This window comes from Labrus mixtus, chromosome 9 (assembly GCF_963584025.1).
Source record: "Labrus mixtus chromosome 9, fLabMix1.1, whole genome shotgun sequence".
Taxonomy (NCBI): Eukaryota; Metazoa; Chordata; class Actinopteri; order Labriformes; family Labridae; genus Labrus; species Labrus mixtus.
This window is the reverse complement of record NC_083620.1, coordinates 17,786,027-18,268,285: the sequence shown is the minus strand read 5'-3', so window position 1 is coordinate 18,268,285 and position 482,259 is coordinate 17,786,027. Positions and strand designations below refer to the sequence as shown.

General features: G+C 40.2%; 23 protein-coding genes across 33 annotated transcripts; 14 read left to right on the top strand and 9 right to left on the bottom strand.

The window, feature by feature from the left end:
- Positions 1–36,110: 36,110 nt before the first annotated feature.
- rpa1 (replication protein A1) lies at positions 36,111–61,952 on the bottom strand. Its single transcript, XM_061046645.1, has 17 exons — positions 61,770–61,952; positions 61,345–61,392; positions 60,816–60,894; positions 60,369–60,477; positions 60,179–60,267; positions 59,950–60,024; positions 58,621–58,747; positions 55,617–55,719; positions 55,452–55,520; positions 54,947–55,139; positions 53,272–53,408; positions 52,034–52,182; positions 46,660–46,789; positions 43,972–44,148; positions 43,128–43,235; positions 42,690–42,776; positions 36,111–36,902 (listed from the first exon to the last, which is right to left on the bottom strand). Exons 1-17 carry the CDS (start codon positions 61,797–61,799, stop codon positions 36,798–36,800), a joined length of 1,815 nt encoding a protein of 604 aa, XP_060902628.1. The 5' UTR covers positions 61,800–61,952; the 3' UTR covers positions 36,111–36,797.
- A 943-nt stretch (positions 61,953–62,895) lies between these two features.
- Positions 62,896–66,452, bottom strand: serpinf2b (serpin peptidase inhibitor, clade F (alpha-2 antiplasmin, pigment epithelium derived factor), member 2b). Its single transcript, XM_061046644.1, has 10 exons — positions 66,284–66,452; positions 65,793–65,894; positions 65,255–65,323; positions 65,060–65,134; positions 64,682–64,952; positions 64,370–64,510; positions 64,034–64,222; positions 63,808–63,950; positions 63,515–63,719; positions 62,896–63,403 (listed from the first exon to the last, which is right to left on the bottom strand). The coding sequence occupies exons 3-10, from the start codon at positions 65,306–65,308 to the stop codon at positions 63,051–63,053; spliced, it is 1,431 nt and encodes a 476-aa protein (XP_060902627.1). The 5' UTR covers positions 65,309–65,323; positions 65,793–65,894; positions 66,284–66,452; the 3' UTR covers positions 62,896–63,050.
- Positions 66,453–67,089: 637 nt separating this feature from the next.
- On the bottom strand, positions 67,090–81,466 carry wdr81 (WD repeat domain 81). The gene is made up of 12 exons (XM_061046643.1): positions 81,213–81,466; positions 80,074–80,587; positions 76,165–79,697; positions 75,975–76,082; positions 75,635–75,834; positions 75,343–75,524; positions 75,013–75,178; positions 73,458–73,623; positions 72,493–73,323; positions 72,159–72,304; positions 71,784–71,966; positions 67,090–68,827 (listed from the first exon to the last, which is right to left on the bottom strand). The coding sequence occupies exons 2-12, from the start codon at positions 80,433–80,435 to the stop codon at positions 68,501–68,503; spliced, it is 6,204 nt and encodes a 2,067-aa protein (XP_060902626.1). The 5' UTR covers positions 80,436–80,587; positions 81,213–81,466; the 3' UTR covers positions 67,090–68,500.
- Positions 81,467–85,922: 4,456 nt separating this feature from the next.
- Positions 85,923–93,570, top strand: slc13a5b (solute carrier family 13 member 5b). Its single transcript, XM_061046651.1, has 12 exons — positions 85,923–86,082; positions 87,160–87,288; positions 87,369–87,505; positions 87,757–87,977; positions 88,093–88,273; positions 88,359–88,481; positions 88,613–88,825; positions 88,920–89,026; positions 89,133–89,254; positions 89,814–89,975; positions 91,082–91,219; positions 92,297–93,570. The coding sequence occupies exons 1-12, from the start codon at positions 85,984–85,986 to the stop codon at positions 92,420–92,422; spliced, it is 1,758 nt and encodes a 585-aa protein (XP_060902634.1). The 5' UTR covers positions 85,923–85,983; the 3' UTR covers positions 92,423–93,570.
- Positions 93,571–98,030: 4,460 nt separating this feature from the next.
- On the top strand, positions 98,031–104,602 carry slc47a3 (solute carrier family 47 member 3). Of its 2 annotated transcripts, none has more exons than XM_061046653.1 (17): positions 98,031–98,232; positions 98,371–98,472; positions 98,565–98,633; positions 98,732–98,880; positions 99,077–99,119; positions 99,224–99,268; positions 100,439–100,536; positions 100,611–100,708; positions 101,932–102,045; positions 102,132–102,199; positions 102,282–102,390; positions 102,777–102,852; positions 103,181–103,250; positions 103,380–103,512; positions 103,655–103,749; positions 103,838–103,880; positions 104,091–104,602. In XM_061046653.1, the coding sequence occupies exons 1-17, from the start codon at positions 98,101–98,103 to the stop codon at positions 104,300–104,302; spliced, it is 1,656 nt and encodes a 551-aa protein (XP_060902636.1). In that variant the 5' UTR covers positions 98,031–98,100; the 3' UTR covers positions 104,303–104,602. The 2 variants fall into 2 exon arrangements, with proteins under 2 accessions (XP_060902636.1, XP_060902635.1); XM_061046652.1 differs by having other exon boundaries at positions 104,088–104,602.
- Positions 104,603–108,376: 3,774 nt separating this feature from the next.
- On the bottom strand, positions 108,377–112,896 carry slc47a4 (solute carrier family 47 member 4). The gene is made up of 17 exons (XM_061045767.1): positions 112,720–112,896; positions 112,308–112,409; positions 112,032–112,100; positions 111,774–111,922; positions 111,074–111,116; positions 110,931–110,975; positions 110,724–110,821; positions 110,526–110,623; positions 110,309–110,422; positions 110,076–110,143; positions 109,830–109,938; positions 109,669–109,744; positions 109,509–109,578; positions 109,283–109,415; positions 109,053–109,147; positions 108,776–108,874; positions 108,377–108,658 (listed from the first exon to the last, which is right to left on the bottom strand). Exons 1-17 carry the CDS (start codon positions 112,870–112,872, stop codon positions 108,377–108,379), a joined length of 1,803 nt encoding a protein of 600 aa, XP_060901750.1. The 5' UTR covers positions 112,873–112,896.
- An 8,948-nt stretch (positions 112,897–121,844) lies between these two features.
- pitpnm3 (PITPNM family member 3) lies at positions 121,845–202,297 on the bottom strand. Of its 2 annotated transcripts, none has more exons than XM_061046649.1 (20): positions 201,773–202,297; positions 183,421–183,516; positions 173,203–173,313; positions 159,481–159,551; positions 159,149–159,369; positions 147,774–147,963; positions 146,671–146,793; positions 145,748–145,929; positions 142,181–142,338; positions 140,783–140,953; positions 133,978–134,184; positions 133,684–133,832; positions 130,523–130,639; positions 127,838–127,954; positions 127,593–127,741; positions 127,259–127,408; positions 126,872–127,055; positions 126,544–126,672; positions 125,989–126,376; positions 121,845–124,612 (listed from the first exon to the last, which is right to left on the bottom strand). In XM_061046649.1, the coding sequence occupies exons 1-19, from the start codon at positions 201,795–201,797 to the stop codon at positions 126,050–126,052; spliced, it is 2,877 nt and encodes a 958-aa protein (XP_060902632.1). In that variant the 5' UTR covers positions 201,798–202,297; the 3' UTR covers positions 121,845–124,612; positions 125,989–126,049. The 2 variants fall into 2 exon arrangements, with proteins under 2 accessions (XP_060902632.1, XP_060902633.1); XM_061046650.1 differs by having other exon boundaries at positions 173,203–173,310.
- A 4,065-nt stretch (positions 202,298–206,362) lies between these two features.
- kiaa0753 (KIAA0753 ortholog) lies at positions 206,363–222,983 on the bottom strand. 2 transcript variants are annotated; one of them, XM_061046642.1, is made up of 18 exons: positions 222,728–222,983; positions 222,085–222,378; positions 221,709–221,988; positions 221,423–221,532; positions 221,262–221,324; positions 220,625–220,846; positions 220,279–220,456; positions 219,366–219,568; positions 219,058–219,188; positions 218,280–218,414; positions 217,685–217,774; positions 216,163–216,250; positions 215,872–215,943; positions 215,581–215,751; positions 214,964–215,045; positions 214,634–214,754; positions 208,878–209,108; positions 206,363–207,240 (listed from the first exon to the last, which is right to left on the bottom strand). In XM_061046642.1, the coding sequence occupies exons 1-18, from the start codon at positions 222,740–222,742 to the stop codon at positions 207,087–207,089; spliced, it is 2,640 nt and encodes an 879-aa protein (XP_060902625.1). In that variant the 5' UTR covers positions 222,743–222,983; the 3' UTR covers positions 206,363–207,086. The 2 variants fall into 2 exon arrangements, with proteins under 2 accessions (XP_060902625.1, XP_060902624.1); XM_061046641.1 differs by having other exon boundaries at positions 206,364–207,240; positions 219,366–219,571.
- A 251-nt stretch (positions 222,984–223,234) lies between these two features.
- Positions 223,235–225,550, top strand: txndc17 (thioredoxin domain containing 17). Its single transcript, XM_061046640.1, has 4 exons — positions 223,235–223,506; positions 223,736–223,817; positions 224,735–224,810; positions 225,040–225,550. Exons 1-4 carry the CDS (start codon positions 223,362–223,364, stop codon positions 225,106–225,108), a joined length of 372 nt encoding a protein of 123 aa, XP_060902623.1. The 5' UTR covers positions 223,235–223,361; the 3' UTR covers positions 225,109–225,550.
- A 964-nt stretch (positions 225,551–226,514) lies between these two features.
- Positions 226,515–281,334, top strand: nxn (nucleoredoxin). 2 transcript variants are annotated; one of them, XR_009674180.1, is made up of 9 exons: positions 226,515–227,020; positions 267,393–267,510; positions 269,973–270,106; positions 272,155–272,255; positions 272,406–272,512; positions 273,602–273,781; positions 274,309–274,433; positions 280,366–280,774; positions 280,806–281,334. XR_009674180.1 is itself a non-coding variant. In XM_061046639.1 (8 exons), the coding sequence occupies exons 1-8, from the start codon at positions 226,712–226,714 to the stop codon at positions 280,546–280,548; spliced, it is 1,257 nt and encodes a 418-aa protein (XP_060902622.1). In that variant the 5' UTR covers positions 226,515–226,711; the 3' UTR covers positions 280,549–281,334. The 2 variants fall into 2 exon arrangements, 1 of the variants encoding a protein (XP_060902622.1); XM_061046639.1 differs by having other exon boundaries at positions 280,366–281,334.
- Positions 281,335–281,921: 587 nt separating this feature from the next.
- mrm3a (mitochondrial rRNA methyltransferase 3a) lies at positions 281,922–284,321 on the bottom strand. The gene is made up of 4 exons (XM_061046638.1): positions 283,925–284,321; positions 283,012–283,256; positions 282,765–282,926; positions 281,922–282,659 (listed from the first exon to the last, which is right to left on the bottom strand). Exons 1-4 carry the CDS (start codon positions 284,290–284,292, stop codon positions 282,067–282,069), a joined length of 1,368 nt encoding a protein of 455 aa, XP_060902621.1. The 5' UTR covers positions 284,293–284,321; the 3' UTR covers positions 281,922–282,066.
- A 1,286-nt stretch (positions 284,322–285,607) lies between these two features.
- On the top strand, positions 285,608–289,015 carry glod4 (glyoxalase domain containing 4). The gene is made up of 9 exons (XM_061046654.1): positions 285,608–285,814; positions 286,000–286,049; positions 286,157–286,277; positions 286,381–286,525; positions 287,173–287,309; positions 287,434–287,520; positions 287,651–287,764; positions 287,851–287,937; positions 288,032–289,015. The coding sequence occupies exons 1-9, from the start codon at positions 285,695–285,697 to the stop codon at positions 288,095–288,097; spliced, it is 927 nt and encodes a 308-aa protein (XP_060902637.1). The 5' UTR covers positions 285,608–285,694; the 3' UTR covers positions 288,098–289,015.
- Positions 289,016–289,234: 219 nt separating this feature from the next.
- On the top strand, positions 289,235–306,929 carry LOC132980485 (bridge-like lipid transfer protein family member 2). The gene is made up of 40 exons (XM_061046648.1): positions 289,235–289,304; positions 289,846–289,987; positions 290,108–290,234; positions 290,396–290,445; positions 290,553–290,694; positions 290,783–290,901; positions 290,985–291,045; positions 291,117–291,300; positions 291,470–291,593; positions 291,709–291,833; positions 291,941–292,008; positions 292,113–292,249; positions 292,986–293,104; positions 293,547–293,740; positions 293,857–294,148; positions 295,030–295,235; positions 295,317–296,367; positions 296,518–296,709; positions 297,025–297,227; positions 297,562–297,680; positions 297,775–297,998; positions 298,116–298,306; positions 298,504–298,603; positions 298,711–298,910; positions 299,013–299,310; positions 299,409–299,566; positions 299,798–300,004; positions 300,273–300,372; positions 300,537–300,719; positions 300,868–300,989; positions 301,094–301,249; positions 301,430–301,551; positions 301,636–301,816; positions 302,674–302,760; positions 303,638–303,748; positions 303,832–303,967; positions 304,270–304,394; positions 304,485–304,586; positions 305,395–305,529; positions 305,635–306,929. The coding sequence occupies exons 2-40, from the start codon at positions 289,917–289,919 to the stop codon at positions 305,818–305,820; spliced, it is 6,708 nt and encodes a 2,235-aa protein (XP_060902631.1). The 5' UTR covers positions 289,235–289,304; positions 289,846–289,916; the 3' UTR covers positions 305,821–306,929.
- Positions 306,930–307,022: 93 nt separating this feature from the next.
- Positions 307,023–313,106, top strand: rskra (ribosomal protein S6 kinase related a). Its single transcript, XM_061046637.1, has 12 exons — positions 307,023–307,277; positions 307,962–308,225; positions 308,301–308,384; positions 308,474–308,542; positions 309,292–309,361; positions 309,736–309,843; positions 309,987–310,027; positions 310,125–310,152; positions 310,827–310,916; positions 311,060–311,148; positions 311,237–311,347; positions 311,433–313,106. The coding sequence occupies exons 1-12, from the start codon at positions 307,239–307,241 to the stop codon at positions 311,730–311,732; spliced, it is 1,293 nt and encodes a 430-aa protein (XP_060902620.1). The 5' UTR covers positions 307,023–307,238; the 3' UTR covers positions 311,733–313,106.
- A 1,443-nt stretch (positions 313,107–314,549) lies between these two features.
- Positions 314,550–318,256, top strand: aldoca (aldolase C, fructose-bisphosphate, a). The gene is made up of 9 exons (XM_061046636.1): positions 314,550–314,656; positions 315,427–315,564; positions 315,677–315,888; positions 316,035–316,089; positions 316,174–316,334; positions 316,422–316,505; positions 316,593–316,767; positions 316,857–317,056; positions 317,150–318,256. Exons 2-9 carry the CDS (start codon positions 315,453–315,455, stop codon positions 317,240–317,242), a joined length of 1,092 nt encoding a protein of 363 aa, XP_060902619.1. The 5' UTR covers positions 314,550–314,656; positions 315,427–315,452; the 3' UTR covers positions 317,243–318,256.
- Positions 318,257–319,036: 780 nt separating this feature from the next.
- On the top strand, positions 319,037–322,578 carry srsf1a (serine and arginine rich splicing factor 1a). 2 transcript variants are annotated; one of them, XR_009674179.1, is made up of 5 exons: positions 319,037–319,358; positions 319,954–320,132; positions 320,652–320,824; positions 321,000–321,766; positions 322,160–322,578. XR_009674179.1 is itself a non-coding variant. In XM_061046634.1 (4 exons), exons 1-4 carry the CDS (start codon positions 319,171–319,173, stop codon positions 321,195–321,197), a joined length of 738 nt encoding a protein of 245 aa, XP_060902617.1. In that variant the 5' UTR covers positions 319,037–319,170; the 3' UTR covers positions 321,198–322,578. The 2 variants fall into 2 exon arrangements, 1 of the variants encoding a protein (XP_060902617.1); XM_061046634.1 differs by having other exon boundaries at positions 321,000–322,578.
- A 604-nt stretch (positions 322,579–323,182) lies between these two features.
- On the top strand, positions 323,183–326,809 carry dynll2a (dynein, light chain, LC8-type 2a). Its single transcript, XM_061046635.1, has 3 exons — positions 323,183–323,369; positions 323,880–324,033; positions 324,940–326,809. The coding sequence occupies exons 2-3, from the start codon at positions 323,902–323,904 to the stop codon at positions 325,075–325,077; spliced, it is 270 nt and encodes an 89-aa protein (XP_060902618.1). The 5' UTR covers positions 323,183–323,369; positions 323,880–323,901; the 3' UTR covers positions 325,078–326,809.
- A 23,142-nt stretch (positions 326,810–349,951) lies between these two features.
- hnf1ba (HNF1 homeobox Ba) lies at positions 349,952–367,010 on the top strand. 2 transcript variants are annotated; one of them, XM_061046632.1, is made up of 10 exons: positions 349,953–350,599; positions 352,563–352,762; positions 352,986–353,256; positions 353,354–353,577; positions 358,877–359,037; positions 360,735–360,861; positions 360,972–361,154; positions 361,727–361,845; positions 362,217–362,261; positions 364,997–367,010. In XM_061046632.1, exons 1-10 carry the CDS (start codon positions 350,217–350,219, stop codon positions 365,015–365,017), a joined length of 1,734 nt encoding a protein of 577 aa, XP_060902615.1. In that variant the 5' UTR covers positions 349,953–350,216; the 3' UTR covers positions 365,018–367,010. The 2 variants fall into 2 exon arrangements, with proteins under 2 accessions (XP_060902616.1, XP_060902615.1); XM_061046633.1 differs by lacking the exon at positions 362,217–362,261 and having other exon boundaries at positions 349,952–350,599.
- Positions 367,011–375,128: 8,118 nt separating this feature from the next.
- Positions 375,129–379,932, top strand: c1qtnf5 (C1q and TNF related 5). The gene is made up of 3 exons (XM_061046631.1): positions 375,129–375,454; positions 378,027–378,271; positions 378,343–379,932. The coding sequence occupies exons 2-3, from the start codon at positions 378,040–378,042 to the stop codon at positions 378,861–378,863; spliced, it is 753 nt and encodes a 250-aa protein (XP_060902614.1). The 5' UTR covers positions 375,129–375,454; positions 378,027–378,039; the 3' UTR covers positions 378,864–379,932.
- A 4,975-nt stretch (positions 379,933–384,907) lies between these two features.
- rnf26 (ring finger protein 26) lies at positions 384,908–388,656 on the bottom strand. Its single transcript, XM_061046630.1, has one exon. It carries the CDS (start codon positions 388,074–388,076, stop codon positions 386,727–386,729), a length of 1,350 nt encoding a protein of 449 aa, XP_060902613.1. The 5' UTR covers positions 388,077–388,656; the 3' UTR covers positions 384,908–386,726.
- A 9,424-nt stretch (positions 388,657–398,080) lies between these two features.
- On the top strand, positions 398,081–432,970 carry mcamb (melanoma cell adhesion molecule b). 5 transcript variants are annotated; one of them, XM_061046625.1, is made up of 17 exons: positions 398,083–398,264; positions 421,903–422,027; positions 422,114–422,345; positions 422,746–422,816; positions 422,930–423,017; positions 423,149–423,328; positions 424,016–424,158; positions 424,381–424,516; positions 424,623–424,738; positions 426,744–426,885; positions 427,113–427,237; positions 427,438–427,579; positions 427,910–428,026; positions 429,085–429,126; positions 429,572–429,695; positions 430,828–430,939; positions 431,063–432,970. In XM_061046625.1, exons 1-17 carry the CDS (start codon positions 398,201–398,203, stop codon positions 431,090–431,092), a joined length of 1,989 nt encoding a protein of 662 aa, XP_060902608.1. In that variant the 5' UTR covers positions 398,083–398,200; the 3' UTR covers positions 431,093–432,970. The 5 variants fall into 5 exon arrangements, with proteins under 5 accessions (XP_060902611.1, XP_060902610.1, XP_060902612.1 ...); XM_061046626.1 differs by having other exon boundaries at positions 398,084–398,264; positions 431,058–432,970; XM_061046628.1 differs by lacking the exon at positions 427,910–428,026 and having other exon boundaries at positions 398,081–398,264.
- Positions 432,971–434,699: 1,729 nt separating this feature from the next.
- cbl (Cbl proto-oncogene, E3 ubiquitin protein ligase) lies at positions 434,700–470,277 on the bottom strand. Its single transcript, XM_061046623.1, has 16 exons — positions 469,545–470,277; positions 464,828–465,075; positions 450,976–451,122; positions 449,978–450,134; positions 446,844–446,965; positions 445,078–445,215; positions 444,247–444,334; positions 443,045–443,176; positions 442,640–442,858; positions 441,681–441,812; positions 440,630–441,058; positions 440,003–440,091; positions 439,620–439,826; positions 439,422–439,510; positions 438,770–439,012; positions 434,700–437,804 (listed from the first exon to the last, which is right to left on the bottom strand). Exons 1-16 carry the CDS (start codon positions 469,689–469,691, stop codon positions 437,509–437,511), a joined length of 2,883 nt encoding a protein of 960 aa, XP_060902606.1. The 5' UTR covers positions 469,692–470,277; the 3' UTR covers positions 434,700–437,508.
- A 267-nt stretch (positions 470,278–470,544) lies between these two features.
- Positions 470,545–476,437, top strand: ccdc153 (coiled-coil domain containing 153). Its single transcript, XM_061046624.1, has 6 exons — positions 470,545–470,984; positions 471,086–471,154; positions 472,274–472,393; positions 472,618–472,710; positions 472,799–472,929; positions 475,920–476,437. Exons 1-6 carry the CDS (start codon positions 470,933–470,935, stop codon positions 476,046–476,048), a joined length of 594 nt encoding a protein of 197 aa, XP_060902607.1. The 5' UTR covers positions 470,545–470,932; the 3' UTR covers positions 476,049–476,437.
- The last annotated feature ends 5,822 nt before the right edge of the window (positions 476,438–482,259 follow it).

Genomic DNA, 482,259 nt, shown 5'->3' with positions numbered 1-482,259 from the left:
CTGCAAAGCTAACATAATCTGCTTTTCTGCACCTAAAGCTTACACATGAATGTTTATCTGATTTGTTTGATTTGTGCCTCAACAGAAAGTAAAAGTGAACATTTTTGGCTTATAAAAGCGTGCCAAATAATTTCTTGTAATAAATGGGGAGGAGATTTTTGTCTGTATGCTATTCAGGTAAGCCAAACATCTCTTGGCTGTACTTCTCAATCAAGACAAGTGAGTGTAATAATACAAATAATTCCTTGGGTTTCAAGAGGGTCCTACGCACTTGTCAGTGCTTCGGGCCCTAACTACTCGTGAAATGGTTGTTTTTCCGACATGTCAAACTTTTCCCTCCAGATGTTGAAAGAATTTAGGACATGACATTCTTGCTTACAACAATGCAGGCCACAGCAGAGCCTTCAGAATAGCGGAGGTGTCGCCAAAAAGCAGTTTGTTTTGGTTTCATGCTGGTGCTTGAACACACATTCTTCCTTTAATTAACTCACGTTCTTTAGACCCACTAAGACTAAAGATCTGTTATTGTTTTGTAATACAGTCTTAATAACGTAGTCTACTTCAATGAGGACATCAGTGGTAAGCATCTGACTAATGAAACTGTAAATAAAGACTTTTACACAGATCAGTGTGATTTCCTTAACTTTTAGGTAAATAAGGATCTGACTCATAGACACTCTCATCTGATTCAACCCAGTTATTTGCAAAGCACATCAAAGGCAGGGACATCATTGTAATTGTTTCATTGCAGAGGAAACGTAGGAGCAATCAGCAGCACAGTCAGGACCCAGTTCAGCTGCAGGAGGATCCTCTGTGTAAAAATAGGTAGGCTGTTAAGTTGCCAAAGAAAACACTGCTGCATAATTAAAAGATGGAATGAGCAGAAATAGGTCCTAAAACATGGAATGTGGTATCATTAAGAAAATGAGAGAAGCGGAGGGAGGGAGAGCAGGAGGCTACAGCACATCAGTAATTGAGCAGTAAGAGGGAGGGGAATTGGCTCGGACTCGCAGGGGAGGAAATGACACACAAAGGGAACACAACCACAAAGGTGATATCACAGTAATAAAATATGAGGAAAAAAGCTTGAACAGGGAAGAATACATTAAAAAGAGGTGTTTGCTACTTCACAAAAGTATTCTTTGTATGAGTATATCATGTATGTAAATAGAAGTATGTATTACACATCACCACAGCATGGGCCTATAACGAGGCTGCACGATATAGCTCCCATCACTTATTCACGCATGACAGCGGCGTCATGTTGACTCATCCTAAAGTGTGACAGTCTTGACGAAACATCGCTCTCTGACAGAAATCCCCTTGCAAAACATGCAGCCTTTGACTATCCGTGCCTATTTCTTGGCTTTTTAATTGACTCAATGTCACTTCTGTGTGGCTTTAATTAAAACCAAGCAATTAGAAAATTGAAAAGGAGATGAGGAAAGTGGGCGAGTTGGGATGGGAGACTGCACACGTGGGGACATGATAATTAAGAGCAGCAGACACACCACAAAATGCCACAACACTTGCGCCTATTCCCTCTCCCTCTGAGTCCCACTCTCCCCACTCAATCACAAAGCTAATATCACCTCTTTCTCCATAAAACCCGTTTCTTACTCCAGCTCTTTTATTTTGTCTATTTATTTAGCTTAAAATCCCCCCAGAGCGCTGGTGTGCTCCACTTCTTCAAACCAGGCAGCATGCATACTAAACTGAGAGGACTCAAGCCGCCCAAGGCCACAACACCTCCTGCATGGATTAAAGGCTGGCTAATCCTCTCATGTTTGACCTCAAGACAGACGAAATATGCAGAAAAATTACTGAAAGTCAGCACGGCATGTTTCTACATAACAATACATCTAGGTTAAAAAAAAATTGTGGGAGTATAGGTGCAGGAGGAAGAAGCTGGTTAGAGCATTTTTAGCTTTCATGAATCACGTTTCCTTGCTGCTGGTTTTACAGAATGCTGACTGTAATATTCTTTGAAGTACTTTAAGCTGGAGCTGATTTACTCGGAAAGTTTAGCTTTTCTTTAGTAGATAATACTCTATGACAAAAAACATCTTCTGTCAGAAGTAATTGTTGAGTTCTCAAACATTGAGGACATCATTCATTTTTCTTATTTTATTTTACATACTTTATTTATCTCTGAGGGTAATTATGGTTTACACTTTGTTAGTTAGACATGCTTCTCACACATGGCCTGGACCTGTGGACAGGTAGCGATGTCAGAGTGGGACTACTACACTACACTACCTGGCACCTAAGTTGGTCCGCACTCTGACTTGAACCGGCGACCCTCCAGTTCCCAACCCAAGTCCCTGTAGACTCAGATACTGCCACGCCATTAATTAATTGTCAAATAATGAAACAAACAGGGACAGAGAGAAATCTGATAGGTGTTCTGACAGCATCAAGAACTAAAATAGTACCACTACCATCATTACTGACAGACCAAGTCAAAGTGATTTCACAGGTTTTCAAATCATTGGAAAGGACCAAAAATAGTATTTAATCCTAAAAGCGTGTCTTCTTGCTAGCTGATCCAGTTTGCATGCACACCGCATGCAATGCGGAACATGTTAGCGTTAAAAATAGACTTTACTCATAATGATATAATTGGACTTTTGAATTTGAGGAACTTTTGCATCACATCAAGGACCATCAACCTTTGTTTTAGATAGCTATAGTTAGTTAGCTAGATTAAATGGCTATAGCTAGCTTCTTTCAAGTAAGCAGCTAACCTTTGCTACTAACAGGTTTCTGATAGTCAGATTTATCAGCAAGCTAACAGTTCAGTGGATTATTTGGAGGGAAAACTAAAAGTTGAACTAAGTGTTGTAAATGGAGACATGTTACATCGTGCTGCATCATTACTCTAATGTTTCAGTTGTGTTTAACAGTTTTATTTTCAACTGGACGAGTTTCATGAACAAAGCAATTTTGTCCGTTCTTCAGCTATCAGATACTTAGAGCTGTATTTCCCAAGATAGCTTAAAATGATTATTAATATTGTTAAAATATTGTTTAAGTATTTTGGATCCACCACAGTTTATGTAATATCAAATTTCTATGTAGCTAATTATGTTGAACTATACCCATATGAATTCAGTGGAACTAGCTAAACAGCTAATCAGCTAAGTATGTGCTTTGTTGCTTTGTTTTGTAAAGTTTCAACAATTCAGGTCTTCACAAACTGAAAACATCTGTTGTTTAAAATAAACTGAAAATTGCCAGAATTGTTCCCATTTCACCCTATTTACCATCCTCCATTGTACGATCTTCAAAACAAAGACTTTTCAGCATGTCAAGCCATAAACCTTGATACAATTACAGCACTTCTCTGTTTTTCACAATCCTGTTAGAAAGGCTATCTGGTGTGCTTTTGCTCGGATCAATGGCATCAATCAACATACGCAATCAACTGAAGGGGCCTGAGGAACAGAGATGTCGTCTTTTTGAGTGTGAAGCCATGGTGCCAATTACTCCTGGAGGGGTCACCAGTCAAGAGGCTAATGACACAATAACCTCCCCCCAGCCAAAACCCCCCACGTCAGTACAAAATAAGTCACTCCTCTGGCTGATCTGAGAAAAAGAAAACTCTTCTTCCCAGCAGCATTTTATTCTGTCCTCTTCAAAGCTGCATTACATTTACAATCAAATATTTTAATTCAAAGTCAAAGCCATATTCTCACAAGATTAGTGGGTAATTACTCCCCAACATCAGTGTTTGGTGCGGCGCATTCGCACGGGATAAGCAAAGTGATTTACTCCCATTGACTGACATTTCTGACTGATAACGTTGAGGCACTGCATAATAACCACTTTGTCTCTTGGTGCAGCATCATAACCTGCCGGACATTTATTAGAAGAAGAAAATGTCCATATCTGGTACACCTAACACTTCTATCAACAACCAAACGATGACTATTGTGTATATATCTATACTGTGCTGTAAGATGAGCCAGCTGAATTCAGTTTGGCTGATGGCTGTTCATCATGAGTACAATTTACAAGTATGGTTGATTTTCACAGGGTTAAAAACACAGACATCCTCCGCAATTATTACAAATTACTAGAGTTCCCTAGGTAATACTATCCCCTTGCAAATAGGGCTAAATAAAACCTAAATGGAAAATCTTTCATGAGCTCAAAGTGGCCATCTGATTTTTCTTTAAAATGATTAGGGTCTGAAAAAAAGACAGAAAAAACTTTAATATAAACTTACCTGTTTATTGCTAAGATTTCAATAAGTACTTTTTACTTCTCTAAGGTGTGTAAGTCAAATAGAAAGCCTGCAAAATGGAAACAGGGGGAACTAGTCATCTACCGCTAAGGCTCATGTTATAACACAACTATTAAAAGCTTAATAATAAATCCACAAAGATTATTTGTCAGAATAGTTTTGGGTCCTAAAACATAAATATAAAGTCTTGCACAAAACTTCCTCTTTAAAATCCCTCACGATGGGGCGCCCGGGTTCACATCCCACCTGTGGCTTCTTTCCCGCATGTCTTTCCCCACTCTCTCTCTCCCTGATTTCTGACTGTACTATCTCTCCATTAAAGGCACAAAAAAGCCCAAAAATAAATCTTTAAAATCCCTCACGAAATCATCAACTGCTGATGGATACAACATTAGTCAATGAACTCTCTGAACCTTTCCCTACATTAAGTACGAAATATACAAAAGCCTTTGTTTTTCCAAGGATATTTTCACTTTATCATAATTTTTCACTTTATGTTTACATAATCTAAGTAACAATCGAAATTAAAATCCTGACATCCTGTTGATGTAAAATGTTGTCAAGACACATTTCTTCTGCAGGAAAAATAGCTTTCATTATTTAAAACATCCTGAGGAATTCTTGGTTAACATACAGCTGCTCTCCTTGAGCAGATTTTTCCACAGTACAATTTGGGAGGCCATGTCTGCATATCTCCCGATTTTTAATTTGAATAAAACTCTGTTCTGATCTCCTGACAAAGTGGCTCTCTGGCTCTCTTACCGCTGGGTACAAAGAGAATGAAATATGCTGATGTTGTAGTGATTTTGTCACTCACCTTGAGGCTAGCCAGTGACAGACCCTCCAAAACCCTCTTAATCCTCTCTGCCTCTCTAAGTACTCAGAAATGAAGTCGACTTCCCGTGATAGTCAGAAAGCGCCCCCTGTGCTGTTTGAAATGTAATGAAGGGTGTCAGTTGCAGCTGATAGGTTGACAGTGTATAATTATCGTGTCATATTCGGCACACATTTCAAAAGAACACTGGCATCACTCCCAAAGCCAATACTTCTAGAAAGTGCAAAATTGTTTATTTTATGGCAAATAAAATAGTGTGTGCATTTCTCCATGTCCTCCCTGTGCACACACTGATCTATACAATATCAGCTGTTTGTTAGCAGATGTTACGAAGGATATACCACTCTTTCTCTTTTTGTTATTTCACACAAAATGTCAGTGTTACACAAAGTTTGTTATTCAGTGCTTAAAGGGGGTTTGGTTATGATAATTGTGTGAGGTTGACTTGGTCTGTTGTGGTGGGGCCCAATGTGATGTCCTTTCATGGGGCCCAAAATTTCCAGTGAAGCCTACGGCCCTGTATTCTTTGTATTTTACAGTAAAAGATGTGTTAGACTAACAGCTCCTCAGTTAAGGTTTTTTTTTTTTTTTTTTTTTTTTCAAAGCACCCTACCTTTCAGACAGCTGCAGAGTCAGAGTTTTGTGGCTGTGGGATTTCCTTCATCGTCCTCCTCCGCTGCCTCCTCCTCTTTTTTCACTGGGTCTGATTTGGTAGAAACAATGAAATTAATAACTGCAGTTGCCAGAAATTATGGAGTATTTGCAATCAACAACCTGCTGGCTCACATCAACAACATGGTCTATGGGTAGAACAAGGTGAAAACAAGCCTACATTTAGGGAATTGATTCAGCAGATGTTCCCCAAATAAATAACGCCACATATATATAGCTTATATGTGTGAAATAAAGTATTATATCTGACAGCTAAGCACCCATAGGCTATACTATTATGCCTCTGTGCTTATCACCATAAGCTCCCTGTCTAACACTGCACTGCTCTGAAGCTGTTTGGTCAGACTGTCAATACAAGACAGAACATTTTACAGATGATGCACACATGACTGACTGCTTACAGTACTGTGACCTAAACACAGCCGTCTAAAGATGACCAGCCCTTTCTTTTTAGCTCCAGCCTATAGTAAAATAAATGTAGCATCATGCTGGGCTCTGGTGAAGGAGAGTCAACCGTGAAGTGGTGTGGAGAAACAAGCACCTGCACCAAATGTTTGTACAGTGCCTTCTTTAAGAAATACAGAAAAAATAGTATAACACTCTCTCACAATGAGAAAGCGCCTTTTACTAAATTAATTCTGAAAGCTTGATGAGTAGTGCTGTGCAGATCAGTGGAGCAGAAAGTTACCCAGTGAGCCTAGGGGGGGGGGGGGTTGTCCTTGAACTACAAGGTGCCATGGATAGATCTGCAACTTCTTGAAATTCAGGGAAAAAACTGTCTGACCAAGACTGAAGCCAAGGGAGGGATAACATATCTTAGCTTACTCATTCTAAGTTTTACAAACTAAATTAATAACGATTTCCAACATTGCAACAAGGTAATGTTAAAATTATGGGCTAGCAAGTTGCCAAACCTCTAATGCCAGCTGTGCAAGCCATGCACCTGCGTAAGAAGATGACCCGCTCCTGTGTGAAATAAATAGTGCGGGAAAAGAGAACCTCTCTGGCTGAAGAGGCTTTTCTGATGCTGTTTACACTGTCACTGAAAGAAATAAAATAATTTCAACTCAAATAAAAGAAGCCCTCACAAGTGTGTCCCCTCACATCCACATGCTCCCACTCAGTGTGAAGCTGCAGGGTGTCTGAGGTGGAGTTCAAGCTCGTCTCACTCCCTCGCTTCTCGCTCTCGCCCCGCGGCGCAGGCATCACTCAGATAAACACACACCCACATCGACACGCAGCACGGAACATTACAATAATACACAAACATGCACTTAAAAGCCCATATTTTTGACATGTGATGCCTATCGCCCTCTTTTCTGTGAGACACGTATACTGCAGTGTACACGGGTGTATCACAGCGCCTGTGTGGATTCCAAGTAGGCTTGCACTGCCCACACAAGTACAAAGCCCCAGCTGTGTTTTCACAAAACAAACCCCACTGATGAACTCAGAGACTGTCTGGCCAAATTCCAGACTTCTATGTTTACTGCTGCTTTGTAACAGAGTTTATACACACTATGTAACATGTATGTGTGCGCAATAAATCAACATGCAAACTGGGCATTTTTAATCAACAGATATTTCTGTTTTTCTGACTCAATCATTTGACATAGTTATTATATTTAGTTTTTTTTTACTACTTATAATAGACATTTTTCGGTAATCCTTTACATTGCTATATAAGTCTTTATTGTGTGTTGTTATTTTCTGTGCTCTGTCTACATCTTCCTTTACATCTGTCTCTCTCTCTTTCCTACTTTCTAGACCAGGCATGGGCAAACTACGGCCCGCGGGCCATATACGGCCCGTTGGGCTTTTTAATACGGCCCGTTGGGCTTTTTAATCCGGCCCGCCGAACTTGTCCAAATTATATTATTATTAAATAAAATTTTATTATAATTAAACCTCGTTCGTTTTCCCCTGTAATGCCCGCGTTTCCCCAATAGATGGCGCACTTCAGAGTGTGGTGTATTATTCCCTTCTTCACTTTTTGGCTTTGTCCTATGAACCCCTATGAGCCCTTCTGTAAAAAGAAGCGGATCAAAGAAAAGAAAAGTGGACAGTGAATGCCGAGTGTTTAATACGGAGTGGACAACAAAATATTTTTTCACTGAAGTCCGATCAAAGGCTGTATACCTGATATGCCAAGAAACTGTCGCAGTTTTCAAAGAGTACAGTATCAGCCGTCACTTTGCTACGAAGCATGCTAACTACACTAGCAAGCAGTCCACGCAAGAACGGGCGGCTACAACTCAGAGGTTGAAGGCTAATTTACAGACTCAGCAACATTTATTTCACCAACAAACTGCGATTCAAGAGTCAACTACCAAGGCAAGTTTTTTGCTGGCATTCAAATTAGCAAAGGCTAGCAAGCCTTTCTCCGAAGGCAAGTTTTTAAAAGAATGCATGGTAGAGACAGCAGATCTCTTGTGTCCGGAGAGCCAAGGCCAGTTTGAAAAAATCAGTTTATCACACAGGACTGTGACTCGCCATGTGGAATTGATTGACGAAGATATAGCCAGCGAATTAAACAAAAAGGCTGAGTCCTTTAAGTTATATTCACTAGCGCTGGATGAAAGTAATGATGTAAAAGACACTTCTCAGCTCCTAATTTTTTATCCGAGGGATTAATGACAGTTTTGAGATAACGGAGGAGTTTTTGACCATGGAGTCCCTGAAAGGAAAAACGCGAGGAGAGGACTTGTATAACCAGGTGTCTGCTGTCATCGAGAGAAGGAAGCTACCTTGGAGTAAACTTGCCAATGTCACAACGGATGGATCGCCAAATTTAACTGGAAAACATGTTGGGCTGCTGAAAAGAATCCAGGATAAAGTGAAAGAGGGAAACCCTGACCAGGATGTTATTTTCCTTCACTGCATCATCCATCAGGAATCTCTGTGTAAGTCTGTATTGCAGCTTAATCATGTTGTGAATCCAGTTGTAAAACTTGTTAACTTTATACGAGCAAGGGGACTTCAGCATCGTCAGTTTATTATGTTCCTGGAGGAAACTGATGCGGATCAGCAGGACTTACTGTACCACTCTCATGTCTGCTGGTTAAGTTTGGGCAAAGTGTTTCAATGAGTGTGGGAGCTGAAAGAGGAGATCAGCGCATTTTTGGAGTTAATGGGGAAATCTGACGAATTTCCTGAGCTAAGCGACAAGAACTGGCTTTGTGACTTTGCATTTGCTGTGGACATATTTTCACACATGAATGAGTGTAATTAAATGAATGCATTTGGAAATCAATTTGTACAATGAGCCTTGCATATTCATGCTTTGCTACCTGTTAAAGGCCAAATCCTTTCATGTAATGGCTTTTACATGTCATTTATATTAGTTCACACAAACACTCCATCCATCTGTTCCTGGCCCGGCCCCTCTGTCAAATTTTAGAACCCATTGTGGCCCGCGAGTCAAACAGTTTGCCCACCCCTGTTCTAGACACAGCCAGTTGCTGCAGACTGTCTGTTCACCAAGACGTCTGGCTGTGCTCGAGGTGTCTGCCTGATGAAAGGAAGTTTGGTTTTTTTGGCCAACTGTTTGCCAAGTGCTTGCTCATTGGTGGATTCATTTGTCTCTAATAAAACAGATTGTGTGACCTTGAGCTGTTCTTTAAAGCACCATGAGATCACTTTTGTTGGCCGGGTGCAATATGGAAATAATTGATTGATATTTCTATTTCAGTGTTACATGTTGCATTGTTAGTGAGGTGTCCATCTCTTCACCTCAAAATGAAATTATAAGTTAGCATGCTGGCTTTTTAATCTGTGTCTGTAACTAAATATGGTCCAATATGGCCACAGTCACACATGTTGTTTATTCTTCATAGTAACAATGGTTTGTTGATGTTTCTGTATATTGTGTTTTATTTTTTATGTTTTATATTTTAGTTTATTCCCAGTTTTACATATTGCTTAAGAATGAGCTGGAGCACAAGGGGGGGGGGGGGGGTATTAAGTAAATCATTTGCCAAACCAACTTATAATAAAAACCAAAATCCAATATAAAGTCAACAAAACGTACACAAAACATCCACCACACTATTTGACAGTAAACGTGTGACAACATTGAGCAATTGGTTATTAGACAAGGGAAGAATCAATCAATATATACGTTTGTATTTAGATGTGTTTCATTTAATCTTAAGTAAACCATTTTCTATAGAGTTGGTGGTAGTAATTAAACAAGTTGCCTCTAATTCAATGCTGTGTTTATCATTGAAATGACACATGAACTTTTCTAACATGATGCTCCAACAGGCAGCATGACATGTGTCCGTCCCCTACAAACTTTTTTTTGGGCTACTTCGTTTGGCTCAAGGACAAAAGCTACATTTAGCTTAGTTTATTATCAATAAAGTTATTAAGCTAAATAAAAGTTTATGCAGTTAAAACTATATGTATATCAAAGTGAAATATTCCTTTGAGATGTTTGTCAGTTTCTTTTCATTAGCCTTGAAATGTGTCAAACTGTGCAGGAAGGGAGATGCCAAATATCCAGAGGAGTTTCTTTTTTTCCTAAATAAACACATCTCGACAGAAACAAAGAATCTGAAAAGTAAAATTCTCATCTGTGATCCACTGTTGGTCCTATTTGCTGCTCCCTGCCCTGCGAGGGTTTTTTTTCCCATCACATTCAGCTCGTAGAGAACGACTAGTGATAGTAAAGGCAGAAACAACGTCACTGTGTTCACACTCTCTCAAACACTGAGGTCTCTAAAACGAAGCGACGGATCTGCATTGATTTTGTGACAAGCGAATCAGGCTCTGCTTTAATTTGAAATGTGCATTTGCAGTACTCCAAGCTAATTGCATGAAGCCATGGCAGCTCAAGACGTGCTGCTGGAACCTGACCAGCTCAACACTTGACAGTCTGAACCCAGTCTGCAGCTCTGTGGAGGATAATCACTCCAGGTCGCTGGCAGAGAACCAGGCCTGCTTTATTACTGATGTTTCTGAGGTGTGACAACACTGCAACGCCACTATCATCCCATGAGGCGAGTGTTTTGGTCAATAGCTGACGTGTGAATTCAGAAAAACATCCTTGTTAGAGTAAGTAGTGGCCTGCTGCAGGTGAGAGTGAGCCAACTGATGTGTCAGGGATAAAACACCTTAGAGGTGGAGTCATTAATCTATACACACACTAAAAAGGGCTGTCATTCAGTGTGAGTTTTCTAACTTCAAAAGCTTAAAATTGTTATTGCAATGAAATCATTTTAACATGTGGGAGTTCAAGATGAGTCAGCAGAAATACTTCAATGTTTTACAGGTTGGGAAAAAAGCATTGCCATTATTTTTACAACCAATTTTGTTATATAATAAGAGATAATTATACTCTTTAAATAGAAATAAATTATGTTGTTTTTTCAGTGTTTCTGAGATGAACAAGAGAGATATAGAAGAAAAAGAGAGCATTAGTGTCAGCTTATGTAATATTAAAACTCAGTACCAAATTAAGTTCAGGTGATTGAGCAGGTAAAGGGATGGACTTTTTATTTTAGGGAGATTAGGGTTCAAAATGTGTTTTTATTTTGAAATCAATAAGAAAAGAGCATATATATTTATATATATCTCCATAGATTCAAATGTGGTTAAACCCTCCACAGGGCACCTTTAAAGTCTCCTCCGTCAGGTGTGTTTATGAACCACAGCCTGCACTTTCTCAGTCCAACCCCTGCTGACCTTCCCCATCAGGTTTTTTTGGGTTTAGAAGAGAACAGCTGGTCTGCACAGATGTGCACCAACATGTGAGGAGTTCTCTGAGCTCCCTGATGTCCATTATCAAATGCAGAGGGTGATATTAGTGCAGGAGAGGAATACCAACCGCCCTCTGGCCTGCATCCATCTTTTTTTTTTTTAAACTGAAATTGATGCGTTTGATGAATACAAATCACTGGGAAATAAAGCAGAAGAGTCTTCGTGACAAGTGTGATGAATGGGCAGATAGATGAATAGATAAACAGAGCCTAAAGAGAATGAAAAATGGTCTGAATTTCTTTTTCGTTTGAATTGAATAGCGAGAAAAATGCCAGGCTTCTTTGGTAAAAAGCTTTCTGAGCTTGCTATAAAAATGTAAAAATGTACCCAACAGTGTCCTTTGCCGTCTCCCTGGGGTTGGAGCTGGAGAAGCGAGCTCCCACGTCACATCCCCGCAGCAGTGACAGCAAACGGTGAGGCGGCGTCGTGAGTGCCGCTCCGTCACAGGGGACGAGTGGTACCGATACACATGTCAGCGTGCCGCTCTCTCTTCGCTGCTAAAAATAAGATGTTAAAGCCTGCCTCCCATTGCAGCTCGTTTGCTTAGTCGTCTCGACGGGGAGACTCTAAAAGATTCAATCTATCCCATCAGCTTTGGGTGCAACTCTTTCTCCATCCCACGAGCACCAGGGAGGCAACTGTCAGAATCTAAAATAGCCGAGTGTAACATCTTTGAAATTATTACCTCTATGGAGCCTCACATCAGTCAGTGCGGAAAGGTGCTGTGCAGGAGATAAAACAAATTTTCAAGGTCTTTTTCATGGAAGTGGGTTTCTGATCACAGCATTCCAAATATTTCAGGATGTCTGCTCCGCCTTGGATTTGTAAACTCCAACCAAGAAGAATGAGGAGATTCTTTCCGAATACAATACATCATAGCTGTCTTTGGTGGGTAACACAATTTTTTTAGGCCACCCTTGGGGCTCTGTTGCTGCAAATAAACTTAATCCCAAACTTTTATAAGCAACACTTTAAGAGTGTGACGCCCGCACAGGCTGTGGTTCAAAGTGGCAAGCAGCACCTCAGTCTGTTGCGAAAAAACGGAAACCACCTCTGCTTCATGTCCGTCCCTTCTTCTTGTGTGTCCTCTGTAGCCCCATCACAGTCAATTAAATCCAAGCCTGTCAGAACAAAAAGGCTTCTTCTGCCATCCTTACTTCTCTCTTATGCACACATAACCCCCCCCCCCCCCCCCCCCCCCCCCCCCCTGCAAGGACACAGGAAGTGATGCGAGTGTGCCTTTTATTCACAGCGAGGAGAAAGAAAGCTGACATTTACAGACAGTCGTCAGTTCTGCCAGGAGAGGCTGTGACGCACATGCACACTGTCCACTGCTCTCAATTAATTAAATGCTCCAGACGCCTTTGATCTGCTTTTATATACTTCAGACATGGCAACGCAGTTATCGTGCTACACCCATAGAGGCACAAAACACACACGCTACTAGTACGAGTCCAGGATAAACAATGTTAGCATTCAGCAAGCACAGGCAGTCCTGATCTATGAAGATGGAATATAATGCTATCAGCTTTAAATACCAAACATCTATGTCATCCTAAAATACTTGACCTCATGTTCTAATACTGTATCGTATGAGTCTTTACAGGTCTTAAGCTAAACTCTTTTATTTTTTAGATATATTTGACCCAAGTGATTGAATTAATTACTGTACACCTCAAAGTTTAGTTTTTCTTAATCCTAATACCAAAGCAAGAAGATTGAATTGTTTATTGGTGATAATGGTTTGACCCCCTAGATTCCTCGTCCACATGTCACCTATCTCTCTCAGCAATTCACCTCACTCCAAATTGTTCCCAGTGGTGAGGCCAACTGCAGTCTATTAAACATTCTGGTCACCGCTATTCTACTAGAGCTATTTCTGTCCAATCTGTACAAACATCAGTTATGGTATGTCTGCCTGTCCTGATCCAGAGATGCTTTCACTCTTGTTCTCACTCAGTTTTTAGACTTTTTAAAGGATCCTAATAAAGGGACTAGATTGACCTGACAATTAGGTTTGGGACTCTAATGGCCATCTCAAAAAATAAATAAATAAAGCAGATTTTTTTTCTATGAAAGCAATACCACTAACAAATTGATATATACTACATATATGTTGTAGAAATGTGAAATTGTTGGTGCCTTCTGGGCCGAGAAAAGGCAGAAAGTGTCTTTATGGCTCATGTGGATGAAAGACACCAAATCCCAGAATGCACAGCACCGCAGGCCACTCACACTAAGGTCAGGTTTACAGACATATTTACTTCAACACATAAGGCCATTTCCTCAACTGATTCCCGAGATTTCTTCCAGAATTGATCTTGGAAAGTCCTGGCAGAAAACAGACTCTATGTCTGTGTCCATAGGCAAACTGAGAGCACCGACACTACCAGTCCGCCCCAGCTCGAGCCGGCCCGGGCTCCTCGTCCTCACCGCCACCGACAGGCAGGCCCTTATGTCTCGGCTGCAAGCAATATAGCCGCAAGACGGTTGCTGCCGACAGGCGGCGGCTCGCAGCGGCTACCGGGAGTGAGTTCCCACCCACTGATCTGTGATAGGTCTGTAGCTTCAATACGAGGAACTAGCGTTGTAGTTTCACCCTGCTAACTGCAACAGCTTCCAGTGACGCAAAAATCGTCATTTTGCGTCACTGGAAGCTCGTTTTCAGACTCAGAAATACAAAGATTTCCCATCTCAGGGGAAAATGAGGGCAGGATGCACGACCATTCAAAAATACTACCAGGTTTCTAAAGATACAAAGCTTAATGCAAATGGGTGAAGTATCCCTTTAATTTGATGCTTTGGTGTGTTGTTGTTTAAATGCTTTTTTAATCATATCCAGAGTAATTATTCTAATCCTTCTTTAATAGAGTTGCAAACTGTTGATATGTCCACATTCCCAGGAAGAAACAAGCAAACAAGGCCAGTCGTCTGGAACCGGTTGGAGCAAGACAAAACGAAAATATACTTCATGTATGGATTTTTGGAAAATACTACATTGCTGCAGGGCAAACAAAATGCTCAAAATCAGAACCTGACTAATAAAAATGGATAGCTGTTGGTCCCAGTTGTCAGGGAACATATGTGTTGAGATTTTTCTCTTTTTCTGCTGATGAAGACGGTTTAATACGATCAAAAGCTCCAGAATAGCTATGGACTCTCACTAATGGCTCTTTAAAATGCTGCATCTGGGTCAAAGTGTTAATCCTCAACAAGAGAGAATACTGAAAGTATTGAGTACTGAAACTGTACTTTACTTAATGTGTAATAATGATAAAAGCAACAAACGTATGCCGAAATATACCAACATGCTGAATTACAAAATAAGAAATGAGTTTTAATTCAGTTTACTCATCCTTCCATAAATAATTAAGTCTTTGTAAGCATGATTGTTATCACTGAGACTGTCTACGGAATACCTTTGCAGGCAAATCTCTATAAAACACAGAATAAATCACTGAATGGTTAAAGATTTGTACGTGTGAACTCAGGATATTGTTAGACCTTGTTAATTCCCGCAGAGGAGTAGAGCAGGCACAGAGGAGCTTCCTGTGGGAAGGTCAGGGAAAGGTTGTACAAAAGAAACACCTCATAGCACTTAATTCTGTGACTTCTTTTCACTCTCTTTTCTGTGTTTTATTACTCAATCTCTCATCCACAAGTTCGACAGAGGCACACAGATGCACAAATGCAACATGTCGACATTCGACAACATTACTTTTGTGTTTGCTCTGAGCACTTGTTCTTTGTTGTCAAACAGTGACTGTGTTTTGTTTGATGCCCTGCAGCGTGAGAATGTGACTCTGATCCTGAGCACAGATCAGCCTGTTCTTGTGAGCAATCTAAAAACATGTCAATACGGAACCACAAACAGTCAGGTTCAATCCACTGAGAGGGATTGTCTTCACCCAGAGGAATAGAAACCGAGATACAAATGAAAATCATATCAATTTTTTAATTGTGGTCCTTAATGATTTATAAGTTCTCTTGGCAGGGATGTCAGATATGAGCAGAGGAGAATGAAAAGTTGAGAGTATGCTTTATCTGTAGAGGTGGGGGGATGGAATAAGACGTACTGCTTCTGTGTTATGTATAAGATGAATGAATGTAATATGAATGTAAATAAGTCTTACATCATGTGTGCTATGTATAGCACTATTGTTCCTTAGCTTGACATCATCTGGGTATACCTTCTTTCATATCAAGGTATTTATGTCTTTGTAAGAGAGTGTACACAATGCTTCATGTTGGGAAGTATAAGATTCTATAAAAAAATATATACAAAAAGAAGAAGAAAAGTGAGATTGCTCAAGATGTTTCTGCCAGAATGAAATCTATCAACTGACTCAAACAAGAGCAGCTGTACTCTGCATACTTAACATGTAAAGAAAAAGAATCAGCTGATTTCTTTTAAAATAGGACATGAAGCACAAAGATTGAGCAGGTGCAGAAGACATCCATCCTCATGTGTTTACTATTTCCTGTGTTTGTTTTTAATTTCCTATTCTTTCATACAATGCGACCCCTTCTCTTCTTTTACAACCTGAGTATTCTGTGACCTTTGTGTTTTATTTCTGTACCTGTGTGAAGGACTTTGTGACTTGTTTTATGACATTTCTCCACAAATAAGAAAAATAAAGAAGATCCAACAGGTTTTTTCTTTACCAATGCCATTTCAGATACGGACGTGAGTATTTGCCTATATTACAGTAAGTATGTCTTTGATAGAAGCAGGATCCTCAGTGTTGTCTTTGTTGTTGTCACTTAAAGTAATTTGCTTGAAAAATTTTGGTTTTCAATACATTTCAAGTATCGGACTGGTGGGCACGCTAATGCTCTGCATCCCATCTTAGTGATAGATGATTTGACAGGTCATATCTGAGGCAGTATCACAGTGTGACTGTTAACAGAAGTTAAAGGTTTATTTAATGACTGACTGAATTTAAAAATTGTTAAAAACCTGATATTGGATGAAGCAATAATCTCCCGTCCAATTGTTTAATTTTAATAACCTGTACTGGCTTGAATTTAAAGTGAACCCACAGCGCTTACTGTAAATCAGTGCACGGACAATGTCACACCTTGGGGACGACACGGCACACTGTCATTCTTTACAGACCCATAACTGACGGGGATCAGGTCAAAAGTCTTTCTGCATCCTGGTGCAGCATTAGACATGTTGTCAGCAGGTGTCACAAAAACATACATTGAACATGACAGAGGCCTCCGACTCAGAGCTGAGAGGTTTCAACTCTGCCACTTATTCATCTAAATGTGCCCTCTTTAAGATGAAAGAGGTCAGGAGGGTACAATAGGCAATGGCCATATTTCAAAAACTGACTCACTCATTGAAATGAAGGGAAAGGGCTAAAGCTGAGCTGTACACAGTAAACTTATATGATTCCCACTCTGTCGCAATTCACTTGTTATTCCTCTCTCAGAGGGGGGAGCGCTTTATGCAAACAGTGAGTTAAGAGCTCTCCTGTATTCTCACTGCACTAAAGTGAAAGTCCTCAGTTCTCCTCATGGGCCTTTCAGAAAAACATGAGCATCAACGTGATGACAGTTTGTGCAGACTTCACAGACACCCAGCCCCTCCTCTTCCTATTTCATGTTCACCTGACATCACAAATACAAGGTTTCTCTTCTTTTCTTTTTTTTAACCCAAAGCTGGCAGCAATTTGAAGAAAAAAAACTTCTCTGATCAGTTGACTGTGACAGAAAAAAAAAACTTTTGATATCTTCCATGTGAATATTCTTCTACTAATAAGTCTCTTGCTCACCAATTCAGCATATTTATCCATGGACGCAGGAAGTAGGGATGCCTAAATCAGGCACAAATAAAGCAGCCAAAAAGCCACGTTGTCATAGTGGTTAGTGCGTGCGCCCCATGTACGGAGGCTATAGTCCTCCAGGCCGACGGCCTCGGTTTGAGTCCACCCTGTGGCTCCTTTTTCCGCATTTCATTCCCCACTCTCTTTCTCTCTCACTGATTTCCAACTCTATCTACTATTCTATCTCTTAGTTAAAAGCACTAAAAAAATGTTATCTGTTATCATAATTATGTTAATTATGTACATGGATAAGTGTGATCACTGTTTTTGTCTGTTTACTTTAGTAGTAGTTAAGTTGTTTATTGCTTATCTTCTTCATCCTGGCCAGTGGCCACAAATACCTATGAATCATTATATTCCTCTATGCTGGATGTGTTTATGGGCAAAAATTTACTAATAAGTTAGTCAAATCAGCTAAAAGATGTCTATTCTGCCCCAAGAAAAATCACCCAATTTTAAAGCTCCTGCAAGTTACTTTGGGTAGATTATTAACAAAAAATATCCTGTCTATCCTTCCTGTCTTGAATGAATGATGAATGTGTCACTTATTGAGAATCTTTGCTGTGGAATTAGTAAATCAAAGTCTGTTTTTGAAGCATGCTGCTAATCACTTGGTGTGACACCTACCCTGCAGCTGTAGCTTTAGATGTCTAATAGAACTTTATAGAAACAGTCAGTCTTCATGCTGATGGTCTTAGTTGCTTTTGTATCTCATAATGAGACCATCAATATTAGTTGCAGTCCATTTTATAACCAGCTAAAAACTCCTCACAGCAGCTTTAAGTAATTCAAAATGTGAGTGATTCAGCAGGCCTTCATATATCAATAACTAAAAAACTGATTTGTAAGAAACAACTGGAATAAAACAACAAAAACCTCTCAGGTCGTCTTTGGAGACACAAAGCTAACACCAGAGTAACCAGGTGTTTAATCAATTCACATTATACAAATGAAAAGTACATGTCTAATAATGCATCTTTCAAACAAACACACACCGGAGCCGCTGAAGATTGCCACAAGTAATCAATGGTTGCCATAATTAAAGAGCAGCTTTGGCAGAGCTTTTCTAATCCTGCGCATAAATGATTTTGGTTAATGAGGGAGCGTTTACAGTAACAACACAGACGCAGCCAACCAAAACCAGGCGTCCGGTGGCTGCCAATAAACAGAGTGTGGCGCCCAGTAGCTCATTGATTGGTACCGGTGGTCAGGGTCACTGCGAGTGAGCTCCATCATAACTCCAGGTTGCTTCATAATTGGCTTTATAATTACACCACCCAGACGACAACAACAAACATGCATGTGTATAGAGGTGTTCTGAGACACTCTGGGCCCTCTCTGTCATTTTTTCAAATGAGCTGATCACTGACCTTTGCTAGTATGTGTTTGTAGAGGGTAATCTCTGTCAGATTATGTCTTGCCCTCGTCATTAACCCCCATTTTGAAAAGTCAGACTGATGTGTGCTCTCTTTGCAGGAATGTGTTTTTATCTAAACCCAGGAACCCATAATACTTCTTCACCCAATCACTCCATTTCTACCTAGCCCAGAGTTTGGCAAAAAGCCATTTCAAGTCATAATCAGTTGTAACTAAATCAATATCTCCTGTAGGAAGAGTGAACGGGGGGGGGGGGGGGGGGGGGGGCCTCTCTCACTGCGTTGTCATTCAGACAGTTTGCTCTACCTGTCCCTGTTGTCTCTTATCTGCTCCAGCTCTTGCCTGCTGCTTGATGTTATCTAGTCTACACACACACACACACACACACACACACACACACACACACACACACACACAAAAAAATGCAAACACAACACGCACAATTATATCAGCACAGTTCTCTGTCGTTTCCTCTCAACACTTTAATTATGTACCACCTTGAATGCTGCTTCCTTTTTATGAACTGTAGTTTCACAGCACTCCGGCACGCATGATACTCTTTTATAAAATCAACTCTCCCCGCTAAGACATGAAAAAAATATGAAACGAAATTATTCACATCCACGCATGTTGACATTTGTTGTTACGATGACATCAGCGAGGCAAACACTAAAAGTATTTGCTTTTCCCTCGCAGCCTTTCAGCTGGAGTTTTTGTTTGTTTCTGATTTCATTTGTTGCCGATACTCTGATTCGTCTGGCTGGCAGGAAAGACAGCTGAGGATAATTGAAATTGTGTCATTAAACAATTTTGATTTTGTTGTTGTTTTGTTTATTGCGTTCAGCATTGCAGTATTTCGGTGACAGATAATGTGGGTTTTGGCCGGCGTGATGTATGAGTTAATGGAGGCTGCGAGTGTTTTCACAGAAATAATTGCTTTCGCCTGCATATGCATGAAGCTTCTGGGAGAGAAACAGAGCTAAGCTAATACTCGTTTTATAAGATGCAGTATGTACACAGCCTCTGGTGTTTTTTTCTGTGGACGAGGACACAAACATTTCTTCATCTCGAATATAGCCGCCTTCAACAAAAGTCTAAATGCAGAGGAGCAATAAAGCCTTAGTAAACATTTTATTGTGATTACTGGTACAAGGTTGCTATGGATACATTTTATGACTTTTGGGCACACTGATGAATTGTTTCTAAAGTAGTTTTCAGTGTATCAATTGAAGACATAAAAATACAAGTAGCATTTGAGAAGACAATGCATCAGACCGGTTTCATGCATAGCATCAGTATAGTGCAACCATTTGTTGCCCCACTGACATCATTAGAACCGCTCGACTGGACCTGCAAATAAAATTACCTTCAAATCAACGCCCATCTACCTCCGTTCAGCAGCATTTTCCAGAAGAAGCTGTCATGTGTTTAGCTGTGACGTCCCTGAAGGCTCACAAAGCCATCATTAAGGATCAGACGGGCTGACAGGTAAGTCAATATTTGTCAGGCCATTCTCAGTGGCAGGTTTGATTCCTATTTATCCCGAAACAAGCTATATCAGCCCCGACAGACTTCAGTGTCCTCAAGTCCTCAGTGACAGCTGTTTACTGCTCAAAGATGCAACTACTGACTTGTCAGATAGGATTCAGAGTTATTTTACCGCAGGCGGCAGTGGAGGAAACAAAGACTTAGTTTAAAAGGCACAAGTACAGGTATCATACTTTCCAAAAAACTCTGTTGAAAGTGAAAGGCATGCATTGGCAAGTAAACTTTAGCAAAGAGTCTCTGAATCAGCAAAGTATTGGCAGTTAAAATATTCAATGATTACAAATGGGCCTTGTGATTGTTACATCCATTTCTATATGATGTACCATACAACATTTGATTAGAAAATACTTGTGAATTAATGTTAAAGTCCTTCAAAGAGCAAGGTTAATATAATGTCAGAAGCGGGACTTTTGTTCATATCAACTATTTTGGCTGTGTTGCAACAGGCTGCTGGTAGCTTTGTTTGTATTTCAATGTAGCCCATTTCATTTGGTTTGTAAGAGACACTGACGTTGGACATAGGAAGCTGTTTTCAGTGGGTTTGGAATGTGTGTGCAGACAAAATGTGTGTCAGAATGTCTCTGCAGTTCCTTTTAAATATTGGTTAGGTTCCATTTATTTGTTCTGTATTGTGTTTTGTACCGTCTGAGGTCCAAACTGCACCTTTTTTTTATCTGAATGGTTATCACGAGGAGTTAGTGGTGGGTGCTGAGGCTAGACCACCAGTTGAGAACTAACTAACTCTCCCGGCCTCCCCTGCAGAAGTCAGTATAGCCAGGTACAGCCACCCCAGTCAAAAAAAGTCTAGCTACGCCACTGCTTTCAAAATACTCTTCAAATATTTGTTTTACAGTGACTGATTAGTTGTCTGCTTCAGCTATAGCTGTATGTAGTGTTGAATTTTTGATAATAGCAAAATGAAAGATTGTAAATTTGGACAATTAGTGACCTAAGCTAATGGATAGAAAGTATAATATTTATATCTGAATTGTGGAGGATGTACAAAGTGTCTTTTGTTTCCAATGAAGAACCTCAAACTGTACACACGCTAAGATAAATGATTTATCCACTAAAACAAATCCACAGCCCTTTGAGCGTTCAGTTTTAGAAACTTTAATGCATCTCAGCCCTGAAGTAACCCTCAAGTTCCTAGTTTCTGTTTGGACACTTTGAGGAAGGTGTTAACCCAACGTCATTGTATTAGTTGTGTCCAAGCTTGTGTTGGACTGAATTATATCAGAATTTGTTCAATATTTTGTCAACAGGCATTTGCATGAATAACAAAAAAAGTGAAGAAAACAGAGAAGGACCTTCCAGAGTGACCCTTCACTGCTCTTATGATTGTTTTTTCTTGTCCATTCTTGAAGTTTTAGTCAAAGTGTCAATCCACCAAATCACAAAAGAAACATATTTCCTATTTGTCTTTGTGGTGTCTAGCCACTCAGATGGTTTTGCTTTTGTCTGCTGCAGTTTTAAGATATCCAATGCTCGGACTAATGCCTCACCCCAGAATAATGGGGGTGAGTAGAATTCTGTGTGTGGTTGCCGAAATATTGATAATGTAATAAGAAAAAGCTCAGCAGAGGCAAGTTTGTTTTAAAACAAAAAAAACACAAAGCCTGGGTTAAAATGGTTCATCTGCAAACCTCACTGTGAACTGTTTTCATTTTCAAACTCTTCTCTTCTTATAGACATTGTCACCGCTTTTCACAGGAAAGTCTTCACACACACACACAAAGTGAAGAACCAAGTTCACTGCTCGTCTCAGAAGCATTCCTTGAAACAAGACTTTGTATTGCGTGGAAAAAAAAGCCCACCACATTCTTCCTTTCACAAGTACAAAGTTGAATACATAAATAATAAAATACACCGTTCAGCAGCTCTATTTGACACTCTCAGAGATCTAGTTTGAACATTAGCTTACAGTATGGTCACATTCATGGCCAGCAAATGTACGCAGATGTTTAGTTTATTGTTTAGATTGTTAGGCAACATTTACAATACCGTATATATCATGTGTAACAGACAGTAGCAAACATTTCAATAGTTTCACCACAAAGATATGTTAAGTAAACTCAGCATTCCTTACTAGGAGAGACAGTTAAAGCGTGTTGGGCCCTATGGCCTTCTTTACTGCAGATATTTTGAACAAGAAGCAGCCGATAGTTACACTAAAAATGCTTGTTTCATTCGGTGTCCCAGTGAACCACTCCAGTGCCAATACCTGGACCCTGCAACCGGCACGCCTAAAAGAGGCACAATCCATATTACTACAGTAATTAGTTACACCTGTGCTCTTCCTGATATGAAATGTCAAAATGCCTGCTGGGAGAAAGGTCAATTCTCTGCGCTCTCAGTCAGTCAGGTTGCCAGGTAACACCAAGCTGAAAAGCAAGGTTTTCTCCTCTCCTCTCTGGTTGAAATTTCTGAGCCTGTTTAACCTCACAAACACACCGAACAACCCCGTCTCTGATAACTACCTGTTTTACTTTCCATGAGGAGCTGCATGTGTGAACGCAAACAGGCAAATTCTTCACTCAGACTTTACCCGGAGTTTCTCCTGTCAGTGATTGTGATTTTGTTGAACTACAGTTAGCATTGATATAAAGGCAAATCTTCTCATTATAGCATCGTACAGTGGACTCTGTTGCCTTGTCCGCTACTTCCGCATCGTTTATTTTACGTCATGTATGTATACCTCAGAAGACCCCCCCCCCCCCCCCCCTCCTGTCTGACAATGATAGTCTCCCGCTGTGAGGTGCAGATGTGAACAGCCGGCAGGAGAAAATCCGGAGCAGTCCTCTTGAAATGATCTAGATGTTATCAGGAATGTGAAAACGGCTTTAGAAGCACACCCAGTAGTGATGTCACACGCAAGTAATGATGTCATAGGCGTGTACCTGTAAATCACTGCAGAAAGGTGAATAGTCCAACCATCAGAGAGTTGCAATATCTTCTGTTCAGTGTCTCTTTAAAGCAACTAAATTCCAGAGCTTAGGAAAGAAAGTTAAATTAAATAAAGTTGCAAAGCTGTTGGAGCTATTCCTGGCGCCCCTGGTTCCATTTATTTTTACCAATGAAACATTGCGTGACTCACATTTGGAACACTTCAGCGCGGATTGAAATAAACTCTTTTTCTGGTTGAATCATTTGTGTAAAAGATTAAACGGTGGTAGAAGTCATAGGTACAAGGTTGTACACACACAAAAAGGAATATGCTAGCTTACTACTTTCAAGAAACATTCAACCAGTTTAAAAACGGTGTTAACTAAACTAAAAAGAAAATGCACTGTTCAGAAAACAATGCAACTAACAACTAACAATGCAAGCACCTTAAATAAGTTCCCTTTTCTGGATGGATTTGATAACCACAACACTGTGTTCTTCAATCAAATGAAGATGGTTTTGTCTAACATTTGACTCTGTTGCCAGAGTTTTTACAAGTTTTCTCAGCTTTGTGTTTTTATGTTGCTTGACTTCTTATGATGCTTGGGGTCTGATGATGGGTGGGCTTCTATATGGATTCTTTCACTGCTGAGGTTTTGTTGTTGCTGGTTGTGTGACTCTTCCATTGGTTGCTCTGGTGTGTTGATTTTCTGTTGTTGATTAGGTTCTTGAGCTTTGTTGTTAAGTTTGCTTCTGCACATGTCTAAGTATTTTGTAAACCACTGTTTATAAAAGTGCTATACAAATACAGTTATTAATATTATTATTGAAATGTTGTCTGACCATAAAATCTTTGATGAAAATCTGCTGAATGCTTTAAATATGGGTACATGTAAGCTTCACATTGCAGTATCATCAAGCTGTGTGATAGTCACAATTTAGTTTAGGCAAATTGCGTTAATTGTGAAATGTATCCAGATACTGATATCGTAATAACAATTTAGCAGATTGCTGATTCTTCCTTTTTTTTCCATTACTTCTTTGTATTTCTTTATCTGTTTTTTTTTTTAAATGTGATAATTTGATGTATTTTAGTTGTTGCATGTCTTACAAAGTGAGTATCCCTGGACTTTCCCAGAGGCGGTGTGAGACTCCCACACCGCCCACATTTTCTTTTACATTTGACCATGAAAAAGATCAGCGTTTATCTAACAGACGACTTCTTCTACACAGAAATAAAACTCTTCTCTGAATCAGCATCTTTCCAGCTTTCAATCGATTCAACACAACAGATAAACAAAGGCAAGTGACATTGGTGCAAGGCACATTCTTTCCAGATGGACTTAGGTTTGTCAACAGGTCATGTTGAAGCAATGCATCGCTGTATCTGTACTCCATTGGGAACATTTAAAAAAGAAATTGGTTTTGATTAAACTATGGCAATCTCAAACTAAAAGATGACAGTGAACACACATGACCGAACATCTGTTTACATGAAACGATACTGGGAATTCTAGTTTCTCTGTGAAAAGTCAAGTTTGTCTTTGCTCTATCATGTGTAACATCGACAATCGACCTCCTATTATGCTTTGCCTCCATCATCATTACTACAGCTACTAGACATCGCTCTTGTGTAAAATATGGTCATACCACCAGCTGATAGATGATAAGGGCATATCCAGCCACACACTGGAGTGGGGCCCTGCTTCCTCATATCCAAGCCCCAGATCACAACTGATAACCCCAAATCTGGCCGACCTGACTGCTTTGTTTTCCATCGAAATGGCAGTTAATAAAGTTGATCTTCATACTAAAAGTGTTGCTGCAGCTTTTTGACCTCTTCCAAGCCGGTCACTCTCCATTCACCTTGGTAGTTGGTAAGGTTGCCAGAAAATCCCACTATACTTCATGGACGGCAGCTTAGGCTTATGGGTATTGTATTTATATCCAGAATATAATATCATTATAAAATTAATTAGAAATCAGAAAACAGGATAATGAGGAAACATGTTTCCTCAACCAGCGCTGTGTTTTATTATCAACCCCCCCCCCCAAAAAAAATATATCACCTGAAGAAGACCTCTGATCGAAATGTAGTGATCATTAAAACCCTTTTTTGCGGCAATTGATCTTCTTTCTTCTTCCTCAACCAGCGCTCACATTATTTTCCTGTTGCCTGCTCTTGAGCAACAGTTAGCACTGTTAAGAAAATACAGAAGCACCTCAGAGTGTGGAAATGGTATTATGTCTTTGTCTCTGTGTTTCCTCTTATCCCTACCAGAAACTGTTATCTCCCTACCATAAAGTCTTGTTCTACACTGTTTATTCATGACAGAATAAACATCTTACTGAAATCCCCACTGACAGAATCCTTGCTCCTGGTGACACCGCATCCAAAGCTTATGTCTTTATCGGGGTAACTCAGGGTTACAGAACATGGCAGGGGACTGCAGCAGGCCCTCTGTCTTTACACGCAGTGTAAACCACAGTCTTAAGGGGTGGCTATCGATTCCAGGGCTGACAGGCATGAAAGAAAGGATTTAGATGTTGACCCATACATCCATCCACCTGGCTTTGAAGCCTGCAAGTAAGGGCTGGTATCACTCTGTGGCACCACCTTGATTTGCTGCTAGAAAGCTTCCAGCACAGTCAAAGACACATCCTCTGGTTCAAATGTGACATATTTTCCCCTTTCCTTCTTTTTTTTTTTTAACTGCTGGTAGGTTTCCTGTTGGTTCAGCGGCAGATGGAATAAAAAAAGTCCAAATGCGGGCCAAACACACAAACACCATTAAATTCCCCCCTGCGGCTACTTTACCAGTGAAACTTCAAACACAGGCCAGGATACACAGAGGTCACTGCTTGGCCAAATCAGGACTTCAATTAGACAAAAACAATGGGTGCTGGTTCAGGCTACTCTTGGCTGGAGGAGACACTCCCGCCCACGCAGCAGTGTTATCTCTCCCACTACAGACATGCATGCACCGCCTGCAGCCCCTCGCAAGACACACAGTTGGCACCAGACATTTCTTGTTTAATTATAGATCTTCAGCTGCACGTTACTTTTAATTTCCTCCCTTTAATGATTACCACATCCCTCAGCTTCTCTCTCTCTTCAGCGTGGTGGTTTTATTGGCCAAACACAAGGCGCGAAAGGCAAGTACCAATGTGGCATGATAGCTGCCGGGTATCTGCTGATTTGAGGCCATGTTGTTTGGCAGGACAAAAAGTGAAGCACCTTGACGGCTGGGTTGTGTGTCTTCTCTACTTATGTGGATGTTATTGTGAGAGGCAGTTTGAGCACTATAATTTAAAAGAAAAAGAAACAACCAAGGAGTCATTGCTGTTGCCAAGAATTCCCAAATAGCAGCTCTGCTTGTTGTGTCGGTTTGAAGGCAGAATTGAGGCCTCAAACTGACACCCTAAGCCTTTGACCAAAGAGCTGACAGCTCAGTGTGTGACACAGAAATGTTCCTTTATTGTGTTCTTCAACCTGGTGATTTGAGTGACGGCAGGATTTGACAGTTTCAAATAGATTTCCCTCTAAACCCGGGTCTTCAAGTGTCTCTTTGTGCAGCTCTAATTGTAATAGTCTGGAGTATATGGTTCAGAGATTCACCTCAGTAGTCGCAAACACATATAAGTCCTCTCAGTAATAAGCTAAATAAATCACAAAGTGTCAGAGGAAATACTTTAAATGAGGCAGTGATGATATGAACGCAGCATCGCGTTTGAAGAACTGGAGGAAAAACAGTGAAGAAGTTCCAAAAAGGTCTTCTTTTTTTTTTTTTTTATTCAACTTCTACAGCTTTTCTTTTTCCTCCTCCATGCCATTACTAAAGGGTTTCTCCTCGTCTTCAAGGGGTCTGTATAAAGATGTCAAAATATCATCATGAAGCAGAAAGTGTGTAAAGCTGCCAGAGCAGGGACTCTGTCAGCTCCTGAGACAGCACAGTCGCTCTCCCTGACTTCCCCTTTTTTCATCTTGTTCCAGAAACAGGTTCCACTGACGGTAAGTAAATAAGCCAATTTCTTTGCACAACTCCAAAGGGTTTGTGTGAACGGAGAAAAGAAACTGCTCTGTCACCGCTGTACATCACCCGGAGTATCAGGAGGTTCGGACTGCTGAGACGTATATTGTATCAAGGCCTCAGGCTACGGCCTCCTCCTCCCTGGAGGGGCGACTCCTCTCTCCCTGCCTGGCCTACTTCTACTTCTACTTGACATTGAGATCTAATCTGTATCCCAGGGAGAGACAGAGACATAAGCAAACTCTGTTTTTTTTCAAACAAGACCAATGCATAAATTCAAACAAACATGTTTGAATGCATGAGTTCCACCTGGACTCTCATTGCACTGAGGAGATAATGTGCATGTGCTCGCTGAAGAAATAAAGGAAACATAGGATAACAAAGTAAGGGGAACTTGATCTAAGCTGTGACAGAAGAGCAAACAGCATTAGAATGTTTACATGCATTAGGTTGGTCAATGGTGAAAGATAAGACTGACTTTTCTACTCAATTTTAAAATATGTTTTCCTGTCTTGAATGGGAAACTGAATGCTCTGTTAAAATCAATCTCAATCAATCAATCTTTAGTTGTATAGCGGCAACTTCGTAACAAATGTTATCTCAAGACACTTAACAAAAGAGCAGTTAAAAGACCTTACTCATCGTTATTTACAAATACCCAACGTTAATCCATCGGCTTCTAGCAAGATTTAGCAAAGTTACAGTGGCAAGGAAAAACGTCCCTTTAAGAGTCAGACACCTCGAGCAAAACCAGACTCATGTAGACAAGCACCTGCTGAAACTGTGTTGGGCTTGGAAACAATGAAACAATGATTTCAATACTAGCCACGCATCCTGAGGTTGTTTTTCACCTTCTGTCGCAAAAAAAATATGCAAAGCAGCAACAGTTATTTAGAGATTTACTAAACCTGATGGAGCGGACCACCAGTCCCTCTACAAATAGCATTGTTTTTTATCGTATGTGACTTTATGATAATCACTGGTTATTCTTATATGTGTTTCATTAATGAACATATGGAAACTGTTTTAATGTGAATACTGTTAAACACACCTACGTACCTCGTGTTGATTAACATAACACATAACTCAGTCATATACTATCACGCTTATTTCAGCATCCCTTGCACTCCTTACCACTGCACTATTGTCTGTTGTCTTATAGGGCTCTCTATATGTGTTTAATATTTGGGGTGTTGATTAATATTTGCAACAGACAGCATAAAGAGGTCCTGGGGACAAAAAAACATTTGGAGAGTAGTGGACAATATTCTTTGTCCCAAACATTGGGAAAAACGGCTTTGGGGTATTCTGCACCCTCAGCCTGGAATCTGTTGCAGAAAACTCAAGGGGCTTGTGTCTTTAAACCTTGTGTATTTATATTTTTTATTGTTATTACTATCATTTATTTACTGGTTTATATTGCTCTCACCTCTTTTATTGCTTTTATGCTTTTGCCTTATCTACTTTTTATTTGCTTTTAGTTTCTTACATGTTTTTAAATCTTTGGTCCTCTTGGTCTCTGCTCGTGTTGTTGGGTTCTTGTTTTTCCTGGGTTCTGATAATGGTTCTTATGATGGTTCTTATGATGGTTCTTATAATGGTTCTTGTGATGGTTCTTATGATGGTTCTTATGATGGTTCTTATGATGGTTCTTGTGATGGTTCTTATAATGGTTCTTATGATGGTTCTTATGATGGTTCTTATGATGGTTCTTATAATGGTTCTTATGATGGTTCTTATAATGGTTCTTGTGATGGTTCTTATAATGGTTCTTATAATGGTTCTTATGATGGTTCTTATAATGGTTCTTGTGATGGTTCTTATAATGGTTCTTATGATGGTTCTTATAATGGTTCTTATAATGGTTCTTATGATGGTTCTTATAATGGTTCTTATAATGGTTCTTATAATGGTTCTTATGATGGTTCTTATAATGGTTCTTATGATGGTTCTTATGATGGTTCTTATAATGGTTCTTATGATGGTTCTTATGATGGTTCTTATAATGGTTCTTATGATGGTTCTTATGATGGTTCTTATAATGGTTCTTATAATGGTTCTTATGATAGTTCTTATGATGGTTCTTATGATGGTTCTTATAATGGTTCTTATAATGGTTCTTATGATAGTTCTTATGATGGTTCTTATGATGGTTCTTATGATGGTTCTTATAATGGTTCTTGTGATGGTTCTTATGATGGTTCTTATGATGGTTCTTATGATGGTTCTTGTGATGGTTCTTATGATGGTTCTTATGATGGTTCTTATGATGGTTCTTATAATGGTTCTTATAATGGTTCTTATGATGGTTCTTATAATGGTTCTTGTGATGGTTCTTATGATGGTTCTTATGATGGTTCTTATGATGATCAGGTTTAATATGCTTGTCGGGTATTTTGCTGTACTTGTTCTTTACTGTTCTGGTTAATTTGCATTGTCTCTATTATTACTGTTGTTTATGTGTTTGGTTTATTTTGCGTTGTTCTGGTTTTTGCCTTTGCTGTCAAAGCTCTATATAGCTGGAATAAAAATATATAGATAAAGTTGTATAGTATTATTATTAATATTATTATTAATGTTAAGTGGAAGAAGAATAGTTGCTCCCTGTTATCTAAAAGGGATCTAAATGAATAAACTCCACCATCAATTCTAAATAATTACAACTCAGAATGCATCAAAATTGCAACAAAAAAAAAGAAGAACAGGAAGGGAGTGAAAGAGTCACAGAAGCAGGGCCAAGTTATGTAACTGAAACGCCTGTCCAAATCCCACACCACAGGGACTATTAAAAAAAACTCTCTTTATAGAGGCTGCAAAGGAGAGCAAAGCAGAGTGGTGTTAAAGTGGACAAGCACAGAGGAAGTGGATGGAGAGGGTGGATGTAGCGATGACGCACAAGTATCCACTGCCCTGAACAGTACTGTATCAGAATCATAATATATGACTGTTTGTAATGTTCTCTTGGTCATTCATGGAGGCAGAAGTGTTTCCGGAGAGGGGGGTAAAAAAACGGACATTTGATGTTTTCCGCTCGGCGATGGGCTCTGACAGTCTCCCAACACGTCTCCTCAATCCGTCTAATCACTTGTTATCTTGACACTTCAATGAACTCGGAGATGATTCCCCTCCTCAATATTCACTGATGAGCAGCCCTTATTCAAAGCAGCGGGTCATCCAATTAAAGAGAACCTAGACAAGGTCATGTGCACCTGCACATACAGAATAAGGACCAGCGGATCTCAAAGCATGGGGGTGTCAGTTCCTTTGTGGGGTTTACAAAAGAGCAACATGAAACTTCAAAGTTATTTCGATATAGGAAACCGTACTTGGAATAGTAATTTCAGTGACGTGCCGAACCTTTGATGTTTCCCCCCGACTTTTTTTCTTCCTTGAATGTAATGAGTGTCTGGAAAAAAAAAATTATTCCACCAGCACCTTTCAAAACGCCCCTGTGGTGCTGATTCTAGGCCTTTAAAAAAAAAAAGTGACAGCCACAGGACAAACGGTCGCCTGTTCTACAACATATGGAAATCAACTCATCTATTTAAATGACATCAAAATCTTACAGCTTTCAACACATGTGCTCACATGACCTTTTTTTTAATTATTTTTTTTAAATCTTGCTGAGAATAGATGATGAACAGATTGACACAGAGATGTAATAAAAGAAAAGACGTTGAAACCTGCAGGAAGACCTGGATGCTTAGTGATTTCTTTGTCAGAAGGATGTGGGACATGCAGGCGGAACTTGGAAGTCCAAAAAAGAGAGATGAGATTTGGAAAACCCAATATTAGATGAATATCCCAGGCACTACTAGGACGCTGATCTTTACTCACGGGTACATTAACATAACATGCAGTCTCTTGTTATATCCAGATGATTGCCTAAGCTCACCTCAGATTTCTAGTTTCTATGATTCAAACAGTAAAAGAATTGATCTTTGTTTTTCTCTATCACTGAGATCCTCGTGATAAACAAAAGTTAATAGTTGAGTATCCTCATTAAAAGCTTATTAACTTCATGATTTGTTAAAAAGGAATGTGTGTTAAGACTGAAACATGCTTATAATGCTGAGATATTAAATCATCAGGCGTATATTACATTCTATACATCGTATGCAAGTGTGCTTAGGAGCACATTAAATACCTTTAATATGTTATTATTGACACATATTCAGTATTTACAACCCAAAGATAATAATAAGTATTTGAAAAGGTCTTATAAGGGTCTTGGTACCAACTAACAAACACAAGGGCTTTAAAATAGTTAACTGGAAAGTTTATGCAAAAATACATCTGAACATTAACATCTATTCCCCCCCCCCCCCCGCCCCCCCCTTCTTTCCTTCTGCTGTGTTTGAGATAAACTAAACTGAGAGCCAAATTCATATCACCTCAGTTCATGAATAAGCCCTGCTCACGAACAAGGTTTGTATAAAGGTTATATGCTGAATAAGAGGACAGAATTTAAACAAGTGAATATATAAACTAAAACGTGTGTTGGTGTTTCAGTGGAGGGTTCAGTGGAGTACTGTTCCTGGTTAACAGTGGGTCTACTGTGCTGTGTCAGGGGCACGGACTTTGTCAGGGACAGGGACTACATCAGGCACGGGGACTTTGTCAGGGACAGGGATCTGTCAAAACACTTACTATGAGATGTACACAAAGAAACTCTGTTAGCCTCAGCCTGACATTATACTGAGAAAAGTCAGAAAGGAAAGACAAAAGAAAGAGCTGAAAACACTTCATTGGAATTGAATCAAAGTAAAAAGTGTTATTGAAGACTCCTAACCCTGACAATGACGAAGAGACAACAATACGGATTCAAAATGTGGCTTTATAATCTAGTGCTTGAGAAGCCAAAAAGAGCTTATCCATAAACAAATCCAATTAAAGTGGAAACAAGATCCGACCCTGAGACACAATTGTATCTTCAATCTGAACTCCTTTTCAGAGGCAACAATGGATTATTTGATTGCAACAATTATTGTAACGATCAGCTTTCGTCCGGCCAGACATTTTGACTGCCAGTGCAATTTTCCTGAACCCATTGGAGGTGGAAAACAGATCCTGCCTTCTCTCCACTTATTCTATCTCTCATCAGCACCGCTATGTGCTGCATCCTCGGGACCAGTGTTTGGTCAACAGGTCCCCAGACTCAAACACTGTTTCTTTCTCCTCTATCGTCTCATACCTAAAAGCATAAACACCTTTGCAAAGTGAAGAAACTAGACCCATGAAATCTTGAGATGTGCACAAAGTGCTTTTCTTCTATTCGTTATGGAAGTACACAGGCATTCTTATATAAAGTGTTTGTCTCCTACAGGCTGTTCTATTCCATTCACAGCAGAGCCCCATCATACCAGACTCTGCAGGTTTAGAGAGACATACTAGAAACAGAGATATAAACTACCAGCAGACGGGGTAATGTCCATTGTTAAGACTTTTGGCTGTCCAGCATAACGGCGATGCTTTTTTAGAAAGACTCCATTATTTCAAGACAAAGCCGTTGCCAAGTAGTTCATATCAAAGATATTTTTTTTTTATTTAGTAAATGCTGTATGGACTATAAGGCCACATTCAATTTCTATAATGGCAACATTACAGTTTCCATAGATTTTCATAATTGAGTTTGCACACGATGAACTGCTTTATTAGCAAAATGACCAATCTGTGCTCGAAAGAGGAAAATCACCCTGTCCAAATTTATCGTCTATAGCTTATGGGCAATGCTAGACAATATGTTCCCTTTCATAACATAAGGTCCCATATTATGCTTTTTCTGGTTTTATATGCTCTTTAGTGTGTTTTCCAAGTGTCCTGTGCATGTTTAGGCACAATCTATGTGCAAAAATTCAAAGTCTGCGTAAACGCGGCTTCTCCTACGTCCTCCTGTTAGCTGTAGCATTAGCCGCATGTAACGCTCGGTTCTAGTCCCCCTCGATAAAAATGTGTCAGTCCGACGTCATTGTCAGTGTGAGATCACTGATCTAAGCCCATTGGCTCGTTGTGGCAAGCCCTGCAGCTCATGATGCACGCCCGTTAACTTCTGTAGCACGCCCACGATATGCCGTAGCCTGCGGTAGCACAGTAGTGCTAAGGTGCTAATGTTTATGCTCCACTCGGACGGAGCCAAAGTGGCTGCATTCCCAATGTGGTAAAAGAGGCGGGACGTTTCTGAGAACCGTGCTGAGCAACTGACCAATTACGGCAGAGCCGACAGGCCGACCAATCAGATCAGACTTGGCACACGTGGGGACTCTGAACGTGGGCACTTCAGAGCCTTAGAGAGAGAGTCAGAAGCAAGCCGGTGCATGGAGCAGCAGTACATGAAAACAGACACTTTTTTCGAAGTTTAGCTATTGTGAACATACTTTAGTAGATACATAGATTAAATATACGAACCCCAAAAAGGGCATAATATGACCTCTTTAATATACTGCAGATTTGGTTACATTAGAACAGTATGGTAAATGGACTTGAGCTTGTATAGAACTTTTCTAGTCTTCTGACTACTCAAAGCACTTTTAAACCGCAGGTCACACCTACCCATTCACTGTCCATCAGTATTAACTAATCCTGTTCATGCACACGCCGTTGGGGAAGCAGCGGGAGCAATTTAGGGTTAAGTGTCTTGCCCATGGACACATCAGACATCTGGCTGCAGGAGCTGGAGATCAAGACCTGAAGTCTTTACCAACTGAGCCAAAGCCACCCAGCAGACGTACCCTGTGCTCCTTTTCAATGCAAAGAATGCAGAACTTTCAGTGCTAGAAACATCTTTCACAGAGATATGTCATTAATATGCTGGTACAAAAAGCCACACTTCTTTTTCACATGTTTAAAGAGGCTCAACCCCATGCTATTTTCAGATCTCTCATTTTACAAGGCTTGCATTACTACCAACTTCCTAACAGATGACCTGCAACTCATCATTAAAATGTTATCGCATGATTTCTCCTTCATTTAGAACACAGAGCTCACTGGTGTATAATGAACTAACAGCCCCTACTGGCTCGAAGCGTGTAAATATTGAAGCATGGTCCTATAACACATTGTGATGGTCAAACTAATTGCTATTCTGCCACTCTTAAATCCTTGTAAAAGTAGAAACAGAGTATCTCCAGAGGTCCTTCGTATCCGTTCCACTACTGAAACCACAGCTTAGGAAACGTAAGTTTTTTCTTGTTGAGGTGTTTGCAGGTAGTAAACGAGTTATTAGTTAATGTTACTGTTCAACCAACTGTTACACCTTTATATCAAATAACAAAACAAAAGCATTCAACTGTCCAACACGCCCATTATGTGAAGCATGAACAACAAACAAAAAAATAGTCACAGGTGTCTTTATTTTTAAAAGATGGAAGCAGCTCCCAAAGCTTCAGATCGTCACAACAAGTCTGAAGCTAAAAGGGGCTTAACTCACAAAGTGACTTGGATGCTCTGACAACAGGATTTATAATTTAACTTGTGTTGTTCCTTCAGGGAGACATAAAAGATTACAAATGTTTTCCCAAGTTGTGACAAAAAATGTCAAAGTCATACACACGAGTGACGCAGATGAGCACAGAAAGGTGGCAATTAATGGCTGAGGAGTGAGAAAGTGTACCATCAGTGGAAGATAGGGAACGGGCAGTGTCAAGTAAAACCAATGTTTAGTTCATTAACTTAAATTGTACTTTTGTTTGCAGTGCATTATTCCATTCTTAAGCAGGCTTTGAGTTATATAAGCATCAATTAATTAGACACTTGTCCAATGAAATGCCTTTAACAAACCCAAAACCCCAGCAGTGCCATCCCACACAGTATAATCATATATTCTCTCCATGTTGTGTATGACTATTCTATTAAGTCATGTTCACCTGCTGCTTATAAATACGACAGGGTCAAAACTACTCCCGAGTAGCAACCGTGACCCAGTCCTGTTAGTGAGCCAATCTCATTCCATCAAGTGCAAGAAATCAATTAGAAATGCATCCCGATCTAATTTTTGACTTAACTAGAGCTGCGTAATCAGCTTAATCACAATTACAAAACAGGTGTGAGAATTGAATTATCAAGAGACTTCCCTTGAGGCTTCAACAACAGTTCCAGTTTCCCTGCTTCAAATAAAAGCTGATGGGATGCCAGATGTAAATGAGGGCAGAAAATAACTCTCCAGCCCCGAGTCCCGGGGGAAAGTGCTAGATTTACCCTGGCAGGAGTACAGGCTTTCCCCCCCCCCCCCCCCCCCCCCCCCCCCCCCCCTCCCCTCTGTGGTGCTGTGTGCATCACTGAATAAAATGTTTTTCTGTTCACATGGCTAAAGAGGCTCCGCAAACTACACTATCATGCCCTTCCCGCTGTTCCATGATTGACTGTTTGAGGTAAAACCAGGTTAAGGCATCACAGGTGACCTGTTACACCGCCTACTACAGTTACTGACTTGTGTTATAAAAGATGTATTGAAACATATGTAGAGGAAGCACATCAATAGTTAAAACAGCCAAACAGTGTCAGCAGCACAGGCGAACTTCAAATCAATATCTCCAAGCATAAACAAGCGTAAGTTACCTTTCCTTACCATTTTAAGACTGCTTTAATCCATCTCTGCACACTACAGGCAACAGCTGCAGCACAGCAGAAACGAGATGTTATCGCATGAAAGATGGGGAGGTGCAGCCTCACTGATGTTCTGCTTTAATACAACATGAAAGTCAAGTTTACAGGGGGGGAATCTGTTGCACATCTGAGCCAAACCTGAGGAGATAGAGGGCATTGTGTACCAGCCCTTGAATAAATCCTCTCCATGTTTTCCTTTGCTTTTAAATAGACACAGGTTTTGATTTGGTGCAGAAAGGAAATAGTGTCAGCTAGAGGTTCATACATTACAGTCGTTTCCTTCTAAATAATACGAAAAGACTTCGGACACACAGTTTGGTTACAAACTTTTTATTATCAGTTAACTATCCCAAAAACAAAACTACAGAACTTACATTTCCAAGGCATTGAAAAGATTGTAAACACCTTGAATCTGTTTAAATAGAGAGAAGTGCATTTCCCCATTAGGTCTGCACTGTGAATGTGTACATGTGCTTATGTTTGCAATTATGTGAGAGACTGAGGGGGGAGGACAGAGTGAGAGTAGAGTGTCTTATCGGGAATGTGCAGGTCCAACCGAGCCATTATGACTGGGAGCGTCATAAAGTATAAAAGACTGCTAGCTACTGTTCTGGTCCCCTCCACACACACACACCCACCCCCTTCATGACCACAGTGCATGCAGGAACAACTGGCTGACTTAAGACACGCTGATGATTTCTTTTGTGGCTGACTGACCCACTCTCTGCTCTGCTTCCCCCAAATAACAAAGAGGAAAGGGTAAAAACAGAGAGAAACATTGTCTGTTATGTTCACCAACAAAGAAGAAAAAGTGTTCCCAGAATCAGGTCACCAAACATTATTTTACAAAGTGAAGGTGTACAGTCACAAGTACTTCTGAAGGATTTCTCACTCGGGGGAAAGTTAAACACAAAACGAACAACAAGACAATAAACTTAACTGCTATGTAAGCAAAACTTTATCACGTTTAGAGCCGTCTGTACAGGGACAAAACACGGTGTCTAATTAGAAGCCATGTTCCTTATGTTCATGATCAGCCTCTTGCTGTAGTCCTTGTGGTCCACAGGCTTCACCTCCATCACTGAAGCCTTGATCCTGGATTCATCCTGTGAGAGGAAAATCAAAATTTGGTCATGTGGCATCAGAACAGAATATTTTTTTTTTTTTACTGCAAATGACCATGATGGTATCCACTTGGCTTTGGGTTGCATGTCCCTACCTTGCTGTGATGGAAAAAGCCAGACTTCAAGATGTATCAAATGTGTGGCTTGCTGACACACACACACACACACAATATGCTGGCTCCTTCCCTTCCCTCATGACAAAGTAGGTTAATGCGAGGCGTTTGGACTTGGTGTCTGAATTGTGTTGGCATTAAAATGAATGCTTCTCAAAAAAAGAGAGGCAGCTTTAAAAGCCATAACCACCTCCACGGCTGTCTAGACACTGGAAGGTCATTCTTAGCAGAGCTATTATTCTCTGCATTTAAACAGAGGTTACACTTATTTTGTTTCCATTAATCGCTGGCAGCTCGAGCAGGTGAAATGTAAATGATCTTCCTTTGGATTGGTGCCCACACACTTTAACAATAGCAGGATATTAATCTCTCTGCTTGTTTTGGACGATGAAAGAGAAATGTGGACATTTTATAAACAAAATTTGGAATAACAGATAAATTCATCTTCCTGGTTTGACTTATAGTGGAATGAACAAGAAACAAATAAATTGTCCCACTATACATCAACATCAGAGACAAATTAACTTTATACAAAACCTCCTAGGGCACAAAACACATATTTCACTTCAGGCTACTATCGGATAGGAAATAGGTGCAACATATGAATTATATGGATGGGACCATCTGTAAGGATTGTGGAATGAGCTTCACTAAAAGGGCTATACAAAAGTCTATCAATGAGCAGGTTGGTGAAGGCTTATGAGTAAACAAATGCACTTGACATTCACTGTAACATTCCTGCCACAGGTGTCACACTAACCTGCTATGACACATAGCAAGCCCCAAAGACAAGAGGAGAACACAAAGGATACATATTCGCATTGCATGAGATATACTTTTAAATGTATTTACTTTGCAGATGCTTGAGTAAATAAAACAATATAATAATACGTCAACATATTTGGCAGGCCTGACGTATAGACACAACGCATTCTGTTAAGTACCACCGAGTGTAAACAAAAACTTCATGTACAGGAAAACTCCACAGGGCACCTTAAAGTGTTGTTTAACAACTGTCTGGGTTTCTTAAAGGTCGCCATTTAACTTTCAGCCAAAGAGATGCAAAGCTCTGTGACTTGAATGTAATTATCAATGCAGAAGTCTCAAACGTAATTACTTTAGAGGGTGAAGCCTCAGTGAAGACCTTCTTTATATAACCACATTAAGCAAGACATATACGTCGGACAAATGTGCACAGCACTCTGCTTCAATCATGACCCTCCTCTGTACGTATGTCGCGCTATAAATGTCGCCGCAACTTTAGAACATTTCATTTGGCTTAAAGACTGAATTATGAAGAGAGCAAGTGTGAACGTTTTTGTGTTATTTAAAAAAACAACATACTGTATACTGGTGGTTATGTGTGTGTGTGTGTGTGTCAGACTGTGTGCAGCCAAGTGAGGTGTTGATCCAAACTTACACAACCTGTGCTGCTGCCCCCTGTGCGCCCCCACCCCCTAGCCACTATGTGTTTATACAGAAAAACAAGAGAAACAGAACACCTACATTTGTTCCACTGTGACCCCTTTTCTTACAGATTTAAACTTGTCAGGAACACTTAGAGCAAAGGAAACTAATCATTTCATACAGTCAAAAAAAAAGACATTGTTTCTCCTACAGAGTATAAACAAAGAGAACAGCGGGGATGAAGAGCCGACTGTAAATTGGCACAGACACTCCAATACCGACATAACTTCAAAATCAGTCAGATCTTCAATTTAAGTTCTTAACCTACACTTGTATTTATTTGATATTGCGCACAATGCCACATCAGTAGCTGTTACGTGGACAGGAAAACTAGATGAATGAACATGTACTTCTAAGGACAACCAGTGTTGTCTGCTCCGCTGCTCTCTAAACTCACCCACCGCCTGTCCTGAACACTTATTATTTAGTTGTATAAGATAGTGTTTGTTGAGTACCGTGCATCACTGGACGTTTGGTTCAGTATGCAACCTTCCCACTTTGATATATCCTTGTATGTGACCCTTGTATGTATACCTTTACACACTGAGCAAAATCATTCGTCATGTGATAGTAATGGTCACATTAATCAGACAAACAGGCTTTTACAATGAGATAATATTCAAATTATCGGCTGTTTGCTTTTAAATCAAACACATTGTTGTGTGTTTGAAACTAGGCTGCTGTGGTCAGGAGTGGGCTTGTTTAGCAATAACACATTAATATTCAATAATACTTTCATTTCCATCAGTTTCGTCCATTTGAAACACTTAAATCACTTACACTGTCAAGACGGCCTACAGGGACAATGAACCTATCAGCAGCTCAACACTTTGGATATTAAAGCCACATGCAGCCTTTGCTCCTGTCAGAAGAGTTTAAGATATAAGACTGTCAAAGAGCACCGTCAGGGGCGCTGATATTGAAAAGATTTTGTTTTGACAATAACAATAGATTTAAAGTCATCAACTCATTCATCCGGTGGCATTTTGAGAGCCATACAATTACATTTCTGGAACATCAAAGTGATATGGATGCTTTGAAAGCACATGAGTACAGACGCAACTGTTTCTGATTTCTGTGGAAACAATTACATTGTGAATCATCACCATGTGAGCTAATCGCAGTTGTTTGGTTTATTATAATATAATTAATCACGTTTACTTAATAGAATCAGGTATTTGGGTTTTCAATGTCACAACACATTCTTCCACAAACAGGCTTTCTGCTTTTTGTCTTTGTAGTCAGAATGAGATTAATCATGGCTCAGCAAACCTGGATGTGTTTTTGTCTTTATCCTTAATGGTACACTAGTCTCTTCCACATTGTTTAGCTTTTGCTAATTAAGAAAATCATGCTTAGCTGAGTGGTGTTTTAATCTGTCGAGTACATTTTTAAAAAAAAAATGCAGTTCACTTTTAATACTTCAGTACCAAATAAATCCAGGTCTTTACAACATCTAAACATGACTATGACCTCCACAGACTTGTGATAGCTGTTCTGTGTACAAAGCTAGATGTGTTATGTTTAGCAGAGGGCTGCACCTTCTGATTAAGACAACTAATGTAAAGATTCAACTGACTGTGGCTAGAATTTGTCACAAAAATTGGAACAAAGCAATCTGTATACTGTAGTTTGTTTAATCAGTTTAATGATATAAAATATTTGGGGCGCCGATAGCCTAGTGGTTGTGTCGCACGCTCCATGTACGGCTGTAGGTTCAAGTCCGGCCCCGTCCCTTCTCTGCATGTCATACCCAACTCTTTCCTTTCTGTCTCTCTTCAGCTGTTCTATCTAATAACGGCAAAAAAATCCCCAAAACTAACTTTAATAATAATAATAATTTTAAAAATGATATAAAATACAGAAAAGCAGAAAGACATTGTACTAAAGGGCCTTGTATCAACAACAAGGTGATCGGTTTGCAGCGAGCTCAGCTGCAGGACATTTATAATAAGCTTGTCGTCAGTAAGGCTCCACAGATCAGGAACTGACCTTTTTGTTGAGTTTGATCTCCTTCTTTCTGGCCGTCGTTACAGAATGTATCGAACCAAAACAAGACATTCTATGATCCCTGTTGCCATTGAAAAGCTTTGCTTACCGTAAAATCCGGAATATAAGTCGCACCAGTATATAAGACACACCCTGTTTTGAAGGTCTCTTAGTGAGAAAAAAAAACAACTTTGAACTGTCTTCCTGCGTGACGATTTATATTGTGTTCAGCGATGTCTACAAAGTGCAGTTTCTGTGCAGCTGTGTCGCTCTTCAGTTCCGTCTGTTTTCACTTTTTGTTTGCACTCCTACTAGCTACAGTACGGTAGTCGAGCTCTAAGCCTGCTGCAGGGAAAGTTGTGAGGCACAGACTTCTAGCTTGCGACGTTGCGAGTCGTGCTGGCCAACTCCGCTGGTCACTCTTTAACTTTAATATAGGACTCTTTCAATCAAAAGAGAACTCCACAAGGTTTATTCACGGAACAATATACCACTGTTTTCTGTAAATGCATGATTATCACCTCCTTAGGGAGAAAAGATGTGGAAAAAGTCGCGCAGCCAGCCTGGTCTGTGTCGCAGTCTTTCCCAGCACAGCGTGGGGATGGGTTTTTAACATAGACTGTAAGGTTTTTAATCACCCCAGTTCGCAGTGATAGGGGCTGCTGCACCCGCGGTAATGACGGCGTGTTTCAGTATTTTGTACTGGTATATTGGTCGCACCGGTGTGTAAGACGCAGCCAACTATTAAGATGAAAAAATTGGTATTAAAAGTGCGTCTTATACACCGGATTTTACGGTATTTCTTATGGTGTATTTTTGAGGGTAGGACAGGTATTTTTTTGGCTGATTATTTGAATCAATGTTTTTATTCTTCTCTCATTTTAGCGTGATTATTCATTAGAACTATTTATTTTCACCGACTGCACAGCACTTTATTCAACTTGAAGCACTTCTCTGTGCTGTGTGGTTGCAGTTCCTGTTTTTCACTTGAGCTGGTGATGTTCTGTACATTTGTATTTCTGATGTTGTCTTTTGTGTACCTGTCGTGTCTTGTTGCCTGCTGCGCATCTGATTTCCTTCAGGATCATAATAAAGTAAAGAAGTTTTTGCTTCTTAATTTAAAGAAAAATCACTGTTAATTATACCTCTCTTGATCAAAAGTGAATTCTATAAGCTGTAACATAGCATGCATATGGCTAATAATATTATGAATACCTTACCCAGGGTGACCTTTAAATGTGTGTTTTAATGTCATTACAGAGGATAATTTCATCACGCTGCACATGTGACTGCTGTAGCGCCTTGTTTGAATTACAAATGAGAATAATTTCCTCAGCTGCTTTGGTAAATCTTGTTAGAGACTTCAATCAAAGCTTAAATCCCACTATGATGCAACACCATGGATGGATGTCATTAAGTGTTAAGGACCTGTTTAGTCCCACATCAAGCATGTACAACATTGTGCACATGACAACATGTGACAGCAGGGCACAATGGCTGGCTTGAAGCACTGAGAACCAGAAAAACAAACTGAAAGAGAGGTTGCAGGTGTCTCTGTCGGAGGAATATGGGGCTTGGAGGCAGCAGCCAATACATGGTTGTAGCAGTGCCATTGGCAGTGGGGATGCTGAGCTGAATGCGACAGACACAGTGGCCTCTTCTGTGTGTGGAAGGCGGATGCAGCCTCTGGCTCGGCTCCAGACTTCCTGCTCAGAGTCCCAGCCCAATCAATTCTTTTATGTGCTTCCCTAAAAAAACAAACCTCTATCTGTTTGGCCTACAGGAAATAGTGACCACGACTAATCTGTGTGTGCACCCTCACACAAAGCCACTGAAAACGAGCGGCAGTCTTGGACAAACATGATTTTTTTTTTTTTTTTTTTTTCCAAAGATGGTTCTGTCAGTCAAAATGAAAGAAGTGCCGTTTTGTGCATGAATAGGAAAACTATCAAAGTGGAAAGCACAAACAGGTAATGCATAAAGAAGCTGTTTACGTGCTGTGCATTTTCAGTTTACAAAGAAAATAAATTACGGTGGTTTGGACGATTGAGGCTGCATTGTGTTTTTTTTTCTCCTCGCCCGTCTTTAACACGAGCATACGTTTTATTTCACACAATATGCTTCGCGAACAAAGCCCACTGTGATGACCACAAACCGGCAGGCATTTCATCCAACTAATTAACATTCCTGCTTTACTTACGTTGTATGTTTCCAGCTTCACTCTGCTGCGGAAGACGAACGTGTTGAAGTTGGCTTGCTGGAAGACCTCGTCAAAGGCAGCTTCGTTCTGAAATTGACAGCATCCGATTGGCTCAAACTCAAGAGGAACATGTTTTCTTTTAATCATAGGCTAGTTTCATCATGGTCTCAAGTGCAAAATAAATCAAGTGTCTTATAAATGAACAATTAAAAATGCCTCCTGTGATTTTTTTAAAGTAATTATGCCTGGAAGAAACAAAGCACTGTGGGTGTCTTTAGCAGAAAATCTGTCTATGCAGTGTGCAGTGACTGTGTGTGTGTGTGTGTGTGTGTGTGTGTGTGTGTAAGTGTGCATGACTAGCAGAAACAAAGCCTGAGGTTTAGCTCTTGCCCTGGCTGTTTCCTGAGGCAGGTATTAAATTCTGGGAGAAGATCTCACCGACTCCTTGAGCTGCCCCAGGTAAGCTGCATTTTGGCCGAGGATGACCTCTGCACTCTCCTGGAAGCAAGTCACCCACTGGTTGTCCCCGTAATCTGCAATGTTGGCCTGTCCGATGATATAGACAACAAAAGGTAAGAGAAAATACAAAAACTTTGACCCATACGCAACACAAGATCAACAAAGAAATCATTACATCCTCTAATTAGCCAGTATCCTGCTGGTAAACCTGGCAATACACGCAGTGTGCTTGTGATATATACAGAGGAAGCAAATTCACAGCTTATGCTACAGCTTGTGAGGAAAAACAATATGTCCACTGGTGAGAGGTACTAAAACAAAAGCTGCTTATTTCAGATGCCTGGCAATTGCTCTGTTGCTGACTAGGAGAGTTTTTGATATCAACGTTATTTTTCTAAATAATGCGACCAAGCTGAGCTGCAAATTGGCCTCTATTTTTTTGTTCCTCCCTGCGTTTCATGCAAAATGAATACAGCACAGAATTTAACTCGCCAGAGCTCTTATTTAAACACAAGAGCAAAAAAAAAAAAAAAAGAAAAAAAAGTGCTTTAAAAAGGTCTCTAAATTTAGCTGCAAAGAGCAGATTGGGGCCAATGTTGAACCACAGGGAGTGGGCCATTAGTGGAGAGAGCTGCTCGAGTCTTAGGAGGCAAAAAGATGAATTAGGAAAGTAAGTCAGGAGAAAAAGAAAATTGGATAAGAAATAATGATACCAATAGCCTCAGCAGAAGCAGGAATTTTAGATATGTGTGTGCAAGTGCATGTGTGGCACATCTGAAAAACAGTCAGATGTTTCAAGGGAACCAAGAGCTGAGTTACTCACAGAAAGGACGAGGCGGTACTTGAAGTTGGGGAACTCTTTGTCGCACTTTTCACAGCGGAACATGCCATTCTGTTGATCTACTACTTTTTTGTTGCAGTCTTGGCTGGGACAGGCCTGGTAAAGGCAGTTTTCCTTGCGCAGGTAAACTATGGTAGCGATGCAGGTGTAGTAATCCGCCTAGAGGGACATGAAGAAACAAACTTCTTACTGCAGGTCTTTCCTCTCCAGACCTGTGTGTTTAAATGTACAGTTTGTTCCCAGTGGAAAACTGGGAATATTAGAGCAGGACATTAACATGCACATGACATTTCAGGCAGCATAAAGTGGGTCATGAACTGTCAAAAAGCAACACTGTGCAAGATACAAACCCAACCTGAATCCTAATGGCTCCGACACAAATGCAAACTAGCGCTGCAGCGTCTGCCTTTGTAGAGAGGAAGTAAACTTTGGAAACCTGCTGCACACAAACAGCCTTTAGGGGAATATTCCTAGTCAGCATGGAAAACACCTCAGTAAGTGACGTGACTTTCCCATTGGATAGAAAGAAGACGAATACAAAACAGGAACGTTATGACATGTTTGCTGATGAGTCACGTCGTGTGTCTCCTCCTCTGGAAGGGTTCCCTCACGCAGGACAGGCCCTAATGCACAAGACAGAGAAGTCTTTCGCAGGGTAACAACTGATTGTTTCGGACAGACTCTCCCCCCTCCGACTCACTTCAGTATTGGCTGTGACAACAGAGAGGACGCGAGGGCCCTGCACACTTTGAGAAAGGCTAAGTGTGCTTGTTTAGTGTCAGGGAGCAGAGCAGAAAGCTGTAACCTTAGAGCCATAACATCCAAATCCAATCATTAAAGCCTCTATGTAAATATGAACTGAATAGTCCCCTTAGTTATGTAAAGAATAACTAAAAAACTGTCACTTTGGATAAATAAACTCCCCTGAAGAGAGTGTAAGTGACACCAACAATATAAGAGAAAATCCTCCAAAACAATGCTCCAAAACAAAGAGAGCCACTGGCTATGCTTTTTTTTTTTAATTACCATTTTGATTTACCAAACACAACTAAGGCATCAACTTCTGCTGCTTTTCCAAACGAGGTTCAATTTATCAAGTAAACACCTCTTCAAACAGCACGTGACTGAGCGAGCTGCCACAGTGGGAAGCCAACAGAAGAACGCGTTTGTCGCCTCATGTCATAGGCTTTTACAAATGCAGTGTCAAGCCAACAAGAGGAGGGTGGCCACTTACTGTCAAGCGAGGGCACAGGAGCAATGTGGAAATTGGAGATTGTGACACAAAGACTTTGTGACAGGGACAATTAATTGCACCAGACTTTGCTTGGGGGGGGGGGGGGGGGGGTGGTCTTGAGAGGCCTGACCCCCATGCCCCTGCGTATGGGATGTCTCGTAGGGATTGAGGACAGCTTCGGCGCAGGTCCTTTGTCAGCACCGAGGCCTCATCACGCGACATGCGGAGGATGAGCAAGAGTCTCTGTACGGCCCAGGGTCAAACCTTTCCTCCCTGAACAGCAGGGAGCCGATGCCAGGAGAAGCACCTCCACCTGACAGGGGGGCTAATGGTCCTAGACAGGATTTGAGGGCGTGGAATTTCATGAAGAAGAAATAGATAGGGCTGTTTAAGCTTTATTGTAAAGCTCCAGATGACCCACCAGTGAAGTGGCTTCACTAAAAGAGGCATAAGGAGGAGTAATAAGCCAGTTACTATCTGTGACCGGGAGTCCTGCAGTTCAGACCAGGGAGGAGAGAGTTATGAGGGAACCAGAAGTAGGACAGGGTGACTCAGAGCCTTAGGCAGACAAATGCTCAGTTATACCATCCTGGATTTAGTATTTTTCAAGTTTATAGTTTCACTTTAATTTGAGTCTTCACTTTAACTGCTGCTCCTGTTAAATCTATTTATTCGTTTGATTTCTCTCTTTTTTCTAAGGAATTATGAGCTCTCAGTTCTTGTCCTAAAGAAATTAAGCAAAAATTCTCCCTGTGCAAAATGTCCATCAAACTATGATGACCTCTCTAAAGGCAGAGCACGATGAATTGCATTAATTCATACATGTTCAGTTCTTTGTCTAGGTCCCGTGTCCAACTCTAGAGTATTTAAATGCTTCTCTGGAGACTTTGTACTTAACTGTAAAAACTAATAAAGGAGGGGTATTATATAAGAATGTATGATTTAACTTATCTGAGGGCAGTAATTGCTTCACAAAAGGCAAAAGTGAAGCCGATGTAATCTTAGTAATCAATACCAGGGATAAATGTGATTTTTTTCCCCCCGCTAACATACACCAAGACTGAGAGAGGACACCAATAATACAGGGGATTAATGAGCAGATCAGGGCACTCAGCACAGATTCTTGGTGGTGCAGGGATTTTATGAGTCAGTGATTATGAAGATTCATCACGCTGACTCTCTGCTAAAAGCACCTTTGCAACGCAGAGCTGCGAGTGACAAGGTTACACTGTACCGGGGATGTACAGACCTGCTGTGTGCCGTGCAGAAAAGAAGCTCGACTGTGGGCATTTTTATATCTGTTGTTTTGGATTCAATACAAGCCTTTAAGTCCGTCCTTGAATACCTTCAAAGAATCCTGCTTGAATAATAATATGTCAGGGGTTGCCGTATCTTGAATGTAGAGTGCGCCAAAGCGAAGCGGATCACGCGTTTACCTTGTCTCCGTGTCCCAGGTGCTCAGTCTTGACGTCAGACAGAGTCTTCCAGTTGGTGTTTCCTCCCCCGCCGCCACCTTTGGACTCTGTCAGAGACTGTCCCTCCATGGCATAACCCTCCTTGTCATACCTACGTGGAGGAGAGAGAAAAACAGCCATATGTCTACGAGAGATATTCATGATGTTGGTGTATTGAGGGCTTCTTTTGGGCAACAGCTTTATTACATACAATGCATCTGAAACCAAAGCAAGTGGCATAAAATTCTGCCGTTCACATGGCTGTCCACAAGCTGCAGGCTGTCTATTTTACAGCTAGCTTCTAAAAAAAAAAATAAAAAAAACACCCTGTTCAACCCACAGCATCCATTTGTGTTTGTCAAAGCAAGGATGGATCAGCTAGGAACAAGGCAAGCTGAGAGGCTTGTGAAATGAATCAACAGCAGAGGGACAGATGAGCTGGCCAGGGTCAGGGCTGTTACAGTGATATAAGAAACCCATTTTCACCCAATGTTCCTGGTAATTCACAAAAGGAGGAAGGAGAGGGAAGGTAAGGTGGAAAAAGAAGAAAGATGGGTGGAGGTAAAGTGCAACGTATGTGTGTGTATGTGGCATTGGGCATACCAGTTTAAATGGTCCCTGAGATCAATAGAGCTTCCTAATCTGTTGGCCACACGGCAGAGGGACGCACAATGGGAGGTCAGATTGTAAATACGGAGAGAGAGCACCTTGCTCCTGGAGGCATGACTAATTGAAAATATCCCCATTAACAGCTTAGACTGTGGCCGGAGTAACACACAGGCTGCCAATTTCCCACTCCTTCTGACAAATGTGAGCCATTCTTTACGCCGGCACCAGATTTCTCAATAGAGTACCTGTGCTATAATTGTGCCGCTGCCTTGTTAGGAGCTTGCAAAAAAAAGATTTTCTGACAGATCCGCTTTCAGTCACGGCTCAACGTTTCTCCTAAGACAGATGTTCTACAAAGGAGGAAAAAAATCTAGCGACAACATGGCTGAGATGATTAAAAATGCATCGCACTTTTTAAAAGATAAGACTGCAGACTAGTGAAGCTTCACAGTGTTACATGACTGCTCTGGACATCTGATCTGACAGAACCCCAAAAAGGATTGTGAAACACTCAACAAGATCCCACCGTGACGCTCTCCCGGTTTCAAAGCTGCGGCAGCTTTTATCACACAGACAACGAGGAGCACAGGAAACAGAAATGGAACAGCAGACAGTGATTGTGATGAAGGAGACCAAAAAAAAAACGGCAAAGTAGATTTTGCAGAGAAGGTGCATCAGGAGCAGACACAACCCAGTGTACAGCAGAGCAGCTCCAGTGGAATAATCTATCTGCAGGAACACTGGAATAAATGACTGCGGGTTGGCAGACATGCGTGTGCATGACACAGACGTGTCAAGAGTCGGTGTATCAATGAACAAGGACAGGACGGGAGCAGAGACGTGTCAGACAGAGAGTCATGAGGGGATGATGGGAAAGTCACAGTTAGCAGTGCTCTGAGCTTGGAGCTAAGACTCTAAAGCCTGTGCTGAGAGTAGCAAACAAACCACAAACACCATAACTCCAAGTCATGTGTTACACCGTGTTAGCCACTTTGGGTGCAGCAAAGGACATGTGGTGCAACACCCAGTGACTTCAAAAACACAAGAGTGGAAGTTAAACCGCAAACATGGATGGACATGTGTTTCCTTTTACTCTCAAGCAAAGATCAAATCAAACCGGCTCTATTCGTTCTCTGTGTAAGAGACCGCTGTAGAACCAAAGAGCAAGAATACAATCCATCTTCTACATTCCTCCACGACAGGACAGTCCATGATTCAGTGCACGATCAAGTGTCACAGTAGTGGAATTTCAGTTTTTCTACACAGTGCTCCTCAGGTTAAGGACATTGGTATGGTATTGTTATGCTTTATGAATTTTCTGGTTAAAGGGGATTTGAATTGTGTAGTTTGACCCACCGACATCCCTGTCATATTATTATCAAATACACTGTCCCTCAGTAGACCTGTATGAATGAGTATTTGTTGTTAATCTGTATAAAGCAACTTTTTTTATTATTTTTATGGGGCTCATCATTAACTTCATGTGACATAAAGGTTTAGTTCACTATCATACATTGACAAGACAAGAAATAATGCTCACTATTTAAAAACTGTAATGATCAAAATATAATGAATCAAAATGAAACAAATATGTCTGTATACTAATCTGCATGTTCTCTTCTATATGATTTTTTTAAGCAGAGCAGGTATTGTCCTCAAAGCAAACAAAACAACCCTTATATCGCTGGCACGACTCAAAGACCGCTCTCTGAGTGCCATCAATCAGATCCAGTAAAGCATGTTGTCGGCTGTCTTGGTTGAGGCGCACCTTGCCAGCTATGACTGCAGTGTTCAGAATACTACCAGGGGAGGAACTCCTCATTGTCAGCTGCCTATTAACAAATTTGGCTCACAACATTCAGCATGTCTGTTTTTAATTAATTTTAGCTTATTACTCAGTGCCAGTAAATCAGACTTTTTTTTTTTTTTTTTTAAATCAATAGTACACAATTACAATTTCAATAGAACAAAAAGGCGATTAAAGAATGAGACTTTTGCCTCTTTATCATTATTGCCATAATCAGTGTCCTAAACAGGCAGCCTGTTCACGTGGTCATTTTGTGGACTTCTGTGACTAAATGAGTCTTTGGTGAATGTCTGAGGTTGACACCATTGAGCGTTGATCTATAAATATGACAAATTGTAGTTCAGACCACAGCGACTGCCCTGCCTGTTAGTTTGGGAAAAGCAGCCCAACTGTCTCCAAATGTGATGTCGCCACCTAATGGACAACTGCATTCGCACAGTTAGATGGATGAAATCAGATGTATACTACTCATTTTACAAGGTGGGGCTTCAATGCCAAGTTGACACTCACCGTCAAGTAATATCAAAAAGAGGTTGAGGCCAACAGTGCAGGCAGCTAACGATGTACCAACACCCCAGATTAACCTGAGATCAAGATAATTAGTGCACAGGGCAGCATTCTTATTTACAAGCACATTGGAAAGTGCTGAGCTGCAACACTGATACACTGCATGATTTTGCCTTAACAGCCCACCAAGGATAGTCTATTCATTTGACGAAGTCCCAAAGGTCTGCGCCAAAACACAATCAAATTAAGACGCCTCCGCAAGAGTAAGACAATGATGTTTCAGCAGCCTTGGCTGTGCAGTGAAGGTGAATCTGTTGGGCTTTTTGCTTTTGGGTTCTCCAGTGCAACACTAGAAAAAAATAATCATGAAAAGATTTGTTCCGAGTATAATTGATTTGCTTGCTTTTTCTGTTTTCCATTAAATCACATCTTGGCTTACTGAACAACCATTAAGGGAGGCACTTTGTGGACGACTGCCACCCTGAGACCCGGGCTTATCACCAGCACAACATAACACACATTATGTATTCAACAGCTGGCAGTCGTCCAATAAAAACGCACGCTAACTTTATTCTCATCACGAGATAATATCTTTGTGAAGAGGCCTGAGTTAAAGATAAACAAAGAAGGAGGTTTCTGTGTCCATCCTCTTCACTGCAGGAGGTTGGATAGGGGATAATAAGGATCTTGTCTTTATCTTGCTACTCTCTTAGAGTGACATGGTTGAGAGTAAAAAGTGAGGGCTTGCTTCCCTCCATCTGTGACTTTAAAACTGTTTATTTGTTGATGCCTTCAAACCGGCAGGAGCCCCTTGTCAAAAAAACAACCCTCATGAACCAAACCCTCTGCTGCAGTGGACAAACCAACACAAGGGTTTTTAGGATCTTTATCTCCGACTGTCCAAGTGAAAGTGTTATTATACAGAAACAAGCACAGGAAGTGTAAGAAGACTAAGCCGCAGCAGGGATGTGGATGATTCAGGTAAAGAAAGAAAAAGACCCAGGACTGCTCCTCATAATGGAACACTTTCAATCATTATGCACATTTAAATAATCCCATTACAAAAAAAAAAGATAGCACTTCACAGTAGCTGGCACTCTGGAAAATGAAATAAAACAAAAATATATATATTCAAAAAGGCCTGAGGCTTGTGCTAAAACTATCATCAGGAAATTACCATGAGCCAAGGCTTCTGATTAAAGAGGCAATTTTGAGCATATTTTGTGATTTTCTTTTCTCACCTGCAAAGCAGAGTCACATTTCACTGCTCTGATTATGCAGATCAGCTCCTGTGATCATGCATAGATGCTCACAGCCTCATCAGTCAAGGTGGAATAAGAAACTGCATTGGATCCGTCACAAAATAAATCTGAACTGTTCACTCTCCTGGGTGCAGAGAATGCGCTGGTGTTGGAAGGTAAACAAATAAAAACCCTTTGGATGGAATCGATTGGAGCTCTACTCACAAAATAGAGACATTGGCTTTCACGTCAGAGAGGAGGGGCAGGCCGCGCCTGTTTAAGTAGGATCTATAAGGAGGGCCGATCAATCAGGGTGCCACGGCGCTGGAGTGAGGTTAAGTATCAACCCCCACCTTGGTCCGAGTGAGCACTGCCTCATCTATCAATCATGTGCCAACCTGTGCAGTACTTCTTCAGACAGCCACCTAGAGAAGTGTGCCTGTAAACCTTTACATCACACACTGACAGGGTGATGTCTTTGTTTAAATATAGATGTGAAACTAAACACTTAACATATGCAGACATTCTGTGCATGCCTATTTTTGGAAAAATGAGCAGAAAACTTCAAGGAATGGAGTCACAAGACTAGTGCAATAACAACGCAGCATTTGGGTGTGCAGAAAATAGCATGAATTAATGTCAGTAGATAACACTGATATAAGGACAAAGATATCTTGGCTAATTTGTACATCAGCTTATGAGTTGAAGTAAAGCCAAACATGAAAGAATATGAACACACACACACAAACACACTGATGCTACAATCAACATAATCATACAGAAATAAGGCTGGATTTCATTTTATCTAGAGAGGCGATTAGTGGAGTAAAAAACACATTTCCACAGATTAAGTATGATTTCCATTCATATGCAATGGTTCATTGAAGCACCCCCAACGTTGTGGCTAATGGGGAAAAACTAATCTTGATAATGAGAATCAGAGCATGCAGTCTCGCAACTTGGGGAATGGAAAGTTGCCATTTAATCTTTAGTGTTCTTCAATTTCCACAGCAAAACTTGTGTCTGAGAAGGCAGCTTCCACCAGTGTAATTAATGAGAAGAAGGCTTGTGGTATTAAACGTTTACCTTGCATCACACCTGCTAGAAAAGCACTCGGTCATGGGTACACAATTGCTAGAACATATAAACAATTTTCTACGCCGCATTAACTATGACCCTGGGGCTCACTTACCAGCCTCGGAGCTTATATGCCTCAGGGATGTCTGGGTTGATCATCAGGGTGCTGCTGAAGGATGCGGAGATGGAGCGGCCTCCATAGTCTGAAAGCTTCGCCCCCTTAATGGCTAAAATGGGCTGTCCAGAGCCATCAAAAGTCTCCGCCTACGCAAGACAAGATGAGAGCACAGGACAATCACTTAAACTTTGTTGTTACTTGTATTCGTCAGGATTTCAATAATAAGAATGGCATATCAAACAGAGCAATGTGTACTATAAGAACTGGAATGTGGCGTTAACATCAAGTAGGGCAGAAGGCGGCTGGTGCTAGCACTGCTAAGGCTAGCCACACTTGTCACACCAAAGGACATTGTTAACCAGCAGACAATTTTAAATAGATTTTTCTTTGCTTTTTTCTGACTGTTGTCTTACCTTCATACTGGTCAGTTAAACTTTTTCTTAATTTTCTCCTTAGTATTTTTATTTTAGAGACAGGACAGTGATAAAGTCGAGAATCAGGGACAGGCAGAGGGGGGAACATGTCGTTCCCCCTTCTGCAGGGAAAACCACAGGTCTGACCCGACGTTTTTCTCCTCTAATGATGGGCATCTCATGCGCATGGTATGAACAGGCTTGTGTGTGTGAGTCTGAGAGCAGCACAATCAGCTATATTTGTGAGGACCCGCAGGTCACCGATTGAGCAGGCTGAAAATCAGCCGATCCCAGTCACCCACGGTCTTAGTTATTAAATTCAGAGATTACGGTCACATTCTTTAAAGAAATGTGTTGAGTGAACTTCTCCTTTCAGTTTTGTGGTTTCTCTGTGCAGTATACTACAGTAAACCACGAGAAACAATAACAGAGAGGAGGGGGCTGAAGTAAAGCCTTTTAGAAATAGGGGGGAAATATCTCAGACACTCCATTTTTTGGCATTCCCATTGTTCTTTATAAACTCTACATCTTGTGTACCTCAGTGAGTCCCTCCAGAGACAAAAGTATCTGTCGAACAAACAAACAGGGTACACTGTGCTGCTTGTAAGGAGGATAAAGAATGGAGGCAAAGTCAGCACAGTCCCTCTGAGCCACAAGTAAAAATCAACAGCACAAGGACAGTCACTTTATCAACTTGTTGGCTGGGAATTCTGTCGGCCGTTTCTACTACGGTGCAATATTATATTGAGAACGATTGCATCCTTACTCCAGACTACACCACTACTCCATTACACATTATTATCATCGAACGTGTATACTCACTGTCTCTCCCCACAGTGTAACAGTCACCAGCTTCCCCGACATGTCCATTAGACCAATTGTCCTCTTGGAAACTTCTTTGTTAGACTTAGTTGTGAGGCGGGTCACTTCATCCACGCTCTTACACACTCCAATCACATCTGTAATGGATAAAACAAGAGTTGGTGTTACACATTCGCAGCACAAATTGTATCGTGACATTTTCATGTCTAATTAACTCCTTTTTAAGTTGAATTCTTCTGGTTGAGGTTGCATGACGTTTTCTTTGACCACTAAGGGTTTAGTTTTCTGGACAAACAAATTGCTCCCACATATACATATCATAAATATTGATCGTAGCGTTAATGCCCACAGGTCACTCTAGGTCTCGTGGTTTCCAGCACAAATTGGCTCCTGGGAAATAAGTGATTCATTCATTCCACATCAGGTGTGAGTTCACCTGGGACTTACATCTATAATTTAAGAGGTAATCCATGAAACCGGCTTAAATTTCTTTACATAGATGCACTCCAAGAACTCTTTGTTGACTAATGCAATCAGCAATAACAATGCCGTTTATTTTGTAAAGGTGAAACAGTTGTGTCACCATTACTCACTCATAAAGCCCACCCCCCCGCTGAGTCGCGGGGTCTAAAAGCGATGAACTAAACGTTTGATGCCGGGTGACAAATGACTCAGATGCAGAACAGGCCGGCGTCTTCATTAAAAATGATTACAGCAGAGTCCTTATTACTACTTCAATGTACCTGTGACAGGTTCTCATTTTCTCATCGGCTCTTCAATCTGCACTGTCGGCTCTTACTGTCATCAGTGTTATTAATACCACTGCTCTCTCTCTCTATCTCTCTGCTCAAACGCTGTAATTACCTTAGCCTCCCAGCGTATCTGGCTATATGTTCCGCTACAAACTCAATCCTCTGCTTATGAGAGCTTATGATTGGGTGCTTGGGAACATCCCAGTGGGAGCCAGGCTCAGAGTTTCAGTTGGTTGCTTTTTGCTGTGCTTAAGACAATTATGCTTTGTTTAGGAAGTGCATTAACACATGAAATGACGTTAGTACTACGTTAGTAGTTTGGTGCATGGTACATTCACTTCCGGGCCGTGAGGTTGTTTTGTCCCTTGTGCACTTTGTTACACAACTCAGCTCTCTCTGTACATTTATTGAGAGCTCCGAATACAATGAGACAACATCAAAACTAATGTCTCGTAAAATGTGTTGGCAAACCGTTGCCACTATACAAACAGAAAAAAACACAGCTCACAGTAGATGGCTCAACCCCACAACAACAGTGCAGCATTGGAACAAACTGAGCCTCAAGGGTGAACACAGCCTTTTTCGGAGTAATAGACATGAGACATGGTGTAGTGGGACATAACAGGTTTCTCAATAAAAATAAAAGGTCTGAAGTGATCTCGGGTAATGTGCTGGCCTGAGTAGCTGCTTGATGGAGCAGGATAGGAGGGATAAAAGAGCCTTCAAATAAATGGAAATGTCTTTTCTTAGGTTCATTAACAAGATACTTTTTAGTCAGCCACAGTGAAAACAAGTCAGAGAGAGATGAACAGAACCCGGTGTTATTTACTAGTATAGTCTTAAAATGTAATAATGTTCATGGCGTGACAAGTGAATTGTGTTGATTGCTGTCCCACTTAGTGAGGCAATAAAGTTAATCTTACCAATAGTGGAATCCTTCTCTCTGCTCTCCAGGTCGGCAATAGAGACAAAGTCGCACTGCACCATGGGAACATCGCTGCTGTCATCACAGGGGATGATGGAGGACTCCCCGTTGAGGGTCATCTCGTAGTCGTTCTTCACTGACGTGTACTGCTTGTTGGCGATCTTTAGGGAGCACTTGGAGATGTAGTAGACCTGGGTCATACAGATGGATGAACCAATGTGTTAATCAGAGCTCACCTGACTGGATGGTGCAAACAAGATACGACTTCAGACAGCCCGGGGGGGATCAACAAAGGCTGGCAGATGATCATAAGCTGCTTACTGTATGGACACAGTGTAGCCAGATGAATCATTCATAGTCTCTGTGGTTTTAACTGACAAAGTCTTCTTGCAGCTGATGCAAGAACAGTCGGTGGCCAAATTCCTGTCTTTGTCAGCACGTTGAGAGACAGTTCAGCCCCCAAACAAGGACACAATGAATCATTGTCTTGGGGAACATCTCACCTTGCCAACCTCAATGAGGCTGAAGAACTTGTCCACCTCCTGGTTGAAACCCGTCAGACGGATCTCCCCCTGTCGGATTATATAAACGTTTAGTTTTTACATTTAAAACAGGAGAAGGACAACACAGGATATCAAAATAAAACAAGTGAAAACGCTATCACTCACACTCTCATCCACGACCTCCATGGAGAAGAGTTTGCCATCACCACGAGAGTTGCTCCATGTGCGGATGGTGCTCTTGTTGGTCACACGGGCTCGGACCGTCCACCTATCAGACAAGAGAAAGACTGAGGGTTCAATCTGTGCTAATTTTTTCTTGCACACTTTTTGGATCCAGAATTTAACTTTCTGTGAGCCCTTTTTTGTCCTTCATTTCTTCAAACATGAGTAATCAGTCCTCTAGTGTCCGTTTTGATGAATGACACTGAACATGCATCCTTCACCTCCCTCCTCTGCAACACGCTTTCCAGTGACATTTGAATTACTCGTAGGAGAGAATAGCAGAGCTGGAGTTCTAATATCAAATCAACAATGGCTCTGTTACATTTAGGCTTGCCAGGAACTCAGCATGAGCCCTTAACTGGCAGTTCACAATAGAATGTAATGGTAATGATAGAGCAACACCTGTGTTTGGTAGATTAACACAAACTCTGGGAGCACATGTACAGCTGGATAGGGAATGAGAGGTTCTTATACACTGTTTAAGAAATCAGCTACGGGCAGCCTTGATTTTATTCCCACAACATTTCTCAAAGAGGTTTTTAACACAGTTGGACCCAGTATTTTATCCATTATTAATAGTTCCTTGGCGGAAGGTGTAGTCCCCTGTGCTTTTAAACATGCTGTGGTCCAACCACTTTTAAAGAAACCCAACCTTGATCCCACTGATTTTAAGAATTTTAGACCAATCTCAAAACTTCCATTTTTATCAAAAGTTTTAGAAAAGGTGGTTTCAACACAACTTTTATCTTTTATGACTGAAAATAACCTCTTTGAGAAATTCCAATCCGGTTTTAGAGCTTGTCACAGCACAGAGACTGCCCTCCTGAAGGTAACCAATGACCTTCTTTTAGCAACAGATAGAGGGGAGGGCACAATTTTAATTCTTTTAGATCTTAGCGCCGCTTTTGATACTGTTGATCACATAATTTTAATTGATCGTCTCAGAAAATGGGTTGGTTTAAAGGATACTGCACTTCGCTGGTTTTTCTCTTATCTTTTAGAAAGAACCTTTGCGGTCACCATCGGTAACTACTCCTCCTCTACCTCTAACATTACCTGTGGTGTACCGCAAGGTTCGGTTTTAGGTCCCATTTTATTCTCCATTTATATGCTGCCTCTTGGCCAAATAATTGAACGCCACAATGTCTCCTTTCACTGCTACGCAGACGACACACAGATATACCTTCCTTTGAGACCTGAGGACGCTAGGAGCCTAGCTGCTGTCAGAAACTGCCTAAACGATATCAACTGCTGGATGGCACAAAACTTTCTCCAACTGAACAATTCTAAATTTGAAATCATAGTATTCAACCCGCCGAACTCCACTCATATCTCAAAGAGCAGCCTCGGTCTCTTATTCGCCAATGTCCAACCCACCGCCAGAAATCTAGGAATAACATTCGATTGCAATCTCACCTTTGAATCCCATATCAAAACAGTTGTCCGATCATGCTTCTTCCATCTACGCACCATCTCCAAAATTAAAACAATTCTAACCCAACCAGACCTTGAAAAGATCATCCATGCCCTCATTTTCTCCCGACTTGACTACTGTAACTCCCTCTTTTCCAGAATCACAAATAAGTCACTGTCTCGCCTCCAGCTAGTCCAAAATGCAGCAGCTAGGCTTCTTACTGGTTGTAACAGACGACATCACATCACTCCAATTTTAGCTTCATTACATTGGCTTCCTGTACGTTTTAGAATTGATTTTAAGATTTTACTCATTACTTTTAAAGCACGGACGGGGCTGGCGCCAAGCTATATAACAGAGCTACTGACACCATATGAGCCAGCCCGCAGTCTTAGATCCTCAGGTGGGGGCCTCCTGGTCGTTCCAAAGTCGAGACTTAAAACTAAAGGTGACCGGGCCTTTTCAGTCAGGGCTCCTCGACTTTGGAACGACCTCCCTGAGGAGATAAGACTCGCAGATTCCCTCAATTCTTTTAAATCCCTTCTTAAAACATACTTTTACAGACTTGCTTTTATGTGATGTCGTCTTCTTACTGGTTTTACTATTTTTATCTTCTTTTACTTCTTACTGTTCTTTTATTTATGGTCTTATCTCGTATTTATGCTCATATCTTAATCTCCTCTTGTGTTTTAACTTGGTAATTTCTTATCTTACTTAGTCTATTTATGTTTCATATTTATATTTACTTTTTATTTTTATTAATATTATAGTTTTGGGTTTTTTGATCCTTTAACCACTTGTTTCTATTTCTTTTACTGCTCTTACCTTCTTATTGCTGTTATCTTTTTATTTATTTTTTTCAGCTCTTTTAGTTTCTTACATCTTTTTAAATCTTTGGTTCCTCTTGGTCTCAGCTCATGTTGTTGGGTTCTTGTGTTGCCTGGGTTCTTATAATGGTTCTTGTGATGGTCAGGTTATATATGTCTGTTGGGTATCGTGCACTTTGGGCTCTTTTCTGTTGAACTGTGTTCAATTATTTTTAGTATTTTGCATCTGTTATATTCTTACTGTTGTTAATGTTCTTCTGTGTTTGGTTTAGTTTGCTTTGTTCTTGTTTTTGCTGTTTGTCAATGCACTTTTAATCCTGTGTTTTTAAAAGGTGCTATATAAATAAAGTTATTATTATTTATGTCAAAGTATCCTAAAGCCTCGTTTTTAGGCTGAACCCTACCGTCCAAATATCACTGAGATACTAAAGAATTGCCCGATGTTTGTCATAGTGTTGTGAATTTTTTGAGCTTGACGTGTGTTTGATTTTGGGAGCACAATAACTACCTTGGTATGAGACAATTGAAAGATTCATAAATTCTGCATCATCTGATTTTTTCCGTAGCAGTTGTGACAGCTTTAAACAATGTATGAATTAATTTGGATCTCCAAATTGCAACACTTGTTTGTGGTGCATTCTTCCCTCATTCAGACAATTATTCTTAAACCATCTGACCTTTCCCAGTGACCAGGAAACATACTTACTTGGACTGGTAAGGGTTCAGGCTGGCGATGGGCACAACTTTAGAGCTGCCCCCTGGAGTGCTGGGCATTGCAGACGGGGCTTTCTTCCCAAAGTCTTTATTGTAACTTCGTTGCACAGGCAGAGGAGCTGAAAGACAAATGAATGATCCATGAAGAGCAGTGATGGAGATGAGTCAAGAGAGAGGCACATATATAATTCATCTGAGGCAAATTACAAAAAAAAATCTAATTTCTGTGGATTGCAACTGCTTGATCACTGTAATTATCACACTTCAGGAGGGAAGTTTCATCAGAGAAGAAAACTTAATGACTTTAAATGAATTTACCACCCTTATCTCACGAGTCGAGAAAGAGGAGAGACTGAAACAGGAAACAACAAATTCCTCTCAACCCAAGTTGTGAGAGACGTGTGATCCAGCGTTTCAGCGAGGATGATTCATATTTCACAGAATCGGGGCAGAGTGTGAAATGCTATAACAAACTGGAGCTGCTCCTCCCCAGGAGAGCGCTGCTGCCTGACTTTGAGATTTTTCCGTTTGAACAAGCGCTGCACATTTGATTTGTGTGCATCTCACGTGGAGGATTAGAGTTCAAAGTGTCCACTTTAGTCCTCCCACTTTGCCAACCACTGCACTTCTGGTAATTAAGCCCCCAGATCAAGCAGCACACACACAGAGAAAGCAACAATGACTGTGCTGATGAGGACGGTGCTCGCCACAACCTCAATTCCCATAAGGCAGATTAGACGGATGAATACCTGCTATGACACACACAAGAGAACAGAAAAAGCCCTCTGATGGCTGGACTGCATATCCATCATGGTCCAAGTTGTTTACTCTGCTGTGATACACATCTGTACTTAGAAAGAACAGCTGCCAGCTTCATAAATTTAAAACTATATCTATATATATTCAAGTAGTCAATGTGGCTACGTGTATTTATCATTCACTTTGCATCCATAACAGATAAACTGAATGATTGACATGCATGGGCAGTGATCACCACTCAATCAACACAGGCTCACAGTTGTTAAGTTTAGAAAACTAAATATTCACAAAAGCGGGTGTTCTTCTAGAAAGAGTGACAAAAAGATCAGTGAAAAACTGAAAGACATGCGAAGGCTTAAGGAGCTCAATGTGTCCCTCAACAAGGCTGTCAAAATGAATCGTGTCCTGTAAAGGTGTGGGTCACCCATAACATAGACAGAAGTGTAGAAATGCTGCCATCTAGTGGTCATTTACGAGCTTCTTGTAAGCAAAATGGGACTTATGAGCACTTGCACCCATTTTAATTTATTTTCAAGAGTTAAATAAATAAATAAAAACACACCATCATTTAAGTTCTGTGGCTGTAGTGGAGGGCGTTGTTCAGGGGTCGGCACTGGCTGTGGGGCTTTACCCTGACCTGCAAGGAAGATGATATCAGTATAAGTGTGCGATGATACCACCTCTCATCAATGTTAATGACAGTGTCACTTTATAAACTTATTCACTGGGTAATAATTCAGTGTTCAGTAACCAGAAGGTTTAATCAAATTGTTGTGGGTTTGAGGCCTTACCCTCAGTGAAAGGTGTAGGGTCTCCTATTCTTCCTCCGACAGCTTCAGCAGGCTTGATGACATCAATTTCCAAAATGATTACTACCCGTCTGTAATAGGACACCCACATAAACATCAGATTATAGCCTTGAAAGTATTTAATAGTGGGCAATAGTGGCGATAAAGACAAGAAATTACAACAACTGCATACCTTCCATCCTTCAGTATATTGGTCACATGCCTTTTCAGAAGGCAGATGCAGTTCGGGACCAGTTTGTTCTCCTCAGCCATGAAGTTGAGCTGCGTTGACAGCATGAAGGCTGAAGAGGGGCAGAAAAGTCAGAAGAAATCAAACTGGAGCAGCAGCAGGATCATTCAACTCAGAAGCTTTAGAGAATAATCGCTCCTAAAACACAGCTAAAGGCTTCAACCCCATGTGCAGGACACGTTCATTATGTGCTAAAACAACAAAAAATAAACACAATTACGATATCAAATGTTATAAAAAGCTGAACATCTGTCATTTTATTACGATAATATCTATTCAGGAGAGCAAGAAAATCCTCTAAGAGGGGTTTACGGACTACACATTTGTTATTTATTTGTTCATAAACGAGCCACAACAAAAAATTATAAAATACAAAGAAAACAAACTCACAGGACAGTGTGTGCCGTCCATCGCTCATCATCACCCTCCAGCGAGTGTGACCACTTCCTCCTTCAAGCTTGCGAATATTCTGAAAGGTGATTTATCCATACAGTTATTAAATGTATAAAAACATTAGGTTTGTACATCTTTATGTGGATATATTTATTATTCATCTTATTTCAGAACTTCTTTTGTTACGTTTAGATGTGTTCAAATACTACTTTGGTTATGTGAGTAAAGGCTCCTTTCCACAGAATTTCGTCGTCTTTCACATCATGAACTGTGTGTTAAATTATAAAATTGAATGTTGGTCCTTTTTTCACCCTAAAGAGCATCCTGCTTTGTTTAGCAGGCTGCGGCCTAAAAGTCGTATTCATACTGACTGCTAATCAAATGACGATACATGGATGATTTGTGCAAAGATGTCATGTAAAGTGTTATCAAATACAAAAGGAGTTAATTCAGTGGAGATTTAGTGGATGAGTAGAGAAGTGCCATGAAAAACAGAATGTATGCTCTTTTTTTTTTTTTAACTCACCACCAGCTGAAGAACTAGGTCGTTTTCACCAGTGCCATTTGTGAGAGCCTGGAAACACACAGTTTAAGTTTTCAGTAATGTTTTTAATCATTTTCTCTTTTATTTAACTTTAAAGTAGGTCATTTTATCCAGAAAAAAAACCATTTAACGGTCCTATATAAGATTTACTTTAACTTCAAATTTAATAAAAGGCTGATGTAAACATTTTTAAGAAACAAATGACAAAAAATGTTTAAAAAATGCCACCATTAAATTGAGCTAGCAGTGACAAACGTCGAAATTATAAATTATTTAGTGAAGTTGAGATGGAAACAAATGACTGCTATCCCCTTAAGAACAAAGCTGCACCACAGGTTTCAACTACTTTTAGCTGTAAAAACAATTAATTCCCAAGTTCCAAGTGAAAGTTCAAATGTTAAACTTACCTCTATAGCACCCTCTGATAGCTTTGTCATGTCTGCGAATAGGTTATTTAGCGACAAAAAGGACACTTCACTGAAATGTAAGCAAAGTAACTGACTCCAAACTTCTCCTGCTGACACCACTTGGTGAATGAATTGTGTCTGTGGCGCCAACAAGTTGGACAAACGCGCCAAGCGTAGTATTTGCTGCTTCAACTTCCGTTTCCGTTCACAGATCTGGCTTCAGTTTGGAGGCTATGAGCACTGTGGATGTACTGCACTGCTTAACACGGTGAAACTGACCACAGATCAGCTACAGGAAAATCAGCGCCAAACATAGTGTGACGTCAGGCGCTAACGTCGATGCGTTCAAAGCCGTAAAGAAATTCGATTTTTCGGACTCCACTATATAAAAAGAAATAAAAGCGTGGTGAAAGGCCACATTTGTTTTGTAATAATCCTGTTAATACATTTTAAATAATGCTATAATGGAACGTTAATATAGTGGGATGTGTTATTTAAGTATAGGGGTCTTAATCTTTCCGATTATTTTTTTGTTTACCTTATACATTGTTTTTGGAAATAACTGAAATTAAAAATAATATATAGTTGACGATATATTGATAACATGGAATGGAATTATAACACTGAGAATACAAAGGTCTACTGAAACAAATACAAAAATATGTAAAGTGACTAACTCTTTAGGACACTTCTTTAATCATTCAATTGTTAAGCAAAGGTAGTTGAAAACTGGTTTAAAGACATACTAAGTACCACTTAGTAACTTGCAGAATCACATTAAATAAAGGTTATTAGCTTTTACAACAAATAGCTTGAATTTGAATCAAAAAGGGTTAATTGTGTTGACTACCTCTATGGTCCCCACAAAGTCCTGTGAGTTTTCTCTTCTCCAAGTATCATCAATGCATCAATTTACATTCTTATTGTCTGATTCAAGGAGAAAAAACGTGGTTCAGATCCATTTATTACACCAGTAGATGAATTTAAAGTGAAATACATTAACGGTAAAATGATAAGGTAAAAACGATTCCCTATCTTTAATTAAGAGATGCTTGACAAAGATGTGTGATCGGATGCAGCAAAACTGTATATTTATATAGGAAATATTTGGTTTTCACAAGGAATATTGGTCTCCTCAGATGTTTATTCTGCAGGGAAAAAAAGACACACGAAGCATCTGCTTTCACACATTTTGTTCCAGTGGTATAGTACATTTCAACTGTACAATCGTAGAGGTCTTGGTCTGGGCTTTCTCTGGTACAGCAGAGCGGATATTAGTCCCTACTTGGGTGGGCCTCCAAATAAGCCATCTTGATTCTTATCAATTGGGAATCCCACTTTATCTTTATTTCCAGGTTCTCCTCTCTCCAAGAAAGGAGCTCCAGGATTTGGGTTGTTGATGACACCCATGAAGATTGGTACTTGAGTCTTTTCATCAATAAGTGCAAAGAAGAAAGGTTGGGTGAGGTGGAAGACGGGGTTGGATGCCCTTGAGATCACGACGGTGGTGGCTGCAGCAGCCTCTGCACCCTCCTCATTTATCTCCATGCTGGACTTGTGCATCACACAGGACACCAGCAGGGGGCCGTCAGCCATGTCAGCCAAGTTGGGATTAGAAAACATCTCTCCAAGACCTATAAACGAGCAGAGAGGACAGGGTCGATTATAGTCTATTGTACAACTTCCAACAAGTAACAGGTATTTTGATATGTGGTGAAAAAAGGGTAGCCTAACAAAGACCTTACCTAATTTGGTAAAAACATCCCGTAGCTCTTGAGCATACTCCAGTTTGAATTTGGGGACTTTAACCTGAACGGCCCTCTGCTTTGGCAGACGATTATACAGGTCAGAGACGTTAAGCTTTGCAGTGAGAGAAGACATGTTCACCTGGCCCGAAAGAGGCATGACCACCAGGAGGCTCATGGATTTCTGGAATGGGAAGCTTGCTACCTGCACAGTAAAAAAAAAAAGAAACGGTATGATCGTGTATGATCACTGCTCATGTAAATACAAACTGAGTGATGAAACTGTTCATTACATGAGCATCCAGTTCATTATCAAAAAATAAACTCAAGGGATGTTTGGCATCTTCCATCACTTCAACATCAACCATGTTCTTGTCGTCAAGGTAGAACACGCCTCTGGTGGTAAATCGCGGGTCAAAGCGAGCTTTCCACTCTCCTGTTGGAAGAAAAAGATGGGGACTCAGTAAACAAGCTCTCGAAGAATAAGATCTATCTTCATCCACATGTTTGACATTTCACCTTTGAAATGGACAGCATTGATGAGCATGACGAGCAGATTGGGTGGTAAAGCAGAGAGGAAGTCAGTCATCATCCCGTTGGTTGCATTCGCTACCCAATTGTTTATCTGCTCCAGGCTTTCCAAGACTGCTGGCTCTGAGTCATATAACCGCCGGGATTCATTGACAAACTCTTGTTTTGGCTCAAACCCTAAAACACAAGGCAAACACTCTCTCAGGCTTAAATTCACTGAAGGCCGACTAAATTAAAACGTAAACAAATGTTTATGAAAGCAGAAGCTGCTTAGTCTCAACTTTGATCAAGTAAAACATATTTTTTTATACATAAAGGAGTAACCTTGGCGCAGGAAGATACGGGTAGCTATTTGCAGGTCCTGCCTGAGATGAACTAAGACATTATGCAGGGACTCGTGGTAGCAGGGGAGGGTGTTATCATGAAGGTGATGCATCAGCAGCTTGTGCGTCTCATTTACTGCCCCTGTAAAGAAGAAGGGAGACATAATTGGATAAGAACCTTGACAGTCTCTAGATGACAATAACCACTTTCAAGATGCTGACCCAATTCATCAAATGTGATTAAATATTTGTAGAGGAAACAAGATGTTGTCATGCAATGTGTCCTGTATAAGCTGCAGCGGGAGATGCATACCTAAAGCCAGCTGGGAGAGAGCTAATGCTATGCTAAAAGGCGATATAATGACATTTGGCTGCTCTGGTGTTGTCTCCAGGTTCTGCAGCAGCTGCACTCCTAATTTTTGAATGGCTGCGGCGATGGCCTCTCTGGACTGTGATCTTCGACTGATGGACGTACAGCTCTCATCTTCTTCCTCCGCTGATGAGCCCCCAAGGGCACCAGCAAGTAAAGGCTTTTCTGTGGTGTTCGCAGTTTCTGGTTGTTTTGTAGTTTCATTTTCTACTTGCTAAAAGGCAGAAAAAAGTCAACAAGGTATTTTTAAAACTGTGAATTTAGATGACTAGAACACTGAATGGTAACTTTGAAACTCTTAGATCTTATTTTGCCTCTCACCTCTACGGGTTGACTGGGCATCAAAGGAACGAGAGGCACCAGAGGAATTGACTCATTGTCAGCTACCTCAGCATTCTGTAGATAATGGATCAGAGAGTATAAAACAACACTATATTCAAGAAATGTCTTTCAGCAATGACAATAATGGAAAGGCAAAAACTTAACAGTGATTGAAAAGAAATGTGAGTGATTTACAGTGACTCCTCGGCTGCAGAGACAGATCAACAGGAGTGTCAGACGAAGGTCCATGTCCTTACAATGCAGCTGAAACAGGACAAAAGTTATGCAGTGTTACATGCCGTGGTTTTGTGTGTTTGTGTTTTCTCTCTCTCCTGTGTGTGCTCCCCAGGTGTTGCTCCACAGCCGCAGAGAGCCCAGCCACACCTGTGGCTAATTACTAATCAAGGGCAAACTATAAAGAGCAGGCATCATGATTGTTAGTTTTGAATTGTGTTCGAGATAAATTGACTTCTCGTTTTTGTTTGGTGTTTTTTAGAAGAAGCTTGTTTTGTGTTGCACATTTTACTTTAGTTTGTTAATAAATCATTTTAAACTTCGCTTATATTTACTTCCTATTTCTTTTCCCTGGGTTATAATTTATTGTTACTCCCCTCATCCCCTTGCCATCTTGGGGAACGTAACAGTAGACAAAAAATAAATTCCCTTTCTCTTTTACGAAACAGTAAAAAAAATGCATTTCAAGTTCAAACCTATTCAAACACAACACTCCTACCTTTTTATAAAGTTCTTTTGATGTATTCTTTACAGGTCTCCAACACTTTGCTCCACTTAAGTCGCCCTCTTTTAAAGGAACTCAGATCATCTGGAAATGTGCCTAAAACACAACGGCCACACACACAAAGAAAGATTTTGTAGAAACTGCATATTACGTTATTTCAGCTGATACTTGGGCTGTCTACAGCCACAATCTTATACCGCAGATATATTGTTCAATGCAATTATACGTCAGTCAAATCAAACTGTACTGCATTATAGTGTCTATGTTCAGTATTCAAGTCCATATAAAGCGTCTTAATGTAAAAACCATGTTAAAAGCAAAAACTTGTGAAGAGCCATATTCCCATATGTAGACCAAGCACAACCATCCATATATATATAAATCTGTCAATAACTGAATCAAATTTAACATTCTATAACAAGTTTTCAAATCATTCAAATATGTAATGGGTCATCATTAAGTAATAAAAATATACTTGATCTTACCTTAAATTTAAATTAGATAAAAAACTTGCTGCCTTGTCCAAAAAAGGAGCGACTAAGTGACTGTGGATGGCAGAATTCCTGGGAGTAAAAGATTGGCATTTGCTCAGCAAACAGTTAAATATCAACCTACATTGATTGGGGCCTCTTTAAGCCACTATTTGTTTGTAAAAGTAGCTGCTGACACTCATCCACGTTTCAATATTTGAGGGCTGAGCTTTTGCATGTCAACAGGCAGGTGATAAAACCATGACGCAACTAAATGGTTGACAGGACAGATGACACATTAATTCAATAATGATCCATCTCTGTGTGGACAAATACAAGTCTCTGACAGCAGTTACTCATTTGATTTCAGAGAGCACAAGCCCACGCTTCCCAGAAAGCATTGGCTTCCATGTTTCCAACTTCACAGAACAGAGAGTGACACTTGATCGCTGCGTCTAGAAAACTTAAGTGTTAGGTAATGACCAAAAATTAAGTCAGGGAAAGATTATAAGAGAAAAGTGATCGTATTTGGTTGATTTGGGTCACCCTCAACACTTAAAAAGTGATATGTTATACATCACATGACAGCTGTGGACAAACACCAAAGGGGACTTTGTCCAATCTGAGCCCTAGTGACCCAACCACGATTTGAAAGCAGGCTGGGAGGCACGATGACTGCAGATGAACCACACAGAACAACTGGGACACTGGAAGCAATTTTTTTTTATTAATCCAGTTAATAAATAGGCATTTTCATGGACCTTTCATAAAATGTTAAAAGAGGTGCTGGAATAATTTTTAGCCAATTTTGCTGCTACAAATTTCCTTTTTTTTTTTTTTTTTTTTAACAAAGTTTGTTATTTTATGATTACTGAGCTTTAACTCCAAGTTTACAAAATAACACAACATATCAAAAGATGTAGTACACTTGTCAGAGCATATTAGGCTTTGGGCAAATAATTACAAAATTAGGCAGACTGTTTTACACCATGAAGAACTCATACAAAGGGCTGAGATGAATGGATGCTAAAGGGCTTGGAAAGCTTGAACAGAATCCAGCTGGTTGTAAGGAACACAAATCTCTACTGTATATTCATGTGCACTACACATACGGAGCAAGTTCAACTACTTTTTTTTATTGGTAACTTTTTCCATGTTTTTTCCTCAACATATTCTTCTGCAGTAACCTATGTTAAAATAGAAAATTGTTCATCTTGGCATTGATTCAATGTTAGCTTCTGTTTTCAGAAATGACAAAGTGGTGAGTTTAACTTCTGGGAAAACCCAGTCAAACCAGCATCTGCCACATACTCCCAGGACAATGTTGCTACAGGTTCTGACTGCAAAATAAAGAGTCTCTAAACAAAGTTTAAAAATCCCAAAGCAACTTCAAGTAATTTATTAGTGGATAAAAACATTCAGTCTTTAAAATCTGAGTGAGGATCTACTTGTTCCGATTCAGGCCATACTTGTGCAGGATAATAAAGGCTGTGCATCAGTAACTGACTTTTGTAATGTGATGGCCGCTGAGGTGTCTCCACACTTGGAGGATGCACCTAGACTGTCCACCAAACAGTTGAATCATGAATGATGTATAAACAATTGATCTGTGGAATACCTCATGAGAAACACATGACTCTAACGCAAACAAAAAAAAAAAAAAGATTTGATCTACAAATACTGCATAGTTTAATCAGTGCATTTGGATACGCATGTCTTCTAACATCGAGGGAAATGAAAGTGGAGGTCGATGTATTTTTGGTGTTGTTATGCATCTATTTGGAAAGTGTAAACACTACATAAGAACCGTGTTGGTCCCACCTTCCTGAGCACTTCTAATTCATACGTTTGAACAGAACGACTGACCTCGTCAAAAGAATAAATGACCTTGATAAGAATTTCCCATTATATACTATCTATACATCTATAGGCTTTTAAAAAAAATGTCATGGGATCTTCTGTACATGATAAATGTTAAGTGCTTTGCAAGCATATCCTGTCAATCAAATTTGGTGCAAGATTCAGACACGTGTAGCTTATACAATGCCTTTGCTTGTGCTGCTTCATTGAAAAAGCAATTTAGAGGAGCTGAAAAACTGCCTTCTCATTCAATTGACCTCGAGCTCAGTGGACGGGACATAGAGCTCAGACACCTGCCTGTGTTCACCAATAAGACACTTTGGAGGTCAGTGGTAAGTATGTTTTCGTGGATCTGGGTGCCGTTGGTTTTTCCTAAGCTAACAACCGGATGGCGCCGTTCTCAGAGCCCAGCAGTAAGAGCCTCTTGGTGGGGAGGACTGCCAGGCTGGTCAGAGTGCCGCGGAAGTTCTCCGAGCTCAGCTTTGTGCTGCTAACAGGGCTGAGGGAGATGTCCACCATGGAGTACACCCCGATCTTGTTAGCCACCGTTCCGGTTACAATCTCTGGGCCGTAAAGGTCAAAGGCGTGGATGGGGTCAGACTGCGACCTGTACTGGCGGAGAGGCTTGTTTTCCAGGTCTTTCCAGACATTGAGTGTGTAGTCAGTGGAGGAGCTGATGACCAAGTTTCCCTCTGCAGCCTGAAATGTAATAAAACAAGGAAGTCACAAAATGTGTGGACCGGCAGTATCCCAGCCAATATGGCCTCATGTTATCAAGTGCCATGTGATGTGATTCAATGGTCCTTCTAAAACCTCAAAATTGATAAAAATATGAACTAATAAGAAATACTTTCAAAGTACTTTTAAAATCACTACATTTCATTGATATTAACATTTGTCTATCATAGAATACTTGAAAGTAGAATCACATGGCACAAACATACTCAGACAGATATATCTATACGTGCAATTTCCTGTCCTTAGTCGTACTGTTTACACATACTGACTCACTCTCAAGCACTTCTCAACCACATGTACCCGCTGACTTTGAGTTGAGAGTAATTGTCAAAGTCATTTACTACAAAACTAACACCAAACAACTTTTTTTTTTTTTTTAAACATGAAGTTAATTTGTTTTTGAAGTTTCTCAGCTAAATATGAAAGAGTCACCCGTTGATACACAAAAGAGCTGAGGGGACGTCTGAGTCAAACGAATGTGCCAATGAGAGCCACTGTAGTCCATCTAATGAGTAACTTGTGTCCATATTTGCCTAAACTTGTGCCTTTAAAACTAGAGCTACAATCCTTGACCTCATTTGGGGTTAAATAAAGTTTGCTAATCTTTGCGCTCTGTTGACAACAGATTTGCTGGGTACAACTTTCCCCATCTCTGCACTGCTTGGTATTCACCTCTACTCTTTGGTCCAAAATATATCCACCTGGTCGATCGTCTTTTTGAATATTTATCACACGACTATACTGAAAGTACAGCCACACCTTCTGGCTTGACTCTGGGATGTCGACTAAGAATACAATACCTTGCTCTTAAAATGATCTCCTATTAAAGTAATGATATCCCATAAAAGCCCAGGATGATATCTATATTATAGTTCATTATCACTAAAAGAACAACATACAGTATATTTACACCAAGCATTATTCCCTTTCCATACAACTGCAAACCTACATGTTGTAAAATAAGGTTTTATTTTTTTGTCATAGCCGTCAGCTCTCAACCCCCATCAGAAAGACGTAAACAAAAAATCTGAGTGCAATGATCCCATGATCCCTGTAGACAATGACAAGCCAGTGTAGGTCAGGCATACAGGATGGAGATAATGTTGGTTGTTTAGAGAAGATGCAGCACAGAAAGAGTGAAAAAGTGATTCATGTACACCGTTAACTTTGTGATTTCCACCTGATGTGCACATGAAAAAAAGATTTCCTCTGGTGACCCTGAAGCCTGAGTGTCCACCAGATTCTGCTGCTTAAAGTAATGAATGACAATGTAAATACTCTCCACCTCTGACTCCTTAAAAAGCAGAAGATCATTTCTGCACTCACAACTGAAACGGTAAGTGGACTCATGTGGGATTAACTGCCCACCTCTTGGCTGCAAACTATCAGGCAGAATACAAAGTTGGAGCAGTTGTCCATTTCTGTGACTCACTGAGTGACCCCATGTTCAGCCCACGACTCATGTAAACAACTTGACCGTTAACAAGTCCCACGAGAATGTCAGCCCAGTTATTGTGAAACACAGTATGGACACGGATAGTTGATGCAGCTAGAAGTCACAGATGTGGATAGGCATATGAATCCAATAAGAAGTATTAGTAGTTACCCACATAAGAGTTTTTTTCTTACATGAATACACTGAATTTGAAATAAAGAGATCAACAGGGACATACACAACGCTCTCTCCCTCTCCTGGTTGACATGTTTCTGTGGTTGTGACTTGTAAAACCACAGGTTGCAACACCCTTAAGTATATCTTGCTTCATGATCAAGCACGACGAGGACTTAAAAAAAAAAAAAAACATGCTGTGATGAAGAAGACTTTTAATAAAAATTCAAACACTACAATCAATTGTAATTTCATTATCTGAGCAAAGAATCAACTATGAAGGAGGAGCATTTTCTCATCGGTTTGCATTCAAAGTATGAAACTTTTTGTTTCGTAAAACTAGTCAAGTCGCCCTCTGCTGGACATTTAAAATGATTCATGTTTCACGCTTCACATTTTTTTATGTCTCAGTTTCTCCCGCTGTCTCTATAAAACTTTGCTGTCTGCTGACTTCTTTGGTGTTTCTGTATCATCACACCGACAGTGTTCACTCGTAATGCCTGATCTGAGTAAAAGATTAGATTGGCTGAGTAGCGTAACGTGTGATTGGTCACCCTGATGAAGGCCACGAGCCGAAACGCGTCGGTCTAATTTGTTAATGAAGTTGATCTTCGTACTACAAGTGTTGCTGGAGCTTTTTGACCTCTTCTAAGCCTTTCACTCTTCATGCAACTTGGTAGTTGGTGAAGTTCTGCCAGAAAATCCTCTGCTTCTTCAGTACCTTCCTGGATGCTGAAATTGCTACCATTAAGGCAAGAAAAGCTGTTTAGAACAGAAACACTTGTCAAAATAAACCTGCGTCCTGACACGATGGCAGCTGGTGCAAATTCCCAAGTTGAACTCAAAGGCCTTATTTTGCAGTACATACATTACCGCCACACCTTTTCTGTCTCCTTTTTATAATAAGCTATCTGAAAAGATGCCAACAAAATATAAAAAGTCACTTCTTTGTTGTATGCTAAAGTAAAGCAATCTGCTTACAGATCACCATCCTGCGACAGCACCGTAACATCTACCCTCTGTCACTCCCTCTAGTGGCAGATCAGGGGAGGAACAACTTCACCCCACTTTTCTGCCTCCATGCGTCAGACATAAGGTTGTATCCTGCCTTCAACTGGCGATCTGTAAGCCCTCACTGTAATGCTTCTTTGAATTAGTTTGACTCTAATTGTAATATCAAATTCCAGTAGTGACTTCTGAAATCTCATATTTATTTGACAAACCACTAATGCTGTTAAAATAACCCAGAGGCAGCCTGATTGAGTTACACAGATTAAAGGTAACAACCCACACATTCTCAAAGTATACCTTCATTTGGAGGATATCTCCCTCATGAGCCGGCCAGCCTTTCAGAATGAGTCCGGTACGTGCGTCTAGCAGAACAATGAAGCCAGATGAGAAACCTGCAGCCACGGTGCGCCCCGAGGGGCTCACTGCCAGATAGCGGATGAGCCCAGCGCTCACATTGTTGTATGCCAGGCGGAATTCATGCTGCGGACACAAGGAAGATTTGTCAATGTCAGAGCTGAAATAACTCTATAGTGGAGGGAAAGTAAAAAAAGAAAAAGAAAAAGAAAAAAAAAAAAAAGTGCTTCTATTTTGTAAAACAGTAATCAATGTTAATTAGCAGATGTTTTATGGATTGGGTCTCGCCAGAATGAGCTTGCTAAGTGAAATTACAACCTGCAATCCTGGTTTGCGAGGATCAATGAAGCGGAGAACAGAATCTGCGCTGCCAAACACAACACTGCAATGTGGAGCTGGCATGGTGGTGACAGCTGTGATGGGATTCTTCCCGTCCACGGCTTCATATGAGCGGATCTGCTTGCCTGCAGACAACAGATAGAGATGTTAGAGAGGAAGGTTGAGTTTTATAATTTGAGTTGAATATTCTTTTCCTATCCATACATGATACTTTAGATGCACTGGTCTAATCAAATAATCAATTGATCAATAATATAATCAATAATCAAACTCTAATCAAAAGTTTGGATGCAATGTGCGGGATTTCTCTTACCAGTATACTGGTCCCAGAGGTGCACCGTGCCATCACAGCTGACTACCTCCTGTGAAGCTTCGAGCTGTCCGACATAAAAGATTGACTTTCGATGGTCATTATATGTCAGCCTGGGTTCTACCTCCTGTGTTCCATCACCGTGGTTATAGAGGGGCCACAGCTTCACAGTTTTGTCTTTACTACCAGAGAGGAAGTAATCCTCCCCTGCCAGAGGAGCCAAACATTTCGTGGTGCCAGAGTGACCCAGAAAGCTCTGCAATCGGATCTGGTGAAAGTGGAAATGTGGATCCTGCTGGTTTAGGCCAATCTCATACTGCCAGTAGGCCAGCCAGTTCCCCTGCAGGGAGCGGCCACTGCGAGGGAGCTCCTGCTTCAGGGCGCTGTCCTCCGGGGTGGGGTCTGCCACCCAGGAGGAGGACAAGGACGCTGTGCCCACAGATGAAGTGGTAAAGGTGGAAGATGTGGTGATAATGGGTGCGATGTGACTGGTGCGCCCCCAAGAGCTGGCCAAGCCCAAGGTTGAACTACCATCAAAATTAGCGTCCCGGGACACTTGGATACGGTTTCCTACAAGGTGGCTCCCAAAAGTGCCTGACTCAGGGAGGGCTTCACCAAGTTGGGTGGAGTTGGTAGAGGGGGCAGGGAACGGGCTTCCACCAACACGTCTACCAAAGGCAGATGAGAGACCCGCAGAGGACGGAGGTAGTTCTACTTTCGATGTTGCCGTCAGGTTTGTTCCTGGACTCACCTGACTCACACTCTGGTGGTAAGACTGGGCTAACTGCCACACCAGCTCATGGTTTGGGACCAGTTTTCGAATTGCTGCGTCACCTAAAGAAATCATAATAGAGCTTGTTTTTTTTTTACCATTGAAGAGTAAAATTCTATTTTCACACAGAGTATATTGCCTTCCTCCTCCCAAACAGGGTATTTTGTTATGGACAGAGCGTGAAGGTGTCCCCTACCTATGAGGCAGTAGAAGGGGATGTAGGAGGCATGGGCCATCTCAGGGTTAAACACAGTCTGCAGCTCCTCCAACACCCCCAACTCATATGTCACATTCAACCCTTCAGCAGTGCGGACGTCCACAACCGAGACTTCTCCCACCATCCTGTGAGGGGCGCTTTCGAGCTAGAGTGTAAAAATCCACACATTAGCACACATGTCGTTACACGAAGATGCAACAAAAACACAACAACATCCTGCCACGCTAACAAAGTCATGCACTCTTTTGTTCTCACTGACTGTCTGTTTTGTCAAAATTAAAGGACAAGCAATAGTGGATACAAAAATAATGTGAAAATGTTTATTTAATTTGATACTTTATTGGTTCAAAATCAAATGGGTATTTTGTGTTTAAAAATTAATCTCTTATACTAGTATTTAAAGGTGTTCTCTGCACAGTCAGCCTCATTGTGTTTAGTTTTTTCAATAGAGGGCAGCACCTAAAGTTTTGTGCAAGGAATGCGAGGCTAATTAGCTGACACAAGCCAGGTGTGTAAGCAGGCTGAGGTGACTTAATAGGGAGGCAGAAGATGTCTCCTGGGGGTGTGTGTGTGAGCAACAGTGGAGGTGAGAGGAAACTTCACAGGCTCAAGTCATTGTAGAGAAGACCATAGAGATGCCATTGGTAAGAATTGATTCATGTTTCATTGTAGTTGTTGAGCATAATAAACCTTTGTTAGGTGATACATATAAAAATAAGTGAAATAAGTTAAATGCTCTACAGTCACACATCGAGTGGTGCACAGTCTTCATTGTTTTGTTAAGATTTAATTGACTGTGCAGCGTGCTTTGTATTTGTTGGTTAGATAAATTAAAACAGCATGATAGTTAAATGCAGTGGTTTAAAGAGCTGTTTGCATAGTTCATGCTCTTTTGTTATTTACATTTATATCCTGTTTGTGGGAAGAGTTAATTTGACGTTCAATAATGATTAATGCTTCAGTTATTTGTTTAAAACAGTTAGAAATGATGGAAAGCAGATTACATTTGGAATGCTGATTATTATTTACTCTGTTTAAATGAAAGGAATTAAGTTTTACATTTGTTAATCAAGAGATATAGATTGTGTTAAAGTTAAGCTCTTGAGTAAATGAACTGTATGTATTTTTGTTCATAAGACTTGTTGATTTAACATGTCTCTCTACTGTTTAAGGTTTACAACCTACTCCTACTCATTCTAATCGTAAAGGATTGTTTTGAGAACTGTATTAATAAATACAATGGAACCAAAATCCATGGAACAGAAGTCGAGTTGTCCAGCGTCCTCTGTCACCTTCTAGGCCTTTTTTCAAGTTCGGGCAGGCATTTTCACACACATCTTAAAGTAATTTGACACTGTCAGAGAGTTTATCTTTCAGTGTCTGTTCTCTTTCTTCTTAATCCTTATCTAATCTGCTGTTGTCTTTTATTTTACAGTTAAGTTGTTTTGTGACTGATCTCATATTCTGGAAATAAACCTGACAACGTGCATGACAATCCTTTTCATTTGTGTATTTTGTGTTTGTGGGTGCATACCTGGGGCTGCAGAGACTGCAGCAGAGAGAAAACCGCAAAGAATCGACACAGAGTGTCTGCCATATGCTGTTGCACCATTTCCCTCCCTATGCGCAGACAGATGAGAGCCATCAGGCTCAGAGTCTTGAGACAGACAGCAGTGCGAGTCTGCACCCCGCTGGGGAACCTGAGTACAGCAGGATGGATACAAACATCCGGAGGGTGAATGAGAAATGTTGCAGCAGATTTTCTGATGACATTTTATGTACTAGTACTCTTTTTTTTTTTAAATCTGTTAAATGAGAAGTAATACACCTTAACAATCATGCGAATGGTCACTTGTATATTTACCCCATGCATGGTGTGGTGAGCAGGTCGAGTAGAGGCAGGAGCACATCCTGATTGATCTTCATCAACATGTCCATTAGGGTGGTATCAGAGAGAAAGACAATGATCTTCTGTGTAAGTGCAACGGCTCCAAGCAGGCTTGCCTCCTTCCGTGTGTTAAGCCGCTGTGAAGAAGGGGGGGAAACCTGGAGCAAACATTTGTGAAATCAATCTTAAACTATACTGTAGTTTACAGTGAAAAAAATCTTTAGTACAAATTTCCTTTGACAAAAAAAAGGATGCTTTTCTTGCTCACCAAATAGCCGATATAAGGCAGGTACTGGTAAGTGAGCACAGGTTCTCCATACAGTTGAGCTATGTAGATGAGACACTCCAACACAGGTCCTGCCGTCTGGTCACCAACCACAGGTTTCTTCTCATAAACACTGCCCAATCCCACACTCTCCAGACCGCTGTCCTCAATTGAAGAGGCCACAAACTGGTGCTTCTCAGGCCCTGTAGGAAGAAATCATGAGAATACGGTTTGAAAATACAAACATAAGGAGCAGCACCTGATGCCATTAAAAAAAAAAAAAAAAATACAAACTCTAGAGCATGGTTTACTCTATGAATAAATAATACATTAATGTGCTTACCAATGTAACAATTTGTGAGCAATCGCAGCAAATTTCTGGCTACATATCGAGAAGTCACAGTTGGTCCAAGTTTGGCCGACAGCCATCGCACTGTTTTGCAGACTGTATCTGTGTAGAGACATCATTTAAGACATTAGACACTATCAGCAAATAAATAAGTAATATACAAGAACCTCAGTCTGTCACTTACCTAAAAGAATCTTTTGCTCTTTCTCCTCCGACTCATCTGAAGGACCATGATCGTCCTCTTCCCCCTGCTCTCCAGCAGTGTCTTTATCGGTCTCATCCAGCGCCATTCCGTTCACAAACTCGCCCTCCAGAGTGGCAACTGTGTCTATTGTGCAAGCAGAGAGTGTGAGATCCAGTTGGTAACCAGCGAGGTCATCGGTCTCTTCTTTACCCACATTAGTTTCAGTCACCTCTTCTTCCTCCAGCTCTCCTCCCTCCTCTCCTTCACTGGCCTGTTTGAGGTCCTGGCTGCTGTCAGCCGACTTGAGACTGGCACGATCCCTCATTGAGTCTCCATCACCCAGTGACAGCTCACTTGCGCTGCTTTTGTCACTAAGTTTCCCCACACTTAGAGACTCCTGATCTTGCTCCTTGGCTGCAGAGTTCTGGCTCTGCTGTTTCCCAGCAGCCACCCCTGCTCCGTTGTTGACATAGAACCCATTTTGAAAGTCTTCTGGCTCTGAGAGAAACACTTGGTCATTGAGACTGATGCCAGAGGAGTAATCAACCAGCCCCGTGTCTCCCACCCCACCAACTCCTCCACTGGCTCCGCTGCTGGCTCCCATAGTGCCGCTGACAGACCCAGACGATGACCGCTGCTCGCCACACTGAAAGTCCTCTTCCTCTTCCTCTCCTAGATTACATGTGACTCCCCTCAGTCCTTTGCAAGCTTCCCCGCCAGAGTCGGAGTTGCCGCTTTCAAAGCCAGTGATGACCTGAAGCACATGGGGGAGTAGGCTGGACAGAAAGGCCTGCAGACCAAGTCGCACAATGAGCTGCAGAATGAAGCAGTCAGTGTAGAGATAGAAACGTCCTCGCAGGCAATGAGGGTTTTCATAAACATTGATCAGCGGCTTCAGCAAGTACTTGCTTGCATTTCTGGGACCTAGTACCCTAGAGATTGGCTCAAAAAGGTACCAAGCAGCATACACAGCTGTGCACTCCTCAAGCATGAGGCCTAAAATGAAGGGCAAGAGAATCTCAAGTCCCTCAGCTGTGATGTTACCCCGCAACAGCGTCTCCAGTTGCTGCCATAGGTGAAAGACGATATCTCTTCCTTGTTGACTACACGTAGTCTCCATCTTTGTGTGGTAGGAAAAGATAAAGTGATGTAGTGGTGCAAAATAGGAAGGGAAAGGAAAGGGAGTGATGATGGAGTTCAATAGCTGACAGGGGTTTGGAGGAGGCAGACCATCCCGGATTGGGTCATATTTGAAAAGAAGTGGACGAGGGCAATCTGGTTCTTCTCTATGTGCAATTCCAGAGTGCTTCTCTATCAGAATCAATGTCTCCAGAGCATGATGCAAACACAGTGGCACATCACGGAGGCTGGCAGAGCAGAGCTTCATAACAGCTTGGAAACGCTGTCTAAGAGGGTTTCCTGGTTTCACTCCCCGCAGTTTGCAGGAATAGAATATCTCAGCGATGAGAACACCCAGGGCCTGCATGTCCCTTTGGTAGAGCTGTGTAAGAGAGGGTAAAGACTCAATTATCACACCGTCTCTCGTGCAGCCACTTGATACTTCAGCATGCAGACTCTTTACCAGGAAATTGTTCAATTTCTCCAGCTCCTCCAAAGGCTGCAATGCGTTGAATCCCTCAGGGAGGCTAACTTTGATTTCATCTGCATTGGTGGCAGTCACACTACCCTCTCCGTGTTTTTTGTTCGTAGGCCCGCCTCTTTGTAACATGGCACTGCGAAAACCCGGGCCTAAGCTGCTTGCTAAATCACCAGGGAATGAACTTGGGGACTGTGATACAGTAAGTGCTGTGTGTTCTCCAGTTATTCCCCCGGCAGTGTTGCCTGGCAGTGGCACAGCGCAGGACGCAGTGGATGTTAGTGAATCAAGGGCTTCCATTCCTTGTTCCAGCTCTTCCTCTCTGTCTACCACAGTCCAGCTGCTGGACTCACAGCCTGTGGACTCGGGCACCATACCATCCACGGTGTCCGCTGCAGTGTTGATTTGAGGGAAGTTTAGAGAAGGCACATTAAGAGCAGCAAGGCCAAGGAGAGGAGGTTCTGTTGGGGCATACTGGGAAGAAGATAAGCGGGGCGGGTGGGGTTGGTCAAACAGCTGAACTACACCATAGGTAGTAAGATTGGTGTGGTTATCCACAAGGTGCAGGCACACATTTTTAGCCTTGACAGCCTCTTTACCAGAAAGCTTATAGCCAAATGTGAGATCTATCCAGTGATGCAAATACTGGGACACTTCTCTGCTCTCAAGAAGGCGCCGGTGGACCTCTATAAACTCCTCGTACGACTTGCACCAGGAAGGCACATCCAGGTCTGGCATGTCGGAGTGAATTGAGCGGAAAATAGAGGGATCTGTGTAGAACTCTGGAATGCACTCGTCAGGGCTCCAGCTCTGCATGCGCTCCATACTGGCCGGGTATTCATTAGGCTCCCACTGGGATCTGACGTGGCTGCACAACACTGACTTGGGTGTCTGCCGGGCTTTATAGACATAGTATGTGATGTCTGAGAGCACATCGGATATGTGATGAGGTACATGGAGGTGCTCTGGCTGTCCAGTACCACCAGCACCAACAGAACCACTGAGGTCTGCGCCTATACCACCTCCACCGACCCCATTGCCTACTGCAGCAGCCAAAGCCTCTTTGGTCATCTCATATGTGAAGTCCAGCTGCTTATCTCCCTTTGTGAGCCTGAACTTTGACCTCCGGAGGTCCCGGAATTTACCGAATGGCACAGTGAAGTCCACCACCCAAGGAAGCACTGGATGGTAATTTGGGTCTCCTTCTCGTCGTCCTGCTAACCTGTTCAGCTCCATCAAGTAGCGGAAGTTACTGACTCGCCCATGGACCCAGTCCAGAACCAACGTCTTGAGCTCCCCAAAGCAATCTTTGCAAAGTATCTTCGTCTCTTGGCTCATGCATGAACTGTCACTTGGCATGACACTTTTTGGCACTCGTCTGCCAGTAACATCACTGTTTGCATCCCCTTCTGTCCCCAGATCCTCGTAATGGGCTAGGTTGAGCTTCAGCCGGCTGCAGAGCTGCTCATCTACTGCTATGTCCTGCAGGGAGAGCTCTCCACAAGACAGACCAGCTGCATGACATGCCTGCAGAGCTATTAGTAACTGGTAGAGAATGAACAAAACTTTGGCATGGCTGTTGGCGAGCTTGGCTGGGCTGAACGAGACAATGTCATGGAGAGAATACTGAGTGTAAGGGAGAATCACATAGAGCATCTCTGCCGTCTCCAGCAGACACTCGGCAGGCAGAACATTAGGACACAAATGGTTCGACTGGGACTTGGAAAAGCAAGATGAACTAGATGGCAAGCAGCTTTCCTTCTCCTTCTCTCTTGCCGGAGAGAGGGAGGGTGAAACTTTTTCAGGGGAGATGAATGTGGAATTGAAAAGCTTCTGTAAAGCATGACGGACTGCATCTACAGCTGCGGCATGCATCTGCTCATTGGGTCCTGCATATGTCTGCACACGTTTCAAATGGGCTTCCCGCCACAGATTCCTGAAAGAGGATGAAAAAAAGCACAATCAAATTAGCAAACGGGAACCTATAGTGACAACTAATTTATCAATAATATTATCTAATGAAGCAAACACCTAGGTGTTAAAGCTGAAATATCCCAAAATTTTACAAGGAGGTTAAAGTATGTTTTATAAAGAGTATAAATTAACACCAATAACAGGGAAAGTGAAAAGTTGCCCTACCCACAGCAGATAAAGTGATATAGCGTAATTATGAAAAAACAATTGATTCTAAAACCATATGATTTCCCTTACAGTGGTTGTGATTAATTCAAAGGATCATTGTTAAGACAGGATTTTTACTTTCATTAAGCTTAAGCACACATGTATGGTGAGAATCATAGACAATGTTTTACCTGACATTGTGATGCGACACACACTGCATGGTTTTGACATAAGAATCCTGTGGCATAAATTCTATTAGTTGATGGCAAGGGTCTCTGGCCAATCTGTACGTCAGCTTGCTTTTCCTCAGGCCCTGAATGCACACTCGCGTCCATCCAGGAGGCAACTTTGCCTGGGAGCACTGAAGGTAAGTGTTAATTTCAGTCTCACTGATGCTGTCAAAGCGGGCACAGCGCATGACCTTCTTCTCCCTCAGGCCCATAGCCCAGCGTGAAGGAACAATGGCTATGAGCTCCCTGGGACGGGGACCTGGGCCTTGCTGCCTTCGGTCAATCCCCAAGTCTTTCTCAACTGCCAGCGTCAGCCAATCCATGGTGAGTCTTGAATGTCTGCTTGAGTCCCACAACGTCCTGCTGAGTACAGAGCTCACTGTCTTCCACCGGGTGGCCTTTTAGACATGTAGAAATAAATCCACCCCATCAAAATAGGGCTTAACCACCTCTTCCACCTGTCCCTCTGAGGAAACTGAAAAGCATAAATGGACAATTACATGTTGTTTTTGAATGCACATGACTCATTGTCCTTCTTCAAATCCCTGAAGTTTGAGCTCAACTCACATGACTGAACTACCTCTACCCCCTGCTGGAAAGTTAGTTAAATGCCTCCAGTTTTAAGTTTAGATTATACCTTAGTATCTTTAACAAATACATTCAGTCATTGTGTCTAATCAAATCTGTTAATCACAGTAAGGAGGTTAAGTAAAGATCGGATAGTAGTAGTTGTCTAAACTGTTCAACAGAAATAACATTCAAGAGATAACAATCAACAATACTGACAACTTGAAACAAAGCATGCAAGTGTTATTCAACCAAAGACAGATTATGTCGCGGTTTGAATATCGAAACGTTGTCAGTGATTTGACAGTCTCAAGACATTTTGTTTAACTAGCTTCAACTTAATGCTAACAGTTAGCGTAACAAAGTGGCTAACGTTACGATGCCCGATGCAAGCAAGCGCAAAGCTTCCGTGTTTGGACTAATATCGTAGCCCCAAGATTATACAAGAGCGGCCACACTGGTTGAATGCCACCAGCTGTGAGTAGATGAAATCAACAACCAGGTCAAAACTTACTATTTATTGTTAAACTCACCCCTCAACACTTGTAGCAGTTGACAGCTAGGCTAGCATTAAAGCTAACGCGGCTCCGCTTCACGCATGATTATTTTGTACTCGTTTTGTTTTAGTCAACGATGACATCCTGCGGGTTACTTCCACATTTAACTACGAGCTCCATTTCTGATGTTTTGCTTGAGCTTGTCGGCAAGATAGAAGGCATTCAGTCATCGGATGCTGTTTTGTTCTGTGCCACTTGGAGCCATGTTTTAGAAGGGACACCACACGTGACACAACACCAGCCCCGTCTCATGTGATCTCTGCTAACCAGAGAGAGAGGACCACTTCCTCAAAACAAACAACACTGAACAGTTAATGGTGAAATGATAAAGCAGAAGTGAACAGTCAACTGCACTTTAGGAGAAGTGACAACCAAGTGCTGTAAAACAATGGGAACATGTTTATTTTATTATTATTTATTCCCTCAATTCTTTTAAATCCCTTCTTAAAACATACTTTTACAGACTTGCTTTTATGTGATGTCGTCTTCTTAATGTCTTTTCTTACTGGTTTTACTATTTTTATCTTCTTTTACTTCTTACTGTTCTTTTATTTGTGCTCTTATCTTAACTCCTCTTATGTTTTAACTTGGTAATTTCTTATCTTACTTACTTTGTCTATTTATGTTTCATATTTATATTTACTTTTTATTTTTATTAATATTATAGTTTTGGGTTTTTTGATCCTTTAACCACTTGTTTCTATTTCTTTTACTGCTCTTACCTTCTTATTGCTGTTATCTTTTTATTTATTTTTTTCAGCTCTTTTAGTTTCTTACATCTTTTTAAATCTTTGGTTCCTCTTGGTCTCAGCTCATGTTGTTGGGTTCTTGTGTTTCCTGGGTTCTTATAATGGTTCTTGTGATGGTCGGTTTATATATGTCTGTTGGGTATTGTGCACTTTGGGTTCTTTTCTGTTGAATTGTATTCAATTATTTTTAGTATTTTGCATCTGTTATATTCTTACTGTTGTTAATGTTCTTCTGTGTTTGGTTTAGTTTGCTTTGTTCTTGTTTTTGCTGTTTGTCAAAGCACTTTGTAAACCTGTGTTTTTAAAAGGTGCTATATAAATAAAGTTATTATTATTATTATTATTATTATATTTGATGTCGTTTTAAAGATGGCTAAATGAAACTTGACGTAGTTTATAAAGAAAAGAGAAGTATTATAACCACAAGGTAGATTGTTCTGTAGGCTACTTTTCATGCGCTTTTCTTTATATGGGAAAACCACCTTTATCTACTGGTCATATTATTGCACAGCCTACATTCCAAACAGACAGTCTTAAAGTTGGCAAAGCCTTTTTATCGGCCTGGTACGGTGGCTGGGAAGTGCAAAGCAAAATTACAAATGTGAGACAAATTTACATTTTGAAAAACACATTTACATTTTATAAAACAGATGTACAAGATGTGAAACACTTTTACAATCGATGAGACAAATTTACAAACGACAGAATCTTGACAAAATGGGAATGTACCAAATGTCGTAAGTGACCCAAGTGATCGAGTGAGGGGTCATTTTGTTTGTTTTGTTTTGTACATTCCCTTTCCGTCAAGGTTTGTAAATTTGTTTGGGGACTGGTAAAAGTGTTCTGCCTCTTGTAAATTTGTCTCAGCGATTGTAAAAGTGTTTCACATCTTGTAAATTTGTTTTGTCCTTGGTAAGTGTTTTTGGTTTTGTAATTTTGTTTCATAAAATGTAAAAATGTTTTTCAAAATGTAAATTTGTCTCACATTTTGTAAAAGTGTTTAACACTTGGTAATTTTGCTTTGCCCTTCCCAGCCACCGTAGACCTGGCCTGCTAGATTTGATGTAGTCTGAATCATCTCCACAAGGTGGCATCATGTCTGTGATTTCACCAGACAAATCTGTCAGCAGTGTCGTGCAGAAAATCTGCATAGTGTGTTAATTTGCAGTCATGTGACCCTTTGTTGTGTTTAAGTGGCTCCAACTTTGTCTCAGACGTTAGAGATATCCATTAAAACAAACTGAGGGAAGACCTTTGTGTCCCGGTTCTGTTTTTTTTTTTATACAATGAATGTGGTGATGTCATATGGTATGACTGATGGCTACAAGCTTAACGTGACTGTCTGGAACATTTGAATCAGGACATCTTCCACATTATAGCTAATGTCAATGTTCTATCTCTAAAATTATACTGAGTGTTTTACACATTCATTTATGTATTTATTTATTATGTCAAACTACTTCCTATTAAACCTTGCAATTTCAGTATTTTAAAGTTGAACATGAACTTGCCTTTCAGTTTGCAAAAATATTTTTGTTGTTGTTCAGCACTTGGGAAGGCTGTCTACTGAATGGTGTGTACAAAGCTAACCTAACTTATTATTGGCACATTAAACATCAATAATGCATGAATATTTGGATGTTCTGCAAGAATTTTTGCTGGGCAATTTTCATACAACAAAAATAATCATGAAAGTCAAAATAGCCGGCAATAGATGAAAAAAAAAATACAACATTGATCAAATAAAGGAGAATACAGTTATTGTCAAAACTCATCAAATGGCCTGTTCTGATTATGACATGTTTTGCATGTCTTCAGTAGCCTATTGGTAAAAATGAGTCTTCAGTGATGCATGTCAAAATCCCACATTGGGTAGATTCACAATTACAGGGGCACAAATTAAAAGCTTTCCTCATTCTGCACCACCAATGCAGCATAATTGGCATCAGCACTTTTAAAGAAAGCATACAGCCAAAGAACATGACATTCTTTGCTCAGTAGGTCTCATTATATCTTGGGCTCTGTTGGCAGTCGTTTTTAAAGCACTGCCAGGCAGAATATGTTTCATGTCCAAAAGCACAGTGTTGGTTTGGGTTAAAAGCATTCCTGCAAAAGGCCCGAATGCACGATACTTCCAAAGCGGTTGGACCAAATGAAGGAGTTTTTGCAGTGTTGTATTTTGTAAAATGACTTGAAATAATGTCTCTGTCATATACTGCCAAACTCATGCAGGCATGTCCAAAGTGACATAATACAGTAACATAATTTTGGGGAAATCAGTGGTTGAAAATCTTTACATTTCCATATTTTAGGTGTTCCTAAATACAATGTGAAAGTTACATCCAAATAAACTATTACCAATATGATTTTTAAAGTTTTAACTTCTTCCTACTTCTTTTCAGGCATGTAAGAACGAATGAAGGACATTGACTTTTCTGTCCTATGTTGGGTATTTATTTCATTTGTTTTCTACATACAGTATTTTTAATTACAGCTATTTTTTGTTTGTTTTTTGTTATTTACATTTTCGAAAATAAAGAGATATAGTTTAAGACCTTTTTAAATCTGTTGAATCTTCTCTATCCTTTTTTTAGTTGTGTACCAAAAATCACTTTGTCCACTGACTGGTAAATAGTCATTTGAACCAAAATGTAAGGTGTGCCATGAAATAAGAGGTTGAATTAAGAGCACTAAGCACCACATAACCAAACAACACTGACACAGCAGGGTTACATTTAAAGCCAGGGTAATTGTATGACTTACACAATAAAGGAACATCTGAATTACAGTCAAAACAATAACACAGCGTATGGAGAAATGTATTTATAGAGAATCTATTGGCCTACATTTGAGGAAGCCAAGCTTTACCCCATGGACAAGGAGGACATACATCGGGGTTTCCTGAACATGCTGGTAAAGAAAACATACAAAAACCAGTTCATGTCATTCTGCTGGGCACTTTTGCCTTATGGGTCACTAGAACTTTAAAATTGGTGTGCAAGATAATAACTAACTTTGAGAAGTCATATGACCGTCCTCTTATACCTACCCCTCATGCCATACTCATGTGTTACTGCATTGCATTGAAGTCTGTGTCTATCCTAACATGCAGACACAAATTCAGTCAATTTATCTTGTCCGGGAAAATGGGTTGAAGAAGGTCATGCCTTTTTATGGTTGTTTTGTTGAAGTTGTTGTTAATAATTTCTAGTTTATAATTTCACACAGTACAGATGCTGAAAGTTACACAAGTCTCTAAAAGTCAACATGTAAGGTAAGCTATAATGTAAAGGAGAGTTATTCTAAATATCAACCAATGTATTTTGGACAGATGTATTTGAAATTAAATGGAAGCTGTTTTTCCAGAAAAGTTTAATCAGTAAAGTTCACAAGCTTGTAGATAGTAAAAAAAAAAAAGCAATGACTCAAATCACAATCCTCATGTGTAGACACATGCTGAGCCTCGAGAAAACAGGTGTGGAAACTAATCCTGGCATTTTTCGGACCCAGGTATCTTCATTTTGTGTCCCCTCCCCCCCTCAGATTAGATGTTACACTACTTCAGATTATGAGCGTTACAGACCAATCTGTGTCATAGTCTGATAATGTCAGGGCTGTAATCGGCATTCAGATGAGGAATTTATGCAAGGCATTAACTCATTGTCAAAATGTTTTAAAAGCTGAAGGAACACGTTTTCCCAGTGCAGCAGTTCAGCCAGTTTTGGGGTGGGGGGTAGGCCTATTTGTATGTCATTGCTTTGGTTCGTTTAGGGAAGACATTTTTTTCTTGTGGCTTCAAAGATAATCAACCAGTCAGTCCTTTTGTTTTGGTGCGAGCACCCTGCACATATCTCGCTCCCTCGCTCTCCCCCCCTCTCTCTCTCTCTCTCTCTTTCTCTTTTATTTGCTGTGGGACTCCCCCCCCCTCCTCCTCTCCTCTGAGCCTCAAAAGCGCGGTCCATGGTGCGAAAGCCTTCTTTTCTCGGTTTTCCTTCAGGATGGCATTCCTCAAATATCTTCGCTCCGTTAAGAATGAGCTGATCCTTTTTTCGACTCCATTTATTCTTCTTCCTCTGCCTTTAGTGATCGGGACATCGGTATGTAACCTAACTTAATTGGATAAAACAATAGTTCAATTAATTGAACGTAGTTTTCGCACTGTTCGATTAAATTGGAGAAATCCGGTAACTTTTGGTCGCCTATAACGCACGGCATAATTTAAGAGATGAAACTATGCTATTATTGATAGGCCTAGGCCTAAGATAATTGTCAAAATATAAACAGCAACATATTTTTTTTAAGTTCAGCCAGAAGTTACATTTAGCTGCATGTTTCCGCAGTGTTAATAAATAAATTAATTCAATTCATGCGGGAATTCGTCGCAGTCGGTCTTTTTTTTTTTGCCTAACAAAATGCCAGAGCCCAAACGAGTCAGATTTGGACTGTTTCTCTCGTGCACCTGTTGCTCAGAAGCGCGCGACGCACTTTTGCAGTAAAAGCATGAGAACTGTCCGGTGTTGCCCCAGGCATGACCCCCCCCCCCCTAAAGTCTTGTTATTTTAACTCCTTGTTGTTAACATGAAGGGTCATGTCCAGCGTGGGAACACCGAGTGAAGTGGGGTTCGTCCACGTATCTACTGCTACATGTGACCCAGAGACGTGCACGCAGGCTGTCAGCATGTTATCATAGTCACAGACTTCAATGCAAAGCAGCCACGGACGAGGTGAACACGGGAAAGAGGGGGATAATTGAGTAGCCTATGACGTCTCAAACTTAGATTCCATTTATTGCCAACAAAATATCAAGACAAATGACTTTTTACAACTTTAAGCCAAAAAGTAAGGCACGTTATATCAAGTGAAGAATTGTGTTAAAAAATGTGTGATTTAAAACAAAATGTGTTGGCAAACAAAACACCAACAAATAGAAACGTGATGAAATGATAATGTTTATTGGTGAAAGAGCTAAGCGGGATGATCTAAGCAAATGTTCAAACAGGTGAGTGACAAGACAATAGAACAATAAGCGCTGTTATCTTCACCCTTTGAACCATCCCATTAAAGATTACGCAATATGTTTTGACCAGAGAAGATGTTTTCAGACCTTGCATGGCATCTTTCCAGGTTTGAGCCTGACCCCTAATGCAAGGTGTTCCTGTGTGTTTGTCGCGCAGGAGGCAGAATGTGCCTATGTGATCATCCTGATGGCAGTGTATTGGTGCACTGAGGTCCTTCCTCTGGCTGTAACGGCTCTGCTTCCAGCCCTCTTGTTCCCCCTGTTTGGCATCATGCAATCCAAAGATGTAAGTGTAATAACTGCAGCAGGGTGGTGAATTTGCTAAGCAAGTACTTCTTCAAACAACATATCTCCCTGTGCTCTCAGGTGTGCATGCAGTACCTGAAAGACACAAACTTGCTGTTTGTGGGGGGGCTTATGGTTGCAGTAGCCGTGGAGCACTGGAATCTGCACAAGCGCATTGCCTTAAGGGTGCTGCTCTTCGTTGGTGTGCGTCCAGCACTGTGAGTGCTAAAAATCCACACCCCCACTGTAGATTATCACCTAGGTCTTTCATTGTTTAGTTACATTTCCGAAGCTTATCTAATCAACCATGTCATTAAAGGCATCAGCTAGATAAGGAAACTACATCCTAGGTTTTTTTTACTGCTGTCAGAAAGTCTTTCCTTTTTTCTTTTTATAGTTTGTTGTAAAACGATTGTGGTCACCTCTTCCTTACTATGTCCACTCACACTTTTTTCAATCTTCCTCACAGCTTGATGTTGGGTTTCATGGGTGTCACTGCCTTCTTGTCCATGTGGATAAGTAACACTGCTACCACAGCCATGATGGTGCCTATTGTCCAAGCAGTGCTGGAGCAGCTCAACAACAGTGATGCAGAGATACCGCAGATTCTCAGCCAGGAGGAGCAGCTCCAGACATCAGAGCCTGATACTAAACAGCCTCCCCAGACAGAGAAACAGAATGATGGACAAGGTGATCCATGGCCCTCTTAAAGTACAATTCTCTCCCTGTTTTGCCAAGAAAATGTACAGTCTAAACAACTTTTATTTCTACCAACAAAACGGTACTTCTTGCTCTATGTTTGAAGGTTCATTGGTTGTGACTTTCTTGGATGCCACGGCGGAGGCTGCCAGGCAGATGGAGGCAGCAGAAAGGCGGAAAATGTGTAAAGGGATGACCCTGTGCGTTTGTTACGCTGCCAGCATCGGAGGCACCGCTACACTGACAGGAACAGGCCCTAATCTTGTGCTCAAAGGCCAGATGAACCAGTGAGAATTTCCTCATGCATTGTTCTGTCATGTACTATTGCTGTGAAATTTGTCCTATAAAATCTCTCTTTGTTGTTTACCTTAGACTCTTTCCCGAAAATGGAGATGTGATTAACTTTGCCTCCTGGTTCGGCTTTGCTTTCCCAAACATGATCCTCATGCTCACGTTGGCCTGGCTTTGGCTGCAGTTTGTCTTCATGGGATTCAAGTGAGTTTGGTGATGGTTAAAGCCTAATTATAGTGACAGACTTGAAACTGCATCAAGAAGCTTTTACCGCATCATGACCATGACTGAGTGGAGAGGTGACACAAAGATTTTTCCTCCTGTGATCCCTTTAGCATTAAGAAGACATGGGGCTGTGGGGCTGTGAAGACAGATAAGGACATTGCTGCCTTTAATGTGATCAGAGAGCAGCATCGTCTTCTGGGGCCGATGTCGTTCGGGGAGATCAGTGTCCTTGGCCTCTTCTGCCTGCTGGTAGTGTTGTGGTTCACAAGGGAACCAGGGTTTGTTCACGGCTGGGCCACAAACATCTTCAACTCCAAAGCAGAGTATGTAAAACCCAATGTTTTTACACGTTACTTTACCAACATTTTTTCCAAATTTACATTGTTCTTTCATTTCCTTTATCACTCGACTTCTCAGGTATGTGACAGATGCCACAGTGGCAATCTTCATCGCCATTCTTCTGTTTGTGCTGCCCTCAAAACCTCCACGCTTCTGTTCTCGGAGGTCTCATAGTTTTGACACAGGTGAGTCATCATTCTACGAGAAAACAAACTCATGTCAGACAGTTGTAACCAAGGTGGAGATTGTGCAATCATTCAATAATGTCATTGGATTTTGTTGGATCTGTAGTATCCCGTCAAACTCCTGGCTCAACTCCACGTCTGCTCACCTGGAAAGTTGTCCAAAAGAAGTTACCTTGGGGCATCGTGCTTCTTCTCGGAGGAGGTTTTGCTCTGGCGAAGGGCAGTGAGGTAAGTGGAATTGACAGTCACAATGTCATAGGGAAAATAGCCAAGTAGCTAAGAACTACTATGGTAACAATCATCAAAAAATACATAAATCATACAATAATAATGTCTCTTGATGGTGGTGGCCTACTTGTTGTCTTTGTCCAAACAAATTAATGAGATCAAACTGTTTTATACTATTTATTGTCTTTTTAAGCAATTGCCATTCCATGGATTTACATTCTGCAATTATCTTTCTTCATGGTGGATTTTAATTATGAGGGGCAGATTTAGTCATATCCAAACTTGATTCAAAGGTACTAACTATAAACAAGAAGTTCATTATTTTCTATTTTTTAGTTACTGCCATGCAAACTAAACATTTCCTCTTCCATTAAGCTTAAATGTCCCCTAAAATGAGTTAAATTGGATATAATAATGTGTATGATGCACAAACCTGAATTAGACTTTGCTCAAAGTACATGAGCCGTTAACTCAGCTGATAGTAATGATCAGCTAGGTTGAATAGTTTGTACATATCTAGAGGAGACTTTAACCCTGTGTATGTTTACCTTCTTTGTAGATATCAGGGCTCTCAAAGTGGATGGGAGATCAAATGACCCCCCTGCAAAGCATCCCTCCCTGGGCAATAGCTATCATCTTGTGCCTGCTGATTGCTACCTTTACAGAGTGCACCAGTAATGTGGCAACAGCGACGCTCTTCCTACCTGTCTTAGCCTCAATGGTAAGTTCTCAGGGAGAAAGTAGAATGCGTGCAGGATCTCAGACTGCAGGAGACCAACAATTATGTTCAGCAGCAGTGGTTCAGTGAGGTGAAGTGCTACATAGTGTGACTTCTTTTGAACTGATGTCCTCAATTGGAGTCCAGCAATGAAACTACTTCCGGTGGGAGCCAGCCTATTGTCCCATGTTTGGTCTCCCATCTAGTTGGTCATTCAGACTGAATATGTTTGGTCCCCTTTCTCGGGCCCCTCCTCTCATGAATAACCTGCCAAACACACCAATTCAGCCCAGTGCCTCGTAATGCTGCCCACCCCACTGCTGCTGAAGAATGGCATTACTGTGCCCGCTAGTCTAGCACTCGAATGAACGCCAAAGCTTGGTTGTGAAAGACTGTGCCAAGCAGGGGCATTCAGAGAGATATTTATGGGGGACATAGCCAAGTGGGTGCCCAAGGGTGTCCAACCCTTGAGTGAACATAGAGTTGAAAAGAAAAGAGAGAAAGAAAAGAACATCTGATTTGTTACACGAAGCACAAAGAGGAGGGATGACACTTAGTGGTAGTCATGGCTTGCGGTATGTCACTTTATGTGTCAAACCCTCAAGTGAATCTTTAGCATTTTATCCAACTAAAACCATGAGACACTGTCATTGTTGTGTCACTGTCATTGTCATAAGCTGATATACAGCCTACATTTGAACTTTGAACAGGCTACTGTGAAGTTTAAATCTTCACACATTGTTTATTTTGAGAAGTAGAAATTACTGTTCATTTGTAACATACTGTGAAGTTGGATATGTAATTCAGAAGCAAATTCCAGAGTAATGTATTTTTTTTTTCATCCAAGTAGTCTGCTATTATCGCTACATGTAGTCCTTTTCTATGTCAGATACCATGACTCAGCCCAAAGCTTGCAGGAATTACATCTTAATTACACCCACCTAATGAGAGTTTTCACTCCTCACAGAATTGCACACATTTCACTCTGACTTATGAGTCAGTGATTACTGTCGCAGAAACTAGCCAGATAGTAGGAGTGGAGGATTTGTTATCAAGGCTATGTTCATCCCTGTCTCAGACTGTTGAATCTTTCTGTGTGATTATTGCAGGCTCAGTCTATTGGAATGAATCCACTCTACGTCATGGTGCCTTGTACTCTAAGCGCCTCTTTTGCCTTCATGTTGCCTGTTGCAACGCCTCCAAACGCCATCGTTTTCTCCTATGGATACCTCAAGGTTGCTGACATGGTGAGTTTGGCAGTAGTTTGTTGTGATGGGTCAGTAAATTATACTGTATGTTGAGCATACAAAGTGGTCGGTTTAGGGTCACTGGTACACTGCAAGGATATCTGAACTACATGTTCATTGACTATATTCACATACTGGCCATTTTACTATCTGACATTTTTTATTTAGCTGTGTGTCTTTGATGAACAACTAAAAGGACAACTCAGCATTAGCTACCATGAAACAGCAACTAACATAAACATTCAGCCACTTTCTTGCTAATGTAACCGTAAGCTTGAAGTGAAAAAACATGTTGGATAACTCTGGTCAGCTTTAACAGCTCTAACAGCTAATGTTAGCATTTAACCCTGTCCTTGCCAACCTCAGAATAACCTGCCTTTCCAAAGAATAAATTGATTTTTTGGAAACAGGCTCATATAAGACTCTGTTAAGAGGATCGATACTATTAAAGTATTTTCAATACATGTCATTCACCAATGGAATATTTAGCTGTTTGTCCATTGTTGTGCACCTGTAATGCCAACATACCAATGTTAGCTACTTGTAACATTAGCTGTAAGGTACTTAAAAATACATGTACCAAATAAAAAATTTTGGCAGCTCATGCTCTTAACGTTGTAACTGCCTCTTCTGACACCTTTATAATACCTTTAAATCTTTCCCAGTGGTCCATCTTAACATACCCTTATGTTTAGGGTTTTTGTAAAACTACTGGCAGTGCCCAGTTAGCTTTTTTTTTTAGCATGAAGACTGGCAAACAAGAATAGAGCTAGCCTGGCTTTGTCAAAGGGTAAAATAATCTGCCCACCAGCAACTCTGAACCTTATTATTCAACCTCTTAGTAAAATATAAGATTTGATGTGTTACAAAGTGAGGTTTAGATGTGCTGGTAAGTGGAAATTGCAGAGCAAGTGTAGATGTTTCAAGGTTTTCTCAAACTAAGCTACCCTAACAAGATGAATGCATTCACTTCAATCTGTGGAAGGACCTGAGAGCTGTATGTGTATTTGTATGTGTCTACGTCTTAAAAGGAATGCCTGCCTGTGCTTTAATATCACAACTAACTGTTCTTTTCAGGCCAGGACAGGAATAGTGATGAACATCATTGGCATCATATGTATTACACTGGCCATCAACACCTGGGGCAAGGCCATGTTTGAGCTGGACTCATTCCCCGCCTGGGCCAATGTCACTGGGTTATGAGCCTTGGTCTGTCATAGGAGATGGTCCACAGAAACCCTGCCCTCCCTCTCCACATGTGCCACACAAAGACCTCTGGTCAAAGCGACAGGACAACACCACACGGTGGACTGCATGCACCTGATTGCTGCTCGAATACAAGCTCCCCAATGCTTGTTTTCATTAACACCTGTGGATTGCTTGTCAAAGAAAGTGGTGATATTATTGAAGATGCAAGGAGAGTAGTTGAAGAAATACTTTTTAAAAAAAATTTTCAATTGTATTTATATTCTTAAGTGGAGAGACTTTTATTCCTCTTGAGAAGCCAACCTTTGCAACAACATTCAGTTCCTCTTCAGAGGAAATCAAAGGAATGGCTTCTTTTTAAGGTCAAAGTTTTTAGAAATGTTTTACATAGTCATATGTAGCTACAGCTTAATATATATGAGTCATGCAAACGATATAATTTAAGGACTTAAGTCGGCACATTTACTCAAAAACTGCACTTTGTTTCGTTTTCGATTCTCATGTTTTTTACTTAAGTTTTATTTAAGGACATTTAATAGAATAATACTGTGTTTTTTTCTGTACTGTATTATCAGTAAGAAATATCATAACAATTAAAATGTATACATTAAAAATGACTTTCCAGTACATCACATTTAGTACAACTGACAAGTAATGCCCAATTAGTATTTTTATTATTTATAGGTAATGTATTTGTCAAAATCAACTTTAACTTAATTTAACACTTGACTTCAAGAGTTTTGTTGACTTTTTTTATACACTGGGGTTTTTCTTAACTTAGGCTGTTGGCTAAGTTTTCCATTTTGATATTTACAGATAATGGGCTAAAATGTATTGTTGACAAGCAACTGGACGCGGGTACACTTGTACTTTTGCCCCTTTTGTATCAAAGCTGACAACCTTGCCTTGGGCCACATCAGGGCTGATGGTGATGTGTTACAGTTCCAGAATCAGTTGAACTTTGAAATGTATCCTCACTACTGTACATAGCGCGAAACATATGTGCCTTGAACAAACAAAGAAACTGTACTGTAGACACACTTGTGATATTATGGATCAATACATTTTGTGCTTGCATTTCCTAATAACTCACTGCAATAATATCTGTCTGAATTGCAATAAATGTTTTCTTGTCTGAAACACAAGCCCATCTTTTCTTAAAGACTTCTGTACCCCAGACATAACAAATAAGGTCTTTGTTTCCTGTGTTATAAAATTGAATGGTCAGAAGAAGACAAGGGCTGCATGGTGATCCAGTGGTTAGCGTTGTTGCCTCACAGCAAGGATGTTCCTGGTTCGAATCTCCATTGGACAGGGCCTCTGTGTGAAATTTTCATGTTCTCTCCGTGCAAGCGTGGGTTCTCTCCCAGTACTCCGGCTTCCTCCCACAGTCCAAAGACATAATTGTTAGGTTAATTGTTGACTCTACATTGCACGTAGATGTGCATGTGAGTGTGGCTGGTTGTCTATCTCTACAGTATATGACAGCCCTGTAATTGACTGGCATACAGTCCGGGGTGTACCCAGCCTCTCGCCCAATGACAGCTGGGATTGGCTCCGGCCCCCCAAAACACCTAACGGGAAAAATTGTATATATAATGGATGGATGTAGTTTTATTTAAGTACCAGTATTTACTTCACACAATAAAAGTCATTTTTAAAATGAGCGGAATAGATAGACAAGTCTTTGCTTTAAAAAACAGCAATGTCTTTCTACGGCATCATCCAAAACAAGGTCACCCCACTTTCATCAGCAGACGGCTTTTTTAACTCCTCAAGACAATTATGTCTTCTAAAGTGCACACGTGTTTCCCTGCCTCTTGCGTATGACCTCTTGTCTCGTGCATAAAGCTGATATAATTCCGTAAACACAGTGCGTAAAGCCACAGTAGTCTAGCAATGAAAGGCCACGCCTAATGTATGTAGGAAAGAGCTCTCTGTCATTGTCATTCTGCTGAGACACTGCATGAGCCAAGGGTCAAGATAGTCATATTGTCCGGCATTGTTTTGCGTCATACACATTATGAGCTCAACAAAGACCTTTTACATGTCTCAATTTAAAGTCTCCAGAGCCCTTTATTACAGCCCTTAAAGTGTCTTCAATGATCTTGATGACTATTGGTTCCTTTTATGAGATTTTGAAGCAGAAAAAAAGTCAAAATCAAATTAAGCTTTTTAAAAAAAAAAAAAATGTATATGATTATATGATAATGACAAACATGTTAATGATCAGGCACACAGTGCTCTGTAGCACCCACGCTTGTTTTGTTAACTCAGAACATGTAGAAATATGTATTAAAGTTGTAAGTAACTGGCACCTGTAAACTTCCCAACAGTCTAGTTGTTCTTTAGTGTGTGAGTTGGTATTAGATGACTTCAGTGTAGAATTTGGCTGAAGAACATCCTCTGCCTCGCCTTTTTGATTATGGAATCAATGTTCGCCCAATAGTTGTTGTGGAAGATGTGGATTCCAGAAACCTGAAGGTTTCCATGGCAAAAACAGCACCAAACCATGTTGGAAGTTTTGTGTGACAGACTCACATGTCTCAGTCAAAGGTAGGGAGGAAACCTCATAGTATCACGACATACAGTACTTTTGACTTCAGCTCTGTTGGACAATTAAAACGTAACTCGGTTTAAAAGTGGTTAACAAGCGGTTGGGTAGATTGGGCAGCTCAGATCACTATGATCTTGGGTCGCCTGCGGGAAAATGCTTACGTAATTATAGTGCCGCTTTCTCCTTTTGCTGCCTCTCAGCCACCCACTCATTATCCAATTGAAACACGTCTTCATGCATCATAGCCTCCATAATTGGCTATATATATATAAGGCTTTCAAGGCCTCCAAGTTAATCTGTTCACTTCATGTAACTGAACACAAAAGACATCTAGTGAACCCAAAAACACATTTCTGTAACATGGTATATCAACCATGTCAGTGTTTGCTGACTCAACAGTTGGACAAAGCTATGGTATGATGGGGAACACAATCTATGCTGTGATTTTCCAGGAACACGAGAGGCCAAAAAGCATCATTTCTTTTTCTGCCCAATCCACCTGTTGCATTTTAGAATATTTTATGAATGGGAATGGTTCTTAAAGCCATGTTGGCCTTCTTTTTAGTATCAGTTACACGATGAGGACAATATGGAGCCTGTCTGATATAATCAATCCTAGCTGGCACATAATGACTTGTGTGAGATGGGTTCAGTTTGCAATCCGAGTATCCAATTAACCTGCGGACATGCCTCAGGCCAAACACTAAAAGATCCAGACCAGGACAGAGGGTCTTTCTTTGAACTTTTGGCTACATTTATAATGACCAGTCTTTTAACAAAATGCTTTCACAATGATTGTCTTTTTGCGATCAAATATAAATAATTACTTAATGCAATGGATACAAGGGATAGTGGACACCAGCAAGACAACTTCAGATAGGTGTACATACAAACAGAATTCAAATAAATGAGAAACAGTCGACTGTATTAAAGGAGGTTTTCTTTATTTAAAAAAGGGCACTGCCTGATTCAGAGATGATGACACTGCCAAAGCAAACACTAGCCTAATTACATTATTAACATTACAAAAACTATAAACAAATCTACTATCACCATAACTACAATAATCTTCTGTATTTACGAGCAATTAGTTTACTTTTAGTGATGTTTCTGTTGCTACAGCTTCGACCATAATTTTGATAGTGAGCCATTTAGCACCTTGGCTGATTAGAAATGCAGTGTTGGTGAACATCACCAATCCTTCACAAATAAACAACTACTGCACTGATTGCATTAAAATTTTGTGTAGCCTTTAGATTATTGTCATACAAGGAAATTGTACTCAAAACATAATCTTAAAAAGTAGCTGTTTTTTCTGTTTCATCTACGGGATTCTACCTCTCAGCAGAAGATGCCACCAGAACCCTTTACTCTAAAGGAAACGTGTACAACACGTGCTGAAAGACAGGGCAAATGATGAGTCATCTGACTTTATGACCACAGTTCATGTGTTCTTTATGTGCTCCAGTCGCAAAAAGCACATTTTTAAGTTAATAAGAGGTTAAAGTGCTGCAACCCTACCATTGTGTCCGTCTCTCTGAAGTTCTAAAGAGACTGTTATATTGAAACTTTCTGGTCAATTCAACTTCACGTTGACAGTTCTGTCAGCTGTTTCAAAGTCTATTTTTCTCTTGCATGGCATAACAAAGAACAGATGTTTTTGTGAGCATGCATCCCCGTCCTAAAGTTGCCACAAAATGATGTCTTTCCTACAGACCTACAGGACAGCATGCCCTCAAGCTGAGATTATTCAACATAATAAACAACATAGTAGAGCAGTTTGGGCTGTTATAGTGGCCAGAATAATGACAACTTTGTCTATAGCCAGCAAACGATGCCACAGACAGTAGGACCACAGCTACCAAGTTTGTTTCTCACTTTGTGTCTTTCATTCAGTTTGGCAGATGTTACAGCTTTGAAACCCTCCTGAAATTAGATAAAGTAGATACTTTGGATATATATATATGTGTGTATTTACTTTTCCTCATTGTGTAATACACAATCATTCATCTGTGAAGCACTTTGAACCTGTATGTCATCTGTCAGTTACAATAAAGTTTAATTGATAGATAGATAGATTATTAACCTTTGAAATCTTGAACACAAGGCATGCCAACAATAATTGTGAGTCTATGACATTGGCTATAAAGAAATTAAGGACATTTGAAGATGGACATGTTTTGCTCAATAATTCATGTTCATTCACGTCATGTGACGTCATCTGTCAACTAGTCACGCACACGGTTACACTTCACATTTTGAGAAGGTTTGAAGTCTCACCAGTGTGCATGTTTTTATGAAGAAATGGCGCCATCTGTTGGTACAATACAGTAACAACGATCACATGTCCAGACGGTCCAGACCATATAGACTGTAAGGTCCTATTTTAAATGACAGAAGAGTTAGGTCTACATTGCATTTTTATAAATATATTTCAAATATTAAGTCAGACAGACAGACAGACAGACAGACAGACTACATAATTACTGTGTTTTAACAGTTATACATGAATAAATTATTCTCTCAATGAAATTTCAGTGACAAGCAACGCACTGTCATAACAATATTAACTAGCCTATACAAAACACGTTTTAATGAGTTTTATCTTAATTTTACACGCTTTTTAAACGTTTTTGAATAACATTTCCTTCACTTTTTCCTGAGAATTTGTTCGTTTTCACTCTGAGTTCATGTGCTATTCAACAGCCTTGCCATGTTTAAGCAGGTTATTTCAGTATCACTGACGGACTGCTATGGTGACTGTCACCTTACCTTTTGATATTTTGACTGGTTTAATATTTACAGTCTATGATAGGCTATAACTTCTTATTTTGCTTAATTGTCCAGCCAAAGATTTAATAACAGATCGCATCAAGCTAAGCGGATAACCTGAGAGTTATTACGTTTGTCTGCTGTCAGGTGTTCGTGGAGTTCCCCCTTAACTGAGCGTCATCGTCATGGCCAGCCGACACACAGGAAGTGACCGCCTGTCCCGTGACTAGAATCATATGAAAGCAGCTAAATTACATAATCTTACTGTTTGACAGATAGAACGTGCCCACAAGACAGCATACAGCTGGGAGAAAAAGAGGAGAAAGGTTCAGAAACCTACTGAATCATGGAGAGCAGAAACCAGACTTCCCCTCATTCCTCCTGGAGTGAATGTTTTTTATTCAAGCGGCTCCGCATGTTGGTCCCTGTTGGGTTCAAGACAGAAGTAATTGAGCTGATTAAACTTGCCGGACCAGTGGTGAGTGCATGCTTAAAAAAAAAAGGAATATCAGTGTCAAATTAGTCACCAGTACTATGATAAAAGACAGATCAACATTTTTGTATTTTCTTCTAAATTTGTTTATCTCAAATTTCCCTCTTGTTTTTCCCTCTTCAGATTATATCCCAGCTCATGGTGTTTTCAGTGAGTTTTGTGAGCACAATTTTCTGTGGCCACCTGGGGAAGACAGAGCTGGCAGGGGTGACTTTAGCCATAGCTGTAAGTACAAATAAGTACAGAAATGTATCCGTTTAATGTTAAAACAGTAGATCAGAAGAACATGAACCACAATTGTCTGTCTTTATCCTCAGGTTATTAATGTTACAGGAATATCTATTGGGTCTGGTTTGGCAGCAGCATGCGATACTCTTGTTTCTCAGGTAGGAGCCCGGCAGACACATTGTTTTTTGTTATCAACTTTGACAAGTATGGACAATGAATTTAAAGTAGTTCAAGACCATGACCCTTTTGGTTTTAGACCTTTGGGGGTCGTAATCTTCAGAGAGTCGGGGTCATTCTGCAGAAGGCTGTCCTCATTTTGATACTGGCATGTTTCCCCTGCTGGGCAATCCTCATAAACACAGAGCCCCTTCTGTTGGCTGTCAAACAGGAACCAGAGGTGGCCAGGTCAGCTGAGTCAAAATTCACCTTTCAGATTGCTTTTGTTGTTTTGTACTGAATCATTGTTAGAAAAGTTGTTGAGATAAGTGAACATCTTTATTTCATCTAGTGAGACAGAATGTGATTTTTAAAGCCGTGGCTGGACAACAAAGCTGTATTCCATTTTTGTTTTCCTGTTGATATTGATGTTAGCTCTCTTCAGGTTGTCCCAGTTGTATGTGAAGATCTTTATGCCAGCGCTTCCTGTGAGTATTTCAAATTGTTTTGTATGAAACTCGACTTTCTTTGAACTATTAATTCTGCTGATATGTGGCATCAAGAAACTCATGTTTTCTATTTTTTTTTCTAGGCTACATTCATGTATTCATTACTAACAAGATATCTTCAAAACCAGGTACGTTTCTTACAATTAAACTTTGAGGAGCTCCACAATGACTTGAAACAAGACGTAATGGACTGAATGAGCTGTTACATAGGCCTAGTGTGCCATTTTTATTTATTCATTTGATTTTTATTTGACTTTAAGGATGGAGTGAGTATACAGGAATAATGGATTATTTAGTTTTCAAGATTTGTTTTGGGGCTTTTTATGCCTTTTTTCTAGAGAAAGGAAAGTGGATAGAGTCAGAAACTAGGGAGAGAGAGAGTGAGGAAAGGAGCCACAGTTCGGATTCGAACCCAGGCCGCCTGCTCTCGAGGGCTAAGCCTCTGTACATGGCGGTGCACGCACTTACCGCTATGCTGCCAGTGGCCCAGCCTTCTATTTATGCCATTACCGTGTCACTCCTGCATTTGATCATTTGATCACAGTTTTTTCTCCATAGTTATCCCCAGTCACATCTTCTGGATTGTGTATTCTGTATGTTGCATGTTTTATTCAGAACTACATACTGTGAGGTATGGGGTACTTTGGAGGTCATTATGTTGCACATTCCTGCAAAAACTGTACAGCTCTTTTAATATCCTATTAATTTTTTTTATGATTGTACTACTGTTATTTTATTACGTGTATTGTTATACCAAAAAACACCACAGCAAATATGTACTTGTATAAACTAACACAATTGTGAATCCGGGGCGCTGGTGGCGCGGTGGTTAGGGCGCGGTGGGGCGCGCGCCCCATGTGTCGGGGGCCGTGGTCCTCCAGGCGGGCGGCCCGGGTTTGGATCCGACCTGTGGCTCATTTCCCGCATGTCATTCCCTGATCTCTTTCTCCCTGATTTCCGACTCTATCCACTGTCCTATTTCTCAAATAAAGGCAAAAATGCCCAAATATAAATCTTAAAAAAACCCAAACCAAAACAATTATGAATCCGATGTCTGAATTCACTTTGAAATAAATGTTCTTTATCAAGGCCCCTTAAATAAATGTGTATGAAACCACAAACCTCCAAAAACTCTAGCGTATTCAATTCTACTTCCCAAGTATAGAGTGGCCTCTGTTGATCAATTTAAATACTTACTACATCTAGATAGTGAGTAAGTAAGATAGTAAGTACATTTTTTGTCTCATCTTCTGAAAGTTGATGAGAGGATAACATAACATGTGTCTCTTCTACTTTAGGGCATCATATGGCCACAAGTTATCACAGGAGTTGTGGTCAACCTTCTTAACGCTCTCATCAACTACGTCTTTCTTCACGCATTGAATCTGGGAGTAGCGTGAGTATTTCCCATTGACTCTTTAAGTTGCATCATTTATAATTGTTAGCATCACAACAAATCACTATTTACAGAGGTTCGGCTGTCGCCAACACCCTCTCTCAGTTCTCCTTGGCTGTCGTTCTCTATGCTTACATCATCTGGAAAGGACTTCACAAGGCCACCTGGGGAGGTGAGTACAGCTTTGGAGGATTGTGACCCCTGCATGTAATCAGAGGCAACACAGTTTACCTCAGCATGGGTTAATCAGTTCTCACAGAAATCACAGTCCTTCGATTAAAGTTTTTGCAGGACAGGACAAAGGTGATGTGCTCTACAGTCACCGTGGAGAAATTGACATGTTTGAGTACAAATAAACAGCAGCTTACAACATGAAAATGAACTATTAGGAATTGGAGATGATGAGTGAATAGTTTGTATAAGAAGGTCAAGGCATCTTGAACTGACTTTACTAAAGCCCATGCTCTTTGAAATATCCCTCTTCAGTTTTTAAGTGTGCTTTATTTTGAACGTCTCAAGTGGGACACAATGTCCGCCATCCATTGTGAGTGGGCGAGGTTGCCGCCATCTTCCCGAGCAGATTGCTAACTGAGACAGAATGATGTCATTTTTCTACATTGAACTGTGTCTTCCTCCAGTGACCCCTTCAAGTGCAACAAGAGCATCTGGCTTCAAGCTGACATTTAAAACAAGAGATAGAGGGTGAACTGTCATGTTCAGGAAAGAAACCAAGAGCGGGACCCAAGAGCAGAAACCAAAAAACATTTTTTTAAAGATATTTCTGGGGCCGTTTTGCCTTTATTATAGATGCTGACTACGTGCAGAAAGGACCGAGGTCAGATTCAAACAGCACGGCCGCTACTGCAAAGACTTTATCCTCTGTACACACCAACAAGAACATTATGTAGACGCTTAATAAAGTAATGTATTAACAACAGTATAATATAAATATCCCACTCTATTTAGTGCTTTTAAAAGTGATGTCACAACTTATTAGGTTCAAATTCAAGTTTATTATGTTTATGGTGTTTTAGAAATCGAAATACCAAAATTCAGTGATAAACTTTTTCTGCACTTCTTCCTACAGTAACATATGAAAGGGGAAAAAAAGAAAAAAGTCATCTCAAAGTAGATCATAAATCATAAACATGCATACTCATGCTTACTGCTTGCAGTGCGACATTTTCCCAGCAGAGCTCTTTTATTTGAACGAAATCTGAACGTTGTCCCAAGATTTGAGACACAGTAATCCACCTTATTTGACCAATATCATTCTATTTGAAGTGATTGACATATTTACAAGCAGCACTGTCATTGTCTGTGCATATCTGTAGTTTGAATTATTCTAGCCTATCAAGTAAGAATGATATATTCTATCATTGTTTGGCCCTCCAGGCTGGTCCAAAGAGTGCCTGCAGGACTGGAGCTCGTACATCTACCTGGCCATCCCCAGCATGGTCATGTTGTGTGTTGAGTGGTGGACGTACGAGATAGGAAGTTTTCTTGCAGGTAATGTCACCGTGGTGTCTTGTGATTTAAAGCATTCATGTGTGCTTAAGTTTATCTGAAATCTACCTGCTGTTTGTTATTGACAGGTCTCATTAGTGAGGTGGAACTTGGAGCTCAATCAGTCGTGTATGAACTGGCAAATGTTGCATACATGGTAATTTCTACAACTAAATCCACTTTTCTGTGTTCTGTGTAACCCCATGTTTAATTTGTATTCCCTTTTTTTTTTTTCAAAGTTCCCTTTGGGTTTCAGTATAGCAGGCAATGTGAGAGTGGGGAATGCTTTAGGAGCAGGACACACAGAGCAGGCCAAGCTGTCAGCTAAACTGGCAATGTTCTGTGCAGGTCAGTACGCTCTTTAACCATATTTATACACTATAAGATAAGTCTTTTTTTTTTTTTAAACAACATTTATTTATTTAAAATGAAAACAGATCTAGAATTATTCTTGTGTCTGAATTTGACTCAAGCAAATGACGGCAGTAGTGGAAGAAGTTAGAAAAACAACTCTGTGTGACTGAAGCAGAGTGACATGGCAGAATCATCTGCTCATGAGATGTTACGTTTATTCATTGGGTTTGCGATAAGCTCCAGCAGAGCTACTCATTGGCAAACAGTAGGAGAAAGTGGTTGTCCATTGTGTGAATGTGCGTCCACAGAAAATAAATCATTTCAGCACCTTCTAAAAGATGCACCTTGTAGATACTTAATTCTGTTTCACTTTCCCACAGTCTCGGTTTCCATATGTTTGTCAGTTCTGGTTGGGAGCCTGAAGGATCATATTTCCTATGTCTTTACATATGATGAGTGAGTATATCTTTTATTTTCTTTACCACAACATAAGCTGGCTAAAAACACAAGTCTACACAAGTAGTTGGTGCCAAGTGTGTGAGACATAACAGGTCTAGCAAAACAACCTTTGAATCCTGCCTTCATTCATCACCTCACAGTGCACTTTGCTTACACAATCGTTGCCATATTAACCTGACCTTTTTTGTCTTGAATTACACTGTAATGATTCATCTTAAGTCAGCGTCTAATGTATGATGTCACATCACTGAAATACAACACATAAAAAAGAAATATCATCTTTTGTTACAGTGACAGTGTAAATTATAAATCTCTCTTCTTTCAGACAAATTAGGGAAAGGGTTGCAGATGTCATGACTTTATATGCCCCATTTGTCCTCCTAGATGCAACATCAGTAAGTATCTACATAATTGTGTTCACACAGGACTGCATGACATGCTCATGCTCATGCTCATACACTGTATTACAGAATTTGCAAAGCATACCATGACTTGACACAGATTTATTCTGTTTGTGTGACCAGGCGGCCTCAGGGGGAATCATACGTGGAGCAGGTAAACAGAAAGTGGGGGCTATCTGCAACATTTTGGGATACTATGGTGTTGGATTTCCTATTGGAGTGTCACTGATGTTTGCAGGGAAACTAGGAATAAAAGGTAAGATTATTTAACTTTTTTTGTAAACCAAATCCTCATTTCAAATTTATTTTTTATAAGTATTTTTCAAAGGAAGAAATTCAGCCTCCCCATGCTGCTCTTAAAACAAGATGCAAAACTCTTTTTTTTCTCTTCCCCTCAGGTCTGTGGACAGGCTTGTTTATCTGCGGGTTTCTTCAGTGCTCATTTCTGATTTGCTACCTGGTGAGAATGAATTGGAAGAAAGCTACAGCCGAGGTTAGTATTCAGAGGTTTCTCTTCCCATTCTCAATGGCCTCTGGCTTTTTCTATTTGAATAGAAGTTGACGCATTGTTTTTCTTGCAGGCTCAAAACCGAGCAGGAGTGAGTGGGAGCTCCACAGACACAAGTAAGTCTGATTGTGCAGCTTTTAAATCTTGTTGTTCTGTTCATCCTTTTCAACAAATGATACATTATTTCTGCTCAATTTGACTACAGGAAATGTATTTAAACAGTGCCATATTTTTAAATTAAAATATATATACATTTAGCTTTAATTCATTCATTTACAAAAGCTTTATTTTTTAGTTTAATCATTTACGTCACATTTCACTAGCAGGTCCTGATCCCCAGTCAGATGATGCAGGGAACTTACAGGACCTGACAGACAGCTTGGACCTGGTCTGTACTGAGGCAGCAGTAAAACCTGTGGAGAACGAGCTCTCTTTTAGGTCTCTGGTCCTGCGTCGGTGTCTAGCTGTGGCTGCCATGCTCTTCGTCCTGGCTGCTGGAATCATTCTGAACTTGCTGATTACTAACTTGGTTACATGATTATGGGCAAAGTCTATTATGTAGGGTAGAGTCACTCATTGGGAAACAGTGCAAACATAAATGGCTCAGGTGTCTGCACTGTGTGATGACACAGCAAGACACGCAGAAAGAAGGCACAGATGAGCAGAAAGGAGACAGAGCGCTTTCTGTGGTTAAACTCTGAAAGCAAAAAATGTTCTATTAACATTTGATCATGAAATGTTCCAATGAATCTACTGGTGTTCGGCTCCCGAGAGAATGAGTCAAAGTACAGAGTTTGTTTTGACTACATTAAAGAGAAACATTGTGGTTATCTCAGACCATCAGGGTCAGTCTGACTCTTCATTTAAAATGTATTTAATCAGGAGAAACTTCAGATTAAGAATCTCATTTACAATTTAAGACTTGTGGTCTAGATTTGATCAGGAGTAAATGTAATGAGGTCTTAAGTTAAATTAATCTTAAAAGGCAGGGTCTCTGGTATGTCCACAAGCAAGTCATGTGAGTGTTCTGTGCACAGTTCACAGCTTGCAAACAAGCAGAAACAAAAACTGACCCAGCTTCCTTTTAGAAGAGGAACCCAATCTGGAGCATTAGCTCTGTGTAGCATACCTCCTCTGTCATTCTCACCCATTTCAGCTTGAAGAGAACAACGACATAAAACATGGATTGGCATATGACTCAAAGAAGCAGTCCCAGACAAAACCTGTAGAGGAGAAGACATATTAGTGAGTTAGATGGACAGACGGTTTAACTTGTAATTTGATTATTCTAGATGTATTTGACAAACTTTCAGTGAGACTCACCACGAGACTGTCCAAGACCTGAAGGGAACAGTCTGCAGAAATCAGTTGTCAAACCAGACTCCAGATCTTTCTGTTATAAGGGTTTATTATCGAGACCTATGTCACTCAGCCCCTCTTTGTGTGTATGAGAATTCCAGTTGTAGAGATACACTCATCAGAGGTAAAGTTAGAGTCAATCGCTGATTTAGAGCAGAGAAAAGACCCTCAATGACTGCAAAGTTACCTGGAAAACAGGAGCTCTTCAATAAGTGCATGTATAGAATAAATGCAGGCTTAAATGTAAGCGTCTGAGCTTAAGCGGATCCTGAGTTTGAATGTGTATAAATAAGACTGTATGGCACAGACTTATTAGCACCAGGTTATGAAAGCCACCATTATGACAGCATGTCATGCTGCCTGCTCAGCTTCACTCACGCATTCCTGATAGTTTGGAAACAAAGAGTAATCATATCCAATGTTTGGATTACATACAAATAATCTTCCAAACTAAAAAAGACCACCATTCCAAACATGTCATTGAAGTAGGGAGGACGGCCTGTTTCATGTGGGAGCACCGCTGCTGCAGTGATTCTACGGAGCAGCCTGCAGGGGGAGAGAGAAACCTTTTTATATAGTCTGTAAAAACATGAAGGATGAACAGAGTGATGCATGAGAGCATATGCAAACTATGAATATTTAATCCCTCTCTTTCACACATTTTAACATGGAGCTTTTTCTACCTAATGAGCACAGATGTAAATCTGACATTGGGATATATTGATATCAGTGTGTTTCATTTCTTTAAACTGATTCAAAATGCTATGAATTTGATGAATGCTATGAATAAATCTTGCCAACTCTGTTAGAATGAGTAGCTACTGACATAATCTGCATACAAATTAAGAACCCATGTATTGGTGGGGAGTTTGTCAAGGCAATTCAATGTTGGGCTTATAATAGTCCTGTGACTAGAAACTCTAAAAATGTAAGGGTGACAGGTTCTCTGAAGTGTAAAGGAAGGAGCAGAAAGAACAACAGTAGGATGCTTATTCCCCTGTGAGGAATCACTTCTTCCTGCAGCAGGTTTTCTCCTATAAATGTTTGAATACAAACTCTGTATCAAGTATCAAGGGGGGCATAAGAGCAGGGTTCAAAAAAGGTCCAAGTATTTGAAGGGCTGTAAAAGAAACATGAGCAACTAAAGAAACACGTGCAAATCCCAGACCACATCCTGTTTTTTCCCTTGTAAAGAAATTTCCTCCTGCCTTGTTGTTAGCCTCATACAGGCAGACATACAGGTGACCACTTATAGCAGAAGCTAATCCATAGCTGGCCATCTCTTCATTTCCCCTATGACTATACAGAACATTGTCACCCCAAATAGAAGCAGGTAATTGAGGATTTGAGAGAGCAACTACAAAGACAAACAGAGATGTTGGTGCAGTTGTTAAAGGTGTTGTAAATTACAGCCGCAAAAACAAGTTGCAATTACTTCTCAGCACTTTAAATTGGCTTTATTAGCCAGGTGTGTGTAAACATACACTCAGACTGTCTTGGCAAATGAGGTTCCACGTCCTCATACTTTGGCAGGCCCACCTACCAAGCACTGCTTTAGGTCTATTGATTTCTGCTATTAACTCTTAGGCACGCAAGTCTGTTTTCCTGAAACCTTAACCTTTTCTTTGGCAACGCTCAATCTTATATTTTATGACTCAGCTTTTCAGCAGGGGCACCTTCAATCCAGAAGGAGCAGAGTGTTTACAGAGCCAATTCATAACAGAGGCCCTGTCACCCCTTAGGGTTTGTTACAGTTCTTCTCTTCTAGCCAGAGACGCCCTGCTGTGAACCCACCAGCAGCAGCAAAGGTTGTCACAAGGCTACTCCATGTCCAATCACAAGATAGGGCTCTCCACCAACTTGTGTGTCTTGTCTCTTATGTACTCATGATAGTTTTTGACCAGAATGGAAATATTGCTGTAGCCAAGTCTTGGCAGTAAGTCAAGAACCACTGAGATTAGTCAGTTTGTACAAAAACAAAATCACAAGAAGACCTTCAACAGAGGACTTCAATGCAAGAAAGTTTTGATCTTGAATTGTTTAACAAGTCAAACCCAATTCACTACGTCTAGTTCTGGTCAGTTGACATATATATCCTGTCTCATAGAGGAAGAGTTTATTTTGAAGTCACATGTTCATGTGTAATAGATACATGTTTTTGTTTAACCTGAGGAAAGTAACCTTTAACATACAGGAAACCCCTTTTATAAGGCCCTCATTATACAGGACATTGTCCCTGCTGAAATATCATGTTGTCTTACCAAAATGTCCATCTCTTATTTATTTTTAAATTGAATTAGATAACAATACAAATTTAATGAAAACGAATGTTTCTGTGCAGTAGCTCAACAGTGATGGGATTTAAGTAACAATGCAGCTTATATTAGGAAAATGTATACTTGACAATTTTGTATTCTGTCCTCTTATAATACTTAGACACCTAACTTTTTTGCACATCAGTGAAAGAGGAAAGTATTTTTCTTTCCAGCCCAGAAACACGCTTGATTTAAACTCTAGGTATTTAAATTTTCAAAGATGTATTGCTGCTACTGATGGAGATTACATACTTTGTCTTCTTTATGTCTAATGTTTAACATATCATAGACAAAATATAACACACACCTACAAATACTCCTATATTACCATTTAACCAATAATGTTTTTTGCAAAGGCTGTGAGTTTTTTCTTCACATTTTCAATAGAGCATATTTTCTTTTGTTTGTACTTTAAATTGTATATAGAAACGTTGCACATCTATTTCATGAAACAGGTGCATAGGAAAATAATGCACCCTGTCTTATTTGCAGTGAACTAACTGGCATATACGGGACAAAAACGTTGCCAATTAATGTATTTATGCAATTAGACTGTGCAGGAGGCGGCATGCTGTTTTTTTAAGTACTTTTAATTGTGACTTTGAACATAAATCTTTTTGTATTATTAAAAATTAAACGTATGTTGTCATTTTTATGTGTTGTGAAGTAGATATTATTGATTCGGTAAGAAAAGGTAAATAATTTATACATTTGTGTGGGTTTGTGCGCACATCACAATTCAGGCCACCCCTGCATAAGTCAGTGCGTCAGATGGGCCACCCCAGTCAAAAAAGTCTGGACACGCCCCTGATTAAATCCAGCCCTTTTTTAAGCACTTTATATTTAAAAAATGATTCAACAAGCATCTAAAATTCAGTATTTTTATGAAACTGAGCACAAATTGTTATTTTCATTATCAAGGATGTCAAGGGTTATTCTCACTCTTGTATTGACACAGTTGGTAAATGTGTAAATGTGGCATTAATGAGGTCCAAAGTAGAGTTGCCCCCAGTGAACGGGGTCTCTGGTAGGGGCACAAGGAAGTGCACACATGCTCCCACAGCCAGAAGAGCAACAGCTGCAAACATAGTGAGGCCTCGTCTGAGGATCAGCTGGGTAGTGGAGATATGGCCACCTTTCAGCTGCTGGACCACATGTCCAACCTGTGACCCCATGTTCCCATGCTCCTGTGCGCTCACATACATGTAGCCATCTTCTGACTGAAAGAACATACAAATATTTCCAATTACTGATTTTACTGGTACATTTATAACAGTGTCAAACAAACGATGAAAAGCAATTTGGGTTGTAAGTGTAAAGAATAAAAGGCCACTTACTTTCCCATTACTTGATGCCCCTTCAGGAGAGTTGTTACCTGCAGCGTCACACAGAAAAGGCGAGCTCAATAATGTCTTTTTCTGAGCCCGTTTCACGGCCTGCAAACAAGCACAAACAAAAACCTCACTGCCAGATTCTCCTCACAAATACAGAACACTTAAGAAGTAAAAAAATAAATTTCGCCAGATTTTTCTTCCTTGCTGATAAGTCGGTGTATCCAAACAGCTGAGGCCCTACTACATGATCCTCATTGTTCATTTATAGGCAGCTGATTACCTCCTCTGTCATTCTCTTCCAGTTGAGCTTAAAGATGACAATGATGTAGAAGGTGGATTGTAAGACGACACAAATGAGCAGTCCGAGCCAAAAACCTGCAGAGAAAAAGACAGAATATTCTGTCAGGGGCACAGCAGGCTCCACTTTTAATAACCGGCTCTTTTTAAGCAGCCATTCATCTGTAGGAATGTCCATTAAAGTGTCCAAACACGATTATTTCATGCAGTTACCTAAAACTCTCAGTTTTGCAACAAACATCAAAGTAACACTCAGTGAAAGTCCTATGCAGTAGTATCCGATGAAGTTGGCCACAGCTGGTATCTTCTGTTTGCCTGTGCCCAAGAAGATGCCTGTGCAGACACACTAGAGGCGGATAAACATTCAACATTAATGTTTTTTTTCCCTCCATCTGAGAATAGATTTTGCTCAGAACACAAGATAAGACGGTAGACTTACCACAAGGCCATCAAACAATTGAAGGAAACAGTATGCATTCATCAGGTGCGAAACCAGACCTACAATCTTCCTGAAATGGAAATTAAATTTGTCTTTGTGCATTTGGCAGTTGTGCATTAAATTGATATATTTTATTGTGTGTTTAGCTGAAGAGACTTACTCATCAGAAGTGAATATGAAGCCAATAACTGTTTTGGTGGAGCCGAGCACAACACCTTCAACGACTGCAAAGCTTGCTGGAAAATAAAATAAAATGTCAAGCATAAAAAACAAACATGATATTTGAACATGATAACATCAGCTATAATGTTAATCACTGACCTGCAAGAGTGAATGACAATTTGGTGGTGAGGATGGCCCTGGCAGTGTCTCCTGCGCCGAGGGCGTTTCCCACTCGGGCACATGCTGCAGCTTGAATACCGAGAGGGAACTAGGGATACATCAATACGGAGGAAAAAATGGAGGAGCAGAATACGTGAAAGAAACTCAGCTTTTTCAAAAGCTAAATCAGAAGATCTAGTTTGAATCTGGAAATGAGAATGTAAAACTCAGACTTTTTACAAGTACCATGTAAGTTATAAAAGCGATCATTATGACAGCGTGTTGTGCTGCCAGCTCATCTTCACTCAGCATTCCTGATCAACAGAAACACAGAAGAAAGAAACAGCATGAGTCAGAGTTTGTTTCACATGCTGGTTTAGAATAGAAAATGGGTTGTTTAGAAAAGTTATTTCAAACTCAGTTTTTTTTTTGTATCTGTAAGAGTAGGCTCGATTTGATCAGAAAAATACTTCTCTTACCTGCGAAGAATCCCCCAAACTCATAAACCCACCATTCAAAACATGTCATTAAAGTACTGGGGATGGCCAGTTTCATGTAGGAGCCCCATTCCTGCAATGATTCTACAGACCAGCCTGCAGGGGGAGAGAGAAACTTATTTATGCACGCTATAAAACATGAAGGATGACCAGAGTGATGCATGAGAACACATGCGAACCATGAATGTTATACTCTCACCTCCCCACGTTTTCACATGGAGCTTTTTCCACCGAATATAGGCATACAGAAGGGCACAGATATAAATCTGAGAAAGAGTATTTGCTGCTGCAGATCCACTGTTACACATGAAAACAGACGGGTTAAGTAGGTGTGTGTAATTTAAAAATATATATATTTTGTATTTAATGTTATACCTGTATTGGTTGGTACACCTACCTGACACCCAGATCCAGCCAGTAAAGAAAGATGTAGTTTGTCACTAGGTTGGCTATGTTAGCCAGGGCGGCTGTGTACAATTGTGGCATTATTATACCCTGACAACACAAACACAAGAGAGTACAATAAGTACAAATAAGACTTCTCCCCTCAGGAATATATTAACATGTATTCATTATAATTTATGTATAAAGGACATAGGTACACCTGGTTCTGCAGATAAGACACCTGAAGCTGATGTAGAAACATCGCCTAAAAGAAAAAGAAGGTAAAGGTTTGTGAGAAAACAGTCACTCTACACATCGCTGTAAATGTATACAAAAAAAGGTCAGAGAGACGTCACAACTCACGGGTACAGCTGGAATGAAGGCCGTCATGTACAATTGGGCTATTCTGAAATGAAGAAGCTATTTTCTTATTTAAGGAAATAATGGTTTGAGGTCATAAACACTGTTCAAGCTCATTCCTTTTCATTGCTACTCAAAATTGTATTCATGTATAAAGACTGCCATTCAGGGTAAATATTATTAGAAGAAGTTATAAAACACGTAACAGTATTGATTGATGTGGTGGTGCAAGGCATGCTAAACATACTGGAGAGGTTTGACAGAACTTCTCTATTATGTACTGTAGACTTAACACAGAATCAGTAAGGCTAAATCAAGAGGTCGTGTCTGAAGCTGAAGAGTTTTTTTATTCCGTATTGGTGCCTAAAACGTGGTATTGGGTATTGGAGAGTAGGCAAGTAAATGCTAAACCAATGTATTGGTATGAGTCCTCCCGCCGCTAGATTATTGTGTGACTATAAAAAACAGCAACAACAGTGCAATGCTATTATAGAGCAGCATGGTGGTAGAAGCTAGCACATTTTCAGCAATCAATGTTCATCCACATCGTTCAGACATATTTTTATAGCAGTCGGGGCACCCAGTGTCATCCAAAACTCGAGTCTTTGCTGGAACCATGGTATCCCAACATTTTAAGGAAAGGTCGACAGGAGAACAGAAACCAGTCACAAGTTTTGCGAGCATGTTTGGTACTGTCAGTTACCTGGCCACCTCAGGCTCCTGGCCCATGCATAGCAGGATGGACTGAGCGTTAATGAGGAGACCCCAGCAGGGCAGACAGAACAACAGCAGGATGATGATGCCCCGCTGAAGAATCACTCCCACCCGCAGCAGGTTCTTTCCTCCAAATGTCTGAACAGCAGTACACACAGTGTTAATCATTTCAGAAAATAGAGAAATGTACAGTTAGGATCTGGACTGGAGTTACATTGACGGTCAAAGGGCAAAATGTTTTTCAAACCTGAGACACTAAAGTATCACATGCCAGTCCCAGACCGCATCCTGTAGCTGCAGTGGTGACATTAATGGCCTGCAATGAATAAGAAACATTATTCCTGTGACTCATTCAATGAAATGTACTATATAGTAATTTAATCATCAAGCTTGTTACACAATTGTAAAAACTATCATGGGAGAAGGAGGTTTTATTTGTTATATTCAATTTTCTCCCTTGAAATGACATTTCCTCCTGTCTTTTCCTCGTGTTACCCTCCACAAGTCTGTGATGACCACTTACAGCAGACGCTAATCCATAACCAGCCATCACTTCATTTCCCAGACGCCCACAGAACATTGTAACCACAAATGGGAGCAGGTAATTGAGGATTCGAGAGAGCAGCTAGAAAGACAAACAGAGAATATAATGCTGTTGCTGGCAACTATACAAGCTCTTGCCAGCACTTGCAAGCAAGTACACAACAGGGGACAAAGGTTTCCATAAATTAGCCTGGTTCTCTATGCAAACGATGTGTCGCACTATCATCACAGTTTGAAACTTGGCAAACACTGCTTTGGTTTGACTGATGTAGCTTCTAATACTCCAACAAAACGTCATTATTTACTGATATATCAAATAAAGCACTCTAACCAAGATTAAATAAATCAACAATAATGGAAGAGCTGGGTTTGCAAACCGAGCCAAAGCTTACCAGAGGCCCTGTCATCCTGAGGATGTGGTACAGTTCTTCTCTGTGGGTCAGTGGGATCCAGCTGCGCACCCACCTGCAGCAGAAAAGCTTGTCACTGGACCCCTCCATGTTGGCAGGATCAGGCGTTAATGCAGCAACCGTCTTTCTTGACATGTTGGTATCTTTGACGCTGGTTCAGAATTCATCACCGGGTAAAGTATTTCAACACCTGAAAAGGTTACTAATTAATGCACTCTAGGTTAGTTTCTCACATTGCATTTCCGGTGCAACATTGGTGGGAAAAACACGTATTAATTAAAAACCCACAAGGTAAGAGCCTTTACAAGGGTGCAGGGTTAATCACATTAATGAGTTTTATAGTATAGTTAGAAGAAGTGCACATGAATGTCAATTGTAAGTGTTTCAGATAAAGTCTCGTTTTGCGTTTCATTGCATTCAACTCACAACTAATCATAAGGCCGATAGCTGCTCCTGTGTGAAGCATACTAAGTGCTGACCATGAGCTTCCTGTGTTCTACTTCTGTCGTTAGATATGAAAGCCTATATGAATAGACAGAGGGTGTGAATACATGATTATTCATGAACTTCTTCTGCATATTAATAGTTGCGATGGTATACCCTTTGAAGAAATTAAATCAGTCAAATCGACCCTATCAATTCAGGTAGACGTGTTCATCATACTGCAAAGGATGATAAAACATTAACATGTCATATGGATTAGTGTTCCACTGGAGAACACTGAAGGTTAACCAGTCAGTGCTCTGACAACATTTAAAATGAGATGAAGCTGTCTGCTGCAATCAGGCCGAAACCTCGTTCAACCTGCCATCTGCAGCAGAGTGATAGCATGCATCAAAGCGAGCATGTTTTGCTGGTTCATGCATAGAAAGTATTTTTGCAAATGAGACATGTGGTGCTCAAACTCTGGAGTAGGAATATGGGCAGATGTAATGACACATAGATCATTTTTCAGCCTTTCCTCAAGTGCTGCCTCAAAAATTATCTGTAAACATGATTTTAGCACTTTATTAAAAGTAATAATGTTTCCGGGTGAGTTCATCTTCCTTATGTTTGCCGCTGTGCCACATTGAAAACTTCTCTCATTATAAGCCTGAATTAAGGATGAAGCCTTACCGTGATGAGAAGTCATATCCATTTGGGGTACACTTGCAGAAAGAGACTGCTAGCACTCACTCGCTCAACTTGCTGGCAGTGTATTGTATTGAATTCAATTGCAACATGCCCTCTTCGAAAAGCTTGACAGCCCCTCTTTCAGATTTGAAACCCTCTATTTAACTTTGCGGAAAGTGGAAAGAGAGCGTAACAATCCTTCCCAACAATAATGTGTTCGTTGCAATAAGCTTCAGAGAAACAACAAATCAAACGTTTGTGGATGTTGAAATCAATGTTATGCCCGGAGAACTAAAGCTGGAGGGGTTTAAATTTAGATTTTCTCTTTCCTCTCAGGTACCTCGCAAGCCTGAATGGGAGTCTTTGCTAACACAAGCACAGCATGTTCTGTTTCACAATGGTTTAGGGCAACAACAAAAAAAAAAAAAAGGTTTTGCTAAGATAATTACTCCTAACACAGGGCTTCATGCATTGTAAGGCTGTAAACTTAAAGCTAGCTGCATGAAAAGGGTTTTTATATCAGGAAAGGAGAGTTAATTCAAGCTGTAAATGCATCTCTGGTAACAGGGAAGGACAGACTAATAGTGGCGATTCTTTTTATTCTGCATGTCCTCTGAGAGGCTCTGACAGTCTCAGTTTGAGAAGCAATGAGCCCCCTCAGAATGACAGCCCAAAACCCTCTGGGCTTCATGTTGGCTAAATCAATCAGGCTGCTGGAGTGAGAGCCATGGATACCATGTACTGCAGCGCATGTGATTTGTGTCTGTCACTTGTTATTTTCCCTAACACCACTCTTTCATTTGTGTTTGCTTGGTCCATCACATGGCAACCTCATATCGCTGCTGTCCTTTCTCAGCTTCACACTGCCGGAGTCTGTAGCCTATTTTTCTCAGTTTTATTTAGTTCCAGGATGACCAATATAGGGAATCATATTATTATCATTTCACATATTAAAACACAAAACTGTGACTGACATTAGAAAACAAATGGTCATGTTGGCATTATTGTAAGCTCGGAATTGTATGAGCACTTTATAGTCTTTTTATTTTATTTTATTTTTTAAACTTTGCTGTGCATTAGTTGTTTTTCTCTTAAAATATGGCCCGATGTCCCTCTGCATCACTGTCCAATGGCTTTAAGGAATAATGAGGTGAGATTCCAGACGCTTGTAAGATTTTAAACTTGGAATAGAACATTATAACAGCATTTGATCTTCCCACCAAACGCGTGATATTGAAGGAAAATGGTGGCCATGTGAAAATATAAATCAGTTCAATGCTATTTATGTATTTGTGGAACAAGCAAATTCACTTTTTATTAATGAAATATTCTGAAAAAAAAAGATATGACAGAAATGCCAAAAATGCTTCAGAATGTAAAATATTCTTGTAATGTGACTTTAGAATTGAGACTCAAACATAAGCATTGTAGGGTCAGTTATGGCTCTCTCAAAAGCTGCTAAAAGCTGTTCAATGTTACAGATGCTATTTCACTTTTCTAAGGCATGAATTAAAAATGATGTATTTTGATTCCGCCTCCAAACAGCGGTCTGTTAGCGCCGTAATTTTTGCCTGATTTGGGGATTGCACAACGTGGAAAATGTTGCTTAACTTGAACAAAGACAAACACTTACTGGTAGCGTCAGTGTTAAGTAAAGATAAGGATATTCAAATCAATTGATGAACTGTAATAAAGTGTTAGATATTTAGTACGTGTGTGTTTAAAATTGCTGACGTGTGTGTGTGCCTCTGTGTGTTTAGATTAGTGTTGTGTGTTTGAGTGTGTATGTGTGTGTAGATATTCAGGGCCTTGTGTGCGTGTGTGTGTTTAAATTGTTAATGTGTATTCTATTAGTTTGTGTGTAGCTTTGCTCTTGTTTATGTCACTGATTTTGCACCTTTAATCTCACTATTTGTTTTTTTAGGTGTCACACTGAGTCTGTCCTCCTCTGGGAGCCAGCTCTTTTTGTCTCTACAAACAGCCTGTGCTCGCTGAGCCTTTATCTATCATTGTTGTTGCTGCTTTCAAAAGTTTCCTCAATACGTTTATTTAGAGTATCAAGGTTTTAATTAATGCACAGTAGCACTGTCTCATGCTCTTTATATTCAGCTCCATATGTCAGCTCATCAGTTGTCCTCTCCTCTCAGTGGTCTGTGACTTGGCTGAGTGACACTGTGCAGTCATGTCCTGTATATAAATCCATCTGTGCCACTTACAAAGAATAAGAAGAGAACCACAGTCTATGAGGACTATGGACATACTGCTGTTACACTACATGCATAATCACAATCTGTTGATTTACAATGCTGATTGCATTGTCTGTGCCATTTGGGGACAAAATCATGTAGCACTATGTTAAAAGTTAGCCGTTCACTCTTATGTCTTCCCTCAAAGAAAGTTACTCGGTCCAAAACAAAATGCTTTTCGCAATGCAACGAAGGCATTTCTAAAGTTAAACATTAAACTGCCAAGTTTATGAGCTTATCTTGGCTAAACATTAGCTACGCTACAGGGTTTCACTTTAATCCCACTTCTCCCTGAAAAACTGAATAAAGCACAGCCTTTGGTTTTCAGGTGGATAAATGGATCAAGAGACAAAGTTTTTCTTGACAATTCATTCCACCAGTGTTACGTACATATTTGAAAGAGTTATACCTCAGAGGAGGCACATGCTGCTCATTATTTTGGTTCTTCCTTAATATTTCATTCTTATTCCGGCTTTCAAATTGCTGCAGATAAAACAGATCGATTGTTCCTTGACAACATTTAGCTATAGCTTGAAAAAAAAAAAGATACCAGTGTTAACCTGCAGGATTCAGATGAAATCCAAAATCTTAAAACTAAACCATACAGTGGTCTCTTGGTTTTTTATATTTGACATCTTGCTTGTACAAATAAAATGAATGATTCAGTTGAGATTCTGTTTCCTGAGAGTTACAGAAAACCTCTTAAACACCACGAGGAGGCACATCTTTGAACCATCCTTTCCTAGAACAGTCAGACCATTAAGCTCAGTTAAATATTGATGACTCTGGTTAACGATGGCACTGAAAGATGTGAGCTCTGCTATGAAGGGGCACAGCCTGTCACATCTGATGCCACTGTGAGCGGTGATATGTTGCTCTGGTATCTGACCCTCTCTTCCTGCGGGCATTTTTAGATAATTGCTTTCTGCAATGCAATCTACAGATTGTTTTATTTTTCTCGTGTAAATCTTCGAAAGTAGCAGGATGCCTAGTTTTTCATAATTTCTTGTGACCCAGATTGAAATTCACAGGCAGTGCTGAAGGCTAATGTAACAGGATTTTGTAGACATCTGAGCGACCGAGCTTCCAACCAGTTGCTCTGCCATCCAAAATCATGTTTAGGCTTAATTTTAATCTCAGAGCAGTGCACCCTCTTGGTCATTTCCCTGAGTCTTTTTTTAAATAGCTAAACCATTTATTCCAGTGTCACCATGGCTACAGACAACATAGGGTCAAGTTATAAACTCATTTAAGTCTTGCAACCAATCTCAGGGCTCATGCACCACTGCAGGGACAAGTATTTGAAAGGAAATTGAATCAAAGCCGCACAGACAGAATTTGAAGCAAGAGTAATTTCAATGTTTTTTGTTTTTTTTAAAGATTTATTTTTGGGCTTTTTATGCCTTTAATGGAGAGATAGGACAGTGGATAGAGTTGGAAATCAGGGAGAGAGAGAGTGGAGAATGACATGTGGGAAGTAGGCCACAGGTGGGATGTGAACCCCGGCTACCCGCTTGAAATTACAGCCTCCATACATGGGGCACGTGCACTAACCACTGCGCCACCAGCGCCCTGAGTAATTTCATTATGTTAAGGAAAAATACAAAACCTGTTACCATGCTAGCTAGGTACAAACATTTGTCACTGTCTCCTTGTTGGCCGTCAGACTGTGCTTCGGTAAAGAATGTGTGCAGGGTCATTTACAGTATCTTGCCTAGAGTCAGGCTTCCTGGCTTATATTAATATCCAGACTGTTGATCTATTCACCTTTTAATGCAATCCTCATCAAAGGTATAGCACCCAGAAATCACCTGCCAGATCACAGGACAAATTAAAGCCTGGTCTGCTGTTCTGGAATAACAAAAAGGCTGCTTCAGCTGTTAGTGCAGTGCAGCGCTGCAGAGGTCATGGTTAGTGTTGAGTTGCTGCAAGGCAACCTGACTTGTTTGCTATGTCAGAGAACAATCACATTTTTGACAAAAGTGTTATGAGGGATCTTGCAACTTCCTCAAGACAAAATATTCGCCTCGTAAAAGTTTCTTCTTAGTCCTGCTATTTGAATCTCTACACCAACCTCATCAAATAATTCACAATTACTGTTGATCCATCTTAAAGACGGTTCTTGCTATCTGCTATGAGGCAGCATAAATTAAGTAAGAAATCAGGAATACACTGACCCAGTCGCTAGCATCAGTATTTATTGCTGACCTCACTAGTTGTATAATATCTTTACCTCACAGGGAGAACACAAACAAACAGTTTTACCTTGAAACTAATTTGCAATGTCGTTTTTCTTACATCTACTCTTTGCATAAGGTTATATGTTAAGTATATAGGCTTGCATGTATGTGACCAGTGGACCTATTCGATCTCTTTCAGTGTCCTTGTGTAAGCCCCTGTTTTGCAGGTGTAGGGCTGATAAGATGTTATCTACTTATCTGTGAGAATCTCACTGAAACAAGGCAGACAAATGCTGGCAGTTATCACTTCTGTATTTCCTGGTTGTGGCTCCTCAGCTGTTTCAGTTGTTGATCAGTTGTCGGATTATAGAGGAATTTCTTTAATTTTCAACTTTGGCACTATTATTATGATATACTTAGATGTGTTAGTGATCTGTCAATTCAAATGTATAGGTGTTCCAGTAGATTGCCAAAGACAGCTACCACAACAAAGCTGCAACCAGTTGTAAACGTTGAAATTGTGGAATGTACCTATATGACGCACTATGTTGCTAAGTTTCTAGGGGAGCGACGTCACTAGATGCCGCCTTGTTTTCATCCTTGAAGTTAGTTTTGAGCTTTCACAATGGACAGATGCCTTTTACCGAGCTCCTACAACCGGGCTTTGAAAGGATGATGTGTAGTTTGTAATAAACGACAAGCATTGTGGAAACCCCAGACACGTGTGGTTGTGCACTATTTGGATAACTTATTGTCTCCAATGCGCTCCAATACACCGTTAACCAGGAGAGACAGACCCAAACCGTAACAATATCTCGTCCCTTTAAGATATTTGAACAAGTGATCTTGAGTGAGAGCATATTTGATACTGTAGGAATGCTTTCTGATGTTGTCAGGCACATAGAATAACCACTGTCAGTGTCAAAACAAGCACTTTCACTGGACCGAACTGGGTGTCTATAATTGCCCCAATGGATTACTGGCTGTATCAATCTACAGGAGCTATGTCAATCTGAAACAAGTCATGTACTAACCTAAACATCTAAAGGACAAAAAAATGAATTCCCATTCACTCTTTCTCTTTTCATTTCTTTATTAATGCCATTAGAAAGTTCAATGTTTCAACTGTTGAACCCCTCCATCCGACTGGGTGATTTTCATCATCAAGTCAAACTGGCAAAGTAATCATTTTTATCTAAGACGTTAAATTAAGGTCCGATCATTCTAGGAACATCTTTGACTCTTTTTCTAAGGATCATATGATACAATTCAAAATTTCACAGTAGCCACTAAATGGATTTTGTGATGGGACCACATTGTTTCCAAGGTCAAGATTAGTAATTTAACCTTAACCTGTTTAATTTGTAATGTAATATGTTGATCAAGGCATGTGGCTTGCCTCTCACTTAACCACCTGGTGAAAACAGAGGACAGCAAATTAAGAACAGTACACTCTACTGAAAGAGTCTAAGCCTCAGGTTTTGTTTTTTTTGCTGAAGATATTGATCAGCTGGTGTTACTTGTACAAACAAAATAACAACTGACAAAAGAAGGTGCATTTTTAACGCTTGTCTTCAGGACAAATGGGAACCAAAGAGAGACACAATTAAAATCAGCCTGAAAAGGAGTTTGACTTGCAATCAGTTCATTTGCAGCTTAAGCCTTCTTCCATGTTAATCTTGAAAGCTGCAGAATAACAAACCAGCAGTCCCTCCTTTCACAGGGGAGCATTTTGTTTGCCTGTTTTCTTAACCCATATGTTACTACTGAAGTTTTAATGTGGCCTTAAGAATCACTGTGCCAGCTAGTTATACCAGATGCCTGCAGGAACATGTAAAGTACTTCTTACAGATTTAGGTTAGAGGTCATTGTTGTCTCGTCACCTTCACATTAATCAAGGCAATATAAAACTTGATAAAACTGCTGGTATTTTTATGGCAACTGTAGATTAAAGGATGGATAAATGACATGGACATGTGTGGATATCTCATGGATACAAGGTAAACAGGTGAATAACCTACATGCATTGACCTCAATCTGTTGGCTCTGCCAGAGAGTACCACTGAGCCATCCGTTGCTACACATATGAGTTTCTCATTGCCCAGTCCCGCTTGGCGATGTGCCCAATTATTTCAGCACAAGCATGGTCCGATCTATGCAAATTCTCCACGTTTGCAAAATTACGTTTTTGTTGGGACATTACAGCAGGGCGCTTTCCCTTCATAACCATAATTTCAACTGCTCTTCTGTGAGCCAAACTGTCCAGATGTTTGTAATTTAGGTTATTCTGTGACTTGCTACTGACATTACCATTCATCCGCGCGAACTAAATGATAAGGAGGAGGACTTCAGGTATAAGAGGCAGCACTGTAATGAACACTGCAATAGAAAATTGCATTCCACTGATTGAATGCTCCAACAATAGTTTAGTTAGTTTGGAAATTACACTTGTTAATAGCTAAGACGACTTCCCATCTCAGTGGTGCACCAAATATTACATAAATACAATTTATGTTACAAATAACTAGTTTCAACATAGGATTTAGAGGGGACTTTTCACTCAAACTCAAGACAGAACTTATAAAACAGCTTGTACAACAGGTCACAGGTTGGTAAACAGAAAATCCACAAAAACAGACAAATCCAAATGGGCAGGCGAAAAGGTCAATCCAAAACAAGGCTGGAATGAGGTTGCACAGAGGAATACACAACAAGCCGGCAACATGAGGGAGGGCACACAGTGATTAAGTATACAGACAATCAGGGGATAACGAGACACAGATGAGAGTTGGCGGTTTGACACATGAGATGGAAAGGACGGGGCAAAGAGACAAGGGTAAGTATACAAAATAAAACAGGAACTTACTAACTGAAACTATCTAAAAATACAAAAAACAACAATATGGTCTTTGAAAACTCGACTACGTGTCATATTCTTGTCTTGTTCTTTTAGTTTGCTTGTTTTTTTGTTTTGATTTGCATGGTTGTCAATCACTTTGTCAACTCTTGTTTTCAACGAGCAACATGAAAGTTATTATTATTATTTCAGACTTTCAGACTTTTTTGACAGACTTTCATTCATAAAACTTTTATAATACTTGTGCTACCTTTGTGAGTGAGCTAGAAATAAGTCTAGCAGAAATCAAAGCTTTTTAAATTTAATCTGTTACAGTGTTATTCACTACAAATTAAACACAAGTGGACCAACAATTGAGCCCTGTGGAACCCCACAGGTCACATTAACTCTGGTTGAAGAGAAGCCATTATTCTAGTAGATTGAAAACTGGACCAGACAGTCCCACCCACTTTTGTGGTCTGTCTAATAGGATCCCACGATCAACAGCGTCAAACGCAGCACTAACATCTAAAAGTACAAGAATTGACAGTTTCGAAAAAGACACAATTATGAACCATTCATCCTGACAAAATCTGTATAACATTATATAACAGTCCCTACATCAAAACTTCTTACCCAAAAGTAAAAAAAAATCATCACAGGTGATTCAGCGTCTACCTTTGGAGGTGAGCAGCATGTGGAAGTGATAATAAGACACTCTTAGAACCAAACTAAACTCTCCAACTGTGAAATATCTTTATTTATGCAATCAAGAGAGACGAACTGAGTCCAATAAACACATTAACATGTTTATCATCACAGGAGATCTGTACAAAACAAAAACGTTGTAGCTGCGAAACCAATTATTTTCTTTTCATTGGTTAAAAGGCCAGTGTCAAATACTTATTAGACTGGTAATAAGTCTACAACAAAAAATAACATAGGCTACTGAAGCTTATCAAGTCATTTATAATGTTACTAAATGGCCAATTAGGTCAACTCACAATAGTTAAGTCATGATTTTGTGAATACTACTCATTTGACAGCTGTAGTAAGTGCTTAGTTTAAAGGATAGTAATTGCGTTACTTAAATCTCTCATACAATAATTTTATAATGTATAATAAACAGTAATTTGTCCTTTCTTTGTCATTTAAATTACTTGTCAGTTTTGTATACGGGTCAAAGTAAAGGGTAACGTACCCTTCTATATTTATCTTAAACTTAAGTACCAATACTCAACAAATGGTGGTTGAAATTACATCGATGAATGATTTATCACCATGTATGTATAGACAATAACTCTTTTTAACATGCACAGAAAAAAATCATGGTGAAACCACAAGATCCTTATTTGCCATTTACTAACATTGCTGTACTCAAAATGCCCAGCATCAATATTTCCCTTGAATAATCATGGCAGAAATATATCAGTATTTATAATACAGACCTACAGAGTCACTTGGATTAGTGTGCATACATTGATGGGAATGAACATTTCGCTGCTTGTATAACAGTTTTCTAGAAATAACAAACTAAATGCAAAACAAAATGGAGTTAAATATTCCACTATAGTTTTTTACAATATTATACAATTACCAAGTAATGTTAATTAGTGCACTGTGATTACAGGGGCAGCACTACAGGGAGTTAAACATTTTTGTAATTAAAGAACTAATTACCATCAAGGCAGGGAGAGAAAAAGAGTCAAAGACAATTTCCTCCCGGCTAGCATGTTCCACTCTTTATGCAGGTTCTCAGTTTTTTCAGACACTGTTAGAACTCATAAGCCCCTTTTCTTTTATAGCAGGTATAAAACCTGGACTAAGTAATCCTCTGAAACACTGCTTTAATCCAAAACTACAAAAATGCACACTCAATCCTCAAAGCCGCCAATAGTGAGCTGCAGTGACATGCAGGTATGTTAGCACTGGCCTCCCAGTTTACTAAAGCTTGTCGTAACTGTCTTCATGTTCACAGTAAACACAACTCCACGAAAAATACCAAGACACACACTCACACATGCACAGAAATATACAGTAATATACAGTATCTAAAACATGTCAATGCAAAATATCAACTAGATAAAATGCACTCTGTCAATAAATGACGTTAAAACTTATACTTTGGTCAAACAAATCTAATACATTTGTATCTTTACACAACATCAAAAATAATTTAAGGCAAAAATAAACAATTCAAAAAGTCAGACAACCCAATGTTCAAAAACATACATTGAAAATACTTCTTCTCACAATATTTCTTCTTAGAAAAATATGTTCGACTCGCACAGAGTTTCAAAAGTGACCAAAGTAAGACTGGAATCGACCTTCAGTGCACAAGACGGCATCAGATTTCATCCAAAATCTGAGTTCCAATGCAGCTGTACTAAATGTTGGAAATGTAACTGTATTCATGGGGTCTTTTGTACTGTACAACTAAGCCTTACTGCAGGCTAACAAGCAACGCAACTAAAGCTGCAAAACATTAAAATTGCACTGCCAGTTGAATTATGTGGATAAAGCTCTGATAACTTTTTACAACTGTGTCCATCACTATGTAAACATTTTTTGGTCATACCAACACTTACCTACAAACTACTTGTTTTTTTTTATTTTTCAGTAGTAACAGCTACCAACAGGCAGCGACAGTGCACAATCTGCAGGAAAAAAAACAAAAACTATATGGACAATAAAATGCAAACACAACTTTATGTTTCAGAAGCGGGCTGCTGCTATATTGAGAACCACTGTGGTGAACTTTGATAGTGCAAATGTGACCTCAGCGGCCGAGCGGGGTGCACCGCAGCGCTGTGGACCGCACTGGTTTGAGGTGGCTGTCCAAAGTCTGCCTGACTGGTTTAGGGGAGAGAAAGGGCTTTGGGAGGAGTAGTAGGCCAGACATAAAGCGAGGGAGACATTTTACAGTTGGAGAAACATGGAGAAGGAGGCGGCTGATATGAACTCCAGATTTCAGAGCTTCTGTAAAAATTTTACCTTTACGTCACAGTGCTTCTGTGTCCATAGGCTTGCACAAGGATGATGTTTAATGAGTATTTACACGGATGGATGTCAAAGAGGAGTCAGTCCACATGACCACATGTCATGTCACAGAAGTCTGAAAGACACCATAATGAGGTGCAGCGTCGGATTTTGTTTCTCAAAGTCACAATGGGGTTCATGTCGCCACGGTTATCATGTGTGTGGATGTGTCTGCATTTGTGTATGCAGGAATATTTGAGTATATCTGCAATCAGAAATACATTCTTTTCTTTTACAATTAGACACAATTTGAGCTTCCACAGACATTCACAGACAAAGTCGCGGTCCCAGGCAACTGCTTAAAAATGTAGGCACAAAGACTGAGTGACGCGATCCATCGAGCAGGTCACAAAAAGAGCCACACAGGAAGTGAAGTGAAGAGGGCAAAGCAGGCGGTAAAGCTGAGCTGCGGGTGACACCAGCAGAAGATCCAAACATGTACAGAAGGGAGAGATGACACTCTGAAAAGAGAGAGGAAAAATAAGGGATTTGAGGACTTGTTGAATGAAAAGTCAACACACTGATTCATGTTTGGATGTTCTTGATCAGCAAATTTGTTCCTTCAGTCCCTCTTGGTTAAACAGCCCTAATTTTTGAAATTGCACAGACAATATATCTAAATCTAGAAATAAGTGGATTACTAGCATGAGGGGACAATGCAGGATTAGCTCATCAAAACTTGCATAATCACAATCATGGGAAAATTAACATTCAGTCCTCCTAGGGAGCTGCTGCTAATAATAGCTTCTCTTATTCAGGTTGCAACAGGAATATTAATCATCCAGAAAAGAAAGTATTTCTCCTTTTGGTCTTTTTTTTACATGTTTTCATCTGTGCTGGTAGACTTCAGGTTATTAAAAAAAGAATACTTCTGTGACTGACAGACCACAATGTATCGGGTACATCACAGATTATAATCTAATCAAGATGGACGTTTATTGACTTTGCTAGAACTCGACAGTAGCAAGCAAAATCAATCTGTATTTGCTTCACAAGATTTGCTGAGCCTCGAGCTCTTAAAAGCTTTACACACACCACAGTAAAGTAAAAGGGGAATGGCTGCATTATTCAACGAGGACTTATTCATGCTACGCTAATGCTGCAGCCATTAATACAACAGTGATTGTTTTTTTCTTAAGTGGGGAACAATAAAACATGACTTCACAGGTGTTGTAGTGATCCGAGACGGCGTCTACAAACCACTTTCATGCTCTTAATGTCTGTTGATGGGTCCTGTGAGAGAGCCGGTGCGTGATTAAACAGCAGGTAAAAGTGTTTGCACTCCACAACATAGGAACTATTTTCTATTGTGAAAAAAAGCAGAATGGCTGATCTTTGCAAATGTCAACATTTATTTGGTGACGGGGCCAAAATTAGACCGCAGGTTACTTTATTTGAATCATATAGCATCTTGTGTTTTCAAAGCCTAAACCAAAAGTAGGCTATTTTTTGCAACCAATATCATTTAAAGGCAGAATGTGTGACTTTTTGATCCAGTAGATGTCGCCCTTGAGCACCAGCATGAAGCCAAAACAAACTGCTGTCTGGCTTCACCTTCACCATACTGAAGCCTCCACTCTCCTCCAACCACACTCAACTTGAGTTCCGACAAAGGAGTTTAATGCAAGTGGTGGACAAAATTGTCCTTGGCTCAAGCTGCAATTGCCTGTGGCCTGCATTATTGTGTTAGCAGGCTAATATTAGCAAACTTTAGTTAGCTCGCAGCTTCACATTGCATGTAAATTGACAACAAATAACTGAGATCTAAAAACGCCTACGTGACATCAAAATAAACAGTGAGTTTGAATCTTTTACATTTAAACAATTAAAATCTCACCGTGGCCCTGTGTTTTCCAGTTCGATACTCCTGCAAGCCTTCTTTCTCTTTTTTTCTGATGTCAGGGAGTCGTGTCTCCACGATGCATGGAGGCTCGTCCCCATGCGCCTTGTCCCACACCTCCTCCTACTCCTCCACCGTGATCCTTATCCGACTCTGGCTGGCTCTGGGCTCGCTCAGGCTTGGGGTTGGGTGTGCAGGGCGGGTCGGGCTGTTGGACCGACATGGTTCTTCGCAGGTGGGTGCGCTTACACAGGAAGTCGGGCTTTGCTGAGAGACCGAATGAGCCTTTTCTCAGGACCATCCGAACCGAAGGGGACTTCTTTGGTCTGGCTCTGTGGCCAAACTGAAGTGTGGAGAGGTGAGCTGCATAGCCCTCACTCAGGAACTACACAAAACACACAATAAAAGGATTGGATAAACAGAAAAATTATACTTATAAGATTAAAGTAGTTAAGGGGGAAAAAAAACAATTGAACTGAAGTAAGCAGGCAGACAAACCCTGAAATACAACCACTGAAAGAGATAAAAAATCACAAATGGATATTGAATTACCGTGCACTGATTTTGGTACTTTTTGGAAGGTCTGCCAACAATATAAATCTGTGAGGGACTGAGGCCGAGCATGTTGTAAACAGAGATGTCCTTCATGGAGCCATAAGCAGAGTTGATCTTAATGTGACACTGGAGAGAGAGAGAGAGAGAGAGAGGAAACAATCACATGGCATTTTAATACAGCACAATCAACTAACCCAAGCAGAAAATAATGCAGAGGAGAGGAGAGAAATCTGGGGTAACTGAAGAGCAGAGAACAACATGTTTTGCATGCTACATAAGAACTCCTGAATTGATGTCAGAGGGCTGGTTTGTCTCAGAGTTTTACCTCCTGTATGAGGTTCCTGAGAAAGATGGTCTTTTGTCGCAGGGGATCATGGACAAGGCCTTCAGAGAAAAAGATCATCCCGTGAGGAAAATTGTGCTGCGAGAGCCACGACACCACTCGCTGCTTCTGCATATCAGGGCGGCCTGTGATGTAGATGATCAGATATCCGAGGTCCTGCCAGTGCCTTGCATGAAAATATAGAAGATTGAACACGCTTTTAAGTTGCACATTTAAATCCTAAGTTGGGGCATTACTAGGAATGAGACATGGTTGAATACTTTAAGTGTCTGCTGTGCACACAAGCACACATATGAAACCAGAATGATGATCCCTCTGAACTTTTTTCTTGTTAATCTGAAGAGAAGAGACACACTCAGAAGTTGTTACCTGACAACATCGACAGCTCCGGGACGGACCTTAGGGTCACTTCCCATGATTGACACGCTGGCAGCAAACGATCCATCGATGCTGAAGACCACACACTCCATGCCTCTTGGCAGCACAGTCAAGTAGGCCTCTGCACTTGTTTGATCCCCCCTTGGGAAAGGAAAATACAGGGATTCCAGCAGAAATGAGAATCCGCAATCAATATGCAAGGCTCTTCATACTGCACTCTAATGTACCAATAAAGAGCACGGATAAAGGACTTATTTATAGAAACGATTCATTGTCTATTTGATTACGCAGAAGTCTTTCAAAGGCATGCTGCGCGGTTGCTTACTTGACCACCATTTTAATAGGATAGACTCCGAGGTTGAGCTTCTTGCTCTTGGGGATTGTATATGTGACTCTACCGCTGCTGTTCGTCACCTCTGTGTCAAAGTGCACCCAGCGGCCAGACTGAGGTTGTGTCATCAGCAGGATGTCCACCTAAGAGTGATAGGTCGGTCAACAGGCGTGAATTAATGTATGTCTCAGAGGCACTTAAGTATATCTGTGGTCATCAATCATGTCATTGCTTTTCACCTTTTCTCCAGTCAGCGTGACCATATCCAGGGGGCCGTACATGAAACGGCCAACCAGAGTCTGAGGTCCGTCCTCTGTAGCAATCACATCATTCACCCTGTGGTTGCCAGTGACGTTCTGCAGTTGATAGTAGAAAATATCATAGTAAAGCAGTAGAGCCGAAAATGGAGGCTGAGAGAATCTGATCATCCTCTGACGATGAATGTGAGGTAAAGTAGTGAGAAGGGACTGAGAAGAGCCCTTTAAAAGCTGCTTTAATCATTTTTTCCAAATAATAATGGATCATGTTTTTTTATTTTTGAATGGACATGGCTTTGGTGAGGTGATAAAGCCATAGAATATGATCACAAAAGCTGGTTCAAGTGTTAAATAAACATTGGTTTTGTGAGTTAACATGGACATCAGCTCGAAACATGAGTCCAAATGAACAGCTCTATGATTTTCATAGACTAGCTGTTTACATGGGAAACTGTTTGCTAATGACAACATCAACATGCCCATAAAGCAACGCACAGAATTTTAAGCATCATTTAAAATGGACATGGAACTTAAAGTAACAAATAGAGAAGGCCTGGATAGTGATCTTATGCCTGCCTGAAACGCTGTGGGGATCTTTTGCTTAAAAACCATCACTGGTTTTTGTCTTTGCATCCGTCACATGTCCCTAAGACATTGGACATTTAATAAGTTAAGGTAAAAGGCTGAAGTTTTAATCTGCTTTGATGCATTTACCAAATTTCTCTGCCAAGCCAAATGCCCCTGAAGTATGCACCGTTGGTTGGTCCAGAAAAGCAGGTTTACTCTCTTTTACGCTTCCTTGTCTTGTTCTCTTCCTCATATTGCCACATCCAGTAAGTACCTCCAAGTGAGCCAGCAGAAAAACACTAATCCCCAAATCTCATCTTGCAGAGATGGGTTGCATCCTAATAGCTTATTATCAGCAGAATTATACATAATTTATAATTCTCAGGACACCGTGACAGAAAATGTAATCTTTCTACTGATTTCTCTGCTATTCCTGTAACCTTTACTTTGACCTGAAGCCTTCTGCTCAGCACAAGTACTTTTATTTAAACATCCTGCTTTTCTCCCAAAAAGTTAGACTACTTAAAAAAACAAAAAACAAACATGAGATCAGCTGATAAAGGCGACATCTCCTCTCGAAGCTTGTGAAGGATGTATGTATGCTGATGAAGAGATGATCAAATGTTTCTTATGAGAGTTGCAGCTTATACAAACATACTAAATTGTGAGCAAACGTATGTCTAAACTGAAGCAACAGCAATAAATGTAATAGGTTAATTCCACCCTTGCTTATTGCAATGATTGCATCAAGATAGAGAGGCTGTGATGAGACTTTGTTTACCATAAATCGGCGCTGCTGTTTTGACAGCACTCACTAGGAAATAATGGGGCATCTGCAAATAACAAATATTGCTAAGTGCTGATGTGAGCAAACAGGTTGTGATTTTTTTTTTTACTTGTAATGATAAGAGGATAATGATAATTGAATCAAAAGGATGTGACGTCTAACAAGGCAGTTTTGACATTTACTGCTGTTATTCTGCATTAGTTTTGTCAACAACTAATTATCTTCTTGCATGAGGTCATACTGATTTTGTGATGGTAAAGCATGTAGAGTAAACATATACCATATATGCACACCTCCACACACACACATACAGCACATCAAAGCTAGTGGGTGACTTGAGGCAACCTGACAGTCATCAATATCTGGTTAGAATGTCCTCAACACTGCTCACTTAGTATTCTGTGTGTCTTCCTATGAAGAGAACGTGTGGAAAAGATGAGGGGGGGGGGGGGGGGGGGGGTCAGACCAGAGCAGTGAGAAAAAAGAGGCACGCAAGAGGTCCCCCTCAATCTGTGACAAAGACCTCTCACCAAAGAGAGGCAGATCAGAAATAGATGCTAAGTCTCTCTGAATAGTATCACTTTGCTGCAGATGAACTGGCTGTGCCCAAATTCAATCAGCATGAAGCACGTTTAGGACGGGGGCCAACCGCTTTTCTTGAGGCACTTACATCAGAAATGCATCACTCGGCCAAGGTGAGGCATGAATAAAATGACACAATAAAGAAGCCTTCACAGGGTCAAATATAGATATGTTTCCATGGTACTCTGGCTGCACACTTATATTTATAGCCTCGTGAAAAGCAAGTAGTCACTAAACTCTTGTCTTGAGAAAAATAAAGACAAATAAAGGGAACATTGGCTAGAAAGTAAAGTGACCGTGTTTTTTGTATTGCACAGCTCAGAAGCATTAAGTAATTGTGTGTGTCTGCTCACATCGGTGATACAAGGTGAAAGTGCAGGCGTAATTTAAGAAAAGCCAATCAACCAAACCACAGCAGTTGGTGATAACTGCATTTTGTTACTTGATTGAATACACTCCATTGCAGCAGAAGAACAATGTCAGCTCTATCTACAGTATGAATTTGAATGTCTGTGTTCATGTGTGTTTGAGTTGATGGTTTTATTTCTGACAATACCCCAGGATGTGTAACACTTTGAGTCCAAGCTAAAGGGCTTTGTTTAATGAATCATGACTTTTTTGTTTTACATAAAGTTTGAATATGAACTACTAAAAGTCAATTCAGTTTCTATAAATTCACATTTTCATTCTGTGATAAACTTTTAAATATACAAGATACAACTAGGAATTACCCTTAATTTGACATGTGTCCTCCTTCGGAGCCATTTCTCTCGTGGGCTGGAGGGAGAGAATGGAGCCGAGTCCAGATTGTCCGCTTCCTGGGCCTTCACACAGTCACATCGCATAAGCTGTTGATAAAAACAATGTGCATTTTTCAGAGTAGACAATCATATCCTGTTTTCTCTCAAAAATCCTACATTTGGAAGGCAGAACAAGTTTAGGATATGATACAATATAAATGATAATGTGTGTACGGTAGGGTATAGTACTATACCATACCATACACATTGATAGTCACTACGATAAATACCATACACTTCATGCTCCCCTTCAAATGTTTTGTCTCGGACTTGAATATTGCATACATCTAAAGGACCAATATGTAAGATATATTCTACTGAATTAAATAAAAAAATGACCTTTGTTATATGATTAGAGATCAAGGAAATCTGCTATGTTGATGTGCTGGCTTCTCTTCTGGCAACAATGCAGCAGCCACTTTGTCCTCCCTCTGCGTTTTGATTCCGGTCCGGAATGGTATTTGTTTTGACCAGAGAAGTTAGGCTGTTTTGCTGTTCGGCCGTTTTTGAGGCCCCTCGGTTTGCCAGGCAAACAGCAAACCAACAGGTATTGCAGCAATGGAAGTGGTCAAGCAAACTCTCTCCCATGTTTTGAATTTGGACTTCAGTACCCATTTTAAATGCTACATATCGAAATTACATATTGCTCCTTTGACTGCCTCAACAGTGGTATCCCGTACTTAAAAAACAATAAATACAGCAATCATCACACACAGAGAAGCACATACCAATGCTGTGCTTCTCCATTTTTCTAATAGCAACAACTCTAGATTCACCTGAGTACCCCATCTGCACAGTAAAAAGAGACGATAACAACATCTGAAGGTTTTAAATTGAAGCCGCATTTATGTAAATGGTTCATTAAACACATTTCTGATGGGAAGCATTCATGACAAGAGCACCTCTGACACAGATTAAGGGATGAAAGCTGATTTAGAGGACTCATAGAAGCAATCACACATCAGCTTGAAAAAGTCCAAGAATATCGACTCTTGTAAAGACACTCTTTGTTCCCAATCATTTGAAGACAATCTGCTGCATACTAAACTTGGACGGTGAGAATAGTACCGAGTAGTAAACAAATCATTTTCTGTGCAGCCTTGGAATTCCATGACAACCTCTAAATATGATACAGCATTAAGCAAAGCTGAAAACCCTGAACAGAAATTATCAACCTCAGGTTTATTAGCCTTCTGGAGGCGTTGATAGCTCTCCTTTTTTTGCGCTCACCTTATTCCACTCACGTTTTCTCACAAAGAAGACACGTTAGGGCACAACCACAGGTGTAAACAAAGTGTTCGTCTTTTCTTCTCTGGGAGCTCGCCACTCTCTAATGATCAAGTTCAATGATTGCTGGTGTTTTTTTGTGGCTTTAAATAGAACATGACGTGATGCTCTTCTTTTTTTCTTGTTCTTCAGAGGATTCAGTGAACATCCTGTATCAAAGATGTGATATTTTCCTGGGCAGCTCAGTGGGTAGAGGATTGTGGTAACACTGCTATGGCTTAAGGTTTAATTCCTACTTAGTGTTAGAAATAAATGCTCTGATGGTATTATTATTCTCTAAGGCTGGGTTCTTATGACTTAAAAAAAAAGTTGATGATGGAGATATGGAAATGAATGGGGACCCATTTAAGATTGGGACACATCTGCGCACTGTTACAATTCGAACCAATACACCATAAAAGAACAAGCACCACACATTAAAATTCCGGCTTTTACGGATTCTAGTCATGCACTTTTAGACACACACCAGCCCATGCTACAAAAGCCTGGTTAGATTTGTTCAGATTCTAGTGGTGAAAACTTCAAGCATGTTTGATAAAAGGGTTTCGCCTTGTCTCAGGCTCAACTGTGAGGTGTGATGTGAATGTTAAACATCCTTAGATAAAGTGTGCTGACTGTTGATAGTAACCTTGCTGACGTTTTTCAGAGTACTTCACAATCCCCACAATCTTGACCACCACTCATGGAGGCTAAATTGAGGTAAAATGGGCCGTTATACTGTGTAGTGTGTTTAGAGCTGTAGATCCACATGTCATGACTCGGTATTGGATTGTTGTTTAACATAACACAAATAATTCTTTGGAAGACTTCATATATTTTTGTATGGACCAAATCTAAAAGTAAATCTCCATATCATAGATTATTTCTTACTGCTGGTTCTTTACACAGCTACATGCAGCCCATAAAAGAGTTTTTACAAAATTCCTGGCTTGCTGCCAGACTTGTGTTTATTACACATTCAGCTTGTCATCTGCACAGAATGAGCCCTTGAACAGCTAAGCAGCATCATACTTTTCTGCTTTATAGTTTGTGAAGCAAGAAGACGTGATTTAATGGAAACATCTGTTCCACAAGAAATAGCATTTGCTTCAAAGACATGGCATAAGAAAGCCAACAAACAAACCAGAGTCAGATTTCTTAACCTTAAACTAAACAGGAAAACATGAAAGTTAGAGAAGAAGTAGCAGACTATAAAAAACTACATCAACTTTGAGAGGACCAGTAGGACTTGCATTTAGTTTCTTCAAGTAGTATTATATTTATGAAGATCTTATCTTAAAGCAAGTATCAAAACAAACTGAAAAAGCATAGGAATTCCATCCATCGATCCATCCATTATCTATACCGCTTTTCCTGTTCTGGTTCATGGGGGGCTGGAGCCGATCCCAGCTGTCATTGGGGGAGAGGCTGGGTACACCCTGGACTGATCGCCAGTCAATCACAGGGCTGACATATAAAGACAGACAACCAGCCACATTCACATTCACACCTACAGGCAATGTAGAGTCCATAAGGAGTTCCCCAAGGGTCAATCCTGGGACCCTTTAATAAACCAAAACAAGACTCATACATAAACTCTGTAAATTCATATTGGTTTTAGATTTGCAAAGCAAATGCAAAAATTACTGGTCTCTTATTATTTGTCACAACCAGTGTTTTAACACAAGTTTCTAAAACTCCAATACTTAAAATGAAAACAGCGAATAATATAGAAAAGACTCTACTACTGTTTCAAACATCACCCTCTATCCAGTACCACACAGCTGTCAGTAAAGAAACAATTAGCTTACAATAAGTTTACCAACCTGCCGGAGAACAAAAGCTGCTACGTCAGTTGACTCCCAGTAGGAGGCGTGAAAAAGGTGAGGCAGAGCCACAGTAGGGAAGGAGGTCAGCACATCAGGGCAGAACAAAGCAAAATCCAGCCTCTTTGAGCCCCACCAGCTACTGGAAACTGAAACGCACAGACACACATATGCAAGCATTGATTGTATATCTGAGTGCAACTAAAGAGTTGTGAAACGTTGCGAACCTGAATTCATCTCCAGGAGATAATTGAACAAATGAGACGTGGAAACTGTAGCTCCCCTCCCACTCACTGTTACTGATGGTGTTTCCCAGCTGGCCCATGGAGCAAATTGACGTTTCACTTTCCACACTGGTCACACTGGATCTACGACCTCCATCTCCTCCTCTTCCTCCTCCTCCGCCTTCGGTCTTTGTCTCAGACGACGACTGTGAAGCTGGACCTCCTGTAGTTTGATCACCCTCCAGAAACACATTCGGATGGCCTTGAATACTCTCGGCTAGAAAGAAAAGGAGAGAAAGAGTAAAGACATCAGAGAGGGAAGAGTTGATTAAATGCTATGATCACACAACAAATGACAGGTTTTAATCTTTAAATCAATGCTGTTATTTTCCCTAATACCACAGCCTCTTGCTGTGTATTGACTTGCTTTGTGTTTGAAAACCACAGAAAAGCACTACGGAGGGGTACAATTAAAAAGAAAGCCTTTACTCTTCATGGGGTTCATTTTATTTGTTTTGCTTCTGTAAATCACAAAAAGCCTTTTTCTCTTGGCCCTTGCTGAGCAGAATACATTTATGAGGTTAGGTTCTTCTCTTCCAGAGGCATGCCTTAACGCATCTTTTGTTCAGGGATAAGACTGTGTAATAGGAAAATTAGAAATTTCCCTGAAGACCTGAATTCTACAGACATCATGGATCTACTTGTTATTCCCTGAGATGCACAGACAAGAAATTGCAAATTACATCAATAATTCAACCATCATAGAGGCTATCGTCTAGCTAGCAGCTCAGTTCAATATGGTTTTATTTTCAACCCTAGGTTACATCAAGGGGACAAATGAGACTTGAACCCTAATGTAACATAACTTCTATTAGCATTCATAGCTGAAGAACAGAAAGCTGAACAAGACAGCTTTAAAGAGGCATCTATTTTTCTCTGAATACACCTCATTTTACTTTTGTCCCTGCATTATGAAACTCTTAATGTTTTTTTTTTTTCAGCCAGACTTCAGAGAGTACTCATTATCCTGTTACATATGCTTTCAATGTTGCTGCATTATGACAGTGGATATGTCTTGACTCAATGAGTCTGCACAGTATGCTGCACAGTGTGCTTCAGAGGAGATGTTGACCTCAGTTGGAGCGGATGAACCAAATCCATGTTCTACCAAACAGTTGAAGAAGATGTTATCTTTGTTTGTGTGTTATATAAAATTGTAAGCAGGCACAAACAGGCAGAGACCCATAGGAAAGATGACCCAGCTTCTGTAGCATGTCATTTACTCTCTGCCATTTACTGTAACATATATCAATCAGGGGAGATGTCTTCTTATGTGATGGAGGGGACATAAAGTGGTAACTGAGAGCTGGAGTAGGAATTAGAATGGCTGACGTGAGCTCTATGCAGATGGTCTTTGCTCAGAGAGAATCCTGCTGCATCCTGGGAAATAACAAATTCTCCAGACACTTTCCACTCAGACAATTTCCTGTCTACATAATGATAATAATAATGATATTATTAATATATCTTTATTTTTATAGTGCTTTTCAAAAAAAGTTAAAAGCAGTTTGTATATTGAATTAAAAAGGCGATAATCAACAGTTGATTGGAAAATATTATTTAGCATAACACACAGGAAAAAAAACAATAAAACATACAATAATAAAAAAGCAATTCTAAATTTGCAAGACACTTAACCCCAAGTTACTACCACTGCTTCGTTGTCAGTGTGTGAATGTGTATGAATGGATTAGTAAATACTGATGCATACTTTACATAGCAGCCTCTGCCATCAGTGTGTGAATGGGTGTGAATGGGTAGGTGTGACCTCTGACCTGCGGTGTAAAAGCGCTTTGAGTAGTAAGACTAGAAAAGCTTTCTACAAGCTCAAGTCCATTTACCTTTTTCCATGACATGACATGACTTCAATTCACACCAAACAGAACATTTATCTCTCCATTTAAAATCTCATTACCTCATTCAATATTTCTATCTTGGGATCAGCTTGTATTTGTTAGTATTACTTTTTCCACCCAGAACAGCCCCTAATTGGCAGATTACCCCCTCTGTCCCCTTCTTGCTGTAATGATTACAAATAAACCGTCAGATGCAGCCACATGTTGCGTGTTTGCTCGGTGAAGGATTGGCTACAGCAGAGGAATACAGATTAATAGCCGCCCCCTCAGACATGACAAGGAATGAAGACAAAGATTGATTCACATTCGGACTGATGGGATCTGACACACATACACACACACACACACACACACACACAGGATGAGTTTCATGGATGCCAGATTGTTGTTGATTGATAGTTTTCAAACTAATGGGTTTGATTTGAGGGGTGGAAATTATATTTGTGGTTTGGAAGATATTGCAGAGAGAGGTATTAAGAGAAAGAATAAGACTTTGTTTTTGACAATATTTATCCATAATAATAAAAGAAATACCACATTGCTTTTTTCTCCAAACTACAAATACAACGAGATCCATAGATGTTCCCTGTACATGCATGCATGTTTCCACAGCATTCATATGTGAGAGATCGTTTTTTTTTTTTAACTCTTTAGGAGGCTAAACTGATAGTAGTAATTGGTTAGGTTTAGGCACAAAAGCTATTTGGTTCATTTTTAAAAAGAACATAGTGGTGCTATGTAGATGAGGATATTTTATAATGGTGAAAAGAATATGGGTAACACTTTATATGAACCCATCGCTTATAATGCATCATGAGCGCATTTATAAAGCAGCTGTATAACAGTCCTTACAAGTAATTATAAGCATTCACATCAACTCATTGCAATGTTTAGGATGATGTTTATATGATGTTGAGAATGCTTGTAAAAGCAAATAAGGGCTGCTATATAGAAAATACATTTTTCTTATTATGCATTATAAGTGTTAGGTTCATATAAAGTGTCCAGAATAAATTTGGCTTTTTGACTGCTGGTCAAACAGACATACCAACAACATCAAACAACCTATAAGCTTGGAGTTAACAACTTTTATTCTTTAGGCTAAAGTTTGTCAAAATCCAATCAACTGATTAATCCGTCATTCAAGTATTGACGTTTTTAGAAGGATCATAACTACTGCTTCTTTGATTAAGAGACTTCAATCATAACCTCATGGTTGAAGGCATGCAATTACATAAAACACTTATCAGAAGAAGAAATCAGTGAAAATAATTGTTCTTTGTAGCCCTGCGGGAACCACTTTGTGCTTCAAGGAAATGTGTTGGACATTTTTCTTCAAACAAACAGAACATATATTCTCCAGCTGAAGTGGGAGAAACGACACAGGTCTCCCTTTTCCTCTCCTGGCTTTCAATACATGTGCAACTTCAGGGAAACCTAAACTTAATATGACCAGAAGATAAATATATGTCCTTTGTATCATGAACCTCTGTGTTTTTAACCTACGCTAACTAGTAGACTGAGCTAACATCGCTATCGAGTTGAATATTTCATCCATCCATTCCAATGCCGTCCATACAACCCGTCTCCTCTGATGTCTCCTTTATTTTCTTTCTTGCAATAATTGCAGTATATCGCAGTACAATCAACGTCTGGTAATTATTTATCCTCTCCAACTCCAACATAACACGCTCGGTTTCAGTCACCATGGTTTCCTTTACACAAAAAAGCAGAGAATGTGGCGGAAACAGAAAACCATGATTTTACTAGCATAGAAATCAGACCGTCAACTAACACTTGTAGGCAGACTACTGCAGAGCTATGCAGCCACACCAACGCACAAGTGCTCACAAAGCGTCGGCCATGCCCAACGTAGGCCACTACTGTTGATTCAACGCAGAAGTATAAACCAGGCTTTACAAAGTAACCTTATTCTCCCTCAGAGTCTGGAACAGCTGTGTCTTTCATTGAGAGCACAATAAGCAGAGAGAGGCAAAGAGAGAGGAAAAGATTATTTCAGCAGACAGAAAGAGGAGAGAAAGGGACATTGACTATGACGCACACACATTAAATTTCAAAAGATTTTTGCTGAAGGAGAAGCAGAGACAGCAGGGAGTAGCATCAAAAATCTGCTAGCAAGAAAGAATATGTTACATAAACATAAGACATAAAGAGGGGGGGGGGGAGAGACGAAGGCGAGTTTAAAGAAATAAAATGTTCAGAAAACACCCAATCAACATGGAAGCAGAGAGATCATGATTAAAGCATGAGGCAGGGGAGAGTAAAACAGCTGATGACGGTGGTTAAAGGAAAGACAAGCAGAGAATTCAGACGGTAAGGAAGGATGATTGCTCCGTGGCCTTGAAACGTCTTTGACACACAAAGAGACAGAAAGTGACTTTTATCTCAGCACCCTTCTCTCAAGCCCTCGTCACACTCTCAGCTTTCACATGGAGGGTAAGGGAATTATTCAGTAGTGAGCAAAAACTACACCACTACCTTTACATTTAGGCACGGTTAGCCATGTGATCAATACCGATAAAAAAAGCGTATAACTCCATGTGCATTTGCTGTCTTGACTGATAACATTTGCCATTGAACCCCAGCTGGAAATCAATAAGAAGAGGGCTCCTTCTCCCTATATTAGCAGCATTCATCATAATAAAAGCTCCACTGTTGACGGGTGTTGCAGTCAAAGTCATACCCAAAGGAGCCTGATTTGATTGGCTCTCCATGCCTTCATAACAACTAATTACCATATTACAGAGCAGGAAATTGGTGATGTCTGACTGTGCGAGTGTGTGTGTGTGTGTGTGTGTGTGTGTGTGTGTGTGTGTGTGTGTGTGTGAGAGAGCAAGAGCGTGTTAGTGTATGTTTGCCTCTGTCTCTGTGCACCTGTCTGTGGTTTTTAATTTAACACGTAATTTGTCAGCTTCAAAGCCTAACCAATAAAACAGGGATGCTGCAGACTCATTATTAAAATCTTGTATAGCTGCAAGACTGAGATGTGTGCTTGCTTTTAAACTTCATCACTTTTATCAGCACTACCGGCTCCTATCAGGCGTTCCACCTTGTGACTGGCTGATCAGGATTTTATTTATAGATCACAGTAGGCAGCAGTTAACAGTGCTGTGTAAAAACCGTCTTATTTACTATCATGTGTCAGACATGTTTTGTAAACAGGTCACATACAAGCACAACCCATGGATAAATTATAGGTTCCCTGTTGAACAGGAAAACTGTACGGAGATTGATGGGTGCAATTAATTGATTGGTTGTTTGGGTTAGCTAAGTTTATTTAATAGATTGTTGGTTTATTTGTTTTGGCTTTGTTGGTTTGTTTCTTTGTTTTAGCAGGTTCGTTGGGTGTTCGGTTTGCTTGATGGTTGGTTGTATTGAGCGATGGGTTTTTGGATGGTTGGTTTGTAGGTAGGCTGGTTGTTTGTATGGGATGACTGGTTGGATGTATTGTTGTTTCACAATGTATTTTAGGGTTTGAACTATTTTTTCATGTTGTGCATAATAAATGATAATTGACACATTTTTTTGACAAATGTTATTTAAACTTGTGTCATATTAAAAATTTGACAAAATTGTTGCTGAGTTACTGATGTAGCATGGTTATTAATGTGTTTAAATCATCTGTAATTATCTGCAAAGGGGCATTATTGTTGTATTAATACAAGCTGTATTAATATTGTTGACAAAAAATGATGCCACTCTTAATGATAATAATAATAATAACCCTCGAAACCTTTATATCTACAACCGTTCTGTATTGGATAATAAACAAAACAAATTTGTCCTAAGGAATGTAAATACGCTTAGCATTTTCCGGGTTTAAATAAAAAGCTTTAACATGAGGCAGCTGTTGGTAGCGTCGTCGTCTCTCAACCGTTAGGTCGAGGGTCCGATCCCCAGCTGGGCAACATGTCCGATGTGACCTTGGGCAAGACGCTTAACCCCCGAATTGCTCCCGCTGCTTCGGTGGTGGTGTATGAATGGGATTAGTTACTTCTGATGGATGACGCTACATAGCGATCACTACCATCAGTCTGTGAATGGGTAGGTGTGACATGCAGTGTAAAAGCACTTTGAGTAGTCGGGAGACTAGAAAAGCGCTATAAAAGCTCAAGTCCATTTACCATATAGGGTCTTGTAGCAAACACATTTGTCTTTTTTTATCTCTTGCATTGCACTTTGTAAATCTGCTTTGAATTATACTTTTTCTGATAACCGGAATTGGAGTAAGGGGTTTAAAAAAAGTGTATTAAGGCCTTACACCAAACCAGAGTCTTATCTTCTGATGTGGTTCTGGCCCCCATGTTTTTAGTACGAGAGACCAGTCGTCCTATTTGAGAGACTGGGAGCATGGAGAGACAGGGGATACTAGAGATGCGTCATAACTGTTGTTAAGAATGAGTCTCTCCGTCCCAAAAGTGGGCTAAAACATGCTTCAAATAAATCAGTGGCTCGTTAAGGACTCAGTCTCTACAACCAAATTCTCCAGAGGGATTACAGCAGTGTTGTGCTACAGTATATCTAGTAGACTAATAACTCCCATACCCTGTCTCATCGTCAGATCTCTGGCAGGCTAAAGGCACTGCATCACAAGCAGATGAAGTATAATTACTTCAACTTCAGACTACAGGGTCAGGATTTAGCACAGCCTCTGCAGGGAAAGATCAGATGGATGGGATCGAAGTTCACATATGTGCCTGTGAAAATTCACACTTTTTAGTCATGCGACTTGTCCTCTGCTGTAATCCAGTATCACTACCAGGATTCCTCAAAGGTTCCAGGCCAGCATAGAAATGCAAAGTCCAAAAAGGTTATTAATGTGGAATTTCAAATACACCAAAAAATAATTGGACTCATAAAATATTCACAAGGAGCTCCTCTTGCATCTTTTCCATCCTGATGGCAAAATTGATTCCCATCTTCCAATCACGGCCCTACCTATGAGCATCGAGCGCCCGTCTCCTAGGGGGTAGCGCTGGTAGCGTGGAACAGCAAACGGGGGCAGCTTGTGGAAGAGGGGCTGCAGCAGAGGCTCCAGTCTGGAGGCAGAAGGGTCCGAGGGGTAAAACAGATTGAAAATCTGAGCGCAGGCTGGATGGAGCTGGCTCACTGAAAACACAATGAAAAGAAAAACCCATTAGGAAGAAGAAGTTAAGCTGTGTTGTGTTACAAATGTTTAAAATAGGAGCAGGGCAGAAAGTAAACCGGTACGGTAAACCACTAAAAGATTCACAAAGCCTGCCACAACCCACATTTAAGAAACAGTCACAGCTTTCAGCAAGAAAATACATCTGCTAAGTTAGGTCATCCAAACAACATTTTGTCTCCTTATTAATCTCTTCTAAATCATTCCGAATTGCTTCTGAACTGCCCTTGCTGTGTTTTAATCCGTCCTGGACGGAGCTCAGCCTGCTTTTATTACTGCAAGTTAACGTGGCCGCAAGCTTTCACCGGCACGTTGCAGCTGGCTGATATCCAGTGCTGTGGGTTTTTGGCAGGCAAACGTTTGGTGCAAAACCTCGCAAGTCAAATTTGAAACGGAATAGGCTGTTAAGTTTCATGGTATTCTGTTTTATTCCAACAACACGGACAGCAGCTCAGGTAAGGTGTGTGTGAGATAACGATCAGGGATTTCTCTGTAACTCATTTCAACAGGACGCGACTGTGCATCTTTCTTCACTTCATAAACACAGCACCTGAGGAGGGGTGCGTTTGATTTATTGTACTAATTTCTTTCTACTCCGTACAGGTATTATAATATGGAATCGTTTGTTTCAAGGATGCATTGAAGCCGAGGAGAGGTGAACAATATTAAGTGATGAAGGTTGTGGTAATAGTACCTGCAAGAATGTATAACTACCTTCACCCCTGCATAGGAGGGTGTGGAAAACTCAAAAGGGCTCAATCAGGAAATCCTGAATAAAGTCTTTTGTTGATATTGCTATACTGTCAGTGCAACTTAATCATCAGCTCAGTTACATTTTCTACCCTGTTACAATGAGGGGAAACATATTATGATATCAGTTTTATGGTTAAAAAAAAAGGAACAAAGTTGCAGAAAAATCACATAAAACCATCTTAATAAGGGCAGAGGTAAATCAAATCAATATCAGTTGAAACATTTTTTTTGTGTTTTACAAAAGAAAACATGAAAACCAAAGAAACCATCCAGGCATGTCATATTCTTATCACATATCAATCAATCAATTACACTTTGGTCGGTGTATCACCTTTCAAAAAGGTTTTTGCAGTTCAACGAGAATAGCAAATAGCAAAAACAGTACAACTTGAAGAATCTCAGTCCCCCGATGTGCTTTTGAAGCGTTTGATTCTCACCTTGGACGGCGGGCAGCACTGTGCGTCTCATAGCCAGCACCAGGCCCAGCGGACAGCCGAGCAGGAAGCAGTCTGAAACCTCAAAGTCAAATCTGCCCGGGTTCAACACCAGACTGGTGCTACTGCCACCTCGCAACTCCACGCCTTCCTTCATCAGACTGGGGGAACGGACATGGACACAAATTATTGCCTGTTATTGCAGCAGCCCATTGTGGCAAACCTTAAAATGACTTTTTTTGTCACGTTGGATTAATTGGCCTTGTTAATACAAGCAGTGCTGTTGACTTATTAGTTAAATGCGGAAGAGGATTAGGGCCACTGAATTTTTTTTTGGGGGGGTTCTGACTGTTTGTTTTCAATCTGAAAAAAAGTCAGAAGTCTGACTTTGCCAGCACTTGATCTCATATTTCTGACTTTAACCTTGTTATTCTGATTTTAATCTCAGAATTCTGACTTTTTTCTTTTCTCAGAATTCTGAGATTAAAATCATATTCTGAGGAAAGTTACAATTCTCAATTTTTTTCAGTGGCCCTAATCCTCTTCCGTAGTTAAACATTCGAGTGTTACCTAGGACTTTATCTATGCAGCAGGGAACAACCTTTTCAGAAAATGCTTAATAAGACAAAAGATAATTTAAAGACAGTAAATTTTGCTTTAAGTGAGGTATTTAAACAAAAAGATTTGGTCCCAGATAATATAATAGCATTTAGCTGGGATTATTTTTACTGTTCAAGTAAAACAGAAGTTAACTCAAACTTTAAAGGTCAATCATATCCATACTTAAAATGGGGAAAGCAAATATCTCAGTCTTGGAAAAGGTGAGTCAGTGATGCTTTTGCTTTGTCCTTATTTAATTGTAGCCTGGCTTGATTTAACATTCAGAGGTCGTTGTAGGCGCAGGGCCTTTATGACTCAGCCTGAGCTGGTCTTTACTCCGCCTTCACAGGCGGCTTCATGCTTAGAGCTGTTTGAACAGCAGAGCTTCTCTCAGCCTCGACTCCCTGCAGACTGACGAGCTCTCTCTGCTCTCTAGCGAGCCAACATTTCCACATTAAGTCCTTCATGAGGAGAAAGGATTAGCAGAGAGGCTCCAGACATTTTGATGTTGAATCAATAATGCTTTGATTGCCTTCCACTTTCTTTTGTTTTGGTCTTTTATCTCATAATGTTTCCACTCCTTCTCGCCTTAATACCAAGCCATTTCATTTTTGAATCTGTATAAATTCTGCAGGTGTCCACATTGTAACTTCCTCTAAACATCTAGAAAGTTCTAAACATGTAAGGATAATTTATGCTAAAAAAAGGGGGCAGTGGATGATTTGGACATTACTATTTGCAAGAAAAGTACATGTGAAAGGATTATTAAAAGAGTGGAGGACTACGTGTTTTCTACTCTGTAAGAAGTGCAATATTTGTTGGAAATGATTGTATTTAATTCCCAAAGAATGAATGCTATTAGTAAGTGCTTTTCATCAAATAAAGTGTTTTTCTTGCTGCCTGGGTGAGCAATGATATGATAGATAAATCTGACAGATATTTTTCAGTTAAATAAACAGCTACCTCAGTTCTGATACTGATGCCTTCCTATCAAAAAATAAATCCATGACATGTTTTGTCATGAAAATGAAGTGTGAACGAAGCCTCTCAGCAGCTCAACAAGCACAGCATGTGTTTTCTTAAGAATAAGAGTTTCTTAAAAATACGTAGATATCGAAATGCTGTTTATTATGTCCTTTTTCAAGTATGAATGCCTTCTGTTTTTACTTTAAACTGTAAATAAATCTAAACGCATCCTAAGTGATGTCACCCATTGGTTACTGAGGGGGGCACTTGAAGCTCATGAATGGCGGTGGCCCTCTAATCTATTCTGTTTAATGTGTATTTTGTATTTTGAGTTTACTTGTCTGTGCTGCTGCAACGCCTGAATTTCCCCTCTGGGGATCAATAAAGTACTATCCTATCCTATCCTATATTGAAAATGCTGTCTCTACACACCTAACAACATATTTTATATTTACTTTTTTACTGTGCAACATACATTATTTGCTGTAGTTTCTTAACTATATGGCTTTCTATTTCTATTTATATTTCTAACAGGCAAAGAGCTGGTCTGGTTTTAAGTCTCCTGACAAACAGCTACACCAAGCGCTCATCATTCATGTCAGCTACACGCTTTGTTATGAATAACTTTTATCCTTTATTAAATCAAAAGGGATGAGTTATAAAAAAGATTCAGCCCCCATACAGTGTGTGTCGATAAAGACATGAGCTACCCAGACCGATTTCATATTTTGTTTATTACTGCTAAATTTTTTTTGCATTTTTGAATGGGTGTGTATGTGGCTTCTTGGGATTTTGCAGCCAGTCTCAAGTGGACACTCAGGGAACTGCAGGTTTTTTTCACTTCCGCATTGGCTTCCTTTTTCAGCACCAGAGGTAGCCGCTTGGTTTATACATCATCAAATCATCCAAAACACAAATCTCTTTAAAAATGTAGATTAAAGTAAAGTAAAGGAACAGCTCCTGGGTTTTTCCATAACACTGCTACGACTATTTTCACATAATCTCACGGCCATTTACCAGTGAGGGCCAAAGCAGAAAAAAGGTGAACATGGAGAATCTAGAATGAGCTACAAATGAGGATCAGAGGTGAGCATCCACGCTGCTGATGGGGAGTTTTAAATAAGGGAAAGGTGATGGATGCATTGCCATTAACACAGAGTTTTTAAACTGTGAACTGATCGGATCCTCCCCTCAGTGACTCTGTGTCTTTGATGGTGTAAGCCTAGTGGACTATGTGATTTGTAAAGGGAACACTGGTTGCTTGAAATGAGTTAACATGGCAATGTTACCCCCTCCAGCCACTCTGACCCAGCTAAATTCACAAACACTACTCGGTCTCCCACACAAACCGGCTGGCACAGGCTCAAACAAGGCTATTTATAGTTCAGCTGAGGCAGGTAGGCAGGAGTTGCAGTCAAGCTGCAAATAATGATATAGAGCAGGAGCGAAACAGGGCAGGGGAAACCTGGATGAGGGCCGGCATGAAACATCTGGGTCATCATATGAGCCTCTAAAACACTTATCAGTGATCAACAGATGCTGTTTCACAGACATGGAAAAAAGAGTTTCTATCAACAGTCTGTGTGCCCGATGTCTAAGATGCTTTTTTTTTGCTAGGTTGCGAGTGTTTGTGTTTTCTTAATTAAGCAAGATGAGTGAACAGATAATCCAAATGTTGTTTTTTATTTTAGATAAACTGTATATAGTCAACTAATTAATGGAACAGTCATCTGTGAAATGATGATATTTTTTATTACAAAAAGACTCAGTCTCCTTTTGCATCAGTGTTTTGCCTGACTGATTGATAGAATCAAACTATTGTAGAGATGTAGATGTAAACGTCTTTAAAGTTTGATTGTACTTGTGAACAGTTTGTTAAAATCATACATGTAGAAAAATCATACAATGTTATCCACAAAGACACCTGAGTCAAAATGTCTTGGTGGAAAAAAATAAACCATCATATCACCTCTTGTGTTGGTGAGTTTATGTGTGCTGTCTCACCTCGAGAAGAAGCTGTGCTGGCCCGTGGACGATGTGTCTCCGTCATATGAGTCACTCTGCTTGCGGCTGAGCGGCGGCCCACCCTGGCCATGCCCTTCGTTTGGGGCGGATATGTCGATGTTGCTCTTACTCAACCTCTTGCTGGAGCTCAGACTGGACTCCCCGAGCAGGCCCGAGTTATCCTGAGAGGAGGCACAAGGATCACACCAATGGGTGTGATGGTACATATAATCAGGTGGAAGGCATTGTCCCAGGCGATCTGTTAAATGTAGGAGGGGAAAATGGTGCATGTGCGAAAGGGAACCGACAGCATCCGTGTGGGTTTTAATGGCTGGCGGGAGACGTGAGAACACAATAAAAAAAGGAAAGAAGGGATTCACATAGAAAGTGACATGAAATGACCAGCTGCTTCAGGAGAGCAGATCTTGCAGATATAATGATCTATACTGCTGCAGGAAGGAATTCTTCGGAAATTTTCAGATTTCCATCAAATCAAGCCTTGAAAACAACCAGTGATCCAAAAATACTAAATTACCATCTCCACTGCAGCATTTATTTACAGCATTTATGTATGAGACTGGAGAAAACACGGTGCCAAGGACATTGCCTCTAGTGTAAAGCAACCCATCTACAAGACGTGTCTTAAAAATGACAGGAAATAGACAGAGATGAGTTTTGTGTATGAAGGATTTGTGCAAAGGACGCCGCCACCGAAGCACATGTGCACACTTGTACTAATTAACTCCTCTGATTGAAACGGGGTTGAACAGGCATGTAAGCTGGCTCAATTTCAGTAATCTTCTATTAATCTCTAAATCATCTATCCCCAGTAAAATGTTCCATAACCAGCTGTTCCGAGTGTCCCAAACCTTCGACAGGCCTGTGCATCACCATGTTGTCACTGTTACATTGAGCTCGTATACCTTCAGGCTCTCAGTGCTGATGTTCCTGCTGCTGTTGTTGGGGCTGCCGGGCCTCTGGTGGTTACTGAAGCACAAAGCGTCAAAGCACAGCACACCTCCCACACAGTCGCCCATCAGGCAGACCTGCAGAGAAAAAATAATTAAAATAATGTAAACGCCTTCTACATTTGGTGGAGTCAGTGAAAGCATTTAAAGGAGAACCGATAAAGATGTGTTTGAAGGGGATTTTAAAAACAAAAACTGCTGATTCTGCTTGAACAGAAAGGCCACTCTGACATTGTTTAACAGTTTTGCACTACATACAAAGAGGATGCTGTATTTACTGTACATTGTAACAGTATCCTACTTTTTAAACTAGCTTACAAGATTTTTTTTTATCTACCAATTTGTACCAACAGGAGATGGTACAATATTTGTCTATAATCTTACACAATCACTGCTGATAATATTCACAAAAAGGAAGCGTTACCTGTTTACCTAAAATGTAATGCAAATGTGTATGTTTCATTCCTCTAAATTAAATGCATCTCTATGTTTTTTTCAGGTGTTAGCACCCGCCCGTGTCCATGCGCAGCATTGCAAAACAACATCTCATTGTTGGGTCTGGCCTGACAATCAGTTACTTTCCATAACAAGCAACTCCTGCAGCTGGACTTCAGCAGCTACTGTAATAGAAGAAGCAGAAAATATCTTTAATTTGCTGTACACTCGATGATCTGCCTCTGTAATTACTTACAGAATAGTTTATGTCGGTTTAAGCTAAGTAAAGAGAAGTTATGTTTCAGAGCACGAACCAAATGTGGTTACGTTAACTTAATTGTAAACAGTTCCTCACAGATCATTACCTCTTTAGACACTGCAGCTTGTTACCAAGAGCCAATTAGATGTTATGTGCAAGACAGTGAGATGTGGTCCACTTAAACTATAGAGATCTAGAGCTCTCTGAGGGGCCTGAGATCCCACAGCCCACTCAAAAGCCATCTTCACTTCCTTTGACAATCGTTGACTTCTTTTGAAGTGCCTCTAACTCATTGTTCAACGATGAGAGACTACAGTGAAGGAGTTCTCCTCCACTCTCCTCTCAAACTAGAGGAGACACAGACCTGCCCCCTGAATCCCTGGCCGTCCTCCGACTGCAGAAAGCTGTGGTACACCTGGTTGGCTCGGGCAATCACTGTTGCCACGGCGTCCTGGTAGCGAGGGGAGACGATGGCAAGGAGTGGGAGAGCGGCCAGCGGAAGGTGGTCCACGCTGCTCGACACACAGCTCTCGTCATAGCTGTACGGGTTCAGGCTGGACAGAAAGAACACAAGAAGCACAAAACATTTGAATCACATTAAGTCTTACAAAATGCCCTTGATTTATCAAGAGACCTGTGAAATAAAGTCGTTAAAAGAAATAGCAGATGTGTTTAATAACCTTAATTCATGATGTTAAAAATCCCACATCCTTCAAGTGTAATTACATGTGAAGGATACATCTATTAATGTCCCATCTAATTTGTTCACCAAACACTATCAGATTTTAGACAAGACTGTGTGCCAGTGTGTGTGCCAGTGTGTGTGTGTGTGTGTGTGTGTGTGTGTGTGTGTGTGTGTGTGTGTGCGTGTGTGTGTATTTAAAAAAGCAAGATAAGGACAATAAGGACGTGATCTCAAGGAACAAAAGAATAGAAAACAATAGTAAAACAGCAGAGGAAGCACTAATGACAGCATAGTCTTTGTGTCTTCACTGCTCTGTAGACACAAACACATTTGTGTGTGTGTGTGTGTGTGTGTGTGTGTGTGTGTGTGTGTGTGTGTGTGTGTGTGTGTGTGTGTGTGTGTGTGTGTGTGTGTTTGCTTTCCGTGTGTCACAATGACAAGGCAGACACATATCAGGCGAGACGCTTCATGTGACAGAGCAGGGGAAAAACCGTAAAACATGGCGTAGCGCTGCATTCTGTATCAGCAGCATGAGCCCCCTCCATCACCATCCAGCAGACGATCTGATTACAGGAAAGAAGCAGCAACGTCACACACGAGGCTGAAATTTACCAGAAACCACGAACGCATCACTACACAGAAGGGCACATCCTCTGTGGAAATATAAAAGCTGTTGGTTGTAATGCCGAGGCACAAAAAAGACACGATCCAACATGCGAGTGAGTCACAGTTGCTGCCTCAGATATTGCTTGGTTTGTGCGATCGATAATAATAGAATTTCTGCTCAGTCTATTTAATACAGATATAGATTTGTGACAGGTTTAGTCAGGATTAATACTCCAACTGAGAGCACAGAGAGAAACAAGGCACATGGAATGAACATTTTGAACTATCCAGGCAGCACATCATCATGATCTTTTAGAATCAATGGTTAATGGCATAAAAAGGTGCTAACACAATAAGTGCAGCAAAGCACTGACATGCCAACATCTACCAATCTATCCTGTTGGTAAACAGCCTCCCAAGCCCCATTATTCTTCCCTATTAACCTGCTGTTTGATTTCTGTCATGCTGTTCTTTTCTACTAGCTGAGAGAATATTCCTGTGAGGGGTTTTAAGCTGGTTATGAAACACTCTAAAATGATTACTGATGCCTTTTATGACAAACAAAAAAAACAATCATAACCTTTAGCAACAACAATATTCTATATCAACCAGTATGTAGTATTTTTGAATATGTGTTGCTGCTGCCACAGTTGTGTTGATGAGCCGTTTATCTGCACTTTGTCAAAACATTTTTCCCTGAAGCATTTTACAGTGAGTCACAAGTTAAAACATTTAAACTCAAGAAGGATACGAATTCACAGAAGCTTAAAATAAAGTAAAATTATAAATCGAATGCAATAAGTGAATTGGGGGCCGGGGAGGGGGTCCTCGCTTTAAATCATTGTTGGTTGTGATGCACTGTTTAGCAAGGACTACACTTTCTTTGTGTAATGAAGCATTTATGTATTTAATCTAAGCACACTAGGGACCACTCTGTCTCTTGAACACACAGAGGTTAAATAAATATCAATCTTCTAATCTTATCAACAACAAAAAAAGAAAATTACTTAATTTGCTTAACATGGGAGATGTTCTTGTTGTTCTGCTAAATGGACTGGCATTATTCAGTGGTAAACCCGCAGTACCAGCCCGCAGGCATATTGTGCCTCTTGGGATCATAAACTTTGTCCAATTAGAGTCAAACATTTTGCTGCTCACCACCCAAGAAATGGGAAATAGTTTTTGCTATCAATGGAGTTCCTTCACTGCCAGTAAAATGAAGTCATGGTTTATTTTCTTAGAGTAACTGCGTTGTTGTGTACATTTGTCATTCTATTCATAATTCAAAATGTAGCTGTCAATCTGAGAACCTCTGCTGAAACCAAAAGCAAATCTCTGCTGCAGTTGTAAAGTACCATGCTGCAGGCTTTGTCTTACCTGTTGGGAAGAGAAGAGACAATAGATGTGATTGCTTTGCTCTTAGCTAAAAAGTGTTCACCAGTCAATCTACGACAACCTACCACCTCCGCAATCCACACTGCCAGCATCACAGCAAACAGTGACAGATCTGTGTTGGAGGGCAATTATTTACATCATCGGCTAGAGGAAATAAGACAAATGGTGGCGTCAACCTCGGCTTGCCAGAAACATGTGTAAATCAAGCTGCCAAATTCATCATCCACAAAATGTTTGTTGAAGCTTTGGACAAGCCTAGTTTAAACATGTTAATCATGTTTATTTTAATAGCCAGAGATTGAAAAGCCAGAAACAAGACGGATGTTTGCATTTTTTTACCTGAGAAGGGAGTTGCTGCAACCAATAACAACCAGCAATGCTTGACACTGTGCACCGTTACATCCATGACTCCCCCTCATCTCCCAACTGGACGAAGAGGAGTTCAAAGGAAGTCACCAAAATACAATATCAAGTGGGTGCAGGGAGGTGAACGGAAAAAAAAAAAAGGGAGGCAAGCAAAATATGCCACTTGCCAACCAGAGCAGCAACATACGATGAGGTGTCATGCAGATTCACCCTCAGAAGGTTGCGAGTAATTATAAAAGGGAAAAAGAATATACTTAACCCAATAGAAAAGTTGTTTACTTCAATTGTGATTTAGGTCATTTTTTAGTGAAAGGGCCATGGTGTGTTTGGCCCTCTGAGTAGGCACAAACATTAGGTTCATGGTTGGTTAAAATCAGGTGTGCTAATCCTACAACTAGCAATTAAAAAAACATTGGGCTGAAAGTCCACACTCAAGGTTCAATCTCCCTCTCCTTAGCTAACCCTTTACTGTTTAAGTGGCCTCCTTCAGAAGCATGTACCAAGGGCTGAGTGTCAGTGGATAGAGGTCAATGGAACCACTAATGACACACAGCCTATAAGTGTACATGCATTTTAAACTACTAGTTAAAACCATCTTACTGCAGCTTATCTCCACTTGTGTAGCACACCAAACGTTAAGTGCCGGCATAGTTTTGACTATACTATTAACTTACTGAAATGAGGTTTAACCTTCCAAACAACCTCATGTTTAATTGCAAACCATCACAATTCATGAATTTAAGTATCTATTCAGTTTCCTATTAGGATGTTGTAAAGCCATGAAGTATGCAAAATGAGCCGAGTGAGTTTAATATGAAATTCTCAAAATTGTATTATTCTGCCTGTCAGAGACGATGCTATTCACATGCAGCAATTGACCAAAGAAACCTCACTGTTCAAATATGTATAAATTATACATATACATATACATATGGTGTGAGAACATTAATTATAACCAAGGAGCTCCAAGTGATGGACCTACTTCTTTGACTATCTTTGTTTTTTTGCATTGACAGGTGGTACAACAAGACTAATAGAAAAGCATAAATGTTTTTTTTTTTTTAGATTTGGGCCTACTTCACAGTGGCTAAAAAAATGAAGTCCAGGAAGGAGGAGAAAAATCTCTTCAACATGAAGCCACTATGCCACAGCAAGGTTGCTTCTCTCAATCTGCTCTATAGCCAGGGATTAATTATGAGGCGATGGCCCCCTGGGCACTGAGAAGGCCCACACCCCTCCTAAATAAAAGCATGACTCTCTGAATCAGTGACACATCTTTTAAGTGGTTTCGTCATTTTGGGGAGTCTATAAACTCCATATGTGTCTTAATGAAGCTTATATAAGTTTGTGAGGTTGATTTTAAATTTGATCAGGTAGTTTTATTTCTGTGAGGTGTATTGTGTATATTCCTGTATGAGGTTTATGTTCATCATTTTAACTTCTTCTTTGTTCCTTGTAGTATGTTTTTTGTTTCTTTGAAGAGATTGTTCTGGATATATAATGTTGTTTGTATCTCTTTGTGGTTGTTTTAAGTTGCTGTGGTTGTTTAGTGTATCTTTGTTAGTTTGGTTCCCTTTGAAGTTGTTTTGTGTTTACATCAGGTGATTTGATGTCTCTGTGAGTTTGTTTTTGTTTCTTGTAGTTTGTTTTTTTGTTTCTTTGAAGAGTTTTTTTCTGGATGTGTAATGTTTGTATTCATTTGTTGTTCTAAGTTTCTATGGTCTCTTTCTTGTTATTTAGTTTCTTATTCAAGCTGTTTCTGTTTCTATGTGGTTGTTTTGAATCCCGATTTTGTTGTAGTGTCTCTTTTGTTTTTGTATTTTTTAAGTATGTGTTGTTTTGTGACTTTTTTGTTGGTCTTCTTTTTCTCTTTGTAGTTATTTTAAATCTTTAGTAGTTTGACCGACCTCCTAACAAGAAATTTGGATACAGACCTATATCACATGCAGGCTCGTTCCCATCAATCCCTTGACCCCTTTGTCACCTGGACCTGTACCCGGTCAGGTTGCTCAGTTATCAGATGCTGACTCCAGTTCATACTGTATTTGTATTATTTAATGTCTGGTGAGGGAACAATGTTTTCTAATGATGTCTAGAGTGAAAGGCCAATAAACGTGAGCATTTCTTTGATCCCTATAAATCTTTTTTGGGGGTAAGTTGTGTCCCGAATCTCAGTTGACTAGTTTCCACTAACAGTAAACAACCACAAGATGTCGTGTCTAAGTTTTGCTAACAGTCGAAAACTCTAAAGTCGTCAAACCCCTGTTTGCCTCTGCAGTGTCAGTGCTGTGAACCCTGCCCCTCAGGGCAGCTTCTTATGGATGATTCTGTGCTTTGAGACACTTTCATGCAGATTTGCAAAAATCAGACAAAGGGGGAAACCTTTGAAAATATATTCTGTGCTGCTGGTACGGCTCTGCACACTTCTATTTGCATAACAACAGTGTGACTCCTTCTACAAAAGCTGCTGCATGAAATATTCAGCTCAGGAAACACAAGTGCAGAGTCGCATTGCTCCAGGAGGAAGACATGCCGTGTGACAAAACAGCATCAGCTCCCTTCATCCGTAAACTACGAGGATTTGTTTAGCAGGTGCTTGTTTTTTTTTTTAGCTGAAATTAGAAATCCCAATATCCCAGGGAAGTGCAACAGAGGGTCCAATCACAGCCTCACACCTAATAGTCTTATTTACAACTGCTACAAACACACACGCACCATTTCTCACTGGGAACCCAGACAAAAGCTCAAATAATTATTCCAAACACAGCTTTAGGTCTGAGCAGAGTCTCATAACTCACAGGACAGGAACAGAGGTTCAACACCTGCTGCACTGCTCAACAAATGTCAGGTGAGACTCTTAATTAGTATTTGTTTTGCATAATTACTACATCATGCAAGAACTTGTTAGTATTATTTCCACAGAGCAGCCAGTGTTTTACATCCTAAAGAGTGCCTGCAAATGATTTATATTTGTGTGCATGAGTCAGACTGTTCACCAGTTTATTTGCTGAGGCACTTTGAGTGTTTACCCTCCTCCACTGCCGCAGGTCATTATCTGTTCGGAACCAATGGCACTAATTAATCCGAAGCAATCATTAACACCTTTGTCTATTCAAACAGGTGCTTTGGGAAAAGGCTGCTCAAACCAAACTATCCAAATCCCATCTGCATGTAATGGCTATAATTAATTTTTAGAATCCTCTGAGATTTCCTCTCAAACTCAGGTGATCAATATGGGAGTATAGCTGTGATACCAGGCATAACGTTTGGATGAAGAAAAGTGGTTTATTCGCAGGAACAGATGGTGGTTTTATGTCTGGATGGTTAACTTAACTAGACCTCTTTTTATTGACAGGTGTTAGTATGTATTTTCATGTATTCATTCACCTTGGGAACTGTTGTGGATATTTTATTTTAAATCTGTCTACCATCTTCAGGACATTCTTCTTTAGGTCTGTATAGATGTAAATACAAGAGTCTTATAACAGAAGGTCTATGTTTGGATAGGAGCCAAGTATATGTTGTGAAGGAAACGAAGCTGAGAACATAATGTTTAGATCTGGAATTTACAAGTACGGGTAAGGTCCTCTTCCCAGCCTTTTAGATTCGGCCCAAATATAAAGGAATTTATGGGCTGTACCTGCTGAGATAATATAAGCCTGTGAGCATGAATAGTTTGTTACCCATTTGTGTTCTGTTGCTGTTGTCTGACCTCGGCCAAATAAATCAAAGAGAATCCAAAGTCCGTCTCAAGTTTTCATCATTGAAAAATTCCAGAAGAAAAACCTGTAATTCTCACATTTTATCAAATGTCTTCTATTTATTTATTTAGTGAAATATTATTTTTAAATTGCTCTTCTTTTTGGTATATCTTCCTTTTTATTTACACATTGTTGTATATTTAGTGATTTTTAAAAAATGTTTTGTACCACACTCAAACAGCACGTTTTGATGAGTGCTCTACAAATTTACTTTATTACGCTATTACACAGGAGCCGTGAAAATATCATTCAACAGGTTACAGGAAGAATAAACCGACATAAAAATAAAAATCCATGAAACAGCACGGGGACGGAAGACACTTGAACTATGCTACTCGTGATGACATTTTTACTCCTTAAAAAGCCTTACATCACCATGTCTCTGAACGGCAGAGGTGTGTGCATTCTGTTGCCATGACGAACCCGCCTCTGTTATTTCAAGATGTGAGTCATTCCCTCACAAGTGTCGGCATTTACCCAGCTCATGTCTCTGCTTTCATTAGCAGACGCGATAGATACAGAGGTCATGATGAGGTGTCAACGACTGAAAAGTCAGGAGATATGAAACACACAAAAAAGCTTCATTTGCTGCTATGATATGAGCATCGGGTTATCTTTCGTTCTTAAACCGAGAGAGCAGTTTACCGCTTTGAATTCCACGTACATTTTTCAGTCTTAGAGTATCACAATACTTTTCATAGCTGAGAGATGTATGGAAGAGTTGCTCAAGGTTTCATGGTTATGTGACAAGGATGAGATCCATTAACAATGACTTGGTGGAAGATAAGGCCGAGTGAGCTGATTAAACCTGAATCAGGCTCATCCCACGCAGCAATAACCTTGAGATTGACTTTTTCTATTCCGCTCCCCCTCCCTCCTGCAATATAATGCCAAACTGAAAAACTCTGAAGTCTGTCAGATTCCTGTCTAATTGCTCTCCCGGTCTCGTAATGGCTGGCTTAGCAGTGCACAACGTTCACACAATTAACATGAGCAGCGATGGGCCTCTGCAGGATCTTCCCAATTAGGGCCCAGTGACGGCACATCCTCAGCTGCTGCTGGTCAGAATAATGAGCCTCTTTCTCCCTGAGCTTGAGGTCACTCTCTCTGCACACGGACAAGTGGACCTTCTCCTCCGCCTCTCCCTCAGCTCAAGAGAGATTGAATTCATTTTCCTTCACTTCTGCTGCTCAGAAAAAAAGTTTTCAATATAAATGTTTCTTTTCGTGCTGTGAGAGAGGCAGGGTGTTGACTGAGAGAGGAAATCAATTTGGGAGCCTTTTTCGCTGTCGCTGTTAATTGGGTGTGCTGAGGCGCAATAATACCCCATCAGTTGCTCTTTTTTGAGTGTGTGCGAGTCTGTTTATGTATTTCAAGTGTGTGTGTGTGTGTGTGTGTGTGTGTGTGTGTGTGTGTGTGTGTGTGTGTGTGTGTGTGTGTGTGTGTGTTTCCTTGACACCCAGCTCCTAGCCATCAATGCCAGGTACATTCGTTAGCGCACAGAGCTCATAATTAGCGTACTCAGCTCAGCTAAAAGCACAGCAGGCTTTCGCCACACACACTAACACAAGCAAAATAACATGTTTATCCTCTGTTGGGACACCCAGAGGTACATAAGGAACTATGAAACACCAAGTCAAAAGTGGTGTGTTTATGTGAAAGTTGGTCTTTGAGGCGCTAAGAGATTTTGCCACCTCCTCTCCTCGCTGCGATTTTCAGCCAAGCTGTTACCCAGAATGAGAGTAAATTACCCACACAGCAGCAATTCCTTCCAGCCGGGCTGCTCATTCCTCTCTGTGTTTATGTTTGCATGCAAACAAATGAGGCTCCGCACACCCACAGGTCCAACACTGTCATTACAGCAAACACTGTAAAGTGGAGTTGTATAAGTGTGGTGTTTCCAGCTATGTGGGCTTGTTTCAATGCTGACTGGCTGCACATATTGTGAGATGTTGACCAGGACCTGGAGCCTTCTGGGGACAAGTAAGCTTTGTCTCATTTCAAACACATAGTTGCTTCTTGCCATGAGCAGAACTTTGGCTTCACATCCTTGTGGCTTATTGCTAACAATGTAAATGTCGTCTGAGATGTACCTTCCAAAAAATCAGTACAGACATGCAAAGGGTCATTTACAGGCTGTAAATGGATAGTGTAAAAAAATCTTCCTTTGTGTAAGATACTGAGGAAAGAAGACGACTAAGAGAACTAACAAAAAGATGAATGAAATGATATCTTATTTGAGTCAACAATGCTACAAGGTGAGTGCGTGACCTATGTCATCATGCTTGTTTTTGTCCAATAGGTATTGTGTTAAAAAATTATTGTTGCATAATGTTTGTAGTTTCTTAGTGTCCATTTTCAACCTATTCTCCTGACTGTAGCCTTATTGGCTACTTCCCATGAATGTTTTTCCTTACTAAACTATTACCAAGCCAGTACTCAGCAGCTTGATGTGATTGGTTTACATATTTAAAATTTAACAAGATAGATTGACCATTTTTGAACATGAGCAGAGTTCAAAATGTTTTTGCTAGAAGTTGGACCTTGAAATCACAATATAATGAAAAACCTGAATTAAAGTAAAATAAAATCCACAAAGAGAATCTACCCCAGGGAAGAAATCCTGTATCAAAAAATTCAAGACCAAATTAAGTTTAAATAGTTATTTATTTATTTAATAATTGAATGATTCAATGAGGTTTTATTGTCATTCCACGACATGTTAGTACATGAAGGAGAATGTTAAAATGTTGTACCTAGGTCCAAGTATTTTTCTTTGTATTTCACTATTTTATTCATTCATTCAGCAATTAATTGAGGTTCTATTGAGGCAGCTTTGGTCCATTTAAAAACGAATAGGTCTCCTTTTATGTAAGTGTCATGCGTGTCTGAACACAGCGGTCTATCTTCTCATGTGTTACAACTCAAATCAAGCAATCGTCCAACCACGCCTCAGTTCTGCTCGACTCCCAGAGAGAGTTGTTGTTTTTAATATTTCATGTTTAGATGCTGTGAATGCTAAGTGACGTCAACCTGCCGAGCTGCAGAAAACACATCTCTCCTGACTCGTCTCTCTTGCAGCCACTACCTCCCTCTTTCCCGTTAATGTCAATCACAAGCCCAGACAGAAGCCTCGACTCTACTGCCAAAATCATTCTCTCTCCACGCTGATCAGTGACACTTCAGACAAAAGCATCCTCAGCACATAATTGGAAAGCAGAGACAAACTAAGTGATGCTGTCAGATAAAAAGCGGTGACCACGGGGGCATGTGACATTAAATGTGAAATGAAATCATTAGGTACGCTTACGCAGCTCTCTGCATGGGCAGCAAGACAGGAGAGAAAATAGAAGGGCTAAGACATGTGCTTGGAAATATTTTTTTACCTGGGAAAAATCTACCTGTGAAGGACTTCATGAATTCACAGTGATGATGTAAAATAATTTATTTGGGAATTTAACTTTTCACAAAGGCTCATAACACAAACAAATCAGGGTCAGTGAAAACCCAATACCATCATTAAGAAGTTTGTTTTGTCAACCAAGGGGCCAATTAAAACAACAATTAAAAACAACAGTATTTAAAAAGGTTAGGAGTTAAATATCCCACATGGCCACTTGCTTGCATGGGCTGAGAAATGACATCACCATACTAATTAACATTGCATCTGTTCCTTGGTTTGGGTCAATACATTTTCTTAATTAACCTTCACCGCCTTAGCCGCTGAGGCTTTTTACCCTTTATGCTAATTCTTTGCAAGCCTGCATCATAATGGGCTGATTCCTCTAAAGCCTTCTTTAACAGTAAAGGCATGTGTGCACTGTTTGCTAATGATTAATGGTCATTAAGGCCGTCCGTCAAACTAGAGAGAATTTTGAGAGAGAAGATTCATATGAAGATGGAAATTCATATAAAGTCACAAGAGTAAGGAGGTAAGAAAATTCCAAGTGGCTGATTTATTCACGCTTTACAACTGGCTCAATCATCAGCTGACCAGCAACATCCAATCACATGAATCCAATCTGTTACTTTGCAGAAATATTCATTCCAACACTATTTGTTGCCGCAGCAGCTCCCTACAACTTTCCTGTTATTCGTGAAGTAATGTTGAATTTATGAGGATTCAATGCTAACATGTTAGCAACAAACTAAATTACCATTTGCTAAACATACTTAGTCACACATTTCTTAAGTAATCAGATGCCATAAAGGTGTCAATATATCCATCTAGAGGTCTCCTTCAAAGTGGTTGCTAATGTCCCTTGTGTTTGTCTTGATGAAGTTTCTAGCTACAGTAAAATGTATTAAGCACATGTAGGCTATTGTTAATTTACTTTTAACTGAACATCTGCCTCCATTTTTCATTGTTTCTTGAGAAAAGCATGATAGCCTAGATGGAATCAGATTTGTGATCTGGCTGCAAGAGATGAAAAGTTACAAATAAAAAGAAACAACATTATCCATCAGCCGTTTGATGCATTGAGTGAATAATGGCTTTCAGTAATTCCTCTAATGAACCTGTGTCTGTGGCTGTTAGGACTGTGAGTTAGCATGATACAACAGGCGTGTACTTCTTTACTTGGAGACTTCTGGGAAATAGGTAACGGGAAACAAAAGTTATCCCACTTTCAAAATCTTAATGTGACTTTCTAAAGCGGACAGGTTAGCGAAGTGTTCGCTAAAAGGTTACAAAATTCAGGGATGATCTGTGAGATTGCAGTTTTTCTTTGTGATTAAACAACTGTGTGTCAAACATAAGAGCAATGGAAGACTTTTTTAAACCAAACAAAAGATTATTGGAGAACTGCTTTAATTAGGTTGATTCCTGACATCTGCTCCTCGATTTTACCCAGATAAAAACCAATTTAAATGACAAGAGTTAAAAAAGGGCCAAATGTGTGTCTCTGTTCTGGCTACAGTACTCACTTTGACACCAATGAGAAGGCTTCAGCGCACACGGCCGGACATGGCACCAGCTTGATCATCACGTGTTCAGCGGCCGCCTGGAAATGAGCCCGGGCCACTTTCTCCAGCACTGAGCCCAGGGTGGCAACATCCCCAGACTTTGTGCTGGGGTCTCCGCCCGCTGTGTCCAGGATGTTTCCGCCGTGCACTACCAGCAGCAGCACATGTGTCTTACATTTCCTCTGCAAAAAGGTTTCAGGCAGATGGAAAAATGAGACTGTTAGGAAGAGAGGAGGGGGTAGGAATATTGGCAGCATTTTGTGAATACATCGGTAAGACAAATAACTGCCCACCTCGCTGTCCTCCAGGCCTTCAATGCTGCTCTGAGGGGCACAACGTGGACCGCCCAGCTGGTAGAGACCCTCTGTGTTGAGTGAGTAAAGAAGGAAGGAAGGAAGGAGAGAGGGAAGAACAAAGCAAGAGAGAAAATAAAAGAAAGGGTCACTGAAGGAGCCACTTAACTAAGTAGCAACGATAAAAGAAGCATAAATGGATATTGATCGGTGACTATGGTCAATATTACTAATGCCTCTTCATCTCTCTTCATTCCAACTCTAAACTGGGTGATGGGTCTGTACCCTCAGCCTCAAATGGCCTAAACATACGATTCAGAAGTCAATAGTGAGGGTAAACAGCAGGATAGAGGCTGTTCTTTAGCTTTAGCATCATATGTGATTTAATTTTGGATTCTCTATTGCAGATACAATCTTTTGTCTCCTTTCTGGAGAGAAAAGATGAAAGGATTTTGATTTTTTTTTTTTTATCTCGACATAAAGGTTACAGGCATCTCCTTTCTCTCTGTGTGTGGTGCAGAATATCATGGGAACCTGGCCAAACTCATTACACTCTCCGGAAGCTTCTCTGCAGGCTGTGTCATCCCAACTTTTTCTCTCTTTCTCTGTTTTTCCTTTCCTTTCGCTCGGCGCTTAGCTCGCTCACTCCCTCGCTCGTTGTTTTGTTTGGCCTCCTGGTCTGGGACTGACTGTCATGGGAGACTCTCAGAGACTCACATACACTGTCATCTCCCCTCCACTCTGTTCCCAGCCCCTCAGCCTCCGACTGCCTGCTTGTCTAGCACAGCTCAGCACACACAGGGGACACGGCGCACTGAACTATTTTGGTCACAGAGTAACAGGAAATCAATGCAGGGAGGTTTTCTTTTCTCTGAAGGATGAAAAGTTCCTCCTAAACCTTGTAAAATAGTTTAAAGAGTAAAAAACATCACTAGACATGTCCAGGAGGCAGATCAACTCTACCATGTTTGATGTAAAGGTGGGTGTAATTATTTGTAGGGCAAGATCATTGGTGTGCTTTTGACACCACTTAGACTTATTTAACTTCAAGGCTCCAGCTGTCAATCATTTCATTTTTTTAGTCAAAGAACAGACCACTGCTGCGATAGTAGATTTGATCATTCGTCATTGTCTTGCAAAATCTTCAATTTTTTTTTGAATTTTAGTTTCTACATTTTCCAGATTTTGCTAGTTTGAGTCTTGTCACTATTGACTTAGGATTTTTGATTTTCAGGAGTTTAAACAAGTTATTCTGAAGAACTGTATAGAATTTTTTTTTTGTATTTTTCTTACTTAGAGACTATAAGAGAAGCATCACATTAACCATAAAATAAGAACAAGTTGCATCCTTTATGTATCAAAAAATCAATTACATTTTTGACTGGTCAAGGCAATGTGGAATCAGAACAATGAAAATATTATGCAAAACACCAAAATTCAATAAATAAATCAATAATTTGATGGGAAGTTGGGGGGGGGGGGGCGCTTTTGCCTTTATTAGACAGGACAGCAGAAGGGAGACAGAAAATGTCAGGAGGAGAGACATGCCGCAAAGGTCTTTTATTAGCGATGTTTCTAATATTAACAAATGGTGAGGCTACATCTTCTACAAAGCTGTGTGCATCTGCCGGATTAGACCAGCATATGATGGTCAGTAAACACCTCCAAATCTAGGCTGGCTGTTAATCCACTGTGCATTGTTACTGTGTGTGCAGGTGTTAAATATAGAAAAATGCATGTGAAATGCGGGTGGAGAGGATTTAGAGGTAAATATGTGACTATGTTTGAGTGTCTCTCTGTTCATTGCTGTGATCACAATATAACAACAGATGATATGAAACATCTGCACTAGGATCACTCGTAAATATCATATAATGTGGTAAAGGCTACATTTCAGATTTCACATACTTTTCATTTGTCTGAAACAGTAAGTGTGTGCATGAAACTCTGGACTGAAACCCAGACGACTAAATTATGTTAAGAAAGTTAGAGCAGCGGCTCAAAGCAGAAAGCTGAAATAGGTTTCATTACAAGTTTCACAGACTACAATTCTTTTGGATTAATAAGTGACATGAGATTTTCCAGGTTTAAAGGATGGAGAATTCTGCTGCTACATGTGAAAAAGTTCAGCTGTTCGAGCCCAAATGTGGACTGAATGTATGAATAGTGATTCAGATGTTTTGAAGAGAAATTCTTTTAATTAAATGCAATTAAAAGTGTAAATTACGTGGAATAAAAGGGTGCATTGTGCCTTTTTTCAATGAATACACAAGCCATGAGAATAACAATCTGTTCAAGCCCTCTCACTCAAACCGAGCCAATATAAAGAACCCTACATCTCACACATAGTGTGGCACTAGAAAATGTCCTGGCTGCCGATCTACAGCAAACAGCTGCCTTCAGCAGATTGTAGGACAGAAAGTCAGAGGAAATAGCAGAGCTGCGCTCACCCCATCATTTGTGAGAGCAGCACACATGCTCGGATGCTCCTGAATTTAACGATAAGAAATACATTTGTCTGATATTGAAGCAAACTGACAAAATCATCTTTCTGTTGGTGAGGCTCTGTGGTATAAACTGGCTTCCTGCAGCTACAAGGCAAATCGTTTTTTTTCCCCTGGCTGCAGATTTGTGCGACTGTGGGGATTCAAACAATCCATCTGCTTTTCTGTTTTCATTTCTTGTGATTCCTCTCAGAGGTCTGAGCCCTGCCAGTCAATAAATGCTCCATGTAGCTTAGTGGTGTTTAGCAGCTCTCTCACTGAACAAATTCCCTCCCAACAAATGACCTAAGCCAGAACTGTGGTGTGCTGTGGTGTGTCAAAACACTGTGGTGTGTAGACAATGCCATAGTTCAGCAGCACCACGGTCATTTCCAGTAGCCTGAAGCCGACCACTCCCAACACGTACACACAGTGCATCAGTGCATCTGTTACCACACTGCAAGTCTGAGATATTTCTTAACTTATCTACGAGAGAGGAAGAGAAAATTGACCTCCTGAAACTGAGTGAGAGGATGTAAGGGCTCTACAGAGAAGTCTACTGGAGCTGAATGAGAGAGGATGAAATATTGATCTATTGATCCCTGTTTGGACCCCTCTTGTGTGTCCTTCTGCCTGCGGAACTATGATTTAAAATGTCATTTTCCAATAAAACGCCAGTCCGTCTTTTTTGGTCTCCAGCATGCAGAGTTTTTGTTTTCTGTTTTTCCTCTCCCTTTAAGGTCTCAACCTCATCTCTCACCTGCACACATTCATCACCTTCCATTGAGCAGATGGAAGGGAAAAAAACAAGAGCAGGAGGATGGGGGTGAGAGGCAAAAGACCGTATTCATCATGGAGAACATTGGCTTCCAGACTACAGATTTATATCTTCCCGGGGAGTAGGAAAATGGCAAAGTACCCTCAAAGTTTCCTGCCTGCTGGAGTGTGAATCAGCTCATTGGAGACTTACACAGTGAATAATCGTTGTTCCGTGGGCAAACATGCAGAGAAAACAGCCGTGTCTTGCAAATGATTGTCGCCTCTGAATCTTTAAATCAGTTCAACAGGGCGTACAGAAAGATGCTTTTACGAAACATTACGGGAGATTTACAATTCAGAACAATGCGCTGAGTACATTTGTGGGAACTAATAATCAATAAAACAATATTTTACATAACTCTATGCAATCACACTATTATACGGTATCTTTATTGTTATTACAGCTCTCTGAGATATTTTAGGGTCTTTGTCACTCACTCAATTAACACAAATATATTGCAAAAACAGAGGCAGCACGATTTGTTTAAGCTCTGTTCTGGTTTCCAGTCACTCCTGAGAGAAAACATCTTGGTCCTTAGTAGCTAGATTGCTCTATTTTCTGGGTAGAGGGCATACTCCGAACTTTTTTTTTAATGGAAAACATTTGTTGCTGCTGAAAAAAAACAAAACTCATTAATTTGGTGACACTCAACCAGAAACAATGAGCTGAAATAAGGAATGTTTTACACGGCTCCATTTCTCTCCGAGGTCTGTGACTACCAATGTCATGTACAACTAGCTTTTAATCCAATCCAATTAAATAACGCATGCACAGCAACATTGTAGCGCATGCTTGGCATGTGGGGAGTTAAGTGATGTGGTACAATAGCAAACAAAGCCCATTTAGTATTATGGAGTGGCCAAACTTGCAATACTTTCCCGTAATAGACCCTGATTCAAGTGCTATGTTAAACAAAAGTCAATTTGGAGTAATTGATTTATCAAACTGACCTTGAGAAAAGAACACAAAGGTATCCCGTTCAAAAGTTTGTAACAACAAAGGACAATAATTCAGTGTTGGAATGGATGACCTTGGGAGGAGAATATGCAGTTTTCCACTCGTTGTGTTTTATTTCAACTGAAAGTTGTCTTTTAGAATGAGAAGAACGAGTTCAGTTACCTAACATCAGATCTTAAGAAGTTTCTCTGTATTTCCGTATGAGACTTCATCACGTTTGTAGAGAAACATGGCATTCCTCAGCCAGCCTTCTCATTATTTGCTCACAAACATTGACTGACGGGTAAGTCTAAAAAGCACCATTCAGATTTTGTTTTTCACTTAGAAACCACACATCTCTATAGAATCAAACAACACCTCCTGGTAGTGTCTTGTACAGTGAGATATGAATTTCACCGACATATATCCACATTTGTTTGTAATCATCCAGGCTAATGTAATCATAATTACACAACAAAATGTCTGAATCTGCACATCCTTATCAGCAGTGAACAGAAACACTGGGAAAACAGAAGTCCCCAGTCTGGATATAACCAAGGAGATTGCAATTACATGGATAACATGCCTATTAGGCAACTGGGCATGATGACTCTACTGTGATTTGAATGCCTGTGCTGTTGTGAAGCAACAGGCTGGTTAGGAGGCTCATTTGGAGGTTCGCTGCCCCCTGACTGGTTGAACAGCCCCCTCTGACCCCTGGCACTGTACAGGCATGCTAACATGCTCCACCATCTGTTCACTGCTGCTGGGTTGCTCTTGTCATCCTGCTGGGGGAAAAGACCCCTGGAGACACCGACAGCTCTAACGCATAGCGCTTCAATCCCAGAGTGCTTCTCACAACAGTTGTCTTGCAGCCACCTTCCCTTGGTAGTTTCTAATTGCTCTGTTTGCTTAATATTTCATTCATGGACATTTTATGAATCACGTCCTGGCAAGAGCACCAGTTCTAGACCTGGAAATTTTACCCTTGGAAAAAAAAAGTATTTGTATACTATACTGCCCTACAAAGGCAAAAGACCTTAACTCGCCAGAGTGTACAACTGAGAAAAATGACTTTAAAGTCTTTTTGTTGTCCAGCCAAATGAGTTGCAGGCAGAATATTGGAAATGTGGCAATTCTTTGTCTTTTTAATCAGGTTATTAATGTTCATAAAAATCTTTAGCTCAAACATGACCTTTGACCCTTATTTGGAAGTTAAGGTACTCTGCCTTTGCGTTGCCTGTACAATAATAATGGGTCATGCCAAGGCAAAAGGCATTAACTTCCATTTGATACTGTATTTCACTTGGTTGCATGGTTAAAATAACACAACCAACACTATTTCTTTGCTACACTTTAGTCAAGCTACTGTGTGTGTCAGAAGTGCTTGATGACAGATATTAAAACAAAAGCATAACACCTTAACTCCACTGCAGTGAAACAGTAACTTCACTTTGATCCGCAGAAAAACAAAGGCAAAGACCCTTATAAGTGAAGTTATTGGACTCTGCCTTGGTTTCTCAAGGGCTTTTGGAAGTTAATGCAAATACAACCTACTATTTTCTAAAAACAAAAACAGCACAATTGACTCAAGATATTTGTCCACATAATAAAGCACATCTGTAATGTTACAAAAATGACAAAAACTCATTTTTGAAAAGATTGAAGTTACTGCCTTTTGCCTTTGTAGGGCAGTATAAACTGCTTGGATAAGTTACTTCTGTCATTGGAGATCAAGTTGATAACCAAAGTTCAGCCGCTTCTTGATATTGATGGGGCGGTAAGGGAGAAGTGACAATGAGATTTTGCTGTGTTCAAAAGTTTGACTATTTTTGACAGAGCGCTCCGATCTCAGTGACTAGAAAACCTGAGGAGAGAGCTGAGGATGCTCAACACTGGAATTAACTGCATTGGTTTTGAATTGAAAATGAACTCTGCCAGGCCAAAAAAAAAAAAAAAAGCTGTCAGATGCCAAACGTTTTTTGAAAGCAATGTGGGACTTAAGTGGTATGGATTTATTTTCTACCTGACTGTTACCACTATAGCTCTGTTGCTTTCCTGTAGCGCATAAACACAACACTTGACTAACATTTGTAAAGAGTCAAGGAAAGTGTTATCTATGTGAAGCTGAGGGACGTGTTGTACTGCACGCTGGGTTTGTTGCCTTTTATTATGTACAGTTTGTTCCTTCCATTCTGCCTCTTTCACCCCCTCCCAGAGCTCCAGGGGGCAATACTGTTGTTTGGGTGTGATTATATGTTCTCAGTGTGCGATCACGCACCATTTCTTACAACATATCCTGTAAGGCAATATACAGAGAAAATACAGACAGATGGCAATACACACTGATAGAGAGCCAAAAAAATAAACAGAATGAAGGAGAAAAAACATCTTCAAGGAAATTACGCCTAAACAGATGTTAAAATAAGAGCTGAGTGTTTAAGGTCAGTAACTTTGCACCATCATCCCACCACTTCTGTTTTTTTTCTTCTTTTATTATAACTCTGCTGGGAAATTGCTTTCACCTGTAAAGCTGTTAAGCCCCTTAAAGAAGTCTCCCCTGTCAAGTGAAAAATACGGAGAAGAAATTTTAAAAAAAAACGGAATTAAAGTGCAACGGCGATTGTGCCCATGCAAGCATGTGTGTGTGTTAAAAATGATTCAGCTCATGTTGGGGGGGGGGGGGGGGGAGGAATAGAGAGAGTTGGTGGGTAGAGTACAGATGAGACTCAGACTGCAAATTTATGTTTTCAGTCACTCTCTCTGCGTGTGTTTTTGAATAGAGCCGCAGGGTGCATGCAGAACAGAGAGCTGTGGCGCACCATAGGAAATGGAAAATCATTCTTCCTTTCAATATAATATATTTCTCTCCGGGGTCACTTTGTGTGGAATTAGATTCTCAACATATATTTTGGTCCTTGTCAGGTTTGGGGGTTTTTGTGGCAGGGTTTATCACTGATTCATCTCCACTCGAATGTCTGCTTCCACTGACAGAGCAATTTTAGCAAATGTTATCCTAGCTTGGCAGAACATACCAAGGAAGCAGCCAAGTATTTTTTTCTCCATCACGGAGTCCTCGATCAGTTGTGCAACACAGCTTTTTCAGGGTTTGACTACATTAACAGCATCAGCCTGTGAATGAAGTGTGAACAATACGGCAATAAAAGGAGCCCAGCATAAATATATAAACGGGATTGTTTGCAAAGAGAACAGATGGAAGATTGATTTTAGATTACAGGATTTCACTGAGCCTAGAAAAAGTAGAAGGAAAAAGAAGAGGAGTAGAAAAGAAAAGAGCCAGTGGTGCTGCAGGCTTTCCTCGCTGTCTCTGGTGGAAACCCATCACTGTAGCCTCCATCGAGGAGGAAAGTGTTTACCGTCGCCTGTGGCTCGTGGAGTAATGAATGTCGGAAGATAGAGAGCAGGGGGAAAATATGAAACATGATGAGGTGACGCGATGGGCATAAAGTGAAGGAGCCAAGAGAGCCGGGGGGGGCAAATGGATGCTCAGAGAAAGTAAGGAGAACAAAAGAGAGAGTGAAGGAATCATCAAGAGCAAAAGAGAGAGGTTACAAACGCAGAGACGCATTTGAGGAACTGACTCATTTACTGTGATTAAAGGGGAGCGGCCGTAGCATTGCCACACAGGCTGACTGAGTACAGCTGCACCTTTAAGGTCCCCTGATGAGCACAGGGTTTAGAGGAAGATGATCATGTATTTGATTAAAAACTCTGCTCCCTGTACTCATGGACACTATTTCAAGGTTCATAATAACCGCAAGAACACAGCTAAAGGAGAACGAACAGACTCTCTGAACCGAAGAATAGAACGTGTTAGGCCTAAAAAGATGAACAGGTAATCAAATCAACCTTCAAAATGCATATCATCAACTTGTCTGATGCTCTCTCCCATTTCAGAGACTTGCGAGTGAAACAGCAAAATACGATGGGGGGGGGGGTGGGGGGTCAGTTTAGGGAGGAAGGTGTGTCCAAAGGGAGCATTTGTTTTGGGCTGAAAATCTGCTCTGAAAGTCGATTGTGTCTAAATATATAGCCATTTAGGAAACAAAGTTTAATCAACAACTTTGTTCTTAATGGGACATGAATAGACAAAATTACTTTCACACTTTAATCAGGAGGACTTTATTAAGACCGCAAACTCATTGGAACGATGTGAATGAGATAAAAGTAAACCAAGTCATGAACCAAGGTTTTTGGAACCGGTGGAGTCGGCCCCTCCAGGCCTTTAAAAAGAATGCATATATAAGGCACTTCCTTGCTTGAACCCTCATACAGTCTTTGATGGAGACAGAATTTCTCAATTCATCTTAAAATTACATTTGGCATTAGAAGTTTTTGGTTTCCTCAGACCCTAATTCCAACTGTTTTTTTTTGTGTGTATTATAATCATACTAAACAGCTAATTCTGGATGTAGATGGTTATATGTCAAATCCTCCAAGATAAATGTGTGATCTAGGCATTAGATAAAATGGGCTTGACTTCTCTTTGACTTGCCAACGATTACACAATCGGAGTGTCAAAGTTGTTGAGCACATGCTTAGAACTCCTGTAAGATTTCCACCACCTTTGCTGCTGCAGCTATTGTTGTTGCTGCTTTGAGATCTTTTTTTTGTTGTTGTTGTTGCTATGCCCCGTTTTCCTCCGCTAAATTTATTTTAATATCCCTTTTGCTCCCACGAGTGTAGGATGTAAACAAACAGACGCGGCAGATCCTCAGCGGGCTGATGCACATTTATATTCAGCACCGTTGGGGAGTGTTTCTATTTTTGGCGTTTGTTTGACTTTGTAGAGCCTCAGAGATGAGAATCAGAGATCAGGAGAGAGTGAGAATGCAATTACCATGAACTTAAACAGTGTGGGTTAAAATGTAAACAGCAGCCTCAGAGCTTAAATGTGTACTGGAACCAGCACTCCCGGTATTTTATTACCATCTCAGAGGCTGTGAGTGGGACAACATTTCAGGCTCTGATAACAGGTTTGCTGGAAAACAGATTTATGCACACATGTTTTACAGTTTCAGTCGTGTGTTAGGATTGAAATGGAAAGTAGGAGCAACGTCCGCCCTTGAAGAAGATTAGCCTCACAATTCTTTCAGACATTATACAGGACAGAGAGAGAGGGTCTCAGAGGTTGTCAGTCTTAAGATACTGGAGGATCACACAGAACAGATCATGTCTGACTGAGTAATAATGTTTTGGTTCAGTGGCCCTTACTGTGGATACCCAGAGATGTCATGTACTGTACATCACACAGTTTATTTAAGGCAGGGGTCTCCAACCTTTCTTCATCTGAGAGCTACTTTGAAAAAATGAAAGTGGCCAAGAGCTACTTGCATCAAATCTCTTGCATTTATTTACATAGCACACATCAGCTGAATTAAGCTATGGTTTGTACACATGTGAAATTGCAATAAGACAATGCTTATCAATAATCTTAAATTCACATCAAGAAAGAAAATATTACTTCTTTACACTTGTTTTTAAGGGCCAAATATATGGATAGTGGGAAGAGATGCATTTACTGTCATCAGATATATATATATATCTATATATATATAGATATATATATATATTTTTTTTTTTAACACAGTCGGTCAACCTATAGGCGAGCTACTTAAAACCTGCCCCCGAGCTACCTGTTGGAGACCACTGATTTAAGGTAACACATTCCTAGCTGTAGATGGCAGGTCTTTTTCATTTTTTCAATGGGCCCTAGAATGTACTTAACTCCTCAAGCATCAATGTGAGGAGCAGCTTCAACAGCAGCAACCCTGTCATTAATGGAGTCATGGAAGTACCTCATTTTTTTTTTTTTATCCAAGCACTGATGTAGACGAATAGATATTTACAGTAACTGATGACAGAACCAGCAGGAAGCTGTCAACTTCATGAGCCTTCTGTCCTGTCCAATCAAAAAAAACGACTTCAATCATCTTACTGTGTGCCTTGAAAAATACGTGTTTAAAATGACTTTTTCTCATTGATTTGACTGTACCTCAAAGTGCAGGCTTTTGATAACTACATACAGTGGCTTTTAGATGAAGAATGAAGATCAACAAGTGGCTTTAAAGTATAATTCTAAAATGATGATTGTCTTTAGATGCACATGTGGACATCAACAGTACCTGATCCAAGTTTCCTTGCTGATGGTTCTGACTTCTGTTTGTCTAAATCTAAAAGTCCTGTTTCATCAGGTAACCATATACTCGCAACTCAGCAGAAACACATAAAAACATAGCATCTGGCCATCTCTCTCTAAGGAATGTGTACTCCACACCAAGATTGTTACACTAATAAATACAGCTGATGCAATATTTGGACCAAACTCACTCAGTAGGCAAAACCGAGTAACTCATTTTAAGTCAATCTTTATTGATGTGAAAATCTTCAAAACCATCATTTTTATGTACAGTAGGTGTTTTGAGACACTTGGGTGCACTAATTTAGAGTGTCTAACATACTTGCTTCTTTTAGCCGTAGTTTTAGTCTTAATGACTCTACATAAGTATCCAGGTCTTTAAAAGCTAAATGCTCCTCTGTTTTAGCCAACAAGTATCTCTGTCTGTCTGCTGTTATTTGCTGGAAGGTAGAATATTGTGAGCTTTAAAGGTCACATATAATCCCCCTTTATAACAAGTTTAAATAAGTCTCAGTGCTCCCATAGACAGGTCTGTGAAGTTTCTTGTTATAAATCCACCCTGATCTATGTATTTTATCAGGCCTATAAACCCCTCTATTTCAGCCCTGCTCAGATCAGGCTGTTTCTGTGTCTGTATGCTTTAAATGCAGGTGAGCTGTTTTTGATCAAGCTCCTCTCTGGAAGGGCTTTGGTGGCTCTAGTTTCTTGCACCATGCCCAATTGTTTACAGTGAGAAGGTAGACTCAGAGTGGAAAACAAACAGCAGCTTGCTGGTAGTAGAGTATAAGCAATCCCTTTCATAAGACGTTTTCAACAAGCTAAAAATATATCATTATGAACTGGTTGGCCCTTTTTGTTTTATTCATGAAAAGCTGATATTTCTCAGGCTGTAGAAAACCTTCATGTTTTATTTTCTTTACTGTTGAGCACTGCAAAAACTATGACCTGCTGCAGCGGAGCACTTCACAGGTCATTACTGTTTTTTGTGAGAGCTCTGTTGATGGGGTGCGTGGGGGGGGGGGGGGGGGGGGGGGGGGTGTAAAATATTCACAATGTTCCTACTTTATCAGTTACCACAGCATGACTTGGTACAGCATCTCTGCATGAGTTGTTTCTTTGATCACTGCAGGACCAGACGACACACACACACACACACACACACACACACACACACACACACACACACACACACACACACACACACACACACACACACACACACACACAACCACACTGATTAAAAGCGTCCACTCCAGTTTGTCAAACCTCAGAGCTGACCTTTTGTATAAGAACCGGTTCATTTATCAGTAAACAAAACGAGTGCTGTTGCTATCAGGACATGACTGACAGACGGAGCTGTAAAGCACGGCTGAATTTAAAACCGTTCATCATTGATTTTATTCTATAAAGTTGAATCAGTCCTGATATTTCTATGCTTGCATCCAATTTAAACCCCTCACTACCATTTTGTGTAATATAAAGGCAGGATTGATTGTGGAGAAGGAGAAACTTAATGGTATAAAAATGTATGTATAAATGTATAAATGCATGTGTCCAGTAAGTTGATAGGTAACTGCACTATTTAATGTGTGCACATTACTTACAAATCATAATGGACAGTGGCATAAAATATTAATGGCATTCGCTCCTGACGACAGTGATTGAATTTCTCATGAAGTCCCCGCTGTGGGAGTTCAAGTATTCTATTAAGAATCACTGATCTCTGTGAATCACAGCGCTGATTTATGATGTGTGCAGGTGTAACTGATCTTTTTTTATTCATGTCGGAAAAAATACTGCGAGTAAAATCCCAGGGCGATATGTTATGTAGTTACTGTGGTTGCAAAATCACACCTGAGACTTTGATAAATGTATCTAATTACTCGACTTTCATACAGGAAGAACTCGCATTATAAAATGTTTGATTTAAAATCGGTGTTCAGGATGAAAACAATTGAACCCCTACTGATGCATGAGTTTGTTCCCCAATTATTCCCTCTACAAAAGGTATTTCACCAGGAAAGGATGAATCAAAAATTTAATGTTAATCTGCTGGGCTTTGAATGACGGCACTCAGAGGGATTGAATTTCTCATGAAGTCCCCGCTGTGGGAGTTCAAGTATTCTATTAAGAATCACTGATCTCTGTGAATCCCAGCGCTGACTTGTGATCTGGGCAGGTGTTACTGATCTTTGGTTGGACATACATTAACCAGAAAGGGGAAAAGAGGAATCTCGTGGGCTGTACTTTTTTTCTGTCTGCATTTTTTATGAAAGTTCAATTGGTTCCTTGAATTCCAGTTCAGGGCCACACCAAACTCCTTTCTGCCTACATGATACTAGTAAAGGATTTACACGCTTGTGAGCTAAAGCTAGCAACAGCTCTACTCACAGCCTAGCTAACCCCTCGGATAAAAAAAACCAACTTATTTTCAACCTTGCATTTGGCTCTGTGTTAACACAGCCAGAGCCAACACTAAAGGATAACCAAGCTAAGAACCATCAAACAAACCTCTGTGGATAATTTGACTACTGTCAAACTCTAGAGACCGATGAAAACTGAAGGGTTAGTTTGGGACTCTGTTTGGAAAGTGAACAGCCTGCGATGCTGTTCGTTCTTTAATGCTCTTTGTACAATGATGCAGCAAAAAAAAATAGACAAAAAGGACCAATGTTTGCAAAGATTTGTGAGTTGGAATCATGGACTTCAAGAAGATAAGACTTGAAATCTTTAAGAACTAAAGGAAATTCTGTTAATAAAGCATATTGCCATGTTTACAGTATTCTTTAAATTCAATTCCATCAAGAAATGGAAAGGACAAAAATTAAGAACAGTTGCTCTGGATGTGCATTAATACACCGACAAACAGATAGAGCGGAGAAAAAACAGTAGTATGCGACATGTCCCAAGCTCAGTTCTCTTTATCAGGCATCGTTGAAAACGGAGGAAAAGCAATGAGAGCAGAAAACACATCACATAGATCTCAGTCGCACTCGTCTTTATCTCTGCCCATGTTTTTTTTTCATGCATTAGCATCAAACCCCTCGTATTTAGATATAAATATTGTGTCAGATGATTCAGTGTAAAAAAGTGAGTCATTACACCTCGCATGGATAAATTAAAAGAGTAATGCTTTCAACACTTTTTTTCCCCTAGTGGTTAAAAATGCCTTAATGTGGCTTTAAATAGAAACAACTGTACATCCATTATTATCATCATTAGCCACCATTATGGATGTGTGAGCTGGCAAAACTCACACCTCGTAGGGAGTAATCATAAATGTGTATATGTCTGTGTGCATGTGCATGTTTGTGTGTTTGTACCGTGCGACTGGTCCTCCATGTGTCCAAGAGTTTCAATCTGCTCCACCAGGTCGTTAGAGTTCCACTGACTCATGCCAAGCAGCATGGCACTCTTCCCCTCCATAACATCTGCTGGGACACACACATACACACACACACAAGTACACACAAACACAAAGAAGAGTAAGACGGTGCAGCGATGACAAAATCCTTTTCTCTCTGAATTTAAATAATAAGGCAGCTAATTGTTCTCAGAGCTGGTACTTATCATTTCATGGTCAACACACCTGCATGACATCTAAACAACACGTCTTCTTTTGGCTATTTAGACAACCGTAGGCTGACAATTTGCCCATTTTTTCAAAAAGTGTACCTCTAAACCCAGACCAACACAGATCTGATTTGTGTCAGTTGGGCATAATTTCCTCTCCATTTACATTTTGCTTTCCAAGCAGTGCAAACTGCTCATGCCAACATGAGTTGACAGCTTAATGTTCAGCTACAGTAGTAAACAAATCAGCAACATGCTTCATGACAGAAAAACAACACGGCAATCAGCAGAGACATGTAAACACACCGTCTTTTACAGTGCTTGTTAGGGCTGAACACGGGGGGAATCGCTATTGTGCTTCTTTTTTCGACCTGAATGATGTTTACACACTTAATTAACCCTTAATGCAAAGAGAGCGGTCTATCATGTCAGTTAAGCTACTCTGCCAACTGTTTCTATTTGTGTAAGTATTATTACACCTTCAGCCTCACCACTGCAGTTTGATAAAGATTTAATGGCATATACATATATATATATATATATATATATATACATATCGTGTGCTGCCTGAACGTCCTTCAAAGGAACCCCTGTGGAGTTTTCTTATTAACAAGAACATTCCCAGTTTCTTGCAAAAACAGTGTATGTAGGCTTGATGCCAAATTCTAACCTTTTGCCTGCCATACTCTGCGGTTGTTAACATTTGACTCAATGTACTTGCTATATAACACGTGCCACGGTAGATAATTATTACTTTCACATTCATTCCTAAATACAGTATAACCGTAGAGAATTCTGCCATGATGTCCACCTGAATACAACCTGTAAGATTGCATCAGGACTCCTGGTTCTCTTCCTGTTGGACCCATTTTCAGACCTAATATATAATAGTTTTCCTTCAGGCATGTTTTCTGACCTCGCTGCTGTGCCTACACTACCAGATTGAATGAAGGTATTCCTATTATTACAAAGCGTTTGGCGTTCTGATCACGACAGCTGCCTCACTTGTTTTTATATTTGCCCAATCCGCCTCTCAGTCAACCTCCCACTTTCCCCTGGCCTCTGCGTTTCTATGAAGCTCTGAACTCATGAAGTGCTATTCTTCAGCTGTTCACAATACACCCTCAGGATCCTGAGGTATTTCTTTATAATGTTAATCTATACTGCTTTGTATCCTATCTTCTCCCTTGACCTGAAAATCTCCCTCGGCCATTTTTAAGGACCATCCCATTTATTAATTGTCCCTGGAGGAGCTCAAAGTGAGGTAGTGTATGTGGAAGGCTTTAATCAATTCAATTTATGTGTGCTGCAACGTAACATGTTGCACACAAATTGTTGCTGCTTTAGCCTGAAAAATGCTTATCCAGAACCCTGCAGCTGTTTAACCCTGAATCTGATTGCACTTGTCGCCTTTGTCTGTAAACAAATATTATTGGTTTACTATTAACTTCAGATCTGAAAGTGGGTCCTTCCTCTTGCAGTAAAAAAGCTTGTAATTCCAAGCAGGGCTTCACAGAAAAAAACAACCATAAAATCAAAATGCACAAGTGTTGGCATGTGGCCACTTTAAAACCTTGAACCCCCACATTGGCACAGTGTGTGACGAGCCCTGTCATAGCGCAGGATATCTTGAGCCAACAAGTTAAAGAAGCCAGGTTTGGTGTGTGGTTCAGCATGACCAAAACGATCGTCCACAGCTGTCCGAATGACATCCAAGACAGTCTGAGACAGGATGAGTCACACAGCAGGATGAAAACCCTCCACCTGACACCCATCTCTGCTCACATTCCTGCCGGGTGGCTCTGAAAGACTGACGCGGCTCTACACAGCCTGTCCGTTTGGATCACACAGCGGCTGGTCTCTTGGTCACAGTTCGTCTTTTGCTTTGTGCTCCGACTTTACTCGTTGTTAATGCCCTCTCTTCCCTCTCCAGTCAGACAATACAAGACTGAATATAATGATGCAGGGACACACTCTTGCAAATAAGCAAAGGGGAGAAAATAAAAACAAGAAGAAGCCAGAAAGTGACTCATAGGTAGGGGAATTATTCTGTATAAAGATTCAAAGGGTGCAAGAAAGCCTGTATTTTGGACAGGGTGGAATGCAAAACAGGTTTTACACTGATCCCTGAAAGAGACAGGCTACCAATTCATCTCCTGAAGAGCACAGCAGAGACACAGCCAACACAGAAGCTCCTCTGAGAAGCAAAATGGGTCTTTGTTGAATAAAACACTACCTGTGCTAAAAAAAAGAACATGTCATCCGCGGATATCAGGGGCAGCACAAACAGCCAAACAAACAAAAAGCACCAACAATCAAATCAAAAAGAATGAATCGGCTGTATCACCTATTTGTGGAATATAAGCGAGAAAAGCAAAACAGGATTTGTACAACAAGCGAGAAGAAAAACAGGAGAGTGCAATGTGCCTGCAGCCAACAGCCTCAAGGGAGAGACAAGAGATTTAGAAACATCCTTCAACCTGTCAGCTCTCAGTGAGTAAGTGTCAGAGCTGAAGAGAGACCAATAGTTGCAGTGATTGTTAAAAGATGACGAAACTGCCTCCCCCTGACCTCTAACACTTTCATACATTGCCTTTTTTTTTTTTTGCAATCCTAAATTTCTTGATCCCATCACCGTGTGTTACGTGAAGAAAGGCTACTTCCGGCTTTATTGTAGGTCCTTTAAACTACTTCAAGTGACAAAGTATGAAACTGGGCTCAGGGGGTTATCCTGTGAAATGGCGTAAAAAGAACGAGTCTGCCAGGTAAAGAGGCTAGCAAAGATTAATGGCATCTTATGAATTCAAACACCTCGAGTGTAAATCCCAGGGAGACCGTTGTTTCTGTAATTGGATTTGTGAGAGTGATAAAAAAAATTGATCAACTGTATTGAATTTCATGCTAAATCTTATAAACTGAGGAGGAAAAGATCTGCTTAAGCCTATTTATATTGGGTATGTAACTCAAAGGATGCTGAAAAAGATAGATATTGGATAGATAGCCATTCTGTACAGACATCTCTGGTCCTGAGATGATCCGTTTTTCCTTTTCCTTAAAGGGGTCATATTATGCTTTCTCTGGTTTTATATGCTCTTTAGTGTGTTTTCCAAGTGTCCTGTGCATGTTTAGGCACATCTATGTGCAAAAATTAAAAGTCTGCGGAAACGCAGCTTCTCCTACATCCTCCTGATAGCTGCAGCAGTAGCTGCATGTAACGCTAGCACAGTAGTGCTAAGGTGCGAAGGCATGTTAGCTTGAGCAAAAAAACGGACTTGGAAAGAAGTTTCAGCTCCTACTCTCTGTGGCAGCTATGGAGATTCTGGTGCTTCTGGAAGTTCACAACCACAAATATGCCAAATATATGTCAGAGTATTTTTACATCACAATAACTGTAATATCTCGACTACTGCAATCAGGGGCATTTACTATTTTTTTCAACCAATTAAAAAGCTTTGTCAAGGTCAACTTTTCAATCAAATTCATCCTGATGTTGTCCTGCCTTCTATCTTGTGATTTGTCATATCCCTGCAGCAAATACGCCATGAAACGGCAGTTAGATACTCTCAAAGTTTCGTGTCATGGGGACCATGAGTTTGCGGTTAAAGTTTCATCTCTGCTTTAATATTCTGACATGTCAACTCACTCTATTTTCAGTGTCAGTTTGAGTCCCTTTGTGTCGTTACAATTTTGTGCCGAACACCTGAAGAAACAGGTGTTGTGCAGCAACAGATTCATTAAAGTCAAACACTGCAGCACACCTCCAAATCAACACACCTCCAACCAGAGACAAAGAGGTAAGCAGTGAAATCAGCAGCTGCAGGGACTAGAATGAAAAATGTGTTTCCTCTGTGATACATGGTTCAAATGTTCTGTGGCGTGAAGTGCAAGCCAGAAATCTGTTGGATGGATTGTCATGTAGTTTGTATTTTTTAGTTATTTATTTTTCCTGGCTCAATTACCAAACAAAATGTCACTTAAAGTAAATACAGTTAAGCCTCAGAGTATCCGGATTCTGGGCTTTACCATCAGGCGGTTTAACAGTCTTCTGGCCCATAAAACTAGAACTTCTGCATTAATGTATCTAAAGATAAAATGTTGAACGATGCTAACCACCAAAAATGTTGCCTCTTCAAAAAAAAAAGACACCATGATACAGAACAGTTGAGAGAATACACTGACTGGAGAATCTATTCATCAGAGTGATAGAACAAAACAATATTGGAAAAGAGATAGAATTTATCTTTTATTCACTCTCCCTCAGACACAAACATGCCCAATAGTTGTGAGAATAAAATGAGTAAGGACAGGCGATGGGATGGAGTGGATTACATTACCGACACTGATGAACAATCTGATATTCTTTCACCATCAGCTCAGACAAAAAAAAAATCCAGACAGAATAAGATGTGTGTGACTGCGGGCTCTTCTCATCTTTTTGAGGGCCAGCTTTTATTTTGCAGACCAGAAGAATGATTACAGTTTTGGAAAGTAACTTTAAAGTGTTTGAATGGGAGAAAGGTCTCCGAGAGTAACACTAATATAACATCATAACTGCTGCTCCCATGTCCTTTCAGACTTTTTTCTATTAGAGGGACATTATTACTACAATGGAAGACAGCCATCTTTACACTGAACAATGCCTTTAAAAGGTTAATGAATAAAAGTGAATCAGCAACAGAACTGATAAGAATCCTTCCTCCTGTTTTCCTTTTTGGCTACAATTGTCATCATGTATATATATATATATATATATATATATATATATATATATTTTTTTTTTTTTTTTTTTTTCTTTACATTTGTATATTGATATTTGGCATTTTTAAAGGAATGATGACATCTTTCACATAAATACAGCAGAAATCAAGTATATCTGTATATATATGTAAATGTCTCTCTGAGTCATGACTGTCTACAATGAGTGAGAAGCTTGAGTTCGCCAGCTGTATTGTTACCAGCGCCTTGTTTACATGGACGGTACGGCCTTGTATATAAAGCTGTTTTAGTCAATGACTAGAGAAAAGAAGAATAACACAGGCCTACTCACTGCTTATTTTATCTCGGCCATTCCGTGTCAATTTATGTGCAATAAGCTATGAGTTAACCAAAATGTGCTAACCTTAACAATGCTAACACAACAATGCAGGCCACAGGCAACTGCAGTCCAAGCAAAGTACAATTTTGTCCACTGCTTCTGCTTAATCATTTTGCATTCTAATTGATAACGCCTTCGTGTGAACGCGAGTTGAGAGGGGTTGGAGGTGTGCCGCTGGAGGAGAGCGGAGGCTTCAGTATGGTGAAGTAGAAGCCAAACAACACTTTGTTTTGGTTTTATGCTGGTACTCAAGAGCGACAGCTACTGGATCAAAAATAAGACATTCTTCCTTCAAGGAATAGTTTGGCTTTTTGTGAACTATATAAATTTTGTTGTTATTCTTTTTTTTTATGATATGGGTTTAACAAAGATCGATACCACTCTGGTATCTATTCCGTATTGACCCGTCTGTTTTTTGTTGCCTTTTTGAAGCACATGGTACTTGGATTTTAAAAGGGCTTTTACATAAGTAATTGTTATAATGGTGTACATACTGTTTATAACTAAAATTAACAATCATCTTAATAACCTGTTTTAAACTAATTGTGTTTCATTTATATCATTGCAGATCAATAACTACTCAGCAACTTGTGCAACAAAGAGTTTTATTTCTAACTTACAAACCAATCTGCCTCCACAAAGAGTGGAGAGTCAAACCCAGCAACACAATAGGCTGCAGTCATATAATAAAAAGATGTCCTACTTGTATATGAACATGATTTATCTCCAGTGGCAAGTTCATGGCTCTGAACTGCTGAAGCGGATCACAGCGTGAATTTGCTTTCACTTCCTCTCCCATTATTCAAATTCATGTCATCAAATAACAAATCTGGATTAGCACATGGCAAATTTGTCAGCAGCTTACATCAATAAACAAGGTGACAATTGAGTTGGCGCTCGCTTGAAGACACACTCAGTCCTGATTAAAAAAACGGCGCTTCAAAGCCTGATTTGCAAAAACTCGGTTAGTTAGCTGTGGGAGCTCGGTGGCAGCAAGTGGCTTGATTTTTCATATTTGTGACGTGAAGCAGGTGGGGGGGGGGGGGGGGCAGTAGAATTTAACAAACTCTTTAGATATCTATATCTATCTATCTATCTAGTGCAAAAAGGAGTAAGGGCAGCCCTGAATAAAATGTTCTCTGCTTTTGTAAAGGCCTTGAAAGAGCTGAAACACGCTGTTCAAAGAACTACTACTTGTATAACGTACACGGTTATAAGGCAACACTACACAGGACATTTGTTTCTCTAGAAACACAAGCAAAATATTTTCTTGACACGTAAGAAGGGATAAATCACGTATTTTATTATATTCTAATTCAGGGTCAAATGATGAAAATGCACTCATTCTAACCTGTTTTTAGAATAGAAACATCAGTGGCTGCAGAAAATTGAGGTATTCATATTTCATAGTGTTGGGATTAAGTTGACTAATCACTAACATCCCTCATTATGTGATCTAATACAGTCTGATGTAGCAAATGCATCTCATCTGAACATGTATGGGACATGCATTAACAGGGTACACTCAGCAATATATCTTTGGCTCATCAGATCCATTAGGATGGAGGGTTAGCACAGTTATTACTGTGATTGTGGTGCTGTTATAATAGAGTTCTAGTACCTCTTTTATACCATTAGAAAATCTGAATTAAAGTGGCTTGATGCATTTTCATGTAGAACTACAATACTGTTGCATGTACACTGAAGTGTAAAAAAAAAAGTGTGATGAAGGGCCTATGGCACATTATCACCATTTTTGAAACATTCAAATCAAAACCCACATGTGCTGTTTGAAATATGAGCACGTCGGGTTGCATCATTACATTTTCAAGTGGCTGCTGAAAAAGTACATAAAGATGAATCAATATTGAAATTGAAATTTCGTATGCGCAAGAAAAATGGCTCATAAAAAATATTCAGGCTTCATCTTTTCAGCAGAACACTGTGAAATATGAAATGTTAATACATTTTCATGTTGTTGTTATTTTACAAAAGGCAATCATCATAACCACATGAATGAAACTCCCCCAAGTCCATTGTTATTGTTTGAGCTGTAGCCTATAATACAACAAACCCCCCACTCAGTCACACGTCAATCTAATTCTTTCACCGTCTCTGTTCTCCTGTTATGAGCTGAAATTACCTTCTGCTAAAGAATGCATATATCCAGTGTGCAGGGAAGAAATGAAAACTAGAAGACTGGTTATTTGCAGCAGAGATTGAGAGTCGCAGTCTTGCAGTTAGCAGGCCACTGTGGAGGGCCATCATTTAAACAACAACCCTTTTATGACCTTGTTCCCTTTTAAGGTGCTGGGAGGCATCTGTATCACTGAGTTCATGTTTATATTTGGAATAACTTCTCTGGGTGCATTTTCTGCAGGACTGACAGCCCCTCTTCCCCTGAGCTCAGGCCATAATGTCTCAAAGCAACCATGCGGAGAAAACAACACCTCCATCTCCTTGTTCTTTCTCCATTATATTCCTGATTACACAAATAAGATAGCTTTGTTATCATTTATCTTTTAATGTCCCTCCCTTCATAATGAAGCCTCTCTCTTGATTGACATTTCTATTCACAAATGATTTAACACTGCACATCCAAAGGTTGCAATAGCAGCCATGTTGCTAAGTAGAAAGGATAACATACTCCTCCTCAGAAGCCATGTCTGGTTCTGTAGGTCACAGAGTTATGTCTGTTCAATATGAACCTGGCAGCAGCTTAGCTTCGCGAAACCAGTTGAAACTAGAAGATAATGCTGGGCTAGCAAATGTTTAAAAATGAACCCTCCAGCTCTTCTAAAGCTCATGAACACAATATGTCCTGCTTGTTTAAGCCATCCAGGCAGCCTCTTATAAAAAAAAAAGTTGCAATGATACGTCTTCAGAAGAAATGTAAAACTTCTTATTCGGACCTGTTTTCAAATTTTATCTGCCATAAAAAAATCTCAATATTTTTGAAAACCACTTTTGTGGCATTTCAATAATTAAGAGGCTTAATACAGCCACACTTAACAAACACCAGATGCTTCCTTTTCTATTGTTTGCGTCTGCGGTCAATCCCCATGCCTTTTTTATTTTAAACCGATAAAGACGACTCTTTTCTATTTGTCTCAGTTAAAAAAAATCCATCGTGTGCTCCAGATTGATTGCGGATGGTGAGGAACATCTGTTCCCATACAACACATGAAAATGATATCTTGTCCCCTTGTGATTCCTTGGCATAGATAGGTGCCTTGACACCGGTCTCATAAAGTGCATTCTGAGCAGTGTACCGCTCTGCTCTGCTCTGCGACAGCTTTGATAAGATAAATATTTGATGCTTTCCACGAATGTGTGCAGTAAACGTCGCCTCTAATGGTAAACAGACTATATGCTAGAAAGAAAAGAAACATAATAGGGCGGGAAAAACTGAGGAGGAAGGAGTGAGGGGAAATTAGATTGACAGAGAAGAATGGAAAGCATAAATCAAATTTACATACACAAAATGTGACATTTCTATGACGACAGTTACCACATCAGAGCGCATTGAAGAGATAGTGACACAGTGTTACTCTTCACTTCCAGCATCTTTTATAACACGTGAAATAATGTTGAACAAAATCCGTCAATACACCGCTGGCTGACTGACTGTAAAATAAGAACACGTTGTTTTAATTATACTTAATTGATAAGTATCTCTACCTTCTTTATCTCAGGGGATAAGTGCTTGAAGAGGATAATTGGTGGGATAAGCGTCCCACTTATTCACTGATGAACCTCCCCCGGGACCATGGAGAGCATGTCTATTTCTGGTCAGTAAGAGAACTTGAATACATTGAAAAGGACCTTTAATACAAAAATGGATAGTGGATTCAGGTTTGAACATGAGGAAAATTTAAATACACAACGCATCTGAAAGATATGTTACTGAAGCTATAATTTCACCCAAGCCATGACAACAATCAGGAATACACACTTTTAGGGCGCTGGTAGCCTAGTGGTTAGTGCACATGCCCCATGTGCAAAGTCCTCAAAGTGGGCGGCCCGGGTTCAAATCCAACCAGTGACTCCTTTCATTCCCCACTCTCTCTCTCCCTAATTTCTGACTCTGTCCACAATCCTATCTCTAAAATGAAGGCAAAAAAGTCCCAAAATAGACCTTCAAAAAAAGAAAAGAAATGCACACTATTTGATCAATTAAAGCATGAGAACAACAAACTCATCTGGATCGCATGATCCATTCAGTTGTCCAACATTTCACTAGTTGATAACACAAATCAATACATTTTTAATATCAACTGTGTTAATCTAACTTGTAAAGTGAATTTTCTCTCTGAAGTAGTTGTTAAAGTTGGCTGACATTTTTCCTGTTGGCTAATAGTCCTTCCACTGGACGAGCTTAATGACCTGTACCCTGAACCTTTAACGGCTTAATGAGGCTCTGGTCCTTCGTTTTTCCTAGAGAGCTAAAAGATTTGTTAATGAAATTATCATTCGACTAAGTGACAATGAAATGAAATGTCAAATTCTTTTAATTCAAATATGTCATACTTAGAAAATATTTCCGTGTTTCAGCTTCTCAGTTTTATAGATTCACTGCATTTCTTTTCTTTTAGGCTACAATGTGATGTGCTTTATGTTGTGTCATGTTTGTGTATTTTAAATATATACATATAGATACATTTAGTGATACAGTTACAATCTGTAGCACTACTGGCAACCTCTGAAACTATCAGGAAGTTGTATTGAAAAACCTTAGTATTACTGATAATAAGTTTCAGAAATTGGACACAAAAGCAGCATCATGCATTGTTTCAGATATTATTTTGAACCATTCCTGTTGGACAGACACAACAATGACAGGATCAGATGGCAAATAAAATGTTATACTAACCTCTGGCATCAAAGAACTCCTCATCGGAGCTTTCAACTGATTCTTGTGCAATATTCTGCAGACACCAGTGTGTGGCGCTGTGCTTTCGGGATGAACCTGTGCATAAAAAGACAGAAAATGTGCTTTTAGACATAGGAGAAATGAAAGGGGCAGGGTTGTGCCATAACCACAGAACACAAGGACGATAAATCAAGCAGCTTTTTACCTTTTATTTCCTTTCTATTGATAGCTTTAGAAGTTCAGATTGAAAAGAAAAGCATGAATGCCGCCATGTGGGGGGTGATGGGCTTTTGAGTGACACAGCAGGTGAAACGACCTAAATGGTCTTCTCTTTGAGCGGTGTCAGAGCACACAAGTGTCTCAGTAAGGGAGCCAGACAGTGAATTTATGACCTTCAAGAGCAATGATAAAAAGGGATTTAGGGCACTTTCCATTTTTTTTTTTTGTACAATTTTCACTGTGTCGTAACCAGATATAAAACCACTGCCAATAAGAAGTGTAGCAAACAAGGTCATTAAAATCAAAGAAGCAGAAAGTGGCTCTGACACAGCGGGATGAAAGTGATAAAATGCAAAGCCCCCTCTGCTAAGACCCGTATTAATTAACTCAATAAAGCGATGACCCAGCAGTTAAAATGTGGAAATGTGTTTATCAGTAACTTAAGAGCATCATGTAGGACAGCGCTTTGTTGTGAGGGTTTATCCCTCAGCCCAGGGTAAAAAGAGGAGGCCTAGAAAACATATGTTTGGACTTTTTGTGATTAATGTTATGGGTTATATCAAAACTCTGTTAACATGAAATGGTTTATTTCTAGCCAATGTTTGATCTTGAAGACAACTAAACGATGACAACCCAAAGTCAAAGTCTGTCGTATGTTGGAGGTACTCAATTCAAGGTTAATGTCCAGTCAGAGTTGGGGTTTGACCTCCTGATTTTTTATTTCCATCCAAAATTCACCATCTACCCAATGTTGGAGGTCGATGTCAATTCAACAATGAGTATTTAAATCAACAGGATTTCATGTTGAACCAAATATCAATATCTGGCCAATGGTGAATATTAATGTTTTCTTTTTTGACCAGAGTTCCACATCTGTCAATATTGGGGCAAGGTCAAACTCCAACATTTTGATGTTTTGATGTTGACCTGATTTTAATATCAAAGAAAAATTCACATCTGCCCAATGTCTGAGGTTGATGTCAAATCAACATCAGGTTTGGAAGTCAACCTGATTTCACAAACCCAACCTTAACTGCCTCAATCATATGTCTGTTCCAACATCAGAGTCCAAAGTTGGAGTCAGACATCTTTTTTATATATGTTTTCATCCTGGTGTCTTTTTTTTTAGGAAGCTTGTAATTCTCAAAGTACAAGCGCTTATATCAGTGGGCCATACGCTCTATCACCATTGTGTTCCTTCATTTGGTGATAAAAAGTGACATAACAGGCTTTAAAGATTAGGACTTTGGATCATTACTTTAAACTACTGAAAGAAAGAGTGTAACATTAATGTTGTTTAAGTTTTCACAGAGTTCCCCACAGGTTTTCTCCTCTTTGGTAAAGTGCCTCAAGTATCTAATCCTCTTAAGCGTCACTCCACTGATGATACAGCTGTAATAAAGAGCATGTTTGCCAGCAGGCCCGGGGTTAAACTTTGAAGCCTCATTTTCTGTAGTCTGGGTCTATTGCATTTTTCCCGACATCACAGCAAAGACACAATAAGGCCACAAGCAAATCTAAGGCTTCTCTATATGAAAGCAATCACACAACACTGGGGAAGATCGGGAAAATTGCTCCATTAGACTTATAAAACAGGCCAAAATGGCAGCATTTACTGGATTCCAAAAAGATGAGCATTTACTGCACATCTGTATGCATACGACAAAGAGACGTTTTGCTCATTACATTTCAAGCATACATTCACTCCTCATTGGAGGAGACATTTCCCTCCTGGGACAGTGAACATTTTCTGCCCATCACCAGCATTGCACTTCAAACACTGCAAAACTCAGGCTCATCTCCTGAGCTTGTTTTGAAAGATGTTGCTGAGAAACTTGTCCCTTGAGATTTTGCAGTACTTGCCTGTTGTCAACTCTACCCAACCATGTCACACATGGGAATATTTCAAGGCAAAATCACTGTTTTCTGTGTGGTGGTACAGTAATGAAAGAACAATATTGCAAAGACTCAAAATCATTGCTCTATTGTTTCTCTATTGGGAAACAACATTTGTGTTGAAATATTTCTGTCAAAAACAGACCAGACTAGGCCACTACAAGGTGGAGGAAAAAACAAGAAAATATTGTATGTTCTAAAAATGTCAACAGTTTTACTTTACTGTTAAGGACCTCCTCAGAGAAGATGGAATCTTAAAAGAACCATGACTTTCTACTTGACTGTGGTCACATTAAAGGCTTTATATGCGATTTTTTGATCCAGCAGATGTCGCCCTTGAGCACCAGCATGAAACCAAAACAACTCGCGGTGCATTGTTGTGTTAGCATGCTAATGCTAGCGATCTTTATTATGCTCGTATCTTCACACTGCATGTAAATTTACCCGAAATAAGCGTGATCTAGAAACGTAGTTAAGCAGTGAGTACAGTATGTTATTCTTCTTTTCTCTAGTCCCTCAATTAAACAAGTTTTATTCGTGAGGGGAGGAGTCAGCCGCCGGGCCGTCTATGTCAACATACAGAAAAAAAACTCTGAAAACATCACAGACAGTGGGACTCAGGTGTTACACCCATTGTAGACAGTCATTACTCACAGAGTTATTTTCAGAGGATATACTTGATTTCTATTATATTTAAGTGTGAAAAATCGCATATAAAGCCTTTATGATGCTAAAACATCTGGTAGCTTGCATTGACAGTTTAAACAGCATGAGGGTTAGCTGGACAACTAGCTTGCGATCAGAGGTTTTGAGGGCTGTCCTTGATTTTGGCCGGTTAGAATATTAAGGGCTTTGCAGTGTGGCATCACACCCTAGCAGGCAAACAGGCCTTTTCAAGTTGGGGCACAGAGTAGGCTCCTTCATGGAGGTCATTAAATCCATCAAAATTATCATTATATATATTTTTTCTATATACTGTACATTAATCTGGAGGAGCTGCTCTCATAAAGGGGTGAATCTGTAAAGACTCAATATACTTTGTGAATCAGATCCTGAAATGGAAACAGGGAGTAGCACAATTGATGCGCAATTCATAGAACTATAAGCAGCTGCAATCTATTCTTGGTAAATTCCCCACTTAATGTGTAGTGTGAGTACATTAATTGAAGAGCCTTCCTAAGTACATTTTGGAGAGACTTGTACTTGGACATTTACCTTTTGTGTTACTTTACACTTAGATGAAAACATTTCTTTTGTTTCCCTTTACTTCTCACTCTACTACTTAGACATTTTCGAGTAGCAAATAAACGATCATGTATTTCTATGGATTCAGTCATCCTACAGGAAATGTAGTAGTTAGGATTACATTGACCTTTATCCGCTGTTACATCAGTGGTTCCAACACACCAATGGATCACAGACAAATGTGATGTGTTATTCTGGAATAGGCCATTGAGCATGAATTCAAATGGGAGATTTTCTTTAACCAAGTGTCTAGACTGTTGTATATTTTCTTAAATAAGTGATATCGGAGCACTTCTTAACCCACTGATTCTGTAGCTTTTTCTGACAAGTAGAACCATGACATCCTCCAGAGCATAAATAGTCAACATGCCTACAGAGTTAGGCTGAATCTCGGTATTCAACCTTTGAACTAGCAGCTAGTGTATCGGTCAGGAAACCATTCTCCTGGGTATCCAGAATCTGAGAAGCGCCACAGAGCCTCTAACCCTGTCATCCTGGCCTTTACGTGACGACGGGTGAAGAGGCTCAGGGGAGGCTTGGTTTCTCTGAGCATTGATTGTGCTTCAACATACAGACTGCCCGCAGGCGCAGCGTTTCTTCTTTCAACCAATTTAGGTTGAATAAACTATGTGTGAGGAGCTCAACATATAATCACAAGGCAATTTAAACAAATTACACAATTCTGTGCTTGCGGAGAAACAAGCAATTACTGTACAAGACATCAACAAACGACTATTTTCAGGAAAATACTTCTCCCTTAGGGAATGGAAATGTGTCTCCACTTGCACAAAATACAAGCTGTAGCTTTAAGTACATCTGATATTCTCTGCAAAGACTTGGGAAGAGTATAAGTAAATACCTGAGCTAGGGACTGACAGTATTCAGTTATGCTGCATGTGTGTAAGCAGGGCTCAATCAAACAAAAGACAGTTGTTTGTTATTTACTAATGGACCAAAGTTCACATCATAAAAATCATTAAAAATGCTACAGCCTTGTTAGTAGTGCTGGGTCACTACTGTTGAAAGTCAACTAGGTTGCCTTGAAGGCTAAACTTATTGGCATGTGTGGATGCAAATTTCTGCTAGGTGGTTCAGAATCTAGTATTAGACCTTCCACACTCACACCTGAGCTTTCTACTAGGATTTGAGGAAGCCACGCTGCTAATGAGGCACACCCATGTGCTGAGGCATTCCTGTGTGCCACCGTGTTCAAAGCTGTGGTTGACAGAAAGCACACGCCAAGCGAGAAGAGGTGCTGACGGGGTACACAGTGTGAGCAAAGGAGAGAAACTACTTTGAAAAAATAAAAAAACACTCCAGATTCAGCCATCCCAAGCAAGCTGCTTTATTGAAAAGAAAAAGAAAAAAACAACAACGGCAAAAAAAAGCTGCCAATAACTTTTGATTGGTGGAGTGCATTGGAGTCACTGTTAGTCACCTAATGAGACCTGACAAAGTAATGTTGTCTTTAATGCATACACTGCTGGAAAAGATGCCCATTTCATGTTACTTCTGGAGTTGCACATCCACTTTGAATTTCTTATAAGGTTCAGGCAATCTGTCTGACTGCTTGTGCTTCTGAAGTCTTGCTCAAGCACATATCACCAAGTGATGCCTTCCCCGCTGGGTAATGGACATGATTGAATTGGCTCCCTGCAGGGCATTTCACTACACTATATGCTTGAAAGAACTACAGATCATTATCATACAAGCAGTGAGAGTGTGAATCTCTGTGCAGCCATTCCTGTTTGTACATTGCAGCCAGGCACTAGAAAAAAAAAAGAAAACTTGTCAATATGAAAGATTAACCTCTCCTTTAAAAATTCAATAGCCAACCACTGTTAGATGGTAAGTTGGTTTCCATGTGAAGTACAAGTAGACAAAAATTTAATTTCAAACAAGGTTTATGGTTGGTTTCATTTACGGACCAATTAACAACATCACTTACAAAGACAGTTGTTTGACAGGTTGAACAGCTAAAGCTTGATTTATACTTCTGCATCTGATCGACACTGTAGCATACGCCGTAGCTTCGAGTAGCCCTGTACCTAGAAGCCTGCGTACAGTCTGATGTTCACCTGCTCAAAAATGTAAATACGTGTCAGGTGACGTCAGAGAGCGCAACTTCCTTTTTTTGAGTATTTTATGGAAATGACCTGGATGAAGTTCAGAGTGGATGCTGGACATTTCTCACATTCACTGCTTTCAATCCAGATCATGCAGCAGGAAAAATGGACAAAAATGTTTTTGTTTTAATCCATCAGGTGCTAAAACAAATGATACAATCGTTAATGATAACAGTTCAATTTACTTTCTATAGAAACGATATTTTCTCCTCTCTGTCAAATTGTCATGCCCATCTGTATGCTCATCCCACAGTACTGTATTCCTTTTGCTGACACTGCACATCTTCTCCAATTCCACAATTTATTTAGCAGATGCTTTTATCCAAAGCGACAAACATCAGAGAGTAAATACAACACACATCCGGCATTTTTCTAATAAGCTCCATGTTAAAAGTAGAATACGTATTGGAGATGCTTTAAAAAAAATGGAGAGAGGTTAGAGCCCAGAAAGGTTTCAGGACAGATGCAGAGCTGGCTAAACACTGAAGCTTCCGTGGTAGCGACATTGCAACCCATGTGCGCATGGACTTAAAGGAGGAGGATGCGGGGGGAGACAGCTCAATCCAATGTTTGAATTTGTACTGCAGAACCAATTTTAAATGTGATGTGACAGAGTTACATATTGCTTCTTTGAAGATGTGTTTTTTACCCCAGTTATGTATAACAACAGCAAGACACAGATAATGGAGCCTTTTTTTTTGTAAATACAGCATCAGTTTCCTCTCCTGTCCACTCTTATTGAATTGAATTTCATTCAAGGTAGAATATTATGTCACTGAAATGTTTCCTTCAATAAATGGGTTAGGGGATTCATCAGTTATTTTATCAAACTGCCTCTTTCCTGTCAAATGTATGCTAGACAATCCTAAACAGCTTGTCTTATGAAAGGGCATAATGCAGCTAACAATGAGACTTCAGTGGGCTCTGCTCAAAGAAAATCTGTGTCTAAGTATCTAAAAGGCTTTATTTCAGAGCACGACCACACAAGGCTGCTTGTGATTCATGTCCTTCTTCTTTCATCTCTTTCTTTCCATTTTCCACTTCCAGCCAGGTTACACAGGAGTCTGCAGCCGCTTGAAACAGCCGGCTGACAGCGTTCATTGCTTGAGCAGCTGTATTGCAATCACAAGTAATACCCCCTTCTCTTTCTGTCACTGGCTTACGGTTACAATTGCACTACCTCAGACAAATGGCTGCAAAGGTAAACATATTTGAGGTAGTGTTGACATTTTATTTCTTTGTCACATATGTCATATATTCGTGAAAGCCTATAAGAGCAGGTATGGACAGACCACTGTGATTTTTTGTGGCTGCAAATAATTGCTTTCTAGTAAACATTTCTATCAAGGGCACACAAAAAAATTTTGCCAGTTCTCTTAGCTATTGTAATCCTTTTTTTCATCAACCTGGGCAGCTGTTTTATTTCCACTCCAATAAATCCATGACTGGCTCTTCAATATGCAGACAAACACTGTTAGCAACTAACTAGTGAACATGATGGAGCATTGAGCAGTGAAAAAGTAAGATATTTTCACAAAAATGAATTAACATTAATCATCAAATGCTAACATTTAAATGCTAAATTTGCCTCCTGGATGCTACACAACTGTTTGCACACGCCTTCAGTAAGAGTCAGTTAAAGGCAGTGACACATTACGTAACGTTAAAACTGTCATTCAGTAACATTACAGTAAGTAATCCCAGTTAGGCTTATTCAACAACTCCCAGTTACATGAGAATGTCATTTTATCCAGGAAGTTACAGTGGGCTTTTCTTCCAAGTCTGTGGCTGTTGTGAAGCTGCTGTCTGGTTCAGTGTGACAATCTGCTTTATGCAAGATTTGATCAAACGTATCAAACATTTGAATTGATGCCTATAGGATCAATATGTAACTCTGACACCCAGCGTTTAAAATGGGTATACTGCAGTCCAAATTCAAAACATTGGAGAAACCTGTCTCCCTAGAGTCGATGCACACGTGTGTTGCCATGTCACAGACACTGAAGCTTCAGCATGTAACCAGCTCGTCGTGAAATCTTTCTGCGTTCTTCTAACCTCTCTCCATTTTTCTAAAGCCTCTCCAATATTTATCCTAGTTTCACCACGTTTCTACTTCATGGAGCTTGTTAGAAAAAATTGCCAAAGGGCTTTTTAGTTCGGGTAGAATTAGTTATATCTGAACCAGTTCGCTTGCTCCCTTCCATCGCTGCAACACCTGTTGGTTTGATGTTTGCCTGGCAAACCGATGGACCTACCTACTCCGTTCCAAACAAATACAGACCAGTCCGGACTGGAGTTGGAACTTAAAAGGAGGACATACTGGCGGCATGTTTCCTTAATGTCTGATTATATATATATTATATATTAAATTAATCAGATATCTTACATATTGCTCCTTTAAAGTTGCCATGATGATGCCCAAATTACAAAAAGCCAAGAGCTGTTTTACCTCTTTTATTTCTAGCTTCCAAGCCAGAAGACATTGTGACTTCCCCCTGTTCTTGTATTAAGCTCAAAGCAGCTTAGAGAGAAGAGAAGTGACTCTACCAACACAGACTCACCTAAGCTTTTTGCACAAAGGAAACCTATTGAGCTGCATCTTTCAACATCCAATTGAGTCTCACACGACATAGGGGTTTTTGCTTCAGGGTATTTGCTGGTAGTGTGAATGACTCGCATTTAGCTAAGTCAAACGGAGACAAGAAGGCTAAAGAAGCTCAGGCAAACATTTCTGGAATCTGAACAAAAATATTTCAGAATTTTTGGTTTTTAAATGAATTTGGCACAGTCAGTATAATATGGAAGTCAAGACCATCTCATCCTGCATGACTCATGTGTTATCTGGAATTCACAGAGATAATCCCTCAGTCTCCAATAGCTCTACAGCTATTGAGGGAATTCAATATATGAATTTTAATTTTTAATTTTTAATGCAGGGATGTAATATACTTTTTTTTAAAGATACATTTGAAAGCAGCTGTTGGAGTAGCTATGAATTCAGGATGGAGAGAAATAGAAATAGCTCGAGTGCAGCCCTGGAAAGATTCATAATTGAAATCATTTATCTTTCTGTCGTCAATATTTCATGGTGTACATGTCTCGAATACTCTGCAAAACCAAGAAGATAACATCTAACCTTGGACAGCACAAGTACCTCAGGGTCTACAGAGACTGAACTGGAAAATGTATCAACCCCCACTTGATCAGATGGTTGAATGATATGAAATTTAAAAGATAATACAGGTAAACATGTTTAAAGTGTATAAAAGACTTCTCAGTGTGAATTGAACTGTAAGGTTATCTAAAGGACAGTTTTTAAAGACAAAAAAACTCTCAAAGGCCCCAGTTGGCCCAGTGATATTATAACAATCACACAGTTCAAAGGTTTGAGAGTATTGTATCTGGTTTCTGCTGCTGGTTATCTTACAATGGGTCTCATCATGCATTTGGCTTTAATTGCAGCTGAAATCATCGTGCTCGAGACTTTCACAGAGGGGCATCATTTGCACAAATCTAACAGCATATATGCATCAGCATCTCCTCATAGATTACACTCGTATCGTTTCTAAGTGGCATGAACGGAGTGAAAAGGTGTAACTCCTGACATATAATGGATAATAAATCACCAGGAAGGGAAATAAACGTCAAGTACAACTGCCTGCATTATTTACTGAAGCCCAGTAATATTTGGAGAAAAAAGACTGACATATGCAAAGACTCGACAAATTTAACTGCATCTTGAGGCATTTCACACAAGAGTGTCTGCAGTTTGTGTCTGCTGACGCTCTGTCTGTTTAGTACAGGATGTTTTTAGTTTAGTTTAGTATGTCAGGGACCATGTACAAAATATACATTGACCAGATTTAGCTGATCAGCTAGATTCTGCAGTCACTGGGCAGGTTTCCACACAAACGATACAAAATACACAATTAATCATTAAAACATAGGATTAAGAGCTAAAACGGGGGGTGGCAGTAGTTTAGTCCGTAGGGGCTTGGGTTGGGAACCGGAGGGTTGCCGGTTAAAGTCCCGGTACGAACCAAATCTGGAAGTTGGTCTGGTAGCTGGAGAGATGCCGAGCACTGCCGAGGTACCCTTGAGCAAGGCACTAAACCCCCCCCAACTGCTCTGGTGCGTTCCCTGCGTAGCAATGTGAAAGCAGCCCCACTCTGACATCTCTCCACTAATGCATGTCCACAGGTCCTGTTTGTGCATGTGTGTGATTCGGGCCTATGTGTGTGAGAAGCACGTCTCTCAATAACAGAGTGTGAACCCGAATTTCCCTCAGGGATTAATAAAGGATATCAAAAACAAACAAAAAAAATCAAATCCTGCCACCCTCCCAAGCCTCCCTCCACACCCACAAAGAGCATATTACCTATGTACTAACATTTTTTGGGGCACGTGTGAAATTTACATATGAAAGTGGTTCGGTGCATAGGCGCCGCTGAATGGCTCCACTGCGCCCCCAAACGTCACTCAGGGTACTGCTGTTAACCTACATACACGAAAATTGGCGAGCCATATGTAGCTCAATGAGACGAGAAAAAATATATCTGACACAGCACGAGTGGACCAGAACGGCATTCATATGCCGTGGCATATGCCACTCATATGCGGCATATGCCACTCATATCTGACCGGCACATGCTTCTGGTCCGCTCATATGCCAGTCATATTGGCAAACAGTCCAGTGGCACATACTGGTTAGACTGGCATACAAGCGCTGGCCCAGTAAAAACTGGATGGCATCCTTGACACTAGGTTAAATCAGCCTTTGTTAATAATAATGTTAAATCAACATTTTAATTTTATGGAGGGAGAACCCTGCCCCCCATCCTGTCTGACAGGAGTAGTCTCCAGCCGTGTGAACAGCAGGTCAGGAGAATATCCAGAGCACTCCTTCTGAAATTATCTACATATTTTCAGGAGTGCATATGGGAAAATGCCTAAAGACGCCACTGCAGCACCACACTTTGTAGCTGTGCATCATGACAGTGCCAGCCTGAACGGCTCTGCATCTAAATGTTGTGATCATCATAGAGTTGCCTGTTTGAACTTGCCAGTACTAAGACTTATACACAAATCGATCTGCACACCCCACTGCTTAGCCACATTCCTCTGCTGCTGTGCTCCCCGCGGTCCCAACACACCCCGACATGCACAGGGGTGCGAGGGCCATTCATCACCATTCATCTTTCTTTTTTTTTTTTTTTTTTTGGGGGGGGGGGGGGTATTCTCCAGACAACACTCAAACAGGTAGTTGTTCCTATGAGGCAGTAACATGTAGTGTTTAGTGATGAATACTGGTAGTGGCAAAGTCTGATAAAAACAAATTAAATTAGTTGATGAAGGTGTGAATTACATGTTTGTTGGTTATATCTGATGTAATCTACAGCTATGGAACATAATTCATTTAATATATATGTAGTTTGACTTAGATTAGATTGCATATTAGATACCTGCTGTTAATGACAATTCTATTATCATCAATTTAATCATCCAAACTGATCATCTGCTGTTTTTTTTCAGTTGTTTCTTTTCTCTTCTTTCCCTAAACAATCTCAACTCAACAGCTCGAGCACCAGAGTCAATTTCAAAGAGTAAGGTATAAAGCACATTTATTATTTTCTGGCTATGGAATTTCGACTATTAACAGCTCAATGTGACCATCTTATTTCCCCTGCCATGAGATTAAAACAAACTTGAGAAATATGAATGCAAGGTGAACACATTCCTACATTAAGTTGCTAACTTGCTTCAGCGAGAGCTTGAAAAAGGTGCTTGTGAAGTTATTTTTGGTTTTGCGAATAATGAGCGGGCCGGGCCCTCTGGATTGAAGACGGCCCCACAGGAAGAATCCCTCCTCATCAGAGGGCCGATCTGCTTTTGATCTGCTGCTTCTGCCCTCAAGGAATTTCTTCTCGCTGGAGTTTTCTCTCCCTTTGCCCTCACCTCTCTCCAAACCAGATGATCTGTAAACTGCCAGAGTGCTAATCTCCTTGTTTTGTAATTAGCAGCATTTATCATACAAAAACCTCGTAGCAACAAAAAAGCACCCAAAGAGAGCTACCGGGCTGGAAAAGATGGCAACTGCAGTCGCCACATTGGAGAGGAAAACAAGAGGGCTCTGTAATGATGCAAACCTCTTCTGAGGGAATAATGGAAAAGTCACAACATCCGAGAGTGATATCACCACGTCAAGAGGAAATCCAATAATGTTTTCTCTCTGTGCATGGAGGAAGAGGAGGAAATGAGGAGTAGCTCCCACCTTCATTTTAACATGCATCATCTCCAGTACAGAAATCACATAGACAGCTAAATACTGAAATCTACACACAGAAGAAAAAAGGTTTGGATTCTGTGTCTGCTGGGTCTCTTTATGTCCTGCCACAGTGAGCGCCCAAGGGTCCATAAAAGGTAAACAATAAAAGAGTCTGCCTGGTCCTCTGCAAGCTGGATATAGCTATTAATAGCCTGTCCTCTTATTTAATTAAACCTCATTTCAGCACACTGTTGAAATCAATCTTTCGAGCCAGACAAGACAAGAGATTGATTTATCCTCAAAAAATGTTGAATCCATCACACATTCTCCATCCAGGCATTATCCTCCTGGATGCTGTTTATCTGCAATGCAGCTACGCACATTAGCGCTGCATTGACTCTTAATGGACTGCAAGGCTGCAGCTGGGTGATAATTATCACTACTAAGCCCACTGCCTCACCCCTTCTGTCTATGCAACAATGAGCACATGTCCTGAGGAGGGCGAGTGCATGTGAAGAGGTTACATTATTAAGTCAGTGCTCTTAGGATTATTTATTGGATATGCACCGGGAGAGAAAGCAGTCAAGTAGACCTTTGCGTGTTGGCTCAGACCACTTCAAAACATGATTTTGTCTCAAAATCTAAGTGTATTATTGTGAATTTGGGACAATGAGGAAACATGGCGGCCAGAAAGGGAGTTGAATAATTTTTCCAACAGCACCTAAATACCAACTACAAAGTAGTCCCTGCATGGCACTGCAGCAACAGAAAAAAACAATAACAAGTCTCAGACACAACTGGCAGTCCATTAACTACAATGTGTTCAAGAAGTTTCACAGTTGATCTATACAATTTATTTTAAGGAATTAAAATCAGAGGCAGACTAATACTACAAAAAAAACATGTTCCAGAGCTGCACGAAATATCCTCTAATCATTGCAAAGTCGAGGTACGTATGAGCAATAATCACATTGCAGGACATGCAATGTCAAGCAAATGGCCTGACTGCTTTTAGTCTTCCATAATTAACCTACAAGAAAAGTCTGTCTGGTATCACATCATTGAAACCCTTCACCAGAGCACAAAGTGAACTTGTTGACGTGCATGCTGAGCGTGTCATATGACTGTAAACAAGCACAGGGTACGGCTGTCGTCACAGAAAACGTCTGCTGGAATGCTCGAGGCATACGCTCAGTTACGAGAGGCGGCATTTCAGTATGTGTGGTCCCGTTACCAGCAGCACCTCATCACCTCAGCTGGTTAACTCTGTGGCTACACGCAGTAAGGGTTACAGAGCGGTCGTCTCGCCGTTGTTAACTAATCTACTTGCAGCCCATGTATTGTATAACATGTGTGAGTGAAGGCACAAGATGGTGAGCAAAGTTAGCTGTCACAGGGCTGGACACGCTAACTAAGACGCAATCCAACATTGTTAGAAACTGCTGATGAAACACAAGTAACTCAACCATGACACACGTCTATATTTGAAACTTCTGAGAAACGTGTTCGTCACTGTGCACGCTGCTTTCTGTGTGAATCAAGTGTGGTAAAAGTAGGAGTGTGGATTGTTTGGGTAGCAGAAAGAAATTTGAAGTGCAAAATAGTAAAATGATTTTGAGGCATATAAAATGAATACATAAATATGTACATAAATAACTCACTGCATATATCTATTGTCTCCACCACCAATCTGTCTCTACAGCTTCTACTACCACTACATGAGCTACCTGCATACTTTGTTTTAGTTTTATGATGGGTAATGTACAGTTGGTTATCAGAGCTTTTTACTTAAACTGCCAACCTGGTTTTAAAAACAAAAACAGCAAAGTAGCAGGATGTAACTAATAATGATTTTCCCTGTCTTACAGGTGTTTCTAATCAATTACTCGTGGAAATTGTCAGAAACCAAAAATGCAATCAACCTCTTTGAATAACAAACTCCCTTCTAGAAGGTCACTCGAGAATATTTCACTTAATATGTTTGCTTACAGTGTTTCTGATTAATTGGACTTCAGAAGCTATGAGGAGCATTTTCATAGCCAGAAATCTGACAAGAAAGGCACAAAAGCAAACTGTTTCTGCCTGACACCAGTGTGACGTCAAGACGTGGCTCGGCTGTGACAAACAACAAGTGGACTGGTGCCCGGCTCCAGGTGAGCCTCAAATAGCAGCGGGCCAGCTGCTGTGTGATTTGTGAGGAGCCGCTACCATCGACACAGGCCTAGTGGGCGTCCCCATGACAAACAGTTATTAAATTTGTATTAACATTGTTTTGTATGATCAAATAGAATAACAGAGGTCACAGGCTGAATGCATTAGCACACGCCTCTGTAGAATCCAGAGAACACTGTGGTGCTGCTTGTTGAGCAGGCTGTCTGGAACAGAGACACTACACGCACAAGAAGCTGCAGCAGAATAAAACGTTCTCCTGTCTTAAACTGAGGGATGAGACCTGCTTATGGGAAATCACTGACAGCGTCAAAACACAAAAATACAGCGTTCCCCCCCCCATGTCATTCATCTTTACAAAGAAAAAGAAGGAAGCAGAGAGAAACCAGGAGAGCCTGATGATCAGCATCCTTCAGTTCTATTTTTAGCCTGATGCTGGATCAGACCAAAACAGCAGGTAGGCCCTCACTTGGACACAACAAATGAAAAAAAAAAAAAAACACTTCAGACCGATCTGGTTTCATCAAATATGATGAATACAAAACGCTCAGATTTGTTGTACCTCACACAGAGGAATCTTGGAGGGGGGTTACTGAAGGTGACTGAGGGTGATTAATCAAGCAAAAGATGTTAAAGAAGTCTGGCAGCTCAATATCAGTCTGGATTCAAGCAACAACCTATGCTCAGGGGGGAAAGTAACCTCAAGAAAAGAGGGATAGGGACTTTTTAGTCAAGATTTTATGGTTTGAATTCCCATGCAGGCTGGTTCACAGGGGCACCATCTGTTGTCATGAAGCTCTTCGGTAGCTGTAAAAAGACCGACATGATCCCAGGACGCCCAGTTTTTTTTTAATACGATGCAGAACAGTGCAACAGTTTTTCTGCATAGAAAGTTCAATTTAATCAAAATATGTTTTGTGAATTGTCTAATATCCAACTGGCCTCAATGAATGTTTATTCAGCAAGATTAAGATTCGACAGCCACTGAAGCAGCTCTATGAGATGAAATCATGGCAGTTTGGTTTTGAGCACTGCCATTGCTAATATCAACATGAGCATAGCTCAAAGTGTGTTGTGGAGAGTCTATTCTCAAGTGAACATAAAGTGTATTTTCCACCAAGTTTGCATAATCATCAGTACTGATATATGGAACAATTTTTAATGTTGACAAGACTATGGGTGCATGATAAAAAGTTGAGGGATCCCCGAAGTGACTATAGCTTATCTAGAAGAAGACTTTAACGTGGCTACCAAATCTAATGGCAATCCATTTGTCAATAAATGTAAATATTGAACTTCATGAAGGTCCTAGAGGGAATGTCAGGGGCTCACCAACATCAGTTTGGCTTCATCATCTGGGGAAAATGAATTTAAAAATGGTAACAATCTGTAAAAGAAAAAAAGAAAAGAACATCCATAATTTGTTTCCCTTTAGTAACACCTGATTCAATGCAGCCCTCTTTATTCCATTATCACCCTGCTCAAATTTTTCTTTCAATATTGAGATTGTTTAACCCGGGCTTCTTTCTGTTTTAATTGACAGTTGGTGAATCTGGGCATTAGGCCATGGCTCTGCAGGAGTTGCAAAAATACACTACAAACAATAAAGCTGGGACAGCCCATAAAATCGTGTAATTACAACAGCAATAAAATACACTGTATGCCATTGCCTACATTATTCTTTTTTAATCACAGTAAGAATTCTTGATATAATTCAGGTTCTGTGCTACAGAGAAAGTTTTAATTAGCATTGCGAAGCATAGAAGCCCCTGCAGCCCTCTCATAATTGGAAATGACAAAGATAAAAATCTGCATACATAAGTAGATGTCATAAAATCAAAAAGTTTACCCTGTCGCTGTTCACTGGACTCTGAAGAACAATGTTTCCATGAGAATCTCTCTTACTTCACGTTCAAGTTATCCTGGGAGCTGAGGTCAAGCGATATTTAATGAAAACAGATGCATGCTTGCCTTATGGCTGTATTAAACTCACATGCACAGTAATGCAGCTGCCATCCGTTTGATCCGGCCTGCTGGAGCATCGCAGGGTTAACATGATTTGATGGAGCTCCGCTGAAATAATGTACGGCCTCACAGTGGAGTTTCCATCAGTGAGTGGATGTTATGGCGAGGCTCAATGAAATATAATTAAGATTAAATGGAGAAGGCATCAAGAAGCAGCTGTTGAGATTTAATACCTCTTTTTAAACTGCATTCACAGAATCTAATTTGTGTTCTAGGATTTATTGCAAAAGCTGTTTTCTTGATTTCCAGTGTAGGACACACTCTTGTTTATCATCCTTATAATCTGCACCTGACATTTTTGTGTACTACAAATACACTGAAACATAAAACCTGAAGTAAACAAACTTTACATTGTTATGTGCTCTCCAGCTCTAATAATTCATCCTGCTTTTATCTGACAGCTGCACACAGGGAAGCGGTCCTTCATCTGAACTGATATGACTATTCTATTATTCTTTATCTATATTCGATTTTTCTGACATTGCCAATGTTTTTGAAAAGGTGACTCCACCGGTATACTCATTGCTCTCCTGTATTGTTGATTCACGTCTTTCATAGTCACACAGCAGAAACAAAGATCTTATTTGTTATTTTTCTATCATTTCAAAACCAGAAGGCTACAAGGAAACGCATCTGGTAGAAGTTGGCCTACGTGATATTTTACATACCCACAGTATCAACTAAAAGAGTGCAGAAGAACATACTGGTGAGCAGTATGAAGCAGTGTCATTAAATGCAAGGAACTCGCACCGGTTGCTCACTGGCTCACTCAGGTTAAGTCAGGGTGAAACATTTTGATGTTTGTGTTCACACATGAAGCTTAACCAGAACATTTCTGGAAACTTCCAGAGTTTATTGCATATGTGAAAAACACACTCACAGCAGCATAAACAAACAATACCTGCAAGAAGATGTATAAACTGGAAGATACAATAGACTTCATAAGAAGCCTGGTTTTTAATAGGTTATGCAACTCCTGATCCTAACCTTAATTTGAACCAGCTTGTTCTCCAAGGGGGAATATTTGATTCATATTATTTTAAAGACATTCCACTTTGCCCCCTAAGTAAGGATGTCACTTGAGATCCCGGGCAGGACTTGGTTAAAATCTGAAACCATACTGGTTTAAATCTCCTCCCTTTTCTAACACTTGTCACTAGGAGAGTGGCATAATATTAATCTGATATTTTATTGATCAAACAGGAATACATTTCTCCTCCACTCCTGCCTCCTGGAAAAGGTCAGATCACAAAGGCATACAGATCAGAAAGCAGGGAGCGCAAAGAGACTAAGTGACTTGCTCAAAGGCTTTTCAGCACGGCAGATGCATAACAACAACAAGAAATTAAACCAATGGCCTCTGGCTTGGAAAAAAAAAAGTCATACTAGCACTGCTTCTGCTCACACGATAGTCAAGGGTTTTACACCCAGTAGGAATTAAATCTCACTAAAACTTCCACCCAAATGGCCATCAGAAATGTCATGAGAAATGGGAATTTCCACACGATTAAGCAGTGAACAAAGGCTGAGAATGATGATGCAAAAAAAAAAGAAACACAAAAAACTTATACATTTCTTGACTGCCACAATGCAAACAAGTGGCATGTTTAAGCAGCAAAGAAATGAGCAACAATAACCCTTAAATGCAAAAAAAATAAAATCGACTTTTTGAGGCCATGCTGAGGTTTTGCTGTCATCATTCTTTCACATAAAGCATATCCAATTCAACAGTCAAAGCAGCTGCATCAATAAAAAAAAAACTGACTGCTATAATTAGCATTGCATTGAACACCCCTAAACCTCCCTTGTAATATTCATTTTCTCTTCTCCTGGTTTAACCTTGTACTGTTTTTTTTGTTGACTAGGATACAATACAGCGTGTGATATTGTATTGTTCTGCAGGTATTTTCAGCGTGATTGCAAAAGTTTGTGTATATGGACCTGAATTTTAATAGCTGTTTCCAAAAATAGAGTATCCCTGATGTGGCAGCGTAGTAGTTCAGGCATACAGTGCTGATAGCTGTGATCGCTCAAAAGGAGGACCATGGGTCTGCAGGTGTGTCTTTAGGTCACTAACAGCTCAATATCAAGTCATGAATCAGTCATTTACCCATCTTTGACCCAGAAGCGTTTTACAGTCTGACGGGTCAAAGAATTCACGGTAACACCTGCACAGACACGCAGAGACAAACAGGACACGCAGAAAGAGAGACAGATAACCTCACGACAGACCGAAGTGGACCGAGTTTTTTTTTTAATTTTTTTTTTTTATAGTTAACAAGCAGGTCAGTTTTGACCGTCTCGCATTCCTCCAGATTGCCTCAACCCATGCAGCACGCGGCTGTGCGCGCGCGCCAACATCCAGCAGCACGAGACGCAGCTTCCTACCTGTTAGCACGAGACTTACCTTTCCCTCTCATCTCCTTTGACATAGTGTCCTCTCCCGTGTGACTCTTTGCGTGTCTTTCAGTGAAGCCGTGGCGTTGTTCTGCGCAGAAACGTTTGGGTCCAGTAGTTCTTGAAACAAGGGGTCTCCCTCCTGCGGCACCTTGACGCCTGCCACGCCGAGGCAGGGTGAAGGAGGCACGGGGAAGCTTCAGCCGCCGTGTTGGTCTCGTCTCACCGTGGAGATGACAGAAATCAAAAACAAGAGAATCTGCAGCTTGGCTCTCATTAACCTGAGTCAGGTTCCCTCACAGCGTCGACCCGCCCCTGCCGCAGACATACTTTGGGTATTTGTTGTATCTGTGCAGACTTGGCTCACATGTCATGCTCACATGTTATGCCCAGCCAGCTCCAGTCCTCCTCTCCATCGCTAACATCAGCCACAGTTCCTCCAAACGAGCCCTGGTCTGCAGCTCGACTGCCTCCAGCGGTGCGCACACGTCCGCGGCTGCTGAAGGGCGTCCATGCTCTTTCCTATCACCCGTTTCTGACTGCATAATGCTTTTCAAAGGAGTATTCAGAATAAGACAAAAAGCTAATTCAGTCACTTCGGGTATCTAAGAAAAGCTTATATTGACAGTCATGCGGCAGATATTGTAATATCTTAATTAGCATATGTTAATAAGTTTAAATTCATTGTATACCACAGCGGGATATTCCCGAAAATGACAGGAATTGCACAGAATATTAAAACATAAGGTCTAAGTAAAGGCTATGCAAGTGGCCTTTCTTGTGTCTTTTTCTTCTCTACAGGGTGTGGCTGTTGTCTGTAACCTATTAAAGACTATATGGAGAAGATGGAGGATGAGAGGGAAAGGACATAGCCTAGTTACAGTCAGCAGAGTCTCCTAAAAAGATATGTATTCAACCATCCACATCTGCTTGATAGCAAATGCTGATATTTTGGATGAAAAAAGGACGCAAGCAGACGTCATTGTGATTTTAAATTAAGCATATTTTATGAGATTGATGATGAAGAACGACAACAAGATCATGCGAGCCTGCACAACAATATCATTTGAGTTAAACGTAATTTTACATTTCAAGCAGACAAAAAATCTTTGGAATGTCCAATGTCGTACATTTTCTCAATGCAAAGCCTGGTTGTTGCATGAATACAATATTAAAGAGGAAATAGAGAAGACGAGGTAGAAAGATAAAGAGCAGACAATAAATCACTGGGGTGGAAGCTCCCATGCCTGTCAAGCCTCCATCACTGGAGCAGCATGTCACCTATAGGCCGTGAAGGGGCAGTCATCAGGGTAGAACAGAATATCTTCTGGGCTCTGACAATCTGCATCTCAAAATAAACCCTCTTTAAAATAAAGATCACTGACTTTCTTTCTAGGGATATCAGACAACAACAAGCCATATGATCATGGTCCCTCGGCTCTAAATCCTCTAAATCCAGTCATGCGATCTGCTCTAATCTTCCAGATGCTTTACCCAACGGGTTCTCCAGTTACTTTTTTTAAGCTTAACTTAACCCTCTCTACAGCAATGCTTGACCTAAATTGCTGCAAAATGGGTTGCCCCTTGAGCACTTCTTGTACACAATACACACAACAGGGTGTGAAGTGGACATTTTGACCACATGAGGTCACAGCGACCCAGGAGGATTGTCTTATTGGCTGAGGCTTCATTTGCAGCCGTGTCCACACAAATGGATATTACTGGCAGAGGAAAATGCCTTTGGCCGAACCATCGCTTTGGAATCCATGATTTTGGCATGCCACATTACCAAACTCAAGCAGGAATACATGCATGTCATTTGGATTTATCTTGAAATTAAATGACAAAACACTTTTAGAGCGCCTTGTCCAGCTAAGAAAAACTAATAGTGAAAAGGCCTTAAGGCCAGGGAGCCAGCGAGACAGATTGCCCTGATTACAGCAAATGGCTGCACTGACTGGACCCAAGCAGAATAAAAGGCTAATTGAATTTAATGAATGTCTTTTGTTAGGCGAATTCTCTCAATGCAAGGACATACCATACCTCAAATTGTAAAACACTTCCACATCAGAAAAGACACATAGACAACAAAAAGCAATGAAAAGAAAAAAGTTAAATAAAGCATACACATTTGGATGATTAAAGTGCAGCTCAATAATGGTAGCTTTAGATTCTGACATAGAGTATAGAGCACACTGCTAGATGACATAACACTCTTGGAAGATGAAGGCAAGACCCCTTTCAGCAATGTACGCTGTCCTGGGAGCCATAAAGGAGTCACAAATATCACACTACAATATGTGGCAGTCAGCAAACTAGGATTCCATACCTGAGGTGCAGATGTGTTGCTGTTCCCTGAGAAAACAATTCAGCGCCTTTGTTGGTGGAACTGCAAAATCAGCAACTTCGATGAGTCAATTGCAGCATTGGGAATTGGATTTGGGGCAGTAAGGAATTAAGTGTCAATGGAATGTTGTGGATTCCATCCTTCAGAATTAAAAGAGGAAAGGTAATCGTGAATCTTTCCAAGAACAGCTTTGTAAAAGAAGATATACCAATGACCGAGCTGGTGTGCACTAAAATCAGTCCAGTTGACTTTAGACAAAGTACCATTATGAGTAAGGAATCCACATTTTGGGAGAAAATCTCTGCAACATGATCAACTGTCCAGCTTTATAAGACTCTAAGCAGAGGCATCATGTACAATACATCACCATAATCAAGGACAGGTAGAGAGGTGGACTCTGCTAGTTTCTTTTCGACATTAAGGAGAATCAGGACTTATTTCTGTAATAAAACCCCAATGAGACCTTCAGCTTTTTCCTTCATCACGTTCAGAAGTGACGATGATATGCTGGTAAGATTTTTTAATAATGAGGAAATGTAAAATGCATGCTGGCCTCGGGGGAAGCTGTTGCCTTGAGCTGCACTTTGCATATTTTCACGTGAACCTTTTGCATTTTCCATATTAACATCTCAAATATCTTTAAAGTTTAATATACATATGTGTCCTTTAACATGAAGCCAACTAATTGAATTTTAAATAGAGGGAGGGAAGTATGTTACATAACTTTTATCTTGGTCAGATTACATGTTTCCTCGATTTGGGTGTAACGTTCCGGGCCAGAGATCAGATACGCTTCTTCTCTTTTTTTTTAAAGTTGAAAAACCATGAATTTTCCACATTACTCTGTGGTATCCCCCTTGCTTCAGAATCAAATTTGCTGTGAGGTTGATAGATTTGATCTTTCAGTCTCATAATCCATCATAATGAATCTTTTTTTCCCCCAACGTTACAACTTGCAGACAACTCTGAGACCATAAATCAACCCAGCAATGAACAGCTATGGTTTGATTATTGATGCAACCAGTCAAGAAATTCCAAAGTGTTTTATGAGAACAGCGAACAAAGCATCAAAATCATTGGACTAGAAGGGACCTGCACAGGGATATGCTCCGTGTAAAATGCTAGTATTTCCATGACAGGTGTCTCAGCAGAAATCCTCTAGAACCTGAGCAACCTGAGAAAGAAATCAAAACATGTCACCATCCATCAGGTTTAGTACTTTGCATCACCAGAAAATGTTTCAAGAGCTACTCAAATGCATCAACGCAGCCTTTATTTACCTGAACTTTAAGTGGCCCCTTTAGTGCAGCATGAATATATTGCAGTCTACGTCCTCTCTAGTTCTGAAATTAGCTCTGATAATGAGTCAGCACTGGCTGGTGGCAAGGTCGACCCTCCTGGAACCATAAGAATTAATTATAATATGCAAAACTGTTCTGGACCCGATCTGTGTACAGAAACATCTGGTTGTGCATGTTCATGATTAGATTAAATCTAGGCATAGTGATCATAAAAATGCATATTTTGGCATTACTACAGTTGGATTTGCATAAAGAAATGTCAAAACAGAGGACTGATTTCCCAGCTCTGTGGTTTGCTGACAACACAGTTTCACATTCAAACTCTTGAGTGGTGCCTGCTGAGAAGGCAGAAAAGAAAATAAAGAAGGCTTTGTCTTTCAAATGACACATTTGGCAGACATAGTTGAAATTTCTGAACCATAACAATTCATATTAATTAGAAATCAACCCCTGAAATTAAGAGCTTCATGTCTATCACCCACCCATGTTGGAACAGCCTCAGTTCTTTTACGTGTGTGTGTGTGTGTGTGTGTGTAAAGATGACAACACTAACCCACTTGCCTTATGCTGACTGATTTCTATCTGTCCTTCATAGAAAGGAAGAAATTTGCTCGGAGCTTGCGCCTGTGAAAGGCAGGATGTGTGCTGACACCCACACAGAAACCCAGCCTGTGAGCAAAAAAAATAGGGGGAGCTGATTCAGTGTGAGCTAATTTATTCAGTCACTGTGTATGTCTACTGTCAAAGGCTGGTCCCCACAGGCCAATGCAACATCTGGATGTGTCCTCTCGACTCTGTCCTCACAGCTTTCATGTTACTCTCAAGGGACTTGGCACTTTTTTGGCCTGCCAAGTCTGTCATGTTAATTTTGCATTTAGAGTTGACTTTTTACACTATTATTATTTAGGATTCAGTTGGTCAGAAGCGACACTATATAAACCAGTTTACCAATCTACAACATGTTCACACCTATCAACCTTTCATACATCAAACAGTGAGGGATAACAAGCCTTTTTGCTGTGTTTAGACCCCTTTATTAGACATGAAAGCAAAAGAGGATAACCCATTAGTCACAATAGATTTAACACATGATGCTCTCGACTGCCTATGTAATTTATTTGCGACTGTATGCAATTAATGTATTTCCATATTCCAACGTGAAAATAGAAAGTGCAAGTAATCCTCGGGGAGATTTAAACCAAGTGCAACAGGAGGGCGGTAATCTTATAATCCTCTGTGATGTCGTAATGGTCTCTCCAAGCTTATCTAAACTAAACTAACTTTCCCCTGTGGAATTCAATCACAGCTACAGATGGACCACAAAGGGTAACATGACTCACGCTCCCTGAGCAATTCAACTATCTTTGTCTGGTGCATCCTTATTACAAAGTATCTGTAAACCTAATTAAATAAAGTCATATCCATATGATATGAAAGCAATGATCTATGACCAATTTCTTAATGTCAAAAATAATAAAAAGGCTCCCCACTAAATGAAATATCTGCCTCAAAAACAGCAAATAATCATAGCCCTTATTTGAATTTTTTCAACTTGATATTCAAATCCTCAAATCCTTTTTTTGCTGAATGTCAGAAAATTCAGATTTTCAACAAATAAATATGTTTTGGATATAGTTCATAAAAAACCTCTATCTCAGCCACTGTGCTGTAGCTTCCTATTGGCTAATCAGAGCCGCAGCAGTAGCAGGAGGTGACTGGACTGGCTGGAGAAACTCTGAGGTGAAGACGGCCTCTGCGTAGTCCTCCACGACGTCCTGAAACTCTGCAGCCACGTCAGCCAGAGCCTCCGACAGCAGCTCATCTGCCAGGCTGCAGAACACGACAAAACAGAAAGACTCAAGTTTAAAACAGAGCTGGAGAATTAAAGTCCAGCACGTGACAAACCACACAATGAGACAAAGTGAGCATGAATAAACAAATTACTGGTTCATAAAAACTGAAAGACAGTGTCTTTGTATAATGTTCCCTGACCTACCTGTTGTTTTTTAATTGTTTATGCAAATAGAAGTGGGACTTGACCTTTTAAAATGAGTGGCTGACAATGTTAAAAGAAAATGACACAGCACTGGCTAAGGAATAAAAAAAATATAAATCCATGTGACATTATTTTCAAAAACTGCAGAAGCTATGATTGAAGCAGATTTTATCCTCAGCAGCATGTCTGACTTTCAGAGCTTGACATGAAAAACTAAAATATGCGCTTCGCCTTCAAAGGCGTAAAATGAATGAAAATAACTCAAAAAGACTGGTGGGCTGGGAGCGGCACCGAGCTAAATTTCCGTGTTTTGATCATTATCTAGGTCAACACACACATACACAAAGGCAGGGGCATAGGGGAAGAGTGAGCGCGGCGTTCTCGTTTGGACCACCCTTGTTAAGCCCCCCAACACCTTGAGTCATTGGGTGCAACTAAACAATGAGAAATTTTGTGTTGTTGAACGGCCTGTTCTTTTTTGTGTGAATACTGGAACACTCTGAACCAGAGTGAAGAAGCAACCATTAGGGAACGGATTGGGAACAACCATTGGGGAATTTTAATAACACTAATGTGCTAAAAGCCACGCTAACGCTACCAAATGACACTTCATATTCTGTGTGATTAATGCTCCAAATACAATGACATCCCACCGTAAAAACCAAATTATCAATCCTAGCATGCGCGAGTAATTGTGCAGCACAAGCTTGGTATTAATGTGTGAATATGAAGCATAAGTTCCTCCAACCACTGAATAATTACTGTTCGCTGTTTTGCCTTGCGTTTCCATATTCATCTGTCCACCACAGACAGCATACACAAATTAAAGAACTTCAAAGGGAGTCTACCACAGCTTGATGCATGCATGTTTTCTGTGTTTTCATAAAGTTTTGCTACTTTGTAATCAGTCTCTTGGCAGAGTGAGATCATCTATGATGGTGTGACTCCTCTGCAACACTAGGCTGCTCATTAGCATCTCATCACACAGGAAGGTTTCTGCACCGTGCCAGAAAAGCAGGGGGAGTACCTGCCTATATGTGCGTGCCTATGTTCCCTCTCTGCCTGCACAAACCACTGAGATAATTGGCTGGCTTCTCCTCACACAATATTGTAATTGTCCTCCAAACTAAAGTGCAGACCCAACATTTTGGTGTACTTGGGATGCCATGCTTGGGGCAGAATTTGTCATTGTTTTCTGAATTGAACTGAACCTTATTGAGCTGTTCACACTCCAACACGTCTCTTTGCAGAGAAAGGAGTCTGAAACGTATGTATCAAACAGATGTAGTATATTTAGAGTTTGAGAGGGAGTCTTCTGCATTGCAGCAACTTAAGGATTCTGTTAGGTATGTAAATGTATGAGTGGGTGGGAAGAAGAAAGGCAAACACCAGAAATGCATCATCTTAGCATTTTTATCTCTGTCTTACGACAGATTCTGTGAAGCAGACCTTAATTAACCTTAATTGTTACCTGTCTGCGATGGCCCAGGGGTTGAAGCTGCCGACATTCTCGTGTGCCACTACACGCAGGTAGGCCTCATAGTCTTCCCTGTATCTCCGGATGTTTCCCAGCATGCCGCCTGGCACAGAGATAAAAGTCCCTCGGCTCCGCTCCGCTGGGCCCGGGAGGAACACGTTGCTGTGTGTGGGCCGCTGCTCATCTTGGGACGCCTCCTCCGCCAGGCTGCTCTCAGAGAGAATGCTGTTTGTGAAGAAACACAAGAGGAGGCTTATGTTCTACGACACCTTTTTATTACCTTGACGCCTCACACTGTATGAAGTGGGTAAAGGGCCTCTGAGTGCTGCGTCTGTGGAGAGGAGTTTATTGACATGGGGGAGCCAGCATGGAGTGCAGCGCTGTGATTGACCAGAAACCCTCGTTGCTCTTGATATGCGGCCGAGGATGATGAATTTAGGAGAGGTGTCGGAGTGAGCCGGGGCTCAGCTGGGCATTGCCGTGGTCTGACTTTATAATCCTCTCTGCTCGGACAAATCAGCCTGGCTCCTGCGGCGGCACTCTTGGTGCTATATTTAGTGTTGCAGTGGCTACAGAAGCAAAGTGCCTCTCTATTGTGCTCGCCGGCCTCAGCTGAACTGGTTTCTGTTTTGACTGTGGCGGCTGCAAGCTGTGGGGTGGCCATCAATATCAAAGTGCCAGCACAGTCAGCTCTGCTTCCAGTCCCAAAATGGGTCGATTTTGCTGTCTGATGATGAGCATCGGAGGACAAACAAGGTTGAAAGCAACAAATACAGCATCCTGAAAATTCCCTTCATCATAAAGTCAGAACAGCACCCATGCTTTCTGAGCAGCCTATCAACAAACACCATTCAGACATTGTCTCAAAATTATTCTCCAAGGGCAAGATAATTCTGTGGAAAAGTATCCAAGCTGTTCCCACTAATTGTCAATGGAGAATTAATTTCTCTATTTTGCCTTTAAGAGCTCAATTAGAGGACAAAAGGATAAGAAGCAACTGTATATGATGGCTGTCACGAATCCTGTGTTTTCTGTGTGGGCTGTGATGGACAGGGAAGCACAAATGAGACGACTGAATCACTAAAAAAAAAAATCCTCTTCCCATCATATTCGCCCACCCACTGTGCAACTTGGCCTTCACAATACATACGCAGACTCAAGCAGATGAACAGCACTGGCAGAATAAACATCAAGTGACTTTGAAGATCACAATCAGTGGTCTTCTTCTTTTGCTCTAAACACTCTGGCTATGTGTCGCCAGGAAAGAAGAGAACTTGGCAAAGGACTAGGCCATACAGTAAATCAAAAGGGACACAGTCGCTGTTAAAGCTGAGCTGGACAGGGAGGAAAGAAGCGCAGAGATTGTCCGGCGTGACTCAGGCAAGATTCACAAAGACCCTAGTGAGATCAATGGTGGAAGAAACAGAGGGAGCATGGACCAGTTGGAGTAAACTCATAGATTGATGCATCTCATTTAAGTAATGCTGGATTCTTTGATATCCCAACACAGCTCCTGGCTTGTTTGAAATGCTGCTTCCATTAAATAAAAAGGGGGCAGGCGGAGTGAAAGAGCAGATAAGAAAACAATACATGAAAGGTTGAGAATATTGCTGAGTGGGCCTTTCATCTTTTCATTGATGTGTTTGACCTGCTGATGGAACTGCAGGGCCGGAATTAGCCGAGCGGGCACGCAGTCAGGGTCCGTGTCTGAGCTCCTCACCATGGATACATAAATCTTATCTGCCGCTCCGCTGATGTTTCCAAAGATCAAATCTCTCACCTCATTGTCTCAGCGGCCGCCTGATAGCACTCAGGCGAGCACAAAGGCAGCCAGGGTGAAGAATAACGGATGCTGTTTTGGAAATAGATAATGGAAGTGTTAAGATATTGGCGTTATGTCAACGACCACCTTCTAACAAATACTTTACCAAAGGCCTCTTCAGTTAGATCCTGAGGTACCATAACAGCAGAGACTCAAAAGAACTGCCTGAACATATTACAGTTATGAAAATGTAACTCCCTCTTCCTCTGCTCTGTGCCTTTCTTACAACACCTGAATGAAAAACATCTGGATTGCCTTAACCAGAAACAAACTGCCAGTGCCCTAGTTAGTGCAAACAATACAATCAAAGAAAGCTCTGGAGATTAGCAGAGTTAGAAATGTCTAATAATACGTAAGCTGTCACTGTCTTCTTCCTTTGTGAGTTTCTTCTGTGTAGGTGTCGCACATGACTGTGCGCATGACACTGTTTTCCTTCTAATGGCACAGACTGTGTCTCTCTGGGCCGACAAAATCGATCAATCAAGACAGAGACAACACATATGATGATGAGCTCTTCACATGTTCAGCTGTTACAAACCACACAAATGAAAACCTCTCTCTATTCTGTCACGCTGAATGCTAGAGGAGTGAACACAGGGACAGGCTTTAACACAGTCCAAACATTTTCACTCCAACTGCTTTGTAAAGGCTCCACAGGGAAATGCTCATTAAATCAGATCTAGCGAGTAAAAGGAGAGCCGAATGTTATTAATGGAATCAATAGTTCTCCATTCTCTGCTGTGTGCTGATCACTACACCAGAATATTGATTGTCTGGACTTCCAGCATAGGCACAGTACAGTACAATGGCTGCCGTATTGAATCACAAGTGGGATCAAAGTGGGAGTAAAATGGGAGTTAATATTTGTCATTATCAGGAAAATTATAAGTCTTTGACATTAGGGTTAGGAATATTTTGTAGAACACAGATCCCTGAAAACAGAATGTTAGACTTCAACACACCAACACAATCAAACTCAAATAACCTGGCTGGTATAATGTGGTTCATGTGTACTATATTTTTTAGAGCCCGACTGATAAATCTGCCAGCCGATAATCTCGGCAGATATCATCATATCAACTGACTATCGGTATCGGCTAATTTTATCTCTGATATGCGCCGATATTACTAGATTTATTCACCAGTCGAATAGTATTTCATTTGAGTTTGATTGTAGTTCTCTTTCACCAGCAGAGGGCGCTATATGGATTACAACAAGCTTTATCACTCTCCAGAGTGGCAAGCGTACATGAGCACAGTTACTTTCCTTTTGAGTGACCATCTTGTCTTCAATACATATCTTTTTGATAACTGCATTTTAGGGATCAACACAATAAATGTGTATATCTGTATCTGTATCGTTCAGTCTCTACAGATCAAAGATAGATCTAAAAAAGATATCGGCCATTATCAGATTTTTTATCTCTCTAATATCAATATCAGTATCGGCCCCAAAAATCTCACATGGGTCGGGCCTTAATATCCTTTTTTGTTTTGTTTTCAGTAATTTTGCTTTGCAGATACAGGCTGTTGTTCTGTGTAACCCTGCTTTACCTCACTTCCTCTCCTCTGTTGTTTGTTATAAAATGTGTCACCTGGTTCGTTTTAGCCGGCAGCACAGGCAGCCCACTCATCTCCTTCTCCTACCGCTCAAGTCAGCTTGCAAAGCAACTTCTTGGCCCCAAAAGACAGCTCTACTTAACAATGTGCCTAATCAACACAATTCCTCTTTCTATCGCTCACCCAATGACTCCCTAAGTCTAACTTTATTACTTCTAAAAAAGGACTAAACGCTGTGGGGGGGAACAAGCTGTTGTCTGTGTACAGCACTTTCTGCATGCACTTTGTTGTACACACACAAAAAAGTCAACCATGAAGAAATATAGCATATTTGTAAAAAGTCATTCTGTTGGTAGAACATCACACTCTCTGTAACAAGTGCTCATTTTATTGGCAGAAGCTTTATTGTTTCCTCTTTTGATACATAAATATAGATTTGTGCCAGCACAGAAATCTCACAGCGCCCCTTAGGTTTTTGAATTTGGCTGTGGGAATTTGAATTAAATATGAAAATCAAGACTATTTATCCAAACAAAAGCACTTAATCGTCCAAGCCGTGGGAATTAATTGGTTTGGTCCCCATTGAGTGTGTGGAAACGGGGCGAGTAATGTGGACGATGTATTCAAATCGATGGTAATTATTTTTCAAAATGATAACGAGGTTCAATTACTGCATGCCAAGCAGTCTTGGAGCCACAAAGATGTGATGCAGGAGCATTTCATAGACACAACGCTCATCAATACAAACAAAGTTGAGCTGGCACTTTGTGGGGCCTAATGGAGAAGAGATTCTCTGACGCCATGATGATGTGTGAGTCAGCTGACAGCAAAAGCTACACGCTTTCCATCGATGATTCATATGTACGTATGATTAGTATGCAGATCAATGTTCCAACAGAAACTGACAGTCATTACTCCAACTGTTACCAAGATGTCTTAAATGTTCCCATTAAAAACATCCACCAAAAGATTAACTTTAGAGAGAGTGCATATCAATCACTTCCTGTGAAAAGCCGGCTTGTGCTGAAATACTGAGCTGATTCATCCATCAATGTCTTTCTGATTTAATCTCAATAAACCTGTTTTTTTTAATGCAATATGATAACACACAACCCTCAGACTTGTATAAACTTGTTTCCTTTCTTTATTTGTAACTCGAGAATTAAATTCTTAAGACTTGTTCAGGGCTTCATGTCTTCTACGTTTGCATTTCATTAAGGTTAATTTGCAATCAAACTTTTTTGAACTGGTGTCAGAAAATCCTAACAGTATCTCCTGTGATTCACTGTGTACAAAACAAGAACAGAAAAAGGGCTCCAGCAGGGTGCCAGTACTTTTTAAAAAGGCACCGTAATGAAGATTGAGGATAAAGTGCTGCAGGCAGCTCTGTCTCTGCTTAATGCCAAAGTGATTCAGGGAGTTTCACAACAACTGAGCTGGCAGTTCTCAAAATGACTTCTCTTTAGAGAGCTGCAAGGCTGGACACCTTTGAAGCAAGAAATAAGTCTTAGAAAAACACAACACCTCCTCTGAAAAATCTAGACACTAAACCTGCGCCTGTGCTATGTCTGCCAAAAGAAATAGAGCTATTACTTGATGGAAGGAGAGTATTAGATGAGTCAGAGTCGATCTCGGGGCAAAGTTTCCATTGAGGGAACTGAACCTGAGGCACTCCAAGTCTGACAGACTTTAATTTGCTAATGGTGCAGCATGAATTTATCAGAAGCAGCATCCTGCTGGCTTGACTGTGTCAACAATTTCTAGTCCTTCCGCTCTCTTTCCTCCTTTTTCTAAGTTCCTTGTTAATTGAAGCACAGAGCAGCTGCAGCCAAAGCCCTGGGCAGCATAGGAGCTCTCAGAGGAGTCACTGCCAGAGTCAGGAATAGACTCAGCCCTGGGTACGGTAGCCACCAAGTGGCTTTTGTGGGATGGGTAAGGCCTCCCAGTGGGAAAGTGTTTATGGGGCAAGCGACACGTGATGTGGAAAGAAACACTGCATCTTTGAATAAACATTAAGCACTGCACTTTTTACGAGTCTAGGGGCCTAATTAAAACAACGACTGACTTACTGGGGTTAATGCTAATGTTGTTCTTATATACTACAGGGAGTCTTTAACTGTGGTACATTTATTCTCCTGTAAAAAAAAACATGTACAAAATCTGACCTAGAAATACAAAAGTAATGAAAAACTTGGGAATAAATTATGTAGCTCAAAACCTCATACTGCAACCCAAGTTATAATCTGGGAGCACTCCAAAATGTCCTACTGCATAAAACATCAAGGAGGGACATCCAGCAGGAAACGATGAGTAACAGAAATGATTTAAGTGTCAACAAAGGCGAAGGCAAATTACATAGTTAACTCACCCAGTCTCCACCGGTCTCTCTAGGACAATATCAGCTGCAGAGCTCTGAATCAGCACTGGCCTTGTGAGCCTAATAGGCTGAGGAGAGGCTGGCCTGGAGCCCGGAGCATGACACTGGGGTCCTGGGAAAAAACAGAGAGAGAAAAGAGTGTGTCAAGAGAGATGGGGTGAGGCAGGGGCCAAACAGATAGACAAGAGATGATTAAGACTGGTAACTATACAGTATGCCTATTCTTGTCTGTTGCAGCGCTGTCTCCACCTACAGGAGACATCTGGGAAGTCATCTCTGTATTGCAGTGTTGAAGGATGAACAGGAGTGTGTTTGTGTTACCTGGCGCTCCTGGTACATCCCAGTAAAGAGGGTCTGAATAGCTGATGGTAGCAAACCGTCTCCTAACTTCCTCTTGATCTCTCTGTTCACAAACACGCACACACACACACACACACACACACACACACACACACACACACACACACACACACACACACACACACACACACACACACACACACACACACACACACACACACACACACACACACACACACACACACACACACACACACACACACACACACACACACACACACACACACACACACACACACACACACACACACACACACACACACACACACACACACACACACACACACACACACACACACACACACACACACACACACACACACACACACACACACACACACACACACACACACACACACACACACACACACACACACACACACACACAAACACATATTTCATAAACATGTTGTCCACATGCCATGACAGATCATCATGATCAAGACTAGACACTGCATCAGTAAACATCACAGGATCAAAGCTTTCAAAGCAGTCTGAGTAAAATAACAAACCAATGACTAGTGACCTTTCAGGTTCCAGACTGACCTTTCATTGGCAGACCTGTCTGCTGCTCTCACCTGTATCTCCTCCATCCGAAGTAGCATGCTCTCCAGGGTGGGGGCCTGCAGCCTACACTGGGCCGCGTCCTCCAACTGTCTGTCTGTCTGAGCCGCCCACGCTGCCCGCGCAGTGTCCTCCAACAGATCCTCCAGCAGGGCCTGGCTCAGCTGCTCCGCACTCTCTGCTGCCTTTGGAAAAAAGGAACCACATAAAAAAAAACAACAACACAGAAAAGATGATAAAATTGTTCCATTTAGTTGAGTTCTTTTTGAATAATGGCCTCCGCATTTTAAATGCATCCAGCTTACCCGCTCTGCAGCCTGATCAGACAGCCTATTCCTCAGCGAGGGGCTGATTCGGTTACTGGACTCACTGATCCTCTGAGGAAAACAGACAAAAGCAAACATGATTTACGCCCTCTGTATCCTAAAAAAAAAAAAAGAAAGTACCGGTAGATACTCAGAGACATAATTTACTCTACTGCGCTAAATCAGAAAATGAATACATGCTCTATGTCACAGATTTAAAGTATTGATCGTTTCCCTTTGTTTCACTTAGAGGGAAGGGAAAATAAGTTCCGGTAGTGTCAGATCCCCTACCTGAGCTTTATCCAGAAGCGGCTGAATTCTCTCTCTGGCCTGCTGCTCGGCTCGCTCAGCCCACTGAGATGGTGAGACAACTTCTGACCTGTACATCAAAACACACCCACACTGCAAGCTGTCAAAGAAGAAGTTGTGAGGCTGAATAGCTTCCAGATACGAAAATGAGCGAGTCCCCAAAAAACACGATCAAAGCAGTGTACTGAGAAAGTCCTGGGCTTTCATGGGTGAAACTCATTTAGAGCAACCTTCTCCAGGCCCCAAAACACAACTACATATGCAGACTGATTTCATTTTACGACAAATGTTTTCCATCCTTAAAAAGCCAAGTCCTGTATTAAATATTCAAATACTGCTCATCACAAGAATTTACACTACACCGTGTAAATGCAGCCTCATCCTGTCCTCTGATATACACGGCAGGAAATGTTTCCATCAGCTGTAGCTTTGTGTTTGAGGAAGAAGCATGAAGGGCAAACCTGCATATTGCTGTAATGTAATCACAGCTTTATGGGTTATGTTGCTAGCTTTACTATCCAATCACTACTTCCAAAAATGTAAATGGATATAAAGGAACATATGCCCCCTTGCTGGCGGGAATATTGCCGCAATAACAACCTTCATTATTTTCTGTTCTATTACTCGGAGGTAATTATACCAATGTTGAAGTTGACAATTTAACTGTTTATTTAATTGTGAGGCCTGGTGCTTTGAGCAGTACGGAAGATCGCTGTGTGGTATATTGCCTTGGGTTGGCAGATTGATCCATACTTTTTTTTTCCATCACTGGTGGCCAAATAATCCTTTATTTATTTCTAAAGGTAGTGTTGTAGTACAACAAAATTGGTCTTTGTTTCAAGACCGGTCTCAAGACCACTTTTTGAAGGTATCGTCTCGGAATCGAAAGCATTTTTACTCAGCCTCGTCTCGGTCTCAGACTGGGCGGATTCTGGATTTTAAAACCAAGAACAGTCAAGACCACCACTGACAGGCATCATTACTGTGATTGGAAAGAAAATGCCCCTTTCTAAAAGAACAAATAACTTAAACCTTCCCAGTTTTAAAGACTCAGTGAGTGCCCGCTGCACACAAGATGATGATCTTCATTGATAGTTATGGTCTTGTTCTTGTCTCGATATCGCCCTGCCTTGGTCTTAATCTTGACTCTGTCTCGATCCCTAAATGTCTTGGTCTCGTCTCGATCTCGGAGTATCCTGCTCTTGGGAATGTCTTGGTCTCTGTTAGTGTGGTCTTGACTACACTAGATATAGGAGACATATTAGCTTGGATTATCATGACGTCTATGCAGTAGTAGTAGGAGTGTATTTTTGATAGCATTTTGTAGAAATTGTACGGGCTTGAACTAGATAGATAGATAGATAGATAGATAGATAGATACTTTATTGATCCCGAGGGAAATTCAAACTATTCTTAAAAGTAAGCTTTGACCTTGTAATCTTAAGCTTGTACCCCCCTCAGATACTTCAAGTATGCTTACACTGTAATGATATTTCTACCAAACCTTAATGTCTGAATGCGGTCGGCCTCCTCTTTGCTTAGCTGGTTGAGCTCTCTCAGTCTCTGCATGGTCATCTTATCTAACCAGGCTTTCCTGTACAAAGACAGTAATCATCAGATGAAGCAAAATGAAAACCTCAATTAAGCAGTTCACATAAATAACCCATAATCCTCATCTCTTCACCCAGGCTGCTAGTCTCTGATTAATTGCAAAGCACAACTGTAGTAATTAATATTTGATAAAACTGGTGTGGAGTACTGAATCAATGACGTGCGTATTGGCAGTGAACAGGCAAAGCTATGAATCACTCAAAGAGAAATGGCCTCAATCAAGCAGGCAGCTGGGTTAATTTACTGGAAAGAATTAACTTTGAATTAGAATCAAACTGTTGCCGAAGGCTCTCAGCGAGTGGGGCCTGACCCAGAGATTAAAAATACCTCACTGAATACAGAGAGTTATGTTACTTTTCCCAATAGCTCATCTAATTTAAATTTTGCAGGACAGATTTCAAAACCAATTAAATAAGAAGACACAACAGTTTCAATGTTATGATAGAAGCGTTTAGAATCTGGCTAAAGGTTGCACGTTAGACCTTCACCTTAATGCTTCGTTTTGAGCGTGTGTTTCCGTTTCCGAGCTAAAACCAACAGCCACCTTCTGCTTCGGAGGGCTCAGTGACGGCTTCAAGGGAGAGAAGAGACAGCGAGGCTCTGGTCTTCTCCTTGGAGGGGATCTGTTGAAATAACAGCAGAAAGGAGGGGGAAAGGAGCATGACACACAGGCAAAATACTGTACAAAGACTTTAGTGTAATGAGGAAAGTTAGAGGTGCTGAGTAGAAGTTATAGTGAAATCAGAGAAAGCCAATTAAGACAAGGAACTTGCAATATCGCAATTTTGTCAATTTCTTTGACATTTCTCACTTACGCATATGAGCCTAAAAAAAGACCTGATACATTTCAACCCGTGTCTTTGCTTTTTATCATCCAGTTAACTTGGAATGTGTTTGTTTTTCTTTTTTCTGCTTTACTGTCCCACTTTACTGAATCTATATTCATTATAGATTGTCTTTGGATCACTGTGAATGTAAGCCAGTGTCAGTCAAGCATGTTGATGAATACAACTCACATCCACCTCCATGCTGAAAAATAAACAACTTCACAGATTTTTCTCTCCTGGCACTGATTCACGTGTAGGTGTTTAAAGTTTTTTGTGTTCAGAACACATTTATTGAAAGAGCATAAATGAGCTGATTCATACAGGCTGAAAACTTTTACCTTGGGATTCAAGTTCCCTACGCCATTAGTACAAAAGTAGGTTAGGCTTTTCAAAAAAAATCGAATGTGTCATCAGCTGTAGAGAGAGATAAAAGGCTCACCGCTGTGGAGGAGGAGAGTGAGGGGATGTAGGTATCCAGGGCACAGAGTGCTCTTTTTGAGGGAGCTGGTTCACTCGCAGCTGAGAGGAGACTGTGGGCAGCTGGAAACCTGCTTCTTTTATCTGATTACGCTGTGACAGAGAAGGGATCAAATTCATGTTTGGACTGTTAACATAATCCTTACATTGTTCGATTTATTAGATTCTGACAAACTGTTAAATACAAATTCATTGAAAAAGATTGCTTCAAAGATAATCTGAAGCATTTCTAGAGTGTTTTAACATCTTCATCTGAGCATTCCTTCATACCTTGTTTATAATGTCAGCCTTGTTCCTATCAGAGTGTTGGTCCCCTCTTTCTCTGCAGTTCATGTTTGTCTGAGCTTGTGTTGGCTGCTCTCTCAGCTCCCTCTGTTGTGCGAGTCTCTCTAGGCCAGCCCTGAGTAACTCTCTCCTGTTTATAAGCTGCTGATGAGACGCTGTTCTAGGCTTCTGCAAGGCCCTTCTCCTTCCTACTGGAAAACATGTAAGCATTTCATTTTGTTTAGATCTTAGTTTCTTATTTTTATTGAAATACAATTGAATAATTGATACTGTCAATCACTTTTACACACATAAATCTGTTCAGAAGCTGCTCCAACACAACATTGCCAAATAGACAATGAACCAGCACTCTTGACAACCAGCTGGATCCCCACTGGCCTCTTAATAAGTGACACGGGGATCTAAGTACTGCAACAAAAGAGGAGAACTAGCAAGAGCTGAAGCTCATTGTAGGTGTTTGTGTCTCGTCTACCACAGGATGCCTCTCTGCGCAATAGGAGCCAGCAGGAGTCAACCTCTCATAAGACTAAGCAGCAGGGGGCTGAGGGCCACAGTTCTGCACTTCAGAGCCAGTTTTCTATCACTTCGACTTGTCTTCATGGCTCCTTATCAATTTTCAGCCGGGTGCAACCATTTAGGCACAGCAGGAGGTCCATACAACATCATTACAGCAGCCCTAGGTAACCTCCAGATACACAAGAGAGTAAATCAGCTGTCCTTCTTCAAGAGGTGAACATACAGTTTTTTCTCTGTGTGGCTTTAAGGGGCGTTGGGTGCAGGTCTTTGCTTTCCTCCTAAAATACTGCTTGTTCATAGTTCCATATTCACAGATGGATTACAAAAAGGGAAAGGATTTTAAATGTGCTGTTATCTTTTCCATGAAAAATCAAACACTCACCATGGAGACCCCTTTTGGGATTCGGGGGTTTGCACGGTCCTCGAACAGATGAGGTACTTGGACCCTTGGGTGCCCTAATAGGTGACATGCTGTGATGGGGAGACTTCCTGTGTGGAGGACAAGCTTGGGCCTGCTTCTTTTCGAGCATCTCTTGTTTATTGAGGGCAGAATCCAAAACCTTTCGAGGAATTGAGTAGCAAGACATTTAAATGTTAGATCAGATGTGAAATCACATTCACAAAATGATGACTCGGCAATAATTTTTCACAAGCTGTATGATGTGGAATTTTTGCACTTTAAAACAAAAACCATGACAAAGCATTTTATGTGCATACTAATTCCTCACCTCCAGTTTCTGCAGGATGTCGAGGGCCGTCTCAGGCACAGCTGAACCCTGCTCCACCTCAACCTTTGCTGAGCACAAAGAGAGCTGACGAATCAGCTGCCCCAGCTCTCTGTGGTAAGAGGGCAACTTTCCATGAGATAGATCTGAGAGTTGGTGGATAACAGCCTGCAGGGTCCTGAGTGCTCCACGGTGGGCAGCTGCCAGTCTGCTGATTGCTGTGGACTGAAAAATAGAACAGATATTGAAACATCTGACATTTTAAAACAGATATCTTGTTAATGTTGCTTGCCAGTACAGTTCGTGCAAATTTAGGAAAAAGTCTTTCAGCAAAATAAAACCCTTTTAAAAAATAAAACAAAAAATGCGACAGAAACTGTGTCAGTTAAATATCATGGTAATAAGTTTCAGCCTTATCATTAATAGTTTAATGACGGTCTTAGGAACAAGATACTATTACAAGAGAGTCCACAGACCACTTATTGGTGTGTATAGATACATGGTGTGCATGTAGAACATTTGTTTGTTGGGAGATAAGGGGCTAAAAATTTAAATCCACCTATTTCTTTTTAAAATCACAGAGGAAGAAATTGTTGCAGCTCTACATATCAATAAATCTGTGTCTGTGACAAAGTTCTACCTTTTTAGTGTCCCATATGTTCTGGCATCGTAGTTTTACAATATCATCTTGAATCTCTTTTACCTGTAAGACAAAAGTATTGATGATCAGTTTAGATACAAGGCATATTCAAAAGTCAGTGAAGGTTCATTTTCGATGACATTGGATGGAGATTTGATAACCTGCTGTTGGAGAACATAAATCATACGTCCTGATCGAGCTGCCTGCTTCTGTCTGCGCATCTCCAGCTTGTAAAGCTCTTCAGGCTCCAGAGGCTCCTCTACTTTGTCTCCTGTTGTGAAAAAAAATACCTTTAGTCAACAATATCAATCATTGCTCAAGTTTTGTTAAACAAAACTAAAAGGTGTGCTTACACGTTGACTGTTAAAAACAGCTGCCTATGCTATGACTTTACAATATGATCATTTGTTAAACATCAGCCTGATGTAGCGAACCCCCTTTTTTCACCTTTTTGTTTTGGATCACCTCTGTTGGCTAGCTCTTCAACTTTCTGGATATACACCTCCAGCTCATTTTGCAGTTTGTGGATCTCATGGCTTAAAGGAGCCTCTTTGCCTTTTTCCAACTTCCCCGGGTCTCTGGTTGGGGGTGACTGGCCAGCGTGAGGTATGGGAGAAATGGGATGTTTGTGGAACGTGTGCACAGACAGTTTGGCTCCAGGTCGTCCTGCCTTCTGTTTCGGACTGGAGGTCTTCAATTTTGCTTTAGTTGGAGTGGCTGCAAGCTCCTACAGAGAGAGAGAGAGAAAGACTCCCTTTGGTCAATGACTGTACTAAGCAGCAACCATTCCTTAAACATCATACCATTTATCAAGTATGGTTACCTGAAGTAGCTCTACGTCACTTGTGTAAAGAAGGGAGGGCTCCTGAGAGGGTTTTGGAGGGGATTTTGTGAGTGACTTACGGCGCCTTCTCCTCAGATCACGCTTCGCAAGCTGGACTGCAGCGTGCAGCCGCTCCTCAGAGAGGGCAGTGAAGCTGATGGAGCTTCTGGTGCTGTCCATCTTCCCAGACTCCTCTGTCGGCGGCGGCAGCCTTTCGATAATGATGGGGGCTGGTGGGCGCACATGGGTGGCCCGTCGGCCAGTACTTGCAGGGATAGCTTCATTGAACAACAGCTGTGGGTTTTAAAGATATCAGTCAGACATTATGTGACGATACAATTCAAGTTGATGCACAATCTTGCTGCTCACATCACTTTCTCATAAAGTATTATATTCATATGCGTCTTGTTTGTTTGATTATCTAGATCCAAATCAATCAAAAGACCTTCAAGTAATTCTACAAAGAGGTAGTTATTTAAATATCTGACCTTTCTCATGGTTTTACTATTCTGTTGAACTGCATTGATCTTCACAGAGTGATGTTTGTAATATCTCCTCTATTATCTCTCTTATGTTATATACAGCGTATGCGGATGTATCTATAGAAGACATACAAGTCATTATTCACAAATTATCGACGTACCTTTGTTTGCGACATCCCAGTAAAACCACTGGTGAACCTAAAACAACACCCAGTCTCTACCTCGGCATTGTGGGACCACTTTTCAAGAGCTATGCGAATGACTTTTTTAGTAAATATTATAAATTACTGTATGTACAGAGAGAGAGAGGCTCAAAGTACCAGCTGAATTGAAATATAGCTCATGCTTATCTTTTTCAAATTGAATCCTACTTCGGCAACAGTTTGAAACGCCGCCATGACAACAACAAAACGCCAATTGACGGAAGTGCTTCTACCCATTACGGATCGTACGTGAAGTCAAAAATCACCACAAGCGCATTTTTTTATGATATGATATATATATTTTTAGATAATTTTTTTAAGTATATCCACGGCGTTTCTGTTCAAATGAAATAACGGCAATTATATTTGATGTCTTTGTCCTTAGAATTGAGTTTTAAAATGTCTAAATAAACATCTCTGGGACGCGGTCACTTTAAGAATCTTTGCACAAACCGGAAGTAGTACTGTCTCTTATTTTAAGCGTATTTCTACCAGGTCCCGTGTGCAGGTCAGCAGTATTTCAGTTAACTCTTGTTAGTCTCTCATAGTTTAATAGTTTATTTAAGTGCATAGACGTCACTCGGTTAACACGATGGCCCATTACGAAGAAGTCAATGTGCGGGGGTATGACGAGTTCTGTAAGGCTGTGTCTGGAAGAGCAGGAAAGGATATTTTTGCTTATTTCTCTGGTGATAAAGACGCCCAAGGAGCGAGCTGGTGTCCAGACTGTGTAAAAGGTAAATTCACATGATTTTACAATTTGACAATGTTCTTCTTATGCTTTTACTTTAATAGTCAACTGATTTGTGGTCGTGTATGTGTAACATCATGTAGTAAACTTCTTTGCTTTTGTAGTGAGATGGGTATATGTCCTTGCTTTTTTGGCTCTTTATAGGCTCACCTATTATTTCACATGTGGTGCTCTGTCAATGATGTTAAAAATGTTTTCTTCTCACCCTTCTTTAGCCGAGCCAATTGTAAGAGGAGAGATGTCTCATCTTCCTGAGGGCTCTGTTTTTATCTACTGCCAAGTTGGAGAAAGAGCCTAGTCAGTATATTTTTAATTGTGTAAACGGTGTGGAAAGTGTTTTATCACATCAGCACCTTGCGTCCCTGTGGTGACAAATGATGTCATAAAACAGAAAAGCACAGCACAATATGTAAAAGCTGAAAGTAAAATTATATAAACTTGTCTCGTAGGTATTTTAAAATCACAACCTCAAAGAGGAAAACATTTGAGCTAATAAATATAATGCACCCTTTAAATGTGCTTCAGGCCTAATGTTACTTTAAAGTTGTAGTTTGACAAAGTAAGCAAAAATGTAATCTTCATTCGAGCTAACTTGATTTAAAAAAAAAGTATGAAATGGTAAGATTATTTTTTTAATAGTCCTGAAGTTGCAAGTCGTTTATCTCTTTAAAGGATGACATTGAAAATATATAACTAACAACTTTAAAAAAACAAAAAAACAAAAAAAACATATATTGAAGATTGCTGAATTTAGACTTTTTTTTGTACTAACTCACTTGTGTTTACATTTTTCAGACAGTCAGAATGTTCTGCAAGAATGTGTTTGGTACAAATCACAGCCCTGATGGAGCAGACTAAGACGGAAGATTTTTATTTCCGAGCAGTCTTATAATTCTATCTTAAATATTTCTGCATTGCGGTATTTACACCAATAATTGTTTATCTGCATGCAAACAGGATTTAGTGAGGCAACGATTTAACTAAACATCACAAACTCCTTTCTGTTTCAGACAGACGATCTTCTGTACAGTGTTCATCATGTGCTGTAAAAATGTATTTACTAAATCAGGGCACAAAGTGATGCGTATTATATACTTTTTGTATCAATAAATTAACCATTAAATTCTAAAATGAGTACTCTTTATAGGCCTCCTCTTTTGTTAACTGTATGGGTAAAATATATCAGCTTCCTTTTTTCTTTTTTCATGCTTCAGTTGGAAGGATCCTAGTAATGACTTCAAGAAGACACTGAAGCTGAGTGGAGTTCCCACTCTGCTGCGATATGGAACGGTAAGAATAACTTCTATTTGCTTCACGATTTTCTTGAAACTGATTACATGAGAATAGGTTTTACTAAAAATAAAAAAAATAAAAATAATTAGAAGTGACTTAATAAGAGACATGTTTTCAAGCTATAGTCAGTCAGTCCCTTATAAAATGTTGCACATGAAAAAGCATAATCTTGGAATATATAATGGATGAATGTCCACATAAAACACAACCTGTCATCTGTTTTCAGCCTCAGAAGTTGGTGGAGGAGGAATGCTTCAAAGCTGACCTTGTGAAGATGATGTTCACTGAGGACTGAGAGATCCTGCCTCCTCCACATCGGTCATGATCATTCAAGATTCCTTAACCAGTCAATGTAATCACCATTCAGTTTCAACACTATTGATAACCATACTGTACATCCGAGGTACATTTCTTAATGTAGTTTAAATCATATCAGCTACTGCGTAAGTTTACAACCATACTAACAGTTCTTCTTTGTGAGGTTTGTGACACAGCTGTTCAATTTAACTAGTGCTGGATAATCTGCAGACAATCTCATAGAATAAATGTGATTCATGCTGCTTACTCTTGTTGCTCTATATGTGCTATCACTTAATTCTGTGTTATCATTTGAGTTTGATACATTTCTTTGAATTATATCTAATTATTACACAATTATTTTTATTGTGGCACTTTTTATGTGATTTGTGTTTCCTTGCAGTGGAGCTCAAATAAAATGATACTTGATGATGAAAACATTTGCAAGTGGAAAACATATTTGTAACATTTTACTCCATACATTTTTAATGTGTTTTTGACAGATCACAGATCAATTCCCATGCAGGTGAAGTTGTGCCAAAAATCCCCTTTCTACTTTAAGGCTCCCTCCGCTCTTAATGATTTTGTTCTTTTTCCTTACAGTTGGATGTTTAGGTTTTCAATCTTTTACATTCATCTGCTGGAGTGGAAGTTTCTAAGTGCTTTTTGCGAATCCCATGTTCAAGGGTAATTTGCAGGAAGGACTTGTTACACGTTTACTTTGGAAACTCTTAAGGCAAATTTTGGTTCAATATTCATTCTGCAAAATAATGAATACGAAAACTGGAAATTTCAATTCACATACATTGATTATAGGTTTTATATTGAAGTAGAAAACACCTGATGACCAGCAAGACAATTTAGGTTCTTTATTTGTAACGATTGAAAGGAATGTTAAGGTTTGTATTTTAAAGAAAATATATGATTAAAAAAGGCAACTAAGAGCAATTTCATTGAGTGTTCAAACCATTCAAACAAGTCTGGAGAGCATTGAAAATGTTTGCCACTCAAGTAGTGTCAATTTGTGGCCACTAGGTGGCAGCAAATCCACAGGTATAGGAAATTGCTAAATGCCCTTTTTAAATTTGCTTAAATTAATTTAGCGTTGTCTATCAAAGTTTGTTAAATAATCACAAACCAAGTAAATAATTGAATAAAATGTAGTTTAGAAGTCACACCTAACATTCAGGTGCTTTAATTTGAAAATCGGTTAATTTTTAGGAAATAAAACATTTAAATTCAGCCATTAAATTAATATAGCTGTATTTAAAAAAACATACTTAAAAAAACGTGAAAAAGTAAAACAAAATTGATACTTATAAGAGATGCCATGATTAAAGATGATTCTCTTGGGGTAAAAGAGCGCAACCGCTGTTGCAGTCGGGGCGATAAAGCGGAGCGCATTCCTGCACAGCGCTCACACCGGAGCACGAGCCGCGGTGGAGAAGCACAGACCGCAACGCCTCACAGGGGCTGGGAGCTCACCTAAAACCTCAGATTGGAGGTGCAGGAAGTGCCGGGTTTCGCCTGAACACTGTGGTGTACATGTACAACAGCCTCGGCTGAAGGTACCGTTGTGTGTGAGAGGACTGTACGCTGCCATGTCGGAGTTTCTGGTGAGTCTATTCGGGGAGCGGCTCGTCAACAGCGAGAAAGCCGAGGTGGACGTGCAGTCGCTGGGCGCCAAGCTGTCCCTGGTCGGGCTCTTTTTCGGATGTAGCTTGAACGCGCCGTGCAAGCAGTTCAACGGCAGCCTGTGCGAGTTTTACAGCAGGTTCAAAAAGACGTCTGAGCACAAGGAGAAATTGGAAATCGTCTTCATCTCGTCTGATCAGGACCAGAAACACTGGCAAGACTTTTTGCAGGAGATGCCATGGCCTGCGTTACCTTTCAAAGACAGACACAAAAAGGTAAGAGGCTGTGGGGATGAAGAGGGACACTGCTGAATCAGTGCTTGTTCTCTGGAGATGTTTTGTCTGTGTGTTTAGTGGGCTGGAAACCACCAGAGATCCCCCCCTGTAGGCCGTGTGTGCTTCCCCTGTCAGTGCACAGGTGTAAAGGCTTTAATTTGGGTCATTTAATCGTCTTTCCTCACCATAAACATCCTATTAGGTTGATCAACTTTACTAACTCTCATCAACTGGACGTCATTCCTAAATGATCTGCCTCGGAGACAACCAGTCTATCCTAAACACAAACAAACACACACGGCTAAAATAACACGTGATAACAAACAGTATGTAGCCTCTTTATTTCACATTAAACACAAAAAAAAAAAAAAAAGGTTTTGTCAAATGCCATTCGTGATAGCAGATAAGCTGTAAAGATTTATATGAGAAATAAATCTTTTTAATCCTGCTTCACATCCTGCAGCCAGTGTTGGAACCATCTCAGCATTTAACTTAATTTGATCAAGATAATCCAAATATGGCAGAGCAGACATTCCTCGCTTATTAACAGGGGAGGAAACGCTTATTTCCCTCTTTTTTTTCTCTTTCCACTGACTTCCACATGTGACCAATTATTTTATTTTTTTAGTAACATATTGCCCTTAAAATCTGAGAGCCAGGTTATTGTTGTGTCTATCACATGTAGCTGTATGTGCAGCCTGCTCAGTAAAGGCCTTTATTGTGCACACCATCCAAATTTAAGCAGTTTTCTCTGGTTTGATACAGTTTTTAAAGAGCTTATAGTTCACTGCATTAAATTCTCTCTTCCATTTTTTTGTCTATTTTGTAAAACTACACATAGCTTAGAATTATTTATCTCTTTATTATATATTCTTTGAACACTTGGTGTACATGTTTACTCTGCAGAAGACCAGACAAAGAAGACAGATTTACTTGAGGATGTTGGGAAATTATTCAATTCATATTAAATTGCATAATTTTCCTCTTTATAATTTGACTGCAATCTCATATCTTGATAGATCAGCTCATTTTACCGAAGACAAACAATGTATTTTGTTGGTCACTTTAACCGCCCTAAACATACAAACATCTGGTGGGTTGAATTTCAAATCTACTGCAAAATATAAATAGCATGCGTTAGAGAATTCCTCTACCGGTTGGTGATTTTTGCAGCTGCATAAACATGAAGTGATGACTTGTCAAACAAAATTAGGCAAAAATGATGTTGCATATGTTGTTTGTGTTTGCCGCATGATGTGAGTGGGCCATCTCAGCTTTCTGTTAGCAGCACAGGTCTCTTTTTTTTATTTTATTTTAAGTGGCAATGATACTGTGGATTGCTTTATATGCATATGAGTATGCATGTCAGTGAATGCTGATTTTATTAGCAAAGGAAAACCGGTTTCAAGTTCTACAGATAATGGTAAAGAGAAATGTGACCTCTCGCTTCGGAAGATAAAGACTAAAGAGAATATTTAAAAAAAATAATATTATACATAAAAAAAAATATTCTAACCATAGGCTATGTCAAAGATTACATGTAGAAACCCTTAGACATCAAGAAGCCCATGTCTGTTATTCTTCAACCAGGTTGCATCCTTGTGCAGCCACTTACCCCCCCCCCCCCCTAACTGTTCTTTGTGTAGGTGAGGCATGACTTGGGCTGAATCATTGTCTCGTAAATTCTTCAGATGGCCAATGATGATTTCCGTTACACCTCATAATGAAGACCAGGCGTGAATGAGGCTCGGTGTGACGACAGGCGGATTGGGGGGGGGGGGGTTGTCCTGTTGTTGTCTGGGGCGGAGCACATCATCCACCGTGCCACAGTGCAGCGTTATTGTGTTCGAAAATTGCTGGTGGAAAAAATGTCTGTGGCGTGATCATCATAACCATCATTACTGCTCCTGTTGGTGGTCTGCTGGCTGTGTCGGCCTTGTGAGAATAGAAAAACGCAGGCTCTCTCTGTGTGAGTGTGTGTGTGTGTGTGTGTGTGTGTGTGTGTGCTTTTGCAGAGGCCTGCAGTCCTGGTTCAGTTTGGACATCTTCCATCCTTCAGCCTATTTTCTTCTCACTATTATAAATCTAAACCATCTTTAGGATAGTACCAGTGTGTTTTATATTTACATGTGACATCTCTAGAAGCATGCAGAGCAACATAATGCTTCTCATTAGCCACTTATTTCTAATTATTTTATGTTGGCATTTAATTATATGATTGAGGACAGTGTATGCATTAACTTGTGTCCTTACAGTGCAACATGTGTATTATTCTTCTCTGATAGACCTGTTAATATAATGTTATACTCATAACTCAGGTAGTTGGTTTCCCTTATTTCCCTCCGGATATTGTTGGTTTGAACAGCCACTATTATCATTTATTTGTCCATCAACACAAACATTTATAGGATGGGAATAAACGTCGTAATCATTTTTCATGTAAAAAAAGGAATGTGCTTGTTCCAGCTTCATCGTCCTGTATGATAATTAACTAAAGGCTATCTTTGGGTTTCGGACGGTTGGCTGCTGCTGTTGTTAAATTTTGCTGTGAGAATTTTTGACGTCGTTGCTTTCTATACTTTTGACAATCACTGACTAATTGAAAAAAATAATCTGCAACTAATCACAAATGAATTGATCGTGAAAGCAGCTGTTAATTGCAGTTGTAATTAGTCGCCTATTGTGCGGTTGTGACTGTGTCCTGATGGGATGCAAGGTGGTCGATTCAGGACAGTAATGCACACAATTTCATTTCTGGGCTCTGATTAAATGCGTCTGACACAAGTGTGACATTCATATTCTGCAAATCAGGAGGTGTGAAGTGAGCTGCTGATAGAAATTGGACGACGTGAATTTGATTCGCACATTTTGGCCGTGATTAACAAGACATGCGGCTGAGTCGAGTCCTTTGCTGGTCTAAAATTCGAACGTTTCAGAGGATCGTTCTGTAAGTAGCCTACATGTGGTGAGTCATACTTGACAAAGTGGTCGGCTGTGTTGATGTAGTGTGGACGTTGTGGCTCTGCAGAGACTAAGTGGCCCTCTCACCTCTCTTCTCTCAGGCTGCAGGCCGAGCTAATCTCCTGAACGATGCAATTTCTCCTCAATCATGTCTTTCAGAGCCTCTCTGTCCAACTTAGAATCCCCGACTGTACCTCCTCCTCCTCCTCCTCCTCCTCCTCCTCCTCCTGCTCTGACCCGGAGATCTCTCCCTCCCCACTGCAGACTGTCCTCTTTTCTTTTCTCTCAGGAGTTATCCAGGCCTTCCCGTCGCAGGAAATGTTTGTTATTTAATCAAGCAGGGATAATATTCTTGATTAAATACAGAGAGAAGGAAAAGTTGAGAACAATCCTTTTCTTAATCTGTCCTTTGAAAATAGTTGGAAAGTATTATGCATTTCTTAGGTGGTATTGTAGCCAACATAAACAGATTTCAAAGTGTAATTGCTCTTTAAATTTCAGCACCAATGGAATTAATTAAGCTATTTCTTCCTTAGCATGTGACTTTGTAATGGAATGTAAAGTGTCAGAAGTCTTTCTAACTTCATATGTTCTACATTTAATGTGGTTGTATCTCACTCACACCCTTAGTAAATCGACGTCTTCTTGTTGCAGTCGCAGCCAGCTGTCTGCCTGTCTTCTTGGCTGGCTGGCACTGCCTTACATGGACTTGTGCAGCAGAGTTTTGTGTAAATCAAAGAAAGCCTATCCGTTACTATTTGAAAACCAGACTTGACCAAAGTGGGGGGGGGGGAGAACAGGCTGAGGTGGTCCTGCTGGACTCGCAAGGAGGCAGGATCACAAATCTCAGTGAGAGAAAGGCCTCTTGTTCAAGTCCTCCTGGTCGAGCGATCTGCTTTGCAGCCGGCCCCCAGAGGCAGTACGCCCGCGCTCACTCGGCTGGCGGCCAGGGTCTGAGTGCGCAAGGGGGGCTTCGTAGAGGGGCTCTGAGTTCACCTTTCATCAGCATGTCACTGATCTGTTGAAAACTGCAGTGTGCCCAAACCATCATCCCTCGTCTCCTGATGACAGCAGAAATGACTTGAAAAGAGGCCTGAACTGTTTTATCTGCAGGTGGTGACCCCCCCCCCCCCCCCCCCCCTTCTTAATCAGTCACTGTTCACTTTGCTTTTGAAGGCCTGTATTGTTGGAATATTTTCTTTTCTTTTGTTCACTCACACACATTGTTGGCTAATATAACGTCAACAGCTTGAGACATTTTTTTGAGGCTTGTGTGATCTGTAATTAATAGCTTTAAGGGATTACTTGTAAGATTTATAGAGGATGTGTTCGTCGACCGTTATACTGCAGCTCATGGGATCAAACGTCATGCATGTTAGGAGCAGGAACTCAAACTGGGGACCTTTTAAGTTTAGATTCTCATACTCCTCTCAAAGACTAATGGGAGTAAATTAATCAAAAACCCTTTAAAAAAATTCAGAATCTGTGAGATGAAAAGACCCCAAAAAAAATTCACCCTGAAAGGAAGGTTTATTAGACAATTTATGCTAAGTGGAAAACTTTATATCCCGATGATGAACATCACAAGAACAAGGTTAACATTTGTGGTCCTTCTACCCCGAATAAAGCTGTGAACCTGAAACAGTGGCACTCACTTTGTTTAGATTCCTAACTCTGATCAAAGCACAACGGGGTTTAATAAGAAGCTTATTACAAAGTTAGCTCTGGGATTATTGGGGTAGAATGGGAAAAAAAAGAAGATAATCCTTACTTCAAGGCATTTGACCCCAGCAGATTAAATGACTGGTTAAACCCGAGAGTGACAGTTATCCGAAAGTTTCCTGATGTTTGAGCTCGTGGGGAGGTTTGATTTACAGTTTGACGGATATCCAGTAAAGGATGTCAAATCCAGGAGGAATGTATGGTGAAGTTTTTTTTTTTCAGTTCCAACACAAATATAAAGAGTGTAACTTCTATACACTTAAACAACATGAACACAGGTTGCTATATATTTGAAGTTTCTAATTCTAAAAAAAAAAACAGGAAGTGCTTGGAGAGTTAAAGAGTATTAGCATCTCTAGATTTTAGCTCTTCAAATTTGATTCGGGAAGGTTTATTATTTTTTTTAAACAATAAGGATTACTTTTGTAAAATGATGTAATTTGTCTCCTGAGAGAGGACTGCCTGGGTCAACGTCTCAATAAACATGGCCTTGTGGAAACTGGTCCTTTTTTTGGTTTAGCCTTGAGGTTGCCTGCCCGGCTGCATTACTCTTGTTTGTGTTACTTCATTGTCGTGCAGCTGTGAGGACTTGTTGCAGTGGGCCATGTTTGACAAAAGCTTATGTAAAGAATGTGGGCACACACACACACCTGCTCCACTGCAGCCAGTCGTAGCCAGAGGGTATGGAAACAGTGTGTGTTGGTGATGGCTCGGGATACTTGGCCATGCCAACTGTTACAAGCTTGTGTTACTGTCTCCTCTCATTGCCCATTGTGTCCTCTTTACTGGGAGATCTGTTATATTGTGAGTGGTGACAATGGAGATCTAATCAGAGGTGAAGTTCAGAGGCTTAAGTTACTCAAGTGAGAGTTTAGTGAACAGTTGGACTGTGTGTCTTGTAAAACTAATTCCCACTCGCAACTGTATCTGTTTTTGCTCCTGTTATCTAGTCATTGAGAGACAACACACAATAGTTGTCAGGCTACGACCTCTGTCCGCCGTCCACAAAACCGCTGAAACGCTACTCCGAGATTGACTTTTCCTCTTTGTCCCCGTGCTTTCCAGCTGGACTCTGCTCCTGAACTCTGTGTGGTTTTCAGTCACGACTTTCCACAGCAGAGTGACGTTAAAGGTAATAGACATGGCTAATGTGTTCACCACCACGTCTGCAGTTGCTCTCAACGAGAACAACAGATGATTCATCCGCTTGCGTACATTATCCCCAACCAGTCTCAATTGTCACATACTTAGCAGTGAAATCATCCAAACCAGTGCGGCATAAAGTTCAGCATGCAGCCGCTTGATATAGTTCTGGATTCCACTGATGGCAGGAAAGCAGCTTAGACCAATCTTCTTTCCACGGAAAAAGCTGATGGTTATTTTAATTCATAAATCCACCATCATCCACTGTGTATTTTTTTTTTTTGTATGCTACTGTTACCGTATCAGGGAGATTTGCTCGTCCCTTTTTCTCTGAGCTGAGATCAGTTCACGGACGGTTTGTTGTGCCTGGACCCTCCCCCACTCAATCCTCCGGTCTCTAATTGCCCCACACCACCGCTCAGCAGCCCCTTCCAACATAATAACAGCATAGCTGCCCCAGGGGCATCCTGCCATCCAGAGCTGTCTTTCGTCCTCCTTTTGTTATCTCTCCGAGATTGAATGTAGGCTCTTTGTGATTGCACAGTTTCCCCCTCGTCATCCCTACTGATCGTATTTCTGAAGCTAAATGAAAAGGGACAGAATGATTGATACGTGCTTTAGACTGTCTACAGTCTCTGCACATTTGAATCCTTATCACTGACACTCCCTGAAACCTATCTCCTTCAGGACATCTCCTCTATCAGTGAGTGGCAGCGCTGATTTCATGTAAATTTATTCATTGTATGAACATTTCTGGCGTGCCAAGTTTCCCCTTGGACGATAACCCTTTCCCTTCCATGTGACCAGCAACCTGCTCATCCGTTAGAATGACCATTTTCTATATGCAGGCTGTAAGCCCCATCACTGTGTGTTTTTTTTTTTTTTTTTTTTAAACCACAAGTGCTCCTGCAGATCCTGTCTAAAACGGAGCTTGCTGTATAAAGAGAGTGGGTGTCTCAGCGTGTAGCAAGGCACACTGGCACCAGCCTGCTGTCTTGCCTACAGTTTAGCTGTTGCATGTGGCGAAAGGATTTTTATCTTACAACTGACCAGCATGCACTCTTGACAACACGGGGGGAAAATGTACCTTGATTTTTACTGACCTCCATTCACTTTTTTTTTTGTAACATTGATGCAAAGTTAGCTTATTTAGTCTCAGATCTAATCATTGTTTTGTAATTATGTAGCTAAAAATAAGTGATAAGCGGTCCACATAGTAAGCTTATGGACAAATAGTTGTAATGACTAAAAATGATAGTACGCCAAGAAGTGGATACGCTGTTTAAATTGTTAGCTTAAAGCAACGAATCAGTACTTAAATTAGCCGAAAGCGATTGATAAATAGAGAAAATGGTTAGCTAAAGGTTTTGGATTCATGGTTGAAATGTTGAAATCGTGCTGTGACTCTGATTCTTCAGGCTTCCAGAAAGAAATGAACCTAAATATCACAAATGTTGATGCTGTATGATAGAAAATATTTCCCCATTTTCCAGTATCGACTTTGTGATTTGTCACACGCCAGGTGGTGTTGATAAGGGGGAAAGCTACCTTAAAGGGATGTAGTGGTATTTCAGACACACACAAAAGGACTGGGTACATGTATTTCTCTGCTTTGATGTAAGGATAGCACCAGCAGTTGTGTGAGTATAAAAACGGAGGACAAAGAGAAATGGAAGTCCTTGCCTCAGGCTAAGAGAGTATACTTTATGTGGATGGAGAAAATGCTTCACGTTGGGGTTTGTGGGCCTCTAAATGCTGCATGACAGAGGACGGAACAGCATCCAGCCCACATCTTCAAGGCATTAAAAAGATATACTGTAAAACGCATTGGCCAAGGCAGTGAATCTTTTTTTATTGTCTGCTACTGTAATGTCAGTGTGGCATTTTAATAATGATGATGGATTTGTGAGACAACGTTATGTGATTTTCCATACATAAACCCTAATCAAGATATAATGGAGAAGGACGACGGTCTTCATGGGGCTGTGCTAAAAGTCAAACTGTGGGAAAAAAAATCAAGTGGTAGAAGATTGATGAGGGGTAAAGAGAGTTATCAAGATGTGATGCATGCATGATCAGACTAGTGGTCGAAATACTTATTTTCCTTTGACTACTGCAGGATTAAAAAAAAAGAAAAAAAAAAAGTAGACATTTTAAAAATATTTAATTTTATTGTCAAGATTTAGAAAAGGAGACTCGGCACCGCACAATGTCTTTATCAGAAAGATGAAGCTTACAGTTGGCTAGCTTAGCTTAACATAAACTCAGAATGGGGGGGGGGGGGGGGGGGTAACATCAATGGCGTTGTCCGACAGGAAACGAACTAGGAGCATCCACTAAGAGTGAATGTTATATATAATTCCACATGTTAAATCTGTACAAACAACCACAACATTTGTATTTATTTAAATGGGGTCCTTTTCATGAAATATGAAAGAAGTATTTTTTAACAAGCCATGATGTGGCATTCAATGATAGCCTGTCAGGATGTGACTCAGCAGACCACAGTGACTCAGCTATGGATATAACTAAAGATGTTTACTGAGCACCAGAGGAAGCTGAACAGTATTAAAACCTGGAAATAGCACAAAGTCAGTCATTCTGACATTTGCAGGTTGCTCTTAATTTCAGCACCATCTCCTCTCAGGAGTCCAGCAATATCACCAAACTTCTTTTAATTCACTTCTTTGTTCGTGTACACGCACCAAAAGCTTCAAGGTGCAAACAAAACACTCCTCAGATGCTACATTTAAAGAAAGATGTTAAACTCCTACAGGACAATGAGCCAGCTGGGCGTATATCATATGTCTTAAAGGTCAGATGCCACAACAAGAATGTCTTCCATAATACTGAAGCAGCAGGTTAAGAGTTTGAACAGGTGCTGGCAGAATGAAGGTTTAGAAGCACATTTAAATATACATATTTTCCACAAATCAGCAACTCAACAAGACTCAAGAATTGTGTATAATTTAAATGCTGTCCCCGCTAAGTTGGCACATTGCATTCAGAAAGATGGAGAAAAGAGTCTGGCTGAAGCAGATCTCATGGCCTTTAGTTTGCTCATTATTTTTGTAATAACCAGAGAGTCACTTGGAATCATTTCGATGCGTGACCCAACTCCTGCTCCTCCAGGCAATTGCACACCAAATAAGCATTTTGTGAATCTGGATACTTAAATATGTCATTATTTGTATTATTTATATACAATTTTCAAAGTGATCTGCAGCCAGGCTCCCTGAGTTAGTTCTGCCTGCGTGATTTGACGCCACTGCATCCACACACTCTCCACATGATTACACATTATTGGACAAATGGATATGTTGATACTCGCAGTTGGTAGCAGCCATCAGGCTTGTACACGTCCAAGTCACATGGTCGCCGGAATATATTTGTGAGATATTATTCGAGGTCACCGGTGGGCAAGCTAATGTGGAAAGCTAATCATGTCGCTTCAGGCTGGCCTGTAAATAAATCCATGCTGTTGCATTATCAGGAAAGAACAGAGGATTGCAGCAAGTTACATTTCTTTCAGCTGAGTGTAAAATAATGACTGGCATAATAATGTCTTTGTGTTTGGAGGCGTATAGAATGTATTGTGTAAGGTTATGCCTATGGTTTTATAATTGTAGATTTCTTACTGGCAATTTCAAAAAACCTCTAAAGTGTTTTTAGTTAAATTTGAAGACATACTAGCATTCTGAAGTCAAATTGGCTCTTACTTATTTTTTTATATTAATTATCAGGCTCTGCATTTGTGAATTTCCTATACAGTTCCTTTTTATAAAGTTTTGTATGGAACGATGCAATCCAGGATCTATTGAGTTACATTATTACTGATTTGGGGCTGTGGAAGTTAAATATGGATCCAATATTCATTCCACTTTTCGCTGTGTTTTGGTCTCCACCAGTAAGGAAAACTTCGGTCTAGATACCTTCTAATTGATAAACTTTGTTCACTTCCTACTCCCAGCGCGGCTCTTTGTGCTGGGCAGATAAGACCCTAGAAGTCTCTATTGTAGTTAAGAGGAACTCTGTAGTGTTGCATTCTCACAATGCTTTTGTGAAAATATTAAATAGTTTTAATGGTTAATCTGAAACAGGTGTAGAAGCAACTTTGTACTAAGGCTGTGCCAAACAAGTGTCTCCAACTTTATGCAGTGACGCTGTGTTTATATTCTCACAAACACACAACCTACTTTTTCGTCCTATTATGACTGTATGCATTGGTGTTGATGTCCATCTTGTTTTGTTCACCTCAGCTGCCAAGGAGAGTAAACAAGCACAGATCCTGACCTTGCTGCTGAGAAACACATGGAGGCTGTATAGCATACAAGAGCTACAGGCCAGATGATGCACTGATGGCAGCCCATATGGAGTTATTGGCAATGTTGCTGGCTGCAACAGGGGGAGAAATTAGAAGGAAGGCTCGTGGAGGCTGGGTAACACGCTATGCTGTCATGGGAGGTTGTGCTGATTATGTGAGTGAGATGATTCTCTTTGAATGCTCACTCAGTGAAGAAGGAGCCTTTGTTTCATGCTATCAGTGGGCTTGGAGTGTTTCCCTGTCTTCTGAGGCTTGCTTTTCCTTACATTTCCTCCGCTGTCACATCCCATTTAGAAATCAACAACGCTACATCTTTGTTCCATGAAAAAAAAAAAAACCCACCACATGCATTCCACACATATTACAGCTCATGTAGTTGCATGGAGGAATGTGTTGGTCACACAAATCATCCGACTCTTTTAGTGTTGGAGCGAGTGGACCCCCTGCTGAGGCTGCGCCGTGGCTTAGCTCGGCCTCTGCGTCGGAGGCTAATCGCGGTTTTGATTAGTCTTTTTTTCGCCCAATCTGTTTGCACAAGTAGCGATCCCACGGCAATGTTGAATGAAAGGGTTTATCAGCTTAAGCCTGTTGTAAGGAGCACGAGAGGTCTCATCTTTTCACTGAGGAATGAGAGAAACCCCTCGGACACAAGTGTCCAGGCAATTAGAGACGCGGGGCCTCAAAGAGAGATTACTGGCAAACAGAGTCGCGGTTGGCTTCTTTTCTTGTCCTACACGTTATTCAAGCCGTGCTGAGACACATCATGAACACGGCTGTTTTGCTCTCACAGGGCAGTGGAGGAGGAGATAACGCAACACAGACGCAGAAGATTTGATGCATTCAACATCAAGTAGTAGACTTTGAGTCTGTTTCTTATTAAATAGTTGTTTTACAGAGTTATAGTCTAACAGCCATAGTGTAGGGGTACATTATCTGAAAGTTTTCCCACCAATATTCACTATTCTAATGTGAATAGTTTTGTCTTGAAGTTGGATTATTCCTAAACCAGCAAGGTAGCAATGTAGCACTTTGCATGCTAGTTAGCAATGTGTGACCAGTACCAGCCCTAGTGAGCATCAGAACCTTATTTCTGTGTCCATACACATAATGAAAATGTGTTTACACCCACATATTTCAGCTTTTATAAATGATTAAAGAATTCCAGCGCCAATGCGATTACTGTGGTCTGACGTCAGAAGGGATAGTGACTCACGGTTTCATTACTTCGGCTCCTGTGGCTGTCTTTAAAAAAAACAGACCGTAATGAGATGGAGGAGATGAGATAGGAGAACACAAGTCCTGCATTGTTCACTTCAAGTTTAAAGCTTTGGAACTATTCTCTTTCTCTTGAATTCTCTTGAAGTTGGCCATTAAAATGTAAATGCTACAATCATTGTTACTTAATCATTCACAGTCTCAACTTTGATTTCCTATCAAGTACTTTTTAATTCCTCTGTATTTAATCACATTCAAGTAGATCACAGTGATTTAGGATTTCATACTTGTGTTTATTTAGGTTTCTGTCTCTGAAGAAAATGAACTTGTGGAATCGTTCCTGCTGATGTGACTTGTAACCTGTGAGCTGTTAAATTGACTCAGGAGACCGAGCATGTGTAGGGAGTGAATAAACAGAAAAAAGAAAAAAAATACTTAACCCCCGCTCTGCTCCACAGCTCTCCCGTTATGTCACTCGCCACCTTCTCATTTGACGGTGCTGCTGCTGCTTTTTGAGGCAGCAGGTGTGCTCTGTAAGTCACATGATGGGAGCAAACCGTGTCAGTGTGTTGTGGTCAGTCAGCCTGCTCTTTCAAAAAGGAACAATAAAGACTACAGTACACCGACTGGGATCATTCAGTGCCTTTTAAGTTAGCTGAATCAATCGTTAACTGTTTGTGTGCACACAATCCTCCACAGAAGCTTCCAAAGCTGATGAAGTGAGGCTGAACAAAAAAGAAAAGTTGAAGATTTCTTGTCAGGAATGTCGGAGTTTTGCCAAGTAATACACCTCTTTTTTTTTCACTCTTTTCATCTATCATATAATTATGGTGTGCAGCAAGAGCCACAGGTTTGAACTATGTTTTTAAAAGGCTGAAAGGGAGGGAATCAAACTAGAGAATGTTCTACTAATGAAAGTAGGTTTTTTTCTTCTTCTGTAAGCTAGTTCTGTTCTCTCTGGGTGCAAGAAGGAGCCGATTGTAGCTGAAAACCCGACATGTGGAATCATTTCTTTCCTGACCGCTGTTCAGGTTCACCGTGTGGCCGAAAAAGCCTCTGGAGAAACAAAGGCAGCTTCATCACTTCATCGCTTCCCTTCCTAAGGCTTTGTTGCTCCAGGTGTTCTCTATCTGAGCCCTGGAGATGAAGAACAGATAGAAACTGCATTCCAAAAAAGGGTCAAAGAAATCTGTGGAAAATATGAACTAGAAGTTTTTATCAAATCTGTCTCAGGTGCTTTATTCTGAAACTCTTGCTTTTCTTCAGTTTGATTTCTTGAGGGAGTGCGAGGAATCCTCTTAACTCTGTTGTGGGGACTGAAAAAAAAATGTAGGTAGGGCCAATGCCAGCGGGGTGGAGGTATGTTCATAATGTAAACTGTAATTACTACTCCCTCTAATTACTGAGCACAATCACAAAATAGCAAGGCACTATTTCACATCACTTGTGCTAACAGGCTTTTATTTGTGGGTTTTTTCATTAACTTACATCCATTCCCACGAGTCAGAACTGAAACGTTTGACAGCTTAGAGTCCAAAAAATTGCTTTAGGAATAATAAAAAAAAAAGGAAGTGTAACCTGCTGTACTCTCTGCCTCCCGTTTACATCTTCCTCCACTTTCCTGCAATGTCAGAAAGTGAAAGTTGAGCCAAGTTAAATATCTGGCTTGGCCTCTAAGCTCTGAATGTTTCCGCGGAAAGCAAAGCAGTTTATGTGAGTTCACAGATAGAGATAACAGATTGGATGTCTTCTGTGGCCTGTTAGTTGCCATTTTTTTTGAAGGAAGGATACCACTCTGACCTAAAATATAGGGTAACAATATACGGGGGTTTCACAAGTTTGACCCTCTTGAATTTGAGTCATCTGGCATCCAATTGATGCCTTGAATCTTTGTGTTAGTAGTGGTACAAGTATTTATATAAAACACATAAGTTCTTACAGGTGTGTCCTTCTTTTCGGTCTTATTTTCCTGAGTTGAATCGATTTTCAACTCGATTATTTCTTCCATTCCAGCCTCCTATTGAGGATGGTCTTTTCCTGCTCTTCCTTTATCCGCTCCACTTTCCTCCCATTGTGAAGCCCTTGAGTAATTTAGTCCTTGAAAGCCAAAAAAGCTTGTCCCAATATCTATTCATCAAGCTGCCTCCTTTTCCTTCATGATTCCCATTTTTACTGTATCACCTGTGGGACATCAGAACAAGCCAGAAGAGTCAGAGGCAACCTTTTTTTTATCATGTTCCTCAGTGATGAAAAGAAGGAAGGAAATGGTGCATTTTCCAATGATCTGCGCCATCTTTGATCTTCAAATTGCTGCCATTACATGTCATAATAATTCATGTAAATCTCCTCAGATTTCCATGCCTTTGATATTCATTCAGACCCTTTTGCTTATGAATGTAACTCCTGATTTTGTGCAGCATTCAAGCCATACAACAAAACTCACTGCTGCTACTGCTCATTATGCCAATACGCTGATAACACTCTTCTTTATGTGAATGATGGGAATCTGTTCCAGTCACAGCGTGTTTGTGCAGATGCCAGAGGGAAATATGCTGGTGGTTTGGGGGTTTAATACAGTTTGTGTACTTGGCACTAAGTGAACAGATTGAGAGACAAGAGCAAGGCTTCTTTCAGGATCCAGTGCTTGGTTTTGTGTTTGCCAGTGGTGAAGTGTGAGCAGCTGTGGGAGGATGCCAGCATGAGCACTGAAATAATCACTGCAGTATGCTAGCTTAGTCAACACCATGCAAGTGCAGCTGTTTCCTTTAGCTGGTGAAAGAATTTCAAAGGAGGAAATGTAGCTTTTTTTTTTTTTTTAGCAAGCTAGGGCTGTAACCACCATGCGGGGATTGTGAGGGGCTGCACGGCCTTTTTGAAAAGTAAATAAAGCTTCAAGTTTAACGGTCAGAGGCTGTGACATCGAGTGGGAACTGACACTTAAGTGTGGACAGGACCACTCCGGAGATTTATTATCAACCTGCTGGGCTTGGACACACACTTGCACACTCACACCATTTTGCTATGTAGCTTTTTATAGTCCCCGCCCACGCAGCAGGGTCCTCTTCCCACCAACACAAAAGAGCCGGACGAGGAAACTGGGTCAGGTTTCTGTCTATTTCTGACGTTCATGAGTTTTCTCTCTCCTGATGAGGCTCTGTCTCCTCAGTGGTCTTTTTTAAAGGATTGGATGTTTTGTGCCTTCTCTGCAGAGTGGGACTCAGCTTCATCTTTAATCCCTCCAGTTCATGAAAATGTTGTTGTTGTCTTACATTGTAATATTTACTAAGACTTATGGCTGTACAATGTAGACAATCATTCATTAACTTTAAATAGGTGTGTGGATATGATTTGATAATGGCCTTGCAACCACAATGCATGATTATATGCGCTACTGATGAATGTCTTATTGTGATAAAATGCCCATTACAAATGTCCTGTACTGACGTCTTCATATGACTTCTTTTGACAAACAGAAAGCGAAAAGAAAAAACAAACTTTCCATTTATAAAATGGCAAAAAGCAGTAAGTCCCTACATGAAGAAGCTGGAACCAGAATTTGACTTTTTTTTTTTTTTACTCTTTTTTTTTTCTTCATAAAATTGGTTAACATATCACAAAATTTGGCATTTCATTTTCTTTTGATCAATTAATTAGATAATCATTGGAGCTCTTCTTAAAATGTCAGTGAGACCTTTCGTCATATTTCTACTCATATCTGTGTATGAAACAACAACACTCCCACTTTAATTCAATAAGAAGAACACTAACAATCAGCACAAACAAAATCTGTCATTTAAATAATAGAGCATTATTATCAACCTAGTTTCCTTTGAGGAAGTCCAGTTAATAATGCTTCCTATTGCATAGAGTAAGACATTCATATAACCAATATGTTTTCCCATTTTTAGTGGGTTTTTTACAATACAACTTGGTTTTTCTTTTTTTAAAAGATGGATCTGGAGATGTTTTCCTTTATTTGGACAGGATAGTGAATAGAGTAGGGAATCGGGAAACAGAGTGGGCAATGACATGCCGGAAAGGAGCCACAGGCCGGACTTGAATCAGGGCTGCCCGCTTGGAGGGCTACTACCTCAGCACATGGGGAGCGACCTATCCGCTAGACCAAGTGTTTTTAAACCTGCATACTGTAAATTCATCTGTCATGTCCCAGACTCTAAGATATTTTTATGATTGAATTAACAGACATTGATGTTTTTGCCTTCAGCAAATACTCCTGTTCCCAGATGAGCAGCACTATGTCACTCTGTCAGACACCGCGTCTGAAAAATGAAAACACTCCAACAGTCACTAGTCAAAGTTATGATAAACAGACCTTTCAGTTGACTTCTGCATCCACCCCCCCCCCCCCCCCCCCCCCCCCCCCTTTATCATGCTTAATACTGTATTTTTTGTGTGGATGGACATCTTCATAAATGTTTGTGTGCACAGGTGGAATTGTGAACATTAAGGTAACTTCAGAGATTATAGGCGACTAGTGTGCATTGTCGTGCAGACCTGTGTCTCATAGATTCCTGTTATTTAGCAGGAAGGCCTCGGTTTGTGCCCAGAGTGTGTGCTTCTCTTCCTGCACACTTTCTCAGGCTCTAACAATGGCCCCCTCGTTGCTGGCCCCTCGTAATCCTCTTTACCGCCTCCCCTCCTGCTACTCCTCCTCCAGCCTTTTCCTCTCTCTACTTCTGTGCAACGAGCTCTTTCAAAAGGACAGGCACCCCCGCTGTGTAGTCAACATCAACCAATCAGGCTGAGAGCTGCTGCAAATGTAATGTTTGGCATTGATACAAAGTCGCTTATTTGGGAGTTAAATACCTTGAATTACATTTTTATAGACGTTTAATCAAAACTTTAATGAGAAATACGTTAGTTTTCTTAAATTGAGGTTAATGTATATGTACATACTCTCTTTGTCGCCTTTTGTTTTTTTTAGGTCTGTTTTTTGTCCCAGAAATCAATGCATGTTTCATTGTACAACATGTTCTCCATCTGTATTTGCATGACTCAACTGAGAGATTTATGGGCTGAAGCTCTCAGGGTTAAATCTCTCAACATAGATGAAGCCTGTTGCCACAGAGGGGGGTCAGTGGATCTTTTCTTTTCCTTCCAAACGAGCAGATCGCTCTTCCAATTGTAACTCTACCCTGCGATTCTTTCAGCTTGATTTAAAATGTACTTACTTATCCATTCATCCCATAATGCATCAAACAGCCTCTTTTCTTCAATGGAATGGCAAGTGACTGGTGATAATTGTAGATCAAGGCGCAGCACAGTTAGACTGGCTGGCTCTGCCACTGGATCGAAGACATGCTGCTTGTGGTGGAAACTGAAAAATGGATCCCGCTCTCCCGTACCAACCGAACAGTGGCTGCTCTTTTTCATGTGAGCCCTCGCTGAGTGATTCTTGCCCTCTGCCCCCGGCCGCTGCAAGAGTCGTTGTCACTCAAGTTGAGTGAGAGCGAGCGCTGGAGGAGGGCCGTGACACTCCAGAAATCCACTTCAAACAAACAATTAGAGCATGCTGCTACATGGGGCTAATAGGCTTTTATGAGTATGCTTAGTGGCAGCTTTACTGTTAAGATGGTTTTAATTATCAGCTGGGTTTATTGCATTATTAGCTTTTTCAGGTGATGCATGAAAAGTAGTTTCTGTCTGTGATTATGTGTGTTACTGATGTAGTGTAGTACTCTGAACCCTGTTCTTCCCGAGTACTGGAGCGGTCCCTCATCAGCTCCCACAATGCACCTCAATATATGCAAAGCTGTCTGTCGACAGGGCTTGTTAAGCATCAATACTCCACCCCTGCTCCAGAGATTTATTTCAATATGGGCCATTACTGGTGATAAAGCCGCTGCTCAGCCAACTGCTCGCTCCCTTTGTGACTGCGATGTCCTTAAAGGAGCCACATTTTCCAGCTGCAGAGGTGAAACACTCGCCCATTTCTCTTTACATGAAACAATCCAGCATTGTCACGACGATTACGATCAGTCCATAAACTGCTGTGAGACCAGGGAGATGACATAATGTTAAACATCACACCACAGAGTTAAACAGAGCACGGCTGGAGTATGTCTCATTACATCTTTCAGCAGAAGGAGACATTGGATGGTATGTGCAAAAGAGCACAAACAGTATGAGGACAGCCATCTTTATCTTCATTACTATCTGCTTTTGTTTTGACATTTGTGTATGGCAGCAAATGAGAAATTTTAAGTCCAAGACAATCATTCTTCCAAAATGTGTGCAGATAAGTTATAATCCACATTTAGCTTCAGAGGACAGTCCTTTAGAAAAAGCAGTTAGCCTGATATAACCAATGACACTTTCGTTTTGGTACTTTTACTCATGTTCTTTTCCAGTCCCCCCTCCCAAAAAGAAGGATTTCTGTATTTGAGATTTTGGCCAAGAACCATACAAGTGTAGAATAAGACGCTATTGGTCCAGTCATTTATTTAGATAATCTATTTTTGCTACCCTCTGAACATCTTGAGCCTGAGAATATCATTAGCACAATGAAAGGGATCTTTGACCAGGATATGTGCTTTATATTTCACTCCTCCAAAGCCGACTCTGTGCTGCTCATCACGGCCTAATGGCACACAACCCTGCAGCAATTAAGCAGCTGTTTAGGATGAATCAAATAAACCTCCCAGTGCTTTTTTCTTGGTCTTCCTAGAGAAGGAAGAAAAATACCTTTCCCGTATTAAGTGCTTTTAGGTTCTCAGCCAATTAGGAAAATTGGCTGTGATGTTAACGTGATCTATGCCTGCAACACTTTGTTAACTTTCTGCAGTCCAGTGGCTGTGCACAAACAGAGGGACAGGTCTTCAGATTCAGATACTGTCTGTGGAAAAAGGAAGGCTCTTATCTGTATAAATATGTTCAACTTTTAACTGTTGAAAAAAAATCCCTTCGGGCTCAATATAGACACATTTTTGATTCAGTTATTTTGGTTGCAGGGCTATTTATATTATTTCTTTAGTGTGGCGACTAGATTACATGATGCTAAGGAACAATAAGAAAGACTTAACACTTTTGACATACGCTCTTTTGTTTTGGGTTTTAGCAATGGGTGCTTATTCTATGCAGGACTGTGTGTGGAGCAAGCGGCATTCCCAGGTGTTGAAAAAGGAAGCCAATGCGGAAGTGCAAAAACCTTCAGTTCATCGAGTGTCCACTTGAGGCTGGCTGCAGAAGCCTCAGAAGTTACATACACACCCATCCAAAAAAAAAAAAAAAAACTGTTTTTACAGAAGTAAATAACATAATTTATAGCCTTGTTCAGAAAATGAAATTGGTGTGATTAGCTCATGTCGGCATACACTGTAGAAGTGGTGATTTGTTTTTAATAACTTTTGATTTTGTGAATGATAAGAGTTATTCATAATAAGGCATGTAGCTGACCTGACTGACTGGCTGACGCGCTGTAGCTGTTTTCCAAGGGGCTTGACACCCGCCAACCGCCAATCGACGGGCTTCCAAAGCCCCCTTCAGTAACCAATGGGTGACGTCACCCAGGCTTCGTCCACTATTATTTACAGTCTATGGTGTGGCCAAAGGTCTGAGTAGCACTAACAGCTTGATGCAGCGCTAGAATATAGATGCTCTCATAACACACTGTGTAATTGCAATTTGACTGACACAGGAAAAGTTTTCAGGCTGCAGATCTCTGTTGCTAAGGGACCAGACTGGTGGGCTTCTAATGGCTGAGTGGACCCTGAGCAATCTAAGGCAATTACATCACTTAATCATTAAGATCTAAAAAGAAAGGGAGGGGTGCTGCTCTGTGAATTCATTACAGGGTGGAGACACGAGATGAGCTGTATTTATAGAGACATGAGAAAAAACCGAGTATGAGAGACATGGAGTCATTACCAGCCAAGTGCTCATGTTTGGAGCAGCAATTAGCGGTTATTGGATTTCTGTAGACCATTATCGAATGGACTGTGGAACAAAATCAATTATAAAAGCAGCATTGCATCATGTCCCTTTTGTCTTCTTATTCCATGGTAATTCCTTGCAGGCTTGGAGTGTTTTTTGTTTTTTTTTGGTTTGTTTTTGTTGTATGGAGTATGAAAATTGCTGACTGATTCTTCCTGTTGAAAACAGTAAAGCAATTTAGGATGCTTGTGAGCTCATTAAAAATGAAAAATGTCACCATTGTACGGTCTGTCATTTCACAGGACAGAAATGCTCTTGAGGGGATAAAAGAAAGTGTCCCATACAAAAAGTCCAGGCTGGTCCGTTTGGTCGGACCACCCAGACTGATCTGGTGGGCGACACAAATGAACATTGTGTTCCTCTGGGAAAAAGATCATGTAGCAGAACTGCTTTCCAGATTAATTACTTGTCAGGGACAAAAGGACTAATAAATGAAAACCTGAACATGGCGAAAGATACCTAATTGTAATCGCAAATCATTTAAAATGATAATTATAAAGCTTGACAATGATCTACTACTTTGCATCTCGAGAACTAAGCAGATCCCAATAACGTTGAACATTTGCCCAAGTAAATGTGTCTCCCTTTTCCAACAACGTATGTCAAAATAATGTGTCCAAAGTTACCTGAAACTCGCTTTTGAGTTCATGCTCCCCTGACGAGATCTGACCTTTACATTTAAACTTATTCATGATCAATGTCAAACATTCTGCACATTATGAATCTAATGGACAATAGGTGCTACAAATACACTGAAAAAAAAAAAAAAAAAAAACTCCAACCTCTGGATAGCATGATAGTGTTCAAAGACTCACCAGAATTCGCCTTTGGCTAACCTCATAAGCAGAATTTCAGATTCCCTATTTTCTATGTCCATTGCCTCTTAGAAAACAGACTCACACAAAAACAATGTGCTGGTTGACTAATCTTCTTGTGAACACAATATTTGCCATCAGCCACCTGCAAGTTTGAGGGTGTTGAATGCCCTTAGCAAGAACTGGCAGAGGTAATGTTGCTCCAGTGGTCAGCTTCAATGTATCTTCCTAGGACTTTTCTTTATTCTCTGCTTTAGCCCTCACACTGAAAAGCAAATGTACATAGCAAATGTTTATTTTTTTTAAAGATTTCTAATACATAGATTTTATGGTAACTACAAAGGTAGGTTTTCTTTTGGTTGTTCCTACTGATTCTTTTTTTCATTCTGTACTTAAAGCATGCCTCAGGCCGTGCATTACCGTATAATGTGAGGATCATTTATGGCAGGACCTTGGGGCCGTTTCCTTCACATATCTCTTGGTCCCTCCAGTAGAGTCGGAGTGAATTCAAGCTGTTTTAAAGTGGCCTGTTATGGAATCTGGGTAAATGAAATAGCAGGAAATATTTCAAGGCCATAAATCTCAAAGTGAGCAGGACTGACGTGCAGCAGCAATGCTCCGGCTGTGCGGTCTCCTCGTGGTGGGTCATCTGCCAGAATTTATAAATATTATTTGAGCAAACTCGTTTCTAGTCCATCATGTGGAGGAGCGACCGCCAAGATTTTGACCAGTTGTTCTGTTGTCTCAACAAAACGTGCAAGGGCACATAAATGCAGAGCAAGGAGAGACCGCCTTGCAACACACTGTTTATATTTTGAAGAGCTGCTGTTTATATCTGAAGTTGTTCAGCTGAGATATCTTCATACTTTCATTATGTCCATTTTGACTACAAGTTTTGCAGCTGGAATCGAGTAGGAGATATGAAGTCAGAAGCTAGAGTGCAGTGATTGTTCTCATTAAAACAGAATTAATTTCATGCGTGTTGCCTCTTACCTTTTGTGTAGATTATTGTGTGTTAACGTAGAGAAATGCTTCATGATTATATGAGCAAACCCACATTCAGCACTCGAGAGTTAACCGGTAGTTTACATTGGGAAATGCAACCACATACAAACTGTGATCTCTGTAGGCCACCGCACATACTGTGTGTTTGACAGACCACAGCTTCCTGGTTGGTATTTAGCTGCAACCAGAGCAAAACATGAGCTACACAGGGTTTGATCCAAAGCCCTCAAGCCCACTGACAACAAAATGAATGCAGGCAAAAATGGATTATATTAAATTCAATCCAGATGAGTGAGATAGAGCTATAGATGTAATTAGACTGAGATTGAGACTGACATTACAGGTTACACCTCTAGATATATCGCCTAGGGCTACATTAAGACCCTAAGCCTTGAAGAGCAGCACCACCATTAGGATTTCTACTGTTGCCCATTGTGTGACTCTTAACGTCGCCGCCATGCTGCCATGTTTAACCACCCCAAGGCACAATGCATGCTGGTCATCTGTGTCTATGGATGTCGGTTTCGCTTGTGTCTGGCAGGACGTGTATGTATTCTAGGAAGCGCTACGTCCGGTTCCTGCTCATATCCATTACACCGCGTGCCACTCACAGGCCGCGGGGAGCAGAAAGAAATCTGTAAGTTCGCTCAATCCTGTTAATGTGGAACAGCATTTAATTAGATTCGCTCTACATCCAGCAGCTGCATCTGTGGCTGCAGAGTTACAACAGTCCTCCTGTCGCTAAACACTGGTGTTAAGGCACTATTCACTTTGGATGGACCTATAAAAGTGCATTTTAAAACTGCATTGCAGTGAGTGTGAAGAAGAGCATTTAAGTATACGACTTAACTTTAGGTGTAATAGCATGATGTCATTTTAACTTTGCTTGACCTATGATCTTCAAATACTGTTTTAGGATTGCAGGGTTTTTCTTTTTGAACCTCACATCATTATTGTGTTTAACTAACTTCTGTTTAAATGTCCAAATACGCTGAAGATTGTTTCTTGGTTTGGTCCATACATCATCAGAAAATACAGTTAGAATTTTATGTATTTGTTCTATTTTTTTTTTGAGGAAAATCACAAAGGTGAAAACACATCAGACATCAAGGTTTGGTTGTGTTAATAGCCTTATGTTGCTCTGAAGTATTGTTCTGTCACTTACATCACTCCCTTAATGTGGTGTTTATACATCAGTGCATGCAACACAACTGCACTCCACTCGATATCCATCACATCACAGGAAAAACTGGAATTCTCCATCAGGAAATGTTCCCCCTAAACACATATTCCCTTACAGACATCCACCAAGATAGAGAATTTTGTCATTCTTTCATAAATGGCCAAATGTCAAGAAGGAAACATTTACAAACATATATCTGAATGCATTGTATTCTCTTTTTAAACTAGTTCCTTGAAACGTATACTTTAAACCGAGTTTCTTGTTAGAATTCTTTAGAAAAACCTTCAAGGATGGATGCTACTGAGAAGCAATGGATTTTAAACTTGGCTCCTTGCTATGGAATATATTTCTGTTTTCTACTTCAGGATGGAAAAAGTTGGATTGAGGTGTTAACAGACTTGATACATTTGCAGCAGACACGTCTATTTTGAGGGTCTGTTGTTTTTCCTCCATGTCATTGTTGACTCTTTGTGCTAACGCCCTAAAAGGAGATGAACCTAGCTTCTTGGCCAGGGAAAACGGACCTGGTTTGGATGATGTGTCTCATTTGCAGTATATTTTGGAGCAGGAAAAAAAAAATCCCTGACAAATATCACTAGAGATCTGATCCTGCATCACAATCCAATTTCCAGAGCGAGAAGAACAGAACATATGTGTTGCTCAGCCCTGCTCACTTTCCATTTTGACTGTGTGTCGGAGAAAAGCATTTAAATATGGTGTGACTGGCTATTGTGCAGCCCATCACCTTTTCACCCCTTCCTCCCTTATCCCCTGCCTCTCTTGTGTGCTCATGTGTGCTGTTACAGTCCTGTGTATATAAAAAAAAAAAGGGAGGCTGAGGGAAATTGATGAAGGATTGGGAAGGTGACGAAAAGACTGAGCTAGAAAAAAACAGGCTGATTTCTATCTTGGTTGAGATCCAGGCGCAGGCAGCAGCACGATCCTGCTCCCCAGCAACCAGGAGAACGGGGGATGAAGGATTACAATGTGGCAGCACGGATTGATTCTTGTCCTAATCTGTTCCTATCAGCTCTGGTGCAGCACCTACTTTTGTCACAGAAGCCACTCGCTGTTTTCAAGAAGACAGCCTGCACACTTTTCTTTCCATAAAGCTACAGTATGTAACCACATCCTTACAGCCACATTGTCTCATTATTTTCGAATCCACCTTATCGCTGTTCGTGCTGATAGCCATCTCGCTATTCGCTTACAGACAGATGGGTTTTTATATTTATGATTCCCAAGGGTCACTTGATGTATGCAAACATCAGCAAGCAATGTCCAATTCAATGTCAAATAATATGTAAAAAAAAATTGTAAGACCTGTAAAGGAGCTTAAGACAGACATAGGCTCGCTAAATCTGGTATGTTTCGTAGCTGCCCCGAATGTAATGAAAATAGAAGAAAACCACTCATTTATCCAATTATTTTGTATACCAATAGTTTAGCTAAAGTATACTTGTGCTAGAAGTTCAATTAGTTAATCTTGTAGAAAAATGGCTAAAAGAAATAAATAGCTTTAATGGTGACAATAATTGATACATGGTATGGTAATTATTTTTGTGACGGATCAGTAAAGGCACTTTTCTCTTACTAATAGCCATGGATAGATGTAAACGTTACCTTACAAGCCTATAGATAACTGCTAAAACTCAAAGTTATGTGTAAGCAGTAGGAAAAGTTGACTAAAGTATGGGTTCATTGGTTGAAATGTATTAATAAAAGTATGTAATTATAGTTTGCTAGTAAGTGATGGACATACAATTAAATTCAAGTAAAACAAGTCAAAGGTGAAGAAATGATGGCTTACAGCCCTGCATACATAATCAGTTAGCTAGCTTAAAGTTTTAGATAAATATTAAAAATTGATCTGCTAAATTAGTGTTTTCAGACTTAAGTTTACTAATAGTGATACACGGTTAGAATAATTCATAAGAAATTAATGGTTAAAAACTAAGCTAAAATCAGCAAATTGGGTTATAAAGCTAGCTTAAAATTAGTGCTTGATATTGACATGGCAACAAGGTAGAAACAACCAGCCCCTCCAACTCTAGAAACTGTACACACACAAAAAAAAAAACACTTACCAAAATGATAACATTTTATTTCTCTAAAAACAATTAGTAATAGTTCAAAAAGTTTACTTTTATAAAACGTGATTATTAAAATAATTATTGAAAATGATGAACTGTGAGGGGTGGTTTCAATAAAGAAGTTACACAATCAGATACCTATAGGGTTATATTAAGTTTTCGAATTACTGTGGATTATTTAAGAGGATTACACACGATAAATTCACGAACATGAATTGAGGTTGCTGCCATAAAATCCCAATTCTCCCTCCTTCCTTACTTACTCTACCTCCCCCCCAAAAAAACACTACCACCTTGTATGCTCTTAAAGATTGCTTTGACTATTCCTGTCTGTATTCAGGCCGAGCTGCAGAGAAACACATGCATGCAGCAGGCGGGTTAGATGGGTGGGTTCCGTCACTGGTGCTAACTGCCCCGGTGTGACACTGGTAGTAAACACGAAAGGTGGAGAGGGTGCTCTCTCAGAGTGGTCCAGCTTAGAACAGCAGCCTCTTTTGTGTCTGCAAGTTTCTGACGGTTATTTATAAACCCAGTAAACCCACAGCACATTCCAGGCTGCCACAGACGCAGAGAGAGCTGCACCTCACATGTGTGTCCTCTTTGTCTCTGCGCACTGCTCGATCCAGAGCTGTCAGGATAAGGGATGACCTTATTCACATCTGGTCTAATGAAAAAGACCCAAAAAAAAAGTCACTGACTGTCTTCTATCCTAATTCCATAGTTGCATGAAAATACCATTTCGCTCTCTTTTTTTCCTTGTTTTTTTTTTTTTATTCGCTCTTGGCTGTTACATTTTTATGACCTCTGCTTGTGGTCTTCCATGACTCATATCAATGGGAGGGCTTCCTTCCTTGGCAATGGATTCTTCAGTTTAATGTTAGGCTATTACTGAACTTGACTTCTTAACGAAATGCAACTCATTTTCTCTCCGTGTGTGTCTAAATCTTCTGAGACTTTCTCCTCCGAGTTTGTGGAAAACATTAATCACATTTCCCTGGATGGCTTTTCAAAACCAGCATTGGGCAATACTGCATTCAGGGTTTTCCTGTTAGCACGGAGCCATATTTTTTTCTAATCTTCAGACTGTGGATCACTCTTGGGAGATGAGTGTATGAAGCATTTGGCTTTCACAACTTCCCTTTTGTGCAAGATGATTACTAAATAGTTTATTTTATATACGTATTTCACTTGCAGCTCAAGAGAGTAATTCGAGGGTCATCCTCCTCTTCCTCGTCTTCCATTTTGTTCTGGCTGCATTTATGTTCAGGTTTCCTGTAGCAAAGTCCAGAGAACGGCTGGAGGAAGTCTAAGCATTAGAGGATACCCCTTCCCCACCCTTTGAACCAGACTTCCATTTCTTACTTGCTTCAAAATTCCCATGAGCTAATTTTCACAGATGTATAGTTTGGACGCAGTTTTGTCTGGTCTGTGATTTCAGTTCTGAATTTATTTGTCTGACTTATATTGTGTCTCTAAACGTTTTTGATAACAAACATTAAGATAAAGATGAATTTCCCTGGCAGTCATGTGTCTCTTCCTGTGTCTGAATAAGGAATGAACAGATCTTAACAATGCAGAGCTGCTCTGGGTTGTTTTTTGTTTTTTTAAACCTGTCTAGTACGTAGGTAGGCCTGATTACAAACCTCAGGGCCTGGTGGACTGTTAAATAAAAGGGGAGTCTTGACTTCTCAACAAAGATTAATTTAATTCAATGACTGCAGCTCTTTATTTACTGCTCTAAAGTCAATTTCAGATAGAATTGCTGAGATTCAAGTCTCAGCCAGATTTAAGTCTTGAAGCCTTGCTTTTTTAACTTGCCATTGTAGTGTACTAACCTAACAAGTTCACTAGAATGAAACCATTTTTGCAAGTTAAGTTTCAGTGCAGTATTGAGGTTACAGGAATGATCCTACAAAATCAGCCCTAATCCCAAATCGGAAATCTGGGTCACAAAAAAGCTGGATAACTGCTGCAGTAAAAAGTTGTTGCAATACAAAGACAGAACCAATTGGTTCTGTAAATGATTCACTTAAAAATGAATACAGCTTAAAATGAAATGTTGCCTTTGTATGATGTTAAAAATTTAACATTGAACTTTGGACTATCATCAGCATAATGATCGTTCTTTTCAGCCCTTCATCATTGCAAACTTAGCTGGTTTGAGCGGGACTTACTTTACACTCATACTATTTTCTAAATAGTCCTTGTTTGATTTCACACTTACAGAAGCTGGTCCAATAGGCTGCTTGATATTAAATGTTGAGGTATTCTAGAAACAAGAAATCTGTCCTGTTGGCTCGTAAATCTAAAACACTTGCCAACCATTAGCATTCTTGCCAAGCTCATAATTTCCTCCACATTGTCCTTTATTCCCTTTCCCCACAGTATAAGGTCACTGCTTTCATCCAAACACCATGCCACCAACCAAGTATTTTACTGCCAGTAGCTCAAAGTTTTCCATCCATAAACAGTTAAAAAAATGGAAATGAATATATAAAATGTGTTTGATTGAGTGCAGAGTATTTGTGCCAGAGGATTACATCATCTTGAAAAAAAAAGAAACGTTGAACGGCTGAAATAAGATATCAGAAGAGTCTCTAGGAAACCAAGGCTTAGCGAGAGGCTGGTGACCTCTTGCTTGCATCCGTCGGAGTCCTCAGATCTGTCTTTCAGGCTTGTGGAGCTGAATTACAAACACACTGCCAAGTGAGCGCTTTCTCTCTGATGCCTCTTGTTGCAGTGTATTCTGGACGGCTTCGGGAAGAAAAAAAAAACACCTTTTGGATGTGTTGCTTCCTGAGTTTCTTAACAGGTGTTTACGAGAAAAATCCCCCTGAAAGAGTCCCTCAAGTCTACAAGATGGGAAGGTGGTGAGAGGAGAGATTACTGAATGTTTATGTACACGTTTTATTTGGTCATTAGTCTAGCTCATTTCAAAGCTGTGATGTTTTGGAAGTGGAGAGGATCAGGCGTGAATGGATGACATGAAGGCTGTGCTGTTTTAGCCGGGCTATTAAAGGCTTGAACCCTGAACCTGTGTTCTGCCCTGTCAGTCAGCCCTCCAACAGGGTGACATGACCCTGAAAATTGACACTCGAGTCTCTTGCCCTCTTTCGCTCTGTGTCTGTCTCTGTTTGCCTGTGCTTCCCTTGTTGCATCATCTCATTCCTTGCTGTTTGCCCACTCTTACAGTCCGATGTTTGCTTACAGTTATCAAAAGTTCATGCTACCTTCTGTGCTACCATTCAGCACAACATTTCATAATATGAACAAACTAGCACTGACATCAAAGTGCTCTCATCAATCATAGAGCCCTTCAAAATAAAGCTATTCCAGCTCAATAGTAACCTTACTTCCCACTGCCGATTATTGGCTGAAAAAAGGTCTCTTGGACCTTGGTTTCACTTTTGTTACTAATTGTTATGATTTCATATTGAAGACATATTCTGATGCATATAATGAACTCAAAACTATGCCGGTGGTTTTTGCATGTTTGACTGCATCAAAATGGTGTGAATACCCAGGAAACCTTCCAACATGGCACAGCTTCTGGATGCAAATGTGTTTATTGTGATAAATTCAGACCTAAGTGATGTTGCTAGAGGTCATATCGCTATAACGATGACATAGCAATCTATTGAGCAGCCCTTCTTACGCGTCAACATGCGACTCTAAATTGATCAAAGAGCATCTGAAATTTTCCAAAAATTGTTATTCACATGTCTTTCAGTGAGAAGTTTAGACAGAAGTTGGATGGGGCTCTCAGGAGTCTAAAGCTGGAAAGAAGATACTGGCAGGCAGAACAGAGTATGAAGCTGCTTCATTAATAAGTACACAATGATCCCACTGGTTGCTTGGTCATCACCGCCTCCTGTGAAATTCCAGATCATTGCCTGATGCGTTTACAAATCAGCTCACCCTGACTTCACATGGAAATTTTACAAAGGGCTAGCAAGAAAGTTTTCCTGGCTTTCAGGTCAAAAAAATTCAGCGGTTTGCGTTCACACCGTAGACTGTAAAATGTTCACACATGCAAGCCGCCCCAAGTTTTGTTAATGTGTAAACAAAGCATTTACTTCAATGGATGGAGCCAGTGCCAGCCGGTGCCAGTTGAGGCACCTGAAAGAATTTCCCACCATCCCTGCAGCCTCTTGGCTGAACTTGGCACTCCTGGAGATCCCCTAAGAGAAGCTTGCGGAAGTTGTAAGAGGAAGGGAAAAAAAAGAACTCTTAGCTTGCTCTGCCGCCACCACAGCCCTGACCCCGAGTATCTAGAAAATTGATGGATGTTTATTTTGAGGCTCAGTGGGGCTTTGGCTCCGAGCTACACATCAGACCTTTTTATAACCACAGTGGGGGGGAAGCGTAGCCTCAGGCCTTTTGGCAGAGCACTACAGGTTGTTCCAAGGACTCTGCTTATAACAAAAGGTGACCTGGTCTTTGCAGTCGAGGCTCTCGAGGCCTAAAACTCTCTGCCAGAGCAGAGGCTAGCCAGATCAGTAGCATCTTTTAAAGCACTTCTCAAAGCATTTGTACAGGGAAGCATTTTTACACTGCACTTTTATGTTCTGTGTTTTATGTCTGTTCCCAGCCTGTCTGTCTCCTCTCAATAGAAATTGTTATTTCTATTGTCTTTGTTTCCCTTTTAGCTTGTCTTTTCATAATTTTTTTTAGAAACCGTTTGTAATGCTCTCTGTAGTTGATGTAATTGCTCTGAAATGGTATCCCCAATTGCCCAATTAAGTTCTGGGAGTCGGATTTAAATTTAAGGACATTCAAATGTCAAATTTTGTATTTATTTTTAAGATCACCTACATAAGTAGAAACAGTTTGGTAACTGAAACCATCTGTGTACAAGTTTATTCCTATAGTGCCTCCATAGACATCTGGGCCAAACTCGATGTTTATTTGAGTTATCTGATGTTGTGTGTATCACTTAATCTGCCTGAAATGAAATCTTTACCCAAGAGCCTCTTCAATAGGCCAATATGGACTCATTTTGTTAGAGAGTGGGAGCTTATGGAAGTCTGTCGCTGCTGCTGCTGTGAAAAGTATCAGGGAGGAGGGGGTGGGATAAGCCGAGACTTAAGCGTGCATGGACTGTGGCGGAGGGGGAGAAGTGGAGGGTTTGTGAGAGATACGAGAAGGGTCCAGATGTACAGCTCAGCTATAAAATGCACAGGGCCGGTCTGCGGCGGCAGCCAAACAGATGTGACTTTAAATGGGTGTAAGACTAGAAGGGAAAGTGCTAAAGGGTGGATCACTGAATGTCACTGTAGAGCTGTTTGAAGTTATAGTAAAGGGCAGAAATAGTAAGAACTGGAACTGTTGTGAATGTAGCAGGCCATCCTGGTGCATCATAACCAGCAGAAGACGCAACATTTTGATGATTTTAAGTTTGACTGTATCTCCTCAGGCAGGAGGTAGTTTGCAGGCTTATTTCCCTACACAGTGTGTTTAAGTCTATGAGTGTGTGTTTATACCTGCATGCTCACACGCTGGAGCCGCAGGGTGCTACATCTGTCAGAGGTCTTGGTTGTTTTATGAGGCTGTGATTTATGAGACACGTCTCTTGCTGTGGAGGGTGCAATTGGAGCAAAATACATGGTACAAAGAACACAGTACCTCAACATCATGCCACTTATTGTGTGAATGACGCTTTAGTGGATGTGTTCAGCACATAGATCAATCCCTAAATAGACTGTTGGGCTTTTTTAGGATGGAGGCTACCCTAAGATTCCTCGGCAGAGATTTAGCCAATTTGCACTGCAAAGCCTAAAAAAAATAAAAATCCCGAGTAAGGCTCGGTGACATCTTTGGTCATCCATCAAGATACTACACTATAGATCACACTGTGAGACTCATCCAATGATGTCTGGTTCAGATTTCCAAACCTGAATCCAAGTCAGTCTTAACAGCTGATAACTGATATGATGTGTAATCTAGTGCTAACATATGCTTATTGCGTAAAGATATCTTTGTCTGGTTTGTGTATGTCGCCTATTTTCATAACGCAATAATATGATTGTGTGAAAGTGTGAGCCCAGAAAAAAATACACAATGAAATGCTAACCAGCCAGCCATCTAAAGATGTCAGACAGATTGTCGTGATATAGAATTCAGGACCGCTCTGTTATGCACAAAACACTGATAATGTGTCTGAAATGTTCCTTTCAAATGTGCATTAATATTAATGTGTTGTGTTGTGATGGGGGGGGGGGGATTGAGCCGCGGCTCCGGGAGGCTGTCGTACAAGAAGGAGTGGTGGGAGTTAAATGTGGGGTCAAACAGAGGTCACAGCAGGGAAGCTGTCTGAACCCGACACCCATCCACACCCACCCCCTCCGCCGGCACTCCAGGAAACCGGGGTACCAAAGGAACAGTAATGTGGAGGATTATGGGTAGAATTAATGCTCAGTTGCTCTGGGTCTGTTTGCTGACTGTAGCTAATTGAACAGTGAGTGTAAAAGGCACGTGCATGAAATCATGTTGTGCTGAAAGGTTTATTCTAATGTGTGTTTAGTCTCATTATTAATATGTAATGGGCTGAGATTTCAGACTTAATGAGGCTACAGTGCCTTTCTGTCTTTTACACTGTCTGTGCATATCTTAACTTTATTTATTTAATGCCAAATTCACTCCTTAATGTTCAAAATTACCGTAGTGTGTGTTAAATTATAGCTTTCACAAAATAAGAAAATGCCAGAAATGCAGCAGTCTCTTCCAAGTCATGAGTTGGCCGACCACTGTGAGAGTATAATGGCAGTGTGAGAGGGTCATGCTAAGGTAACTGATAAAGCGTATCCAGCTGGTCCAAAGCCAGATCCGCTTTATATCGTCTGTATCGGTCTGTATTTTAGACTCTGCAGGCCTCGACTTGATGAAAGACAGGCTCATGGCAGAAGGTGTGAGTTAGAGCTAAACAGAAAAATCATGACACAATGTTCACACAAGCTTCTGTAAACATGATTAGGTAAATCATTACTTCTGAGTTTAGCTACAGCAGCATTTTTCTGCACAATTTAATGATTGACCTGCACAGATTGACTTGATAAAGAATGTTGTGTTTACCCATTATATAATTCTGATGTCTGAGCTTGTCTATTTTGGGGTTTATTTTCACATTTAGTCAGGCTAAACTGTGTTTTTTTTTTTTTTTTACATCAGTTGTGACCTGCATGATATTGTTGTTTAAATAGTGAAGAATTGACAACTAGATTTATTTGATTGCATATGTTGTCTGAGCTCACGTTCACACTGAAACTATTCAGAGAAGGTGAATTGCTTTCTAGTAAGTGAAGCGTTATTTAGCATTACCTAGAGCATTGGGTGTTTCTTTAATAACAGCAAAGCATGAAGGGAATGCAAGTGCAAATCAGGATTCTCACAAATGGATCACATGACATGTGATGCCTCAAATCACATGGTAGTTGCACATCAATGTCAATAGGATTGTTTTTTTTTTTTTCTCTTTAGTCTTCTCAAAAAGATGTTTGTGGTTGAAAATAACAGCTTAGCATTTATAGAAGACTAATGTGAAGCGAGAAGGATGCAGTTCGATCCACATAAGTATTGGTATATTTGTGTTTGTGTGTGAGTGTATTACTGCTTTAACCTTTTGCTTTTTGTTATCCATTATAAAAAGAGGGCTAGTGAGAGAGAAATAAAGAAACACTTATGGAGGCAGGCAGTCTGGTCTAAACACCTCTGGGAGTGAAGAATGCACCCCCTGTTGTCCTGGCCTTTGACCTTGCCAAATGTAGGCCTCAAGGACAGCCCACGCCTGTAGAGACATAATGCTGCAGATTCCTATTGAGCCCTGGCTTTTTACTCCTTTACAATCCCCCCCCCCCTCCCCTGCTTTTTTACGCTGCAGTCTTTACTACAAAAAACTTCTCCCCGTACAGGGTCTAAGTTTGGATTTAGAGCCTGTATTCAGGGGTCGCTTTTGTGCCTCTACACAAGACTGCCATGGGGGATACAACCCCCCCCCCTCTCTCTCTCTCTTTCTATGTGTATTTTCTCTCGCCCTTTTTCTTCCTTTTTTTCCACTGGGTTATTTACCCTAAGCCCTCTGACATTCTGGCACCTGTTTCCCTCACAAAACCCGTTAATTTATCACTGAATTATTAACTAAGAGCCCACAATGTGTCTGGCGCTTGGTGACATGTCCTGACTTCATTTGAGGGGGTCGTGGTTACCATGGCAACAAGGGGGGGGGGGGGGGGGGGTGGCTTTATCGAGAGAGAGAAAAAAAAGCAATTTAGCCAGCATCTCTCCCGTCTGCTTTCTGGAGGATCCACCTCCAAAATGGCTCTGCTGGTGAATTTTACGGGATTAATAAAATACGAGACGCCAGCAGAGCATTTTGCATTTAAAAGACGACATGTGAGAGGCCTGGGTAGTGCATTTGCTCACCACAATGGAGCATGAAGTGCAGGATGAGCTTCTGTAATGAGCACAGTGGAGTGAGTGGCCTGTACTTTTATATTTTGGGAATAAAGCTGGCACTCAAGGTGGAGGGGGATGGAAGTGGTTGGAAAATAGAAAAACCTGATAGCATTTTTAAAATCATGTGGTGCCGATATCGACGATATCAAAGCTCTAAAGATGAAAGCATAGTTGTTGTGGTTTTTTGGTAAGCCAAAATGACATGCACATGATGAAGTTAAGGATATGAAGAGATAATTCATCAGTGGAGCACAGAGAAAGGGCAGCGACTGTGCAGCTGTCAGAGGGTTTGAGAAGTGAATTACCTGGGAAGCCACGGCGTGGTGAACGCTCTTCACCGAGGTAAAGTGATAGTCAGGTCAGAGCTGTAGAGATGGAAGCGCTAAGTTACACACACTAGCCTGCATCGTGTGGGCTGAAGTATGGCTAAGGGGTGGACAGAGAGGGCTCCCTTTGTAGCCTTGAAGAGCAGCAACAGGGTTTTGAAGTGGATACAGGCAGTTACTGAGAGCCCCAGGAGCAGAATGAGCAGAGGTGGGCTGCAGCATGGAGGAATGTAAGTCAGAGCTGGCTCGAGGGGCCCAGAAGAAGAAAAAAAGTTACAACAGTAGAGGTAGGAGATGTCGGGCACAAGTGAGTCTTGACTGCAAAAAATTTGATTTGAACCCAGGCCGCTTATTTTTGAGTACTGCAGCTTCTGTACATAGGGCGCTGGACTAACCACTAGGCCACTGACTCCCCTAAAATGCTGTTTTAATGTGAAGCAATTGTCTTTTTGAGTTGTAGGACTGCAGGGATTTTTCCAACTCATTATCAATCCACCATTTCCTGATTAAATAATAACTGAACGCAGACGCAGGATAAGAAAAGCGAGGGTCAGTTAGCCATAGTTCAAGTTAAAACTGCATATTTGACGACAAAATCAAACGTTAGCACTACAGCTAAAATTGCCATTAGCTTGGATGTGGTTGAATGCTAACATCACCCGTTGCCCATGTTAGCAAGGAAGTAAGTGGGTAAATGCTAATCCGTAAGCTCTTGTCTGATGATAGTTAAGGAGTCATCAAATACACTTATGTAGTTTGATAACCAAGTCTGTTGTCACCCCTCTTTTGTGTGTAATAATAACTCTTTCAGAAGGCAGTGTTCAGCCACTTACAGTATAGCTGGCTGCCATTATTATTTGGTTTTTTTTCTCCACATATAGCCTGTGGGCATCCAGAATATTACTTGTCTTTTTTGGCTTTTCAATTCTGAAGCAAAACAAAGCAGATTGAAACTAACAGCATTTGGTTTTCCCACCCTGAATGTGCTGTCGCCACTTGACCAGCATTTATTTAACAGTTCAAATCCAGATGTCTGGTGTTGTTTGTTTGTGCTTGCCAAGAGGCAAACCAAGAGTCCAGTCCGGTCTGCTACCCTCTCCAACACTACATTAAATCTTTATGGTCAAAGATCACAGCTCCTGCAGGCTGTGTCAATAAAAAAGTCACAATAAAAGACAAATGCTTTTGTAGAACATGACTTGAGGGGGCTGGTCAGTCGGTCAGTCAAAACAACCTCGAGTTTTCTGACACTACCAGCAAAGATCTATTGAAAACCATTGATCCCCTCACATTTACAGGAACAGCGAGAAGATCATTGCATGAATCAAATTCTATTTTTGAAGTTTAAAGTCTAGATAATAATAATAAAGCTAGAACATAATTTCCATTGTGTCCCCTCTGAAAAAGGAGAATTCGATTAATTTTCTTATCTGAGCTGTAAAAAATTGTGCACATAAATTCGACTTTACCTGAATAAAAGATTATATTAGGAACAGTTCGTCCTGGTAATAAAAGCCGATGCGAATTCATGAGCAGGGTTAAATTAAATTCCTCAAATCTTTTTTGTTCAGACATAACTACTGTACATGAAACGTCCCTTCAGTCCCCCCTTTTTTTATTCAAGCTTTCAACTGTATTATCACCATTTGTCCCTCATGTAACACTCAGAGATAAAGGACTGTGCTGCTATCAGCTTCACAGCAGGATACCTCTCATGTCCTCCGTTGTAACTGCGTGACTCTCCTTTGTAGTGCCACCGTTGTAACGAAGCAGCGTTGTGAGCCTCTTATGAGCGTCTGGCAGATGCCTTAGGCCTGACCGGCCCAGTGAAAACAGATCTATGAGGAGATAGGGCTTCAACAATGATGGGTGAATTGGGAGCTTTGACTGATAAAAAATATCTTCCACTCTAGTTCTCACACCGCAGCAACAGCAGAGACCCAATGGCTACTGACAGAGCCCGATTTTTACTGCAGGATCTGGCTGCAAGTGGCTTCAGAATGAACTTAGTTAAAACTGAAACACGTGTAAAGATTTAAAACTCATAGCCCTGAAATCTGCGGGGGTAACTCAATGTAAGCCAACCTCCTCTTATAGTGCAGATTGTGGCCATAAAATGCAACAGTGCAGAGAAGCGTGAAAGTGATCGCCATGCATGACATTTAACACAGAAATGTGTCTGAGGAGGGGTTTCATATTCCCCCCTATTTTCTTGCTTACTTGCAATCCAGGATAGGTACTGCTGGTTAGAGATGTCGTTTACTTCTTTAAAAAAAAAAAAGATTCTGCACTTAATTTAAGCTAAGGGGCAAGTTTATTTTCAGTCCTTGTACAGTATGTTCATGAACACTGATCTACCAGCCCTACTGATTTGTCTTCTTCTGGGTATGGATCCCCACGCAGCCATGCGTGATCCAATTAGCATGATGAGCACTGGGCTAGGTTTGAGGCTAATGCCTGCATGTCCAAGAGAGTAAATGGATTGTTATTATGGATTTTCAGCTCTCTCTAGAGTCTTAACAATTGGTGGGCTCTCTACAGGGGTTATTGGCCTCCTTAAACCAGTATGTAACTATATATCCCCAAGCCTACCCACTGGCCCTATAGTTACACACTCTGTTGGTGCTGGTAATGAATAGAGGCGCCCTCCGAGAAAGCTGGGAGTGGCAGCATGAAATATCAATGCAGTGAACACAGTCTGCAAGCTCTTTGCATGCTAATTAGCTACTGCTAATGTGCTGGACACTTTGACATCGTGTTAACCTCCTGGATATTCTCTCAGTCTGTGTTTTTGTGCGAAAATGTCAGAAAACCACAAATAATGGCAGGGTTTCACAAAGCCCAATGTGAAATCTTGAAATCCGTTTTATCCAATATACCAAAATATCAAACCAAATACACTAGTTCCTGTTTTCTTATCTTTTATGTTAGTAAACCATTTCTTTGTAACAAGCTGGAATAAGCTCAAGGTTTCTAACTATTGAATCTTTTAAAAAAAAAAGGTTAGTGGTTTATTTTAAAGCATTTGGGTGTCATTTTGATAAATTCACTTAGATGATAAATTGAGACCTCACTCAATCAGTGTGATAACCTAAAGCTGGCTAGCTTTTGGACAAGCTTTTTGGACAACCTGCTGCTGTAACGGCACAATTTCCCAGTTTGGGATCAATAAAGTAATTCTATTCTATTTTGAAAGGGCCAAGCTAGCTGTTTCTCCTGGTAGCTAGCTGGCTACTGGATATAGAGTAATATTCATCATACAGACACAAGAGCTGTACCAACCTTCTCATTTTACTCCAGGCAAGAAAGCGAGTATTTATTTCCTGTCAAACTATAAATCTTCATCTCTACACACAGCAGCACATAAGAAACACTTTGAACCAAACGAGTCATGTTACAGACTCATAAAAGCTGACAAGATGACTAAAATATCTCTAACACCCCTTCTTGCAATGGCAAGCTGTTAAGTCAAAGAATGGGGGCAGATTTGACACTCAGATTTATGTGTTTTTTTTAGTACAAGATATCACGTCACATTCTGTGTTTATTGTCTCAGATGTAAAAGACTGCCTGCGGGTCTCGACAATGAAGCAGTGATTGGAGTAACCGGTCACTGCTACATGTGATCCTCGTGTTTTTTTTCTGTCACGAGGAGGAAAGAGGAGGGAAGGTTGAGCTCTAGCTGTTGTGAGAACTTTTGTCTGCAGTGTTTTTCAAGGAAGATTCCGGGTTTACTATGAAAGAAGACAATGAAAACAACACTCCATCCCTCTCATTCATAGGGATCTTCTGTCTTTTCGGGCGGCAGTAGCTCAGTCTGTAGGGACTTGGGCTGGGAATCGGAGGGTCACCGGTTCAAGTCCCGACACGGACCAAGTCCGGAAATTGGTCTGGTAGCTGGAGAGCTGCCAGTCCACTTCCTGAGCACTGCTGAGGTGCCCTTGAACAAGGCACCTAACCCCCCCCCCCCCACCAGCTCAGGAGCGCCCGCTGTGGGCAGCCCCCTCACTCTGAGACCTCTCCATTAATGCATGTCCATAGGATCCTGTTTGTGCATGTGTGTGTATTTCGGCCTATGTTTGTGTAGCATGTTAACTAGACAGAGTGTAAAAACAAATTTCCCCTCGCGGGATCAATAAAGTATACATTATTATTATTATTATTAAAGGTCCTGAAATGCGCATCATGTACACTTGTTTACATCTGACTCCACAACATGTTGCTTTTGTCGTAACAAGGTCAGCCATCCTCCATGAAATCATAACGTCTCTATCATGCTGAAAGGAGTTCTAAAAGCCCTCAAAGGATTTAACACACAGGAACACTCTGTTCTTCAGCCAACACACCGGGAAGACATTGTTCAGGGATGCTATAAATTAGCAAAGAGGGTGAATCAGTTGTTCCTCTAAGGTTGATACATAAATCTTTCCAGATGTTTTCTTGATGTAACTGTATGAGAAAAGCCTTTGGTATAGTACTAAGCCATCTTCCTCTACTCCGAAAATAACTTTACCTTTGCATCAGTCATCACAAAAAATCTTATTAAAATACATTATGTGGTAATCAGTTAGTGTTTTTTTATGCTTGAAATCATGCTAGCTGCATGTAGCTGGATTTCACTGAGAACAATCTGTATGCTCAGGTTTTATTTGCTGTGGCAGATGTTCCATTGAGGCATTTTTTTTATAAACAACCAAGATGGCTGCTGCTGATGTGGCATGTTCCGAATTGGCTGTCCTAACTATATTCAACAAACTGGACAGTAGGTCACATTGCATAGAAATGGCAGATTTTGACTGTTATTTCACGTCATGCCAAACATCAGTGTATGAATGTTGAACTAGCTTTACAAATAAAATGATGAACAAATAGCTCTAGCTAGCAGCCCTTCTTTAAAACTCTCATCAGTCATTTTTGGCCATCGATGACATCCCTTGGAGATAAAAAATAAAATAAAATAAAGAGTGATACAGGTTTTTTTTTTTTTTATTATTTTCACCATTGGGCTGCATGGTGGTGCAGTGGTTAGCGCTGTCACCTCATAGCAAGGAGGTTCCTGTTTTGAATCCCCATCAGAACACTTTCTGTGTGTGTGTTTGCATGTTCTCCCTAAATATGTGTCACTCGTTATTCCTACTGACTTCGGCACAATCGTTTGTTTATAACTAAATGCCTGCAAAATAATAGACATCATATCTGTCTCAATAGCGAAAGTTAGCATGCTAACAAAGTAAACTTAGATGTTCTCACATGCACCATTGCATTGTTATTGCAATGTCATTGTAAGCATGTTAGCAGGCTGACGTTTCGATCAAACTGTGTATTATAGATGCAGCACTATAATTTGAATCATCTTACTCATAGCACCCAAATCATCTGTGACAGGGTGAACGTTGAGAAGGGTTTTAGCTTAGATGACTGAATGGGAGGAGCAGATGTAAACACAGTTATTTATCATATTTCACTGGAAACAGTGCAGGGCCAATCACCCTTACACTCATTCTGTTTGTTTCACATGTCCCTCTCACACTCTTTCAGCTAAATCCTGCTCTCAATCTCACATCATCAGCAGGCAGCTGATTGAAAAGCGGTAGTCACCCAGCTGTAGTTGGCTTAAGGGAGACAGTTACTGTTAATGTCCTCAACCTCATCAGTTTGTGAGCCGAGATTGAGTTTCCAGAGCAGCAGGGAGTGTGTGGTAAAGCTGTTGACTGTGGCAGACACTGAAGTTTGCTTTTGAAAGACTTCCAGACCGACATTGTTGGGAGGCTCCAGATCGTCTTGTCCATGGGTCAGACCGTCTGACCTCTGGTGTCAGGGAGGGCCTGTGGTTGACCTCCAGTGAGTTCATGACAACATATGTGTAGCCTTTGCAAAGAGGAGACACAACACAGCATCTGTGTTTGAGCTCAGTTTGTATAGTAAAGTCACAGGCTTGTTCATGTATGTATGTGCAAGCAACTGAAGGACTTCATCAACCTGGAGATCACCGGTAACCAAACTCCAAGCTTACATCAGGGAGCCTCAAGAAAAACAGGGCTCACTTCATTTGGCACACTACCTCTTAACTACCCAGACGTAACACTTATTACACGGGTACTTAAATGTTTGGCTGGATACAGCAGGTAATAAAATGAACAGTAAAGTGTTGAACATGTTTATTTTCTCTTTTTTTTTCATCCTTTGGCTGTTTTTTTTGAACGTGTCTCTTTTTTTAACATCCCTGCACATTTATTGAGAGATTTTTTTAATTCATCCTACAGATCAGAAACTTCAGCATATAGGTTGAATAAAGGGACAGTGTGTTCCCTCGTTTCATTCATCAATTAAAATTCTCAGCTGGTCTGGGATTTCACATGAGGGATATCCTTCTCCATCTCCTTCTTCTCCTGTACTTGCTGCTGAAGCACAAACATTGCACAGTGCCGATTTGCTGCTCTTAACAAGACAAGGCTGTTTTCTATTCACAGCACAGGACTCTTCCCTCTGATATGGAAAGTGAGCCTCAGATATGTGAAATGCTTGATCTGCTCTTTGATGTTACACTGATGGCTGAACTCTATAAATAGCATCGGTTCGTGCTGATTTCTGGCTTTAAAGCTTTTTCTTTTTCTTTATGAGACTGTATTGGTACTCACTCTTTGAGATTTATAAAAATCTGAGGTTGTTTATAAATACCTATGAAAAGTACGATTGGTCTCTCCAAGAAGCTCCAATACTTCAGGAAGACTTTCTTCTTCTGTCTTTTTTTTTTTTTTTTTTTTTTTAGCTACAGACTTTCTTTTAATTGTATTCATGGCACAGCAGGGACAGCATGGGCTTGCTCCAGTTCCGCCTCTTTTTAAGTGCAGCAGCGTGCTCCTCACCCTCTGCTAATTCACCTCAGGGCTGACTGCACCCCTGTTCTTTCATTTCGCCTTCTAGTCTCCTGAGTCTCTTTCAAACTGCAGAGATTGTGTTTGTCCTATAAAACATAATAAAGTGCTCAGTCAGTTGCCATGTGTTTCTTTTACACTGTACTCTTTCAAGTGAAAACACTGAAGCCGCTCTGAAAACGTAACCAAAGACTGGGCGAAACTCTTTTCCAGCATTTAAATTAAATAATACAAACTTAAAGGTATTTGTGCCTATCATTTTCCAACCTTTAATATTCCTTTCTCTCTCTCTCTCTCTCTCTTCAGATGAAGCTGTGGAACAAGTACAAGGTAACCAGCATCCCCTCTCTGGTGTTTGTAGACGCAGCTACAGGGAAGGTGGTTTGTCGGAACGGTCTACTGGTGGTCAGAGATGACCCTAAAGGTGAGATGCACAGCCACATGTACACATTCATTATCGCTGAAAACAATAACAGTGATTTATTTTCAGTCCCTGACCTCAAGCTCTGACCTTCATCCCTTTTTTTTTTACTAAATGGTTAACCTCAACCCCAACCACAAACCAATCAGCCATAAAAATACCACTCTTTAACGTGCTAATAGGACAAAAATTGAGGGTCAAAAGGACAGGACAACATAGATCACTGTCTAACACACTTTGTCTGTCATACTGGTGGGACCATGAAATCTTGGTGGGCCGCATCCTTCACTCTCATGGGGCTGTTTGAAATAGATGGGACATCTTGTGCTCAGCAGGACAGGAGAGTCAAACAAAAAAATACACACACTTTTTGTCTTCTACCGTTTTTCATCTCTTCTGGTCAAAGCTTTCGTTTTAGGTTGCACGGTTCATGATTCATACCCCAAGTAATCTAATGTGAATCTTTTTCACCCGAGCCTAGTCTGTACATTTTACGGCTTTTGGCTGTTTTGCAATAGTATGATTAAGCTCATTATGAAATGTGCATAAAACATTCCCGTTTGGACACTTCATGTTGGAGTGCTGAGAGAGTTGGTAAACAACTGAAGTAATGAAAAGTAAACAGTTTATATATAATTTGATGGGAGTGTTCCAACCAGACTATAGCTTGTTGACAGCTTTAGTTTATACAGCTCAGAGCTTAGTCCTACAACCTTACTGAGAGTGATAAACTGTTATGATTACAGTGACTGAGGTCACACCTCTGCACACACACACACAGGCTCAACATTCCCTGTGATGATGTTTACAACATGCCAGGTCACAGTTTCCTCACAGACACCTCAGTACCACATCATCAAAACATTTAGCATTTATTTCCCCCCCCCCCCCCCCCCCCCCCCCTCTGTAGTTTGTGGTGATGTTTTCATAATGACAGTGCTGGATGAATATTATAGCGTGTTCATGTCTCACTCGCTCATCTGCGAACCCTATCATTTCTGCACTTTGAAGTGGAAACGGAGAATTAAAAAGAGCGGGCTTGCATTCCTTTGCTGTACAGATGTCGTCTTTTTTTTTTTATTGGCTGAAAAAGATCTCAATATTTAAAAATGTTGCCTCTTCAGACCGTGTGAGGTCAGCATGGAAAAAGCCATCAGTCATATGAGAAGGGGGGTATGGGGGGGGGGGGGGGGGGGGGGGGGTATGGGGAGGGGGACAGTGGCAGTGCAGCAATGAGGCAGAATGGATTTTGCATGATTGTGACAGATTTTGCTGCCTGGTTAATGAAGCCGGTCCAAGCCTGCAGTACTATCCGTGATTCATTAACTGTTCTTCACAAGGCTACAGAATAGATTAATCTATGACCTCATGAGCAAATACATGCACAGGCATCTACATTTTCTATGAATATTCTGCCACGTTTATGGAAGAACGGGCCAACATCTTTGCTCCATTGCACGTCTGGACACATTTTCATGTTCAAATTATTTGAGAGGCAGAATGGGATCAGTCCCCTGACGTGACAAATCAATTCAAGCTCTGGTTTGGAGAGGGAGAGCACACTAAAACTTTGCTGAGCGGTGTGACAGGAAGGGGCGGGTGCGCAATTCCGGGCCCCCTCTGCCTTTCACTCTCCATGAAAGGCTGGACTTGAGTGGCGGTTCGACTCGCCTGCAGCGCAAAGATGGAGTGCACTTTTACAATCAGGACGACAATGGAAAGGACGCTGCAGTGCGGTGCAGATGTGTCATTCCTGCCTAATGACGCCCTAGACAACCTCGCTCGCATAAAGAGGTCATTATGAACAAGCCGTACAAGGTTTCATCCATTTCTACTTCTCTTTTTAAATCTGCCTGTATTAAATGCATCTCTGGAGTTCGACAGTGACAATGAAGACACCTTGAAAAGAGTAAAAGAGAGAGAGAGAGAGAGAGAAGGATTTCTTGTAACCTTCATGTGCTTGAGAGGCATCGTTTGTACTCAGTCATCATTAAAAGCATACTTTGCAGCTGGTTTATATTCTCAACAGCCTGCACATAATAAGTCAGTACAGCCATGGCAATTTACTCGATAAATCATTTATTCATTCCACAGGAAACCATATTTGATGAATTGTCTTTGGATTTGGTAATAATGAATTATAATAGTTTTAATGATCGGTGTGATCGACTGATTTTTTTTAACTCCCACTATTAGCATGTCAGAATTTAAATGAGTTCACTTTATGAAATACTTGCAGAACTAATGACATTACGTCATCTTGGCTATTCAAATCTATTTTATAAGACACACTAAACTTGAATGATGAGCCTGGCAAATGTAGAACCTGCTACACATTAGCATGTTAGCATTTTCATCATTAGCACGTAAGAATGCTGCTGCAGAATTTTGTTTTTCTTGCATTTCTTCTCCTGATTTGACTTTCCTTTTTCCACCTTCTGTTCCATTTTCCTTCCTCCTCCCAGGCCTGGAGTTCCCCTGGGGTCCGAAGCCATTTGCAGAGGTGGTGGCGGGGCCTCTTCTCAGGAACAACAGGCAGACGACAGACAGCAGCTCTCTGGAGGGACACTACGTGGGAGTGTACTTCTCCGCACACTGGGTGAGTTCACAGAAGCGGAGAAAAAGAGGGACAAAGATGACCTGGATTTTTCCTTTTTTTTTTTTTTTTTTTTTTTTTTTTTTACTTTCCTGGCCCCCTGAGTTTATCAAAACACTGAGGCATGGCTGAGAAAGGGCAGCAGAGCGGAGCAGGAAGGTATGGAGCAGATAGTGGAAACAGTTAAGAGAAAGAAGCAGGAGGGTGGAGGCGACTCCATTGTTTTTGTGTGTTTACATTAACAGTGGTTAACTCTCCCTGTCAGCCTTTTCACCACCACCTTTAGACCTCTGTTGAAGCCAGAATCAATCACCACGCCCCTCTGACATCATCACTATTGTCTCTTACTCTGCTGGACCCGCTGATATCCAGTAAAGGTTGGCACTCAGTGATGCATGTAAGGCATTTTTTATCATCTTTGGACTCTTCCCTGATGCGATGCAGCACAGGCTCAACCGAGGCCAGTCAGCTGAGCAGCTGCCAGAGCCGCAGCCTCAGAGACCGGCTCTGCAGAACAGTGACGCCTTGAGGCTGGCTAGCACCCCAGACCCACAATAAATTGAGAAGGACAAGTCACAAAAGCCATTACTGGAATATATTTGTGGTATTTTTTACACCAAATTCCCCTCAGTTGCTCATGTCAATCCAGCTGCTATTAAAGTCACTTTACAAATGTGAAATGCCAGCACCTGGTCTTGGCATTTATTTACACAGAAGCTCATAGGAAGTTTTTTTCCACCCCTTTAATGTTCAAGTGACCTGAAATGGACCTTGGCAGAGAATAATGACATAAATTTCGCACCACATTTGACCTGTTGCCTGTTTTGTGAGGGAAATCATTGAGAACACATTGTGCGTATGTATAAGTATTACAAATCATTATTAAATGGTGTTTTCTTCCATGAGCGACAAGAGGAAGTCAATAAAGCTGCAGTGTATTGAGCTTTACTCTCTTTCCCATAATGAATTTGTGTTGGTATGATCAGTGTGTACTTCTGGATCAATGGAGGTGTTTGACACCCTGCATCCACTGTAGTCTCTGTGAACAGTAATGAACTATAAATCAATAACTTAGAGTTGATTATTTACTTTACTGCATGTTCAATAATGCTGATGAGATCTTTTTTCCACATGAAATAATTCAATTAATAAAAGACAGCATGTGTACATGGAAACCAACACTTACATTAAACCACATTTCTATGATTTAAAAACAAATAGCCTGTTTCAAAGAAGTAAGGAGATGACAGGTAAATCATAAACCTCTCCTGGATATTAAACTAAGGTAAACAGGATGATGTGAAGTCTTCCTGGCATACTAAAGCATTGCCTTTTCAAATTGTGCTAGAATTATGTGTATATGACTATTAGAAGTTCTTTATGATATTTTTACAGTGACAGTTTTGACATTGTGTTAATATTTGGTTTGTCATTGTTTGACATGTTCTGATATAGTTGTTATTTCCTCTCATTATGTCTCTGCTCATGTGTGTGTGTGTGTGTGTGTGTGTGTGAGCTAAATTCCAAGGAATTGGAATCAAAGCATCAAAAGCTGATCAAAAGCATAGAGAAAGTAATCCCGTAGAATGTCACCCCTTTATCATAACTGGCACAACTTCTTTCACTTGTGTGCTACAAATGTTTAGTGATTGTATTTTACTACTTACTACACTGCTGGAAGAGCTGACCGAATGAAAACAGAGACTGAATCTGGAAATGCAGACTTGTTTGTTTGCTGAATGCTGCCATGGCGCACTGATGTCATCCTAATGCCAGCCATACCATCGCCACCCTCACCCCCCTCCCGGCGGAATAGCTTTGGCTCTCCTAATAAACACACACTCACTTATTAGGCAACAAAAACCTCTCAAGCCAGAGAATTATAGCAGGATTCATTTTTAAAGAGGTCCAAGCAGCTGGATACAAAATGAGGCAAAGGAAAGGTGTCGTTGAGTTTGAAAATACCTAAGGCAGTGGTAACTATTGTGACTTTTATGTACAGTTATTTACCTCCTTTCCCTCCTTTTTTATTCCTCTTTTCTCTCTTTTAGTGCCCACCCTGCCGCAGTCTGACCCGGGTCTTGGTGGAGTCGTATCGGGCTGTCAAAGAGGCAGGACAGAAGTTTGAGATTGTTTTTGTCAGCGCTGACAGGTGAGATTTACTCTGCAAGAACACGGACGAGATCGCATTAAATGACACACACATTCATTCAACTTTATCTGTAATGTAAGTCTTCACTCATCAAGTGTTTATTGACACCAATAAATCACTGTCTGTTGTTTTGTTCCCTTACCCCTCCAGGTCAGAGGAGTCCTTTAAGCAGTATTTCAGTGAGATGCCGTGGTTGGCGGTGCCGTACTCAGACGAGGCTCGGCGATCACGACTCAATAGACTCTACGGAATTCAAGGTATTTTGCATCAACATCATCATTATTTCTGTCACCTAAGCGTGTAGATTTCTCTCTCCTACTGAACCTAGTTGTGTCACAGACTTAAACCTGGCACAATTGTTGACGGCTCTGAATGCAGGGCAGACGAACTACAACACAGATTACCCTGCAGCCCGAGGAATGTGAGCCGCGTATAACCTTTACAGTCTTGTTCATTACCGAAATGCTCCCTTTGCACCTCGGACTTGTCCTCTAATTCCTTCCTCTGTGCCAGCGCAGAGGACTGTGCGTGAAGTTAGCAGGAGCTCGTTCTCTCCCGCAAAGAATGTGAGGAATGAACTGAGGAAGAGTCAACACTGCCCAGCGCTCCTGTCCCCACCTCTGTGTAGCCTTGTTCACAAAACTCCTTAAGAAACCCTTTTCGGGGTGAGCTGCATGCGTGAACACAAACAGCAGAATATTTCACCCCAATTTTATCCGGAGTTCCTCCTGCCAGCCCCCTAGGAGGCTTTCCTCATGAAGTCCGAGTGAGCTCTTGTGAGAACGCAGCAGGATACCATCAGGAGAATTCACCTCGAGGGAGTGGGCCTGCAACCGTTTCCACCTTCGTGCACTAAACTGTTGCGTTACGTTTTCTGTTTGCGAGTACGTTCTTCTCCACCATCTCTTTCGTTGATATTGTGAGTCTGTCGAACTACACATAGCATCGATATGAAGGCAAATAATTTCATTACAGCATCGTATAGCCGACTCTGATCTTCATCCACCACTTCCACATTGATCTTTTTATGTCTTGCCTCAGAAGACCCCCCACCCCCCCTCCCGTCTGACAGATATAGAGATGCATGTGTGAACAACCAGATCAGGAGGATTTAAAGGGGAGTCGTCCTGAAATTCTCCAGGAATTTATTTGTTATTTATTAGTATTTGGATGGTGTTATCTTTCTGATAAGGCTAGAGTAATCTAAAGGTTAATGGTAGCCTATAACATAGACAAAAGGGTCATGGAAATATAAACCAAACAGAAAAGTTTCAAAAAGTTAAGCAGTCAGAGGTGAAGTCGTTTTGCAGTCTCTCAGTTTCAAACCATCTTCTCTCTTTCCACAGGTATTCCCACGCTGATTCTCCTGGACGCAGAAGGTCACATGATCACGCGACAGGGCCGCGTGGAGGTGCTGAACGACCCCGAGTGCCGCCTCTTTCCCTGGCACCCTCGACCTGTGCTCGAGCTTAGCGAATCCAACGCCGTGCAGCTGCATGAGGGGCCCTGCCTTGTCCTGTTTGTGGGTGAGTGGACTCTGCAGCTCCACCCGTGGGGCTCCTGCCTGTGTGTTTGGATGAAGTGGTAGTTACAGTATGTGGAGCGTATTGAATGTCAGACTCTGTGGAAAATTCTTATAGAGCTGAAAGGGTAAAAGGTATTTTAGGATGTGTGCTAGTATTTATCCATCTATTTGTTTGCTAATTAAGAAAATACAAACAAAAAGGGGGCTCAGACATTAATGCTGGACTGTGTGCTGCTGATTTTGTGAGGACTGAGAATGTCTGAAGTTGCACAGTTGATCTTGATAACTCGTATTGATGCACTTTTGATTTTTTTTCAAAACTGCTTTGGTTTCTCTTGAGGTCAAACTGGATTGAAAAAACCCGAAAGTGACCGCCTGAATAGTTCCTATTATATTCTCACCTTTCTGTCTACCAGTCGTCTCATTATTTGCTTCAAATTTCAGTCATCTGTGTTATTTTTCCTCTCCCACGTCGCCTTATTTCCATACTTCAAATGTCTCTCTGTATCTCTGTCCTGCTTCATTCAGACGCAGAGGAGGAAGGTGAACTGGAGCCAGCCAAGGAGCTGATCCAGCCAATAGCGGAGAAGCTGATGGCCAAGTACAAAGCCAAGGAGGAGGAGACGCCGCTGCTGTTCTTTGTAGCTGGAGAGGTGAGATAAGCTGCTTGAGGCCACTGCAGACAGAGTAAAATGCCATTTGCAGACCTGAAATGGGTTTGTTCCAGAATGACACACACATGTTTGTTGTGCTTTCAGTATAAAGCCTGTGACAGACTAAGACTCTATTTTTAAAGCAGTTGGTGGTAGTAGTAAGAGTTCTTGAAATCAAATCTGATAATTATTCATCACGTTTTTTCTTTTTTTTACAAAAACATGTCAAAATGATTGTCATTAGATTTGTATCCCTAGATATAAAATTAATGTATGAAGCAGGAGTCTTAATAGTTTAGAAATATACTTGTTGGTGCTCTCAAGTGAGCAAAATATTTAATCTGTGTATCTGGTTCATATGTCTAACCTAATCATAAAGTACACTTTCATTGTAGCTTTATTTTGGTCTTAACTCCAGGAAATATTTGGCTCCCTAGCTACTAGGTGCTCAACCAAGGTTATTAGCTAGTCCCTTATTTCTTCTGTCTGTTGTTTGGTGCTCAGCAGGAAGTATATGGTTGATTTTTAAGTCAACCATATACAAAAACAGTAAGGTAAATGACGAAGAAAGAGAAGAACTGAGGGGTTAAGAAGGCTGAGTGGTAATTCCACATGGCTTTGATACAGATTTCAAATCATCCAAAGCTGTGCTCCACATTGTTTGTACAAAGAATTTGTTTCATTAGAACTTAAATTTGGTTACTAAAAAGATGTAAACAATATTATGCACTAAGAATCAGCCAGTATATGAAATAAAGTGATATGGGCCCTTATTTATTTCAGCCAATTTGTAAGTAGGAATCTAATCATGTAATTCAAGTGCCTGGTTTGTATCTGTTCCCAAAGCCTTGCCCATCAGCATTGAAAGCTCCTCATTGAGCCTCTTGAACCCGCAAAATTCCCACTCACTCCTATCCATGACTCAGAATACAACCTGGGGCCTTTATCATGATGGGTAAAACCCGGAGCGTGCCAGCTGAACTTTCTCCCTCCGTTTAAATAATCCACCCACTCCCTAATTTCTCTCCTCGCACATCCTCCCTTTGTGGGATGGGCCTTGAGTTTTTGTTACTGGTGTTATCTCTTGTTGTTCTGTCTTGACCTCCCCAGTGCCAGAGGAGTTAGCAGCAGCAGCAACAGGCGTAATTACCAGATTAGACACCTCTCCCCATTCCCCCACCCTCCGACCTCCAGCTCCCCTTCCTCCCAGTTCTCTCTACCCAGCCGTCTGAGAGGACTGCACTGGTTTCTCGTGTCAGACACTCCAGGGCAGGCTCAGGTTTCGGCTGTTGGACTAGCACATGTGCTGACTGTCTGACCCTGCGTGTGTGTGAGATTGTACAGTACAAGGCCGCTCCACCCTGGTGTCAGGCTTGAAATGTCACTCTCATATGAACCATGAACAAGAAAGCTCAAGTTTTCAGAAAGACGAGATTGACATGATAGTATTTTGAGTCTGCGTGCCAATATTTATTTGACCTAACACAAAGAATCTTTGTTACACGAGAGCTCGCAGTGGTTTATAAGGTTTTTCTTTTACAACTGGGGTCTTAGTTTGCTTTGTTTTTTTTTTTTACATCCATGAAGTACAGGTTTGATTTTCTGGCTTTAGCCCAACTGGCTATAAAATCAGCAGGTTTGATTTACAGAGTGGGTTCACGATAAGATATCACTTCCCGTTTTAGGCGTCCAGCAAGCAAAGCTTCCAGGCTCTGGGCTCAGCCTTGGTTAGCCCTGGAAGTAATAGGCTCCCTGCCAGGCCAGCTGCTGGGTTTTCTGTGTCCATGAGACAGCAGTATGTTGGCAGTCTCTCAGGGGGAGGCTGAGCAGAGTGACACAGGATCTTGTTACCCTTGTGAAAAAAAAGAGTAGTAAACTGATTTATAAAGGAGAAAAATAAATCTTTTGTCTCTCCATTTCTGCTGTGAACTGGTGGATGGATACGAAATGAACTCTAGTGGTATTATCTAGTCACAAAATAATTTCTCTTGTTTGCGGCAAAGAACGGTGACTGTGGCCCCTTTGTTCTCCCACACTCTATTTTGTGGATTAAGTTTAAAAATATTTAATATTTTAAGCCATGCTTGTGGTCTAATTTGAAGTTGATGTCTTGGGTTTTCCTGACGTGTCACCATGAGGTCTTTACATGGATAAGAACTCTTTCAAACGTGCATGGTTCCCTGTGGATTAATATTGATCGTGATCCTTTCTGTTTCCCTCCACTGCCTCCAGCAATGTTCACATTTAGAGCTGAAGTTATTCCACAGGCAAATATTCAATATTATATTATTTTTAAAGAGGTATTAAGATCAATTTAAGTTTGTTTTACAGCTAGCTAAAACTCCTCCCATGAGCTTTAAATTGTTTGTTTGTTTTTTTAAGGGGTTCAGAAAAGTCCAAGACAGTTTCTGAGACATTTGATGACGTCACATTTGGCACTAAAATTTAGCAATAGGCATTTTTCTGATATTTTATAGACCAAACAAGGGAGAATGAATAAGTACATTATGTGATGACAAACAGGAACAGTGCCTCTCTAAACTATGGCTGTGTCTCTTGCTGCCTTTTGATTGAATAAGCAGGAAAGAGAGCCACCAAATCCTGGTTAGTTTAGCAACAGACTTACTACTAACTTCTGCTAACTTCTGCCACCACTAACTACTTGTGTTTAATTCTTTGTAGCTATATCACAGCTCAATGGGTGTCTTATTGTATCTTGTTGTACCCAGTTTACTCTCTCTTTTTCCATGTTTAACTGTTTTAATGTTTCATTTACACAAAAGCCCTTGTAGCGCCGGCTGTTGCAAATTAGCATCGACTATCAACACTATGCTACTTGCATTGGATTTCTGTTTTTCTATGTTTGTTGTATCCGTCCCTATCAAATAAAACATAAAATAAAATAAAAAATGATAGCATATTCTTACTAGCTTTAAGATAAGCTAAGAAGTTATTAACTTAAAGCTAAGTTCAGCATTCTTGTCTTTGCTATTAGCTTAAAGCTAAGTTCAGCTTCCCAGCTGCTAGCATGGCATGTAGCCTTCAGTATTGTTTGATTATAAAGCTTGTATTTAGAGTCCCAGGAGCGCAGCTGTTTAAATTTTATCCAGTCATGTTACGTCATGTAAACAATATTTTTGTTCCTCAGTTCTTTGTAGCTGCAGGCTGTTTATCCCGCATTAGCACACAACCAGGCAAAGATGGTTTCACTTTCAGTAAAGTAAACTGATGAGCAAATCTAGACGAGAGAATCCAAAATTTCACAATGGTGACTTTTCCTGAAGACAACAAGCTGCAGAGTGAGACGGATGGAAGCCCCCCCCCTGCTCAGAGGCCAGCGGTGATGGAGGGAGGGGCTTGATTATCATTCTCAGTTCAGGCCTTATCAGATGGTCATCATCCGTGAAAAGCCACAGTGCATCAATAGTCAGAATAAGCCTGACACAGTTCAGCAGATTCCACACTGTAAACATACATCAAACCTTATCACAGCTGACTGTGGGCAACAGCAGAGAGGCCCCCCCTTTGTCTTTTTTTTTTTTTTTGCTGTGAGCTGAGCTGCAGAAGGCGGGCGGGGGGCCTCAGGAATGCCTGCACCTCATGAAAAAGCAGTTTACACAAGAAGAGAAGCCAAACAAAAGAAGATGCATGGCTTCCGAAGATGCAGAGATTGCATCTCCTCGTATCAGACAGGCTGGAAAGGCCACAGAGTACGATTGTGGAATTTATCCCTTTTTTGTTGATACTGTGTGCCCAGACGATCTATAATCTACACCTACCAGGATGCAAGTGAGCATTCAAGACAATGATTTAATTTATATAAGCAGGATCAAGCTGTATTTCTCTTGTAACAACATTGTCTTTGGTGACGGCTAACATCTGTGAGTATTAAGTGTTCATTGTTTAGTGATTTTCAGGGAGGAAGTTTGCTGCTTGCAAAGAAATACCACATTGCAACTCATCTGTCCCATCTGTTAGTGGTTTTGCTAACAAAGCAGAGTTCACAAGACTTCATCTTGGCATACTTATCCCTTTTTAGGTAGTAACACAGACAAGCTTTTCAAAGAGACGTCTGAGAGCTGATTGTGTGGTTTGATCCATTTAGCAAGAATAGCTGCAGGATTTTCTGATAACAGGGGAGACTCAACAAAGAGGCCTGAATGCCTGAGCGTTACTCGGAGCAGGAAATCCAGCCAGAGTTGCTTTATCTTTTGACTTTGTTTGGATAAAACTCAAATTGGCACATGAATCGGTAACAGTATTAACGTCAGAGGCCCTGCGTGGAGGAGAGGTCCTGCTCTTTGTTGCACTGCCCCCCTCTGGTGCTTTTCTGTCAGTTCTACATTTTTGACCTAATCTTTCCCATATGAAACTGATCTGTAATCTTTGAGAATCTTCCTCTAAGCCAAACAAACTTCACCGTGGGCAACTCAGGTCACGATGTTTGAAGTGAAGGAGAAAGTCTCAGATGATGTTGGCTGTGCACATCTAATCTGTGAACTTTGGCCTCAAAACACATTGAATCATTTTTGCTTATGGTTAATGTAAGTAGAGTAATGTTACTCTTTTTAAGGTAGGAATGAAAATGTACGGACTGGAACTAAAGCTGAATTACGAAACATTGTGATTTCTTATTCAGTCTTAATAATTAATGACTCTCTCAAGCTTGTTTGAAAGCTGCTGCCTGCCTGCCTGCCTGCCTGTGATTCATGTCTGTTCCCTGCAGCTACAGGGGTTGTAATCCTGACTTGTAAAAGGTTGAAAGGTGCCATCACACCCCAGGCAGAAACGTGGGCGAGGCCCTTTCAAAATAAAGGAAATAAATCAAACTGGAATCCCCAGTACATCTGTAATGTCTTCCCGACTCTACATTTCTCTCTTTCTCCTGCCGTCATGTGCTGCTCAAACACTCCTGTGATGACACCTAAATCTGATGTGAGTACGCTTTTGAAAAAGAGGCTATGTTGGACCCCCACCTGGTTCCATCCTGACTGTGCACACAGCAGGATGTGTGACTCAAACAGCAGCTCTCTGGTCTCTCTGGGCAGGCTGCCTGCAGGAAGACAGGAGAGAGTTTCATATTCTCTTTCAAGAAGTGTGCATTAATAAAGATTGTGCCAGGCGGTTCTGAATTTGATGGGGTTATCTTAATGTAACACAGTTGAAGTAATGGCTGCTGTCCTAGTTTTCTTCCCCTAAAAGGAAGTCTGAACTGATGAGAAGCAGTGAAATGCCTAATTAAGAGTGTCTTCTCTCCTGGAACATTTCCAGTGTTTGACTTGCACGTTTGTTGAAGTAATCTTTATGACATGTTATTATGGACTAAAGATGAGACAAGAGCCACTGAAGAAGACCGCCCATGTCACAAACAAAAAACAACATTCACAATCCCCCTTTGCAAACTTCTTTTAGATGAATTGCTACATCTACCATTTACCAGTTTCTTGTTTCTAAATCAGCAGTTTTTCATTTAACTGAAACAAAGCCATGTCTACTTGTCCAACCCTTGTCACCAACCTGTGGCCACTTCAACCAAGCATGTGTCTTTTCTGTCCTAGGTCCTTTCATTTATATAAATCAAAGGATGGAATAGAATAGATTTGACAGGTTAAGATAATAAGATCAAATAATGCAATAACCACAATATGCATGATGAGGTGTGAAGAGGTCAAAATACCTGTTCATGAAAAAAAGAAAAGAGTCCAGGTCCGTCAACAGCACACAGCAAGTCAACAGTTGAACGACTGAAGTCATGCAAAACATTTTGAATTGACTTCATCCAAATAAGTAACTCTGTGGGATTTTTTTTTTTTCAAAGTTGAATTCCTGCAGTGATAGCACTTATTTTTAGTTACCTTTCAGCATTTTTCCTCTAATCTGATGAATATACCATGCACCACTCTCATGTTTTTTTTCTTCTCTTTCCCCTTAGGATGACATGAGTGACTCCCTGCGAGACTACACTAACCTCCCAGAAGCCGCCCCTCTGCTCACCATCCTGGACATGTCGGCCAGGGCGAAGTACGTCCGCGACGTGGAGGAGATCACGCCAGCCGTAGTGGATCAATTTGTCAGCGACTTCTTGGCTGAAAAGCTCAAACCGGAGCCCATCTGAAGAGGAAGTCCGAATCTGAATTGGACTAAACTATGTGGGACTCTCGCTCCATTATCAAACCCTGACCTGTTGCTCTCCCCCACCCTGACTGAAAGAGAGATGTCTCACTTTTTACTGACATTTTAACCTTTTTTAGACTTGTTCCTCTTTTCATGGAGTCCTCTTTCTCCTGTGGTGCCTTGCATTGATGATAGTCCCTACAGTAATATATACGAAGATTCTGTTGGTTCTTTTTTTTTTTTTTTCCTCGAGAAGAGGATTTTTTTCACTCAATAGCTTTCCTTAACTCAAGAGAAAACCAGAGTAAAACCCAGTGGACCTACTTATTCAGCTGATTCTTTGCTTTCTGTTTTGTCTGCAAGATCCTTGTTACTTTCTGAATGATACCGAGAAAGAATAAAATGCATTTTTTGGATGTAGCTGTAAGCCTTTATGGCCCAATTTAAAGAATAGAACTTGACGACCGGTGCACAGACAGTAAAGATCACATTATACCTGCTTGTAACAGACCAATGACTGATGTTTTCAAGCCCCTGTGTGTCTTGTTGTGTGTTATGATGATGTGAGTGAAAGTCATCTCTTGCCAGTTGTTAGTGGTGGTTCTCATCTCATTCGCTCAAGTCATTCTGAGGATTTTCTGTGAAGGTCCCCGAATGAGAAGGTCAAGTTATTTCTGAAGGCAACAAAAACTGGCATTTGAAAATTGTTGAATGTATAAATCCCTGTATTCTGTTACTCCAGTCATGACTTCTCACACCCATTAAATACTCACTGGTGAAGCACAAAGTTCTGTTGCTTTTTAAGCTCCATCAATAAAGGCGGCTCTGGATATGTAAAATACACCGTGACACGACTCAGCAGTTTGCTTTTGTATCAAAATTAGACTCGTGGGCTCAATGCAAATGTTGGAATCTATTCCGGGGGGAAGTATTTTTTGTTAATATGCAAAGTCCAGGTGGAATAAGGTTGTCCAGAGTTTTGCATTCCACACAGGGAGGCTGCATATATGAAGTAGACTTAACACTGTCACAGTGAGTGGTGTCTTTTCTATAATGAATTTGCGTAAAGGGCATTAATATTCATGACTTTACTATTATTAAAAATAATAGGAAATAAGAAGGTGGGGAGGCAGGGTTCATTCTTTCTATTTGAAGGACACTATAGTTGTTATTTTTCAGAGAGCAGAGGTTATTACATATTTTGTAGTCATGGATTTGTAGTTAATGTCAGCTTACCTTACCTAGGAGTTATGAGCTGTTTTGTTATTGACCAATCCTAACTACAATGTGCACCAATAGTAAGGGGGCGTTTATTCCCAAAAGAACTTAGAAAAACATTTATGTTAATAAAAAAAATGCAGACCCAAATTGTGTCCCAAATGTCCCAAATTCAGTATTTTATTTTGGGCAGTGAAGGATGTAGAATGGAGAATCTAAATAATTGTATACAGTCTGTAGTAACAAGGACGAATGAACACAGGAAAACACACACTGATATTTAGAGCTATCATCATGAAATCTACTGCTCAGCTTTAGATCTCTGTTTCCTTCCAGCTGTCTGCATTATTTCTAAAAGTTGCTTCCTGCCCTCGAACAAGAGTATACTAGCTGCCATGGCTGAATTCAAGCTGTCCACATCAGGAAGGACAGGAATAAAGAGCCTGTGACCAGAAGTTTTCTCAGCCATTTGGACTGCTTCGATGCTCAAACCCTGTGTCTCTCCACCAATCACCAGAGCCATGGGTCTCTGGGCCCAGTTGTCATGGTACAGCTTCATGTCCACTCTGGGAAGTTGTAATCCCTCAAATTCACTATCGGAATCGGAATCCGAATCCGAATCAGACTCCTCATGTTGTATTTTACTTTTACTAGACCTTGTGCTGATCCATCCATAGTCTTCTGCTTTGGAGGACTTGAGAGACATGCTTCCTTGGGATTCCTCCGTTTCTCTTCTTGTGTCAGGGCCACAGCTGTTGTCAGCCACATGGACAGTCGCCCGTTTAGGGAGGTGATTTTCAACATCATGCCAGCTCAAGTTGGGGTAAATGGGAAGGCGGAAATGTGCGCCCATTGCTGCACGCAGAACTTTAGGCTCCCAAGCATCAACACAACCTGTGGTCGGAAAAATTAAAGAGATTTTAAGAAGAAGACACATCATTTTTCAGTAGGGGTGTGGAGCTACATTAACGGCTTCATTAACTCATAACAAAAGCGTACCCTTGGTGAGCAGGACGTCATGGCAACCAGCTGCAGCAGCACATCGCAACATAGTCCCAAGGTTGCCCGGATCTCGGATATTGTCACATATTAGGGACAACGGCACTGTATGACGTTTACTTGCAAAGTTCAACCGTGATGGGTCTGGGCGAGAAAATATGCCTGAAGAAGAAAATGTGTAAGTCAGCATCAATTTACAGTATCAATGTTTGGTGACGAACCAACTCGACAAACAAGTGACCCTCACCAATCACGCCTTGTGGGGCCACAAGGTCAGACCAGATCTTGATTTCCTCAAACTTGACTTTGACCAGCGTGGCCCTTTTCAGCTTGTGTACAGGAAGCTCTCTGAGTCGATCCACTGTACTAAAGAAGACCATCTGTGGGTTGGCACCAGCATCCAGAGCATCACAGATTAAACGCCGGCCTTCCAGGAGGATTTTACCCTGGTGCTCCCGAAATGTCCTGGAACGGGCAACACTCACTACTCTCCTGTAGGATGGAGAAAGGGTGTCAGACAGAGAGTGAGACACACAAACAGTGTGTATAAATATATAATGATAAAAAAAATATATAATGATAAAAAATTAAATAAAATAAAACATTGTGGATTTATAAGGCCCTACAAACATACTATCTAAAAAATAATCAGACATTTTTCTTAGACAAAGGAAGTAAGACGTGGGGAGCGCGGGGATTGTCAGTATTCTGGTACAAATATCAAACTACTTATCTTTTGCTTTAAGGAAGATTTGCATAAATTTCCAAATACCATTTTTTTCCAGTGAAAACACATCACACTATTCGCTTTCAACAGGTAACCTTACATGATATCTGCAGTCTTACAGATCTTATTTACTTTTATATCTACCATAATCTGGTTATAGATTTACCAAACAAGTTTATGACTTTGATTTCTCTACAGACACATGTTGATCAGAGTCTAAAACATAGGGTTATATCTGGTCTAGGTTCAAGCCTGGCAAACCCTCAGGTATGTTTACATTGTATTATATGACTAGTGCACTGTTTCTTTTTATCATATTTGCAGTCTGTTAAAAATATGATTAACTGTCCTGACTCCTGATCAATATTTCCTGTTTAATGACAGTGTTGTTACATGTTAACATTTCACCTTCATGTAGTCTTTTCATACTTACGCCAGTCTCTTATCTCCAGGGAAAGCTCTCTCGAAACGCAGTCCATCAATTGAATAGTCTGCAACATCATCAAGTGCATGTTTTATATTTGACAGTGCATTGCTCCTCGTCCCGATAAAGTCGTTTTCTTTCAAATGTCTTGACTTAGACGTGACTTTCGCCTCCTTCTCTCTCTTCACGTCTTGAGGCCTTTGAGACGGTTTGATGACTTTATCCGTCTCGTCACCTGGTGAAATCACTCGGACAGGATTCCTCCTCAGTCCGCGTACATATCGCTTTGACTCGGCAATTATACCATTTCCCCGAGTTAGAAAAACAGTTCGCTCTGCAGAAACAACACACATCACGCTTCTCATGTAAGCTGCCATTTTTTCCCCCCGTTTCTTCTTCTTTTTCTTTGACAATTGGCGCACTCGCCCAAGCTTGCCTACTTACCGCCACTAGTGGTTAATGCAAAAAAAAAAAAATACTACATGCACGCTTGCAATATTTGTGGATGAGTTGCCCGGAACATATTCAAAGTAGTTTCAATTTCTTTTGTAAGCATGCCTTTCATTTCCTTTTAAATGTTTCATATTTTTTTTCGCGTTTTTTGCTTGCAAATCTTAATAAAATATGCTACACAAAACTGTGACGTCGTCATAGCGACACTGGTTTGGCTGATACCATTTGCGTGAATGCCCGTGGTTGTGAACATATTTGTATCCCTTTTGCATACATCGCTTGGTTTGTCAACAGTGGTGTAGCAATAAACAAATGTAATTAAAAAAAATGAGATATACCTTTTATTGTTGCAAGAGCAATATCCCATGTTTTTTCTTGTTTCCGTCATTGGCAGTAAATGGAACAGTCGACTGTGTTTAGACCAATCGACGACAGAAAAATCGATCAGCTTAATCGTTGAGTGCAGCAGTAATACGCCTAGGCTGTATCCGAATTGCCTAGTACCTACTCAATCTGTCAGTAGACAGTAGTCAGTAGGCAGTACCTACTATCCGTGCTGTATACTGTTAGTACCTACTATTCAGTATGCACGCACAGTAGGCAGATATTTGTTCCTACTTCGTCTGATTCATTCAGTATGGAAGTGACGTCATTGACATTACCCGAACCGGCCGCATTCACACGTTTTTTTGTTGTTTTTTTTGTTTAGCTTTATTCAAGAAGAGTAATGCTCATATACAGTCAGGTAAACAAAAAACAACATCACAGTGTAAATCAAGTAAAAGGCAGATTAAATAACTAAATAACATACAGTACATGAAGAAAAGTACAAATGAAAGACAGTAATATACAGAATATAAAATAAACCAATAAAGACGCATTTAAATAGTTAAATCATTATTTAAATAGAGGGGGAAAGGTTTTATAATAATGCAGATATTTGTTATATTTTCTGTTAATTAAAAGTAGCGATTTCAGTCGCGACTTTAACTCTAGATTAAAAATGTATTAAATTAATCCACGCTCGTTTGTTTTGATTTGGAGGCAATGCATTTCCTGTAAGCACGCATCCGATCCATGCTGCATGAAACCCGGAAGTGAGTATCCATACTGACATGTTCAGTATACTGAGGTGGACACAAACAATGCATACTGAATGACCACGAAAATTCAGTATACTGAAACTCCATACTGAAAAGTACGTACTGCATACTGAACTGTGACTATTCGGAAAGGGCACTGGATGCGTCTAAACTGCAGGACAAATTACAACAACAACAACAACAACAAGAAGAAGCTTAATCGTTCCCTGCACAACCCACGACCATGTCCAGACATCATTATCTTGACAGAATTGTGGGGTCAAGACGAGCGCTGCATTTTGTGTTCAAAGTTGGTGACAGATCCAAAACAGCAACGTTTTACCGAGATGTTCTTGGCATGAAGGTACTTGATCTCAGCCCTCATTGTTCTGCCATGTCTCACTGAGAAACTTTTCTTGATAATCGGCTAATGTCATTGTTGCACAATTGTTACGTAGCTACCGTGGTCAATTCCTCTTTTGTCTTCACACAGTTTTAATGAATGTGTTTTCATAGTTGCACGCTGATTTTCTTCTCATCTATCTGTAGATTTTACGCCATGAAGAGTTTGAAGAAGGCTGTAAAGCAACTTGTAACGGGTAGATATGACATATCCTTATTTAAATGAACTTTGCACTTAACCAGCTGTTTGACAGATCGTTAATATCCTTGCACTGACTCCTGTCATCATCCTGTGTCCATGCAGACCCTACGATGGGAAATGGAGCAAGACAATGGTTGGCTTTGGTCGAGAGGATGACCATTTTGTTGCTGAGCTGACATACAATTATGGGGTGGGAGAATATCACCTTGGCAATGACTTCTTGGTGGGTAAGAGTTAACTTAGAAACTTTACAGAGGCCGCAACATGCTGTGTTATATACAGCAGAGTCATAATGTGTCTTTTCTTTCCTTTTTCTTTTACCTTAGGGGCTAACTCTGCAGTCCAGCAAAGCTGTGAGCAATGCTAAGCGTCTGGGGTGGCCTCTTACTGAGGTAGGAGAGGCTCTGTATCTGACACAGGCTCCAGGAGGATATCCTTTCTACATTGTGGACAAAGAGCAGCCTGCCAGTGGTGCGACATCGAAAAGAGTTCTCATTGTACTTTATCCCTTGATCAGAAAAGTTCAAATTTGTTAAGACAAAATACCAAATACACGAAGCATCACAAATGCAAACGGTTGAATGGTTTCATCGATTTATAATTTGATATGGAGTAAAAGTAATTACATTTTATTTTAATTGGTACATTATTGAGTGAACCATTTATTCATTTATTATTAAATGATTCAAACTAGTATGTTTGAACTAAACATTAATAATAAATACCCATGTCTTGATTTATCTCTAGATTTTTTTTTTTTTTTTTTTTTTGCCTTTGTTAGAGAGACAGGACAGTGAATAGAGTCGGAAATCAGGGAGTCAAAGAGAGTGGGAAATGACATGCAAAGGAGGTACAGGTCAGATTCGAAACCCAGCCTGTCCAATTGAGGACTGTAAGCCTCAGTACATGGTGCACGCATACTAACTGCAAGGCTATTTTCTTGCTGAAATTCTTTATAATCGAAATTACCCTCATTAGAGTTTCCAAAACAAAGGTAGTGAAGTGCTTTGCTTAGGCGTAAAGCACTCTTTATTCGTATTGCAGGTGTTTAAATCTGGCCTACTGCTTGTGCATCTGTTATTGATCATCAGTAAGTAACCTTTAGTTTTTATTGCCAGACCCTGTGCAGAAGGTTTGTCTCGGGGTATCAGACCTCCAGAGATCCTCCCACTACTGGACCACACTCTTGGGCATGAAAGTGATAGAAAAGAACAAGGAGAAGAAAACTGTATTGATGGGATTTGCAGACTCGCAGGTGGGTCTTTGAGTAAACTCAAGTATCTAATAAAAAAATGTGTTCCTTTTTTTTTGTTATGTGTTAATTAACCATGAATGTATTTAAGTCTTTTTGTTACTTGCAATATTTGTACTATTTGCAGTGTAAACTGGAGCTTCAGGATATCTCTGGGACCGTTGATCATGGAACAGCGTTTGGGAGAATAGCATTTTCATGTCCACGCGAGCAGGTAAGATATGATACCATGAATACGTGTTTGTGCTTTTTTTTAATTAGTGGGAAAAAATCATCTTAATTTTCATTACCCATACTAACTTGTACAAATAATGGATGGGTGTGTGTTTTGTTACGTTCCTCAGCTGTCTGACCTTGAAGCTTTGATGAAAAAAGAAAATCAGAACATTCTTACTCCGCTAGTTAGCCTGGACACTCCTGGAAAAGCAACAGTGGAAGTGGTTATATTGGCTGACCCAGTAAGTGTGTTATAAATATAGAATGATAAAATCAAGTGAAATCAGTCTCCGTTAAAATAATATAAACTTGATAATGTGTCTTCTAGGATGGACATGAGATCTGCTTTGTGGGAGATGAGTCTTTTAGGCAGCTGTCCATGGTGGACCCCAAAGGAGATGAATTGCTTGATAAGGTCAGTGTGGCTCAGATATTTCCCCTCTGTTAAATCCGTAGGATGTGTTTAATAGTTACCAAACCTCATGCTCTTCATGCTTTTCTGCTTTCAGGCCATGGATGAAGACAAGAGCGACGAGTGGTTTGCCAAACACAACAGACAGAAGGCTGCTGCATGAGATGAAGGGGCTTGTCTGAAGAATTGTTTACCGTCTATTTCTCACCCCTTGATATGATGATTAGTCTCTGTGCCAGGAACCTGTATCATGAATCTTCTTGTAATGACAATTCGACGGTCCTGGGGCAGACAATATGAGATTTATTAAACCTTGGAAGCTTGCTGTTGGGCAAATGAATTTGGATATTTTAATTTGGATATTTTCTCTGATAAACATCTCTCCTTTTTACAAGATACAGAGGCGACCCAATTAATGCTCATAATTATTGCTGTAATACTACAAGGCAGCATTATTTCTATTTTAGTTAGTTTTTGGGTATCTTGATAATGATAAAACATTTCTACGCACCTTACGAGTGAATCATGATTCAAATGATTTAACTGTGTAGTTTGGCACAGTGCCACAACATGACATAATAATAGAGGCATGCAGTATTGTTAATGGTTTACTTTAGTGACAATTCTGAAATTGATCTTAATTATTGCAAAATCCAACAACATTTAGTGTACTATATCCCTTGTTCAAATTGGTTAAGACAAAATACACGAAGCATCACAAATGCAAACGGTTGAATGGTTTCATCAATTTATAATTTGATATGGAGTAAAAGTAATTACATTTTATTTTAATTTGTACATTATTGAGTGAACCATATATTCATTTATTATTAAATGATACAAACTAGTATGTTTGAACTAAACATTAATAATAAGTAAGGGTTTTTTTTTTTTAACAAGGGGATATTATTTTGAAATTATGCAGACTTGAGTGTCAAATATTAAAGTGTACAACTGTGAAGAAAAATGACTTCCAGTTCTTTGATGTGGCAAAAAGAGTAGTCATGCACTGAACCCTATCATTTGTACAATTACAAGTCTTATTTCAGATAAATAAATTGAACTTTTCAACTTTGTGAAACACTTTGTGACTGTGTGTGTGGACTGGATTTGGAGGGTAGTTATCAGGTGGAGATAAACTGTTAAACATCACTTTTTTTTTTTGTTTAAAATGAATAAAAACGTCGACAGTATATTTGAGGTTGGTGCAGCTCTCCTCTCATGAGTAATTCTCAGTTTGTGTTTCTATAATGAGGAGCTGCCACAAGGCGGACCAGAGCAGAGAGGGGTGTTAACCCTACCTACACAGGAAACTGCTGTTAGCATAGCTCTGCTGTGCAACGACAAACTTACACTGTGAATATGTCGGGGTATGTACGCTTGATTCTTACCTGCAACTTACGGAATATAATGACATTTGCAGTAGCCACTAGAAAAGAATGCTAAGTTGTGTACAAGCTGTGTTATTATATGTTATGCAGTAGCGTGCTACAATGTTAGCACAGATTTGCTACAGATTTTTTGGATGACGCGGAGGCATATTTTAACTATTTCATGTTTGGGCTAAAACTACCAGACGTAAGCAGACAGTTTTTGGCCATTACGTGTGGATAATAATACAGAAGTTCACATGTCAGCTTGACATACTGTTGTGGGATGAAAGTAGTTGTTTCTTGTCATGTTTGTCACGTTAACTAACACTGTTAGTTAAATAGCAGCGTTAGCACAGCAAAGACAGCCGGTCCCGTTAGCCGACAAAAAACTCAAGAAATGACGTTTGTTAACGTGGTGTTACAGTCAGCTACAGTGACAGAAAGGTGATGGATGTTTGTTTTCTCTGTCACAACTAAGCACCTGACTGTAAAGGTGCTAACTTAAAGCTGAAGTGCACATCTTCTTCCTCATTGACAGCAGCTGACAGCAGACAGAGGAGCAGCCTGACCCATGAACTCATTTTTGGGTGTGAACAACTTTGGGACACAATGTCTCTTCTTTTGATATTCTGCCTTCTCATTCTCCTGCTTGGAATTGTGTTGCTATGTGTCATTTTCAGGTAAGAAGCACTGAGTGATTTCACCTTGCACTGCATACAATATTAACAGAAATGTTACATTACTTTAGTGGAAGTCTCTTTCACAGTCTTGAGTTTTGTGCTGTTGTCTCTTCCTTCTAGGTGGCTCATATGCACCCTGGCTGTGCGTTTTTTTCAGACCGCACTGAACGCTGATTTAAAGATCAAATCAGTAGGGCTGTTTTCTGTCCAAGGAGTTAGTATCCAGTTTCACCCACAGCATACTCTGGTAAGACACCCTGTGTGTACATGACATTTATGTTGTATGCTCATACAGTGCGGCTGCTCCCATGTTGTTTTTCCACTGTTTAAAAAACATCCAGGACAATGTTTGTTAAAAAATTATACAAGAGTTTGACTCTCTGTAACAGTGACTCTTTTGTTTGACAGGAAATCGACAAGATATGGATTTCAAGTAAACTGCTTAACCAGGATTTGCCGTAAGTTGTCGCATCTGTTTTTTAAATTTGAGATCAAATCTTTCCGCGACTTGATTAGAAAGAAAAGCTGTCGGTGTATACTTAATACTTTCATGTTTGTGTTTCAGGAGGTACCTAGCGTTGTGTGTCGGCGAAACCAGAGTGAGGTTTGACTTGCAAACACCACTCAAACCTTTGGTAAAGAAGAGACATGGAAAAAAGCCAGGAAAGATTTCAGTCAGCTCCACAACGCTGCGCTTTCTCTCACAAGTATGCATCCTTACTATACGTCCTACCTTTGTTATCTAGACTAGATAAGGAAATAATATCTCACTTCTTGTTTTGTTGTTGTCTTTAGATGCTGTCATTCCACATCAGCTCCATCAATGTGATGGTACTGAACATCGCACTGTCAGAGTCTCTATGGCACATGACCATTTCAGGCATAACCTTGTTACTAGACCACCAGAGTAAAAGGTAGCTAAAATGTACGCTCTGAATTAGAAATTTAACAGAAAAGAAAGAATCATGTTTATACGATTTTCTAACTTTAATTACAGGCTGGCGTGGGACTTCTCAGTCGGGCAGCTAAGCAGCAAAGTGCTTAAAAGCAGTCAATTGGTGAGTTTTTCTAATTGCACTGAAATAGCAACTTGATTAATTGTGTGTGGTTAACATGCTGTCCTTTTTAGGATATATGCTTGGCTGAAGTAGCCCTGAGCCTGCTGCTGTCTGGAGATGTGAGCTTACCGGACATGAAGCCGGGTAGTCTGTCTTTGAACGTGAGGACACTCATAGCAGAACTGCACGAGGGGCTATTTCTCAGCCAACTCCTGCTGCCCACCTCCCCAAAAAAGAGCATTCAGGAGGGATCTGGTGAGCAAAAATGTCAAAGAAGTTTATCTGAATGAGTAAAAAAGGGTAGCCATGACAATGACCAATCAAAATACAGTTAGCTTTATAATGTCTTCTTCACTTCTCAAATGTTGATTCATTAGTTTACCTTTAAAAACATGAAATGTAAAATAATTCTGTTTCCTTTCAGAAACTGAAAACGTTGACTTCATTCAGACTGAGACGGTTGAGCGGTTTCATCGGCTGATTCCCCAAGAGGTCAATGTGGAATTTGATAATACAAATGTAACCCTGTCCATGCACAGCCAAAAAAGGTGAGTCAACATTTTACACCCAACTGCGTGTAGTGGTTATTATGAACAACTGGATCCTCATAATGAACGACACGCTGCTGTTAACATTGTTTGTCCCTCTCACCTGCCTGTGCAGACACCTGAACTGGACCCTGAGGTCTTTAAAAGTCTGCTACGGACGTGACGATGAGCAGCTGCCCTTAAAAAGCTTCACTCCTGAGCTGAGCTTTCCCCAGAGCAGCCTGGAGCTCATTCTGGAGGGTGAGTCGACAGCCTGAGTGCCTGGCACAATATAAACAAGATAAAAGAAGAAACAAAAAATGACTTACACATTCTTTTTTTTTCTTTTTTTTTCATTTAATTGGCAGATGGCCTTCTCCTCTCGCAAAGTAGGCAAAGAATCCTTTGTGTGAACACCCTGAAGACCACCGTGCAGGTGAGGAAGACTCCTCATGGTCACATGATAAATACCTGACTCATAGTTTATATATTCACTGGTATGTTTTTTTTTTTTTATTATTATTTTTTTTTTACTTTTAGGTTACATCAATTGACATCTCAGGGTCATTCACGGTCAACACTTGCATCATCCACTACCGTCACCAGGAGTTCTCCCATTGGCTAAACCTATTTCCATGGGAACAGCTCATTCACAGGAAGGCAGCACATCGGAAAAGGCAAGTTGCAAAAGTAAAGGTTATAGGTTTACATTATAATAGACATGCATGATCGTCCAGCTAATGACCGGCAGCTATACAGCCTGTTCGGTCTTCCCCAGCCGGTCCTCATTAATAATGCCTCGTCTGTGCCGATTATGGAGTCACACATGAGCCACAACTTTCATGTCATGCACACTGTGGCACAAACACACTCACACCCACACACACGTCAGCAGTGTGGACGTGAGGTGCACTCATCAGCAGCACTCATTGATTTTCAGATTTCAGACTGATTCCCAGCACTTGCTCTTCTTGCCTGAAAGTAAGAAGCACAGATGGGTAATTCCCTGGGCATGGGCAGGGAATTACCCATCTGTGCTTCAATATGTATATTTGTGCTCTTGTCTCTTTAACTCCCCAGGGCAAGCGTAGAACAGTACATCAAAATATTATCTAATTCAAATCCTTTGGGTCAAGCTTAATGATAAAACCTTGTGTGAGCAGTAAATTAAGAGTTAGCATTTATTATGGATTTAAAATTGGTGCATGTCTAGTTTTTAACAAACATGTTGTGGAGTTTTTAACCAGAATGCTTTGCCTGAGAAGTCTCCATTTTCTAATAATCTAACACCTCTTACTATTTCTTGTCGTCATCCATGTTTGTGTTTCTCTCATCACTCATTCTTTGTGGCTCCATGGCCTTTTTCGTGTTGTATAGTCCATTAGATTATTTGCCCACCCTCCTTTTCCTCAGGCGCCTCCCTCACCTGGATGCCCCCGTGATGGTCACCTCCTCTGTGTCAAACATTAATGTGTCAGTTCAGTTGGGTGACACAACACCTTTTGCTCTTGGATTCCTCTCTGCCTGTGCAGGTACATATTACACACAGACCAGTCTGTGAGTGCACACACACACACACACACACACACACATACACAGAAGGGAAGGTGAATGTCATGTGATGTTTTTGTCGCTTAGAAATAGCTTTGCTAAGCTATTGCACTTGACTTCATAATGCATGAACATTATGTGCAACTCTTGCCAGAGCACTTCTCTTTTTGTAACTCTTTCTAGTTAGCGATCTGAAAAGAACCTTTGTGTCAACCTTTGTCAAACATACCAAGCTTGATTAGATAAGTTCTTTCTCTAAGAAGGCTCTTTAACTGTTAAACATTAATTTATAATCCTTGTCCTCATTTTTGCTTTCATGGCTTTCTTTTTGTTGTGACATAAATTGAAGTCAAACTGATGCAGACATTTTCTTCCCCCCTTAAATTAATTGTTTTATGGTAACTTTTAACTTCCTGTATCTAGAACTGCAGCATCTTCTTGACATAAAAGTTGACCCAGAAAGTACAGAGTCCCAGAATGTGCACCAGAGGGCCTCACTGTCGCTGGACAACTTCTGGTGGAGAGTGGGTCAGGGGTCTCATATCCAACAAGCACCCCACCCTCCTGGTAAACATGTGTGGGGAGAAGCGCTTATTTTAGACTCAGTCACTCTTCAGGTAGGAAAACCAATTATTGAGTACTGTTTGAATTTTTGGTGTATGTTGAATGATGCTAGAGATTGATTTTCACATTTTTTTTTAAATAAATGTACACCTCACTCTCATCCATCCAGGGGAGTTACAACAGACCCCACCTGGAGTCGAGCAGCCAGTCTCCGAGTCTGAGCTTGGAGTCCAGTTTGAAAGGGCTCCAAGTGGAGCTTTCAGACACATGTGCCCTGTGTCTGTCTCGTCTGCTGTCCCTCCTCTGTGTTCCTCGTGAAACACAGCTCCCAGATGTAGCCTCAGTGTCTCCCCATAGTGAAGATACTGTCCAACCCATCCCCTCCTCACAGCTGCCCATGCTGTTTAAACTGGACTGTTCTCTGGAGGATGTTAATGTGTTCACTCTTTCCAACCTGGCAGGTACGCTTTTTCAGACTGTTTTGTGACATTGCACAGTGAAGAAGTGTTTTTCTTTGCTCTGCTGACTTCGTTTAGTAATTCACTTACTGATGCGTACTGTGTAGGGACTTTGGTTCATGTTAAGAGTGTCCCTGTAAAGACACTCCTAATCCTACCGCTCTGACTTCGAACCTAATTGTTTGTCCTTTTTTGGCTTTTCAACAAGGCATACAACGAAACACAGACCCTAGTGTTGAGTTTTACAGTGTATGAGGCCATAGCAGAAGTAACACCTAAAAATTACAAATATATGGGAAAATATTAGAATAACATATTCTAAATTGATTTTTAAAAATCTGTAAGTTATTGCTCCTTTTGCCAGAGACTACAAGAACGCAAACGATGGGATGTCTGTGGAGCTGGAGTGATGGGTCAATTAAAAGAGTGTAAAGAAAGACACTTAACAATAATTTGATGATACATCACATCACATGTAATCAGCTAATACTTACATTTAAAGCCGCTTACCCACCAAAGTGTTTTCAGAATCACACAAGTATATCACCTTTATGAAAAATGTTGCATCTCTTCAGGCTCAACATTTAGAAACTATAGTGTAATTAATTTTTAAGTGCCAAACTTCTTACCTTAAGTGTGAGTTGACTGAATCGGTGAGGGCTTTGCTGACTGCTGGTTTCACAGTTTTGCTGTTTGCAATTCATAGCTTCAAAGATCAAAAAAGGCTTCAACCCTGTTGTCCTTTATCCTGAAAAGAAAAATAAATTTATCAGAATAAAAGAAAAGAAATGGTTACTAGAGCTGTCATTGAATCGTGTGGGACAAAACACTTTTTCAGTCTTTAATCACCTCCTTTGTCGTCTATTTTCTTGTTTTCTCTTCAGGTGCCGTGTCTTTTCGGATGGACGCTGTCAGAGTCGTCAGCTCTGCAGAGAGCTCCACAGTGTCTCTGTATGGTGTCAGCTTATCGACGATCAAAACAGTCACAGAGAACATGGAGTCATGTTGCCCTGCCTCACAGACCCCACATCCTGTGCTCAAACTCACCGCCGTTGCCTTTTGTTACCACATCACCACACACACCTTACAGGTATTCACATCTGTCAGTCGTATTTGTCTTGGTCTGAATGAATTTCTGCACCAGTATTAATGTTATTTTTTTCTCAATCAGATTCAATGTGAAGAGGAGCTCACTGTCGAATGGACGCCTCCAGACCACATGGTGTTATATCAGCACATGACTGAAGTGAAGGAGTGTTGGAGAATGCTTTGTGGAGAGAGAGGAGTGGAGAGTCTGAATACACCTACAGAGACGGAAAGCATTCCAGGCCACGTTAGAGGTCTGTGTGTGCGGGTTGAACTAGGCTGCACTCGTCTGACAGCCCATGTCAGCGTGCAGAACTACATTACCCTGCACACAGAAGCCGTATCAGTCTCCAAGCATGCTGCCTCCATGCACATACGCTCTCCTTCCGTGATCTTCAACTTTGATGGCTACAACATTGTCTCCTTTAATGATCTGGATGTTGAAACACACGCAGAGCTGACTGAGATGCAGCTGCACAGAGACACCTTCCCCTTCCTCACCACTCCTCACAACAGAGTCTGGGTCCTCACTTGTCCCTCTCTCGCTGTTGAGTTCCCCTACCAGTACAACTTCTCAAACACCTTTGACATGGCAATTAGCGTGCAGAAGTGGCTGAAGACTCTGCATCGCTCCCAGAGCCAGGACACTGAGGACCAACAGCTGCCGCCTGACCTCGTGTTTAAAATCAGCCAGTTCTCATTTGTCTTCCTGGATGACATCTTTGAAATCAAGCTGCGTGACAACTACGAGCTGATGAAGGATGAGAGTAAGGAAAGTGCAAAGCGTCTTCAGCTCCTGGATAAGAAGGTAGCAGAACTGCGTAAGCAGCATGGAGAGCTCTTGCCGGCCAGAAAGATTGAAGAGCTCTATAGTTCACTGGAGAAAAAGCACATCGAGATCTACATTCAACGCTCTCGCCGCCTCTACGCCAACACACCTATGAGGAAGTCTCTGCTGACCTGGACTGTGTCGGACCTCGAGCTAGTGGCCCTGGCTGATCAGTCTCTTCATGGACCAGAGAGGGTGAGAGAGCAGCTGAGGGATATTGACTCAATCAGTCCTTTCCCCAGAGATGGACTCCCTCTGGTGGTCCAGTGGTGCCGTGCTATCAAGTTTAAACTGGCTGCTTATTTGGGTAGGTTAAAAAAACGTATTTGCAGTCATAAGACATGATTTAGGTGACACTGAACTAACTGAATTGGTATTTACGATTTAAACATGCCCCACAGCTTTTTTCCTACATTTTCAGAAGTCTAATTAATTTCCTCTTTTTCTGCTGTCTCAGTGAGAATTCGGGATTACCCTCGCTACCTGTTTGAGATCCGAGACTGGGAGCTGTCAGGGCGTCTTATTGGGACGGAGCAGGATGGACAGGCCAGGGCTCATCGCAAAGAAATCGTCCCACTGGGTGCACCGTGGGGAGATGTGACAGTCCACAGGAATATGCCCCCACTGAAGTTCTATTATGATTTCAAATGTGAGTTAAGGAAAAAATGAAATCAGCAAGATGTTCTGAGTGCAAAATCGTTCCCACAGATCTGACCAGTCACGTAGACCAATACACTATTTCAAGACAACTGTCACTCTGCATTCCTGTGCAAAATGGGGAAAAAAATAGCAGTGATAAGTAGCATCAATAATCATGATGCTACTTAGTAATAATTTGTATATACAATACAATCATGAACATCATTTTAGTCCCAGTTGAGCAGTCTTACTGTTGAATATTATCAGTATGACTTGTCCAAACTCAAAGTTAACATCTCTTCCTCTCAATTTCCTCTCCATCTAGCTAACATATCTCTGTACACTATTGTGTGGGGGCCATGTTGGGACCCTGCCTGGACTCTGATCGGCCAGTCTGTTGATCTGCTGACCAAACCCACTGTCGATCCCTCACCTCCTCTGGCCTGGTGGGACAAAAGTCGCCTCGTTATGCATGGGCGGTGGATGATGAACATCGATCAGGCCAATCTTCATCAGCTGGCTACAGAGGTGAAATATTGTTCTTAAAACAACCTTATGTCATTAATGTCCTATAGATACATACTGGAAAAAATGTAGCTATTAAAGTCTGTGAAAATAAATGTTTGAGAAATGTTGACATTTTCACTTCAAGTTTGTTGGCGTTTGAAAATCAGGGGCCCCTTTCGAAAAAAACGTTCACTGTCTAATAGAGCTAGTGAGCCTTTAGGTTTTACTTATGATGGCACTAATGTTGAACATTTTCATGGAAGTATTCAGTGAATTATACGCTTCAGCACTGAGGTCATTGTTAGTGTAGTATTGTAATGGTACCTAATCTATTTTGAATAATACCTTTTTACAGGACCCTTACAACACGACAGAAAACATGCACTGGGAGTGGAGTAAGCTGAACTACGACTGGAACCAGGGACAGTTTGTTTTTAAAGGAGATTTGGACGTTAATGTCAGGACAGCATCAAAGTAAGAGGAAGTGAAAATAGTAGTTAAACAAATAAAAGCTTTTAACTGCATTTAGAGAATTCTTTATTGATAAAAGTATTTATTTCCATACCAGGTACGATGATATCTGTTTTCTACACCTGCCTAACCTGTGCATGACCCTTGACCTTCAATGGCTTTGCCATGGCAACCCTGATGATCACCATGCTGTGATGCTCTGCTGTGCTGAGAACGTTGCAGATGTGACCTCAGGACAGCCTCATGATTCGTACAGAGCGTTTCGCTCTGAGAACCTCAACCTCTCCATCACCATGGACCTTAACCAGCACTGTGGCTCAGGTATGACGCCCTGTTAGATTTTCTATTGTGATTAAACATCTTTGAGCACTTTAATAAACAGTGATATAACGGTATATGTATTTTGCTTTAGATAACATGGTTACTTTTCCCTTTTAGAAGCCTCCCAGCCTCGAATCCTGCTGTACAGCAGCACTCTGCGCTGGATGCAGAACTTTTGGGCCACTTGGACAGGTGTATCTCGACCAATCTGCCGAGGCAAGCTGTTCCACAGCCTCAGACCTTTGCGCAAGAAGCTGGGTCAGCACTACAAACAGATGTCCTACACAGCTGCCTTCCCACAACTACAAGTAAGTGTTTTTCTGGGCTGTCAACCAGCAACAGTCCACTAAAACACTGTGCACTGTGTTTCAACCCTGAAACCGGCGTTTGCAGTCCCTTACAGAGCACAGTATGTGTTTTGACTTCTGACCGAAAAGGTACTCTGTTCTTACCCTTTCATCTTTTTACTCCTCATAACTATTATTTTACTACATGTTTTCTTAAGGTGCATTATTGGGCCTCATTCGCCCAGCAGAGAGGTGTCCAGGTGGAGTGCAATAAAGGCCATGTCTTCACACGAGGGGCTCAGAGACTTATTCCACAGGGTACATGAGTTAACAACATACTATTCAAGAAAAAACAGTTATCCATCTATTAAGTCATAGATTTGATATTATTCTATTTGAATGTGTGTCTTTGTGTACCGTCTCAGCTGGCACTGTGATGAGGAGGCTGATCTCTGAATGGAACGTGACTCAGATGGTTAGCGAGCTCTCTCAGGTGACAGTTCACCTGATGGCGTCCACCTGGGATGAGACGGCTGACCACCAGATCAACGCTCAGGTGAAGAAGACTCACCTTCTCAGCTTGTCCTCCCTGAGCTACCAGCGACAGAGCAACCGAATGGAGGAGGTAAAAATCTGCAGATGGCTGGTGTTTTTACCTGTTTTTATTTTATTTTATTTTTTTTACTGCGGCTGCTTTCTTAATATCTCCATGACATTTATCTGACAGGAGGTGAACCAGAAGGATGAGACTAACAACTCTTACGCTCACAAACTGCGCTTGGTGGACCTGCGCGCTTCTTGGACCACCACAAACAGGAACATAGCTTTCGGGCTGTACGATGGTTATAAGAAAGCGTCCGTACTGAAGAGAAATCTCTCCACTGAAGCCCTGAAGGGTCTGAGGATCGACACACAGCTCCAGACGAAGAAGCTCAAACGCACTCCTTCCAACTTCTCTCCCTCCACAGCTCCAACCACCCCAGTCGTGCCCACTATCAGTAGAGCAGAAAAAAGTCAGCATGAAGGTGAGGAAATAGCTCAGCGCAGAAAAGGACAACAGCCCAGTCTTTTAAGCTAAACTAACTTAACTTAACTAACCTCCTTTTTTTCCTTAACTTTGTAGGAACATCGATGCTGCAGAAACTGATTGAGGAAACAGACAAGTTTGTAGTGTTTTCAGAGGAGGATTCGGGTGTCAGCGATCAGCTATGTGGTATTGCAGCCTGCCAGACAGATGATGTCTACAACCGCAACTGGTTTATTGAGTTGGTCAACTGTCAGGTGCGTTGATTTTGGCATTTTGATTTCTCTAGGGTTTTTTTTAAATTATTTGTAGACTGGTAAAGTTTATATAAATTCTACTTAATGTCACTCTTGCATACATTTGTTGGGCCAAGTTTGGTTCGGTTTAATGTTAAATCTGTATTATAAAGGATTGCATGTTCTGTTACAGGAAAATCCATTGAGAAAAAAACATAGCATATATAAGGTTTTCTCTTTTGCTGTCTCCAGATGATGTTGCGCGGCACAGAGACGGCAGGCTGTGTGTTGGTGTCTGCAGCAAAGGCTCAACTCCTTCAGTGTGAGCACCACCCAGCCTGGTACAATGACACCCTGAAGCAGAAAACCACCTGGACTTGTCTGCTAGATGGCATGCAGTACTTTGCCACCATGGAGCTCAACCCATCTGAGCAAGAGGACAGACAGCTGTGGCTGGAGGTATGTTTGTATCAGATATGTATAAATGAGTACCAACAAGTTTAGAGCTTTAGTACAACAACAAGTTCTAGAAGGAAGAACTTTTTTAAAACTTATCACTGATGCAGATTTAATGCAATTACAAGTAGATGAGTTATATTCTAGCACCTGTCTTTAAAATAGGAGAACTAACTTGACAATGAAGGTTTCATAGTAACTGCCATGTGGTCTGCAGTCAGTGCTGTTTCCTCTGATTTGTTTCCTGACTCTTTCTTTGTGTTACCTTCAGGTGAAAAACATTGAGGAGCACAGGCAGCGTAACCTGGACTCAGTGCTGGAGCTGATGGAGAGTGGCCAGGCTGTGGGAGGGATGGTCAGCACCACTACAGGTGAATTACTTCACTGAACTGAAATTACCCTCATCCCACAGAAAAAAAGAACACACAGCCTCAGCAGTAAAAATGCATCACTGAATAAACAAAGTGCTTAAATTATGCTGTGGAGTATTCTCGTAGAGGGAGGCGAGATTAATTAAAGAAACTTTTGCTCTTAGACTGGAACCAGCCCGCCCAGGTGAATGAAGCTCAGCAGGTTCAGCGTATCATCTCACGGTGTAGCTGCCGGATGCACTACATCAGTTACAGTCACGACATCAACCCAGAGCTGGCCACACAGATCAAACCTCCAGAACTGAGGAATAACCACGAGAAAGAAGATCTGCTGAAAAAACAGGCCGGTATGTCTGGCTGCTCATATACTGCACAGAAGAATTCACTTGGGTCCTAGTTAAAGGAGGAATTGACTTGTTGTTTTGTTGACAGTGTTGAGGGCAACAAACTCACCATGAATGAGCTTTAACTACTTTGATTATATGAATTTAACAGGGGCTGTGGACACCTTCACTCTCATCCACCATGATCTTGAGATCTCCACTAACCCAGTTCAGTACGCTATGATCCTAGACATTGTTAACAACCTGCTGTTACATGTGGAGCCCAGACGCAAGGTAGGCTGGTGGATCAATTTACACAAGATTTTCCACAGCAGTGTTTCACCTTTCCTGATTTTGTGTGGTTTTTTTTTAATCATTTGAACGCATGGTTGGTTCAGGAGCACAGTGAGAAAAAGCAGCGAGTGCGTTTCCAGCTGGAAATTTCAAGTAACCCTGAGGAGCAGCGCAGCAGCATCTTGCACCTCCAGGAGGCTGTCAGGCAGCACCTTGCACAGATTAGACGCCTGGAGAAACAGATTTACTCCAACATCAGAGTGAGTCAAATAGTACATATCAGTCTAATAAACTATAACTTAAGTTAATACTGTCATGTAAAACAGAACATTAGTGATGATTTCCTTACCTTTTTCCTTCAGCCCTTTGTCGCTCCAGAAGAAATGTTGTGCTGTGGTTGGTATTTAGTGCTCAATGCTTTTTATCATTTTGTTTTACAGGCACTTGCAGAAGAACTGAGCGGAGATGAGCTGATGGATATCAACACAAGACTCCAGAACCAGCTGAACCAGGAGAAGAACGACATGCAGATGAAGAGTGAAGAGCTCAACATTCTCATCAGGTCTCATATCAACTCTCGTTCACGTCCAGTACTGAGAGCATTTGAATAAACAGGTTAATCATAATTGTGTTCTCTGTCTGGCAGGTGTTTCAAGGACTTTCAGCTGCAACGGGCAAACAAACTGGAGCTGCGTAAGCCCCCAGAGGATGTGAGTGTAGTGAGGAGAACTGAGATCTACTTTGCCCAGGCGCGCTGGTGTTTGACCGAAGAAGACGGCCAGCTCGGGATTGCTGAGTTGGAGCTGCAAAGATTCATGTACAGTAAGGTGAGCATGGCACAGAATTACAACAGTGTGGAGTGGGAAAGAGCTAGCTGATGAATGTACTGCAGACAGAACGAGTAGAGTTACTTCTTAGCTACATTAAAGAACACACTATCCTGCTTAATTATCTTTTGTCATATTTACTCCTTTATTTTTATTAGGGCCCGAGCACCGACCGCAGCCGCTCATATGCTCATATGCCGCAGCACAGGAGTGGCCCAGAACGGCATATGCCACTCATATTCCACTTGTGCTGCGGCATATGCCACTCCTATGTGGCATATGCCGCGGCACATGAGTGGAACAGACCGGCATGCGCGTCATATGACGGAACATGAGCCACTCACATGCCACTCGTGTCGTTCTGACCTTGACACTAGGTTAAGTTAACCTTTATTAATGATAATGTTGTTAAATCAACATTCAAATTTTATGTTAATGCAATGTCAGTTTTGCACCCTCCATTAATATTGAAACATTACTCAAGTTATAAATATAGACTGAACTTTAATGATCCTTAAACTAACCCGCCATAATTCTTCTTTTTTTTTCAAATTTCAAAATAATGGCCCTGGTCTTACTGCTTTTTTAAAACCTGAATGTAAAGAATTTAGATTATATTATAGCTTTCTAAGTTAAACATCACAGAGGTTCATAGCGTTACCTGTTTGAACTTGCCAGTACTACGACTTTTACACAAATCGATCTGCACAGCCCACCGCTTAGCCACATCCCTCTGCTGCTGCGACACACCCCGACATGCACAGGGGTGCGAGGGCCCTTCATCACCGTTTATGTGTTGTTGTTTTTTTTAATCACTGCTGGATGATAAATGTTGACCCTGAACTCGCTTCCCACAGCTGAACAAATCTGATGACACAGCAGAGCATCTTTTGGAGTTAGGCTGGTTCACGATGAACAACCTGCTGCCCAATGCAGCGTACAAGGTATGTTTTACTCTCATTATTTACTTTTTGTCTCGACACTTCAATATTTTTTATTTCTAATGAAGATAAAACCTGAATTTATTTTTTCGGTGGAGATAAAGTGTTAATGCAGATTTAAATTAACTACTACTACTATTTTTCTGATTTAGTTTTTTTGTCTGCTTTTTGTTTTCAATTTACAAAAAGAAAAGACATGTTAATTTCATCTGACTTTAGCTTGATTTTAACCTTACTATTGTACAACAAAACTCAATGGCATCCTTCTTTTTTTAATGCTAATCTTCTGAAAGAAGTTTTCAACCTAAAACGTTATTTATGACCATCTGTCTGGTTTCCTCCGTGCAGCGTGTGAGGGTATGTACAGTTCTGGTAAAATGACCAGACTTGATGCTAATTCCATCTAGTTCATCCCGATGGATCCCTCATTGGCTCTTCAGGGTGTCATATTCATTTATGCATGCAAAGTCATGAACTCACTGATGCATGAATGTCCAAGGACTCATTTCAAGTTCACATAAAGGACCAATGTGTAGGATTTAGGGCCAACTACTGCCAAACTGAAACTTATTGGAGAACCTAGGGTGGACGCAAAAAAGTCTGATCTTGCGTTGTTTTTGATTTGTCTGTCGTGAGCTGATTGGCTCACTTTCAAGTAACCAAAACACAACAGCTTTTATTTTCATACTTGAATATTATAATCAATCATCTTACACACTGGTACTTTAAATCTCATGGTGTTGTCGATACTTTGTTCATATCATCAGTGATGTAAAAAGTACTGTTTCAAATGGACATCAAGTTGGAATTTTCACACAGGATTTAATCAAAGTTTTTGATTTTGTGATATAGAGCAAATTAACTCCTCTTTCTTTTGCAGGTTGTTATTCGCCCTCAAAGCCCCTGCCAGTCAGGACGTCAGTTTGCTTTGCGTATCTTCAGTAAAGTGCGCCCCCCTGTGGGAGGAATCTCTGTGAAGGAACACTTTGAGGTGAAGATCATCATATGTAACCACATCAAAGGCACATTTTCCTGTGTTTGATTGAAGATTGTAATGATTCCTTTGCTCATCAGGTGAACGTGGTGCCTCTCACCATCCAGCTGATGTACCAGTTCTTCAAAAGGATGATGGGATTTTTCTTCCCTGGAAGAAATGTTGAGGAGGAGGAGGTGACAGATGAGGAAGACAAGTTCAGACTGGTTACCACAGGTGTGTTTTTGTCAACACTGGCACTTACTGTGTAATCTCTCTCTCTCCAGCCTGTGATCTATTCTAAATAACTGATCAATAACAGTTCTCACTTTCTCTGCAGATGTGTGTATGTCATATTGAATAACCCATTACCCTGCTATGTGATCCGCCTGAGCTATTAAAAGGCTCTCACTCTTGAGTGACCTTGAGCTGCGTGTGTGTGTGTGTGTGTTAGCGAAAGACTCAGTGGGAGTATAAGCTGTTGGGTGCAGAGTCACACGGAGGCCACAGCGCTGATGCTTCTCTGCTCTGTGTCACAGGTATCCCTGTCAAGACTCGGCAGTTGTCAGAGGACACCATGGGTGCTATGGGCCCCAGCAAAGGTGTCACCCAGGGGCTGAACCGTACTGCTGGGGTCAGGAGGTCGTTTAGGAAAGCTCCAGAGGTATTAATGGTTTGGGTTTACATTTCTCAGATGTAAAAACAATTTCTAAAAAAGAAATCTAATTTGCGCTTTCTGACTTCCTCCCACCAGCATCCTGTTGATGACATTGATAAGATGAAGGAGCGAGCTGCCATGAATAACTCCTTCATCTACATCAAGATTCCACAAGTGCCCCTTTGTGTCAGCTATAAGGTTTGTTACTGAGCTATGCATCTACCATCATGTTTTATTGTTTAATTAAATCACTGTTTACCATTTTGGGCAATGAGACTGGACCGAAGTAATCATGGAAAACGGCTCAAAAGGGTGCCGGTGGTGTAGTGGTTAGTGTGCGCGCCCCATGTAAGGAGACTGTAGTCCTCCAAGCGGGAGGCCCGGGTTTGAAACCGACCTGTGGCTCCTTTCCTGCATCTCATTTCCCACTCTCTCTGTCCCTGATTCTTGACTCTATCCACTGTCCTCTCTCTAAATAAAGGCCTAAAAAGTCCCATAATAAACCTTAAAAAGGGGCGGGGGGACTGAATAGTGTTATATCTTTACCTCAAAACAGCTCAGGTCTGACATACAAAATTGTCTCCTAGTTATGACACAAGTTCATGAATCTCTTTTTCTGTGTATTCCCTGTACCCTGTCATATTTAAATGGAAGTTTAAACTCGTGTTGCCAGATTCAAGATCATCATATTGAATTACAGGTTAATAATGTTGTGACAACACTCGATAACCCTTAAAAATATATTGCTAGTGGATCTGTATCTGCAGGAGTTCTTAGTGGATCTTTGTTGTTGCTTTTTATTTCTTGTGAGTCAACTGCCTCTTCACATTCCTCAGGGTCAACTCTCTTTTAACCTCATCTTGTGAACAGTCAAATCTGACTCCTAGTACTCTGCTGGGGCTCTTCTGCTTCTGACACATTTTGTCTAAAATTTCAGCATTGTTTATTCAATGGTACTGACTCAATAAAGGCTTAAAAAATAACAAATAAAATCTATCCTTCTTAGGGAGAGAAGAGTAGTGTGGACTGGAAGGACCTGAACCTGGTTCTGCCGTGTTTGGAGTACCACAACAACACCTGGACCTGGCTTGACTTTGCCATGGCTGTGAAGAGGGATAGCCGGAAAGCACTTGTAGCACAGGTGGACGACATTTACCACCAAGAATTACAAGTCTCAAAAACAACATGTATTTAACCTGGCAAAGACTTCCACCATTTTTCTGATCTCGCTCTCTTTGTTCCTCAGATGATAAAAGAGAAGCTGCGTCTGAAGCCGGCCTCGGGCTCCGACCTGCGGGGGAAGACGCCTGAGGGGAAGTCGGACAACAGCCTGCAGCAAGCGGAGGAAGATGAGAAGGCGCGACTCCTCATCGGCCTGAGCACCGCAGACAAGAGCTCGAGCAAGAAAAGCATCTTCAGCAGACGCAAGTGAAACAAGAAAAGCTCCCATTCACATTGTAAGAAGTTGACTAGATGATCGGCTGCTGCAGCTCCAACACTCTCAGTACATGGATCAGGGAACAAGCAGGCGGCCACCCAAAGTCAGCATATCTTTGTGGTTTGTGAATCTCAAGGAAAAAGAGAGATTGTTGAGCGTTTATTCTCCTTTGGTTGCATATATTACTGTATCATAAGAGCCTGCTGAATTCAGAAAATATTTGAGTTTTTGTTTTTGAAAACAACACTCCTGAGGTGTGTCAGTCCCTCAAACAGCTTCAGGATTACCAGGGTGCCATTTTGACCAAATAGAAATATATATATATATATATATAAAGATTTTGTTTCCCAGAGCTATTAAAAAAATCTCACTCTGCTACTTTCAAAGTAATGAACTCTTGCGTTAAATGGAATGAAGCGAGGAAGATGAAGCTAGCACTTCTACACATGAACAAGCAGACAGCACCTTTTCCTGCTGGCTCAGGAACACTGCATGTCTATCCTGTAGAACTGTACCACACATAGGACTTCATTTAAGCACCTTCAATACATTGAATGGCCATTGATAGATAAATAAGATATGTTTTTATCAGTTTAAGCTCGGATAAATTATATATGGCTGTATGACTGTCTATCTGACATGAAGGCCTTTTCCCCCACAGTAAATGCTATTTTAGATTTGACCTGAAAATGATTGTGTGTCGCTCAGCGCGCTGTTTGACTGTACCTCACCCCAGTGCAATATATCAAGAACAAAGCAGCAGAAACATGTTGATGTGTAGTATTATGTGGCACTCGGTTTGATGGCATTGTGGCAAAAGGAAAAAAAAAATGCAGCTAATCGCAGAGTGTATGTTTTGTAATTTTAATACTAAAGCACTTTTTTTATGCAAAGTATTTTGATATTTTTGTAACCACAGTTGTTCGCTGTCAATTCCTTGCATTGATGTGCTGCTAAAGCCTTTTATTTCAGTCACAATTTCTATTAAGAAGAAAATGCCCTAAAGTTAAACGGATCATATCTCAAAGTGAATACGTGTTCACATTTCTATCAGCTTCATGTCTTTATTGTTTATCTGTCAATAAAAAAAAAAGTCTAAGTCCCATTTGGATGTTTGGCTTTCTGTGCAGAACAAAAAGGGGGGCTGGGCTGTGAGTAACAGGAAGTTGGAGGTGATTGCTCTTTAATGTGACAGCTCTAACTGGAGCGGAATCGCTGCGGATGACTCTCCAACACGCTGAAACATTTCTCTCCGGTGTAAACAAGAAGAAGAAAAAAAAAAAGCGCACAAACACGTGGATGAGAAACGATCTCGGATCAGCGGGACTAAACTGCGCGTTTCTGAGACGAACCAGGAGGCTGCGATAAAACTGACACCTTTTTTTTTTGATCATTTTTGTTTAAAATAATTAATGTTTTTGATGGGCAACGACGTCAGCAGAAACTACAAGGTAAGTTGTTAACGTCAGACTCATGTACTTATTCACATCAAGATATTCCTTTTCGGAAAAGCCAAAGGTTGAATTAATGGCAAAAACAAATCTGCTACAGTAGCAAATTAATCGCGTTTTTAAAGAGTTCATCGTAACATTAAATACGATTAAATTATTTTTCTCTTGATGTCTAACAGAAATAGTTCCCTGTATATAAATATAGCCCTTGAGATGCTCTTATTGAGGAATGCAATACAGTGATGTCAAAAATAGACTTATTGATAAGCTGTGGTCGATCAATAACCTTTCGACCAGCAGCACAAAGGAAAGTCTGAGTCTGTTCAGTGCTCTTCCACTCTGCCTCAAATGTCCTATTTCAACATTTTGCGGTTTTTTCTTCGATATTTAAAAAAAAATAAAACACAACCTTGAAGTATCTTTGAAATCATTTTTATTTGAAGCAGTGGCACAAAAAAAAAAGTTGCACTGTGGCATACTAAAACTGTCTGAGGTGAGGGTGAAAGATAAAAGGCCCCAGCTCTATGTGGTATAGAATGTTTTTAACAGCCCTTAAGGCCTCTTGATGTTAATCCTAGAGAGCACTTGTGTTTTCTCCACTAAAAGTTATCTATGGAGGGTATCTTCCATTTTCTCTCCTGGAAGGGCCTCATCACAAAACATTGTTTTTGGTGTATTTTCTAGAGAATTGAACCAGCTGCTCAGCGTCGTCACAGTCTTGGGTTCCTCCCAAACAAGTTGGTCTCAATCAACCACAGACTAGGACACTCGGCTGTGTTTTCACGACCTGCTGTGGGACTTGATGGCAGACCACCCACTTCCAATATCCCGCTGCCTCCTGAGGCAGACTCGAAGACGTCGCCCACCAAGACGAATACTCTGGCTTTCATCTCGGTCTTTCTGCCCGAGTTCCCACAGCGTAGGTTTCCTGGACCAGACCTTTACCAGGTATAGTCTGGAACAAAACATAAGACTGTTCATTGATGGGTAGCCATTGATGTAACTCTACTTCTGTGCTCCAAGGTCCAAGGATTCATAGCTAAAGGATCGTTTGGACCCATCTTGAAAGTAAAGGATCTTTTTCAGGAGAAGAGCTACGCTGTTAAGGTTAATTCAGATGTAATAAAATGGTACTAAAGAATAACAGCAATGTATAAGAACACATACTATTTTCTAAAATTTGCATTGTTGCACAGGTTCTACCAAAGTCAGAGATTATGAAGCGTGGAGTTCTGGAGCAGACCAAAGAAGAAGTAATTATTCAGGTATCATTTTGAAAAGTACAAAGCATTACAGAAAGGGCACAATAGGTACAAGTTTTCTTTTCACAGGTCATATGGATACTAGCTGCAATGGTTACTTGAATTATTGCTTAATCTGCAAATATAACCCAAATGAAAAGGCTGAGATGAAGCCGTGTTACGTTGCCAGGCATACTCTTTAGAGCAAGACCTTGGAGAGAAGCTCACCTGCAAGTGAGCTGTCGTCGAGCCTTGACCCACGAGGCCCTGCTGAGCCCAGTGGAGCGACACTGAACAGCTGCCCTGTGCCAGCTCAAGGCAGAGTCCTTGAGCTGCTGATCCCAAGCAGACTGAGTCTTAGGCCATGAAACGTCACTTCAGTATAACAGTAGAAAATGTTGCCATGCACAGAAGATATGCTGGTTCCAGGAGAACAGGAAGGTCATCTATTCATGTCTTCAAGTGTAAGAGAGAAAGACTCTGTCTGTGGTTTATGCTTATGCATCAAAAGCCGCCTTGAGTTCAGAGCCCAGCAATGAAAATGAGATGCAAATCAATTAAGGTATTTTTATTTTATTTTTTTATTTATCCTTTATTTTTCAAATGTCAGAGAAGGCAAGAGAATAAAAGTGAGTCTTCAGGTGAGTCTCTTCAGATCTTATATGTAGCTGCGTGTGTGTGTGTGTGTGTGTGTGTGTGTGTGTGCGTGCGTGCGTGCGTGCGTGCGTGCGTGTGTTTGCGTGCGTGCGTGTGTGCCGACCGTTGAATTGCAGCGGCAGCTCAAACATCCATTCATCCACAACCTGCAGGACTGCTGGCAGACAAAGCAGCATCTCTTCATTAGTGAGTAAATATAAATAGTAGTAGTTAATAAGTTTAATGTTGGTAAAGTCTGATCCTCTCTTCCATCTTTCTAAAGAAGTTTTTTCCCTTGTTGACTCATAGTAATATAAGCTGTGTCATCTTTACAAATCTCAGCAGTGGATATTGAAGAGGCACACTGCCATCTAATGAGAGTACTGGGTAAAGTCCAGTGTGGCTGCAGTTTTTAGAAGCATGTGTGTATTTGACTTCCATCTATCCTTTTCCTTCCATCTTCCTTTACCCAGCAACGTGGGCTTCGCACATATATATGATTTTGTCTTCCTGATGGCTTTGTGACCTTGTGTTATCTCAGTAGCTGTTTCAGAAGTCTGCATGTGTCTTGTCCTCTGTAGTGTGCGATTATTGCGACGTGGGAGACTTGCATACTTATTGGTTACTGAAGGGGAAGTTTGAGGAAGAAGAGGTTCAGCTCTTTGCTGCAGAGTTGGGCAGTGCACTGGGTACGTACTCATTAGAGACAGTTCATGACATTGAAGTTAGTATTGACAAAGACAATATGAGGAGTTGTCTGGTGTGTTCAACAGGGTTTTATGCTACAGATTCTCATTTGCTGCTTTTTGATGTTGTTGTTTTTTGTTCTCAGGATTCCTACATGACTTAGGGATAGCACACAGGGACGTAAAGGTATCACTTTATCACTTTTAATATTTAAGATCTCATCTAATAATTTTACATTTTTGTGTTATGGCTTTTAATAATAAAAAAATATTCTATTTTTCAGATGGAGAACATTCTTTTAAGTGATCGTGGTAATCTTTTTTTCTTCTATTTCAGGCCTGTAAAAACATTTTAAGATTCTGTGGTCTTTAGATGAGATTAGATATTTTACATTTTAACACCACACGCCTGCATGGGTCCATATTTTTTTTATAATTTATTTGTGTTTCTTTTATTTGTATAGTGAGTCTTCCTTGGTCTATTCTGGGGGTGGGGGGGGGTCTTAGGAGGCACAACATGATGTAAATCACACACTGTGGTAATTCAAGATGGCGGATGACGCGCCAGAGTCTGACACTGTCATGACAATTTATTCACAGCATCTTGAACTTCCCTTGGGATCAATAAAGTATCTATCTATCTATCTCTATCTATCAACCAATGGGTGGAAAAGAACATACTGGCAAACAGCTTTATTATGTTCACGACTAGGGGGCTGGCAGAAAAAAAAAGCCCCTTGAAAGTTGAACTTTGTCAATTTACATTCACGCATGCAGCTCACCCCGGTAAATGCAGGATATTTTCTGGAGTTTTGTGCATGTGTGAAAACACCATTGAACACAAACTAACACATATTCAAAGGCAAAGTCCTCCTAAAAGATGGACAACAAATGGAGGCAGGGCATTTGAAATTCAAGACTTGTTAAAAAAAAACACAGTCTTCGTGTGTCACAGTACATCAGTGTCAGTGTGTGATTCCATTCAGGTCACCTTCGCCTGTCAGACTTTGGACTTTCCCGACGGCTAAAACGAGGAGGAAGATTGTTCACCATATGTGGCACGATCCAATACATGGGTGAGGGTTTTTTTTTTCTCTCTGGAATATAAAAAAATACAATCCTGGAGAAAGTGTTTTTGCAGCTGTTTGAGCTGCTGTCTGTTACATAAGAGAAACATCAGAGCCTCACCTGCTGTTTCTTTCCCATTTTGTGTGAGCAGCTCCTGAAGTTTTAAGGGGTGGTCCATACAACCACGGTGCTGACTGGTGGTCTCTTGGCATTTTGTTGTTCTCACTGGTGACAGGAGAGGTGAAGGCACATGAACTCAACATTTAACAGCTCTACATGACTTTCTGTAGCCACAGTTGGTCATTGTGGTTTTTTTTTTATGTTGCAGTTTCCAGTTCCTGCAGAGCCAGACCACAGAAGCATGTTTAACAAAGTCAACGATTTTCCTTATGCCATACCCAAGACCTCCAGTTCTGCTCTGACTTTTCTGCTCTCAGAGGTTTGTACATTAGATTTTCTTCCACCTTTTACATCCCTCAGAATGAAATCTTTTCATATCTTTTTGTCTTTTATTATTGATGCAGTTATTGTGCAAGAATCCAGCAAACCGGCTTCGTAACCTGGAGTGTTTTAAGATGCAGGCCTTCTTCAGGGGCACTTCATTCGACTCTCTTATTCTTCAAAAGAAGCCTGTCAAAGTCATCCTGGAGCTCAGGACTCATCCCGACTGGGCAGCCAAAGCGATAAGAGGCCTTTCATTGGAGTATTTAGATCACTTTGACTGTGATAGAATCCTTCGCTCTCCCACAACTCCCACTGAACAGTCTCCCAGTCTGGTCGACATGGACCTGAGCCCAGGCACAGAGCAGACATGTGAAACATAAGACTACTCTCTGACTTTGTGTCGGAATATAAGAGCTGACTGGAAATGAGATACTCTGCTGCAAAGTATTTATTTAATATTGTACAATGATTCCTTATTCTGTAAATTAACAGATTTGTTTTCTACTCTCGTTCAACTTGGTTAATTTTGCTTACATATGTATATGACATTTTTTTTAGCAGAATCAAGTATGTTTCTTGTACTTAGATTTAGAAATAAAACTTTGGTTTTGTAAGACAGAATACTTCCTTCCTTCCTCACACAACTGCTTTTTGATTTATATTGAATTTTATCAAAAACAAGAGAGTTGCATGACACTACCTGCTGAGAAATACTTAGAACTATAGTTTGACAAGAAAATATTGTAAATAAGAGTAAGGCACATATTACATCCCTATTTTTTTGTTTTCTTATTTAAAAAGAGTTTCTTACAATCATCTATCACATTTATATATTGCAATAAACTCCAAACATTAAGCCTGCATGAATCATCTATAGGATCAGAGACACCAGGGTTAGAAAAACTAGGAAGAGGAAACTATTTGCTCCCTAACATAAATTGTCTTCATACAAACGTTGCATCTTGAATACATTATGACCAACTTTCAGCCTTGTCTCGACCTATTTATAGGTTAAGATGTGAACCCATCTAGGACAGCCTTAATAGGAAAGAAAATTGAGGCCCATATAAAGTATCATCATTAAATGTTTTTAATTAGGTAATAGAGAGGAGGGGAAAAAAATGTCCCTGTGGAGACAGTCACGTATAATTGCCATACTTGTTGAAGCCATGCATCTATTTAAAGCTGTATCTCCTGAATGGGAGTGCACAAGCTCCTCCTCCTCCCGCTGCCTCCTGACATTGGATCCCTCTCAGGCCCTTGTCTTAGACAGGTCCATCATGTCTGAGTTGTGCCTGTGTGATGACAGGCAGTCCAGTGACCCATATCTGTTGTCAGAGGCACACTGACACACAATGATGAAGAGAGAAGTCCCTGGAAATAACGCTGAGCTGCCCTAATACATTTTACCAAATCACTGTATGCCTCCCTTGATTCAAACGTATTGACCAGGTGTGGTGTCATCCTTGCCTTTGTTGGACACGCCCCTCACCTCCATGTTGGTGCTCATTGGTCTGGCCAACAAACTTAACCAGTCAACCTTTGCAGGTGCCTTATTGTCTGATATATATAAATACATGTGGATGTATTTGATTATGTATCGTTAAGTATATTTTTAACTTTTTTAAATTTTGTTATCTTTTTCTCAATTTCCTACCTCCCCTATTTAAATGTTGTTTGCAACGTGTTTCTTGATGACCTTGATGAAGGCCAGAAGTCGAAACACGTCGGTCTCATTTGTTAATAAAGTTGATCTTCATACTACAAGTGTTGCTGGAGCTTTTTCACCTCACCAAATCACCATATAACAGCAGCACAAGAAAGACACAAAATCACTTATAGGCTGGTTTGCAAGGAATTTACTTCTGGGCTAATGTAAAGTTAGATAGTAATTGGTTGATTGCTAACATTAGCTGTTTTGAAGTAGCTTTATATGTTTTAACCAGAAGCATGACTAAATGGGGTGCTGGTGTCGCAGTGGTTAGTGCATGCACCCCATGTATGGAGGCTGTCGTCTCAAGCAGGCGGCCCGGGTTCACATCCCACCAGTGGCCTCCTTCCCGCATGTCGCTCCCTGATTTCCAACTCTATCCACTGTCCTGTCTCTCCATTAAAGGCACAAAAAGCCCAAAAATAAAATCTTGAAAAAGAAGTATGACCAAATATCCCTCCAGTATTTTCATATCAATATCATTAATCGAGAAGCAGTGAAAAGTATTGTCAGATACCTTCAATTTAGATAACTCACTAAATGAAATACAGTTGTGCCATTATTGATAATGAGAACAATATGAAGGGACAGCAGGCCAAGTGAAGTGTCAAGTGAACACAACATATTTGGTAACTCTTTGACTCTTTTGACATCAGGATTCTAACACAGGCTAACATCACCACCATTAGACAGAAGTTTAGCCCTGATTGGAAGTGTTTCACAATACACTGGAAAGGTGTGAATCAAACAAGATACAATTTTCTTTAGCTTACAGAAAAGCATCAATTGACTTTCCTGTAAATTTAACCAAAAATATGTATTATACAGTCTAAGAATACATCTAAATATCCGTAAGCTATTGGCTAACAGCACATACATGACACATAAAGGGAAAAGAGGAGAACATTCCTTTTTCATAATGTTCAATTAGGAAGCCAGCCTCGTTTTTGGGCTTCATGAGATTCCTATTTCTAAAGAGATGCATCACAGTTTTTACAGTTTAAAGCTAACAAAAGGAAGCCACCAATTGCATGAGTTGCACCTAAGACTGAAGCTCCCCTGTGTATTTAGGTTAAGGACCGAATTACCAGGAGACTGGAAAATTTCCTTAGGGCACGATTAAACTAATTATGACAAAAATAGCTTTCCTTGGGGTATTGTTAAACGCTCAAATTAGGTTACTATAGGGATACGAAGGAGCAGACAGAATACATTAATATTTCACAATTGGCCCGAATATTAAATGGGACCGGAATGGGTAAAATTATACAGTTTGGAGGTAAGACTAATAATAAGGAGGACACAGGTTTTCCATGTTACACCAACACTATAGAAGATGAGTGATTAATTAAAAAGTAACCATATCAGTATGAAATAGAAGCATCCTCAGGACACAAAAAACGATATTTAAATAGAACAATGATTCATTAAAAATTGTTTTATTTATTTGGGACAAAGGTGGGAGTTTGACAAGCACCGCCCAGGGGTGGGGGCGTATGAGGTGTGACATAGTTGGAGCTGGATACAAACCAGAGCTGAGAGAGAGTCCCTGCCAGTGAACATCTCATCAGTGAGACAGACTCATTCAGGCAGGTAAGAACCTTCACCTTCATATTTTTTAATCTAATAAGGTTACATAACTGACTTTAGCTATAGCAAACGTACGATAAATACAAAGTGTCCAGCTATTATCTGTGAACCTGCAGCTTGATGTAAAGAGAACTTTGAAGTGGAAAATTGGTCATTCTTAAACGAGTGTGTAAAGTAGATTTTAGTAGATCATTTGAAATAACTCTAAACTTCACTCCCACTTTTGCAATACATAATGTTTTTGGCTGAATTTACACATCTGTGATTTTGTATTTTCAGATCTGTCATGCAACTGTTTACGACCTCATTTGTCTGTTTTTTTTTTTGTGTGTTATTCTAAACACTTGGATTTCACCCCTGGGAATGACAAAATACTTTGATATCTTTCCTTTAGACTCCTGGTGGTATTTGTTAAATATGAGGGCTTATATCACTTTAACCCAATCAAGCTGGTCTTTTTTATATCTTTGCATCTGCTTAGTTTTGTGGTGTATGTTCATTCAGGCACTTGACGAGGTTCCATGTTTAAGAACTGCATCAGTAGAGCTTATTATTCAGCAGGTTCGGCTTCTACTTGACTGTTGTTACTTACACCCATCAATACACTTAACTGGCTGAACTACCTATTAAGTACCTATTAGGAATGTGAGAGGAAGAGACACTTAGAATATTGATTTAACATATAACGTATGTCTCGTTAAATGTCTTGGATATATAACTGTTCTTTTAAAATGTGAATAATACAATCATAAGGTCACTTTTTCTCTTGCCAGAGGGTGAAGGGAATCAGCCGCTCAGGATGACGCATCACTTTCCTACACTCTCGGAGGCCCAGAAGAGGGAGCTGCATGAGACTGCTCTACGCATAGTTTCTCCAGGGAAGGGCATCCTGGCTGCAGACGAGTCTGTGGGTCTGTAACCATTCCGTTATTTCTTTAAACTATAGAAAAATCTAAGTCATTGATATTCAATGAATAAAGCCCAATAGTTAATAACACCTGGTATGAAATATGTTACCTGCAGGCAGCATGGCTAAGCGGCTTGCACAGGTCGGCGTGGAGAACACAGAGGAGAACCGCAGACAGTTCCGTCAGATTCTTTTCAGTGCAGACGACCGCATCAATGGTTGCATTGGAGGAGTCATATTCTTCCATGAGACGCTGTACCAACACACTGATAACGGTGTTCCCTTTGTAAAAATGATCAGGGACAGGGGCATCATGGTTGGCGTCAAGGTGTGTCCATTTAGTATGAATCTGTATCAACCTGTACTATGTTTTCTAATCACATCCGCATCTGAATATAAATGCTCTGGACAGATTTTACGTTGTGCATACGATTTAGCATGAACTATTTAACTTCTCTATTCCCTGTTCATTAGGTTGACAAAGGTGTTGTGCCCCTTGCAGGAACTTCTGGAGAAACCACCACACAGGGTCAGACTAAAACGACCTCAGATTATGAAGCATGAATGCATATAAAAAGGAAATATATGGAGGGTTTTTCTATCTCTTCCACAGGTCTAGATGGTTTATCAGAACGCTGTGCTCAGTATAAAAAGGATGGAGCCGTCTTTGCAAAGTGGCGCTGTGTCCTCAAAATTAGTGATGCCAATCCATCTAAACTGGGAATCGCCGAAAATGCAAATGTACTTGCACGCTACTCCAGTATTTGCCAACAGGTCAGAACTCAGCACTTAATATTGTATAATGAAATGGCTCTTCTATACATCTTTATACGTCTCATGATCCTGTATTTTCCTGACCAGCATGGCATTGTGCCCATCATAGAGCCTGAGATTTTGCCTGATGGAGATCATGACCTGAAACGCAGCCAGTACATCACTGAGAAAGTGGGTTGCATAAAAGAACAAAAGTCAAACAGAAGAAGATCGATGTAGTTCTCCGGACTCTCTAGTGAAAAGCTCTATGTGTTTCAGGTCCTGTCTGCAGTGTACAAGGCCATGTCGGACCACCATGTGTACCTGGAAGGCACTCTACTCAAACCCAACATGGTCACTGCCGGACACAGCTGCCCCACCAAATACAGCCCAGAGGAGGTCGCTATGGCTACAATCACAGCCTTGCGTCGTACTGTTCCCCCAGCAGTTACAGGTAAGCCAGAGGGCTGTGGTGTCTAGAGATTTTTACAGTTGTGTATGAATTGTGCAGAAATGAAATGAAATATGTTTCTTTACCTGCAGGAGTGGCTTTTCTTTCAGGTGGGCAGAGTGAGGAAGAAGCCTCTGTCCACCTCAATGCCATCAACAACTGCCCTCTAGCCAAACCCTGGATCCTGACGTTCTCCTATGGCCGAGCCCTGCAGGCATCTGCACTTAGATCCTGGAGAGGACACAAAGAGAATGAGAAATCTGCCACAGAGCAGTTCATCAAGAGAGCAGAGGCCAGTCAACCATTTATTTTCTACATATGAATTATTTGATGTGATCCTAGATGTTCCCACCAATAAATGTTTCCTCTTTTGTTTTTTTTACAGGCTAACAGTCTGGCATGTCAGGGGAAATACACTGTTGGCGATCACTACGGCGAGGCTGGCCAGCACGTCTATGGTTCCTGCCATGCATACTGATTAGTTTTAAGATTAGCACCTTTCATGTAGCATTGTGTTCTCCCAGTAGGCTACCACAACAAGAATGAATTGTAATGTAGACAATTAAGGTATTCAAGGATTCAGTCATGATTCTGTTACTTTATGCTCTTGTTCTAGTGACATATCTAAAGCTTTCAACCATTTAATACTTGTGATAAAATAAGCCACATGTCATGTTCTGTATGTAAAATGAACTCTGGTTGTACAAGTGTGTAATGGCAGCACAGTTAATTGTTACTGAATTTTTGCGAACGTATCATATTTGCACAGTGCCAAGGGTTTTGAAGAAAAGCAACTGAAACATAATGGCTGTTGAAAATCCGGAGGAACTTTGGGCCATATTAAAGTTAAGAAGACATATTTTATAACACATTAACCTAGCTTACAGTTAGACAACAGCTAACTTAAGCATTACACCACTTAGTCGATATACTAATATTTTATCTAGGAAGTGGGCCACTTCCATTTCAAGCCACTTCAAGGGGCTTAAACCTTGATAGAATTACACGATTCAATAAAAAGGGTGATCATTTCAGCCCATATAAAGTTAACTAGGAATTTACTTCTGGGTTAAAATAGTGTTAGTTGGAATTTTCTTCTTAGCTAACGTGATGTCAGCTAATACATTAAATACATTAAATGAAGCCAGTAGTCTATATCAAATGCCTGGTTTAATTTAAACTATTGCTTGATGTCCTCCAGATTATCACTGTCAATTGTCTTTAACAGGTTCTCAATAACCAAGAAGCAGAGAAATGGAGGTGACCCATGCACAATCACAATTATTGCAAAAACGATTAGCGTCAAGCTTATTCTCCAAGTGTCTGCTGCACCTGAGTAAAGTCGACACAACGGCAACCCACAACACAATGTGATTTTTATGTTGTTTATGTTTATGTGGTCATTCTGAATAGAAACCTTTAATAGAGTTTTCATTAGAGATGTGAAAATGTTAGCATTAAAACAATAAAATCATTCAGCCTGGTGTGAACATTTTGATGTTATTTTATATACTTGAAATGTAAAGGTTATTATCCTGTTTATCTTATGGAAAATATTCAAACAAGTAATATTTCAGTGACCTATTACAACATACAGTTTATTCCCTGGATATGTAGGATGAAAAAGACTTGATGCTAATCTTCAAATCCTGTAGGCTATTTTTTTTTTTAAGTGTCATATTTAGGCTATAGTTGTAGATTTTCCAGAACAATCTTTTTATTGAAGTAGGCTACCAGCATATTTTACTGTAAATGTTGAATTGACAAAGGTGATTGATAATGAAACTGCAACTGTTAATTCTCATAAATAAAATACCTTAAGAAAATAAACAGACGTAATATGAAAACAGGTGTTATTTTCTTCTTCTCCTTTTTGTCTTTGATGTTCCCCTAATCTGGTGACTATCGTCCAGGAGCACATGCAAAATTATATTTATTTGGTACATTTTCCCTATTTCTTTTTTTTAAATCAAAGATACATGTTATGTTTAATGGACCATCCTCTTTTTTTTTGTATGCGGTTATTACGCAGAAAACATGAACAAAAAGGGTTTGACTGCCACCACTACACCTGCTGAATCGGCGGACTACTTTGTAAGGCGGATTCGTCTAATGGTCAGCTCCGACTGCAGTGTTTCCGGTTTTCATGAACGCCTCAGTGAAGGAGCGCGGTTCCTGGAGAAAAGAGAGGTAGGGGGCGCTTTGCCGGGGGAGTATTTGTCTGCCTACCAAATGTTCTGAGTAAACCGGCGCGTATTTCACTTATTTTGTCTTGGACTTGTCTTGCGACTTGCAGGCACTCGGCGGCTTACTTTCTTGTGTTGCTTAGCCAGTATCAGCCGGTGTCTTGGACAAATAAAAAAAAGCAAAGCGTTAATTTAGGAAGCTAGCGAGCCTTTTGCAGCAATGTCTGGTGTTGTGCGAGGCCCCGCTGGAAACAACGATTGTCGGATATATGTGGGGAATCTTCCTCCTGATATTCGCACAAAAGACGTGGAAGATGTATTCTACAAATACGGGACGATTAGAGACATTGACCTGAAGAACCGGAGAGGAGGGCCACCTTTTGCCTTCATTGAGTTCGAAGACCCCAGGTGAGGTACCAGCTAGCCGCTAGCCTGTTAGGCCGAAATCAGCCCTATTGTGAGGCTCACCAAGTGGCACGCTTGACCCATTACGCGCGGGCTCAGACTACTACCTGGACCTCCAGTGTAACTCGTAAAGAAACGTGTTGTGGCTGCTTATTCGTTAAAATTAGAGGCGTACGTCTGTAGTAGTGGCATGTCTTACTGATTTTTAGAATAACACCAATCTTGTTAATTTCTGCAGTGCGTCCTTAACGGTAACTTATTTCCCTGTGCATAACAAGAACGCCCACTCTGCCGTGTGTCTGCCTGCCTTGTAAATAACAGTATGTTGTGCCACTAGGAACACTACTTGCCATTCTTATTTTGTGTCAATGTGCATCATTCCCCCCCCCCCCCAAAAAAAAAAAAAAAAAATGTCTTGCATTTTTCTGACATTTGTGCAAGCTTGTCTGCAAGACGGATTAGCAACTCTAAAGCAGATCACGCTACCTGCTAACATGGCTGACTGTCCGTGGCTGTATTCTCTCTGTGCGTGTGTTATATGTTACAGCTCATCTGCCTCCATGCGTAAAAGTGTAAAGCGTGCCCTTGTCTGTTCTAGGGATGCAGACGATGCAGTCTATGGGCGTGATGGTTACGACTATGACGGCTACAGACTGCGGGTAGAGTTTCCACGGAGCGGCAGAGGTTCAAGAGGAGGCTTCGGTGGGATCGGTGGAGCTCCCAGAGGCAGATATGGGCCTCCATCCAGACGCTCTGAGTACAGGGTCATTGTGTCAGGTAAGTAAGAAGTCCAGTTAACTATTTATTTGGGTTGTGTGAATGATTGTTTCCCTTGAATACATAATGTGCATCTTCAGAGTATTTGAAATGTACTTTTCTCTGTTAGTTGTGGACCATTTTTAAAGCTGGGCACTTGCACATATAGCATAACATATATCATGTTTTTATTGTAATGTAAAGACTTGTTGACCATTCCTTCATCCATCACATTTAGCTTGAATTTGTGCCAATAATTGATGTTTGTAGAAGTATTTCATTTGGAGATAAAGCTTTTCTTAATTTGTTAATTTACAGTTTGCAGAAGGGCAATGATGTAGGTGGGATATATTACCAGTTGATCTAAATGTACACACAAAAATCCATCTTGTCCTGGTGTTGTCTTATCAGCAATATGTAATGTTACACTATAATACTTGGCTGTTCCTTTAATGCACACTACATAAAATAAATACATGAATGAATAAACTGGATAGTTCACAACTTACCAGCTAATCTAAATTCCACTTTATATTTCAGGGCTCCCGCAGAGTGGCAGCTGGCAGGACCTGAAGGACCACATGCGTGAAGCAGGCGACGTATGCTACGCTGACGTTTTCAGAGATGGAACTGGAGTTGTAGAATTTGTGCGCAAAGAAGACATGACCTATGCCGTCCGAAAGCTGGACAACACCAAATTCCGCTCACATGAGGTATGTGCACTGATTTGATCGAATGTCAATGGATAATGTGTCTTTGCTGTGTAGAGGTGAGTACTTCAGGAAATGCTACATGTTTGCACACCTGGCCCCCTCATTTCCATCAATGGTATTTCCACGTTAGGAAGGATGTTGTCTTTTCAATGTCAAGTTCTCTTGTGTCCGCCAGGGAGAGACCGCTTACATTCGTGTGAAATTAGATGGTCCCCGCAGCCCAAGTTACGGAAGATCACGCTCCAGAAGCCGAGGCAGCCGCAGCAGGAGCCGCAGTCGCAGCGCCAGTCGAAGCCGCAGCAACTCCCGTGGCCGTGGCAGAGGATCTCCCCGCTACTCACCTCGTCACAGCCGCTCTCGCTCCCGTTCCTAAACTCTTTCTACCATTGATGTGTTGCCCTTTTGATGTACTCCCTCCTGTTTTTACCTTTTGAGTTCCTCCAGATGTCACCAAATGATTTTAATTTTTGCATTTCATTGTCCTGATGTCCTTGTGGATGATCTTGGTATGTAGAAGTACCCCCACTCATCCTTTTCCAACGTTCCCCCTACCCCTTTCCAGCTGCTTTGTATGTTTGTTTTCTCCCTCTCTCCTCTTCTCTCTGTCTCAATTTTTTTGCCACCATAGAAATTGTGCTGTGCTGAACTTCAAAAATGTTGAGCTGTTATAACCTGCACTCAATGTTTTTGCAAGTATTGAAAATTGAGTTCTGTTTTGTTAATTTAAAAAAAAAAAAAAAAAGCAGTTTCTATCATTGGATATGTGGGGTGGGCTGGTTGGACACGGAGCCCAATGCTTAACTGTATTTTACCCTTGTGTCTTCCTTTAGACATCAGAAGAGAAGGATTAAAGTGATTTGGAATAAAACGATTGTGGAGCACATTTCATTTGTATGGTCAGGATAGGACATCTTATTGAGGAGCAATCAGGTCGAGGCAATGGTACGCTTCATATTCCATAAATTGAACGTTTTGATAGGACTGCCATATCATGCATGTTTTTAACAAAGCCATATGTGCTATACTTTGTTATATATACCATTTAACATGCTACTCTGGCTTGTGTCAGAATAAGCAGTCCTAGATCAAGTGTTGTGATGTAACTGTAATATCTTTGCTGTCAAATGTAAAAATCTGAATCACTACTTCTGTTGCATAGCTTTCCACTTTGTACTTAAAATGTTTTAACTATAGGGAGTGTTTTTTTTTTTTTTGTGGTTGGCATTTTTTTACTTGATCTGACATGAGTGCTGAAATGGAAAAACAAATTAGGCCCAAAAAGCTTGACATTTTATTCTAACGGTCTGCCTCTGATTTTCTTCCTGGTATTTCAAGGTTTTGATTGGAGGAGTGGCTCAGTGGATCCCAATCCTTGGAGCTGGATGAGTGGATCGATTAGGAAAGGGATAGGCAAGGATGGATGCTCGGAACGGGATCAGTTTTCCAGGATTCAAATGAGTTTGATTACAGAACTAATTAAAAGGATTCCCAGAGCAACTTTTTTTTTCTATTAGGCCCCCGCCCTGCCAACCTTTTAAAGTTTTTCAGTGGTAATGGCTTTATTTTACAAGAAAAACGAAACTGAGGACCAGGAAGTTGGATCAAAGGATGGAGTCGTAGATGCCTGGTATGAAGGAATTAAAAATTGGGGAGGTTGGGAAGGGGTTTTATTTGGGAGTAGTTTGTATGTTTAACTTTGCTTAATCTTACTTTTTCTCTCTTAGCATTTTCAATAAAACACGTTCGAACAAGGACATTTGAGTTTGTTGTTATTTGAAACATCATTGAAACACTTGTGTAAAATACACAGAAAACAACATTTTTGATATGTAGTGAGTCAACACCAGAAGTTACTCCAGGACTATACATATGGATAAGGTCAAGACAGCTGCCTTTGAAGAATAATTTACAACCAAAAACTTCCTTAGAACAGGTGGAAACCTTGAGCAGAACCAGACTTGGTATACAACCATCTGTTGGATCTGGATTGGTCCATTTATTAAACAAAATAATGTATTTCATGACCAAAGCTCTTAAGAGTAATTTAAAAGATACATATTACCTAAAAAGCAATGGAAGAAAAACTGCAGCTATAGCCATAAGAAGACACCAACATGTTTAGTATTGAAATCTCCAGTGTCTTAACAGCTGTGACGCTGATAGATGAAAAAACCCCGAACACAACCAAACGATACCATCCCACTGCCAAGGTCTCGTTTCCTTTTAGCCCACAGTCAGTGGTGTATACTGTGAATGATGCATTGTGGGATGAAATAAGATGCCGGCAGACAGGAGCTGGAGAAAAACGCTTGCAACACACGAGGAGGCTGCGGTTCAGCCAATAGCAGGGCAGCATGCGGCAGAGGGGCGGGGCCCGTTTTGGAGCAGCACAGCAGTGAGCCAACCTACCTACATGCTTATTGTGTAAATCTTTAAAAGCAATTAGCCGCATCTTCCAACCGAACAACCCTTTTTACACTCTGCCTGTGTAAAATACAGGATTTTACTGGAGAAGAGGAGTTTTCGATCGTCTCTGAAAAGGTGCGTTTATGATTTTATATGTGTGAAACAGATTTGACTTGTATGTCTTGACATATTTCAGATTCGAGTTACTCTTCTGTGTGATGATAAGCTTACACTTCATCGGTTTTTTTTAGCGGTATAATATCTATTGACGTAAGTGACAGCAGCCTGAGCAGATAACTAGCTACAAACACTTTGATACTTTCGCTCATCTGATGCAGCAGCTGCTTTCATCTGAAAGTGATTTTGCCAAGTAATTTAACTCCACCTGTATCAAGTTTCGCAGCCAATCTATGCAACGCTCAAGTCATCGTGATGATACGATTTTTTATGTGAATTAACGAGCATTAGGTGAGTTTGTGAATTCATTCAAATGAGAGAAAAATGCGGTGTCAAATGGACAATATCCTGCGTATGATTGATGTTTGCGATGATCCGGCTGGCCTAAACCATCCCCATCATCAACCACGTGCGGTGTTAATTTCCAGTGCAGTACGTCTGAGTGAACGCGCTCCCGTTTCTTTCTCAGCAGTCACCATCGTCATCCTCCAACCATGACTGACAGGAAAGCTGTGATCAAGAACGCAGACATGTCCGAGGACATGCAGCAGGACGCGGTGGACTGTGCCACCCAGGCCATGGAGAAGTACAACATAGAGAAGGACATCGCAGCCTACATCAAGAAGGTGAGGAGGACAGGAAGGGTGCATGGATGGATCCAAGTGCAGCTCTGCGTAAAGCAAACGTCACTGACACATGATCAGCAAATGCAAATCCTTTTTTTTAATTCTGACGTGAATTTTTCCTAAGTTGAGTTTTTTTTTGCCCAGAACAGTAGCCACGTTTTCTTTAATTACTAAGGTCATGACTACAGAAGTCCAACCCCCCCCAATCCTCCCCAAAAGCACTGGGGTTACAGACACAAGTCTCTACATGATGGGCTGAATCAAACAAAGTTTATTTGTATGACGTCTTTCAGGTTATAGGTTGGTGCTCTTCAGGGGGCTTTAAGATAACAATACAGTACAACAGCAAAAGTACAACAACGAAAGTTAAACTTTCTTGAATTTTTAAAAAACAAAGCCTTCAAAGCAGCTAAAAGACATTGAAATTAAACAGATGAAAAATATGTCTAAATCAGGAAATGGTTAATTATCAATAGCCAGTCTAATTTCTGTCCCATGTAATCAATGAAATTGTAGCTCCATCAAATGTATTTGTATTTAACTAGAAACGCACCAAATTCATACGGACTGAAGCAGAAAATATGAGTTAATCAGTCTACCATTTCAGCTTTTTTTAAATTCAAAGTTACCAATTTTTCTTTTGCAGATTTTAAGTTTCTTGACTTTTAGGATATGATGCTGTTTGTGATATCACCCTCAGCCTAACATTAAGGTGTTTTATACTGTCAGTTAAATATAATATGCAGCTTAAATATTTGACCCTTGTCAATCAATGTAATGTAAAAAAGTTGCAGACATAACCTCAAATTCCTTGTTTGTAGCTGTTGGATTTGTAGATTGTTCTCATTGACCCTGGATTTTAATTGTGGTGTTCACTAATAACTGTATTTTTTTCTTATTTTTCAGGAGTTTGATAAGAAGTATAACCCAACCTGGCACTGCATTGTTGGGAGGAACTTTGGCAGCTACGTCACCCACGAGACAAAGCATTTCATTTACTTCTATTTGGGCCAAGTGGCCATCTTGCTCTTCAAGTCTGGCTGAGAAGTTTTCTGATTGGTGTTGAGGAGTTTTTCTCCCTGAACCTAAATTGGAAATGCACTGGTGGCTGATGTCTCCCATACACAAATAACGACATACCATAATGATGCAAAACCGGCCGTGCGCATTTGCATGGACTATACACTATTTAATATGTATGTTACAGTAAGTTTTCTTTTCAGTAGTTGCCGTTTGAATGCAACTGAAGTAGTTTTTGTTTATGCTGTTCAGATTCTCGGTTGTAAAAGATTTCAAAGTGGCCCTTGATTGTACAATAAAGGAAAGCTGTAGAATGTAGTGGCGCATCTGCTTTCCTTCACAAATGGCATCGCCAGCCCTGTTATAAGACTTCGTCTGTCAGTATAGACGGTAAAATCATACAGCAGTTAACACAGTTTAACTATCCATCATCATGATTTTCACATTGATCATGAAAAGAAGTCGGTCAATGGGGCAAAAAAAAGTAGAACGAGATCTGCGAAGGCCATCTTTGGTCTCCAGGAGAACATAAAGCATGAGATCTTTTTTATGACTGGATCTTACTATCAAGAAAATATGTTGGTTGTAGATGCATACGCAAAACCTTTAACTTTGAATATTTGATTTAAAATAATGTCGCCTAACAGATGTGAATTTCAGCAGCCGCTTTCAGAAGAAAAAAAAAAGATGTCACAACATCCAACACGCTTGACATTTTTGGAACCAACACAAGCAGTGCAATTTTTTTTCAAGGATGTTTTAGTTTGTCTTTCCACTGTGAAGGACAATGGACAAAATAAAGCTCACACACACATACACACACACACACTCTCAGACCTTTGCCTGTAATGTAAGAGTAATAACGGTACAGGCTGGTTACCAAAATCTCCTGACTTCTCTTCCTAGATTCTAGTCTAATATCTAGTGTTTTGCATGTTTTGAAGCTTATCATATTTTCTTTAACCATTTGACAAAAACAAAAGCTCATTTTGAATCTAAATAATTTATTTACCGGTATCTTTAGAGTGTATAGATATTGGACTGAGCCTGTGTGGTGTATTGTCACAAAGTGATTTGGATAGAATCATCTGCAGTCTGCTCTACCAAGGCCAGCTACACCCATGTGTTTCAGATGGTTGTGTTGTCTTGTGATACTTTCAAGTTGCATTAACCCACCAACCTTTATTGCAGAATGACTTGTGTACTGCCAGACATGCAGGACAGCAAAGGCGTTCAGAGACAGGACTTCTAAGGAAACGGCTAACGGTTGTATTATTTTTCTAGCGCCCTGATTTGGGGGTTTTCATTTTTGTCGTGTCGATATAGAAACAGATGGTAATGCACAAATTTGGACTCTGAAGAAATGTGTTCTCTGGAAGGGTAAGCTAGAGGAGTTTAGTCAGTGAAACTGGATAAAACTACACATAACTCTCTAAAAACTACTCTAGGTTTTTCTCTACCATAATCCAACTATGGTGAAATGTGTGTCTCTGTGTTAGCATTGATTGAGGAAGTCTTCCTAACTAATGTCAATGTAAACTGAATTGAATATTGTTTTCCTCTGGCATGTATTTTCGCTGTGTATATGTAAGAGCCGTTCCAATGCTGTTAAATTTGCACAAAGTGTGTGCCTGTTGTTGCTCTCAACTGTAACTGGCTTGAGTACAAATGCACTTCATTAAAACTATCCAGTAGGTTGCTACAGAACCAAAATCGTACAAACTCGATTCAATAAAAACTAATTGTTGACTTACTACATTGTGGCCTATCATTTTGTCAATGAGAACATTATTTGATCCCTTGATGTGCAGAAGTTCAATTTAAAACACCAAAAATGACATATTGAAGGAATGAATGAAACCTTTATTGACCCCAGGGGAATTTGCTTTGCACCGAGAGCATAAAACATACGTATCGAAACATGTCATAAACCATACAGGACAGCACATAAAAAAATAAATTAAAACTATAACCAAACAAACATGGAGCTCCAGTGCTGGTCAGCCACAGAGCACATAAGGGTCAGTGCTTTGACATTTTGAATACATGTGTTTTTCATGAATGCATATCAAAGGTGAAGCAAACTTCTTGTGTGGCCAAATTACAAACACAGTTAAAACAAAGACACAGATACTGTAGTAACTATGGTAACTCATTGATTCAGGGTGACACAAATGCACACAACCACATTCGATTTGCCCTGTACAACATCAGGAAGATCAGACCTGACTTGTCAGAACACGCTACACAGCTCCTGGTACAGGCTCTTGTGATATCACGCATCGACTATTGCAACTCTCTACTGGCAGGTCTTCCTACATGCACTATCAAACCCCTGCAGATGATACAAAATGCAGCAGCACGACTTGTCTTCAACCTTCCTAAAAGAGCACATGTCACTCTGCTGTTCATCTCCTTACACTGGCTCCCAGTTACTGCTCGCATCAAATTTAAAACTCTGCTGCTCGCTTACAAAACAGCGACAAAAACGGCTCCTCCTTACTTTACTACTTTACTCATCCAGGTCTACACTCCCTCCAGCCCAATACGCTCTGCCAATGAAAGGCATCTGATCCAACCTTCACAACAGGGTCCTAGGACGCTGACTAGACTCTTCTCCTCTGTTGCTCTCAGGTGGTGGAATGAACTTCCAAACTCCATTCGATCTGCAGAGTCCCTCTGCACCTTTAAGAAAAAGCTAAAGACCCAGCTCTTTCATGAATACCTACTAACTTAATGATGATGGTTTCGATATTATTGATGATGATGATGATGATGGTTGTGACGATTGTTTTTGTTTGATAACGACGACTTATAAGATGGTTTCTATACTGATTAGAGCTCTCAAGAACTGCCGTCAATGTTGTGCTTTGCCTCTGTGCAATGCCTGTCAGCACCTGTGTGTCCAATCGGACTCAAAGCTGATCGTTTGCTCTTACTGACATTGTTCCCTTTTCTCTAGATCCTTGCTTGTGTTGTACTTACTCTCTGATGTACGTCGCTTTGGATAAAAGCGTCTGCTAAGTGAATTGTAGAATTGTAGAATTGTAGAATAATGAAAATAGTTGTTGGATGCAGCTTTCGTCCCTGTAGTTATATACCTCTCAATAGTATCATTGTTGCTGTATTTCTTTAAGTCTTATGATTCTGTTTTAATCCTGAAAGCCCAGACATGGGGCAGGTGTTGTAAATAAGCCACAGCTAGAAACCTGTATGCATGGCTTCTACTATATTTTACATATGAGGCAATGTTCATTACATGTGTCCCTGTTTAATATATGAATAAATAAATACATAATGTACATGTACAATACATGTGAACTCACATTAATACTTTCATGTTAACTGATACACCTCGTATAGCCAATTATATACGCTTAAGAATAGATGGATAATACGAAGACATATTTCCCATTAAGTAAACAAGAGCTTAAGGCTATTAAAAAGGAATAATGCTTTTCTACCATTTCAAAATGAGGCAAGTCTGTAAAGGACCAATATTAATCCATGCAGATTCTACAGTAAATAAAACTATAAACAATCTTATGTAGCTAGAGACACAAACCCATACAGTTCAATAAGATCTGACTTAATGGATAATAAAGAGAACATTCTTTATGTTAATGTTTTAGTGCTTCAAATCTTCAGACCACTCAATACATTTGTTTACTCTGAAACAATTAGGCTCTTGAGGTGTTGTGTGAATAATGTCAGTGGCAACAGCTATGTCAGTTGCTGTACCGTTATGCTGGTTGCAAAACAATGTTTTATACACTGATGCTGCGTTCAAGTCATATCAGAAGTACTAAAAAAACATGTTAATAAAAAAAACAATAAATGTAGTACGGGATTCTGAAATGCTCAGTAATTCTTTACTGGAAACAGCGGCCCTGTTTGAATTCTAACTGTTTTTGACATTATTTTTATGATTCTAAACATGAACAGCAGTGCTATCCCCATAATTAAAAAAATATACATTTTCTAAACATTGTGTACTCAACAAAATTAAAAAAAATATATATATATTTTTTTTTACAGCTGGAGTAGTTTGAAAAATGTGGGCAGTCACTAATTTAACCAAACAGTGTTTTGAAGATGCATTAGAGGAAACATGCATTACTTTCTAATGTATTTTCTTTTTTAATATCTCTCACATGCCAGGCACAAGTGAACTCAATATTAGAGCGGGTAGTCATAAAAACATTTGCACACATGGCCCAAGGCTATAGATGACAGGTCCCCCAGCTCCTTGTTATTTGATTGGTCAGTTTATATTTGCAAATCAGATAGTATGTGTGGGACAACATGAACAAATGTTACTTTTACAGTTCTTAGTCCAAGAGTATGCAGTATAGATCCACAAATGCATACACAAATCACTAAATGGCCAAAGAGTCCTCCTATGTTAAAGGAGATTCAGATGCATAAACAGATCTGCATAATGTTGACCAATTTGTGAATGTGTACAGTAGTTATTAATATCTGTTATTGAAGTTGATTATTTTCCTTGATTAAAAGCTGAACGTGCAAACAAGTCAACAGTTATATTTTAAGTGGGCATCGTAATTGGCTGCCTGTTTACACATGACTTCTGCTTCATTTCTGTTGAGCAAGATCCACAAATGTGTGAAACAATCCATAAATGTGCAGCAAGGGTTTGTTTGCCCTGAGCTCTGGCTTACTGTGGCTCACTCGAGTCTGCCTCACTGGTCACTTGTTGGCATGAATTGAGCAGTCATTTCAATCAAACCTGCTCCCCACAATGTTTATTTCTAAAAAAAAGTACACCACTGTAGATGGATTATTATGACACAATTAGGGACAAAAGCTGTTAAAAATTGGTGACACAAGCTGCTGCTCACACTAGGTATCCCAGGATGCTTTGCGCAGTCAATCAAACACTTGCAAATACACAATAACTGTGTATTTCAAGATCTGTTTATGCATTTGTGGATCTATTAAGACATTTGCAAATATTGTTAATATCGCTATACAAGAGTAAGTAAGAGTGTGGAATCTTTGCGATACAATACATTATTGGTTATAAGCTGACTGATTAATTGCCGCTTGGGCGAGTGGGCGACATTTCAGTTAAATAAAGATAACATAGCCTCAATGGTTGAGGATATTTTGATGTCAAAAATCTGGATAATGAACACCAGTTCAAAGAAGAAGAAGAGGAGTTAATGGACAAGCTGCATTAATACCAAAAGTTTAAGCTACTTCTGTCATTTACTGTGCGCTTCAGGCTAACGTTAGCTGCAGCTGGCAGGCAGCTGTTAGCTAGCAGAAGTGTTACTGTTTATTTAAGTGGAATCTGCTTTGTTAAATCTTTTTTGCTAACAGCTAAATCATTGAGTAAATCCACAGATGTTTTTTGTCGGGCAATGATTTGGATATGAATTATTTGTTGTTGTTGAAAGTGTTTTTTTACATGTTCATTCCTTGATTAGTACAATTTGTACCAATCGTTACAATTCTATACCTTGGATAAATTAATCTAGTTTTTTTTTCTGTAGCAATGCAGAAATAGCTCCCCAAAAACAATTCGCTGGCCCTGCTGGACAGTTCTTTTCTCATTGACAAAAGCAACAACAGTGTCACTGTCAACTGAGTAATGGTTTCAGTTTGCTGAAGTTAAGTAATGTCTGTAAGTGAAAATCTGTAGAAACATGAGCACACAAAGCCAGCAGACCTGAGACAGCAGACAAATTAAAGGACAAGTGACTAATTAATTATTTCTAAAGACAGACTGAGGTCAAAGTGGGTGTAATAAGACACCATGTGGAGTTCACTGCACACTATGACTAAAGAAAAATTCATTTTGCAATTCTCATTTCAACGTTTAGTTTTGGAGCTCGGAGATTATCCAAAAACTCATGGGATTCATTTTCAGCTATTAAGTGAGGCAGGCTGAAATGAATAAGGAAACAAAGACTGTACAGTGTTTAGTAATTTACTGAATCGTGTTTTTTATTTGTATTCACTTACTTTCTAAAAACAAGGTTATCAGAGGCTTTAGTGCTTTTTTCAACCAAGTGTTAGAGATGTTTTACACTCTTGTTTTTTTCCCATGAGTGTCTCCTCAGCCCTACATACAGTACCTGCCTGCTACTCTTTCATACTGTAGCCTCTGGCTGCATTTATCCATCTTCCCACACAAAGCTGTAATTCATGGCTAGAGCATATTCACATAGAGAGCAAAGATAATTGACTGGAAAAAGAAATTAACCCTTGCTGCTGCAAAGTTTGAAATACAGTGTATGGTTAAAACATCATCTTCTATCATTTAAATGTAACAGTTATATAAATGCATCCAAACTGTGAAGAACTGTAAGAAATTATATATTCTCATTTAACCATTTTACTTATTGTATGACTCCAAATAAAATCCAGAACCATATCTAGCTCAATTCTCTTCAGACTGAGACAAACACATCTAATACACTACTTAAAAAGATCTACATATTTTTTACATTTGGTTTATTTTTGGACAGGCTGAATTTCACTAAAACAGACTGTTGTTTTGTCTCAGGCTCCACATCCTCTGAGCTGTTTTTGTGAGTGGCTCTCATTGATGTGGTAAATGTTTGTGCAGATACCTCATAAATTGTAAGATGACCAGTGGGTGGACTTAATACTAGTATAAACAAGGAGGCGAGTGACTCAGACTCAAATACAGGGTTGGGAATAGAAAAATGGGGTCACATGAATAATGTTAATAACAGCAACTGGACTTGTGGTCCAGAATGATATATTGGGTTAATGTTGAAGTTTTTATCGTCTGTTGTGTAATCAATGCGGAATCCCCTAATACATGGAAATCAATGTTCCTGTACACTTTTGACTTCTTAATAATCATGCTGTCTAATGAAAAAGCAGCATTTTACTGTTAAAGTTTGCCTTAGTGAAGCGCAATTTAGCTAGTTATTTATTTATTAGTGTTTTGTGAAACTCTTATTTTGTTGAAATGTTCAGAATGTATAAATAACCACTCTAAAAAAATGATATAGGCTTAAAAATGAAACATAATGAGAGTCAGCTTTCAGACTACTTCACAGAAATTCTTGATATGTACAGTTCAAAGTGTGTAAACACCAAGGCAATGCAGAATATGGAAAGGTATGGATAAGTTATACAAAACATGTGCTAAAAAAACAAATGAGAAGCTTCTACAAGAATGAAGTATATGCGAAGATGTAAGCTTTTTCTTTCTCTCATATCGTAGTATACTGTATATAATTGCATTATAACAGTCAAGCAGTATCACATAAATGTCTTACACACTGAATGATTATAGTTTAGATTATTATATATGTTTTTTTTTTATTCTTTCAAGCTGCATAGTTTTGAACATTTTGACTGGCCAAACAGAAATGTTCTTTGAGATGCACTTCTGCATTTTGACCACAAGAGGGAGACCTAAGTCCTTTTGACGGATTTCTCAGTTTTCTATCCTATTTTGTTTTTGTTAATGACGTCAGTGAAGAAACTGGAGGGATTCAGGATCAAATCTGAACCACGGTTTTGAATTAGAATTTTAGCTCTGGTGAATCATTTCTCTATTGACACTAATAAAAATAATCACAAGCTCGATGACCAGTGAAGAACATAAATAGAACATCAGTATATTTGTTTTTTAATGTTTGTAAACCAATTTCACCTCTTTGTACTTTGTGAAGGTCTTATTTGTGAATGAAAAAAACAACAACAAAAGTAGTAACATTTTAAAAAAATGTAGATTTTTGTGTGTTTAGAAAACCAAAGCCCTCAAATTATACAACAGCCACTAAACCAAACATGAATTGTTGTCACTAGATAGCATGGATGTAAACGTTCATTTGATAAACAGGAAGACAATTGAGGATTAAGAATGAAGAGATTTTTTCTAACACCAATTAGGTTCAGAATAAGAACGTGTCTTCAGTCCACAACTGTGTATGCTCTCATGAGGTGGTCCGTTAAATGGATTTCACAGGTGATATAGCTACAGATATTTTGCTGTGTAAAAAGCTTCTGATTCTCTTTGACTATCACAAAATCATTCCAGTGTTGAGAGTGATGCACAGAATGAAATGCAACAATGAGCTCTGAAGAATAAAATTTCCCTGGCATCCAGTATTCTCCTATTAGAGAGAATTAAAAACAAGACGCCAAATGAATATCCATCCATTTCATCGGAGCGTAAGTGTTTCCCTGTGTATGTTTGCACAGGCTCGTGCTTTGTCCTTGCTCAGGGCATCCAGAGGCGATTTGCTTCATAAATGATGGCGTCCGGTTTGCTTTGCTGCACATGAGAGCAGTTTGTTCTAATGGTTTCCCTCTGAATGAAGAGTGCAGCCATGAAGGTTTGCGTTGCAATACGGGAAGTTGCTGAAGCAGTCACCCCGCACAGTTTCGCTCAGGTGTGGTATCGCTCAGATGCCATTAGGCTCATTAATAAAGCCATTCTGAACGTAAGAGAGGAGGACACCAGCAGGGGAGGCATTTCATTGGCATAACAACACAGACATAAAACTCAGCAGACTGATTACAATGGCAGGAAATATATTGAAGATTTGATGTCAAAGCAAACATAAAAACAAAATAATGATGCAAACAGGTACAAAAAGATTTGCTTTAAAGTGACCAGCTCTTAGCAAATATCCTGCATGACTAAGTGAGGAGGAGGTTAAAGGTTGAATTGGCAGCCTTTCATGGGCCGCAATATTTTTATGACCTTGTCTGCACTGAAACTACTCGGAAACAAAATATTGGTCCCAGAAAAATACTTCCTTATTCTGTAATCAAAAATGTAACCTCTTTAAAACATTTGTAACCAGTATGTGACAACGTCAGCCCCATCCTCAATTAGAAACCCGTTTTTTTGTTGACCTAAATTCACCAGCCTCGTCTCTCACTCCCACAAACCTCCTTATCTGAGCCGAACCCTTTATGGACCATCACCTCGTAATCCCCCACCTTTACTGCCCTCGCTGTGTGCTGCTGTCAAGGATAAGGTAATCAGCTTATCATAAAGACATGATTTATAAAACTTGTATGCAATAAGGCCTTCTATGTGATTCTTTGATATCTTTCAAAGAAGTGGCCTTGTTTCAAAATGACTTCCTACCTTAACATGGAGCGATAATAAGACACATGTATGTCTTTCATTCAGTGGACTCTTATAGCCTTGTTATATTAATTTAAAAAAAACAAAGCTTTAAACAGGTTCCCACTCCTGCTGCTTTACCTGAGCGAGTAGTACAAGGTAGCAGGAGAGTGAGACTTGTTTCGGTACTTTCTTCCCTTATCTCAGATCATAACCCTGCATTCTTCAGGCATGTGATGTTGGGCAATAGGGCCATAAAGCAGGGCAGCACTTTATGAGAGGGACTGTGAAACTCTGGCTTCACTGAGTTAGCTCTGTGGCTGCAGGGGGCTTCTGCAAAAAGAAGAGCTTGCAAGTTACATTTAGTCCTTAAGTCAAAATCTTCAGAGAACGTGTGTGGGGTATTTTATTTTATAAGTATTGTATTTTATTTTTATATGCATATTGTTTTATAAGTGTTTGTTGACCTGATTATATTTGAGTCAGACTTGTCTGGCATGAGCTCAGTTTAGTTAAGCCCAGTTGATATATTCTATTTTTGTTTTTGTTTTGTTGCCTGATCAAGTTTAGTTCAGCTAAGCTAATAATTTCTTGTGAATTGAATCTTGTGAAAGTGAATTTAAGAGCCACCGTTGTCATCCTGAGTCTATCTTATATATGGCTTAGATAAGTCTGAATAGCTTAGCATAGCTTCATAGCTTCATTTTTTTGAGTGTACCAATTATCTTGCTGGGTTCAGTTTAGTTCAAGGAGAAATACTGAGTCTGCACACCAGAAGCTGCTCCAATTCAATTACATTTAATGGAAAAATCACCACAGGTGACGTCTCGGGGACCTCGCCCTTCATTCAGTTTAGTTCAACTCATTTAAGTTCAGTTATAAATTTGAAGTTCATAGAATTTATGAACAAATAAACATATGGATTATAAATGATTAGATTGTGTGGTATATTCAATTAAATATGGTGTTTTAATGTTGTGCACATTTTACCATTCTGTTTTGATTCACATTTCACACAGCGTTCTAAATGCTTTGGAAACAAGGTAGTATTTTAATCTTATCTTAGATTAGCTTTATTGTTTATAGTCAAGACATTTCAAGGAGATCAGATCAGTGATCCCTTCTTAAAACATATTTTTTACATGTGCACCTCTCCTGATTTTACCTGAAGTTTAATTTAATTGTATTGATAAAAAAAAATCCTTTCAAACAGTTTGGTCTTTTAGAAATCTTTAAAAAATGTTTATTTGTTTGGTGCTTTTGATATTATGACCTACCAGTAGTTATTTTTGCTGACTTTGTTAAGCAGTTATACCTGGATTTTGAAAAGTTATTCTTTATTCTTCTTATCATTATTTACGATGATTTTATTTTGAATAAACCTCAGACTGGTAACTGTCTGCATTCATTTACTGATTTTGTAGATGAAATGTAAGTAATTTGGTTCGTCTAACACTCAGAGTGTCTCAGGTCTGGTGTCAGTACAGGTGTCCACAGTGGGAGGATGGAGCTGAACCTATTCACTACAGAGCAGAGCAGGTGCTGTCAGACAGGTAACTGGTGGCTTTAAATTACCCGAACTGAACTTTAAAGCTGTTATAAAAGTGACTTTTTATTTGATTGCTTTTGGATTCTGCTGGCCCTGACTTTATCCAAGGTCTGTGTGACAACAAAATGAGAAACCAAAGGACATGGGCAGGTGTGTGTGTGTGTGTTCAGTGTGTGTGTGTTTGTGGGGGTCATACAAGGGGTTTGGTTAGGCAGGTCAAGGGGGGTGATGGGGAAGTCACACAGGTAGGGGACACTGATACAGGCGGTGTGGGACTGTGCAAGCACCATGTCTCAATCTACTAACCCACCCTGCATGACTGGTCTTGGGCAGCAGCTAATGGCCCCCAATTACAGTTCCTCTGTCCTTCAGAAAGCAGCCAGTGTGGCGTGACCCTCAAAATGAGTCTTCTTCAGAGACACATGGCAACAACAGATATATTAAGTAAGCAGGAAGGCCTAGCATTATGTTAATTTTAACACACTGATGGTTGTTTTAAATGTTGTTGCCCACTCAAAACTTGTGGCCAAAATCTTCCAAGATCTTTCTGAAGTATGAGCAAAGAGTCTGCGTTCAAATCAAGGTAAATTACCCAGGTTCTGAATGTGAGGGTGGGAAAAGAGCAGCGAGAAGGTCCGGGGTGGAAAGGTCAAACTGATGTTTCACTGTGGGGCCAGAGAGGGACATTTTTTTCCGACAGGATGCCTCCTGCGGTCGGGGTTAATGTGGTGTTGTAGGGACAGAGATGTGCAGATGAATTAATTTTAGGGATGAGCAGAGGAGCGTGGAGACAGAGGGCCAGAGTCCACTCCAGCGGTGGGAGGGAAAAGGGGGGGGTGGCTTTGGAAGAAAAAAAAAAGGTTTCCGAGATAAAACTTTTAATGAAAAATCCAATTTCCAACATTTAAAGAAAAAATGAAAACCCTTATGGGACTGGTTGGATTTTATATGAAGTTGATTCTTTCTTTCCAACCATTCTGAAAAAAATTAACTTATCTATTTGTGACCTCTGATGATGAGAGGTATGGGCAATATGTCAATCTATGTTTTTGTTTATCTGTCAACCACTTTGGTCCAGTGTGAAATATGTGAAATTCTATTCAATATATTGAGATTTTATTGTGTACAGACATTCATGGTTCCTAGAAAAGGAACACAACTGGCTTTAGTGACCTTGACTTTTCCTCCAACACCAACACCACCACTTTTAGTGAAGCGTTGTGGAATTTGGTTTATGTATTCCTGGTCGCCATACGATGGACCCTAAACGACTTTGGTGATACTTTTACTTTGTATGTAGCCAACAACATAAAAAAAGGTCAACTATCTTGAAATACAGTTGACCATTAAATATACCATTTGATATAAAGTTAGTACAGACAATCATGGTTACCAGATGATGTACGATTCTTTGTTATGCCCTGACTTTTCATCTTATGCCTCAAACGTTAGATATTTTATATATTGATAAAATTGCCTTTACATCCATCCATAAAAATGCTATCCAGTAGCTTTGCAATGGATTAAAGTTCATCTGTGTTCCTTGATATGTACAGATCAACAACTCCTGCCTCACAGAGCTGTCAGCATAATAGACTCTTGATATTGATATGATAAGACCCAACCACAAAGCTATTCATGTATCTACTGCGCAACAGATAGAATAACATAAACAGGATATGGAAGCAGATTTTCCAAGGTTTTAATTTACCGGCATAGAGAGTCATGTCCGATGACTAAACTTAAGTAGGTGCTTTAAGCAGTCAAAGGGGGACAAGACAGACACTATGGTTGACTGAGTGTGAAGCTTTTCTCTTTACTCATGAAATAATCAATAACTTGGGTTCCACATTAGGTGGCACAGGGCCAGAATCTTAATTGTAGAAAAAACAACTCAAACAAGCGAAGAGATGGTTTCTTTCAAAGTGCATGTTTTCAGTGAATTCAAGTTTTATACTTATGAGATGATAAGAGCTTATCGTGACAAGGTTAAGATGTCTTAGCCTCTAGTGGATAATTCATGTTTCCTAATTTTTCTTTTTATGTATGTCTTTGCACACATTTCCCCCCTCGGTTTTATGTTTAAAACAAGGGCTATGACTTAATCTGCAGACTTTCTTCCATATCAAACTCGCACTCAGGATGAATCGTGCTACTGTAGCTCTCCTCACAATGATCCCATTTAGCTCTGTCGCAGCGCAGCCACACCAACATCGATCACTGGATGAGGTAAAAGGAAATGTGCTGATTCCTCGCTCAGCCGTGGTTACACATTAACTGTTAACAAAAAAAGAAATAAAAAGAGCTTATAGACTCGGAAAGATAACCTGCTACTGCATCAGTCAACACCAGGCAAATAAAATGGACACTAAAGGTTGTTGTTGCTACTGTCACATTCTATGTTATTGGTGTGTTTATGGCTAAAATGAAATTCTATGGGTGTCAGATAGTAGAAGGACAGAGAGGAGATTTGAGTCATAATTGTGTCTTTAAATTATCTCTTTGAAGAGGGGCAAATGGATCTAGCCTAAAGTCCTTTTTTAAATATAGATTTGAAGAAAGTTTGAAAGTTCTTGTTACATGTTTATATGTTTGAGTACTGTGAACTTAAACTCAAGTCTTAATAAAAAAAAAAATATTTTTCAGGTTGATTTGTTTTTTTTATGCCTTCACTTTTAGAGTGAGGTCAGTGGATAGAGACAGACATCAGGGCGAGAGAGAGAGAGTGGGGAATGACTTGCTTGGAAGACCAAGGCCTCTGTTTATGGGGCACACACACAAACCACTAGGCTACCAACGACCCTTAATCTTCAGTTATAAGGCATCCCAGTGGTCAAACAAAAAGAAGTTTAACTTATATGGACTTGCAGGGACTCTTGGGCCTGAAACGGCACATCAGGGTTAAATAATCAACAGAAAAGTATTTATGTTAAACAAAGCCTAAAAACCTAAAGCCTTCATATTTGATGTAATAAGTTTAGACTATGGGAGACACTTAGCTGGTCAGAGGTGAATTAACTTGAATTACATCAAAAATGACACAAATTTGAATTAATAATGAAAGTTTTGTAAGACATTTAAGACAGTTAAAATGTAAATCTCCAAAGGCAAAGTAACTACTAAAAACAGCTGTATAGTAGAGAAAAAAGACAACTTCATGTATACCTCTTATGTTGTGGAAGGTTTTGTGACTTCCGTCACCAAAAAGTTTGTGGAGAATCAGTCTTTACTGCCATACATGACATATTCTCATCTCACCTTAACCTCATTCATACAGTGCATGGTATGCATTACAATAATGAAATATGAAAACAGTACGTTAAATGTTAAGAAATGATTACGTACATAATTATTATATAAATTAGACAGCGGTCATTTTATATGCCTGTGTGTGAATATTGCCTCATGTTGTGAAATGATGTGTCATGCAGCCTTTGACAGCAGTGTGTTTGTTCTTCAGGTTTCACTTCGAACGTTCCGCCTCTCCTGGCTGCTAATGGCAGGTGTGCATGCCTCTGCATTAATCAGGCCGCTGTGAACCTGCTGTTTAATTACAGAGGAGGCCGAGCAGGTAATTGCTTCTGAATCTTTAAGTGCCCAGACAAGAAGGAAGAAAAACACCGGGCAGGGTGGCAGACATCGGGGGAGGGGTCACAATCACATGTTGCCTGCTGGGTACACCTTGGTCCCACTGAGTCCATCGGGATCTGATCACTGGTTTATCAGTAGGCCTACAGGCATGATGTTTGATTGAATAAACTCTGTTTTTTTTCATCATACAACAGTTGATAGAGCGTTTAATTGTATTTAATGTCAACATGAATCATTTAAATGGAAAACCTATTGAGTTTCCCGAGTGGATAAACTAATATTATACATCCCTGCTGTTGTCAAAGTGATCGCTCATTACACAGTCAGTTAGGTGATTGTAGCAGTACATCTCTGATAGCTGCAGGAATGACTTATTTTGGATGCCCATCACCATGGTTCCCACAACAAAAAAAACACTGTGATTTTATCAATGGGTTTCATATTATTGCAGGAAATAAGCTTTGAGGCAATCTAGACATTCTGATAATAAGTTTAGTGATTTTATGAAGCTGAATTAACTTCCAGGGAGTTAAAATCCTCTAATTGCAATCTACTTTTTTAAGACTTCTTAAAAGTCAATAATCTCTTGTGTTTATGGCAGGCCTTATTTCAGTCATCAAACCAAAAATACTTTAGAAAAAAATCCCTTTGACATCAAGACATGGAAAATGGAAACCATTAATGTAATAATAAGCTGTCACTACATGATATATATGACTAAAGTTATGATACTTTGAATAAAACATGTTCATTAGATTCACTGATAACTATTAATCTTTGTAATGAGTATTTTGAGATTTTTCTTTGTGCTTATACAGTGTTCTAATACTTCTGATATTTTACTAAAAAGTTTCTATTCATGGGCTTTAAGTTGCCATTGAGTATTTTAACACTGTCATGCTATCTACTCTTGAAAAGGACCTTATAATCTCTCACTTCACTTTTACCCTTTTCAACAAATAACCCCAATTCACATTTTATTTCCTGTGAAGCACGACAATGAAATCACACAATGTCAATACCAGATAACTGCATTCCAGTCTGCTTTCCAAATGCTAAATAAAGAGACTTCTTATCATGCCGTAATTCATCACTAACTCTTCCTCGTACAGTGTGTGTTTGACTTCCCGCTGAGTACAGCACCTAACGGCTGCTGTGGTTTTTCTTGGGAGATTTATTGCGAGGAGACACACCTAACAGGGAGTTGGCACAGTTTGTCTGCTTGGAATAAGGTCAGGGGTGATACCCTATGCAGATGTGTGTGTTTGAACTTTATGTGTGGCCAGTTTTGTAACCCTTCAAAGTAAAATTGGATCGGTGTAAGGAGTTTTGTTAAAAACCCAGAAACAACAAAAGTTTTGCATATGAAAGAATATGATTTTTGTGTCTGACAGCTGTTTTTCCTGTTGTCATTCACTAGGTGTCAGTAGTGAATTCAACGAGAGGATCAGAGGAAAGGAACAGCTTCACCTATTTCAGTTAATTCCCCCTTAAACTAAGGGACTCCTCTGTTTGGATGCCTTCAGCACAGGACTATGCAAACTGAAGAACTGGTATGGAACTGTCGGACAGCATGAACGCATCAAAGAGCTCATGAGGTTAGGTCAGAGTCATGCAAATGTTTTCATACAGTAGTTCATCAGTGTTACAGTTTCTAATAGATAACTAGAGTATGAATTTAGAACATCTTCATAGTTTGCATTTTCGAAAAATGTGGATACTGTTCGTACTTTCTGGAAGGGTTGCATGGTGCTTAAAGGTCCTGGTGAAATGAATTCATCCCAAAACGTACGGAATACAATGCAGACAGAAATGTAGAACATAAAGTCTACACACAGAGGATCTTAAAATCACTCATTCAAGTTAAAAATGTCATTAAAATGTTTCTCTCCCACAGTCAGGAGCTCAAATCAGACATTTAACCAACATGGGATACTGACTTAAATCAGTGACCCCCCCCCCCCCCTCCAATAACCTTGTCTCTGAACTTCAGTTGTCTTTTTGTGTGTTCTCTTTTTGGCTCATTTACCTTTTCTGTTTGACTTGTGGCACTGCAGTCAATCTCTGAGTCTGCATTAGAGGTAGAGAAATATTTTCTGAAAAGATATTTGTACGTTTAGTGGTCATTTAAATCCAAAAATATGAAGATGATGACAAAGAAAAAAGTGTCTTCTGATACTGCATGTATCAGTCTCAACACTGAAAAATGTAGAAGTAACACTTACTGGTGAAGATGCCATGGTAAGTATTTTTCACTTTTTAAACGTGTCTATTCTTTTGTTATTTATAAAATAAATAAAACGTATTTCTCTTTATATTGTGTGTCTGTGGTACACCCTTTCAAATAATGGACAGAGTAGAACACACACTGGTGTAAACAATCAAGTTATTTTCTCTAAATTCAATTTATCTTCAGTTTCATGGTGTTTGGGTCTCTTAGTAATGTCTTAATAGGACAGTTCTGTTTTTTTCTAATATAACCACAAGTTAAAGAGTTGAACTGTTTACTCTTGGTTTTACAGTAAATGAGACTTATTATAGCCTACCTTAATATCTCCAACAGAATCAACAATGTTGCGTTTAGTATGTCTAAAGAGATTTACTTTAAGATGCTGCTGTGTTTGCAAATATATTTAATGTTTAAATTAGACTGAAATTACTTTATTTCTCTTTCGCTCTGACATATGATGAGTCTCCTCTTTTCTGTCTTCACCTGATGCCATAGAGATGCAGGTCTGTCCCCTTTGCACCCTGACAAAGTGGCTGCTGCCTCGATCCCTGAGTCAATATTGACCCCCAGTGTGCAGGAGAGAGGAGCAGCAGCAGCTGGGACGAGGAGGAGGAGGAGGAGAGGGAGGAGACCATCATCATACACTCAAAATTGTGTAGTGATCCAGACCCAGGATTTTAGATCCAGTTTAATTGTTTAATGGGCCTGAGCTCAAATAATTTAGTCTGTCCTCAAAATATGTTTAACTGTATGAGCCTCTGAACATCAGAAGGCTCATGAACTTTACCAAATATCTCCTACTTGTTTCTTAAAAAAACAAGGAGAAAACTCACAGCAAGAAATGTGGATACTTGAACAATGAATGTAATGTTTGATGTTTGACAAGATACATCAGCTGTGGGGTCAGCCTTACTCAGTTACAATAGTGGAAGTGTGGGTGTGTCAGACAGTTGGGAGGCGGGCTTACATGATGGAAGGGGTCATGCTTCCCTGATGGACAAAACTACAGCATCAGTGTATATTCTGTCATGTCTGAGACTTTGATACTTTGTCAAAACCTTGAGATTTAACGGATGGAAAATCCAGAATCGGTTGTGTCTGTTTGGCATTTCTTATCAGCTGCTTTGAGGTTGCTAGAAAAAGAAAAAATACTACACGAGAGAATGTTAAGGCTTAATCAAACATCGTGAGACGGACTCCAATTTGCCGTGACATGACTAACAGCCAAACCTCAAAGCTGCTCTGATCTGACGTGATTTTACAAAAGAAAGAAGGAGGAAAAGCTTCACCCCTGTCTACATACACACCTTGAGCATGAAGAGCAAACACAGCCGAGAGACTTACAAGTCTTTGGCTACAGAAACACTGCGTGACACACGCTCACACGCCCTGCTGCGTTGTGTGTTGACAGAGCCAACTCTGTCCTGGTCACACACGAAACGGCTGCCTGAAGCCTTCCCAGTTCCTCCAGTGCAAGATCACCCACAGGTCATGTTTATGAACTGGGAGGAGTAGATAGATGCCAGCGTATTCCATCACTTTCCTCTTCCTTATCCTTCCTTATATCAGTCAGCTGCAAACACAAGTGCTTTATCTCCTCCTTGTTCTCCTTTACTGGAAGCTTCAGCCATCGTACTGTGATTCATGGACGGGTTGATGAAATCTTATTGCACTGATATAGATCAAAGCCACAGCTCCTTTCTACTAAGAGAAACTGTGATGCAATCAGATCAAAAACTGCTCACAATTGATTTATAACAGGGCAACATGAAAACCACCTGATTGTTGTAAAATGGGCAATGGATTCGCATGATTAATAAGGTGTTTTTTTGGAGAATTGAGGAGACCAGGTAACAATAAGATCTCAAGACTAAAACCCTTTTCACACATACAGAAATCTCCTGAAAAACTCTGGAGATTTGGCTACCCGGAGGGACTTTGGGCTATGTGTGAACGCAAACAGCCGCATTTTTCGCGGGGACTTTACGCAGAGTTTCTCCGGCCAGACCCCTAGTATTTTATCCGCGGAAAATCAGAGTGAGCTGATGTCTGAACGCGGCCGCATATACTCCGGAGATTTCAATTCGAGCCAATGGGACCCGAGTGACGTTTATATACAGTGACTGCCTAAAGTGTCTGCACGTGACCACTACGATCTCCGTGCACGTAATTAAACGGCTGCATTATGTTTTCTGTTCATCAGTATTTTGTTCTCCACTCTTTTGTGGATGTTGTCATTCCATTGGACTACATGTAGCATTGATAAAAAGGCAAATATTGTCATTATAACGTCGCGTAGCGGACTCTGTTGCTTCGGCCGCTACTTCCGCGTTGTTGAATTTACGTCACGTCTTACCTCAGGAAATCCACCCCCCCCCCCCCCCTCCCCTCTGACAGGGAAAGTCCCCCGCTGTGAGGAGCATATGTGAACGGCTAGGTCGGGAGAATCTCCGGAGCGGTCCTCCTGCAATTATCTAGATATTATCCGGAGTGCATATGTAAAAACGGAAAAAAGACTAATCTAAGTCACAAAAAGGTAGTGGGCCTAGAACAACACCTGACATTTTCTTAAGCTTAGACTAAAACCAGTTCAAAGGACATGTTCACGTTGAGAGGAGGACAACATAAATGCTAAAATGCTAACACATTTCCAGAACTTGGTTGGTCAGCACTCTACAAGTTCAGTTTAAAACATGTCTCCTTTATTTAGTCTTTACTTTCCCCCATGAACATTGTTATCTCCCTCCTTGAAAATTAGCACCACTCCTACTTTGATCTTTTAAGTACAAAGCTACAGCAAACAGCTAGTTAGCTTAGCTTAGCAACAGCTAGCCTGGCTCTGTCCAAAGGATGCAATATCCTCTTATGCAAGCAGCTAACCCCCTGCTGACTGAAGCATATTTCAAAAGAATACTTTACCATTTCAGGACATCATTACATATTACTTTTCATGTTCAGTAGGTTCTATGACAAGATAAAAAAAATGTCTCTCCTGTCTAGGCTATTACAATGCTATATGACGTTAAGACAGCAGCTGGTTAGCAAACAGATTAACTGGCAGATCTAAAAAGATTTGGATATTGTAAGGCAACCAAATCTCTTCTTAGAACCTCTAGCAGTTTTTTTTATTAACATGCTGTAGTATAAACATTATTGTATGGTTTTTCATAAGTCAGGTGCCAGAAGAAGAGATCTACTGATGAAAAGCTGCTGACTGTTTCACATTTAGTGTACTGACATTAGAGTGGTATCAATCTGCTCATCCATGGCTCAGCACGACACATAATGAGCAAACATTTTTCTTATATTTTAAGCTTTAAGACAAAACTTCTAAATTCAGGACAAAATCCTGGAAGGTCTTTTACATGTTTGCCTCATCAACGACAACAGCATTTAACAACATTTGTCTCTCTTCTTTTAGCAGAGGAGCTGGGTGGTTGGAGAGTTCAGGTCAGGGGTAAGGTCCAGCTCAGTCTGTGGAACACTACATGGCTTCTTCCTCCTGAATCTCACGCACACACTGAGTAGCCCTTTCACTCTTTCCAAATGTTCCGGACATGTGCACCCACCAGGCCGTGAGGTGAGGAGTGAAAGGTCACGAGAGGCGAGTGAAGACACCAAAAGCAGCCAAGCACACCTTGAGACAACACTTCAGTACTCACAAGTGTACCTGATGCCTGACTCAAAGTATGGAAATGACCCAGAAAACAGGTTGGCGCTGGCCAGATCCAGATTGGGAACATGATTTTACCCATGCCAAAAAAATGGATAACTGTTAAATAAGAAAAAAATACAGATAACTCAGACGTTTCACTGTGTTCTTTTCCTAAAGGTTCTTTCTAATCCAGTCCAATCAAACTCTATTTATTTAGCACATGAGAAACAACAAAATTATCATGTACACATAACAAAACAATAAAACAATAAGCCCACATTAAGAACAACAGGAAAATAAAAATGAAAAGGAGTTTTAAAAAGAAATTGTTAGTGAGGATTTCCTGGATATTAATATTTGTATTAAAGATGACAAACTTGACTTAACATGGATGACACATTTAAAACACTTGATCTAAACTCTTAAGCACAAAGGAAACTCCTTAGTGAACAATGTGTTAGAGTTATTTTATCAGTTGAACCAAACATGGTCTGTGTATGGTCATTCGTGTGGAAAGGGATATTAAATGCAAATTGTATTTAGATATATGGAAATATAAAAACAACATTGTTTTATAACTCCAAGATGGAGCACTCCTTCATTTTAATATTTTATGGTGAAATCCAAAAATGTGGCCTTGGGTGTCAAAATCTGTTTTCTGCAAAAATAGGGACAGGAATGTAAATGGGTTTCACATTTAATTTAATTGGTTGCACATCAGAAGACTACATACATCACTCTTCTCCAAACCTTTTTGTTAGTGACCTGTCAACACCAAACATGGTCCACTTACACCCCTGATAACCGCAGGTGTCATGCTGTTTATTTGTTATTATAATCATTGGTATTGAATGTGTTTTTCTGAAAACAGACTGCCTCCATTGTGAATGCATCTGGATGCAACAGACCACCAAACTCTCCGGCTGCTGGCGGTGATGTTAGTGTGTTGGAAAAGTCCTTGGTTTTTGGTCATCTGTTAGAGAGTTAGTTATAGAATACTGCTTTATATTTCATCAGCAGGGCCTGCTTTGACAGTGATTTAATTCATGAGCCTGTTGTGTTGCTTCAGACAGACTAATTATGCATAACGTGGTGGTCTAGTCTTGCCTAATGTTATCCCAGGTTAAAAAAATTACCGTCGACCATCCTATTGTGGGGTATTAGTCATGTATGTCATAGCTGGAGCTCTTGGTCTCTGAAGCAAATCAATACAATCTTTTAACTTAATAAGTTTTCCACCACACTGAGTCTGTCCGCTGCTTAAGTAATATCACAATATTTTCTGACTCATACCCAAACGTACTGTTACATATTGAACACGATCATCTTTAAAACGCAAGGAAATATATATAGTTTTTAGCTAATCTTATTCAAACTGTTAAAATGTTAATGTTGTTGGGATTTATTTCCCGCTGTTGACTTAAACTTTATTGAGGATTTATAGCAGAAGGAGAATAGTTTAATTTCCTTAAAATAAACTCCAGGACCCATATTCATTTTAATAAATGAACATGTCTTGAATAGTTGGACAACAAGCTGTTGGACAGTCTCTAAGTAATTGAGGTATAAGATAAATCAGGCTTTAGCTGCACAGGATAAAATATTAAAAGTCAGATCTGTACGTCTAAAACCTTTGCAGTGCTGGTTGATGTCTGGTGTGACTGCAGGTGGACGGACAAGTGGAAACATGAAGACTGGCCCAGCCACCGGACCCTGGTCCCTGTCCCTGGTTTCTCAACCGGTGTGTCACTGGTGTGTGTGTGTGTGTGTGTGTGTGTGTGTGTGTGTGTGTGTGTGACAGTGTAATGGGCAATGCATATTCCTTGCCACGCTCCAGTGCACAGGCAGCTTTCACAACCATCCTGATGCTCCGTGTACTGGATCAACTGTTTTCGCTGGTTGTTATTATTTGTTGTTAATGGATGACAGAATTTGAATAGAGACATGTGAAATGTACGGACCTGAGGTGTGACAAGACGTACCTTGTGCATAATGTGCGTGTGTACTCTTTTAAGCCAGAATTATGCCCGCTCACCGAAATGTTAGGCCCTTGATTCACAGAACACAACATTTTCTTTTTGAAACTATATCTAAGTCTAAGTCTCTGTGCCTCTGCAGCTTCCTGAAAAGATTTGGTGTCGGACAACATTTAAATCGGCTAATTAAGAAAATCAATCAGTTTCTCCGGGCCCTAAAAACTGACACAGAGTCATTAAGTTGTCGCCAGAGATGACAGATCTGCAGACAGACTGAAATGTATCTGTTTCCTTTGGGTTATTAACTCTACACACATCACACAGTGTCTGGCACCTTGCACACAGTGGAGCAAAGTGCAGGAGAGCTGTACATCAGGTAAACCACATTCAACTATAGTGATAAAGAATTTAGAGAGATTGCAGACTTTTAGATGGAAAAACTATTGGTCTTTGTGATTGAAGAAAATGTCCTACCCCTAGGAATTAAGTATCATAAAATCGCTAACGTTGGGGCGGCGATAGCCTAGCAGTTATGTCACGCACACCATGTACAGAGGCTATAGTCCTCATCACAGCGGCCGTGGGTTCAAATCCGAACTCGGCCCTTTGCTGCATGTCGTCCCCCCACTTTCTTCTCCCAGCCTTTCCTGTCTCTCTACAGCTGTCCTATCCAATAAATGCGAAAAATGCCACACAAAAAAAACAAAAAAACGTAAAAATATAAAAATTTGAATTGTTAACATTCCTACAGATAATTTAACTGTGTCTCCAGAAGTCTGCAGTGGAATCTGAACAACCTTACAGATCTTATGATGTTCTTATCTCGAATATCTTCTAAAGCTGGGACATTTCAGATGTTATCATGAAAAGTTATTTTTATTGGTTAGTTGTTTCCTTGTGAAGCTAAATTTCTACCATCTAGATCGGCTTGTGTTAAAGAGAGTCAATGTTTCTTTTTGAGTCTTGAGCTAATAAGTTGTCCTGTGTATTACTAATGATCAACCACATTGATACTACACTGACAGATTATGCATCTGACCAATAATCAGTTAAGGATCTTGTTGTAAACCATCGTTCATATTCACACAGAAGCTCAGTGGCTTCTGTGCGCACAATGTTTTTTTTAAAAAAAAAAGCAATTGCTTGGGTTCACTCAATGTAACTCAATCTTAGGTTTAAAAATATTGCTTAGTAATATCTTCCCCTGTGGATTTGAACAACTCTTGTCCCTTGTTTAAGTTGTTATTTAATCTGATTCACACACTGACCTAAATTATGCATAAAGGTGGGTCAAGACAGCCTCCACAATGTGATAAAGATATCAGGCCTACTGACTGAATCCAGTTGTTTCTTTTTCCTCACATGCGTTATTGTTTAGGCACTTGTTTATCGGAGCGGCCATGAGCACGCAGACATCTGTTTAAGAATAACTTGTTTAAACACATTTTGATAGGCTTTTTAGCACGGTGTAATTTAAAATCAAAACGAACTACAGGACAGTCTTCGATAGTTATCTGTAAATATTAAAAACCCTGCGTCATAACGCAGATCAATGCGAAAGAACGTAAAGTTTTGCAGGTTTAATGCTCCTTTAGATTTTAGATCAACTTAGCCAAATAAACGGAGTCATATTCACCATCGAAAGTCAAATGAGAAATACTCTCATATTCCATTCCACGTTTCATGATTTAATTCCCCAAAATACCGCAGTGACGATTGAATAACGTTTTTTCCACTTGAGTTTTCTAGTAGTCCTAATTAGGCTAAAGTGTTTAAAAGGTTACAAAGTTACATTTGGATATGCTCAACTTTAAATACTCGCTTTACCTGCAGCTTCTAAATCTTTTCATATTTATTTCGACTATAGCCTATACTCTCGTTAGGCTATAAAGGAGGGTAAATGGCCGACTCCATATTTTACTTTTTTTTATTATTTAATTAAACATTCTGAGAAACAAAACTAATTCATGCTGCATATAACGTTTGTTTCACTGATTATGGTCTTTTTTTCTACATTAAAAAAACTCAGTTAAAATGAGGCCTTCAATTCAACAATTAAAGTAGGCCTATAGTTTTTATTGTCTTGTGTTAGATAAGAGAAATCGAGGAAGATTCAGCCTTTTTTTTTCTTCAGGTAGAGGCCTTTAAGCTTTATTTACACAATTATACAGGCCTACTTCACAAACACATTTTATACTAGTATTTTTTTTATTTATTTATTTATTTATTTTTTTTGGGGGGGGGGGGGTTCTATTAGGCATGGAGCTAGATAGAGGCAGTTAACTTGACCATTAAAAAAAAAAACAATTAGCTAAAAAACAATTTCATTTTTTGAAGGGAGTTGAAAAACTTTTTCTTAAGTTTAAACACACAGGCCTATGGGCTATAAAGAATAATTTCTCAATGACCCAACTAATGTGAGACTATTTGCCGGAAACTAATTAGATTATTTGGCATCATGAAAGGACTGAGATAATGAGGGAAAACATCGAATTAGCACCTCCGTGATTATCCATTTAAACGTACACACGTGAACAATAAGGTCAAATAAAAGTCAAATAAAGTGCTGTTTCTGCTCCTCGCAGAACCAAGATACTTTTTCCTGTTATTAAAATCTACAGTAAAACCACTTTGTCGAATCAGATCCAGCGACGTGAACGTGCAGTTCGCCTTTCTTAGTGCCTTTATTGCAAATACAACAGGGTCCAAAGTCCATTAGAGTTTTGCTGATAAGGGGAGCCAATAAAAGCAGCATGCAGCAGTGTAAATACATAGCTCTTTGGGCCCAGAGCAGGGCCTTATTCTGCGCATTTACATAAGGCAGCCTGCCCACTCATTATCATGTTTTATATCCCCCTGCACTCACAGAGCATCATGGCAAAGTAGCTCCATCCTCCCCGTCAACAGGGAAGTGAAGCAGCTTCACGGAGCAGGTGTCAGCACCCGAAAACTCCCCAACACACATGAGCAAAGAAGAAGACAGGAACTTTATTTTTTTACCTTTTAATTCATTTATCCCCCCTTTTCCTCCTTTCCCCTTCAAGCAGGCATATGCTGTAGCCTAGTTTTTAATGTTTTCTAAAATGGTATCCAAGCTGACATCCCTGCAGCAGGAGCTCCTCAGCGCCCTGCTTGACTCAGGAGTAACCAAAGATGTCCTGATCCAGGCCCTGGACGATATGGACCCGAGCCCGCCGGGATTTGGAGTTAAATTGGAGAACCTGCCCCTTTCGCCCGTCCCGCCGCAGAGCGGAAAGATGAACGTAGCGGACGCCGCCGACTCCAAACCCATCTTCCACACGCTCACCAACGGCCACAGCAAGGGCAAACTGTCCGGGGACGAGGGCTCCGAGGACGGGGACGACTACGACACGCCGCCGATACTGAAGGAGCTTCAGTCGCTCAACACGGAGGAGGCCGCCGAGCAGAGGGCGGAAGTGGACCGCATGTTGGCGTAAGTAAATCCAAATATATATATTTAGGCTAAGCGCAAAAAAATGAAGTGAAGTTATCTTCATGACAAGTTGACGGCTGTAAAACTATGTTTTTAATAAGCGTAAACACACGTCTTATAGGCTACTTTAGCACATTGTAAATGTTTTCATTTTTGAAGTTTTGTCCTCAAGTTTTATTTTCATTATAGGCTATAAAATGCAGACCTTTAAAAACTGTAGCCATACTTTCCATTCTTTGTTTACAATTTTAAAATTACCCGCCACAGCTCGGTTTTCTCATCTCGTTACAAATGATCCAAATGGATTAGGCTATTATTTATTTACCTTACTTGCAAACCATCAGCTGAACTTAGATCTGTTTATTATAGGCCTCCCACAGCGTCTGGGATAAAAGTCTGGCAAAAGTTACACGAGGGAAAGCAAATTCACGAAACCTTGGTTAAGGATTTAGAACACAAAATTAACATTATAATTATGTAAATAATTATATAATAATTATTATATATATTATTATTTAATATAATATAATCGGATAATTATGAAAAACTGATAGGCTATTAAATTAATTTTATAAAAACAATTTTTAGCCAATTAAACATAAACGAACAGTAGCCTATAGTCTATAGCCTATTTTTATTTCAATAGCCTAGACCTACATGTGTAGGCTACACCGTCATTTAAAAAACGGACATTATCGCTCTAATCAATTAATAGCTATATAATCATCTACGCTTAGACCACTTGATTCACTGTAAAACTAATATTTGAGGCTCTAACAGGACCGGAAGAAAATCAAAACTAACCCACGTGTAGTTAAGTTATTATTAATTTTATTCTATAAATCATCAACTGAAAGATACACAGTGGCGTGTGATTAGAGTGAATGGAGATCTGGTTATTCATTGTCAAAAGTTATAAACTAACATCTCCCACTTAACCCGCAGACTTAGATGCAGGCCTCCACATTCTCCAAAACAAACAGACGTGTAGAGATTTGCTCTAATTACCGATGTCACAGAGTCTCGGCCTCTATTCTCTGACTGTACGCTTTATTTTATCAACACGTTTTATAGCCTGACTGCTTAAACTATCGACGTAAATTAAAAAAATGTGAAGGGGCTAACCTTTAAAGGTAAGATCATACAAGTTTTTAATGATTCATTTTTAAATTAGGTCAGAGTCTGCGTGGATAAAATGTCATGTTATTTCTTAAAGGTTAAAAAATGACTACAGCTTGACTGATATTTGTCTAACTTTGAGGTTATTAATCTTAATTTTTACAAACATTTGTAAGAACCTTTGAATCATCAAGTACAGTATAGCAGTTTTTATTTATATGGGCTCCAACACCCCCCAAAAAAAACATTTAAAAAAAATGTGTTTTAATGTTTAATGACAGTTCCATCACATGCACAGTCTCCTGCAAAGTAAAATATATTTATTCCACATACTAGAATATAGAAATATGGACAATCATCTTTTTACTTGACTGCTGTCTGAATATTTGTAACATGGCTTTTCAGTCCTGTTTTATTTGGATTTTCATGGTTCCTACTTTAAATGACTGTTTTCAGGCTGAAGCCCTGTGTTAGGTCGCCAAATACTCCATGTTTCTCAACCACTTGAACTAATCTCTAAAATATTCACAGCATATATAAGAGAAAAAATGATAAACAGTTTATTCTGAATGGGGACTTACAAATAACAAGTGGAGCTAAAGAAGTTTTCAAGTGTTAAATGAAATGTATAGAGAGGTAAACAAAAGAGCAAAAGTCTCTTAAAGCATTTCCTCATGTGTTTGCTTTACTTTAATTGCATAACGGGGACAAAATAAACATTTATTTCAGCTGTAAAATGTGTGTAAAGGTTAGGCTTCCACTTTACTACTCTCCTGAACTTGAAACTGCGCGAAGTCCAGCAGTGAAATGATTGGTGTTTTCTGCTTTCTTCATCTGAACCCAGAGAGGATCCATGGCGTGCTGCCCGCATGATCAAAGGTTACATGCAGCAGCACAACATCCCCCAACGGGAGGTCGTGGACGTCACAGGGCTGAACCAGTCTCACCTCTCCCAGCACCTCAACAAAGGCACGCCCATGAAAACACAGAAGCGAGCGGCCCTCTACACCTGGTATGTCAGGAAACAGCGGGAAATTCTCCGACGTAAGTTAATATTTGAGTTTCTCACTGCTCGTTCTGACCTGTAGCGTGTAGTTGGCAGCAACATAGAACTTTTATTTGGGTCCAGCTAACCTGCTTAAGTTGTCTTATTCAATTAAAAGCAAAAAATATGATTTATGGATAAAAAATCACCATCATGTCTCTGGTTTCGATGTCTGTGTGTGTGGTAAATGTTGTATTGAGTGTATCTCTTTTTATTTTTCAGAGTTCAACCAGGCAGTGCAAGGTTCTGGCGGCAGCATTATGACTGACAAAGGCAATCAGGATCAGGTGTTTTTTTTCCCAGAGTTCAACCCTTCCGGTCAGGGCATGGGTCAGCCTGGCGAAGAGGTCGGCAGTGAACCCTCCAGCAAGAAAATGAGACGCAACCGTTTCAAATGGGGCCCTGCGTCCCAGCAAATCCTGTACCAGGCCTATGAGCGGCAGAAGAACCCAAGCAAGGAGGAGCGGGAGGCCTTGGTGGAAGAGTGCAACAGGTAGAAATTCATCACACATTCCCATCACCTTCTTTAAAAAAAAAAAAATGTTACCCTTACCGTTTAACCCACATTTTCAAACTTTGATTTTCTGCAGAGCTGAGTGTCTTCAGAGAGGGGTCTCCCCCTCCAAAGCGCAGGGCCTCGGCTCTAATCTGGTCACAGAAGTTCGAGTCTACAACTGGTTCGCAAACCGGCGTAAAGAGGAAGCTTTCAGGCAGAAGTTAGCCATGGATGCCATCACTGCTCCGCCCCACAGCCTCAACTCTCTGCTGTCACACAGCTCGCCACATCATCCCCAGAACAGCGCTTCACCTCCAAGTAAGACCATGTGACTTTTCTTTGATATATATATATATATATAAGTATCTTGCACCTTCAATTTCCATACCTGCATTGCACAACAAGGGCAGGTAGTTTGGTCATTAATTCAGGTGGTTTAAAAATCCTGTCAGAGAGCGTTATAGAAGCCCAGCTGATGTGATCAGAGGGGCAGAGAAAGGAGGGACAAGTGATCAATGAGCGTGAGTGAGTGAGCTGAGCAAATGCCATTGTTATTCTGATCTCTGAAAACACACTGAGAACAATCCACATTGTACCTGCAATCTCCACTCCAAAGTCAGCATGGAGAAGCATGACACAAAGGGCAGCGATCCTGTGACAGGCCAGGGTCAGGCCAGGGTCGGGGAGGGGGGACAGACACATCCAGATCAGCTTGATGTAACGCTGTCATTTCCACATTTCCCTCCACCCACGGAGGTTGCTAATGACTCCTCTCAGAGAGTTGCCAAAACAAGGAAACACTGTGCGTTATAGCTGTGACCATTTCACCCTGACCTGATGTTTGCATTTGGAGTAATTAGTATTTACTGAGTCTACCTGGTGTATACGACATAAAAACAAAGCTGATAGGCCTCACAGAGCATTATCCTCCTCACCATCACTCAACTGCCATAAAACTGTGATTTGAGAGCCTATTGTTGTTCTCTCGTGTTCGGACACGAGGCGAGCTTTGAAGGGAAAACAAACTGTTTGCCTTGGCTTGCTCTTTTACCTTTGGATAAACTGGTCCCACTTGTGGATTGCCTGTTTGCTTTTTTTTGTTGCCCAGAACACCTGACCAGGCATTGACCTCAGGTTGGAAAGCCAAAGGGGTCAGTGATAAGGTTACAGAAGGGAAGGGTCGATGCTGCCCCCCCCCCCCTCCTCAGCTGGCTGCTTACAAGGTGTCCTGCTGGCATCCTGCCGACAGCATCAGCTGTTTTTCAGTGTCAGCCCCCAGTCAGACAATAATATCCCTGCGGGGCGTCTCATTGCGTTGCTAGGGCACGGCCTGTATTATGCATGCTTAATGGACAATTAAAATCCTTTGCTGCTACATCTCCCAGGCCTTTGATAAGGGGCTCCTCTGACTTCTCCTCTCTATACTCCTGCTCAGCAGGATGCCCTATTGTCTGTGGTGTATTAGAAGACTGCAGTGACTGTAACCTAGGTTCATTTATCTCTGCTGGGCCTTGAGGAGGACTGAGTTTAAAGCCTCCCCCGTCACCTTTATGGGCTTAAGTATGGTTGCTGAGGCTGGGTGCAGACTTGGAGCAGCAGGAGCTGTCCACTGAGGTATTGGCTCTTTTCTGGCCAGACAGAACTGATGACCCCTTCTTCGCCTACAGAGAATAAGAGTATCCCCCCCCCCCCCCTCCTCCTCCTTATACCGCCGCCGCACCTTCAGTCATACGAGAGAGGGTCACTGCTGGGTCAGATAAAAGAAACTCTTCTTACTTTGGGAGTTTTTATTGATTTGGTTTTGGTCAGTTGGCCAGCCAGTCACAAATGAATGGACAGTAACGTCCAGTTTTTGAAGTTACTTTTTTTTTTCATTTTAGAAATGAAACTGATCTCAGGCAGATTACAGTCTTTGAGGCCTATGTCAGCATGCAGCTGTGTTTTCCTACACAATATTTACTTTCATCCTCTAATAACGGCATTCTAACTCAAGTAATCCATCTCTTTTATGACATTTTACTGGAAGCTTCACCTGACTTCAGTAATGTTATTTTTTTTTCTGTGCCATTGAATATTTACGAAATGCTAGGTACTCACCTTCATGGGTTTATGAAACTATATGTTTGCTGCTACATTTTAGGGGAAAACTTTTGCAACGCTAAGACTTGTTATGATATTTTATAGAAAAAAAGTGCTACAAGATTAAAGCGCTGATAAGGCCATCATGATAATTCCAATCCATTTTGCTTTTAAAGAATTAAAGTTATTTTTTATTTATCTTAGAGATTTTAGCATTTTAAGAAACTGAAATTTCTGTCTTAAATGTAATACAAAACTTGTTCAAGGCCCACAAAGATAATACACCTACACATTTCACACAGCACAGATCGTAGGATGAATAATCCACTTATATAATACAACTTTTTTTGCACAGGAATACTCCTTTCGTCAGTCTTCACTTTTGCAGTTGGGTCCACCATGTCATTGAATCATTGCTGTGTAAGCTGAGCTACTTCCTTCGCACATTGCAAATTTAGCAGACTCAGAAGTTCCAGATCGGATACAGTGGTAGGAGGCTTTATCTGTGGATGGCCTCACCCCAGGCCAACTAGGAAACAACACACAAACACAGACAGAAAAGATGGCTTAGCTCTGCACTTTCCTTAGTCCTGTGTCTCCAAGAGAGCCACAAAGAAGAGACTGGATACGTCCTGCAGAGTCCCAGGAGGTCTGTTATATGCAGTGGTACTACAATGAGCACTGCCTGGGGTTGGAGAGGCATGCTTTGATATTACATGGGTCACACACAGAGCAAGAGCCTTTTAAACCCGTTGAAGATCCTTGCTACCACTCCCCTTCTGAAGTTCTCACCCTCCCCCTGCTCTCCAAAAATGGTCACCATACCAGTGTCTTATATGTAGTTCTTATAGGTCCCTTCTTGCAGGAGTAAATATTTAAAGAACCTCAAAATAAAATCCTCTTATTTCCAGCTGTAGAAGATACAATAGGTAGAAGCCATATCTCAACTAAATAAATCTCAAATGTAAACATGCTCTGTTTATCTCTTGGAAATCGTCCTTGCTTACTCCGAGGTTCCCTGCAGTTAGAATTACTGCCGGACCCAAAGAAGCCGTCCTGAATAGCATCTTTCCTCCCTCGGACTCTTTAAGCAGTTGATCAGCACCAAGTTAACTGCCTCTTTATGAGACCACTTCTATTGTGAGGCAATGGGGGTCATGAGTCCAATGGAGTGCTTTATTGTTCTGTGGAAGTGTTTACAAGGTATAGTGCAGTGTTGAAATGTTGCTACTATGTCACAGCAGACAATTTAAAGTCTGTGCGCTAAGCAAAATGGAGGACAGGAACTTTTAAGGATGAAATATGGCGTTGTGCCTGTGCTTGAGTCATTGTGGCATTGGTATCTGTAGGCCTAGATTAATTTATAATTCATGGTTAATGCTTTTTGCTATCTTGTTGATGGGTGAAAATGTTGATACTATTCTCGCAATTAGCTTAACTTAGCATACAAAATAGCGTAGCCCTTTAAGAACAAAAGCTAGACAGTTTGGGAAATAAAAAAAGAAATGCCAGCACGAAAATATGCCTGTTCTTACTTTCTTAGCGCTACATAAAAAGTTTGATGCAAGTCTTATTTCTGTTTCTTGATGAATCAATGGCCAGGACACAGCTAGTTTACATTAGCATAACGACTTAAAGCAGGAGGCAACAGCTGATCCAGTTTTTGTCCAATAACCAAATAAAAGTTAGCTTCCTGTTTAGTGCCCATTAGAGTATCATTGTTGCTGGAGAGCAAATAAACACAAGTCCAGAGACAATTTCTGCTTTTGCTAATATGTTAAAATGTTCACACTCAACAATTCAATCTACAAAAACATCCTGTTGCAGTTTCTATCAGTGACAAGAAATCAATGCCCTCCTCATTGGTCATGTTCAGTGTCAGTGCCTCTCCCTCTTTTTTATCTAAAAAAAAGGCTCTATATCAATGCTGCTGATACCGTCATGTCTGAGCAGCTTCAGCAGGGTGTTCAGGCTGTCACACCTGGGTCAGGGACGTAGGGCGCTCTGAGCGAAGATGGGAGATTTCAGAGCAAACAGAGTCTGTCTCTACACTGTCACTGACGTGGGGGGCTTTGTGTCTGTGTGAGGCTGAGACCACAGGATAAGAATGTGTTTGACATTGTTTGTAATTGTGTAATGTTTACTTTGTTGGTATCAGAGCGGGCCTGCATCAGCAAACAGGCATTTGATTGTCGGTTGTGGTAAGGTGAAGCATTCCTTTGGGCCTCCAGCGAGAGACAACAAGAAGTCTAGAGACAGGATTAAGCGATGGTCCTAAAAGACGCATTTTATTTTCATTGCAGCTTAACACTAAAGTAATCACTGTTTTTTTTATTATTGTTTAGGTTTTTTAATTTCATGCAATTGTATACTTCTAAATGATAGAGGCAGCTGTTATACTCGTACTTCAGTGCTTCAGCTGGCGTCTTTCGTTTTTTAATAGTAGTTAATACATTTAAAATGCCTAAAAAGGATAAGCATACAGATTTCACTTGTTGATTTTAATGCCCAGGAGGCAAAGAAAGTCAAATTTGACAAAAAAAAAATGGTTTCAAGAAAAGTCAAAAAGAAAAAGTAACAAGAATTATTTTTAATTTTCTTGTGGCCACTTGAAGGGAATGACCCTCTGATTTGAAACAACAGGACAAAACGACTTTAATGTAGTAGTAGTAGTAGTAGTTGTATAAGTGTAGTAGTTAAGACTAGATCCAGCTTAAGAGTTATAACAATAAAATGCAACCAAATACACCACTACAATATTTAATATTAATTACTCACAGGGGCCATTTTTTGCAGATTGAGCACTTTTACAATTGCTTCAGGTACATTTTGTTGGTATGATTTTGAATGCAGGACTTGAAGTGTTGAGATGTTTTTGAGGTGATTTTAAATGACAAGCACAGATGGCTGTAGACTTTCTGACTAATATAAATTTCCTTGTGATTGAATTTAGTCAATTTCTTGCTGTTTTACTATTTTTTTTTCACATATTTTTAATGTATCATATACTTTGTATATATACTATGTTTGTAAACCACTTTATTGTTTATATGTATGGCTGCTCATTGTCGGAAGCTTTGTTAGCTGTGCTGTTGCCTTCCTTGGCCAGGAGACTCTTTTATTGATTTTTAATCTGAGTGAGGTTTCCTCTGGTTTATAAAAAAGGTTAAATAAAAATGGAAAGATCAGGGTACTTCGCTAAAGACTGGCTGAAACGCAACACTGAAGATGTGAACGACAAGGGGACTGATCAGAGACTGTGATGTGAGTTCTGCTGTAGTGAGTGCGTGTACACATTGCATGGCCTTGGCTGAGCTGCACAGATAGCGCGAGCACCAGCAGCGGGAACGGACCGGTGTATTTGTTTGTTCTTGCCCTCTGTCGTCTGAGTCAAAGAGCAGGTGAGCTGGTTGGGTGGAGTAACTGCGGTGTAGCTCAGCGCAGAACAAGGCCGACCCTGCTATCTCTCTGCCCTACATAACTGTCAGCAGCTGTGAGCAGAACAAATGAAACTAACTCATCTGTTTCTCTCCCTTAGTGCGATACAGCCAAGGCCCCGGTGAGGTCACCTCCTCCACGACCATCAGTCACCACAGCAGCAACTCCATGCCGAGCAGCCAGTCGGTGCTCCAGCAGGTGTCTCCGGGAGGATTGGACCACAGCCACAGCCACAGTCTGCTGTCACCTGACGCCAAGATGGTGAGTGAACAGACCTGGGCCCTCACAGCGTCAGATAAGATAACACCTGGCCTGAGTTTAGCATACATGTAAAAAAGCAAGTTCCTGAACCTCTGCTCTCCCATGGACCCACTGGCAGCAGCCAACAATTAGCGCATTGTGCTGCTCTGTTTGGAAGGTGGGTTGGGGGTGGCAGGCTATGACGGCTCCACCAGAAAGCACAGAGCGTGTTCATCGCTCAGCCAATAAACCTGACAAAGAAACATTCTGCTGGTATTGATTAAATGCCTCACAGAGAAGAGACACAGATGGAGCGCTGCTTTTTCAGCCAGAAATGACGCCAACATTTGATTATACTCAATGTTCTTTTTTAGTCTACTTCAGAGTTTCTCCTCTCTGCCCTAGTCCAATATTTGATCAGTGACAAGGAAACCTGTGTATGGCCCTGAAGCTTTTCTGATGAAGCAACACTACTTTATATGAGGTTTGATTTACTAGCAAAAATAAGTATGATACACAATATTCAACCCATAATACTACCAACAAACCCCGACAGCATACCTCACAGGTCAGTAATTCTATCCTACTATACAGTTTCTCATTACTTAGTTAATTATTTTTTTCTTATGACACCCACATACCTGTTTCCTTTTAGTGCTTTTAAAAGAGGACACCAGTATTAAATACTAAACTCGGCCTGTGCAGTTTAAATAGGTGGAACTATTTATTGAGTTTATTCACAAAGCAACTGTGAGGCATGAGTCCTAATTTAACGACCATCAGGAAAAGTTGGGACTTGTTCTCAGTCGGTTTGTTGGAGACGAAAGAAGCAGACACAGATTTTCACAAGTTTGTTAGACAACACAAGATGCAAATGTTCTCAAATAAAACCTCCTTAAATAATTATAGCATTTTTCTTTAGATACAATTAACAACGCAGGGAACAAAATCAGTTAATAATTTGAGTTGATGTTTTTTTTCCAACAGTCGATTATTCCACTTGGAGGCTCTTGCATGTTGAAAAACTCTACGTGTCCGGATTAAAAACCACTTATCCTGTTCAGGGTCAGATAAACATAAAGTCATGCAACTGAAATATTCAAAGCTGCCGACTTACTTCCCTGTCGGATCAGGGCACTTCTGCGTTTTGGAGGATTATGTTACGTGAAATGACCACACTGTAGCAGAGCAGCAGGTCTTATCTGGAGATGTTTGTCCGTCCGTCCGGTCTCTCCTCTGTGGGTAGTCGGCTGTAGTCAAATAGACACAGCCCAACAGAGTGGGAGGCCCCCAGATAAACACTATGGTGCATGGAGTATTGTTGTCATTTAGCAAAAATGCACCGAAGCATTTGAAAAGAGAACATGCAGACACACATGTGCTCCACAAACTAATGCACATGCTCTTTTTTTTGTTGTTGCTGCTGACAGTTTTAGGTTTTTCCTTCCCCATATTGTCTCTTATCAGAGTTTGCTTGTGTGTTTTCTATGAGTGGAGTTACACAAGCAAAGTGTTATACAAAGAATCTGAACTAAGTCAATATTTATCTCTGCTTTTTCTTTAGCAGCATGACTACATCTGTCTCACTTTGAAATACAATGATATGATTTTACATAACAGAAACTCAGGCTCAGATCCTGTGTTTGAGTGTTTTAGGCTGTAGTGAAAACATTTTACATTTATTTATCTTTTTTTGCTTTCTTCTTTGTCACCTCTAGATTTCAGGTTCAGGTGGAGGACTTCCTCCAGTTAGCACGCTGACAAACATCCACAGTTCCCATCACAGCCATCAGCAGACGCAGAACCTCATCATGCCTCTGTCTGGAGTCATGGCCATAGCACAGAGTGAGTTCTGCTCAGTTCCTCCACCAGACCAGCACTGAAAAGAAGTAAAAGTCATGGGATGTAATGCATCATGACATGGTTTGACTGAGTGTTTTTTTTCTTCTTAACAGGTTTAAACACGTCGCAATCTCAGTCGGTACCAGTGATCAACAGCGTGGCGGGCAGCCTTGCAGCGCTGCAGCCGGTGCAGTTTTCACAGCAGCTCCACAGCCCCCACCAGCAGAGCCTGATGCAGCATTCCCCCAGCCACATGAGCCAGCAGCCCTTCATGGCCACTGTCACACACTCGCACAGTCAGTTACTCTCAGTTTTACTCTTGTTTGTACATCCTTACAAAGTATGTGTTCAATGTTTCATCACACGTTTAATATGTAACATGAACTGTCAAACGAAAAAACTTGACTTGGAATTGTATATATTTGGTTTTTCATTGGCAAAAGTTGTTATTGCTCAATATGTGACAACTTTCCAAATCCCCCTTTTAAACAGCCAACCTACAATAAATACCAACCACATAAAAAAAATTAAACCCAGATTTTGTTTATGGTGCAGATTTGGCTCTGTTGGTCACAAACGTTTAATGTTTCTTGCAGCGTTGCTATAACGACCAGCTTAAGATCCTGTGTACACACAGGTTGTACTGTCCGTGTCCACATTGGAAAACAGAGTCCAGGGAATAACTTGGTACCTATTGCCCCCATTGTATGAAAAGTATTTTTTCCAGGCAAAGAAATGTAATACTTTCCTTTTTGCAGCATTTGCAACTGCAGAAGCAAGCACAGTTTTTCAGCCTGATATCGCAGTGTTTTCTTATAAATTAATGTACAAGCTGAAACCTAACCATCTTTTTCTTCTTCCTTTGCAGTGTATTCACACAAACAAGAGCCACCGCAATATTCCCACCCCTCACGTTTCCCCTCAGCCATGGTGGTCACAGACGGAAACAGCCTCAGCACCCTCAGCTCAATGTCCTCAAGCAAGACAGTGAGTGTTAAACCATTATGTCACAGTTTGATGCATGTTCTCACATTTGTCTGCCTGCCACTGTGGGTTTAAAATACAAACAAAAAACCTGAAAAATCAGTAAGGGGGCACTTGCATAAGAATTAGCAGAACATTTAAGGAGTTTATGTTGGATTGTGCATGATCACTTACATCAAATCTCTCTATAACACATAGATCAGCTCATTGGTATCTATTGATTCACAAAAATCACCCTCACCCTGCTCTCTAAAAACAACAACACACATTCAAGGCACAAACTAACAGCAGGAAATAGATGACCGATACTGTGACCGGGCGAAGTGTGTGTATAGTGTGTGTAATGATTGTGTGTTTAATTCCTGTCACATTAGGACGCTCCTGTAAACAAGATGGTGCAACTCGGGGGTCTCTCCTGGGTAAATACAATTTCATCAGTTCAGTCACGTAATAAAATTCGTAAAAAAAATCACCATAGACAAAAATCACAGTATAGGTTCTTTTATGTTTGAGCGCTTTTGTCTTGGGCTGCAGCAGATGTTTTATTATTATGTTTTTATTTAGCTCTAAACTAACGAACAAGGCAGATATTTGGATTGTGCACTCCTCAAAATCTTATTTCCTCTCAAACAGACGTCTAATCAATCACCTGATCCCTCAGCCTGAACGCCTCTTGATTAATGTTGCCTTCTCGCACCGTCCCCCTTACCTCTGCGATCAGGAAATGAGCCTCGCTGTTAATCAGAGTTCTCAAACCACGTGTCCTCCATGCTATAAGATCAATCCAGCGAGGCTGGAGATGAGAAAGGCTGGGAGGGGTAAACTAATTACACCTCTTCCTCTTTCCTACGTCTCCCTTGCTCACAGTGATCGCTCTAGCCTGAAATGTTGTCCACTGTGCTTTCACACGCTCAATTTCCCACGCTGAGGCCGAGCGCTCACACTGCTCCGCCGCTTTTGACACACTGATGGGTTGATGGGATGAAAGCTCAGAGTAGAGGGTGTCTTAATGAAAAATGAGTAAAAAAATAAATTCTCAGAGGCTGTAAAAAAGGAACATTTTGGACAGCTTTTTACTGAAACATTTTTGGAAGAACAATTTTATTTTGCACTTAAATTCCAAGTGTAAAAAGTTACTTTAGAATTACATTTTTTACACATAAGAAAACATAAGAAAACCGTCAGCCAGAAAAGTTTGGTTTAGTGACTCTTTATTGTCAATTAACTATAATATCATTAACCAATTAAACTATATTGAATCTCTAAACTTAGACTGGCTTCTTAAGCTTCAACCAGGTTGTCCTCCCATGATTACCAAACATGTCAAACAAACTGTCACAGCATTGTGCTTGTGAAACACCTCGATAGTTTGATATTTGAAGTATTTCCAGCGTAACACACAAAATTATCCCAACAGAGTCAGTAATACAAAAACTTATACCACGTATAGAAACACATTTCTTATTTATGGTAACATTCTCTAGAAATATGTCAATACTACTCAATGAGGTATTACAGTGTCACACAAAGGAGAGGTTTTGATATTTGATTCACCGTCAATATAACAATCTGAAAAATGGTAATTGATGTAAACTTAAGATGATTGTAAGTGATGACTTTTATCAGGTTTCATCTCTAACAATGTGCTGTAGAAGGCAAGGATTATTTTGTCTGTACATTTCTCTGTTGATGTTTTTATGGATTCATTTATTCACTTTTGAGTATTTCAAAAATTAGAAAACCATTGAAGCATCCAAGGTTCTTTCCCTTTGTCTGACCAGCACCAAAAAGTTTGATCTACTACAAAGTAAGACCGAATATAAGCAGCAAATGTTTGCTTTTAATAGCTTATGTTTTTAACTACGATTGACGGAACTCCACTGCACACTTAAACAATGCATCTGGTTCATCCAATGTATCTGTGATGTCCATGCCAAATAAAGTCTATCTATCAATAACTCCACAGACATTTTAAAGGATACGTTTTAGTATAGTAAAAAGAGTAAAAAGTATCAAGTAGCATACAATAAAATGACCTGTTGAACCTGAGTAGATGTACCAAAGGTTTCTACACAACACAAGCATCATCAGCATGTTACAGACTCGGTTATTTAGGGCAGGTTCTTTCTTATCAGGACTTTATTTGGATGGGACAGCCTTGTTCTCAGCGTGTTCAGGCTTTATAACACTCAGTGTTTACAGAGAAACCCTCCATTATACCTGAGTCTGATCCTAACTCACCTCTGCTCTTGGCCTGTGTCTAATGACTCAGGACTTAGCTCGGGTCAGCTTTATCAGGTGAAACTGTTTGTTGGCCGCAGGGTCACACCGGGGTCACCTGCCTCCACCCAAAGAGACGCAGGAGAAAAATAAATTCCACAAACAAATCTAAAAACAAAAGTAAAGACAGAGAGCTTTTCAAAGGGCACAAGCTTCAAGGAGTCAGGGGAAGAGGAATGAGGAATGTATTTGGTCAGGTGTGTCACCTGAAGGTGTTTACCAGTGGTGAAAAAAGTATACAGATCCGTTAGGGTAGGTGGCAAAGCTTAAATAAAAAGGTGAGGAATTAAAGCCAGGCACACAAAAAAAAAGAAACAGAAATGTTCATTATAGATAATGATCCCTTTTCCTTGTTAGTTCTCATATTTCTTTATATTTACTACTGATGTGAGCAGCATGTATTTAGTGGTTAATCAAGGATTAGATTAATTGATTTATTTCATATAAAGGTATACAAATATTAACCAGAAATGTACTTAAAGTAAAAAAGAATACTGTTGTATAATAATGTTGATATTATGTACAAAGTGTACAAAAAGTTGTATAACATGTAATAATCACATGGATTATGATTTGCATAATACAGCGTTAATCCATAATAAGCAGCAACAATAGTTTTTGATTAAAAAAATAAAGTGGAGTACAAGTTTCAAAAAGCAACATACAGAAAAACTTAATAAAGAACCTCAAAATGTACTTTAGGAGAAGATTTGCCTTAGAAACTTTCAACCACAGGTTCATACAGTACATTACGTTTTGTAATGATGAACATTGTACTGTATTATTTTACTTGGCAGATTGTATATAGCCTATATACTTTAATGTATCCCAAAACCTTCTTTGTCTAAAATATTCTCTCTTCTCCTCCTTTCAGTGTCCTCTTCAAGCCTGGTGAGAGTAAGCGCCTGACTTCCCCGGTGCCGGGCAACCTGAGCACATTTTTCCACCCTCTTGCCGCTGTTACCATGACAACTCTTAATAACGGGCAGAGGCACAAGGTCGATGAGGAGTCAGTCAACAAAACTAACGGGAGGAAAGACGACGTTGGGCCGGGTGGTAAAAATAAGAACATGAGGAAGTAGACAAAAGAAAAAACTGGACTCACTGGAGCCCACCTCTGTGACACACAAATGATCAACAAGGATGTATGATTTTAACACAATCTGTGAAAACAGTATTCAGTTTTTTTTAACGCCCATTTTCAATAAAGAGACTTCACAAAAGGAACAAAAACCAACCGCCCCCCAAAAAACTCATGAACTGAGAGGCTCTGGGAAACTGACACTTTGATTTCAAGTGGAAATATGAAGACTTGTTGAGTCTAAAAGAGACACTAATCAGCCTCTGCGAAGGCTGAAAGACTAAATGAAGTAAGTTCCTGCATGCCGTCATTAACGGCAACACAAGAATCCCCTTGCCAGGAGCAGAACTGTCTGACAATCACCTGTTTTGATCTTGTGCATTGGCTTTATAGGAGTCTTCCATGTTATTCTTTCACTCTCAGTTTACTGTGCCAGCATTGGTGCAGATGTTCTATGTGTATACTGTGATTGAAGAGACTTTGACAATCTTGAAAGGACCATGCAATGGGTCTGTTTGTGTATGCAATGCTTTTTTTTTTTTTTACTAGATTCTGCACACTTGAGACTGGAAAAGACTATGCACTATCTATAAAATGGAGTTTCTGTTGTGAAAAGCTGCCTGTAACATAAGAAAAACACAGATTGATGTGTTTATGTGTGACAAATATGCCAAAGAATAAGAGTGTAGCTGAGTGTAGGATTTATTTGTGGTCACGTCTCAAAAATCAGCCAGTCGTATCTATAACCCAGGTCTGCCCTGAGGGGGAGGACTGACTCACACACTTTAAACGTGGCCCTTCCCTTCCACTTTGTTTGCATACAGGTTCAGGTGAATTTCAGGAATGGGACTCACCCTCCTCCTTCCTCTCCCATTTCCTACTGCAATATGAAGAAATAACAAAAAATTGTACAAATATTGATAAAAGCTCCTCGTCACAAAGCACCCCTACAGTAGACAATGAAAAATATTGACAGGTATTCAGAAACAAAACAGTCGTGTTGCTCTGGTATTCAGTGAAAGACAGGGACATGAAAGAGCAAAATGTTGTGACAGCAGCAGCTCTAATCAAACAGGAATCCAAAAAGGCTGAGAAATGTCGGGAGAGATGCAGCTGCTGTGGGTACAGACACCCACGCTTACAGTGCCAAGCTGTGTTAGGAGGACAGAATACAAAGCCAGTGCTGGCCTGGACTCATACGTGGGAATCTGACTGTTGGGTCCACTGAAAAAGAAAAAGATGTCGACTTTATGCTAACTAGCATAAAGCTAACGAACACACCAGCATTGTCTGTACTGGGAGTGAGTTTGTGTTCAGATCACCCATTTAGTGAACCCACCAACATTGGGAAATTAGACCGCTGGACTGCAGGTAGTAAAGAAAAAATCTGAAACCTTAACTGTGTGCTATCCTCTTCTCCGATAGCGTCTCAGTCTAACTATCTGCATGATAACGGGAAAGGAGAAGATATGCAACCAAATTTGACACCAAAAAGGACACATTTAAACATTTGTACAAAACAAAATGGTAATTTATAACCATAAAACCCTCTGTTATAAGTGTGGCAGATCCAGTCTCCTGTTCAATATTAGGTCATTATTATCATTTTGATTGGTTGGTGTCTGTTATAGCCACGTCGACTGCCAACTGATCGGAGGGCACTCATACTTTTGTGACAGGACATGATTTTCTTCCCTCTCCTAATGTATTATTTTTGTACAAAGTGAAATCAATCATAAATCATTATTTATACTTTCTGAGAAAATATTGATATTTCAAGTAAAAGTTTTTTTTTTCCAAAAATGAATACATTGTTTTGTTTATTTAATTTGTTTAATAGAGAGATTACTTGTCTTTTTATTGTCTTCAAAAAAAAAATGTTGTGATGTTTCCGTGTGATAAGTAGACAGCCAGATAGAAAGTGAACATAACATCCAGACATGGTCAGAGCATCATTCAGTTCAGCCTCATCTGATACTGACAAAGAGCCCACTGTTGAAAACGTAGGTGTGTCAACATGGTTCTTTTATGACAAGATTTCACAGCAGGGTCATGTTTAAATCAAGTCAATTGAAGTTTATTTTTTAGCAGTATCATGTAGCTATACACCTTCATTCCTTAATAACTGAGCATGCAAATTTAGGAGGTACCCTATGTGAGTGATCCAGGGGATGTTTTTTTACCCATCGTGCCAAATCTTTTATATAATATGTTAAAATTTAAGTTTCTATATGAAGTACCTGAAGTACTTGTACATTGGATTTGGTAGAACTAACTAACCCTTTTTACAATAGGTACAATAGTCAATAGTAAATAATTGTATTTCATCAGCACGTTCTTTAAAAGACTCTTCTGCCCTCTCTGCTTCAGCATTAGACCATACCACTATTATCTAGATTGTTGTCCATCAATCTGTCATTTTAGCTTCTAAATGCTGGCTTTAATGTGCTTTTAAATGAAAACATTGATTATAGTTCCTTTAAAAAAAAAAATACTGAAAATTAAATCTTTCAGCATCTCCAGAAATGACAAGAACTGTAGCATTTTTAAAAACCATTCCAAACGTTTTAAAAAACTAACAGGGTTGTGATTTACATTGTTTGGTAATGCCCTGACCCTTGCTTTACAGCCTGTGTTGACCCTGTGTTTATTTCACGGAGTCCTGCTGAGGACAGCCTGTAATCCACTGATGTTGCTCCATTTGCTTTTCAATGAGGCCTTTGATTTTCAGACCCAGGAAGCCTCTAAAGATCTAACCCGGTCTCTTTGACTCTTTTTACTAAAAGAAACTGAAATACTGGGAGGCTCATTAGCATCTGTTTGAGTTTGAAATACAACACTGAACTTTCTAAACATGACATTTAATTCAGCTTTGAAGAGGGTTTGAATTTAAGATTGATTCATTTGCAGCTGCATTTAGAAATGTACTGAAGAATGTTCTGGCTGCAAATGAAAGTTACATTTGCTCAACAGCTAACACTAAAGCATCAAGGTAACTGCATTAGTCATGTTTCGTTTGCCTGATCAGGAGATGAAGGCAGAAAATATCAGAAAAAATAATGAATCTAGAACATCAGAATATGAGGGTCTTGATTTACTGATTTTATATCCTTATCCCACAATTTACAGCTATTATTTATGAAACTCATTCAACAGACAACTATTTCATATATGACACACTCTGATTATTACAACAGCATGAAGATAAAATTATAAGCACACCTTCCTATTGAATTGAATCAATCCAAAGTATTTCATGTTTCCAATATGAACATCCATTCTTTATTACTGTGTGTTTCATCAAGGGGCATCATGCTGCCAGAGTGCAACATTAGTTAACCTGAACATGAGACTGACACCCTCACAAATGTGAAGTCCAACACGGAGCACAGAAAGGATGATGTATCGAGGCTGTCAGGCCAAAACTCAATCTACCAGGGAAATCCCCCCTCCTGACTGATGACCCCAAAAAATAAAACCTTTTTTTAACTTTAAATTCCCAACTTTATATAAATACAACACCAGCTATTCACCGTTATCTTGAATTTCATCCTTGTAGCACATTGTATGTAATATCGATTTATAATACCTTATTTTTCCACAAATATTTGAAGCATAGTTAAACATCCGTTCTCTTTGACAGCTACACACTCTCAACAACAAAGTGAAACATCAGACAAATTATTAGACCAGACAGAATCAATTAATAGAACTAAACAAGGTGAAATCTTATGAGTGTTCATATGATGCAAAAGTTCCTCGGGAGGACACATCTGTGTGGTAATGATGGACCAGTAGAGGTCGAGGGCTGGTGGGGTCACCAGTTGAGCAAGTGGACACCCGGGGATCAGAGGAGAGCGGCAAAGAGACAGAAAGTGGAGGCTGCGTGCCTTGTGCTAAGCTAATGTGGCCATGTGTTTAGCAGAGCCAGAAGAAAGGACACTACATCAACTCCAGCTGAGGCCCAAGGGGTTAATTGATAGGACTACCCAGCAGGGGCTAAGGGTCAGGAGGCCACTCTCTGCCAGGGCTAATTGGTCACTGCGACCACAGTTAACGCCAACCTCTCTATGGAGAAATTCATACACATGTATGGAGCAGCTCTGACGGGCTGATCAACGACACCTCTATTGAGCCTCTGCACAGTCATGGAGATTAGTCAGGCTTCACCGTACATCGCCAGCAGCACCACCTACGGTGACAGCCAGGCTGCACTCGAGAAGTGATCAGTAGCTTTTGATCTCTTAGTTAAATTTAACTCATTATTTTAGCCGTATAATGAAGATGAGATACATGTTGAGTTTTTTACTTAAAGTATATCAACAGTATTTTTGAAAAGTTAGCTATGGTTAGAAAGTAAGTAAAATGAAATTCTTAAAGCAAAAGTCTACACAGCAATATACATAGGAATGCATTTCAGTGCATAAAGTGCAGGGATGGAACTCTTGATATGAAGATAAAGTAAATGCAATCAGGCAGCATACAGCAGAAAGTTAAAATCATGATTGGGGATTTTTATTGAGTGAATAAAATAACTGTGAGGCCTACCTTTTCATATAGAAAAATAATTAAATAAATAGTGAAGAATTGATCTCCTCTTATGTCTTTGAATTCTTCTGCATTGACTCAAACTGTGACAGATCTCATAGACTCTAGGAGCCTCTCGTGTATGTGAAGACAGACACAGCCTTTAGTGATCTGTTTAATATTTAAATAGTGAGAGGGAATCAGGTTTGTCGCCGTGCAATAAGAGCACCTGCTGATGCTGGATCTGTAATTTGTATTTTACCTGTAGGAAATCTTCTAACATCTACAAATGTCTAATCTAAATACCAGGACCACATACGACGTTTGAGATGATTCTCTGCAGGGTGAAGCTGCAGACCTGTATTAACCACAAGAGTCTAAATCCACTGCATGCGAGGCTGGAAACCTGTAAAAGCTTCTCATTTAGAAGAATCCTTACAGTTTGATGTTGTCATGCTGATGCTGTCTTGATGCGGGATAGTTAATGATTTATGAGGAGTGGTGGGAAGCCCAGAATGGGACCTGGGTTAATGTTCACCTCCTCTCTTGGGGGTCTGCCCACGGCCGAACAGATCCAAACCCCATGACCAGCTGACTGACTGAGTCGGCCGGCCTCCAGCTAAACAGGACCAGCACAGCAGGGAGGGGGCTGTGCTTTACTCAGAGGCCTGTGAATGGACCCAGACACGAGGAGGAGAGGTAGGAGACTGATGGGTCTTTATCGTCTTTTTAATGAGGCTCAATTGAAGAGACAATAAGCAGCAGAAATTAAACCAAACACCTGTAATAAGCATACAAACCAGTTTGCAAATGATCAGTTGACAAATTGGATGTATGTTTGACCTTTACTGTGCAGAATAATTTGTGTGCACAATTTTGTATTAGAAGGCTGTTTTCACATGTATTATGCTTAACTAAATCTGGGTTTCATAAGTAATGATCTGATATCCAATTTACACAAGAGAGATTTGGGAACCTGAAACTACAGCACATATTCTGTACACTGAAAATGAACAATTATGCAAAAAAGGACACAGCTTTTTTATCTTGGGAAATTTCAGGAATTTCCCAAAAAACAGTCAGGCATACATTCTGTAACCTTTGAAAACTTTTGCTCGCAGTTTTCAGAAACCCCTGGGAATTTTCTCCTGAGTTTGGAATTACAGGAGTTTCAGGATGTTTTAAAAAAAGTTTTACAACTAGGCTTGTAATTAAATTATACTTTTATTGCCTAATGCGATATGAGAAATTTAAAGTCAATTCAAATTTGAATCTCAATCCTGAAAAACATTCCATTCTCTGCAATAAACACTGCATTCCAGCAGAGGGCACTGTTGAACCGATCAGCAACTTCAAAGACATTGCCAAAGCATAAACAACATGTGTGGATCTACCTTAAGTCATAAATTGTCTGTAGAACCTTTCTTTTTTTGGCTTTTATCAAAAAGACCTGTACAACACACTTGACACCGCTCGTTTCGGAGGAGGATCATTCTGTTGGAAAGGTTTTCTTATAACCTTTGGGATAAGAATGCTTCAACCAAACACAGCAACTTTAACATACCTCCAAGTTGCTTCAAAGTGACAAAAATATTTCTGCACCGATTAAATATTACACATGTGATAAATCAAGCTCATAACGAGTGATTATGATACTAATATTGAGTAGATTATTCTAACCTTAAATGAAAAAAATGTAACAATCATATAAAACATACCTTTTGTACACTTTCATACACATTCATGTTCAGTGTGCTCAATATGTTTAGAATCCTTTGAAACACTAACTTCAATAAACGTTTTGAATTTGAGTACAATTTTGTTTCAGAGTCACTTGGCCACTTTCTACAGATGACTATCATGTTATAGGAACAACCAGTAGGCCTATTTCTTTACTATAAAATGTTAATTATTTAATTTGCTGATTAACTTAAAATTTGTTTTGAGATAACAGCTCTCAATTTGCAGCATTAGAAGCATGTGTAGTTAAATTCACATGATCATTGTTTAGCTGTATTTTACGCCACTCGTCCTCCAACGTCTTGTCCTACATTTATACTTGCTGCTTGAAGTCTTGAGGCCTTTGTTGTCATGACAAAGTGTATTGATTGGCAGTTTTATTGTTACACCGACAAAAGGTTGGAGGAACAAGGAGACGCCTCTGTGGTTTTGTGTTAGCTGGTGAAGTTGTGCAAGATTTACAGCTTAATGAGAGCACTGTAAGGCTGTGGATGACATGAGCCAACGCAATCCATTAAATGGTCGGCCCTCAGCCCCTCCTGTACCAGAGTCCATGCCCATGAAGAGAAGGATGAATGGAACTGTTTTAGGCTTTAAAGAAACCGGAAACTGCAGAAAAAAATAATCTGAAATTTTAACCGCAACTGGATTCACAGCTCAATTGTGATTTTTCACTATGAATGCAGGTTATGAAGATGACTTTGATTGTTTTTCTCAGACTTTAGATGTCTTTTTCATTATCTTAAAGTAGAATTTGGTTCTCTCACAGTTAGCAGGAAAACTTATTTTTCTGGGAATGGTGGGTCAGAAATTAGAAATTTAGAGAGAGCTTTAAATGGAATATTTGCCCTAAAATTCAGATGGAATTTTTCTAAAATGATTGTCAGAAATGCTTGTGACTTTTTCAAAAGATATTTTAAATAAAATATTCTGTACTTATCATCAGGAATATATGGAAATTCTTTCCAAATTGTAGGAACCTTTCATTATGCAGTTTTTGGGGAAATTCGTGGGGATGTTTCGCATCAATGACATTTTTGAGTATTACAGGAACAATTACAGGAAGTTGTTTTTTTCTGGAATTCATTTTTTTTAGAATTTCCCTTGACTTAGTGTCCAGACAGTTCATAAAACTTTAGGTAAAAATGAAAATAACGAGCAAAAAAAAAGAGGAACAGATTATATTACAGTTTGAGGAGTTGGAAATATATTGCATAATTATTTATATGTCAAAAGAAGAACAATTTGTATGCTTTGAAGGCACAACTTTATTGCAAGAATTAACCTAACACAAAAAAGTTAGGAGCGCTAATTCAATCTCTAATTCCATTGCAAAGTTTGTGTAATGTGAAAATTGATGGAATCAGTTATCTATAATCACAATAATGGTCCAGATAAGATTCAGAACCACCAGCCCTGTCACAATTTACCACCAACACTCAGTACAAATTAATTCACATTGTTTTTTTGCCAAGTGGTCCTAATTAACAGTAATCCTCCCTCAGCATTTTATGGATTCTGACAGGAAATTGGTTCAAAGACCCACAATGTGCTGATTCTGGTTCTGCTAATTGGAAACATGTGTTTACTCTTTTCGTCTCGCTTCAGTTATAGATCACTGTGTCTCACCAGGAGCCTGTTGAAAACCCTTCCCACAAAAGCCAGATGACTAACATTCAAAGGAAAGTCAGCTCTTGTTCCCTCCCATCACTTTCCCATAAACCCAATATTTTAGCGTTAGCACTAAACAGAGCCATGTGTTCAGTCTGGTCAGTGTTACTCTTTGTTCTTAGAGCGGCCATACAGTTACACAATTTATTACTGAATGGTGTGTGCCTGTTTTCATGATACATTTTATAATTATATCTGCCTTAATATGTGAGAATAACTCATAATGACTTGGTTAATTTTGACAAATGATTTACTCTCTCATATGACCAAACTTTTGAAAGAAAACTTTGGTCAAAGGACTTAAGCTTAAGATTATTATTATTATTGTTAAGATAACATTATAAAAGCATTTTATTCCCCTTCCATGCATGACTCGAAAGGAAAATGCCTGCAGTAAAATGTGGGGAATTCCCTCTGCCGATTGGATTGGTTACCTTTGTAGCTGTTGTTACCTGCTATGCCCCAAAATAAGCTACTGGTATGGATTTTTATTTTTAGGCATCTGCCCACAAGCCTCAAAGACTAGACTTCGAAGCACTGATTTGTCTAACATTACTCACTTCCCCCACAGGTTTGTGGACTACTTTTCTGAAGTATTAGACTTTGTATTTGTTTGTCAGTGCATGGATATGCCAGTGTCAGTGACTCGAAAACCTGAGGCGACACATTGCAGACAGCCAACAGCACATGTATTGATCAAAGTTGAATGCCATCACAAATGATTAGTTCTTGTCTTAAATTGAATCAAAATTGATTGAAATGTTAAAAGTATTTTTTGAATGTGATCATAAGCTGAAGACACATTAGCCATTAGAAACTGCAGGTAAACAAATGTAATTGTTGGAGCTCAATGAGCATAACCAAACAGTCTTGCGTTGAATGAAATTGTGTAGCCCTGATTTATGCTAAACACAGACCATCATTTAATCCTGTTATTTTCTATTTTCTTCTCTACAGATATTAGACCCCAGGGCCCGTGTCCTCACACTTCCGTCCAGCTCCAGTTTTTGGCACAGTTCTGATCCTTATGGGGTCAGTGCTGCACAAAAACACAGACAACATGTTTTCATTGGCCTGAACTCAGAGGAGCTGGGAAATGTAACAGCTCAAGTTTAGTTTCTTTGCCAAAAACATCTTAAGACCTCTTGCTTTATCAACGTAACACAGTCTCTGAAGGATTAGAGGGAAAACAGGATTCTTGTCTGAGTGTTGCTTGGGTGGAAGGCTAATATTAGTAACATGTTATCTGGATGGAGAAAATTGCCTCAGCTCGGAGGCAGATGATGAAAATCACAGAGACAGGAAACAGTTACATCAATCAACCTTCAGCAGTGTTAGCCCCTTGGTTTGTCAAACTTTGAGCAGGAACTTGGTGAAAATCTAGAGAAAATTTGAAGAGCCATACCTTTTTCTGCCGTACCTTTTTCTCTTGTTTATGGTAAGTCTTTGGTGAGAACTGTATTTTATTCTACTTATCAGGTAAATAGTACTTCAGTTGAGAGTAAGGATTTTGTTTCTTGTTTTAGCCTGTGAGAACCCTGAAACCTTTGTTTTCAATTATAGTCATTTTTGGTTTGTTATGTTTACTCCTGTTAGCTCTTGGTTCTTTATTGTAAATACAGTCTTGTACCTAGGCTCCCTTAATTTGGGGCAATTTTCTTTTGTTTACCTGTATTTTCCCAAAGTTATGTGACCCATTTTGTATTCCCCTTGACTGAAGTCAAAAGCTTATTACAATGAGTTTACTTAGAGTCTATTTGTTTTTGCCTTTTTTTCCTCTTCGAATTTCTAAGCAATTATTTTTCTCTTAACAAAGAAAGTGGGACAGCTCATTCAGCTGCAGTTTCTTGCAGTGACATTTGCCTTTTTTTTCTGACCACAGCTCACTGAACTCTCTGCGGTTGTTTCTGGGAGATTTTCCCAAACACTGTTATGTAACCATCAAAACATTCCTCCATTTATCATTCCCCTCTTTATTTCCCCATGTCCACCCTCAACCCCTTCTTTCATATTGATTTTGTCTCTGTTGTATTTCATAGTTGCACATTTCTTTTTTATTTATGCTGGAAAAAAATCAAATACTTTTCTTGGTATCCGCCCTGTTCTCTCTCCTCCACCCTCAGTCGGTACTCTCCCACCCACCCCAGCTTTTAATTGGACTTCATTACCATTTCCTCTCAGTTCGTCTCTGAATGACTCTCAGGCTAGGAGGAACAGCTTCCACTGGATTGTCTATGAAACTCACGGACATTACCAGCAGTAGCAGCACTAAAAGACTTTACCCATCCTCATCATCATCATCATCATCATCAGGTAAGTCAGGTTTTGTTTTGTTTTTCTTCCGAGTGAAAGAAAGATGTTCTTCTGTTTTACACAGAGGACATCTGCACATGACACTGCTGGATCACACTGAAAACTTAAAAGCAGATGTGGATGATGTATTCAGAACCTTCTGAATAAGTCCAAACATTATTTAAACACATTTAATCGTGTATCTTGACATCTACAAAGAAAATAACAATCTATGAAGAGAGTTATTGAAACAGCATTTGATTAATTGTATTAATAACTACATTCATTCTACCTGATTCTATAAAGAAGAGCTGTAACTGCCTCATACTAAGTTACAGCAGACGTGGATGATATCAGTGTACTCCAGCTGGCCTTGAGGCAATATGCCAACATTTTTCTAAATGTCTGCCTTGCTTGTTTCTGTCTTATTAGATATTTGCAACTCAGTCATTCCAAATCGCTTGACTACCTAACATTTGAACTTCAATTCAGTGACGGGCTCTAGTCTAGGTATCTTCATAAAAAGGAAAGGAAAGACATTCCTGACTGTCTTTTCAAACAGCAGATCATGAACCTACATTTAAAAAAAGTATATATTTATGGTTCATTTGATAGGGACAATATACATAGACAAACTAAAAACAGCAATCCAATGCAAGTATCATAGTGTTATAGTAGATTCTAATTTGTAACACGTGTCCCTAGAAGGGCTTGTGTGTAATTAAGTTTAAAAACTGTTCAGTTAAACTCATAAGTCATACGTGTGTTCAGCTGTACTGTACAGTAAACACAGTTTTTCACATGTTAGTGGTTAACTAGCAGTGGATTACATGGTTTCTGAAAACATGCATGTTTGTATTCCTCTGGTAGCAGACAGCTGTTCAGACTCAGCAGTAGTTGTTTTCTTGTCTGCTCTCCTCTTCAACCAGGAATGCTGACATGAGTTTCTGTCTCCCTCTTCCTTTTTCTTCCTCACTGTTTCACTCCCTCTTAAGTCCTCTCCCTCGATCTGGCTTTATTTTCAAGGCCTTAAAGTTACAATTTGAAGGTCTATGAAATATTACAATGTCAACTTATTTTTCCTCATAATAAAGCTCAAACTTAAAAAAATAAAATAAAATAAAAAAACATCTAAAGAGAGGCAACTGTTAAACAGCCAGGGGCCGTTCTGCTCAACTCATCACTCCAGTTTACGGCTCTCAGACGCCACAGCAGTGGAGACAAGCTGCTGTCTTTTGTAATAAAAAAAAACACTGAGAAAGAAACATGTAAATACCAACTGATCTTGATTCTGTTGTACTGTCTGGGCAGGGTCAGCTAAGGTTGGAAGATCACACACAAGGAAGAAACAGAGAAACACAGGAAGAGAGAGAGAGAGAGAGAGAGAGAGAGAGAGAGAGAGAGAGAATCTTAAACACAAGTTGTGATTGTGAGTGGATTCTGAGCAGGCAGTCTAGTATTCAGCATGTAATCAAACTTTTATTAGAAACACCTGTTTAGAGACCGTCAGTGCCAAGTTTCGCTTTGAGGATATGATTCATCATTATGTCAGACTTTTGATTTATTTTTCTCCTCCTGTACTGAAGAAAAGATTTTGTAAATGCTAAGTGTCACTGAACGTTGAAGAAATGCATGCTAAAGGAGAAAGAGAGGATGTTTGAATCACGTCTTTACTGTTTGTTCCATAACAATGCATTTCTTTCCCTCCATCAGCTCCCACCAAATGTCTTCCCTAAACAGAGTATAGTGGCATCATAACTCTAAACCCGTTATTTGAGAGAGCTGAATCACTGGTTGAACCCAAAAAATGAACCCTGTGTTAATAAACAAAGGCTCCACGTGGGCGTTGTTACAGTCAGTAAACATTTGTCCAGGCTTGTCTTCAAATTGTTTTAATGCTGTTAGATTTTCTTAAAGGGTCTGCTTTACTTAAAAAGGCCACAAAACGTCATCCATTCTAAATTGCTCATTATTACCTGACAGTTTTGGCAGATACGTGACATCCAATGAAATATGTCGACTCAGTAATAAGGAAGTTTGGTTTTTAGTACTTCCAATAAACGTTTCTGTGTTTTTAATCAGCCAAATTGTGAGGCCAGTTTTGGCAATAATTGCAAGCAAAGCTCGATTCATCACTCCAACATTTCATTACCCAGACTAATGTGTCATGCGGCCTATCCTCAACCAATTATGGTCAAATGTTATAACAGGGCTGCCTGAGAGGAAGAATAGTCCTTACATTAATTCTATAGCACCCCTTTGACTAAAACTTGCAACTGTTTTTTGATTGAAATAATACTTGAAGTGCCAGTATCATGTTGTAAAACATTATTTTCTCTGATTACATCTACAATTTGTATTTATTTACACAAGCTCTCCCTTCTTCTGTTCAATTAAGATAGTGTCCGATTTAAAAGCATGTTTATGGGGGCAATTGTGGCGCACTTTTGTTTGACCACACATTTACTCACAAGTTCAGTATAAACTTTGGTATTACTACCACAAAATCCTGAATGTAAACTGTTATGTTTTTATTATTATATTTTCTTTATCTTTGCAAGTTTAAACTAATGAGGTGTTTTCTCTCTCTCAGCTGTCCAACTGCAATGACCTTGCTCAGGCTGGTGCCCTTGCTGCACTCCCTCCTTGTTCTCCAAGTTCATCTGTCCAACCAGTTAGAAGACAACAAGATCCCTCCCAGCCTGTGTACCGGCCTCCCTGGTATCCCAGGGTCTCCTGGAGGTCACGGCAGTCCTGGACAGCCTGGGAGGGACGGGAGAGATGGGAGGGATGCCGCTCCAGGGGAGAAGGGAGAAAAAGGGGACAGGGGAGACCCAGGTGCAGTATTTTATTTGTTTGTGTATGTCTACCTGCCTGCAGGTGGTTTCTCAAGTCTATCCTCTTTCCAGGTGAGACAGGGGTTCGAGGAATTACTGGGGACAGAGGTGACCCAGGACAAAAAGGGGATAGGGGCCAGGCGGGAGAGTGCGCAGTGGCCCCCAAATCAGCCTTCAGTGCCAAACTATCCGAGAGCCAAAATTTACCCCAAACTGTAGTCGATGTGGTCCGCTTCGACAAGATCATGCTGAACGAACAGGGAGACTACAACAAAGAGACGGGACGATTCACCTGCAAAGTCCCGGGAGTTTACTACTTTGCCGTCCACGCCACCGTCTACAGAGCCAGCCTGCAGTTTGACCTGATGAAGAACGGACACACGGAGGCCTCTTATTTCCAGTTCTACGGCAACTGGCCCAAACCTGCGTCTCTGTCGGGCGGCTCCCTGCTCCACCTTGTCCCTGGTGACCAGGTGTGGGTCCAGATGGCTCTGTCGGAGTACAATGGGTTTTACTCCAGCACAAAGACAGACAGCACCTTCACCGGCTTCCTGGTGTACTCAGACTGGAAAAACTCAGCTGTGTTTGCGTGACAAAGCTGAATCATCTCTAACATCTCTAAAACAAACCACCACCATTTAGCTATTATATGACAAAGAGATTCTGGATAAAGACAAGTTAATTACATGTGTCATTGTACATCTGTATTTGGGTTAGAAGTAAACAACACTCTGTTTTACTGTCAGGGGAACATATTCTACTGGTGAGGTGTGGGTTTCACACATGGTCAGTAAGGTTGCTTCTTTTGCTGCCTTTAAACTGCTGTGACACCTAGTTAATGGAACAGATGATGTGACAATGGCCTCCAGCCAACTCCAGGGCGCAACTTCAAAAAGCTTTTATACTTCATTGCACTTTGTTTCCCCTGAATTACTTCACAACAACATTACAAAAATAAACATTTGTAGTGTTAAAGACACAAATGACTGACACATTTTGTAACGCGTAATGAGTAGGTACTTCAGCAAACATGATATTTATGTCACTTTTTTGTATAAGGTCTGCCTCAGTCTGCAGACATCTGTTTGGTTGTAAAATCTTATAACCAAACACATGTGCATAGTCACCTGATTAAAGCTGTGGATGAAGTGTTGAGATTCTTTGTGTAAATGGTATTAAAGCATACATACTTCATAATTCCATGTAAAAGTACTACTTCAGTCTAAATGCTGAAATATCAAAATGCACTAAAACAATTTAAAGGAAAAGTATTCATTCTGCTGACATGAAAAGGGACAACAACTTTTTGTAAGGAGTCACTTTTCGAAATAAATAAAAATATAACAGTGTTTTAATATTTGACAGAGCATCATATTTTTATGAGCTTATCGTATGTTTGTCCTTAATATAGGGCTGAAAAGTGAAAAGCTGCCGTTGCAACTGTAAAATAAATGTTGTGTCGAAGAACTGCAATATTTCCCTCTGCACAAAAATTGAAATATTCAAGTCAAAGAACCTAGAAAGCGTCATTAAAGTTCCTGTGAAGAACTTTTGGTTTGTGTCGAATTTGGCGCCCCCTGTAGTCAAAGTAGAACCTCTAAAGTCTTTGCTGACTTTGCCCTGTACATGTGTAAGTAGTGGATTAAAAAAGCTCATCCTGTATTTTTTGTTTTTTTTACAACAGTCAACTTATCCACTCAACTCAAATCTTTGCTGTGGAAAATGTAAATAAAAAGGCTACTTTCACAGCATGCTGACAATCACCAAGTCTACATCACCTAACATATGGCAGTGGTTTAAGCCATTTAAAATTGACATAATAAGTCTTTGTAGGTATGGTCTTGTTTCCTTTTGTCTCTCATTGAGAGGCACAAATATTCATTAAAAAAATTTCTTAACCAGCTTTATTTCTTACTAACTTTCCTCATATATCAATAAAATTAAACACCTAACACTCTGGTTTTCATCCCAAAAGGCAGAGCTGTGCCACAGTGAATACCACAATGAAAAAGGGTGGAAAATATTCATTTTCCACTGGATTTATTCTGTTTACCTCTCACCTAATGATTCCACCAAACGCTGTATAAGTACCCTGACAGACTCTGCAGCTACGCTTCAACACTGTGAGCAAATGGATGCCAGTCGTTCTCCTCTTCCTGTCACTGATGATAGATCAAAACAATTACATCTATTTTTTTATTGAGTCTTTCTTGTTATGTCTTTACATTTTCTTGGGCAGCGTTGTTTGTTTAGGTAGGTAAACATGACAAACCCAAAGAAGCCTTCCTGAGCCTGTGAAATGCAGCAGACTCACACATGAGGAAATGTTATTTTCACTTCATTCCCTAAGCACATAATAAAGCTTTAAATATCTCCTCGTAAGTTTTCCCTCCAGGGAAGAATGAGAGAAGTACGGAGTTGATCAATCTTCCCCTGGCATCAATAAGTTATTTCCATTAGTTCACGGCCTGTAAATTGCTCTCTAACTGCCTGAAGCCGATGGAGGAACAGACGTGACTTCACCCAAACATACTGAGCTCTCATTGGTAGACGGGTGTCTGTTTGGGTAAAGTGAGGGCAGGAGTTTGACATCTGGAAAATGTGTCATAGCAGATGAAGTGTAGTTTTGATAGTAATTGATGGACAGGAGTGTATGCTACAAGTCCTAACAGGGATTTAAGAAAACACTCAGATAAAAGTGTTTTCCCCCACTGCAACAAATCACTAAAACTCTTTTCCCTTCATTTTCAATTTATCTGATTAAATTACATTTTCTGTACATCTTAAGTTTAAATATATATATCAATATTTCCAACCAAAATTAACTGTGCAAGACAACTGTTTATGTCTCCAGTAAGTGGCAGCTCTTACTCATTTCTGATTGGCTGAATGACTGACACATTTTATTAGCACCACCCTGACCATCTCACTCCCTATGCCTCAATGCAACAAGTATACTGCTTGATCATAACAAGCCATAAAATCCCAAATCAAGGTATCATATGTAGTAGGATTTGTTGTTCTGTCCTTAGCCAAGAAATATTCCCACCAATTGACAGATTTGATAACCCAGTGCTTCACAGACGTGTCCTTTGTCACTTCATTGTTTTGCTGAACCACACAAGCAAGATAGAATGTGCTCTTTCATTTCAGTCAAGGTATTTCAAATAAGAAACATACATTTTCTTGTATCAGAATCAGAAATAGAAATACTTTATTAATCTCCAGGGGGTCATTCGAAATGTACTCATAATTACACATAACGGTATTTTTTATCTGAAAACAATGACAAAATCCCCAATCACATCCAAATGAAAAGGTGTCTTATTGAGCACATCTTCTCAGAGCATCATAATCTCCTTATTACCTGAAAAAAAGGATTTTGCATTACTCTAATCAAAGAGGGTTCAGCAGTATTTTGAAGTTGTAAAATGTCCAGCAGGGGGCAGTGTTGTTTCACAGTTCAGCCACTCAAACACTTCTCATCTGATCAAAGTAACACCTCTTCGTGTTTCGTATTATCAGTACAGAACTGATAGTAGAATCCGCTGACTCAACAGTCCGTACATGTCGTGACTTTATCAAAAGTGTAGTCTGTACGGATGTGACAAAAGAGACATTTACATTAACTTCTACCTTAAACAGAATTTACTGGCTACAAAAGAAGCTCAAGTGTTTTCTTTCAAATCCATAAACCATCTGAAACTATATAGACTACCTTCTTGTAAGAGATGATTAGCACACAATTCAAATTGTGATTTTGAAACTCTATAAACCCTTATTAACTGATGAATTATGGCATTATCTATAAAACGTTGAAAATGATGTGGACAAATTCCTTTTTGTGTTGGAAAAAAATGCTTCACCAGAGGGGTCATTTTAATCGTTTTAATCTACAGCATGTGTATTGACTAGAACTAGGAAAATAGATCACATTACTCCTATATGAGCTTCTCTGCCCTGGCTCCTGATGAAATCTAGAATAGCCTACAATTTAAAATGATTCTCCTCACTTACAAAGCTTATATTCATTTAGTTACTGTGTCATCATAATCATCTACAACAACATTTAGTGTTTATTCCACCTTTATTTGGATCGGTTGGATCAGAGTACCAAAATGCACATTGAAGTCACTAGCAGGACATTTATATTACACATTTTTGAGACCTCTCTCTTGCCATCGATGTTTTTGTGTAGGAACAGTGGCACTTTTCAGGCTGAAAGTAAAAGGTTAAGTGGAATGGGGGTGACTCATGATGAGTCCTGTGACCCTAACCCTGCATGATGGTTATCATCCAGTTTCCTTCAGGAGCCCCCACTTTAATAGCTTCAAAGCCCATCCATCATACACTGCCTTTATTCAAGGTTATTATCTGGATGTATCACAACAAAGCCCTTCATCACAGTGGAGTCAGGTCTGGGTGAATGCCAGGGTTAATGAGCCGCCTGTCCCGACACATTACAGTCACATCGGTGTTCGTCATTTACATTCAGTGACTGTTCTTGTATGTTTTTTTAATTCTTAAGATTCTTATCTTTCTTGTGTATGTATTTGCATCATATGAGGGTCATGCCACCTCCTGGTATGCTAGCCAATATCAGCCAATATCTTTGACTTTTTAGCAGCATACATGTGGGCTTGAGCCCGTCTTGTTCTTATTGATTAAGAGACTAAGATTGAAATACAAACTGTATAGATGATGGAGAATTCTGATTTCTGCAGGATGCTGATAGTGATCATAAACAATAAAAATAGAGGGAGGGAAGGGTGCACTAGCGTCTGACATTTTCCCACACTGCTCCCGGGCCAGTACCAGGGGGGGGGGCCAAAAGAAAGAGACCAAATCCCCAGGGTATAAAGCTCCATTTGGTTTACTCCTCCCTGCTCTTCCCCTGACTTCATACTTCCTCTCCTCTGTTAACGCCATCCTCATTTACAACTAATACATAAACTGTGTTGAGGCAGAGCACGCCCATCATGAGCCATAACTAGTGTGTCCTTTTTTGTCTTCCAGTAGAAAATTTGCACACGCCTTTTAGATATAAAAATCCCTGTTGCATCCCTGATACTGTAAGGTTCTTTGCCAAGTTTCCAAATCAGACTACCACTGCAAGAACATGCACTACGATGCACTGAGAGGTCATTGAGTGCATTCTTTTTTCTTTCTTTTTTTAGCAGATACAAAGTCTTGATCTGCGGATATTTTTAGCGAAACATTGGGAACACAAATAAATCTGAAAACCACAAAGCCCTTGTGAATGGTCATACATTGGTGGAAGTGGTCCCATTAGGCCATTAGGGGCCTCCTTCTTCTGACTCTGCAGCCCCCCAAGCAACCCCCTTTATCCTCACAGATGTAAGACATAAACATTGAACCCTGTCTCAGTGCATTCATGTAAAAAGGAATCTGTAATCTCATGTTTCAAACCCCCAGAGACACACTTCCTACTGTATACTACTAATCAAAATCTCTACATGTGAAAGCCCGGGGACACACTGAGGGCTGTGTGACTGTTCAGAACTGACCGTGACATAATTTGAACCTGATTTGGTAAAAGATAGAGTTAAGAATAAACTATGTGTGAATGGATGTAAAATGGATATCTGGTTGTGCAGTGTGATTTACTTCTTGCCAACGTGCTTTAATCACAGCAGCCTTTTTGACGTGTCAGAGGAGGCAACCTTAATTATAACTCTGTTCTGTTGAAGTGGCCATGAAAGTGTGACAACGGGGCATGAACAATACCAGGACTTAAAGTGATGCAACTAAATGGAATTCAGTGGTCATAAATTGGATTTTTTTTTTTTTTTTTTAATTTCCACAAAAAAGGGCTGTGTGTGATGTTTTTCTCTTGCCTGCAACTATTTCTGAGCTGTACCTGAAGGCATCTCTAATGCTTTAGACAAACAACAATAACATTTGCCAGGTATTTTGTGTACCAGAAAAAAGGGGCGAGATGAGAGAACTGTTGAAACTTGGTATTCAAATTCTGGGTGAAGTTGCTCTTCAATTTTTTTCGTACAGAGTAATCCAGTACATTTTAAAATATTTTTCTAGTTTCTCAATCTGAAATATTTTTTTGATTTCTTACTATGTGAGTACACTAGATATATTTAGATTATATACTGCTTAACAAAATTGTAGGACTTTAAGACAACGCCATCAGTGTATTTAACTTGTTATGGAGATTATTTTAACTGCTGATATTCTACACTCAATTGATTCAGTTGTATCACTGAATCAATCAGTAGCTTCTTTGTTACAGCCCTGAAAAAAAATCAGGGATCATTAAATGAACACCCATCATCCTATCACCTGACAACATCTCCAACCAATTGCGGTGTATTTAAGCTGCAAGATTTCTGGTCTCTTCATCGTCAGCTTTGACCTGTAGTCCAGTACAGCACTCATGTAGGCTCTAACTGGGGGGGGGGGTTAAGATATCATCCCATCACTCTTCAAATTTCTGCATGTACAACAAAACTGCTAGTAGTGACACGATCAGAGCCTAAAACAAACTATGTTCTGCTGCGGTAATAAGTTTTTCCAACAAATGCAAACGTGAGTTATCTGACTGGACTATAGAATTTGGTATTCTCCATGTGTCTTCTCTGTGAGTTTGTGACAACATCTAGACAGTTTAAGTCTTTGTTTTATTATTAACACAATACTTGCCATTTACATGGCAGCCAAAGCATTTAAAAAAAAAAAATAATAACATTCAAGTCTTCAAATCACAGTCTCACACTTTGTGGTACAACCTGCAAATAAAAACAGATGAAGGTCATGTGGGCTGTTTGCATTCAACTGCTATCATTTAGTTATGGAGAGGTCTGGTCCCTCGGAATTATTTACAGTTTTATAGATTTGACATTGAAACAACTTTCAAGACATCTGACTGATGTTGTATGGAAAAGAATGTCAGGATATAGCTCCACTCACACAAACGGCAGAAATCGAATTTCTTCAAATCAAAAAAATATATATTCACTTTTTAAAAGCAAATTAGGGCAATCAACAGATCTAACATCACACCACCAACAACCTTAATAAAATGTTCAATCTTATCACAATAATGCTCTGTAAACCTTGAACAGTGGCCAAAAACAGTCTGGCTTTAAAAGCAAGAAAAGAGAAACAAAGCTGATGCTGTTGAGGCCTTATTAGTTTATGGTCCTTTTAGAGAGCAGAAATGTGTTTTATTACAATGACAGAGGAACGATAAAACCTTCAGATTACATGTTGCGTGTGATTGCAATATGCCTGTTGAGAGACTGGAGCTCTATCTATAGAACTTTAGTCTGAAACAAAGCTGGAGTTCAACATATCTGACTGGAAAGTTATGAATCTCGTTCAGAAAACACACCAAACCTCTCTTAACTCTTCACATTTTTCTGTAAGAAGTAGCCATCTTTTATAAATGTATTATTCAAAAAAGCATTCATTGAAAAAATAAATACACACAGCATTCATACATAAAGCAGTGCAAGTTTCATTACTCGGCAACTTGGCTCACTAACAGCAACATCTTAAGACATGAGCGGTGGTAAACATTTCAGCATCAGGGAGAGCACTGACGGGTTACCATGGCTACGAGACCTGAGACTGAACATATCAATACTGGAACATTTCAACAAAAGTGACCCAAAACCGCAAGAAAAGTTTCTACAAATAAAGGCTCGCTAAAAAACTATTTGGAACTGTTATCCCACAATGCAATGCAGAAGAAATAACTGAGTGGCAACGTAACGTTTTTTTTTTTTTTACTTTTTCTGACTCATTATTTAGTTGTGGCATTTTAGAATTGTAATTCTATTTGACTGTTCATATTTTTGTTTTACTATTTCCCACAAGTTGAAACAGTTTATGTTGATTTCTTGTAAACAAACTGTAAGCAGTCTGTATAGAAAGAACAGAATTTACCTGTAGTACCTACTGTATACAGTTAGAACATACTACAGTATGGCATTGGGAAACAACGTGTGTTATCTTCTGCATTTATTTTCTGTTCACAAAAAGTTGCACAGATCTGAAGCCTCATCTTGTAAGAGCAATCTGATGATATTCTCCTGTTTTAAAGCAATAAACCTAAACAAATACAGAACCAACAATAAAAATACCCTTTTTAAACCAGTCTAGCCTGTTTATTCTGAGCCTGATTACAACATTTATTGCTTATGTAAGTAAGTGTTGAAACTACAGAGCCCGGCTACAGAGCTGTTTTTCAAGTTTTATAAACTCAGTGAAAATAAAGAAGCTTGTAGCTAAGCCAGGAAAGCATTAAGAGGGACTAAGGCGTTGATACTTTTGGTTTTATCAAGAAAAATGTACCAGACCTTCAAAACAACCAGGCAAACAAAACATAGCTCATACAGCATCGTTTCAGTGGTATAAGTTTAAAGATTGGTTGTAGCATTTAGTCAGTCACGAAAAGATCCTCCTCTGTCAGGCCTTCATAGGTAAACATCCATGGTGTTGAGGATCATGTGCCGACAGAGCGGGCAGTTCTGTTGATAGATGGGCTGCCTCAGCAGGATGTCCGTACAATCTCTGCACAAGCAGAGGTGCCTACATGGCAGCAAAACCACAGTCTTGGTACAGTCCTGGCAGATAACACACTTCTTCCTGTCCTCCTGCTCCTTCAGCAGAGTCAGCAGATTCTCAGCAGGCAGCGCTTTGCTCTCCTCGCCTGGAGGTGACTGCTTCTTCAGTGGTCTGTCGGTGCTTGAGCAGGGGAAAACATTATCCAGCAGCTCCTGATGGACTCCATCTCCTGCTCTCCCGTCTGGTGGGTCCCGCCTCTCCTCTGCGGGGTCTCCATCTCCTCGTTCTCTGTTGTTGTTGTCCCTGTGGAGCTGAGTCCTCAGAGCCAGACTGAGCCGGCTGCTGAGTCGAGATAACTGCTGCCAAAGTCCTCTCTCTAACATGCAGAGGTGATTGAGCATCCGTGGCAGGCGCTGCACGGCACTGCGTAAAACGTGCGGAGCATTTTGCAAGGCTGAAGTAAGATTTCGGAGCGTTAGTAAAAGTCTGTGCAAGGCAGGGAAAGAGTTGATGTAATCCATGATTCGCATAGCAGCCTCCCGGGTCAGCTCAGGGTTCAGGTAGATAGTGGTAGTCAGGGCAATAGTGACAGTGAGCAGGAGGCCATAGATGTTCAATATAAAGATGCTGACAAATATGTGTACAAGTGAAACCAAAAAGTCCAACACCAGCTTACAAGGTGACCACAGGAACGCCGAAGTTCCAGCCAGGCTGCTGTAAAGAAAGGTGAAGGAGGTCAGCGTGAGCTCCAGCACCTTCTGCAGCGGACTGGAGACCGTCTGCCACACGCCGACAGCCGCCAGGTAAATATTCTGGGCTGTTATGAGTGCGAAGTTGACCACCGTGTTGGCGAAGTAGACCACGAGGCTGGCGGCGATGCCACAGCCCTCGAGCAATGACAGAAGACCTCGGCACAGGTGCTCCTTGCCACGAAGCAGCACGTGCATGGACAGGTAACCCACCATCTTCAGGCTCTCCAGTAGCCCCTCCAGAGCGAGCAGCAACCTCCCCAGCATGGCGACCGCCCCGTGGGCCACGTTTGTCGTCGCCTCTGCCGTGGACATCGAGCAAAACACGACGAAGTTTCCCATCTCCAGCATGAAGTTGAGGAGGAGGGTGGGCAGGCTGGTTATGAAGGAGATGACAGCCAGTACAGTCCGCACCACACTGTGGACGATGAGGAAATTCAGGTCCAGCAGCAAACAGACGGCGTCCAGGCATTTTCCTACTGTTGAGATAAAGAAATTTACCAAACCCATGGTAATGTTTCTGAAACTGTCGATGTTAAAGGCTTCACGCTTTCAGGTGGTTTCCAGGTCCATGTCCTATTGTTTCATAGTGAGAAGAAGTAGGCAAGTTTAATATCGACTACATGTTGTCCGAGTCGTTACTTTGTCCTTTGTGTAAGGCGGACCAGTAACGTGACAATAATCCTCGTTTCGATTAAGTTTTTGAAAATAATTTTCTGACTATTGTTCGGCTGAGACTTCGAGCTATGATAGTAAACACACGCGTTACACAGGCGGATGTTTAGGTTCAAACCAGAGGCATACACTTCCGTTCATTTTCCGGGTTTCGTCTCGGCTACCCGTTCAAAACTCACCCAGTAAACATTTGACGAGTTTGTTAGTCTTCGTAGATGATATATGCCCATTAAATCAACAAGTGAAACCACCCAAGACGAGTAAAAACACTGTCCAGGCATGTTTTGCATCGTAAAGCGTCATTTTAGTCGCCATGTTTGTTTTGGTCATATCAGCTGAGCTTCCGGTGACATCACAAATACGTCAAAATAAAAGACCTGAAACAAAAAGTAAACATTTTATAAATAAAAAAAACGCAACATTGCAACATAAGTACAATTAAAAATAAATGTAATTAATATTTATAAATAATAAAATAATATTGAAACATTTACAATACTAAGTTAAAAGTTCTGATGTTTAATTTAAATGTTTAAAATAATTAAGTTTAACAGTCATGATGGTCAAAATCAAAATATTTTGTTGTCTTATAATTATTTAATTATTTAATCGTCTAACTCTGCAAATGTTATGATAAAATCCTTAATTTTTAAGTATTATTCAATTATTTATTCACAATCTCATTTTAGTTAGTTTTTACTGTTTTATATGTTGTATTTTTTATGAGTTGCTTATTTCTTGAAGAAATTTAAAGAAAATTAGGAAAATAAAACAGTCCAAACATATAAGAAAATGATGAAATTACAATTATGTATATCCTTTACTCTTTCTTTCTATCTTGCCACATTTTTTTTATTTCAACTCAATTGATCATTTACTGATTTATTGTAAATGTTTTAGTCTGAAGAGTTTTTGAAATTTAGATTTAATCATTTGCAGACTTGTTTCCAAAATAAATAGATATGAGTTATAAAGAAAACTTTTATTTGTTTCTTATAGGGCTTTCACACTTGCAGAAAACTTGTGAAAAACATTTGGTGTACAGGAGCTGTATGTGTCAACGGCACATTTTTCATTCAGACTTCATCCGGAGTTTCACCTGCCAGACCCCTATTTTTTTTTCCACAGCAAGTCTGATTGAGCTGATGTGATAACGCAGCAGGATATTATTTATAGAATTCGAGCAAATCTGAGAGGGTGGTGACATTTCTATACTGTGACTGCTGCACGGTGCATAGAGTCTAATGCATGTGACAGCTACGATCTCTACACGTAATTAAACAGCTGCATAATGTTTTCTGTTTGTCAGTATGTTGTTTTCCGCTCTTTTGTTGATAGTGTGATTCTGTTGAACTACACGTAGCATTGATATGAAGGCAAATATTGTCATTATAGCATCGTAAAGTGGACTCCGTTGCTTTTTCCTCTACTTCCGAGTTGTTTTTTTATGTCACCTCTTACCTCAGGAGACTATCCCGGTGAGTCTGAAAGGGATAGTCTCCGTCTGTGAGGTGCTTATGTCAACAGCCAGGTCAGGAGAATATCCGGAGCAGTCCTCTTGAAATTATGTTTATGTGAAAATGGCTTTAGAAACTTTTATATGTTTGTGGGTTTGTGCGTGCGTGTGAGTATGCATGTGTGTGTGTTAGAGAGAAATAGAAAATTGACCAAGATTGCTGTCAATTACGCCATTCTGACCTTTAATGCATCCCCAGATTTTTTGTATTTCCTGAGCTCATTCCATCTACATTAACACAGAGCCATACTCTCCCATTACCTCAGCCATATACGCAACAATGAAATACAGAGGCATTGAAATCCTGAACAAGATCAGGAGTATTTCCTTCCTTGCCTTGTACTTCATCCTCCCCATCTGAGCTGCTCAACACTGAACTTCTTTTTTTTTCGCTAAGGGAAACTATGTCTGATAAGATCATGGGAAATCCTGCTCTGAACCTTTGGACACTGGACAACAGCATTTGTTTAAGCATTTAATGATACAACAGGAATATGTAGGAGCATTGCAAGAAGCTATAAAAGGTATTGTGCATTACTTGGTCTCTGGCAGGGAGGGTCTAGACCTGCTCCTTTTATGGTAGCTAACCATCCCTCTGGTAGTTTAGCAGGCCAGTAGTCAGCTTCCTGTGTTTGTGTTTGTCAACCAAACCAAATCCTTTCTTCCTCTCTAAATGATACATAATACATAATTGTGTCTACTGTTTATCAATTGCTTGTGTATAGGACGCAAGATGAGTAGCTTGGATGTCTCTTTATTCTTTGCTGTCAATTTTACACTGTGACATCTAGCAAATATGAACATTTTACAAGTGGGAATGAAAGAACAAAGTTTCCTATTTACTCTTTTTTGGCACATATAATCCACAACTGGGCAGCAGCAAACTGAGAGGCCCATTCTAGCGAATACAAAGATTGGATACAAAATCAGCCAGTGTTGACAAAATGGGAAATCCATCTTGAACTAAGACCTAGAAGCTGATCCTCAAAGTTGTCAAGTCAAAGTTAACAAACATTCTCAAAAATGAATGCCCCCATGGGAAATTACACGGTGTGACCACCGCTGGAAACAAAAGACGCTTGCACAGGATGAAACAGAGACAAAAGGACAAACAAACCCCTTGACGTGTTTCCTACAAGCAGCCAAGGGGCCTTGGATGACCAACTTTGCAGCAATTGGACCTCTCACCCGCTGGGTCATTTCCACCCTTTAAAGCAATGCAACATTTGACCTGCCCTCCCATCTCTTTGTCCCTGCCACTCCCCAGAAACCACTCTTTAATGCTCTGTGTCAGTTTGAAGGGTTGTTAAATTTAAACTAGTGGAGGTTTTTCTAATGCAGACAAACAATGGGGACTCAAGGACATTTTTGGTCTCTCAAAGAAATAGTCAGTCATACAGCTACCCAGAAAAAGGAAACTTGAATTTTTAATTCATGACCTGGGGTTTTTATATTTTAATATTGATTAAGATGTTACATTTTCCTGTCCACTTATGAAGTATCATTAGTTCGGGAATAGCAGATTGCCTGACATACAGTATCTTTGTTTTTTTTACAGTATAATATAACAGCAACAGTGTCTACAATGTTAATTTGTACCGTTTTGTATAAAGAGGACTCACCTTTCAAAAACCATCACTATAGTTTGTACAGTAGAACCATAGACTGTAAATATTAATTGACGAAGCCTGAGTGACGTCAGTCCTCTGTTACGGCAGCAGCCGCAATGCTGGAAAGGCTGTTTCCACCTAACTTTCAGTCAACTTAACGACAGACTGAGAGCTGGAGCTGAGGCGGGTTTTTAACCTTCCTGACAAACTATTACATCACGCCTACCTATCAATCCTGTCAGCTAGCGCCTTACTATGGATAACACGTATCGTTCATAAAGTCAAATCGGAGTCTTAGAAGAAGAAACAACTCCCCCAGGTCACCTGTGTGAACCTGCGATCAGATGCATTTAGATTTAAGCATGTGGACATGCATTATTGGAGAGATGTCAGAGTGGGGGTGCTACACAGGGAGCGCACCAGGGCTGTTTAGGTTTCAGTGCCTTGCCCAAGGGCACCTCAGCTTCCCAACCCAAGTCCTTACAGACCTACTGCCACCCAACAGAAAAGACCAGTTTCCCCATGATCTTGAAAATCTGTCATCACCACCATGACCTTAAGTCTGATGTCATGTTCCCAGATTTCATAGTTTATTTTTTTCATAGTTTACTTCAGATCAACTCAGTCAATGATGACTTTGGCTGCCAGCCAGTCAGTAAACTGCACTCACATACATTTACAGCCAGAACACATCTACAGTACAGAATGTGTGTGTGTTTTTTAGAGAGAGGGAGTAGGCAGCAGAGCAGTGTGCTTCCCTGGGAACTCCATACAGTTGAAATCACTGGAGTGCAGACTGGTGGGGACCCGGGGCAGGACCCCGCATTCCACAGAAAACCCTCTGACACAAACCTGTGGCTTCCACTACACAGAGAGAGAGATGGAGAGAGAGACGAAAAAAGAGAACAAAGGCAGGAAAATAAGGATTGGGATAAAAAGCTCATGCAGATAGAGACATAGTGAAGATTTTCCTGATGTGATCAGAGAGATATGAGCGGGATGACTGAGACTGTAGGGGTCCCTCAGTGGGACATTCCTGCTCTTCTCAGGACCTCGTCTGTGCATCTGCAGGATGTTCATGAGTCTGGAGGCAGAAGTAGCAGCTTCCTGCATCATGACTCATTATCCTGCATCTGTCTTGAACAAAAAAGTATAGAGTGAGATCATAGACTGCCCATCACTCACATTACCCAAGTTGAAGTTTTAAATTTTTTAATTCAATCAAGTGTGTAAACCCCCAAAATATTCAGTTAACGTTCTTATTTTACGTAGAATTGCAACAGAGTCTTACAAGTGGGAATGAAAACCATATAATTTTGGATTTGAAACTGGATGTTTTTTTTTAACTGAAGCTATTAACCTTTTATCCAACCTTTTAATCAACCCTTTTTATTCTTCTTCATTTAGTCTTCATTTTATACAGAAATCTTCTCAGGCTGACACACTAAAGAAACATGCCAGTGGGTGGATTTATTATGATTAATGTCCTCTATCACATATAATCACCATGAAGAAGCGTTATTTAATTCTTGTCCCATGTAGCTATCAAAGTCTCTCTTTGTCACAATCCCTGTTGCTGTGACGTAGTTTACCAGCAATTCAAATTTCTCTCCCACTCTTCCCCCAAGCCCCCTCTCCATACCAATGGACAGTCAAAAGCCCCCCATCCTCTGGAGAAGCTCGGACAATGGCCTTCTCTCATGCCGCGTAGACTGTCCCCCAAAACAACTAGCTCTCGGGTATGGCCTCAGTAGCTCGGAAAGAATGACTTCTTTTCCTCTCTTTCCTTCCTTCAGACTTTCCTTAGCCAATGAGCTCCGCACTGTGAGCCCCGCTGAGATAAACAGAAGTCGTAGTCATCAATCACAAAGGATTGGCACATGCAGGGGTGGATGGAGGGACACTCGAAACAGTGCCCCAGGAGTGGAAATCTTTAAAGATCAAAGTTGAATGCAAACAATTTCCGTTAAGATAATGGTGTTTATATGATGAGTCAGGGCACTCAGTGAAACTTGATTATGCCTTACATGTTTTTTTTTTCAATTGCAAACTTGATTTCATGTAATTCTCCTGTCCTTAATAGTCCTTAGATAAGCATAGAGCTAACTGCTGGTTAGCATAGTTTAGCATAAGGTCTGGAAGCAGACTGAAAAAGCTATCCCTCCTCTGTCCAATAGTTAGAATAAATGAGCCTACAACAGCCTATTGTAGGCCTACAGGAACCTACTGCAAGTACATTTCCCCATACATATGAAGAAAATGCTGTTACTGCAATTCAATCCTTAAAATACTAACTGACCAGACATTTTATTGGGGATTAACTGGGTTAATTTGATAGGTGGAGGTTTCCCCCTGTGACCAGGCTTGGGACGTACTTTTATGTCATGTTTAGGACTTTGTAGTCCCTGGGAACTCTGTGGGGGAGGGGATGGTGCTTTTCCTGCTTCTGTTTTCCTTTTTCAGTCTCATTCCCAAAACCATTGCCTCCTTATATTCCCAAATGCCCTGTCCAGGATGTATCATATTAAATAAAGGGTGAAGAGGGGACATTCCTGCAATTTGTCCGCAAGGAATTTTAAGAGGGCCCGGGAAAAAAAGAGTATCTTTTTATAAAACTTGGCCAGAGACACATACTGTACAGTAGCTGAAACTTGTGCCTGCTCTGGTCACATTGCAGACATGAAGGTACAGTCATGATTTACTGACCTTGAGTGGCTGAACAATGTAATTGTTTTGAAAATGGGTATTGCTCTGCTATCGCTACAAACCATAAGGCCTATATGTAACCACAAAGGAAATGAACTCATCAACACTCTTTAACTTACATAAATCCAGTATGTATTAACGCGCCCCTCTGTAGGTAATATCAGGTAGTTTTCTGATAATCTAGACTCTTATATTAGATATTTCAGCATAACTTAATTGAAACACATACAACTTTTGTGTTGAAAGCACACTGTGTGGAGTAAAACAATTGCAATTGTGCCCTCAGTGCAAGCCGTATCCAGCATTCGGATTCAGGATGTTGTGTTGATTTTTTTTTTTTTAACCAAAGACCCAATCTACACCACATCACAGCAGGGAGAGAAAGTTGTTCTTATGTGTTATCAGCATTGGCCTCACATTTCCATCCAAACAGAGCGACAGAGCTCGTATCTCCACCGGCAGATCCCTGTAATGACTTTAGGATGGCAGGGAAAACAGACCAGAGATATCAGGTCATCAGAGGGTGTTTCGAAAGCAGACACACTTTCTTCCTGCCTGTCTGTTTTATTTCTGCTTTGAACATGTGGAAACAGGAGACCCTGAAATGAAAACAAACTACTACATCAGTAGTAAAAAAAAAAAAGAGAACAAGGTAAAAAAAAAGCCAAAAAACTACATAACAAAACCAAATAAACATAAATGCAAGCGCCAGTATTCAATATCTAACAATGTAACTCAAAATCTCCTCATCCTAATAGTATAACATGTCTCTAGACTAGGAGTAACTTATTAAAATCTAGGCCTATATGATCATTATTTTTGTAGTATCAGTTCTTCAGCCTCAACTCATTATTTTGATGTATTTCATGCAATTTTACCAACAAGTAATCCACTAATTCATTTATTTGACATTTATATAGCTCATAGATCTACTACACTACAACTGGCTTGGATATAAAAACGTTTTGGGCCTTCAACTGGGGACCAGGGTCTTTTCCAGTGAACTTTTTGTATAACTAATCTCTATTTTGATACTTTTTTTTAATCTACTCTGGGCACCTTATTTATATTCAAAACACACGTCTGCTTCATCTTTCAAAACACTTTCCAGTGTATTTGATATGATATTCAAAAAACCACACTCCAAACTTGACTCTCATGCTGCATACAGTATGATTGGATAACTGAAGTTTGGGGGATGGGTTTAGGCAATTTCACCTGTATGACAGAACACTGAATTAGAAATGTTTGTCGAATGGTTGAATATCTTCTTTACAACCCACCTCAAAATATTTCTGATTACATTTACTGAATGATTGAGCGATTCCAATACAGAAGTATTATAGTTTTTATTCCAGCCCAATTTTCATTTTTGGCACCACTAATTGTGTCACTTTTTGCGTGAACTAATTTAATGCAACATTATCAACAACGTCCGGGCAAGTCCGAGTGACCAAGTGTGTGTCAATATACCAATGTTTAAACAATATCATATCACTCCACCGAGACTTCAACTCACCTTCCAGTGTGGCTGTTTGGATCAGGTACAACTGCAACATGACATGTGAACATGAGCCAGCCTCAGTATGTTGTGATATCAAGAACACGAGACAGTAATGACTGCATTTCTGGAATACCACATGTCTTTCAAGGCTTTTTCAGGACAGGGACTGTGAATTAGCCAAGTTCTTAATTATTTAAGAAAAAGGCATCAGGGTGTTTACTATCCCATGGGATCTCTTACCTATTTCATCCCAGACTTTTCTGCCTCACACAGAGCTATTTCACATTCCCTGTGTAAGAGTTTGGCTGAGAGAAACGCGGAAAAGAAGTTCCCTTCGGCTCTCTCACGGCCTTTTTATTTAGTTGCCACGACATAAAAATAAAGAAAAAAGTTATCTAAAAATCATATGCTTAAAATAGAGCAGGAACGGCTGAGAAGACAGCAAAATAAACCCCTGTAATGTTCTGAAAACATGATGAAACCTTTACAAAATGTCCTGGTCTAACCAATATTAAATAAAGTACATAATTTGTTCTTGCCAGTGTGACGGCTTTCTTTTGGGACTCTTTTGCAGTAGTGAATTTGGTATCATCGCCTGCTCTATGCCGCTCACACACTCAGTGGTGATCCACTTGGCAGACACAGACTGCAGACGGTCTTTTCCAGAAGCAAAGGTTACAGAGATCAGTGTACATGACACGTCTCAACATTCTCTGATCTGTTTCCAGCTGAACAGATGAAAGATAGTTCACATGGGATCAAATCATACTGAGATTAAACTAATGCAGCTGTACAGACAGTTTACTCAGTGTGGAAGCAAGGTTTGTGGAAGTGTGTTGTAATGTGTTACAGTTTGTAATCACATGTTTCCTAAAGGATGATGAAAGTAAAAGTGGACTAAAGGACTTTTTTTCTTCTTATTGACTTTCTTTTTTTTTCCTAGTCTGCTTTAATTTTAATTCGTTCTGTTTTTCCTTTAATTACTTTTTACAGCCTTTAGAATTTAAGTAAAGCATTAAATAATGACTTCAGGTGCAAGTTAAGCTGAGAGCAAGGGGCTCCATATGCAGAGACTATAGTTCTTGACTCTAATAATGAATGAATGAATAAATAGATACATAAATTAAATGGTTTCTTATCATTAACAAAAGCTCCTTTCTTTATTTAATTGGCTTGTATTTTATTTGTTTATCCATTCCTTCCTTGCCAAGGCAAAGCAGTTGTGACTAAAAGAACGCGTTAGAGTCTAAAGGTCTTCTGTATAGCTTTATGACTTCATCATGCAGCAGGTACAAGTTTTGTCTTGGATTGAATTAAGTTTTCCCTTCTTCAAATCCACCATGCACCAAAACGCGAGCTAAAGTGCCCTCCTGGTTGGCAAAACACACAAAACTGCCCCCTTGGCTGGTTAAAACATGATAAACTGCCCTCTTGGGTGGCAAAAAGGCGTGTTTAAGTGCCCTCCTCATTGGCAAAACACACTAAAGTGCCCTCTTAGGTGAAGAAAACACACTAAATTCCAGAAGACTATTAGGACCAATAAATACTATGAAACATTACTGTTGCAATGACTTTCATGTTGGGCCCTTTTTTGATCTATATTGAGCCAGAACTATATCTCACAGAACCAGTTTGGATTATCTGGTGCTAATATGGTGTTAAAATGCACTAGAATACAAGAAATGGCATCTACTTAATTGGAAATGTTCTGGGGGAGGACCCCCAGACCCCCTAGGGATTTATTTCCTTCATACATCCATGTCTCTGTGTGTTCTTCACAGTCCAACATTGAATCTACACAGTTCTCATGGATGCTGATCCTAACTACAAACTAACTTGAGTAGTCTGTCTAGTTAGTCTGTTGTTTTAAGGCTATATAATGTGCCATTTGTGTAACATATAAACATGTCTAAAGTGCCCTCGAAAACACACAGAACTTAGCGCCCTCTTCAATGGCGAGAACGCGCAGTATGTGTCCTTTTTCTTCTTTTCGCCCCTGCCCTTCAGAAAGTCTGTACACGCCACTGCCACCCACTCATGTCAAATTAACATCCATGTAGCGTCTCATGCCATAGTTGTATCCAGTCATGGATTCTATTGGGAATGCTTCAATAATTTTAGCCTACTGTCTGTTGGTATATCAGGTTTCAGTCTTGGGAAACACACAGAAGCTGTAAATTGTAACTCCATGCTGTATTTCTAAGCAGACCGCCGCCCTCCTGCTGCGCTCATTAAAAGTGCCTCCTTTTTTTGCACGCTGCAAAAAATGTCCACCTTTTTTATTCATTTAATCTCGTTCTTCCAACTCGTGTCAGTTTATGCATTTCAATGAAAATGCCAAGAAGAGCGGAGGCCGAGTTATTCTAGAAAAAAGTGTTTTTGAAAATATGGTTTCATTATAGGCCACTGTGCGCTACTACAGATTCGTAAAGACTGACATTTTTTTTACAGCGTGGGACCTCCGGTCTCTGCCCCTCCTGCATCATTTGCCTCCGCGCGTTGCACCGCCGCTCCCCTCTTTCTGTCTCACACAGTTTTCCAGGAGGACCAGACTCTCTCAACTAATACTCACACGCATTTAAACACACCTCAGCACAGACAACTGCTGTACAGACCTTCAACCATGGCTGTACGGACCGCTTCCTTCCTGCTCTTCGGACTTTTTGCCACCTTTCACACCTGGGGAGGTGAGTGCACGAGGAACAAACTCATTCACCATGCAACACGAGACTTTGAAGAGTTGTTGATGAGAACTAGACAGACTATTTCTATGTCAAGGTCGTTATAGGTAGGCGCCCAGAAATCCAACAAGAGAAAGAAAGTTTGATTATTTTTGTCATCAAAGTAGGAATGTCATCATGGGTGATGGGAACAGTCCAGACTGATTTTATCTAGCATCATCATTATACCTTGCTTACGTTTTTTGACAGTTCATGACACTTGTCCTCATGAAAGTGGGATAAATGAACTTCTGTTGCCTGCATACATTCTGTACCTATACGCCTTGGTTGTGCAGCTCCTGTGTACACTGGAATGATGTGATACTGCACAGCCCTCTTTTGCTTACATTACTTTTAAGTTAAAGTCTACCAGTGGAAGTAAACCATCCAGCCACTTTAGCCCTGTGTTTTTGTAACTTGGCTGTATGTTTATGCTAAAATGATTTCTTAAATCAAGTGTCTTTTCGAAGTATACTTTTTTGAGTCAAGACATTGCAGCCATGCACAGACCAAAAGCAAAGGCTCATTGAAGAAAGATAGGCTGTACAATAATAACAATAACAAGTTCCTGTGACGTAAAAGTTTCTCCCCTCATTCTCAAATCAATCAGAACACTGGGTGTGTTGTTTTTGAGGTTGTGTTTGTGATGCATAAAAATGGAGGAATGTAAACTCTTGTTATTGCTTAGTTGTACATGTACTGAACAACCATGTCAAGCTTGTTGAAACATTTCTAATTGGATTTCCCATGACTACACTTTGCTAATTTCCATGGTAGGTATGGTTAGCTTGAGTAGTTTGCTGCATGTATTTTTAGCCGCTTACATGCACAGAGGTCCGGTTGTAGTCAGCAGCTCAGTCTGCTTTCTGTCAGCTCCTGTCTGTTCAGTGTATTACAGATAGACATGCACACACTCCCACAGTGAGTGAGATACAGCTCTCATGCCCACATTTACGGTGAGATATGTGGAAAGAAAGGAAAGATCTTTGACAGTCAATATCTTGTTTTAATCAGACTACTTTGTTTCATATCAGTTGTGGTAGTCGATAATAAAGAAAGTGGATGGCGCACGGTGAGGTGCAGATGTAGGTTTATTTATAGAAGGCAGGCGTGTGAGTGTTATAGTTGGTGTTATGTGGGTGAGAAGGGCGCGCTTTCCCAGCTACCTGCATTAGATCTGACTGGACGTTTTGTTTAGTGTTAGTTTTCGTGAACCTGACCTCTCCACGTCTTTACCGTTCATTATCTTTGTTTGTCTTCAACCACATGAATCTTTCCTGTCCCCGTATTGTGCTGGCGTCCTGTTTAAGTTTGAACATGACCATTGTTTGCGATCTCCTCCCACCCTATGAACTCTTATCACGTCCACTTCCTCTGCTTCTTCTTCTCCGGCTGTATTCACGCCGGTGCTGATGTCCTTCACCGACATTCCATATCCACCCTGTCATTCATTTGACATAGGCTATTGTAATTTAAAAAAGTGTAGCTGTTAGATCAGAGGATGTCATTCAGGTATTTAATTTGTCATGAGATCATTTCTGTTGGGCTATTTGCCCTGTCTTGGATTTCAGTCAGTTTGATAAAAACACTGATAAATCTTTCAACAATATCTCTACGCAAATTTGTATGATTGCGTCTGTGCTTTATATCTTGCTTTAGTACATGATGACACTAGGGATGAAAGACACGCATGCTGCCGGCCTGTTTGGGTGACTCTACATGGCCAAACGGTTCACTTCCTGTGGCATCTGCTAATTAAGCGGGGCCAAAGAGCAGCCGCATTAGACCTCGCTCATTTAAAGGTCGCCACCTTGTGCACTGAGCTGGAGTTTCTCGTGCTCAAAACAACTGCTGCTCTTCAGAAGAAGTGAGCTGGACACAGACAATAAACGTCATTGTTGTGTCTTGATCGCCTCATACGAAATTGAAGTTATCTGGCAGAGGATCAGCAGAGCAGGCTGGAAATGAAAGTCCCTGAATTCAGTCCTCTTCCGGCATACATCCACAACCAAGACTGGGGCTGTTTCATTACATGCATATGAGCAGCTGTGTGTGAAGCAGTTTGGAAATTGTTACTGAACAAGAATCTTGATCTGTTGGATCTTTTTTGACCAACTAATGAAATCTTTTTCAAATATGTAAAAATCTATATATTAATTATTTGAATCGTAGGAAGTAACTGTTCTCACCTTTAGCCTTATTCATTACAAGCGGATAGGCTCCAACTTTTTGCATGAATATAAAATATTTTCAGGGGGGTTCAGCAACCAAATGATGGAAAAAAATAACTTATCATAGATAAAGTTCATCATGGCAAATGGAGTCTTATCTCTGTCCTGAGATGTTCAGGCACTCTGTTGTCTATGTGTTCCCATGCAACAGACTCCCCAGTCTACCACACGGAAAAGGAGCGGTCCATCCCTGTGTTTGATCTCGGCCGTGACAGTGCAACATCAGTCCGAAGATGTCCAACATTGTTTTGGTGAAATCACGCTTGTTAGGATTAGAGAAACATAATCGAGATCCTCAGTGAAACCTGGAGAGGAAACGGTACAAAGGCCGGACAATACTAACCCTGGGCGGAAACTGGAACTAAAGTTGATCTCTATAAAGAAAGACAAAATCAAATAAATTGACAATTACTTGTTAAAATTAAACAAAAATTTTTTTTCTTAAGTATTCTGTATCAAAACAACAAACTTTGTGGATCTTGTGCCACTATATTCTTGTAAGAATAGTCACACCAGGCTCTGTTTATTTAACATGTGCAATTAATAAAGTACTATATCCTGAGAGATAAGGAGTTTTTGGGCTTGCATAAATCCTGAATACCTTGCATTACTATTGTTGACACTGATGTAGGTCTTAGTGCGAGGAAACAGAAGAAGAGGAAAAAACACCCATAACTCCTTAGTCAATGCATGTGTCAGTGCTGAGAGCACAACAAGAGCTGCATTTGTTTTCAGGTGTTTTTATGGGAACAGCTTTTTGATCTCCCAGCTGAACTGAATAATGGGCTTGGGTTTTGCACTCTACATTTCAGAAGGGTTCCTTTTACTGTTTGATCTTCCTATTGCTGAAATAACATCCATTATCACCATTACCTGGGTCAATATAGCAAAGCAGAGATGGAGTGGCTGTGTGGGGCCGTTCTGGTGGAGAAAGCTCTAAGGACTTTGTGCTGTTGTCATCGGAGGCAATTTTGTAAGCGTTCGCTGTGTAGCAGCAAATTATTGTTTGTATAATGTAGCTCAGGCATAGAAACAATCTGCAGCCAAGCCGCGTTGAATGACATCTTATTAACAACACTTTTTGTTTCTAGAGCGAGGGATCGAACAATTGTTTACTGTATAAAAGGAAGGAAGGAAGGATGTCAAAATTCTGTGTTGTTTCCTTTTTGCCTATGAGAACAAAGAAAAAAACCCTTCGCTTTGGTTGACAAAAAAATCACTTATTTGTTTTATGTTCTCTTAAAATGGACATCTGCAATGAAAGTTTAAATTCTTATTCCTCTTGTTCATTCTTTTCATAAAAATACGGATTAAAAAAGTGTCCAACTGTAATGACTGTTGTAACAATTTTCATCATAGTTTGGTTAAATAAGAACCAGTAATGCCTAGAAAGCCTGAACACGATCAGCCTCGTCTGCAGATGTGCAACGAGGCACTTCACCTGTGAGCCGTATTAAAGCGCCTGAACACACACTGGACAGCTTTAGTGTGCTCTGAAGTATAGCTCTATATTTAGCTGCAGGGTAAATCCACTCATATCAGAAAGTTTGAGCTCATTTTTAGCTAGCACAGCATCTGAAGCTCTCCTCTGACTGTTAGCCGCTGTGCTAAAAGGCCTTTGAAGTTCACTGATCAGACAGACAGCTGCCTACACCTGGTGCCCTCACAGTCCTGACAACACACTCCCCCAGAGACCCAAAACTCCAAGACAAATATAAACACACACTGATCAGTTCACTGGCACCGCTTAATGACCTGTTGTCATCAGGTGTTATTTTGGTTAAAGCACAGTTACTGTTTCACTGCTGGTGTCAGGGACAAACTGTAATACCTAAAAGGGTCTAAAGACACGTTGACTTATCCGCTTCATGTGTGAAATATGAAAGCATATTATAGTTGAGGTGTTTGTTTTGAAGCAGTATGTGAGAGGCTTGTGTCTGTTTACATAACGCCTGTAGTATTTCTTCATCATCTGCTGTTGTTTTAAATGATTTTTAAAGATGGCTGATTTTGAGGCTTAGTGATGCAACATAATGGCATGGAATGATTTCTAACCCAACACTTTTCAAAATATGAATTACAAACATTGGGAGATCCTGATTGTTAGACAGTGAAATAAGTATTTCAAGTATCATTTGTACCAGGTACAAAGGTCTGCTACTTTATATATTTTTAAATTAAAAAACTTCTCATTTAGATACAATACACCATGCTATATAAATCTAATATGTATGTATGAAATGTTATACAATGCCTTAACAATGTCCTGTTTCCGCATGGATGCTGCAGATTCATTGGCAGAGTAATTAACCTACACACAGGTGCTCAAACTTTAAAGTAAATTTGGGGCTTAGTGAAAACAGTTCATGGAACATTCACTTGGGGCTGAAAATGGTAGTAGTGGAAAAGTATTTGGCTTTTACGGCTTCTACAAGGTCTCTTAAACAACAGGAAAAAAGGGAAACGCTTATCATTAAAACTTTGTGCAAACTGGGACATAGACAAAATTCAAAGCTATTCTTGTTTAACTGACACTGGAACAGGAAAACTGTAAAAAGTCTCTATCTGAACTGCAGTGTGAGAGGTGTGGTGCTTTTCAAAGCCACAAACAGGATGTTGCGTTTTGCTTCATGGACAGGGGCGTTGTCAAGTGTTTTGAAGGTTTCAATCTAAAGAAAGCAGGACGCAGGCCTGTTCTCCGTCTGACAAATTTTATTCAGAGCACAATTCACTCTACAAACATTACAGGTGTGTGTATGTGATCCTCCCATTTGGAAATCATTTAAAAGTCATGGAGATGTGGTTTTATGAAGCTGGATAGTGAATTAAGCTGAAATGTCCCCTATCAAACTGTCAGCTGCTGCTTGAGCAAAACACTAAACCTTAAACTGTTTTAGTGGTTCATTACTGCAGTGCACTTTACTGTAGGATATAAAACACCTTGGGTCACCTGTCTGGAAATTGGGCTGGTAGCTGGAGGGGTGCCAGTTCACTTCCTGAACACTGTGGAAGTGTCCTTTGGCACTGAACCCCCAACTGCTCAAACTCTGACATTTCTCCTTTCGTACATGTTCATTGGATCCTGTTTGTGCATGTGTGTGCAACTCTAGCCATGTGTGTGTGAGGCATGTTCAACAGCAGAGTGAAATGGAGGACACTTCTTGAATGTCGTGAATGTATTTTTATCAAGAGTTGGATTTATCATATTTCCCTGTCTTCTATGATCAATAGTTTCTCTGTTATCCTCTCAGACTGTCTGCAAAATGTCTAAACACTAGAATGTGGTGATGTTTTCGTAGTAATTTGTAACTCTTATCTGTGGGTTGTCTTGTTGAAGTTAATCTTGGGTCACAGTAAAAAAAAAACAAAGCAACAAACACAAGTGTTAAATGTTGTTTCTGCCCTGAAATCAACTATGAGCCTCGAGTGTTTTTTTTTTTGGTTATGTTTAGACAAACTGAGAAAACTCTCATCAGCCAAAAATATCAACATTACTCAGGTCACTGAGGAGACTGCTGAGATTATGTAAGACATGGTGAAGACATGCAGAGAACCACAGTGTAAGGTCAAGAAAGGCAAGAATTACTTTTTAAAATTACATGAATTTATGTCTTTACTTAGTTTCTTATTAAAACTGTCGCCTACAGCGGTGCAAACTGTAGAAAACATGCTTCCAACTTGGTGTTTTTTTCCCCCACAAATATTCTGTTATTGGTATGTCTGTCTGGCTCACTTTGATAAGCTTAAGTAAAAGTTTGTGTTTCTTGATTTCTTGATTTTTTTTATAACCTCTGACACAAACCTTTTAACAAATCTGGCAACCCAAATCAGTGAGGTATTTAAGCTGCAATTATGGTGAATGAAGTTGGTTGTCTGTTTTTACCTCAGCATACCTCAGGGTACAAAACAAATAAATTCTGTTTTTTGTCTGCAAAACAAATATTTTTGCAACACTTTTGTACAATGTTTGAATTAATGACATTACAACCACCCTTCAAATACTAAATTTCCTTTCATAAATGTTTCAATTTTTTAAAGATAGATTTTCTAGTTTGGTCCTATATGATACAAAGGTTGGGATCTTTGTCATAAGAATGCCATCAAACATTAAACATTTTTTTCTCTTCTCTCCGGTTCAAAGGTTATATTGTGGCCCCCAGTTAAGCCAGCTGTTCCCTTTTGTCAGTCACACTGACGCCAATGTCAAATGATGGTTTTTTTTCCCTTGTGTTTTGGCTTAAAGAAATAGTGATCATTCTTAGGAGTTGCAGGGGCGTAGACTTTTACCAAAATGTTGACATCGACACCATTCACACTGTCACACAGGAAAGGGGATTTTGTGAATTATGGGCCATATGTGTGTCATAAAATGCATCCTGGAAAACACTCATTAATTTCACTGATGTTTCAAAAGTCCTCCTTTTCTTAATTTTGTCCATTGGAAACATACAACCCTCAATTCATGAATAATAACCACTCTGTTATCAGTTGTTTGAGGGTGTGTGCAATATTTGACTAAATACAGTTATTGTTTTAGGCTTATCTGTATCATGTATTAACATTGTGTATTTACATATAGTTTGGCTATTGGAGAGTTTGTGGCACACATTCTCTCTTGTTGGAGATATGAGTCTAGTGTGAACAACCTGAAACCTGAGAGGGACATCGTTTAAAAATTGTGCCTGCATTGTTCTGGAAACAGCTGCTTCCAAGTCAAATACAAAAAAATCCTGGTTTGTACAAATGATAGATTTGCTCTTACCTCTTTAGAGACATGCAGATAGTGCGAGCTGACACTGTCTGCCTCTATAAGAGGAATCAAATATGATGAGATTATGAGATTATATGATCCAAACTAAATATAGCGCTGCCTCCCACAGGCTCCGAATAACAGCCCAGACAAGCACAAACAAACATTAGTTTTTCTAAAGGCTTTAAACTCTTAAAGATTATGAACTCCATCTGTTAAACCACGGGTCATTTATGTGACTGAATCTAGCTTTTATATTTAAGGTCTGCAGACCTGAGATAATAGATGCCCAAAAGATTGATTTATATGGGTCTTAAGCCTCAGAAAAGGAAATCACCAATTATCTACTCTCAGATTTTTATCTCTTAAGTTTTGTCCAAGAAGCTCTTCAGCATGAGCGTCTACAGAGCTGCAGGGTGTCCATCCAGCAGGTCTGTGATCCTGGAAAGCATCAATAAGACATTAATGCGGCAGAATACAAGCTGTGAGAGCAGAGCCAGCACCTGAGGACAATGTATCTGATTCTGATCAGATGATAACTAAGATGGGCTGTGAAGATGTGTTTGAGTTTTCCCAACCTTTGATATCGGTGGTGATAAATGTGGTTTCCAGACTTCAGCATTAGGCACACCTGCAGAGCTGTCGCGGTGCACATAGTCGTAAAACCCTTGCTGTGAGATTGATTTTATCCAGCGTGATTTACGGTCATGTGTGTACAGTCATGGGAGCAGTATATGGTGGTCAGGAGAAAAACCAGGCATGTCTTTACTTGAGATGGGAAGTGAAACTTATGGCAGATATAAAATCAGAGCACATATGGCACCTTTAAACTCCTGTAACTTCAAGGCATGCTTCTTTTTTCCTCTGATTCAGTGATCAGAAAGCTTGCAGTGACATTACTAAAGTTGGATCATATTATAAGAACTATGCCATGACTAAGCCGTCTAGAATGTTTGATTGCAGAAGAATGCAGAACCATCCTCATCCTCTTTTTCACTCTGACGTTGTGATTTATGTTTTTCTTCAGCTCTCGTCTCTGCTGTGAGGTCAAACACACACACACAGAGTCCTCTCTGTCCCGCTGCAAAGTGTTACCAATGTGAGAAAACACACTGCCCAGCCGAGGGGGCCTCTCATGTTGTCCTCTGGTCTCTTACACTTGTGGGGTGATACATGTTCTGCTTGTTTACTAGGATCTATGACTAATCATTGCAAAGTGAAAGTTTTATTGCTAAGAAACCCGTCGTCTCTTCTGCTGTGTCTCTGTTTTTAGGACGTTACCAAAGAAACATGGCCAAAGTATGCAAAAAGGGAACATGATTCAGGCGAAGATATAAGTCTGAGCCTTTGAGGCAAACTTCACATTTCAACATTGACAACAAATCAGCAGCACTTAGAAAGAAATAACAAAAATCTAGACCAACAAAATGGAACACAAAAAATATACCAAACACAGAAATGCAGAGCAGAAGAAAATGAAAGAACAAAGTTACCAATGCTAAAATCAGAGGCCTGGCTGCAGGATCAGTTTCTGTTGCTAATAAAACTATCATTGTGCTAAGTAATGGGGACAAGCTATTAAGAATGGTACAGACTTATTATTATACAAACTCCATATGACCATATTAGGGGCGGGGCAAATTATCGATACAACAATAAATCGTTGTCCTGACCATAGACTATGTTAAGTTACATCACCCATCTGTTACTTCATGGGGGCTTTGGAGGCTTTGGTGGTCCCTCACCATGCTGACAACGTGTCTCAACCTTTCAGTCAACCTAAAGATCCTGACACACCCAGGAGACTGTCGGCTGTCGGTCCGTCTGTGAGCGATCGTCCCCCTAGCTTTTGCGGTGTGTCCAGCTCCGTCTCTTCCCGTCGGCTCCAGTTGGCCTTTTTTTTCGGCCGATCCCACATGTTGAATAGGCTCGAGCTGTTGCCAACGCAGCCTTCGTCGCCACTAGTTCTTTGCCGTCTGCTTGGTGTGTCAGGGCCTTAACAGGTAGGCAGGCCGAGAGCTGAGGCAGGTTTTAAGCCACTTGACAAACCGTTACTTTGCGTCACCTGTCAATCAGTCCAGGTACGTATTGGGAATAACGCTTATCCCCCCATGTACAGTGCGTGATGATCGAAACAATTTCTGCTGTAAAAACAGGCATTTTTTGACTGGGTGTTTACAGTATGTGACTTCCGGTGCTTCTGCAGGCTCCCTTAAGCGGACACTTGACAAACTGCAGGATTTTACACCCTGCAATTTCCATCCCTAATCCATGTGCAATAATTGTGCCTTCTTTAAAGGTTGAACACTGCTTGCCTTGAAAATATGGCTAAACTATTTTTGATTGAAATGCTTGTAGATTTTAAGTAAAAAATAAGTAACACAGTAAAAGACAAATTATTTGTAATAAAAGTCTGCAGAAAGCTGAATTAATGCCCAACAATTTAACTTTTAAGGCGATGATGTTTTTCCAAATATTCTTGGTGTTGTTGTTGTTGTTGTTGGGATATTTGCATGTTGTCTTAAGCTTGAGTGTGTTGAGCTCTCAGGGCCGCTGTAGTGCAATGCTATGAAGACAAGAAATTGAAGTAGCAGAGATTTGAGCTGAAGAAGTGGAAAGCTGGAGCTGAAGTTGCCCTCAGGGAGCTTGCACAAGTGGAGACCAGAGGCCTGTCAGGATCTCTGTCTATTCTCTGAGAGTTCAACACCCTGCTTAATAATGGATGTTGGTTTCCTGAAATAATGCTCTGTGCTGATCTAATGCACATTAGGATCCTTTTAACCTAATGCAACCCGTCAGCCCTCATCCACGACACCATGCTGCTGCCTCCACACAGCAGACTTGATGTGTTTGTGTGGCTTCACAGTGTTTAGTTACAGTCGGTCACTGCTAGTTAACATACGCACTGATCTTCTCTCTTTATGTATAGTGTTTGTGTGTGGGATTATTAAGGCCTACATTTAAAGTCTTTTTGTGTTTGTTTGAAGCTTTATCTATGTATAACTTGTATTTCTTGTAATCGCTTTTCTGCTCCTGCTTCCTTTTCTCATCTGATGAAACTATGATTACTGAATCATATTCTTTATCTACGTCACACTGGACACCAAACAAAAAGGGATCTGATATGGCTTGATTCAGTTTCATTCGTTTCATTTTTATCCGCCTCCTCCAAGTAGAAACAGCTGATGCGATAAAAAGAAATCATTGTTTTCATGGCTTCATTTCTTCATCATGGAGCACAAACAGGCCTCACATCAGAACATGTGAGGACATTTAAATTGATCTTTTCCAGTGATTAATAGGTGAAGCTTTTGGCTAGTAAAGCACGTGAGCCAAAGATGAGTCACAGTGGATTTGAACTTGTTCAGCCAATGTCTAAAAAGTCTTGGCGGTATCTTTATCTCTCTTTTGTGATATTTTGTGGTGATATTGTTGTGCTTAAAAGGGCTATATACACCCCAAAATATGTTGACTTAAAGCTCCTCAGGGGAACATTTTGTTTGTGTTCATTTTGGCGCCCCCTGTGGACAGAGCTGTGCCTGTGTTTGCTGAGCCCGTCCTGTACATGTGTAAGTCGTGTTGTTGGATGAAACATCTCATCCTGCTGTCAGCCAATCATATCGCTTACATCTGAAAAATGTAAAGAAAAGCTGTTCATGCAGGGTACTGTAAATCACTTTGTTTGACACCTAATTGGGGCAGTGGATAAAGGCATTGAAAATAACCATAGAAATAATCAGTCTTGTCGCTGATGGTCTTGTTTACAATATGTAGGGTCACATAGAGATGCATCAGTATTAATTTCAATATGTTTCATAGCCAGTCAAAAAATGTACTTACATCCCTTGTAGAGACAATATGCTGGATTAATATTGACGCCTCCTACTGTAAAAATCACTATGTGGTTAGGCCAACATCTGACAGATTTCAATTAATCAATGGAAATCATATTTGACTCTCACTTGACCAAATTTACAATAATCCAACTGTTTTTAGATTGAATGTTGAGTAAATGCGTGTGTTACAGTGTAGTCTTTCCATCTCTACCTTTCATACACTATGGGTCGACAGCTGCTTCAGTGCAGCACTGAAGACAAACAGTTTTCCTGCAAGTCAAAGTTTTCCATGACGTTAACGTTCCTGATTCATGGTATCACATGACATACATGTGAATACATTTACTTTCTGTCAGCATTTTTTTCCTTAAAGTTCTGCTTCGCCATGTTGCATATAGTGAAAAGCTCAAGGGCAACACAAACTGGAAGTTGAATCTGTAAATACGTTCTTGCAGATTATATTTGATAAAGATCAACTTAGTATAAGAGAAAACTTTGTATTTTGTGTTTGGTAAGCCTGGCATGTTAACAAGGTTGAGATAAGATTAACATTAGCCCAACCTCAGCCCTTTGCTGCACCTCATCGCTTACTCTTTTCTTTCCAATATTTTCTGCCTCTCTTAAGCTGTCCTATCCAATAAATTCAAAAATGGCAAAAAACTATTTTGCAATTTATTATAGCCACTTGCAGCACTCACCAAAAAAGGAGAGAGCTGCTGAGTATTTCATCAAGTGGACTCTCAGCGTGTGTGTTTGTGTGTGTCTGCAGTCTATCTTTAGCCATCATAATGCCAACAGCAAGCAATGTACATCTCATACTTGTGAAGTCATGTCATGGGACCGTTCTCTCTCCCTGTGCCCTTGCAATCATCAAAAAAGAAAAAAAAGAAAGTAAGTAGTGTCCCTGTTGGCCTTTCCCATACTTCCAAGCAGCTTGTGTTTTCTTTAACTTCTGCTTGCTCATAGAGTGGAAGCTGAGATGGAGACCATTTTGTCATCTTGAACGTGGGAAAGAGGATGGAGGGGGCGTTTGTACCACCATGGGAGCGAGCATGAGGGAACGGCCCACTTGAGATTCATTTAAACACACACACACACACACACAGACGGACAGAAATAATAGTAGGCTTCGATTTTTAAGATTGTGAGAGTAATTTTAAGTGTATGTGAGATACTATGGGACTCTGAGATTTGGTCATGGGAAGTTGACCACATCCCACATCATGTAAAAAGTAATTTATTCAACTTATACTCTAAAACTATTTTCACATTATGCACTCCTGAAAATATCTAGATCATTTCAGGAGGACTGAAATTCTCGTGACCTGGCTGTTCACATATACACAGAGGGAGACTATCCCTGTCAGACAGGAGGGGTGGCGGGGAATGTCCTTAAGCAAGACATGACATAAAAAACACGAGGAAGTGGCGGACGAAGCAACAGAGTCCAATATACGACGCTATATTGAGAATATTTGCCTTTATGTCAATGCTATAGTTCAACGTAATCAAAATATCAACAAAAGAGAGGACATACTTGAGAACAGAAAACACAATGCGATTAATTCTCCGGATTAATGTATATTAGATGCATTCTCACATCAGCTCAACCCGGACTTGCTGTGGAAAAACTGCTAGGGGTCTGGCAGCAGAGACTTTGGGTAAAGTCAGAGAGAAAACTTGGCTGTTTGCGTTGAGACATAAAGCTCCTCCTGCAAACATCAGGAGTTTTTGCAGGAGTTTTCTGCACGTGTGAAAGCCCTACAGTATATATGTGTGTTTCCTTGTGTGTGGGTGCGTAGGAAAATAGCTAAGAGTGGAAACTTTAAGTGTTGACAAGTAGTTATCAAAAGGCAGAGGAACAGAGGGAACTCTCTTTGGAGCGTAAAGTCTGAGAGGAGACCAAAGAGCTGCTCACTAAAGAGGGATTAGCCTCAGGCCAGTGATTCTGTGCTGCTCCTCACAGCTCGAGGTCTAAGGTTGGTTTTTCACCACTGTGATGCTGATTCAGCACTCTGTCGGAAGTCTCTACCACCTGAGGTCTTTATTGAAAAGAGAAGCAGAACAGCAATGGTTCAAAATGTAAAGTGAAACATAAAGTAGAATAGAAGTTTTCACTGTTTAGATTTTTGCTGGATAATCCCAGGTGTTATGTGCTATTATGAGTCCAAACATCTGCTAGGGCAGAAGATGCAGTCCCTGAGGTGACCGTCTCGGGTTGGCGTCCGACCTGTGGCTACTTTCCTGCATGTTATTCCCCACTCTCTCTCTCTTTCCCCAATTTCCGACTCCATCGACTGTCGTGTCCCTCCTATATAGGCACAAAAAGGCCAAAAAAAAAAAGCCATCGGCTGCGGAAAAAGTGATCTGAGTTATTTTGGAGCAGTAATCAGTAATTAGTGCTTAGATGCTGTCAGCAGGTTATTGGGGTTCATGTTCAGAGGTTATTTTTCTAAAAGCAAAATGACAAGCTAAGCAATGATGGACAAAGTTTTGACTTAGTCAAAAAAGCTATGTGTTGCTAATTTAGCAAAAAAAAAAAAACAGTCAAAACAAAACCATGGTAAGGTCTACAGTGTTTCACTATTACGCAACGTTCAGTATCACTGTTTTTAAAATTGCATGCACCTTAATTGCATTAGGGTAGTTGTAGAAATCTCAGAGGGAGACATCTTACATTTTCCTATATTTCCGACCGTTGAAAGACATTCACGAGGCTGCACCTTACAGATGTGTTCTTGCAGTGGTCGCTTAGTTCCACATTGTATCACCACCACCTCCGTTAGAATGGACCCAGTCAAAACTTAATAACCATACTGTTGTATCAGTTCAGTTGTGAGTCATCAGCGGCCCCCTGGAAAGATGGACTATAGTCTGGCGTGCTGAAAACCAAGCCAGGTCTGGTCTGGGCTGATCTCTGTAACAGGTGGTCTGATGAAATGGAATCTAGTGTCAGATCAGCAGGAGAAATCAGAGAGCAATGTGACTCCCTCCCTCTCTCCCCTGTTGTGTGGTCTGCTCTGATCCTCTCACTGTATTTCCATTCTTGGGATCCTTCGTCTCCCTTGCCTTTTGGAAATCGTTAATGCTGATGGCATGTTGACGGGATACTGCCGGCATTTGGCTCCAGCACCCTGGGGATCAGTGATTTTGTGTGTGTGTGTGTATGTGTGTAAAGAAAGTGTCTGGCAGGTCAGTGTGACAAGCTGACCTTGTTTTCTCGCAGGCATTGTGGGAATGTGCAGTTTGGTTTCTGCAGCTGCCACTGTCCATCTCATTGTCTCTGCACGCAGCGATTAAAAGATCACCTGAGCACCCCACAGGCTCATACCCCTTTCTACCACTCCATTTTTATGTTGATGCATCGACAGTCTACAAATGATCAAACTGGTAAAAGAGGAATAGGACTGTTCACGTTGCAAGTATTATATTAAACTTTAGACAGCTCTCTTGATGATCATATTCAAAAGTTTCTAAAGCCAGTTTGTCATGATTACAACATTTTATATTATTATTTGTTGTCTGATAGTATAATAGGCAAGTCCAACTGTGTTTTGCTGTCTCATCGCTGTCGAGACTTTGAGAAAGCCAAACAATTATCTCTTTAACATTTGCTTAAATAATTAACTTAACTATCAGACACATGTAAGAGATTCTACTAATGGATTGTCTGCCTTATTATTACATCACTAACAGCATACCTGAAAGGTCAGTTTTCTCCGATTTGTTCACGTGCATCACACATTAGTATAATTTACTACTAATGGACCACATCCGGTAGACTCTTCTTATTTTGATCATTTCACATTTTTGTTCAGTGGGTTTCAGTTCCTAGCTGCTATTTCCGTTTGATGCTGTTGGCACATTCTCTGTATGTAAGGAGAGTTACTGTGTATGCAGCCAAAATAGCGAGAAAAGAGCCACCCAGCCAGCCAAAGGTTGCAGCAACATGAGGAGATTTAGAAATGTGTCCTTAAGAAGGTCACTAGACTCTTAATGACAAAACAAAGCACGTCTAACTGGTAACAACTAATGCAAGAAAAACAGCGTGAAAAGAGGCATGCATATTTATGAAGAAAGTGTAAAAGTGCTTCCTAACGAGCTCTATCGTCTGTTGCACATCAAAGACGTAAGGAATTTCTGCAGAGAAACGGCTTACAAGATTGAATTTGAGTCAAAACATCTTAAGTGTATAAAAAAATATAAAAGTATATTAAAAAATGATTGAAAAAATCTTGTACATTTTTTTGTCTCTGCTGTTGAAAAATCTGTCATTCTTTTATGGGAGTGGCTCATTCATGGTCTTGTAAACTATGCAGGGGGAATAGTGATATAGTGCAAGTCCTTTTCTTTTTCAGAGAGCATGATAAAGGCAGAGAGCACAGAGTGATGTGTGTTAAAATGCCCTGTGGCGTCAGAGGACGGATGTGATTGATGCACACGTTACAGGGCCTTTATATACGTTTTCAAGAGTCCCTCGTAACATTCCTCTGGACCATTAAGCTGAGCTGAGTTGACCCAAACTAAGTGGGGCTACTGTTCTGCTAATGGATCTCTGAAGGGGGACATAAGATGTGTCTGCATATCCCTCAAATATGTCTATGAAGACTAAGTCTTCCATGAAGATCTGTACATCTTCTAGATTATATTTATTATTAACAGGCACAGTGAGTGCATTCTGGTTTACTTGAGGCCTTTTTTAAAAATCAGTGTTAGTCTTTTAAAGAAACTCTTTAAACACTTAAGGAAAATATTGAACTTCCAAGAACTGAACAGACTTGAAAAACAGAGTCAGACTTCACACACATGACAGGTGAACTGATCCTTGTGTGTGAAATTCTCTGTATCTGCTAAATTGAACCTGGATATTTCCCAATTCATCCAAAAAGCTCAAGAGGATATTTCGCTGACACATCACAGTACACTTCAATCCATCCAACACCATAGGGCAGAAGTTGGTCTACCCCAAGAACAAAAGTCCCAGGCATAAGCAAAGCAATGCTGTTTACGCTATGCAAGGAATGCAGGGATTTATACATTGGAGATACTAAACAACTACTATACACAAACGCATGGCACAGCATAGGAGAGCCAGCTCTTCAGTACTGTCCACTTACACAGTACAAAGGACACTCCTTTGAAGATGATAAAGTGCACATCCTGACCATGGATGACTGTTGGTTTGAAGCCCCAGTCCCACCTTGTAACATGTGACCCACAGAGGACCGGGAGAGTGTTAGGTGAAACTAGGTCAACGCCTCAGCTACCGACTGTCATGTGAGTCATCCTTGATCATTAGCATTCTAATGATCCACAGGGGCTTACATTTCTAGCTCTGTCTGTCAGTTAGTTTAGAACTGAAGAAGCATTTCGGATGAGAGGTGAAAACAAGATCTTCAAGAGACCACGTCCAGTGACCTTTGGGTCAAGCTTCGAATTTACCATGACCTGGATGACTGAGAACCTACACAGCCAACTTTCATCCTTTGCATTAACTAAACATACATTCTTTTAACGAGTTGGGGAAATAAAAAATATTAGGTAATTGTTTAGGTTCAGTTACACTCTAATACACAGACAGCTGTAGATACCACTCATGTGGTGCTTTATTAAATGACTTGTACAGTATGGTTTGTGGCATAGAGCTCCATTTGCCTTGAATACAGACCAACATAGCTTTCTAAAGGTTGTGGAAATGGGATGTGGGATGTGGCTTGTTGATTCGATCCAGGCGATCTTGCCTATCAAATATTTAATGCATTATGTAGTTGCTCTGCTAGTGTGGCTACATAGTTAAATGTTACCATCAAGCAGCATAACACTAGAAATAACACTAGTTTTGGTTGTGATTAAAATAGAATATCCATCCTGGTAAGGAATATTTAATAGACAATAACTAGTATTATTATTTTCCAGGTCTGCATAAAATAGCTTTGTTTTGAACCAGAGTTTTAATACCATTGATTCTTTATGAGTCATAGGGCACGTGATTGGATTGAACATACCATAAAAGTAAATGATGCCTTTGTGTGACTAGTATAAATCTTGCATTCTTTAGCTTGTCAGAAGGAAGGAAAGTGGAAAGTCGACACGTTCTAATCTATCTGCATAACGATGCTCTCTCTGTTTATTTCTCCTCTCAGCACTCTGAATGAGAGTTGTTATCGTCAGCTTGATAACATTTCCTTCTCGCTGTGAGATACTGTGTGCCATTGAGGGATTAGTGTGATAAATGTCAGAGGCCACAGCAACCGTCACAGAAGCGAACGCCCTCTTCTTCACACGTCTCAGTCTGCTTCTTTTCCATTAGTTAGCTAACGGTAACTTCCCTTTGGAATTCCCTCAGAACTCTTAGCATCTGTAAAGAGAGTCTAACAGAGGCGCTGTTTTTCTCATGCTCCCTCTCTCTGTGAGTCTCACCCTGTCCTGAAGCAGTGCTGCTATTTCTGGTTCCAGTCGGGTCAGTGCTCTGTAATTCTGCTGTATCATGTAAGCAAACAAGGCTTGATAGGCCATTGTTATTCTTAGATGTGACAGAGCTGGAAACATGTCCCCGAGCTGTCACTTCATTTCACAGTCTGGTTTTGAGATGTTCGAATAATGACCTCTTAGGAGTGCATGCTGTGTTTCAAATTTTAACACGACCATAACCCTGCTTCAATGTGTCAGCTTTTTTGCAAGACAGTCTCGCTTTTTTAGTGTTAATGTCCAGACCCTGCCTTGATGTATAAGGTTGTCAAAATGTCCAATACTTCAATACTTTTCGATACATTGTGTTTTAAAATGATACAATCTCTGTGCATTAATGATTCAATTAATGGGTGATAGTTTGGAAAAGTACCGGAGCTTTAAAAAACTATAGATCTCCAGTCATATTTGAACCAAAAGCTCTCTTCAAGAGAGTGAGAACTGTAAACATAACGCAAATTACCCACCAAAGAAATGACCCAATGTTGGCAGCCCAGTTCTTTTATTTTTGTTTCTCTGGTAACGAAACCAGTATAGATATCGTTTAATTTGTACTAGTGTTGAATTGAAGTTTAAAATTCTAGTGTTACGACACTTTACCAAATAAGCTAGTGTAAGTGTTCAGGATCAAACACAACCACATACACAGACCGCTGTCTAGATAGCTGTCCTCTCTTTTAATATGATACTCACACTCTTTCATGTTTGAGCTTATCAAAGCTTTGTTCTTTCTAAAGGAAGACATGCCAGAAATCAATTAAACATGAGGTAAGCGGGGGAATCCTCGGTATGTAAATATTAATTCAGTACCAGAATATAACCTCTTGAGAGAAGGGATAGGTTATATAAAGACTCTGTAATGCAAACAAAACTGTTCTGCATGGTATCTTTAACAGAGAGCACAGGGCTGAAGTTAGACAGCCGACATTTGCGGAGGAAACTCAAACTAGTGAATGAAACAGTAGAGAAGGAAGTGTGTCATGAGTTGTTCTTAAAGCATGTCATGATATGTTTAGTGCCAGAGCTTCAAGTTCAGGTCAGTGGTCAGGTAATGCTTTGAGATGTTTGCACGCATGCATGCAAACATTGTGAGTGTGAGTATGTGTGTGTACCAGATCCTGTTGCTCATGGGCTCGTCCAAACTCACATCTACTAGACGGAAAGGCCGAGACATCTCAGGTTTTGTCTGCTGATCTTTGACCTTAGCGATCCTCCTGTCAGACGCTGCTGCTGCTTTGATCTAATTCTTTTTTCCCAGATTTTAAAAGTGCGCAGTGATTCACCACAGGCGGCCGAGCAAAGGAAATCAATGTCAGATTCACCATTCATATATAAGATATCTTGACAGCTAGTGTCCTGGTTGACCTGAAATTTGGCGTGGCTCTTCTAGCCTTCCCTTAAACTATCAGGACCGTTTTTACAAACATAGACAAAATGAGGAGCTCTTTCAGTTTATTTTCATTGTCTAACCAAACCACAGACCTTTTTCTTTATTTTCAAAGTCCTGTGCTTTGTTTCCTATTCAAAAAAATAGAACATAATAATTGAAATATTATTATTTTTGGCAACTTGGACAAACATTTTTTATTAATTATTTTCCTTTGTAAAATGGACACTGTGTGTTTGAAAAAGTGGTGATTTCATGGATGACTTGTCCTCTTTTTTTCCCATGATGATGATGATGATGATGATGATGATGATGGGACAGATAAGTTTGTTTGTTCAGTTCTTGTTAACATGATTTCTCAGAATGCCTTGAGTAAATGTCTTCACTTTTATCACTATTATCCACGTGGTCTCAAAATATGTCTGTAAGAATTTTGTGGTCAAATACCAAAGGTCTCAGTAACATTCCAATGCATGATTTTGCATTTGATTAAAAGTCATTTAATGAAAGAAAAACAACCCAATATGACCCGAATTAATTTAAGACATAAAATAGGAAACATCTAAATCATCTCTGATGCGGCCCTTTGATTTTAAAAGTCACATGATACGTTAAATGGAAGACCTCTGGGTTGTCATGGGGTTCCAGTTGATTGTTGTGTAGATACACACACACAAACGAGGGATATATAAAAATATATATAAAGGAGGGAAGTAAGCAAAGAGGAAGAGCGGGGAGTGGAACAATTAAGCATTTTTAAAACTTGTGTTTTCAGCATTATTTGTGGGACTACTTTTCTGCAACCAGAGTCCAGAGCAGTAATCTGGTGTGAATGTGATGAAGGTGGACGTCGTCTGTTTTCCACCTCACGGGCGACGATCTGTGGTCTGGGCCGTCTGCCAGAACAGACTACTAAACCTTCATGCTTAGAAAATCAGAACAGATTCCAGCCTTTGAACAACCACATGACACATCTCATCTGTCTACTGTACCTGTCAGAGACCGTCGAAGCTGTCTGTTAAAAATGTACTGCTATTACATTTTATAAATAAAATTTAGGACTAATCAGACTCTCAGGTGAAGCTGTTGTCTTTATTTATTTTAAGCGTTTCTGTAACATTTTAAAGTAAAAGGACTAAATTATGATATTTTAAAGGCTTGGATAAGAAGCCGCAGGAGCTGAGCGCCTGGTAAGAAGTGCTGTTATCATCTCCCTCGACAGACACACACACACACACACACACACACACACACACACACACACACACACACACACACACACACACACACACACACACACACACACACACACTGATTGTGTATCCTGACAAAAGGCTTTGACTTTGTTGTAGACAAAACAACGTCTTTGATGCGACTTCCCCCAGCGATTGTCTTATCCTTTGTCCCCTTGCTCTCCTTTATGATAGCTGTGTTGTGGGGCTTATTTTGGCTTATCTTGAAGTGCACCTCTTTCTGCAGAGCCTTTGAATACAGCCTGCCCTCTCTGTGTGGTGAGTCATGTTTTAGGGTAACAGCTGAAGCATGGTGTTTGTTTTTGTTGCGGGATTACCTGCAGCCTCTATGAAACTCAATTATCAGCCTCTCTGACACTCATTAAGACATGTGTGTGTGCCTGTGTGTGTGTGTCTCTGACTTGGACTCAATTAGCCTCATAAATCAAAGCAGAATATGCAATTTAGCTACAGTGTTTCCCTGGAATTACTTTTTTGCGTGTCTGCGGTTATGTAAAGAAGTAGTTTAACAATGTGGGTAATATGCTTATATCCAATAAATAATGTGAGGTAAAAGTACAGTATGAAGATACAGCTAGCCAGACATTATCTTAGATTAGTTAAATGTAGCACTTGAAACAGATAGCGCTATCCAAATGCAACAACATTTCTAAATATGGCAGATTATTGTCTACCTTTTTTGCCTGTATATTTATGCTTTATTCAACTGTTGTGTTTATCCAAAACACAGCAGATTATATGTGAATTGCGCGCATTGACTTCCTGGAGTCTTTTTGTCAGACCAGTGAAGGCTCCACTTGGTTGGATGAACCAAGTGAAAAATTGCCAGATAATTAGATAATAAAAAAAAATGTTGAAGTTATGTGCATCTTTTTCCCCCTCATTGTTCAGAAACATTATTGATCACTACAATAAACAATCATTATTTTCCTGACACATTTTATGCGAGCTGATTATTTGTATTTGCGTGTCCTTTAATTGTTAGATGTCACAAACATTCATGAGGTCCTTTCCTTCTACATGTTAAAGCAGCACCACAACATAGGTCATAGCCAGGTCAAAGGCTGCCACAATATGCTCCCATCTTCTGAGGGTCAGCAGCAGGTAATTAACAATAGCGGACACGGCACATTTCCGTCTCTCTTAGAAATCACACACTCAGCATGTTAAGTTGTTGTTCCAGGTTTCAAACACACTCACTCTTCAGGGAATGGGCAGAGGGGAGCCCATAAGACTACAGAGGGGGAGCTTTATGCTGTCACCCTGATGACGGACTATTATTCAATGTGCCTGGACTCCAATACCTGCTCTCTCAACTTCAGAGAGGATCGATGTGTGAGGTCTTTGAGTGCCAGCATCTCAGATTGATGCACTCTGGAGATAAATACTGGTCAAATTACTAATGAGATTTGATTGAGATTCCGCAGGCAAATAGACTACAGCTGCCAGACACAGGATGGGAAAAAAGTTTTGTGAAACATTTAGTGTAGAGACTATATTTTCTGCCCTTTTCTGAATCTCTTTTCTGACTGTAGGTGAGTGTTCAGGTGGGGGATGGGATGCTATGAGTGAGTCAGCGTTGTCCTCCCATCACTAATGGCCAGGAAATGTCTATGTTGGACAGACTAATTGAATTTCTTTAACAGGAAAGCATCCTGCAGGTCCATTACGCGTTGGTAAACAGCAACACAAAGCAGAGGGGGAGGCAGGTGGGAGAGGAAAGTGAGGATGCAAGGGGGGAGCGTGAGGAGGGCAGGAAAGAAGATGGAAGCATATTTATTCTTGAAGCAACTGAAGGTACAGTCAGACGTTTAATTTGTAGGCAGTTTTCGTTAGCTTGAGGTTAATATTTGTTAAAAAACACAATCAGATGATGTTAAAACGGGTTGCCGGAAGAGATTTCCGGATGTTCTGCTGTAAAAAAATCTGTTCAGCAGGCAGCCCTGGTGTTCTAGTTATATAAGTAGAAGATGCATGTGATCATTTTCCTGGCTTTGGCGTTTCTTCAATAGCAATTGCAATATAAAAGAGCCCACATTTATAATCTAAAAACGTGTCTTTTAATTCTCCCACATTTGTTTAAATGTAAATAAATATTTTTGGAAACAGGAATTTGTTTGTTCTCAAAGTCGTTGTTCTCAAACGTCATGCTGCCCAGGCTGGAAAGTATTCAAAGGGAGAATGACCAGGATTTGTTGGTTGTGGTTTTTTTAAACAACATTTAAAGTCAGACCCTCCTTCAGACGGTTGAACAGTGTCTTTAGTTTCCTGTTGGATAGATGATCCATCAATTTAGTGTGTAAGTCAAGTGGGCTTTTATAGACTGAGGGTTTTCATTAACTGTCCAAACATTAACACCCAGAATGTCCAAAACACAGCAAAAAGAAGCTGGACAGTGTCTCTTCAGATAGACATCAGCCTGTTCACATGGCCAGATAAAACTCTGGCGTTCTAAGATGTATTTTTTTTTCCCCAACAAAACGTTTTTAATATCATCATGAAATTATAACATCATTTGATAAAACCATTGTTTTTTTTCTGGGGACATTATCTCTAATGTGAGACTTATTGGTTTCCAGGGTGTTTTTTCTTGTCTGTTGTGCTGCTTAGGGTTATAATGAATGGCATTAAAAAAAGGTCAATTGAGGATACTGTTGAACCTCATTTACATTTTTCTGAGCAGCACTCAACATGAACACAGTTACTTCCTGCCTTCACGTCTTTCTGCACTAAAGGAAAAACTACATTCACAAACATATTGAACAGTCGCTCAACAGGGCTCAAACCAGGAACACTTGTTACCTCCGGCTACAGCCATCGATGTCATGCATTTGGTAAACTCTGCAGTGTAAGTGTGATCAGTGGAACCTTCCTTTAAACTAGGGATGCTACATAGTAAGACCCTGGAAGGGGAAAACCAGTCGTTCCTCAGACACAGATAAGCATGAAGAACAGTGGAGCTTCTATGCTGCGTGTAAATTGAGCCTTTCTTCCTGTGAGAGGGTGACATGGAGGAATGCAGCACATTAATGTGGACATGGGTGGGCTTTTCATTCCTGCCATAGCATCTCTCTCTTCCCTTTGACCCACCATGGCTTTCTTCGCTCTCTTTTTTTGCCTACATGCCTCTTCTCAGTTTGTGTCAGCAGGGTGTGGAAGTAGAAGTGGCCTGTTTGCTCTGCATCGGATGTCAGAATGATAATCATAAACATTAGAGTTCACATTTGTGATGCATATATTGTTTCGCAGAACAATTCATTTGCTGGCCAGTTGGCCTACTTCACTTCTAAAATAAAATTAAAAAAATGTGTATTATCGACATTTAAATGAGCTGCCTTGTAGGAATGACATAGAAGGTTAAGGAATCTTTATCTAAACTATTAGTTCATTCCATCACTTAACTAAAATCATCTTGAGTCACACATCAATGCCATGTTTCTGTTACTTTTACTACTACTACTACTACTTTTATTCATTTGAGCTGTTCTTGGTATTCTCTTATTAATATAATTTTGTTAATTAAAAAAAATTGGATGGAAACTTGACAGTTTCAGCTGCCTGCTAACCTTAAAGATCGAAGGCTCTAGCGGTATTTTCTCTGCTTCTGTGCTATGAAAACAGATTCAAAGTACTAAAACATGTTGAACTTTCATACTGAGTACCTTCTGTCTCTTTTTCAGCATGGGCGAACATGGAGATGAACATGGAGGACAGAGTAGAGGTTTACAAGGGAGACACAGCTCAGATCACCTGCATGTTTACGTCGTCTGAAGGCATCGGCGGCACGATAATTCAATGGTTTTATGTGAGTTCCAAATGCACTTATAAACATAGAGGTACGATGTGTCCATCTATGTGATCTTTTAATGTTTTTTGAATTCTGATCTTTAGGTGACAGGAACAGGTGAGAAGCAGAAAATCTACTATCAGGACTCCATGTCGCAGATAGTAGACCGGGCCACACAGTTTACAGAGCGGATCAGTGTGAACGGAACTGGAGCCCCAGGACGGGTGGTGCTGACTATACGGGATGTGCAGCTTGCGGATGAAACGGAATTTATCTGTCTGATCAAAGGCTTAACAGACGGTGCTTCAGAAGGACGCACAAAGCTGAAAGTGTTTGGTACGTGTGTGGGTTTTTTGGATGACGAGGGTTAACCAGTACTTTACACAAACCAACTGTTGAAAGCAGTGCTGAATTAAAAGAAGAATCCTCTATTTGTGATGCCTTTCTTATGCGTGATTTGTGAATTTGGTGCAATGCCGTTTTGTAATTCTTGCCTTCAAATCAACAGGATAACGACTCAACTTATTTCACCAAACATGTCTGGTGCTGTCCTTGTTTACACTTGTAACACCCCTTGCAATTGCATTCACCCATCACATGTCAGTGACATTTGGACGCTGGTTTTTAATACCTCGGTTTTTGCAATATGCTAAAACAGTTTAAAACAGTTTGAAACAAATCTTATCAGCTGCCAGAACAAAAAAAAAGTTTGTTTGAGTTCTCGATTCCTTTGCAGGAACACCAGACCTTCCCACCATCGAGGGTGTGCAGACGGGGATCTCAGTCAGCGAAGTTAGCCCATCAAAGGTTGACAAGCTTTACATCGTGTACACAAGATTATAACAAAGATGAAATGACTTTCAGGCTACAGTTTAATACTTTGTATTTCATTTCCTCTCATACACGCTCCTTTGCTACAGATTGGGACCTGTGAGGTTAAAAATGGATTCCCCAAGCCCAACATCACTTGGTACAGAAACAACACACCACTACAGAGTGTCCCCGATGGTGAGACAGAGCAACAACTACTAATGTGATGAACTCCTACTTTACTTTAGCTTGTACTTCATGTGGGTTAATAACTTTTTTGGATTTTCCTCTTTTCTCTCCTCTTCTATTCTCTTGTCCCGTACGTTCAGAGGTGGAAGTAGTGCCCAGTGTCACCTCTGAATCCAGTGGTCTGTTCTCGGTGACGAGTGAGCTGAACTTGAAGGTGGTGAAGGAGGACAAAAATGATGAGTTCTACTGCGAGGTATCCTACTTTGTTCCTGGAGGAACCAGGATGACTGAGACTCACCGGATAAACATCACTGTATTCTGTGAGTGGCTGAAACCAAGACCATGTTGTTGTTTTTTGACTCTGGGAAAACTGCACCTGGCTGCAGCACTGATTTTAGGTCACAAGACAGACCTTCACTCAGATTTTCTGTCCAGCCTCTAAGTTTTCGATAGGGACCAGGTCAGAGCCATGTTTAGATTCAGAAAACTCAAAAAGCTTAATCTTGACTGACCAGGCTTTGTGCACATGGGGTCATGATAAACCAGGAAAGGGCCTGTGGCAACAAGAAAAACTGCTGGCACAAAGTTTACGAAGTTCAAAACACGTAATTGTTCAACTTTGTTAAAGTTTTAGACAATCATTTGTTGTACTGTTTAAACTTTTCTTCACAGGAAAGTGCAGAATTCATGTCAACATAGAAAAGTGAAAAATAAAAAAGAAGCTAAATCACATTGTTTTAAGTCGATTAAAGAACAATAACAATTTAAGGAATTTTTTTAGAGAATTTAAAACATTTAGAATTTTAAGAGACTGAAAAATAAGCATTTTTATCTGTCATAGTATTAAAAAAAGTTATTTAAACCAAACTGCTACCCTCTTATTCTGCCTCTTTTCAAGTGACCTCTGGACATTGAGCAGGGTTTGCTGCAGAGATGATTGTAGTCACCTGGTGCAAGTGAAAGCTCCTGTTTGCAGTCTAATGTTTAAACTGTTCTCTTTGTTTCAGACCCCCCCACAGCTGTCAATGTTTGGGTGGAGTCACCAAAAGGAGATATCAAAGAAGGAGACTCGATTGAGCTTCATTGTAAAGACAACGGGAATCCTCCATCCTCCATTATTTCAATCAAGCGTCTGGAAGAAAACGATATTGTAAATGTCCACATTTTTATTTTTTCATGAGTGTTTTAGAGACTTCTTACCTATGTCAGGTTAAAAGTTGTATGTTCCTGTAGAAATAATTCAGTGGGCTCCTGCACACAGGCAGAATCCAAAGAAAGTACTGGAACACACAAATCACTCATGGCAAATTTTATAAGATGCATGTTCATTGAGATGTAAGATGTATGGTCACATAACTTGTTTGTTTTGTAGGATGGCCAGTCCCATGAGAGTGATGTGTTGGTGCTGAATAATGTCACCAGTCGCGATAGCGGAGTTTATCAATGTACTTCCATTGACTCAGACACCTTCGAGCCCATGTATGGAAACATCTCAGTCTTTGTCCACTGTAAGGAAAATGAACTGAAAGGATTTGTAATTATTTTGATGAACTACCTTTTCTTGTCATTTTCTGTCATTTAAATCTCTGGTTTCTCTCCGTGCTGTGTGTGTAGTTCTCCATGCTGCTGTGGTGACCCCTCAAGACACTATTGTTGTCGCTCACGGTGAGGAGTTTACAGCTACCTGCAACGCCCTCTCCTCTCTGAAGACTCAAGCAGTCTGGTTAAAGGTCACGTATACACATACATTGTCTCAAAATTACAAAATAATGAATTAACCTGCATTTAGAAAACTCATCTCATCTTGATTTATAGCTCAACACAGTTGATCCAAAGTGCTGAACAACACAGACAGAGGAAAAACAAAGCATAAGAAAAGTAACAGACAAGAACAACAATAATCAAAATGAAAGAACAGGTAACAATTATGTCCAAGGGTAATAGAACTCACAGAGCTATAGATCCCTGATTGAAGGCAATTTAGTAGAAATATGTTTTAAGGTGAGACATAAAAAAAACAATTGTGGGTGAGAGACAGATGTCCGGAGGTAGAGAGTTCCACAGTTTTGGACAATAGAAAAAGCCCTATCCCCATAACACTTTGTCCTGGCTCTAGGCATGGACAGAAGGTTTTTGTCAGATGACTTTAGATCTCTTACCAGCTGATATGGGGACAGGACACAACTCATCACTCTGCTGTACTGTGTGCAGAAAGGTGTAGGGTGAAACATTAAACAAGGACAAGACTACATTACGTTTGTCTTTTAAGATGGTTCAGGAAACCGATAAGTTAGAGATAAAGTACTTCACATTTTAATTTGTCATTTCTTGCTTCCTGCAATGATTTTGGACTTTGTGATGTATTTTTACATTCAGTTGAAAAAGAGTGCTTTGTGGGAATATAGCATGCATGTGCCAAAGCTAATGTTGCACATACATGAGGGACCAATTCGGTATTAGCATCTGCCTTGAAGGGAGTTTTGTTTTGTAAAATCATTAAACTAGGCAAGACAGGAGACTCGGAAAGCTATGCCATCTCTATATGCCGTTACTTTTTGTTTAGGAGGAGCTGGCTATTGAATGGTTTTCTAGCCTTTTTTACTACACAAAGCGCTTTTTACACCGAATGTCAAATTCACCGTCTGATGGCAGAGGGTGCTATGTACTGTAAAGTGTCAGTCAGACAGTATTAACTAATTCCATTCATACACATTCACATGATACAGCGGGAGTTATTTTGGATTCAGTGTCGTATCCAAAGGGGTTTCAACATGTGACTTCAAGAGCTGGGGATCAAAACCACTCACCTTCCAATTGAGAGACGACCAGCTCTTTGTTGTTTATCCACAGCGGCCATGCAGCTAACATGGAAAGTTTACCTTTTGTGCCGAATCAATACAAAAGACAACCTATCAGAAAGGAAATAGTTATGGTCAAGGCAAACTTTATTATCCCCGAGGGGCAATTTGCTTTACAGCCAGCAGTGAGTCTGAAATACACACAACAATAAATTACACACACCAAAGGGGGGGGGGGGTTACATTATATTGTTGAGGAGAACAATGGTACCAGGGACAAATGAGTTTTTAAGTCTGTTAGTCCTGCATCTGGGCGCAGATGGCAGCAGCTTGTACTCGGTGTTAAGGGGGTGGGTGCAGTCCCCAAAGATAGCCTGTGGTCTTTTTGTTGCTCTGACTCTGTATAAGAGGGAGAGATCATCAAAACTAGAGCCAGCAATTTTACTGCACATTCTCCAATTTGCTCCAACCTCTTCCTATTTTTCAGATTGACAGACCCAAACCAACAAATAAAAGAGAAGGTTAAAACAGACTCAATAAAACAGGAACAAAACATTCTCATAAAAACACCTAGAACAGGGTTAAAAACCAAACAGATCACACACTCAAACGCACTGCTGCTGCTTGTCGCCATTACCAGCGCCAGTTAGGGTTAGTAAAATAGCAGCTTGCCAACTAAAAAGAACGAGTAATATTTCTAACATTATCGTTCTTATTACAAATATAATCTGCACATCAGCTGAAGTAAACATTCATAAAGGGTATTCTTTACGTTTTGTCAAGTATTGCTTTGCTCAACTAAATTTGAGAAGTCCTTTTAAGCATCTGTCTGATCCACTACGAACAAATACACTGCAAACCTATGAATTATTCATATCCTAGCGTGTGTGTCAGCGTGTGTTTTGTTAATTGTGCATTTTTTTGTCCTGGTGTGTAGGACGGAGAGGTCGTTTTTAAGGGTCACACTTTGACTGTGAAAGACGCTACGTTTGACAAAGCAGGGATGTACGTGTGTGTGGTGACTGTTCCTGAAATTGAAGAGATGGAAACCAGAGGGTCGATTCTCGTAAACGTCAAAGGTCAGCCTGATCGCAGTTATTGTAGAATCAATAATGTAATCATTTTTTGATCACTTTCTGCCAGTAATCAACCCATCGTTGTTTATTTTACCTATACTTTCTTGTGTTTATTTTCCAAACTTTTTTCTCTCGTTTCAGTTTAATTCTTTATTTCAAATTAAAGATGTGTGGTAGCAGTGAGCAGCATGACGGTTCAAGGTTTGTATTAATTGTTCATCTCTCTGCAGGACCACCAGAGATCTTGAAGCCTGACAACACAGAGATTGAGAGTTATGACACAACAGTAGACCTGAGCTGCAGGGTCCGAGGTTTCCCGGCTCCCAAAATTATCTGGAGCACCTCGGATGGACAGGTACAACGGAGGGAACGCAGTTTTTTTTTTTTTTTTAGATGTGTTGTTGGTAGATTTCATTGTGTCATTGATCCTGAAACCAAAAACATTTCATTCAAATGTGTAAAGAGAGAGGCAAGGTCCTATGTAACGTATTACGTTTCAGATCAAAACAAAATAATGTTGTGATTGGTCATTTCGTAACACATGTTTTGTTGCAGGACCTTGAGATGGCTTCAGAGATGATGACTGAGGATGGACTTCAGAGCAGGGTCAGTATCCAGGTCACCTCTGACATCACCGCTTCTTGCAACGCCTCCAACGACCACGGCACAGACGCCTTGACCTTCAACATTAAAACCCGTGAGTCCCTCCTGCTGCTTGGGTTTCCTGTGTCTGCCCTTTGTTCTTGTGCGTGTATGTCTCTATATGTTGTCCCCAGCTTCCCCTTTGTCTCTCCCTTTGTAGTCTGAATGACTTTGTTGTTTATTTTTACTCTGTCTGAAGGCCTCCAGCTCTGTTATGTGCGGTAACATGTAGCCTGTTATTCTGGACACGTCAATCAGTGTTGTTTTTGTCATTTCTGGACGGGGACGCTGCTTGCGGCTGTTCAATGTGCTCTCCTCCTCCGAGCAGTGTGTTAACAGGAAACGTCTTCCGGTTTGTGTGTGCCTCTACCTTTTTTTTTTTTAGCTGTTAACACAACCCCACCACCAGTCACTACAACTACAACCATTACTACTACTACTACTACTACCACTACCACTGCCACTGCCACTACCACTGCCACTACTATTTCCTCAGCCACAGGTAAGTTCACAGTCAATGCCCACCCAGCATCACTTGAGTGAAAAAAATGACAAAAAAAAAAAAAAATCTTAAAATGATTTTATCATAAGGTATCCACTAAAAGGACTTTAACGTGTGTGTCTTCAGTTTTCAGTAAAGCTTTTAATCTGTATGTTCGTATTTTCTTTGTGAGTCAGGCACAAACAATTAGAGTGAGAAAGGAACACTACAGTACAAAGCACCTGACGGCAGCCGAAATCTCAACGGTTTCTTTAGACTTTTAGGATCTTTAGAATTAGAATTGCAAATGGATGTTTTCATTGAGGTCAGTAATTGCTGCACGGTGTCCTTAAATTGTTGGCACTGCTATGCTAATTGTGTTTTAACATGGTATCAATTGATTAAACTTCGCTTTCCTCTTTTTCAAATGTGTTGAAAGGGAAACCACAGCAGGGTTGATTTCCCAGAAAATTAACTTGTTGTTTCTTGTTATTATGAGTCATGCATCCCTGTTAGCATGATGGCATGATAGATACACACAGAGTGCACAAACACACACATGCATCGCAGTGACTAGAAAGCAGCTGATGTTTTAAAATTACAAGGAGTCTCCTGACTTCCATTACAGCCACAGCCTTGTGTTTTCTCTCCTCTTTAGCCTCGACTCTCTCTTGTACGTCATGCCAGGAAGTTTCCAGCCCCTCAGGAAAACTGTCCCTGGTTGTGTCTGGCAGAACACTGTTTAAATGAGATTAACCCGGGCAGCTCTGGGAGGTGACTGTTGGGATACTGACCACAGTTGACCTGCTTAGCTTCACGTTAAGCTTTTAATCATTGATATGTTCTGTTCAAATTAAACATTAGTTGTGACTTGCTTTGGGTCACTGCCGCTGATCTGAGTGAGTGTGTGAGTGAGTGTGTGTGTGTGAGTGTGTGTGTGTGTGTGTGTGTGTGTGTATTTGTGTGAGTGTGTGTGTGTGAGTGTGCGTGTGTGTGTGCGTGTGTGTGTATTTGTGTTGGCTGGCTGATAAGATTGATTTAATATATCGTTATAACCTTGCTCATGTGGTTTTTCTTAGTCAAAGCTGAAACAGCAATCCCACCAAAGAAAATAAGGAAAGGTTTGTATGTTACACCGCTGAGGACTCTCCTTCATGTCTCCTTTCCTCCACTTCTGCTCCACAGCACCTCCCTGCATCCATCGGCCACCCCCCCCACCCCCCCCCCACCCACCCCACCCCCCCTTCCTGATGAACAAAACGTCAAAGCATCATTGAGTTGTTCATCTTCACATCTGTCTCTGCATGTTGTCATGCTGTACTATGAGCACACCTTTCCTCCTTCCCTCATGATTGACTTTCTGTCTATAGGTTGCCAGGTGTAGGTCACCACGGTTATGCTAGTGCTGCTCTCTCTTTACACACGCTGTAAGACGTTCTGTACTCTACCTGCACACCGTGAATGCTGCACAGCCTGCTTGATGCCATCCCATATTCGACTCCATCAAACTCTTCATCCAGATTCAGCGAGTAACTGTTTGGTTGTACTTGTGCTCTCTTCCACCAGAGGGCAGTGGTGTTATCATTGCAGTCATCATAATCTGCATCCTACTGCTGGCCATCCTTGGCAGTGTGCTCTACTTCCTCTACAAAAAGGGCAAAATCTGTGGAAGGTCTGGCAAGCAGGACCTGTAAGTACAATGAGAGCAATTTGATGCTGGGAGTTAATATGTAAAGATGTGAAGTTTCTTCAAACTTTGAGGCCCAAAGAAGAAGAGTGCATAGCTCTCATCCTTATCCAGTGTAAACACTGTTTTTAAACGTTACTTTTTCCTAGTAACTAAATAAACTTAACTTGATTTCATCAACAGCATAATTATAAAAATCAGACAAAGCAAAACTGGAAGGAGAAACAAAAAACCATCTCACAATATTGTGTACATACATTAACATTCTACTTATTTGGAACTGGCATTAACTTAATTAAAAATATATTTATAATAATTTATTTGATGTGGGAAGCAAATCATGCAAATAAACATAAAACAATAATATAAAAACATAAACGTATTTGATTGAGAAGTACATTTTTGAGACAAATACATAACGTTTCCCTCACAGAATGTAGTGCTAAAGGTGCTTATAGTCAGTGAGCCATTGAGCATTGGAACGCCTGTCAGTACTGCGGCTGTAGCTCAGTTGGTAGAGTCGTCGCCTGTACTTACTCTCTGATGTACGTCGCTTTTGATAAAAGCATCTGACAAGTGAATTGTAGAAATGTAGAATTGTAGAACTCCTGTTAACGTTAGGTGCTCTGTCAGAGAAGATGTAGGACCTGATGGCAGACAAAATGTATGTGCCGTATGCTCAGGAAAGTCTGCTTGGGCGTTATCAGACTTGTTATTTGCCTTTAACCAGGTATGAAGTTAGATTAAAAATACATACTGCAAAAATCGAAACATTCAAATAGCTTGCAATTTTAGAATGACAAAGTTTAACATTACTACAACCAACATTGAAGGCATAACAAGTCTAAAGGTTAAAGCCACTATAATCAATGTTACCTTTTAACAATGGACAATACATGTGAAAGATGCTGCTCGCAGTGATGAATCAAGGCTCTTCAGAATGCATCTTTGGTGTAAACCTGAAGAACATTGCAAACTAACAAAGATGTTTTCCCTCAGGAGATTGTAGAGACCATAAGCTTATAGAAAGACTTTAGTGAAATTATACTGTTACCCCATAACTGTTGAATGTGTAAATATGACAACTGTGCTAATAGTTTTGTTTCAAGCATTCTTATTTGTACTTGTCTTGCAGCACCAAGGACAAGTCGAACAAAGATAACATTGTGGTGGAGATGAAGAGTGATAACACTGAGGAAGCTGTGTTGCTCGGGGTCAACGGAGAAAAGCAGTCTCCCAATGAGCAGGTAGATGAATGTTCAACTGAAATATGATGCTTTTTTGATTGTCTCATTACATAATTAACTTATTTGAACACAATTGTCTTTCCTTGTTTTTTTTATTGTCTGTATTTGCCCTCTGGAGTAAAGGGTGGTGCATACCTGGACGTGCAGAAATGATGAGTTGACACAGACCCGCTGCTGCCTTCACGCTTTTACCACAGTTCCTCATCCCAGAGTTACATCATGGAAATGCTCTGCCTGTCATAATGGACAACTAAGAATCTAATTATTCCAAGCTGCAGTCATAGCTTACAGCTTGTCACGTCACATTTCTGCCTGAGTGCAACCTTAGCTTTCATGGCAGATGATCTGAGCACTTCATGACAGAACTCTGCCATTCGACGTTCAAACCTTTCGACTGTCCTCTGGGATTCTCCCTCACGTGAGCCTTGTATACTGCTGATTGTCTGTAGAACAATAGAACACAACATGACCAGGGACTGTTTTTATATCCAACTACACTTCACCTCAGACACAGAGATCACTGAAGAGCAGCCTGACATAGCTCTTTATCAAGTGTACATATTATAATCTATGTATATATTTCTTTATTTAAAATAACACCTGAAAAAAACAACCAAAAAGAAATGACCAGACAGTGTTTTATTTTGTTTTAGTGGTTTATATGAAAGATGTCTTTTATTTTTAGGGGACTTTTCTTTAACTTGTTTTTGTTCTTTTTGTTTCCCGTTTTGCCTAAGTCTGTACACTGAACTTGTGAAGGTGGAGTCAGTAGCATTTTTCATTGCAGTTGTTAACACAACATTCAAACTAGGCCCCTCCTCCTGTGATCATATTTCCAGCTCCCCGCCCAGAAACAACTAGCAGAGGACAGGGTCTCTGCAGACACAGTCACCACCATGGAGGCCCATACGTGATCTCTGATCAAAATGACTTTTGTATTAGTCAATGTTTTAGGAAAAAGCTACTGACTCTGTCTTTAAGGGATGGTGTGATGCCTCCCCCTACATCCAGTTACAACCTCACCAAAGTGTGAACTTTTAGCTCTGAAAACAAACATGCAGGTCATTTAGTCACATTATTCAAATTTTAAGCTAACACTAACTTCTGTAGTCTCCCCAGTTTGTGTAGTTTTTAATTGAAATGTGTAGCTTAACAATTTGTTCAATATTTGACATGGGTTTTGTTACCTTTATTTTTTGTTTCAACTTTGTTGTGTCTCTTCTTCTCTGCTGTTCTGTATGTGTTTGAGTGACATTTCAAACAGCCAGGTGAAAAAGTTACAGTTGCCTTAATAATTCAATGAAAGCCTTTTGGAAATATCAGCAAACCCAACAATTTTGTATTGCTAGTTAAGTTTTTATTTAATCTTATGTGCACTGATTTCTTTGTGTTCTTCTTTGTGAGTTTGTGCTTCTTTAATGTGAAGCTGTTGAATTGTTGTGACATTATTCAGATAAGTTTGTGTAGCCTAGGTTTGTTTATTTTATTATTTTTAAAAGAGGAAGGACAAGGGTAGAACAAAGTATTGGTCCCTGATAGAAATTGTTTGCAGCATGAAATGTACCTCCTCAGTAGACCAACTGCATTTCTGTTTAGTTACTTCTGGTTTTAACTTGAAATAAACATTTGGATCCCAGAGAAACTCAGACTCACCCTCACATGGGAAACAAATGTGAATAAAGTATTGTTCAGGGGGAGGACGCCATGAGACTCCATGTATGCAAATTAAGTTAATAGACAATCAACATGTTCAGGTATCATCCAAACGTACCCTCTGATAGTCTTTGTTTTTCTGCTGTTTTAAGATCAACCACTGTTTATTGGTTTCAGTTTTTTTTTTTTATCTTTTAAATGCCTTTCATGCCTTGTAAATGTAAAAGAAATGCCACTGATGAAATTCAAGCCAATTTCCTGACAAATTCACTGTAGATTTTTGAAAGTATACCAAATAAAGATTGACTGTTAAATGACAAAATGTGTCTTAGTTTGACAATGAGCAACCTTTTATTAAAAAATAAAGGATTTTTTAAATCAGGTATTTGTTCCATGATTTAAAGGTTTTTATTTCATAAAAGATTTCAGATCATTTGTTTCGTATAAAATGTTAAATTGATCGCACAATTTGGTAACATAGAACACTGCGCCACCTCCAAGCTGCAGCTAACATTTTTTTAAGTCCTTGATCACCACCTATAGGTGTTAGTCTGTCAGTTTGTACAACCTTTTTGAGAGGCCCTGTTTTTATACTATATAGGTTCATGTTAAGGAAGTTCTATTATTGTTGCCACAGCGCCCCCTGTGGGTCAAATGGTATGAAACCTTCAAAGAACTACACATGCTCAATATGTTTAGAAAGTATCGTTAAAAGACACAGAATAACATCAATATTACAGAAACACAGAGAATAAAGCGAGTCCGACTGGGATTTTGACATCAGGGACAAGACACCTCAAGTGTGGGTTCCGTGTCTGCAGCCCCGGGATGCCTGGGAGCTAGTGCTAGCTCTAGGGCTAATGAGTTCCAGCATCAACACATCCCTCTGCGTCCCTCCCCTCTCCCTCTTCAGGTTGAACTCGCTGCTCATCTCTTCGCAGTTAAACATAATTCCCTGTCATCAAACAAACATACCCATGAGAACCCCCTGCCCCAGGCCTGACATGTTCAAAATCCTGGCGGTCTGAAGTCCCGTACTCAGGCCCAGCAACAGTAGTACCGGTAAACAGACCACCACTCAACAGAGCAACCACTCAATCAGACCTCATTTATCAAAGTTGTGTGGTTTTTTTGTACATGTTAAAAAGTCGTGTTTTTGCACGATAGACAGCGGGGCATAGCCCCGGAGAAACGCTGTGGTGGGGTTTATCTGTATCAGGAATACTGAAAACTAGTCCTATACAATTAAAAAGGGCAAATACTGAACTGAAACTGAACATGGAAGGAAAATATTTCTGTTATGATAATGAAGTTGTTAGCGATATTTTCTATTTTAAGACCTAAAATGAAGAGACATTTCATTTGATGGGGAATCAGAATAGAACCCATATAAAACTCTGAAGTGATAGGCCAACTCTATCACATTGATTTCATGGAATTTATGTCATATTTCTTTGTTTATACTCATGTCAAACACTTGTTTTAATCCCGGCTCATCACGTCGACTTTTAAGAAACTGATAGGTGTTTAGTCTTCTGAAGTGTCCATTGAGGGTCTTCTTCAGGTTCTGTATTTTCTCACTTATTAAACTGATGTTTGTAAGTTTCAATGAAGTCTGATCTGTTGCAGCGTCCAATCAGAGTGAAATACGATAAGAGGTGTGCAAGTATCCTCACTCATCGCTCCTCAGATCTCTCTCCTCTAAGAGCTTTGAAACAGTCATTAAAACTGTGTGTCCGAAACTTCTCCCAGTTTCGACCGAGGAATGAGTAGACATCATGTCAGAGAAATGAGATGCAGGACAGTAAGTCCAGTGAGAAGAGATTAGTTCTGACACCATTTAACCTGAAAAGAATAGGCCATAATACTATACTCTACTTCTTTGACAACGTCAAACTGTCTGCTGTTAGAAAAAAAGTAAAACAACACAACTGAACAATTCATTGTTAAACTCCTGCTGTCAAAACTCTATTGTTCTTTCGTTATTCAAGTGAGAAACATTTTTTATCTCTTCAATCAATTTGCAAGTTTAAATTCTTAAAAATCATTTTATCTCTGTAACCAAACCATCAGATCATATATTCTGAAAAAAAAAACAGACATGTGAGACTTTCTGCTTATCATTTTATTAACAGCACTGTGCATACTTTCGAATTGATATGAGCTTTAAAAACCATCAAAAAGTTAATGAATGCCAATTACTGATGAGAAGCGAAACAGCTACATGAATCAGCAGCTCCCTCTTCTGGCAAAAAATTGAAGTACCCAGACACAGGGACTGAGGGTAACGGAGGCTGGTACACATCCAGCATCTGTGAGGTCAGAACTGGCGCTCACAGATGAGGTCTGATACGGCTGACAAGGCAGAGAGGACAGATTAATTCAAGCAATACTGCACAATCTGGCCATCAGAGATCAATACCTACAAACTCTTCAAAATCAAGGCCAGACTCTAAACATGGGGACGATCTCTAAACATATGGCACTGCTCACAGAATTATTCACAGAAGTAAACAAAACCTTTGGAGAAAAATATGTGTACAGGAATGCAAAATTAAAATAAGTCTTTTTTTCTATTCATATCACTGACTTTGTACACTTAGCTTTCTTTAGAGTGACAGTATCATAGCACAAACTGGTATACTGTGCAAAAACAAGATAAAAAGGTAAATAATTACTCGACAAGCTCTCTTGAAACGTCAACAAAACATTAGCACAGTATTGAGGATTAGGGACCTCCCTGTCAAATACACATCATTCAAGAGCTTCTCAAGGCAACTAGGAACAGAAAAAAAAAAGAGGATGGCCAGACAGCGCAGGTATAGCTTTCATTTAACAGACAGACTTTGTCAGCGAAAGCTTTGGCAGATAAGCCCTGATTTACTCTCTCCCATTAAACATTCTACTTCATATACTGGGAGAGTTTCACATCAATGTACCTAAAAGCTCCATGCATTAATTTTTTTTATTTTTCATTCATAGTACCTGGAAATTAGGCTGCTGTCTCCAGTCCTGCCAACACTAGAAATAATACAAAAAAATGTGCAAGTTATGAGAGAAAAAAGTTATAGGCTACTTGTGTGACTTCATAAAGTGGATTCTTTTGGCTACATGTCATCTCAGGTATGCTGGTGTCTCCCGTGGTTTGTGACAACCAGGCTGAACACCTCTTTTGTTTGGATAAAGTTATTCCTGAGTACGTCTTTACAGTTGGCCCAAATACTGATTTTAATGTAGAGCCGGGAGTGGGCCTGTAAACCCATGAGCCTACTTAAAGAATAAAGCCCCATCAGTCGCTCCCTTTCAAGTAGAGGGGGATCCTGCAGAGAGAGGGAAATTGATATGAAAGAGCCTGGACCGGTTAGAAAATGGTTTACCACACCAAAAGCATTTAGGTTTGTTTTTTTCAGATGATGCTATACACTCAACTCTGTGAGTGTCAGAGTGTATACGTAGAAAAAGATTTAAAACACTGAATAGTGGACCTGGTGAGAGGGCTGCAGGCTCACGAGCTGCTGTACTTTCAAGTATGCTACATTACAGACTGAAGAAAAACACACACGATACTGTCACTTTAAAGAAACAGGGTGGAGCTTAACACAATATTCACAAATGTACATTTAAGGCGTAATTGTTAGCAATAGTAGCAGCAGTGAAGCACTTCTGAATTAATTATAATAACAATATTTATGATCATACAACAATAATATATTAACAAAGTAAATCAATGACTTTTTCTGTTTCTAAACACCGGTCTAAGCTGGGGACAGAAATCGAAACCAGCCAGCCAATTGAAGTTAGACAAAGACAGAATGAAAACATTTCAGCCACCACACACTAGCCTGTCTGGTACTGCAGGGTCGTCAACATTAGCACGTCCTCTATTAATCTCACTGCCAGGCTCTACAGCTGCACTCTGCCCTGACACAAACGCAGAGAGCAGTAGTACGTTTACAGAGCAGGGGTCCGAGTATTCTGACTGTAAAACCACATTCATGTGTTTCAGGAACATGGGCTTATTAAGAGTAGGTCATGAGGAGTAGGTCTGGCACACATACACACACTTTGTCACAAAGCACACACACACAAACACACATTCTGCCAGACATCAATTTCAGACCTGTAACCATCGTTATGCTACTTTGTAAAATACAACACAACAAAAACAAATAGTTCCCCCCCCCCCCCCCCCCCAAAAAAAAACAACGTACCAAACCGATGTTGTTAATCAAAAGGCCAAAACAGACTGGATTCATCATGAAAAAGCACATCTTAGCTGCTGCTCAATATGAGGAAGGCCATCCTGACTCCTCTTCCTCATGTTCTCTCACATCCCTCTGTCTGCCTTAGAGGGAAAAACCACTCATTACACCGTGCTCCTGTCTACCCCACAACGCTAAACCAAGAGCGACCCTCAAAGCTGAAGTCATTTTTACATACTGTATATGCACGTACTGTATATATTACACACATTTAATATATATTTACTCATATATTAAATTTTTTATAGACATACATTTTTTTAGTTTTATTTGTGAGGTGTTGGTTACAATTTCCGCAAGAGGCTTCAACATGAAAGATTAGAGTCTGTCTTCCAAGGATTCCTACACAAGTCCTGTGGCGTCCCATCATTGTTCCGCACGCCCCGTCAGTCCTGCGGAGACGTCTTTGTAAAAGAAGAGGCCTGCTGTAGCAGTTTGAAGAAGGCCAGACACTGTTGAAAGCGCATGGAGTGCAGGGCACAGCCTCCCAGAGGTGCTGTAAGCCAGATAAAAATCCACAGTGGGCATTAGCCAGCACCGAACGAGCACTGCAGGCAATGGGCTTTGGGCTGGGCTGTGCCAACACATACCCAAACCAGGCTGGGCCAAGCTAGGGCGAGAGAGCAAACAAGAGAGAGAGGCACAAGGAGTGTGCTATGTAAGAACATGCGCAGTGGAGGGAATGGAGACAAACTCGCGTAGGATATTCTTGGCCATTTCAATATTGTTCTGTGCAATCATCAGTGCTTTCTGGATGTCCTGGTACGAGTAGCCCTGACTCATGAGGTGCTCGATCTCGCTGCTGATTTGAGGGTTGGTTTCTCCTCCTGTTGCCCCACTACAAGGTGGAGCAGGGACGGGAGGGACAGGGCTGTGCCGACGCTCTGAGTTGATTCTTCTGGGCAGGGGCTTTGGAGGTCTCTCTGGAGCTTCCACCGGCTCTAAGAAGGCTGAACAGATTTAGAGATAGTAACCACCATATACTGTTCATTTTAACATCTTATGTTCATGCTAATGATGAAACAATACAGAATTAAAATGAATAGAAGAAGAAAAAATAATAATTTTGGAAAACACATTGAAACATTTGTCTGAGAGCTGCTTAATTGATTCTCAGATACACAGATGTGAGATTAAGTGGAACAGTCAGACAGCTGAGAATCATCACAGGTGCTAAATGTCAACACAGTACAGAGAATAGTAGATTACTCTGAAAACGTAAAAGAACAGCTGAAAAAGGCTCCTTATAAGCACGGTGGAACAATTCTTTCATCAGTTCGCTGAAATGGTCTTTTCCTCCTGCAACTGCTTTAACATATTTTTCTGGAAAATGTGACAGGCATAATAAAGCCACTGATGCTGCATTAGTTGCACATTATGACCTGTTAGTTTGAACTTTTGATGATACATACTATCATCTCATCATCAGGAATGTAAAGCCTCCAGAAGTCATCACTTGCAGGTTATGAAGTTTAAATATGTCTGATGTCATGTATTTATTGTCTTAACCTTTTCAAACACAGAAATGTCAATCTATAAGAGTCCATTTGACTTCAGAGAGCTTTTGGAAAATCTCACCAGCTGCAGCAAAATGCTACAGTGGACCTTCAAGCCTGCACTATGGCTCACAGGATTTTGGCACTACTTTTACATACTGATTAATCAGCACTTTAAATTGCTTTTGGCCAGGAAGGACATGAACAAAAAGTTACAGTAAGACATTTCAGATCCACATGGTTTCATTTTGTAAATGTGATCACTGATATTAAGTTCCAACTTTTAAATGTGAAATCCATGCTTTAAAAGCGTCAAAAATCATGGAAAGTATTTATTTCTCGACCTTTTCTCATTCTTTTTGATTTGCTCAGATAGTTACCTTGTGCTTATATAGAGGAGAGGAAATCAGTGAACTTACATGCTGCAGTTACAGCATCTGAATCTAGCGAAAGGCGGCTGAAAGCAGCTGTGGAGGATGAACATGATGAGGAAGATGAAGATGAGCAAGTTGATCCCCCCAACTCTGAGAGGGTCCGTCTGGCTGGAGGCATTGGCAGCCGGGGTTTCGGGATGTCGTAGCCATTTTCCTCCTCTTCCCTCTCCTCTGCTGCCTGGTTTCTGGGACCATTGGTCAGTGTCACAGGGGGCAACTCTGAATAGTCTGGGCAAGATTGACAACCAAGTGTTAGCACTACATTATATGATAGATGATAGATTTAACATGTGTCTGGTTTTACTTATTTCGATCCATTATTATTTATTTCTAAAAAGACTTCAGGTGAGTCAACACTACAGCCACATCAGGATTGTGTTCATTCTCACATAGAGAGTAGGAGTTGTTTCCAGATGGCAGGGTTCTTGATTAAAAGTGAAACTATTAAGTGATCAAATTGGCTAGCCAGAATGAGTGATGTTCCATCAGCAGTTATTTTTAAAGTGGAGAAAACACAAATCTTTGAATGGGAGGAAAAAATAAGATGAGGATTCATGAGGATATCAAAGTGACTCAGGCTGCTTATCTCAGCTGTCCTCATCCACCGGTTCCTTCTGATAACAGTGAATACATATACCTGAATCTCTGGCCTGTTGGGACCCAGACTGGATGTTGTACATGGCTTCATACATTTGAGGTCTATCCTCTAATTCAGTCAGCGACAGCCTACAAAAAAGACAACAACAATAATAATACATAAGCAGTTACTGTAATAAGCAAAGACACGTTGTCCATGCATACTGCTGTACATGGGTTCACTTAGTGCTTTAACTACCGTGAGTTGCTTGTGGAGGTCTGGGCCTGAGTCTGGAGTGCAGATAATGACTGCGGCTGTGGAGGCCTCGGTACTGGTGGGGTCTCTGCTGCAGGTGCTGCCGTGACGGGGGGCAGGACAGGGCGGGAAGAGGGGATCATGTACTCTGATTCCTCCTCACTGTCACGTGCTTCCTCTCCTGCCACAGACCTCTGGACTGGAGATGGTCTGGGGGGAAAAAAACAGCAGAAAGTATTGTCACACCAGAGCAGTAACCTGTCTTATAAACTACTGAAGTTTTTAAAGAAATCTCATACCCTTAAATAGTAGATTCTTGAGATTATTTCATTGAAAATTTACATACTCAACTCCTGTAATTTCTTTATGGTGGTAGTGTAATGTACCTAATTGCCAGTGAATAGATGGCATTTGCTGACGATGAGGGCTTGACTTTGGGGTTGTCATAATCTTGACCAGCTATCGCAGCAAAGTTCTGAAAAAGAAGCAGGAGTTAAAATCTCAGAAAGTGCAGAATATTTCATTTGAAGTAAAAGATTAAATACTAATGACTTTTAACGATTATTTTGACATTATGGGAACAATGACTTGAAAGTCAAGTTATTATTGTATCGTTACCAGGAGGTAATTAAGACTGTGTACAATGTGAATCATCTCACCTCACTCGCCTATGCCCAAAGCAACTATCCATAATTAAGTCTTTTATCTATTTATTTGAAATTCTGAAAACATAAAAATCACTTTCTGTGCAGGGTGCTGCAACTTTCTGAATGTCTCATCATGAGCAAACAAAACGATAAGACCAACTTCTCTCCTTAAAACCACATTATCTTAGTTTGGACACTCACTTGGAGACTCACACTTGCTTTGACTCACATCTATGGTACGGTGTACTAGCATTTTGGATTGTGTTGCCACGTTTGCATTTCAAGTTTTTTTATTTAAATAAAGACAATTAAATCAAATAAAACCAAAAGCTTGTTGACTGTGTGAAGTTGTGTGATTCCTCTAACCAGCTGGTGGTCAAGACTGAGGGAGCTGTTGTTCTTCTGTGAGTCGGAACGGGTGTCCAGAGCAGAGGGCAGCGCCAGGGGAAGGGAGTGTCTGTTGGAGAGTTCCCTGACACCTGCTCGAATGTCCCCTCCTAGACTGGAGACCTGTGTTGATGAGGAAGACGAGGAGGAGGATGAGGATGATGAGGATGAGGAGATAGGGGCCTTGGGGACAGGCCGGGAGTTCCAGTCAGCCAGGGGCCGGTTAGGAGGTGCAGGGGGGAGCTTGTCTCTAAGGGGCTCCCCTGGAGTGCAGGGTAAGGGCCGCCTCTGCAGCCGTCCTTCAGGGGTGGCCCCAGCTATGTGGGGGCGGTCAGGAGGAGGAGGAGGGGGGAGATCCCTCAGTGCTGGCGGAAGAGGAAGGGGCTTGTCTTTGTGGTGAGATGCTGCCTGATGGGAAGAAACAGACACAGGGAGCTCATTTAGACAAAGTACAACATCAATGTAAAATCAAAGGAAACTCAGGACCGTGATCTTCTTTGCAAGAAGTAATCCATTCAGCAACAAGATATTCCCATTGTGCTTTCTTCTTCATAATCAACAGTAACAAAAGTGAGATGAAAAACACAGAAGGAATAAAATGTTTATCATCTGCAGAAGATTTCTGCTTCCACAAGTCTGTTTCCATGCATCTTTATTTCAGCAGAAATATGTGGGAAACATGAGTGAGTGGAAATAAACTCACTCTGAAAATGTTGAGTATAAAATGCAAGATTGTATTCACCTTTCTTGTATTAAGGCGGCAATAAAAGTCAGACAGCACAGCTTCATCAGAAATTAAATTATTCTTTAATTTGAATATTTTTGCTTCAGCTCCATGGATGCATTATTCAAATTTAGTGTTACCTCAAACATGACAACTAAGAGAGTTTAAAATAAAATGAGTACATTTCTTCTACGATAAAACAATGTCCTCTTATTTTACCTCAAGCTTATTTAAAGAAATCTAACAACATATTGAAACCTTGAAAACTTTTGTCGTATTTCATGCAAAAAATGTCAATTCTGTTACCTTAGCTGTGACCCCAGGGCTGGAAGCACCAGGGGGGTTAGGAGGTCTGTGTGATACCAGGTCGAGTCTGGGTGGCACAGGAGGAAGAGAGGAATGCGGGGCCATGGACATGGGTGACGGAGGGCGCTCCACCTGGATTTAAACACAACAACAAAGTAATGGTAACATCTGAGCAGATATATTTGACAAAATCAGATTTTGTTTAGTCAACTTTTCATCATTCCAGTGATCCACATATGCTGAGGTGAATCAAACTTTTGTCAATCTATAGCCAGAATTGACCAGTTTCTAATTTGCCTGCATTTCCATGGTAGACTTTACTGTTACTAAATGAAGGGTGGAAGGAAGAAACATAAATCAAAGAGTCGTTTTGTTTCAACACAAAATAGATAATCACACAAATCTTGACTCATTATTTATGAAGTACAGCTAAGTACTTCACAGTGCACAGGTGCGTTTAAAGAAATGGTCAGAAATGTGGAAGAGGCGGAGTCAGCAATTAAAGTCAAAAAAATTCCAAGAACCACATCAAAGTGTGTGTGATCTCAGGTATCCACCAACTGTATAAGCAGACTACTGCAGAGTTTCTCCGAGGCACATAAAATATTGAGGAGAGGAGAGGAGAAGGCCCCCACATAACAAATACAGAAAGGCTAAAAAAAAAAGCTACTTTGGCACCTTGAAAGATGGATATGAAAGACTTGAGATATGAGCTCTGAGTTTGAAGCGCACAAAAATGAAAAGTCAAGGTGGCAGACTGTTTTATCCGTGCAGGGATGGGTCTCTCAGTAAAACAGAGGCAATAAGAGGACAGCAGGAACCCATGGGGGCCCCCAGGGCATCAAACCAACTAAGCAGAGTGCACAAGAATTTTATCAATGAAAAATACACAGAACAGCCCGTCCTGGCAACTCTGCAAACTTTTGTGTCTTTCAGTCAAAGATATTCCAAATTCTCACTTTTGAGAAGGCAAGTTTGCTCATCATGAGGTGGGGATCTTCAAGTCTGTCATCATCATCGTCATCATAGCTAGGTGAAGGAGCACCCTCAGCCCCAAAGTGGCTCCTGCAGGAGCCCCCGCTGTTGTCCTTAGGGTCAAAAGGATCCACAACAATGGGCTCTGTACCCTTAATCTCACAGCGACAGAAAGGACAGCCTGTTCCCTGACCCTCTGATTCCTGTGACACAGAGAGAAAGGCAGATGCAATCACTTCAAGCTTTTTATAATGTGCTTTTATTTTGCTGTTACATCTGCAGAGAAGGGCACTTCAACACTTGGTTATCCTCTCAACAGGTAACATTATAATACTTGAATTGGAACAGCCAACCCACACAAACCCCTTTCCATCCACCCACTCTCGTACCTGCCAGGCAGTGAGACATGATGTGCACATGAGATGACCACAGGGCTCAATCTTCACATCTTTGTCGTTCTCGGCACAGATCTTACACAGCTGGAAAGTGGAGCCCATCTCACAGTACAGCTCATATTGCTCCTGGGGGAGGGGGAGAGAAATGAGACAACAGTGAGCTCTTGGTGCCTGAACACAGAATGTAACATCATACAGTGCTAACAGCACCTGAGATCATTTAGAAGAGCCCAGAAGGTTTTGGAGCGAAAATGTGGGGGCGTGTTTTTAGTTTCAGTCCTGTGTTGAAGCAGAAAAGAGTCTGCTCATAAACAAAAGATGAGACCTGACATTTTACTGTGGGAAAACGGAAGAAGATGACTCAACCAGCCAAACCATTCTGTAAAAATGATTGTATTTTATGATCTTCCTACGTAGCAGAAAGTTTTACATAGATCTTCCATGTTGTTTAATTGTGTACAGACACATTCACTGCATGTTACAAAGGTCAGACATAAAATAGTATTCATTAAAAGACTTGCTAAAAGCTACTTAAAGGGAGAATATGCGACTTTTTGATCCAGTAGATGTCGCCCTTGAGTACCAGCATGAAACCAAAACAACTTGCGCATGCTAATGCTAGCAATCTTTAGTTAGCTCAAAGCTTCACACTACATGTAAATTTACACTAAATGACGTGATCTAAAAATACTTACCGGTACATGACATTCAAATAAACAGTGAGTACAGCATGTTATTCTTCCTTTCTCCAATTCCGCAATTAAACAACTTTGTACTCAAGGTGATAAGCCGGCTGACCGTCCGGGCGATGTAAACAAAGTGAAGATACGGCTTGGAAAGCTCGGAAAGCATCACAGAGGGCGGGACTCAGGTGTCACACTCATTGTAGACTGTCATGACTCACAGACATATTTTCAGAGGATATATCTGATTTCTGCTACATTTAAGTGTGAAAAATCGCATATTCTTCCTTTAACCATAACTATGTAAGTTCCTGTTTAGTGTTCGACAGTGTCCTCTGCTGCTGCTTCCTTTGGTCAGGCACTGCACTATCCTTTTTATCAAACTGAGATCTTTACTGATCGGTGTGACCGGCCAAAAAAAGACTTCTGACCTTTAAAATAAAATGCCAAACACCAGAAGGATGTATAAGTTATTAAAGGCTGGTTACGGTCTGAGAAGCACACTGGTCTGACCTGTGTGACTTTGATGTGGTCTTGAGGCGAAGGCTCACACAGTCCTGTCAGGTCTGGGTTTTGGGTTCGGCCATCAGGAAATAAATAGCTGGAGAGATGCAGAGGAAGAAAATAAATTAGAAGGTACTCACAGAAATGACTTTCTAGTGGCCTTGGGTGTTTCAACAAGCTTTTTCATTTCAAAGTTTTCATCATGATTAGTTGGTGTGTTTAGGCTGCATGTATACCTATCAGGCTGCAGTAATGAAAACATCTGTTCATGCCATTCATTCAATCTGGCACCACATTTCATATCATCATTGTGCTGATGAGTGTATGGTATTAAACTTTTACGCATGAGTCAGATGCTGTTATTACCATTCAACTAATGCTTGGTAGCGTTAAGGTTTTCCCAGTTTGAATTTTGATTACAGGTTGAGACAGGCCAACCATAGCTTTCATTAAACAGGAATCAACGCTGGCATAGAAAGATCGGTGACACGCTAGCCAGCTGAACCGCTGACTGAGCTGCACATCAGGAACCAACATTTCTATTCTGGTTATGATAACACTGAGATGATGGGAACAGGCAATATGATATGCCTGGATTGGTTTAGAGCAGAGAGGCAGATTCAATCATGGTATGCAAAGCAAGGCTGCATAGTTGACTCAGAGATCTATGCTTCAGGAGAAGAAAAGAAGAAAAGGTAGTAAAAGGAAAAGTCATGCATATGACAGGAAGCTTGACTTAAAGATTATTCATTCAAACCACATCAATTGAAGACCACAGGGACAAAGAGCATGGGCCAACACTAACACTGAACCCCTCGAATACAATGCCAGCAGACTTACAATCCTTCCCTGAAGCCATCTATCAGGGCCTGGAAGAGGGGTTTGTTGTGGGGAATGGTTTGGAGTATGTTTCCATCCGCTGTCACATAGCCGATGGCCCACTGGCCCAGCCGTGTACAACTCAGTCGGAAGATGTAACTGAGAAAAGAGTCATGGGAAATACGACATCATTGGGTGAAGCACTCTTTGTTACACAGAGAAAAGAAAGAGATCAACTAACTTCCAACGTGTGTAAGTCCTTTTTATTTTTTTTTACTTCACAAAACAAATGGATAACTCTCTTTTAAATTAGCATGCATGTTTCTATTTATCTAATTGTATTTGAAAAGGGATCATGTACAATATTAAACATACATTTTGCCATTTGATGCATTGTACCAGAGTTAGCTTAGAGCTATTTTATTAGCTATTAGTTATTTTATTTTTACATCTGCAGTCCCTAGGCAGGTCAAAGTTGAAACATCATGTAGTAATAATACATCAATAGAAAAATTAACTGTAACAAACATAGCAGAGTATCCCAGAGCAGTACAACACACAAAAATACACACACACAGTTATGGGGTGTTTTTAGGTGTAATGCTGGTGGGTAAACAAAACACAGGACTGTTTACAGTTGCTGATGCAACATTTAATAGTGAAAAAAAAAAACAAGTCTAGACAAGCCACTCTACCCGGTCCTTAAAATTTCCAGCCTACTTGACAAATTTGCACAAAAAAATTACCAAATTGATATTTGGGGTTATTGTATTTCTGTTCAAAAATGTTGTCTTAATGACTGCCGTATCAAAAGTACTGGTGGAAAGCTGCAGACCGCTGTTATGTGAATCAGGAAGGCCAAAAAAGGGGAATTACACTAATTCATTCTAAGATGCATTTATTAGGATTTTAGACAAAGGAATGAGTTTTGTGCTGCGTAACAGGCGGGAAGGGATTTCTATGTAATGACAGCAATCTAAATGCTTTTGGAACAGCTGCTGTGACCAGAACATAAAACGGTCATTAAGCTGCACTGTAAGTAACAGCGTCAAAATCCTTCACTCAAATTGACCAATAACAGCTTGGTTGTCAATGTGGCTCTACACAAGCCAGGCCAAAGAGTGACATCAGCTTTCAGTGTACAACCAGACCATTGATGCTATGTTCCAGTGCCATGCTGCCCTGGGTCCTTCACACACAAGCCAAGGTTTTTTTCTGCCACAAAAATGAGGTGGTGGTGGTACCTTTCCTACCTTATGTGCATATGCACCACGGCATAGCCAATTGGCTCAAAACTTTTACAAGCAATAAAGGGAATTTTTAAAAATTGTGTAATTGTGTAAAAGAAAGGACAAAGCTCACATTAAAACATGATATATAATACTAATGTTTTTATTTCCATCGTTAAAGCAAATATTTTGAATTAACACTGTAATTCTTGTATTATTATTATTATTTTTGTAAAAGGAAAATCATTTAATGTAAATAATATATATGGTAATCCCTTCATGGATGTCACATTTAAGTGTGTGAGTGTCAACTCAAGTTTATCCATTCACATTGAGTGTGATGAACACGAGACACAGAGAGAGAAAGCTGTATTCCTACCATAGAGAATTATAAATTAGCCAGATTTGAACAGCATTCACTGTCTTTAATTTTGCTGCAGTTAGAATCTTTTCCAGTGTCATTTTATGCTTAAATTCAAACAACAAATTACAGCAAGAGGTTATCGACAGCATTACAAGCTGTGTGTCTGTTACCATGGACATGTGTCTCTTTCTTACCTGCCAGGCTTGTGGATAAACTTCTGTAACCGTGCTTTGACCTCATCGTAGGTGAGAAAGGCCATGTACCCCGGGTGAGTAACTGCCAAGCTGTTCCAGTTCCGCAGCAGGGACGACCAAGGCTACACAGACACACACACACACACACGAGAAAATGAGAGAGTGACTCATCTGATGTGTGAGTGAATGGACACAGCAAGAACGGCATGAGCAGTGTAATGGAGAAATATACTGCTTCATGGATGATGCTAACACAGCCAAACTGAACTTCAGTAGGATTTTGTAATGGCCGTAAAGCAATGAAAAAAGGGTTTCAAGCTAAATTTGCAGCATGTAATACAGCATGCGACTTATTTGGTACCATTTGAAGCCACAGAACGAGAAAGGTCAGAAATCTGAAATATGTAAAAAAAAAAAAAATATATATATATATATATATATATATACAAAATAATTCAGACTAACCCAAAGCTGACTCAGTGTGGTGGTGAGTGGGTGGTTCTACAATTTCTCTCACCAGTTGGTCTGGTGTGTGACAGGAAGTAGATCTCACACAAACAAGACTGAAAATAAGCTGCTAAAGTCACAGCTTGTGTTGATTATGAACAGCAAGTGCTGTGTGTTAGATATGATATAAAGACCCATATATCTATCAGGGAACATTTTCAGACACGAGCATAAAATCTTTATGTCATAGTAGCACATGTGTTTCTGATTTGATGCCAGTTTTTTTTTTAAAGAAAATACATGACAGCAAACAAAAGTTGGGGTGATTCAGGAGTAGACTCCTCAGGACATTTGCTTAAAAATACGTGCAAAACTGTGTCATGCTCAAAATTTGAATGCGTGTGTGTACTTAAATGCTGTCTTATACGTTTAATGACGATTTCCTGGGATGGAAGCTAAGATACTGTGTCAGTTATTTTCCTATTAGTTTTCTTGAATATTTTGTGCTGACATCGCCTTTTTCCTTTCCCTGGTGCCTTGATTCAGCATTAGCTGACACATTCTTTATATAAATGCTGACTGAAATGCTCACATACTTAATGTACCTTTGTATAGGGCATTTTCATTAACACAAAATGCTATACTGACATCAAGTTAAAATGACAGCGTATCATGTTTACATTCGCTGATATTTTTTAGTGTGCTGCCTAATAAGCTTATAGTAAGAATACTTGAAAAAGGTGATTGCAGTCATGTTTATTTCATCAGCCAATCAATGAGATGTGTTAAGAGTATCTGAAACCTCACAGCGGTGAAGGACTGCAGAACAATACTAACCCTCACAGGAGAGTGACATCAATAAGCTCCAACTTCCACTCAGTTACTTATTAGTAGAGAAATCAATACTGACTTCGTTCTTTTTTCACACTTTCCTGTTCTCAGGACAAGTGTTGTTCTAGGTCAAAGCGCATGCATTGGTTAATATTTACACCACCTATTTGTGTGCAGCCGAGCATTAAGGACCTTCTGCTATGATTACAGTACCGGTATGCCAAGTCACAGGTCAGTCTGCATGCACCATGGATCCCTCTGCTGATCTGTGGTTACAGCGCGTTCCCTGCAAACTACTAAGTTTCCTTCAATTGACTCATTATTATTCCTGTACTCACATAATCTAGATAACATAATTACAGGATCAGCTACAGAAGGTCAAAGTCTTACGTTTAAAAGTTGTCAAATTGAAGCAGAGAAAAGTTTTTTAGCCAACAGACATTTGGAGCAAATGTTTACAAAAGTACTCTGGAAAATCCCAGTTTTTCAGGTTATGAACTCTGAAGACGCACTTTGAAATAGTGTCCAACATCGTCACTACTTCAAGAAATCTTGGGCTGCAGCATATGATAATTAGCTCTTTCACCTAATCTGTTGATTATTTATCTGGAAATTTTATTACATTTTCTTTTTCAAATGATTACATCTGACCGATATACAGGTTGGCCAATATTAGGCCGACATTGGCTTCTCACAGATATACAGTACATAGCAAATATCAACTGATCAGAGCAAGCAAGCGTTTGCAGTTCATAATCACCACACGCTTAAAGAAAGTGTATGAAAAATGAAAGGGCTTTTATTGGCAAATAAGAAATAGCTCATAATGTTCAGCCTGTTTCATATCAGGACAGAGCTCAAAATGGCCACAAGCTCACTTCCTCCTCTAAGCTTAAGGACACTTGTATGGGGGAGTGTCATAGGAAACGTCTATGATCTGTTTAGACTTCATTAAGCCTGTCTGTGTCTGTGTCACACAAGTAGCCCAAATAATGTCCCAGAGGGAATGAAGGACATACACTGCTCTAGAAAAGACATGACACGAGAGGTTTTAGAAAACTCCAATTCAAACAACGCTAAGGAATGTTTACATTTGAGTGGTAAAATATGTCAATGTTTTTTATTTGTTACAATGTTTATTACAGTACTGAGTTCTGAACATGATGTCTGATAAGAACACCCTTTGCCCTCCCCTTACACTATCCTTTCTCTTTCTCCCTGGTGTTCTTCCTCTCACTAGCTTATTTCTGATGAGGAAAAGAAGCTTTAAAGTTGCTGTGCAGCACCAGCAACACCATAAAATGCATCACGTTGTGCATTACCACAAAAAATAAATGCTTAGTACCCCTTTTGCAGTTTGTCAGAACTTTGGTCTATCAGTTACAAAGTTGAGTTGAGTTTGGGTTTGGCAAAGGAAAACAACTCTAATTGAAAATGTCCCAATCCAAAAGTTTATTCCTGTAACAGTAAAGTAAAATGTCAGGGCGGTTCATAAAATCAAGACTGTCCTTAAAAGGATCTCAGTGTGACTCTCTGAAAAACCAAAAACTAACCAGACTGACCTTGTATGACAACAGACATCGGATTGTGTCAGTAGAATTAAGTAAAGCAGAGAGTGTGAAAAGGTCAGCATACATTGTGGTATAAACTTGTTCGCCAAAACAAGAAGTGGCCAGTTAGTTGAGTTCATTATGGGCTACACAATCGAAAATGTGTTTCCTACATCAAGGCTAACACATTTTCTATGAATGGCTCTTTCTCTCTGTCTTCTCTACCTCTGTGTGTGTGTGTGTGTGTGTGTGTGTGTGTGTGTGTGTGTGTGTGTGTGTGTGTGTGTGTGTGTGTGTGTGTACTACCTGGAATAGCCTGGTGAAGATGTCAAACTCAAAGACAGAGATGTAGTCGTTGCAGGTGAGGTCAATGGTGGACTTTAGAGCCATGGCCTCCAGTCCGGAGCTGATTGGGTGAAACTCGTGAAGAGACTGACGGAACATCTTCCAGGGCACGATGGTCCTGTTACACACAACAACCCATGCAAATCAGATGCACAAAACAGAACTCTTACGTCAAAACATTACATAGTATCGTCTAGGTAGACGATGGACCTGCAGTAAAGATGTAGTCACATGTCTGATTCTAAATTTGGTTACTTGGTCTTTTGTATGCTTCTTCTGTGCATCATAAATAACCTAAAAGAGATATAAACTGCATTTCCTGTTAAGAATGTTAAATTATTCACATGTGAAAACAGGATATGCTGTTTCTTGTCGAGGCTATTTTGGACCTCCCAAATAGAAGTTGTCTGAGGTGTTAGTGGTCATGCATACTAGAGCTGATCTTTTTTCTCCTGACAGCTAAAACCTTTTCAAACAGATAGTCATCAATAAACTCAATCAATTACTTGCTTACTAAAGTACTTTCTCCAACAGTCTTTAAATCTATATCTTAAATCTACAACAGGACATTCATCAGGTCATGCTATATATTTAAGATGCATATTAAACATAGTTATCTGATAGCTGGGAATAATGAATGAAGTGTACATAGTCATGGGAAAACCCAGCTGTTCTCACAGTTCCTTGTAAGTGAATATGTTTTCTCTGACTGCACTCACAATCTTCCTATCAGTGTGCACTTGAAGACTTGAATTGTGTCATCATGGAACAACAGTTCTGACGTTAACATTTCAAGGACTTCTGTATTTGTGAACCAGCTCGTTGATTCAGATAATTCTTTCCTTAATGTAGTAATTACTAAATTACTAAAATTACTAAATGAATCTAAGATGCCAGTTTGAAACCACTGAGGTAAACCAATGTTGTATGCTCATATAGTTATATTTATTCAGGCTCACTTTTCCCCGAAGGCTCGCCTCCAGAACTCCGCAGCATCTGCCTTGGTGATGCGAAAACTGTCCCCCTGAAACAGCCCACTGGGGAAGATGGCCTTCAGCTCTGCCAGCATGTGGCTGAAGATCAACGATAGTTTGGTGAGGTTTCGCCTGTAAAAGCAAAGGGGAGGGGAGGAGAGGGGGGATTCATGCCTTTACCATTGCTCTGTGATCAAAGTGTCAACGGCATAAAAGATGCTTTAAAGAAAGAAATACAGATCCACAGTAATTATATATTCTCATTAGGTGTGATGATGTCGATGTTTAGAACACTGTGTGTATTACCAATGAGTAGCATCAACCTTCAGGCTGGATGATTAAAGTGTTTGTTTTTCTAATCGATGCCATTTGCTGTAAACTATTGAACCAACAGTTTGACATTTGCGTCTAAAAAAAGAGCATTACAGAAAAGGTTTTAACAGGTGTAACAATGTGTTACCAAGTACACAGTCACAAATGAATAAATGAAGACAAAAATAAGTTCCAAGAAAAACAATTAATAATTCATCATCACGTATTATATTCCAAAACTTGCCTCAAGTGCTATTAGCCATTACGCTTGCTAATAATGGGGGAAGTTACAACAAAATGGGATCTTCTATATTTTCTCTTGTATTGAAATAATGCCAAAAAGTCATTGCCCATCCCGGTTTATGTCCCAGTCCTTTTTACTAGCCTGGTGTTTCCATATGTTATGACAAATAAAGGCAGGAGAGAAAGCAGTTTGACGCAAAATATAAAGTTGATTTACAATATCCGTCCAAAAAAGACAAAATAATGCTGGCCGTGAAGCAGGGTCACATGCTATCTAACAAAGCAAGTTCAAATTAGTGATTTATTTAAATCACTTTTCTGGTGTAAATTTAAAATTTCAGTCTTTTCCAATTTTAATGTTCCAACTTTCAAGTTTTGTTTGAAAATATTTAAAAACAGTGTCAAAATTAAAGCCGGCCTATTAACAGATGTTTTACGGTAGTTTTAATTTCAGTCAGCTATTAAAGTAACCTGTTTTTGATCAATCTTAGCCATATGTAGTAGTTCAAATCACTGATGGGATGTGGCTGACAATAACACTCAAATAATGATCTAAAATACTGGCTGCAAAAAGTAGAAAACGGCAGTTCAGTAAAATTAACAAGCCACTTTTAAAGAGGATTGTAACAAGAAACTTCCAGATATGTGACATCTAGCTTAACATTTACTTGGAAGTCCTATCACGATTTTTTGCCGTGCTTTGCTCGCAGTAAAATGTGGCGTACAATGTTTTTGTAATACGTTGCCAGGGCCTGTCCTAGGGGTCCCGCGCCCAACTTTGGGAACCAGTGAGAACCAGTGAGATGTATCACTTTATTCTTGTTTCACTTTGATAAGGATATCAGTCTCTAAAATATGCAGTCAAAAGAGGAGGCTCAGGATTGGACATAAGCCGGTAATATCAACGTTTTACTCATGGCCGTGTTTCTGCTCCAGGTTTTTTTCCCCACTGCAAACTGTCCCTAGCTGCCTTACGGAAACAGCCACAGGTCCAAGGGGGCAACACAGCAGTGTTCACATACTTAACGTACATGCAGACATACAGTGAGATGTAAGGGAATGGATATGCCTGTATCAAGTTCTGATCTCAGTAACAAAAGGCTGTTCAATGCTCAAGGAGGGAAAAGGACTGATGACTGGCCGAGAAAAAAATAGGAAGAGGAAAGAAAAGAGTGACATGGGAGGGTCAAAAAAACAAAAAAGACTGGAAATGGTAGAATGAGGCGGCTCACTATCACCATACCCCCTGCACCCCATCAACATTCAGCGTGTTATGCTGAGAAAGCCATGATGTACGAGGCGACACAGAGGGAGATTGTGCTTAGCAGTTGGGCGGGCTGAATTGACATGCACAAGAGAGACAGCAATGAAAGCATGACTACACTGCAGCTGCCCCATACTACACTACGCACACTGTGAGTGGAGAGAGGGAAGGGGAGAGAGAGAGTGAATGAGGAAGGAGGATAGTCACTGAAGATGGATGAATAAGATTAGTGTATGTTGAGAAGCTGCCAAAATAGACCAGCCCCTGTGAGGATGATAGTTTACTTCAGAGGGAGCAGACAAGCATCTAAAAGAGAAAATGCATAGCTCGCAAACTGCCATAAAGCGTTAATTCATACCCTCTCAGCAGTAAATGATCCTCAAACAGTGAACACTCTAGTAGCTTGGTGTCTAATCTTTTGAACTGTTCTACCCACTTCAAATCTACAGCACAAGACTTGAAGCCAGACGCAAGGACTGTAAGTCTTTGAAGTCAGGGCCACCCCTCATCAGTGATGCAATGTGGAAAATGAGACCTTCAAGTACTCCCTGAGGAGCTCGTGCAGACGCAGTCGGGAATGTCTTCTCTTTTTAGTGTCATCTCAGTGAAGGCAGGCGTTTGTGACACTGCATGTCTGTGTCTTTTTAATCAGCAGCAAGCTTCTCAGCAGGAGGTCCTCCTCTGTTTCTCCTGCCTCCTAACCCCACTGGCCTACTGAGCCTTAAAGCTGCAGTCTCATCCATTCTCCTGTCAGGCTCTCTCTACCCTTTGCTTTCATCTAAGTTACAACAACCTTAGCTCCTGCTCTTCCTTCATCTACAATGTAATCACAAGAAGACAGTTATCCTCTCTCTGCAGTTTTCTTTTGCATGGAATATATCTCTCCTCACTGAAAGCTTTCATTTCCACATCTACAGTAATTTGGTTTAGCATCTTATGAATCCATTCCATCCAGTTTAATCTCAAACGTAGTACAAGTTGATTTAGCAAGTTTAGCATTTTATCGTCTGTTTGTGCATATCTGTGCGTGTGTTTATTTCCATCCTCAAGCAGCAGCTCTGTGATCTGAGTGAGTGTCTGTATGTGCGTGACCTGGGCATGGGCCAGTGTTTATAAAACTGTTGCTGCTATTTAAGCGGTGCATGGTTTGCTAATATGCTGAGGATTGACATATGTCTTTAATGTTTCCTTTTCTCTCTCACTCCTCTGAACCACGACCACAGGAACAAGCCAAACCTCAAGTCAAACACTAGGTTTTTGTCCACCATCCCCCTCATGCTATAGATTGACCTCTGACCTTGCAGCTGGCTGCTCCCTTCCTGTTTCCTGCTGGCTGTGATAAAGTAGCGCAGCCAGCCAGCCAGCCAGCACCGTACTGCGCTAATGCACCACAGCACAGCCAGCTCGGGTCGACCTTACAGAAAGAGAGCCTGTCTGGATTAGCAAGAGTCACAAGTAGCTGTAAGCAGCTGTATTATCTTTTCTGCTCAAGGCTTAAAAGTAAAACCACATCAAACACAAATTGACCTCTGCAAAAAAGCTAGTGAGTTATTTTCACCTTTGTATGATAAACTAAACTAAATCAGAAGTATTTTGAGGACAACCACTCTTATAGACAAGCAAAATACCAACCGATGTTGGTAAACGTTGGACCTCTTCACCCTATGCATTCAGAATTTTAGTCATTTTAAGATTTTAAAGAACCTGTGGGCAATAAACTGCAAAACACTTCAGTTTTAAGCACATAAAACTGCCATAAATACACTTAAATTGTTATGCCTTAGAAACATATGGGTGTTACTTTTTGTCCGTGGATCAGACTAAATTTAGACACCTTTTACAAAGAAATGTGCTGGAAGGTGTTCTGGAAGTTACACCAGCATATTTTTACGTTATAAGAAATAAATGAAGTGAAGGTGAAACTTCTTTTTTGGATTTTTATTGTGTACAGTGAATGCTTATGCAAAACAGAGAACCACAGAAATTTAGAAATAAACATTTTAGTTTGAAACGGAAACGGTGGGGAATGTGCTTGGAAATTTGGGCATACAGTTTTGTCAAGTCATCACTTTATCAAATGAACTCTCTGGGACTGGCTTCTGTCCATATCTCCATCAGGAAACAGCCATGGCAGCACGCACACGCACACACACTCACACACAAACACAATACACTAATGTTAAAGGATACCTTACACAAACTTATAAGTATATTGAATATTTAAGACCTAAATGGAAATAAAGCTTCATCTGCGCATACGCAAGTGCATTTTACTTTAATCTCGCTAATTTATCTCGATGTGCAGAAACAGCAAGTGCTTGTTGTACCCTGCAGGGCAGACAAGCTAGTGGGTTGCGTCATGCTAATCACCATAATCTAATAGTGTGAAGACTACATGATGAGTTGGCTGCTCACAGATACTGCAGTGACATAAATAACCATGATGCTCTGCTATTTGTGAGAATATATCTGCTCATAGAGCCTCAAGCTAGAAGTGTTGGCACATGTAATTGACACTGAAACACCCGCAATGTGCATGTGTGTTTTCCATTCCACACGCCGAGAGTAGTTTGGCTGCGAGGCTAACCACTAAAAGCCTTTCTTACTTTACACCCAACTCCATCATGACAAAAGCCACAGAGACCCCCTGCTGCGGCGCTACTGGGGGGGCGGGGGCAACACTCTTCTTTTATGAATTAATCTCTGTTTTGTACAAAGGCATGAGCCAAAACTTCAGCACATTCAGTTTTAATCAAATAGTGTGTGCAGCAGAGAGAAGCAGTAGTGTGAAGCAGTAGTGTGAAACAGCACTATGAGAGCTGCACTGTGGTCAATCACCTTGAGAATGAAACACTGGAGCTGGAATTCAGTTGAATCACACGATGACTATGCATGAGGTCTAATCCTCGCTCAGGTCAACATGTGCTATATAAAGCAACAGATATCCAAAGTACGGCTGGGGAAATAATCAAGTTTTAATTTGAATTACGATTTTGGCTTACCACGATCATGAAAACGAGATTATCAAGATTGAGCGATCACTGTGCCGAAATGTTGCGCTCGTTTTGATCATTGGTTTTGTCATGTGCGGTAAATGTTTCAAAATGATTGTTGGTATATTTTGGACACGAGTACATCACCACTACCTGAGAACAAGTTAGTTTAGGGCTTTCAGCATTAACTAGTTAATCACGATTGAATCAAGGTCTGAATTTAATGCATTCCTTTTTTTGATTTAATACATCACATTCTATTTTGTCCCTTTAGGCACACCATATTTAAGGCTCAGCATTTTTTTTTTTTTTTTACCATTCCTTTAAATACAATACATGCAATGAAAATTTTGAATAATCACAGATGGTAGACTATTGAAATTTAGCGGTACAGCCCCAAGTATTAATATTATTCTTTAACATATTTATTTTCTCTTATTGCTTGATTTTCATCACTTGTCGTTTTTTCAAGTGTTTAGAATGTTTACTGTAAGTGTTTCAGTATGATTAATGCTTGTGATGCAGGTGTTGTAAAATGAATGAGTAATCATGTTTAATAATTGTGACGTCAATATCTATAAATAATCATGATAAGGCTTTTTGCCATAATTAAGCAGCCCTAATCCAAAGCATACTTTAGGTTTGCGTGCATATTTCTTTTCCTTTCTATCTGCATTAATGAACAGGGTGTGTTGTCAACAAACCATTTTTCCAGCAAAATAAAGTGTTACAACTACAAAATAGTTTTCCTTTCATCACCATCTCAACATTTGTTTTTTTTAATGCTTAAAACAGTCTGGAGAACTTTCTCCTTAAATCTTTGACCAACAGGGACACACTTTTATTTGAAAGATATTCATGCAAATTCTCTCCTGTAAGCAATTCTATCTGACATCAATGTAGAGCACCGCTGGTGCTACATTTACTTATGGCTCCCTCCAACAAAACAGCAACCACAGACCTTTTCCTCCAGTACTGTAGCTGCAGCGATGTGATGGCTTTTCAGATAGTCAAAGTAGAGAGCTGTGCTGAGACAGCCCTTTGTTTCACATGAATGTCAGGTAGTTTTTCAGAAAATAGGAAGTCATATTTCAGGATAGGACTCTCTTGGTGAACCAAAATAGAAATGGGTGCAAATGACATTTTCAAATACCAAAGGTAGTGAACCATATAATGACAAGTTGTTCTCTGGCTACGCAGGCCTGTATGCATCAATCATTTATGGCACAGAAGCACTTCACTTTAAATAGCTACAGAAAAATTGCCATGCTCTGAAGTTTTAGTCTTGGACTGAAAGCATTAGCCAGCTGTGACCTGAGCATCAAGTCAACTTTAAAACTAGGGATTTTCCTGCATTCAACACCTGGCGACGCCCGCCTCTGCAAAATTTCGTACAGCCACCATCAAAGTCTGACTGGTGTTTTCATGTTGAACAAAGCTTTCAGCACCTGGTGAATTGTTCGTATCTAACTGCAGTTATGGCTGTACGCCATTATGGCGGCGGGGCTGTATGGTAATCAATCCAGTGCCCCAGAAAACGAGCTGCGAAACAACAAAACAGGATGAAAAGTGAAAGGGGAGGAAGATGAGAAAAGTTTTCGGCAAGAGCATTTGTGTTGTTGCCGCCATGCTGCTGTACAGACAACCACTACACAAATACACACACGTCAATGTGACACACAAGCTAAAATGTCCTAGAATTATAAACACCTACGCCAATCTCTGAATTGGAGCTCAGCGTAAGTTCAGACAGGAAGACTGGCTATGTTCTTTCACAAATTCATTCATCCTTTCACTTCAACCTAAACTACTTCCTTTGTCTACCTGCTGTGGTGATCAGCTCATGATGGGCGTTTATTCTTTAAGTAATTAACCAACCAGATTCGGGCACAACCTCTCTCAACCAATCATCCTGCTGCGGCAAAATGCTAAAACAGTTCTCTCTCTTCCACAGTCATTCTGTCATTTCAGGGCAACTGCTGCAACCCACCACCGCCCCAGTCACCTCCATTCCAGCTCAGCAGAGTCCAGATTCAGGCTCATCATAGCCTCCATTCCTCTTCACCACCACCAGTGTCTAGACTCCATAGGGGGGTATGCTATCCTGCTGTCGGCCTCATTACCCTTCCGAGTACATGAAGTCGTCACGATGGAGTCTAATCCCCCCAAAGACTTGCACATTCAAATCTAAATTGTTGCACATTTATTGTTAAATAAATAATTGTTCATTCTCAATTAAGTCTCTCCTGATTGAATGTGCTTTCAGCTCGCGGAGGGATCGTTCATTAGAGACAGCTGTGACTTAAGCTGTTACTTAACTTCTCTTTGTGTCTTTCATGTTCATCTTCAGACTCCATGTACATGAAACTTTAAATCTGCTAGAATTTTATAATTTGACATCCATGCAGGTAGTACCAGATTTGTATTATTTACATGACATAATTTTCCTTCTACAAATATAAAAGGGAAAAAAAATCAACACATTTTGCCAAATTGGTGCACAAAAACACACCAGATTACTAGAATGACAGAGTTTGATAGCCAAAATGTACACAACCACAATTCTGAGGTCTTTTCTAAACAAAACAAAAACTTAATTATGTTATGGAGAACAAAATGTTTTCATTACAAGTTCAGAGAAAAATGTACCTGCGAATGAAACCTGAACAGTAAGTTCAGCTGTGAAAAGGCTGAGTGAGTAATAGCAAGAGGAAGTCGTGTCTACCGAGTATTGTTGATATATCACTGAAGCATGTGTGGAATTCATTTTTCTATTGTGCAAAGGATTGGACAAAAAGCTAAAAGTAAAGGGAGGTAAAAATGTAGGAAGCAAATAACTCAATTGTGGTAGCAGTCAAATGTATGGCTCAACGAATGTGTGCCTTACTCTTTGGATTAACTGTGCGCTTCAGACTGCAACTGAAAACTGTTTTCTTGATTCAACAATTGATGAGGTCTATGAAATGTCAGGAAAAAGTGATAGTTGTTCCTCAGAGTACATCATTAATATAATTTACAGAAAAACTGCATATAGTCACTATTTAGGGTTGTTCATGGTGGCCACATGAGAAAGAGAAAGGCTATGTTTTATTAAATGTGTCATTAACATATAATGAAGCAAACAAGCTATATTGCCTTTTTTTTTTTGTAAGTCTTTGTCAGCATTTTTTACGTTTGATTCACACAGGACTCTAAAAAATCTGCGGTGGATGGAGAACCTGAAAGCCATACTTAATTTAAAGTACAAATACCATACCAGAAAATGGTAAACTGGAACAGCACAAATGATAGTAAGACTCAAGTAGAAGTTAAAGTAATCTTTTCTTATAACACTGAAGCAAAAGTCTTAAAGTATCTTTTTCAGACATTAAATGTACTTGGTTACTGAAAGTGAAAGTACAAGTCAATGATGTTGACCAAAATGACAGTGGTCAGAATCTCGAGAGTTATTAATATTTTAACGTCAATTACATTTAAAAAGGGAGTCACTTAAAAATACTGAGGTCTTTAAACTCCTTTGGTGAAAGTCAAGTTGTTTAGCCATGTTAACATTTCCATGTGGTCAGAGTTGGTTTAAGTTATTTGGTGGCCACATGCTAAGACCTTTCCCCATTTTGCTTCAAAGCAATCATAGCTTGTGAACAAAACCTGTTTTGAGGCGTCTCATTTCAGTCAACAAAGCCACAGAGCTACAGGACAGATGTGAATATGAATTATAAATAAGCACACACACCTAGAGGACAAGCCAGTACTAACTAGAGTAACATCATTACCTCTTAGAAGAGTAACAACATAAGACAAAGTCGCCCCAGTGTCCTGAGGGAATTTTTGGGATAAGAAAGCTCTGTTATGATGTTATTTTCTGCACACACACATATATATACATAGAGAGAGAGAGAGAGAGAGAGAGAGAGAGAGAGAGAAAATGTAGTGGAGTAGAAGTTGCCAAAAACATAAAAACTCACTCAAGTACAAGTACAGATACTCTCAAAATACTTGAGCATCGTAACGTACTAATACCTTGTTACATTACACCACTGTTCAAAATGTGTCAATATTTTCTACCAATACAATTACCTAAATATCAAACTAATAATAAATACTGAGTCCAAAATTAAACATCTGGTTGATGTAGACATACTCATTATATAGTCAAACACAGAGCCGTGTATTTAGGGCACGGTCCCACTGGCCATCCGTACCGTGCTGTACCCAAGCACGATTGCCATTTTAGTCAGATACAGCCATGAAACTCTCCAATTTCTCCATAATGAAAGCTGTCAGCGTTATTTACCCGCATGCTTGTGCTCGTGCATGAAGTGTACCGTGCCGAAGCACACCTCTCCGAAGTGTGCCAAAGCCAAGGAAGTGTACCGTGCCTGAGCACGATACGGAGCGGTCACACTGGTCAAACGAACTGGACTTTAGGGTTGACGCGTGCTTGGGCACGGTACGGATGGCCAGTGGGACCGTGCCCTTACTGATATAGGGACTGAACGAGGTGTCTCTGCAAAAAAAGGAACAAATGGCTTATTGTTCTTTTTTTTTTTAATATTGAGTTATTTGAGGTATTGCAACAGGCCTGTGTCTTTACAACAATTCTTCCTCTAGCAACAGATGTGTGGCAACAAAACATTGGAGATAATTTAGACCATATAAGATAATACACCCCTATAACAATATGAACAATGCTGTATTAGGCTCCAGGTCCATCCCTTTTTTCAGTGTAGCCTCTCCTTCAGTTCAGTTGCATCATCCTTTGGCCTTTACGCCCACCACTTTTCTGTGACCAGCAGGACCTATCAATGGTGGTCAGTACATAAAGAAAGAGCAGCCCAGGAAGATGATCAAACAGAGCGTCACAGAAAGGTCAAGCAGTATCCTGTCAGACCCATGGAAGAGCATGTTAAAGGCTTTTCTGATAACAAGGAGTGTGTGTTAATATCTACATTGTTGTTTTAACAATGTGGGAAAGGACAATATTGATGTTGTCACTAATTTTCCAAAAACAATCATATCCCACGTTGAGTCCAAACACAGATCTCACATGTGATCAAGCTGAGTCAAAACAAGTTAAGCTAGCGTAGCTGCTTCCATGGTACAAATGAGTGACAAAACATAAAATACAAGACTTATACAAAACCATTTTTGAGGGTTTTTTTTAAACACATTCTTATAAGTCGATTAAAAGGTAATCAGCATCTATTATCGTAAACACAAGAGGTTTCTTTCTTTAGTTATGACAGTTATTAGTTTTTCATTGTCACGTACAACTGTTAAGTTATTATCTCTGGATTTTAAACCGTGTGTTGGACTGAACAGGGAATTTATTTATTGACCCCTTCAATTCTCGAAAATTATAATAGTCAATTTTTGTTATTTTATGTCATATTACAGGGCCAATTAATATTAGTCTATTAGACTCATTTTGGCTGTGGAGTTGTGACAGTGAATAAATTCAATGGAAGATTTTTCAAACATACTTTCATAATTAATGTTGGCCGCAGCACTACATGCGTAATATCCTGGATTTTTTCTAAAATACCACAAAATGTAGAAAGATCTCCAAGATTCCCAAGTCCAAGAGGACTTCATTATTTCAGAAAACTGTTAATTGTTGTGCATATGCTATTCATTTTGATGCATGAATGAATCTAGTATTAAAATTGTTACAAACTAGTTATTTTTTGATTAACTGATAATCAAGGCATCGTTTCTGCTTTAGCTCTGATGTTACCAAACTGCGTCATTTCACACAGTAACCTGATTGAGATTACAACACTCTAATGCTTTGTTCACTCTGACTGGCAGAGCTAAAATGGAAAAAATGGCTTTTTTTGCACTTGGGCTGAAGGTACATTTTACCATTTCTGGTCAGGTCTTTGTCAACTCTGAGGTCAGAAAGAAGTATCAGTTGTGCTGTGAAAACTTAGAAGAGGAAGTAAGCAAAGTTAACAAAGAGGAAGTACTGACTCTGTTCTGTTAATTCTGACTGCTGATGGGTTGTCAGTGTTAATAATCCAGTCTCACTCACTCACAGACAGCAGACTAACTTCCATCCTCTGTGTTTTCTCCTCATCTTTCTCTCAACCACAATAACATAAAAACTTGGAAAAGTACTAAGCTCCTACACTCGGGTCCAGATAAGTTCAAACCACACTAAGCAGAGTGTTGCTACAACAAACACAACAAAAAAGTAGCTTTTACTACACAACTTCAACTCTATTCTTCTCTACAGCTAAACAGTCAGTGGGGGACATATGGGATGGGGGGGGGCTGGATAAATAGCGTGTCTCAATCTCTGGGGAAGACATTTCAGAGAAGTCTGCATGCCATCACAACATAGCATGTCCACCCACGCTGCATTCAGAGCTGTAATGACACGCTTGGATCCTTAGCTCCGATTATAAAAATAAAATAAAAATAAAGCTCATAATCAATGTGTGAGTGGTGTTTATTTTCTTTTGAGTAACATTTAAATAATGTTACTAACTGAAGCCACATTGGTGGAAATAATAAAAGCAAATGTCATATTCAAATTAAGGCTGAATTGGAGAACTCAGTGAAACGTGGGTGATCAAACTGTCTGCATTGAGGCGGTGAAGTTATCGTTTATCTTCACTGTTCAACTTCTCAGTCACAGCCATGTGCTGAGCTCAGCTGCAGTCTAACCACATACTAGTCTCTGTGGCGGCTCAACATCATTGGTTGATTCTAAAGCATTCTTAAGTGGGCTGATACCCATTGGTTAGTGTCACTGCCTTCTGCGCACAAACAATAGCAGTCTTTGTGTGTAATGCCTGGCTACTGTGTGTGTGATTCCTCTGCTTTAACTAGGAATTTCTTTCTGTGCAGCAGCCTCTTGGTGCAATGAAGTGATGATGTGATGTGATTTCCCAGAGGAACGGTCAAAATGGCTCAGAACAACACAAATACAGTGGTAGTTATGATGAAAGCTTTCACTTGCTGGTTGATTAAGTTTTTTTCTGTCTGCAAGAGTACTGGCATGGGGTCTGAGAGGGAACAACCCAACAGAGGAACCGAGCAGCAAGAAGAGGATGTATCACTTAGTACTGACTAGATTAAACTATTACCTAATATTGTTTTTTTTTTCACATTCTTCTCTGTCATCTTCTCAGACTAATGCTAATATAGAAACTGAATTTACAGCACTTGTATGCTGTAACTAATAAAAACTCTGATAGATATGGTGCAGGTCCCCTCTGCTTTAAATGAAACCAGAAAACTCTCTAAAAAGCATTACAGACGTCACTCTGAATAATGCCTTCAATCTTCCTTTGCCCTTTACTTTGGGCTGTAGGCATTAAGACACGAGATGCATGGCCAAGTCATGACACTAACCTGGCAAAGGACATATGACAAAACAGGAAAAGCAGTGATCCATGACAGACTATTTTGTAGGAGGTTCTGTCGCACTAACTAAAGATTGACTGCTGCCTTATTCCCTCTCATAGGCCTCACATACTTTTCTTACAATTTTATAAAGCACAAATGACCCTCAGGCTAGAAGATAGGCCAAGTTATTTGCGATTTAACAGAATTATGTAGAGATAAGCTAAAGCGCCACACACCAGCTCTATGCAAATGAATTAAGCTTCTCTAAAGTAATTAAGTGATCATCTAAATCCTTCCAGTAAATGTAACAAACACATCAACTCTTAGTCATTCATTTTCTGAAACATTTTTTTCCCCTTGGAGACTCGAACTGTGCCTTTAAAACCACATGTATCTACAACTGTAAGGATGTCATAACAACAAAATTTGTTGAACTTGATTTTCTTGAAAGAAGACAGCATTTTTTGCCTTCCCAGCCTACATCAATGCAGCGAGCTCTCAACACTGTAGCAAGGAGAGTTTCACAGCAAATCAATCCAGTATGACACAGGGTGGTGTAACCTGCTTGTAATCTGGTTTGTTAGTGATGTAGCCTTATTTAGCAGGTATCTACTCCGCTCAGACACTCATTACTGTCCATCTTTTCTCTCTTCTTAAAGCTCCATTTTGCCTTTAGACCATCTGAAGACAGCAGATACAGCACACAGACATAAAAAGCAGACAACACATAGGACTAAGCAGAGAAAGCATTCACTGGCAAATATTTGATGCTGGCTCACATGCTGAATCAAGGACTTTCATAGAAAACCCAAATCATTTCTTTCTTACTATTTTATTATAGAAAGTACATGATGCCTGTAACAAGCACCGGCGCATATCCTCCAGCCTTTTTCCTCTTGATTGCAACAAATGAACATGATAAAAGCAAAGCAGCTTCATCCAGCAGCTGCTCCGAAAGCCTTCTCATTAACACAACAATAACTTTTTGCTCAGAAGAAGGTCCATTTCATCTTGGGGTCCATAGCTGTATACTTTGTCTTCAAAAGATTGCTCTGTTCTCATTTGGTGTTTCTAACACAAGCGTAACGAGCAGAATATCTTATTAATTAAATTTCCAGGAGACCCGCCACATAAACAACAACAGGACATATTCATGAACTGTACACATGGGGGGGCCTGTTTTCTTCGGGGACAAGGAGCGATAAGTGGATGCAAGAGGAAAAAATAATTAAAAAACGAAAGCATTACATAAAGGTGGCGATATGAAGAGTGAAATGCTGAAGTAGATGGAAAAGATAAGGATACACAGAAACACAAGTGGCAGGCAGCTGTAGATTAAGCACCATCCTCACCGCAGAGGAGCTCACTTGCTCAAACCACAACACTTCTCTATTCTTGTTTTGATGACGAGCTACAACCGCCTGGGAGGCTGGGGAAGGGAGCCATTGTTCACAACGTCTGCTTAGACGTAATAACTCAGAATGTATGAAAGAGTTTGAGGTGTGATTTGTGTGTAATGCAGCAGCTCATGTCTCATTGCAGATAAGCCTACTAATGGAAATCAACACAATGACTCAAAGTACAAAAAAAAAAATGAATTGCCACCATTCACGACTAAAATCATGTCTAAATGTGTAGGTCGTACAATGATTCTTTCCCCATTTCTCACCTGGGTTGTGAATTCTCCTCGTACATGCGCTCCTTTCCCTCCTTAAACAAGCTGATGGTCTGCTTGGTCTTCTTGGTAAGGTTCTCCATGAAGACCCGGAAGTACTCATTGTCCCCCAAAGTCTCCATTTTGCCCTCATAGTGAGACAAGATGGTGCGCAGGTGCTGGTAGGTGTCTGGCAGAAGGTCCAGGATGTAAGGGGGGCTGTTCTTCAGAGCCAATTTGGGGTTTTGGCAAAGGCGCACCACCTGCAGAGAGGGAGGATGTTTGTGTGTGTGTGTGTGTGTGTGTGTGTGTGTGTGTGTGTGTGTGGGGGGGGGGGGGGGGGGGGGGGGGGGAATGAAAAGATACAGTTAGAGACAAGGTGGGTGCAAAGGCAAAGCACACATGTTAAAAGATGGGTTAGAGAGAGGGTGACAAAGACAGAAGGAAAGTCAAGGTTATCTAAAATTTAAAAAGCTCACCTTTATTCTGCATCAGTAAGACATTATTTATACCCTATAGACAGAGACTTGCACAATACAGCTCTTTTCTGTATTAGACCACTTATCTGTAGAGCAGTTTACTGTCAGAGAGCCCAGAGAGAAGACATGCAGAATGGAAAGTGCCAACAAGGGTGATGACTGAGAGAAAGGCCCTTAAAAGCCCCGTCAGAGGCAAGCTTAGAGCTTTCAGAGTGTGGCAAGTCAAAACATTAGATAATGGAATACGTAGTTAAATCGATTAATTCCCTTATGGCATCAGGAGATATTTCCCCAATGTCGCACCGCTTCCTCTTAGACCTAAAAAGATTAACGTGTACCAGGACAAAGGTAGATTTGCATATATCCAAACACTGTCTGTCCTCTTTGTAAAATCGTATCATCTCCTTTTCCTATTCACTGACCATGCAGATGTCTGTTTGGAGACATGTCTCATTTTTCAACTGCCATTTCAACAAACACAGGTTACCACAGTCGGACTCTCCACTTGCTGTACATGTTTAGAGAAGCTGTTGATGTTTACACTTCCTCATTTCAATCTGCACATCCTACACCACTTCTGCATGAAAAACACAAATTCTCTTTGCTCAACATTTGAGCATGATTGCCTTGCAAATATGAAGAAGCTGAAGCACAGACTGTGATATTGACAACGTAGATAGAGCTACAACCGAAGTGCATGTGAAGAAATAAATTTCCCAAGCACAAAAGATTTAAAAAAACCTACAAATACATCTACAAGAGCGCACATTCACATCAATCATTGACACATCAGAGGGTGAATTCTGTAATGGGTAAGCAGAGAGAAAATGTCCTATCAGATGGCTTCATAAAACATTAAAATTGAGTTAAACACATTCACTAGACTGTAAGAAAACATGCGACATCCTCAGTAATGTTCAACCTCTCCTCAGCCATCTCACTGTGTATTGCTGCACAGAGTCTGAGTCACCTCGTTGACCATTACAAACGACACTGGCGGGAAGCCTGGAACATTCACAATGACAGTACGCTCTTTATGGACGTGGTCATCACTGAATTTAGGATGAACTTCCTCCCTAACCTACACAATATTTGAAAAATCCAGGGTCTCTTCTCCTGATCTGAACTTGGGCTTTCAGAATTAACAACAACAGCACATAAAATGTAGCATCCAACAATTGTGAGGGAGGGTCTGAGAAAAGAAAGAAGGCAGGGATGACATAACTAAATGTGGTTGTGGAATGAATGTGTTTAAGGGAGCGGTCACACTGGCCATCCGTACCGTGCCGTACTCAAGCACGATTGGCCCCACACTGGCCAGGACTAACCGTACCTAAGCACGATTACCTCTTGTACATAACGTCGTAATACAACTCATACATGCTTTATGTTATTATGAAACGTGCTCAGTTGACTCGAGCTAACTAACACTAATTCCACTCTGGTACATTTGCGAGAAAATAACTTCTTTTTAAATCCGCTTTTCTGAATTTTATATTCCCCAGCCACAGATAAACATGATGTTCACTTCCACATATGTCATATCAGAATGTAGAAGGATCTGCCTCAGCTTCATAAACTGAGTGTTGTATGTGAGAAATATTTAGTTTCAGTTTGTAATATGGGTATACAGTTCTAAGATAAGTCACCTCATCATCACTGTATCAAATGCCTCTTAGCAAAATGAGGTCACACTTGACGGACAGTGTATTTTAGGAGGTAGTTTCATGACATGCAGAATGAGTTTATATATTATATATGAGAATAGTCAGCTTCTCAATATCAGCAAGTGCAAATGGATGGAAGGAGAAAAAAATGAAGTGCAGTAAGATTAAAGTGATTTCATTAGCTTATACTTTTCATTGATAGAAAAAACATTAAAAAATCATTTTAAATTGCCAATGGTGTCAAAAAGTGAGCTTAAAGCTTCTACAGAACTGTATGTTTAACATCATCAGCATATTTTTTTTTATCCTGTGTATATTTTGAATAATATGACTGTGGTAAGTATACGTGTGAGCTGTGCAACTGAACTGACAGATAACATGCCTTTACTTCAGTATCATTACCAACTCTGTGCCCTCACTCCTTCAACCCTTCTCCAGGCCTCTGAATGCAGAAAGTCTTCACTGGTTATGTTTGACACTTGATAACAGGGTTGCCAAGGTTACATCACTAGCATTATCATATACCATGCAAACACTTGTACCCATAACTTTGCCAAATACGCATGCATGCTCGCACACGTACAAGGCCAAAACAACTGAGTGCTCTCATATGTCAATGTCAATCAAGGCTGGAGTGAAATATTGACTGGCTCTACACTTAACTGCATTCCACGCATCTTTTTCTCTCTTCTCTCCAGGCCTATTCACAACTGGCATAGAATAAATAAACATGTACTGTCTGAACATCAACTTCAAGTACCTGAAAATTAAATTACCTGGAAAAAAATTGGCCAAGGTAACTTTTTGACATTAATTGATTAAAAAAAAAACATCAGGTTATGGTTAATTAATATCTAATTCGCCTCATGCATTCAGTGATGCAACAGCAGACACAAAACCTATTGGCTAAACCTTTAAAGTTTTAAACTATATTTCTAAAGTCCAAACTTGATGCAGGAGGCCAACCTTAAAACAAACCTTTGGACAGAGCGTCAGAGATTAAACAAATTAAATAAGTGCAATGTTTGTTATGCCTAAAACTGTAAGAATAGGTGATGCAGAATTAATGTGACATAATTCTGCTAAAATTTAACTAGGTCCTCTGCAGGAGGTGTTTTAAAAGAGGGACACAAAGATTATATTCTGCATTCTGTTGGTCAAGAGTATATGTTGGGCTGTAGTGTTCGGAATACTTTTTCTGCAGCTTTTTTTAACAATCAAGGGAAGTGAAAACACCAAGCATTTTTTTTATAGGTAAGAGATTCTTTTTTTTTTCTGGGCATAACTGAGGTCAGATGGATTTCACTGGGTCAGATGAACATTGTAAATTATTCTCAGACTGTAGACTGTAAAAAAAGCTAACCTGACTGTGCAGGTGGTTTAAGTGGTGTGAGGTCAGTTGTCCGGGTCATATGACAGAGACGCACACAACAGCTTTTTAAGACGTGTTGCACATTCGGGGCGTCAGATAGCCTTGCGGTTATGAGGTACGTGCCGCATGAACAGAGGCTGTAGTCCTCGTTGCAGTGGGTTCCAGTCCAGCCTCGGTCCTTCCCTGCATGTCATCCCCTTCCCTCTCTTCCCAATGTTTTCCTAACTCTCTACAGCTGTTCTATCCAATAGAGGCAAAAAATCACCCAAAATATAACATTAAAAAAGTGTGTGGAGGAGTTTTGCACATTCACTAAAAACAAAAGACCTAATTAAAAAAAAACCAGGTCGCAGTGTTACAACTGTTAGCTAAAGTACCTCTTTTTTTTTTGTGTGTGTTGAAATGTGGCTGAAAGTCCAGCAGAGCACATTCAACAGATGCTAGCTGAGTAAAAATGAACTGGAAAGTGGTTTGTTAATAATAGCTTTGGCTTCGTCTCCTAACATTAGATATCTGAACTAAAAGACCTCAAAGAGGAAGAGAGGACACAAAAGAGTGTCTTGTCTTCCTATTCACTCAGATATTGCTGTGTGAATCTCACAGGAAACTGGGGGTCAAACTGCTACAGACTTTTCCGAGAAGTTAAGCTGTGAAATGAGTCTCCCCTGTGAAAGAGCATGATTGGCCTTGTATTATAGACATGGGTTTTTTTTTCTTCCCCTCAGTGCTTTGTTAGTTTCTAAGAGCTTACAGACTGCTGTAATTTAAGTAACAGTGTACAATTAAATTAAAAAAAAACCTCTCTTGAATAAACCTATACTGAACTTTCCAGTGTTACCATCATGTTTAAACGCCTGCAGCACCTTCTTTGTTAATGTTTGACACATTTTTAGGGAGCAGAATAAGTCTACCATGGTGTGACAACAAACTAGTTAGCATAGAGTGTGTTAAAGCTCTTACACACACACATGTAATGTCGCTCTATGTGCGGACTTTGTAATATTCATCATAACAGTCCGTCATTGGCACATATGGTGCAGAACAATACAGTTTAGGCTAGCTAATTAGCAGCTAGCTGTTTCCAAGCTGTCGACGCCAGAACCTGCAGCAGGCGAAGAATAGTTAGCTTAACGCTAGTTAGCTTTTGTGAGCTAGCAGCCCCCCCTTTTGGCATCCGACGAGCCCAGTTAACGTTTATCCCGAGCTAAACGTACCTTGTCCATCAGTTTCCAACATTTCTCCACTGTCTTCTTATCCACGGCCCCGGGCTGGTGATGGGAGTGGAGGTGGTGATGGTGTGGCTGGAAGGCATCCTTCATCATACCTATGAGTCCTCCGCCTTTCTTAAGGTTCCCTGCCATGTTCGAGCTCGGCAAAGGTCGGCCAGAGCGGCAGACAGGAGAGGGGGGCGGCAGGGGGGCAGGGGGTCAGGGGTCAGGGGGGACCGAGCCGCCGCCGTCTCGCGTTAGCCAGACCCAGCAATGGTGATCCGGCACCCCCCGGCGAGGACAGCGCCCGAGTGACGGGTCTGAGCCAGGGTCCGACAGGGAAGGTAAAGGATTTGGGGAGGGATGGCTAGTGCATGAAGGCTCCCATCAGTAAACCTATAACACCAGCTTTTTCGGATGAAAAAAAAAAAAGAAAGGAGATTATGGCTAAAAGAAGTCACTCACACCCTGTGCAGCCGCGGTGTGCTGCAGCTAGCCCGTGCTGCTGTCTCTCTGCAGGGACCCCAACGCAGGATAATTAGCAGGAGCACCAGACCTGACTCTGCTCAGCCCTCAGCTGGGCGACACCGTGTCTGAATGTGTTCCTCTCCTCTTGATAATCCCCGATGTCGTTCCCCCTTTTTGTCAGCAGCAGCAGCAGCAGCAGCAGCTCGTTTTGCCTGCGCTGTGCTTTGACGGGAAGTTGAGTGTCTGTGTGACAGTGTCAGCCCTCCTCCTCCTGCGGGCTGACGACGCAGAGCATTCACTGATGACCGAGAAGAGGAAGTTGCACCGAAAAAAAAAAAAATGCGAAAAAGCGTCACATATCTGTAACACGAGAAAATAAATAAATGTGGAAATGAAACATTGCCCGGTATTTTTTCTTTTCCACCGTGACGTGTAGCCTATGTGCGGCCCTTTGCCTTTCCTGTACGTCCCCTTCCGTTTGCCACCCCCCCCCAACCACCCCTCTTCATAACCCAAACTCCACGCCTTCTCCACGCGCGCTCACGAGTCGTGAATGTTCTCGGACGCGCGCCTCAGCTTGTGCAGCATTCACAAAAGGTTGAGGTGATGCTGAATGGTTGCCGTGCATTCCCACAGCGCTGGGCTCGGTCTCTCCTGGCAAACAAAGGGACGCTCTAAAACGTATCTCACTAAAAGTAAGGATCCAATTACATGGCCAAGTGCGCACGAGATTTAAAAAAAAAAAAAAAAAAAAGGCGAAGGTGCCCTAGTAACTTTGTGATTGGTTGTTAATAAAGTCAGTCAACTATCAATCAAGGTTGACAGCTTGTTCCATGGCAACTCACTCGGCAACCTCAGCACAGCAAGCAACAAATGCTCATCCCTGTGTTTAGTGTGTCCATTCAGGGAGTGGAGCTAAAGGAATCATGCCTCCTAAGAAAAAAACGAAAAAGACCACAAAGAAGGCTCCCGAAAAATGTAATTTAAGATTATATAGGCTATAATGCAGTAGGACTATAGTTTTTTTTTTCTTTTGCTGACATTCATTTTTGTTTACAACTGTTATTCTCTTGTTGCAGGTGAAAATGACTCAGAAGCAAAGTATAAGCACAGTATTCTGGATATAGCCGTCCTACAGGATCATATTGGTGAGCAGGAATTTATTTTTTATTTAGCCTACTTTGTGTAACGTTGCCTCGTTGAGGTCAAACTACCTCCTTTATGAATCACATGAAGCCTACTGAATTCAAGGGGGACATTTCCACTCCTGAAGTTCGAAGAGTAGCCTACATAGGCCTATTATGTCTAATAATGCCTAATGTAGGCCTACCTTCTGATTATTAGGTAATATAATAATTTATCTTTTAGTCTTTTGAGTGGCAGAAAAAAATTATTATACATTAAAAATGGTCATTCTCAATTTTCAGCGTCCATTTTACATTAATAAACAAAAAGCTTAATATCCTCACTTTTGGTATAGGACTGTAACCAGCAAACGTTTTGCCTTTTTTCTTGATTTAGGGTAGCCTGTATTTGACTTCTACGATTATTCAGTTTAATCATTTCTGATTTCAAATTCCCTGTTACTAATCTAATCAATGAAGTGACTAATCATAATAACATGACTTTATTCCTTTTCATAATGCCCCCTATCATATGAAAAGAGATCGTATCTGAAAAAGATTCTTCTCTTATCAAAACTTATTTGATTGCGTCAACCTTTTACACAGGGATTCAGGGAACATATTTAGCATACTATGTTACATACAATGTTTAATAGTAAGACTTGAAGCAGCGGTGGGAAATGTATGATTTGGAGGTACCTGTTCTTTATGTTCTACTTTATACTTCTACTACTTCTGAAGGAAATACAGTAATTTTTGCAGGCTACAGCTTTCAATGAAAATGTATATCTTGAATGTACATGTCTTAGGTCAAACTAGTTGTACCAAGTTAAAACTTGTTACATGTGCTCTCTAGTGTATTTTGCTGACAATCCTAACATGCGTTAAGATTTTGCTAAAGGACTATGTATGTAGAATGAAGTATTTATACATAGTTTGATTTTCACTTTTATTCAATCAAGGCATCTGAATCAACCCACCATGTGAAGCTATAGTTGCACCATCTGTACCACCGACAGGAAATTACAGCCATATGAAAACATAATTAGTTTTAGGGTAAGAGGCATTAGGATGCAATTTCTGCCTATAAAGAGCACACTGATGTGATCATTATGCATGCATTTATTTGTGTGATCACCACAGCCATACAGCGTGAGTCTGCAATGAAGATCCAGTCTGATAGAGCTGACCTGAGGAGACGCGTGAGAGACATGGAGCAGAAGCTGCAGCACGAGGGACAAGACCACAGGGATGTGAACTCTGGTACGTGTCAGTTGAGGCATGAAACAACAATTAGTCTCTCCTTAAATAACCTGAGATAAAGCGTGGATCCCTTTGGGACGCAAGAACAAGGGGCGTGTTTGCCAAGGTTAGGGTAATTTTTGGGGAACAAAAAGTCTCATTAGCTGGGTGCCTAAGCTGATTGCTAAATTAGCTGTGCAAAGGGAATCAGCAACGAAGGCTAAGTCTGAAATTGTTGCTTTTAGACCTCCGTCGACAGTACAAATCGATGCAGACGGACATGAGCAGCAAGGTGAAGAGGCTGGAGAAGGAGGTCGGCCAGCTGAAAGAGGAACTTGGTATGAATACATGAAACATTAACATATAAATACATATAGGAGAGGCAGATAAAATTTACTGCATGCCTGTGTTTGTTTGTGTGCATAGCCCTGTGTCAGGATGAATTGAAGAGAGAGAAAAGAGAGCGTGAGCAGGTTGAACAGGAGAAGGACACCGTCATATCTGACCTCTGTCATAAGATGGACAACATGGAAACTGACTATGAGAAGATCCTGCATGTGAGTAGCAAAACTAACTAGACAATTTGCATTTACCTGCGGAAAATGCGTGGGAAGGCTGAGAAAAAAGTGGAAAATTTTCCCATTCATTTCAATGGGGAATAATTTTGTGGAAAAAGTTAAATAAGTTAAAAAGTAAAAGTAGTAGAAAAGTGAAAAGTCATAGCCATCATGTCCCGAAGAAGCCGGATAAAATGTACGGAAGTAGAATAATAATAATAAAGATTTGGATAACGATAGTGGGAATGCTCCAGACACTGAATTGTAAACTTCTCCCACTGGCATTTATATCGAAGTTTGAATTCGTATAAATGTGAGTTGTTAATGCTGATGGCCACTTTTCATAGTCTCCTCTCCAATCAGTGTGTGAAAATCTTTGTGAATGGGTAAATGTGTGACGTGTATTCTGCCCTACAAAGGCAAAAGGCAGTAACTTCAATTTTTTCGAAAATTAGTTTTTGTCATTTTTGGAACATTACAGATGTGCTTTATCATGTGGACAAATATCTTGAGTCAATTGTGTTGTTTTTTTGAGAAAATAGTAGGTTGTATTTGCCTTAACTTCCAAAAGCCCTCGAGAAACCAAGGCAGAGTCCAGTAACTTCACTTATAAGGGTCTTTGCCTTTGAACTGCAGCATTCAGGAATGCTCACACTGAGTTAAGGTCTTCTGTCATTGTTTTGCTGCGGATCAAAGTGAAGTTACTGTTTCACTGCAGTGGAGTTAAGGTGTTATGCTTTTGTTTTAATATCTGTCATCAAGCACTTAATTGTGCGATGATCACTAGATTTCATGTATATGTTATCATTATTATCATATACTGATTTAATATAGAGATCAGCAACCAAGGGAGCTAACAAATGGAAGTTAATGCCTTTTGCCTTGGCATGACGCCTTATTATTGTACAGGCAACGCAACGGCAGAGTACCTTAACTTCCAAATAAGGGTCAAAGGTCATGTTTGACCTCAAGATTTTTATGAACATTAATAACCTGATTAAAAAGACAGAGAATTGCCACATTTCCAATATTCTGCCTGCAACTCATTTGGCTGGACAACAAAAAGACTTTAAAGTCATTTTTCTCAGTTCTACACTCTGGCGAGTTAAGGTCTTTTGCCTTTGTAGGGCAGTATTGCACAAGCACTTTGAGTGGTAAGAAGACTAGATAAGTGCTATATAAGAAAAAGTCCATTCACCATTCACATATTAATGACGCTGATAAACTGTAGCCACTAATGGGCCTCAGTATGTTTGACCAGACATGTTTGAGGCTCCACACACTCTGAACCTGCTTACAGGTATGTGCCATTCGATTAGGGTGAACGATGTGGTGCTGTCCCTGCTAAAGGGCAGCTTTGTCCCCATTACTCTTAACTTTTCTATAGTGGATGTATTCGGGACTTAATGTAGATTGATATTTCCTCTTGCCTCTGCAGTGAGATCAGCCCTTATCCGTTTTTCACTCAGTAGAACAACTCCATAAGATCATGTCTGTGCATGGGATGGTGTCACTGTGCCAACATTAGGATGTGAAAGTTAACATGTTAATGTCTCTATATGGATACAGTTTAAATGAATGCACCTAAATTAAATTCACTGCTGCATGGCTCGCATTTGGGAGTTTTTACAACCTGGGTGTACTGTAAGTGTCATATTGTTGCATAAAGCATTAAACCCACTTTCCCCACTTTAGGGATGACAGCCAAAAACTGTGCTGTATACAGCTTTACAAAAAAGCCTCACACTGTTTATAAACTACCCAACCTTTTCTCAAATGTCATAAGCCGGCATTTGGATCTACAGGAAAAGGTGAACTTTAAAAGTTATGTTTTGGCTTTACAAAGCCACACAACATTGATCTTCAAGTAAGCCTGGATGGACATACAAACGAGTATTCAGTAAAATATAAAAGTCACAGAGACGATCTGAAGTGAAGCACAGAAGGTTCTTAAGCTGTTGGAACACGTTTCCTTTGTCCAACTGGACTCTTTTCAAGTAACACCCACACCTATGATATAAATGTTATGGTAATTTATAGGTCTATTATAATAACTCACACAAGGACAATAAGACTCCCTGATGTAAATAACAAAGAATGGGGGTCAGTATGGGCCTTAAAGAGCCCATATTCTGCCCTTTTTGGGGTTTGTATATTTAATCTATGTACCTACTTTTGTACGTTCACAATAGCTAAAGTCCGAAAAAAGTGTCTGTTTTCATGTACTGCTCCTCCTTGCTCCCTCTCCGCTCTGAGTCCGTCAGCTACGCTCTGTTGAGCCCCCACTGTTAGACCCCACGTGGGCCAGGTCTGCTCTGATTGGTCTGCCGATCCGCTCTGTCGTTATTGGTCAGTTGCTCAGCACGCTTCTTGGAAATTTCAACATGAGCTGCAGGGCTTGCCACAACGAGCCGATGGGCTTAGATCAGTGATCTCACACTGACAATGACGCCGCACTGACACATTTTTATCGAGGGGGGCTAGAACCGAGCGTTACATGCAGCTAATGCTGCAGCTAACAGGAGGACGTAGGAGAAGCCGCATTTCCGCAGACTTTGAATTTTTGCACATAGATGTGCCTAAACATGCACAGGACACTTGGAAAACACACTAAAGAGCATATAAAACCAGAAAAAGCATAATATGGGACCTTTAATAGGATCAGGCCAGTTGGCTGAGCCCTGACAGTAGATGCAAATTTTCAGAGAGCAGATCTTCAAAGATAAGTGGTCATGTCGGGAGCCCTTTATCGTAGACTCAGTCTGTGATTATGCAGCCATGATTTTATAATAAGTAATTATCATTATTTCTGTCTCTCCTTGTGTGACAGAGAATGTAATTATGTCTCTTCCCCATCAGCGCAGTCCTGTAACTCATCAGAGTTTAAAGTGGTTAAAGGGAAGGAGGGAGATCAGGTTAGACAACTGGGTGATTTAAAGGGAAAACTTTAGGTCACATCTAATTTTCACTGATTTTCCTTTTATCTACAGGAGACTCTAGACAGTCTGACTTCCCAGCTGTCTGTGACTGGACAGGAATGGAAGGGCAAGAGCACAGAGCTTCATCAAAATCACAAGGACCTGCTCTCTGAATTTGGCCTGAATGCTCCGAACATCTGAGACAGACTTAAAAGATCTAAAGGCAGCTGCTCCTCTCGATGAGACACATTTGTTGGTTCTGATAAATAAGGCCGTTACATTTTTGTAAAAAAAAAGTGAAACCTGCAACATTATCAACTTTTAGCTCATGATTAAGTATGCCTGAAACGGTGGCTGTTGGTACCATATTTCATCACCAGAGTACAAAATAGGCAGATCTAACTGCATGTATCCATAGATATCCATAAGGTGTTTGTAATGTCGTGTAATGACCACTAGATGTAGCAAATGACTGTCAATGGTTTCAAAGATGGTGTCTTTGGTAAAATAAGAAGAGGAACACAATCACATTAAAGGAATGATACGTGTGCTGTACTGTATAAACACATCAATAAAGGCTTTAAAATCAATATCCATGTTAGCAATGATGACAATGAGAATACTATTTTGTTAGGGTGTTTTTTGATCAGTGGTTAAGATGCCATATATGGTGGTACAGAAAGTGATGTAACCCGGTAACATGAACACTAGACAAGTAAGGGACTGGTGATCTGTAATAATACTAAGCTGCCTTGTTTACATCAACATACATTATGCGAAGGAGGGAATTCAAACAGTAAACAAAAAATAAATGTCAATATGAGGTGGACTAACAGTTGACAATAACAAGAAGAAGGCAAAATAACAGTTAATGGTGCAGGAAATATGATGAGTCTGCTCAGATTCAATTAAAGTTAACTTTCCCTGCGGGGAGCCACATAAACAGATTTCACAAAGCTGTCATTCGTGCAATTTCCTCACAGCCCACTGTGATTTCTTATCTTAGCCTTTCATCTGGGAGGTAATGAATCGATTACTCTGGGATTTAAATCATTCTGTGGTCTGATGACCAATTAAGACTGGAGCTCAAGATGTCTTTATCTGAGAACCACAGTTTTTGGTCCTCAAACCATAACGAGCCTTGGCTTTCAAAGTCTGTGTTTTTGATTTGTGGGGTTTGATGTGGTTTTCTGATGTCCTCCCAGTGCTAAAAATGACAATATGCATAGTGCATTCTGTTCGGTAATGAACATGAAAAAATGTTTTTACTTAGCAAAAGGTTAGCCTTGTGCTAAGTAGTATTATCTGTCATTATGTATTAGTTTTATGTAAACGCTCATGTTAAATACTCGGCATTGGTCAGTCGGGGCTGAAAGTACTAAGTAAGTAAATACTAAAAATACCAAAAGAGGAATGTCAAATTCTCCAAGTTAAAATCTAACATTAAAAATACACCAAGTTAAAGGACAGTTGTTTTTAAAATATCTTAATTCAATTATTTGACATCAATGTCAAATAATTCCTTCTGATACGTTATTGTCATGTACCATGTGCAATCTTTCTTCTGTGGTTGATGTGGAACAGATACTTTACTTTATGTCCTTGAAGTATACATCTTTTGGTATGATCTTTTATCTGTTTTGTTTCAGTGGTTTCCAACGAAGGGGTCAGGGCCCTTTCCAAAAGGTCACAAGATAAATGGAAGAGGTCATGAGATGATTTTTGGGGGGTAGGAGAAAAGAGAAAACACAATCCTCATACTCATCTTTATTGTTGTTTTTTTTCTTCTTCTTCCTTTATTTTGAAAAATATCTAACAATTTTACCTCATACGTTCTCAAACTCATTGAAAGAAAATACCTTCAGGAAGTTTAGAAGGAAACTGTGTTTGGTGGACCTGCTAAGACCTCTTTAAACAAATGAATCGTTACAAGGGGCCAGAACAAAATACTGTTTTATAAGGCATGATAAGTAAAGGGCAAGAATGCACTTGCAGGTAAATGTATTTATTTGGTAAATGCAACTCTTTAGCTGGTAAATATGTTTAGAAAAGAAAGCATACATTACTCCTCTGAAATGCAGTTAAGTTGAAATGTAAATTTGTGGAAATATATGGAATTTGAATTATTTTCAAGCAAAATAGAATGAGGGTGAATCATTCATTTCCTTATTGTAGTTGGAGTTCATGATATACCCTAAATTTATATCCACAGGTTAACCTTTTTCACATCCAGCAGGCAGGTGTTTTGTCCATGGTGCTTATGATTAATAGACTTGTTCTAATTTTAACCCTGGTAATGTTTGTCTGCTGTCAGTGATTTAATTTCCAGAAGAAAAATGATGCTCTGATCAAAGGTGGAGTCGTTATGGAGCGTGACAGGTAAGCACTCTACCTTTAGAGCTTAGATTCAAGGTTAACACAGACTTTTTACACCAATTCCAAAACACCTCTCGGAAGACTGTTTTACCTTTAAAAAAGAACTCTAAAGAATTTGTGTAGTTTTGTAAGGCAGTACCCTGCTGATCGATTTCCATGACAAAAGCTGTCTGCTTGAATTTTTCTGAAGGACATCAGAAAACATGCACTGGCTGCTGCGCTTCCTTCTGAATTCGACTTGGCTGTCTGTTCAGCTTTTGGGTAATGACGCAATGAAAGGCCCTCCAGCTGATGAATCCAGATGCCCACACTGATTTCCCAGGGAGGCCAGAGCATTAGAGAGAGCCCATACCAACACACCAACACAGTGAACACACACTCACTCTCACACCCACACAGGAACACAAAATTAGGTAATCAATGCTTCCCCCATCTGCGGGGCCATCGATCAAGGTGAGAATGAATAGTGAGGGAACAAAACACAGAGTAAATGAAACTCCATTTTATTTCTCTGAAAGACAAACAATGCCAAGATGTTTTGGTCAATAAGTTCAACAGAAACTGTCAACAACAAAAGGCTGTATAGCAGCCTCGACAGTTCTTCACCTTGGATGGTATTCTTTCACTCTGAATACCTTTTCTTTAAGTACACCCCAACATCAACAACAACAAGCCTTTTGCAATTGACTGCAAGCAAATCAATAGGAAAGCCCTCACTTAAAAATGTGTGCCTGTCTCACTGTGAATTAGTTTGGTTCCACTGATTGAGTGCTTTGTCTCTCAATTGGTGTCCTAGAATCGCTGCTCATTAGTGGTTGTTATTGGGGCGGATGTACACGTGCAGGCTGTTAACCTTGGGAAATCTGCTGTCAGAAAAGAGAAAGCAGGTGTATGACAAAGAGATGCAATCTTGGCTGTGAAAATGGTATGAATAGATTTCAAAATTTGCTGTCAGAAAGTAATTAAGTCAATCTGAATACAAGTCTAGGAATGAATGACTAATATAAAAAAATGTATATAAACATCTCAGGTGTCAGGTTTAGGCATCGTAGAAGTGAAAGCAGATCAGGAGCAAAGAGGAGTGAAGCAGATTTGCACACACCCCTGCAGGCACTCGGTGCTCAACGTGGCCTCCATGAAGCTAGCAGCAGTTCAGCACGTCACTGGTGGGAAGAGATGCGATGAGTTTATGAACCTGGAGCAGCAGAAGCATGAGCGTGGTTAAATAAACTTGACACGGCAGTGACATACAGGTGGCAGCGAGTGCTGAGGTGTGTTTGTCACTCTTGTTAAGAGTTCCGTAGGTGCAGGGGAGATGCACTGAGACGTGCAGTTGGTGAGTAAACTTGTCATGGAGAGATGGTGAGACTGGCACTCAGAGATGAGAGCGAGCGAGAGAGAGAGAGAGGAGTCTGAATGAAACCATTAACTAGATGCAGTTTGTTGTTTGGCCTTCACTCACTATCCTGAGAAGGCAGAAACATCCACTGAAAATCACATTGATTGATGGACTACGGCTGAGTGGATGCAAATATAGCACATGAGTGAGTTGCTGAACTCATTACCCCCACGTTAAAACATCACACCCACGCAAATTCTCAGCGCTTTAACAGATTCACAAGTGTGCAGATGTTGATCTGGTGCTCCTGGAGAGAAAGGGGAGGTTAATGCATCATTTCCCTCTGGTTCACCCAACAAATCATCACGTTAAGCAAGAAACTCCTTGTATCCTCATAATGCAAAAAATACAACATGAGCACTGTCTGAATATTTCTCCTGGCTGAATATTAAACTTAGAACAGAGTGCACTCAGAGGCTTTTAAGCATGGCAGATCTAACCAGATTAGAAGGTCGTATAAATCAGAGTAAAAGAAAAGACAAACCCAGAACCCCCACAGAAGGTTGTTTTTAGAAATGTATTTATAATGGGATAAAAATGTCAACATAAGAAAATAAAGCATATAAAATATAGCAGCCAATCCCTGCCATCTGACTCAGAGGTCTCCCAGCGAAGGCTGTCCAGTGTTTCAGAGGGATTTGTTTTAATTCGTACTGCACTGCTTGTCCTGCCTTCAAGGTAATTGGCAATCTCATTCCAACTACGCTTGATTTAGCACCCCTGTAAATGTTTTGAGTATTTAAGGAGTTAGCATCGGGTGCAGCGAGAGCCACACTTTCATGAGTTTCAAAGTAACATTCAGCAAATGGATAGAAACTTCTTTTATAAAACGCATAAAGAAATTTGGTTTTCTTTCTTTGCTATTTTCTTGGCAATTTCCCTTTAACAAGTTGTAATATAAAGAAATATAGAAAGTTTACTGTCTGCAAGGAGTTTTTTTTTTTTTTTTTAAATCAAATGCTCACAAACTGTGCTGGTGTGCATTTGTATGTGTCTAAATGTCTGATAATGTGTCCATATAATCCTGATACACATGTAGGCGTGTGTGTAATGATAGTTACAACACTTTGAACCATTACTGGGGAACCCTGTTGATCAAACTGTATTTACACACTGTAAGACTTTAACAGGTAATTAGTTGACAACTAGGTGAGTTGCTTTTGGAATTCCCAATAATTTCTTTGGGGTGCCAGATTCAGTGCTGGTTGAAACACCCCTGCATTTTTGTGGGATTTCAGACACGCTGCAGACCTGAGTGTGAAGTTAGATAACTAACATAAAAAATATGGCACACACACAAAAAACACAAAATAAACCATATACATTTGGTATTCCAGTTGCAAAAAAGGTTCAAACCAATGAATTCACTGGAAACTCTGTGGAAGAATAATAATGCTGATAATGCAGTTTACTCCAGGTCTGTCAGCAGCTGATCATCACAGTTTCACCTGTTCACCAGCTTTTGATACAGCGCACCAATCACAGCCCTTCATGCAAGAACAGGTGCTCAAAATACATAGAGGCAGTTTGGGTGAGGTCATATATAGAGATGTTACTGTGCTGGTGAATAACAAAAAACTATGATTCAACAAGGCAACAGTTGGAACACACACAAATATATATGATACACATATAGATAAACACATCAAATCAATGTGTGTAACATTGCAGGGTACTTCAGATTAATTAATTTTTGTTATCCTATGATATTTCATCAATTCTCACATTTTTACCATGATACAAATTGTAACACTATAGATGCACAATCATGGCTTATGTTTTTAATGTCTTCAAGGTCCCTTTAGGCAATTCTTGTCCAAGTTTTTTTTTTTTTTTAATTTAAGTGTCAATCTACCATCTGAGTTCTATGAATATGCCACCTTGATATTTTATTGGTATTACACTATTTTTGTTCATGCCTTTGTTGTTTGAAATAACTTATTACGGGAATCTTGGAGCTGTCAGAATATTCAGGAACAAAGAAGGATGTAGGTTGACTTCTTTATGTCTCAGAGAGATTATGCTATTGCCTTGTTTTGTTCGTGGGTGGATGCTGGGAGCAAGTTTGGATTGGAAAGGAAAAGGTTTTGATTTGTGTGTAGGTAGGGTAAGCCGTTTTCATTTTATGACATATGAAGAATGAGATTTGATGGACAATAAAGTATAATAATAAAAAGAAAGAAAGAGGTTGCTACTTTAAAGAGAATATACAGATAACCTGCAGGTGAAAAATGACTGATAGAAAGTGAACTGCAGCAGTAACTTCAAGCAGTGTAGAGTTTGGTGGCCTAGTTCTGAGGAATGATGATTGACGGCACCTGATGGGCATTATTTTTAAATGATGGCCAGATCAGAAATAAAAAAGAAGCATGTAGACATGAGGATGACTGCTTATTCCTTCTGTACAACAGTCGGGCTATCGAAATGGTCAGTTCAATGGGAAAATACTAAGTCACAGTCTTTGCTCAAGGTAAATTAAGAATAATGTTGCTGGTGGTTTTTGTGTCATTATTTTACTTCTTTAAGTATGGATTATATCAGTGGTTCTCAATTAAAATTACATTTAAAGCATGTTTGTTTTGTTTCATCTCTTTGTTCTGTTACATGTTTTGTACCGTCTTGGCTCACGATTTTCTT

What these genes read in the sequence shown, in the direction of transcription:
- nxn (XM_061046639.1), top strand. Translation starts at nt 226,712, where the DNA reads ATGTCGGAGTTTCTGGTGAGTCTATTCGGGGAGCGGCTCGTCAACAGC. An exon ending in GGTCAGAGATGACCCTAAAG is followed by an intron (nt 267,511 to 269,972) that starts GTGAGATGCACA and finishes TCCTCCTCCCAG; the next exon opens with GCCTGGAGTTCCCCTGGGGT. An exon ending in TAGACTCTACGGAATTCAAG is followed by an intron (nt 272,513 to 273,601) that starts GTATTTTGCATC and finishes CTCTTTCCACAG; the next exon opens with GTATTCCCACGCTGATTCTC.
- rpa1 (XM_061046645.1), bottom strand. Translation starts at nt 61,799, where the DNA reads ATGACAAAGCTATCAGAGGGTGCTATAGAG. An exon ending in TGGAGGTCGTGGATGAGAGT is followed by an intron (nt 55,521 to 55,616) that starts GTGAGTGATAGC and finishes ATAATCCGACAG; the next exon opens with GGGGAGATCCGTCTGACGGG. An exon ending in TGGGGCAGCTCAAGGAGTCG is followed by an intron (nt 42,777 to 43,127) that starts GTGAGATCTTCT and finishes TGTCAATTTCAG; the next exon opens with AACGAAGCTGCCTTTGACGA.
- txndc17 (XM_061046640.1), top strand. Translation starts at nt 223,362, where the DNA reads ATGGCCCATTACGAAGAAGTCAATGTGCGGGGGTATGACGAGTTCTGT. An exon ending in GTGTCCAGACTGTGTAAAAG is followed by an intron (nt 223,507 to 223,735) that starts GTAAATTCACAT and finishes ACCCTTCTTTAG; the next exon opens with CCGAGCCAATTGTAAGAGGA. An exon ending in CTCTGCTGCGATATGGAACG is followed by an intron (nt 224,811 to 225,039) that starts GTAAGAATAACT and finishes ATCTGTTTTCAG; the next exon opens with CCTCAGAAGTTGGTGGAGGA.
- slc47a4 (XM_061045767.1), bottom strand. Translation starts at nt 112,872, where the DNA reads ATGTCAAGAAAGACGGTTGCTGCATTAACGCCTGATCCTGCCAACATG. An exon ending in TGTCTTATCTGCAGAACCAG is followed by an intron (nt 110,822 to 110,930) that starts GTGTACCTATGT and finishes TTGTGTTGTCAG; the next exon opens with GGTATAATAATGCCACAATT. An exon ending in GGAAGAGAATGACAGAGGAG is followed by an intron (nt 108,875 to 109,052) that starts GTAATCAGCTGC and finishes GCTTGTTTGCAG; the next exon opens with GCCGTGAAACGGGCTCAGAA.
- aldoca (XM_061046636.1), top strand. Translation starts at nt 315,453, where the DNA reads ATGACGCATCACTTTCCTACACTCTCGGAGGCCCAGAAGAGGGAGCTG. An exon ending in ACTCCAGTATTTGCCAACAG is followed by an intron (nt 316,335 to 316,421) that starts GTCAGAACTCAG and finishes TTTCCTGACCAG; the next exon opens with CATGGCATTGTGCCCATCAT. An exon ending in AGTTCATCAAGAGAGCAGAG is followed by an intron (nt 317,057 to 317,149) that starts GCCAGTCAACCA and finishes TTTTTTTTACAG; the next exon opens with GCTAACAGTCTGGCATGTCA.
- kiaa0753 (XM_061046641.1), bottom strand. An exon ending in TTTATGTTCTCCAACAGCAG is followed by an intron (nt 221,325 to 221,422) that starts GTTATCAAATCT and finishes TTTGTCTTACAG; the next exon opens with GTAAAAGAGATTCAAGATGA. An exon ending in AGGCTGACATTATAAACAAG is followed by an intron (nt 219,189 to 219,365) that starts GTATGAAGGAAT and finishes TCTCTGTCACAG; the next exon opens with CGTAATCAGATAAAAGAAGC.
- mrm3a (XM_061046638.1), bottom strand. Translation starts at nt 284,292, where the DNA reads ATGGCAGCTTACATGAGAAGCGTGATGTGTGTTGTTTCTGCAGAGCGA. An exon ending in CCTGGAGATAAGAGACTGGC is followed by an intron (nt 283,257 to 283,924) that starts GTAAGTATGAAA and finishes TCCATCCTACAG; the next exon opens with GAGAGTAGTGAGTGTTGCCC. An exon ending in TGACGTCCTGCTCACCAAGG is followed by an intron (nt 282,660 to 282,764) that starts GTACGCTTTTGT and finishes TTCCGACCACAG; the next exon opens with GTTGTGTTGATGCTTGGGAG.
- srsf1a (XM_061046634.1), top strand. Translation starts at nt 319,171, where the DNA reads ATGTCTGGTGTTGTGCGAGGCCCCGCTGGAAACAACGATTGTCGGATA. An exon ending in ATTGAGTTCGAAGACCCCAG is followed by an intron (nt 319,359 to 319,953) that starts GTGAGGTACCAG and finishes TGTCTGTTCTAG; the next exon opens with GGATGCAGACGATGCAGTCT. An exon ending in GTACAGGGTCATTGTGTCAG is followed by an intron (nt 320,133 to 320,651) that starts GTAAGTAAGAAG and finishes TTTATATTTCAG; the next exon opens with GGCTCCCGCAGAGTGGCAGC.
- slc13a5b (XM_061046651.1), top strand. Translation starts at nt 85,984, where the DNA reads ATGGCATTCCTCAAATATCTTCGCTCCGTTAAGAATGAGCTGATCCTT. An exon ending in CTCAAAGGCCAGATGAACCA is followed by an intron (nt 88,274 to 88,358) that starts GTGAGAATTTCC and finishes TGTTTACCTTAG; the next exon opens with ACTCTTTCCCGAAAATGGAG. An exon ending in TTTGTCTTCATGGGATTCAA is followed by an intron (nt 88,482 to 88,612) that starts GTGAGTTTGGTG and finishes TGATCCCTTTAG; the next exon opens with CATTAAGAAGACATGGGGCT.
- serpinf2b (XM_061046644.1), bottom strand. Translation starts at nt 65,308, where the DNA reads ATGGACCTTCGTCTGACACTCCTGTTGATCTGTCTCTGCAGCCGAGGA. An exon ending in ATAATGAACTGGATGCTCAT is followed by an intron (nt 63,720 to 63,807) that starts GTAATGAACAGT and finishes TTTACTGTGCAG; the next exon opens with GTAGCAAGCTTCCCATTCCA. An exon ending in GGATGTTTTTACCAAATTAG is followed by an intron (nt 63,404 to 63,514) that starts GTAAGGTCTTTG and finishes GCTCGTTTATAG; the next exon opens with GTCTTGGAGAGATGTTTTCT.
- cbl (XM_061046623.1), bottom strand. Translation starts at nt 469,691, where the DNA reads ATGGCAGGGAACCTTAAGAAAGGCGGAGGACTCATAGGTATGATGAAG. An exon ending in TCTTCACCAGGCTATTCCAG is followed by an intron (nt 446,966 to 449,977) that starts GTAGTACACACA and finishes GTGTCTGTGTAG; the next exon opens with CCTTGGTCGTCCCTGCTGCG. An exon ending in GATGGCTTCAGGGAAGGATT is followed by an intron (nt 444,335 to 445,077) that starts GTAAGTCTGCTG and finishes GCATCTCTCCAG; the next exon opens with CTATTTATTTCCTGATGGCC.
- wdr81 (XM_061046643.1), bottom strand. Translation starts at nt 80,435, where the DNA reads ATGGATTGGCTGACGCTGGCAGTTGAGAAAGACTTGGGGATTGACCGA. An exon ending in GCTCACAAATTGTTACATTG is followed by an intron (nt 75,835 to 75,974) that starts GTAAGCACATTA and finishes TTCTTCCTACAG; the next exon opens with GGCCTGAGAAGCACCAGTTT. An exon ending in CCCCTTCTACTGCCTCATAG is followed by an intron (nt 73,324 to 73,457) that starts GTAGGGGACACC and finishes TGATTTCTTTAG; the next exon opens with GTGACGCAGCAATTCGAAAA.
- c1qtnf5 (XM_061046631.1), top strand. Translation starts at nt 378,040, where the DNA reads ATGACCTTGCTCAGGCTGGTGCCCTTGCTGCACTCCCTCCTTGTTCTC. An exon ending in AGGGGACAGGGGAGACCCAG is followed by an intron (nt 378,272 to 378,342) that starts GTGCAGTATTTT and finishes TCCTCTTTCCAG; the next exon opens with GTGAGACAGGGGTTCGAGGA.
- dynll2a (XM_061046635.1), top strand. Translation starts at nt 323,902, where the DNA reads ATGACTGACAGGAAAGCTGTGATCAAGAACGCAGACATGTCCGAGGAC. An exon ending in TCGCAGCCTACATCAAGAAG is followed by an intron (nt 324,034 to 324,939) that starts GTGAGGAGGACA and finishes CTTATTTTTCAG; the next exon opens with GAGTTTGATAAGAAGTATAA.
- glod4 (XM_061046654.1), top strand. Translation starts at nt 285,695, where the DNA reads ATGTCCAGACATCATTATCTTGACAGAATTGTGGGGTCAAGACGAGCG. An exon ending in TGTAAAGCAACTTGTAACGG is followed by an intron (nt 286,050 to 286,156) that starts GTAGATATGACA and finishes GTGTCCATGCAG; the next exon opens with ACCCTACGATGGGAAATGGA. An exon ending in TGGGATTTGCAGACTCGCAG is followed by an intron (nt 287,310 to 287,433) that starts GTGGGTCTTTGA and finishes TACTATTTGCAG; the next exon opens with TGTAAACTGGAGCTTCAGGA.
- hnf1ba (XM_061046632.1), top strand. Translation starts at nt 350,217, where the DNA reads ATGTTTTCTAAAATGGTATCCAAGCTGACATCCCTGCAGCAGGAGCTC. An exon ending in AGTCATGGCCATAGCACAGA is followed by an intron (nt 360,862 to 360,971) that starts GTGAGTTCTGCT and finishes TCTTCTTAACAG; the next exon opens with GTTTAAACACGTCGCAATCT. An exon ending in CAATGTCCTCAAGCAAGACA is followed by an intron (nt 361,846 to 362,216) that starts GTGAGTGTTAAA and finishes CTGTCACATTAG; the next exon opens with GACGCTCCTGTAAACAAGAT.
- ccdc153 (XM_061046624.1), top strand. Translation starts at nt 470,933, where the DNA reads ATGCCTCCTAAGAAAAAAACGAAAAAGACCACAAAGAAGGCTCCCGAA. An exon ending in AAAGAAGGCTCCCGAAAAAT is followed by an intron (nt 470,985 to 471,085) that starts GTAATTTAAGAT and finishes CTCTTGTTGCAG; the next exon opens with GTGAAAATGACTCAGAAGCA. An exon ending in CCACAGGGATGTGAACTCTG is followed by an intron (nt 472,394 to 472,617) that starts GTACGTGTCAGT and finishes TGTTGCTTTTAG; the next exon opens with ACCTCCGTCGACAGTACAAA.
- rnf26 (XM_061046630.1), bottom strand. Translation starts at nt 388,076, where the DNA reads ATGGGTTTGGTAAATTTCTTTATCTCAACAGTAGGAAAATGCCTGGAC.
- pitpnm3 (XM_061046649.1), bottom strand. Translation starts at nt 201,797, where the DNA reads ATGTCAAAGGAGATGAGAGGGAAAG. An exon ending in GGGAAACACCATCAGTAACA is followed by an intron (nt 133,833 to 133,977) that starts GTGAGTGGGAGG and finishes TGTGCGTTTCAG; the next exon opens with TTTCCAGTAGCTGGTGGGGC. An exon ending in TCACGCTGACTGGAGAAAAG is followed by an intron (nt 127,742 to 127,837) that starts GTGAAAAGCAAT and finishes TATCACTCTTAG; the next exon opens with GTGGACATCCTGCTGATGAC.
- mcamb (XM_061046625.1), top strand. Translation starts at nt 398,201, where the DNA reads ATGGCTGTACGGACCGCTTCCTTCCTGCTCTTCGGACTTTTTGCCACC. An exon ending in GGAGCACCTCGGATGGACAG is followed by an intron (nt 427,238 to 427,437) that starts GTACAACGGAGG and finishes GTTTTGTTGCAG; the next exon opens with GACCTTGAGATGGCTTCAGA. An exon ending in AGGTCTGGCAAGCAGGACCT is followed by an intron (nt 429,696 to 430,827) that starts GTAAGTACAATG and finishes CTTGTCTTGCAG; the next exon opens with CACCAAGGACAAGTCGAACA.
- slc47a3 (XM_061046652.1), top strand. Translation starts at nt 98,101, where the DNA reads ATGGAGAGCAGAAACCAGACTTCCCCTCATTCCTCCTGGAGTGAATGT. An exon ending in GCGATACTCTTGTTTCTCAG is followed by an intron (nt 98,634 to 98,731) that starts GTAGGAGCCCGG and finishes TTTTGGTTTTAG; the next exon opens with ACCTTTGGGGGTCGTAATCT. An exon ending in CAAGATATCTTCAAAACCAG is followed by an intron (nt 99,269 to 100,438) that starts GTACGTTTCTTA and finishes CTTCTACTTTAG; the next exon opens with GGCATCATATGGCCACAAGT.
- rskra (XM_061046637.1), top strand. Translation starts at nt 307,239, where the DNA reads ATGTTTTTGATGGGCAACGACGTCAGCAGAAACTACAAG. An exon ending in AGAGTTGGGCAGTGCACTGG is followed by an intron (nt 309,844 to 309,986) that starts GTACGTACTCAT and finishes TTTTGTTCTCAG; the next exon opens with GATTCCTACATGACTTAGGG. An exon ending in TCTCACTGGTGACAGGAGAG is followed by an intron (nt 311,149 to 311,236) that starts GTGAAGGCACAT and finishes TTTATGTTGCAG; the next exon opens with TTTCCAGTTCCTGCAGAGCC.
- LOC132980485 (XM_061046648.1), top strand. Translation starts at nt 289,917, where the DNA reads ATGTCTCTTCTTTTGATATTCTGCCTTCTCATTCTCCTGCTTGGAATT. An exon ending in GTTCTATTATGATTTCAAAT is followed by an intron (nt 296,710 to 297,024) that starts GTGAGTTAAGGA and finishes CTCTCCATCTAG; the next exon opens with CTAACATATCTCTGTACACT. An exon ending in CTGCCTTCCCACAACTACAA is followed by an intron (nt 298,307 to 298,503) that starts GTAAGTGTTTTT and finishes TGTTTTCTTAAG; the next exon opens with GTGCATTATTGGGCCTCATT.